The sequence below is a fragment of the Amia ocellicauda genome, chromosome 6, assembly GCF_036373705.1.
Source record: "Amia ocellicauda isolate fAmiCal2 chromosome 6, fAmiCal2.hap1, whole genome shotgun sequence".
Lineage (NCBI taxonomy): Eukaryota > Metazoa > Chordata > Actinopteri > Amiiformes > Amiidae > Amia > Amia ocellicauda.
Window position 1 is genome coordinate 23,335,173 of NC_089855.1, and position 576,716 is coordinate 23,911,888.

The 576,716-nt window shown below is 36.0% G+C and overlaps 1 protein-coding gene across 3 annotated transcripts; it reads right to left on the reverse strand.

Moving 5' to 3' along the window:
- Nucleotides 1-176,636: 176,636 nt before the first annotated feature.
- Nucleotides 176,637-423,505, reverse strand: pcdh9 (protocadherin 9). 3 transcript variants are annotated; one of them, XM_066706683.1, is made up of 5 exons: nucleotides 422,748-423,505; nucleotides 418,980-422,131; nucleotides 376,585-376,686; nucleotides 271,274-271,349; nucleotides 176,637-178,645 (listed from the first exon to the last, which is right to left on the reverse strand). In XM_066706683.1, exons 2-5 carry the CDS (start codon nucleotides 422,010-422,012, stop codon nucleotides 178,278-178,280), a joined length of 3,579 nt encoding a protein of 1,192 aa, XP_066562780.1. In that variant the 5' UTR covers nucleotides 422,013-422,131; nucleotides 422,748-423,505; the 3' UTR covers nucleotides 176,637-178,277. The 3 variants fall into 3 exon arrangements, with proteins under 3 accessions (XP_066562780.1, XP_066562778.1, XP_066562779.1); XM_066706681.1 differs by having other exon boundaries at nucleotides 271,274-271,475; XM_066706682.1 differs by lacking the exon at nucleotides 376,585-376,686 and having other exon boundaries at nucleotides 271,274-271,475.
- Between the last annotated feature and the right edge of the window lie 153,211 nt (nucleotides 423,506-576,716).

Sequence of the window (576,716 nt, forward strand, 5' to 3'; positions counted from 1 at the left end):
TGAGATTCTCTCAGATTTTCAGCTGACTCCGCTGCTTTCCATATTCTGTTGGTTGCTTATAGAATACTGCTGAAACTTATGGCTCTATCCATACACAACCCGGACAGTTTAATGTATTTAAACACTCCTGGTTACTTAAGATTTCAAAAGAAAAAAAAATAGCTGGGAGATACTAGGTTTCAGCCGCCTCTGAGAGACAGATTCAGTCTGTAATTATGGACACTAGCACAAGTATGTCATGGCTGGGGTAAGTGCTTTAACCTGCTGTGTGCTGATAAAGATGGTGTCATGCTCAGCAAATACAAGAGCCTCCCTCTACTTGACCAAGCAAAAACTAAAGACCTGCTTTCACCAAAACTATTATGTCATGTATCTCTTAAAGCAGCTATTATAATCAATTCAAGAATGGAATATATATATTAACCTTTAGCTAATTGGATATGATTTATCCTAAACGTTAATGTGCAATAATACATCACCTTTTTCATCTTCAGTCATTATATTAATCCAATATGCATTAAACAATACATTGTATTTGGTAATATATAAGAACTAGATAGTTAGAGATGGTACAGCGCATGATGTGAGATACAGTGCTTGTGATCTTTGATGTGATTTCCTTAAAACATATTTTTGAAGTTTATGAGATTCAAAAGTTGTAGCAGGTATATATATCGCAACATGTTTAAAGTCCATGATAGCTGACGGATCCATTAATCTACAAGTGTTCAGATCTCGCTGTCCATCAACCCTAGTCATTCTCAAATTGATGTATCATATTCTTTCTTCCTCATAAATAAAATTAAATATATATCTTATTTTTAAAGAAATTAGATCCATTTAAACAAAATCTTTTACATTTTCAGATTGTAAAAATAAGTACAAGTATAAAGTTTTAATTGCTTTTCACTCTGTTAGTTGTACTCCCTGCTAACATTTTCAAAAGGAATCAAAAAATGTACATCAAAGAAACCAGATGAAATTCAAATATCTTTGTATCTAACTCTAATTAATCCACAAAGTCAAAAACTATAAATTTAAGAACATTTCCTGAAAGTTTGCAGAGTCTTGAAATTATAATAGGTCTCCATTTTTTTTTGTTTTTACAAACAAAGTGAAAACGTTCCAAAGACAATACATTTTTAAGGACTGAAGAAACAGCCATTATCCAGTTTTATTTATATTTATGAGCCAAAATCAAACTGCTTTTTAACATGTCCCAGTCGAGATAAACCCTTATCTCCATAAGAATGTGAAAGTTCAGATGACTCTCTATGAAGTGTTAGTCATATTTATGAAGTTCTTAATAAGGATTAAAAAAAAACACACTTTAAAAGTAAGGCAGAGATGCTTGTCATATTTCGTTTGTGTGTGTGTGATATGTTATTATCATAACACCATCAAGATCCTACCTTTACTTATTTTGAGAAGATTTTGAACACACATACTTTGTTGTTCAAGCTTGAAGAAACATTGTCTCCACACTGCCACAGATGTTATGTAAAATGTAGCACATGACCATCTGATCATAGCAGATGGAGCACACTTATCTTACCCTCATATTTTCACATTCAGATTTTGAGGTCTTTTGAAAGTTTTTCTTTTGAAAACTATTTCAAATGGGGATTTTATTATCTCAAACAGCAATTTACAAGTGGAACAAAAGCCTTTCATTCTGTTGGCTGCTTTTAAAAAATAAATGATCAAAATCAAGTTTTATACAACAAGGTCAAAACAAGAAATTGAAATCAAAGATATTGATTACTGTAGTAGTGTTAGATGTAATTTCCTGGTTTGTATGCATGTTAACGTATGTAAACAAATCTAAGATGTATTAAAAACCCAATAAGGTATCAGGTATCAAATTTGATATTGTATCACTGACACTGAAGGATAAAAGCTAAAACGAGAGAACATGTTATGATCAGATCAGGGAACAAACTGAATCTCACAGAACAGCTGTGGGATTATCTGGAAAGGCAAAGTAGAATGAGACTGCAAAACTGACATGTTTAACTGCACTAGAAACTAAACTGCAGGAAGAATGACTCAGTATTCTTCTGGCCATCTATGAAAAGGATTACAGCAGTCAAGGTCAAATGTGTGCCCACACCCTGTGAAATACATTGTGAAGAGCTGTCTTAAGCATTCTGTTTGTTGTTTCCAAAGTATGTTTGGTAACATTGTGTAGTTAAGATGAATTAGAAATGTAAGCCATAATCTCAAATGGATAAAAATCGACATATACATGTTTTCATGAATACAAAGCTTTGATAACACTCTATAGATGTTCTATTGTGTGTGATAGAAAAGACCGTGAGTGGGTTGTGTCAAATACAAAATTGTAAGAGCAGTTGTATTCAAGTCTGGAAATAATTGTTTAGATTCTTATTCAATTCATATGGATTTGCTAACTGTATTAAATTGAAACAATACAATAACCCATGCTGCACTGTGTTATACTGCATTTAATGCCAACTGCTGACATCACAGTCTAAAAATGACATAGAATATGTATTAAAAAAAGGAAGAATGTGTGAAAATTGGATATGCTTGAAATGTTTTCGTGTTTATTCATCTGAATATAATATCTCCAATTAACACTTTTGTCAAACGAAAAAATGTTTTTTGGCCACTACTGAACCTAAGGGACTTTTTTTTTTAGCCCTGGTTATGACTCTATGGTGGTTAAGGCTTCAAGCTGACAAATATGTAAAGGTCTTTTTAGATAATGAGAACAATGCTTAAATATTTAACACCTGTTTTTATAACACACCGTCTGTTTTGTTTGGAGATGTTAACAAGGTTGTCCTTTACCTGGAAGAACAATGAACGACATTAATATTTTAATAGACATATGTGGTATGACAGATGGATTCATGTAATACATACTTTAGGTGAAATTAAACTGATTAAAGTCCATTTTTATAAGTCTGTCCCTATTCTACCTTAGACAATACATTTGGTATTTGATTATTTATTTGTGTGTGTGTGTGTGTGTGTGTGTGTGTGTGTGTGCACATTAAATTAAGTTCAATTTATTAAGACGTAAGTGACTGGGAATTGAATAAATAAAATAAAATTGTAATCTGTTTAGTTGACATTAGGAATCTCTATTTTAATTAGACAGATGAAGACCACACCACATTGTATTACCAAAAATAAATGTTATACAAATTCAACAAGGAAATGTCCTTTTGTAAACAGAACAGGGACATTAAATAATATTACAGTCAAAATGGGGCATTTACTTTCATACAACATTAATGTGCTATGTTCCTGAGTTAATATTCAACACCTGCCAGTTCTTTTGCTTGAACTGTACTGCAGTGAAAGACAGTTCCATGCTGGTATTAGGCAATAGACGCAACATGATGCTGTTGCAGTATTGATGCAAGGAAATTATGAATACAAATATAATATACATTCATGGTTCATTGCAGTTGAAGGAAGTTTTATGTTGATTGTTTCTTTTCTTACCTAACACAAACTATAATCTAGGATGTATCGATTCTACCCATTCAAATAACAAAGTAACTATGTAATCATAATAATAATAATAATAATAATAATAATAATAATAATAATAATAATAATAGATTTACACAATCATACCTCATTTTGATTACTGGTATAACATCAAGTATGCAACTAAGTTATTAAAACCCCATTCAGTTAATTATAGGAAGCTTTCACAAAACCATGTTCAGCAACATTATTGTGTGAAAATGAACAAGCTGATTTTTGAATTAGGTTAACTTTTCACATATACACAAGAATAGACAACTGGTTGAACTGAAATTATTAAATACAACATTTCGCTATGCAAGGTCAATTGGTCTGTGCATCTCCTATCTCTGTACTTATACTGAGAAACATACCCTACAGCAAATAATTTATGAAGAGTTTGTAATGAAATTGCGTCAATGATTCTTTGACACTCAGTGCTAAAAATAATTGTTGTTTTGAAGATAAATAAACACATCTTACATAAAAAAGTAATATGTAAAACATGATGTGGATTTTTCTCCTTATTTGTTTTCTTTACTTATTATATATGAAGTGTGTAGAAAAAAAAATCTCGTATTTTTTCTTTGAGTTAGCTCATATAACTATATGTTTTGAGTGATATGCTGATGTTTTAGAGTGGTATTTAATTATAAAGATATATTAAGTTTTAAACCTTTTGCAATACCCACTATCTGTTGGATTTTAGTTATATTTTAATTATTTTGATTGAAGATTGCAAAATATGAATCAAAAGAATGTATATTGGTACTTTATATAAAAATGGGTGTAATTCCTACACCATTCACCCTCAAATTAAAGATGAAAGTCTACACTTAATGCACATCTTGATTGTTTCCTTTCAAATCCATTGTGGTGGCGTACAGAGCCAAAATGATGATAATTGTGTCACTGTCCACATATTTATGGACCTAACTGTATGTGCCCTACTTTAAATGTCTTAACATCTGAATAGCTGTGTTTCTTGAAATATGAGTTAAATAAAAATAACTTTCTGGAAGTACAGAAAAAAGTAGTAATGTTATGCAAAGCCTAGATATACTTGTTTTTACAAAGTTCTTATTGTTACAATTGAGGTCATCATACACAGACATGGCTCATGAAAATGTATTATAGAAATGTATAACTCCTCCATTATTGTAGTTAAGTTAGAACCAGATTATCTACAGCTCAGATTTTACTTTGCTTTTTATGGTTGTTTGCATACGTTTGCATCTAAATTCCACTTTAAAATTACAAAGCATACAGGTGCCCAGAAGCAAGATTAATATTGTCCACCAAGAAATTAAACAGGTGATATTTAAAATATAATTCAATAAACAAAATATTGTTATGACATTAATAAAGCATCACTTTAATGGATTTTGTATTTAAATAGAAGTAACCTATCTGAAATTGCTTTAGCACCAAGAAAGACTTAAAATAGGCTTAAAAATAACATATTTCTGCTTGAATGCTTCAGAAGAAAACAGTCTGTTTAGTTCCGCCTCTGGTTCAACTCAATTTCATGGTAATTCTATAAGGAGTTTCCATTATAAGCTAGTCTGCTAGACAGCCATAAACTCTCAGAGAATTACATTTGAACAAGGTTTTATGCTGTCCTGGTTGGCCATATGCAAAACGTATTAGACCATTATGTTTACAGTCAAGGAGTAAACCATGGTAATAGGAACAAATACACATGAAAACTAAGGCTGATATTACATTTAAGGGATTGTCATCTTGCAAACATTATTTTTAAGCTGAAAAATAAAATAAAAGATTCCTCAGACCATAGAATTTTGTTGATAACATCTGCAGGCCTTTCCAAGCATGCAATGTACAACTGCAAGTGGTTTATTTTCTGTTTTTAGGAACAGCAACACGATTTGCATGTGTTTGCAGAGCTAGTTGTGGAGGCTTTCTCTTTGCAAGACCGTTGTAGAACACAATTGCACTTTTGATTGAAATTCAAAATAGAAGGAAAATAGGTTTGCATGTTTTTCTATTACAAAGACATTTCCCATACATTCTGGGGATTTTTTTTAATAAGGAGGGGCAAGGAGATATGTACAGAGTTCCCGTGCAGGAGACTAGGACCAGGCTGGGAGTGAGAGTACATGTGATGCAGTGCTGACTGTTCAGAAATCAATCTTTTGCAGGAACCCCAACTCTCTCATTATTTGTTGTTTTGTTTGTGCGTGAATCCAGTAGCAAACAGGCTAAAATGCTACAGTATTATCATAAATGTCATCAATGTTTTCCTTCATTCCATCAGATACATGAGACGTGGATGGTGTTTCACTCCACAACCTGTAATAGCCTCTGTTGGGATGATCTCAAATACCCTTTTCTCTGCCGCTGTTCAAGTAAGAAATCGCTGGTCCCTCCACTAGTAGACTTTGCAATGGATTCCTCCTGTGGGATTCCTAGGCGTTCCCAAGCCAGTTGGGAGATAATCCCTCCAGAGGCCACACTGGGCAGAGATCTCGAGACTCAAGAATTGGGCCCAGTTTTATATGTAATCACATGTGCAATTCAGAAAAAAACTTTGTTACAAACGTAGTTACAAATGTTGTTACAATTGTTTATTTGCATATACCGTTAATCATTATTACACATTAAGTATATTGTAATCATGCATAATTACATTGTACTTATGAATAACTACAGATGTAGTTACTGATTACCTACTATGTAAATACACTGTAACTAGACGTATTGTGAAGTATTACTGATGTTTTGTCCCCAGTAAAATGTGTTTTTGTGCACCTTGGCTATGCTTACACAGTTAGGTCCTCAAGCAACCCTCAGCCAATTGTGATGAATTATTAATTAATTATTAATTCATGCTCTTTTATTTTTTTTACATAGCGTTGCATTAACTACAGATGTATTACTTTGAAACTTTCATGTTATAAGATTACTAGTTCTTACTAGTTTCCTTATAGTAGGAAAGCCACCTGATGATTTAATTATACCTTTTATTTAACAAGACTGAGATGATGCTAATATTATGGAACATATGGTATAGGCAAGTGGTGGTCTGAAGTGCACAATTTATTGAACATATGGTAAGTCTGACCAATTAACTACAAATTGAGTCAATTCATTTATGTAGGCTTTGAAGAGATTTTTTATTTTATTTTATTTTTTAAACAGAAGACACAGTTGCTCTCAAGGATCAAGCTGGATCAAGGTTGTCCACCGCTGGATTATTTGCTACACCAGCAATATAGTAATGTGAACATCTGCTGGATTGGAGGGGTAGGACACAGGAGAATGCTGTGGAAATTCACATAATATGTATGACATGTTAAGCAAATATAATAATCAGTATTTATGTGCTTCAGTCTTCCAAAAAGTCTTCATTAGATTCATTAGTTTTCACCCCCTTTGCTATGACACTCCTAAATAACCAGTTGCCTTCAGAATTCACACAACAGGTTAAATGCAGTCCATCTGTGTGCAGTAAAAGTGGTTCACATGATCTCAGTTTAAATACACCTGTCTCTATAAGATCCCACAGGTGGGGGATCAAAGGAAAGACACTACCATGAAGAATTAGGAGCTTTTAGTATGACTCTAGGATAGAGTTGTGGTAAAGGGAGAAGTACACAAATATACCAAAGGCATTGAAAGTAAAGGTGCTATTGATCCTGCTGCTTTGATTATCGTGTTGATTTTGAAAATGATCACACAAAGTCTGACTGAGATTTTGAAACTGAAAACAATGCAGAATATGTTCCAGTATGTCTAGGCTGTGCACAATTCAGATTTTAAAATGAAATATATATATTTATCAGCAGAAATTAACCCCACAATTCACATACTGAATTGTACATATATAGTTTATTATTATTATTATTATTATTATTATTATTATGATAATGGTAGTTTTAGCCTATTATTTGTCATGTTGATATCCACTATAGTCAGTGGTGTTCGAATGAGTGTTAAGACTTTATATCCAAAGAGATCACATGAATTATATTGAATAAATGGCAGCTGACCTTGCAACTCCTGTAGCTCCCCTGTGTGCGTCTTTCGGGAAGATACAATGATGCCTATAAGGCAATGATGATCAGTTGTTCCTGAATGGATCCAAAGTGTAAAACATATTCAGAGTGTTCAGAACTAAAGTCTAATAATTGTCAAGTGTATTTACATTGTCGACAGCATTTTTCAGTTTGTATGCTATTTCACAATCATGTAAGTTCCAGAAAGTTTTTTTTTTTTTTTTTTCGTGTTTGTTTATCATAAAGTAGAGTTTAATTGCCTCCTACATTAAAGCCCATATCCATTTAGTTTATTGGTTATTCTCTCCAGATTGGTAGTATTCTTCTATTTGTAAACTAAAATAGTGTAACTGTAATCTGAATATGTACCCGTTGGTATGTTTTTTTATTGCAATCAAACTACCCCATTGTACTTGTCCTTTAAGAGTAAGTAGCAATCTTGAAAATATTACTCTGAATACCACAGGGAGTGAGTGCAATGAAGCTCAAACAGGAGTCATATGTTTTTGTGTTTTAGTTTCATTTGAAAAAAAATAAATACATTAAGTTATATAAAACAGCAAGCTCTATAGAGATGTGAAGTGACAGGTGCTAAGCGAAACTACCTGTAGGACTGCCTTGATATTCCAGTGCACTTTTCCCAGAAAGACCATCATTCCCATACAATCAACATACACCCAACCTCGAGCATTCACTGAGACTCAACCTCAGCCCCCGACAAGCATCTATGAGGTGACTCGGAGGCAAATAATTTACATCAATTTTCATCCCTTTACAATGTTGAAGTATTTATGCATTTGCAAAAAAGGAAAAAAATCTCTAAAGGAAAGCATTTTAAGTACTGCACTACTGAGAAACATCAGTCCTACTGTAACACATTACTTCCCCTCTAGCTGCACTATCCACTGTGAAACCAAGAGTGAATGTGATGTGTGAGAGGTCTCTTGTCATCTCTCAGTAGTTAGTGTGCTAAAAAGTATGCCTTTATGAAAAAAACATCTGCATATTTGATGTCTAGGCAACTGTATTTGACAATATGCAAAAGTGTATCTGGATAGGTAACACCTGAGAGTGTCATACTTACGAGTAGTGGAATGTGGGGCTTAACAAAAAAGGAATTGGCACCACTGAACCAGTTTTGTGCGCTGGCTATATTGTGCATTTCCTTTGCCAAGATTTACTTTTCACTACTTTGAGTGTCTGGTGAAATTATAAAATCGTAATATAGATTCAGGAATCTTTACAGTATGTGTTCCTATAGTGTCTCAGTCAGATGCTGAGTCATTTTACAGTTCAATTATTTTGTAACGGCTGCTTAACATGTGGAGGGACAGGCAAGCATTTTAATCTTACCAATAAATATATGTTATAAATAGCGGTATAGCATTCTATATAAGCTAATTTTAACATTTAAAACTCACCAAAGAATGGCAGATTTCAGTTGAAAAAGGAAAAAAAGCTGTCAGTGTTTTGGAATGTGTCGTGTCATGAATTCCTGAATAGCAAAAACACACTAGAACAATTTTAAAAGGACCGAATTCCTCTTCCTCATGGCAACGTGAGTCATTATTATCAAGTCAATTGAGTGTGAGCATTTTTAGGTCTTACTCCTTGATAGTAATTATAGTTTCTGTAGAAACATGATGTGTTGCTGTGTTCGCGGCTGTGGGTAAAACAGTGAAGATGTAGTTATTGTTTTCTCCTTTCTAACAACATAGGAGTTTAAGATCAGCATGTCCGCAAATGAAACCATGGCTAAAATCAATCAATCACATATACTTTGCGGCTCGTTACTCTAATCGGCATGGAAATGCCATTATGGATAAATTACATGATTTTAATTAATCACATGCAGAACATGCGTAGTGGCAATGGGATCTACTACACAAATTGTGAGTAATTTTATTAATCTACTTATCATTTGGTACGCTTTTGTTGTTTTTTATTTGAGGCATTTGTTAAGATCTACATCTAATTTACACTACTTACACGCTTTACAATAAATGTGAATGTTCATATTTAGTATTTGAAGAAATAGATACTCAGATTTAACAATCACAAGAAAGAAGACCAATTAACAGTTAAAGATTAGCAGTTTGTATCAAAAGAATTCAAATCGCTGTACTTTGTTGCGTCTGTTTGCTTTCAACACCATGTTTTATACACAAACATGCACACATATATATCAACAGCAGCCTCTGTCAATCCACTGCTGGATGATGAAGGCCTCCATGAGATATGTCTACGTTTGATTTACAGCGTCTCTTTTCCAGGTCAGGCCAGCAAAGCTTCTGATTTCATCTTCCCAACATCTATGTGGTCCAGCATATATGTGTGTGTGAGAGAGATATATATAGTATATCACAGAATCAATGGGGCACCTGTGTGTCTGCATAATGTGAAGTTCCAGATAAGCCAGTGCCTAAGGTACTTCTTGTTTAGATATCAAATATATGACCCTTCATAATGATTTGAATTGGGGCTGCATTACTCAAGAGAGTGAACGTTTAGGTCAGGAGATCATGAACACAGTAAACACAACTGAAGATCCAGGTCTTAGATCACATACCATAGGTGACAAAACCTATTGATCTGTGAAATAAACCATGAACCAATAATCAAAATAATGTACACACTGCTTGCCTGACACAACTTTAAAACAGACACATTCAACTGATGATAAAAATAGCCTTAATTAAAATGACTATATATATAACAATTGGCATCATACTTTATGATTTGTTAAACATATAAAAAGGTCCTAACAATACAATTTTTTAATTGTCAGTTTTATTTATATATAGAGGAAGAATTAATCTTCTTCTGTAATGTAATGAAAATTATCATACGATGGAAGACGATTGGTAACTCTATGTTAGGCTGATGTAAGTTTCTCTGGTCTCCAAATTGGGTCTTATTCCTTCCTTCAGTAGAATTATACTGCTTTTTCTCTATTTGTAGAGAAAAGATTAATGTCATGAACATTTTCAATTATTCTAAGACGCATTCTCTTCTTCAGGCTATGAAGGTTAATGTAACTTAATACTGGATCCTTCTGCACCGTGTATTGCTCCTTATGACCTATTGTCTTTGTGGGAACATGCAGCACTTGGGCTAACAAATGGTCACGGGATACACATCTAGTTTTTTTTTTTTATCGGTAATGCCCACGCACTGGCCAGTATCATTAATAGTAGAGAAATTGCTTTCCCCTTCAATCATGCAAGTACTCTGACAGCTAACCTTGTTATCTGTGTCAAATCATTTTTCCTCCAAGCTACATGTTTCAAGGTTCATTAACACGATTGCTGGTGCCTTTCCGGTTCCAGTGATATCATCAACTGGCTTCTCAAGCCTCTCAGACCAACTACAAAGATGTCATTGAAAGATCTCATCATGGATTAAATTCTTATTATTCCACACAATGGTGCTCAACCACCGTTTTTCATTTGCATATCGAATACAAAAGTTATCCTTAATTATTAATATTAGCAGTAGTAGTAGACACAGTATTTAGTATTTTATTTTTCAAAGCTTAAAACCAATGTTCACAATAACATTATACATATTTTAGTTAATCATGCACAGTATTTGTGATTTCCTATAGTTTGCGTCATGGGTGGCAGACGACTACGCCACCCCAATGTTTAATGATCGTCTACACCACCTTTATTATCCCCAGGAACATTCGAATTGGACCTCAGGAACTTATTACACCAAATAAGTAATAATCTATTCACCACAAAAACTCTACAATATGGAGATAGAGCACACATTCTGCTCTCCAATTATGCACGGGGGAAACTAAAACTAGAATATCTAATACTACACTGTAGTGCACTACACATCCAAGTAAAGGACCTTCCAGTCTTATGTGATTTAATAGAAAGCATTATTTGGTTGCATACAGTGGAATGAAACACAGTTCTCACCATTCATTAATTCAGCTATTCACTATTACACCACTGATGATGATGTAAGGTGAAAGCACCCAGATTACTAATGCACAGTAGAGAGGATGAAAAATATACATTTGTAAGACTGGATGTAAACTTCTACTGCTATGTAAATGTACTCTGTTATGAACCTTCTCTTATTCTCTTTAATGTACAGTACATTTGATTGGTGATTGGCTGTGCCATGCTGGTTTTTCATTGTTTGGTCAATCAGACACCTGAGGGGACACCTGCAGTCGTATTAAAGACCATGCTCAGGACTGATAAATCTATTTTTTATAGCTGTATGGTTCTGGGTCCGCCCTGACCGTGGTGTGGGATGCCTGCCACAAGTATATTAATTAACCCTCCTAATGTAGATCTGCATCACAGCACATATCCATATCCTGTGATTTGTTATTTGACAGCAAAGCTATGGATATGTTGTTTCAGAAAAGAAATAAGGCCGATTCTCAAAGTCTTTTGGCAAGGATTCCAATGCGTCAAATCAAAAGACAATGATACATAATGCCACATTTTACAAAAGAACCACTTAGTTCACAAATGTTTTGTCCTGGGGTTGTTTTAAGGGTCCAATTGTCCATTATTGAAATGGCATAAGTCAAATATCCCTAGAGAAGTCAGAGAAGTGGCGTTTTGAGGTATAGTAAATTCCACAAAAAAAAACAACAACACTATTTTCACACATATGCATATACTGTATAAGGTTATGTATTGCATGGCAAAACCAACTCATACCCCATTTGTCCCATAGTAACCAGACTTGGCAAAGCCATCATTAAGTTCTATGTGCATGTCGAGTGTTTAAAATGTATGCAACATTTCATCAACTTTTTTTTTAGACAAACAATAACCAGGACATTGTGATTCTGAAGTTTAAAAAGCAGTAGAAGAATCTTTTAATTCTGGTTTTGTGTAAAAATTTGGTTTCTTTATTCTATGGTATTGAAATATATGAATATTAAAAATCAGTCAAGCTTGGCAATGACTGAGACAGTGGTTATTCTGTTAATACAAAATGTACACATTGCCGCTGCATTCTCTTCATGTGTACAGTGTGTAACAAGCAATCATACTCCAGGGAAACTGTTGAGTGCACATACAGAAAAAAAATGAAGCTAGTTTTATTAATTTTTTTCCTTTTACAACTGAATAGCCATCACTTTCGACTCCCATTCCCCCTGGCACTACTTTGTTCCTTCCTTTAATACTACAAAATGTGAAGAATCAGGATTTGTTCTATTCAGCTTCACTTCACATGGAGTGCTGTAGGGAAATTAGATTAAAATGTGTTCAGGGTGATGTGCAGGGTGTAATGTATAGGGTAGCTTACAAATCTGCTTCGCTGATGGTGCAGTATCATTAGAGATGAGCTGTTATGGGATGTGGGACTTTATTAGAGCATTAAGTCCTGAACTTCTAGCTTATCTTGAGTGGCGCTTTGTGATTGCCAAGGAGGAACTGCTGACATCTGTAAAACATGTTCCACTTCAAATTGCTGTGTGTTCAGCACAAATGGTGTATGGCAGCATACCGTGTCCAAACTGAAAATATATATTTTTTCTGAATCCAAACACTGAGAAACATTTAATTTGTAGTATGCTGATGTTTTCCTCAGGTGTCTCCAACTTAAAAGTAAAAGTACAGGAATCTATTTATGATCAATATAAAGTATTGCTTGACTAAGAACAAGAATAAATTAGGCTACATAGGAATATATTAAAAAACGAATCATGATATTGGACTAATAATAATAATAATAATAATAATAATAATAATAATAATAATAATAATAATAAAGAAGAATGAAATATCTTCATCATTATAATAAACAAACAACAAATAAAGAAAAAACAGATTGTCAATCCCAGACAAATCCGATTGTAACATTGAATTTACATCAAACTGCGCTGTCATTCTGATTAAATTCAGTTGCCGTTGAGATATCCCATCCTTGACAGATAGCTGCAGTAGATGAGGTTCTGCTTTGACTGACAGATACCATAAATATCTCAATTTTATTTTGTCCTTAATCCAAAAGATGCAGTTTTACTTAGATGTTAATGTTTGGTGTTTTGTGGCATAGAGAACACACATTATGTTTTGATAGATTGGTAGAATAGGTAATTTAAAAAATATATAATCATCATCAAGTGGGTTGGTTAATATGTCACTTCTAAAAAATGTGTGCAAAACAAATCAATAGACAATGATCAATCGGGCAACCTTTTACAAAAGGCTGTTTTTCAAATTCATTGCAGTCAACCAGAATAGTTAGCAGTGCATGCTAGGGTGAAAACAGTGTTCAATAAAAAATACATCCATGATAATGAAGTATAAACAGCATGAATTAACATAATTAGAAAATATAATTGGTTCAGAGCAGGGGAGCCAATAGTTTGGTTTGTAACCCTATATATATATATATATATATATATATATATATATATATATATATATACTTTTAAACAATGTAAACATACAGCAGCAGATAGCAGTAATTTAGCTGTGCTAAAGTCGCAATAGTCACCAACCAGTTGCAAATGAGTTTTAATTAATTGAAATATACTAACCAAGCACAATGCTGTTAGCAAGTTTCAGAAATTATTTGTTTAATAATGTTATATTTGAAGTTCATTTTAGATGCATATGTTATTCTGGCTAGTCCTCCATAAATTAGCAACAAAGTCAAATATTCAAATAATAAAGCTGGTAATGTTTTTTGTTTTTGTTTAGCTTTTAAAAAAATATTTGAGAGCATGTTTGTAACACTTCAGTTGGCATGGTAAACACTTCTAACAAGTAGGAAACATTGTCCCCAGTAAGAATGAGTAATTGTATGATGTTTCGTCCTGAGTGACAATGCACCGGAGGAATTTGTCTGGATCAGCGTGAAAATGGTGTTAAATCTCAGAGGAAATGCCCAGTGGAGCTCTTCTCTGGTCTACTGTCAGCATTAAAGGAACTCACCATGCTGACACCTTCGCCATGCCCCACTTGTCAGCTAGAACTGATTGAATCAAACCATAACCGACACCCAGTGTCCTAGCTACCTGCCTGATGGTTGCCCATCTGTCTTTAATCACTACTTCATCCACCTGCTCCACCATTTCTGTCAACACTGTCTCAAAATGATGACCTGATCTGTGATCATCTTCAGTGCTTATTCTTCAAAGTTTGAACTCAGCTACCCAGTTCCTTATCATGAAATTCGAAGAAGCATCAATGTTGCATTACTCTGAGCTATGATTTCTCCATGTTGACTGAATTCTTAGGGGTTCCCTTCCCTCTCTGGAAACTGACCACACCAAATCTAGGACAAATTGCTACAAATAGTTATGTACATAATATGTCACTGGCTATAACTATCCACAAAGTGGTTATTTTGTTATGCAGTCATAATGAAGCTGTTGTGTAGATGTCATTTCAACACAGTAAAAAAAAAATGCTGTTAAGAACTTTAATTTTCGATTACAATTTCTGTATATTTACAGCGTAAGACAGGTAGAACATTATTAATTGGACTAAACTCAATCCATTGATCAAACATAACTCAAAGTATGCTTTGCAATTAAAGTTCTTTGTTCAAATATATTTATATGTTCGCTGTAACAAGAAGCTGGCTGGCCACTGAATTCGTTTCTGGATTAGGATGATTCTAGCAGTTTAAAAAGCTCTTTGACTTCTTGGCGTCTTTCGTGGATGTACAGAGTGCAGCAAATGAAGGGAGAGTGAAATCAGAAGCTGAGGTTTGATAGAGAGCAAATTCAGCAAACTTCAACTTCTTATCTCTTCAGATCCTGTTCAGAAACTGTTGGTCCTTTTTGGGCACGGATCTGTGAATTCCAGTGTGAACTTCTCTTTAACTTTGCCTTGAACTTGAACAAACTGAGCACGGTAGCTGTTTTCACACTTTCCTTGTCTGTGGCGACAAGGAAGATGTGGTGGTGCCTAATTGGCATTTCTAGACAGAGAAAGTTCACTATCTAATGGGTAGTGGCTGATCTGCATGTGTCTGCAGATTTATGACTTGTCAGACGATTTTCTCTGTTGACTTCATGATAATGTTCTGGAGGCACCTCTGCTGAGATGAGGTGTCCTGGTTTGCTTTGTGTTTACATCAGCTGGTACTTAATGATAACAAAAGGTTTAGCCTGGGGAATTTATCATCTAGCCTGGCAGACAGAATGACTCCATTAGCGATGAAACACAGAAACAGTAAGAAGACTTTGGCTTCAAATCCATCCCAGAATTTAATTTTTGTTATTTCATAGAACTATATTCATAGAAATGTAATGGGAAGAAAAAGGTCTCCATCGATAGATAGGCAGAAAAGGAACACAGGGCCCAATTTAAGTAGAATAATATCAAACATAGTTTATTCAGCTACAACAAAGCGATCCGGAGACGACCAATCGGGAAGGCTCATCTCAAGTGTTTCTAATATACTATCATATAGATTTCTCCCTTTGGTCGCCGGGCAGCCCCATGACATCAGTGAGGTGCCCCTAACCTTATCACATTCTTCTTGGTCATTTGACCTCTATATGACCTTTAAAGAGAGGTGTTTTTATTCTGAAATCAGATACACAGACACTGAACTAAACCTCGCCTACCCAGAGCAATACAAAAATCCAAAATGCACATAATGTACACAATCTTGCAGCAACTGTAATACAAATAATATATTTGGCATCTAGACAGGGAACTGTCCAGCATCAAATGTAAGACACTACTGATATGATGCCACAGAATTATAAATTAGTCTTGTTCTATTTTGGGTGTGATATATATGTCACAGAAGGTGACAAACAGTGTCTTTGCACTTATTGTTAGTGGATGTTGCTTGTTTATGGATGGAATATTTGTGTTTCCATGCACATTCACATGTATTATTTCTTTGGACACAATGTTTTGTTTATTAAGAATTACAGTTATGGTTTGATTGGTGTACTAATTGCTTAATTCAGTGTTCCCATGGTTATGGAAAATCCTGGAAAAGTTATGGGAAAAAAATGGTCATGGAAAGTCATAGAGAATTACTAAAATATAAAAAGTCATGGAAAATGACCAAACAATCTGAAGTCATGTGAAATAGCTACACATATACACAGCCAAATCCATTTACAACATACATGGGATATAATGTACACTCTGATATAAAGTAACATTTTCATGGTGCAGAATACAATTGTGTTAAATCCTGTTTGGAATTTCCTTTTAGTACGTAACCTGTAATACATGTGGTTATTATGAACGTCATGGCACACAGTGGTCTGTGCTGATATTATGTACACAGGGATATCCAAGTCTTGGGAGAGTCTGTGTGAGGAGCATATACACTAAGCACAACTCCTATAACCATACAGCAACACATTCTGCACAGATTCTCAAGATCATTGGTTGCGTTCTTGTCCTACAAATGTATGTAATTCTGAACAGAATCTGACCACTCAGCAAGGAAATTCACAGTATGTGTATAGATTCTGAGCAAAATTATGTAAATCTGTGTACACGATTGTGACTAAATTGGTCAGAATCTGCCAGAATGATCATCGCCCTTTTATGTGAAATAAAGTTAATAGTAAAAGTTAATCACATGCACATCCAACTTATTTAGTAGGTGCAGGGTACAAAAAAATCCAAATAAAGTAAAAAGAAAGAAATACCCGCACACTTACCACAGCTCCAATGCACAAATGAAAAGTAATTATTGTAACCCAAGCTTCACAGGTTTTTAGCAAAAATGCTTCAATCTACACAAGATATGGATCCTGATAAAGATGTCTTGTAGATCGAAATGTTATTTTTGTGAAATAAAGTTGAAATGCTGTTTTAATTGTTTTCTCGTTATCAAACATGTAGTGTTCAGTGTTTTCAGTTTTTATTTTGAATAAAAGAAAAAACAAAACAAACACTAAAACCGTGTTTAATAAGATGAAATGAAAAAAAAAACATACTATAGCCTACATCAGTGTTTCTCAACCCAGGTCCTGACAAACCACTGTCTCTTCAAATTTTCGCTCACCTGCGCTTTCAGCTCTCAGTTATTTAAGCACACCTGTAATTGAACAAATTAAGTGATTAATTAGAAATGTCCTGTTATTTTCAGCTCTCATGTGTTGGTTGATAATTCCATTTAAGGTTTCAATTAAACAAGTGAGCGCTCTGTTAGAACAAAAACCAGTAGACACAGGGGCTCCCAGGACCAGTGTTGAGAACCCCTGACAACATTAAATGCTCAAACTATATGAAGTGTCTGTTGCATTTAAATTAAGTAGCCAAATGTATGATAAGCATATTTATTATCAAGTAAATAATAACAATACATTTTTCTATTCAAGAAATTAAATTTTATTTCAAAACCATAAACAAGTTCTACAAAAGTTACCAATATACACAGTAAATCCTAAAGCTCACTTTTGCGGAGTTTCTTGTGCCGTTTGCTTTTTACGTGCTGCTTTATTCTGTCATCGCCAGCACTGTCCTCAATGACACAATGCTGACCAACCTCCTTATGTGAGCCAATCATATAGTGCGATATTAAACAGCAAGCATCTGTGTGAGTGGTACACTGCAGAACATCTTCAATGTGAGTACTCACAAGATAATGTCATAATATCAAACAAGCTTGTGAAGTTGTGTTTCATAAAAAATACAGATAAGCTGAAAATAATTTTGAGTGTGTTTAAAATGGGTATAAATTGGTAAAATCCAAACTCCTCAAATACAAAAATCTGGTAATTTAATGGTAAAAATCATTAATCATTATATTTCAAGCCGTCTAAAAGCAGTGGAAAGGATTACTGTAGGCCCCAACTGAACTGACCATTTGTATATCATAATGTTTGAATGTATGTTTTTATTAATTAATTTAGCTGATTTATAGTAGTTTACATTCAAGGCAATTCAGAATTACTGCTAAATCATTAAATTACTGTTAATGTTGTTTTGTATAGTTTCTACAGGAATTAACATACATCATATATATTGATCAGATAGTATGAGGTTTAATTTAGCATTTACATCTCTGTGTACTCTTTATTAGTTGATGGTAGCATGTTTTATTAAAGTGGGTGAATAGGATGGCTGTAAGGGGAGGAGGAGGAGGCCGTCATGACAAAAGCTGATTATGTGGTTCTTTCCTATTGTGTTTATCAATATCCTCATTATTTTCTGCGTGCATTTCCAACTTTCCAGCATTTTTGTTGTAAATGAATAAATAATTTAGTCATGGAAAATCTGAAAATTATCATGGAAAAGTCATGGAAAAAAAATATCTGATTTGCATGGGAACCCTGTTCATTTGTTTGCCCACAAAAGCACAGATACAAAGATAATCACATGCATTACACTACACAGTCACAGTTCAACAGACAATGGGTTTATTTGTTTATTAATTTATCACAAAAGAGGCCACCCTGACAACCATCAACTGTGTTATCCCTCTCCCATTGCCCAGAGGCCATTTAATGAACCCAGGGAATCCATGCCAACAGGCCGGATCATGGCCGTTACAGCCTGTTGAGATCCTGGAAAGCGCCTGGAAAAGAGAGGAGTAAATGTTTTAATTTATATTTATGAATGGTAATGTGTATTTCACCCACTTAAATTAAAGGTGATTATAGCAATATCAATGTGTTTGGGATACACAGTTAGTCTATTACATTATAACACAGACAAAGTAATAATGAAAACTGGAGATATTCTGTAACTGATGTTTGGTCTGTTCTGCTATTGTCTCAGTCTGTACATCTGTTATAAGTAGAAATAAATTATAAACATTAGAATGATAACGGACTTTACTATTTGAACGGTTGGAAAATAAAGTAATAATAAAAAACGTTATAGTTATGATTGCTTAATGGGATGGACACATAATATATCATGGAAGCAAAATAACAAAACTTTATTATTACATGGTACTTATGTAACAAACACAAATATGACTCTGTATTCCAGCTAAGTGGAAGTATAGTCCCAAATCCCTTCGATACATGCGAGTCTGCTGATCCAGATTAATTTTACTTCTGTAATATGACCATTGCTTTAGCCTTGCAGGATTCCAAACTTAATCCGTTTAAACCTAAGACCTCTATTTTAGATGTTAATAGTTACCCCTTCACTTCCAGGAGATAAGTCAACTACTTGTTTACTAAGAAACATTTCAAGCACATGTAGCGTTGTCTTATTAAAAGTAAATCAACTGAAGGATTAGGTTTTCCTTAAGGTATTAGCACTTTAAAGATTTTGACAGTTTCCATCACTTTAAATTAACACGCCAGAAGTTATACACACCAGTTACTTAAAAACCTCATATGAAAAAAAATGGAAAAGTGGAAAAATATAATTTTGAACACTGAGGAGTTTATATATATTTTTTGTTATGGATATCTACCTTTGCATCACAAGGGAAGAAACCCAGCATCTGGTCATGTCTATGGGTTCCAGACTTCAGTCAGTCATTGACTGCAAAGGATTTGCAACCAGGTATTGAAACTCCCAATTTAATGAATGATTATGTTAGTTTGTCCAAATACTTTTGAGACCCTAAAATTGGGGGACCACATATACAAATGGGTGTAATTCCTACACCGTTTACCCAATTTGGATGTAACTACCTTCAAATTAAAGATGGAAGTCCACACTTAAAGCATATCTTGATTGTTTCCTTTCAAATCCATTGTGGTGGCATACAGAGCCAAAATGATGACAATTGTGTCACTGTCCAAATATTTATGGACCTAACTGTATGCACACACCACACAATTATTTATTTATGTATTTATTTATTTACATTAGTGGTACATTCATGATTATTACACGAAAATACTCAAAGCTGTTAATTTGAAATCCAGAAAATATATTAAATGCAATTGGCAGTATATGTTTATTTAGGATTATGTTACATACTGATGCTCTATTAAAACCCTGTCCCTCAGACCAGGTTTTCAGTAAAGTCCTTTCCTTTAATGCACTGAGACATTCATAATTGATTTCTTTTAGTGACTTTTTTGTTGGCGTAATATCTGGAATGGAAAATGACAGTTTGTCAAGGATGAGTTTTATTATTCTATGGGTTAATGCAGGAGTACTGAAAAGTATCCCTAATTGGTAAATGGATGCATCGCCCAAAGATGTACTTAGGGCTATTGGCTGCAATAAGCTAAGATGGAGGTCTTTATTTTTTAATTATTAATGCCCATTTATTTCTTTTCACTGGTTACATTATGATTTCCATTAGGGGCAGGCATGACCCCTGAAACTAAAATGCCCAGAACTTAAAAATATTGGCTTCAGGGGGAACAATTTCCCCCCTAGGAAAAAACACACACACACACACACACACACACACATATATATATGTGTGTGTGTGTGTGTATAACATATGTGGTTTCAATGAACATCTCTCATCACCCTGCTGAACAAAATGTATGTTGTTCAATAGTAATGGAATATATACTTATGAAGGAAAAGTTCCCTGGAAAAGTAATTTCTTAAGTAGGTTTCTACCTTAATTGTTATAGCTATTAATATCCCCTTGATCTTTTCTGCAGCTTTTATCTGTACTGTACCCCCCAACCCTCCTCCATATCCTTCTATCTGTCAATCTCTATCTCTTTGTGTGTTTTTTATTTTTTTAACTAAAAGTTAAATGTTGATTTTGCTAGTAAATGTACACTCAATATTTCTTATAAAATAATTAAAAAAGTAAACTATATGACTATCAATATTGTATGCATTAATACTGTATCCCTCACACACAGTTACTTGTTTCTAAAGACATCATGTCCAAGTGTATTCAGACTTAGGCAATCAGTTTTTCGTGAATCCTCCTTTGGCTTTGATTATATGGAGGAGGAGATTCTTTAGCCTTTAACTGGGTCCATCAACTTGTCAGGAAATATATTTTGACCGCTCCTTCATGCAGAACCTCTTCAACTCCTGCAGGTTGTGCAGCTTGCACTAGTGGACTGCATTTTATTGTTTATCTTTTTTGTATATAAGGTTTGTGTTTGAAGTATGTGGGCTTTATTTTTTAAATGTATGCTGCAGTAAGCTACAGATTTCAAGAGTTGATTAAGATTCTGCAAAAGAATAAACATACAAATGAACCAACAAGGCTCAAGAAAATGATATATAAATAATACGATTACAGAATGAATTGTCATACTTTGTTTTGTAATTGATGTCCTGTGTGCACCTAAGATTAATTATTCCTCGCTGCCACACAACTAATTAGAAGCTCTACTGTTTGCTTTATGTAATATATTTCCAAGTGTTTATAGTCAGTACACTAATTAAAGTTAATTATTTAAAGTATAAGACTGCTTTCTCATTTTTATATTTGTGTGGGAACAAGGGATTTCGATTGACATTCTCAAGGTTAAATGGTGAATCATTTTCTTATTTGGGAATTTAATTTGCAGGATCCCACCCACCAAATTGTGACAGTGTGGTCTGAGAGTACGGGCAGGAGATTATATTCAAGGAGCTCTGAAGCTTTGAATACAGGTTCAGTCAGTGATGTGAGATGTGACCTTGGGCAAGTCACTTGACCTCAGTGTGCTTCAGTCTTCTCAGATATAAAATCATGTAGCAGCAAGAACCTTAGATTATACAGCTCAGATGAACTAGCTACTGTGATATCTCCTATGAGCAGCTGGTCGTTTTTGCTTCAAAATTGCAGAGTAGCCTGACTGCTGTGAAAAAAGTGACAATTTTATCTTTCATGATTGTTTTGGAACATCTGAGAATGCAGTAGAGGTGCCTGTACATTAGAACTAATAACATATGCCTCCTTGGGTATGTGTTTAATAACTCCAAACTACAGTTCTTCTTCTTATTATTAATTCATCTTATAATAGTAGCAATAATAGTTATACTAGTAGCAGTAGTACTCATTGTTTCACAATCTGAAATAGTATATTATGATCAGCAAAGCATTTTGTTCATATTTTTGGAACGGAAAATATATTAAAAAATAAGTTGGGTTTTCTTCCCAGCTTTCGTTACTTTGTCAAACCTTTATGTTAAACATGTATCTAGGCTGAATAATTTTTTGGGACAACAACAATAATATCATAAAAAATACTTTTATGATGTGAACATTGTGTTACAAATTGAAAAAAGCAGTCTGCAAGCACAATCTTCACAATTTGTGTGAGGTGAAGGGGTTCCACATGGAGTGGTTAATTGGCCTCCTGAGAAGTTGATGAACCTTTTAAAAGGCTTCAGGAAGAGCCTACTTGATGCATTCAAAGCCAAATAATGATTCACAAAGTATGGATTGCAGGGAAATGGATGTTTGAACATCAGGTATTCAAAAGTAGATGTACCTAATTTTGACAGCTGTGCTATTGACACTTTTTGATGTATTTGTATTCAAAATTACAGGTTGTAAACCTGCACTTTCTTGATAAATCAACTTTTAGCTACAGTTCAACCATATATATTCATTTACATACACACTCAGAAATAATCAAGTTCAATAAGATTAATTTAATGTAGCTTTCCATTCTTTTGTTAAACTTAACAGCAGCCACAAACCATCAGAGTGACAAGAAAGAGTTTTGGCTTGAAGCAGAGCAATTATTTATAGTCTCTCAACTGTCACAAAAAAGAAACATGTTTTTAAGTGCAGCTTTTCTCTGTTGCCTTTATACTCTTGGGAGACGTGTACTGTCCACATTTACTCCAATTAAAAGGGTTAAGCTTAAGAAACAGGTTTTTCAACAGTTAATGAGCCACAAGTCTCTAGTACACTTCTAGTACCATTAAAGAAGATAAATGGTTATGGGTTTTCAGTCAAGAAGGAAACACAAAAGATTTACAGATCCTTGTTATTTAACTTGACTGCAATGCACTCAAGTGACGTACTCCTCATTTGATAATGACATTGTAAATGATAACACCACGGTCAAAATGTTTGGAACACTGTTGATTAATATAATAGACAGACTAGGAACTGATAAAAGATACAAATGTGATATATGTATATTTCTTGTCACTTATTAGAATACATAATGGATAACAGAGAATAGGCTGTCCCTGCATTCAGCTGTTACTTTTCAATACTGCTTTTGTAATTGAGTACATTATCACCATTCAAAAGTAAAAATAAACCTATGGATAATATGAAAGCTAAATACATTATCTGAATTTGTTTTTAAAAAGGAACTTAGAGCTTAATAAAACTACTGTCTTGGCTCCCTTCAGAGTGATTAAGTTCGTTTTTGAAAAAACTAAATCACTTGCTCTGTAAATTAAATGCTGCATCTGTAATATAATAGGGACTTTATTCTTCCAAATACAGAACAGCAGTGACATTTCCTTGGCTGCTGTGTGTCACATTCAAATAGTTAATGCATCAATGCGTTTTTACATTTTGAGTGCTTAAAAGGCAAAAATAAAGGATTGAATTTGTATTTTGACCTTACAACATTTAACCCTTGCAAATTTAGCAATTTATCTATCAAACTGTTCATTGCTACTGCTACTGCTACAAATAACAATAATAATAATAATAATAATAATAATAATAATAATAATAATAATAATAATAATAATAACAATGGGAGTTTATTACAGCTACCGTTCTTTTAAAATATGTGTTGTGTGGCAAACAACTCGGATATTTTTTAGAAACAAAAGTCATTTCCAAGATTTCCAAGTTGGTCAAGAGGTCCAACTGTGCATGAAAAATCAATTTCTGCTGAGGCCCACAGTGCTTTAGGCTGTGGAAATGCTGCCGCTGTACAGGTGCAAAAAACAATGACATTTCTGGACCTAGATTGTTATCCGGCTACACATCCTGTCTAGAAACGATCATTTGATTGTATACCAATACTTGGTTTTGAGAGATACCATTTAGATTAACACTGGCATCAGTCAAATGGCAGTTGTTCCCTTTAAACCAGATTTCATAGAGTGTGGTGAAAGGCAGAATATGCCAATATTCCTATTAACCCTTACATGCATAGCAATACACTGTGTTAGACTGCGAAATGTATGTGACCGAATATGTATATAAGTGACAAAACAATATCCAGTCTTGTATGTTCATTTTCGAAGGTTAGAACATCTGCAGATAAGTCAAATCTCTGATTCTTTCGTTATTGCTTTTATTTCAATAATATTGTCCGTGTGACTCCATAAATTTGACCACCAGTGCAAATCCTTACATACCATATATATGTATGACTCAGACTAAATGCAGACTAAATTTACATTTCCTTAATGTCATTTTAGGCCCTGCCAAAAGGCCGTTAGCTATCTCATTCATTGAAAGGTCAGGGTCAGTATGACTTTGACAGAAAGACAGAGTTAATTAACTGCTAATCAATAAAAAGGTCATTTCTCTGTGATCTAAATTAGGTGCTTCATCAAAGGATGATAGAGGCACTTGGCTAGTATTGGTACAGAATATTGTGAAGGAATTGTCATTACTGTCGAGACTGAAATAACACTGGCAGCTAAATGTGGCTTCAGTCTCGCACTAAAACCTTTAAATAATGTCAAGGTGTTCAAAACAGATATCAGGTCTGCAAAGGTAGCTACTTCGCACCATCATGAACTTCAATACTGTTATCCTAGTAAAAAGAATCCCACAATATTAACCTTATGCACGTTTACCTAGGTAGATTTACAGCAAGAATTTTTTACATTGATTTCCTGAGGGTTCAACATACTTTACTACACTGGACAATGATTAAACCGTATAGTTCTATAGTAAAAATGCCATTGAAACATGTATTGTAGTTTTACCATGGTCTCCCAAAATTCAGTGTAGTAAAGGTATGTCGAACCCAAAAGAAGTGCAACATGATTGTAAAACCACAGTAGAAACATATTAGAAGTGTAAAAAATATGGTAATTTTATCCAAATAAACTTCCATAAGGGAATATAGGCTTAATAGTTGGTTATTATGTCTCAGACTCCAGTCTTTACTTTAAAATAAAAACTGACATTCAATAAATCAAATAATCATGATTATGTTTTTTTTGTATTATTAAAAAAATAAATATATACACACATGCCAAACCTTTCAAGATCATCAAAGGACAATTCAGGAATATGATTCACCATAGAAGAATGCCAAGATTCATACTTCACTTCCATGCATTTTAAAATGTTCTCCATTCGGTGCCATAATACTGTTTCTACAATATCGTTTACTGTTCGACCGTTGATAGTTCAGGCATTTGTGTAACACATTGCTATTTATGGGAAAGTGTATTTATTTTCAATGTGGTAAGTTTATCATGTATTGCAATATATCGTAAAATGTACTTCAGCTCTTTACCTTGTGTTGCAACATTGTTTATTAAAAAATACACTTTCTGGGAATACACTTCACAATATACCTGGGGAGAGCTTAGCGTTTTCATCACAAAAAGAGGTAAGAGGAAATAATAATTATAGACATTTGTGAAGTAGTGTAATTACTTTAATCTGTGTGGACTGGTGGTGTTAAAAGTATATATTTACTTATTCGGTATGCCCTCTTTAGCTGTATTGCTTCTCCCTTTAGGGGATGTTTGTTAATGTGCATCAAATATTAATGTCGTATCAACAGAAAATAGCAGTGTTATAAAGCCTGACCTACATCCCATATTTGCCCTCAGAGAAACTTGCTCTGGAATAGCAAGAAAGAACAATACTTTGCCAATAACTTTATTCTTGTAGGACTCAACGAGTGTACATTTTTCAAGGCGTTTGTTTTTCAATTATTTTCAATAGTTCTTTAATTGCTTAGTTAGCGCTAATCAGTCTGACCATCAGGAATATGTTCTGCTAACCAGTTCTACCAGCATGTATTTTCATGATCTATACCACAAGAAATATTGGTAATATACAGGCTGACTTCACTGTAATTAATGTCTGTTTATAACAGTAACCCCTTTGCAAAAATCTTAAGAGTGGGAACTTGATTTTCCACTAGAAATATGTCATTATAAGGGACACTTAACAGGGTCACAACCTTATAGAACAGTGTCAGTAGTGGCTTGTAACTTTCTTCAATGTGAATATGTTATTTTAGAAAATAAACTGTCAACGAAACAGCTAATTTGAACAAGGCCAGTTAAAAAAAAAAAAAAAAAAAAAAAAAAAAATAGAATTTGATTTAATATAAAGCAACTGGTAGATCAGCACTAAACCACAACACATGTTAAAGCTATGTGCCACTTGGGTCTTGTAATGTAGGGCTTTAATTAGTGGAATATGGAATTAGAAACTCTATACACCAATACCGATGGAAAAATTAGGCAAAGAACATGAATATTAAAAAAAGAAAAAAGACTGTGACCCACCAGCCGGTTGCAAAGTACAAAACCAATACATGACAGCAGCTGTTTAATTGCCATGGGCTTCCTCCTTCTAGCGTGATGCTGGTTTGGGAATCGATAAGATGTGTTATGTTTTTGTCTTAATATAATATAGTACATTGTTCTTATTTGACAAATACATTTATTTTATTCTTACAGTTTCCACTTATACTTGTTTTAATGAAACACCTCACTGGCTTGCTTCATGCTATAAAACTGTGAACAAAAAAAAAAAAATTCAACCTCATTTTTCTCCCATGTAAGACATTAAAGGTGACATCAGTGACATGATTGAGTCCCATGGGTTTATGCTATAAATAATCATTATTTCTTGTACACATGTTACTCGATAATGATCCGTGGGAGATAAATTTGTCACATTCCCTCTTTGAGCAGCAACAAGTTACTGTCCTGGCTAACAAGCTGCTCGAGTACAATTAATCTATTGCAGGAGCTGTAACTCTTTTTTTCGGCACAAATTTTCTGGGGACCAATAATAAACAGAAACTGCACTGGCGAAAATAATAATAATTGTGTAAGACTGCAGGCTCAGCAGCTACTTCAAGTCACTTACTATTCACAAATTATTTCATGCTGGAAAGCAAGTTAGTGGGATTAAGCATATTATCCCTTCTGTCATTTAAATACTGGCCAAAAGAAAATGTACTTTCTTCTGGCTGTAGGTTAGTCATTTATCTTTCAATGTGTTGTAACATTAATGTAGGCATAAGGTCTACCAGAACTGGTGTAAGTCAGGATTGTTTGACAAAAGCAACAGCAGAACTCTTTCTCAACTGGCAGCTTGTGCTTCTGGGATTTTTTAAATACAATTTATTTAAAAAAATAGAAAAATCCAGGGAAAAAGCAAACATACATAATTTTACTGCTCAATGGACCTTGCAGCAGAAATGTTTTAGCAGTTATCCATTGCAGCAGATGGTAAACTAATGAGGCCTGGTGCTGGCTGCATACAGATAGATTTTTCTCATAACAGCACTTATACACTGCACAGTCAGGGTCAAGTCATAACTTTTAGTCATTTTATTTGATATTTCCTTTTGAAATCTTAAAAAAAATCACATCTTCAGCAATTACATGAAAATAAAAGCATTTGTGTTTTGTTTCTTACATTTTCATATTTTTCCTGGCCCACTAGTTTAAATTTCCATCTTGTACACAATATTGCAACATGTTGGGTGTTGAAGTATACATTTTTTAAATTTTTTTTTTGGGGGGGTGGGTGTAGGGGTTCATTGTACCAGGATTGAACCTGATATGCTGAACCACGTTTTTTGTGTTAGGTGACAGAGTCCATATGAGAGATGTAAAGTGTGCATTATCAAGGTGTGCTGACAACCAGGTTGAATTTGTTGTAACATGGGAAATTCATACACAGGTTTGTGTTTTGAACCTGGATATGCTTCATTAGCATAGAGTGGAAAACAGCCCCACAGAATTTGTGTATTTATATTTTTGATAGATACAAATATAAAGACTGGAGCATAGAAAGCCTGGAAAGCCTTATTTCAGACTTTTATAAACTAGAAGACATTAATGAATTGTGTGACCTAATATGGGGAATCATGAGCATCATTCCATAAATTCCTGTTCACATGGAAGTGTGTGGAGGAAGAAAAGCTTTGCTTTTGCTGGACGTCAAAAGGCCAGCATGTTGGAGTCATTTCATTGCAGTAACTGGAAAATGCATCTGTGTGAAAACAAAGTAATCCAAAGTTCGATTGTTAAATCTAACAAATTTAAGTAGGTCAACGGATACTTGAAGAAGTAAAAAGTTATGTCTACCTTGCACAACAAATCAGTGCAGACAGAGATATTATGGAAGATTTCAAAAGAAGAGTAAACAAGGCATGGAGTGCATTTGGAAATCTACCCATTTGCCTGAAGAGAAAAGTATTTGATCAATGCAAACCACCAGTGCTCACTTATTGCAGAGAAACCTGGTCACTTATTGTAAAAATTATACAGACATATGCCTGGAATACTAAAGGAAGGAAAAATAAATGAAAGGATCTGAGAACAAACCAAAATATGTGACCTCACCGAAATAATGAAAATGTAAGTATGTGTATGTACACTCACCTAAAGGATTATTAGGAACACCATACTAATACTGTGTTTGACCCCCTTTCGCCTTCAGAACTGCCTTAATTCTACGTGGCATTGATTCAACAAGGTGCTGAAAGCATTCTTTAGAAATGTTGGCCCATATTGATAGGATAGCATCTTGCAGTTGATGGAGATTTGTGGGATGCACATCCAGGGCACGAAGCTCCCGTTCCACCACATCCCAAAGATGCTCTATTGGGTTGAGATCTGGTGACTGTGGGGGCCAGTTTAGTACAGTGAACTCATTGTCATGTTCAAGAAACCAATTTGAAATGATTTGACCTTTGTGACATGGTGTATTATCCTGCTGGAAGTAGCCATCAGAGGATGGGTACATGGTGGTCATAAAGGGATGGACATGGTCAGAAACAATGCTCAGGTAGGCCGTGGCATTTAAACGATGCCCAATTGGCACTAAGGGGCCTAAAGTGTGCCAAGAAAACATCCCCCACACCATTACACCACCACCACCAGTGGTAACAAGGCATGATGGATCCATGTTCTCATTCTGTTTACGCCAAATTCTGACTCTACCATCTGAATGTCTCAACAGAAATCGAGACTCATCAGACCAGGCAACATTTTTCCAGTCTTCAACTGTCCAATTTTGGTGAGCTTGTGCAAATTGTAGCCTCTTTTTCCTATTTGTAGTGGAGATGAGTGGTACCCGGTGGGGTCTTCTGCTGTTGTAGCCCATGGTTGTATGTGTTGTGGCTTCACAAATGCTATGCTGCATACCTCGGATGTAACGAGTGGTTATTTCAGTCAAAGTTGCTCTTCTATCAGCTTGAATCAGTCGGCCCATTCTCCTCTGACCTCTAGCATCAACAAGGCATTTTCGCCCACAGGACTGCCGCATACTGGATGTTTTTCCCTTTTCACACCATTCTTTGTAAACCCTAGAAATGGTTGTGCGTGAAAATCCCAGTAACTGAGCAGACTCAGACCGGCCCGTCTGGCACCAACAACCATGCCACGCTCAAAATTGCTTAAATCACCTTTCTGTCCCATTCAGACATTCAGTTTGGAGTTCAGGAGATTGTCTTGACCAGGACCACACCCCTAAATGCATTGAAGCAACTGCCATGTGATTGGTTGGTTAGATAATTGCATTAATGAGAAATTGAACAGGTGTTCCTAATAATCCTTTAGGTGAGTGTATATATTAATAGAACATCCACTGCATTTCATTTTTATAGTCTTATTTTTACACTTTTCATAAAAATGTCATCTAAACAATATAAATAAATAACATTTGTTATATGTATTTGACATCTACCCAGAGAGAGATAAGGCCGCATTTAGACTGGCTGTAAGGTTAATGATGTGCACAGGAAGATAAACTTTGCTTTTGGGCAAACTGTGGGAATTTGTCTTTTCCCTTCCATATTTATTGCGTTTGCTGCCTTGCAATTCTGTGTTGCAAAATGTCTTTATTTACATGTTTTTTATCCAAATGCATCTTTTTTTTTAGAACAGTAGATTAAGGCAGTTGCTAAACTTTATTATGCACAGTGCGTTATTGGTCTTCAATTTTTTAATATTTTGCACATTTAATTATTAAAACAATCACTTTATACTTTAGTTTTGATCACGTTGTGTTTCTTCTCCATTTGGATCTGTTACAATATGCAATAGCTATTTAGTAATTTATTTCCTAGTTCTGGAGTATTTATTTTATTTTGGTCATTTGGGGAATTAGAATAATTAGTTATATTTGTTACTGTTAGTTACTTAGTCTACTAACCTGTGATGATGTTGTGCTTTACACAGTTATTTCATGTTCTGTCTTCCACTTTCACCCTGTGGATAGAAAATAAAAATAGAAATCATTGTACTCACCAGCATCTAGTGTGGCGTCCTACGAATCCATACCAGCCTGCCGTGGGGAGTATCTGGAAGTGATTAGAGCTCCTCTCCTCTTTAAATTAAGAGGTGGTGCAGTCACTGTATTAATCAGTGTATTTAAAGGGAGTAGTGTCGGTGCACCTGTGACATTCACCTTGACTTCAAAAAGCAAGGTGGCATCGTTGTCCAATTATGTAGGAGCACCACTGTGGTACATGGTGTTCAATATGTGTGTGCATGTGTGTGTGTGTGTGCAATGTAGTATGTCTTGTTTGTTTTCTACCTAGCTCTTATTTTACCATTTCACCTTCATCTAAGAAACTGGAACTCCCACGCAGAAAAAAAAAGAGACTGAAGTCTCATGAGTACACTATATATCATTCACCTATCAGAGCTCCTTGTTCCATTCTTCAAACTTCATCAGATGTCACAGAGTGATTGAGTCCTGTGGAACTGTGCTCATCGTATAGACTCTCTGGGTGCCTATTCAGTAAGGGTCACCGTGGTGTGATGAGACAAACTTCCTGCTCTGTCCCTTGGGAGCACAGATGTAAATGTTTTACTCTCTGCAGGTCCCTTGCTATGCTGAGTCAAACCAGAGATGTGCTGAAATCAGGGTTCATCTGACACATGACAGTGATATGCTGTTACGAGATGTTTGGCACTGGGCTTCTCTTTTTCTGCCCATGTGTACGTCAAATGGAAGGTTATTGTGCATTTACTCTTTACGCCACATCTTCATATTGAATAATGAACATTTTAAGTTTACATTCTAGGAAGTTATTAAACATGTATTGTACAAGTAATTTATGTAGGTGCTGCATTTGACATGATTATTTCAAAAATATACAAGTGGAGGTAACAATTCTGGGTAGTAATTCAATGTATAGTTAAACACTAAGCAGAACACCTTTTTTCTGGTCTGTGCAGATTTGTATCATTTTTAGTACTGGAACACAATATAATAACTATAAACGTATTATGTGCACGTCATAGTGTGGGACATCTGTAGCGGCCACATTCCTCAGCTGTTGTTATTTAATTATATTGGTATTTCTGTACTAATTTTGGAAGCTTGTGCCTCATAAATATTAAATTCAAAGAAGTAACACTTGTATCATTTTTCCACAGTGTTCTAGAGATGAAAAAATAGGAAATTTCCACAACACAAATAGTTGTGATCCCACTATACCATGAATCCCCAATTATCACTATAGCAGCAGTTCGTTCTTAACTACAAAGTAAAATGAAAACAAATTAACTTGTAATATGTGTTATTTTTCTGAAGATGGGGTCTGCGACTCAAGGAAGCTCATAAGTGTTCATAAAGAGCATGTTTAAAATTGCATATCAGCATATTAGTAGCAGCAGAGTTGTTATCCTGCCCTTAAACAGAAAGGAAACATAAAAGATTGTATTTATATATATATATATATATATATATATATATATGCAGACACACATATACATATATATAACTAATAACTGTGTTTCCATATTAGTCATAATAATACTTTATAATACTCTGGAGCTCAACATTTGATGCTTAATTTGCCAGATGAACAGGCTCAAGGCAACATACCAACATCATTAACGCAGACACACACTTACAAACTAATACTTCTAAACTGTAAGGGAGAAAGAGACATCATTAAAAGTTGCGACAGAGTAAACAAATGGCACGGAATATTAATACTAATAAGGAAATACAGTTGTTAGTGTTAATGCCAAGTGTTACATTTGGTGCAGACCAAATACAGCACATCTCCTGGTCAACACCATCCCTACAGTCAAGCATGGTGGTGGCAGCATCATTCTATGGGGATGCTTCTCAGCAGGGAGTGGAATGCTTAGGATTGAAGGAAAAATGTATGTTGCAAATGCTACAGGAAAACTTTTTTCAGACTGTACCTTTCAGCAGGACAATGATCCAAAGTACAAGATTAAAGTTACACTGAAGTTGGTCGGTTAAAGCGCAGAGCACAGACTGATACCTATGAGCTGAAGTTTGCTGGTTCGATCCCAGCTCGTGTTATTTACTGATTGTGACCAGAAGTGCTCAGTGGCAGAGCACAATTGGCCAGTGCTACCGGAGTTAGGGAGGGCTAGATCGTCCGGGTCTCTCTCTGCTTGTTGCTATCGAGCATCACCTGCTGGCTGCCTGCCAGTTTGCAGTTCTGCTGTGGGGGACGTGCCTCTCCTCCAATTGGCGTTGAACTGTGCGGGCTGTATAGTCTGCAGTGTGTAAAATTACGGGTGGCTCAAAGGCGGCAGGGATAGGAGTATCTCAGTCGTACTTCCTCACAAGTGTAGCAGCAGGGGATGTGGCGAAAAGTCAAGATGCATTAGCACAACTGGCGATTCCAAAACAGTGGGAGAAAATAAAAACAATCCCCCCCCCAAAAAAAAAGCTACAGTGAAGTGCCCAAGTAATAAGAAAGTCAATGTCATTGAGTAGTCCAGTCAAGGTCCTGACTTGAATCCTATTGAGAATCTGTGGAAAGACTTAAAAACTGCTGTCCCAAAGCAACATGAGAGAGCAAATCTGCCAAAAAGAATGGGCACAAATTGTACCAATCCAGTGAGCAAAGTTGGTATAGACTTAAACAAGTAGACTTGCAGCTGTAATTGCTGCCAAAGGTGCTTTCACCGAATATTGAGTTGATAGGTCTGAATACTTATGCTTATGGTTTATTATATACAATAATACCAAAATAAGTTGAGCAAAATTACTTGCACAATAACTATATTGCTAGTTAAAGTACATTTAAGATGTATCTTGGCAAACTATGATGTATTGGAAGCCACAAGGTAGCATATATGTTTTATGAACTGAAGAGTTAACATTTGAATTGAGCCCAACAGCAGGAAACATTGATTCCATGACTTATTAAAGAGATATGACAGAGAACTGCTTACTTAACCCTTAAGAACCCAGAATGATATATATGGTCAATTCTGAGGCCTGGAATATAGGAATAATATATATATATATATATATATATATATATATATATATATATATAGGGATGGGCAGTATTTATGATACATATATTTAAAATACGTATTTCAAATACAAAATAGGATCTTGTAATTTGTATTTGATAGGGTTGATGGAAATGGCTTCATATTTTGTATCAAAATACTTTAGTGTTTTGTATTTTGTAGTTTAAAAATACTGTAAAATACTTTGTGAGAAGTCTACATGATGACATCATAAAAATGCTGCCTCTGATTGGTGCCTACTTGCCCAGACTTGTTGAGATCAGAACAGAAAATTGATCCATAACCGAAGAAGAAGGTCAAGGTGAGAAACGTGTAGGTTGCCAGCTTTCCATCGATTTTTAGCATAAATTGCTAAATTTTATAACAGTTCATGTTAAGTTTTGATGTTCCTTTTAGTAGCCTAGGCTAAATCGTTTACCAATTTACGTAATGTTCTAGCTAACTATTTGACCAGTAGCAGCCCTCACAGTTAAGGTTAGCTTGTTACTTTCAGCCTATGTTAAATTTTCGTTGGTTGTGCATGAAAAAGTGGTTCCCAAACTGTGGGGCGCGCGATTGGATCTTATTTCTTTTGCATCTACCTATCTCTATAAAACGACTTTTTCCACACTCACACACATTAAAAACAAACTGTACTGTCCCAAATAATAAGAGTGTAAATCAGTTCTCGGTTATTGGACTCTTCCATATCCAGTCAATGAGATTCAGTCCAATGAGAATAGTGGATTGTCAGTGAGCAGTGTCTGTTAAAGTCACTAAATGGTAGTTTCAGACCAAAATACACAGCATGTGAGGTGATAATTATGGTAAAATAAATACATAAGAATTACTTGCAGCACCAAAATGTCATCGAGTCGTGGGAAATGAGCTCGCCAGGACTCTGCTACAATATTTTGGAAACACATTAACATAGAAATATATATATAATTAGGGATGAGACCAAATAGTTGAAAATATATATAAAATGGGTAAAATCATATGAAATGGAAAGAGGGCGTTAATGTATCTTCAGGCTCACCCGTCTCATTTATTCGAGTGAGCAGCACTAGATGGAGTAAGAATAGGTTCATGCAGAGAGATTCCAATGTAAATGGCCAAATAAAATTGTGAAAAGTGAACTGCAAAAATGTATTAAAGTGTATTCATCCTTGTTATGCATTGGGGCTTTCAAAAAAAATAAATGTTAATATAAATATGACCGTGTGAGACATGGTGGGGGGGAGTGAGCTGTGACTCAAATGTTTTTGGGGGGGCGCCACCCAGAAAGTTTGGGAACTGCTGATCTATGCCATAATCTCAGCTGGCACAGTTTAGTACATAAAAGTACTCATATGGGTTCAGGGGAGGACTTTTTTCAAATGATGGGATCTCAGTGTTGACTTTTGCAAATGTCGCCATTTGATTTAAGCCGGCCTGCGCTTAAGACCTGAGACTTTGGAGCCACTCTGGAGCCGGAGCCAGCAAACCTGGAGCATTGCCTACCCTACTGCACAGGACAACATAATTAGTGCTACGTTAACTGAGATGTTTACTACAAAATGAAACCTCACAACAAGTTACAAGAATCGGGGCAAGATGCGCTAGGAAGGCATAAAAAGTATGTCAGAGATTTTTGTAAATACAGGCTCGCACAGTTCCATCCCCACCCTCTGCCCCACAAATAAAATGCAAGGTCTGTAATGAACTGTAAAAAAATAAAAAATAAAAAATACAAATACAATTTTGAAATTCCCCTTTAAAAATCAGGTTGTGGACACATAACATGGAATGGAATGGAATGGAATAACAAAGATGGAAAACAAGAACCACAAAATATATATATTTTACTCTTTTATTAGAGATTTGATTCTGCATTTGGTTTTTCTATTTATTGCCCCAAACAGGCATTCCACTTCTGCTGCAGGAAGCCCCGCAGCACGGGCCCCATGCACACATCTAGTGCCTGGATCCGGGAGATGCAGCCCGCCGAATGGTGGCCATCAGGGTGTTAGGCAGTGCAGAGGCCATCACCAAGAAGCCCTCGCCCCCTCTGTCACTCTTGGGGATCACGAATGACAGGAGAGAAGGGGATTGAAGTGCAGGTAGTGGGAATAAGTCAGAAAACTGACTGAGGGTCAGGAATCCGGCGCGTGGTACAATAGGGCTAGGCAAGAGGCGTAGTGGAGTCACAGTCGGCAGGTCAGGCGATCGAACGAACAAGACAATCAAGGAAATCCAAAAGGCATCATCAAAAGAGAAAGCATGGGTCGAACACTTGGACTTGGAAAAAGGCAGGAGGCTGCTGTCTGCCTGCACAATGAGGTCCAGATCTTCATCTCCTCCTCCTCTGTGAAGCCCTCCAGCTGAGCCTCCAGCAGCACAGCCTCGGGGACGGAGGAGAGAGACCAGCAGATGGGCCTGGCCTTGAAGGAGAGGAGCATGAACAGGAGGTTGCTGTCTGCCTCCACAGTGAGGTCCAGATCTTCATCTCCTCCTCCTCTGTGAAGCCCTCCGGCTGAGCCTCCAGCAGCACAGCCTCGGGGACGGAGGAGGGAGGCCAGCAGATGGACCTGGCCTTGAAGGAGAGGACCATGCCCAGTTAATGGTGTCAGTATGGGCGCATTCTGTGGCTCCATCTTCTCCTGGACTTGTACTTGAGTGGAATAGCCAGGGGAGCCTCAGTCAACATTTCCACATCTACAGGAAATTTCAAATCAATCTCCATGGGTTCTTCCTCCATTTCATCGATCTCCATCGATCTCTTTAGGTTCTCTGTATGGTCTGGTTAACAATGAGAAGGCGTGGCTCTCTCTGTATTGACTGGTTGACCATTAGAATACATGTGAAGCATTCTAAAGTTGTTGTCATGGATACCGCATGTGTCACAATGCGCCATGTTACAGTAAGGCAGTGATGTCACTCTATTTCGCTCTGGCCAATCATAATGCAGGATTTGGACCTTTCCTATCTTCATCTATATGGCATATTAAAACTAAACTGATTTGAACTGGTTGGGCAATATTCATCATTTTCAATGTTTCCTTTTCTATTGTGATTTTTTTCTTAAACATCCACATTTTCAGTTGATGCTGATACGCGAATGAATCAGCTTCAGTGTTGTACAATATTACATATTACATATTACATTATAATGCCACGATATGGTGTAACTTGTTAAATGTACACACGTGTGCCTTATTGTCATTAACAACGTTAAGTAAAAAGAGCAGGTTGTCAACCCATCCACCACTCCTTGGGAAACTCTGTTGCTACTTTCTGGCTACATTTAAATTCAAAACATATTGTTCATTTAATAATTGTTGATAAAGTGCTAAAATGTTTGATTCAACCATCCAAATAGGTGTCCACTGATTGATAAATAAATAATTGAATGCTAAATGATTTTACCCTAATTGAAGTAGCTGTTTAGTAGGATCATGGTTTTGCATACCATTGCATGAATGACTGCCTGACATATAATTTACTAGTTGCCATGAATGAAGGTGCCATCAGTTGTCTTCTTATGAATGACTTGTTTGTCATTGAGTCAGTGTTGCTGATGAAAAGTAGGCCCTTCATTACCAAACACCAAGTAACTAAATTAGGATACAATTATGAGTCATTAGCAAACTGTTAGTTAAACATTAAACTGTTGGTTACTTTAAAACTAACCTTCATCTGGGTGATCACAGGCATATGTGAATATTTGATCTGTTAACTGGTTGCATATGTCAGATTTATCGCACGACTCGTTAGGCAGAGGAAAGCTGTTGCTATCAAACATTGTCTACTTAATCAACTGAGTCAGTTTACTGGTGAAGGGATAGATCAAATAGGCCGATAGAAGGAAGGTTTGCAAAGTGATTTCATGCTCCCTTGTAAAAGTATTTTTATTATTTTTAAAATACAAAAATACAGTAGTTTATTTGATACACTTAAAATTAAGGTATTTGGTATCTTATTTTAAAATTCATTTAGATGTATCTTTGCCCATCCCTGTATATATATATATATATATATATATATATATATACACTCACCTAAAGGATTATTAGGAACACCATACTAATACTGTGTTTGACCCCCTTTCGCCTTCAGAACTGCCTTAATTCTACGTGGCATTGATTCAACAAGGTGCTGAAAGCATTCTTTAGAAATGTTGGCCCATATTGATAGGATAGCATCTTGCAGTTGATGGAGATTTGTGGGATGCACATCCAGGGCACGAAGCTCCCGTTCCACCACATCCCAAAGATGCTCTATTGGGTTGAGATCTGGTGACTGTGGGGGCCAGTTTAGTACAGTGAACTCATTGTCATGTTCAAGAAACCAATTTGAAATGATTCGACCTTTGTGACATGGTGCATTATCCTGCTGGAAGTAGCCATCAGAGGATGGGTACATGGTGGTCATAAAGGGATGGACATGGTCAGAAACAATGCTCAGGTAGGCCGTGGCATTTAAACGATGCCCAATTGGCACTAAGGGGCCTAAAGTGTGCCAAGAAAACATCCCCCACACCATTACACCACCACCACCAGCCTGCACAGTGGTAACAAGGCATGATGGATCCATGTTCTCATTCTGTTTACGCCAAATTCTGACTCGAGACTCATCAGACCAGGCAACATTTTTCCAGTCTTCAACTGTCCAATTTTGGTGAGCTTGTGCAAATTGTAGCCTCTTTTTCCTATTTGTAGTGGAGATGAGTGGTACCCGGTGGGGTCTTCTGCTGTTGTAGCCCATCCGCCTCAAGGTTGTACGTGTTGTGGCTTCACAAATGCTTTGCTGCATACCTCGGTTGTAACGAGTGGTTATTTCAGTCAAAGTTGCTCTTCTATCAGCTTGAATCAATCGGCCCATTCTCCTCTGACCTCTAGGATCAACAAGGCATTTTCGCCCACAGGACTGCCGCATACTGGATGTTTTTCCCTTTTCGCACCATTCTTTGTAAACCCTAGAAATGGTTGTGCGTGAAAATCCCAGTAACTGAGCAGATTGTGAAATACTCAGACCAGCCCGTCTGGCACCAACAACCATGCCACGCTCAATATTGCTCAAATCACCTTTCTTTCCCATTCAGACATTCAGTTTGGAGTTCAGGAGATTGTCTTGACCAGGACCACACCCCTAAATGCATTGAAGCAACTGCCATGTGATTGGTTGGTTAGATAATTGCATTAATGAGAAATTGAACAGGTGTTCCTAATAATCCTTTAGGTGAGTGTATATATATATATATATATATATATTCAAGCCTATTAGATGTTTGTGAAATATATCTTCTTATGGGTTCTTAAAGGTTATTATTATTTGTATTGTTATTTATTTCTTGGTAGACAACCTTATCCAGGGCGACTTACACTTGGAGTAATAGAGTTAATATAAATTACAAAGCTTACATCTTAGTTCATTGAGGTATCATGTGTGGACATGATGCAGTTGAGTCCTAGGTATGTGCTAAAAGGAAGGGGCATAGGAGAAATTACAGTTAAACAATTGGAGTTCTAACAATGAATAAGTAAGCAGGCACATAAGGAAGCTTTGTTACAGAAAGTGTGAAATTACAAGAGTGCTGAACAGCTCAGGAGAATAAGCTGCTATTTTACAAGTCTGAACAGATGTGTCTTGAGTAATCGCCGGAAGGTGGTCAGGGACTCCGCTGTCCTGACCTCAGTGGGAAGGTCGTTCCACCACTTAGGAACAATTAAGATTAAAGCACATTAGTAAAATGTTCTAGTTGCTTTATCCAAGTAAATTTATTCCATTCCTATTCATTCAACTTAATCACTCCTAAAGACCAGCAACATACTGAGCCATGAAAAGTGAAACAACAACAAATAAAAAGTCTGTGGTATTTTTTTATCAGTTGTATTATACAGCCTAAACAATAGTAAATCAAAGAAATAAACTTCATACACAGTACATTATCATGATAAGAGCAAACTGTGATGTGCTGGTCTAATTATTCACTCTGGAGCTTGCAGGTTTGGGTTTCACAAAATTGCTCATCTCTTGGGAGACCCATAGGAAGCACTGCCTTGGCAGCTGTGCCCCAGAAGGCGATATACTCCCGACAGAAACCATGTGGGATTGATTAGCCTCACTTTCTCAATGGCCTCTGCAGGTGTCTGATGATTGTTGGTGACGAGTGACAGACCTACGCTTGGTCATTCTGTTTTCTGTATAGTATTGTATAGTATAGAGTGGATCATTGGTATCTACAATTGAAATGCATAAACCATAAATAGGGTTTTGGAATTTGGGATAAAAATGTATAAAAAGACAAGCCTCAGAATGGTACTATGGGTTTCATCAGTTCTCCCATTGTCCCATGCCCTTTTAGTAGGACTGTACAATTTCCATTTTGTACAGCAACAATAACCTGAAGCACTAAGTAAATAATGTTAATTTTCTTGCAAAGGAAAATACAAGCCCAAAGATGGAGACAAAGGGGTCTATTATATATTCATTATGATACCTGTTATAGTCATGTTAGTTTCTTCAACCCCATCCAATATATATATATATATATATATATATATATATATATATATATATACACACACACACATGCAGCCCTACTAATTATCATAAACAAATATAATGTTTGAACTAAAGGAATTTAATAAAACCGATTAAGATTATGTAAATTATATTAGCAGTTTTCATGCTGTTTCAATTGGCAACCATCCATCTTGGGAGACAATGGGTTTGCACACTTGTCAAAAATACACTGATATTTGACAGGACCCATCCTGGAGTGGCAGTCACTTCAGGAGCCATCACAAAGCTTGATGGATGTTGCAAATGTAGACAGCTTTACCGTATTCAAATTGTAAAAGAAATATCAAGGGGAACTCTAAAAATACTTGCCAATGCAAATCCCCAATACTGGGGATATAATTCAGCTTTAGTTCAAGACAATTCCATGCTGTCTGCAAAGTTTGTTTTTGGTGATTGTGAGTTGAAATATTTAAAATATATCTTTACACTCCTAAGCAGAAATATGGGGAGTATAGGTTTCTATCATAAATAAAACCAAATTAAAATAAAATGCCAACACAATATTTTCCAAATCTCATAACTATGCTTGGCAGTCTTAGTGCTTTGAATCCTGACCTTTATATCTGTTGCTAAACATTATTCTCTGACCAACCAACTCTTGGTATGAGAACAGATTTTTTCCTGGAGGAGGACCAATGCATTTTATTAAAAGCAAGGTGGCATTTGTCACTGATAATAACAGCCTTCTGGATGAATTCTCTTTCACAGTCTACTGTTGACACCACAAATGTATTGATTGAGTTTTAGAAGAGATTTCAGTATGTTCTGAACCCTTGATGTATTACTTAAAAAAAAGTGAAGAAATCAGTTGATTAAAATTTGGTATGTGATTATTTCCCATAAAAGGCCAACATGAGTGCTGTTTGTTTGATTGTTTTATTTAAATATGCTCTACTAAATGTGCTGTTATATTAATTTTAATAAGTAGCTAACTAATGTGGGAATTAAATCAAAACTTTGACCCAGCTGCTAATCAAAATGTTGAAACAAGGGCCATCTATATTGTATGCAACAAATCTATTGGGAAAATATGAAGAAATACATTTTAAACGAGACATCTATGTATTCTGATCTAAACATGCATCATATTTTGCATTATATTTCTCTTACTAATTTCTACAGCAGAGTTACAGTTAAACGTGAAACATTGGCAATACAACACAGCAGAATATAACAAAACTGCAGTGACATTCAATTATGTTCAATTGACAATTTAGTATATTTAAATTGTTAAAATTGTGTCACTGTGTGTGGGAATGAGCTTTCAGAATTGAAAATGCAAACACAATTTTTTTCGAATTCAAGCTAATGAGTTCAACACAAAATCTGATATGTGCTGACAGGTGTTGATAGTACAAATGGTATTAGAACATTTAATTTACCATATGGGTCAATTTTTAATTTGATCAAAATGGATGATCCCTTGAAAAAAACTGAGCAGAACATTTAGTTTTCATGGTATAAGTAATATATATATATATATATATATATATATATATATATATATATATATATATATTTAAACATAAATTGCCACTGGCTGTTTTACATTGTACAGGAAAGATCATTTTAGATTAAATGATTAAAGAGAAAAAGAAATTAATTTTGCAGCCATGTAAGAAGCTCAATTATAAAAATAATAAAAACCTTCTTAATTAATTTCCGTAACATACTTACCAATAGTTATACTGTTAGAATCCCACTAGACTAGGCAAATATGAAATTAAAATATAATATAACTTGTCACAAGGGTATATATATATGTGTGCGTGTATGAAGTTATATATATATATGTATATATGTGTGTACTTTTATATATGTATATACACTCACCTAAAGGATTATTAGGAACACCTGTTCAATTTCTCATTAATGCAATTATCTAACCAACCAATCACATGGCAGTTGCTTCAATGCATTTAGGGGTGTGGTCCTGGTCAAGACAATCTCCTGAACTCCAAACTGAAAGTCTGAATGGGAAAGAAAGGTGATTTAAGCAATTTTGAGCGTGGCATGGTTGTTGGTGCCAGACGGGCCGGTCTGAGTATTTCACAATCTGCTCATTTACTGGGATTTTCACGCACAACCATTTCTAGGGTTTACAAAGAATGGTGTGAAAAGGGAAAAACCTCCAGTATGCGGCAGTCCTGTGGGCGAAAATGCCTTGTTAATGCTAGAGGTCAGAGGAGAATGGGCCGACTGATTCAAGCTGATAGAAGAGCAACTTTGACTGAAATAACCACTCGTTACAACCAAGGTATGCAGCAAAGCATTTGTGAAGCCACAACACGTACAACCTTGAGGCGGATGGGCTACAACAGCAGAAGACCCCACCGGGTACCACTCATCTCCACTACAAATAGGAAAAAGAGGCTACAATTTGCACAAGCTCACCAAAATTGGACAGTTGAAGACTGGAAAAATGTTGCCTGGTCTGATGAGTCTCGATTTCTGTTGAGACATTCAGATGGTAGAGTCAGAATTAGGCGTAAACAGAATGAGAACATGGATCCATCATGCCTTGTTACCACTGTGCAGGCTGGTGGTGGTGGTGTAATGGTGTGGGGGATGTTTTCTTGGCACACTTTAGGCCCCTTAGTGCCAATTGGGCATCTTTTAAATGCCACGGCCTACCAGAGCATTGTTTCTGACCATGTCCATCCCCATCCTCTGATGGCTACTTCCAGCAGGATAATGCACCATGTCACAAACGTCGAATCATTTCAAATTGGTTTCTTGAACATGACAATGAGTTCACTGTACTAAAATGGCCCCCACAGTCACCAGATCTCAACCCAATAGAGCATCTTTGGGATGTGGTGGAACGGGAGCTTCGTGCCCTGGATGTGCATCCCACAAATCTCCATCAACTGCAAGATGCTATCCTATCAATATGGGCCAACATTTCTAAAGAATGCTTTCAGCACCTTGTTGAATCAATGCCACGTAGAATTTAGGCAGTTCTGAAGGCAAAAGGGGGTCAAACACAGTATTAGTATGGTGTTCCTAATAATCCTTTAGGTGAGTGTATACAACATACACACACACCCTATACATCATTGTGACAAACTATATTATATTTTAATTTCATATTTACCTGTCATTCTCCTTCACAAGAAGAAAATCCAAGAGGATCTGGAGAACTATAGGCATCACCTTCAAGACACACTGGACTTTACCCAACTGAGAGTACAAGGAGGATTCAGAAGTGGATATAACACAATGGATTATATTCAAGTAATCCGAGAAGTACTAGAAAGATGTAGAGAAAATGAGCCTCCCCTGCGCCTGGGCATTATCGACTACGAGAAAGCATTTGATTCAATATATACCAACTAAGTGATCAGGGCTTTAAGAAATCAAAACATTAAGGGTAATGAGCATACATTGCATACATATTAAATAGATCTGCATCATTAAATACATCTACATTAAATGCAATCTGACTCCACCAAGAAATGGACAAGATCAAGATCTGCAAAGCAGTATGTGAAGCAGACACAATCTCTTTCAAAACTCTTAATGGCAACACTTGAAGTGTACAAGACGTTGGACTGGGAAGAAAAATGGATAAAGATAAACAGAGGTTATTGGAACAACTTATGATGTGCAGATGATACCGTCATATTTGCAAAACAAATAAAGAAAATGGGTTCAAGGTCTCTGATGGAAGTGAGGAAACTGGACTAAAAATGAATTTGAGTAAGACCAAAGTCATGTCCACCAGTTTTAATAATGCTAACACAATTTAAGTAGAACAAAAGGTACTTGAAGAAGTCAAAAATTATGTATACATTGGAAAGCAAATCAACACAGATTAAGATCTTACATAAGAAATGAAAACAGGAGTGGAAATGGATACACTTGGAAGAAACAGCTTGCTATTGAAAGGAAATCTACCCATTTCCCTAAAAAGAAAAGTAGTTGATCAATGTATTTAACCTCATTAATGCTCATTTATGGCTTTGAAACCTGGGGTGGCATTAAATCAAAACCTTGACCTACCCACTAATAGCAGACTACAAACCTGTACATCATAGTGGTTACATTTAGGAGAAGCGGAAAATAGCATCTTACAAAAAATGAAGCTGCCACTGAGTACAGCTGCATAGTTTTCTATTAGCGGGAGGCTCAAAATTTGTATTTAATTCCAGGCCTGGTCACCAACTATAAAAAAATATACAGAAACTGGAAACAACATGGAAAAAGATGCATGCTTGGAATAACAAGAAGAGACAGGAGAACAAATAAACAGATCCGAGAAACATCAGAAGTGTGTGAAGTGTTAAATTGGCAAAGGGCCGGACACACTGCAAGAAAAACAGACCAAATATGGACAAAGGAAAGAATTTAGAATGGATCACAAGAGATTAAATATCTAGAAAATGGAAAGATGAAATCAGATGTTTGTTTGGTGTGACTTGGTAAAGAGACGCTGCTAATCAAAACAAGTGGAAACATCTTGGGGAGGCATTAATCCAGCAGTAGATTTATAAAGGCTGGTGCTGATTACACACACACATTCAATTGAGATAGAGCTCAGTGTAAATGACATTTTTTTACAATAATAGAGAGACAATGATAAACTATAAGCATACTAAACCCAGTATCCTTAAAGTCAAAACTAAAAAGGATTCATAAATAGGAATAAAAATAAATTAATCTAAAAGCAAAGATAGGATTATTTTTTACAGTAACTATTGGTTAAACAGCATGACTTAAAGCTGGAAAATACATGACAGATGAATATGAAAACTAGTCAATTTTTAAAAAATTAAATACTGCAATATGCAATATGCTGTCATTACATCCAATCATGAAAGGCTTTAAAATATTCAGTAAAAGATTCGCTCTTGTCATTCCCTTACATTCAAAACCTAGATTTCCAAATTAAGCGAAGATCTCAGAAGACACCTAAGCTTAATGTCTATCACACTTAAGTGAAAAATGAAAACACTTAGCAGAGACTGATGGATTTCTTTGGCTTTTTCTCTTTGAACTCTTTGATATTTTGTCTGCACTGCATCCACAGAAATACAGAGAAACAAGAATAATGTTATTATTCTAACAAAGAATATGCTGATTGAAGTATGATGTTGGTTCGTTATGTATGTATGTATTCTGCTATTCCATTTTTCGTGTAATTTACATTTTATAATGCTTTTTCTTGATCTCATATATATATAATGTACCAAATATGCTTTTGAATAAAGTTACACTTTCAAAAAATGTTTCCAAATTCTTTAACAAATCTTAAAATGCAGCCCTATGACTGGAGAACACTAAAAGGATAATTGGAAAAGTGTCTTAATATTTAATTGGTATTCAGATACAGATTCAGATAACAAGACAAATTACAATGACATCCATATTCTGATCAAAATGTCAAGATTCTGTCAAACCACTGACATCAATATACTATCAAATAGAACAATATCATTAGAACTGGGTTGCTTAAGCAAACTTAAATATCAAGGTAATTTGTAGTAAGCATATAACTTGTGTTTTTAAGGAATAAGTACATATATAGGTGTGATTCTGGTGATTGTGGAGTGCTTCGAATGGCATTTATTTGCTTATTCTATGTTTATGTATGTATGTATTTATTTATTTATTTACAAATTTATCAGCAGATGCCCTAGCCCAGGGCAATTAACAGTTTCATATGCAGTCTTACCAAACTAAAGACATGCAGCAGTACATGTATAGCAATGTATGGTGAAAGTGTAAGATGAAAGTTGAGCAGAACTGAAATGTAACACATGGAAATATATTACACCATGGCTTAGGGGCTGTATTGCATGTGATCCATAGCCATATTTAAGTTTTCCCATTTAGATGGCCTCGTTTGACAAGATAGTATCTGATCCCTGGAGTCTCCTGCAATTGATCCCATATGTGTTTTGTGGGACTGAAGTCAAGACTCTGAGCAGCCAATTAATGTTTTCAACAGTATTCTTATTAAAACATAAAGTCAGGACTCGTGATAGGGAATTGTTGTGTTGATACAGTATATACATGTTCCCTCACCATATAATTTCAGGTGGCATTATGCTATTGTTTAAAATATTGTAACATCCATACAAATGGCAGCAACATCATCGTTTTAAAAATGCATAGACCATGATCTCTTGTACAATCCATATAATGTTTGTGCATTGTAATACCTTGGGGGGGGGGTGAACCCCAATGTCCCAATATCATCATTGGTTAAGTCTCCACTTGGTTAATACTTGGTGGAAGCTTTGATGGACAGCAATCTTCAATCTTCAATTTTTGATTGGATTAAGCCCTGGGCTCTGACTGGGCCACTCAAGGACATTTACCTTTTTATTCCTTAGCCACTCCAGTGTAGTTCTGGCTGTGTGCTTCATTTCATTGTCATGCTGAAAGATGAATTTCTGTCCCAGTTTCAGCTTTCTTGCAGAGGGCGGCAGGTTTTCCTCAGGGATTTGTCTTTACTTTGCTCCATTCATATTTCCTTCTGTCCTGCCAAGTGCCCCAGTCCTTGCCGATTAGAAAATCCCCATATCATAATGCTGCCACCACCATGCTTTACAGTAGGGATGGTCTTCTTTGGGTGATACGCTGTATTGCGTTTGGCCACATGGCTACAGAATCTTTCTTGTACAGTTACAGAATGTTTCTTGTATACTTCAAATAAGGTTTAAGGTAGGCTTTCATGAATTATGGCTTCCTTCTTACCTCCCTACCATACAGTGCAGTTTTGTTGTCATATGCAGACCAGTCTTAAGCCTGAAGCTATTAAAAAGTTGCCATTGGCTTCTTGGTAGCTTTGCTGATCAGTCTCCTTCTTGCTTGGCCATGCAGTTTGCAGGGACAGCCTGATCAAACATCTACATCTACATCATTGTCTTGACCGTGTTCCAAGGGATATTCAAGGCCTTTCATGTTCTTTATATCCATCCCCTGATCTGTGCCTTTCCACAACTTTGTGATGCTCATGATTGAGCCTTTGCTTTGAATTGCACTACCCATCAGAGGGAACCTACAGGAACTGAAATCATGAAATCATGTGAATCACTATGATTTAACACAGGTGAAGGCAATTGGTTACACCTGAGCTCATTTAGGATTGCTATTACACTTATCTAACCAAGCTATTTCATTTTTTTTCTACAGATTTCTAAACAGAAAAAATCACTTGGAAGTTGTGGGGTATGATGTATGTATATATATATATATATACACACACATTTGTTTCTTCTGACCAAATAACTGAATCGACATCTTTCTCAGGACCTCAGCCTGGAAGAATAATTGCTAGTGTTCATTACTTGCTTCTGTACGTAACACTGAAGCAATTGGTTTGCCAACATTAAAGGAAAGTCAGATAGTTCACATCTCCATTGAGCAAGATGTGCAATTCACAAAGCCATTTGTGTGATAGCTAAAACTATGTTATATATGGATCAGTGACTGTAGGTTGCATTGTTGTGCAATGCCTTTGATATGAGTCGCCTAGCCTCCTCTTTCCACCTGTCACTGCTCTGACATCGTCCGTTCACAAAGAAAGACACAAATCCGGCCCAGCATCTACAGTCACATTGATTCGTTCCCATGTAGCACAATACATTGTGTGTATATCAATCATTGTTCCACAGAAAAAGGAAAAAAAAAGTTGTAGGAGTATACAAAGAGTTTGCACCAAGTTTGACTTTTGACTTGAGTGACAGTTACCAAAAGTCAAACTTGCTAATTAGAGGAATGGTTCACCTTAGGAAGCAAGAATTTTACATCAAATATAACTCAATTCTTTATTACAAATAAATAAATAAATAAATACAGCACATCTCTTCCAGTGGCTTCGCAGAGCCAACTAGGAATATTTCTTGGTGTCAGCTTGAAGAATGTGCATTTTCAGGAAACAGCAAATGATGTTTTAGACTATTGCTTCTTTTGTGTCCTGAATGCTGACATTTAATTTCTTTCTCCCTCTTTTGAGACTCTTGTTCTTATTGTACATATTTTAACAAGCATTACTAGAAACACTTTCAACTAAAGTAATATAAGGACAATGTTTTCAAACATTCATGTAAATTTCCATACGTAAGGCAATAATCCAGTATAAAACAATACATTCTCTTATATGTAAAAGCTTCTACTTAAAGTAAACTAAGACAGATCATGAATTAAGAGAAAATAATACCTCTGCCATTAGAATTAGTATCAATGTGTATGATGAGCAAAGGGTTACTGACTTTGATATACTTCGATATATCTCTGTTATTTTTATGTTGGCTATTTCTAGTCACAAGAAGCTTCATCCTTAGTTTTAAATTATCTCACTAAAATTATATATCAGTGTGTAACAAGCGCATTTCCTGCAATTTCAGTGGATATGTGTTAGTATTACCTCTTTACCTCTATGCAAGGATGGGAGTCAAAGCAGTTTGCCAATTGGGAGAGAATAAACGAAAAAATATTACAATAAAGAAACTAACTGTATGAAACACCAATATTAAAGTCTGTTTGGACCAGTGTAATCAGTTTAAAAGCTCTTTGGAAGAAAAAAAAAATATATACTGTATTAATAAAAGTGCTTGCAGTGAGACTTAATGAAATAGAAGTGGTAGGGTGCAATAATAACAATTTCATATCACACAAAACATGTTTGTTTGTAGGATTGTAAAAGTAAAAAGTAAGTGTGTTCTCTCACCTTTTGGAAAACAAATATATATGAGATGCTGTAGTTGTGATTTACAGGAAATCATATCTCTATCAGACTAGCATAACCACTGCTAGAAATATGAAACACAACTGCTGATGACCATATCTATCCTGCAAATTTGTATTTTTACAAATAGCAGATTTCCTTCATTTTCAGCTTGACCAATCTAAACAACACACTTCAGTGCATTATAAAAGAATAATAATTCCCCACCTAATTCAAGTCTTTCTCCTTGAAAGACAGGGCTGAGAGATAAAATTAGTTTTCGAAAGCCTTAGAGCATTTTCTATAAAGCTGAGATGAGAAAATATGATTTTAGTCTTATATGGTTGACTGGTGAAGCAAGACAACTTACCTTGATTATAGACGTATTGTATTTCTAAGCTAAGAAATTATTCTGCATCAGTTGGTAGTCTGAATAAAAATAGTTCATGAGATAGTTTTTTTCCCAACTTAAGAGAAGCTCGCAGTGTATTTTAATGGTGTGCTATTGTGCAAATAAATCATTAAAATGTAGCTAGAATGTCCTGAAGAACGTACATGACAGTAAGCCTTAATTCATTTACCTGCTATTAAATTATTTAGAGTGCTATATCAGCATGTGGCACCCCCTTTCACAATGCTGTATCTAAAACAGTGCAGGGGAAGCGCATGGAAACTGTTTATCTGTTCTCCTTGGCCAGCATTTCTTAATGCTAAGTGTCATTCTAGGGGCTTTGAAATAGGTTTAGCTTACTCTATTATATGTCAGTTAAAACATAGCGGGGATCAAATGAATTCATCTTCCACCTTCGTCTAAACGAAAAAGTAATTTCAGTCTTCCTATGTGGCCACTTGAGGTGCTTGTCATGTTCAAGCTAATGATATTAGGCATTCTTGTGTTATGTATTCATAGAGTAATTAAATTCTCATTAACATATAAAAACTGAAAACAAGTATTACAGAAACATAACATCTGTTCCCACACTTTTAAGTATTAACATTCACCACAGACTCAAACTGAAAATGTATACTGATTTATTATTTATGTGTAGATTTAGAGCTTTGTTAGCGTTTTGCAGAAGAGCACAATGTAAGCATCTAAGAGTGTGCAGAAGTATAGAAGTAAGTTGGTTGCATTTCTCACTTTAATAGAGATATATGTTACTGCCAGTATTTTATTATTGCTACAAGCATTCATATTAAAAGGGAAGAAAGTGCTATGATTAATCTACAGTATAGACAAATAAACCTTAAATACCAAAGTAAATAAATACAAGAATAAAAATAGGCACCTCTAGCATAAAAAGAACAGAACATAGAAATGATAGTTTTTTGGCCATTACAGTATCAGTAATGAGGCTCAGTTTATACAGTAAATGATAGAGAGACCATCATAATGAATGTAGAAAAGTCTTAAAAGTCATCTTCCTATTGTCAAATATAGTAACAATAAGATAAAGACTAGAATATAAATTAATCAGCAGTCCTGCTTCAATCCTACATTTAACTGATTATCTTGTAAACGACTGATACATTTTCCAGTGCTTCCAAAGTCAATTTGACACACACACCTAAACCCTGTGAGGTGCCTTTCCAAAAGAAATGTGAAAATGGAAAAATTGAAAAAAACAAAAATTAGAATATTAAATTAAAACAATATTTCTTATTGATGGTGAATGTTGAAACATAAATTACTCTTTGCTGCCTTTATTTCCTTATATAAAGTGCTAAATGATTGACACAAATATTTTACTTTGTTCTAATAGAGCACACCAACGTTAGGTTGCTAATGTTGTGACCTAACATCTTGTCTGCACTCGGCTTTTACAATCCAGGATGTAAAACCTCATATATTGTAAACACCTGTGTAATGTGGAATTTGTAAAATGTTTGAATTGCATTGTAATATGTAAACTGGAATTTGTAATGTTTTATGCCTTGTACTGCACTGTATTTTTGCACTTTGTATTGCGCTTATATTTTGTAAGTCGCCCTGGATAAGGGCATCTGCTAAGAAATAAATAATAATAATAATAATAATACAACCCTGGATATCTGAAAATGGAAGCACTGCCCAAGGGGGAGGGGTTTCTGCCCACTTCCGTAGGAACCCAATCGAAAATGTCACTCTGTCAAAGCTGTCATTGGCCCCTGCGCTCGTCACTCAGAACAGGTCCCTTCCCACATCCTGTTCCATAAAACATTGAGGCACCAGCACTTTCGGGAGGAACGCAGGGTTAGGCCGTAGCGTATCCTGAGGCTACGGAGAAGGAAAAGGTTCTCCTAATCCGCAAAACTACCTCTCGCCAAGTCCATTCTTGGATGGAGAGGCAAGGGTCCGTGGTCTGCGATAGTTTTCAATGCTTGTGCAGAGCATTAGTTAGGGACTATTCCAGGTTCATTGATCCAGTGGCAGCAGTGACTGCCGCACACCAGATCAAACAGGGTAAGCATGAGTCCCCCCGTGATTACTATGAAAAGCTTAGGAAAACCTATTTTGCGGGTCAAGATCGACCCGGGGCCAAGGAAGAGGTGAGCTTTAAAGGGTTGTTTGTTGCTAATTTGTTCCCAACGATTAAGGAAATGATCATATTACATGCAGACGCAACGTATATGAACATAGCCGAAATTCGTAAAATGGCACAGAAAGCTTGGGAAAGCAAGTACAATAGCGCCTCTGATCGTAAAGATTCAAGCACCCAAGTACTGGCAAGGTGCTCTGAGAGCCCTAGTTCTCCACTGGAGTTAGAGGGGACAGAGATTCAAAGAAGGAAAGAACCTCCCAAGGATGGAACCCAAGACACCCAGGCTTACAATTAAAAAAAGAAAGAAAATCCTAAGTGGAGTAAGAGTAAAACAAGGTACAAGAAAAAGTATAAAGGAAAGAAATATGCTCCTAACCCAGTTGGGTTAACTCAGTCTCTGAGCAATGTTGCAGCTTCTGAGCTACTGCTACGCTTAGCTCTGCTCCCTTTGCCCCCTCTTCCCAAACTGGAAGTTAGTAGCCAGGGTAAAGGGCCGGACTCGCCACTTGAGGCATGACTAGCTCTGGAACCACCCCCTGTCCCCGCCTCCGTGTTTTTGATTGGATGTGAGGAACAGCTGGGGGGTTTCTCTGACACATCAGCCCACTGGGACCTCCCAGTGGGGGAAGTTGCCTGCAGGCAAGCTAAACCTTTGGTGATGTTACTGGGTGATCTGACACAGAGAGCCAGAGCCAAGCAAGTTTACATAGAAGTGACCATTGAGAATGTGTGGGAGTGTGAAGCCTTGTTGGACACTGGGGCTGAAATTTGTTTAATGTCTGCCACCACGTTTGGCAACCTGAAACAAATTATGGAAACCTCAGACCAATGATTGAAAGTGGAAGCTTGTAGTGTGAACATTACAAGTTACACAGAGACTAAGGCACAGCTCACTCGAAAGGCGCTGTTAGAGTTCACCTTTGGGAAGATTAAGTTGGTTAATCCAGTTTATATTTCCAAATTTGAAACAGAGAAGTTGATCATTGGTCAGGATCTATTGAACAGGTTGTGGGCTCAAGTTGAATCACCAAAGCAGGTGGAATTGAATGACAGATATGATACAGCCACCAAGGTACAACTTCCCATTGAGACCATTTTTGTGCATGTCCCTAAAGGGGGCACCAGCTTACCATGTAAGCCAACCATTCGAACCCAGGTCCCTACCAACTATTATAGACATAGTGAAGGTCAGGTGCCTGAATAACACTTGAATTCCCAGTTACCTCCCTCTGTTAATCAACTTCCACCTATTGGTTACCGTCAGTAACCATACTCAATCCTGAGTAATACTAATACCAATTGTTTTTTTGTTTTAATGTACTTGTGTTATAATATGTAACCCGTATATGTGCTAGTATAGGATTGTCAATTTGATTGGAATACATTCTGCTTAAATAATGAACTATTAGTTTGTTTTCTTTGATTTCTCGGGGTCATGAATGGTGAAGTCCACTGTTAAAATCTGTTACATAACTTTGAGATAAATGCTTAACGTCTTATTTTGTCTTGAAGGGGATAACGTCCTAGTCGACCTCAGTCCCATTCAAGAAAGGGGGTATGTAGCATTATGTTGGGTGTATTTGGATAAGAGCATTTGGGCTCTGAGCTGAAGCACTGATCTAAAGAAGACCTCTCCCCCCCCCAAAGTTATCAGATTTCCTTAGCTCATCAGCTTGGAACTGGTTTGCATCAAAGTGACAGTTTTGGGGAGGATGGCACCGAGAAGAGGCCAAATAGTTTGGAATTCTGCTATGAGATGTCTGGAGAAAGGGGCCTGTAGGTGATAAAAACTCTTTGAAGTGGATGAGAGCCGAAATCCCGACATAGAGCTACGAACCCAGGCCAACCGGCATTTCCAAAAGATGGCATGGATTGACATCAGTCATAAATCAAGCCCCCCTCCAATAGGACACTGGGGGCTGAAACTGAAATCCAATCTCAAGAACTCAGGAACCAATCACCTATTGATCTGACAGACTATAAGGAACAGCGGACAGTCTTTCTCTCTCTCTCTCTCTCACCTGAACCAGAAACTCGCTGCCACAGCTCAACCTGTAGCTCTGTTGCCAGAACCGGAACCAGAAACCAACCAAGTCTTTGCCGGCAACAGAAGAGTTAAACTGGGAGAAGGAGATTGAGCCGTACGAAGAATTCTTTTAAAGGACTTTATTAAATAAAGAACTTTACAGACTGCGCTGCCCGCCTGTGCCCACCTGATCAGTGGAGTTTTACAGCTGGACAATTGACTAAGTCGACTGTATACGAAAGTGTCAGTCATTTAAATAGCTATTTGAGTCTTAAGAAACTTGACCCTTGGAACAAACAGGGCCCTGCTTTCCTCAAAGACTTTGTCTTCAAGTAACTACGGTGGAACCCCTGCTTACAAAGAAGATTTTGTGCACAACCTTGGAGCCTTCAAACCAGTGGAAAATCTGTTTGGAAACGACTCTACTTTCGCGAAACCCCAACTTCCAGGTGCATCGACTGAGTGGAAGTTCTTGGACAAAGCCGAACCGGACTGCCTTTGTTCCAAACCACACGGACCTCGTGCCGTGTGCTGTTATCTGAGCCCGAAGACAGAGAGGCCTCTCTGCGATGAAGTTCAGATAAGTTTAACAGTTTGGAGTTCATGATTCATGACATTTGAGAAATCAATTAGAAATGTTAATCTGTGATTCATAACTCTAGAATGTGTAATATCATTTAGTTTTCTTAAATATAAATGTGTGTTGCATTAAACTGTTTTGTTGATAATTTTAGAAATAAAATCTGTCAACGCCGAGAAATATCTTCTCATTCCTGTTTAACTGTTTAGTCTGAAATTGACACAAGTTAATAGACACCAGATTATAGGTGGCCCTGCCTATCCTTAATCATTGAATAATAATCAGTTAAGGGAAATTGTGGTAACAAGGAATGATAGGATCTTTCTCGGCACCTAAACGTAAATGAGACTGATATATATATAACGAGAAGTTACCTGACATAAATACTAACCTGCGTAGTTATTTAATGTCTGACCAATAATACTAACGAGAGACTCACCTTCGTCTTACTAACCGGTATTGTAGTCAATGTGTTTATAACCTTTTTTGTTGAACGATTTGTGTGATATCATATGCGATCCCATGGTCTTTGATTTGGTCACGAAAGTGATTTGTCTTTGATTTGTTGATCTAGAGTGAATTTTAATTAGTTTTTTCCTTTTGTATAATTAGTGTAGTGCTACATTTAGTCTTTGTTTTGAATAAATTTGACAATTTATATCTTTGGAATTGGTGTCTGCGTCCAATTATTACAGAAATTGAGTTCTACAAGATTCCAGGATTCGTGATAAGGTGATACTATAAATTCACTTCTTTAATTGAAATTTAGAAGTGTACCTTACGCTACAAGACTCAGACACAGTAAACGGTGATGAACTACACAGCCGTGAAGCCAATCAAGCGATTAATAATTGTTAATAATAACAAAGGGTCTAGTGCACAGACAAGACACAGAGAGCTCAAGTTCTCAGGTCCAGTGAAATGGCAAAAGAGCAAGAATCTGCGCTGACGTCACGTTTTATATAACAGGAAGTTGGAAGGGACCTGTTCTGAGTGACGAGCGAGGGGCCGATGGCAGCTTTGATAGAGTGACGTTTCGATCGGGTTCCTACAGATGTGCGCAGAAACCCCTCCCCCTTCGGCAGTGCTTCTGACTTGAAAGACAACCTTTAGTTTTTCATATTCAAAGGAAAACAGCCCTGCAATCTAACAAAGCAATTAGTCAACAAATCAGCTAACTGTGGAAGAGCACTCATAAAAATATATTCTTTATACATTTTCACAACCAATATATAGGATATGATGAGTGTTTGCTTTGTATTTGTATTATTTATAGAAAGATCAAGGGTAATACTTTTGTATATCTCTAAACAAACACTATATTGAACGTTGGTTAATTAAAACAATATTCTTCTGCTGCTGTTCTTAATTAAAAATAATACATATCAAAAGCAAAAGTTGTATGTTAAAGGACAATTCATCAATGTAGAATCATTCAAACCAACATATTATTCTGTGCTTCAAATCAGTGATTATCTGCTTAATGATTATGTGTGTATGATGGCTATAAACTACTGAACAAAAATATAAATGTAACGTAACAATTTCAAACAAATTCAAAGATTTTACAGTTCATATATCAATTGAAATAAATGAATTAGGCCCTAATCTATGGATTTCACATGACTGGGAATACAGAAATGCATCTGTGGGTCACAGACACCTTAAAAAAAAAAGGTGAGGGCATGGGTCAGAAAAACTGTTGGTACGATTTGCCTCATGAAGTGTGACGCATCTCCTTCGCATAGAGTTGATCAGGCCGTTGCTCGTGGCCTGTGGAATGGTGTCCCACTCCTCTTCAGTGGCTGTGTGAAGTAGCTGGAACAGTCGGGAACTGGAACATGTCGCTGTCGTGGTTACACATGGTCTACGGTTGTGAGGCCAGTTGGACACACTGCCGAATTCTCTGAAACGATGTTGGAGGCGGCTTATGGTAGAGAAATGAACATTTGATTCTCTGGCAACAGCTCTAGTGGACATTCCTGCAGTCAGCATGGCAATCACATGCTCCCTCAAAACTTGAGACATCTGTGGCATTGAGTTGTCTGACAAACTGCACATTTTAGAGTGGCCTTTTATTGTCCCCAGCACAAGGTGTACCTGTGTAATGATCATGCTGTTTAATCAGCTTCTTGATATCCCACACCTGTCAGGTGGATGGATTATCTTGGCAAAAAGAGAAATTCTCACTAACATTTGTGCTCAACATTTTTGAGAAATAAGCTTTTTGTGGGAAAAATTCCTGTATGGAACATTTCTGGGATCTTTTATTTCAGCTCATCAAACATGGGACCAACATTTTACATGTTGAGTTAATATTTTTGTTCAGTGTACATTAGAAAGTGTCTTAATGTATTTATCCATCGGTATTCTGCATATCTTCAAGTAAACCAGACTACATATAACTACATACATATACATATTTTTTCCTGGATGCAAAATTGGTGGTATCCATTCATTGTAATTTTTTCTTTGTCTTCTTTAAGATCATTTTCAGCCCATGTATTAACTTAATTGAGTAAAATGTCCTCTCCTTGACATATATATATTTTTTTCCTCTAAAGGTCTAGGTCTGGTGAAAAAAGCACTGATCCATGACTGAGAGTTCAGTAGGTGATTGATGCCTGCACACAGGTCTAATAATGATACTGTCTGCAAAGAAAACACATTTAATCTCCTGCAAAAAAGATGGTGTTCCCAAGGGCTTTCTCAGTGTCAAGCAGATGCCAAAACTGTAGAGACTTGTAGCACCCAAATGTTGAGATTATTTATGGTAGGCCATTTCACACATTTATTTCTCTAAGAAAAAAGGAGGAAAAGAAAAAGTGCTTCATAACCTCTGATCTGAATTTGTTTTCCTCAACTTCTATCAGTGCCCTCTAGTCCTGCTCCCTGTTTAGTCTGAAATGGAAACTGTCAAGAACTGACTATATCTTCACTTAACTTTTTTATTTTATTTTAGTTTTTTTTATAGTGCATACTGAATATTAAGTTTTACTGGAAAAATATTGCACAATGTATGTTTTGTGCTCTGTTCAGTGGCTTTTTGAAATATATTGAACTAATATACAGTACACTGAAAAAGTATTTGCCCCCTGTCTGATTTTCAGCATTTAAATTTTTCACATAGAATGTGGTCAGATGTTTTTTGTGAATTTTGTGAATCTGAGGAAAAAAATGATACCAATGTTTGGCGCTTCTTTTATTTGTTTGGTGTGCAAGGTAATTAAACATGCAATATTCAGTTGTGAAAATATGGCAAGCCAAATTATAATTTAGAGATATCTTTAATTCGTTTAAATGATCAAATCATTTCAAGATATCTTCAGATCATTTAGAGATATCTGCAAATCATTTAGAGATATGTTTAAAAAGCACCTTATTTAGATATCTCTAAATGGTTTTCAAATATCTCTACATTATTAAAACATATCTTTAAATTATTTAGAGATATCTCTAAATATTTTAAGATATCTTGAAATGCATTTTGATATCTCTAAATGATAATTCGGCTTGCCATATAAACAAGGTATTGCCCCCTTTATTAAAGCGATAACACTATGTAACACAATTTTTGTTCCTGGGTAGTAAGTGTTATTTCCTAATTGCTTATGCCTCAGAAGTATAGAAAATAGCTTTTATTCCCCACAAACTTTGCTTTTGTGACCAGGACAGTGATATTTTGAAATGTACCTATTTCCAATCAGGAAACAGGTTAATTTGTGTCTTTTTGTTCACATAAAGTCAGAAAAAACAACATATGAATCCAAATTAACATGTATTTATACTAAAGTAATAAAAAAATTACTACAAAAGATTTAGAAGTGAGTAGTTATTCGAGATTTACGATTGTACTGTAAATACAGTATAAAAGAAAAACAAATTGTTACACGGTGTAATAAGGGTTTGAGTGCATTGTTTTACAATCATATCTGCTTTGTACCAGCCCTGTCCAATATAAAAAACTCGCCCTCACCATGCAGTGAAGCTGTCAGCACACAGATTCTAGAGGCACCTCATGACAAGATCAAAATAAATTCCTGAAGACCTCCAGAAAAATGTTGGTGATATATTAGTGTGTCATGGGCTACAAAGCCATTTCCAAGACTTTGGGGCTCCACTGAACCACAATTAGAGACATATTGTGCAACTGGAGAAAGTGAGGGACAGTAGTGCCTCCTGGCAGAATGTTTTCAAGAGGAAGACATAAAATCATCCAGGAATTCAAAAAGAATCATAGAACCACATCCAGGGATCTGCAGGCCTCTCTTGTCTTGTCTTGGCTAAGGTCAGTTTTCATGAATCCACCATCAGAAAGACACTGGGCGAAAATGTGATTCACGATAGTCCACTGCAAAAAAGCACCTGGATGATCCTCAAGAGTTCTGGAACAATGTTATATGGACAGATGAGTAAAAAGTGGAACTTTCTGACCAACATGGGCCATTATGTATTGAAAACCAAACAAAGCATTCCACAGCAAGAACCTTATACCAACGGTCAAGCATGGTGGTTGTAGTTTCATGGTTTGACAGTGCTTTGCTACTTCGGGACACCTTGCCAACATTGAAGGAAACAAGGTTTCCTTCAAACCATTTTAACGTAGACTTGCTTGTGTGTTTTGGATCCTTGTTTTCTTGCTGCATGACCAAGCTGCGTTTCCGATTCAACTCATGCAAGAAAACAAGGATCCAAAACACACAAGCAAGTCTACGTTAGAATGGTTGAAGAAAAAATGATGTTTGGAATGGCCTACTCAAAGTCCAGACCAATACCCCATTTAGATGTTGTTGTAGGACCTGAAACGAGTAGATCCAGCTTGAAAACGTTTCTCTAATATTAGATTTTGGTTGAAGATCTGATAACATTCAGTGTCCAATATATGCACAAACGCAGAAAATTAGGCAACTTTTCCATGGTAATGTGTGTGTGTGTATATATATATATATATATATATATATATATATATATATACACACTCACCTAAAGGATTATTAGGAACACCATACTAATACTGTGTTTGACCCCCTTTCGCCTTCAGAACTGCCTTAATTCTACGTGGCATTGATTCAACAAGGTGCTGAAAGCATTCTTTAGAAATGTTGGCCCATATTGATAGGATAGCATCTTGAAGTTGATGGAGATTTGTGGGATGCACATCCAGGGCACGAAGCTCCCGTTCCACCACATCCCAAAGATGCTCTATTGGGTTGAGATCTGGTGACTGTGGGGGCCAGTTTAGTACAGTGAACTCATTGTCATGTTCAAGAAACCAATTTGAAATGATTCGATCTTTGTGACATGGTGCATTATCCAGCTGGAAGTAGCCATCAGAGGATGGGTACATGGTGGTCATAAAGGGATGGACATGGTCAGAAACAATGCTCAGGTAGGCCGTGGCATTTAAACGATGCCCAATTGGCACTAAGGGGCCTAAAGTGTGCCAAGAAAACATCCCCCACACCATTACACCACCACCACCAGCCTGCACAGTGGTAACAAGGCATGATGGATCCATGTTCTCATTCTGTTTACGCCAAATTCTGACTCTACCATCTGAATGTCTCAACAGAAATCGAGACTCATCAGACCAGGCAACATTTTTCCAGTCTTCAACTGTCCAATTTTGGTGAGCTTGTGCAAATCGTAGTCTCTTTTTCCTATTTGTAGTGGAGATGAGTGGTACCCGGTGGGGTCTTCTGCTGTTGTAGCCCATCCGCCTCAAGGTTGTGCGTGTTGTGGCTTCACAAATGCTTTGCTGCATACCTCGGTTGTAACGAGTGGTTATTTCAGTCAAAGTTGCTCTTCTATCAGCTTGAATCAGTCGGCCCATTCTCCTCTGATATCTAGCATCAACAAGGCATTTTCGCCCACAGGACTGCCGCATACTGGATGTTTTTCCCTTTTCACACCATTCTTTGTAAACCCTAGAAATGGTTGTGCGTGAAAATCCCAGTAAATGAGCAGATTGTGAAATACTCAGACCGGCCCGTCTGGCACCAACAACCATGCCACGCTCAAAATTGCTTAAATCACCTTTCTTTCCCATTCAGACATTCAGTTTGGAGTTCAGGAGATTGTCTTGACCAGGACCACACCCCTAAATGCATTGAAGCAACTGCCATGTGATTGGTTGGTTAGATAATTGCATTAATGAGAAATTGAACAGGTATTCCTAATAATCCTTTAGGTGAGTGTATATATATATATATATATATATATATATATATATGTTTGTGTGTGTGTGTGTGTATGCAGCAATCAACTTCAGTGGATCATTGGTGTGAAGGTTGTTTTGGGCTGTCAAGTAATGTAGGTGGGTACCAGCAAGAACAATCAGGGCCTAAGAAGTTTGAGAGGGAGCACAATGTATACACAAGTGAGTCAGGTCAAAAGACTTAAACCCTATGTTGTTGATTGCAGCACAGATGGGATCAGAGGAACAGAAAGTACTTCATCTCACTACAGTGCTCATTCATAAGTGCACTTCTCTAAGTCTGTGGTCAGATTTACTTCTGCTATATCTCTAGAATTCTTCAATTTGATTTGTTTCCTTTTAAGTTGCACCCATATAAAACCTATCAACCTTTAAAAGTTAACAAGTTGTCTTGGGAGATAACTGCAATTTGCTGTCAGACCAGTTGGAAATGTCAGTGTCTAATAATATGATGGTGGATGATAGATATGTCAATGAATCAAATGTCTGAACTTTATGCCATGCCAGCTTATATACAGTAAAAGGTTAGCTAGTACAAATTGTCTAATTCCAACATATACATATATACATATATAGGTCTAGTATGATGATGATTAAACTACACGATGGTTTACAGAGTTTTACAAATCAGGCACTTAATATTATTACTTTGACATTTCAAATATAAATTCTTAGATTTAATTGGTTTTCTTTTCATAACTTAATGATTTAACAAATGATTGTTGATCATCAAAGTGCAAAAATACATTAGTATTATACATGATCTGTGCTTAAAGTCCATTATGAAAAATGATTGATTCCAGATATCAATCCAAATGCATAAATGATCTTAGTATCCAACTGTTTTCAGTTTGAGAATTAAGAATTACTGTTTATCATTATGAAATGTCTCCTGGAAATCCTACCATATACTTTCCTTCTTTAGAAATAACTATAGATTTGGGCATTTCAAAAGATAACGAATTAACAACTCAATTACGGAAAGTACATACATAGCTCAGTCTGATATTTGCATGATTTTAGGTCTTGGGCTAAAACTGCTAACCTTGAAATAAAGCATTTATCCAAGAAAAAATATATGTTGGTAATTATCAATTTCTATCAGTAATAATGCACCTTTAAATAACAGTTTTGACAGCTGTTTTGAACTTTGCAACAAAAGAAATTAATCTATCACTGTTTGATGGTTTTGTTTTTAATCAAATTGTTTATTTTGTTCCTAAACCTTTTAAAAGCCTTTACAGCAAACAAACTCATTAAGCCTTTAGAATGTTCTTAATGGGCAATTTGAGTTAAATATTCATAGAAAAATTATAATACCAATTGAAGTAGATTGGATCTGATCTGTTGCTTTATTTACTTTATCATCTTTCATCCTTTATTTTGTGAGTTTGTATGTGTTGCAGTACTATTGAATATTAACAATAATACTGCACTTATCTAAATCTAAATACTGTGAACTATTGAAAAAAATGCCCGTATTTAAAGAATATCACTAAAAGTAAGTCAAAGGTATGGTTTCTATGATGCAGTATAGTAACAACTACTTGGATTAACAGGTTGAAAAAATACAAATGCAATATGTTCACAGAACATGTGAAGGTTATCTTGATTAAATACACATTGAAGAGTCAAGCATTTGATTTGGTAAATCTCCTTAACCTTAAACCTGAAATGTTCATTCTGGATATGTAGGTAACACAATGCAAAATAAAAAAAAAATGTATTTTGGCTCTAGAGTAAAGAGCATTCAAAGTATAAGCAATGGATGTATGACAAATGTATGTTACAGCATACAGTACACATGCCTAATGAATGAAGACAAAAGTGCTTTAAGCTCTGCCTAATGTAACTAAATCTATCTCTAGAATGTTAGATAATAAACAGACTTTAATTCACATTTGCATTGTGATAGAATCTTAAAATATCTGTGGTGTTAACATTTTCAAACATACTGTAACAGGGCTCATTGTGTGTATGAGCTTGTTACCGTGAGATAACCCCTCTGTGAAATCAGAATAAACCTCCCACATCGGGAGACGGGTCTACTGGGCGGAACTGTGGGGTGCGGAGCGTTCGTGGGAGATCCGACCTGTACAAGCTACAGTACTATAATATGTAGGTCAATATACTACTGAATCATCACTTATGGTGTGAACACCTGACATTAAACTTGATTTCACTTCTGCAGAGTTCTGATAAAACACTTTCATGTTGTCAAATTGTACAATATGAAGTGAAATATTTAGTTTCTTTTAAACTGGAATCTTTGTAACTGGGCACAGGGGTGTGTACAAATCTGCACTATCAAGGTCGATGGGGTTCCGGTCAAGAAGTGTTGTTTATAAATCACTTATTTAAGGATGAAATGAAACTTCAATCCACCTGCTAATTGAAAATTAAGAAGCTGTATTCAGTGGCTGCTCTTGTGTTTAGTTTGCTATTGTCCGTTGGGTCAACATCTTGATTTAATATTTTCCGTACTCTACACATTCCAACATTTCTGCTGAAAATCTTAATATCTAATATGTATTTTTTGTATTTATTTTTTAACTGAGAACTATTATTCTTAATATATAATTTGGCTCCACTAAATTAAATCATGTAATTAAAATTTTAGTGACTCACTGTATTTTTGGTAAAAAAAGATTTTGGAAAAAGAAAAAAAGAGGCCAACAAACTTATCGTACAAAATACATAGCTAATGCTTCTACTTAAAGTATCTGCAAACTTTTGCAATAAAACTGTTGTATATTTACAACAACCCATGCAGTATTACAGTAATCAAATTGAAATATGTCTTTGTTGATCACTGTACTGATACCTACAGTGACAAATAAATTGTGATTACTTGATTATGAAACTTCACACAGCTTTTCTGCTAACTAAATAATTCCACGCATAAGCCACACAAAAAAAAAAAGTCTTCTAAAAGCCAGACCCCAAGGTTAGCATCTATCATAAATAATGCAACCAGACATGAAGTTAGCTTCTGGATGTACCCACAGAGAAAATAAGAACAAGGTGCTAAGTGTTTTTTTTTTTTTTAATGAAATGCATGATATAAAAATCAAATGTCTGGGTCTCAACATACCCTAGCTTTGCACAGTCATACAACACACTCCATTATCAACATAGTATTTGTTAAAAATAAGCTACCTGTAAACTAAATGTGTGCTACATGAAAAACATGGAAACCATGAAACATTTGTGTCATGTTTTGGTTATTTTATAAACTGACTAGGTTCTCTTCCCTTGTGGGTGTATTGCTAGTATTTTTCTTTAAGATGTTCAGCCCTGAGATAGCGATTACATTTGTCACCAAGAAGGCCAGGAACCCTCCCTAGCATCTTAGATTTCTGCTTTGAGGCTTTTGTGCCAGCAACACAGTCATAATAGCACTGAGGATAAGAGGCTATTGGTTATTTTGATTTATTAATCTCATAGTATCTTAGTTGCTACATCTACTTTTGTCCTTTGAGGCAGACGTTTTTCAAGAATAAACAAATATAAACTGCTCATGTCATCTCCTACCATTTTCCCTCAATAACTATTGGAATACATAAACAAACCTGCTAAGGAATGTTTTTATAAATTCCAGAATAATGAAATATGTTTCAAAGTCTCACTTTCCATATGGAATTAATGGATAATTCAATATTACCCCACAACAATCCTAATTTTAGGTTACATGCACCCAGAAGAGAACTCATAAATATCAAACAGACATTACATATTTTAAAATATTCATAATTTTCAAGTGATCAGATCAGAAATATGGTTTTGGTACAATTTATGTATTTATTACATTAACAAAAGGATATAGATAGGCTATTGTTTCAGACTCACGGGTTGCCTTTTGTATATGAATTGTAATGCACTTTCTTAGAAAAACATTTATTGTTCTCATTTATTCCCTCATTTGATATAGTCAATAATTCATTTAACCTGCCCAACAGTTGTACTCTTGCATTACCTTGGGGGAACACAGAAAACACTTCTGCTATCCTTCAAAACATGGGCTGTCAGGCCAGTCACTGTTATTCATACTTTGAGTGACACCATCCATTCTTAAAGGCACTTGGTTAATCAATGGAGTCATTCGACAGGCCCTTGATGGTCACCTTTGAATGTAAATCCATCACTATCAAGTTTATTGAAAGGCATGACTTGATGCTCAATGAGGTTTTCTAAGTAGTATGCCCACTTGATGTGACCCTGAAAAATGTTGACATAAATTGTGCTTCATATTAATGTACTTAGCTTAATATAATCCTCCAAAATAATGCCACACCCCTAGCATTTTAGAAGTCTAGCATGAACCTTGCCTTATCTGAGGAAATTAAATGTGGCCAATGGACTATTGTCCATCAATGATGCTGTCTAAACCAGTCTAATGGTGTAATCACAGTATGAACAGGGTATGTTTAATAGGATATCCTAGGATATCTCAGGGTTTCTAATGAGACATGGACCCTGTGGAATGATGCAGTTGCTATCACAGTTGTGTTTCATGTTTCAGCGTGTCATGCAATGCACTAGTTAGCAGTAGTTAGTCTTGAAGGTTGGTGGTGCACCTCAGATGAACATTACAGGGTAAGTCGGTTACATTGACAGATCATTGGAATCAGGAACATAAGTGGCTGATTTGTAATTGTGAGACGTGTGGCGGTATTTATTTTTGCCTTCTGCTCTGGGGTATTCCAATGTCTCTACCTTTTGTTTTACCTTTTGTTTCACACAATGTATATATTATACACAATCTGTTGTGCCCACTCATGCACAATTGAAATGCATTGAAAACTTTGTCAATTAAACAAAAATACATCAAAATTCAAGCACTTATCTGGCAAGTATTTTATGTAACCAATCTCTACAAACAGTGGCATAGCCAGGAATTCACGGAGTGGGGGGCCAAAATGAAGGTGAAGAGGAATGAGGGGTTTGGCGGGCCTCCCCAAGAAAACTTCAAAACTTCTCCATGAAATCAAGCATATATTTTCTTCACAACCTCATATCACAATGGGACACATCCAGTGATAAATCACACATGAACTGACATTATACAGGCAAAGTAGACGCGGTTTCTGGTGCTTGTCAATCACAGAGATGTACAGTACTGTGCAAATGTTTTAGGCAGGTGTGAACAAAATGCTGTAAAGTAAGAATGCTTTCACAAATAGACTTGTTAATAGATTATATTTATCAATTAACTAAATGCAAAGTGGATGAACAGAAGAAAAATCTACATCAAATCCATATTTGGTGTGAACACCCTTTGCCTTCAAAATGGCATCAATTCTTCTAGGTACACTTGCACGCAGTTTTTGCGTGTAACATAGTACTGGGGTGCTCAGAGTGCCTGAGGTGCATGGTTTGAATCCTGAGTAGGGAGCTCCATCTGCAGTTATTTTTTTCACAATTTCCATGGCCCCAAGGGGGTGGGGCATATATGCCCCACCCCAAATATGCCACTGTCTATAAACTATTTAACTTCCAAACAAGAGTACAGGGGTGATTTTGCTGAAGTCACTTAGCTGGTGAATTTTAAAATAGGTGGGGCGATAATCTAAAAAACTGAAATAATTTTTCAACATTATGCGCCACATACAGTGACAACTGATTCTTAAAAAAAAGTCACTAAAAATATATTTATATTACACACATTGCATATCCACATTAATAGTGTAGAATATGTTACTGACAACTATGCATGAACTTGATCTTACTGTAGCCTATTTCCTAAATTAAACTACTCACCTGCTTATACAGGAACTTTGCTGCAATACTTGAGAGCCTGGAAGGAAGAACAGGAAGAAAGAAAGGATCTGTTATTAGTACTTTTTTGGCAAGAACATAAGAAAGTTTACAAAATGAAAGGAGGCCATTCGACCCATCGCGCTCGTTTGGTGTCCATTAATAACAAAGTGATCCAAGGATCAGGTCCAGTCTATTTTTGAATGTTCCCAAATTGTTGCTTCGACCACATCGTTGGGGAGTTTATTCCAGATTGTGACGCCTCTCTGTGTGAAGAAGTGTCTCCTGTTGAAGCCCAATTTGCATTTGTGTACATATGTCCCTAGTTTTACTGTTCCATTATTATTTTTTACAGTGCACTGTAAATGGTAACATTTAATATTCACTGAATAATCACTTATAAAACTAAACTGGAGATCAGTAGAGAAGATTTCAGTATCCTGTATAATTACAACTTGTATGACTCATTTGTAATAAATCCTGTTTTAAATACACAAACTTAAAATATCACACATAAACAGTGATGCCGGTTACTGTGACATACATGGGCAGGATTAATCACGGTGTGACATGTTGTTCTGATCCACTATCCTTGAAGAATCTCTCCATGAAGCAAATGATGCTCAAGACCTGTGTTTACCACTGGAAGTAATAAAAGCATTGACTGTTATCTTGTTTGCCTTAAAGTCATCACAAAGCATGGAACTCAAGCCTGAGGAATTAGTCTTTTATCATGCCTTTGTGGAAGGCATGGTAAAACATATAGGTTATGACAAGGCTTGAGGGACAGAATTGTGCTGTGAGTTATTTTATCATTTGATAAAGTTGGAATAGCTGTCTTACCACTTCAGATGGTCCTGGGTTTATATCAGTTAAATATTTCAAACTTCTGCTCTCAAACTCTTTTATTTATTGTATTGCGTACATCGTTATTGATTAGCACAGTATTATCACTTTATATCACTTTATATATTATCAATATATAGCATCACTGTTCTGATCTCAAGGAACATCTCTTAATATGACAGGAAACATAAAATTGGTTAGAATCCTGTTTTATACCAATAAAAATGTGATGAGGTTAAATTAAATCAGCTCCTTTAGAGATTCCTTTTGTATTTAAAGAAGTTACAAAATTATCAACACTATCTCAGTACAGCTCTTGATTTCCCTAGAACATACTCAAAGATCCTAGGATGTAAAAAGCAGTCTTGGGGAATTAGAGCCAAGTTCCTACAGTTAATTGCTTTGATTGATTTTTTTTTTTCACTACCCTCTGTGAGTCCCAAGTTTTAAGTATCTTTGGGTTTTAATTCACCATTAAAGAAGCAGAAGGCAGTTTGCTCCATTCTTTTCTGTTATATCAGTTTCTTTCTGTGGGATTTCAGATGGGCGGGATTTCTATTATGGTTGAAATGTGATATGCAGTCAGAGTGTTCAGGCCCCATCGGACTCTGTCTAATTCTCTCTAATAGTAAATCTTTCACATAGGATTTGAGTCCCAGTAATTCTGTTGTTTCATAGGGAATATTGAGTTAAATGGTTTAACAGCATTACTATAAAGTGTCCCTCGGTACCTTGAGTTTAGGGAATTGACATTGTCACCTATATATAGGCATAATAAGGACACCTGGTAAGGCATTCTGCAAAAGTGACCTTCTCCAACCGGAGCCACCAACTAACGTCATGTTTCAAGGATTTAGTCTTTGACAGATTTGACTCATCATGTTATCTTGCACCTTTGCTATAGCCCCCTCGCGTAACACTGTGTGGCTTTCTGGAGCACCACTGCCGTGCTCCACATTGCCTAATGCTATTCAAGTCTTCCGCTTTTTATTTTAACTTCTTCTCACTAAAGACAAAACCAAGACCTGCCTGTACAAACTGAGAACATGGTGGGGCTTTTGGGTTTGCAGAAAAGTCTGTATCTGAAGAGCGGAAGCATGTGTGAACTAAGTCACTTAAATTCACATTAAATTCATGACTCTTTAAATTGAAGATCGCACTTAAATTAACCACTTGACTGCCTGTAGACTGAATGAACCACATTGATAAATATATCAATGATGACTAAATTAAGACTGGGATGCACAATCCAGCACAAGGCTATGCACTGAATATATAATAAAAAAATACAATTTAAACTATGTTGTATTCTTGATCCTCATATTTTACTTTGTATTGTTAGCACTATCTTAATATTGAGCTGTATTACTGAAGACCTTCATACTGTAAAGGCACTCACTTTCATCATAGAAATAGTTTCTCATCACCAAAGATAAGCAATTTAATTTCCTCCATATGCACCCTTTTAGCTGTGAACACTGGAAGAATACAATTATTTTATCTAACTTTTTTCTTATTATGACAAGATTCTAAAAATGAGTTTTTCTTAAGCTCTGAAGATTTCACAAACCAAAATGAATAGCAACTTTGTCACCTTCATTAAAAAGCCCCTGCACATCTAGAATATCTATTTACATAAGTATATAAGAAGCTTATTTATTTTATTTTATTTTATTTATTTTGGGCCACTATAGGCTTTAAACAATTCAGTAACAATTTCCTAGACTTTTACATTTGGATTGGAATATAAATAAATATATTTGTTTAGTGAATTACAGGCAAGGGCTCCATCAACCTAAATAAGTGAATGCATAATATGCAAGTAAAGAAAAAGACAGTAAAATAGACATATAAGCTAGTATGTACATTTGCTCTGTATATTTCAGTTTAACAAAACCTTAAAGAACAAAAGCAATAAAGTTCAGGAGACTCACTGGAATACCAAATGCAAGAATGTATGCTTAATTTATTGTTTTGACTCAAATTATGTTTACTGCAAGGGAAACATATCTTTCTATATATATATATATATATAACCAATAATACAGCTTTTGAATAAAGAAAAAAATAAACTTGATTGTATGTTAATGTTCTATATTATAATTTGTAGCAGTCCTGTATCATTAATATACTTCTATTAATAGTACCTCTGCGTGTTTGGCACCTTATCCAGTAAACCCTGTTTTATCATCAAGAAGTACATTTCATTAGCTTATGGCATTCCACTATTCAGATTAATTTCTAAATCACAAGTTTAGGTCTTTTCATAATTTATGAGAGCATTATATCTAGAGTTTAACAGCAAAGTACCATTTGATTGAATTTATCATACAGTACTATATTTAAATCCCTGACAGACCAATGCATAATGTAGAATAGATTATCCTTAATTGATAAATTATATTTCCTTGATTAGTTTCATTTTAGATTTGTCTTTAGGAAGTGATTGATGCTGCATGAAAAAAGCTATTTCCAGAAACAGTACGGATTATAAATGTATATCATTCATGTGTATATGTTTTGAAATTGTGGAGAGGAAAAATTAACTATTCATACATTACTACTACTACAACAATAACAACTACTACTAATGATAATGTTCAATATAAAATATAAATATAGAATAATGTATTAATTTCATATAGTTATATTCTTTCATACTTTTCCCATAATGTATTTTGTTAAGTTCTGTTAGTCTCCAGTAGTCTGGAAAGCGTAGCATTACTCTTCTGTCTCAGAACAGAAATGTTGTTGCTCTGTGGATATCACATTTTCTTATACAATATGTTTGTGTGAATTTTGAGGTGGACATGTTCAACACACCACATTATCAATTCATGTTTATTTAAAAAGGAGAACTTAACTAATTTATTCACATAAAATGGAGAAAGGAGTTGTAGTAGTAATAGGATTACTATTTATGTATTAAATAATTTCAATTGTGTAATATACTATCAAATCCACTTTAGAGATAAATTATATCATTTTTCTGAAGCAGTGTTCTGGATTAATTTCTAAAAAGTAATGAATGACTGTTATTTCATTGCTTTGTTTCTAAATCCTATGTTATTGATCTGCTAGAATGCATTATCTTGAGAACAAAAGATGTTAAATCATGGCCTGATTTGTCAGAAAGTGACATGTCTTTAACTGTAATTGAAAAAATGCTCTGTTCATGTCAGGATACCAATTCAACCCCAGATACAAAAGCTTGTCTCAGTCGATGAAATGTGAATATAGGAAGATGGTGGAGGGGTGAAAGGTACCGGAGTGTTAAGCTTCAATCAACCAGTTCTTATTATCTCTATCAGTTCTACTTAACTGGATTCACATTTTCATACATTAATGCAAATTATCACATCGATGGTTTGTGCTTAATAATTGGCGTACCTGAAACTCATACCAGCAGTAAAGCTTACATGCAAGAGCAACTGTTATGCATGCTATGTGTATTTGGAGGATATAATTTAGTTACTTCAGTAATATAAGGACATGCCCCTGTCCTGGGTAGTCATTGGCTGGGAAGACCCTAAAGCCAGACAAACTCCATTGTGAGTTATTAACCTTTGAGACAGTCCAACATCCAGAAATGCAGCCACAGTGTGAACCTGTGATTAGTGTACTGTCACTTGCACTGCCTGTCTCTGAAGGTCCTCTGGCCGAAATAATTGCTAGAACACCTACTTAGAAAAAGTGGGACTAAATTCTACAATGTAGGCAACTGGAGTTCCAGTGTTTTCTAGCAGGCCCACAGGTTAAGGCAATACAGGTACAATGTAATCACAACCTGTTTCTGTGGATGCAAGAAAGAGTTTACACCAGAGTTACTTATATGCATCTTTATTGCTCTGGATGCCCGTACATCCAGTCTGTACAACCGTATTGCCTGACCAAATATAAACTTTGACCTACCTATGAATCGCAAAGTACAAATATGTGTCCTATCCCATTTTACAAAATCGGCAGAAGCCACGTTTTACTACTTATAAATCCAAACACAACAGGGTTGAAGTGTGAAATTTACATTTCTCAGGTCAAAGTTCAGATTTGGTCTAGCCCTTTGACTATGAGCAGATATTTGTCAACATAAGGAACAATCGAAATCTTTGTTATTTGTTATCTTCATAATACTTAAAATTGTTTCAAATTGAATCAAATTTGCTGAACTATTGCTTGCTTAAGGTGATTTTACATTGTCATCCCACCACAACAATTCAGAGAGCACAGTTTTGATTGTTCTTGTTTGGTGCACCATGTGTGGCAAACAAGTAGAACATTAAGCTATAACTCAATTGTGCATGTTAGAAATATAATCTGATTAAAAATCTGTAGTTTTAAGAATTCAAAGTATTGTCTGGTTTGTTTTTCAATCCAAATCCTCTTTCAGAATATTTCCAATCCTTTTAAGCACATTAAACTGTAGCACTGCTCATTGTGTTATCTAGTCAATGTAAAAAGGTATATAACTCTTTTTAGAGTATTGAGAAAATTCCCAAACTATACAAATAGTTTGGAGTAGTGGTAGGGCTCTGGAGCAGAGGGTTGTGGGTTTGATCCCAGGTGGGGACACTGCTGTTGTAAGAAATTTAGTAATAATAGATAGAAGGATAGATGTGATAAGGAATTAGCATAAACATATTCTGTGCATATACTTTCTTACACAGTCCTGGCCACGATAACACAAAGTTTAATATATAATAAAACACATAATAACAGTATCAAATACAGGCACATACTTTGAAAGGAGTACTCTAAAGCTTTCATAAATCAATTTAGGGCTTGATTAGGGGGTCAAAATCAAAGCAAATTGCTTGTAAATGTACCTTGTATCCAGTTTTGATTTCACAGACAATTGCTTTATGAAACAAATTGTCTGTCTGTGCTGTCAATGGTGTCTATGGAGTGTAGGGAGAGTCGCCTTATTATCATACCTTTTCATTGATTTTTTGACTAGACAGCAAGTGATGCACGGTGCTTCGTGTCCTTTCAAAACCAGTGGAGAAATACAAGCAAAAAAATAATAAAAAAGCTTGCTAAATAATTCATGCAGTACTATAATGAAATAGAGTATATTATCGAAGTGTTAAGATTAGCGGGGACAAGCCGACAGAGTCCCTCCTTCATCATTCTACAAATTAATTTTTCATGTCTTTGTGATTCAAACTAGTATCATCAAGTATCTATTTGTCTTAATAGGCAAACAACTACTGAGATCAGCTAGCTGCTCCAGAAAGATCTTGGGAGAGACACTATACGGCTAATTAAATGACCGGTAGTGGTGAATATGTCTATAACACTAATTTTCTTTGCCACTCATTCTCATTCCGATAAGCTGTAGCTTATACTGCTCAGATCAGTCAATCAGCTATATTGCTGTGGTGCACCAAGAAACTGCTGCTTTTTATTGTATTTGTCCCACTGCCTGCTTAGCACTGCAGTAGAAATGTAAGCAGGACATGTTTTCCACATTTTTCCCCTTGTGTTTATGGTCCCTGCAGTTTAAGAATTGGCACAAGACAATAAACAAACAATTTAGACGGTACGCTTTGTGCAAACTGGTTTATAACTGGTGTTTTATTTCTGAAGTGTAAAGCTACAAGTCTAGGAATGATGGGAAGGAGTTTGGGTAGAAACGCTTGATGCTTGACATGGTTTTCATTATACTATAAAGCTGTGTTTTTATTTTCTTCTATTGCAGTGCAAATTGAAAAAGGTACTGTATTTTTTTTTTTTTGGCAAAGTAAATTCAACCATAAAACATGAATTAAAATATGCTATATTAAATATGACACCACCCTCTTTTTATGATGTATGAATTGAAAACAAATGTAAAATTTAACCGTCAGATGTGTCCAAAAGTAAGAATTGCTTTGTTTAAAAAAAGGCAAGGCTCATGCATTTTAGGAATTTTCAGTAATTGGAAGATAAAATTCAGGAGAACACATTTTATGTCAATTCGATAAACTGAATTGTCAGCCATGAAGGAGGATAAGAAAAAGTAATCTATATTGAGTTCACTTGCAAGACAGCTAACATAAAATCAATTCTGTTCACTTGTTATTCTTGCCAAACAAACCCAAGTTAACCCTCTGGTCCATGCTGAGAAACCAAAACAGAAAATACAACTACAATTATTCAGATTCAGTATTGTTATGCTTATGTGTTATGAATACTTGAGAAATTGTGTAGAAATATTTATTGAAGTTAAAATATAAAAATATTAAAAAATCCTGCCATTTAGTCACTCGACCATTAGTGCTTATGTGATTAGATCATCTAAAACATAGCAATAAATGGATATAAAAATACAGTAGTATCCAGTGTATCACACAATTATGAGTTTGCCAATTATTCGTAAACATTAAGAAAGGACATTCAAGGGGAATTGCAGCAATTCATTAACCTATTCTGCTAATTCTGATTCCCAATAGGTGAAATTATAAAAGATTATATATAAAAGACAACATTTTGGACATCAAATGATGTAATAGCAATTAGATTATAATTTTACAATTCTATAATTCTATACATATAGATTATATAGATACAGTGAATATGATCATAACATGCCTGCATGCAAGGCTGTTGCACTAGCATGTGACTGTAATGTTAGAGCAATCACTTACAAACTTACAACACTATAGTTATGAACTGACTGGTCAAGCACATCCCTCTACTCAGAACCAGAATCCTATCATGCAACAGTGACATAAAAATCAATGGAACTGAAGTCACCAATTTACACACATACACTATGTTTATGTATATCAGAACAAGAAAACATCTTACAAAATAAGTGGAGGAGAAAACACTTGACATACTGCTATACTGTATTGTCCCTGTTCATTGCAAATAATATTACTCCTAGAGAGAAAGAAATGAAGGGATAGTTTACCAAACATATTTGACTAGAGAATCTTTGCTTGAGCTATGGTTAAATTCAGCAGTTTTCTTCTGCATCTTAAAGTAATAACACTTTTCAAGTGTAATACGTATTCTGTCAACATTCAGTTATAAGCCTATGTGAAATGTATTTTTTCAGAGTTAGGAACAACCTTCATTCCCCAGATGTTCGAGGCTCTATTGTGCTGATAATATTCATGTGTGTAACACTGTTCATATCTGGATTGTAGAAGATTGGTGCTCTATCCCTGGTGCTGACTACCTGCCCTTAGCAGTCTTACAATATCAACAAAAAGTGCTTCTAAACAAGATGACTCAGTTATTCTAGAATTAAAATGAGCTAAACTCATACAAATAAAATGCATAAGGCTTATTATTAGGAGTTTGGGTATACACCACCAGATTTAGATACAAATGGGAACTACTATTGAAACTAATGTAGTCAAATAAAGTAAAATGCATACAAATCTGCTTTCAAGGTGCATACCATAAAATGTATGAATTCAACCTGTATTCTGTAGATAGTACAGAAGCAGAAACCAAAGTGGTAGAAAGGGTTAATAATGGCTTTCTAATCCAGTTTGTCAAGACACCCACAAGAGGTGCATTGATCTAGTCTTTTCAAACATCCAAGACAAATGAATAGGACAGAGGCGAGAAAATCAGTGGGGAATTGTGATCAAAACGTGGCATCGTTAAAATTAAGTTTTAAAAACGTACGAGTCTATAATTTAAATTTATGAATTCAGAAAACAAACAAAGAGATATATTAAGGTTAAATAGAAATTGAATGAATACCAAATGGATGGTTACACTTCAAAAACTGTAAATCAAAGTCTAGGAAATAGTGGTCAACATGGTGGTATACAATTATGTCCATAAATATTTGGACAGTGACCAGCTGCAATCATTTTTGCTCTGTAAGCCACCACAATGGATTTGAAAGGAAACAATCAATATGTGCTTTAATTGTAGACATTCATCTTTAATTTGAGAGTAGTTACATCCAAATTGGGTGAAAGGTGTAGGAATTACACCCATTATTATATGTGACCCCCCACCCTCAATTTTAGGGTCTCAAAAGTATTTGGACAAACTAACATAATCATTAATTAAATTGGGAGTTTCAATACCTGGTTGCAAATCCTTTGCAGTCAATGACTGCCTGAAGTCTGGAACCCATAGACATCACAGATGCTGGGTTTCTTCCCTGGTGATGCTCTGCCAGGCCTGCACTGCAGCTGTCTTTAGTTCCTGCTTGTTCTTTGAGCATTTTGCCTTCAGTTTTGCCAATCAGAGAGATAGCAAAAACATTTGGTGTGGCCAAATCAACTATTTGATACATTCTTAAAAAGAAAGAACGCACTGGTGAGCTCAGGAGCACCAAAAGGCCCGGAAGACCACGGACAACAACTGTGGTGGATGACAGAATAATGATTTCCCAGGTGAAGAAAAACCCCTTCACAACATTTGGCCAGATCAAGAACAGCCTCCAGGAGGTAGGCGTATCTGTGTCAAAGTCAACAATCAAGAGAAGACTTCAACAGAGTAAATACAGAGGGTTTACCACAAGATGTAAACTATTGGTAATCCCCATAAACAGGAAGACCGGATTACAGTTTGAGGGCCTGTATATTTCTGAATCAACATCCTATGGACAGATCAGAAAAATATCAACTTGTACCAGAATAATGGGAAGAGAAGAGTATGGAGGAGGGAAGGAAGGGGGGGCACATATAAAAATGGGTGTAATTCCTGCACCATTCATCCAATTTGGATGTAACTACCCACAAATTAAAGATGAAAGTCTACAATTAAAGCACATTTTGATTATTTCCTTTCAAATCCATTGTGGTGGCGTACAGAGCCAAAATGATGACAATTGTGACACTGTCCAAATATTTATGGACCTAACTGTATATCAATCAAACTGTGACAAACAAAAGAAACTAATGAAGTACACAGCTGGAAGCACAAGTCAGAACAAGACAGAAAAGAACATTGCAATTGCTAAAACAAATACTAGGAAGTTTGTTCAATACTACCACAGCAACAATCAGTAAACCAAGAAGCAAAGACAAAGACATAATTATAAACTAAATGTTGAGGTTGATAAGGAAACAACAAATTCACTAATGAAGAAAATAATAACATGTCTCAGGATAAAAAAGGAACCCGCTTTATACTGAATAATCTCAACATAACAGAGACCAAACCATGCAGTGCATAAAACAAATACATTTCTAAAACCTGATGTTTTCTTTGTTTTTTGTTGTTTTCTTGTGTGGAAAATTAACCAAAAAATGTCTAGTGCATATACTGATTTACATCACTGAGCTTCTAAACTCTGTTATAGTCAGGGTTTTTACTTTTGTAGTAATCTGTCAATCGGAAATGCAGTGGAGGCATACTTTCAAAATGGATGCCATTTATTTATTTAAAGGTTCATTTTGTATAAAATCTCTGCACAGGGCACAAGATTTTGACCATCTTGGTATGGCAATAGAAGCAAACACTGAATTAAACAAAAAAAGTCAATGGATTTGTTTACAGGTTGAATTGGCCTAAAATCTAATAAGGTTTCAGCCAAACAATAATACACCTTAGTTTTCAGTTTGGAAGAAAACAATGTGTGTGGCCCTCAATATGCATACAAGACAAATTGCAAACATAGTCGTTAAATCAACAATATTTATTATTGTGTATAGTACACCTAAAACTGTGCCTCACTTGACTGTGTGGAATAAAAACACTTTGGCTTTGTTCTGTACTATGTCACAAACCTGACACATTACTGTATATAGAATATGGCTACATGCAAAGTACTACATGCAATTGCAAAGAATGGATAACCAAGATACAAAATGTTTGGAATTTTGCCTCAGGTTTGTTTATCATTGTATTTATTATAGACATTAAGCAAACCAAATACATTATTATAGAAATGCTTGAAAATACAGTGAAAAATGAATAATTTAAGCCAAGGAAAATAATGTTAACATCATACAATGAACTACGAGGGTGAATTTTGAAAAATTGTGCTGATGGTGGTCCCTATATTATACAAAATATATATTTCATACCAGTCAATCACAGAACAGCATTTCCAAACATTCCTATTCCTATTATCTTGTGTATGCATGCCATCACATTCATAGATGTATAAGTATTAAACATGCCAATAATACCATTTCTGCACCAAACTAGAACTAAGAAAGAACATAAGAAAGTTTACAAACGAGAGGAGGTCATTTGACACATCGTGCTCGTTTGGTGTCCATTAATAACTAAGTGATCCAAGGATCCTATCCAGTCTATTTTTGAATGTTCCCAAATTTTCAGCTTCAACCACATTGCTGGGGAGTTTGTTCCAGATTGTGACGACTCTCTGTGTGAAGAAGTGTCTCCTGTTTCTCTCTTGAATGCCTTGAAGCCCAATTTCCATTTGTGTCCCCGGGTGCGTGTGTCCCTTCTGATCTGGAAAAGCTCCTCTGGTTTGATGTGATTGATGCCTTTCATGATTTTGAAGACTTGAATCAAGTCCCCATGTAGTCTCCTCTGTTCCAGGGTGAAAAGGTTCAGTTCCCTCAGTCTCTCAGTAGGACATTCCCTTCAGACCTGGAATAAGTCTGGTTGCTCTCCTCTGAACTGCCTCTAGAGCAGCGATATCTTTCTTGAAGTGTGGAGCCCAGAACTGCACACAGTATCCAGATGAGCTCTAACTAGTGCATTGTACAGTCTGAACATTACTGCCCTTGTTCTCAATTCTACACTTTTGACAATATACCCTAACATCCTGTTTGCCTTTTTTATTGCTTCCCCACATTGTTTGGATGGAGAAAGTGAGGAGTCCACATAGACTCCTAGGTCTTTCTCATGTGTTACTTCATCTAGTTCTATTCCTCCCATAGTGTAATTATAGTGGACATTTTTGATACCTACATGTAATACCTTGCACTTGTCCACATTGAATTTCATCTGCCAGGTGTTGGCACACAACTGAATATTATCTAAGTCCCTTTGAATAGCCTGTGCTGCAGAGATTGTATCTGCTGAGCCACCTATTTTAGTATCATCTGCAAATTTGACAAGTTTGCTAACTATCCCAGAGTCCAGATCATTAATATAGATTAGAAAAAGCAAAAGCCCTAATACTGATCCCTGTGGAACTCCACTAACAACCTCACTCCAGTTAGAAGCGATTCCTCTAATTGACACCCTCTGTTTCCTATACATCAACCAGTTCATATTCTGCTAGTCCCTTTAGTACCTCTTAGGGTCTCTTAGGGTTTGACTGGACTGATTGATAATCTGTGGCATGTTATCCATCTCCTCTTTTGTAAAATTCTAATTTAGAGCATTTGCCACATCTTGTTTGTTTTCCAAGATACTTAAATGTTTACCCTTTATCTGTTTCACTTCCTCCTTTATTGACCTCTTGCTGTTGTATTATTTAAAAAAGCTCTTTGCATTAATTTTAGCTCCAAGAGCTATATTTCTTTCTATTTCCCTCTTTGCTTTCCTGATCCCTTTCTTAAGATCTCTTTGCAGTTTAACATATTCTTTGTAATTTGTTTAATCTCTATCCCTTTTGTATGTGCTTTAAAAAATGTTCTTTCTCTTGATATTTTTTGCATACCTCTATTAAACAATTTTTTTGGTCCTCAATTTGCTAAGTTTTGGTACAAATTGCTCCTGAGCCTCAAGTAATATACTCTTAAAATATAACCATCCATTTTCAACTGAATCTGTATCCAGTGTGCTCCAGTCTAACTCTACTAAGTGCTGCCTTCAGGGTTTGCTTTTCTAAAAGTGTAGATCATTGTTTTAGACTTGGGGCTGGATTAAATCAAAACTTTGACCCACCTGCTAATAGCAAACTAAAAACCTGTACATGATAGCGGTTACATTTCTGATTAGAAGAAAGTGGGATCTAACTAAAAATGAAGCCGCAACTGAGTACAGTTCTGTAGTTGTGTATTAGCGGGTGGGTCAAAGTTTTGATGTAATCCCAGCCTTGGTCCTTGTTTTTTGAAAGAATGCCTCAAAGCTAACCATATTGTGATCACAGTTTGCCATTGGTTCTCTAACTAGTGGTTCTCTAACTAGTGTCCTAGAAAAGATAAAATCAATACATGAGCTCTCTCTGGTTGGTTCCCTGACAAATTGAGTTAGAAAGCAGTCATTTACCATCTCAACTATTTCCATTTCTGCTTCTGTAATCCCGACTGGGCTTTCTCAGTCTATGTTTGGGAAATTGAAATCCCCCATTATAACAGCCACATCCTTGCTACATGCAGTCCTGATTACACTGTACAATGCAACATCTATCTGAATATCTGAGTTGGGTGGTCTTTAACACTCCTACCACTAATCCTCCGGATCTTTTATTCAAAAGTTTAACCCACAGAGATTCTGTTTCATTACTAGGATCTAATTTGAGATCTTCTGCCTCAATGCAATTTATGACATATAATGCTACCCCACCACCTCTTTGATTTTGCCTGTCTCTCCTAAACTGTTTGTATCCTTTGTATTCTTCCCCATCATTTTCTGTAAGCCATGTTACTGTTACTCCTACAACATCATAGTCACACGCCAGCACTGTGGCTTCTAGGTCTATCATACTAGGTCTAGGTCTTATACTTTCTTTCCTAACTCTTTAAATTAATCTTGCAGAACCTGCCCTTCCTTTTCCTATGTCATTCGTTCCAATGTGGACCATGACCGGTGGATTCCCCCGGCTTTGGCCAGTAGCCCGTCTACTAGTTTAGGAAGATCTGCAACCTGAGCACCAGGCAGGCAAGATACCATGCGGGTCTCCTTATCACTAGAACACACTGTGTGATCTATGCCTCTAAGAATTGAGTCTCGTACTATAACTCCCTCCCTCTTCTGGGGGAGAGTGGGCACCATGGTGCTCTGGTGATCAACTGCCCTCCCATCACCCTCTGAGCCGTCACTGTCCATCTCGGTGTCCAGCAGTTGGAACCTGTTGGGCATTTCTAGCTCTTAGGATGTCTCTAAGGGTTGTCTAAACCTGACACTGTAGTGGCCACATGCTTCTAAATTGTGCAAGTTTTTTATTTTATTTTTTATTTTTTGGGTGCTCTTGGTTTCTGTCCCCTGGTCAACTGATTGACTTTTTTGTCACAGAGAAATAGCCCTTTCTCAACAGCAGCTTTAAGTACCCTTTTGTCTACCTGCCCCCAATCTACACCTAACTGGCTCCAACTGGATCCACCTGGCACAACTCACTTAACTGAAATCCTGCTAGTCCTAGACTAAATCACCTTTCCTTCAACCTATTTACTTTCACCATCTCAGCAGCTGAACTGAATTGACTTAAATTAAGGCAAACTACAGACAATATTAACTTCAATTAAGGCAGTTAAAACACAATCAGGAATGCTAAGACTGTCTGAAACTAGGAACACAACAAGATGGCTGCCTCTCACCTGTACTGTCCTGTGTCTGTCTATGGCAACTTGTAAATCCTTCTGTTACCAAAGACATTTCAGGACAGTTACATTTGAGTATTGCAGGTTTCACAGCATGTACACTTGTTTTAAATAAATGGCTTTGTTACATTTAACTAGCATGTCAATACAAAACTGATTGACTACTGTAGGTTGATTACAGAGGATTTTGGACCAAAGCATCTTTAGATGGGGAGAAGAGGGGTGGATTGTTATATTTAACAAAAACAAAAATCACAATGAAGATATGTGTGTGATTTATAATACACTAATATGTTGTGTGATGGGTGACTCATTCTCAGCTTTCTTTTGCGGTCTTTTCACCCAAACTGCACAAGATATGGTCTCATACAGTAGGAGACCCCCTTCACACGATGTATTAACTTATAGGATATTGCTGCTCTGTAAAGAATATAAAGAAGAGCAGCCAGATTAATCCCTGGTCTCAGAGGGATGTCATACACAGACAGGTTAAAGAAATTGAATCTCTTTAGTCTTGAACAGAGGAGATTGTGTGGGGATTTGATTCAAGTATTCAAAATCCTCAAAGGCATAGACAAAGTAAGCCCAAAAGACTACTTCAAGCTCAATAAAGCAGGGACCCAGGGTTGCAAGTGGAAATTATAGACAGTTGTATTTTGGACTGAAAATTGGAGGCTATCCTTTACACAAAGAGCCATAGGTATCTGGAAGTGGAACAGGGTTCCCAGCCATGTAAGTCAAGCTCACCCTCTGGTTCCTTCAAGAAATGTATGAAATTCCACTGTCCATTAGATACTAGCAATTACATGCAACCATTTGTAACCCTTCTTATATTATTTTCTGACCAATCAAAACCTTTTGTGTTATTTACTAAATAGCAGCAGTAAACACAATCTTCCTCTCATGATTGTACATGTCATATTGAATTGCATTGGCCAGTTTGATTTCATTTGCAATGACACCATTCTTTGTTGTCAGTTGCCTAAACAACTTCCTAGGGGGTGATTTTGTGTAAAGTAATTTGTTGTATGTAGGATGCATTAACAAATCTCAGTAAGGCAGCCTGTTAAATAAAATAGTATTTATGCATTTTAATTTAACTAAGAACCTTGGAATGTTAAAGCCAAAAGACATACATAATTGTACTACTAAATTAAAAGAATGTTGAGATATATCAATAATAATAATACTTGTCATAATGCCATTTAGGCAATGTGACTTAATTGAGTCATTTGAAGTAAAAGCCACTTGGTTTTTCATTTGGCACTATTAAAAACATACATTTTTGTAAATGTCTTACATTGGTTTCATGTTTTATCTTTACCATGGACATGGGCAGAAATGTATAGAATTGTTGGTAATACTTTACAATAGGTCTCCCTAATTACAGTGTATTAAAATAGTAGGTACTAAGTAACTACATACTAGTTACTAATAAGAACAGTGTAATTATGCATTTGTTAACATGTACTTAATGTGTAAAAAGTGGCCATGCCCGGTATAGTTCCAAAGCCATCCATACCAGACAAATGTGTACATACATATACCGTTAATCATTTTTACACATGAGGTACATGTTAAAAAATGCATTTTTACACTGTTCTTATGCGTATCTAAGATGTAGTTACTGAGTACCTACTATGTAACAAGGGAGACCTATTCTAAAGTGTTACTGTATTGTTCATTATTGAATAAGAAACAAAAAAATGTAATAAAATACTGATGTTTATGTATCCTGAAGTATGTTCTTCATTACAGTTTCTATTCTGAACAGTGTGGGTTTGCTAAGTGGATATATGAAACAGAAAAAAAGTTAAGAGTAGTGCTCTTCAGGGGTTTGTACTTTTCAACTATGGTGCATTTATTACTTTAGTGTAAAGAGGACTGCAGTAACCAAATATCCTTGATTGTTTCATTTCTCAACAGATTGTACGCCTTCTGCTACACAATATACCAGTGTTAATTGAATTGAATATTGCTTATGAAAAATGATTCTCTTAAACTGTAGAATCCTAGCCATATGCAAGAGCAAATACTGTTTCAACAGCTTGATATTTTCATAGTAGTTAAGGGTTATTCATGTAACAAGTCTTTTGAATTGTTTTTATATGATCAGTGTTTGCTGAATTTCCATTTTCTCTCACTTTTGCAGAAACACTAAATGTGATATATATGAATAGATATAGCATTACATTATACTGAAATTTTGAATCATGTTGCAATTTGTTTTAATATATTGTGGCGTTTAAAGCTATTTAACAAAATCCTAACCAAAATCAAAGCATTTCATACAGTTAGGTCCATAAATATTTGGACAGTGACACAATTGTCATCATTTTTGCTCTGTAAGCCACCACAATGGATTTGAAAGAAAACAATCAAGATGTGCTTTAAGTGTGGACTTTCATCTTTAATTTGTGGGCAGTTGCATCCAAATTGGGTGAACGGTGTAGGAATTACACGCATTTGTATATGTGGTCCCCCCAATTTTAGGGGCTCAAAAGTAACAAACTAACATAATAATGAATTAAATTTTGAGTTTCAATACTTGGTTGCAAATCCTTTGCAGTCAATGACTGCCTGAAGTCTTGAACCCATAGACATCACCAGATGCTGGGTTTCTTCCCTGGTGATCCTCTGCCAGGCCTGCACTGCAGCTGTCTTTAATTCCTGTTTGTTCTTGGGGCATTTTGCCTTCAGTTTTGCCTTCAGCAAGTGAAATGCTGCTCAGTTGGATTCAGGTCAGGTGATTGACTTGGCCATTGCAGAACATTCCACTTCTTCACCTTAAAAAAGTATTGCTTTCGCAGTATGCTTTGGGTCATTGTACATCTGCACTGTGAAGCGTCATCCCTTCTCTCATTCCTTCCCTTCTCCATACTCTTTTCTTCTCATCATTCTGGTACACATTGATCTTTGTCTGATCTGTCCATGGGATGTTGTTTCAGAAACGTACAGGGTTCTTTAGAAGTTTTTTGACAAACTGTAATCTAGTCTTCCTGTTTTTGGGGATTACCAATGGTTTCCATCTTATGGTAAACCCTCTGTATTTACTCTGTTGAAGTCTTCTCTTGATTGTTGACTTTGACACAGATACGCCTACCTCCTGGAGGCTGTTCTTGATCTGGCCAACTGTTGTGAAGGGGTTTTTCTTCACCAAGGAAATAATTTTTCTGTCATCCACCACAGTTGTTTTCTGTGGTCTTTTGGGTCTTTTGGTGTTCCTGAGCTCACCAGTGCATTCTTTCTTTTTAAGAATGTACCAAATAGTTGATTTGGACATACCAAAAGTTTTTGCTATCTCTCTGATTGGTTTGTTTTGATTTCTAAGTCAAAACTGCAGGCAAAACTCCCCAAGAACAAGCAGGAACTATCTGGTGATGTCTATGGGTTCCAGACTTCAGGCAGTCATAAACCCCATTCACACTGAAATGCCAGCAACATTTTTCTGCTTTTTTCCCGTTGCCCCCCATTCATACTGGGTTTGAATGCCGGAAAATTTCCGACAAGGATGCATTCACACAGAAAACAGATTGCCGGCAAGAGCGCTGTGGCCATGGGACCGAGATGCTACAGAAGCCTGTGGATCCGGAGAGCAGACACAGACCGATATTCTGGACGTGTTTGTACAAATTTGATAATTTCCCCATTTAAAAGTATGGCAGTAGCAGTAAAATACTCCGAGATGGATATTTAGGAGACCTCCCACTGTTGTGTTATTGTATATTTTCATATAGGCAAAACAATCCCCATTCGGCAGCGCAACACTGATTATAATATTCAGAAATATATTAGCCTATTGTTGTGTTCTGTATAACTGCATACAGTGTGTTTAAATAGACTGTTTCTGAAAAGATTCTGAAAATGAATTGCTGTGCTAGTCAGATCTGCGCACATCCTGCACAACATGAACGCACCCATGTATTATTTGGTTGTATCAGAAGTAGTCAAATGTGTTAGACTACTGTATGTAATAACTTTATTGCCGTCATTATTATTATTATTTATTTAATGGCAGACACCCTTAACCAGGGTGACTTACAAATAAGAGCAATACAAAGTGCAAAAATACAGTGCAGTTCAAAGCATAATGCAATTTAAAAAATCAAATTTACACATGGGTATAGGAAACATACAGTAAACAATACAATGTAGTCATATGTATTTGTTATTGTGCGCGTTATGCTGCCATGTTTTATTAATACAAAAGGAACCCAGCTCACTTGATTATTGCGATATGATCGGAGTCCTGAGAAAACACGGAATTGAATCATGAAAACGAACCCCTGAGCACATTTGTACACAAGACAAGTGTGAATGGTGAGCACACTGATAGTTGTTTCAAAGCAAACAAACCGAAACTAACCCAGTGTGAGGGGGTAACATGTTTGCCTGTATAGAGATATTATGTTTTGTATGACTTATTGGTATATAATGTGTGACAATACTTAGTATTACATATGCCAACCTGTTGGTTCATCAATAACACTCAGAATTGCTGCGACTATATTATTTTCAACCTCCGCCATTTCTAATAACCCGGTCCGTTTCTCGTTGGGTCACAAGCTCTTTTTCAAAAGTGGCTTAAGCTTGTTGAGTTGTGGTCACAAAAATGCGCCCCTATTCTGATTGGTTACCGCAGTTAGCTGACACACTGCATCGACACGAAAGGACTTGATGCTGAATTTGCTGGCAATCATTTTCCTGCTCCATTCACACAGACCAGCAAATTGCTGACTAGACTAGGACTAGGCTAGACTACACTAGACTAGGACCCTTGCCAGACAATTGCCGGCAAAGATTTGCCATTCACAAAGACCTTGCCGGCAATTGTTTCTGTGTGAATGGGGTCATTGACTGCAAAGGATTTGCAACCAAGTATTGAAACTCACAATTTAATTAATGATTATGTTAGTTTGTCCAATTACTTTTGAGCCCCTAAAATCGGGGGGACCACATATAGAAATGCTTGTAATTCCTACACTGTTCACCCAATTTGGATGCAACTGCCCTCAAATTAAAGATGAAAGTCCACACTTAAAGCACATCTTGATGTTTCCTTTCAAATCCATTGTGGTGGCGTACAGAGCCAAAATGATGACAATTGTGTCACTGTCCAAATATTTATGGACCTAACTGTATATGTTTCAATCAATGGATTCCATATGAGTATATAACTGACAGATTACCAAAAGCAAAACTCACAGATAATCCAGGAAACTAGCATTTATTCCAGTATTACACGCAGAGCAACCCATGAAACAGCCGGTATACAATTGCTGATGCAGGCATGTAAGAAAAGCAAAACATAAATGATTGATTACAACTTCAGTGCTATGACCTCTCTGAGATGCAAGTGAAATAATTTCTTTTAAATGTAATTTGCAAAACCAAATCATTTAAAATATGCTTTCAATTGGAAAAAAAAAAAAAATATGGGTATCATTTATCAATTCATTTCCTACCCAAGGTCCCGATTTCCAAATTGCAATTGTTTATTGAAAAAGGAACTCTTTAAATCTCACACAGTATGACTTTTCAAAGCAAATGTCACCCAGATTTAAATTGATTCATCCATTTTTTTTATACGAACAGCTGTTCTTTCCATAAACTATTGTGCAGTGCTTTTCTTGATATACATTAGTAATTCACAGTCTATTTGTATACCAAGGTCTTGAAATGGAACTGCTGTGCAACGATGATGAACCCTTCACTGAGTTAAAATTATTTTTGAATTCTGTGAATGCGTCTATTGAAATGCTGTGTGGCTTTCCCGAGGTCACGATTACCAATTTGATCAGTTTTATCTATCCAGCTTTTGTGGTGCATGGAGTATAATGAAACATATCTAAATCAAAAATACATTTACATGTGTACATTTAACATTCTTTAGGATTCTGAAGGTCAGAGCTGCCACACTGTAGACAATACACACTCTCTTCTTTGGTGACAAGGGTAAACGAAGATAACCTGGTTTACAAAAAAAGCTCTAATTTCATGTATCTTGGTTCAACCCTTTTATTTATCTGAAGGCATGCTGCTCCATTCGCTTGTCTTCTGTCATCAAACCCCACATATACCAGTAGGGGTCCCTGCAGTTATGTCAGCAATGCATATTGGTTTCAGGGTGATTTAAACACTAGAGGCGACTACATTACCCTTGTTTGATCTCGAACTGCCACTTTTAGTCATCAGCCAAAATGTCCTGTAAGAAGGTAATTCTCTATACTGAATTCCGTTTTTGTTTTCCACGTGAAATCTACTAAAACCTCTAAGAGAGTGTTACAATATGATCTTGATGATATGTTATTGCAGATGAATTTGTGAATATCAATATCAGAATATCTATTGTCCACGTTCTCTTTTCAATAAACTTTTTTTTTTCTTTTCTGGTAATGTACTGTTCTAAATGCAATTGATTATTTTCACAATCGTGCTTCTTATCAGCTTAAGAAGAATAGCTTTGCCCTTTTTCAGCAGAGCAATTTGACACCTCATCAACAGGCAAAAACATAATCTGTATGCTTTATTAAATAGCAGTCATACCGTTATAGATAGTAGGAGCAGTCATATACCACCCTGGAGCTTGAGCATATCTGAAATCAGGCAAAGGGGTCTTTCTGGTAAAAGTCTTTTGGGAAACCTACAGCTCCTACTGCACTGTTTATTCTGTTTTTCTTCCATCTCATTAAAATAAAATTATTATTCTTCAACCAGTCACAGACAACCTGCATTTCTTTTCTCAATATTTTCTTCTCTAATGCACAGTTCAGAAAATTATTACATGAAAGGGGAAACAAGCAATAGCAGACACACTGCAGCCGAGACAGTAATGAGAAAGGCAGTTGCACCCTTCCTTCTTTGTGTACTTTATGTTTTTAGAGCTCAGCTGCGCTTATTCAATTGACTTGAATTAATATTGTGGCAGCCGTGTCACAGACCTTTTGAAAATGTTGTAAATGTCTATCTGTGAGTATGACTTGGCTGCCTAATTATTTTGGACTTGGGAGAATAGTTAAGTACAATGTAAGTATACTTTAGTAAACGTAAAGTGTGCTTATAGTAAACCTAAGTATACTAACTGTACTTACATTTTCATATGGGAGCAAGATTCTGCTTACTGTATCTGATAAAAGGAAATTAGAAACAGTAACACTGAAAATAGATTAATATTATTTTACATAAGTGTATTTATATTCTGAGCCTACTGTTTTAAATACCATATTAATATATTTTATCACACAATTACACAAAAAGACTGTGATCAAACAATTCCAACATTCAAAATTCACAGACAAATGCTGACCTCTAAATACAATTGTCTAAATCTAAAATACTACTGATATACTCTTGTTCTCTCTTTTTATGCTATTTTCAGATCTGAGACAAAGGGCACTTCAGTTTCTGACATTGGTACATATGACAGAGAAAGGTTAGCAACAGTTTCTGAATTACTGCAGACCCTAAACATTCACCTTGGATTTTTGAACCACAAAAATAAAAAGGGTTGTTACTTTCCTTTGCCATTAAGACCTTCAGTAATATGGCCCCAATTTCCATGTGTATATCTGACACATAGCTGTCTATTGTATTGTTCTGAGTTGTATACGTTTAGGCTTGTACTACTGCTCCCCAAGCTGCTCTGTTTTGTCCACCATATGGTACCTTGACAGTATTTTCTCTGCTAATTAGTACCTTACATATAAGCCAAGCCTAGAGACCAAATGTCAAGATTTATGTCCTATTGTTGCTTCAGTAATTTCTCTGGAAAATTCTGCAAACACCCAGGGATTCATCAATATTGTCTTTTCACTGATTCACTGTCAATTTGATAATTTATTAATAAATACATAATTTATATGGCACTTATTATTATCACCATAAGGTTGATTCTCTATCTGTCCTTTGTATTTATGACTTTACATTTCACAGACATTTACATTTTTACATTTCATGAAAAACACATTTGGGAACTTTAACTGGTCTTCTGATCATGTTTTATCTTCTTGTATCTCTAAAACCTTATTTACTGAACAGTCCTCTAAAGTCCCAATTTAAAAGCCAGTCTATCAGCTACTGTCTGTCCCAAATGTTCACATTTCCACACTCTCTATTCCCAGTTAATCCTGAATGTTGTCTTGTCTTCTCACTTAGATGGAAAATGCATATGTATTTTTATAGTGACCTGCATTAGTAATAGCCAGCGATAAGCAATCAAATGTGAATCTTAATCTGAAATGAGTTTATAGGACCTTGAAAGCTATCGCTGTGGACTGTGTTTGCAATGGAGTTTTTTGGGGGGATTTTATGAACACCTTGCATGCATTTCTCCATTGCACCACGTTTTATGCAATGCTGTGTTTGTAAAGTAGTATTTTTCTATCATTAAAAAATCCCAAAAAACATTATGATGAGACTCATTTATCCGTTAACAAGAAGTATTCTTTCAATATAATGTTCTTAAATTCAATTTTGACCCAACTGGATTTGAAAGTTATGGTCTAAACGTGTTATTCAACAATGTATGCATTTTATCTTACATTACATTAATTTAAATGCTTACATTTTTAAATTAAAACATTTAGATTACAGACTAGATCTAGGGTGAGTTTGTTTGACCATTATTGCTCTCATACCAATATAGGAACTTTTTCTGCTAAAGAACTATTTACTTTTTTTTCCACAGTGTCTTAATAGAGAACACAGAATTGATCATTTGTCCCCCAAAGCATCAGCAAGGTTGTATTTATCTGGACAGGTACACAGGTGACATGCCGGTGGGTGTTGGGACTTTCGTTTTCAGTTAGCAGCATGACACAGAGGTCCCTGGCAATGACTAAGTCCAGATGGTAAATATTCTCAAGGGATAAAGGACATAGACAAGTTGGTCATATTTCAATTTAGAGGTTGCATACCTAACATTATTTAATGTTTAATTAAACACTTAATTAATCATAATTATGTCTTGATAGAGCTGGATTTACTAACCCTACCAAATATTCATGAATATTTACATAGATTGACTCAACAGCCTTCTGTTAAGATACTCTCACTTACTCAAACCTTAATCCTCATGTTTTGTAGTTGCTTTCATATATATTAATATATGTGTAGTTGCTTTAACTATACATTTTGTAATTTTCACTTTAATTAGTTTAATCAACATCATATACATCAGTGTGACTGCAGTGGCACTGAACAAAAGAAAAAATATCAAACCTGATCTAATTAAAGAAATTAAAAAGCACATGTAATGATATCTTAAACAGTCAAATTAAAGAATGAACCAATTAGCTTTTCTTTGAATTAGCTGTGCTTTTCCAATGAATTATTTCAATTTTGTATCCTTTTAAATTAATATCTTTCTTCATTACATTTAATGTATGACTAGGTTCATGAGCTCAAAGTTATAAAATAAGGTTTAATACTTTTAACGGTTTCAGAAATAAGCTACACTATTATTCTGGTGACAGTGACAGTATCTATAAATGATATAAAACTAATTATACATTTGCTGAATTATGTGAATACTTATAAATAAATAAATACAAATCTTAGGTTTTTTAAAGTATTTCATTATTCTGTCTTGCATTTCTTTAAAATGATTTTGTATGTTGAAAGTACTGCACATTAAATCTCAAATAAAAATGAGACAACTGCAAAAGCTGATGTTCTCTGTGAAGCTGAAAAGTAGCTCTAAGGAACAACTTGAATGATGTTTAATGATCCAAATACTATCTAGATTATCCTTAGATTGTGAAAAGCTTTCAGAAGATGACTGCATTACCTCATCATGTGATAAGAAGCTTTTTATAGTATTGGATAGTTCCTAAAGTGTTCTGACACGAAAATATCCCTATGAATGAAAAGAGAACTCATAGAGTTGCTAATATATAAACACATTTACAAACTCCAGATAACCTTGACCTTAAAGCTGAACATGTGCTTTATAACAATATTTTCAGGTCCAGATGACGATTAAAAGACTGAAGTGGATGTACTGGGTGTAATTCTACATTAAAGCCCTAGGAATACCAAGATGCTCTGATTATTTTCACAGAGACCGTGTATTGAGCCACCACTAGACATTTGCCTGCTATGCAATGTAAGCATCCCTCCATGTTTCACCATATTAGATCATTTTGTCGACAGAGGGAAGTATTTTTTTGGCAGACTCAAATAATACCTCATGTTGTGAAGATAATGTATCACCACCTTCACAGGAATAGCTGCTACCTGCCACTGATTGTTCTCACTGGACAGGATAGCTTTCTGAAGAGTTATATAAATACTCTTTACTTAGAGGGCAGGCGGTGTTATTTGGCTGTGTTGTTTTCAGTCTGTAATTGGGTCTTCAGTTCTAAGGATGTTTAAAGTTTATTTCCTCCAGTTCCCTGATTGTAATGTGTGCCAACAAGTGACTTGGTCTTGCAATTTCCCTCACCTATCCATGGTAAAATGAATAATGGATATACAATCATAATACTTTATGTCCTTTTATGGTGGAACGATAACACATCTTCCTCTGCTGAATACCACATACCAGGTATGTGTAAGGTGTTGTGTTTAAAGTTGTGTTAAATGTTGTGTAAGAAGTGACCACTCCCGAGACAGCTGTTTACAGTACATGTAACGGTTTAATCTCGAGAGCTGAAGTTCTTGCACCATACACAGTAATCGATGACGTATCAAGCGTACTGTTCATCCGACATAACTACTTAATACCCACACTGTAGAACTGTGTGTTACTGTAACTCACTGCAGCACTGTAACTCAGTGTGCAGTCATAACAAAAGGACCAGGCAATCAGCTGCAGGCTTCTTCATTACATGCATATGGTTGTCTTGAAACAGCATAGGTTAAAACAGCAAACCTGTACACAGCCTTCTAACTGGAATGGAAATGAGCTCTGCTGTAAGAGGTTATATTTTCTTGGTGTAATTGAGTGAAATATTTCTGTTAGTTTGACAGCTGCTAATAAACATTTGCATAGGCCAATACTTTATGCAGTTTTCCTTTCCTTTCTGGAATAGAAGCCAGGTTAGAAGCCCTCCACAATATATAATTAACTTTGTTATACACATTAGCATCTTTGTGTATTTCACAAAGAGAGAAAGATAAAGATACAATATCTTATTGTGATCAGAAAACATGTGTTACTTAAAAGCTTGAGAGCATAATGACTCCAATTTACTAAAAACAGTCTCATGAAATGTTGTATTTTATGCATCAGAAGAGCTTGGGTTATAAATGTATGCAAGCACAAAACCTCATTGACTTTCTATTGATATAAACCTGCTTATATTGTTTACAATCCTATCTATGGTGTGCTCGTATTTTTGGTTGAGGCAGAATTATCTTTCTCGATACTTAAAAGTAGTTCCTCAAGCTACAGACAAAATGTGAATACATATTTTCTTAGCTTGGGATATCCTACAGTCTTAGAAAACTGGTCCAGTTATCTGGGGATCCCAAACCTTAGCTTGAAAAGCAGGAGAATATATCCCCATTTACAAGTAACAGGTATTTCGGTGTTACAATAATAAAAATAAAAAAATGATTTCTATCATTAAATGTCTGCCAAATAGCCCATGTGTTACTGTTAGCCAATCTTGCAAAACCGCTAATATTGTAAACTATAAATGATTGATTCATGCAAAACCTAGCTACTTCATTGCCTTGCCTGTGCAGAATGATTGGATTCAGTGTGTGGAAGAAATACCTTGACTTGTGTATAACAGAAATGTGTTTTTTAGCCTTATAATTACTTTTTTTCCTAATGAAATTCTTAAATCCTTGAATATCTATGTCTCTGTTATGTTTTGACAGCTATTTGATTGTGTGGCTAAATCAGTAATGATACATTGGTACAACAACGAAGCAAACATGTAAAAGCAATTCAAGGAAAGACATAGTTGGTAAAGTCAAGCTCATAAAGAATAAGACTAATAGCAATAGCACTATTTTATTAGCATTGACTGGCTGAATGTAGCATTTACAGCTAACAATGCAACATATTTTAAGATTCTATACAGATATGAACACCTTGGACACCTTTTGCACTAAAGTGAATATAGAGGCTGTAAAAATCCTGGCTTCATTCTCCATTAACCCATGAAACACAGAAAAAGAATTCTGCATAAAGCAATGTGAACTGTATGATTTTAAAAGATCACGTTCACTACCACTTAAAATCTCTTTGAGAAACAGTATAATTCCTAATCCATTTAAACAGGGATTTGACTGGTACTATTAGTGATTGCTTCTTCAAATTCACAGATATATTCACTGCTCAAAAAAATTAAGGGAACATGTAATCATCACAGTATAACACCAAGTCAATTAAACTTCAGGGATATCAATCTGTCCAGTCAGGAAGCCTAAGCGATGGTGAATCAGTATCACCTGTTTTGGTGCAAATGAAAGTGACCACAGGTGCACTGGAGAGGCAAAAGCAAGACAACCCCCAAAAAGGCAATGGTTTTGCAGGTGGTGGCCACAGACAATTGCTCTCTCCTTATCCTTCCTGACTGATTCTTCTCTAGTTTTGTGTTTTGCTATTGTCCTTGTCACTACTGGTAGCATGAGGCGGTACCTGCAGCCCATTCAGGTTGCACAAGTAGTCCAGCTCCTCCAGGATGGCACATCCATACGTGCCGTCACAAGAAGGTTTGCTGTGTTTCCCAGTACAGTCTCAAGAGCATGGAGGAGATACCAAGAGATGGGCCGTTACATGAGGAGAGCTGGACAGGGCCGTAGAAGGGCATCAGCCCAGCAGCAGGACCGGTATCTGCTCCTTTGTGCAAAGAGGAACAGGAGGAGCACTGCCAGAGCTACAAAATGACCTCCAGCGGGCTACTGGTGTGCATGTTTCTGACCAAACTGTCAGAAAAAGACTCCATGAGGGCCCGATGTCCTCTAGTGGGACCTGTGCTCACAGCCCAGCACCATGCAGCTTGATTGGCATTTGCCAGAGAACACCAGAATTGGCAGGTCCGCCATTGGCGTCTCGGTCTCTTCACAGATGAGAGCAGGTTCACACTGAGCACATGTGACAGATGTGAAAGAGTCTGGAGATGCCGTGGTGAACGTTTTGCTGCCTGCAACATCATCCAGCATGACCAGTTTGGTGGTGGGTCAGTGATGGTCTGGGGAGGCATATCCTTGGAGGGTCGCACAGACCTCCACATGCTAGCCAACTGTACCCTGACTGCTGTTAGGTACCGGGATGAAATCCTCAGACCCATTGTCAGAACTTACGCTGGTGCAGTGGGCCCTGGGTCCCTCCTGGTGCAGGACAATGCACGGCCTCATGTGGCCAGAGTATGTAGGCAGTTCCTGGATGACGAAGGCATTGAAGCCATTGACTGGCCCTCACGTTCCCAGACCTGAATCCAATTGAGAACCTTTGGGACGTTATGTATCGGTGCATCTGACATCGCCAAGTAACACCACAGACTGTCCAGGAGCTCACTGATGCCCTGATCCAGGTCTGGGAGGAGATCCCCCAGGACACCATCCGCCGTCTCATCAGGAGCATGCCCAGATGTTGTTGGGAGTGCGTACAGGCACGGGGGGGACATACACAATTCTGAGTCAAATTATGAGTTGCCGTGATGAAATTCACGCCTGAGATTTCAATTGTTTACTTTGATTTTCATTTTGTTCTCAACGAATTACACAATGTACAGTAAAGATTTTGATCTTTAATATATTTCGTTCATTAAGATCCGATGTGTGATTTAAGTGTTCCCTTAATTTTTTTGAGCAGTGTATACATATATATATATATATACACCGATCAGCCATAACATTATGACCACCGACAGGTGAAGTGAATAACACTGATAGTCTCGTTATCATGGCACCTGCTAGTGGGTGGGATATATTAGGCAGCAAGTGAACATTTTGTCCTCAAAGGTGATTGAAAAATGGGCAAGATTAAGGATCCGAGAGACTTTGACAAGGGCCAAATTGTGATGGCTAGACGACTGGGTCAGAGCATCTCCAAAAGTGCAGCTCTTGTGGGGTGTTCCCGGTCTGCAGTGGTCAGTACCTATCAAACGTGGTCCAAGGAAGGAAAAGCGGTGAACCAGCAACAGGGTCATGGGCGGCCAAGGCTTACTGATGCACGTGGGGAGTGAAGGCTGGCCCGTGTGGTCCGATCCAACAGACGAGCTACTGCAGCTCAAATTGCTGAAAAAGTGAATGCTGGTTCTGATAGAAAGGTGTCAGAACACACAGTGCATCGCAGTTTGTTGCATATGGGGCTGCGTAGCCGCAGACCAGTCAGGGTGCCCATGCTGACCCCTGTCTACTGCCGAAAGCGCCTACAATGGGCACGTGAGCATCAGAACTGGACCACGGAGCAATGGAAGAAGGTGGCCTGGTCTGATGAATCACGTGTTCAAGGTGTTGATTGGCCTCCAAATTCCCCAGATCTCAATCCAATCGAGCATCTGTGGGATGTGCTGGACAAACAAGTCCGATCAATGGAGGCCCCACCTCGCAACTTACAGGATTTACAGGATCTGCTGCTAACGTCTTGGTGCCAGATACCACAGCACACCTTCAGAGGTCTAGTGGAGTCCATGCCTCGACGGGTCAGGGCTGTTTTGGTGGCAAAAGGGGGACCTACACAATATTAGGCAGGTGGTCATAATGTTATGGCTGATCGGTGTATATATATATATATATATATATATATATTTATATTAGTTAAGAACTACAATTTTACAGATGCAAATTAGTCTCTTCCCAGATGTCCCTTGCAAAGTTTGTTAGCATATAAACAGCACTTTGGATCTTCCTTCACATTCACCCTCACACAACATCTGTATCACAATGGAGGTGCATTGTTGTAAGGTAGAAATTATGCAAATGGACCTAAAATCTATTTACATCTTAAAACACATGCATATTCATATATCTTAAGTCATATGCAGAGTTATAAATCTTTCCAAAAATTCTCTTTTCGCAACAGCTTGTGTTCAAAAAGCATTGTGGGAAGCCAATTTATTCTGAACACTGTCCTGACGTATAACTAAGATGTACTGTCCTGAAAAAACTACGGTAAATTGTATAATTCAATGTTGTGGAATGCTTTTTAGAATAAATGCTTGTAATGGAAAATAATCTAAACAAAAAACAAAAGCACCAAATAAGTAAAAGTAAGCACAAGTTTTGAAATATGTAAGCAATAAGAAGCAATAAAAGCGTGTTCCTCATAGTTTACTTATTAAGCTTATTTCTTATTTTGGTTTATGCCTTATTCTAAGACTATGGTCTACTGTGTGAATGTTTTTGCTTTTTCGTTTGTTTTTACCACACAAACATAAGCTAGAATTCAAAATCCATGAAGTACTTGTGATGATATCCCTGAAGCTGCCATATATTGTTTGTGCAAAATATGGCTTGACCTGATTTGTGGAATCTTTGACTAACAGCTGATTGGAAAACATTACAAGGACTCAAATAGGATTTGACTTCAGATTCGGTAAACACAATAGGTTGCTCTGATTGCTACGCTACAACTGACAAATCATCAGCAATCATATTGTTCTAAGATGTGTAAAGTGCATAGAAATCAAGCTATATTGTTTTTTATTTGTTTTTTTTGTTTTTCTCTCTCAAGAAACAACTGAAAGGTAGCACATACATTGCTTGTTTCATAATATTACATTTGCATAATATAACAATTTATGTCACCACATTCTTAACATTCTCCATGCTACAATACACACCATAATGAAGGAAAATAAGGGAAACTATGATACCCAAACACAACTTACAGGTTCACTTTGAAACACAATGTTGCATTTGAAAACATCTCGTTGGTGCAGAATGAATATGACACAAGAGATTCACAGGTCAGAGCAGGCCGAACATCTAGAACATAAGAAAGTTTACAAAAGAGACCATTTGACCCTTTGTGCTCATTTGGTGTCCAATTTCTGTTACCACATCTCACCAGCTGGTGCAAAACTTGAGCAGTGGGTGGGGTAGGGGGTACACAGCTTGGCAAAAGACACAAATACTCTCACTGCACAATTCTGCACAGTTCGAATCAACGCCATCCCTTGCATCATGTCAAAATCACAATGTCTCTAAAGAAATTAATTATATATTGCTCAGCTGGCTTAAAAAGTAATTGGCAAATTTGATATGAACAGGGGAATATTTAAAGATATTGAAAAAGCAATGTCATTAAATGTAATATATTGTTTTTGAAAGATTCACCCAAAATATCTTATTAATGAGACAGTGAGTCGTTCACAAGCTTTAATAATTTAAATATCAGCCTGGACTTCCAGGTAAATAAAACTGGGGTTTGGGAGATGCTGTTATGTTACTACCAGAGAAAAGCCCGCAGGATTATCAAGTGGAACCAAACATTCACACATTTTCAAATGTATAAATATCACAAATGTACTCAAACTAAGGATAACATGTCCATTACAATGAATCCCTGGATACACTGCAGTATATGTGTTTAAGTGTGGACAGGTTATGGGAAAACAAACAATAAAACTTTGTGTGAACCTTGATCTTCCCCTGATTGCCTGTTTGCCTGATCGCCTGACCCTTGCCTGTGCCCACGACCATGTCTTTGCCTAATCATTGATTGCCCTGTCCAGACGATATCCGACCCACACCTATCTTGACCATCCCACCAGCACCGCAACTGGGTTCCCCTGTTCCTGTGCCCATGGTACGTTACAGTAAGAGAGAAAAAAAAATAAACTACGAAACAAGGATAATGACAAAGACAAAGACAAATAGAAGAAAACAGTATTCTAGATATATTTAAACAGCATTTGCATGTGTGTTAGAGTTTTAAAATAAAGTGCTCTTTAGTATTTCAGATTTATTGCCTCACATTGCATTGACGAATAGACTTTTTTTATTTACAATGCATTTACAGCCTGGTCCAAATACAAATTTTGACCCACCCACCAATCTCAAATTGCATTTCCAATACTTGACTTCTTGTTTGACACAGGATTCTTTTCTTCTACTTAATGAAAACCCACCAGGAAATTCTCTATTTGTAATTTACGATTTGTGGATAGATCGAATTCACAGTTTGGTCTGAGTCTAATCTTTTTATATTCAGAAAAAAAATCATTGATTTTATGCCCAGACAACTCTATAATAGTCATCATCTAAGATTTGATTTGATTACGGCTTTTTTACTCCCATTCAATTGCTTTTAAATGCTTTATGTTACCACATTCCTGTATTTTAATAGCCAAATACCACTACAGAAAACAAACAATTTAAACATCATGAGGGTCACTGTGGCCTTAAGGGATGAACCTAGTATGAATTCATTGCAGATCTATGACAATTTGCCTGAAGACACCAGTTATAAACAGCCAGTGTGTGAATAAGTACTTGGCCTTTAACAACTACACTTTAGCTGATTTGGTTATATCCACAAATGTTAGCATCACTTTCAGACTGGCATTACATTTGTGATGTAATAATAATAATAATAGTAATATTAATAATATATTGTCAGCAAAGTATTCACATTCTATTTCAAATGTTGTTCCTTTAAAGCTTTCAGCCATGACACTTAGTAGGAATTAATGTTATATACAAAACCTACTCCACACATCCAAAGCAAAAACAAAAGGAAATAAGTAAACAGAATTAATATGAAATCATAATGGAAAAGTTATGATTACATAAGTATTCACACCCTTTGGTCTGGCAAACCTAAATGAATCAATACAATTACATAAATTACCTTAACAAGACAGCAATTAGTTGAATGGCTGTCTGTGTGCAATAACAGTAGTTCTAATGATTTCAGAATTTAAGCACCCGTCTCTGAGGTTCCTTGATCAGTTAGGGTTTCAGCTGAATTTCAATCAAATACTCAACCATGAAGACCAAGGAGCTTTCAAAACAAGTGAGGGTTAAAATAAGTGAAAAGCACAGGTTAGGAAAAGGGTACACATAATATGAAAGTCTCTGCATATCCTTGTGAACACAGTGTACTCAATCATCTAGAAATGGAAGGTGAATTGTACCACCCTGACACTGCCTAGATCAGGCCGTCCCTCCAAACTGAGCAGTCGGTCAAGGAAACCGGTGAGGGATGCCACTGGGCCCTAAATGCCCAGCTTAATGTTTGGCGCAGACCCAACACAGAACATCTCCCGGTCAACACCATCCCTACAGTCAAGCCTGGTGGTGGCAGCATCATGCTATGGGGATGCTTCTCCTCAGCAGGGACTGGCAAGCTTGTTAGGATTGAAAGAAACATTGATGTAGCTATTTCAGTCTGTTAAATACTAAATTTATCTTTTAGCAGGACAATGATCCAATGAACAAGGCCAAAGCTACACTGGAGCGGCTAAATAATAAGAAAGTGAATGTCCTTGAGTAGCCCAGTCAAGACCTGACTTTAATCCTATTGAGAATCTGTGAAAAGACTTGAAAACTGCTGTCCATAAGCAACTCCCAAGCAACTTGAAAGAGCTTGAGCTAATCTTCCAAGAAGAATGGGCAAAAATTGCACCATGGAAAAGAGAAGCTGTAGATCAAAGCAAGGGGAAACATCTTGGGGAGGCGTTCATCCAGCAGTGGATCGATATAGATGATGATGGTGATACATTATATATATAAGGCCTACTCAAGTTTTTGCCACTTGCTTCAATCTATAGTTTGCCTATTCTATGTCACACCTTAAAAGTTTATTATGTAATCTCCTCATCTTTCATGTGGTCATCTTCTAGGTCTTTTTTAATCTCTTGGGTTGCATTTGATAGCTTCCTGTTTCCATTTTTGATCTGTTCTTCTTGCAATATGTCTGACCCATTTCGATTTTTACTTTTCCAATGATGTCACACACTTTTGTTTGTTCTCTGAATCATTTGTTTTCTTTTCTCTTGTTATTCCAAGCATGCGTGTTACCATGTTTCTAAGTGTTGTTTCCAGTTTCTGTATAATTTTTGCTTGTATCGACCAGGTTTTAGAGCCATATGTGAACGCTGCTAGTATGCATTCAGCAAATAATTTTCTCTTGAAGCAAATGGGTAGATTTCCTTCCAACTACAAGAAGTATATAAAAACTCGGTCATCAGAGCTCTAAGAAATCACAACATTGAGGAAACGGACATAAATCTTATTCAGTATATCTACAACAATGCCACATCAACAATCTGACTACACCAAGACACTGACAAGATCAAGATCTGAAAGGGAGTACGTCAAGGAGGCACAATCTCTCCAAAACCCTTCACAGCAACACTTGAAGAAGACTTTGGACTGGGAAGAAAAAGGAATCAAGATAAATGGAGCTTACTTGAACAACCTACAATTTGCCAATTACATTGTCATCTTTGCAAAATTACCTGAAGACTTGCAGCTTAAATATATATATATATATTTACATATTATTCCTTATGTTTTACATTTATTTCAGTGCCCAAAATAAATATTTCAATTCACATTTAGTGTAAAATAAATTATATCCGTTCCACATTTGACCACATACGAATTATGAAATGAACATGCTTACTGGTTTTTACACGCACATGCAGGAGTTTATCAATTGAGATATATATGTTTTGTTATCTTTAATAGCCAAGGAAGTTATCAAATTGTTTCCCTTATCAAAGCAGAATATACCAAACCTGAGAAGCATTTGGTGTGGTGTATGCCTGATATCAGACCACCATACATTCAGATTTCCTTGTAAATAGTTTCACAACATCTGTGCTTTCCTCTGTTGGTACCTAAGGTGGATGTGCTAGCTATTCATTTGAATGGGTTGAACATGAGGATCTATACTGTTTTTTTTCTTGCCCAATTAAGGATATTTGCTTCGCTATTTGCATTCACTAATGTAGCCTCATGGCAACACTTTACTGCTCATGCTGGACATGGTTGATGTTATACAATGTGATATAATATGAATCTGTAAGACTCTGTGTTTCACTTCAGGTATGTTCCAGACTGGAATTAAGCATATTTACCTGATACTTATTACATATTTTAACTTTTGTGTTAAAATTCTTATACCATGACTATAAATCATCCATGCCACGTAAGCACACAAGCTCATGTGTATAGACCTATACACACACACACAGGTTTTTCAAGAACATTTTTTATGAATATTTAGTGAAGCAACACATACAATATCATGTACATCCTTAATGTGCACACATCATCTATGTGAACTGATTTGTTAACAAATAATACATTAATTAAAACCAATTTCAATTCAAACCATTACTTTGTTAATAAGGGTCTCAGCTAATATGTACACTATGAAGTTGACAATATAACATCAGTAGTATGCAATATCTGTTATATATACTTGGGGAAGAAAGTTAAATTCCATTTATACTGCATTTGTTCTTTGACATTAGTAAAAGGATGAATACCTTTCCATTTGCAAGTCTTTCAAAGGCTTATCATTCCTTTATTTGAAAAGAGACTAAATGACAGTTTTATTTCTTCAGATAGTAATGATATGCATTTTAACAAAGAGTATTAAGTGCATTCACATAGTTGCATAGATACACTGGAGTGTTTCTCTACCTTTAGCAATGCAAGGCCAACTTGGTTATTGAACACATCAGTGACAGTCCTGACACTAGAGTGATGGCGCTAGGCATGCATGACATTCAGACTGTAGTGAATCTGAATTTCAATCGAGTGATATTTCAGTTCTTTCTACCTGCAGTGACTACAACGGTTAATATACTTCTCTATTAATGTAAATAAATATAGATCGATAGCTGGTAGTTTAATTGTTCTTGATGATAAATTCTTCAAAGGACAATTTTACAATTTGAGAAAAACTGAGTAAATACAATGTATCTTAGCTAAATACTGTCTGACTGTTTGTTGAAGCATCTTACATTAGTTTATTTGGTTTTAATGTTCAATTTTTTCAATTCTCTACAAATAAATGAATAAGGAAGCAACAAATTTGAGATTCTGTATTATTATTTCTGCCTAAGTTGTTACTTTTTGTTTTCTTTTTCTTTTTCCCTGCAACTGTAATAATATTTATTAGTCACACAATTTGTTTTGAAGAACAATACAAGAGATTGGGAATGCAACCTTGTTTATTTAAGAGAAAACAGACCCAAAATAAGGTCTGAGATACTGCATCATGCCTGTGGGAGGTCTCTGAGATTTTATATCAAAGTCAACTATAAATCCCTCCAGAATGACGAATTAAGCCTGCCCCCTTTTTCCAGCTGCTTCCTTGAATCCCATAGAGGCCATTTCCTCATTTGCTTTTCAGTTTTGTGGGAGACAGTTGTCGGTTGTGTGAGTATGTTGTGTGTGACAAATACATTTTTTTTCTCATTTAAACTTGAGTTTAGAGGATGAACAAAAGGTGACCTGGGACTGATCCCTGGGGTACACCTGTTGAGACACCTGAAGAAGAAATCCAGTTTCAGAAATTAAACTTCTGAATTTGAGTATCTTTATTAGCAGTAAGATTATCATAAAATATAATTCCTTACAGATGCAATCTTGGTCACTATGTGCAACCTTGTATATGTATATATGTGTGTATATATATATATATATATATATATATATATATATATATATATATATATATATATATATATTCATACACACACACACACACGCAAACACATATATATATATAGTACAATATATTTTAAAGTATGTATTTCAAACAGATAACAGATATTGTGCTGGTATTTCTAATATGTCCACTATACATTTGGAAATATATATGTATTTCAACATATCTTATTCTTTCATAGACATGGCTACAAGGACAATACGGAAATATGCTAGAGCATAATATTTCTTTTTAACTTTCTATTGCTGCTGGAGGGACAAAGGAAAACATATTTAGCTCCTGTTTACTAGGTAGCAATCATACAATTGATAAACGTCCAACCAACACATTGATTAATACCAACAGTGTCCCCTGTAGGCATTTTGAAATTCCAGGATTTACAACATTACTACTGCAGGTTGACAAGTGTTGGTAGTTAGATAATTTACTATTTACAAACTGAACTGTTTTCATTGGGGTATATTAGCATAATTATTCATAAAATGTCCTCAAGAATTCAAAGAAGAATCTAACATAAAATATATATATATATTCTCTCTCTCAAATAGCATTTGGGATTTCAGTCTGAAGTGCAGCTTATTCACAAGGTTTGTTTAGGGTAAAAACAAATGCACCTCCTCTTCAATGAAACTTGTCGGCAAAGGGGAAGATTCATGTATGCATGGGTAGATTACCCGACCCAAACTCAACACCGGAATTACAATGAGACAAAACCAAACAGCCTAGGTCATCTGGCACAGATGTAATAACACCCATATCTTTTATGTAGGTGTGATATCATCTTTTGTTGTCGTGTTACACTAAATATATCCTATTATAGCAAGGTCAAACTCAGTGAGACAAAGACTTCATGAACAGATCTTCAATACCCATATTTTTCTTATGTTCCAGGGGATGTGAAGTTTAAACCAGATCAACTACTGAAGATCCCCCCTGCTCTCACAACAGTCAAATAGCATTCCTGCATCGATTGGCACAAGTAGCAATAGTTGTTCTTAATTTTTAATTGAAGTTTTGTAGCCACAGAAGCACATGATAATTCAGGTAAAAATAAATACTTAAATCAAATAAAGCAATTTCTATACTTGAAACGACTCTTATCCCTATATTTCAAATGTATTCCCAATTCCATAGAATATTAAATTCAAGGAACTGTACCACATAATGGAGAATAATTAACAATTTTAATAATAAGTATACAGTTATATATATATATATACATATACATATACATATACATATATTAAACAATGCCAAACATCTCACTATATTCTCCCATACTACAATGACAATGAATTCCTAATAGTCATTATACTGTCCATTTGAATTTCAAGGAGCTTGGAATAAAACACTCGCTGCTGTTTCCTTTTTACAACTCTGCAGTGACTGTCTGGAGTGAACCAAAAATCTTTACACAGACTCTACATAGAAATTTTATGAGAATTTGATGCTTTAGTAATTAGAATGTGCTTCATCAAAATCTTTTTTTTTTTTTTTTTTTTTTTCATCTTTTGGTATATTCCGACCTTGGACTAAAAATGGCCTTAATATAACAAAGTTGCCTTTTAATGTTTCTTAAAAGAACACAAAGTATAACATTTGTCATTCCAAGCACTCTTTTACAGCATCCTTCGTAACCAAATCAGTTCACTTTCACTCAGCATTCCTTTTTTAAATGCAAATAACACTCTGCAGTTTTCAAAGCCATCAGCTCAGGCAGTACGTGCGATTAGATGTTGGTATTCACTGCAGCAGCATCCTGACAAGCTGATTATCCCTTTGGTGTTTGCGGCAGTCACAGCCTGTAATAAGCCAACGGCTGTAAATACTGGGGGGCCACTCATTTTCCCATTTTGCTGCCTGCAGGAGCCAGCTAAAGCTGGAACCCTTCAATTCTGTCCTTTCCTGTCAGTAAGGATAATGGCTGAATACATTTTTTTAGAAGAAAATAATTGAGATGTAGATAACGGTGCCAGAGAAGTAGGAGCTTTTGTTCAGAGGTCAAATTAGTTTCTTTATGCTCAACACCCATCTAATAATGGGATTCTTTCACCTAGGTGGAAATGTGCAGTTGGCATGGCCTGTATGGAAAAAACATTATACTTGCTTGTATTTCCCAATACAAGTCACCACAGAACATTATGTTTTAGTAAAACTACCACTGTTGTGACATGGGGACTCTATCCTTGCTCACCTCTCAAGGACATGAAGAGTGCAATCCAAATTGCTTCTAGTTCAGATAGCACTGTATTTCTGTGTAAAATCATAAACACATAAATGCACATATTTCCTAATAAAGGGTTAACTAAGTTAAAACAGTAGTGTGACAACTTTTGTATGACATTGTATGGAGTTTCAAAGTTTGTGTTTAATACAGGTTTTGCATGTTTCGATTCAGTATAGTACAGTAATAATGCAATCCTCAATACTGAGAATTTCCAGTCTTAAAAGAAGATATCATAATCATGTTGGCAAGGATGCAAGAATATTAGTAATGAGAGGAGATGCATGTTCTGTAATTTTACTAGTATATCCCATCTCAATAATAAAAATATGAAGTGCATTGTGGGATTGTATAAATCATGTGCTGCACTATAACACAAACTAACTGGACAATGATTGCATCTGGATATTGTTAAGTTATAGCAGTATTAACAGTGTGGTACTCAGAGCATGACTAACTTAAACATGTTTAATACTGTTCTCAAGTTTTGTTTTGTAGTGTCGACAGGGCCTAAGACTACATGTGACAGACCTTCAGTCTGGTGGGGATACAATGCATTGGAAATGCATTTCCTGCCAGAGGTAGGCTAGATCTTCCTTTGAAAGGAAGATAATATATATCATAATCATCATCATCAGCTTTTATTGATCCGCTGCTGGATGAAGGCCTCCCCAAGATGTTTCTGCTTGCTTCAATCTATAGATTTCTATGTCACGCCTACAATGTTTATTATTTCATCTTCCCATCTTTTATGTTGTCTTCCTCTAGGTATTTTTTAATCTCTTGGGATGAACTTCCCATTAATTACATATATATATTTGTACATGTGTATATATATATATATTACACACACACACATTTTTATAGTGAATGACTGGAAGAAACACTTGAGAGACTCCAGTATATGTGGCCAAACAAATGGCCACCTAATAAATAGTGTACACCTAATTAACATGTGATGATAATATAAAACACAGGATATCCACATCTATGTTTGCATGGACACCTACAATCCACATGCAAATATTCATGAATATTGAAATGTAACAAGTAAGTAATACTGTTAATGACCACCGGAGGGAACTACCCTGTTATGTTCTGCATGTTGTTGTAAAGTAAGCAGTAAGTCAGTAGGTAAATATAAAATGTGGAGCTCTAAACAAATGTCATAAATACAAACTTGATGGAGCTTTAAACAGAGTCATAATTATTCATGAGCTTGAGAGCATTATTGAAAAGCAAACAGGTCAGTTGTTACATGGGTTCCAAGATGGTAGAAAGTAAAAGGCTTATGAGCAGATATATGGTTAAATGTCATGCAGTTCACCTTAATTATCATGGGGACAGTCTTTTTTATTATTATTAATAATATATCTATTTACATAGTCACTTTGTACTGAGTAACAGTATTCACTATTGTCTACATGCCACACCACCAATGATATCTGAAAAAAGTATTTGGGAAAGAGCAGTAAAACACATTATTAAACAACCAGTTATAATATATCACAAAATCACAGCTTTATTGTATCAGCTGTTGTACTAGTTCTCAGTGCACGGAAACCACTTTTCCATGAGCAATCTACAAAAACAGCATGAGTATTTTATGCAAAACTAATTTACATAACAACCCCCACCTTTCTCCTTCACTTGCATGACAGTGGGTAAAACTCCAGGTTTTCCTGAGTGAAATCAACTGAGCAAACATTTTGAACAAGACAATTTTAATATGACAATTACACTTGAAAACACATACATGGGAACTCCATGAATGTTGCACTAATTAAAAACTATTTAAGTGAATCACAAAGCAAAACAAATATACATCACATTGATCTATCGGTATTTAAGGGAGTGTTTACCTACTAAGAGAAGTTAATTGACAAAGATTAATAATTATCATTATTATTATTATTTTATTTTATTTTTGCAATGCAAAGTAACCTGAATTTAAAGTAGAACCAGCCTTTATATTACCAGTATGCAGCAAAACATTGAAATTCAGGTCAGGGCTGTGTCTAAATGATTTGAATTCCATTTGCTTTGTTCTTTAAGGAGACAAATGATTCTGTTGATGTAAACAATCTGTCCCCTTTGAAAAAAACATTGCACTATGAATGAACTCTCATTCCCCTTTCGTTTTACTGCATATATTTTAATAAATCTCATAAATGCTTCAAGAGACCATCTTCATTGCTCAATGTTTGTCATCTGAATTTAACTTTTTAAATAAACACCACCTGATATGTTTCAAAATGTTTTTTTGTTCCAAGAGAGTTTAGATGAAGTGTTGTTCACAGTTTATTATTTTCAAATAGTCTTGTATTACTTGACCTCTTTCTGCCTTTTAACTGGCAAAGCATGCAAAATACACAAGTAATACCATGAAGCTATAAAAAATACTTTTTCACCTTTCATTGGTATAAACAAAAAAGTTAATTATAATTTAATGAGTTTATATCACACCGATCTTATATACTATGCCAACAGATGCAAGAGTATAAACCTGTGCATATCTAATTGTAGAGAATACTGGGGATGGCATTAAGATATTAGCATGTCTAAGAACAAATATTAAAAAGAAGATTATGGACTGCAATCCTGGGAATTAACTGTTTAATTAATCCTTTATGTTAAAGTTTTAACTTTTTTCAATATTAGAAAGACATGCCTTGTGTCTATACATACACTCTTTGATCAAAATTGTGGGGACAACAAACAAATACTAAGAGACAGCAGTTCACAGTGAATGCATTAGGTTACAGGCCATACTTTAACCTTGCTGACTGCTGTGAGCTTTTTGATAGATGAATGGAAAAATACTGTGCCGTTCTCCCCACAGTGTAGTTTCGAGTCGGTCCCTGTGGACTTTTCCTCGTTCGCTGTTCCAGTTCCTCCTAGATGTGTTCTAGGGTATTGAGGTCGTGACTGTGATCAGACCATGAGGCTTTTTCTTGAACCACTGTGTTAGTTATGTGACATGAAGTTATCATGTTGGTAGAAGGTTTTGGCCCTCAGTGTAAGAATGTAATCAATGCTATTAATATGCTGTTTTTCAAGATACCACAATATGTGCCGGTCACTGTGCCCTTCACATCCGCACATATGTAATGTGAGGGACATGTTGTGTGTATTTGGAGGGAGTTTATAAACAAATTGATCACCTAGCAGGTCATTAGACCTCAACCTTTCTTGATTCGGATTTAAACTTTGTTTTAAACGTAATGGTCATGCTTTTCAAATCATTTTTAGGGAAAGAAAGATAAATATGACTGTAAACTATGCAATAAGTTTGAAACATGAGGAGTAGTGTTTATTGTCTATATGTATTGATATTCTCCACATTGTGAACGGTTTGAGTCTTGATGCAGATACCCTTGTTCAAACTAACTAATTGTACTTGAAACGCGGATAAGAAAATAATGAGGACAGACTGACTTTGCTCCTTCGAGTACCTTTGTAATCACACTAGGGAGGTTCATGCAACAGTTCTAATTTACTATACAGTCGCTACAGGAGGCACAGAGGACACGTTTCAGTCAAGGACACAGTGTGGTCACACTGGCAGAAAACATTCATTTATGACTAGAAAACATAAACATGCAGGGTTTTAATCAGTAATAAATATGTGGCTAAGAAGACAAGGCAGTTGTACTTCTTTAAAAACAATCTAGCCCCAAGTGACTACCAGAGATTCATCTGCTGTGGCAATGAATGTCTGGCAAACTGGTCAAGATAATTAATCGCTTCTCAGAGGCAGGCTAAGTTTCTCAGCTCACAGTCAAACAATAGTGGCTCTATTCAAAAATAAACCATCTGTAGTAGTCATCACATTTTGAAATGATGTCGTTTGTACTATCCCTTTACACTCTAGTCTCACAGTTATGCAAATAAACCATCTCCCACACAGAGGGGCACAGACATCCTAGTTTCCCTCCTTAGGTATTCTCAGCCACCTTTTTCATTGCTTGCAGCCACAATAAATAGCATTTTGGAAACTTGATGTAAACATTCAATGTGCTATCTTGAGTGATAAATGCATAATGCCATTGTGCAGATGTGTAAGAAACCTGCTAAATACTTGGATGCTTATTTTCACAAAACACTGTTCAGATAACCTCCGTCTCAGTTCCTGAATACCGCTGAGCAGTATCTGGTTTTAGTGTTGCATTAATTATTTTTTGCTACTGCACTGCAAAAAAATAAAAAAAGAAGAATTATAATAAGGGATGCCACATTATCACCCACAGGTCAGACAGGAAATATTGTTTTGATCGAGCACCTGTGCCTGCAATCACTAGCCTTAACATATTAAAAGGGTTGAATGCTGAAAGTAGGACATTTCTAGAAATTCAGAATTGGAATATGCATTGCAGCCTACTTTCTGTTTTTCATGTACATGAATTGTAAACACAGGTATGGAAGCTTCACAAAATTGGGAATCAGCAATACAGGTTTGTATTGTATTGTAATAACTTGAAATGAGCAATTCAAGTATATAATGAGTAAACCTGTAAGTTAAACAGTTCTTGAAATGTAATTATCAGAGATGGGTTATGGCTGGACCAGCACATTTTATACCAATTTAGTATTGTTCAAATTACAATAGCACAGAAAAGAATGTGTCATAGAGAACCTATCCATTAAGTGTATTACAATTCAAAACCAGAATGAATCACACAATTATTCAAGAATTCAAGAAGGATTGCAAACGATGGTAACACATTTGGACTTAATTTAAAGCAGGTTTTAGCTGTCATTTTGTCCCCTGTTACATTTCACTAATCCATTGAGGCCAACAGTCTTTAGGACTTTGTAGAACTGTGTGTTTTCCCCTGTTACTTCTAATGAACCTACCTGCCTTTAACATTATTTTGTGCTGACTTGTTTTAGGATTAAATTAAACTCAAAACAAGCCAATTAAATTCAAGACAGGTCCAGCTATTTCTGCTCTTTCAATTGAAAGAACGTTCATTCTACAGCACATCAAATGACAAGCAGAAAGAACTAAGAAGTGCATTGGTCTGTTACAGTGATTAAATGCTATCCATCCACCTTTAACACATATATATGATGACAACTTCCACTCTTTTTAATTAATTTAGTTTAGTTATATAGATAGATAGATAGATAGATAGATAGATAGATAGATACTGATATATGTATAGTCTCTCTGCATTAATAACACATTGAAGGTAACTATATATTCCACAAATAAATGTATTTTATAAGCACACTAATCTATATAATGTCACTTGTAAAGATTAATTAATCAAAACTATCAAAAACTCTCCACAGTCCTCAGTCAAAGGAGGTCTGATTAATTAAAATAATTTTAAAAGCTACCTGAAGAAGCTATATTGTCCAGAACCAAAACCAAACACTATTAACCACTGAACCGTACCTGATCTGCTGTACCTGTTTCCTGTGACTGTAGAACCCACAGCGATGGTTCTGTATCCTTGCAGTAGTGTTGAATTATTCCTGTTTAATGAATGGCTTGACCTTACTTAGATTCTTCACATGAAATGTGGTTTCCATGTGAAAAGAGGTATGAGTATCCTCTGTTTTACATCATTGTCAAGAGTGGCTATTATCGACCCTGTCCCTGTAACATCGTCTCCCTGTTTGTAATGGATTACATGTATTTACACAGTTGCATTTTCATTCTTATTATTTTAGGAATGAATAAAGTTTTACCTTTTTTTTTCTTAAATAGCAGTTGAAGCAATCAATGGGTATGTATTACATAATAATTGAAGGTTTGGTGTACTGTAAGGTTTAACTGGGATTTTTACATGACTGTCCAGTGAAATATGTCATATTTTCCATACATTAAATGTCACTTTTATTGTTGGCTCTCTAATACTAAGTTGACCACATCAAACCAGAGGTGCTTTTCCAGATCAGCAGGGACACACGGACGCGGGGCCACAAATGGAAATTGGGCTTCAAGGCATTCAAGACGGAAAACAGGAGACACTTCTTCACACAGAGAGTCGTCACAATCTGAACAAACTCCCCAGTGATGTGGTAGAAGCTGAAAATTTGGGAACATTCAAAAATAGACTGGATAGGATCATTGGATCACTTAGTTATTAATGGACACCAAACGAGCACGATGGGTCAAATGGCCCAGTTCAGAATCCCTCTTAAAATTATGTGTATAAATTATTAGGTTGGTCAATCAAATTTCATATTATATTTTCTTGCATTGAAGTGAGGATAACATTTGTAATTAAGACACAAACAAAATAACAAGATAATTCAAGGAAGAGAGTTAAATGTCCACACATTTATTTATTTTTATTTATTACATTTATTTTTCTTGAACTATCCTATCTACCATGGCATGGATAATTGATAATGTAGCATAGCATTAAGCATTACATTGAATACAATATTACATGTATTTATTTTAGGGAAGGGGGTCAATCTAATGTAAACAGTCAATACATCTACTTAGATATAGATAAGAGGAATTGCTGCAAATGTAACATTATTCCGTTTGACACTCTGTTGACCTTTTGTCCAGTTAAATCAGAGGTGGCAACCCTAATCTGAGTACATATGGTTTACTTTTTACTATTTGTTTGAACTATTTTGTGCAAAATGCCACCCCTATTGTATACCTCCTGATTTATAATTGATTTTGTGTAGAACATGTTTGAATTCATTGAATATGAATTAATTAAACTAAAACTAAATTGATATTGCTATTACTTTCAGAGGTTCATGTCTGTCTATGAAGTCCACTTTGTGTTTAGACATCCATGGGATTTACTAGAGTACTTCTTCTTGGTTGTTCATGTTATGAAACATTTCAGGAAACTGGGATGAAATGGGATATAATGTAGATATGCATCCCAGAATGTAATGCTACAAACAATATTTCTGAAATAAGCTGAATACTAGTGAATAATTAGGCTTAGATGCAGGATATATATATATTGGGTCCTGCAATCAATGCCCTGGTTTTTGCAGCATTGTTTAATTAATTAATTCCCCAACAGGTTCTACATATACAGAAGGAAGAAGCCAAAATGGAGCCGAAAATATGAGTAACTTGATTAAGGGAAAAAGAAGCATTAAGATAGAAGAAAGCATAAGCTCTTTAACTCTGCTACTTTGCATATAAATGAGAGATTAGGAAGAAACTATATCTTACTGCCCCGTTGGAATACATATGCCTAATTACAATATATTCAGAAAGTATGAGAGTGTAATTTGCACAAAGAAGATTAAGAGAGCTATCCGAGGTCAAGGCTTACTACTTTTCATTCTTACAGTTTGTAGTGGAGACGCCGCAAAAGAAAAAGGGGTCAGCGGCCACGTGTTATTGAAATTTTATGTCATTCGCATAGCCTTTACACTTTCTGAGCTTACTGTCTGGGATCCTCTGTGAGGCTTAAAGGCGATGCTTTTGATGGCCTGGTGGTTATTTCCTAGAAATACTTAAGTGAAGCTTATTGTGAATGCTCAGCGTTCAGATGATGTTTGGTGTCATTGCTTATTTGATTGCTTCCCCAGGGACTGTGCTCATGAAAAATACAAAGCTCTGTTTAGATTAAGGAAGGTATACTGTATTAGTATTAATAATCATTTATTAATTAATGCATTGATTTTAAATGTAGTATTTAAAATGAAATTTGGAATATACAGATCTTTCTTTATTATTTCATCTTCTATTTATTTTACAGAAAGACACCATTTATTTATTTTACACATAGGCAGTCAAAATGATGTGTTCACCTTATCCAAATAAAATGTAACCGTAGAAATTGGATCTGGCTGTTTATCTTCATTTTTATGATGTATCTGTTGTCCCTTAGAGGAGACAGAGCTGGAAAAACTGGTAGTTATAGGAGGGGGGAGAAAGTGGCTGGGCAGAAAGAGAGATAATAGATTGTCAATATGTTGTGTAGTGCATACAGTAACATGGGAGTGGTTATGTAAAAGTTGGAGATGTTGTTCCCTGTGCATAAATGAAATGTAATAGGCACAACATTATTCCCTTTTCTTTAAAGTCATGCAATATAGTCAGCAAAGTGACTAGTATTGGAAAGGTAATTGTTTCTGTTAATTTGGATTCAAGATGATTGTTAACAGTGTTAGGATGGTTACTTTCAAAATGTATTCTGTTACACAAGACTAGTTACATTATTATGTATTATTATTATTATTTATCTATTAGCAGGCACCCTTATCCAAAAAATAATCTGCAACATATCTCGATACAATACACAGCAGTAACTTAATCAGATTACTTTTAGATTACTTTTTTAGATACTTTATGACAAAGGAAAGCATGAAAAAGATTTTAACAAAACGCACAACAAACAAACTCACATTTAGTGAGTTAAATAATAGACAATGTGTAAATATCTTCTTTATATAATTTAATAACAAGTTTAATATGAAAGACTGATTAAAGCTTTTTTTCTTTTCATACCTGTTCATCTATTTAAAATCTCTTCAGCTGCTATTAAAGAAAATGCATATAAAAGTAATGCAGTCTTGCATTAATCAGCACACAATCTCATGCAAGTTTTCACTGAAAATTTAATTTGGGAAATAGTACGCACACAAACCATGTGTCATTAATTGATTTTTCATTTCATATTAATTTATCTTGTTTGAATTTTGTTGCAAACTTGGTTCAATATTTGTGCTTATCGGCCACTTTGCTTTGTATTAAAATATTCAGTACAGTAAATATTTCAGTATTCAGAAACAACACAAAATATGAAGAGAACCAGATTTAGTTCATATTATAATGAAAAATAATTTTAGAAAAGTGTGAAGTATGGATCACTTGCTTCCTCAGATATATATATATGTGTGTATACAGTTATATGCATTCAATCTACACAAATGAGTCTTTCAGTGCCTGTGTGTTTATTTTATCTTTAGCCCTTATCTACAGCGCATTTTCTTTTCTTTTTCATTCCATTCCTTCTTCTATTTTCTCTCTTGTTCACATTCACTTACCCTGTCAGTTTAATTCTAAGTATTTTAGAAAATGCTCTCAGATCAATCGGCAGATCCAATTAGAGCATCATCACTCCATGTCTAATGTATTTAAATTATAGTCACTGACATGTATCAGGCAAGGCTCAATTTGTCAATGTGGTTTTTAAGCTGTTTTTAGACTGTTTCTTTGCCTGTTTTCATTAATCTCCTAGTTGTTTGTTCTACTGAAGTTGTATTTATCTTTCCTTTTTCTTCATTATGTTTAAATATTTACATTTAGGCTCACATCCTTTATAAATGGGTTCAAACTAAATCACCGCACTACGTTTGCGTACAAAGAAATCTTTAAATATCCAGTTATATTATAAAAATAATCAGTATGGTAGAAGGGATTTTACAAATGTTCTATAGCATTCAGTAAATCAGTTTATGCTCCTATAGCGCTCACATTGAGATATTTATAGATGTCTTACAGGATATTTTAAACCTTTTAAGAACCACTTTAATATTATGGAGTACCCTTTCAGTATATTTCAGTGAGCATTTGAGTATTTAATAATGTTAACATGATTAAGTGCCAAGCATTAATGTATCACATTAAATATGAATATAAATTAATAATAATTAATCTATTTAATATTATACAAAAGGGTATAGTACAAAATATAAAATCACAGAGACAGAGATATGACAGCAAGTCCATTCCAATGAAACATTCACCTTCCAGTTAAAAACTGAATAAGAAAGTATAAGAAATACCCAATGTAAGGAAGCTCAATATTTATTGTTTTATGTTTCAAATTTTTGTTATATTTTGAACTTCAGGGAAACCATAAAGTCTCAAAGGTACAAGGGATAGTTTTCAGAAATTAGTACGATTTGTGACTGTAGGTAGCAGGAATACAGGCCATATATCGCTGCGGTATTGATTAAATGAGTGACAGAATATCTTAGGTATCCTTTTCAGCAAGAAGAAATGATGTGGGTGTGGATGAAACTCCACTTCATGCCTCTTTTGTTTCAAAAGTGCTCAATCACTTCCATGTCGTATGACAACTATGAAAGCATGGGGACTTTCTTTTTATGCAGGTACAGTAGATACGTGCACAGGACTTGACAATGTCAGGAAAGCAGCCTGGGAAACACTTGAGAATAGAAGTGCCAATTAACACATCCTCTAAAGACATAAAATGCTGTCTGATGAAGTACAATAAACTACCTGACACTATCACACTCCCTCCACCTCAAGGGTTTTTAATTCGAGGTGGATCCAAGCTGGGAAAATCCACAGTCTGTTGGTAAATGCTCAAGATGTGTGCGATGGTATAATCTTCTTCATACCTTCCAAAGTCAAGCTCCCAGCAGTCGAAAAGTCCTTTCTTGGTCCTCTGCTGTCAAGCTTAGGATTGTGTTCCAAGTCTGCAAAACACATTTCAAACATTTGCTTAGTGAACTTCATGCTCTCAACAAAACAATCTGTGCATATCTGTCTGTTTATTTTGTATCTTTCTGTAAGAATGATTAAATCATATTAATCTGTCTGAATATGTGCATTTTAGAAGTAATCTCACGTTTTTATATAAAACTAATTCTCATGCAGTTTTCCAAAATATCTTGTTAATTTGTATCTATATCCTTAGATGCTGTAAATGATTACCTTGGAAGATTCAAAATCTACTTTTATCTACCATACTTTTTTGTCTATTCTTTATAATACCATTATCAATCTACCATTATAAATTACATCTGCTATCTTCACCACTCCTGATCTTTTTTCCCTTTCTTCCTTATACTTTTGAACAACATTTTTTTTCCATCAAGAACTTTGTGCCCTGGGGGTCTGTAACAGATTTTAAAAGTCACTTTCATATTGCATATCCACATCATTTGTGCAATTCCATCAAGGGGAATAGTGTAGCACCATTAAATATTCTAATTGCAGCATGGAAGCTAATGGTGCAAATGCAGACTTAAACAGTCAATAGATCGAACCTTCCCAGCTGTGAATACATATTTTGCATACACTCAAATTATTTTAGGTTTTACAGTTCATTAATCATTAATAGTAGATGCAATGTTACACTTCATTTAGTGGTATTGCCATGTTTAAAAACTGCTTCAACCTACAATGTTAATCTAAATTACTTTTCAAACAATTGTAGTTAAAGTCTATGATAGTAAGCATACAACTAAAGTAGCAACTTGTGCAAATCACTTAAGGGTTAAGGAATACAAATATCTGAACATGTTACAGTGAGGGAAAAAAGTATTTGATCCCCTGCTGATTTTGTACGATTTTGTAAGCCAGAAATCTTGCTGATTGATAGGGTATCAAATACTTATTTCCCTCATTAACATGCAAATCAATTTATAACTTTTTTGAAATGCATTTTTCTGGATTTTTTTGTTGTTATTCTGTCTCTCACTGTTAACATACACCTACCATTAAAATTATAGAATGATCATTTCTTTGTCAGTGGGCAAACATACAAAATCAGCAGGGGATCAAATACTTTTTTCCCCCACTGTATATGCATAGCTGTAGACACGCAGACAAATAGAAATACAGATGCAGAATTCCCTCTTCCTCTTTCCTAATTCTTTGGAATCTTCTTCTCCTTCTCCCATACTGACAACCAGAGAGACCTAAGGCTGGGATCATAAAAGCATACAATGTCTACTGATCACCACCTCGGAACTCTAGGGATTAATCTTAACACTTTTTAAAGTGATAAACCCCTCTGAGGAATGACAGTGTAGCCCCCCTCAAATACATAAATTATGCCAAAGTGGCTAACCGTGTCATAAATTGTGGCGTAAACTGTAAGTCAGTACCAGGCGTGGCCCGTTCATATGGGCAGGTGGGGCAGAGCCACCCAAAAAATTTAATCCACCCAAAAACATAGTTATTCCTCATAAACTCATTATCCACATCAATACACCATAAATAACACTGTAATAAATATTACCCAGTTTTTGTACAATAAATGAATCAATCAATTAAGATTTGAAACATTTTTCAGAACAGGCTAAGAAACACAAAACACAAGAATAAACTGAAAAAGAGGACGCAACCTCTTTCTCGTGAAGGCTGATCCTACTTCTTGTGAATTTAAAAATATCCTCATTGTTGTGAAAATACATATAAATTGTAGTAGGCTATTTTTACACTTTAGTTTATCCTCGTGCATTCTTTGTAGGGGACACTTGGGTTATAGGATTAAGGCCATCCATCTTTACAGTATGTAGGCAACTGCAGCATTTTGTGGGCTGTGAGTTGCAAAGGTCTCAAGTAGGCTATACACTGATCTCTGATGTCTGATCTCTTATAGCCTAAAACTCAGTCATAGGTGACTCTCCACTTGCCTGAATTCCATTACGTTTTCACATGATTATTCAAATACTTATTTCAGAAATGGGCATGCTTAGCGATTCAGGGACTGGAGTCAGTATCCACCCCACCAGTATTAATGGCCACAAGCCGCTACTGGTCAGTACAAGTGTAGCCATCGAGGAAGTGTAAATACTTTGTTACCACTTGCTGTATAAAACCAATTAATTTAAATTTGATTGATTTCAACTGACCCAATAAAATCTCAATGTGATCACTTACATTCCATAACATATAAAGGATTAACATTTTTCATTAAAATAAAAATATTACACAAATAATTCTACTTACAGAATTTTCATTTGTAACTAAAGTATACTTCCAGTGATGTAAAATGATTATCCATTGTGCCCTGTACAATAATTGTCTTTGTATTGAACATGAGTGTGTATAAAAATGTTCCTTTGCTCATTCCAGTAATTTATAATCAGGACATGGCTCAAGTCCTGTATATATTTTGTTCTTATTTCATTATTAAAAAGCGTATATTTGGTCATCGAGAGATAAGGTTTCAGTTATATAGATTTAAACATGTTCTGTATTATTATTTTGCTAATCACAATGTTGTTTAAAAACATTAACTTTTAAATGCATTTCCATTAATATCATATAATATAGGATTCAATAAAAAATGATCACAGTGAACTAGGAAAACAAAAACAGATTACTTATTATTTGTTCTTTTTGGACATTCTTAATATCTTTAGAGTAAGCACTTTAAGCAGTCTTACTGACATTTGTCTTCTCCATGTTATCAAAAAAAGCAATTATTGAAACTGAAGATATTGAAAATAGCAAATAAAAGTATGATTATATATTTTGTGAAATAATGTGAAATAATGAAAGGCAAAAGTAATTGATTTATTTTAGATTATTTGGTTTTGTATTCAGAACTCTGTAGCAGAAGGCTGGAAATTAAATATATCCAATGTTAAGTCACAGAAACTACTGTGATGATTTCTGTGTGTTTTCCTCTGTTAAGTAAAAGGGCAATTTACAGCCATGTTTACGTAGGTTTATGAATGTTAAAAGAGGAATATCGTGATTTTTCATGCATTCTTAAAATGCCTTACATATATAGTATATCCCCAACTATTATAAATGATAAATAAGGTCATTATCTTGCAAAAACAATCTCATAAAAACATAATTAAAATGCCTGTGTATACGTTTCTGCTGAATAAAATGTGATTTAACCACCTTTTACAATATACATTTTCAAAGCTCAGTTTTGGGAATTCTGTGAATGTGACATCATACAGGTAACTTCTAACTAGTCTCCAGGGTTTGTTTACATGTATGTATTGAGACTTTTCTTATCAATCCCAATGACTTTAATAGCTTGAAGTGAAATTCACATAGAGGATAGATGCTCTTTTGTGTCATCTATGGATGTAATAACATCAGTAGGAAAGAATGCGCAGTACGTGTCCGATGGAATTACTGCTTCAAAATGGATCCACTTTTGCAGACAGCTGCAAACCGACCAGGGCTATGGGGAATGGCACCTAACTAGCACAAGTGTGTGCTCTGAGCATGTCTTAGGCCCTCTCTACACATCAATACGGATCTTGAAAACTGTACTTGAATATGATCTTGAGAACCGTACTTGAATATGATGTAATTAATCCAGCTTAAAGCACCCACAAAGAAGAACGATTCAAACTAATGCTACTTATGGAAAAAACTACACATTGGCTACACACAACAAAATAAACAGACAAACCTATCTATATTGCTCTCTCTCTCTGTCTTTTTTTCTGATTTGGAAAGTTTTATTCAAGTTGCAGGTGTTCAAATAAGTGCTCATATTTGTTTTGTAATGCTTTATATAGTTTCATGAAAAACATTACAAATATGCGTGTATGATGACTCGATGAGAGCTCATTAAAACTTGTCTGTATTCGGCATTCGGAAACCATTACATTTCTCCTTTAATGATGGAAGTGGAGTGGCATTTATACACCTCATGTCTTCTAGGCTGAATCAGTATTTAACAAACTCTGAAAAGATACAATATACATATAAATAATATTTTAATTAATAATATTTAATACAATAATCGCAAAACAAAACTATATCAAATGAAGGGTGTGCATTATTTTAAAATGTATATATATATACCTTTCAAGTCACATTTAGGATAAATAACATACACACATTCCTAGATGTGGAAACAGTGTTCTTGATATATTTCTTCTTTACTTCTTAATTTGTAGCACAATGTTTTTCAGTGCATAATTTGTGTATTTACTGCTGTTAAGAAAGTGTTTTAGATAAGTCTTTAAACCTATTTAAGCACTTTAAGAAATATATCTGTGTGTGATATAAAGTGTTGTAATGTAATTATTTGTAATGTAAAGAGTAAAGGGTCACACAAATAACTGGTTTTGATTTTGGTTGTTTCATGAAGAAATACTGATTTATGTGTCCATCAGGTCTGAATCCATGCAACACAACTCTCTCAAATTGAATTAAATTGATTTTCTATAACAATGTCAAGAATTCAGTGTATCACAGTAATACCAAAACTGTAATAAATAACCCATTCATGACAGCAGCAAATCTACTTTCTATTAATATGTATGTATGTTTACCTCCTCTGCTTATATGAAGTGATATCTTATACATTGTATAATACTACTGGAACAAAATACAACATACAACAATAAAAGATGTTCTCAAAGTGTGTAATGGGACATAAGTTCACTCTTGGCTTTAACAATGGCCCATGCTTAGCATTTTGATAGATGACCATAGGAATACTGTATTTTTCTTCGCAAAGCACCATTTCTGGTCTTGATTTAGCTTTACATTTTCACAGTGTCTTGTCAGTCATTACTTTTGTCTTTCCTGGTTCAGCTCTGGCATCACCTATGGTCTTCCACCTCTGTACAATAAAAGTGAAATTCAAGGGTGCAAAGTCCCACAGTCTCACAGGTAGACATATGTGCAAAATTCCAACTAACTACCATTCCACATTGAACTGCTGTGAGGTCTGTTCCAACATGTCATTTTATAAACAACAGGCTGAAAAAGGTTGCAGATTGACTATATATCACTTTGGAGGACCGTGGTGTATTGTTTACATTATTTTGTATTCATATTATGTATATATATATATATATATATATATATATATATATATATATATATATATATATATATATATATATATATATTATCACTGTGTCTGATTGTAAAGCTTCTCTATTTATCATCCTCATACACTCAATCTCTACAATATACTTAGACTTGACATATCATATGTAAATAAACAACCTGTTAATTCTGGAATCGTACACAACGGTGGCAAAGTGTGAGTGGGGTTAATATTTTGTGGTTGCACCCTTTTCATAATGGGAGATGCCTCACTTACACATTGCCAGGAAGTGGGTTTATTTGGATGTTTTCCCAGGATCTTCCAAGGATTGCCCACTCAGTCTAAATGGGATTAATGTATACTGAATAGCCAGGCTAACTAATGCGTAGGCTTCCCCTAGTTTATACCTGTTACTAAATCAGGCAATTGTCCTATGGATGGTATGGTTTATTTGAATAGTGTAATTGGAGGTGTATAAATTACTCTGTCACTGTCTACTCCTTTTCTTATGTTCACTTTTGCATTTCATAAATAGATAAATAGTAAATATACAAATTTGGAAATAATATATATTTAAATGCTGCTTGAACTCATCAGTTCTTTGCCATATATTTAGTATTAAAATTGATAATTTTACAAAAAGAGTTAACATTTAAACAAAACAGCTGTTATAATGTAATTACTAATTAGGTTAAATAAAAGGTGATTCTTAGAAGACCACTTATACAACTGGAGCTTAAATCAAAATCTAGACAAGCTTCTTATTTGCATTAATATGTCATGTCAACTGCTGGCTGAATATTAATGAAACTACAGCAACACATTCAATGTTGGTCTACTGTGCAAATTAGACAACATACAAACAAACAAACTGAAAAAGATGTACTGAAATGTAGAAGTACAGTAATCATGTGAGTGTGTATGTGATATGAATATGCCTTGTGTAGCATTGTCTAAAAATCTCTGTTTTCCTTAATGGACACCCAAGTGTTCAGTCCTGCTAATGATTTATGTCAATATCAAAAACTGTCATACTGCCTTTACGCTTTTCTATTATAAAAACATTAAAATTTCACAAAACCACCGGAGCAGAAACCACTGTATATCTAAGACACACAGGAGGGAAAAGTTGATTATTTCTCTCTCTACCCCACGGCATGTCTTCTATTTCAGGTAACAGCTCAGAAAATAATCAATACTGGTTATAATCCATGGTGGAGGGGACATGAAATGTAGTCTATTAGACAACATATATCGCCTAGAACTTTTGTAACTTTTATAGTTTAACTACACCTCTATTTCTTATTTCAGCAGCACACGAGAGAAGTCAATGTCAAAATAATGTCACAGAAGTATATGACAGAAAGTGTTTTTAGTTGATCCTATTAGGCTCCCCTACCAGCAAAGAGCATTCAGTTCTTGAAACAGTTTATTTAGCTTGCAAGTTTGTTCCTGTGATACTGTGGTTGTGTTTCATTTTTACTTTTCCATTCCCATGTTTTGGTATATTTAACATTTCAAAACAACAACAGCCCTCTTTGCCACATGCAGTGATGACAGCGTCAGTTCCTTACTTTCTCTAATTAAAAAAGCACCTGCTCAGGGGGTGGCTAATATTATGTGGCAAGTATGGGGTTGATGGCAAAATACATCAGCTATTAAAGGCAGCGAGAAAGCATTTTTTCTATGCTATATAAAATTCCAATCAGCCGTAATATAATGCATTTACTAATTTCGACATACAATATGATATTGAAATTATCATATCACTTTTGAGGGAAATATGGAACATGGAATATGTTTATATGAAATATGAGAACCACAATAAACAGCAGACTAATTTTCATGACTTGGACACCCCCAAGGACATAAAAGAAAAGCCATTTAAATGCATTAAAATTTCAGGTTGTGTTATGAAAAATCTGACTTCCAAACCTAACTGTACAAATTCCTAGAGAAAGTTGTAAGATAAGCTTAACAATATGTACATTTTATTTCCCTCAACTGTAGGTTTCAGACAAAACATGTTTTAATGGGAAATATTTATTTGTAAAATGTTCTGGCTTTATATTTTAAACAAATGCAATGTATGCATTTGTGTGTGTGCATAACACAATTCAACTTTGTAATAGCAGCCCTAATGTTAAATTCCTCTGACATCATACATATTAAATGTGCTTGTTAATATGGTTAATTAAAACAAATATATAAAATGTTAAGTAAAGTAAAAACTGGAAATTGTGGAACATGTACCTAGCAGTGGAATGTGGTATTTAGCTGATCATCATTTTAAAGTCTTATTAATCAAAATCCTAATTTCCGCTTTAAATTATTACAAATTAGTAATTTAGTGATTTCCATTTTTATTACTAAAGAAATACATTTCTCATTGGAAATAATCTTGTTCATTAGAGATGATAGAAGTTCATTACAGAGGAAATACTCTAGGGAAAATGTCTTTAGTAAAACACCAAGGAAAGAAAGAAAACCAATGGGAAAGCATGTTCCTTGCTCCGTTCGAAATCCAGGTCAGTTTAATGCAATATTTTAAATAATACACCAAAAATAAAAATGTGTTATTATAAAATGTGCAGTGTATAAATACATCATTGAGTTCAGACTTTAGGTAATATAACAGCTGAGATTAGTCAAGTGGAAAGAAGTGGATGAGCAGTCTAAATACTAATTTAATTAACTACTTTTCAGAAAAATAAATATGGAAAATAAGGACAAATAGCTATGCTGGACATGACACTACATTATTTTTCCAACTGTATGAACATATGAATCTATTTTATTTCTGTACAAGTTCTACTGTATCCTTGTCTTTTGGCTTTTAATGGAAGCCTCTTATCTTATTCCAGTCTTTCAGGTGTTCCTAGGGCCTCCCGTTAAATATTCTAATCCCCAAAGCCTCTGCAATTACTAGTAATTCCATTTTAATTCAGTTAAAAGGTGAAGTGACAGTGAACATTTATGGGCTTTAGAGTCTGGAATTTAATTTTAATTCCAATTATATTTCAAGGAGGTTAAGAAATCTAGATAATGTAATGCAAGGTAGCTGCTTATCTATTATTGCCACCTTTGATTTGTATTCACTGATATATAGTAAATGATTATACACCCCTTGCACATAATGCCTCACAAAAGGAAACAAACTAAAACATTACAAAGTGTAGCCCCAATTCCAAGATATAAGAACCAACTATTTGGAGTTTTAAAAAAGGCCTCGGTTTCCCTCTACCTAAGTGTGCAGCACAGGTATAAATGACCAATTATATTGTGTCAGGCGGTCTAGCGCAGTGTATGGTGTTGTAGGTTGAGCCTCACATGATTAGCCTTCTTGGGGAATATTTATCCTTGCATATTGGCATAGAAATACACCCTATGCAATGGGAGTGCTAAGTCACATTAGGTTGTAGTTGTTGGAGGGCCCTTGCCAAATTAAGTACCTATTATGCTTGTGTGTAGAGTAGCAGTCATTAAGGGGTTCATCTCCAAATTTATTTCGGAATAGGTTGTGCAGCAGTTCTATAAGCGTCTGTCTTGTAAAACATTCTCTGTAAAGTGTGGGATCACCGATGTGCAATGACCTCAGTAGCTGGGACAGGAAGCCAGAGGTAGATTAAATTAGTGTCTAGACAGAGACATACAGTCAAAAATAGGAGAAGTTATATTTTTTTGTCCAAGATGTCAAGATGCACCAGATATGACTTTAGAAAGTATGAAGCAAAGCTAGTAACCTGACATATAAAACTAACAAAAAAATAATAATGTATTTAGATTCAAGGCAACAACAAAAATGGCATTTCTATTTCTTTGACAAATAAACTAGAACACAAATATCATACCACAAGCATATGCCCTCAAACACATACAACCCCACTCCATGTTCTATGCCACCACCTGAATGCCTGGAGGACAGCCTTTTATACTCAGAGACTAGGGCCTTGGGAAAAACCATCTTGCTGTTATCATAGGTACATTTATGAATAATTACTACCTTGACTAATATCAGATATGGTACAAAATAATGTAATCAATACTTAATTTAACATTAATAACTATAATTCATCCTTGCAAGGAACACAACAATAAAATAAAAGACAATTGTGCAATCAAGAAGAAAAAATAAAATAAAAGGTTTCCCTCCAAGTAGAGACTGGAACAGTCCAGGCACCCAAAATATGTTACACAAGCCGCCGCTCTGGCCTAAGGACACAGTGTGTGGGCCTGAAAATGCTCCTTGAAAAAGTGAAGAACATTAAAGTGAATTTAGTTCAATGACAAATAAAGAAGAAGAATTGAGACAAAGGCAATATCACATATTTTTCTGTATAAATAAGTGAATATACATTTTATATTGTTGATTTCAAATTCATTAAGGATCCCTATCAGTCCACTTGAAGCATCAGGGTAAGTGGTTTTAATGAATAATGTCTTATTTTCAGAAAGGGTGACATGAGAAAGGAAAAAGGCCTTATTATATATTGAGATACTGCTGGACTTGAAATGTTTGGTAACTAGACTGTAAAGCTCCAAAATGGAGGAGGTATTCAGAGCCAAAATGGCGTCAGTGCTGAAAGAGGGCTGAATTCATCAAAGTGAGCAATTACATTTACTCTGCCATAATACTCAATTGTCAGGAATTACATTTATATTCACCTGAGAGAATGTCATAATGATGGAGTGATTATACCTGCGTTCTGTATCAAAGTTGCAGACAGAAACTTAGAGACAGCAAGCACTTCTCTCAAAATTGACTGATAGTCTTACAATATATAACGCTGATTATTTTTTTTGCCAGTGCTTCTGTGAAAAATCAAACCACAGATCAAAACTTTAGTTTAGTGCACTTCTCTGGGGAATTTCTGAAATCATACAGGTGCAACTGTTGAGATATATGTAAGTGTAAAGTACATCATTGAGAAACAAAAGGCTGATTGAATTACAGTTTAGTCAATCTAATCATATACGCTGCAGCAGTGGCTTCATTAGGCTTGGGCTTCCGTGGCTTAAGCCCCATGTCTTTTGATCCAATTCCAATAAGATATTTGTACTCCGATTATTTACCATAACAGCATTGCTGCGTGATTATATACAGATGTCTGTTTGTGTGTCTTGCAATCATACGAATTACTTTGCACGACTCCTCCCCTGACCAACCCCCCACCCGTGCCCACGCACATACATGCACACGCACGCACGCGCGCACACACACAGCCAAAGTATCTGCCAGTACAGATAGAGTTGTGAATGCCCCGTTATTGCTCAGCATAACACGAAACAACTCAATTAACCTACTAACATTATATAAACCACCTAGCTAGAACTTTAGTTTTGTTTAAATCTAAAACCATTTCCTTATAGTGACAAAATGTGTTCATATAAACATATGTATATTATTTTTAATATAGTATTCTTTGTTTTTTATCATTAACACTAGAACTACCGGAATTCTGTATCTACTAGAATTGCCATAACAGTCATTTTGACCGCTAGATTCCAAACTCTATAATCTCAGTCTCAATTGAAAAAATACCCAATTGAGAGATTTCATTCAGTTCAGACACTTATATTCTATTCAACCATTGTACTGTTCAGCCAATTTAATCTAGCAATTTGTATTTTTGAGCAAATTACCGATAGCACTTGAGACCGCTAGCAACGTTTCTTTGACAGAGACAATGACAGTTGCTGAGTTGATGATGGAAATGCAAAGAAGGAGACACAGACAACAAATAGATGGAGACACCATGAAAGACAAAGAGTATGGTGTGTATTAACAGATAAGTGTAGATACAGGAGTTTTTACTAAAACGGAATAGTGTTCTTCCAAAACATGCAATTTGTCAGTAATGCATTTTGCTGTATTTTTGCGCTTAGGGTGCGGTGGATCTGTGTCTGGGCTAAGCCCCTAGTCTCTTCAAACTCTAAAAACGCCCCTGCACTGCAGTAATAAACAACAGCATTTGGAGAAATTGCAACCAGTGCTCACGGGGAATGCTGTAAGTTGATTTTTGGACCTTTAGGTGGACACTGCATGCAATAGAGGGAGTGTCAATAGTTAATATTGGGACTTTGCTATGTGTATTTGCTGTCCTGTGTGCCCAAATTACCCTGTGTGCACCTCTGTCTGTCCACCCTAGCCTTGTCAGTACAGTCTCCCCCTCTGTCTGTGTCTCAGTGTTCAGCCTACAGTCCTTATAAGAGTCTAGGTGCTTGTCATTCATTAAAAGAAGAAAATGCTTGGTATAAAGTAGCAGAGCGAGGAGGTGGAGGAGGATCCAGAGATCACCACTACTCTCCCAGGTGATAAAGAGTCTTAACTCTAGAAGGACACCAGGTCCCAATGGGATCCCTGCTGAATTCTATATGATTTTGTGGGAGGTGCTTCAGGAAGATCTGGCACAGGTCTTGGGGTCGGTGTACAGAGAGGGTAGACTGGCCCCTTCTATGGAGAAGAGTATTCTTTCTCTTCTCCATAAGAAGGGAGATCCCAAGGATCTGGCAGCCGGTCAGCCTCCTGTGCACCAACTACAAGATACTGGCCAAAGCATTTACGCTCCGGCTACAGCGGCCACTCCCTTAAATCGTGGGTCCTGACCAGGTCTGTGGTGCCCGGGGGAGATCGGCGGAAGACAACACCAAGCTGCTCAGGGACGTCATGGCCTACTCGAACAAGTGAGGGCTTCCCCTGGTCCTGATCAGCTTGGACCAGGAGAAAGCCTTTGATAGAGTGGGTCACGAATACCTGCAGCTGGTCATGGAGATGACGGGTATCACTCTTGGCCTGAGGAGATTGGTTAAGATCATTTACAGCAGCCTAAGCAGCAGGGTCCTTGTGAACCACCACCTGACCAAACCATTCCTGGTCAGCCGGGGCCTGCCGACCGTGTTCCCTGTGAAGCCGTTCATCAAGGTTCTGGGGATCATGATCGATGGGACCAACACGGGCATCTGGAGCAGGGAGGAAGTTTTATCTAAAGTTCAAAGGAAGATCCACAGCTGGAGCACGAGGACTCTGACGATGACTGGTAAGGTGCTGGTCGTAAAGGCCATCCTCTTCTCTATCCTTCTCTACGTCAGCATGATTTTTCCACCTGACAAGGACACCGCTAAATTGATAAATAGAAATATATTTTGATTTGTCTGTGGGAGTAAAATGGAGAAGCTGAAACGAGTGCAGATGGTGAAGGGCACCCTGGATGGAGGTAGGGGGGTCCCTGACGTTGTGTGGCTTATTAAGGTGCAGGGGCTGGCATATGTGGTTAAGAACATCCAGGCTGCGGGCAAGAAAGTGAGTTTTATGAACCGCTTTTACTTTCCCAGCAGCCTGAGACCACTCGTCCTCTGCGCCATGGATAACAACAGGCCGCACTCATGGGATCCCCCACTGTTCTACAGGGCACTCCGAGCCTTTGCACTCGAAGTAGGCCTCCACAAAGCCGCCCTGGTCTCCTGGGACTACAAGACCATCTGTAGCCAGATGACATCTACCCAGGAGACCAGCAGAATGGAACATTTTCTTCCCGAAACCTGCCAGAATATCTGGGCTAACGCTACGCACGTTTGCGTCACAAATACGCAGAAAGATGTCTCCTGGATGGCCGTGAATCAGTGTCTCCCCACCCGAGTGTTCATGTACAGAAGGGGTTTGGCCCTGTTTGACACCTGCCCCTACAAGGGCTGCCTGGGAAGGGAGACTGAGGCTCACACGCTTGCAGGGTCTGGCTCCTGTTTTTCCCGTTCCTCCGCAGGTTTGCCGTTTCTGTGTGGGTGACCACCCAGCCGATCCTCTACGGAGCAGCAAAAGGCCTAACATCTACATCGCTGAGGTGCTGGTGGCTTGTCGTCTGCGCAGTGAAACAGGCTCTGTGGGAGGGAAAGAACGTCTGCCTCTTCAACAAGCAAGAGCTGGACCTGAGTCATCGCGCAGAGGGGCATCCATCAGAGGGGCAAGGAGGAAGCCTTGAGGAACCGGCACATTCAAGATCTGGGGGAGCTTAGGATCCCATGATGGGACCCCACCTCCGGGGATGGATACTCCCCCTGCTGGAGCCCGAGTCCAAGATCTTTTATTGCTTTTATTGATTAATGATTGTCTTTAAAAATTATTTTTAATTGTTTTTAAAGTATTGCACTATGAATTTTGTTTATGGTTTTGATGATTTTAATGATTTTAGAAATGTTTTTTTAGAATTGTTTTTTATTTTTTTTATCAAAAATCTAAATTTAGAATTTTTATTATTGTTAATATAAAATACTAAACCAATAAAACAGTATAAAGTAGCAGAGTTGTGTTGTTCGTGCCCTAACCCTAAACCATTTAAAACTATTACAGAATAAAGAACAAATTCTGGTGTGCGGATACATTTTATAAATGACATAACACTAAAGCAATTCATATTGGGTTTTGGAGGTTTATGGAAGATTGTACTGTATCACTCATCACTTATGAAACTACGCATTTCAAATTGTATAAGCAGATGTAATGCACATTTCTAAGAAAAATCGAAAACCTGCAATCCTGGAACTGTCAGTATAATGGAAAAAACTATTATTTCACACGAGAGCCTATTATGTGAATCAAATAGATAAGACAAAGCAGTACCACTATCATTTATACTTATGAGCTTTATTTTTGCTTAATTAACACATTAAGAAGAAGTGAGACAAGTTATTTCAGTTCACAATAAGCATAGAGAGAAACTGGTTATAATACCAATAAAGGATAGTGACAGAAAGATAAGTTTTTTCTTTTTTTAAAGTCTGAGGATAATCTTTTCCTAACCAGCACTTGGCTTACTCCGAATTTTAATTCTACTTCAAATGTCTGTGTATCAAATGACACGATAAAGGTGTCTTGGAGACTACAGTCTGATAGGCAGAATTGTAGCTCAAAAACCTTTGTAGTGATGGGGATAATGTGAAAAGCGCCCATGGGCACCAAACCATAAAGATTGGTCAAAAGAGAATTGGATATATGTGTTCTGGGCACATGAAACAATCTTTCGATTTTTCAGCTTCAAGCGGAAACGGTATGTGAGAAGAAAACCAGGTGATAGAAAATGTTGTATAGTGCCTAAAGTACAATTAATAGGCTGTAACTTTAAAGTTTGGTATTTTTGCCTGGTCCACAGCCAAGAAATGTAACAAATGCACCAAATAATGGTCTTCAATGCCATGCGACATCCAGTAGGTGAACAATTTAGTTATTAACATGATAATGATTTGAACCTCACAGCCAGATCAAGTCTACATTTCAAGAAACATTTAAAGAAGGAAAATGAAAATACTGGGAATAAAATGGAAGTGTTAGTCTTCCCAGACACCTGACCCTAACCCCACTGACATGATGGTAGGGTATGTGTTGATGGAATAAGTAAATCACAGCAAAACGGCTCAGGTTCCATTTTTTTTGGAGACAATTTATATATATATATATATATATATATAATATTCAACCTTTTTTTTTTTACCCACCAATGTGTGTTTGTTGTTGCCTGTACTTCTTTTATTTATTGACTTATTTGGTTGTTGCCTTTAACAAAGTTTAATTTTATGACATGCAGTTTAACTGGAAAATAAACTTATTTCTGCTCTTACTTTTTTGTCTGTTGTATGTACTACCATCTATTCCAAACATCTAGCTACATAAAATTAAAGAAATGTCAGAAGATGGTACGGGATCCCCACTAAGGATATGTGAAGTCAATAGCACAGACACTTCATCAGGTCATCTTGAGTGTTGTGAGCGAGCCACACCACAAACATGACAACCCGAGTGGGGAACTAGTGATTTGTAAGTTCAGAAACAATTGATCACAAGAGCCTTTTGTAATGCCTTTTGTTTACCGATAGTCCATGAACCGTCTTATAACTTTGTTTTCACACTTTGAAAAATTAAGGGCAACCAAGACACACTAAAGTTCAGCCTCTGCAATTGTAACTCGATTCAACGCTTATTCCATTGAGTTATTCTGTATGGGTTTGTGTTATACTTGCACTGTAAGCTGTGAAAAACATATGCTCTAGTAAGGTTTCTTAAGTATAACTGTGCTTATTTTGTCTATATATATATATATATATATATATATATATAATTTGTTTCCAGCATAATCAATTATTTAAATCATGTAGTCATTTGAAACTGTTCTTTGTTGTTGGATCACAGACCCAAAGCATGACTGTTATATTTTGTATAATTGAAAAACTATAGCTAAAATACTTAAGAATGAGAAAGCACTAGTTTAGTTTCTTGATAACATTGTACTAGCTGAATACATTAAGATGATACAGAATAAAAACAACTTTGTGTTTTTACATCCTTATGTGGCCTACTCTTTAAAATACACTGTGGCCTTTGGAGATGTAGACCCAAAACAGTTACACATAATTAGATTAATTTTATTTAGAAATGTGTGTTCCTCATTCACTGAATATTAACCTAGATTGTATGTTTTCTGTTATAAGCCCAATGTGAAAAAACCTGAACCTTCCTTCACCCCTTTATCAGTTGGTAATTTCCATATATTCTACTGGTCTTGTCTTTTTAACATTTTGCCCAAGAGTATTTCCACATCGACAGATGGTTTAATAAAAATGTGTAGACAACATTAATATTAAGAAAAAATCCAAACTGATTGTGACAGCTCTGACACAACATAAAAAGGAAATGATAAGCCCAAACATAAGCATTTGTTATTTATTTATTTATAAAAGGATTTAGGTGCCTATCTCTCACAGCTGTTACAGCAACTGGGGAGAAAAGCTAAATAAACTTTGGAATTTTAAAGGAACATAAAATGGTTGATGCTAGTAAAACAAATTATTTAAATGGTTAAGGCTACATGTTGGTTAAAATGTCATATGGTTTGTATTGGAAATGTACATTATTTAATGTGCATTTTTATTTTAAATTTCAGTTTTAATGTCATCTAATTATAATAGAGTGTATGCAATATAGATGTATCTGATGTGAGCTCAAGACAGAACCAGAGAGGTAGTGCTTCAGAAATTGTGCAACCAGTACTTACAACATATGCTATGTGACAGCACAGGAATTAGTGATTGGATTTCTAGCAATAAACCTTTGTTAGAGCAGTAAAAAAGAAGACCTTATTAATTGTTGCTGCTCATCCAGTGGTATCACATTCTCAATTAATGTACCACTGCATTAACAATTACTGTATTTGAAATTACCCCATAAAAAATTGCCATTGTATTGGATTGAAAAAAAAGGTTGAATTAATATAAATATATATGAATGAATATATGAATACCATAGGATTTAAACATCAATACATCATGAACATCTGAGTTCTGATGTTGAGCACATGAACCCGCACTTAACCTAACCCTGTTATACATATAACTCAGATGAAGTGCATGACATATTAATGTGTTTATTCTGTGGTATTCATATAATAATTCATGAGGAATCACAGTACCTCATTGTAAAGTGCGGCCTTTAAAGTAATAGTGATACTATTGAAAGTTGCTTTGTAACTTTCAGAAAAAAAGATTTGCCTCTTCAACAGTATATTTTAAAGTGTATTTATTTTTCATGTTTGTTTTTTATGTACCTGATTTATTAGGTTACTAATTAGAACTATAGCGAATAAAATGATTTACTGATGTGGAAACTCAAATCTACCATTCTGTACTTTGTATCACTTTCTAATTTAACCACTGCAGTTATCATTGCATCTGAAGTTCAGATTCATGTTAAAGTCAAGTACTAATGCTACACATGAAACTGCAAACAACAATAACAAGCCATTAACAAAACCCCTAATGTGTCTAGATCATTTTGTGGGGGTGTTAGTTACCCCTTACCCTCAATGTGAATCAGGCTCCTTTTCCAATTAATGAACAGGTGTCTCGGCTTCACAGCTTTCAAATATTACCATAATTTGGGTGCAGCTCATTAGTAAGCAAGCTAGAAACCTTTTTTCATTTCCTTATTCTTTTATTCAGATATTGTTCATGCAAAAAAAAAAGTTTCCATCCTCAATGTTTCATATGTAATGAATGAAGGGTAGATTTTTTTTTAAATGTCAAGCACATGTTTTAAAATAAGTGCCAATTATAAAATAATTATTTTGAACATATGTACAAAACCCTTCCTTCCCGCCCTCTCATTGTTAAAATAATTAATACTTTTCAAAGAATCTCTTGGATTGGTCAATCAAGCCTTGACCAATCTGATCAGTTTCCACACACACAACATAAATCAGATAGGCTGTCAAAAATGTAACCAAAACAGAGTAAAATGTAAATCATTACTGTAATTATAGTACTTTGCTTTGTTATAAGAAAACACTTAAGATGTACATTTTTTTTATAAAAAAATAAGGCAAGTTAAAGGAATGGTTGTAATACTTTCTGTCAGACTCTATTGATCATAGCTTTAATATGTTATTTACCTGTTAATGTTTCTGTGACTTACTATTTTACTGTACATTTGGGTACGGGGCAGAGACCTGACCTGGTTTTGCAATTTATATGATTGACACCAAATTATTTTACAGTATTATTCCCTGTTTATAATGCACCTTTCCTATAAATAATAATTGAAGAAATTATACTTATGCACATGACTAGCCTACATTAAATCAGTCCTTCAGAATTGTTTGATAGAATGTCAAGATACCTTTTAAGCTTGACAATTCTAAGGAATATTGTAGGAAAGAGAGTTTCTAGCCTTATGTAAGCCTTCAATTATCAGATAACAAGCACAAAAAATGTATGAAACCGTATGGTATGGAAGTATTTTGTTCTTACTTTCAATCTAACTTTATTTAAATCCGTTTACAAAACAAACAATATTGATTTGATGTTTAAGATATTATGAACAAATAATATCACTAGACCTTTAAGCACCTAATCAAAATGAAGTGTTTGCAATTTATAGTTACATTGCTTTGTCAGAATAACTTTGATGGTACAGGTGTAATGTCTAGAGCACCCCAAACATCCTCTCCAGCTCCTGTCTCTAATGTTAAACCTTGTATATTGCTCTGATTATGTTATAGGTTATACCAAAGCTGGTATTCTTGATATCTAGACAGAATTAAACAAAACAAACATGAGAATATACATTTTCAACCCTAGTAAAATGCTCTCATTCATCTACAGTTCTCCCTTGGAGATCTAACTCAGTTTAAGGTCACTTTCATGCCTAGTTCACTTGCAAATAATTTGAATTATATTTTCAGTTTAGGTTCAGTTTGTTTCCAACATTAATTTATTCGAAAGTGATTTCAAGTTTGTATCTGTAGTCCATTTCTAGCTCATGTGGACTATATTTATTTTGGTTTCACATTGTACTTTTTCAAATGTTCTATTCTTGTTTATTTGAGCAAAAACAATTATAAAAATCATAATAAAATAAATAAAAAATGGGGAATGTTTTACATGCTGTGCATCTTGCTCTACCATTTCATTGTATAACTGCAGAAGATATATGCAACATACTGAGGGAATACTGCATATTCCAGCAGAAAACACTTTCCTTTTGGAGGAGAATCGTCAGGGTCACCCAATGAACATTAGCTATGTTTACATTCATAGAATTTCTAACTAACATAAGGCAATCCATTGGAGGTATTTGGGATGTAATCGAAACACATTTTTTGCACATGCGTAGAGCACCCTTTAGCGTCCAGGTTACTGTGACTACAAAAAGCTCATGCCATTCTTGCCAGTGGTAGCAGTGACATCTATAAACTTGTAAATTCAACAGGCTCTGACAAATATACTCCTTGTGCACTTGTTGAACATTAGAAGGCGAGAACAAGAGTGTACTACAATACAGGTCCGCAATCCCTTATCCGCAATTCCGCAATTTGTAAAGCTCTGAAAACCGAAGGTGCGTGGTGTCAGTTGTCTCAGCGCTCCGAGCAGTCACACGTGCGTCAGGTGCTCTCCGATATTGTTTGCTTTTATGTTTGAAGTTTTATTGAACATTCGCTGCAAAAAATAAGAATGTGTTTGCATACAGCGTTCTGCAACAGACCGTGCTGGGGTGTTACCATACTATACACTCACCTAAAGGATTATTAGGAACACCATACTAATACTGTGTTTGACCCCCTTTCGCCTTCAGAACTGCCTTAATTCTACGTGGCATTGATTCAACAAGGAGCTGAAAGCATTCTTTAGAAATGTTGGCCCATATTGATAGGATAGCATCTTGCAGTTGATGGAGATTTGTGGGATGCACATCCAGGGCATGAAGCTCCCGTTTCACCACATCCCAAAGATGCTCTATTGGGTTGAGATCTGGTGACTGTGGGGGCCAGTTTAGTACAGTGAACTCATTGTCATGTTCAAGAAACCAATTTGAAATGATTCGACCTTTGTGACATGGTGCATTATCCTGCTGGAAGTAGCCATCAGAGGATGGGTACATAGTGGTCATAAAGGGATGGACATGATCAGAAACAATGCTCAGGTAGGCCGTGGCATTTAAACGATGCCCAATTGGCACTAAGGGGCCTAAAGTGTGCCAAGAAAACATCCCCCACACCATTACACCACCACCACCAGCCTGCACAGTGGTAACAAGGCATGATGGATCCATGTTCTCATTCTGTTTATGCCAAATTCTGACTCTACCATCTGAATGTCTCAACAGAAATCGAGACTCATCAGACCAGGCAACACTTTTCCAGTCTTCAACTGTCCAATTTTGGTGAGCTTGTGCAAATTGTAGCCTCTTTTTCCTATTTGTAGTGGAGATGAGTGGTACCCGGTGGGGTCTTCTGCTGTTGTAGCCCATCCGCCTCAAGGTTGTACGTGTTGTGGCTTCACAAATGCTTTGCTGCATACCTCGGTTGTAACGAGTGGTTATTTCAGTCAAAGTTGCTCTTCTATCAGCTTGAATCAGTCGGCCCATTCTCCTCTGACCTCTAGCATCAACAAGGCATTTTCGCCCACAGGACTGCCGCATACTGGATGTTTTTCCCTTTTCACACCATTCTTTGTAAACCCTTGAAATGGTTGTGCGTGAAAATCCCAGTAACTGAGCAGATTGTGAAATACTCAGACCGGCCAGTCTGGCACCAACAACCATGCCACGCTCAAAATTGCTTAAATCACCTTTCTTTCCCATTCAGACATTCAGTTTGGAGTTCAGGAGATTGTCTTGACCAGGACCACACCCCTAAATGCATTGAAGCAACTGCCATGTGATTGGTTGGTTAGATAATTGCATTAATGAGAAATTGAACAGGTGTTCCTAATAATCCTTTAAGTGAGTGTACATTACATATACTGTACTACCTTTCTGAAATCCCAAAACTTCTGAATTCCGAAACACATCTGGCCTCAAGGGTTTCGGATAAGGGATTGTAAACCTGTACCAATTTCATTCAAATGATTAGTTTGAAGCCTTTCACCCATCGATATTTTGATAATTGTCAAATCGTTCAAACTTTGTAATGTATTGTCCGCAGCAGACCAGTTTCTGCCACTAGCATTGTTTTTTAATTGAACTGAATGATGCAAATTAACAGACATGCGCTGAAAGAACCCATAGTTTCTATTTGAGAAAATAGTCATATAATGGAATTTACATGGCTATTAGATGCTAATATACTTATATTGAATGGATTATGAAAGGTCTACACCACCTCTTTTATTACGATCAAAATTTATTTCGGGCTGAGCTCAGTCTGATTAGTCTGTTCCGATTCAGGTGTTTATGAGGGTATTGTATTCTGAGTGAGATATTATTAATGGATTGTTAGGCTCCATGTAAACATAGCCGTTAACAGGTTCCAGCAAATGAGTTTCTACAGGGGAATGCTCTTACTATTCCTTAACCTTGTATTTCTACCACAGACAATCTATCTACTGCTACTATTACTAATTTAGCCTTACCGCTATATCCTTGGAGACTTATTTGAGTAAGCTATTCAATCAAAATACCCTCCATATATTCCTCAAAACAAAAATGTTTGGCAAAGTTCAGGTCTGTAGAACTAGTTGAATTCAAATGATTACTAGCTATTTCAACCTACAAAAAAGATGATGCAAAAAAGCCATCTGTGTATATGTATTCCATTATCTTGCTGCACAGAGAGACTGCAAGGCACTGAGGTGACATCCTGTCGTTTTGGCCGAAAACAAATGAGCTCTGGAAGTGACAGGACTCAGACTCCTCTCTCTGGGGCCTTTCTCTCTGATCTCTCTCTATTCCCTCAGACTCTTGGTTTGTTAGGTTCTGCCAGCCAGTGTAATTAAAAGATCAGAGTACAGGGAGAGAGCAAGGCACTCAGGCGACGTGCTACGGTAAATCCATCCAGAAAAGAGGAAATTTGGTTGCTCTAATCTCTCACAAACCCATACTTAATTTATTCTCGGATATTAATCTAAAATGTAATGCATGAGTGGGTCACCTGGAACCCTAATGGCATGTAAAAAAACTAAAACAAACAAACAACAAAACAATTAAAGAAAAATGTCAGGTAAAATAGTCACTGAATTTATGTAATACATTGTCATGTAAGTGTAATGGAAAGTTTTATCTAATCTCATAATTTGTAGAACAAAATGTAGTCCTTTTATAAACCTATGAATTGTGATTTATGTATTTTCCTGGATACTTTAACAACAATATATATTATTTCAAATGAAAACCAGTAAGTTAATTTGATTTGATCATTGATTGATCACTAATTGACACACCAGACTAGTTAATACATTTCAAGTCATTCATGCCTTTATTTCAATCTTAGTTTACCTAAATTTGAATCCTGAAAATGTACATTATAGACTATAGATAATGTATTGTCTGTATTGATCCAGTGCATAATAATAATAATACATTTCCCTAGCTTTGTGTGACATCTTGAGCATCTTAGACTGTAGTATAGCAACAGTTAGAACTATGAGCTTGTCGTCATGGATACCAGGGTTCAAACTGCTTTATTATTATTATTTTACAGCTATAATCCTTTAGCAATGAAATACACACTGTCCATAATGAATTATAGACAAAGCTTAAATAAGCTTCTTCTATTAAAGTCCAACAGTTCAGTTAATTCATACAAAACATAATTTGCAAATCTCAGCATGTTTCAGCTGTCTGTTGTTCATATCAGTCAAGTACTCGGCTAAGAATTATCATGTATATTAGTTGATGGGCTCCAAAGTCAGACAAGAATGAAAGCTGTATTTCATTATTAGGACACCTGCTCTTTCTAATTTATATCAATAATCTAGATTCCTGTCAGACGTGTGGTAGATGATACAAATGATGGTGGAGTCGCAAGGATAAACAAAGTAAGAGAGATCAAACCGTGTATGTGTACTCATCACTTTCCTGATAAAGTGGGGAACCATTTGAAAGGCTGAAATCAACTTGAATACATAGTACATCATGTTGAAATCAAGGAAATATAGTTTAAAAGCATACAACAGATTTGAACTAGACTAGAGGTATTTGGAAAACTCAAGGCAATTGAGTCAAAGGTTTATGCAAACCATCTGTACTGCATAACATTCAAATTAGAACATAAAGTTTACAAACGAGAGAAGGCCATTCGACCCATCGTGCTTGTCTGGTGTGCATTAGTATCTAAGTGATCCAAGGATCCTATCCAGTCTATTTTTGAATGTTCCAAAATGTTCAGCTTCAACCACATTGCTGGGGAGTTTGTTCCAGATTGTGACGACTCTCTGTGTGAAGAAGTGTCTCCTGTTTTCCATCTTGAATGCCTTGAAGCCCAATTTCCATTTGTCTTCGGGTCCGTGTGTCCCTGCTGATCTGGAAAAGCTCCTCTGGTTTGATGTGGTCGATGCCTTTCATGATTTTGAAGACTTGAATCAAGTCCCCACGTAGTCTCCTCTGTTCCAGGGTGAAAAGGTTCAGTTCCCTCAGTCTCTCAGTAGGACATTCCCTTCAGACCTGGAATAAGTCTGGTTGCTCTCCTCTGAACTGCCTCTAGAGCAGCGATATCTTTCTTGAAGTGTGGAGCCCAGAACTGTCCACAGTATCCAGATGAGCTCTAACTAGTGCATTGTACAGTCTGAACATTACTGCCCTTGTTCTCAATTCTACACTTTTGACAATATACCTTAACATTGTGTTTGCCTTTTTTTATTGCTTCCCCACATTGTTTGGATGGAGAAAGTGAGGAGTCCACATAGACTCCTAGATCTTTCTCATGCGATACTTCATCTAGTTCTATTCCTCCCATAGTGTAATTATAGTGGACATTTTTTGTTACCTGCATGTATTACCTTGCACTTGTCCACATTGAATTTCATCTGCCAGGTGTCGGCCCACAACTGAATATTATCTAACTCCCTTTGAATAGCCTGTGCTGCTGAGATTGTATCTGCTGAGCCACCTATTTTAGTATCATCTGCAAATTTGATATGAAGGATGTGAATAAATTAATCTGCGACTCGCATGTATGAATGTATGTGGCTATTTTCTATTTTATCAAATATTTTAAATGAAACATATTGTAACTGCTTGGGGGGTTGCCATGGCACTGTGTCTTTGAATAGGTGGGGTCTAGGGATACACAGAAAGGCCAGGGATATGGTGCAGAGGAGGGTGATTTATTACTTACAGGGCTGTGGTGAAAGTGCAGGATAACCAAACAAAAGCCTAGCTCCCCTGAAGCCTGTGCTCACTTCTTCCGTTCCCTCTGTACAAACAAAAGACACTAACAAACACAGAACACACAAAGCCAAGTCACGAGTCCCAGTCCATAAGCAAAAGGCAGATTAGCACTTCTTCCCTAGATGCACGGGTCTGCTCATGTTCAAGGCAGCAGATATCTCCCTCCCCTTCACCTTCCAGCCCCTAAACCCTCCTTCTCTCTGCCTCTTGCCTTTATTTATTCAAATTCATTATATTTTGAAGGTAGGCACATATAAGTGTGTTAGTTGCCTTATCTATAATATAAAGAGGAGATGTGTTTAACTAGCCTGGTAAGAGAAGTAACTGCAGTAAAGCATAACCATAACCCCCCCCCACCACCACCCCATTACCCTATAGAAATGTTTTATGTGAAAGTGTGAGCTCAATTAATTTAATTCATTTATTTTTTTACACCAGTCCAAGTAGACTTTTTACATTTATAATACATAAGACTTTCTTAATCAATAACAATATTAGACATCCTACCCAGAGAAGGTTTCTAATCCCCATGTGTAATGCAAACATTTCCATATCAAATCATAAACTCCTTGATGTTTAAGCCTCATCTTACTCACTATTTTGAAGAATAAGATGGTGTTTTTGTATTGCTATAACTAAATGTGAAGTATAGATTGTTAATTTTAATCCTGATGTTTGTTTGTTTTGAAAGGAGAGGGAAGTTGTTTCAAACACATACAAATTGAAATTGACTACCATGCTTTTCTAATGACTTTAATTGTAATGCTTTGGCCATTTTATTTTTCTCTTATTTAATCAACTAATTAATTAAAACAGATGGCAGTGGAAGGCTTTGCGAATTTCCTAAATATTTTGTTCACAACAATATTCTCATCTGGAATGGTACCAAATTTCTCTAAAGAAACTTGAAATATGAAGAGGTGTCCAGTTGCAAAACTGCAATGCAATGTGTAATACAGCAGATTATTAGAGAAAACATGTGGGACATATGTTAGCCCTTTGTCTGATCTTGTGCAAGTTTGAATTTAAAGGTTAAATCATAGAACTCAGCCTTGTGAACATGCTGGTCCAGGTATTGCAGAGTCATATACAAATGTGAGAAAAGTCACTTAAAAGGTGCTGGATTTCTGTGTCATGTCAACTGAATCATTCACACACATCCACCGTGATGGAGCATGTATCATTGTCATCTTTGAATAAGTAATTGTCATTAGGATATAAATTAAACATAGGTTGGTGCCCTTGGTCAGATATGATGCCTAGATTATCTTGAGATGTTACTCATTTTCAAGCTGTGTCAGAGAAAATAAGGAACGAACAGTCAAGACATTGAAACAGGAACACTGATCAATTGTGTGAGAGGAATACATAGATTAAGTGTATATTAATGCATTTTATAATTGTATTATAATTCCTGATAGAGCTCTGCTGTCTCCCACATAGCAACAAATAATTCCTGTAGAGAACCCTGTTATATTTCACCTTTTATTTTTTGTTTGCTGTCTATGAAGTCCTAAAGTTGGTTTCATTGTAGTTGTTTTTGTTTTGTTTCTTTAGCAGTCTCAAAAATCAGTTTTCACTATTCTGTTTCAACACTGCTGTTGAAGTATCATGAAATACTGGCAAGATGAGCAATCTACCTGGTTATCATTGTTCCTGCTTATGTACAATGTACCTGATTATATATAAATAACAAATGGATATTACCAACAATATATTTTAACAATATATTGAGATAGACCAGTGTTGCCTGATCTATAAAAGATTTCTAGATTTAGTATTTCGATTTATTTTTTACATTGCTTGCATCGTAATGAGTTTTCAAAATCCAATATAGTGTGTGTGCAAACCATGCACTCTCAACATGTCAGCTTGTGTTCATGCATGGTCTGTGTCCTCCAGGCAGCTGTCTGTCTGACATAACTTGGAGCTCACAGAAAAATGCCACCTAACATATTAGAGATGAAAGCGCCTGTAGTTGGTGTTACTCCAGCAGTATAGATAATCTTCAGATAGCCAGCAGCCTCAATGACATATCCCCTGAATGAACAGCTGAAATTATGAAATCGGTGGCATTCAAATTTAAATGTATACACTCAGGAAGTTAAACAATGCAAACAGTAAAAAGTAATGTTACTTATGCAAGTGTACAGTTTTAAAACGTTTTAAGGGTTGTAACCCTGTGGCGAATGAGTCGGAAATGCCAGGTGGCATATTACACAAGGCCAATGACTTTTAACAATAAGGTTTTAAGAACTGCTTTGCAGACATGATTTATCTTTGCAATTAATCCACTGATGAATATTTAATTCTTTGTGTTTCTGCAAAAATGGGGTGGAGATTCTGCAAATGATGTTTACCATTTCTTAAATTTAGATGTAACAATATATCTACGAGTTTTAAACAGTTGCAATCAGCAATAATTTAAAAGGCATTGTGGGGAAAAACACTGTAACCTTACCAAAATCAAAATAACAAAAACTGGGACAGGTACAGACTCAGCAGTGACACAATTATTGAGCTACTGGATGATTTAAAAGATGACCTGGAGCCTGCCGCCCAGAGAAGCAATGCTATCCTTGCATTGGTGAAGGTATTATCCACCCTGCATTTTTTTTGCCTCTGGGTTTTTTCAGGGGACCATGGCCGCAGTTGCTGGCATCTCCCAGTCTGCATTCCCCCATGCATTATCAGTTGTGCTTAATGCTTTTTGGGGACAAATGCATACTTTAAGTAGAAAACATAAAGTGCAGAGTCAAAGATAGTCAATAAATAGTACTTTCACACTTATTAAAGCTCCAAAAACTAATTTTATATTATAACATAAGGTTTATATTGTGTGTTAATGTTTTGGCCAGTCGGTCTTCATCAGAACAATACAAGGCAAATAGTGCATCTGAGGATTCCACTGCAGCACTGTTTGAATGACAAATGCATCAATTCTCATTTTTCCCATAAAAGCTTGACCTACAAGCCTTAAAAAAAAATGTATTCAGAATTTCAGGTTTCACCAACATGTTGGAATAAATAGACTGTACACATGTCTGTAAAACCTTTAAAAAAATAGCACGCAAAGATGAGAGTTAAAAATCTGTAAATCAGTATTGTGTGGCTATCGTTAAGATATTTTCTCTTTGTGCATTGGATTTTTTGGTTTAGCAACTTGGTGCAACAAAGATGCTAATTGCAGTATGTTTGCACTTCAACTGGCTTTTCTTAGTACACCTAGCCTTATGTTTTGAGATCCTGTAAATTCTCATTGAAGGATTTCATGATGATCTTAGAAACCCAAAAAGGATAGATGATCAGTTGGCCTTATTTTAGCAGCCAACTGGGACATCTGTTCTTTCATGGCTTTATTATTTGTTTTCAATTTCCTTCCATTTGAGGGTTTCATCTTGTACCAGATTGGTTTATGCTTTATTGAATTTCTGTTGTCAGATATCAGAACATTTTTTATATAGAAAGAGTCAGGAGTCAGGGCTACCTTTGTTATTTTCATTATACAGTACTTTAGAACAAATGTAAACCATACAACAAATATTATATGAAGTTGGAGATTCAAAATAAAACAAAATTATATTTATGTTAAATTAATCCAAATGACTATCATAGATAGATAATATAAATTCATGAATGAATACAGTTAGTTAAAAAAATATATAGATTTAAGTACACAAACAATATATAGACCCTATATATTGCAAAATACACGAAGTTCAAGTCTATTGATACCCATGAAAATATGTTGAAGATAAAGGTTGTAAATGTAAACTTGCACAACATTTTGCTTTTTTGCTATTTTAATAATCTTGGTAGATCAAAGAAACATGATAATGGAAAATGAAAACTTGCACGCTGTGTGCTAAAATAGGCAATACTCATGCTATGTTGCCAGTTACATGTTAACAGTTTAAAACATTTTTTCCATATTTTTTACTTTGATATATGTGGATGGCATTTTTCCAACTTGGTTTAAAACATAACTCTCCCACTGAAATCAATTATCAAGTTAGCAGGTGTTCATATGTGCCTTCTGTGATGCAGTGGAAGACCCCAGTGTTGAACAGTTACATATTGCTATGTGTCCAGTATAGACTAGGGTCCGGAGGCTCTGTTTGCTGGCATTAAAGTTGATCATCCATTAAAACCTATTGATATATCTGTGTGCGTGTGTGTGTAGATAAATGCATATATGGGTAGATATAGACCGAAAGATAGATAAGTGAGCTGCTACCTATATATTAAAATGATCTAGATATGTATCTAAATTATGTGAAGCAATGCGAAACCATTGCCTTTCTCCTGCCAACAAAACGGAACCTGTGAAATTGTCAGTATTCAGTGTGAAAGAGGTTTGTTTTGTTTTATTTTACAGGCATTTGTTTTTTCTTTTCTTCATTTAATTTGATACTGAGAAAGCTTTTGTTATCTTTCACAATGCTATAACTTGGCTTTGACTTGGCCTTGGCTTTGATGGTTGTGCTTGTATTTCCAATCAAAACTAGAAAAGGAAAGTAACACAGCAAGCTGTTCATTTTTCACATTGTGTCGAGCAACTTAAGAAAAGAGAACACTACACTCATGTAGAAACCGTAAAACCGCTGTTGATCTCATAGTCATTGGCTGGCAATCCTGCTAGATGTGATTATTAAAAATGAATGACAACTTAACAGGTTAGGACCAGGTTATAGCTAAAGGCCTGGATTTTGGACTGGATAAATAAACTAGTTTGTAAGTCTGCCATTGTTTTTGTACTCGAAATTACATTGATGTCATCTTGTGTCTCAATGTAATGATTCGTGTTTAATTCTGAAATACTGACATGTTGGTTTTGGTGTATATAAATAGATATAATGAATGTCTAATCTAGTATTTCTTGTAGTTTCATATTTAGTGAATCTATGTATTAAGGAGTTAAAGGCAAGAATGATTGATGTTCTCAAGACATGTATTGACTGGGAAAAGCAAGTTCTATAATTATGACAATTCAGAATTCAAATTGTAGCCAGAAACAATTATGCCAATAGCAAATCACCATTACCTGCTGGGGCGAAACTTAACCGCTACAACAAAGGTCATATCATAATCTTGGCTGGGAAAATACTTCTACATATGTGTTTCACTGTTACCTAGTGAGGAAAGCTACTCTGCTCCCCATGATCACTTTTAATCTTAATTGCAGCTCATGCACACCTATACACATGGCATTATTTCATTGCACCGTGGGGATGCTAATGTGTCACATTAATTCACTCAAATAAGGCAAAGCTAGATCTGCACCAGCTACAGCCTAGTAAAATAAAACAAAGGAGAATATGCATCTCACACAATTGTCCTCCCAGGTTTACTTGGACCAATACACAGAATATCACACCCACACTTGAACAAAGTTCAGATCGAAAACTGTGAGAAAGCTTGTGGGCTGAGTGGTCTACTACCTTCAGTTTGATTCCTCAGCCATCTCACTAAAGTACTAATATATATATATAACTGCTAATCAGGGTCTGTGAAACCTGCTGTTAGTGTATCAATTAATATACGATATGTATGTATGCGTGTGTATGTTTGTATATATATATATATATATATATATATATATATTTATAGTATATTAATTGGTACACTAACAGCAGGTTTCAAAGACCCTGATTAGTACCAATCTTGGATTACCCTTCTCAAAATTATTATTATTGGTTAGTCCAGGACCAGCTGGTCTGTATCTAGTACTTTTAAGACTGATCTAAAAGTACTGTTGTGATACCTAGAGCAGGTCTTTGGCTCTTTTAAGATTTAATACTAGAAACAGCATGTAGGCAGATGAACAGGTCAAAACCGGTTGTGTGACTGATCTGCAAAATAATTAAATCTGCAAAACATAATTGAAGGTGGTAACTGATTTACATTACTTCTAGCAAAACATAATGCATTTGTACTTAAAGACAATTAATAATTGATGCTGTACTATTATGTATATTTGTATTACCTAATAACACATTGGTTAATGTAGTCAAATAATCCCAAATAATACACACAACTTCTCAAAGACATTCACTTAACTTTAATTAACTTGTAAAATACACCAGGTTGTTAATTTGCCATATAGCTGGTTTACTAGACCTGTAGAAAAAAGTAAATTTAATATAAGGTAAGCCATGACAGAGACGGGATCATGTTATCCAGTGTCCTAATTTAATGTAGTAAACGATTGAGCACACCGCATGTTTTCATTTTAATTCAAACTATGACATAATTTAATTCTTTGGCCTAGCAGGACTAATGCTGTATGCCTATTTTAGAAATTAATTTCAGGAAGAAAACTACTAATATTGGCTCTCCCCTGAGGATGGACACAGAGTATCAACATGCATTATAAACTTCTGAAATTGCTTTCCCTGGCATAAGAGTGAAGTCTGAAAATGCATTCTTCTTTGTCTGATTGGATCACAAATTGCAAAAATTAGGTAAACACCTACTGGGAGGTCTGTGAAATCATTCTTCTTTTTTTTTTAAGAAAAAGAAATTGAAACACCAAGAACAGCAACAAATACAACTTTACTCTATTAAAAATAACTTTGTAGGTAACGTTTTTTTTTGTTTAAAGACAGAGAAATCTTTTCCTGTATGGTAAATAAGCAGGAAAGGAGGACAAAAACATGTCAATTTCCCTGCTGACTACTTATAAGATTTTCAAATGTACTTTCTGCTGTCTTTCTTTGACCTTTCAGCAGGCCTAATGGATGTGTCTCACACCAGCCTTCCAGTCTCCTTGTTCACTACCTTTCTAGGACGGTATTGTTTGCCTTTTGTCTGCACCTTGATTAAATTGACATCATTTTCCCATTGTGACTCTTGTGTCATTCTCTGTTGACAGACCCTGGTAATACTAACAGACCAGCATCCTTGAGGAGGTGCTGAATCCATTGATTGGTTGGGTGTTTTAATGCAGTGCCTTCAAATGACATGCAGACTGAGCTATTGTGCTAAGTGGCAGCTGGAGGAGATGCTGGTGAACGGTGCTATTGAGCGGAGATAACAGACAGTGACCGCCATATACTGACAATGTCATTTTTCCGCAAAGTTAAGAGAGGCTGAAAAATGTATCCTGCAGCTTTTATATCAGTTATTTGAAACAATTTAATAGTTCTACTGCCTTTCATTTACTTAGTCTTGAGTTTTATACAACTGGACACATTCTGAAATTAAAATTGATCATTTAAGACTGTACTGTAACAGCACTATTTTTAAATATCTTTATTCTTTTTCTTAAGAATTGAAAATTCAGATTAGAAAGAGATGATAAAACTGCTGATCTGTCCTTTTTTACAATTATGTATAGTTTTCTACAGTACAATTTGTCCAACTATAACTATTCTCCAGTTTCAATCAGATTAGCTCATCTTTTATATGGTAAGGCTAGATTACAGGTTTGACACTAGTGAAACAGGTGAAGTGAATTGGGATTAGGGGATGAGTTGATGTGATGAGTTGCATTATAGTGCAAGGGACAAGGGCGGGACCCGAAGGGGGCCAGGAGTGGCGGTGAAGTTCAGCCACTCTACTCTTGTCATAAACAGTAACATGTATGTTTTTTGGCATCTTCATTTGAGCTATTCCTTGAATTAAATACTTTCTTCATGTAGTTTCAACTAAGCTTGTTGGAAGAATCCAATTAAAATTCCTTAAAAAATAATATGTAAACTACAGGTTTGAGCTACAAACAATCAATCTTGTTTAGCTCTTTAAGATAAAGTATGAATTGAATCTCACTTGAGTACTTTCAAATGCAAACCATCTTTGACTCTGTTCACACTTGAGGTTTAGGCCAGACCAGGATGCCACCTTATCTCATATGTGAACACTCAAACAATGAAAAGGTGTCCCTGGGTCTGAAAATTAGACCTGCTTTTTGACGCGGCCTGAAGTCCTCAAAGCCAACCCAGGGCCGTCCTATCTGTATATGTGAATGCAACAGGCCTTGAGCTGACCTAATCACATCAGTGCATGACGTAACTCAAGCTACTCCCCTAGAGAATCGAGTGCCATACAGAGGGCGCCCCTGGGCCGACCTAGAAAGTGTGAACGAGGTCTTCGTCATTCCACTAATTCCTTAAATGAAGACAAAAAAAATCTGAATTTCAAATTCACCTTTTACTAATTGAAAACTCTTAAAACTGGAGGTTCAAAACACTTTTCCCCCAACTGTTAACCATAAATTGTTCAAAACAGAATTGACTGTATGTTACAAAAAAAGCCAGAGAAGATTTGTTTTGTAGGAATTGTTTTATATACTGTACAGACACATAAACACAGATAAGGGATTCCAACCCGAAAATAATCATACTTGAAAACATGACCTACATTTATAGCTTTGAATCTTTATATTTGAGTTGTTACCCCTCTACAATACATTGGATTTGTGTTCACATCTGTTTGGAAAGGATGCTTTCCTTAGCATGTTGTAGCACAACATAACCAACACAACAGTTGTAGCACAACATAACCAACACAACAGTTGTAGCACAACATAACCACCACTGGGAAGAACATGGAAAGTCATTTAACGTACCGCAAAAATGTGAATCCCACCTTGGAAGCATCATCCCCATGTCGCTGAATTCGAATAAATCTGAAAAAATAATAACTACAGTGAGGGAAAAAAGTATTTGATCCCCTGCTGATTTTGTACGTTTGCCCACTGACAATGAAATGATCAGTCTATAATTTTAATGGTAGGTGTATTTTAACAGTGAGACAGTATAACAACAAAAAAATCCAGAAAAACGCATTTCAAAAAAGTTATAAATTGATTTGCATGTTAATGAGGGAAATAAGTATTTGACCCCTTCGACTTAGTACTTGGTGGCAAAACCCTTGTTGGCATTCATAGAGGTCAGACGTTTCTTGTAGTTGGCCACCAGGTTTGCACACATCTCAGGAGGGATTTTGCCCTGGCTGAGGGAAGGAGGTTCTCACACAAGATTTGACGGTACATGGCCCCGTCCATCATCCCTTTGATGTGGTGCAGTTGTCCTGTCCCCTTAGCAGAAAAACACCCCCAAAGCATAATGTTTCCACCTGGGGATGGTGTTCTTGGGGTCATTCCTCCTCCTCCAAACACGGCGAGTTGAGTTGATGCCAAAGAGCTTGATTTTGGTCTCATCTGACCACAACACTTTCACCCAGTTCTCCTCTGAATCATTCAGATGTTCATTGGCAAACTTCAGACGGGCCTGTACATGTGCTTTCTTGAGCAGGGGGACATTGCGGGCGCTGCAGGATTTCAGTCCTTCATGGCGTAGTGTGTTACCAATTGTTTTCTTGGCGACTATGGTCCCATCTGCCTTGAGATCATTAACAAGATCCTCCCGTGTAGTTCTGGGCTGATTCCTCACCGTTCTCATGATCATTGAAACTCCACGAGGTGAGATCTTGCATGGAGCCCCAGACCGAGGGAGACTGACAGTTATTTTGTGTTTCTTCCATTTGCGAATAATCGCACCAACTGTTGTCACCTTCTCACCAAGCTGCTTGGCGATGGTCTTGTAGCCCATTCCAGCCTTGTGTAGGTCTACAATCTTGTCCCTGACATCCTTGGACAGCTCTTTGGTCTTGGCCATGGTGGAGAGTTTGGAATCTGATTGATTGATTGCTTCTGTGGACAGGTGTCTTTTATACAGATAACGAGGTCCCTTTAAGAGAGTGCTCCTAATCTCAGCTAATTACCTGTATAAAAGACACCTGGGAGCCAGAAATGTTGCTGATTGATAGGGGATCAAATAATTATTTCCCTCATTAACATTAAATTAATCAATTTATAACTTTTTTGAAATGCTTCTCTCACTGTTAAAATACACCTACCATTAAAATTATAGACTGATCATTTCTTTGTCAGTGGGCAAATGTACAAAATCAGCAGGGGATCAAATACTTTTTTCCCTCACTGTAAGCATCAACAGTGCACTTGAAACATATCTCACATTAGTCACAAATCTTGCAGAGGTCTCAGGTGTAGCGTAAGGTACACTTATAAATTTCAATTAAAGAAGTGAATTAATAGTATCACCTTATCACGAATCCTGGAATCTTGTAGAACTCAATTTCTGTAATAATTGGACGCAGACACCAATTCCAAAGATATAAATTGTCAAATTTATTCAAATACAAAGACTAAATGTAGCACTACACTAATTATACAAAAGGGAAAAAAACTAATTAAAATTCAACTCTAGATCAACAAATCAAAGACAAATCACTTCCGTGACCAAATCAAAGACCATGGGATCGCATATTATAACACAAATCGTTAACAAAAAAGGTTATAAACACATTGACTACAATACCGGTTAGTAAGACGAAGGTGAGTCTCTCATTAGTATTGTTAGTCAGACATTAAATAACTACACAGGTTAGTATTTATGTCAGGTAACTTCTCATTATATATATATCATTTACGTTTAGGTGCCGAGAAAGATCTTATCATTACTTGTTATCACAATTTCCATTAACTGATTATTATTCAATGATTAAGGATAGGCAAGGCCACCTATAATCTGGTGTCTATTAACTTGTGTCAATTTCAGACTAAACAGTTAAACAGGTATGAGAAGATATTTCTCGGCGTTGACAGATTTTATTTCTAAAATTATCAACAAAACAGTTTAAGGCAACACACATTTATATTTAAGAAAACTAAATGATATTACACATTCTAGAGTTATGAATCACAGATTAACATTTCTAATTGATTTCTCAAATGTCATGAATGATGAACTCCAAACTGTTAAACTTATCTGAACTTCGTCGCAGAGAGGTCTCTCTGGCTTCGGGCTCAGATAACAGCACACAGCACGAGGTTCGTGTGGTTGGGAACAAAGGCAGTCCGGTTCGGCTTTGTCCAAGAACTTCCACTCAGTCGATGCACCTGGAAGTTGGGGTTTCACGAAAGTAGAGTCGTTTCCAAACAGATTTTCCACTGGTTTGAAGGCTCCAAGGTTGTGCACAAAATCTTCTTGGCAAGCAGGGTCTCTCATCGTACTTATTTGAAGACAAAGTCTTTGAGGAAAGCAGGGCCCTGTTTGGTTCCAAGGGTCAAGTTTCTTAAGACTCAATAGCTATTTAAATGACTGACACTTTCGTATACAGTCAATTGTCCAGCTGTAAAACTCCACTGATCAGGTGGGCACAGGCGGGCATGCGCAGTCTGTAAAGTTCTTTATTTAATAAAGTCCTTTAAAAGAATTCTTCGTACGGCTCAATCTCCTTCTCCCAGTTTAACTCTTCTGTTGCCGGCAAAGACTTGGTTGGTTTCTGCCATCCTCCCAAAACTGTCACTTTGATGTAAACCAGTCCCACACTTTATGGAAATCTGATAACTTTGGGGGGAGAGGTCTTCCTTAGATCAGTGCTTCAGCTCACAGCTAAAATGCTGTTATCAAAATACACCCATCATAATGCTACACAGGTGAGAGCAGTGGCAATGCTACAGGGGGGACCCAGGGTATAAAACTTTAGATCAAATGATCGAGCTTCAAATTGTAAAACAGCAATGCTGCTCTGGAATGTCAGTTGTGAGCACATCATATATATATAATATAAATCAAGGTTTTTTTGCATGTGAAAATGCATTGTCTCTATTGATTTATATTTGATGGTGCCCCTACCGTCATGCTAAAATAGCTCAGTGCTGCTTTAAGTAGAGGTAGTAGTGGTAGTAATATTAACGTCATTTTCACAAGGGAACTACCCTATCTATCCAGAACCATTGGCCACCCCACAAGAAATCTTTGTCCCATCCTGGCCACCCCACTTGAGAAGCTCTGAACATGTCCCTGGCAAGGGAGTGAGTTGTAAGCTAGTTACACATTGATCTCTACAAAGTAGCATTTGAGTGAAGCAAACTGGCAAGTAATTCGATCCATTGGAGAAATTGCAGCATGGTCAGTCAACAGATTCATATCACTAAGTGCTGCCTGTCATGGGTCTGCAAAAGGAGAAATTAAGCTGAATGAGTTCTGATTCTTAATTAAACGGAAAAAATGCTAATTACAAAACAAGGTCACTTGTTAGTACCTTGGGATTTCAATTAAGTCACTGATTTTGTTTCACCTTATTTTTAATTAAAACACAGCTGACAAATAACATTAATTGCTTATCCTCAATCCCACATTAATTTGCATTTCATTGTTGCAGCTACCTAATGTAGCCTCAAATGGGCAATATACATAATATCAATAAAGTCATACCTATTTATTTTATGTTTTAATCTGATCCTAAAAAAACATTCGTAGCACTACCTACCATCCTACTCTTTCAGGCCTTCATGTTTAAAAGCTTCTGGCTTGTCCAAGATTTTCCAGCTTCTGTGTTCTGCTATTATGATGGTTGTCTTCGGTCTCATGATTCAGGGCGAACTGTTCACAGCCTTACGAGGGTAATAGTATCACGGGAATCTTTCTTCTTTTGTAAAGATGTTATTTGAGAAACAGCAGATCAATGTTTAAGTTGGAGATCCAGCTGATGGCTTCAGGAGATAGAGAGTGAATACTACTCATACTGCCTACAAATGCACAGAGAGGGCAGGAGTTCACAATCTGTTAAATTGTTTGTGATGGTGTTCCTCAGTTGCAGCCTTAGACTCTTAAAAGCTCTTAATTTTTCCATTTGTGGAGATGATGACCATACTTTTTGTGTCCTAATTTAGTTGCTTAGAGCTCACATCTTACAAGGCAACGAAGACCAGGAATGTTAGGATCATCTAGAAGGTATTTTATTTGTGATTGAGTAATTTGCCCAGATGTTTCTCTGTCTCGTTCCCAGGCTGATAGGAGTGCAATTGAGAGTATGGCAATGTTCCAGAAAAGTTTTCTTGATTTCAGGTGCATTGCTGGCATTCATCAAGGGCAAGCTGAGGTCAGTGTGTATTCTTGGCCGAGTTAGGTCATACACAAACTTTTGGAAAGCATGTCAGGAGAATCAGTGAGGTAAAATTATGTTAATACTTACTGAATGTAATCTTTATTTTGTATTTATTGAAGCAGACATTAAACATTTGCACACGCCAACGCTTTAAGTATAGTTTGCATGACTAAACCACAGTCAATCTGATGTCTTTATTTTTAATTACCGCTAATTATATTATTCATTATTTGTAATGCATGTTCAAAGTATCAATTTTCTTTTCTGTAAAATTGCTTAATCTTTTTGATGTTGATGGACTCTCTTCCCTCTATACAAGTTTCATATTCAGGAGCTGTCTTCAGAGGAAATTTATAGCTGTATAGTAATTATAGTAGTATGGAAAGAACCATTTTATAGTCATCCAACTGCCTTCTCTGTTTAGATAAACTGCAGCTCTGGGCGTAATCTGATCTCCACACTTTTAACAAAGTGTTAAAGATCCGTTTCTGCAAAGATATTGGCAAACTGTTTGTGTGATGCTTGGCTCCAGAAATCAATCCATATAACTAACTCTGTACTCCAGATGAAGTCCACTCTATAGGCATGGCTAGAATTCAAGCTTTCAACTTTGGAAGCTTTTTAGGACACCATTTGAGCTACTGGCAATTGGGTGTACAACCTTTCTCTAGTCTTGTCATTGTTTAATTGCATTATTTTCATACAAACAAGGCAGAAACCAAGGTGCACAGAGGACAGCTTACCCCATTAAATAGACAGAGACAGCAAGGGAAATCAAAGAACCCCTCAATGTTAGTTGGTATCACTGAAAGGTGTTTTTGTTTTTCCAACACGCTTAAAGGACAAGCCTAATTAGTGTACTGCGCTACAGAGAGTGTGCTATTAATTTCTTTAAAACCATTCTGTCTTGTGTAAGGAAACTGGAGCTTAGCTTTACTTTTCTCAATGGAACAGAAGCTTGTTATGGATGACTTGAGGATTTTTAATTATTTAGGCGACTTGTGAAGTTTAGTTTACTTACTCAGTTCAGAGGTTGAGTTCAGCACTGGAATATAGAAATCAAGATTGTATAGAGCTAAGACAGATAAATCTGCAATAATGTGAAAATCCAGAATATGTTTTATGTTGTCTGCCTTGGTTCTCTTGAGCTATTCCTCTATTTAGAGCTCTCTGGCTTCCTATCACTGCCACCGTAAATTCAAGATCCTTGTCTGTACTTTTACCCATGCTACTCCATTGTACCTCCAGTCTCCCTATATTTCCTTTTACCTCCCCGTTCCACTTCTACTAGTTGATTATTGACGTCTTCCCTCATACTTCCAACTGCCCAGACCTGCTCTCTCCTCTCTTGCCCCACAGTGGTGGAATGAGCTGGCCATGAGTATTAGAACTGCAGTGTTTTACCACCTTCTTGCAACTAATAAGACAGAGTTTAGATTGGATATATTCTGATATTCTGTTATACCCTCAGGTTATGCATTATAAAAATTGTCAACCTCACATTACAATGATGTCGATACCTTGTCATGTCTATGTAGTACATTGCTTGTTAGGGTTTGTAAATCCTTGTAAGTTTCAGCAAATCCACAGCCTAGACCTGTGTGATTGGTGAATGGGTCAAGATTCGATGTGGTGGAGGTGTAAGTCTGAAACGTATTCACCAGACAATAAAACACTAAATTAGACGCATCTGCTGAAACAATCTCATGAAGAAGCCTTGGATAATGATAATGCTGGACTGCAGACTTTTACAACTGACATTCAGTTACATTAATTACAGCAAGTAATTCCACTTTGTTTTAAAATACATGTAATGGGCTATCTATTCTAATTATTTAGTAATCAATTATGTAGCTGAAGAGCAAATATATAATTTGGGTATACTACTGGTGGCAGATGACTGGAGAAACTGATTAATGAGGAGATGTGACTTCGGGGTGCCGCACTGGTTAAAATGCATACCCACAGGACCATGGGTAGGATAAAAAGACCCATGGGATCTGCTAGGGTTCAAAGTATTTTCTAATAGTTAACCAGATCAAAGAGGATAACTATATAAATACCCCTGAGTGTCAAGTGTTGTGCTAATAAACAGTCAAGAAATAGTGGGGGTTTATATTACATTAATATTTCTGTATACCATCTTAGAACCAATTATCTCTGAACCAGGGGAGTTTACATTTGATTGCATGTAGAATAGCATGGTCATAGTGTCCTATACTCTGTATCTGCAGATCCCCCTATACATAGGTGGATTTGAAAGTGTAAAGCCAACTTACAAAGCACAGAGACCGCCTTTCTGGGTAAGCTGAGCAGGAGGTAGGGCACTCTGTTGCTTTGGCAGCCAACAGAGAGCATACCACATTAAACATCAAATTATACAAAATATAATTCCATTCATTGGGTGTTATGGGAGAGCTTCTGTGAATAATCATTATTTTTACATCAAATAAAAATCGTAATTACAAGCTTTAAATGTATTTTCCTTTATTTCACTATAATGGTTTAATCGCATTCAACCTGCCTACTTCCTAAAACAACGTTGAAAGCAGTACAAATACCAGAGGACACAATTAAAACTGTTTAGTATAATACAATACATATGCAGGAATGGGTGTTTCCTGCTTGACATTTCAGTCCTCAAATCAGCTGTACGTAATTATCAGTGTTATGTCCAATTTTAACATGTTATATCATAGTTTTCAGAAGAATGATAAAACAAATACTAAAAATTAATTAATGTGAATATAATCATCATGACATCATGTGTAACAAGCACAGCTATGTACTGTGATTACACGTTTAATGAGGATATCCTACACATACTGTTTTATTAATGTTAAAAGTAAGAATCATAGATCAATGTCTCTATTTCCTTCTGGTTACAAAGGAGAATTGTGTGATATTGATATATGTATGAAATATTGAAGCCTTAAAGCATTAAACACACCATACCCATATTAGTTGCAAATACCCAGTGAAAATGAAGGTGCTATTTATTTAAATATGTGTTTGGTATATAGATCTAAAGGGCAGTTCGTAGCTAATCAGATCAACTCTTTGAAGTTTAATAATTTCATAAGGAATTAAAGTAGTAGTTAAAAAAATAACCTGTACCCTTGGGAGAGTTACCCACCTGGGAAGGAAATAACCCCCCGTCTGCAAATTATGTAAGAACATCAAAAGGCAAGCAGCCAGCAAGTGCTCTAATGTTATATAAGATTTATTTTACTTTCAAATTATCATTCCATATTTGCAGTTGATTGATCTATTATGAGTGTCTCTTCTAACCTTTACTTGAGTTTGTGCCTTTAAAAAGACTTTAAAGCTGGTCAATTGGTACAGTAGAATTACATTTTAATTAATTAAATTGCTTATATAACATCTGTGGGTTCTCCTATTGGTTGTGTAGTTTGGCTTATTATAGATAATCATTAAAGGGACAATAGATGTAAGTCAATTAGTGCTTTTGTTATGACCATTGGTAATTGTGTTATGTACATCATTGGTTAAGAATCATATTCAAGTCATATAAGATGTATTAGAAGAGAGAGTTTTTCGGGAGTCCATAACACACATAACAAACAAGAGAATGGTCTGTGGAAGAGAATGCTGGGAAAGGGACCCAGAGGTTTATTATGCACATCATTCTTTTCACTGTTTGCACAAGTATCGATTTAGATTTAATAAGGGTGTTTTTAAGGGAGGGTTTAGGTTAACTGTTTTAAGGACTAGAATCTAGTTAGATGTTAATTGCAACAATGGTGTTCTTTTAGTGTGCATTTCATTTGATTAAGGCACAATTTTAATGACCAAATTAAGTAATTGTATCCCTTGCCTCCCACTCATTGACTGATCCCCACAAACCTGTAAAATACCCCCCCATCCAATTATAACTATATATAATGTATTTTATTACAATACATATTTTACATTTACATTTAAATACATGTCCTTTACTACATTGTATTTATATAGTAATTACTTTAGTAAAACATGTTTATGTACATAATTACAGTATAATGATGCATAGTTGTAGTAATTACTGTACATATATTTCATAGAATACATAACTAAAGAACTGTGGCAATATTGACAGTGTACCCACAGTGATCTTAGTAGCAATTAATGTAAAGTGTTACCTGCCACAAATCGTTAAATATCAATGTATAATTTCTTAATTTTCTCTGAGGTAACCATGCTACTTGTCATTTTTACTGTGTATAATCAGCACTGCATTCCTTATCATCAGAACTGCAATGTCCAAGAATTACTGCACTATAAATGGAAAAATTCAGATTCACAGAATTATTCCAAATATGTTTTTCCCCCCTTTGGACTATTAAATGAAGGACTGATTTAAAAAAAAATATATATTATTAATAATAATAATCAGTACAAGCAACATACACAATTCATCTTGTACATATTTGTATTTGATGTATTTTTGATCACAGAATTGGTGTTTAATTTTGTTCTTTTTCTTTGGAACTATAGCAAGGGACAAACACTATATTATCATTAAATATAAGTACTGGCTGCATTTAAATCTAATTAATGTTTTTCCACTGTAGTTAAATTCTGTATCTTTGCGCAGATAAGGGAATACCTGGGCACGGTCGATGGTACAGAGGACATCTGGATAAAAAGCTAAGCCATAAAATTCCTCTTATCATCTTGCTTTTGTGTTTGGTCTTTGGGAAAAAAAAATGTAGTTGCTTGCTGTCCTAACCAAAGTACCAATTAACCGTCTGATATGAGAATGAACTATCAGAAGGCACTGGACACAAACCCTGGTGGAATTTAGACTCAACTTGAAGAAAGCAGTGACCTTGGAGTGTCAAACATTGTACGGTCTCAGTTGTATTATTGAGCTTGTCTTTGAGCTTTGCACACAGGTATGCTTAAGCCCCCTTGTCAAGAACATATTTCTACAAGGAATAAGCTGTGTTTACAAAGAAATAAAAACGAAAAGAGCCTCTTTATTGAGCTATTGTCTTTTCAGGAATTCTGGATGTGTATTTTCTAGTATGGTGGTTGCAGTTACTGTGTTGTACCCCCATGAAAACATAAATAATTGTCAAATCTGACATGAAATAGGTGCCGTAAGCACAAACACAGTTAAGTTAGTGGAATATTAATTAATTGATTACTAGAAATTTCAATTACACTGCACAACATGATACTTACATTTCTGTTTTGTACCAACTGCAGTATAGAATACATCCTGTCTTACTTAAGATAATGTTATCAAAGCCCTTACGGTGGTTTTGGTTATTTAAACAAGTATTGCATTTTAACTAAAGAAATTGAGAAAACAACAACTCAATTTCCAAATTCAAAATAAAACCAGTGTTATAGTAGGAAGATGCTTTAAAAGTAACTTATTGAAGAGGAAAGAAAGAAAACAAAAAATATTTAGTTATTTTACAAATATGTGATAATGGCTTTTTAATTTACAGAGGACTACTTCTAACTAATGAAAAAAATACCATCAGGTTTTGTGTTTTTAATTTGCAGGATGGTAATGTTTCTATTTGGTCTGCAGTGTTTTTCTTTTGTTGGAGTTTTTTTGGAAGAGCTAAACACAAACAAGCACACAACAGCAACAGAATGGTATTACACAATAATCCTGTATTATTTCAGGCTAGTTATTTATAATCATTCTTCCAATTACTACTAGTTACATTCATAAAATATTAATTTAATTTGCTGATTTAATGCATGTTTTTATAATGAGAAGTTTCAAAATGCATTTTGCATTCTTGACAACCTCAACAGCCAGTGAATGTTTTTTGTTTTGTTTCCATAATTATATTTTATTTTCATTGTAAGCTCTTTCATACATTTTGGCTAGCATCCTAGAAAGTTTGGAGAGTCAATTAACTATACCTGAAGTGCGAGTCACATCAGTAGACCTACCTGAAGGGCAATAGTTTCAAAGGAGTCATTTTATTTTACTGCATGATTGCCAGTTTTTAGTTTTACTTTTACTTAGATTACTTTTGTTTTTAATGTTTCCCTGTCTTCATTTTTTGTTTGTTTTCTGAATAATTGAACTAACGGTAACTCACATAATGTGTAGGCTTGTCATATTACCATCTGGAGAAGTATGCAGGGAGTGAGCTTTCCTTGAAATGTAAGATTTATACAAAGTAAAGGACTTCTTGACAGGGTGGATAGTAATATACTTTGTTTTCTGCAATCTCAAAGTTGTCAAAGTTACTATGAGATGTAAAAGCTCTTGTCCTTTTCTATTACATCAGCCATTTCTTTTTCTGTCTGATGTGTTTCATCTGCATTGTGTGCAGCCACAAATCAAGTTTGCAGAAGTTGTTTCATCCTAAACATGAAAACACTTATGATCTGACAGTTTTCCATTCCATGTTATGCATGTTGCTCAACAATTCCTAAAATGCTGTTTTTCCATTTAATATATACACTCACCTAAAGGATTATTAGGAACACCATACTAATACTGTGTTTGACCCCCTTTCGCCTTCAGAACTGCCTTAATTCTACGTGGCATTGATTCAACAAGGAGCTGAAAGCATTCTTTAGAAATGTTGGCCCATATTGATAGGATAGCATCTTGCAGTTGATGGAGATTTGTGGGATGCACATCCAGGGCACGAAGCTCCCGTTTCACCACATCCCAAAGATGCTCTATTGGGTTGAGATCTGGTGACTGTGGGGGCCAGTTTAGTACAGTGAACTCATTGTCATGTTCAAGAAACCAATTTGAAATGATTCGACCTTTGTGACATGGTGCATTATCCTGCTGGAAGTAGCCATCAGAGGATTGGTACATGGTGGTCATAAAGGGATGGACATGGTCAGAAACAATGCTCAGGTAGGCCGTGGCATTTAAACGATGCCCAATTGGCACTAAGGGGCCTAAAGTGTGCCAAGAAAACATCCCCCACACCATTACACCACCACCACCAGCCTGCACAGTGGTAACAAGGCATGATGGATCCATGTTCTCATTCTGTTTACGCCAAATTCTGACTCTACCATCTGAATGTCTCAACAGAAATCGAGACTCATCAGACCAGGCAACACTTTTCCAGTCTTCAACTGTCCAATTTTGGTGAGCTTGTGCAAATTGTAGCCTCTTTTTCCTATTTGTAGTGGAGATGAGTGGTACCCGGTGGGGTCTTCTGCTGTTGTAGCCCATCCGCCTCAAGGTTGTACATGTTGTGGCTTCACAAATGCTTTGCTGCATACCTCGGTTGTAACGAGTGGTTATTTCAGTCAAAGTTGCTCTTCTATGAGCTTGAATCAGTCGGCCCATTCTCCTCTGACCTCTAGCATCAACAAGGCATTTTCGCCCACAGGACTGCCGCATACTGGATGTTTTTCCCTTTTCACACCATTCTTTGTAAACCCTAGAAATGGTTGTGCGTGAAAATCCCAGTAACTGAGCAGATTGTGAAATACTCAGACCGGCCCATCTGGCACCAACAACCATGCCACGCTCAAAATTGCTTAAATCACCTTTCTTTCCCATTCAGACATTCAGTTTGGAGTTCAGGAGATTGTCTTGACCAGGACCACACCCCTAAATGCATTGAAGCAACTGCCATGTGATTGGTTGGTTAGATAATTGCATTAATGAGAAATTGAACAGGTGTTCCTAATAATCCTTTAGGTGAGTGTATATAGTCATTATTATTATTATTATTATTGCACAACACTACTACATGTGTATTCATGTTTTTGTTTCCTTTTTACACTGAATTTATCAACAACATTTCTGATTATTTATATCCATTGGCTTTTTAAAGTATCTTTAAAATGGGATGATGAAGTGCTAAGTGTAGTCTATCAAATTAAATTACGGGCCATTAAGAATACTATCTTGATCTCCAGAAGATGGCTGCCATACAAATATGTTTTAATAGTACAATGTTCCAGGAATTCCTGTATGAGGTTATTCCTGTATCTGAGAAATAAATAACACAAATTTAAGTGACATTACTTTATGGTTTCCAAAAATGACCAAGCTCAATTAACAAAGAAGGCTTTTATATATACTTGAAAACTTCAGTACTACAGATAGTTCACTTAATAACCTATGTACTGTACATATTTTGTGGTAATTGATGTTTGATTGATGATGATGATTATTATTAATTATTATTCTATTTCCTATTTCTCATAAACTGTGAACAATGCAAACATGAAACCCTATTGACTTTCTATTGGTTTTCAGTGCCACATTTAAAATCTAACCTTGAGTGCATGTGTGTTGAAGCAGAGAGAACCTTTTCTTTTTGTGGTCTGTTTGTAACAAATATCTGCAACAGAATCAATGACAAGTCTCTAGGTGCCCTGTGTTTTTTAAAGGCTGACTTCAAGAAGATGTGCTCAAAGAAAAAATGTCCCCCATGTCCTTAGTTTAAAGGTTTTGAGAACTTGTGGAACTGGTTTCTAATCGGGGGAAAAATGCAAGCTCGGCAGCAAAAAAAAAAAAAAAGAAGCTACTTTGGACAGGAGGCTATGCTATATAATTGTTTCGGAATTGTAGATCTGTCCTCCAAGAAAATACAATGCCATGTAAATATATTTAAAAAATGTAGAATAATGCATGGTTATTTTTTACATTTCTTATTGTAAATATTCAGTTTTAGAAACATTTTAGGGGTGGGGGAACTGTTTTCTAAAGCAAAGACTATGTTCTCTTTTTTTTGTATGGGTATTTTTTTTAATACTGCATCTTGGCAGCAAAAAATACATAAAGTGCTCTGAACTGCACTGAAGTGAACAGTTTTGTCTCTGAAGAAAATCCTGTATGGCAACAATTGCTTGTTTCCATCTCTTAAGTGTTCCTCTTAGGAAAAGATGTGAGGTTTGGCTAAGGTCTACAGTACAGTGTTTTCTTGTGATTTCCCAGGAACTCTTTGGACACGCATGTTATTTCCTATAAAACCTATTGTATGGCAAGTAACTACAGAAAGTATGTTACTTCATCTTTGTGTATTGATCCATATAGTGATGTATTTGCATATTCATTTCTGGGAGGCTTGAGTTGTCATGGTCAGTGCTTCAAATGTAAATTACCAATACATTTGTTTGATATATTTTAAACTGATTTCAGGAGTCATTCCCATCAAGGAATTTGACAGTATGGAAACTATGACATTTATATTCATATAGGTCAGTTAGTGTCCCCTCAAGAGAATTAGGTTTACAGTTCAATGACAGACACTTACTTGGTTGTGCTCTTACTTTCTGTAGCCCCATTTATGCCAAGAACAAAAAAAAAATAGACTTAATGGCTCAAAAAGAATGCCGTACCTGATTATCAATATTTTGGCCATTGTCTCATACAGTATGTGAACTGAGGTTTTCATCCATCTGGTTATGAATTGATGTCAACGTACTGGAAATAGACAAGCCAAATACAATTGTTACATCTTACCTGAACTATGAATAACCTCTCAAAATAAAGATAAACTGTATGTAGTTGCAGTCAAAAATAACAGAATAATTGATCTGACAGACAAAAAAAAAATATTTTTTTATTTTTTCTTGCACCATTATGCAATTGTGACAAATATCACTGGAAACACCTCCGAGACAGAATTGGTTTATTAAAGCAGTACCTTATTATAAAACCCATTGCTGAACGTTCAATAAACAATGCTAAAAAATATCCTCAATCTAGCTAGCATTGAGATCTCATTGCTGATATATTTGTGAGACTTTCTTTTCAGCATTAACCATCCAAGAGTGCAAAGCTTTCTAATCAAAATCTCAAGGCTCTGCTTTGTAGTGTGGCAGTCTCCCCCCTTTGAGCCTGGGTTTAACAAAAGGTCAAATGTACAGCATGTAAAAATAGATTTTGCACCTCAAGGCTGAGGGCTCAGTGGTTTCATCTGACTTTTTCTTTTGCATTTTTAACTTATTTCTAGAATATATATTATTTAAAAGCAGTAGCTTTTGACTGACAGACTGATGTATAATATTGTAGTGGTCTGGGATCCTTCGGGACTGTTATTATGATTAGAATAACTGTAATATTGTACCTGTGTGTGTGCATGTGTGTGTGTTTGTCCATGTCCTTCCGTTTCGTGTATTGTGAAGCCAAAGGCCAATGGTTGAGAATGGAGACATTTTTAGTTTGAGAAAGGGTATCTAAAATATCAGGTGGCTGCTTCACTTGTAATTGATGGGAATTGTGGTGGTTCCCAGAGCCATAAGTTAACCCCTACGTTATAACCCTTAGTTTATTTTATTTGTATCATTGCTTTTGTTGTTGGTGAAGTTGAAAATACATTTTAAGAAAGGAACAATGGAAAACAATAATAATTAAAAAAAAAAACGAACAAATGCATATCTTTTCTGGATCAGGGTTTAACAGCACTGGGACAAAGCATAAATGGTTCCTGGAATAGTCACAATTCTCCCATTGTGATAAAATAAAATGATTTAGCAAGGTTTTGTTTCTGTAGATTAGAGACTTCCAATTAAATGGACAAACATTACTGATTTTACCACTGCATTAGTGAGTCCAATTAAAAAGCAAGAAGCTGATAGTGCTGAAAACCAGTGTTACTTCTCTTTATTAGGTATGCCGGACAAGTCCTTCTTATTGAGTCTATCAATTAAAAGTAGGAAAACTAATAATGAAACCCAAGTCAATGTCCACATTCAGCTTTTATAGTCAAGTATAAAGGGCTTCAGATGACACGTTGTGAATAGATACTGATAACATAGGCTTGCAGAGAGAGAGAGAGAGGAAAACTTTATTACTTCTTTTTTAACTAAATGAATGTCTCTAATGAACCAGATACAAAAGGATTTTTTTGTAAAGATAACTTCTTGTAACCTCCACCAGTGTTATTCACATATAATGATTTCTTCTCCCTTCTCTAGCTTAGAACTCAAGTGCAAAAATCTACTGCAGTGCAAAAGGATTCATAAAAGAAGCCAAGCCAGCACCTAAAGATATAATTAATCGGGGCTGAAGAAGAGCTTTAAAGAGGATTGACCAAACTGTGCCAGAGAATATTGTCACAAGGGACAGGGTGACCTCTACACAGAACTGATGACATGTGCAATGCTAATTCAATTTTCCCTACCCAAGCTGCAGGAGTATAACATTTTTCAAAATCTAAATGAAATTACGAATGAAACCAATTTAAAAATGGTACAACAAACTATGACAAAACATGCTAGATCTTAATTTCACATTGATCAATCACAGCTGATCAGGGGTGACACCAGGGTAGTTTGTGGGTGTGGCGACGCCTCCCTAGAGCCTCCAGTAAGACATTGTCCTCTTGATTGAAAAAAGAAAAGAAAAAACACCCAATCATTGGTGAACACTTTGAAATGGGATCGCCTCACTCCCTCCCATCAAAACCATATCAACCCGTGAATGACAAATTGACTATGCTTTACTTTCAGTTATTATAAAAAACTGCAACACATAGTTATCCAATCGTAGATAAGTTCTGGTGTATTTCCACCCAATTACTGCAACAGTAGCAAACATTCCATATAGCAAGTACAAGGGTAAGTCACTATTATCACACTAACATTTGACAGAGATGTACAGGTATAAACTCAAGTTTACAGTGTAAAAATAGAATTAGGGCCCAATACAAAACAAAATGTGCATGCCGCAAAAAAGTTGCAGGAGAGTTGCAGCTCTGGATATGTGCTTATAAACATATAGAAAAACCTATATATTCAACATTTCTGAAAGGAATAAAATACAAAATAATGTCACAATGGAGTGATCCCTAGCATATGTACCCGGCATTTTAAGATTGAAGGACCCTCAATAGAATAAAACTATTCTAATTATGGAGCCAAAAATATATTGAATGTGAATTAGCACAGAGAGTAAAGCTTGTTTGCTATTATTTTGGAACTGCATTGCATCCAATTATGTTTTTCAAATATAGTAATAGTGTATGTATTCACATGAGACCTATTCTGTCTTCATACCATATTTTAACTTAATTCAAATTTTCTAACAGAAGGAATGTCACTCTTTTATATAGTATCTCTGAAAACCAGTAATATAGATTATGCAAGCACAGTCTGGATAACATAAGGTGTTTAAATTTGCCATTAAATCAGGAACAACTAGGTATTAACAGAACCTTATTATTGATTGAATACAGTATTGCCGCACATGACAATTACAATAAAGAAGGGAAAAAATTACTTTAAAAAAATGGTTACTTAATCTAGTTGTATGTTTAGCCTATTACAGTTATAATTGGCTCTCCCAATTACCAACTTTGATTAAATAGCAAATTCCAACAACACGTCTAATAGAGAATACAGTAGGGTTGAACAGAGTGCACATAAGGAGTAATTTATATCTGTATTAATAATAGATCAATGTGATTATATGAATACCGGGTTGTACACGTTTTCTTGTGTAATTTTAAACTGCAGTTATATGGATTATCTGCACATTTACTCTCTTACACATATTAAGAGCTTACTGAATTTGTGGGTGGGGGTTAAAAAGAGATAAGTTAGATAGCATTATCTTTTCTTATATGGATAACCATAAAAATGAAAGCACTAACTTTCACTCAAATACATTTTATATAACTATCACATCTGTATTAAGTTTTGAATTTGAATGATTGTTTTGTGGATTGGTTTTGAGAGATGAGAGAAAGATGGGAAAAGAGAGCAAGACTACCTGAAAGAGGAAAAAAACGTAAGCTAGACTCACATTACATGAATCTTAAAATCTGAACCGATATTGATAACGGTGGGCAGGTCCCACTGCACTGAATTAATGTATTTTGCATCATGATGGTGTGCACACTTTAAGAACATAATTTACATCACTCCACAAATCTCTGCTCTCTAATAAGCTTGCTGCCCTTGCTGTTTATGCGTTCATCTGTGCAGACAAACAAAAAAGCAGAGTGAAAAGAGAATGTGGGTGAAGACATGATTGGGGAAGTGACAGCAATATGGCCTGCTGGAGGTGAGCAACAGTCATAGTCTATATCCATCACACAGTATGATCATTACATTACATTTTGCGCAGACCTGGGTCAATTCCAGATACTAATTGGTATTTGTATTTGAAAATATTGTTTTCTCTGTATTTAAGTATTTTTAAATAACCTGCCCCCAAAACAACTATTTAAATAAATACTTCTGAAAATCAAATACTCCTGTCATGTTTATTCTTCCGGAGGTTTTTTTCTTCTTCAATCAGCTCAACTGTCATTGGCTGCTGCAGTCTCCTTCTCAGTATGTGTCGCTGATCATCTCACAATACATGACCCATGCCGATTCTAGTCGTAAATATTAAACACGCCCAAGGTGCTTGTCATCACGATCGGTACAGATTTGCCAAGATGGCCAAAGCGGGCTAAATGTGGGTTACAATTCTTGTAGTGTGAGCCTAGCTTTAAAGAGTGCAGTTCATAAAAATAAAAGTAATATACAATGAGCCATGGGATTCGTCAAATTGAAATTGGATCATGAACATGGTACTGCTAGCTTGTGCAAAATGTCTATGTCAAAATCAAACTTTGCCCCCCCCAGTCAACCTCTACCATCCTGGAGTCGCCACTGTGGCTGATGAAGGAGAACATCTTTCTCAGATGCATCAAATATTAAATGACTAAATCAAAATAATTTAAAGAAAAAAGTAGCTTAAATATTTTAGCCAAAACTGGAATTAATACATTCTGTTAAGAGTTAAATGTATGCTTCATGTTCTCAATTTTGTTCTTTTCATTCTCTCCTTTCTTTCCTCTCCTTCCTCTTCCCCCACATATCTGTTTCCCTCCCTCTCTCCTCCTCTTTTGAAGTAATTTAATCATCAGCAGAGACCACTTCAACAGTCCATGTTTCCTTGATCACTTAGAAGAGAACAGACTTTTACACAACTAGTGGCTGATTTGATTAATATATATATATATATATATATATATATATATATATATATATATATATATATATATATGTATGTATTTCAAAATGCTTCACACACACTATTACAGTAAAGTCTCAGTCTATAGTATATAAACCCATGAACAGTATTTTACAGGATCGCTGCAATTTAGCGTAATACTTTAAATCCGGGGCTGCTATACTCAAGTAGTCGCACGTTAACGATTTCACACTCACACTCCGTGTCCCATCAATGAGGGCTGACAGGTAAGGAGCTGACTTATTCACTGTTATTACCTTCCCGATCATCTGTGCACATCATTGTCATAAGTCAGATGAATATTTGCAAAGTTTTCAACCACTTTGGGGTCAAACCGGTATATTTTCGATACGGTCACTTTTGCTTCATTCGCTGTCGACCACCATCTCTACTTATGTTCCTAAACTCGTTTTTCTTCTCAAAGGAGTAGCTTTTGTATCGGTGATGGATGGAACCTGAAGTAGGGATATGTAGTTTTTGTTACGTTGTTGCTATGGCCAACCGACAGTAATGAACTACATTCCCAGAGTGCACCGCACATAAATTGTGATCCGCAATTTAGTAGTTGGACGAGATTTTGTATTCTACACAGGCTAAGACTAACTTTGTCTCTAACTTTCTGTGGAATAGCATAGTTGATTTCAGGTTCAATTTTGAAGCATCCTTGTGGATTTAAGTAGCAAATTATTTGTTTTGGTCACATATCCGCCCAACACAGGCACACTTTACAGCACCAAGATATAGTTAAGTGCTTTTATGCTTAAATTTGGGATTGACAACATGCATTGTCACTGTATTTTTGTTTTGTTTTATGAATGTCCCCTTTTTATCATAACACAATGTGCATTTCAATGTTTTCAGCCAAAAAAAGCCAGCATTTTATCTTGTTGACCACCCTTAAATATATAAATGTTTTCAATATTGTTAACGTACACGGTTTCATATTCATACTCTATCCCATTCATCAAATTCAACACAATTAATGTATGCAATAATTTGTAATGTGTATAATTTATTCTTGAGTATTTTCTTCTTTCTGAATTTATTTAGTAGAAATAGGACCCCTTTCACTAATATTCAAAAGTGAGAAAGAAGTATTTATAGTTAATTTTAGAAATTAACTGCACTGGGTCAAATTTTAAATCAGTCTATCATTTATTCTAGAATGACGTGTTAAACCTTCCTTTTAGAATGAGGCCTTCAACATTTTTTATTTCTTTTTATTGGTTTTGGGACACCTCATAAAAAATCTGTTAAATATATATAGAGAGAGAACTTTAGGCTGCCCTTTTCCCTGCATAAAAGGATTTTTCTGAAAGCCTGAATTACGGATTCTTTGCAGTGTGTGAAATTTAGCCCTTTATGGTTGACAGATTAAAAGAGAGAGACAAGTTGATTTATCTTCTTCCACATCAAAAGGCAGAATCATACCTAAACAATGACTGTCAAACTCCTTGATGGAAATTAACTTCTTACAATACTGGTTATCCTACCCATTCTAGCTCTGACAGCCAATTCCACAAGGAGCGTTATACCTTCATGGGACCTGTTCCAAAGAGCATCCATAACTGACATTTTCAGTTTGGGGACATGGGTATTGGACCATTCAATATTAACTGTTAACAGAACGACACAAACAGTATTTCTCCATCCAGGTAACATTTTGTTGTTGTTATTTTTTTCCAGGACTTTTGAGTGTTTTTGTGACAGATTATTTTATTTTCTATAATTGTAATATAGATAATAAATACATTCGTTTTTACATTATTGGTGTTCCATAACTATTTCTATTATACACCGGTTTAAACAATTGAAGCACTGTTTTAAGATTACCGCAGTGTTGACTGCTGACTGAGTTTATGGTATTCCATAAATTATATATAATGGTTTGTCTTCTAAATGGAATGAAAAGTGTCATAGCAAAATAAATGTTAATTGGTATGTTTCATTTGTTGTACGTACAGTGCCAGAAGTTGGAACACACACTGCAGTAGTTGTAACCACAATTAGCACCTGGGATAGGTGAAACAGCAATTTGCTTTTATGCTGTGCTTCTTTATGTGGTTAAAAAAATACAATACAAAGACAATAAATCTTTAAATACCCCCACCCCCAATTTGGAATGGTCAATTTCTGAACTGTGCTCACTGCTACATTCTGCTGCCCCCTGATACGCAAGTTGCTATACTTATCGTCTCTTTTTGTATGGCAAGCCTAGAAAACCTTCACTTCTTCTGTGCCACCAATCAAAAGATTTGATGCCGATGGAACAGCTAACACCCTGAAATTGTAGGCGCCTGAGCAGCCACAGCAGTTGCTTCTGTGCTGTGAAAATATTTTTCCCTGGTTGACCATATTCTCTTTAAACAATATTTTACCTGTCAGAGAGGCAGGGGTTAGGGGGGAGTGTACCAGCTTGAAATATTCCAAAAACATCCCACTAATGATACAGGGGAGATTGGCTAACATAACATATCTTGATGCAAATACAATGTATCTATGTGCTAAACTTGTCTACCTTTTTTTATTTTCAGAACTTTTTCCTAAAAGTACCACTTTACTGTTTCAGAAAAATACTTTACAAAGCTGAAAATAAAGAAATTAACTGGCTAAGTAGAGGCTTAGGGGGGTAATTTATATTCTTTGTGTTCTCCTGTTATTTTAGCCCTACTTTATTGCATATTGTAATTTATGGATTCTGTTGTTATTTCTACTTAGATTATCTGCCATGCAAAAAATTACTTCTGACAAGTCTTCTCAACACCAAATGAAAGGCAATGTGATTGGGAAGACTTTTCAGCGTGGTGTGACACTAATTTGCTTCCCCTGCACACTTCCAAGGAAATTAGCTTTGAAGTTTTTTTTTTTCTTTTCCTTTTTTCAGAAGCTATTTTTGCCAGAACTGAGAGTGTGCATGGCAAATAAGAATTTAAGCAGACTAAGTGGAGACACACTGATAACACACATCATTGTATATGCCACACATAAAAAAGAGAAACTAAACAAAAAAGTATGAAAATATAAAATAAACTACTCGTTTGTATGTATGATGCTTCACTTCTAGGCTTCATTGCATTGTGCCATGCAAATAAGCTACATATGTACATTACTTGATAAGAGAGGAACAAAGAACACAATTTGTTTCATGCCAGATCATAATGAGGGCCATTGGGTGAAAGTTAAAAGAGTAAAGCAGGGCCACAAACTGAAATTTCACTTTTCAACTCCAGTGCAAAGATCCAAGAATCAAAGAAGTCACTAACAAGCTTCAGGACAGATACAGACGGCACAGCTGTCAAGGCAACAGGAAAAGAGTTCTGAGATCCCATACAAAGAGAGAGGCACTTAACACCTTTTTGACATCTATTGGCAACAAAATAGGTTTTGTTTTTTTTATTCTTCAAAATTGCAATCTGATGATAATATTACTCCTACAGTCCACTGTTTCGTGTTTCAAGTTTCGTTTTTTTAGCGTAAAGACCAATTATTTTGAATCCCATGTTTTGTTTGAAATGCCCACTTTCCGGTTGTGCATAGGCTCAACAGTATTCTTCATATGCCATCCATCTGCTTGTGCTTTCTAGTGATTTAGATGTATGTCCATGCTCTGAGTGTTTCAAACAGATGGTCATTGTTACCACTGCCTGTAGTCCATTTTGAGTCAATGTCTGTTTTAATAGATGGTGAAAACATCATGACGGTTAATTAACCTCTTCAAAAAAATAGGAAGTGAAATATCTCCCTAAAATAACTTTGCACATTTGTGACAGATTTAATTTATGTTTTGGACTTCCACTTGTATTCACTTAATAGAATATATATGTAAACATTCTTTGAAAAGAAAGAATTAGAATACAATACTTCAAATAAAACAAATAGCAGTTCAGAGTGTATATCTCTTAGTTAGTGTCCATATCCTCACAGCAATGAACTTGCTTTGAGGCACCTTAAAGAGTCATTGTGGATAAGTGGAGGTGCAAATGAAGGTACTGCTGTCATGAAGGAAATAAACAATGTAGGTACATTGAGTTATATAAGGGTTAATGAAGGCAGCTGGTTGTGGAAAGGCGGTGCTGTGGGAGGGAGCACAGAGATGGTATAAAATGAGGAGGGAGGGAGAGAAAGGAGGGGGAGAATGTCACTTCAATTACTATCTAGTAAAAGGAATACAATAAGAAATCTAATTTTCTTTAAGAAACCACATGGAGCCAGAGAAAAATACTAATATAGTATCAATGATAAAGAAAGAAAATGAACATGGTAATAATTGTTGCGTTACAATATAACTATCTCTACAGACACTCAGCATTTGTACAATTGAAACTAAAATAATTTCTGGTGTGAGACATTGGAATAGCTGTCTGACAGATTGTTCACAGCTGTAGCATCAACACAGTTGTTTGAAGACGCTGGTGTGGCTGCAGTAACTCTGGCGCTTTCGATCGCGCCGAGCAAAAGTGGCTCAAACTCAGTGTCTCTCTTACTCGCAGGAGCACAAGACGCCTGTCAGTCATTCTTTAGGGCCTTTACATGACGGCTGCCTACCAAGCCATGTTTTTCTTCTTCTAATAGTCTACTAAATTCTCTCATGTTGCCATTTTCTAAAACATTGCAGACTGTTAACCCTTTGAGCAGTAAGAACGTACAGATATGTACGAAGTGATGTGGTCCTCAGGGAGTAAAGATGTACCAGTATGTTGTGCAACTTTAAGTCATAATTAAAGAGAAATTAAAACTTCATATAAGATAAGGCTCTGTGATCTTTAATGTTAAAAATGTAAATTCCATGTATACTGATGCTGTGTTCTCAGTGATCCACAAAATATAGTCTAAATTTGAAACAAAATAAATATACATATTAACTGTTTGTATATCCATCAGTCTTTCTGTGTAAATATGCAGTGTGTTGAAGTAGTCATTATTTTCACTTGAATACATTAACGTCGTCCTTTTTTCCCTACATTATGGGCAGTGTTCAATATGCAGCACTTCTAAAAGGATAATGTACACCTGTCCCATCAATACCACATCTGGATAATTATTTTAATTAAATTAGAAGTATGTTAAATGTATTTAAATTTTTTTTCCCTAGGAGGAAACTAATTACTGGGGAGAAAAAAGTGCTACATATGCTGTACACATAAGAACAAAACTAAACAGATGAGCCTAGTGCTCTGTCTTTGTTTCTGTCAACCCAGAAGAAAGTTTTTTGTTGTATTATCTGGTTGCTGGTTTTGATTTGTTGTATTGCTACATAGGTAATGAAAACTGTAGGGCAGCTTTGCTATTGACGGAGAATGAAGTGTGTACACAGGGGCAGAAAAAAAGAATCCTCACTCCCCTGGGCAAAGAACTCGCCTCTGAAAGTTCTCCTTTTAAAGTCTAATATAATACATATTTAAATAATATAATACATATTGTGTCTGATTTTGATGAGGAGAGCACAAATATGCAATGATGTCCCCAGCTATTTGAGCTACAATGTGAGGGAAGCAGTGCTAACAGGGAAGTGTAACACTAGCATTTCCAAAAGACCTACTTAGGGTATGTTCCAAATATAGCCGTTGATTTCCAAATGTCCTATTTAGCTGCTGTTATGACGAGGAGAATTATTAATCTTGCAACCTTTTTGTGCTTCTGTGAAACACATTCAGTTGAACTTGGATGAGCCCATCGGTTTCTTCAATAAGTTCTAGATGATTAGGTGTAAGATTTTTGAAATTAAAAACGGATTTAAATATTAAAAATATTTAAAAAAACTGTGGTTCATAAAGGTGAACATATGCAAGGTCAAACACATAATGCTATGTACATGATGACAGTGTTCTTAGAAAGCTAAAGTGTTTAATTAAAAAAATATACTTAAGGGGGGAAAAAATACATATTTCTAAATTGTGCTTTTAAATATGTTATTGAATAGTTAGACATATGTATGTACACTCACCTAAAGGATTATTAGGAACACCATACTAATACTGTGTTTGACCCCCTTTCGCCTTCAGAACTGCCTTAATTCTACGTGGCATTGATTCAACAAGGTGCTGAAAGCATTCTTTAGAAATGTTGGCCCATATTGATAGGATAGCATCTTGCAGTTGATGGAAATTTGTGGGATGCACATCCAGGGCACGAAGCTCCCGTTCCACCACATCCCAAAGATGCACTATTGGGTTGAGATCTGGTGACTGTGGGGGCCAGTTTAGTACAGTGAACTCATTGTCATGTTCAAGAAACCAATTTGAAATGATTCGACCTTTGTGACATGGTGCATTATCCTGCTGGAAGTAGCCATCAGAGGATGGGTACATGGTGGTCATAAAGGGATGGACATGGTCAGAAACAATGCTCAGGTAGGCCGTGGCATTTAAACGATGCCCAATTGGCACTAAGGGGCCTAAAGTGTGCCAAGAAAACATCCCCCACACCATTACACCACCACCACCAGCCTGCACAGTGGTAACAAGGCATGATGGATCCATGTTCTCATTCTGTTTACGCCAAATTCTGACTCTACCATCTGAATGTCTCAACAGAAATCGAGACTCATCAGACCAGGCAACGTTTTTCCAGTCTTCAACTGTCCAATTTTGGTGAGCTTGTGCAAATTGTAGCCTCTTTTTCCTATTTGTAGTGGAGATGAGTGGTACCCGGTGGGGTCTTTTGCTGTTGTAGCCCATCCGCCTCAAGGTTGTACGTGTTGTGGCTTCACAAATGCTTTGCTGCATACCTCGGTTGTAACGAGTGGTTATTTCAGTCAAAGTTGCTCTTCTATCAGCTTGAATCAGTCGGCCCATTCTCCTCTGACCTCTAGCATCAACAAGGCATTTTCGCCCACAGGACTGCCGCATACTGGATGTTTTTCCCTTTTCACACCATTCTTTGTAAACCCTAGAAATGGTTGTGCGTGAAAATCCCAGTAACTGAGCAGATTGTGAAATACTCAGACCGGCCCGTCTGGCACCAACAACCATGCCACGCTCAAAATTGCTTAAATCACCTTTCTTTCCCATTCAGACATTCAGTTTGGAGTTCAGGAGATTGTCTTGACCAGGACCACACCCCTAAATGCATTGAAGCAACTGCCATCTGATTGGTTGGTTAGATAATTGCATTAATGAGAAATTGAACAGGTGTTCCTAATAATCCTTTAGGTGAGTGTATGTACATGTATAACAATGTTCACATTTGGTTTACAACATAGTTTCCAGAATTCAGAAAGTTAAGCAAGTCAAATATTTATTGTTGTTATTTCACTTTTTGAACATTATATGTTTGGTGTATCCACTTTGGATAAGGAAGTTGTTTTCTGTTGCTTTTTGGCCTTTTAAAGGATACAAGTCCTGAAGGAGAACAATAGCTGGGGTAAAAATTTAAAGTCGTTGGAAACTAAAAATAAAGTGAACTGAAAAGCAATTCTCCAGCTGTTGCTCCAACTAAAATCCAATTTAGTTACTAAATCAATGGCTTGGCTCCAGATTTTAGCCCATCTTCAGATGCTTGAAGTCTGACACCACTTCTTTGTTCTGATCTGTTGAATGTTTCAGATGTTGATCAAAATAGTTAATATAATGATGGTATTATTTTTTCAAATGCTCTGGAAAAAAAAAATAGAAATAACAAAAACACATCTTATAGGATTCACCTATGTTATTCCATTTCTGTTTGTTTGAACATTGTTGTGAGACACAATGACAGCTGAGTGAAATCAGTAGAGGCAGATCGATGATGGTCAGCCAAGTTGAGAGAGACAATTGCAACTTCTAAAGTCTGTATTGTCAAAACAGTGCTAAAACAATTATTCAGGTAGGTGTAAATGTATGTATTTTTCCCTTTGTTACATTTTACAGTGTATTGAATATGAATATTGCATAGAGAAAGCTACTTATCTGTATTCATGCGAAATCCAAGTGTCTTTTTAAAAACAACTTTTACAACACTTCAAACACGTTTAATGCCTTGTACTCAAACAATTATTGAAGCGCAAAAATATGTTTAGATGTTTGTTTGAGTTCTCATTCTTTAAATTTCTGACTTATTTTTTTTCTTGACAGCTTGTCTCCATTCATGTTGCCTTCTGTTAGTACACTTGAAGCTTCAATGCACCCCAAACTCCGCTCTTCTGTGTTTAATGGCTGGCTCATCTATCGATGCCTTTCTCAAAACCATAATTCTCCATCTTAGCCAAATAAAATAAACAAAAACATATAACAACTGGTTTTATATGACAAAGTATAGTGTCTGTGTAGTGGTGGGGATTCTGTGAAGTTGCACATGGCTGATATTTTGATAGGCTATATTAGGAAATATATGAATCATAAATTATGGGCTAATTCCCGTATAAGACAAAACTGCATGACAGAACTATGAGTGAAATAATCAGCCTTGTGTCAAATGTTTCACAGTTCAGTGTAACTCAGCCATCTGCTCCTCCAGGCACAAACTTGTCTAAAGAGCTGTATTTGGCCTCTGAGTCTAGATCATAAATTAAATGCCTTGAGTGTCAACAGTCCTGAATAAACAGAAAACCATCAGTTTCATTCCAAATATGTAGAGGGAGAATTATTCATTGCAACATATCTGAATAAAACCCTTCAGTTGGAGTTTGCCATTAACACTCAACATTTAATTATTGATTTTTGTAATATTTGTGCCATTACTGCACATACAATTGTAATGTACTTGTAGGTTTTGACGTTACAGGTAACACTTTACATTGTGTCCCTAATTAGTGTATTTACATTGTAATTACTTGACAACTATCAGTGTAATTATGCCTATTTACACCGTATCTACACAGCAATTGTGCATGGTTACAGTGTTTTTACTGTGCTAGGGTAACACTTTACATTTAGTATCCCTAATTACAGTGTATTTACTTGGTAACTACCAGTGTAATGATGCATATTTACACTGTAACAAGTAATTACAGTGTAGATGCACAGTAATTAGGGACACTTAATGTAAAGTGTTACCCAGTTTTATTGTGATGGGTGTGCTGTATGCAGATACTAAAATAAACATCCATATTCATAAGGTATTCATTTGAGGAATCAATAACATGGCAAATTGCAGTTAATGCAATGTATTTACTTTTTAAAATGTTGGGGGAAAAACATACATTAATTACAAGAGTCACTCTTACAAGAGTTGATTTTCTGTAACCTTAATACACGAGAACACAGCTCAGGATTTAACATCAGGGATGTAAAAAGATTATATTTGCATAAGAGTTTGAGGCATTCCATTATAAAACCTTCAGTTGTTCTCGTGGGTAAAAGGTGAATATAGAACCTACCATGGATAACTGAACAAAGTCCTTTTAAGTGTTTTACTCACTGGACAGGCAAAGACTGCATTGAAAAGTAAAATTGGTTAAGTATTTGAAGAAGAATCTCACTTTGAATCCTAATATATACATAGACGTGTAGATTCCAGTTAAGAAAAACATCTTGGAACATATTGTTTGCCCCCTCCTTGATAAGTGTGCCATGAACCACCATGCATTTACAGGGAGGCTATTGTACTTTTGCTCCTATATATGTGGAAATGATATGATTGCAAATCATTGAAACCATAGGATATCCTCTTATGCTCAGTTTTGCTGCTTGATAAATTACATGTAAGACTGGGATTACATTTAATCTAAGGAGAAAAATATGTAAATCAATGTATAAATGTCACCCATGCAATTTTTAGAAAGTCATCATATCTGGTACACTCTGTTTCCTGATGACTAGTATGCATTGTTTTTATTTGTCTAGAGATTATTTCTTAGACACCTTGACTCAGTTGTAGTCCAACATTATGAGGTGGTTTGACAATTCATGGGTAGCTCTGTTCAATTCAATGACAAGGCTCTTACTGGACACAACTACACACAAGCTACATATTTTCACACCTGATTGTTTCAGATGTCTGTGTAAAAAAAATAATATATATATATATATATATATATATATATATATATATATATATATGGTATATATTCATGTGTGTGTCTCTCTGTATTCAGAGTTTGCAAATAGACTTGTCAGACTTGGGGCCGGATTAAATCAAAACGTTGACCCACCCGCTAATAGAAAACTACAGAATTGTACTCAGTTGTGGCTTCATTTTTAGTAAGATGACACTTTCTTCTAATCATAAATGTAAAGTCAGAATAGAATACTTGACGTAGTGATGCCGATTTAAAAAAATCTTACAAAGCATATGAGCAGAGGCAATTCTAGGGTATGTGGGGGCCCCAGGCAAAATATTTCCTGATGGTGATGCCCCGGGGGGGGGAGTTGGGGGGCTGCGACGGATTTTTCTCCCGTGAGAGCGGGGGGGTGCGGTGGAGTTTTCTCCCGTGTTTTCCCATTTGCCTAGGATGCCTACCCCCTTGCGACACCCCTGCATATGAGAGTACTACTCTTCTGAATGAATGTGATTTAAGACTTGCACCAAATCAATACATTTAACAACCTCTGAATCACACATTACATACTGTGAACCATTCATTTTTACTTATAAGTAGAAGAAAGTGACCTATCATAATAAATAAAAAGGAGTTCAGGTTTATAATTTGTAGGTAGGATTTGATTTAATCTAGGCCTTGGGTAGATAATTACACATTACTGAGATTTGTATTAACCATCTTACATTTTATGACATTTAATAGTATCAAATATCATACTCATTTATTCTTGATTCCATGTTTAATGGTCTTTTCCAGTAGATTTGTTTGTTGACTTCCATAGAAAGACATTAGTTTCTTAATTAAGAACTAGGTCAGGTTCAATATTACTTAATGCTGAAGTATATTAAACTTTCAGAGATATTATTTTTGGTTGAAAGGGTTTTCACTCTTAATTTGAAATAATATTATTTAATAATTCTATTAACTTTATACTTAAACTTTGATTAGGAGTAGTACATACTCACCCCCATCTTTACTAATTCTAATCAACTTGCAGGTTCACCTAGGCTGAATCAGTGTTCAACGTACTCTGCACTATAATAATATATAATAATGCACTAATCGATAATTATATTTTCAATAACAATACTTTTTAAATTAATGAAATATCCCTTCCCGGTTTCTAATAAATAAGTACTCATTTTGTAAGGTAACACTTTACATTAAGTATCCCTAATTACTGTGTATTTACACTTTAATTACTTGGTAACTACATGTGTAATTATGCCTATTTACACTATTTACACTAATTGTGCATGGCTAGGGTAATTCTTTACATTTAGTATCCCTAACTACTGTGTATTTACTTGGTAACTACAACTATAATTATGCCTATTTACACTGTAACAAGTAATTAGTGTAAATACACAATAATTAGCGATACATAATGTAAAGTATTACCTTTTTGAGCTTTAAAGTTATTGTTGAATGTATAGCTTCATCAGATTAATAAGAAATATATATTTTGGCAAAAACTTCTACATTTTAGTCAAAAGACAATTACATATGTTTTTTGAACTTCACAAATAGTGCATATGATGATAAAATTAAGGACACGACACACACACATATTCTAAACATTTATTGCAATATCTGAATACCTGTATAGCAGTAACAAGGATTAACTGTTTAAATATCTATGATGTCAAACACCCCCACAACTGACAAACGTACTGCAATAAGCAATTCACCCCATCCCACATGGTTTTATACTGTGACATACTGTAAAACATGAAAGTGCTATACAAAATGAATGTTTCCTTAATGTACAAATTAACCTTTAAATCAACCAAAACGTTGTTTAAATATGGCACAAAATAAACAAATTTAATTTTAAAGCTATATTTGCATGCTATTCCACTGTTTAAAACTGGCTGTCATGCCTTAACAAAATATTTTAAAATGCTTGGGTTCATTTTTTTTTTTTCTTCTGCACGTGCTTCTGAGATCATGTAATTATGTATTACTTGTTTAGTTCCTTCAAAATAGACACGAAATCCTGATACCTGCCATGCATCCACTGTCTAAGGTATTAAACCATTTAAAAGTTGGACTTTTGTCCATTCCCTAATCAGAATGCATGATAAGTCATGAAGGCACAATATATGACATTTATGATTACACTCAGAATAGAAAAACGTGTGGAACATTAAATATGTAGGTTTTAACTAAGGTTGAACAAAATATTTTAGGAAACAACCTGAATTAAAACATACACAGTTTTACTGGCAGTAATATTTGTATATTATTATTTTGCAGTAACACACACTTTTTAGGAATAAATACCCCCCCCAAAATGTTGCTAATTGTTCAAGTCAATTGCAGAAAAAAATAAATAAATATATATATGTATATATATGTATGTATATATATATATATATATATATATATATATATATATATATATATATATATTTAATTAGTATGTGTTATGGGTGTTCCTATTTTGATTTACAGCAGAAATTTGGATACTATTTCATATTTAAAGATAAAACAATTTCCTGTTAATATTTTACACAAGCATTTTTGAGTGTATGGATTGTGTTTAAGATAACAAACGCAGACTCTCCTGCCTAATGAAATGAAATTAGATACAAACAAGAAGCAAACCATGTTAAAAAACAACCATGAAACACTGTCTTAATTTGTTAAGTGATTATTACAGGTACACAAAGTTGGTTAGTATTCATTTGTCCTATTTACAAACACTTCAACAATGACAGACTTAACAAGTGTCCACTAACAGTGTTAATAGCACAATGCTTTTATTATATTTCTATTTTCTTTGTTGGTGTCGAGTAATATAATCCCAAAACAGCTCAATAACAACCACATCACAATATTCTTATATATTGGTCAGCCATAATATCTCTTCATTTAAAAAAAAAAAAAGTTTTTTTTTTTTTTTTCAATTTTTACTGAAAATCCTTCTCTTCTTTAAAGGTGAAGTACACAGGAGGTAAATCCAACTGAGTTTGCCCACGAGTCATGGGAGCTTCATAAAGGTTTTTAATCTGGTGCCATCGATTTTGCAAAATACCTTCTGAGGTGTCAACATAAAGTAGAATTGTATACAGTATACTTGCTGCTTAAGCACAAGTCTAGAAACCTACTTGGTACATGTAACTATCACACAGCGGTAGCATAAGTCTAATTCAAAAGCTGTACAGACTTCCACTGTTTGACCATTTGGTCAGCTAAGCAGTTCTTATAGCTGGTGTTCCTTTGGACCATCAGTCCCCGAGGCCTGTTTGTAAGACTTCAAGTTAGCCAGTGGAATGTCTGCCATGTGATTTGCATTATTAAAATGGCCTTCTGCACTGCCGTACTGCTTTCTGTCCCCAAACTGATTTCGGTTGCCATCTTCTTTCCAGGCTCTTGTCAATGTATGTCCATTCACTAGTTTGTCTTTGGCCCATTCCTTTTGATTGGCAAAGGTGGAGAGGGGGGATTTAGGCTGCTGGTAAGATCCAAGACCTGGAGGCATCCAGCAGTTATCTGAGTGCCCCAGCACCAGGCATTCCTGGGTGCACATCTCTGTAGCTTCAGCTAGTCCCCTTGGTCCTAGTGGGCCATCTAGGAAACAAGAACAACAAGTTAATGGTACTACTCATAAGTATCTCGTACTACAATGCACATCAAAAACCCATTACATGACTGTTTTGTACAGAAAATACACATTTTCATCTGAAGAAGTGAGCAAAATAATGTATAATAATACTTAGATCCTGTAATTTACAATCTTTGATGCGAAGCAACATAATTTCAAGGAGAAAAAAACAAGTTCAAAGTGAATGTTAACTCAACATGAAACAATATAAGTGATTCAGACAGAGGTGCTGAAATTGTAATGCCAGGAGTCAGAGCTTTCACAGTTCACTGCTTTCTAAAGGTCATCAATGTTAAACAGTTTAGCAGATCAACATAAATAAAGAGGTACCATTTTATTTTCAATTGTTTTATACAATGTGTGATTCAATTATAGAAGCACATGTGTTATTCATTCCAATCCCAAATGAGGAACTTTGCATATATTTTCAGAATATCACAATATGTTTTGCCAGTGTATTGATACACCAGATTTAGATTTGAAATATTAAACAGTTTTGAGAGGAGGACAAAAGTGCTAAACAACCTCAAATAATAAGTTTTTACTATAAAACTATGCTAATAATAAACAGAGACACTGTAGAAAGTGTTTTTTCTCTCCCGAGCCTCAATGCTAGGCAAACATCTAATATTAGGCAATCACTAATATTTACCATGCTATTCAGCAAAGACTATTTAATAGTCAGACATGTTTTGGTGTCTTAGCTGGCAGAATACATAATTTCATAAATATAATTAAAGCCCATATGCCATCTGTCTATGAGTTTCTTGCCATTTTGAAAGCAAACAAAAGAAGCAATGCAAGGCCAACTAGTTTTTCATTTATAAATATACATATTGAACAGTAAAATTGGGCATTTATTATTTATTTTTTAATTGCAGCAGGTCAACCATGGAAAGACCATTATCTAATGAAAATATGGGTCAGCCCTCAAGCAGAGAAAATGTATGGTTTTTATTATACCTGTTGTACATACATTATGCATGTATAGAATCTATTTAAACTGTACTTTGATAAGTATTATGATTAGTTTCAGTACATGAAGTCAAACTATTAGGCTTCACAAAACTGAAGCAAACATTTTCTGAAATACATTTTCATTATTAATATAGCTATGATTTCATTGTCATTATTGGTTTTAAAGTAATGCCAAAGTTCTACTCTGATAAAATAGGCTTGTGCAACTAGCTTAATTTAACATTAGGCGATAACTGATAAAAACTGATCATACAGGAAGTGATTAGATGGGGACATTGTATCAATATATGTTGGGAAACCAGTGTTTTAGGTTTATAAATTTGACGTGTGCTGCGCTGACTGCCATTTTAGTTCTACTTTGAGACAAGCACTGCATCTTTATATGAGAAAAAGCAAAATTTGTACTGAACATTCTTGTAATTGTATGCTATATTTAAACAGTACCACATGGATCAGACATGCTAGGTTTTCTTGTTCTATGACACAGCAGGGACAAACCTTAATGCATACATTTTTAAAATATTCATCAAGCTGGAGAACAAAATCTACTTTATTTAATATCTTTTCTGACAATAAGCCACAAGACTTGGCTGGGTATTGAAAATAAAGAAGTACATCAGTTGTTGTGCGAAGGACAAAACCAGCCCTGCCAGGTTCCCTCCGTTTATACATTTTTTAATGTTAACGACGACTCAGGATCATGTAGGAGCGACTGAAAAACAAAAACAAATAAAACAACACAATCCCACATTTGTTTTTCTCCCTTCCAGCTGATCTTGACTAATAAAGGACTAGTGGAAACCGGTCTTGTTTGCATTCTTTTTCTCTAATGTCAATTTTAGTTTACAAACTGGTCATCTTAATGTTTTGCTGTAGATGTGTGCATATTTATTGTTTTGTCCTTTAAAAACTTTTTTTTTTTATCTTGGCAAAACAAGTGATGAAGAATTTAGGTTTTTTTTCCAATGTATTCAAAACAATGTTGTGAATAACAACAATATAAAGCAGACCTATTAACGTAACCTTAATTTACAGATGGCACAAGATGGACAAAACAAGCACATAAAGGTCCCTCTTGATTTTAGGCTTTTAGCAGACAGTCTCGTGCAGTGATCTGTGCTACTCTCTCGCTCTGTTTTGCACTAAAATGCAGACAATTCTTCACAGTGTATTCATGGGTCACTGTCTTTGTAATTATTTTAATGAATATTTCCAACTGAGCCTTCAATTAAATGGCAATCACAGACAAGTGCACAACCCTAATCAATACAAATGTATACAGAACCTTCAAAAACAGACCCTCTAACTGGGAGGGTAATCCACCATTTTAGAGATTTCAAGAACTAATCAATTAAAGACAGGATGAGGTCAAATGCTATTGAGCGGGATTTCAAAGTGATTCTATCCTTAGTCATTGTATGCTCTTGTTTATTTATTTTTCTGCTGGTTATCTAACTGCTTTCCGTTCATTTTCCACATAGGGTGCTGATATAAAAAATGTTCTTGGAACAACATAATGATTTATTGATGCCATGATCAATATGACTGGCCTTATAACGGCTTCTAGAAGAAAACACATTTGAAGCTGAAATATATGTATAAAATGTGTACTACAATTCATGCCAAATTATCAGTATTTTCAGTCTGGTGGGTACAAATATAAATCATATACAATTTATCTCTCTTTCTTTATATATATAGATACACATTTAAGGAAAGTTTCTACGATGAGCATTTTTGGATTACTGTGTGAAACCTAACCAGAGCCTTTACCAACTGTCCAACTGACACAATATGGGTGTCATCATTCTCAATTATTTTTAATTAGATGAAGCTGAGACATGAGTCACTCACATAATAATGTGTGTATGAAAATCAGACCCTGAAGTCAATGTGTATAAATGAAAGGGCATAGCTGGATGCTGTCAACTTAAAAGAAGAAATAAGGGCCAGGAATTGAGCCCTGCAGCACATTTGAGTTGACCTACCATCCAGCTGTTGGCTGAGACAGTCTGGCCATGATGGGAATGAAATAAATGTGACTACTTAAGCACTGCCCTCAGAAGTGAAACATCGAAACAACTTTTTTGGGGGGGGAAAAAATCACTCCATGATCTATGGTGTCAGATTCTGCACTGATATTCAAAATAACTAGGAAAGGAACCAGCCTGGAGCCGCTACTAATGAGAGTGTCAACAGTGACTATGGCTTGAGTTGCCAGTTTGTGAGATAGCCTGAAGCTGAATTCATGATTCTCCTGCTAAGAACTCTGACTTGCATCAGGTCAGTTCCATGTACAACTCATTCCTTTCTTATTTTACTCTTAATTTTTTTTCAGTTTAAGATTACAATTGTAAAAAGGATGACCCTGACAGATATTTTAAAAAAGACAATACTTTGACCATGATGTAAAAAGTCAGACAATATTTACTTTCTTTCACCCAGTGCTAATACCACGAAGATATGCATGTGAAAGTGTGAAACAATAACACCATTAGAAGAGAAGACAATAGTTATTGAAGAGATCATTATACAATGAAAATACTGCTTAAACAATGTAACTAATCTAAAGAAGGAAACGTCTAGATATTGAAGGTATAATATTTATATTAATCATATTGTTTTCTTGCAGTAATTTGTTAATCATTTCTCTCTGTTTTTTATAATTTCTACACCCTAAACGAATAATATAATCATATTTTGTTCTTGTTTTGTTGAATTTGACTACACTACTATCTGGTTTTAACTTATTCACAATACAATATTAAGTACTTGTATTTTTATTTATTAGTGTTTCAAATGTGGTCTAATCCATATAGGAATTGAAGCAATTACCCTTGTCACTTAAAAATTGCTTTTTGAATTAATCTGCCTAGTGTTCATTGCCAAGAGTCACTTCTGTCCCAATGAACTTGTGCCTTTTCAACACCTTGGTACAAACTAGTCCCAAGGGTAAGGTTTAAGACAACTTCCCATTCCTTATAGCCCTAGGCCTGTAGTTGTTAAACTCACCCAGATCATCTATTCTTTGCATTGCTCTCCTTTGAGATGATCTGCATAATAACATGGCCCATTTGTGTCTTCTCTGTTAGTCAATGGTGCGTGGCATTTCAGCCCGGAACAGAAATAAAATTAAATCACTGGGCTGAACCTATGGCTTGTCAACATTAACATCAGTATGAAAGATGTGTGTGAACCTGGAGTCAGCAATCTGTAACCTGGCAGATGTATCATTCCAAAGTCACTCCCTTTTGCATCCAGAAAATAAAAAAATAAATAAAATAAACTATTCATATATGTTTATAGAAATAAAATATAGTCAGGTCATAATGAAATAATAAGCTCTATTATAATATTTCGAATTTGAAGTATATATACATACATGTAATATAAAGAATATGGAAAAAAGTATATTAAAGGTACTGACACAAAACAAAACAAAACAAAGACCCCCCGCCCCCCCAAACAACTGTTACTACTAATAGTAATAATACTGTGGCAAATAAATGTTAGACATGTTTTTCTTAAATGTAATTCTTAAGCGATCAAAAATCATTTCCTTGTAATGATTGTTTTGGGTCTCAAGAAGGCCTGATTATACCACCACTGCACTCCCTAAAGGCTAAGTGTCCACCACAGTTCTGGACAATAATAGGCTCTTAAGGAGTGTTATATTATTAGGGCAACATGAAGGATTGTGCAGAATGACACAAAGCACATTTCAGATATTTGATCAAATCATTACAATATCATGAAAAGTACAGAAAAAATGTAATGATAATAAACATGCCATTCAATGTATATGACATGAACAAGGCTAAATAAATACATACACACATACATGCAATTGTAAATTAACTGAATATTAGTATTTATAAAGATGATTGGATCAAATATTTTCTGACCATTGCATGTTTTCCAACACTTGAGAACTGTCTGGTTTGAATTATTATGATTAAGAAGGGTGCAAGTTATATAAACAGCTATTAAAAATCTATCAATACATATATACCATCACATAATTAGAAATGACATACAAACTAATTACATTTCTCAGTAACTACAGAAATAGTTATTTCCCACAAATGTAAACAAGACAGTCACTTTATTAACGAGATGTGAACATGAGAAACAATTCTAGAATTAATTCATATTTGACACCAATACAATATCACAGCCATTTTAATAAGATAACTGAAAGATTCAGATCTAAAAATAAGAACGTAAGTTAGAATAAATACATTAATAAATAAATATAGACAGTCCATTATAGTCCATCCAGAATGCAGGATTTAAAATCTAGGCCTACCTCATTGTCCACTTAAACAAAGTATATTGTATAAATCAGAATTTTATAGCAGAGCTCATTATATGCATTTAAATGTAACATTTATTTTATTAACATAAAAATAAAATATTATTCTCAAAAATATATAATTTATTTATAATTGAAACTTGAAAACCTGATTTAGTTCCACTCCTCCAGTAGGGCTCCAATTGAATGTAAGGTCAAACATTGGCGAAATCACAAATATGTCAAAACGTATTGGAGTGTTCCTAAGCACGGCTTCATTTGTACAAGTGTGCAGTGAGCGTAACCTTATTACGATCAACCAAGACATGAAAAAAATGTAAAAGTTCCACTTTCAGGATTTATAATGTGCATAGTGCATAGGTCAAATATAAGTTCACATGAACCAATCCCACAGAACAAAATGGAAAAGTATTTGTAGTTATGACGATATATAGTAACATCGACTCATTGGCCAAAGTCTATGCACTTCAATCAAAGTTCAACCAATTAAATTGCAGCAACAAGAATACTGAAAATTTTCTCTAAGCTGCATATAGTTTAAACATATACACAGATATATACCGTATTCATCCTAATAAACAAACATGGCCTATTAGAAGAGCACCCCCATTTCAGATTTTTTCCCCAACTGCAATATCCAATTTTGATTTATTTATTTCTTTTTGACTTTCAATTTTTTGGGTGCATGAACAAGGTTATTGTTGCTCATGTAATGTAAACAGATAATAATGAATAAACATAATGTATTTAGTAAAATAAGTTTTACTTAAACTTGTATATAAAGTAAGACATGAAATAAACAGGAATACTTCACTGTCACCCACTATGTCACCCACTACATCAGGACTATCCACACATGAACTACACATACAGCTCTGGAAAAAATTGATTCAAAAATCAATGTTAAGTGGTCTCTTAATTTTTTCCAGAGCTGTATCATCACTAATACCAGCGTATTTAACATAAAATAGCACCTGTTTGCCGATTTCTGGTTCCCAGGCTGCTTTGTAAATGTGATATCCTCGTATGCAAGTTATAAACTCATATGCAGTTGCCATTGATAGATTTTGATAGAGTATAATCCAGCACTTGTTGTCTTTTCCTGATCGGTAAAACTCTGAAGGTTTCTGAGAACGGCCGAATATTGTCATAATGCTCAAACAACGAAATATGCATAAATGTGCCAAAATCATGCGATTTTGGGGATTTCGTACTTAATAGACACGCATGCAAAGGGTTTTGTCTTACACATCTATTAGGATGAATATGGTATATACACTTCAAATGTGAATCAAGGTGGGCTTTCCACCCTACCATACAGGTTTGTGGAGTGCTTGGGATATTGTTGTCCCATACACACTTAGACCAGTCTTGGCCATAAAAGTCTTAAACTCGTGCAAGATTGCCATTGGCCTCTTGGTAGCCCTTCCAATCAGTCTCCTTCTTGATCAGTCACACAGTTTGGAGGGATGCCCTGATCTACGCAGGGTCTTGGTGGTGCCATATACATTACACTTCTTAATAATTGTCTTCACTGCACTCCAATAAAAATTCAAGGCTTTTGATATTTAATAATACCCATCACATGATCTGTGCCTTTCAACAACTTTGTACCAGAGAAATGCACTACCCAGCAGAGGGAACCTACAGGAACTGCTCAATTTATTCTCAAATCATGTGAACAACTACAATTTAACAGGTGGAGAGCACAGATGATTGCATACACCTGAATTAGGGTGGTGGACACTTATTCATTTCCACATTTTTTTTCATTTGATAAACTATGATAAGAATTATTATTAGTAGTATTAGGTCTTCAATTAATTTATTATTTTAAATTTCAATTCATAAATGTTTGGACTGGGCATTATTGTATTTGCAGACCAAGCTTACAGAGAAAAAAAGACTAAAATCATAAAATACAAATGCCATTATCCAGATTCCAGCCTCTCAAGCACAGCCACTTGCATTCAGCACTGAAGGACAATCCGTGCCATTTATCTGTCTGTGACATGTCCCGGCTGTCACTGGCTGTCCCAAACAATGCCTGATTGAGATAAATAATTAATGCTCCCTTGTCATCCATTCCCATTGTTTAAAAAATTTGCATTGCCTCTTTAAAGCAAATTATTTGTATAACTCTGTCATGTTCACAGATAACACTGAAACAAATCATTGATGAGATCTATATTGTAGCTTTTGCAATTTCTCCATATGGGAAGATGTGAGGCATTGTGGCAGCCCTTAGCCCTTTGTTTCAGATCTGTGGTTTCATTGTATTTGAATCCACAATGCTCTTCTCTCTTAACAACTCTGTAATTATCCTTATGATGGCTTTCAATCTTTTCTTTCTTTTTCTCACAAATATAGGACTTGGCCTTCTTGAGTCCAGGAATGTATGGATATGATCCTTGGTTGATGTTTGTGAAGATATATAAGCAGCATATTGTTTTGTTAGTAAATACACTTTCTTTTGGTACTGCAAACTGATATTAACAAGGACAGTGAATTATAGTTCTCACCAAGTTTAATAGAGACATTGAGTTCTCTCCAGGTAAGACAAACCCTGGGGGAAGTTAAAAGCATTCTACCATGGCTTGATAAAATATGTTTATTTTTTAAGGAAAATGTCACAGTATTTGAGTTTAAGGCTGAATGAATGCACTAGCCAATACAAGTCTCTGTGATGACACTTTTTCCTTATGCTGTAAGAACAAAGAACTTACTGTGTATAAATCTCCTTAGATTTACTTGACTGCATATGTACAATGTGCATTTATTTTTTATGGTGTTGGAGGCAATAACATTAGAAGTGAAGCTTCAGTACATTTCCATTTTATAAGACTGTCCTGAGTGTCATGTTTATATTTTGGATAAGTTAGTATTTGTTACTGTAAAGTATTTTGTCATATCAAGTTGTATTGCTTTGATATATAATAGACAATAAGTTTGTGGAAACCAAAGAAAATCTATTAAGGATTTAAGTAATTACTGGAAATGTATGCAGCACTATTAAAGAAAAAAAAAAAGAATACCCACACTTAGTGAAATCAAAAACAAAAACACAGAGAAAAGCCTTATGTTAAGCTTGAAACATCTTGTTGGAAAATTGGGTTTGATCTTAATTTAAGGTTGGGAAGTCAACATTAATTAAGAGATCCATAAGTCCTTAAATTACACAAAAGAGAATCAGACAACATCTTAAACGTGTACAACTGCATGTCCTGATTGATTGTTCCTTTCAAGAACAACAAGTAATCTCAACAGTGGTGACCTACATACAGTAATGGCTTTTGTTCTAAATCAAAAACACACAGAACTGGAAGTAACACATACACACACAAATGTATATACAGATATGTGTGTGTGTGTGTGTGTGTGTGTGTATATATATATATATATATATATATATATGTACATATATGTATTGTCAATGGAAATAATTGCCCCCACCCCCCCCCCCAAAAAAAAAAAAAAAAAAAAGGAAACACAATGTCTAATTTCTATAATCCATATTCTGGCAAGGTAATACCAACTGAGTAAAAAAGTTGTCATTAGTCCTAAAGTAGGGCCAATTATTTTAAATCACATATGAGAAACCAGCCAATCACAGAGCAGCATTTCCAGACATTCCTATACCTCTTATCTTGTGTATAAATGTCATCCTGTACATAGAATTAACAGGATTTAAAACATTTTCAGTCACCAGTGACTTTTTTTCACTATAAGGATATAGGTGTCTAATCCTTACATGTGTGATTTATAATAAGTTAATAGGTCGTGTGAAGGGTGTCAATTATTGTATACTAGATGTGATTTTGTGCAGTTTGTGCAGTGAGAACCTGCACTGGATGACATCTCTAATGCAATAAGATACATTGAACCTATTAACTTGTACAATTCCATGGAATACATTTCATATTACCCTGAATGGTCTATTAACATTTTACATGACCTGCATCAAAACCCCTTTACATTTAGTGCAACAGTTTTGCAATTAAAACATGTAATTTCAACATATCCAAAATAAATGTCTAAAGGCTATATACCTTCTGCTTTCTACATGTATTCTAGGTAAGTGCATTGGCCACTGGGTTTTGAAAACAAAATGTTAATTTGTCAGACTGTGACCCAATCAAGTAAGACATGTTTTGAGAGCATACGAATAAATTTAAAGACACAACCTGACAATCTGTCTATTTGCAGAATGCGCTGTGGCCTGTGGCAGCTACTCCCCAGAATGAATTCAAGAATGTTACAAATTATCGGTGGGGGTGGGGGGTGCATTCAATGTAATTGTAAACAAATGATCTAGTTGCATACATTGTGCTGGATTGTGCTTAACTTATTATTGATTCTGATTGTGTCCAATGCACTTTTGACAAGATGGATTAGTGCAGATGGCTTATAATTAATGACATAACTAGAGGAAAGAAACCCCAAAGCTTATAAATGGTGTACCTTAAGCTATAGTTATTTTTCACAAGCAGCAGCAGAGGGTTTTTTTTTAATTTTATTTTTAATTTGAAGCAAAGGCTTTCATTTACATCTATGCACTTGGTCTGCATACACTTACTGACTTCCAGAACTCAACTTGCCCTACTTTCATGCCTTTGGTGGGTCACATGAGCTTTGGCCATGATCTAAAGTCACATGAATAATTCTGCCTGTCGCTAAACCATCATGATGTCACTTATCAACCACCATTATGTCACCTAAAAGGGAAATCATCAGTGGAAAGCCTAGAATCATTGATATTTAAAACTGCTGTTCTGCAGCTGAGAAGCTGAGGAACTGAGGATCCTTGAGCATCATTGTTTAATAATTCTGATATTATGGCTTGAGGGGCATATTAGAAAATGGCATGAAGTAATAATAATTAGTTTTATAATACATAACTTGTCTATGGTATGGCCCTTAAGCATGCAATAACACTTAACAACCTGACCAATGAGTATTGTAAAAGATGACCCTTCCTAGTCAGATAATTATGCACAGCAACCTCTACATGCATATAGACCTTTGTATATTTGGCATGAGAAAAGTTAAACTTTTTGAGAAGAAAGTCACCCACTTTTGGAGCATGTTGACAGGTTTGCCTTGTTTTGGGGCTGTTTTGCAACCTTTGACTTGAGTCCCTGGTTGGAATTGAGAGATGAATAGATTAAAAAAAGAAACTAGGACATTTTAGCTAATAAACCCCATGCCCTCAGCCAAGAAATCCAAACATAGATGCAAATATACTTTTCAGCCTAATTCAACAGGTTTACATGCAAGTCTACAACCAAATGGGTATGGGAGCACATAAAAATGTATAATTTTAATTGGCAATCACAATCTCCAGACCTCAATCAAGAACAAAACCTATGGTATAAATTGAAAAAGCTATGCAGAATGCACAAGGCACACATCCCGGAGGAGTTGGGGGGTGGTCAAGTATTTCTCCTCGGTTGTTGATGAATGTATTAAAAGGCCTCAGGAAGTGCCTATTCTGTGTTATCAAAGCCAACATGAATTCACAAAATACTACGCATTAATTTGAACATGGTGTAGTTACAATATGTAGCTATTTTGACAGATATGCTATTGATGCATACAATATTGCATTTCTTTTCACTTCATCAAGGAACTGAAAATATTTGGAGGCAACTGTACATGCTGATGGGGGTATTACAGTATTTCCTTTTTAGCAGGGGTGTAGTGTCTCTGCCTTTAGAGCAAGTGGGTCACTCTGGCTGGGGGCCATAAATAATGAGCTAAATTCATTCGGTACAGTCTGGAGATGCCTAGAGTGCTTCCTGTTGGCTAAATAGAAGACTCCAGTAATTCTATATAAGGGACTTAATGTAGAATGTAAAATACAATATAGTAGATAACCAAAGGAATTTGATTGTGATCTGTTTTGGTCATCAACATGCATTATCAAATATTTACCAATTTGCAGTAAATTGTGTTTGCATTTGAACAGTTGTCTTCTTGCACAATGCCAGTGTTAATTTAGTTTGATTCACAGTCTGTGGCTTTAACAATTTCCGTTTTGGCAACAGATTGTAAGCAGTCAACATTATTAATGTGGAAGTGCCTCTCTAATTAATAGAAAGCCATAATAAAACCACTGATGGTGGGCTTTAGCAAAACCGACCCGTGTTAATGGAAACAGTGCCAAATCACCTTTTTTGGTAGGTTGTTTATTTATTAGAGCTGTTTAGTTGTCCAGATGTTGTTATTCAGGATAAATGAGCCTTTGTTTTACTGCAGAACAGAGGCCCAGAGATACTCACTGTCTCCAGCTGACACACTGTTGCCTAAAGAAACCGCTTTTTGTCCAGGCAGAACAAATGTTTTATTTGTCCAGGCCAAATTACATCAGAGCCTATTATTCTAATGCCTTCTAAAGTTAAATGCTGCTACGGCAAACTAGCCACAGTCTAGACTACTTTACTGATAAGTTCAAGAAAAGGATCAGACCTCAAAGAACTGGGATGTCTGACTGGTCCATGTTGACAGGTCGGTCAGCTGTGGAAATGCAGTTCCATATGTGCCTAATTATGGGATGGCTAACCCTGGTCCAGAAGAACAAAAATCCAGCAAGTGTTAGACTTTAAATTATATTAAACAATTTGAAATTACAGGAAAATGTCATATTGTTTCATTTAATTCACCAAGGTGTTGTTTAATTAAGTGAGCAGGGGTCAATTGGAGTCTGCAGGGCGTTTATTGTGAATTACCTCTGAATTACTTTTGAAACAAATGTAAATTATCAAAATGCAACTGTCTTAAGCCTTTAGAATTTAAATCTGTTTAAATGTGGATTTGGCACTCTTGGGCAGATTAATTAGTAAAATTTGTGTTAAAAAGAACTACCCCCACAGACACTGTCAGCACATTGTTTAATTTTTCTTTTCGTTTGCTATTGATTTCATGTTAAATTGTTGAATGTTACAACTACAAAACATTACTTTTCATCATTCTGAACACTGTTAAGGGACACAGAACTGGGAGGGAATCATACAGCTTTCTTTGTGTTTTAAAGCTCATCCATTTATCATCAGATATTTAAATATATGTGTATGGTAAATAATTACTTCCAAGCAGTCCACACACAATGCATAACAGCAAGTTAACAGTAACAGGTAATTTACTAATATAAACATGTATTAACCTGGTTTTAATACCTGCCTTACTAAGTCTTAATGAGATGTTTTGAATACCACCTCAGAACACAGCATAACATAACATAAAATGTTTCTTATATATTAATCAGCAAAATATAAATCCTTATTACTTATTACATTTTCTCTCACATTCTTTCTTTTGTGTTTGTCATTCACATGTCTGTCTTCCCCATATAACAGTCTAATGAGGTAGAAACATTTGTGATCTAAAGAAAATGCTACGTCGCTTCTCCCTCACTGGTAGAATATTTTGTAGTAAGATCACAGACGCATGCTTAAAGTTGAGAGGTTGTGTTATGTATTAAAGGGTTTTAATGAATCAATGTCCAAGGGGAAAATGACAGTAACTGTTAACTTCCATACATTATGATATTGTTTTATTGAAAATGTATGAATCACTATATTGGTGGACAAACTAGGCCAGTGTGTTTATACTTCCCGTTCGATATTTTATTTTAAAATGTGGAAATGTTCGACTAAAAGGGCCTAAACTTTTGGAAAGTATATAATCCTAACAGAAAATGGAAGCAGCTTGGTTAGGTAGCATGTCTGTCTCAGCTAAGGGGACCTAAATCTCCTCTCATCCCTGTTAGCCACGTTTGCACCCTTTGGGATACAAATTGAGTAAGAGTGGTGTAACAAGCTATGGGATATAGAATGAAGAAAATGCAATGTGTCCCTGCCATACAATGTGCTTGTATAGTGAGCATGTGGCGGAACCAGGCGTTCAATAAGTGGTAAATGTAATCTGATATATGATATATTCATTATGAAAACATGTGCTCAATACAGAAAGTCCAGTATATGTACATGTATGCATAGGGCAAGAAAGATTAACAACATGTACTGTAATACTATACGTCAGAAATTGATTGTTGCAAGATAGGGATATTTTAATAGATGAAGTCTCTTGACAGCACAAGCTGGTTCTAATGGACATTAAAGATACAGTGCTGTGATGTACAGCAGAGGTTTCCTTCAGCCCTACAATTATGACACCGTGGAGAATGTTTGCAGACCCCCCAAAGAGATTCAGTGAACATGATGAATTATCCCTGGGGTTCCCCTTAAGGTCATGAGAAGCAGCACCACGTTTACAGATAAGTTCCAACTGTGATATCACAGCACTGCAGTACTTTAAGACTACTTGGCAGTGGCCAATAATTCATATAGAAATAAACCCTGCTGATGAGTATAGCCTCAAAATTAAGAATGTGGTAAAGTACATCTAGGTAACAAAAGAAAAGAACGGAATGGAACATGGTTTTAAGGTATTCATAACTGAAAATAATATGCCCAAAAAGCAAGAGGACATGCAGATGCCAAAATATGTATATATACACAGCATATGTCAATTAAACATTGTTCTAAGGCCAGTTTTAGCTGTTTAACTGTACTTTATTCATACAGATAATCTTTCCACAGACATGCATATGCAGTCACCTCCAAAATGATTGGCACTCCCTTGATGAAGATGAGCAAAAAAGGCTGTATAAAATAACACGGGCAAAACCAAACAAAATTTAAATCTGCATTAGCATTCCACTTTTTCAGTCTTAAGGATCTGTATTGTTGCCTTCCATTGCATCCTGTTCCACTTGGGGATAAAAATGAGGTAACACGCATGTACAATCGATTTGTCATCCATCACCACAGGGAAAGGCAAGGAACTCACAAATGAAAGGAGACATATGGTTGCTGACCTTCATAAATGAGGCAATGGTTACAAAACAATACAAAACAAAAGTACAATATCTTCTACATGTTGGACAGTTGCAATATAGCTCATTACTTTTGTTGTTCATTTTATACAACCTACCTTTTTTGCTAATCTTTATCAAGGGTGCCAACAATTTCTGAGGTGACTGTATGTATATATATATATATATATATATATATATATATATATATATATACACTCACCTAAAGGATTATTAGGAACACCATACTAATACTGTGTTTGACCCCCTTTCGCCTTCAGAACTGCCTTAATTCTACGTGGCATTGATTCAACAAGGTGCTGAAAGCATTCTTTAGAAATGTTGGCCCATATTGATAGGATAGCATCTTGCAGTTGATGGAGATTTGTGGGATGCACATCCAGGGCACGAAGCTCCCGTTCCACCACATCCCAAAGATGCTCTATTGGGTTGAGATCTGGTGACTGTGGGGGCCAGTTTAGTACAGTGAACTCATTGTCATGTTCAAGAAACCAATTTGAAATGATTCGACCTTTGTGACATGGTGCATTATCCTGCTGGAAGTAGCCATCAGAGGATGGGTACATGGTGGTCATAAAGGGATGGACATGGTCAGAAACAATGCTCAGGTAGGCCGTGGCATTTAAACGATGCCCAATTGGCACTAAGGGGCCTAAAGTGTGCCAAGAAAACATCCCCCACACCATTACACCACCACCACCAGCCTGCACAGTGGTAACAAGGCATGATGGATCCATGTTCTCATTCTATTTACACCAAATTCTGACTCTACCATCTGAATGTCTCAACAGAAATCGAGACTCATCAGACCAGGCAACATTTTTCCAGTCTTCAACTGTCCAATTTTGGTGAGCTTGTGCAAATTGTAGCCTCTTTTTCCTATTTGTAGTGGAGATGAGTGGTACCCGGTGGGGTCTTCTGCTGTTGTAGCCCATCCGCCTCAAGGTTGTACATGTTGTGGCTTCACAAATGCTTTGCTGCATACCTCGGTTGTAACGAGTGGTTATTTCAGTCAAAGTTGCTCTTCTATCAGCTTGAATCAGTCGGCCCATTCTCCTCTGACCTCTAGCATCAACAAGGCATTTTCGCCCACAGGCCTGCCAAATACTGGATGTTTTTCCCTTTTCACACCATTCTTTGTAAACCCTAGAAATGGTTGTGCGTGAAATTCCCAGTAACTGAGCAGATTGTGAAATACTCAGACCGGCCCGTCTGGCACCAACAACCATGCCACGCTCAAAATTGTTTAAATCACCTTTCTTTCCCATTCAGACATTCAGTTTGGAGTTCAGGAGATTGTCTTGACCAGGACCACACCCCTAAATGCATTGAAGCAACTGCCATGTGATTGGTTGGTTAGATAATTGCATTAATGAGAAATTGAACAGGTGTTCCTAATAATCCTTTAGGTGAGTGTATATATATATATATATATATATATATATATATATACACACACACACACACACACACACACCCTGACTTTGTGCAAGTGTACCTAGAAGAATTGATGCTGTTTTGAAGGCAAAGGGTGGTCACACCAAATATGGATTTGATGTGGATTTTTCTTCTGTTCACTCACTTTTAGTTAATTGATAAATATAATCTATTAACATGTCTATTTTTGAAAGCATTCTTACTTTACAGCATTTTTTCACACCTGCCTAAAACTTTTACACAGTATGGTGTATGTATGTGTGTGTGTGTATATATATATATATATATATATATATATATATACACACACAACTCTGGAAAAACTTAAGAGAACACTGTACATTTTTCTTAAATCAGCATCTCTACATGTATGGCTGCCATTCCATTCCATTCATATTTTTATTTGGAATTTGGGAGAAATGTTGTCAGTAGTTTATAGAATAAAATATAAATGTTCATTTTACCCAACACATACCTATAAATAGTAAAACCAGAGAAACTGATACTTTTGCAGTGGTCTCTTAATTGTTTTCCAGAGCTGTATATATATATATATATATATATATATATATATATATATATATACAGTATATATATATACCTGGCTGGGACATGGGAGATCAGGGTTCAGTTCCTGGTGTATAATTGCAGTTTACTTTCAGCATTACAAAAAAAAGTTTCAGCAAATTATCCCCAATTATTCAGGAATGTGAAAAATATTATTTCACATCATAAAAAGGAAAAACAAAGCAAAATGTCTAATTATTGCAGCTCATAAGAAAAGTACACAACCTGTGTCTAACAGCCCTCAATCTTTTTTATCTGACACGTAGGCTCTAAGGGCACTAATTGATCTCAGTTGTGCAGAATGTCACATGCCGAGCTAATTTCCCTAAACTACAATCTAACACCATGCTACCATTTTCTTTGAATTACACAGAGTGTTTGTATAAGCAAGGTGTATAATTTGCATCCAACAGCTTTGTCAAATATAATCAATATGCATAGAAAAAAACTAAAATAGGTACTCTATGACCTTTGTTTGATAATACTTCACTAGCATGACATCTGCCAGATAGAAAGATGTCAATATAAATATGGCCGCAGGTCAAACTGAAAGAGTCAATCTCACTGGATAATGTAAACAAGTGTTATAATCAATCCCCTGGAAGCACAATGCCCCTCCTTTGCTGCAAATATGTTTTGAATAATACATATTGCGAAAAAACAAGAAGGACAAAAAAAAAGAGAAAGATTTATCTCCATATGGAACTGAATAAGGGCAAATAATTCCAATAGTATTTTCACAGTCATTAGAAATACTCAATTTATCTTCCTTTCATTATCCATATTTGTTTATTGTATCTGCTAAAGTGAATGTGTATATATGTTCTCATTTCCGAAATACGCATCATTAGATTTAAATAACCATTTCATTTTTCCCTAAGCTCTATAGTAATGACCTCAGATGTCATTGGTAAATACAACGACTTTAATTTGATAAAACAATGATATTGTTCAGGGAATAATTCTTGTGGTGTTAAGGAAAAAAAAAAAAAGAAAAGCACAAACAAAACCAATCTTAATGCCCCTGATGTAAATCTATGCAAATATGCTCACAAAAATGCAATATCATTATAAGTCAGGAGGCTTTCAGAAAGTAAACTAACTAAGCTGGGATGAGATAGCAGCTGATTTCTTCAGTGATATAAAACCGGAATCCAGAGAAAGGGTAGAGGACTAGTGTACAGTAACCATAGTATATTTCACCGTGTACCAAACAGACAAAATACAATTATCTTTTATACACAATCCTTTACAAGGAAACTGTAATATGTTAGAGAAATTTCCATTCTGTTCATAATCTTTAATTTAACCCATGAAGGGATTTCTTACACCAAATACCCATATATTCTGAAATGTCTTAAGTACAATTATGCTGAACCTAGGTTAAGGCATCCAAACTAATGATTTAATAGCAGTGGTGGGCCATTGCCAATCAACGTCTGAGAAAGGGAATGTTTACTGGACTAAAACTGCAAAAAATATATTGAGAGTCATCAATTTTTTAACTTTTTGGCTTCTGTCTTCATTTAGCTAACTTCTAAAAATCCAACAAATCGAAGAGTTGTTTCACGGCATCACAACCATGGTTTTAGTAATTGTAACACTTATTAGTTAAGGGAATTCTTGTTGTTGTTGAAGAGCAACACAGCCAATTCAGGATGTGTGTTGTGTTACTGGTTGTAGTGAACCTGCAGGACATTCTTAGCAACATTCTTATCCTCTGTCTAAATATCGAAAGTGCGTAGGAGCTCCTGCTAAGTGTTGTTTACATCGACGTGTATGAAGAAACATGTTGTACAGGTATGGTGCGAAACACAACATCACACAACCCACAAGCTCTTTGATTGACATAACAAAAGGAAATCCAGCCAACCCACAATAACTTAGGCACACCACAGTGCACCTCTTTCTACATAACTGTTTGACTGCATGTATTCAGAGAAATAAGTCTACTCAAGCAGATTAGAACAATATGCTTTAGAGTTTCATGGTAGGATGAGCTTCCATGCAATACATTAACTTTTGCAAAAATGCAATAATCACTGAGTTGCCAATAGGAACCCACCTGTGTAAATGCATGCAGTTAATAAACTTAATCAACAGGATTTAAAAAAAAAGACAACAATTCTGAACAGAGTCTACACATACCCATAACATTTGTATAGATGTAATGCGTTTCATTGATCATTGTAGGCAATACAACATTTTCTTCCCATTCATACAACAGGTACTTACATGTGTTGTAGAACTTATAGGTAAACACACCAAAATTAATGATTTGTGAGTGATCTGGTTTTAAAACAAAACAGATTTGTGGTGTGAAAACACACTCCTGCACAACACAAATATGCAAATGCTCTTGTGATTACATTTTGATGCTGTCTGATACTCTAGAAACTATTCTTGCCATAGGAATGGACAATTATGTGCAAATGGATGGGCACTATATTTTCCCCTGACCCACTAGTGTAATGCAGAAACAACAGTAGGGTTAAAAAAATGTATATTTACATTCCAAATAACCCTTTCCCTTCTCATGGATTCCACACGCCTATTTTATATTTAATAATAACATTTGTATTGGTTCATACTAGTTTTCTTACTGTTGCCTATTGTCGAAAGTCATACTGGCAAATGCTATCTCTGTCCTGCTTGCAGTCGAAGATACATTAGATTTAATACATTGAGATGAGAAATAGTTAAATTCAGATCAGAAAATTCTCACGGTTTGCTCCCTGTGGCTAAATGTGAACATTATTTATTTAATCCATCCCTTACTGTTGAATATATTCTAGGCTACATCATCTTTCCGGGAGGGGGTGGGTGGATGAATAGTGGTCCCCTTAGCATGCTCACTGACACAGAGCTTTATACCTAAAAATAAGGCTCTGGTTAGTGGGTAATATATATCTATACACTAAACAACTATGTGGCAGCTTGGTATATAATAAAGATTCCAACACTGTTTTTGACAGTACTAACAGGCAGAATCCTACTTTTGGGTCTGACACTCAGCCTTTCAATTTGACTGCTGAAAAAACTGTCCAGTTATCACTTGGCAATCATTGCAGATTTATTTCCCCAAGAGAACAGAAATTGCACCAGCGTATGGTTGAAAAATATGCAATTGACAAATTGGTTTAAAAAGTAATTAGATTTCCCAGAATTTCACAACTCAGTGTTGGAGTTAAAATTCAGTTGTGATAATACATGAAATATACTGAAATATGAACTTAACTGAAGTGGCCTATGTAACAAAGCTCCTTCACATTTTGACATTGGTACAGTTTTTTAAGTTAATACAGAAAAAAATATAAAAAATGATATGACACATACAAACCAAACTGCACATTAACACTAGGATACAGCCCAGACAAACTCTATCAAGTGCAATACAAAATAAAAGCGATTGCACCGGAATTGCTTCACTAAACTGTAGAAGAATAGGAGGGGGGTGGAAATGAGAATCTATGTAAGCAATAAGACTCAACAGGGTGTTGGCTATGCTAGAATAAACAAAGGTCAGGTGTATTGTGACAGATGTTGTGTCCCTACTATTGTCCTGTTCAAAGCATCTTTTTTATTTATTTAATATAATTGCTATTGTTGGTTCCGCTACTGAACTTTCATGGTCTGCATCCTCTAAGAATTAGTGTATTCTTAGAGTTAACAAACAAGTTGATATTTATTTGGAGGACAATTTCTTTTTGTTACTCTTGTACTTTGTACTTGTACAAAATTAATACAATCTGGGTTATACTCTGATCTAATACTCTTATACTCTTAATGCATAATATAGTTTGGAATGCGTGTTACCCAATCAGGATGCAAATATTAAGCAAACATAAAATTACACTATTACACCTAAGAAATTAGGCCAGGGCTCCCGGCCCCAGGGCTGCAAGCTAGGGTTAAAAAATTCTGCATGTGAAGATATAATTAATATGAGTTGTGGTATATTTAAATAACCCTACAGCAATTTATAATAGGTATTTCAGGGAGTCTGAAAAATACGTTTGGAGAAAATGCGTAATACTAAGACAGGTTAGAGTATCTCTGCTGCCAGATGAGATGCGTGTGTTAAGATGGGTCAGCAGCAATACAACTGGATTTTAATCCCCTGATTCATGCCATGAAGTAGAAATGTGCTGTATCTTATTAATCAGCCAGCTTGACAGGTGTCAGCTTCATCTTTGCTACCTTCACTCATTCCAGCCAAGGCTTATTTAAAGCCAGGTTACACAGGTTAATATATATATATATATATATATATATATATATATTGGGGAGGTCTTCATTCTACAGTGGATCAAGAAAAGCTGTATATCAATTTAAACTTTTTCCCACTGCAATAACACGATAGATCAGATGGAATGTTAATCGAACAACCAAAAATAATATTAATGCCACTACTGCTAAAACAAATACTGATAATTATTATAATAACTCCTATACAAAGAAAAAGATTGAGGGATATCTTAACTTACAGCCCAATGTTGTTTGAAACTGTAACACATATTATGCCAGAGGATGGTGCTTAGGTGTCATATCTCTAAAATAGCAACTGCTTGGAAGTGACAAAAGGTCATTAAACGTATTCCATGGGTTCCTCAGAACCCACAAGATATGTCCTCCTTAGAACACTGGATTCACTTTGATTCATAACTGCTGTTAAAGCATTCAAGTCCCACTGATAACCCCCAGAGGGAAAATCTTACAAGCTTATTGCAGAATCTGCAGAATATATATATATCACATTTACCTTGCATTCAATGAGTATACATCGATTGTTATCAATGAAGGTCCTGTCTCACCTGAAATGTTTCTCAGAGTCACTCTAAGTGGCCTTCCTTACATGTTGGTATGTGTGTTGGTGTTGCAAAGTTCATGTTAAATAATATCAGGTGTTATGCAGAACAACACCTTTGAATAGGAAATAATAAAATCATTGCCCTGAAAAATGATGATGGCATCGTAATGCTACATCCACAATTTGTCTCCACCAAGACACTGATCAAGATTTGTGAAGGAGTAAATCAAGGAGACACAATCTCTCCAAAACTCTTCAAGGCAACTCTCGAAGTGTTCAAGACTTTGGACTGGGAACAAAAAATAACCAAGATAAACAGAGCTTATTTGAAGAACTTAAGATTTGCAGATGACATCGTCATATTTTCAAAAACACCTGAAGACCTGCAACCTTTCAGATGGACACAAGAAGAGTGCACTTAAAATGAACCTGGGTAAGACCAAAGTCATGTTTAATAGCGTTGTTCAATCTGAGAAAAATTAAGTAGATCAGCAGATATTTTAAGAAGTCTTCCTTGGGGAGGCCTTCACCCAGCAGTGGAATGATATAGGCTGATGATGATGGTAATGGTGATAATTCATATTATTTTTATATGCTACCCTACAGATATGAAATGCAGTTATGATATTATCACAATGAACATTGCTTGTACATCAGGTGAAGGATTAAGTGGGGTATAAAACTGATATACATACAGTTAGGTCCATAAATATTTGGACAAGGACACAATTTGTATAATTTTTACTCTGTACACCTGTAAGGAAACAATTAAGATATGGTTTAAGACTTTCAAGTTGAGGGTAGTTACATCCAAATTAGGTGAACGGTGTAGGAATTACACCCATTTTTATATGTGGTCGCCCAATTTTAGGGGCTCAAATGTATTTGGACAAACTAACATAATCATGAATTAAATTGCGAGTTTCAATACTTGGTTCAAAAATCCTTTGCAGTCAATGACTGCCTGAAGTCTGGAACCCATAGACATCACAGATGCTGGGTTTCTTCCCTGGTGATGCTCTGCCAGGCCTGCACTGCAGCTGTCTTTAGTTCCTGCTTGTTCTTGGGGTTGTTTACTTAAGATACAGTTGTGTTCATTAAATAAATATTTAATGAACAAAATTAATTTGGTTCTGTCACCTCCACCATTTGAAAATTGGGAAATAAACACTTATGAATGCAGTAGTTTTTAATCTTGGAATATAACAATGTAAGATATAAGAACATTTAAAGCCATGCTTCATAAATGGGGTAAACAATATTTTTATACTTGTTTGACACTGTACGTATTTGCACTTCATGCTCAGGAAACTTAAAACACAGTGATACATCGTCTGAGCAGCTTCCAAACCAAACTCTACTCAATAAGGTAAATAATTAATTAAGAAACTCTCTCAAGCCTTCACTCAAGGGCAGTGAACAGGACTTTGCAATAAGACACCACTGACCTTACAGACTTTACCCTTTCAGTTATGTTCTTGAAGTACCAAGGTGAAGCGAGATGCTGAAGATTTCCCCTGTCTCCTTTTTTTTTTGAGTGAATTATCCATGTTTATTTTGTAGGGACTTATATTGAAAATATTGAATGAAGGGTGTAGATTAATTTCATACATGCCAACACTGAAATAAGAAGAGGGTCCAGGGGGTTGCGTTGGTGGAGTTTGTACCTCCTTCAGTCCAGGCGGTATTCCAATTGTATTTCCCAAGTGTAAGTGTTTGTCAAGTGCATCTCTGGAAGGGGGTTATACTGAATGATAATGTAGCCTGAAAAACAACCCCAGAGAAATCAGAGTAACCGTAGACAATATAAAAATACTAGACCAGGCAGAAACCAGTGTGTTAGCATATATGTAATTTTACACAAGTATATTACATTATGTAGTAACAAAAACAAATAAATAAATATTTAAATAAGCTACTGGCAGGGGGTGAAAATCAGCTTTCTGAAGGTGTGAGCTATACAATTACATCATTCTTAAAAGTTACCATTTGTACATTATGGAAATGTACAGTTTGGATTTGTAGATTAAAAAAGCCTAAATTACTGAATTCTTCTTGCACTACATTGTCAATAATATAGATTAGGTTTAAGTTCCTGACAAGTTATTGCCCCAAAGAAGTGAGATCCAAAGACAACAATGCAGTTTTACTTTAGGTAGAATATAGTTTGCAATGAACCTTGATTACATTCAGAAAACTAAAATAGGAAATATTTTTGCTGTGATCCCATTTTACACTAGAGATTTAACCTACTGGTAAAGTTACCATCTGTGTTTTGATTGAACTTAATTTGATGCTAGAATCCAAATACAGACACTGCAGCGAAAAACCATTTGGAAATAAAATGCAGTGAATTAAGGCTGTGGTGTGAATGGCCTTTAAGATTGATTTTCCTGTGCCCACTTCTAGTCCGGTTATCAATTATGTGTTCAAACAGTTTTTAATCAGACTGTTCTTCCACCCCTTCCCTCTCTTATTAAAACTTGTATCTGAAGAATTGTGAGTGAGTCTCATTTTCTAACCTGCTTCTTGAACTGCATTTTAGTTTAAACTGACATTTGATTGTCCTTGGAACAGACAGTTAATTTTGTAACATCAGCTTTTCTTGGTGTCGCCTTTTCATCCACAAAACCAGCTCTGTTTATCTCAATTCCCTGGGCGGCACAGCACTGATCCTGTAATCTGCTAATATCTGATTTTCTAAGAGACAGTCTTGTCCCACAGGGACTTAAAGTCATTCCTGTTCTCCAGCACATTAAGAATTAATACTTACCCTTACTGCACCTTCCAGCCTACACCGAAAACTTTAACAAAGCTGTCCAAATCCCCTCTGTCATGCACTCAGAAGATTAACAATAAATCCTTTGATCAGAATTACTCAATTGGCTGGAAGTGGTTGTCATAGTAACCAGGTGGCAGGCAACATGTCAGAAAGATTTCATCAGCGGTAAGACATCATTAGATGCTCCTTTTGTCTTATATATAACTATCTGCAACTGCCTACAGAAAAGCTAAAAGGTTATGCACAGTCTAATACAGACATGACAATGTTCACTTACTTTATCAAGCGAATATATTGTCATGTTTTTAATCCACTTATGTATTCACATAAATGATAAGTGAAGGGTGTCCAGTAATGGGAAATTCAGTAATGACAGATAGACAGATTTTTTTTTTTTTTTTTACTACTTCGTGGACCATGTTCAATATACAGTATTTGTAAGGACAATGTAAACCCATTTAATCAATATCACATCTTGATAATTGTTGTTTTCATTAAATTTGAACTGTTAAATATATTTATATATGTATTTAACTTATGATTTATTTATTTACTTCTCTGCGGAGGAAACTAACTGCAAGGGAGTAAAACTCCTGCATATGTCACATAGAAGAGAAAAAACTGAACAGATAAGCCTATCTATACTGACCTGTCTGTCTTTGTTTCTGGCAACAACAACAACAAAAAATCAGTACTTTCTGTTTGCTTGTTTTGATTTGTTTTGTTTTGATTCTACACTGGTAATGAAAAGCATAGGGCAGCCTTCTCTGCGACAGGGAACAACTGAACGAATTTTTTTATTAAAATAGCCAGCCGTTTTAAAACTCACTACTACACCTTGATACTACACTACATAAGGGAAATCCACTAAAGAAATCTGAAAGCATATACCCTAATAACAAGAACTATTCCTAAACCAGATCTTGAACACATCTTATACGTTTTAAACACTGATAATTCTACATACTTTCATACACAACATAAGAGGTATAGGAATGTTTGGAAATGCTGGTTGTGTAAGAGATGTAATCTCGTGAAGTTTGGGTGAAAGGACCACAAAGCAAAGATGTTGAATGTAAAAGAAAAACTATTACGTTTACGTATGTATGTTTGTTGTATGTTTACCAGTCTGTAAAGCGCTCTGTGGCTACCCTGCGAAGGGCACTATACAAATAAAAATTGATTGATTGATTGAATTGATATTAAAAACAAATGTACCTCCTGTGAGACTTGCACCACTATAGCATTTAAGTGTCCCGAAACATTGTTCCTAATGTTAGGTTGTGAATGCAATCAGTTATCTGAGAAAGAGAATACTACCCAATGGGAGAGGGGGATCGGATATTGTCATTATCATGGGAACTCAAGAACGCATTGTCTAACAAAGCTGCCTGTAGGCTGCTGATCGTTTTAACTCAGACAGACCCCTTCTCATTGTGCTTTAACTAGTACAATGCAGAGTGAAACGGACACTTTTCCTGGAGTTTAAGACTTACATGCAACCTCGGTGCCTTTAAGTCTCTTAACTGTGGTTACATTCGCATTCTATTGTAATCTTTCGATTTGAGAATACTACCCAAAGGGGGACCAAGATGTTGTTAGGGAGGCCAGCAGCAGATAAATAAGGAAGCCAGCCCTGAGGCCACAAACTGCTAGGAGATGAGGCCTCAACTTAGTCTGGTGTAGGAATGGGATTACTTAGAATGTTTAACCCTCCTATTATCTTTGGGGTCAATTTGACCCCATTCAATGTTTAACATCTCTAAATACATGATTGACATTATTTGTTTTGCTTCTTATTTAATGACTTTTCCTAATTTAATGGGAACAACTGGGTAAACATAAAATTAACATGATGATATATTTTCAATGTCCTGTACACATTTTGTGTTCTTTGTGGTCAATTTGACCCCAGGCTGTTTTAGCTGTAAAAAACATATAAGAAATATCACAATTTTACAATTTGTTCTGGTTGTTTTGGATGATATTGAGGTCACTATAACATGCAATTTTATAATCTTCAAACAGCTTCCCTCTGCTTTAGGGTCCTAACCTAACATAACCATACCTGTAGTATTGCGAGAACCACTGATAGTTCAAACGCCGTGGGTGAGGGGAAAACATAATTCTTGCGTGGACATTGATAGTTCACCCAACATAGGGGAGGAGCAAACATATAAAAGCTTGCACAGCAGCCTTCTAAACCATTTCTCTTGGTGCTCTGTGGGCTCTCTCTTTACGCTCTCTCTCAATTGTAAATGAGCTCTATGCAAAGGTTTTCTGTCAATGAGGTTTTGTCACAGCTCTTTGACAGTGAAAGTGACATAGAGGAGAATGTGTCTGAGACAGTATAATGTTGAGGAGGACCCTGATTATGAGGCATCCTCCTCTGATGAGAATGAGACTTTTAGTGTTGACCCTCCTGTTGTCTCTCAATCACCAGCAGACACATTACCTTCCAATAATGAAAATGAAAAGGATATACTTGAGATGACAAACTTAGAGGGGAGACACGTGCATGGGGACAGTTGGACAGACTTAGATGTGACCCACTTGCAAGCCTACATTGGGTTGCTCATTTTGGCAGGAGTGTACAGTCAAAAGGAGAAGCAACAGCAAGCCTTTGGAGTGCTGACACTGGATGGGAAATATTTCCAGCCACCATGACTCTAAAGACATTCCATGTTTTCTCCCGTGTCATATGCTTTGATGACAGAGAAACAAGGCAGGGCCAATGGGAGCGTGACAAACTCGCAACAGTACCGGATGTATGGGACAAGTGAGTACAGCGATTACCCTTTCTTTACAATCCAGGCCCCCAACGTCACTGTGGATGGATGTCTGGTTGCATTTCGTGGGTGGTGTCCCTTCAGACAATACATATCATGCAAACCGGACAAATACGGTATGTAAATATGGGCAGCATGTGATGCACAGTCCAGCTATGCATCAAATTGACCCCGAACACAATACATGTTATCCTTGATAACAGAAATTCTTCTTTTTCCAAATGTTATAAATAATAATAATATAAAGCCATTAAAACACCAAAAAGATCTTTCTTTCCAATTTTATGGTGATTTGCATTTTTTTCCATAGTCGCGCACTAGGTATTCTGTTCTGGATGTATAAGGGGGGGGTGGGTGGGGGGTTACATTTTATTTAAAGGACTATTTAGGTAGTCAGCAAAGAAACAAAGTACCTGACACATAAACTTATAAACTTATGGTAAAAAGGTTTAAATTGCTGGGGTCAAATTGACTCCAAGGATAAAGGATGTTAGTACATTTGAGGATAACAGGAGGGTTAATTTTTAAAGTCCTGATAATACTATGCATGGGGTGAAATGTTTGGAAACTCTGCTCTGTGATTGGCTGGTTTCTCATACGTGACTTATATCTAATATCTGAAAATCACAATAATTTAACATATGTTGCATTTCTCTCTTTTTTAAATACTTAACTATTGCCGTTAACTCAATTTATGTTCCACACTGGGGACCTGCATAGTAGAATGGGAAGCAGAATATCTAAAAATGCAAGCAGTGTCAGTGTTTCGCAATATCACTATCAGTTTGAGACAAACTATTCTGACACTGACGGAACCACAAATTTGGCCCAAGAGGAAATCGATGCTATGGATCCCCATTGTTATTTAAATTCTAGGACAAATAAATTATTCAGACATAATTGATTTCAAGACAGGATTTGTAATAGACATGTTAAGAAACTAGGTTCAGACAGTCCTTTCGTGGGGCATTTTTAATTTATGTCATTGTAACAGTGTAGATAAACTCAATGTAAACATTTAATCGTAAATATTGAAAACAAAGCGACTAGATAGGTGTAAGTATTTCACACACAAGTGAAATATGCCCAATCCTGAATAATACAAAAACTGTGCATGGAAAATCTCAATAAGTTCCTAGTTTGAAGATAATGTAATATTTTTTTTGATTCCAAGTTAAATGACATCATTTTCAAATGTATCATGCTGCTAGAAAAGCGGTGCTTATTTCCATTTCCTACATGTTACAAAACTGGAGTCTTGGGGGGACAAAATGGCATTTTGAAGGCCGTTGAAGAACAAAATGTCTACAATTACTGTATAATAAATTATTTTACTACTCCCTGCGAGGATACATTGTTTTCTGCATTGTGTAGAAAATATTATTCAGGAATTCCAATCTCACCTCAATGAGTGTTAGTGAAAAAAGTTTCAAATCTGTCAGCTCAGAGTCAAAACAAGGAAAATGAATACTCTCTTGTTACATCATCAGCATCTTTCAATCTGAGTAGATCTCCAGTATATAGATTAGTTTTAATAACCACAGGCTTTGCAGATCATTTTAACATACAATATTGTCTTCTGTTTAAAATGCATGTTTGAGCAGTTATTCCTTCAATAAAAAGGTTATCATTTCACATGCTAAAGCTGTATTTCAGATCAACATCAAGTGTCACTTTGTACATTAAAGTCAGTTATTAGGTCTAGTGAGGAAGGCAGTGTAGTTCAGCGGGGCAATTAGTGGCTTTGCGCTTTTATAGTGACAGTTCACCGCTGCACTGAAGGATCAACAGTAACTGAATATCTAAGGTAAATTTGCAAGTTTGACAGCCACCAGAGAAGAGACAGCATTGTATAGCTAATGATCAGATAACAGTTCACAAAAAAAATATACCAAAACAACCGCGATGACACACACGTGGGGAGGGGGGAAATCCATACATGAAGACCAGCCTGCATATTTTAAAGGACAGAATTGTGTGAAGGATACTATAAGGTCATGGGGGAAATCAATGTGGCATGACCTATGGAGATGTAACTATGGAGAATAAAGACGATTAGAACAAGAAAAATCACCAGCATTAAGGCCAGAGAAATGATCACACAAAAGAGCACTCTGCGTTGTCAGGCTGCTGTTCTCCATTGCAGACAGGAGGTTTATCTGTTGCTGCGGCTTTGGTATGAAATGTTCCTTCATTCCTACTGAACAGGTCAGCAGTCATGCAGTGATGGGCATGATGCTTTGAACAGTAGTGGAACATACTATGTCACACAGAATATTTTTTCACAATCAGAAAGGTCAGGAAAAAAAAACAACGCTTTAGATGGATAAGCATAAGACACTAATAGCAGCATCCCTATGAGCAATGGACTTGTGTATGACACAATATAAACATGCACCTTTTTCTTTCTCCTGACAGGTTAAAAAAAAAAAACATATCTCAAGGAAAGCTACGGAACTAGTGAAGCTGAAAGCAGAATTAGAGGCAGTAGGGGATGGGCCGGTGAGCAGTGAGAAAACAGAGAAGAGGAAACAAAGGAGAAATGTAAGTGAAGGGCTGAAAGAAAGATCGTGTACTAGCAAGACGGGAAGCTGGCCTAATAGGAGGAAACACAATTACTGTCGAGGGGCCTTGGACTGATGAAAAATTAATTAAGATATATACAGCTGTTGTTGAAAGTATGTACAACCTTCACCTGAAACAATGCTTTTCTGTTCATTAAAGCATATTCATTTATCAGTGATATCACAGTTACGGTGGTGTTGTTGTTTTCATAGTTTGCTGAACGATGATTCAACCTAGGGAAAACTGTCAGTTTAGGCGGGGGGGTGAAAAAACAGGTGTAAGTAAACACTGCCACTACATAGCTTTAGGGCACGCTTTAGTTAAAGGCATAAGCAAACATATAGAATGTGTCTGTCTTGATAATGTAGTCCTACACTTTAAGCTGTAAACAGGAACATAACATTCAAGTGTAATCATTAAGAACAAACTACAAATTGTAGCAAACTCAATGCTTTAAACTAATCAACTTATTTTTATGTCTTCAGAATTTAGAGGGACAGTTTAAAGTGACAGGTTCTATTTCTGCTATGTTCAGTCAAGTTATTTGATTATGCTTTTATTTCACAAAATTACTTTAATCTCACCTAATTTAAATTAAAAAAGAGCATTTAAAAAAATATAATTTGAGTGTGGAGTATGTATAATTTAAATATTTCAGTTATAGTAGCACTTAATACAATGATACAACAGTTACCAACTGACACAAAATGAGTGTCAACAATGTTTGCTTTTGTTAACTTCCACTGACTAAGCCTGCCCTATTTTCCATTATAAGGATTTAAATTATACAGCAGGATCTTTTTCAAAATTGACTTTATTTGTATGTTGCTAAAAATAAAATGCCTGAGGCAAGGTAGACAATGCATTAGCATTGAGGTGAGGAATGAAAAGCTCTGAATGTATTTACATCATATGTCTACTAAGCTTTAGCCTATTTTGAAACTGAATTTGAAATATATTTCTACCGAGATCAAATGAAATTCAAAAACTTAACTAAGTCTATCTGCAATAAATAACACAAAACATTTTTGTTTTCACAAAATCAAACATTATTCAGTGAATATTTCTACAAGCTAAAAATAAATTCATATCAACAATAAACATAAAAATCAGTGATCCAATATTCTCAGCAGGCAGTGGTTATGAAATTCAGCTGTTGTGGGTGTGTGTTTAGTTTTAACTTATTTTCTTCAATTTTTAATGTTAAGAATTCGGTAAAAAAAACAAAAAAACAACAACAACAACAAAATATTTGTTAGTTTTATTTATTTATTTATTTTATCTGTGGAAAGGTTTATAGTGTGGTATAGAATTTCCACTCCTCCTGCTGTATGCCATACTTGCTTCTAAAGTATGCGTTTATTCATGATTAGCTGGGGGCAGAATTATGCTTTTGTCTTTAATCACTGCTAGCACTAAGGAGAGTGAATAATTACTGTGGAGATAATGCTATACCAGGAGGTTGTAGTATTTACAGAAATGTTCTCAGTAATGCTGCATCATCATCACACACATTTGTATTTTGAATTCATAATAAGTAGAATGTGTGCAAATCTGCGGTCAATTAGTTCAGTTTTTAATACTTGTTTTCCTGGCTATTTTATGCTATGCTCTTGACAATAAGTAAAGAAGTTCCAAATCAAAACAGAAGTCAATCATTGTATTAAAAAATGTAATAGGCTGCTGCTTGATAACATAACATAAATACAATTTATATATATTTAATTGCCATCATGCAATTTTGTCGAAACTAACATACATTTACAGATCCCATGCACAATAGAGTTGATGTAGTCACAGTATTTATGTGTTCATATTTTTTGTTTTTTGTTATTTTTTACTATTATTATTATTATTATTATTATTATTATTATTATTAAAATAAGGTCCAGTTATATTGGACTTTGGTTAAATGGTCTTGATAAATTGGCCCCAGCAGACCTTATTAGTTTTCTATGAGACGTATCATTCAACATAAGCTCTTTGAATAGCTGCTTTGTAAGTCATGTTATTTACTACCTCAAACCCACTTGTTAAAAAGGAAATGTGTCACAAGGAAAGGGAGCACTAGAGCATTAAATTAGTTTTGATAGAAAAAGTTGCTCCTACCTTTCAAACTTTAAAAGACCTTTGTTGTGAGTTATTGTGAAGACAACAACAAATAATTAGCTGAATCTATTAACTGAACGCCTCATTATATTTTAAACCAGCATGGTGACTTATTTTATGATCAAGCTATCAAACCGGTAGGAAAAATGACTCTTAATAGGAGTCTCACTAGGTATCAGCATACTGTGTGAATGAGTAAAATACGTTCTGATACAATATTCTACATTATCTATATTCTAAATACGGAATTATTTCAACATTTAATGGCTTTGGTACACACTATTTACAAACATTAAATTATATTTTGAAAGACACACACAATACAATGATATTTTGCATATGACTGGGCAAAATCTGTCTACATTCCAAAGATGTGCACACTCATGATGATACCAAAGTATCGCAGCTGTCACAACAGACTCAAACCACTTGAGGAGAAGCGCAGTGTTTTTCTGCACATTTTAGGAAATGCTTTGCGAAGGCTATTCACCTCTGCAGTTCAACCTTTGATGAATATACCATTATGGGCACACCACCATAAATCTGCAAAACACAGGGTTGAGATAATGCTCATAAATCAAGTGTCCAGACACAAAGATGCATGCACTGACACAAAGCAAAGATACATACATAATGAGATGCTCTAACAGACAACAAGACGTCTATCAGCCAGAAACACTGTGTAATTCTTACATTGGCCACATTATGGTTCACTCTACATTCTCTCTCACTTTTTAGGGTGGAATATACAAGTGATCTTAGTACCTCTGACCTACAATGTCTGCGCATCATGATTCCAAGGGACCAGCTTGTCTTTGATGTGTTTTTAAGGGTCTTACTACCAGCCACAGGTCCCTATTTGATTGCCCTTGTTAATTAATCATAAGTGGGTTTGATATCTGCCATGGAGTCACCAGCCACCATCAACCACCCACGATCCGTTTCAATAAGACTGACTTAAAGCTCAGCGTGTTATGGTCCTTTATGAAACAAGTGAAAGCTTTTGTGATGACGCACAAGCTAAATCCACAATTTAGCACCATTTCAATAAAGAACTATTAAAACATGCATTCGGTGGTAGAGGAACTCACTGATAAAATCATACTTTTGGTAGAGTGTAACATATCCTCACAAAAGTAACTGGGAATGTTATAATTGTGTCCCATGTTTGTGTTAAAGGTCACACAGATAGAGATCCGATGAGGTCCTATCAATTAGCTGAAGGAAAAAAGCCCAGAGGGTAGTTAATACTTATCTGATCTTGTACAATAGTAGAATAAAATGGTAGTAGAACCAAATCAATACTTCACAAATTACAAAGTTTACCCTACCAAATTTTGATTTATACATAGAATAAATTGGCTTCTAACATTACAGATTTGTACTTTGCGGTTCGCAGGTAGGTCAATGTTTTGATTTGATCTTGCCCGTGGTCTCAAAGTTGCCTATATATGATTTTAAATTATTTGTATTTGTATTCAGTGTTCTTAAATTTGAGTAAACCCCCAGAGAGCAGACCCCTGGCAGCTCGAGCATTGATACTCTTTATTGACACCTGATAAAATTGTCATTTGACAGTCACACTCAGAACCTTTTCCAAAGTTCTCACTTGAGAAAAGGGGCATTCAATTTCCTTCTCTTGTAATCTGTAGTTTCACTTTAAAAGTCTTTGAAAACATGATAACATACCTGAATAACTGAATGAGACAACTGGAATAAACACTAGGCACGGATCCGTTACCATTTTGCCTTTCAGTTGTTGCACTAGTGAGGACAATAGGGTGCTCAATGTTCTGAAAATTGCATGCAAACATTGTTACAAGGCTACAAGTGCACTTTTCAAAGTGGTTGTTTGTAAAGATGTTTTAGAGATAAATACATAAGCATTGTTGTACTTGTCTATTATTTTTTTTGTAAGTTGATTGTTTTTTGTGTTTGCTCAGTTATTTGGCAATTCCTTAAAATTATGCTTCATATGCGTTTGAACAATGTCATATATTTGATTGATTTGAAACCTCCTTCATGTCAGTATAACCACTAAAGATACACTGTGGAGCCATTCATATTGCACTTCAACTTGCAGCCAAGTTCAGTCTTTACACTTTGTATTGGTAAAACATGTACATTTTGAAAACAAATTTAAATACAATGCATTAGTACATACTAAATGTATTCATTCTAGAATCTCAGTAAAGCAATTTTCTAAGACACATTTTGAAATCAGTGAACCATTGAGTCTGATTCTCAGTCTGTGCTCAGATATTGTTTAATAGTCCTAAGCTATTACCTTGTGTAACTCCAAAAAGATTTTCTGGAACCTCTGAAAATAACAATTGATCACAATCAATCTGTCTTTCTACCTGACCAAGACATTTGAGAAAGAAATGCAAGCATACCTTAACCTGAGCTAGATAAGAAATTATACAATGACCTTATGCTGCAGGAGATGATTTATGAATGCAGGGGATTAGTAATTAGAATAGGTGCTAGCTATGGTATTTTAAACTGATTTAGAAGTGAACTGTGTTGTTTTATATCAGGGTGCAGAGCAAGGGCATTTAACTACTAGGCACACCATCTCTTCTGCTCAAACGCTAATAAAAACAATGGTTTTAAAAGATAATCCACCATGTGTAAAATATGAACCCTGATAGTGTCAAAATATATTTGTTACGTCACATTATGCCTTTATCTAAATTATGCATTCCATCCTCAAATATCCCATGTAATGTCTGTGTAATATATTTATGTGACACTTGATTTATTTTCCAGCAGAAACCATGTTCAGTATTAGACCACTGTTTCCATTCATGTGTACAGTATAATGGTAGTATATGCTTGTCTATAAAGAAGATTAAACTGTGTTAATAGATAAATAATAATTATTTATTTAATATTTTTGGGAAAGGCTTGTGAGCAATGTATGCATTTAGAATGTCTTGGACCCTATATTAACAAGAGCTGCATAGGTTAAATAACACCAATACATTACAAATGGATTGGATTTTAAATTATATAAAGTTCATCACTAAGTCTGGGAAAGCATATACTGCCTAAATACGTCTTCACAACACCTAGTTTCTTCCTAGTGTGATCCAAACTATCATATATTTTTTGACTGATTGGGATTTCAGTTCCTGTACTCCTGAACAAAGAAAGGTCATGGCTAGACTTATTAAAGTGCAAGCCAACGGAATTATTAAAATCCTACAGTCGTGTAGAGCTTCTGTATTTTGCAATTCAAATTCCGACTTCATGGCCAGTTTCTTCCACAAACCCAATTCCACAAGAACATTTAATTAATTGTATAACACTTTTGGAAGCATGTGATTATCTCTTTTACATTAATCTCCTTTTCCATCATTGGATGCATGAAATACTTGATTTGTTGGTAATTTTAGATTAGGCACATGTACTGCATCAATAGTTTCCATCTGCTAAGCATTTGAAAAAAGTTGTTCTTACCTAGATTTAAGTCACCCCACAATAATTATAACATTGTGTATTCATGTCCATAAACAAGTGACTGCTTTATTATGCTGTCAAGGGTAGGGGCAGTGCTTGTCATTCGCATTCTTAGTTTGATTTCTTTGTGATAATAGATCAAACATGTGAAGAACAACATCTGTGTAGTGCTGTCTTATTCTCATTCAAGTTCTAATTTTCATTTATTGATTCCTTCTGGGGATATAATCAAACTAGATGTAATCAAAATAGCAAGACTGGAATATATATGATGTCTAATACATGTGATCATCATATTCCATAACAATTGATCCCACCAAGACACTGACAAGATCAAGATTTGTAAAGGAGTACGTCAATGAAATACAATCACTCCAAAACACTTTACGACAACTCTTGAAGAATTGTTTGGACTGGGAAGAAAAAGGAATCATGTTAAACTGAGCTTATATGGACAACTTGCCGATGAAATCATCATATTGGCAAAAACACCTTAAGACCTGTAGCTTCAACCTCAAGAACTCTCAGATGCCAGCTAGAAAACTGGACTTAAAAAGAATTTGAGTAAAACAAAACCCATTTTTAACAACTTTGTTAAATCTAAGAAAATTGAAATAGATTCATGGATAATCGAAGAAGTCAAAAGCTATGTCTACCTTGCACAGCAAATCAGAGCAGACGGAGATATTATGGAAGAAATCAAAAGAACAGAAAAAATGGGATGGAGAGCATTTGGAAGAAACCACACACTTGAAAGGAAATCTACCCACTTGCCTGAAAAGTATTTGATCAATGCATACTACCAATGTTCACTTATGGCTGTGAAACCAAATACAGAAATGATAAAGAAATATGTGGCATAATTGAAAGAGTGAAAATGTTCAAATGTCAATGGGTCAGACACACTGAAAGAAGAACAGATCAAAGATGGACAAAGAAAGTTATTGGATGCATACCAAGAGATGAAAAAAGACCTAGAAGACAATCACATAAAAGATGGGAAGATTAAATCATAAACTTTGCAGGCGTGACATGGAGGAGAGAGGCTGTAGATCGTGGCAAGTGGAAACATGTTGGGGAGGCCTTCATCCAGCAGTGGATCAATATATAAGCTGATGTTGATGATATATATAATGTTTAAAAATGTCAGAAATAGTCTGAAACAGAAAAAAGGACTCGCCACAGTCTTTGGGAAGTAGGTGACAGGCGTAGGTGGGAAGTCAGTACAGGTTCACGTAATAACAATGAGATCTGTACCTCTACAAATTCAGCTTCAGGAGGTCTTGTCTATTATGACCCTATGAAAACTAATTTTATAAAGGCTTAAACATTAAATTGTCTTCAAAATGAATTGTAGTGTGGCTGAGTGTTAGGAAGACAAAAGGTCAATCTTTCAGGAAATAAAAAGAACATCTGTTTTCCATTGAAATGTGACTAAAGACTATATTTATTGAGGAGCATCATTTTATCCATTGCAGTTACTGTATATGTGCAAAGCTAGGGATATTCATACATCATAATTTACAACAAAAATGATGAAATGTAAACTAAAAGAAAGACAATAATGAGACAATATAATAAACTATGTATACTAATTTAATCAAAGCCACATTGCAAAATCATAGGGCATGGACAAATATAGAACTAATTATCCAAATAACTGACTAAACTGATTCTCAATGTCTCTAAGATTTTTTGAAAAAAATAGTAACATATAAAAGACAAAAGATGCATAACTAAAAACTAAAACTGCTAGAGCAAGAAGACAGAAATTGTTGGTATTCCAAGAACTACAGCAAGATAAATGATTAAAATGAACATGCAAACAACTACGACCATGACCATAACCAGATGTAGGAGATCTGCAAAAGCGGAAAGACAAATTGTTCAAAGGTTCTGTAAACCCCTGAACTAATGACCAAAGAACAAAAGAATCTGGCAGAATCTGGAAATGAGTTCCTAAGAGAACAGAACAAAAATACATGAACATGAAAGGCAGGCATCACTGCACATAGGCTGTGGTGAAAGCTCCTTCTCGTCAAATTATATAAAACAGTGCATGCAATATACCCAAATATGCATGTTGTGTTCTATGACAACATTGTTTAATCTGATAAGTCAAACAATATAAAGTTTCCACAGCTCTTATTAAAATTGATTAGAAGGGCCTAGAGTTGTGTTTAGCATACCTTGGGCTGGTTTAAGTAACAATAAGAAAATAATTCACATTTTGGTAAAGGGTGCAGCCATTACAGTATTTGCACTTTCTCTTCTCAACATAACAACTGCTATATTTCCTGGCTGTTTAAATTATATTTTTTGTAGGTTCATCAAGTCCTCTGAAGGGATATTTGACCTCTCCTGATTGCAGGACCTCTCCAGCATCTCCAGGCTGTGTGGTCTGTGCTTATGGGTTGCTTGTATTTCAGTTCATACCACACTTTCTGTAGGATTGAGGTCCCACAGAGAGTTTGACAGCCAATCAAGAATGCTCCCACTTGCATTCCACTGTAGACTTGTGTAAGAGTTTTGGATTGTTTTTGTGCTGCAAAGTCTATTTCTGTACAAGCTTTGGTGCCAGGTTTATTGGCAATAAATAATAATGTACAGCTATCTCTAAGAACATTTTAGATCCTTCAATTCGAAGAAGGACACCAGGACTGGAGGATGCAAAACAGCCCAAGACAGTTGGTATGACGTTCTGCTCAACATAAGCTTCACATTTCTTGTGCTACTGAGAAGTATGTAGGCAGCTCTGCTTTGCTTTAGAATAGATAGATTCTATAGAACTATGTAAACAATTGATTATTCTATTCTTACACACAACAGCTGCATTATGTTGCTGCTCAAGAATTACACTTTTTATTTTATTTTGTTACTGCAGGCTCTGTTTTGTTTTTTTTTCTTTTACAATTTTAAACCTTTGCTAAACACAGCTTCCAGATTTGTCTGACAACCTCAACCCTGGATGTGTCTGACTATCTCTCATCTTAGCAAAAAAAAGGTCTACCATGTTCTGTCATGATAACTACAGCCAAGACCTCATGGCATGCTTGTAGATGATAAAGTCCTCTGTAATATTTGTAAATCCTTATTGAACTAAAATAGATTGTGACATGTCTTTAAAATAGCCTCTTCTAAAATATGAAATAAAAATACCACCATGGACAAAAGGTTAACTCCTTTAAACCACAGGAGGTAAATGGCTATAACCAGCAGCATGCTTGGCAGCTCTTTACATGTGCAGTACATTTAGGCAGTTTATAAAATTACATGCACTGCCATCTCATCTATCACCACTGAGAGCATTCTGCCATTCCTGCATGAATTAGATGCTGTTTACCTTTAACGTTGCCTGCTGTCATTCTCAAAGCAGAGAGCTGCTAGTACAGCACATGTCAGGCAACAGGTTTTGTTTGCTCTGTCATCTAGAATATTCAAATACCCCAAAACTCCAAAATGTTTAATGTCATGTTTTAGACAGAACATTGATCTGAATCAGAAAGACAGCTTGGTGTACTGTTTCAAATGCTACTGTGAGAAAAAAAATGCAAAAGGGAATAGCCTTAACAAAATATCAGGTTTTCACAGCGTACTCGCTATTTTATTTTCAAAGGTTAAAGATATACTATATCTACATGTGACCCAATTAAAGATGAGAAAAGTGACTGCCTGGGATAAGAAAACAGATGGTTCCATTAATGAAAAATGTTCTTAAGAGGGAATTTCAAAAGATTAAACAGATTACAGTATGCATGTGCAAACTGCAATTTACAATCGTGGCGTGATAAGATCTCGCCAAACAGAATCTATAGTTCACACTGATTAAGATTACAATCCACCAGGAGTAATTCAGCATACATCAAGATCATCTTATCTTAAAGAATTAAGGCTGTTATAGGGTATCTCATTTATTGTGCTTGTATCAGAATAATGAGGGAGAGAGTTTGGAGATCATATGGGCAATTCGACATTGAAACAGGGTTTAGCTCTTTCATGAATGTGTGTAACAATATGCTCCCCAAGGTATTCAACTAAAGCTCAGAGTCATATGGATGCCATGAGCGATCATTTTCAGAGACATTTACATTTACTGCATGTTCTACTTTCACCATAATTAGAGATATATAATAAAATAATGACAGCTGTAGTCCTCAACCCAACCCTATAGTCCTCTGTCCTTTTTGCATTATATATTCCATTGAATGGCTAATTCACTAGGAAAACATTTTAGATCTGGATTTAAAAATTCTAAAAAGCTAAATGCAATTTGCCAAGACCTCCTTTATTATATGGCAAGTTATAAAATAAAAATAAAAATATTTACTCACAAAGCTGCTTAACATAATAAAAGTAATTAATTTATCTGAAGCCACTGGTTGTAGAAAAATGCCTCTACAGATATGCAAATTAAAATAATTATGTATTCTTTCTGGATATTACAGTATAAGAATTGGCCACAGAGGAACACAAAATACAAAAATGTATTTAAAGCAAAAATGGACCAGTTGGTCTGCTCTGCTCTGTTCCTGAATGTGGGGCAAAACGAAGATGAAGGGCACGTATAAAATATGGTGTATTGTAGATGCTCGATCATAAATCATTAATACATTTAATGTTAAGTGTAGCATGAATCACAGAACACTGATTACCTTAAAAGAAAGGGAAGTTCCGTGGAGGATTATGTGAAAGAGTAAACACCCATGACAGATGGCTTTTACAAAATGGTATCTTATCTTTGTATTCATCATCATAGTTATGATTTTGTTTGGATCAGATACATACACATAAGAAATGGGAGCACTGTCATGCCTGAATGTTACTTGCTGAAGGTCAGCCACTGGAAGATTTAGAGAAAACATTTAGCAGGGCAGAGATGTAGAACACTGCATTCAATATATAAAATTGTATCACACATACAGATGACCCAGTTGTAGTAGCTGTTGCAGTACTATTATGAACATTTTTACTACACAGCAAATTTAGTACAATCTGCAAGTGTAAGCTTCAACATTCTTTGATTGTGTCCTTCTGCTTTGAGTACTAAGGATGTGGAGGAAAAAACATTTTCAGCCTAACAAAACTCTAATGGCCAAAAAGGAAATAAAAGAGTATTACTCCCTATTATATATGCGCCTGAAGATATCTCATAGTTGTGACAACTTTTCTCAATTTATTACTCTAGAATTCCTAATATCAGTTTGAATACTTACAAATCTTGCAGATCATTGTGATTAAAGAGCCTTGCCTAAGTTCTCTCTCTCAATATAAAAATGGACCATCAATATATTTTACATATTCAGGGCACAATATGTCAGGGATAAAGGTGTAAAATGTACAGGAACTAAGAAGTCTGAAGACAGCCTTCTGAAACAGTCAACAGTGTAATTTCACATCACATCAATTTCAAAACATTAAACCATCTATGTGAGAAGCATTATTGTAACCAGTCAGCACCTCACTGCCTGAATACAGAGACCTCAAATTTGCAGTTATCCTTAAATGATAGAAAGAGGTCATTTGCAACCATGCTAAAGAGAACATAAAAGCATTGCTCAGGGTCAAATAATAATCACCAGGATTGTAACACAACCTGAAACAGAAAGAAGCTGAAAATACATAGTGGAAATACACATTAAGCTGTGCTTTGATCCGAGCAATTGCACCTTGACCTTACTAGATATATTTTTAATTAAACGGCAGCCATCAGTGAAAATCATGTAAATAATAGTCTTGCCTGTGAAACTCAGAAGACAAAGATCCACCTTAAATGTCTATTTGTATTATGTATTATAGGAGCATCTATATACTGAAGAGTAAGAAATCAAAGATATACACCTGCAGAACTCCACAAAACAAAAAAACAAATGCATGATAAACTGCCTCAGGGGAACAGTTACACAAGAGAACAAACTAAAAGCCACGAGAGCGAAACTAAAGCAGGACGCATGGTTTTGTTATCTCTCCATTAAAATCATAAGATGCACATTGTCAAAAGCATACAACAGATATATTTAGCAACTCTAGTCATCATCTATTTATTATTATTGACAAAGAGCAGGTTAATACTAACTTACATTAACATAGCCATGGAGAGAATGTTCCTTGAATGGAGTAAAATGTTGTAAGACTACATTAGAATATCTGCATAAATTAGGAAATTGCAAATGCCCCAAAGAAATGTTAACATGTTGAGGGGCACGATAGAAAGATGACTGATTATGGTAATATGATAAACAAATGTAATGTCTGTTTAAATCAATGGGCCTGAATGTGTTTGGCTGTCTGTGATTTACTGTATAATATAACTTTGGTCTTGATCTGATTTATATATGATTAATTCAAATAATGTCAAATGTATGACAGTGTATTGGGGATTCCTCAATTAGAATTCAGAAACTAAAATGTAGGAAAATATACCACAAAAGCTGAGACAGAGGTACGTTTTAACTTAGATATATCTAAATCAACACCATTCATTAGATTTATGCAGAATGTGAATGAGAATTTACTGACATTCCAAATTGGAGTTCAAACTACATTTATGATTGCTTTCAAATTGAACAAAGCAGAGTTGCATGGGGGGAAACAAAAGACTGCCATGAAAGTGATCCTGATCTGAAAAAAAACACACTAGCTTACAGTTCTGCATTAATGGTTTTAACCAGTGAAATGTTCAGCAGAAACATATTGTTAACAACTTTGCAGAATACAAAAGGCACATCTTTCCAACTGGGGATGAGATAACAAGTCCAATTCTGTTCTGCCTCACTTCCGTAACAGCACATTTTAAATTATATACCCCCAAGGCAAGTTTACCGCTCTACACATGTAAAATGATTGGGTTTGTCTCCATTGTAAAAATCTGGTGGTGGCGTGAGGTCATATGGAAGACTGAACTAAAATGATTTCATAAGCACACTTTTCCACATTTTTGTGGCGATCACAGAGATTTGTTTAAGGGACTGGACATGAACATGGTGTGAAAGTTGTTTATGTCAATATGTGTAACATCAAGCTGAAGAGATGTAATTGCTTGTTCTAAAGAGCTTTGCATAGAGTGTTGAAATTATCATCTCCTGGACCAGATGATTTTATATCACAGTTCTGTGCCATTACACCTATCTACATTTCACCATCAAAGTCGTCAACAAGGTTCAGCGACATGTTCCGATGCATTGTATTCTTATTTTAAAATGTAAAATGCTATATTACTCTATAAACATCAGAGAAAAACACATTTAATTACACTGTATTAGTTGTCACTGATTTCTTGAACTATCTTCACTAGCTTCTCTTCCTGGGCGAGGAGAGTTCTTTAGTCTGTGCATGACCTCACTTCCTGACTCGTATACATGCTATTTAATTAAAAGGAGAGGAATTTTCCTGAACTTCATAATGTTACTCTACTGAACAAAAGCCTTTGTACATTTATGGGCAAGTTTATTTTCTTAAGTGTGCAGTTATATTGAAATGCCCTTATGGAAGTGTTAAATTTCTCTGTAAATCAAATATATATATTGCTAAATGTTTATTCCCCTCTTCCATTTTCACTGACAGATGATCTAAAAAGGGACGGCTGAGTATATAAAGGCCCATGGTCTAGTTAATGGGAGGAGGGTGTCAGTTGTTTCTGGAGCATTTTTTGAGTGTGGATGTGTTTAAAAGCCTACTGTGTTAAGCTGCTTTGAGTCTGTTGGTTTTTACCAATGAAAGTGAGCTTACATATATTATTTATGTACTCTGAAGCTTTAGAGAATCTGGACAGTTTTTTGGACTTGATTCTTTGTATTTATTTATTTTTAATCGGTTGGTGTTGGACGAGCTTCTTTCAGCTCCTAGTAAACTGTCACCTGCATGTTTATCCAACTAGTTCTTGCCCTGTGAGCAAATTATTTCCATCAAAAAGGCTGCTTTCCCAATTTACCAGAGGGATTATAACTAGACAGGGCCAGCCACCTGCCCAGTCTACCCTTGATCCGTCACACACATAAGATGTATTTTAAAGCCTTAAAGGTCTCCATGAACAGCTAGATTGTATAGTATTTATTTACTGTTCTGCTGTGCATTTATATGTATTTGTGTGTGTGTACTGTTGTAAGAAATAGTCCATGCAATTAACTCAAAGGGATATATCAACTAGAAGTCAAGAATTATATTTTTCTCTGTTTTATGTCTGAATCAGACATCAAACATTTATTTTGCTGGAAACCTTTGAGGGCACATCACTTGCTACGAAATATGAAAACACAGCCTTTTTCTGGACTTAAAGCATTTTTCTTTCTTAGCAATTTCTTCAGCATCCTGTAATGCGTCTGACACTCTTTATGCTCTTTGAAGGAGGCGTGCATCTATGGAGACCTTTCTGATGTGGGCTGATTGTAAGGCACATCCGTCTTTGCATTCATGTCAACCTCCCTTTCATCACACTCTGGCATTTTGCTGACATATCTTAAGACAGCATTGTCAGCATTAAGCACGGCTGTTCTTAGCCTGTATAAACAACATTAAGAGCTACACTACAGATAATTTTGTTCCATTTAAAGGAAGCTAGTAATATTCTCATATATCCATATAAATAAAAACATATACATATATTAGTGTATATGTGGCAATGTGTGGAAGTTTGGTGTTGTACATCACAGCAGCATATCAAAATAAATATTAAAAGGTTGCTTATAAAAAGCAAAAAAGCTAAATTGATCATTATTTCAAATATACATTTTTTAAATGTTTGTATCCATTAAACCATCCATTTTCAATCATGGCTTCATCCAGTACAGGGTCAAGTGAGCCGGTGTATAAACCATCAGACACAGGGGGCAAGGCAGAGTACAGCCTGGATAGGATGCAAGTACATTGTAGTTTATTTATTTGGTATGTACTTATTTTTTTATACTCATATCTTGCAGCTCAATTCCACATTATTTTGAAATGAGCACAATCATCATTTAGCAGCTTAGTCTTCTCATGATGTCTAAGCAGGCAAGCGCATTCGGCATTACAGACACTGATGTACACAGGATGGAAATAACAACCGTTCATAAATAAAAGGAGTTAGCACAAGCTTCTCCACTGCATAAAATGTGATCAGTAATTATGCTGATTAACTCTCCTCAGATACATGAACAAAAGTTGTGCTTCTGGCTCTTTTTCTAGTGCCAGACATGCAAGCCAAATCTGCTGGCTGCTCCTTCCTTGTTGTCCTACTGTCACTCAGCTCCAGAGCAACATGAGAGTGCAAGCCCAGCCAATAACGAGCAGCTCCAAAAGCATACGTCAAGAAAATGAAGACGGTGGGCTTGCATAATGACATATTTGCCTATTTCTGTCATTGCAAACAGACTCACAATATGAATATATCTTATGGATATTTCTTTATTTTGTTGTTAGGTTTTTAAAAATCCTAAGCTTATACACGTATCATTGTTCCTCTATATTTTTTTTCTATTTTGTGTAAAGAACAAAAATCCCATTGGCGAGATTGTTTGAACTCTTATCCAAGTGTGCAGTTTTAAGATGACATCCTTCACTATATACTGTGAAAATGTACAAACTCTTGCTGTCAGTACCAAAAGTTAAATGACACCATGTAATGCTCTGCACATGAAGAGTGAGAGAGAGAAAAAAAAATCAGTCTTCTCAATGTTTTTCCATATTCTGATGGAAACGTATGCCTTTCTGATGAATTGAACATCACTCTGTCAACATCTATGGGACTGACATTATGTGGTAACATCTCTTTCTCGACAAGTGTTTTAGACTACACTTAAAGAAAGTTGGTCATGTCAGCATGATAACCCTGGCACCTCTTAATCTCTGACAAGTTTTCAAAAGAAATAAGTGTTCGGTGAGGACATCATAAAGCATTTCCATAGGAGAAACATAATTACTGTGATGATCTGAAAGGCAGACATTACACAATGACAAACACTTTGTAGTGATTTAAGAGAAGCAAAAAAATGCAATAAACAAAAATGTGACATATAGCTTGCACATTAGATCGTTAGATAGACATTTAAATATTGGTCTTTTAAATACTCTATCCTGATTGGTCAAAAGAGGTCACATGGATGTGTGAAGTTGACAGCATATCCCCATTGGTTGGAGTTACAACCTCCTTTCCCAAGGTGTTGGTAGCTTGGAGTTGTACTATACTACTGCTAGGCATTTTAAGTGCAGTTTCTATCTGATATTGTTTCATCTGACTTGTTTTTGTTTGGTGAGAGGCAGAAGGATATTTAATAAAACATATTTTGGTTATTTGAAACATGTTCTTTCTTTTTTCTGTGGTTGACTGATTTTCAAAGTGTGGCCCCTTCAGTGTGTGGGATAAACTCTAATATCACAATGCTCCAGGCTTGTGACTTATATGACTTATAACACCACCAGCACATGGTGATATTAGAGTATATAGTTCCTTTTAAATGTATACATATAAGATACAGTTTATGATTTGCCCATGACATCGTAATCTTTACAAAAAAACCTTAAGACCTGTAGCTTCATATTCCAGAACTCTCGGATACAAGCAAGAAAACTGGACTAAAAATGAACCCAAGTAAAACCACAGTTATGTTTAACAGCTTTGTTAAATCTAAGAAAATGTAAGTAGATCAATGAATACTTGAAGAAGTCAAAAGTTATGGTCTACTTTGGACAAGAAATCAGCACAGATGGAGATAATATAGAAGAAATCAAAAAAAGAGTGAAAATTGGAAGAAACAGCACTCTGTTGAAAGGAAAGCTACCAATCTGGGAGAAAAGTAGTTGAAAAGTAGTTGATCAATGCACACTACCAGTGCTTGCTTATGGCTCACCTGGCCACTAAACACAAAAATCATACAGAAACTGTGGACGACACAAAGAAGCATGGAAAGATGTATGCCCGGAATACAAGAAAATTATTGGATTCTAGAACAAACGGAAATGTAAGACATCAGTTAAAGAGTGAAGATGTGAAAATGGCAATGGGCCAGACCCATTACAAGAAGAACAGATCAAAGATGGACAAAGAAAGCTATCAAATGGATCCCAAGAAATGGAAAAATACCTAGAAGAACCACCACATAAAAGATGAGAAGATGAAATAAACTTTGCAGATGTAACATAGAAAAGGGAAGTTATAGATTGAAGCAAGTGGAAACATATAATTCAGTATATACCATCAAATGCATTGAACAATTATGAATAATCCAGGAATAAAATAGAATATCTGCAATCCATGCTTCATTAACATATAACTTTTTTCTTTTGTACTTGAAAATCTAGAAAAGACATACATATCACAGGCAGAGCTATTGAAATAAAATTAAAGTTTAAAACCAAGTTGCAGGATCAAAATAAAACCATTCTTTATTTCCCTCCAGATTCTTTTACAAATCTGCTTTGTCCTGTCTTTTACATTTTTCTTTCACTCAAAACCTAGCAATACAGACTTTGAGATTGTCACCACTTCTAATGAATTTGTCCCTTTCCTAACATGAAATGATGACTGAGTCACAACAGATGTTGCAAGGAAAAAAGCCCTTGAGCATGTAATACATACACTGTATGTCAACCGAATAAGGTGACAATATACCAAACAATACATCCTTTTCCAAAAGTTAGCCCCAGAGATACTAGAAATGTAAAATCAGATACATGCATTAAATAACAGATGGAAAATGGTAAAATATTTTGGTTGACTGCTTTGGCAACTTCATGAAGACAAGTGTGCTGTTTCTGAGCCAGATGTCAGACCTCATATTCAGAGTCACTAATTTCACAGGGCTTGAAACAAAGCTTTTTGTGAATTTCAATATTATTTTTCTTTACAGATATTCAACTAGCTGGGTGTCTCGATGTTTATTTTATTTCATTCAGATTTTATACTTATATAATATAAGTAACTAAAGGTCATTAGTAAAAGGCTGCCCTTGAAGGATACTGCTTCATGCAACAGGGTAACATTGCAAGCAACAATTGATATATTAACATATTATTAAGATACATTGTTTATAGTACTTCTGAGACAATACAGACATTCTGGAATGAAGATAAAAATAATATTCTTTCATAAGATGATAATTTTTGTTATGATCTTCAGATGCACTTTACCTTTATTTTCAATGTAATGTTCCCTATCATTCAGCTAAGCTACACTGCATGTGGAAAAATATTACAAAAATGTGATGTTTTTGACTATTTGCAAACCTACTGAATATATTTACTCAAAATATGAGTCTGCTTCAGAAAGCAGGAGTTAAATATTCTGAGACATTTCTTGTTGCAGTTTCTACCCAGATTGAGTATGATTGTGCCTACACAATGTTATAAGTGTCTCTTTTCTTGGGCTTTTCGCTCAAGTGAGTCAGAAGAAGCTTTCTCTTAACTGAAGAGCATGTACTTAAAAATTGTGCTCTCTGCATTTTGATTTGGTATAGACAATTCAATTTTGATGGACATGCAGGCTACAAGAGCACGTTGTGGTATGTTTTGGGCGGAGTGGAGTGGAAGAAAGCAATTATGAATATGCAGATTAATATTTCAATTGTGTTAATATTTCCAATTAACATTGGTGCTTTTGACATGACATTTTGCAGTTTGTGTATCTGCAGTCTCAGGGCTGGATTAAATACAAACATTCACTTTTCTCTAAAGGGAGAATGCAGCAGTTTCTCTTCTTACTGTATTAAATCTAAATTACTTTGTGCAGCAAACCAGGCAGACACATTTTTTTAGTGAGACATAAAAAAATGGGCAAACAGTAAGACATCCAATTTGAACTAAGAACAGGGGGTATTCTGAAAACAAATGCTCAGGATATTTTCATCTATATAAATCACATTGTTTAATAGTGATCATTTTAGGTACTTTTAGGTATCATTTTATCTTAATAACTTGTACAATTAATTACTAGTGTCTAAAAAATACATACAGAAAATAACAGACAATAATACTTTAAATATGAATTTCCAGTGTTTTAACCTTGGTCTGTGTGAACTGCATCAGGATATATTCATACATCCTTACCCACATTTAGCTTTCCAAAAATCCTTTGCGGTTCTCCTTCCCCACAGCTGGATTTGGCCTCCTGATTCAAAAAGCAAGGGCTACAGAGATTCAATAACCACACTGCCTGCCAGGCATGTGACACTTAAATAATCTTTCAAAAATCCCACAACTCATACAAATAGGAAGGAATTACTTCATTTCTTCAGTCACCAGCCCACATTTCACAAGGAATCTCTGGAGTCAGCTGGCATACGCCTGCCAAGGTCTAAGTGGCGTTGCTCTCATTCATTCACTTGATGTCCCAAGAGAGGATCAATTGCATCAAGAGACACATAAAGTCTTTGCTAATCTCCTCTAACTGCTGCTGACCTATCTCTGCCATCACAGCCCCAGTCTGTAATAAATGAAGTGCATTTTAACATGAAAAATGAAGTAATTACTTGATGTATCAAATGGCTAATTGCATACTGAGGCTTGGAGAGTTCTGGGATAAACCTCTGACAGGCAAGGAGGCTAAAAGAAAGCAGATGTCAAGGGAGCTAGTTGTATAATGACAGGATTAGAAGGCAGTTAAATCTCCCAGTATTTTCAACTTCATAACTTCATAAACAACATTATCAGGCATTACAAGCTTTAATCTTTATTAGTTTTCAGGTCTGTCTCAAACTAAATTGCATATTCTATTTAAGTTTGATGAATTATGGTATTTACATTTATATTTATGACACAACTTAAGCTTTATGGTTCATGTTGTCTCATGTATTTCCCCACAAGTAGGCTAAAGCTGCTAAATGTCTAGGAAACATCATTGGTTAATATATTATGCGAGTTTATAAAAATGCATGGGATGCCACAGCTACTTTTAGACCAGTATAACACTGGAAATAAAACTCACAGAGACTACAAAACAAATACAAACTACTGCAAATGGTACTAATTAACAGTAATTGGTAAAAAAAAAAAAAAAAGTATAGCATCTACACCATTAATATTGGACAGGCTTTCGTTGGCTTGCTGTGCTGAAAACTATGTCTATCCTCTGTCAAGTACCTGCGCTCTGCTGTTTGCACTGTGGGTTTGCAGTGTGTAAAGAAGCAGATGGCTTAATGGAGGAATCGATTTTGTCTTAATCCCTCCCATGCTGATATCAGAGCTGTTTCACCAAACTGAGTGTATTAACAATAGGAGATTCTAAATTGGTGATATGAAAAAAAGGCTTTTCATAGAAAGCAGAGTATTATAAGGAACTAAGTGAGAATATATTAGATAAATAAATAATATATCAAAGAAGGACATTCAGGAAAAAAATAAATATGATGCATTGATAAACTTGTCTGTTATCATTGTTTTTATTCCAGCAATATAAAATGCGCTAAAATAATATGTCATGGGACTACTGTCAAGCCCCTGCTGATTACATAACATTTTGTTAACCTTACCTGAAAAATTCCAAGACAACATATTTCATGATGTCAGATTATTAGCCTAAACATGTACTCACTAAACAAAGAAGGAAGATTTCAATCGAAAATATCAAGTGACTCCTTAATTCAGTGAGTGAAATGTCAAGTAGATTGAAATGACGCTAGATCAAATCTGACCTGTATTAAGAAAAGATGTAAATACTGTTTATGCAATCTGTCAAAAGCTTTAATCGTAAATTAACCTTTGGTTTGTTTGTTGTTGTTTTTTTCCCCTTCATTGTATCCTGCTTGTTTGATTTTCAGGACATACTTATTAACATACAAAATGCTTTACTATTATTACTATTAAACCTATTACTGGCTGATCTAATTGGTTCAGCTGCCGCTTTTAGAATGGAAGGGTCGATCTACTCAGAATGGAGCACACTGGCTTTACAGTTTTCATTCTCCCATTTAACATTAAATATTCACCTGACATCAACAGACTATTTGTTATGGTTTTGTACTGCTGTTAAGCCATTGAAAAAATAAAAAATCCTTGATGTTGTATGTCTGTGACTGACTGCCTGTACTATAGTTACTGAGTCATATCTGAGCCAATAGTGTGTTTTAGAATAAGTTTAGCGGTTAAATATGTTAAATATGTTTAAACAAAATAAAAAATAAAACAGATTTGTAAAGTACTATGTATTATTCAATATCATTAGACCTGAAGTCCACTGGAAGCCAATGTAGCCTAACTAAGACTGGAGTGATATGGTTAGACAATTTGGTTTTGGCTAAGATTCTCGCCACTGTTTTATTTTTGGTAGTTCTTATACACGCCAGCAAGCAATTAATGACAGTAGTCTATACGGGAGAAAAAAAAGGCATGAATCAACTTTTCTGCATCTTCCTGAGTAAGCTAGCAATATTACGTACATGGTCAAATGAAACTTTTGTAATATTGCTGATGTGCTCATCAAAAACCAGATTAGGATTAAAAATGATGCCTAGGTCTTTAGACTACTGCAAGGATCGGTCTCAAGATCATCTACAATCAGTTTAAGATTTTCATTTATTTTTTTATTTTTTTTAAAGTCGAGCTGACCAGCAACACCTCAGTCTTGTCAGGATGTTGTAAAATGTTTTACTGCATCCATGTCAACCTGAGTGTCCTCGGTATAACAGTGATTATTCATACAGTGTTTATGAAAAACGTGTCCCAATAAATAGCTGCATTTGTAAATGGTACTCAAATGAAATTATCAAGATTTAGACTTAAACAGAAAATAAATATTTGCTTATATAAATCTTAATATTATGGTAGGCTATGTGGAGGATCTGTACATGTTGTGAATCCCCCGCCCCTATCAACACTTCCAACCAAAATCCTAGAGGAAACCACACCTAAGATCTTTTCGATGGACACTTAAACACATATGTAGAGTTGCAATTTGGGTATTTGCAAGACAGTACACCCAGTAGTACATCTGAACATCTGGAATCTCAATGGGTGTTCAGAAATATTTCCTTTCAACTGCTGTGATTCCACTGACTGCAATTCATTATGTAATATAAATGTAACTAAAAGTCCATTCAAAATAAGTATTTATGTATGTGCTATATTTGTATTTTTTTTACAATTTGATGTCTCTACACCTGCTGAGTAAGGTATTTGCACAAAAAAGCAATTACTTTGCTATCATTGTAGTGACATTTATCATGATTCGATTAGGAGACAGTTAAAAGCATGTTAAAGGCATCTGTTTGCCTTAAAAAATATAACCATCTGTGTTGATTGTTTCTTGTTTCTTTTTTTTGTTTAATTAATATTAGTGTTTGTCTTGGGAACAATACACACTATGAGATTAATAAATATGTTTGAAATTGCGTATGTAAATAAATTACCTGTCTCTCATGGGTCATCAAATATTGCATTTAATTGCTTTTATTTGTAATGTTTATGCAATTCATGTTCAAATTTACTCAACACACGTGGAAAATAAACAAGCAAACTAACTATATTAAAAATAAATAAATTCATTTAGGGGCAGAATAGTTCTTGTTATCATATATTGCTGGAATACAGTTGTGTTTTGTCTTGTTTTTGTTTCCTATGCATAAACACACTACACTAGGGACTAATGAAGACTGTAAAGTGAAATCCTGGTTAGATTTGTATTATGTGAAAGATAATGTGACAGCAGCTTGAGTATTCAGAAACTTGAGTTGAAACTTGTTAGTTTCAAGGCTTGTTGTTCCTTTTGTGTCCTTCTCCTACATGCATGTTGCCATAATAAAGTAATCTATTCTGCACCATGGTTAAAAATGTATGCCTCTGTACTACAAATTGCACTTACACAGCAAATGACTTAATGCAACATTAATCTTTTACTGTTCTTTTCTATTGTTTTTGTTGTGTTTTAGACTGGTGAAGTTATGCCAATTGTATCAGCCGCTCCTTGGTGTATTAATGTTTCTAGTTCAAATATCTAAATAAGCAAATTACTATAGATGCATTATTAACATTTTTCTTCTGCCCATGCTTTCCATGGTTTCTTAGAAATGTTTCACAATTGATATATTTTATGGGTTAATGATCCAATTATCCTTTGTATGACTTAGCAATTTTCAATAACAGTGTGATGCATGTAATAATTCTTAAGCACGTTTATAACTAATGAAACTTGATCTGGGTCTGGTCAAATCTCCCCCATATTTTAATTGACCATATTTCCAGGTTAACACGTTAACGATATTTAATTATTGGTGCTGTTACTGATGTTAAAATACTTCATACTGAAACATGCTGAAATCATATCAAAATGCAAAATATATTCATAGAAAAACATTAATTAGCATTAAATGAGTCAACCAAATTCCATTAAATTAGGTACTAATTATGTATATTGAAAGACTAGATCTATCAAAACCTTAATTTGGATTAAGTTACAATACTGTCCCTTTTGTTCTCTGCATCTTCTCTTTTTTCTGATACCAAAAACTGCATTCTATTGATCCCAAACTGGGTCAGAGTTGTTGCGAACATCTGTGGGTGATGCAGAAATTCATATGTTAAGGAGTTTCTTTTGAAACTATCTGTACATCTAAGTATATTTGATGTATGTATGCCATGTATGCCACTTGGTTGAATTTAAATACCCCTAGAATGTTTATTTCATGAATATGCCCAGGTGTCGATTTCTCTGGGATCAGTGGTAATCAACACCATGTAGAATGATGTGCAATGATGTGATGTTCTATTAATATTATTCAGGCTTCTGCACAACCAATAACACAACACAACCCACAGAGTCTTTGACTGGCTTAACAAGAAGACTCAGCCAACGACAAATACTGTGGGATGACACAGTGCACCACCTTTGACCATACAGTTCACTGGCACACAATCAGAGAAAGAAAAAATGACTGATGGAGACATTTTATGAAGCGTATTAGCCTCTAAAAACCTAAAACTCTACATTTTTAATGAGGGTTATCCCTCCTGGAACACTACGATATGTCTGAAAACACCCATGTACATTTATGTTGATTTTATTATTTCACTATAATAGTTGAATTCAAAATCAATTCAGATGAAGAGAGGGATACGTCTAGAATCTCCAAAAGGTGTAAACAATCAACATTTTTACTTCAAAATGAATTAGCCAAGTTGATTTCATGTGCCTATTTAGTTTACTGCCAATTCTAACAACACTTGTCCATGCCCTGTTTGTGCCTTGAACATTTTTCAATTGTTCTGTACTTTTCTATAAGGTCACTGAAATTTGTAAACTGCCATTTTCCTCACAAATATTTATTTTAGCTGGTGTGAAAGAATTTATGATTATGACAACTTAGTATGAAATGCAACCCTTTCTCAGTTGTATTCACAGCCAGGGGCAAAATTAAACAGAACAGTTCTGACACATCTAAGTAGAATTTTACATTCCCCAAGAAAACCTTAAATGTTATATATTTAACCTACATACTAATTTAACTTTTGTATTCTGGGAATAATATACCAGGTTATGGTATAATTAGTGAGAATTTGTAGCAAATGTGTATATACAAACAACTTTCTTTTAAGTTGCAGTTTCTCTATGCATACATTTCTTAAATATAATGTGTCTATTAGAAATAAATACATTCATATATGTAATCGAGTAGTGATGTAATACATGTATGGTGTTTGCTGCAGTCTGTTTGGGCCTCATGGTGCTATGGCAAGATAATTGATAAGCAATGTATAGTGTACCCAGCCTAGAAGGCTGGTTCCCAGGGAAGGAACTGAACTAATGTAAACCCGAGATATTGGAATTGATAGGGGGTCTGCAGAAAATCTGTTTAATCATTAATTTGACTTGATCTGCACGGCAACAACACTGATTAACTATTAATGTGAGGCCCAGCCTAGTTCTCAGACAGTGGCGTGTGTAATGAAGATTGGAACAGAACAGTATATAAGGTAAGGTACATTAAGATCCTTTCTTGTCTAACTCCCTGTGCACCATATCTAATATCTTTGCAGCTGCTTTTCTCTGTGATGTACTGCATGCTGCATAAACTGCTAACTAATGCCACTCTTATTAATGAATGATACATTGTTTAATAACTATTTCAGAATCAAAGACACTAAGTAAAAATAAACTAAAGTGTCAATCAAATGTAATCATCTGTATTCATTAAATTGTATTGCAATTTTCAAGTTATATAAAAACAGAAGAACCCTATGAATTTAGAGAAAGTAAAGAATTTACTAATTCATGGCATAACATTATTTTTTTTTTCCCTTTGGTCTTGCAACAAACCGGATGCTACACCAGGAAACGTACGACTGTGGAAATTTCCCGACTATACAAAGAAAGTGATCCTGTGCAGTAGACAGCAGCAGTAGGGTTCAGACAAGAACATGGCAAACTACATTAACAACCACCTGTAAAGTCTACCATAAATATGTACATGAAGAGAAAAATGTTCAGAGTATCGCTTGTTGAATTGGTTTCAAAATAACAAAACAAAAATCCATGCACACAGACTCACACACGTTTTTGTTTTGCTGTGTTTTTTGTCATGCAAAAAGTTTGAAATATTTCTGTTGATAATGACGACATCAACGTGATGGTTGAAATCATCTATATACCGCATGCACCCAGTACTGCGTTCAAAATGGGAATGTCGCCTCTATTTGAATCTTCTTAAGATAATCCCCTTTTTGTTTTCTGGAAAGTGTATCTCAAATTGGGGTTTCTCTTCTACTGTTCATGCCTGCACTCTTCCACTGCTTGCATTAAAATGTAGGGCTGCAAGCCATATCCTGGATACCAGCCGTGTATACACGCCAATGTTATTTATTAATTTATTCACAAAATGTATGTGCATAAACATTTAACATGATTACTGTGTCATTACTCCTTTGTTGGAGAAATGGTGCAAAACTATTTATTACACAGTGGAAAGCTTCCACATAATAAGTTTGCCTGAGGGGTAAGGGGACTGAAAGTTATAAATTAACAAGATGATGCTGATGATGATGATAATAATAATAATAATACACATATTTGAAATTAAATGGCTGAATGAGACCATTGCTCAGTTACAGCAATGCTGTGAGACTTATTTTCTTCCACTTTGCACACTTTCCATAACAATATATTTCCTTTTGGAAATCATACGTACATGTCCGTTCTCAACTTTTCCTAAATATATGACTTCAATATCCTGACAGCATTTAAGAGCCAAAAATGTATTCACAAAAATAAATAAATTGTCAGTTTGCAAATTTACCATTACACCACAAATGGATTCTTTGAACGTGTAACATTTTATTTCCAGATGAACAGATTTTGATGTCGTATTAGATAAATGTGTTTGGGTTTGCATCAAATGTGTTACCCCAACATGGTGTCTGAATTGCCACAGATAACCCCAATGTATTAGAGTAGTTGGAGCTTGCACCATGTATATATAATAACCATCATTTTCAAATATTTCAACACCCTCTTATTTCATTTAGAACTGTGTATGAAGTTCCGTCATATCCTGGGCAAGCAATAATCATGAACATTATGGATTTTTCATTCTTTACTGCCATTGGTATCCAGGTTTTGGAATGACAACATTTAGTAGGTATATGACTATGCAATGAGTATTTTGAATAAATATAATATAGATAAATAGGTAAATACTTTAAATTCTATAGAAAAATAAACGCAGTTTTCATAAGGAGACAGAGAGCAACAAAAAGACTGATTGTAATAGATAGTAAATGGTAATTTTAGTATATGCGCTGGGTTCGAAGTTTTCCCGGGTTTCTTGTTTTGTTCATCTGATGGAAATGAAAACAAACTCATTCACCATGGATATCACTATAGAGAGCTAAAATCGATATATTTCTGTCTTCCTGAGGATTTGACATATATTTTAAGCATGAAATGGATGTGTATGTTCAAACATAATGATAACGAAAAGCGCTTTTATGTCAGGAAAAGCTACAGAGTTTAGTTTAGTTCAGTATTGGGTGGCTGCAAAGATGCTTGTATCTTGATCTCTAGCAACAACCAGAAGAAAACAAGCAGGATACCACTTTCAAACTCGTTGGATTTTTTGTTCTTAATAAATTGCTTGTTTCTTGTTTTACAATTGGATTGGTAAACCTAAGCTTCATCAGGTGTCCCCCGGCAGATGGTGTTCATAGATTTTTACTGTTGGTGTTCTGTTCCCTGATGTGCCCGAGGCTGAGCCCAGAAGCTCTTGATTTATGATCAGCTTGGAGACTGAGAGTTTTCCTGATTATGTTGTTTACAGTTTTTGCAGCCATTTGCTGTATTTGGGCTATTGCTCACAGGGACAGATAATATTCCCCTGTGTTTTTTTCATGAAACTGTATGTGTGTGTGAAGCACTAAGCACATGCTGGGATTTGTAGAGGTTGAGTTTGGCCCTTTCACTTGGACCTTTTCCTCTTTACTATATATTAGCCATGGAACATCTGCTAAAATTGATGAGAACACTTTACCTGGGAACCACTATCAGTTTTTTGGTTGAAAGAATAAATCATCTTTGAATGGGTCTTAAAGCCATTTCAACTTTGCCCATACCTTCCCTGAGGACACATTGCAAATACAGTTTGCACTCTGTACTGATGTAACAGTGTCCAAGGTCAAATCCCCCGGGTATATTTCATTCCCTAGAAATTAGGTGTAATTAGAAATGTTTTAGATTTGTGTTTGTTTTCCAAATGCAGGAAAAACCTCTTGAAAAGGGCAATTTCCAAGGACACTTCTTGCTTGAAAACAATTTTATGAATTGATATTCAGAATGTGTTCATATCTCTAATCTGGGTCTTCCCTAATCATCGTAGATTGTTCATGTCAGGACTTCTTGCATATTTATGCAATATCAATTATTTTTCAAGTACTCTGGAATATATACAATTTGTATTTCACCTATTTCATACATAAACGTACAGAGATGGTCCCATGAAGTTGCAGTGTACAAGTAATGTATCAGTTCACCGTTATACTGTAAATGTTATTTTATGTGGGTAATTATTTAGTTGGGGGTTGAACATATTCATTTGGAATATATGTTTATATTAAATGTATAATATAACAATATGATTATTATAATGTTTGATCAATATATACATCAATATTTTGACTATGTTCTTCAAAGGCAAGTTTTTCTAATTACATTTGAATAATTGTTAGTTTTATTCCCTAAAAACACACTATACAGTACCATCCTTTATATGCTGCAATTTCTAGTGCAGAAGGAAACGCTGGACTCTGCTCTCCTGATTCACCATTCAGGTTTGTTCCAGAGTTGTTCTGTAGGATTAAGATTAGGACTCCGGAAAAGCCATTGGACTTTTTTCAACCCAATTTGCCATGAACCAGCACATTACATCCCCAGCTGTTTTATTACATTGGGAACCTGGACATAACACTCCATCAATGCTGGCAGAACAGCGTTATCCAAAGAACAATAATATGCATCAGTGTTTGTGATGCACTTCACCAAATCCAACCTCTACATAACACATGACCTCTGGCGCAATCCATTACTATTGGAAGGAGTCTTGTCACATCATATTTTGTAATATAGTGTATGCATGAAACATAAACAACAGCCATGAAAAGAAAATAAACAAAACACAGCAATTTCAAAATAGATAGGTTGTCCCTTTGAATTATTTGGTATTCTATTTTTTACAGTTTCACCCTCCCAATTTGCAGTATCTTTCAAAGAGCAGGGTTCAAATAACAATAAAAAAAAATTATAATCTCCACAATGTTATGGTCAAGTTGATTTTTCCACCTCCGATCCTCTGTTCGCAATTCTTTTGGCATCCAGCAAGTGTTGGAATCAAGCACTGATAAGACATCAAGTGTGACACATAAAGGACAAAGAGAATAAGCTGATAGAAGGCAGACAGAAGACAATCAAGGTTTGCCTCCATTGATAATATCAGCTTGGCTTTCCAGTGCACTATTGACTTTTTGTAATCAGTACCAGATCCGAGTCTAATCAATACCCTGCCTCCCTAATAATGCAGCAAGCAGTTCATTTCCCAAAGTCATCTGCTGCTCCAAATTCTTACTCTGTGATTAAGACACAGTGGTCATGGGAGTCATGGCTAATGGTACTGGTCTCCAATTTTTGTTTTCTTTTTCCAGACTATATGATTTTAATGGAGTGTATTGGATTTGACCATCCCTATGTTAAATTCGATTTTCTCTTGGAACTTTTAACTTCTTAACTGGCAACAATGCAAACCAATAAAATGAGCAATAGAACCAAAACCATAATAACAAAAATAAATTTAAAACTTCAGGATGACAGGTTCATCGAACATGTACAATAGTATTCCAAATAAGTATCAGTGAACACTGTAACAGCACAGAAGCAACAAATAATAAAACAGCTTTAAGTTCAATGTTATTTTCTTTAAATCTCCCCCCCACCACCAAAAAAAAAAAAGCCCAACTTTGACTATAACTGCATATAACTAAAATATGATGCACCTTTATATTGATGCAACAAAAAAAATGACCTTTCACAAAAGTATATTTAACTTATATTGGAGAGCTATATACAGTTATATATCATTCAAGGAGTAGACTAAAGAAGCAAATAGGAATCTGATTGCTAAAGACAGGATTAACTGTGCCAAGATGCAAAGGAAAGTATACACTTTCCACCTTAATACATTATTATATTAAAGTCTTGTGACATCTGTAGAATAACCATAAATGTCAGACTTTGCCATTTCAATGTGTGATTTCAAAAGCCAATAATCCGTAATGTTCAAGGTACTCTCGTCAGGAATATGTCAGCCGAATTACTTTCATTAATTACCCATTCAACACTTCTATTTACATCCTTCAAGGCAGTGATAAAGCAACAAACTTGAAAATGTCTATTTTAAGGCTCGCTCTACACCGATATGAAGATAATTATGCAGAGATTAACTGTGTGTTAACAACATTAAACTATATCACTTTTGGAGGCCAAAATACAAATCATTGTGCTACTTTAGTACAGCATATCCCTCAATATTAGTGGTCACAGTAGTACAAGAAGTAGCAGAAATATTTATTCATATTTTGTTCACTACTAACATGCAATTGATCATCCATCATCTTTAAGATAATTTTGTATTACAAAGGGATATGACTAAAAGACACATAGCATGATTACACATACATGTACAAATACAAGTGTGAAAAGAAAACAGTAGTAACAGGAGGAAGATCAAGTAATAAAAGCAACAATATATTCTAGATACTTACACAACAGTGACATATTTATATTTATACAGTGACATAAGTACATTATTTACATAATAATAATAGATGGCATATACAAGCAAACACAATAATAATAATAATAATAATAATAATAATAATAATAATAATAATAATAATAATATCATTGTAATTTTTACAGAATGTCAGCAGAATAAAAGTGCTAAAATGTTTTAATTACAATTCATTAATTGCAAGTTGTACACCTTATGGTTACAGCCTGAAGAAGCTTTTCTTGAAAAATAGGACAGTAGTAACTTGAATAAATCAGGTCTAAAATGCACTTCTGTACTCATTATTCTCGGAGGTCATAGTGTGGTTCACTGGCGGGTAGCTTGGAGATTATTGCCTCTGAACAGCTGTTCATACATCAGGGGAGTTCTAGGATATTTCCAGGTTAGCCTTTACAATACTTAAGTCCCTTGTCTACAGACATTATGAATTAGGATATCTACTCTGAAAAATAGGTCCTTCGAAAGAAAGGATTAAATTGTGAGAGTACTGTACCATACCAGTGTTTATATAATGACTTACTATGTATTTGGCAGATGTACTCTAACCATTTCAATGACTTTCTTGTATAGAATAGAAAATAACTGATTTGAGTAGTAGTACTAAAATATGGACATATTTATTGTAAAGTTATTGTTTGATATACTAAGCACTCTATGGCATTGTTTTTCTGTTGGGAATTTTACAGACATGGGTCTACTTGATGAAATACATATTGACTGTATAAAAAAAAAGTTATAACAGGGCAATTGTTGATCTTATGTTAATTGAAATAAATGACACTGAGTAATAATTGCCTGCACTTCACTTCAGGAATTATTTAGCCTGTCATCAGTCACTTCTATCGCCCCTTGAGACACTTGGCAGCTACTGTGGCCCTTAACAGCAATCAATACTTGAAATAATAATCATACAAATACTGGGAGCGGGAAAAGATTGAAATGTATTGAAAAATCAGCACAAGCTTAAAGCTACTGAAATGTAGTATAACCATTCTGTGGTGAATGCTATACCAGAAAAAAATTAAGAAAATGTAACAACAAATTAATACAATTATAAGAATCATTTAGTTGTAATGTTGTCTTAATAGAACATCTGATCCCCTATAGTATCATATAGTATCGTAGTAACGAAAATATGGCAGTAAAATATAGCAACTAAAACAGATGGGGGAAAATCCAGTGCAGAGACATTCTAGTGTTAAAGTCTCATCCCATTCTTAAAAATCATATAGCACCCCTATGAATGTATCTTCTGGGTATTTATTGATTAATTTTGAACGTGTTAATACCCCAAACACAAGTCTGGAAAAAGGTAGGCTCTATAGGTATTGAAACTGATGTGCTGGCCTGCCTCGACCACTGACATTAAACCCAACAGAACGTAATGGAATTAGCTTCTCAAGAGAATTCCAAAAAAGGTGCAACAAGCATGAATGGGATCTGGAGAATGGACAAAATAGACAGTGACACACTGCTTAAATTGTATGCATTGTGTGCAATGGTGATTGCAAACAGGGAAGGGGGAAGGGGGGTATTTTAATAAGGACGGTGTGAAATTCAATTTCAGCAAAATATCTCCTTGGTTGTATTTTCTTTAATTTAATTAATTTGCCATGTTTTGTGTATTTTACTAATGCATAATATTTTACTAAGTTTGTATTTGAGACCCCTGACCCCTGTTATCTGTCTATAACAACAAACAATGGCAGTTTTGAGATCAGTATTCACAATTACCTGCAGATCTAACAGAGATTACCTATGAAAAGCAGTAGGCTATAAATCTCATTAAACAAACAATGTTTCTTTCATAGAACAGTGTCTGTTCATTTACCCATTTCTCTAGATGTAATAATAGTAAAACTCCTATATATTCCAATGTGCTATGAACCATAATTATATTGAATTACTGATATTATAACCCTATATCATTCTATTTCCAGGTGTTATAGAAAGATTTTCTATTCACGGTAAAGCTCATTAGCTTGCATATTTTATGATATACATTGGGAAGCTTTTTTGGTCTCGGGTTTGGCTATTTTGTTTGCTAGGGGTAACCACAGAAAATTCACTTTTGCTTCAGTGGAAGAGGCATGTGGGAGATCTGTGGCAGCAGGCTGACCTCGATTTTTAGTCTTAGGAGTGTGACTGCTGCAGCTAATGAAACTGCCAAAAAAGCTAAGTGTGCCTGAATTCTGCTTTCATTCAGTATGAAGCAACCTTCAAAAAATCACCCGTTATGAGACATTGCATTTTATAGTGTCCCTGTGGTTTTTCAAACAAAGCCAGGAAAGGCACTGAAGATTAGTTTGGACTTAGATTCCTTTGTAGAGAATAATAGTGGCATATTTGATGCAACTCGGTTTTCTTCATTCCACTGTTTTGACCTGAAATATGAAATACCACAGTTTATTTTATTTATGTGTCCCTGGAGCAACTAACATATACCTGTATTTGAATCTATTCTGCTTAAGTGAAAAGAGTTGAAAGATAAACAATAAAAAAAAAAACATGCTTAGCAGCTGGAAAAATGATGTTGGTTGTGGATTCAATTTATGAATTCATTTATTTTTACTACTTTACTCCTTTCTACGATTTAAAAAAGTTCCACAAAATTAAGAAACCATTTTCACAGTCTTCATTAAAATAATATTAATATAATATTATAATATAATGGTTACATGATGTTACTAATGGGTTTCAATACATATCATTTTGTAATATTGTGCCTATGGTTGGTAGTATATAAAATTCCATTCTCAGATTAGTAGACAACCTGGAGATACCAGTAGTTTCCTTATTGTTTGTTTGTTTCTATTTAAGACTGAGAAAAATGAGATATTCACCAGAGGTATTGATTGATTGATGTTTCTGTGTCTGTAATGTATGTCTTTTTGCAGTGTAAGCAACTTGCATATTCCTTAGTGAAAACTTGCATGCAGCATTTTTGATTTAAGAAGTCCAATATATCTATCTATACACAAAAGTCTATTTCACTCTTACATACCAGCAAAAAACAGGCAGAGTTTGCCTGCTTTTTTACTATTGCACCTCCATTCACGTTGATTTAGAATGCCGACAAAACGCTGGGAGGTACCCTTTCACACACAAAACAGAGAATGCCAGAAGGAGCGGATATGCATCAGTTGCTTACACTAAGGTGGTGCTTGAGATGGAAGAACTTGCATTGTCTCCTTTGTCTCAAATAATAGAGATGAAATGGATTTTGTGTTTCAAGATGCAAACCAAAATGCGTGGGCTGGCAAAACGAAGGTTGCAATACGAAGGCACACGGAGGACTCTCCGGACACGTTATATGCGCCTACGATCCATGGCAGTGTACAGATACATATCTGAAGTTGTAGCCTTGGGATTGACATATGGGTTAGGGAGAGGAGACATGGACTGATATTCTGGATGGACGTTTTGGCCAACTTTGGCGTCAATCAGTGCCCATTTCCGAATGACCCGCACTACTTTCGAATACTGTAAAAGTTTGATAATTTTCCCGTTTTGGCAATTTCCTTCCATTGCTGTTTACTGAGCTCTCTATTATAAGCAGGGCACTGGTTAGGTTTGTACTCAGGATACAGGCTCTTGAAAACAACGAATACTCAGGAGGGAAACGCAAACACTCTATACTGATTGGTTACGCCAGTTGACTAACATACTGCGTCACGACAATGCAAGGACGTAACGTGTCCTATGTTGTCATTCGTATCCTGCGCCATTCACACAGGCTCAGTGGAAAATTCCTGGTGTTGATATGCCAGCTTCAACCCTTTCACACAGACCTTTCTGGTAACCAACTGCCACAAAAAAGGCTGTAACAGTTTCTGTGTGAATGGGCCTAAAGAAATGCAGATCCAGTGTCTTCAGCACTATTCTAAACCTTCAGCACTGGAATCTGTCAGATGTGTTTTGTGGCAGCACACAGCCCTGATTTTAAATGCTGCAATTATATATACTAATGGAGGGCTTCCTGGAGCACAAATCACTTCTCACTTTTATATAGTATTGTCCACATGGATGTCAGAGTTGGTGAGACATTCATCATCATGTGTATCTTTGAGGTATTTACTGGACTAGCGTTATTTGACCTTAAACTAGAATTGAATAGTACATGTTTGATTTTAACAGACACGTTTATGTTTGAAGATTCAGAAATTACCAGAACTGTTACTGTGTTAGCTGGTGAAACTTTTCAGAGAGGGTTTTTCAGCTACAGAAAACTCAGATTTGATTGCATTACTCAAGAATCATATTCTATAATTGCATACATTATATTGCAGTACACAAAATCACATGTAGACATCCCTCATTATATTGGCAAGTCATGCACAGGCTTTGATAGAAAGTAGGTTTGGAGTGGGAGGCAGTATGCAGAGGAATACGTATATATTATAAACATACAGAAATAAAAAAAGATATAGATAAATAACATATGGATCAATTACCCTATTTCCCCCTTCATAATCCCCCGCCACCAAATAAAGAAGTCAATAAACACAAACTGACAAAACCATAAATTATAAAATCCTTCACTGACAAGCTTTTGTATTTCACAGTATTTAAACCCCATTTGTAGAAACACAACAACTGCTCTCTAAACATTAAATATTATCAAGGAGAGGCATAAAGCAGGTGTGTGAACAGTGAGTTAAGTATTTAGCAGTGTCCCTAGCCAGGAAAAGAGGGCTTGAACTCTTGTAGGCATGGACGATGCCAGATTTTATAAGACAGATTGGTCTACATTTTCTTTACCCTGTCTGCAGAATTTGCTCTGCATCGGTGCTTGCTGTCAAGAACTGGCCCACAGCCCACACTGTAAAAATCTTGCCAGCACTACAACTGAACGCAAGGCTGCAGAGCAAGACTTACGTTTCTACGCTCTGTAGATGCATTGGAGGCCAGAAGCTCATACAAGTTTGATAATATTAATATTTTGAGTGAAATTAGATAGTTCCTTTTTATTCTGGAAAAAACAAATAACATAATGAAAGTAATATAATAATAATAATAATAATAATAATAATAATAATAATAATAATAATAATAATAATAATAATAAGTGTCTAATGACAGATCATTTAGGGGGTAAAGTACATCAGCTGCACTGTCATAAAGAATATTACTAAAGTTGCTTTTTTTGGATGAAATTATAGCATTTGATATTTGCAACACATTTGAACTGCAGTGTCAACTATAATATTACCAAAGTTATTTTATGTTGAGTTTATAGTATATGATATCTGCAACATCTTTCAACTGCATTGTCACCTGAAATATCGTATTTGATGGTTTCGGTGCAAGTATTGCATCTGGCACATGGAACACACTTCAACTGTGTTGTCAACTACAATATTTGTTCAAACAGGCTGATATAGCAGCTTAAAACAGCATTTTGTTGGTTCAAACGCCCAGCTCCATGACAATCATTTGATATTTAAATACGTTATATGCAAAACAAACAAACACAAAATGCTAAGTACATTTGATGTTTGTGTCATTGATAATGATGTTGACAAATGTACAGATCACATTATGAGACAGTCTATAACATAAATGATCCTAAAATGTACAACATCATCTTAATATCTGAACTCTGAAGTGCAGATGGATAGTGAAATGAATAAATAATTATATTTTGTTATAATGTATTATTTATTTTGTTATATTATACATATGGTTCCTCTAGTAGACAATAACTCAAATGTTCGTCTTACTGAAACACAGATGTCACATGTAAATTAGTGAAAACAGTAGCTGCCCTGCTGTTATTGGGATAATATTATTCACATCAAAGACTATGCAGACATTTCATTAATATTAATACCTATATTAATACATATAGGCTTATTCGGGGTTTGTTTGAAAAGATTAAGTACACCCCTCACCCCGTCTTTTAAATTAATCTTGTAGCAACTCCAAAAAACACTGCATTTATTCTGTGTTAGAAAGGTCTAAAAAAAAAAAAGGTGTACTTTTCCTGACACTTGTTGAATATATTAATAGAACCATTCCCAAAGTGTTCACCACACACCTGGCACTGCAGCTAACACTGAGATTTGAGCGAAGGAAGTCAAAAAGACCACCTCCCAGTGCAGTCTAGGTTTGCATCTAATTTGCAGCACATGTTCAGGTGTAAAGAACTTTGCATTTGCTAACGGTGTCCTTGATAAAATGAAATGAAAAAAGGCCATTAAGATTGCATGCTACATATTCTGTAACTTTCAATATAAATTACTGCAATCTAAGCAATGGAAGTAATGGAAGTAATAGAACCCATTCATTATTATTATCATTAAATGCATATCAGAGCTATGCATATGATCAAACCATCTGTTTCTATCTATTATTATTATTATTATTATTATTAATGTATGGATATGAAAGATGTCAAGTGCCACAACATCAGTGCTTGATGACAGTGCAGAATAGATTTACTAGGTGGCATCTTGTGGACACTACAGCTGCAAGAAGAACAGGTCAAAGATGGACAAAGGAAGCTATTGAATGGCTCCCAAGAGATGAAAAAAGACTGAGAAGACGACCACACAGGAAATGGGAAGATGAAATCACACATTACACAGGCGTGACATAGAAAAGAGAAGTGCAAACATCTTGTAGAGGCCTTCATTATTATGACAAGTAATATCCAAAGCTTCCGTCATGGCTTCCAAAGGAACTAATCAAGTACAAGATTTCATCTGGAGTTCAAAATGCACCTTTTATACTGTAGATTTATGCTTTAAATCCAGGTTATGTTATTTGCTGACTGGCCAGGAGTTCTGAAGAGGCAATGCACACCTGGCAGAGAGCTGTAAAGGTCGGCTGGCAAGAGTAGTGTAAATTGGGCAATCCTTAATTTATCAAGCAGTAGCAAACCCCTGTAGGGCGCAGCAAGTCTGTGTTTGCAGGAAGTGCTGTATACATCTTCTATGCATTCCAGAAATCCAGCTCTTTAAATTCTATGATAATAGTCTTACACAAACAGATGGTTTGATCATATGCATATCTCAGAATATGCATATATGTTGTTTCATCTCTCTCAGGCTGCTGCTGAGGATGTATTACTGATTCACATTGAACGGTAATTGGCTTTTCCAACTGGTGGGGTATAAAATAATTGGCCAGGTTACTCCTGTGGGTAATTAGCTGCCAGTTATTAAGTCCTTTTAGTCATTAACATTTGGATGAAGCAATTTCATATAGATAAACAAATATTCCCTTGCTTTTGCTTGTTTTTGTACCAGTGCCTGCTGTCTGTCTATCTCTCTCTTTCTATACATCTTTCTCTATATAGTTCTTGCTTTCTTATTTCTGCTACCAACCATTTTAACATGTTGTTGCACTCTGTTCTGATTCATCCACATTATAAAACTGTGGATAAAGAAAAGTGATTTCAGAAAGTTACTTGTAACTCAATGTATTATTCATATAAACCAATGTATTCTGTACACCAACTAAAACAGTACATTGCCAACACAAACCTTTATGCTAACCATAAGACACGCACACAATGTGGGAAAATAGCTTTAACCCTAAGTAAGAGTTAAAGGTATGCTTTATCTCTTAAGCCTGTATGTAGTCATATATTCAAACAATTTAAGTGCAATATTAATAGTGACTAACATGATTACTAAAATGTTTTGGAATTCATATAATCAGACCATATTTCTTAGAGTGTCCCTAGAAAGCAAAGGTGATTCCTGAATCAAAGTATTGAAAGTATTCCTGAAAAGCAAAAGTCATAGTAGTTATGTACTTGAATAGTAAAGTAAATAGTAAACAGTTGACAATCAGAGCGTATGTATGGCAATACACACAATGTTTCAGAAATTAAATACATTTGATCAGTTATGCTAGCAGTCAGGCAAGTGTCACATCAATCTGTGTATTGAAATATACATGTAAATAATAATAACACACAAAAGGAAGCATTTTAAATGAAAGTCTAGCTTAAATGATGTTATATTGAAGTGTAGAAACACACTGGATCTCTCTGTGTTTTGTTTGGTGTTTTATGTACAGATTCCTCATTTTGAGCCTAGCTGTACTACAAAAGCTACGAGTAATATATTGTCTTCTGTTGGAATGAACATCTTAGTCTGTGACACTAGAAGAACTTCTTTCTACTAGGAAGAGTTGGGTCTTAGATCACTGTAGCAGTCTGTTTATTTTCAATCCCCTGGGTTTACAGGTGAGTCTAGGGCAAAGCCTTTATATTACACATTGTAATCTTTACTTTAGGAACAGCATGCCTTTTTATTCCACCACTTTGAAGACAAGTACCTATGTTTTGTGTTTTGTACTATCAAGTGAATAATTTAATTTGTTTAAGCTCTTCTGTGTTGGTTTGAAGTTTTTCTATTCAAGTGCAACACTTCATGAAAACCACCTGTCTACAAAAGAATACGTTTATTAAATCCCAGGTGTGCAGCTTGTAGAAATTACTATCTTGTTAGAGAACAACCTTTCTTAAAAGACCCCCGCTCTTTAGTAATTACTTCAGACCATCTTCCAATGATTTAAATTTAAACATCAAATAACGCAGATGTGAAACTGCTCTACAAAGCTGACACAGTTTGACTCCCTTGGGTAATTCTTATAGATAGGCTTCACATCTTAACATTATCCTTTTGATGGTTTTCTTAAATGTTTTTGATCATTATATGCTTATAAATTTAAAACACACCATCAATTTCAAGTTGTCATAGAGGGGAACAGATTAATCTGATCTCCTGTTTTAAAAACATAAAACCTACTGCATAGCATTCATTCATTCATTCACTAGCAATAACCACTTCATCCAATACAGGGCCATGGTGGTCACAAACCTGGTGGGCACAGGGTACAGGCAGGGTACAACCTGGGCAGGGTTGTAGCCAATTTAGAGTAGCCAATCAACCTATGCAGTATGTCATTGGGATGTGGGAGTAAACTAAAGCATGCAGAGAATACCCACGAGACGGGCAGAACATGCAAACAGCACACAGACAAACACCCAAGACTGCAATCAAAACCCAGGTCCCAGAAGCAATCGCAGCACCATTCAACTTCATTATAATTTTCATAAACTACACATGACACTGTTATTTGCAATACACTCCAGTCTAGTTAGAGATCTTTAGCAACACAGAACATTAATCTCATCGGTTTAGGATTTAATTGCCTCTACCAGGGTTCAAGGTCTACCGGGCTTTACCTCGGCTTACTCCACAACAGCAATCCCTTTGGCTTGCCAGGCACCTGTGAACCTGAGCTGTTGTCAGGCAGAGCTGTATAAGCCTTCCAAACAATACTCCAGCTCTGCTTGTTGCGCTGTGCACTTGTTTAAAGAAGAGGATGGCTTCAGTGAGTGTGATGGAGGACACATGCATGCTGTCTTCATCTTGTACAAGGGTTATAGTGGTGAGTAAATCTGACCCTAAGCACACAGTCATGTTTAACCTAAAGTACTTACATCATAAAGGAAATAACAGCTTTTAAAATGAATGCATCAGTCTTGTCAATCTTCTGACCTTAACATCACTATGTTGTTATGGAATGAGCTGGACAGAAGGATAAAGAGTTCAACAAACAAAATGTTGCTATAGAATGTTATTCTGAGTAGGTGGATATAGATATATGGCAATATATAGATTGCCTATATATATATATATATTTTACAGATGAATATAAAATGGGTCATTACATTTGAAATCAACAGAGAGAAGAATGATATTCATTGTTAAGTTTTCATATTAGGACTTGCCCTTTCTGGCTCTTTCTCTCATCGATGTGTTTGGTAATATTGTGTCCACTGGGACTTCATAAGAAGGACTGTAACATGAGCTTATTGCACTCATGCATCTTCAGTGGCATTTGGTCAAGGCTAACCTTATATTTTATATTATCATCAATGAAAAACAAACATGTATTATAGAATTTCTGTGTAATGTATTACAAAAATATAAAATACACACATTATACACACACACTCTGTATATATATATATATATATATATATATATATATATATATATATGCATATACACATACATACTTCCAAAATTAATATAAAACAACCAAAGAACTAGCTAAAATAACTTTCATAAGGTAATAACTTACCTTATGAAAAATCAATCTGTCCTCAGAAAATCCCATTGCACTACACTTTGTTTGAAAATGTTGACTTTGTAACTCTTTTTAGATAGTTCAAAAGCCTAGTTCAAATGTGTTTTCTACACCTTAAGGCAAATATCTCAGTTAAAACTGGAAGCCTTCAAAAGTTGAGTGTATATGGGTTAACATTTTTACAGTAATGACATACTTCAAAGTGCTGTTTGTGAAGGCCTTAAAGAAATATAGAAAGTTATTGGTAAACACAATACATCATTAAAATTTCTAGTTGAATTTCTATGCTGAATTTTCATGTGGTATGAGTAAACCAAGTAAAAGCACTTTGCATTAATAACATTGTTTAAATACGTGTTGTGCTATCCTTCCATTTAATTAAACAAAACTTTGGAATTTGTGACCCAAAGAACCGTTAAACTTAAAACTTAAAACATTGACCTGCTGCTGACTGCAGATAACACATATATTTGATGGTACTTTTTGGGATTCTTCCGTCTGCCAAAACTGATATTTTAATTGGAAAGTGGGTCGGAATTGATTATGAGAATTTAAAAAAAATTGCCACAGATTCTCATGACTTCAGCTAATAAAATAAAATTAAATTAAAAAATCATGAGAGTTGTGTCTGTCACATTCAAGCCCTTAGCGAGATGTGAAAACAGTAACTGCAGACATTAAAATAATAATGATCTACTATTATTTCCAGATGTTACATGCAGTATGTGTGTGTACATTTGTGTAAAGCTGCAATCTGGCAGAAGTCTTGGCCCAAGTGTTTGTTTTTTTTCCTCTCAAGAATTTTACTGTTAAATGAAATACAGTATTGAATTGATGCATCATACTGTCTCAAAGACTTGATAGAATACTATCAAAACTCATGAAGGACAGAGCATTTCAAGAAAATGGTCTTAGCTGAGCTCATGCAGACAGCTGGCAACACCAAACAATTATGAAACTACATCGGCAAAATGTTCACCTTTAAATATCAACTGTCAGTCTTCCAATTTATGAAATTGTGAATGACATTTAAATCACTTGTCTAAATTCATTTTTCGTAGAAATAAATGATAATTGTGCTTCTTAAAATCCTGCAGTCTTTGCTTTTTAAACATGTAATGACACCTTTGTGCCAATAAGAACTTCTGTATCTTGAACATTGACATACTGCTCTTTTCTTATGTGACAGGTTTTTTTTCCCCATCTCCCTGCATGCCATTTGGGAAAGACTGTTTCTCTATTTTTACAAAATATATGAAAGTGGAACACACTTCTGTGATATTAAATGCCATTCTGCTGAAGCCTTTGGAGTGGTCAAAAGTCAAGTGCCATGCTGTACAAAATAACTTATTCTCATCAATTGTTCCAATCACCAAATTGAGAACTGCTGTGTGGTTTGTCAAAGGAAGTAGGTGCATCGATTATTCTTGTAAGTACCCTATTTAGCTTTCGCTTTAACACATAAGTAGTATGGCCTTAATTTCCCTGATTCTGTGAACATATTTTAAAATTAGACACTTTAGATGAAGTCTTATTCTTTGTTTAGATCTAGTTCATAGGAGTGACTAAACATCTGGTGCTTTGGTATTATGTTGCAGGTAAGACACATTTTAATTCATCTGAGGCATTTGCATCAAGCAGAGTGATGTTTCCACTAATCACAAGATACATGTGTAGGGAAAAAAAAATAGATAAATAAATACAGAAAAAAATCACTATACATTGCAGTCATATGCTTGCAACAAATACAATGTATCCATCACATACACTCACCTAAAGGATTATTAGGAACACCATACTAATACTGTGTTTGACCCCCTTTCGCCTTCAGAACTGCCTTAATTCTACGTGGCATTGATTCAACAAGGTGCTGAAAGCATTCTTTAGAAATGTTGGCCCATATTGATAGGATAGCATCTTGCAGTTGATGGAGATTTGTGGGATGCACATCCAGGGCACGAAGCTCCCGTTCCACCACATCCCAAAGATGCTCTATTGGGTTGAGATCTGGTGACTGTGGGGGCCAGTTTAGTACAGTGAACTCATTGTCATGTTCAAGAAACCAATTTGAAATGATTCGACCTTTGTGACATGGTGCATTATCCTGCTGGAAGTAGCCATCAGAGGATGGGTACATGTTGGTCATAAAGGGATGGACATGGTCAGAAACAATGCTCAGGTAGGCCGTGGCATTTAAACGATGCCCAATTGGCACTAAGGGGCCTAAAGTGTGCCAAGAAAACATCCCTCACACCATTACACCACCACCACCAGCCTGCACAGTGGTAACAAGGCATGATGGATCCATGTTCTCATTCTGTTTACGCCAAATTCTGACTCTACCATCTGAATGTCTCAACAGAAATCGAGACTCATCAGACCAGGCAACATTTTTCCAGTCTTCAACTGTCCAATTTTGGTGAGCTTGTGCAAATTGTAGCCTCTTTTTCCTATTTGTAGTGGAGATGAGTGGTACCCGGTGGGGTCTTCTGCTGTTGTAGCCCATCCGCCTCAAGGTTGTACGTGTTGTGGCTTCACAAATGCTTTGCTGCATACCTCGGTTGTAACGAGTGGTTATGTCAGTCACAGTTGCTCTTCTATCAGCTTGAATCAGTCGGCCCATTCTCCTCTGACCTCTAGCATCAACAAGGCATTTTCGCCCACAGGACTGCCGCATACTGGATGTTTTTCCCTTTTCACACCATTCTTTGTAAACCCTAGAAATGGTTGTGCGTGAAAATCCCAGTAACTGAGCAGATTGTGAAATACTCAGACCGGCCCGTCTGGCACCAACAACCATGCCACGCTCAAAATTGCTTAAATCACCTTTCTTTCCCATTCAGACATTCAGTTTGGAGTTCAGGAGATTGTCTTGACCAGGACCACACCCCTAAATGCATTGAAGCAACTGCCATGTGATTGGTTGGTTAGATAATTGCATTAATGGGAAATTGAACAGGTGTTCCTAATAATCCTTAAGGTGAGTGTATATAGCTATGTAGATCATTCAGTACAGATAACGTTTTCAAATACCTAATCTAAGCAAGATTTGTGCATGCTTTCTAAATTAGCCAGTGTACTTACTATGCTACTATTTGTATGTATTTTGTAAAGCTCATAAGAATGTTCATAGGCTATAGAACATTTCCAAAGCATACTGTTTAAGAAACACAATTATTTAATTTCAACACTAAATATATCCTTAATTCGTATTTATATTTTGATTAGCATGAAATAGTGAAAAAGTTTGCAAGATAACAGAAACGGTATCATGTCCAAAATATGTAATAAAGGAACATCTTTTGAAAGATAAGCATCAGAATTATTAATCCACCAATTAATTATATGAAACAAGTACATTATATGAAACCACCTTTGATAACATATAGGACTATGTATAAGATTAGACTTTGTGTGTTTATTTGATTAATTCCATTTAAATATTCTGGGCTCCAAGACATGGTGTTAAATCAAGCTACACTTCAGTTTACCAAGAACTCAAAAAATGTACTGCTACTCCCTTTATGTATTATAGTTGTGCTTAATTAAGAAATATGATGTGTTCTGCTTCATATGTTCCATTTCATATTGTATTCAACCTGTCATTGCTCTCACTACCTCAACTGCTTTTATTTTCTCCTTTTTACCACCCTTCCTCCTTTCTAAAGTTGGTAAATGTGCCTAACCTTTTCATATTTCACTATGAATCTCATTTGTCTGCAGTTGTCAGTAATGCTTTCCTACAATCATCACCTCCCCCTGTGCAATCCGCAATTCCAGCGACTACTTCTCACGTCATGTACTCACCTTGTCTACCCCTGTCATTCTTCCATCTGTCTTTCCTGCCCCGGCTTCCTCTCACTTCTTATTAATTTGCCCTTCCATATCACCACTCCTGCTCTCTCTGCAGGTATAAGACTAAATCACATCCTACAAGTGAAATTTTCCCATCTTAGTTTCCTATAAATGCTACTCTTCTCCCGCGCTCAAACTAACTTGCCTATCGATGCGGTATTCGTAACACATTTGTGAATAAAATGAAGATAATATGTTTACATTCTTTTTAATTCGGTCTCATTCTACACATTGACCGCGCAGCTTAATTGTTATTTGATTTTGGATTACATTTGACTGCAATGTACTTTTCACCCGTGGGAGGCAATAATGATTGAGTGCCATCAAATTCAACCTGCTACAGCTTTTCACTTGGCAAACTACAGCAACAGGAGGTAAAATTAGGTTGAACCAGTTCTTTATTGGCCTGACATCATGTTAGACAGTGGCTACCTTTTAGACCAATTTCTACTTCTAACTCCTGGGAATAAAAGCACCAGCACAAGCCCCCTTTTTGATGCATCTGACAAATTGCAGATCAGGATTCCAATTAGCTCATTTCAGAAGCTATGACTCAAACTTCCAATCAATTTGATTTGTTTGGTAGATCCATGTTCTGCATGTCCCCTATTCAGGAGACTAAGGTTATCGTTTTGTCTTCGGCTTTTTGTTCCACCTAGAGTTTGATTCTAATGAGCGTAGGAGGGATATATTAGGGATTGATATCAAAATCATCTCCATAACTTACTTACTTTTGTGTGTTTATTGTATTTTTTAAATGTATTTAACAAACGGTATCCAAATCACTGCATGAGAAAGTAAATGGTGTAAATAAATAGCCTACCAAGGACAAACACAAACCATCAGAATTTGTGCTGTCATTAAGAGTGATCTGCAATCTAATTAAGAAACAATGGTGACTAAACGGTATACTATAGCTTATTGCAGATGCAGTGGAAAAGAAATAGAAGAAGCACAAAGTATTGAGGTGGCTTTTTCCCGTTACTGTGTGTGTGTATATCTTACATACCCTTCTGTGTGTGTGTATATATATTAGCAATACTACTGAAACACGGTTTATAAGTAGATTATGCTTAGCTTTTGAGATTTAACAACTAACCATACCTAGCAGAAGCCCTGTGGGCAAGGTGCATTTGATTCAGAGCACATCTGCGGATTAGAAACTATCAGAAGGCTCACTAGTCGGGATCAGTTCAAAAGGGCTAAGGTTAGGTTTTTGAAGCTGGGTTGCTTAGGAAGGACTTTACTTCTAGGCAGCTGGAGTGTTAAAGTGGGACTTTGTAGAACTTTAGTGCTAAGATAAACGTTTTAAGTTGCAACACGGAGATACTGATATCAAAATCTCTGTTAAGTCACAAAGACTCAGTCCCCAGCAGTCTAGATATCATTTAGACTCTGCTATACTTCATTTAATCCTTCCTGAAATAATTTTAATATCATATAACGTTGATTAAGTGCATTTCCAGGACATGGTATTTAATTGGCTAGAAGAAATGGACACCAAATGGGTTGTAATCAGTATGAAAGTAGACTTTAAAATACTAGATGTACTAATGGACTTCTTTTTTAATTATTATGTTTAATTATTATAATTTTTTCGCCCTTTGGTGGAAAATCATAAACCATCACCACTCTGTGGTAATTGGGCATTATGCATAAATAACAGTTAAAATCTACTTTTTAATGCTTTGACCTTGGTTTGTCTTAAAGTCTTTAAAAGTTAGTTTATGAAACAGTTTAATCGGGTGAGAAAGCCATATCCAAAACAGAATAAAAAGCTCAGGACAAGGCTACAGCTTTTAATAATGTAATGAATGATTTTGTTTTGTTTATTTACAATGATAGTATACATACATAAAATATTATTTATGCATATGTAAGTGAACCTAGGGTAATGTTGCATGAGTGTTTATTTTACTTTCATTACTTTGCTCGATTACTCCTACTCTTATGAATCTTAAATACAGTGATAGTTGCTAATAAGATTCATTTTCTTTTTTAAAATAAGGTCTAAAAATTCTACATAGCCTCTGCCTTCCATAAATGCAATGTAATCTGTTTTGTTTTTGGATTCATAATTACATATTGACAAGGAAAACTGTTAGACCGAAATCAAAAGGATTTAAGCTATTATGTGAGCATCCTCTTGGGGAAATCCTGAAGGGACATCAATTATTTTGCCAAGAGCTAACTCCTTTTCAATTTTCAATTCTTGTGTGGCGTGAAATCCTTGGAGGGCACTTGCTATAGAAAAAAAAGGAAGATAAGTGCTACTGCTAGAATGTCAGAAAGAGTTACAATAGGTAATTAAAATAAAGGACAGATAAGCTACATGACTCTGAATGTTTTGTGAGGTGTTTCAATTCAAAGGTAATGTTCTGTTATAGCACCATCTTAGTTTAAAATTGTTTATGGTCTGTTGTCTTTAATAACATTTACTCCTTTACAGTGAAAGCAGTTACTATACAGGCAAACTTTTGCATTATAGCTATCATTAAAGACGGCATTGAAAATTAATTTTCAGTTGATTTTAACTGTTTTTGTTTACTCAACACTTGACGGTGTGCTATACATTTGATTGGAATGACTACCAACTGTTAATTCAATCTGCATTTGCTACTTCATCAGTACAGATATGGTAAAAAACTAAAAAGCCATACAAACTCATTTATATTTAGGCTGCTGTGTTCAATATACAGACGGTTGACAAATTAAAGGAAAACCAACATAAAGTGTCTCAGTAAGGTGTTGGGCACCACGAGCCACCAATACAGCTTCAATGCTCTTGGCACAGATTCTACTGAAGGGATGAACACCATTCTTCCAAAAGATATTCCCTCATTTGGTGGTTTGATGATGGTGGTGGAGAGCGCTGTCTAACACATCAGTCCAAAATCTCCTATAGGTGTTCAACTGGGCTGAGATCTTGTGAATGAAGGCCATAGCATATGTTTCACATAATTTCCATACCCATCAAACCATTCAGTGAGCCCTCGTGCCCTGTGGATGGGGGCATTGTCACCTGGAAGAGACCCCTCCCATCAGCATAGAAATGTGTCACCATAGGATAAAGGTGATCACTCAGAATAACTTTGTAATGATTTGCCCAAACCATGCCAGGACAATGCCCCCCACAGCATAACAGAGCCTCCGGACCCCTCACTTTAGGGGTCCAGCAGTCAGGCCTGTACTGTTCTCTTGTTGTCGCCAAACATGCACTTGCCCACCTGTCCAGAACACGAGCCAGTTGAACATCTTTCTCACTGAAGCTCCTGCCATTCATGCCCTAATAATGACCCCTCTTTCAAAGTCACTTAGATCCTTTCCTCTTGCCATCTTGATACAAAATGCCTGCTCAGCATTTTTATACATGCCACAGAGCATGATAGGATGTTAATTGCTTAATTGTATCATGCAGTACACCTGTTTGGAGGCATCAGTATTCATTATGTTCCTCCACTGATTTATTCAGGTTTTCCCTTTAATCTATCACTCATCTGTATGTCATGATATATAAAAAAGCCTGCATCATATCAATGATGTGTTAATTGACAAGAAAAACATGTATCACATTCCCTTTTATAGTATTCCTCTCACTGATTTCAGTAATAGGCTAGAAACCTTTTTTTTAAGTTTAAATCTTCTCCGTAAATCTTGGCTTGTTAAGACTACATCTTATTTGCCAGATATGTAGTTATATGGATCACGAAACTTGCTTATAGTAAATAGTTTTTCTTTACATCCATTACATTTTTTTCAAATCTTGACAAACGCAGTCACCTGTTTCAATTCACCAGGCATGGAAAACGCAACATATTGAAATAAACCAAGCGCAAATCAATTAAATGTAGTGCTTTTTGTGAGGCATCGCTGGCAGTTTATATGTTTTAAAGGGATGACATGTGACAACTCTCGAGTGCATGACTTGTTAATGGTCACGGCATGCCACTGATTAAAACTATTGAGTAGGTATGTCATAATGCAAAATATTTTGTAATGGCAATGTGTGTCAACTTTTCGTTTGGAGAAAACACTCCATATACAAAGAAGGCGATGAAAACATGATGTGACAGAAACAACCAGCAAGTACTGCACATTTTAAATAAGAACAGATGTTTTCCTTTCGCATTCCAGCCAAATAATTGTTGTTGAATATGAATGCTGCCAATGTAGACTTTACTAGACATAATGGCTTCATTCAACTATGCAATGTCTAACCATACTTTAGAATACTCTTCAAAATTGTCAAACATTACCGTTCACATCACACAGCAAACAAATAAAGCCTTTACTCTGAAAACATAGGCATTAAGTATGGTATCAGAGCTGGCCTTTTATGCACAAATCTCAAAAAGTGAATTCTGTGACCCAGATTAAAATGTTGTTATTGTGACTTATAATACAGTTAGAATATAAGTAATTAGTCACAATAAAAACAAATATCAAATATTAATGTATGATCTTCCAAATATCACACATTTTCAATATTTTGTATTTTAGGGGGTTAGATAGTATCATGGAGTTACTTAAATACTTAAATATTAAACATAAATGTATGGAAATATTAACTCGTAGCAAATCATACATTTGCCTTGTATTTAAAAAAATAACATCATGTATAACTATTCTTCTGCTTTAAACAATCCCCACCATGACTTTGTTGTTAATGATGGAGATACCCCATGACAGTGCTTAACATTTAATAGTCCTGGAACTCTGTTTGCTTGAGCAACCTTTTCCATTTACCTTTCTTCTACAGCTTTCTAATTTCTCTTCAGAGACAGAAATCCTTTAAACCTATCGTGTCCTTAGGCTACAAATTTACTGAGATTTAGGTTTCCAATAAGAGCATAGAGATGAATGCCACCTTCCAATTTATGAATCAATGTTTCACCCAATGGCTTTTTTGTTTCCCCTCCCAGATTTCTTTGTCAAATAAAATAAGACATGCTTTTGCTGGACCACAAAATATATACATATCAAACAAACTTGAAGAACATACATGCTTTCCAACTCATTTCATGATTTCCCTACAACTAATCCAGTGGTTTGTAACTGAAGTAATGTGTATTTCAATGTATACATACTGGGAATCATGGGATCACCCTAATGATGTATGTATAGTTCTAAATATTCCTGGACATATGCAGCATATGCAGTAGAGCACATTCCCATGCCAGTGTGCCGCATAAAGAATAGAAGTTTAAAATAATTATAAAATAGTTTTGTAAAGTGTATTAAAAAAAATCATATCACCTTACACATTCCAACAAGTGTAACACATAATTGAAACATAAAAAGACTATTAGCAAGTATCATCATTGGCTTTGTGAAGCAGAATGCATTAAGAACTATGCGAATGTAGGAACATTAGAGCTATGAAGACTGCTATCACTCTGATTAATGCAAAATTACATCCAATAGTGTAAAGACAATCAACATGGGGACTCAACATGGTTTTAAGAGGGAAATAGATGCTGGATAGAGGTCTCTAATACGGTAATTACAGGACATTGACTCTAGCTGAGTAATCAGAGATCTTGCATACATGCTGCTTTTCAAAGTAGATAAAGATGATGTTATTTATAGAGCTATCATAACTATACATCGGAGCATTATCTTACTGTGCAATTAGTAGGTTTCTTACACTGTTTGCTACACAGTGCAGATGTTGGTAATTCAAGTTGTCATTATAATGAGTTATAATTAATGGTGTAGATTCTCAAGGATATAAATAAAAGGTGTCCCTGACAATACTATTCAGATAACAAAAATCAATTATATAACACACTGTACCCCTATTCCTTTTGATAGTGTTATACAAAGACAAATGTTTAACTATATATTCCATGTCACTGTGATTTCAAGGTCATTAGGTCTAGATAAAGCTGAAAAATAACTCTGATATTATATGTAAACAGACAAATTGAAACATGAGCAACCATTATCAAGATATTTCCCCCTAGATATATCTCACATCTTTAAGAAGTGGCATAATGTATTATTGTGCACACATCAATTTTACTGTTCAGGTGTCAAGACAAAACAAAACGGTGACAAAATATGAATATAAGCACTGAATTGAAATGAAACAATCTAGTCCTGTAAAAGTGTTAACTATCAGAAACGGTTCTAATTAACATCACCACATATAACATGATGATGTATTTTTGGAGAAAAATGCATCCATTACTCAAATTAATAATCCCCAAATCTTTCTGCACCTCTGATTGAATAACAGTTCTTAGTTGTGTCCCATCCCTTCCCTGTCTTTGTGATGAACTGCCTAGGAGGAAGCTGCCTCACATGTCAGTTTATTTTCTATCCACTTGCATTTCATATATATTCCCATTCATAATTCATTCATGCCATTCATAATCGTTTGTTGTGCAATCATGGTTTGGCACAGGTGGCTCCAATGGATAAGGCCACGGGCCAGAACAAATATAAACATTTATTAGCACATATTAACTTTGACAATTTCAATAAACTCTCCATTTTCATTCTAACTGTGGATATCTCCTTCCCAAGTCCAACAGTTATTAGACCTCACCACTTGCCTTTACCACTGCCCTGACCACAATTTCTCCTGACTTAAAGTTTCTCAATGTTTTGAGAAATGTTTAATCATGAATTTATGTAACATTTAACACTCCTTTGTACACACAAACAGAAAGGCTGATCTAATACATGAATAGAATAATGTGTACTTAAGACCCAGGTCTTCATGCCAATGGAAGAATGCTCGTTCTAATAGAAGGCTGGGTTAATCAGTTTTGATTTGATCTGGGTCTTTATCCTCAGAGAATAACTCCTACCCTCAAGACTCAAAAGTGTATCATTTGTTCAGTAATAAGAATAAAATATGTGTCTGTCTTTTGGGGAAGTAAACAGTTAAGAACCAGTAAAGACTACTGGGACATACTCCATCATATCAACAAATCATGAATCATGAATGATGAAAGACCTGCCGTTTTTATGGTAGAAAACATTATGATTGTATTTTTTCAGCACTTAGCCTTTGACTTCACAGTAGTAACTCTTACAATCAGCTATATACTTCAAAGCAGTTCTATCCCTCAGGTCCTTTTTTGTAGCTATTCTCTTACACACTGCACTATTATGACCTGAATGTCAGGTCACCAGGAGAATTATTTTAACTTGCAAGATAGCATTGCATCATTTACAGCTCAGTAAGTCTTGTACATCAGATCAAACTTTTGTATTCTAAAATTACTTTCACCCCTTGATCTACATTTTCCTTTTTTTTTTACACAAATAACTGTTTGGGGACTTCTGTACAGTTTAATTCAGTGCAAGTCTAATTATCAAAATAAATAGAAATAAACATTATCACATCATGAATATTCTCTTCAACACTCTGACAAACATGGAATTCAACTATATGGTTTTAGTATTTTGCTATTTAGGCTATACGTTCTCATATTTGGAGCACATTAATTTGTTACTACTTCAATATATATTTCTATAACAGAAAGCACACATTCAAAACTATGTATCTTGTCACTAAATAGCCTAAGTTGTCTGCCAAAAAGCAAGTAAGTTGAATATTTAGTATATTTTGTGTAGTAGAGACACACTTACAGTCATGGTTTTCATTAAAAGATCCTTATTGGCTCATAAAATATATATTATTATTATTTTTGTGGATGACAAATAGGTTAAATATTCCTTCATGATTATTTGTTGAACACAGGAAGCCATGTTTTCAAAAAGGTATGTAACTGTATGCATACATACAATAATTAGAAACTGCTTTTTATCACTACCTATTGTATTTTCAATTTGTGAAACCTATTCCTGGTTTCTACATACATATGTTTATCCATATTTACAACAGAAAACAAAATGCCAAGTGTTTCAATATTATTAAAAAAAAAACTAGGAATATTCCTCCCCAGTTTTCATATTATATTCTAAATATTAATTTTCAGCAGACTGTTGTGAATACACCGCTCTGTAGTTGTGGGCTTTTGAAATGTGACAGCACTCACAGGTATGGTAATGATTTTTAATATTTGAAAGTCATAACTGATTGATAGGATCTTGTTTCATTTTAAATACACATTTATCCTGAGAATACTTGATGGGCAGATTTTTTTCAATCTGTGACAACTGCAATTCCAAGAATTAATTCCACAGAGAATAACAGCATATAGAAAATCTGAATGTTTCACTGTCACTTTACTTGTTACTTTATCCATTGAGTTTCAGGTCTGCAATACTCCGTTTTAATCAAGATGGAAAGTATAGAAGTTCAGATGTTATTATTATTATGCATACTTACAATACAAGTAATACTGTCAGGTGATTTGTCAGGTTATTTTGTGAATAATCTAGACCTATTGCTCAGGGAACTACAACATCAGCATATGGAGATGGGTTAAATGTATACCAAATATTTGTAGAAGTAGAAATTATTTTTAGTTTATTTATTTATTTATTTATTTATTTATTTATTTAATACTATAAATTCATTATTTTACACACAAGCCATCATGGGGAAATTTGGCAAGCTGTACAAAGTGTGTGAAAGTATGCAGATACAAGAACAAGAACAAACCTTAATCCAATTGAAATATTATTGAATGTGATTGAAAGTAGAGGGGGGGATAATAATCAAAGTCTGAATGGCAAAAACAGATAATACTATGTGGATTTCAAAGAATACCTGCTGCATTGGTGTCACATATTGCTCTTAAGAATCCAAATCCTTTAGATTTACAGATGCATTCAATCAGTGGCTAAATACTTTTCTACTACTTTAGATATATACTGAGGTTTGCCTTACCTGATTAAGTCAAGGATTAGTTGAATTACGCAATTAAGGGCTTTGTTTAAAACCAGTATGTTCTGTCCCAGGACCAGATCTGAAGACCACACTAATTATTATTTGTTTGTTTGTTTGTTTAGCAGACGCCCTTATCCAGTATGGTTTGAAATGTGTGGTAAAGTAATTGCATTAACTGAATATTGTTCTTTACAGGGATATTAAAGAAAATCAGAACAGTTTTATATTAGGAAAAATATTGGAGCCAGTATAAAGTTATGAAGGGAGTTTCAGTTCTGAGTATTACTGATGTGCTTAACATGAGAAAATACATAATTTAAAATGATGTATTTTTAAAGCACGTTATGAATTGCTTGTGAAAGCCAGAGAGGATATGTCTTATGCCAACATTTGAGGCAACTGGAAAAAAACTAAACTTGATCTTATAGAGTATATATAATCAGATTCCTTTAAGGGTATTGTAATTAATATAATAACAGTAAAAGTAGCAGGAAGTCAACTGCATAGGTTCACACTATTGCCACATTACCTCCATTAACGTTAATAGTTTTAATATAGTAAAATATAATCAAATGTAATGGTTCACTTATTCAATCTAAAGTCTTTCATAATTAGTATCAAGGTTTCTGAGGAAACATAAAAGGCTAGCACACCATTTCAATCATCTTGCCATCTAAGTCCTATGTGCCAAGCAAAGTCTCTTGTGTACTTGTAGTATAATAGTACTGTAGATATTCTCAAGCAAATTGCTCCTGCTGTTGTGTTGTGTTTAAGCTGGAAGTTGGTAAGACTATTTCAATGTATTAAAGACACTTCCAAATCTGGTCACTATGCAAATATAGTATGTGAATTACAATTAGAGTACTGGATATTAACGTTTCATGTCACTGAGGGCAATCATTCAGTTATTTAATTATTAAGGGAGGTTCAAAGTGTTTAGCTGGTCTAGGCCTAAGTCACATATTTAAGTCAAAGGACATGCATATACAGTTCACATGACAAATATGACTTTGCTCTGTGCACTGCTAACAAGATTTCAGTATAGGCACACTAAAATTGGATCTGGTAGAAATATATCTCTGTTTATAATGTACTAAAAAGACAGGTCCCAACTAAATAACATGGGTTTCAATGGGAGACTACTCTGGTTAAAAAGGACTTGTTTATCGTTATATTCCTTTCACATGTAGAGTTCATTTTCCAGACAGATTAAATTGTCTGAATAAGTGTATTTCTTATTTGTGATGTATAGAATGGAAAATAAACACATTAACATGCAAACTAATAAACAACCAAATACATATGACACCCAAGGATATTATTTTGTATGCACTGGTCAAGCTATTTAGATATATGGAACCATGGAGGATAGTATACAATGATAATGGACATCGGGGTAATGACATTGGGGTATTCCTATGGAGTTTTTTGGCCCATTGTTTGTATTCTGAACACAATAATACAATGTCTACAAATAACCCAATGATAATATATTTATTTTAATGACTCATGTCAATTGTCTGTAATTTATTGGAATTAACTGAGTGGCTAACTGACTTCTAACTGCTATTTACTGTGACTTTTTCTAACCTTCCTTTTATAATAATGTACAGGTCATAGAGACAAGCTTTTTGTTTTGTTTTAACTTATAATGTTTAGAGCTCTCAAAGACAAGAAGCATAAACATATCACAAGGAAAAGATGTTTCAAAGGATAAAAAAATATGCATGGCTGTGCTTTACAATGGTTGTAAATTCAGTCACAGTACCCACACTTTCATATTTCATGCACAACAAACATAAAACCTTTTAGCAGAGGGCACACTTACAAAGTGATTTTGAAGTAAGAACATGTGCATTGATGTATTTTAAATGACAAATAACTGCTACTCATCCTCAACAGTTATTAGATAACAAATTAAATCTAGTGAAATGTGTATTTGCTGCATAGCAACTAGTGGATTAATGTATTTTATTATTCCGAACATTGTCGAAATTGCTACTCGTTTAAGTTGGTTTTCCATATCATATACTAATTGACATTAAATTATTACATTGGGGGATAAATTGCACTTTTAGCAGCAGCTTTTCTAATTTACAAATTCTAATACTATGAAAGTGAATAATTTGTGGAGCTCAGGAAATGCGCAAACCAGTTTGTTTAATGCAGGCTAAATCTAGGCTGGAGACCTTGTTCCAATATGCTTTAATGTGTTGGCTTAGGCTCTGAGGCCCACACCAAATCAAAAATTCAACCCACCCACCACAAATTAAAAACACAGTGCTGGATGGCAGGTTTGTTTTAAATAAAAGGAAGAATCATCTGTGAAACAAAATGCATCTTAAGAATTGCAATTTGTGATTGGGAGATTGGTCAAATTATATGATCTGGGGCTTAGTCATATCTTATCAAGGCAGTTAGCCTCTTCTCAAGAAAGTCACCCATGGTAAGATCCATATGGACAGTGCCTGTACAAAGTCTGCACCCCCTTTCAATATTTTCACACGTGTTGCCTTATACATTTTATTATGCCTTTTATTTTATTTTTTTATCTATACATAAGAACATAATACAGTTTACACATGAGAGGATGCCATTTAACCCATCGTGCTAGTTTGGTGTCCATTAATAACTAAGTGATCCAAGGATCTATTTTTGAATGTTCCCAAATTGTCGGCTTCAATCACATCGCTGGGGAGTTTGTTCCAGATTGTGACGACTCTCTGTGTGAAGAAGTGTCTCCTGTTTTCTGTCTTGAAAACATCTTACCCCACAATTTCCAAGTGAAAAAATATTCTAGAAATCAGCAAAAATATATATATATATATTACAAATATAAAGCAGGAGCTGGGTTGGTGAACTGTCCACTATCCTAAATTAGGTGTAAGCAATCGCCTTCAAAATCAAACACCACATTAAGTGGCCTCCATCTGTGTTAAATTGTAGTGATTCACGTGATTTCAGGATACATTCAGCAGTTCCTATAGGTCCCCTCTGCTGGGTAGTGCATTTCAATGCAAAGAGCCATGAGCACCAAGGAGCTTTCAAAAGAACTCCAGGGACAAAGCTGTTGAAAGGCACAGATCAGGGGACTGGTAAAAAAAAAAGCAATATCAATGGCCTTGAATATCACTTGGAGCACAGGATGCAATCAATACTTCTTTAGACTTTCTTTACATTTAATCTGGTTCTATTTTTATAGAAACCATACATTTTGTATTTGGTTGATATTTTATTCTACACTTCTGGAAAGAAAGTATATAAAAACATATACTCAAGGATCGGTGGATACTCATTTCTTTCTTTAGACATTTGAATGTGAATCTGACAGATATTTCTGCCAAACAGCTCTGTTAAAGGCACTTCTGTACTTTGAGATGTTTGCTCTTAGCTTTTAATTATTTAGCTTCTGCCATCTGCTCTATCACCACTAAACGGAAGTGCTTGAGAACATTTTGAACACACCATCACATGCTATTGGTGTTAATGAGCTGTTGGAAGTAACACAAAAAATAATATATATAGAGAGATATAGATATAGATATGCACACTGAGTGTACAAAACATTAGGAACACTTGCTCTTTCAATTAAATAGACCGTCGAGGTGAATGTAGGTGAAAGCTATGATCCCTTATTGATGTAACCTGTTAAATCCACTTCAATCGGTGTAGATGAAGGGGAGGAGACAGGTTAAAGAAGGATTTTTAAGCCTTGACACAATTGAGACATGGATTGTGTATGTGTGCCACTCAGAGAGTAAATGAGCAAGACACAAGATTTAAGTATCTTTGAACGGCGTATGGTAGTAGGTGCCCGACGCGCCAGTGTGAGTGTGTCAAGAACTGCAACGCTGCTGGGTTTTTCACACTCAACAGTTTCCCGTGTGTATCATGAGTGCATGCATCCATTATGCTGTGTCTCAAGATTGCAGGCTGGTGGTCGTGGTGTGATGGTGTGGGCTGTGTTTTCATGGCACACATTGGGTCCCTTGACAAAAGTGGAGCAACATTTGAAAGCCACCAGAGATCTGAACATCATTGTCAATCAGTTGCATCCCTTCATGGCAGCAGCGTATCTATCTGCTAATGGATGTTTTCAGCAGGATGATGCTCCATGCCACAAGCCTAGGATTGTCCAGGAATGGTTCCATGAACATGACAGTGTATTCAGCTCACTGCAGTAGCCTGCCCAGTCATGATATCCAACTGAGCATCTTTGGGATGAGATGGGACGAGCTATTTGGTCAACTTGACACAACTATGGGAAGCACTGGAGTCAACATGTCACAATGTTTTGTAGACCAGTTTTATACATCAGCAGACTTTATGGATCCACTGATGGATGACGACCTCCCCAAGATATTTCCACTTGTTTCGATGAACAGTGTGTCTATAATACATTATCTGCATAGTACTGGGTAATGTTATTATTGTAATTATTAAGAAGTTGTAGAAGAAGAAGATATAAAACATATAAAAAATATCTTTGCCTGAAACAAAACACGCCCAATGTTATGCCCTTTGATAATACCTTGCAGTTGACTATTTGTTTTGTTATAATTCAACTAAAAACACATTTATAAGTATGTTAACATTATTTCTGATCTCTGGAAATAGTTATACTATATGATGTATATTTCAATATTAAAGTTCCAGGAATTGTGAATGACATAGATCTGGATTTAGAGGTCTGGAAAGCAAACAAACCATGGAGAGATCCAGTTTTAACTGATTTTGTGGCAAAGAATAAGAACATTACATTGATTCCAAGCAGTAATAATTTTATCCTGCAATGTAACCGGAAGCAATGGAAAGCTGGCTTTGTATCCACAGGACAGCTAAGGTTATGGCTTTTCATCTAGACAACATTATAATCTATGTGCTCATATATGTTGCAAGCAAATTAAGTGCAGCTACGTATTCCTCCAATCTAATCCAACAGGGTTTTGAGCATGGGGAATTCAGTTTTATTTAATTAAAGAATGACAGCATTACTTTTTAATCACATATAATTAAATAATCATGCATGATGCGGCAGAGAACTCATACACACCAACCTTCACAAAAATCTTCAAAGAGAGAAATAAGTTTTCTTTTAAGCTATCAACTTTTCCCTCTCTAATGATGCATTACCATACTTTGATAGTAAATTTTCTATGAGATGAACCTTTTGATATTCTTAATTATCTTGATACATGATTACATTAACTCCCCCCCTTGACTTGCAGATTCCAGTCTAATCGTGTGGTAGTTGATTGGAAATATAAGGCGTTATTAGACTACATGACATGTTCTGCTGTATCACACAATACACATGCAATAGTCTTTACTTTGTCTACCACTGTATGTTGATTTTTACTTCTTACAAAAATTAGATGTTTCCATTCATTTGCCAGATCCTTGAAATTATAATACAAAAAAAAAAAAATGTACACAACAACAACAATAGGCAATTTAAAACAACTACAGTTTATATTTGATCTCATCCGCTTCTCCATCCTCCCTCACAAAAACCATAAACAGGAGATGCTACACGGATAATGATCTATAAGTGTACATTTTATCAGATTATGATCAAAGTGCACAGGAGCCACAGTTTACTTTAAACTATACAGTATGTACCATTTACTTATACATTCATGTATTCAGAGTAGGATCAAATTTTCCACCTTGAAGATTCAAGAATAAATCAGGGCTCTTTACTACCAAGCGAGGGAATTAAGCAGATTTGCAGGAACACGAACATTGACTTAGGATTTTGTTTATTCAGATGTTGATCTAAAAAGGTACCAGTAAGAATTTTGCTAAACTGTCATTTTTCTTTGTAAGAAACTGTTTCAAAGAACACAAATGCACTTGCAAACAAGCAGCTGAAAAATAACAATATCCATGAATGGAAAGTCATAGTTGTGATGGTCAATGCTGTGAGTTATAAGATGATATTAAGATATTCTTGTGTCACATCAATTTGCCATAATTTATTGTTTCTCTTTGTGCGTTCTATTTCATAGTCTCGGTAATGACAATATGATTTTCCCCCAAAAAACTGTCAGGATCAAAAATGCTTTATGTTTGTAAGATTAAATCTGTCAGACTCTAAATTGATATACAGTTGGTTCATTGGTTATCTTAATTTAGTACATTAGTACTTGTGTTTGGTCCCTGTGATTTTGACCTGTTAAATAGGTTCAAGACTATTACTCTGTTTAACCCTGAGAAGGAAATGTATCAGGAATTTTAAGTATGTTTATAAGGAGATGTATATCCTATCACCTGATAACCCTTCCAACCTTGAGCAAAATATGGCACTTTTTTTCTATTTATCTGTTTGGCTGTCAGGTACTCTGATGGAATATGATTTGCCTTGAGTGAATTACACTTTCATAAATAAAGATATGTATTTTGACTTCACAAACGCATGCATAATTCCAGGAATTTGTACATAAATCAACTAAAACTCTGTAAATGGCAGTGCACCCAGGGATCTGACATTGCTTTGACTGACAAATACAATTAATCTGGTGTATTTAGTGGTATACTACATCACACCACATCCCTTTATCTATTTCAGAAAAATTCTACCTTTTTTGTCTACTTTATATTGTTCACAACCTAAGTTCTGACTCCAACACAATTTATTTTGTCAGCTTGCATTGATGCAGGGGGTGTGTCCTCGAGACTGCTATCTATCGGTCTGAGGTATCTCCCAGCTGTTACAGAAGCATCTAGTACAGGTGCTTCCACTGCAACACACTTCAGACAAAAGCATTTATCTACCAGCTGCAATATGAGACAGACAGCCGCCTCACAGGCACACATACTTCACAAACAAAGCTGCTATCTGGAAAGTGATAACTTTATGTTTAAAACTCTAACAGTTAAAACGTGTCTAGATGTTAAGAATGCAAATAAGAATTACAGACATGGTACTTGAAGCAACAATTAAAAGTCTATATTGCCGTTTTCCCTTCAGAGGACACATTCATTGGAGATGTTTAATATTGTTACAGATTTCAAGATCAATTGATCATAGTAATATCCATTATTATTCTTTGTCAAGGAAATCACAGCTTCTCTATTCAATGCTTTTGTAGTTCCAAAATGTATTGTTTCCAAAGAGAGTACTGTTTTATTACCGTTTTCAGGGAAGGTAGTCAAATGACTTAGTTATCAGAAATGTGACATTTAAAAGTAATCAGAGAGCCTGAGCATCTTCAGTCCTTCCTTCCCTTTGAAAAGAAAACCAGACACATCTCATAAGAAAAGCCTTGCACTTCCTCCAGAGAAACACTGTGGCCTTATTAAACCTACAGTCACTGATGAAGCATCTTGTGATCTTGACATGAACAGCATTAGAGCATATACAAGACGAAAAGCAAGTATGTCAGGATTTAGTTAAAGTATGAAAAGGGGTGTGCAAGATTTTGATTTCTATGGAGAGACTGTCAAAAAAAACACACCTCCTTTCCCCTGTCCAGTAAAATTGAATCTGAAAAGATGTCACTGATACATAAGTATAGGTGAATGAACAATCTGTCTAAATATATTAAATTAAAGGAATCCAATTGGTTCAAATAAAGCTGGGAATATTTAAGTTACATATCCAGATTATACGATTTTAATAACTAACATGTTATGGTTACTCAGGTTAGACAAGTGTTTTGAATTCATTCTTTCAATCTAATTAGGTGATTACTTTAAGCATAATTGATAATTTGAGTGAAGAGGCAAAAGACTCAGTTAAGAAATTACAAGAACCATTAGTGGTTCACTTGGAGTATTTTGCAGCATGGTTTTTATTGATATGAAGTCTAGCTAATGAGCACATGATTCATCAACATTGTGTAAACAGGCATACACATGAAACTGCTAGATAAACGTATATTCTAGCATGATAATGATCCAAAGTATTCATCCAATTGGCTTCATATTAGAGGAAACCAGGTTGTACCAGGCCAAAATGTCCTAGTACTTCAATCCATATTTCCTTTGATTCTAATAAGATCATCAGGACCAGAAAATCAAAAACAATGCAAAGAAATTCAGATCCACCTACACGTTTCATAGAGGGGATGATGTTCTTCTCAACATAACCATCACCTTTTCAATGCCAAACATAATGCTCCCGAGACAATTGTATCTTGACTATGCCAGATTCTCCTGGAGATCTCCAATTTGCTTGCATCCTCTTCCTCGCTATAGATGAAACTGATAGGTTCAGCTGTTTGTGAGGTCGATGACCCTTTTGTCCGCAAATTGTGGACAGCTCTCTGACTAATATGATTGCTTCTGTGTGCCACTCCATTTCCTTTTATAACTCACTGGAAACAGGTGCAATTTGGAAACTTAGAAAGTTCTAGAAGCTTCCTATTAACTTCCAGACAACAGAAATGCAATGCAAGATTTATAGATAGTTAGATAGATAAATATATAATGATATAATTCTTATCTCTAGGTGAATCTCACTATCTTTTGAGATCTCTAATCATTTAAAACATTTTTGAATATGTATGGAGAATGGTTTGGGAGAATCAAATTTAATTAAACACAAAGGCTTATAAATTGTTCAGAAATGATAGATATATTGTTGACAGATAATTAAGGATATTCATGCTCCCAACAGACATGCTGCCCATGTTTACTTTAAGACATATACACAAAAATAAAACTGTCATATGCAATAGTAATATAAATGTGTGTGGTGACACATTAGTGAGGTATGCATTGTATGAGCGCTTTTGCAAACATTTTTCCAAATAAATAGTCTGATATATAATAATTGAGTACCATATTGTTTATTATAATAAAATTGCATTCTTTGTAGTAGTTAATTAATTTGATGGCAATGGGTCTTTTCGATATAACATATCTCCTTAATTAGGCATTCTTGCATCTCATTCCTTGTCAGAATATTTAATATATATGCACAAAATATATATATATATATATATTTGCCACAAAAGTGGAGGAAATCAGAGGGTTCATTTGATTTTTACAAATGTTGTAATTTCACTATCCTTTGCCTAGTTTAATAATGTATATATGTATTTATTCTATTACAGTGATACTGGTATCTTGATGCATGTGAATTCACTCTGCATGCTTGGTAATTGATGTTGACTATGATACCACCTAAATCTCTGCTTTCAGTTTAAATTGGTGAGTAGTACATACATTATACATAAATATGTATAATAATAATAATCATGATAAATAAAAACAACATACAAATATACCAATTTTGAAACAATAACAGAGTGTGAAAAACTACTTGAGAAGACCATGCATAACAAATACAGGATATAACAGTCTTAGGTCATGCATATAATCTTGGTTATCTGACATAATCAAAAAACAATCGAAAAGTACTACCAGACACATATCCAGAAATCATTGGAAATGGTTTTTGATTTATCATGTACTACCAAAAAACATTAATAATGAATGACGATTTTACATGCATGAAGATATATGTGAAACCTTTCATACATAATAAGAAGGTTTACATATTTTAAGCTTCAATTGTATATTTATTTATGTATTGCCACAAGAGAGAAGTGCCAAAAGGCTCTATTATTAGTTTATGTGATACATGCACGCAAACAGATCCAATTGTCATCATGATGCCACTCATTATTTATTTATTGTTTAATTGTATAATTTCACCATGAGTTTAACATCACACTAATAATTCCCTGTAACGTCACTAATATGTTTGTTTCTTTGATAAAGACTCACTATGACCTTGGGCAAGACATTTGATCTTACTGTGTTTTGCTTCCTAATGATAAAAAAGTAAACTGGGTCAGAGCACATCTCCATTGGAAAATGTAACATCTTTGTGTGGTAATTTGTGTGGTAATTTCTAAATAAATCAAGAGCACATGCATACAAAGCAGGATCAATACAGAGGTATACAATTCCACCAGGGAACCAAGGAGCTGGTGCTTGTGGGAATCCTTGAATTTCTAACACATATATCATATGAAGAAATAAGCCATCCGTATTTCAAAAAGACTGTGTCTAATGCTAATTCTAATGCTGACAGATTGAATGAACATTTTTGTTAGCAGGTTTTCCCTCAGTGTAGAGACACGCTTAGACAGTGACAAGACTGAATCACTGGACTCACTATAAACATCCTCCTGCTGTCCTCCTCCTATTGAATGTTTTGTACTCAATCTACTGAAACATAACAGGTCTTCAAAGAAAGATTTCTGAGAGTGATACGTTCGTCTTGAGTCCACCCAGATGATCTGGCCATTGCAAGGAAACAAATTGTTCTTGAAAAGGCGAGTTTAAAGAAGATCTAAAGCTATGTTCTCTGATCGAGTGTCACATATTTAATACGCCTTACCAACTAAGAAAGCTGCAGTATTTTTAAACATAAATATATTACCAATAATTATACAAGTAAGGTTAAATACACCTGTTCCACCATCTTGCTGTTCTGGTGATTGATTTAACAAATATATCATAATTTTAACTTCTGGAACACCATGCAATTAAACAGTTTGAGTTTTGAAAATAGTTACAATGTAACCTCAAAGTTTTGATATCAAAACAGTTTCCTAAAGGTTATTCATTTTGTATATAATAAGTAAAAGAGAGAGGAGAAATATTGGTTTACAGTAATATAACCTCTTTAGAAAATAGAAGTATATGTTGATTTTGATTGAGAAACACGAGACACTGTGCCGTACCCAGAAGAAGACCAGCAGTGATCACCAACACTCACCACTCTTTTTTGGTCGTTTACAGTGACACCTAACTTGATATGATACATGATTAAGAAATGTATTATTATATTGAGGGAGCTATAACCAAAGAATAAAATCATAATCGTATTATGAAATGTTCTACTGTCTCACCAGAGTTGGGGTCCGAGTTTCCGTCAGCTTCTGTCCTCTTGTCCGGCGAGGCCTGCTCGTAGAATTCGTCCTGTGGCTGAACCAGAGGGAGAGGGTGTGAGATCAGCGTTCCACTGCCCACGGGCTCATGGTCCCCAAGACCACTGTCACTGCAGCTTTCCTGGGAGCCATCAGGGAGGTGAAATGTTACACGCCGCTGTGACTAGAACGAAGAGCACAAAACATATGTGTTAATGCTCTTTTTTTCCATAATAATTTTAGTGGGCTTCTAATCTGAGAAATATGACTTTTCTATGTCCTATTTTGTATGAAAGGGAAAAAAATTACAAGAGGCTTTTTGATCCAAATGAATGGTGAAATAAATTACAAACTACTGTGGACGAATGTATTTGAAAACAAACACACAGGTTTTACAACCAAGCACCCTCTAGGGCTAATTTAGGCCAGGATGATTTGAATGTAGTTAGTGTATAACAGGAAAACAAGGAATTATATGTCATTGGTTAATTTAGAAGTTTTCAAAATGTTCCGGTGCAATAGTCAAGGGGATTGGACTCTCTCATTCATTCTCAGTGTAATAATTACAAACATTATTGATCACTTTATGAGGCTACTATTGGCAGCCTTAAAATATGTATGCCACAATGGCATGTCTTCTTATACATCAATAAACAAGAATTTCAATATAACTTCCATATATATATATATATATATATATATATATATATTGTTCTTTCATTCAACCTATTGAGGTTGTTCAGGGCAGACTATTACCTGAAATTCAATGCGACTTTAGTGCAATATTGTGCTAAAGAGAAAAGCTGTGTGAAATAATTATGTTATAGACTTATTCAATTATAACCCAACTTCCTCACTTTAAACCTTTGTGAATTAAGAGCAGTTTCACTCACAGTATTACCCAGGGGAATTTAAGGATTTTACTTTGCATCTTAACCTTTCTTTGTTAAAGTAGGGCACTTGAGACTAAAACTGCAGTCCAGTTATGAGTCACGAGTGAAATATGGCAATATCCATTAGTGAATCCTTTATCCGCTGTTGTACTCAACACAAGGATGAAGAATATGGAATGTTCTCAGAACTTAATTCAAGTCTTTATTTAAAAATACACCATCAAATGAAAGATGTTTCTGTTCTATACAGCATAGAGAAATGTTCAGACAACATTGACACAAATGTCACACAAACACCGTCAGTTAACAAGTGAAACAAATGCTTTATTTACCTTTTAAATGGTTTGCACTTTTTAGCTTTGAGCACATAATATATATTTTCCACAGCCCTCATTAAGAGTGTTATTGATTGTTAATAAACTTGCATTTTGCCTGGATCAGTTGAAACGTTTGACTCATCCTCTGTTTGCAGACCCACAATCAAATATTATGTTTAATTTCCAAACTGGTGGATAAGTAACAGTTATTATTTGTTCTGGGTCATAGTTTAGTACTTAAAACAATTACATTTGCATAGCTGTCTACATAGTAATATGACACTAATCAAATATTGCTGAAATTCTATAAGTTATTCTAGGAAATAAACCCACCACCCTAAAGATATAATACACAAATCCCATGTAATCATTTGCTGGTATATTGTATGTCAGAAAATGATATGCAGATTTAATTAATAGTTCTTTACTTTCAGTCGTATCATAATTAGTTTTATTTAGTGTGTAAGTGTACCTGCTGCCATCTAAATTGCCTGGAGCTTTTAAGTAAAACCCATTCATATATCAGTTATGTACAACTGATGCCTGCATTATTTAGAAGTATCTATTACACTATTGAACATAACTTATTTACTAACTTACTTGCTACAGGCAATCATCCAAATGTATGCTTAAGTGTTTTATAATAAAGATAAATTTGCCCATTGGTGCTCAAATATATTATCTATTTTATTTGTAATTGAAGATTACCATAAGATGCAAAAATACATGTATAGTTGCTTACAAATGTATTTATACCTTTGATGAAGCTTCAATTAATGTTGATTAAGCAACTACACATTCAATATTTTTTATATTACAAACACACACACACACACACACACACACACACACACACACACACACACAGAGGCATACGGTTCTAGGAGGGGCATAAAATGGCAGACCGATAAGGCACTACATCTCCCAGAAACCCTGGAGTGTGAGTTGGCACTTGGGAGCATCTAACAGGAGGAGCTCCCATGATTGGCACAGGAGGTTCTCTGGTTGATGGGGTCTGAAAGGCGAGGAGAATGAGAGAAAGAGAGAAAGGCAATTCTGCTGCCTTGGACTGGGGGCAAATCCCAAAAGAGGGATTTGGGGAAGAAGGAAAGACAACTTTTGCGTATGAATTGGATTGGTTTATGGATCACGATTTGGATTGTTTGCTGTGTGTTTGTCTGTTGGCATTAGACTCTTGAGTTTTTAAAGAGTGACCCTTGAAGGAGTATAGGTATGCTCAACAAGAGCTAGGATTTTCTTTTGGTTTACTTCACCTGTACCCTAAATAATAAAATGAATGTCCTTTGCACTGTATCCCGATCTTCTATGTTTCTGTGCCCTAGACCTCGCCTATTTCAAGAGCTCAGCATTTATATTATTAGAGCTGTCACCAGACCTGTGGAGTCTGGTAACTTTCTGCATGAGATCCTCAGACAAATTCTCTTAATTTCACTGTGATGATGAATGATACTGACTAGACTGCTCCTGGCCTTTCATTTAAGTAGGTGGATAATAGTAGACTTTACACCATTCAAAGCAGTGAGACTAAAATACCAAAACTCCTAGAGTAAAGAACATGAGCAAAACTTACAAAGAGCATTTGTTTTGGACTATTATAAACGGGTAGTAATGCTTTATTCTGCTGCACACTAATGCAATTCAGGATGACATTTTTATTTACAAGCACAAATGTAAACATGCCAACTTAATGAGTATTTCTGCAAACATTATCAGTGCGCCTCAGACCTGCTCAAAAAAATATAATTAGCCAATTTTACGGTCTACATTTGCATTATACTTCCTTTGTATTAAAGTGGCTGTGATGGGGTATGTCTTAAATGGACTGCTTTGGATGATTGTGAGTTGGCGGTGGGTTTAATTTGCGTAGAAATAAAGAGTAAACAATACAGTTGCCTAGTGCAATTGTAGCTTGAATTATTTGTTTATAAAAAATTAAATTAAATTAAAAACTCCACTCAACACTACAACCTTTATACTAACATCAGAGAGATGGGTTAGAGATGGGGTTAGGGAGGTGAAGTTAATGAAAAATACACTGCCCAATTTCAAACCCACCCAACCCCACCCAAGGGTATGTTACCATGTGGGGGTTACAGTTACTAGTGAGGTGCAGATAGTAGGGCTCAATCTGAGTGGAAGTTTTTAGCATTTGAGGCACACTGGGGCTCTTCTTGAAATATAGCTATGTTTCATTGATCATCACATTGGAAAACCCTCTCTCTCCATCAGGTCATAACCAAGTCAAGCTTTGGCACTGCCGACAATCACAAATTCCAATGCCAATACCTTATGGCGGCATTTTGGTTGATGGCCAATGCTTCCTCCTGCGTAATACAAACCCACCATCTAGTACTGCATTTTGAGTTTGTGAGTGTGTGTGTGTGTGTGTTACACTATTAATTAGGTCTGGACCTTATTTGACTATCAAAAATGTAATCTGCACCGGTTTATGAAAAGACCATAATAGTGTTGTATTTTTCCAATCAATGTCTCACCTTTCTGGATATCATCTATAATACAAGTGCTTTAAATGTCTGTCACTGTATGAGCTTAGAGCTGCTAAATCTGGGCTAAATATCAAATCCCTTACAATGTCTGAAGCACCATTTCAGTACTTCTGTCATTCCTGACGACAATTTAATGAACTACACTAAGCAGGATTTTGCAATCACAGTCAGAATTATATATGCAGTATATATATTGGATTTTTTGTTTAATCAAACACAGGAGGTTTTCATGCCATTTGCATTTATCTATATGCTCCGACCATGTTTTCAAGTCACAATTTGAGAAGGAAAATGTGTGCCGATATAACATCAAGGATGTGTAAAATAATTACAAATGCATTACTTTCATCATATTTTAATTACACGCTTTGAAAAAGATGATAAGTTATGCCTTCGATTTTTTTTTTTTTCATTTAATTTTGATCATCTTTCTTCATATTTTAATGACATTTGAGGGCTTTTCACAAGTCAGAAAATGAACAGCCTGGTAACCTTTCTGACTGAGAGGATCCCACCAGTGAGTGAGGCTGTGTACAGCAGGGATACAGTCATTATTGGCAAAAGCAAAGGTCAAATAATTTTAGGAAATGCAAATTGCCTGATTATATTATTTCAAGACATTTTCAAAAAAGCAAGTGTCATTAGAGGAACAAAAATAACAAAAATCCACAGAATTTTGAAGTCTTCTGTTGCCACAATCTAGGATATGAAAAAGCCAGGAAAATACATTAACAAATAAACAAACAAAAATGTTGGATTGACTACTGTATATAGTGAATGTCTGATGGTGGTCATGACAGTTGTAACCCTTACCTCTTAAGTATTTTAATACTCCTATTACTAATACAGTAAACACCTTTTTACAGAGAGAAAATACAACTTATTTTTTACGCTAGATGAATGTAATACCTTAGTAGAAAAGGTTTATATTCAAGATCAACTGCTCTTTACAGCTGATGGAATAATAATACACTAGCTCATTAAAATTGTGGAGCTGCGAAATGATGGCCTAATGTAAAGTAATTCCAAAATATTGTAATTTCTGCAAAAGCCTTGCAAGCATTGAACCTAGGTGTATTTCTATTCAGAGACAGTTTGACATAAAATAATAGCTCAAACCGTGGTACAACCCTTTAATTTGAAATATAAAATTGCATGTTAATCTGTGTATATAGTAGAACTTTAGTGAACATGACAGAGCTAATTACCTTGTTCAATGGCTTGGATATTTTATTTAAAGACACATTCACTGCTATTTCATGTCCACCATATACCCTTCGTATTATTTTATGAAAAGGAGATAATTGTATACGTGCACATCTACCAAGTCAAAATTACATTTAGCTTGTCTCTCTCTCTCTCTTTCTCTCTCTCTCTCTCTCTCTCTCTCTCTCTCTCTCTCTCTCTCTCTTTCTCTCTCTCTCTCTCTCTCTCAGCATATAGAATTGAAAAATTGGTGCTAATGTATTTGGAAAAGTGAAAAACAGAATCCTTTGTAAGTACATTGTACTTTAAAAAACAGTGTGTATATATATATATATATAATACATATATATAATAGCATATTTCATGCTGGCTTCATATATAACATTTTAATTACCATATGTTTGTTTAAAAGTATAAGATGAGGTCACATGCTTTTATTAGATTTCTTATATAAAACTGAAGGATACATAGATATGTATAATCACAGCATGATTACTTTACAATATGTGTTTATTTACTACTAAAATTATTATTATTATGATTATTATATTTAACACAATCTGGCTCTATGCTTCATAGGAAAGCAAACACACAGGATAATGCACTCCAATATGGAAGAGATAGGTATATAAAAAATTAATTAATTATCCTAATCATGAACATCATTAACATTGGAACCCTCCCTTTTCCATTATTTTTGATGAGAAAAGGTCATACAATTAGTCATCTAATAAGGATAAAGTATGACAATTATAGAAAAAAAGGCAGCTGCTTTACCAAAACAGGTACTTGAAAACAAAACAAAAACCGAAAACGCCATCCATGTGAATATACCAGGACTGGTTGAGTGGTATTAGAAACAGGATAATGCTGGAGTTCTTCACCATGATGTGAGTCAAGAGCATAGGGCAAATTCCACTATAGGTAGATAGGAGAAACATAAATGTCTATGTCTATGTCTAGTTGAATTGTAAGATATATAATAAAATAAGATTATAGCAAACCATATTATTTTTGTTTGTTTTATTGCTTTTCATTTTAAAACATTTAAAGTGGAATGTCAATCACTCTCCCTAAAGTTCTAGTTGATAAAGTTGATATTATTGTACAATATGCACATACAATTGCCTTTTGTTGATCTTATGCATATTTGTTTATAGAAGCTGATGGGTTTCAAAAATAAAAATTTCTAAGTCCCCTTCCATCCAGTTATGAATTCAGAAGAAAGTAGGCATTAAATTGTGGCATTTCTAGCATATTACAATTCAGAAACTACCCCGCTAATGTAGAACTGGCATATTGGAAACAGAGTATTCTAAGCATAATCAGCTATTAATTTCCATTTCATGCAAAGAAGATGACGGTCATGGAAAAAAAAAGTGCTTTCTTATTATTATTATTTTAATTATTTAGCACATTAAAAAATTCAATACCTGGGAGCATGTGTAAAATACAATTCCCTCCGTGTTTTCCGCTTTAAACATTCATCCAAGGAGCTGATGCTTGGGAAACATATCACATAATAGCTGTCATCATTTAAATGAAACAGGGAACCAGAAGATTTATTTAAACCGTGTTCAATTATAGAAATATCTAACAGGGCTTTCAAATTGGTATCTTTTGTGCCCAGCAGTCACTAGGAAAGTATTAGCATAAGACCAGCTTAAGCCATCAAGACTGCCAATTTACATGGTACCATAGCTTATCATGCCTGTCACCACTCATTACTTACTTGTTTGCACTTCTTGTACCCAACCAACATGGTCACTGTTTAATAAAATACAAAAGCAATAGTGCTTGTGTAATATGGCATATCTATGGATATATTCTGTTTTAGTAATTATTAATAACACAGTGTACATTTTACAGTACCGGGAATGAGATCATAATAATACAAATGTTGATATTTGTTTTCCCTTCCAAAACCATTAATCGATGTTAGATTACTAGCAGTGAGATACAAAAGACCGAATAATTAAAATTGTTAATTTATTTTCTTTCTGCTTTACAGGTTGTTTCTCAACTTTGAATTGTGTGCATAAAAAAGTTCTAATGGCAACTTTGGGTTAGACTTTCTTATCTAACAGAAATTGAAATGAAGACAGCATCAATTACCAGTCATTTCATCCAGCTCAAGAAATAGAAGGATGAAGAGACGGTGACTGTTTGTGTTATTCTGTAAGATACAGAATGCACTTAATAAGAAAAACTTCAAACATTCACTAGAATCTAAGAAAGGAAAGAGAGTTCAGATGACGTACACATTTGTAACACAAAGGAGAGTATTCACCATCCTTCATACAAGTATTTTAAAGGCAATACGTATTAAAGGAAAAGTGGTATAATATATTGTGATATAAAAAAACATACACATGAATATACACATACACATCAATTAAGATACATGGCATTTAAAAGTGAACAGCACACTCCCTAAGTACTGTAGAAGACGACCACATAGTTTCATGCCAAATGGGCTTTCCACTCTAATGTCATCAGAGATTGGGTTGTTGGGATTGTTTCCCATGAGAAATACAATCATGTCCAGTTAAACAGTTCACTACACCAACTACTACATTGAAACCAAATACATTTTGCATTACTGTTTCAGAAAATAATCTTATTGAATAATGCTGGGAATTCCACAGGGAGCTTCTGTAAGCACATGCCACAACTGCTTTACCAGACTAAGGAAAATAGAAAGATCATAAGGAAACAAGCAACTCTCTACAAAACATCTTCTTATTTATATATATATATTTCAAAAATGCCATCCAGTCTTCTTATGTAAACATCTAACTGAAAGGTTAATTTGCATGATTAAAATCTATGATTGACATGTATTGCTTTCATTTTCCAGTGAAACGTCACCACCACAGCCTGAAGCTTACTATTCTTAACCCATCTACAAATTGGCACCACCAAAGTACAAACTATGATGTAGATATATCAGAAATCATAACTATGTAAAAACTGATCAAATTACAAATTAAGTAGTTGCCTACCTTTTTGTCTGCAGATGGAGCTCTTGACAAAACTATTTGATAGTGACCTGAGAAACGCAACTCCCACAATTTCAAACTTTGAGGTTTCCCGTAGAGATTAAGCATTTTGCAAATTGCACAAACGCTTTTGTGATTAGTATATTGCTGCCACTATAAGCATCAAGCCTTACATTTCTCTGAATAATATATAATAATTATTTTATTTGTATTATTTCTGGATCAAAAGCTTTGCACCATCTGTTGGCCAATCATAATACTGCAGTGGAGAAATAAAGGGGTATCTGGGTCAAGAGAGTGACCATTTTCTGTTTTTTGTTGATTTGTATTTTAGATGATGTTGTTTTTTGTTACAAAATAGGATGAAAGCATGGATTGGTATCCATCCATTTACATTATTTTTTTATTCTAAAATAACTTGTTGGGTTTTATTGTTTTTCTGTTTGCTTTTGTTTATCACAATGTAAGAGTGCAATGTTCATGATTTTACAGATATTATCCCTATATATGTAGATGCAGTATGGTCAATAGAAAGCTATTATAAAGAAACTGGCAAAGGTTTGGAAAGTCAAAGCATACAGCATTTTCCACTAGTGCTGTTTTAACTGCATTGTGAACCCTTGATTGGAAATTGAAAACTAAGATGTGATCTCGCTACTGTGATTTTTTGAAGTGTATCCTTTGCATTTTGTTGGGAGAGTATGTAACATCACAATCGTAATAATAAACATTTGAAGACATTCCTCTTTGTTATTTGCTTTGCAAATTCTGATAAAAAAAAAAGCATTTCCCAATTCAGATTTAAGATTTATTCTGAAGAAAAATGTAATCATAGTAAGGTTACTTTCATAGGAGAGAATTCCATGAAAATACAATTTGGTCAAGTGTAGTAGCTTTCAATATGAGAAATAACACTTGATCAAGTAACTAAATGTTAAAAAAATGACTATACAATTTATATATTATGAACCTGCCACTTAATACATTCAAATTTCATTAACATACATGCTAATATTGGTGAATTCTGTATCCAAACCTTATCTGTATTGTTTTACTATACAATATTTTTTCAGAGTAGCCATTCCTATGGAAACAGATATAAATTGAAGTGGAAGACATTTCACCCAGTTGGGTGTAATGGATAACACATAAAAACAGACCATTATACAGTTGGGGAAATCTTATTTTCCAAAGTACAATCCACCTATAAATCACAATAATAATGTCATAATAGATAATGGAGTACTACTTTCCCTTACTTTACTATGGATAATGCAATTAAATTCACGATAAATTCAGTAAAATCATATTTCATGTGTCTATCTTGTGCTTGACATTTTATTGATGAACAAACCATGAATAAAGCTTTGCATGACAATGTAAAGTTAAGAATCTCATAAACATTGACTTGATGGGGGGGGGGGGGGGGGAATAATTCTCTACCCAAGATATTGTGGTGTTTCTATTTTTCATGATCTGCAGTTTCACAATAAAAATGATCTTGCCTCTTCAAAGTGTGAAGTAGATTGTGTAAATCAAATTTAGTTTAGTGCAACAAAATTTCAGATTGTAACATAATGTGAAAAAATCCAAGGGGGGTGAAAACTTCCTATAGCCACTATACCTCACATTGCATAATAGTTTGTTATATATAGCATATATACACACACACACACACACACAGATGATCTGTTGTTTCATTTTCACAAAATTAAGGGGGCTGTAGACATGTATTGAATTTTGTCTCTTCTAATCACAGTTCTGAAAGAATGGCTAATATCAAGACAATGATTCTCCCTGTTAGGAGGACCTGCAATGTAGATCAATCCAGCAATTTGACACTTTCCTCTAAGAAGAGTGTTCATATAATGAGACACAAACTAGACAGAGATTACATGAAAAGCTACATTATTTTTATGCCACTCTAATTTGCAGCTTCAGTTTTTGACCCTCTGCTACATTGCTACGGGCAAGGATGCTAATACAATGGGTTTTCAGTCATGTGGCGATACAGGTGTGAAGCGTTCTTACACCTCCTTTACCATGTGGCTTAGAAGGGGGAGGTGTTGTCCCTGAGTATTGGATAAGTTGACTGTTCGTGACCTGGTAAAAAGTAATATATAGATATAGATTAGATTAATAGATTAATAAGTAATTTACATGACATTTTCAGTTCATATGATGTCTTCTAACATATATATATATATATATATATATATATATATATATATATATATATATATATAGCATTGTATCAAAGTCAAAATTTCGTCCTGAGAAACTTGACAAACCTTGACCCCTCATACAGTCAGATAGACACACAAGAACGTCCAAACAGCACTGCAATGCTAAGTTTAAAAAGCCCAACTGCACTGGTATACTTAACCTTATTCAGCATCAGAATCCACTACGCACTGAGAATAAAAGAGCACCTCGACCTTAGGAGAGCAGATATTACTCCTCAAATTGACTCACAAGGGTTCCATTTCCTGGAATATAGCAAATGACAAAGAGAAATAGGGACAGGTGGAAAAACCCCATGATCAGACCAATCCAATCTGACCTTTCAAGAGTGCTGTCTTCAACAAACCTTAATAATACTTCTTCAAGAGTAAACAAGAGTTATTTAACGGGAAATCCACTTGATCAACATGTAATACCAACACTAACAGGTGGAGAAATGAACTAGCAGGCTATATTTGGTCCCTATTTCTCTGTGACTACTTTGTAACAATGCTCCACCTACTAAAAAGAGAAACAATCCTTGAATCTCATGGTGACTAAACAAAGTAAATACTAATAAACTTAAGTAACAGACCTTAATACCTCATTATTTTATGAAACACTAATATCCATGTTTTGTGGATAAATACATACAGTGAGGGAAAAAAGTATTTGATCACCTGCTGATTTTGTATGTTTGCCCACTGACAAAGAAATGATCAGTCTATAATTTTAATGGTAGGTGTATTTTAACAGTCAGAGACAGAATAACAACAAAAAAATCCAGAAAAACGCATTTCAAAAAAGTTATAAATTGATTTGCATGTTAATGAGGAAAATAAGTATTTGATCCCCTATCAATCAGCAAGATTTCTGGCTCCCAGGTGTCTTTTATACAGGTAACAAGCTGAGATTAGGAGCACTCTCTTAAAGGGAGTGCTCCTATCTCAGCTCGTTACCTGTATAAAAGACACCTGTCCACAGAAGCACTCAATCAATCAGATTCCAAACTCTCCACCATGGCCAAGACCAAAGAGCTGTCCAAGGATGTCAGGGACAAGATTGTAGACCTACACAAGGCTGGAATGGGCTACAAGACCATCGCCAAGCAGCTTGGTGAGAAGGTGGTAGAAACACAAAATAACTGTCAGTCTCCCTCGGTCTGGGGCGAACTGGGTGAAAGTGTTGTGGTCAGATGAGACCAAAATCGAGCTCTTTGGCATCAACTCAACTCACCATGTTTGGAGGAGGAGGAATGACCCCAAGAACACCATCCCCACCGTCAAACATGGAGGTGGAAACATTATGCTTTGGGGGTGTTTTTCTGCTAAGGGGACAGGACAACTGCACCGCATCAAAGGGACGATGGACGGGGCCATGTACCGTCAAATCGTGGGTGAGAACCTCCTTCCCTCAGCCATGGCATTGAAAATGGGTCGTGGATTGGTATTCCAGCATGACAATGACCCAAAACACACAGCCAAGGCAACAAAGGAGTGGCTCAAGAAGAAGCACATTAAGGTCCTGGAGTGGCCTAGCCAGTCTCCAGACCTTAATCCCATAGAAAATCTGTGGAGGGAGCTGAAGGTTCGAGTTGCCAAACGTCAGCTTCGAAACCTTAATGACTCGGAGAGGATCTGCAAAGAGGAGTGGGACAAAATCCCTCCTGAGATGTGTGCAAACCTGGTGGCCAACTACAAGAAACGTCTGACCTCTTTGATTGCCAACAAGGGTTTTGCCACCAAGTACTAAGTCGAAGGGGTCAAATACTTATTTCCCTCATTAACATGCAAATCAATGTATAACTTTTTTGAAATGCGTTTTTCTGGATTTTTTTGTTGTTATTCTGTCTCTCACTTTTAACATACACCTACCATTAAAATTATAGACTGATCATTTCTTTGTCAGTGGGCAAACGTACAAAATCAGCAGGGGATCAAATACTTTTTTCCCTCACTGTATATATATATAGATAGATGTAGATAGATAGATAGATAGATAGATAGATAGATAGATAGATAGATAGATAGATAGGCTTCAGTGATTTGAAAAATAATTCAATCTGTGGGTTCAGAATTTGTACATAGTTGTATTTGAAAAGTATTCACATCCTTCATTTGAAACTGTGCTTAATTTAGCTGTTGAATACTGCTCATTAAACCATACTTATATATCAATAATATCTTTTCAGAGTTGAACGTTAATTGGACCTACAGAAAACTGTAAAGCCTTGAGTGGATTGAACTCAGAAAAAAATGGAATATGTGAAGCAGTGGTCCAATTTTTAAGCACCCTGTAACAGACCATTGGACAGAAATATGAAAAAGACATCATAAATATACATTCTTCTGATTAAGTTATTTACACACACATGTCCACATGTGCAAAAGCAGTTACTCATGTACACCTACCTAGCTCACACAACAGCTGTGGACTAGAACACATTCTTCATTGGAGTCACAACATTACATTCACATTTTTAGTGGTGCAATTCTCTTCTACTACAAGCAGTGAAATTAAACTGACAGCCAGGGTCTAGTCTACATAAGACATACAGATTACAAGTAATTGACACTGATTAACAAATTTGGACCTGAATTATTTTACTTTGGACATAATAAGTGTACTGTGGCTCCTAGAGTACAAGCCGATACGGTGTTTTAAGAAAGCTATCAATTTTCTTCCCTAATGGAAAAAAAAAAGTTTTATAACTTGACCTTCGGCTTCAGTATATGCCTTCCTGCATCTCTGCACATGATCCATCTTAGTAACCTTTTCTAATAAGGCCACACTCCAGATTTTCATCATAGTAGATAGCAAGGTCACTCTCATTTGGACTGGCCACCCTCCAATGAGAACGCTTGCCATACTCTCTCAGCTGCTGAAGCTATGGCTTGCTGCTGATTAGAAGCAGGTATTGGCAAGCTCTGGAGTCCCAGCAGGAGCGAAGGAAGAGAACTATGAAATGAGCGATATCTTAAAACAACACAGCAAATAATGACATATTTTATTATTTTGCATATTCATCTTTTGTTCATTCTTTCTTACTTACCTAAATTAGGCATTATCGATGTTATTTCCCTTTCTGAAAGTATTTCATTTTATGATTATAGTATTATAATATAATTTCTTGTATTGTATATTTTGCATGTCCAGTCTATGGCGGAGTTTACATGTGTGTTTTGACTTTACTAGAGACAATATGCTCGAGTCAAAGATGAAATGACTCTCTCCGTCTCGGGGTTTACATGGTTTTAGTTTATTGACTTGGGACAAGCTGCTGTATACCCAACATCATGCACATTAAGGCCAAAGGAGTGAATTAATATGTAAATTAGCTCTATGTACAGTTCTCATGCTGTTTTTGCAGGAAAATCTCAGAAGGGGTAGTTTTACATGCATGGAGAACAATACTCGAGACAATTACATCACCGAATCCATGGCTGCCATGTGACAACATGTTCAAATTAAACAGTGTGCAGCTGTGGCTTGTGCCTTGTGTCTAGTAGTTTAATACTTTGTTTTACTGATCTTACCCGAGTGGTTTTTCATATCACTGGTGGAGCTAGCAAGCCGTGACTATAAATGTTTTATAAAGTTAGGTTTACAACACGATGTACAGTACTGAACAGTGCACAACAGACCCACAACAATATATAGAGCATAATGATAATAGGAAACAGCTTTCCGCATTGCCATTAACCTCAAATACACCATTGCTAACCCACAATAAACTGACCAGTTATCTTGCACCTTTATAATGTGGTCATTTAAGAATATATACAGTTATGTCAGTAGCATGGGCGTGTTTTTCCTGTGTTTTCGTCATTTTTATGTTATTTACTCGAGTATTTGGGATTGACCCTGTCCTTCTCTGTGGCTATTTGTTTTGGCCACAAACCTGATTCTCAGGGGTTTTTGGGCCAAACATGCACACCCGTCATCACGTCACAAGTTAAAAACACTGCATGTAAACTCCCCCCATTTTGCTTGGCTAATAGTAACACCCCATACTACATAACTTAATCTTTTTTTTTTTTTTACCTGTACAGCAATGACATTTAAATTATTCTTTACATTAAGGAGGAAAATATTGCAGTGTTTTATGCCTAATATATCATATAAATTTCCTCTACATTATTGATTTGAATAGCACTCTTAAGTGTCTTAATTTATTAAAATCTTCCTGCAATGAGCTATATTCATTTTTTAAATCCGTTTTATAATTATATGTATTTGCATTTACTTATATTACGCAATTCCAAATTCTATACTGCTAGTAATACTAATATTTCACTTTTGTTTTAAGGTCCACAATTACGTTGCAAAGGGATTTTTATAAAGAAGCTGATGTTTGACAATATAGCCTTGAATATTGACTGATTAAGTTATGTTGAATACTGAAAGCTTAAGTAGTGATTGTGTTCAATATTTAAACATTTGGGGGACTGTACTAACATTTTTATTTTTTCTGTAATTTGTATTGGTAGCCTACAGCATTTTTGAACATCTGTTAAATCCAATAGAGTTGTATCATCTTTTAAAAATGCATCTCCTGTTATAATCTTTGTGTTTAGAAAAGGGCAAAGCTGACAAAGATCTCTGTTTGTATTTCATTCACTTTTTAACAGATAGATTGAGGTTAAACATCAGTTTTCTCAAACAGCAAAGTGCATTTCAAAGGTTAAATTAACTTAATATTATGCCAATAATACAATGAATCACAGCTTTAAGGCTGTAATGTTTTCACTTCAAATATTGTTGAGGACATTTATTTTTAGAAGTTACATACATAAGTGTTAGTTTAGACAGCAATTAAAAAATGTTAAGCCAACAAAATCCAATGTACTCAACTCAAAAGTTCTACAAACTATTTAAATATGGAAACCTGTTTGTTTTGGACAAATCCTCAAAGCAAACACACACTTTATTTCATACACTTTGTCAGTATCTAATAGGAACCAAACATTTATTAAATTAAATCCCTTTGATATTTTATAAAGAAAATGTCTAATTATAATTGAATAATGATAAAGTACTTTTCAAGATCATCTTTTTTTTTTGCACACTATAAAATGGGACACCGCTGACTTCTAACATCAGCAATTCTTTAAGCAAACCCGTCTATTAACAATTAAAAGAAAATTGGGTTAAGCTAATAAAGTCCTCTTGGGGACTGCGTATTCAAACCGTTCTGGCCTTTGTGACCTTATTAACAGCAAGGGTTTTATTTGAGGATCGGTAAGACCTTGCATAGTGATGGCATTCCATATAAAGTACCAGCATGGAGAAGGACCTCCACATTGTTTATAAAACATGCTGTAAACGCAAGAACTATTGAAATAATCGGATGAAAGGCCAAGCCATTAAATCCACAACCTGCACTTTAGCAGACATTGATAACAATATAAAAATGTGATACAAACAAACAATGGCATTAAGTTATGATCACACCAAATGTAACATTTGTTGATTTTGATCATAGATGTACCAAATATCTCAATGGAGTGCTGCTCTCTGAAAAGAAAGAAACCAAAAAAATGAAGAAATACAAACACAAGCTCCTAAGCTAAATCTGTATGTCATAAATTAAAAATAACAGCAACCACAGACAAGAGCTTTTACAATAATACAAAAACCTCACTAGAACATTTTACAAAAACCTTAAAGTCACCTGACTTTCAGAGAAATGCAAAATCAGATGACCAGACACAAAATATATATATTCACATATATCATGTCTGTTTGTGATTCTGTTATTCCTCACGCATTCTTCCACTGCATCAGTGTAGTCATCATCATACATTCATAATTTGTCTTAGTGGATTAGAAGTATAATTTGTTTTTACTTATACTGTTACCAACCATTAGCTTGCAGAACATGAGCAATGCAAAATGTAGTAAATCTTCCATACCAAGAAGCCAGATTCACAACAACAACAACAACAACAACAACAAAAGCAATATAACTGCTCCCACCTGGCTTCAGCTGATTTTAGACCAGCTATTAATCTTCATATGGTGTTTTATGGTTTGTCAAAGCCAAAATTCTCTTAAATAAAGGAATATTATGTATAGTGCTACATAAGGATGTTTTGAAAATAAATACTGATAGATTAATTGCAGTGCAAGAAAACAAAATACTTAACATAAGATTAGTGACATATGATTGACTACATTTCCAGTTAATTTATTGAATTACCTACTATGTGTAACAGAATTAAGGGGTATATTGTTTAATATGATTCTGTATTATTTCTGTGCTGCCAAACAATGAAAATTAAAACCTCCTCAAGCTTCCCTTCATGTCAAGGTAGACTGTAGGAAAAACATTATTTAAATATGAGATGTTTTCATATTTGTGCTTTTCAAATGGAATTTCCTTTGTTGATACTGCTTATTTGCAGGTCATATAGGAAATCACATGTTGCAAGTAAATACATGCACAGGTCTGAAAGAACAACGGTTTATTATAAACTCATACATTAACCAGCCAAATAAGGTTAATAACATGTTGCATTTTGTGGAGCTGGGCACCCATTGTTCCGTAACAAAATACATAGATCTCCCCGGCTGCATAGATCAAGCTGACTCGAAAGGTTCTTTCGAAATACAGCTTGAAGAGGTTCTGAGATTGATTAGCTAGTAGCACCCTAACAAGCAACATGAGTTTCAGTGGCCTCCTCTCATCTCGTATCATAAATGCAAAACAACGGTAGGAAGAAAGTCAGGGGCATCACAAGTCATTAAGCATGTGTGGTCGAAGCCTGTGAAAATACTTCAAATTAGTTTTAGCTTCAGTGTCAGGAAGGAGCTGCAATTCCACTGAACAGGAATGCTGAGCTCATTCATAAAATGTGAAAGTGCTGTGCTCCATTGCATTAGTCTAAGGGCAGCAAACGTATAAAACACTAGTTACATTTTCTATTTACTGGCGCACCTTTTTAATTGTCAATGTTATGGCTATGTATATAGTATATTATAGTACAGTATAGTATAGATTATTAGTAACTCTCAATAAACTAATAAAGACATAAATAAACAAGGTTGCTTTAAATACTCTCAATTATACATCTTCAAATACAATTACGAATTTTTGTCTCAGTTTTTTCGGTGCCTCAAATGTAATTCTCACCTAATGAAGAGGATGCTTAAAAGGTTACACCTTTAAACAAGCAGTATCTGTAGCTTTAGTTAATACATGTGCAACAACAGCATAGAGCAAATACTTACATTTACACCAACAAAAGTAATGTAACAGCCAACCCTGATATTAATGTTCACAAATGTGTGCAGTTTGTGAATGTCAGACTAAAATAATCCATTATTTATGTTAACTTCTGATGTTGGTGTTGTTTTACCAGCTGTTTCCAACATATGCAGCTTAGGCTCTTGTCAATAACACCCACTGGGTATGATTATTTACATCAACCACCATACTTGTGGAATACATATTATTGGTAACATCAAAATAGTAGCATGAGTTAACAAATACTCTAACAGAAAAATTATCTAACCATATTAAATCTTCATATTATTACCAAATTGTAAAACATTTACTCCTTGAACTTTCAAGCGTTAAATAAGCTTTTTTCTGCCCAACGGTGCTGAATAAGGAAAACCAATATACCAAGGGAGGGTCCAAAGGCTCATCAATCCTTTCCCCCTTAATGGTACACAGATTAATATCATACCGGGTTTATTACAAACTACAAGCATCATTTCTCAGATGAGACCATAATAAATTTGCCAGCCAGCCGGAAGGCATAATGTAGCCTGCTACTCATCTGCCAATTAAATCAGGCCACGTCCCAGCCATTCCTTTGAACAAAAAGCCTTAATGTCTGTCAGATATTTCACACTACTATTAAAATGGCAGACTTAACTGTGAACAATGTTATCAAGCATAGTTTTACCTATCTTAAAAGCTAGAGAGAAACAATCCTTTCAATAAGTAATAATATTTTCAACCTTAACTTTTAAGGTCATTGATCTTACTAGCAATTATTTCTGTGAGAGCTAATCAACTGGAACATAAGAATTACACAGACCTTTCTATTTACTTGATAGCGATGGGTCTTGCTTAACTGTCTATAGGTCTAAGGATACCACAAGCTAGATAAAATAATATTTTTAAGAGCTAAAAAGCATATAAAACCCTGTTCACTGAATCATATTTTCCTAGAAAAGGTTTTAATAAGTGAAGTGAGAGTTGTTTATGACTACATTTCCATATTTAAACATGTAGTAGAGGCAAAAACATAGTTAAATGTAAGTTCACCATCGATTTAATTGCAATATAATATTCACACCTTGTTCCAAACTACTTAATTCAACATGCAAAGCAGGAAAACATGATTGGGAATATTAGAATAAACAGCTTAATTAGATTACTACAGAGACCAGTAGTGCTGTTGACACTAGAGTACCTATTTGTTTCTGAGCATAGAGATCTGCAGAGAACAAAAACACAACAGCAATTACGTTGTTTATTTTATGCTGTGCTGTACATTTAAACTCTGTTTTGTGTGTGTTTTCCCTAAGCACTAAAGAACCATAGACAAGAGTTGTGGGAGAAGATGCAGCCCCAGAAGGTATCAACATTCATGACATATTGCAAATGTGTTGAAAATGCATGGTCCAGTTGTTCAGATTCATGTAAAATACCATACTCCCTTCTATGTACTCTGACCATTTGTCATTTCAGCAGGAGAAAAAATGTACCCAACTGCACTCTAAGCTGAGATAGCGTTTAGTCTGAAAAGATGATACGGTCGGCACTGTAATTTGGATGTGAAACATCCCCCTCACAAAACAATACTTGTTGGATCAATATCTTTTGCCGGTGACTCTTGAATTGAATTTTTGTATGGCTGAAATTTAAACCACTGCAAAAGCTACTATGAGAACATTTTACTACATCTACAACTCTGTTGATACGTATTGTTTGTGAGATGCTGACTTTGCAATACTAAGCATAACTATATAACGTATACAGCTCTGGAAAAAATTAAGAGACCATTGCAAATTTTTCTTAAATCAGCATCTCTACATGTATGGTAGTCGTTCCATATCCTCTTGCAATAGGACCAGCTGAATGGCAAGAACAGTGCTAGTAGAACCTCAAAAGTAACTGGAATCAAAAAATAACTATTGACCATGCCAAAAGAGTTGAAAAGGAAAGTTTTGAGTAAGGAAAAGAAGGGTTCAATTCTGGCTTTACTGGCAGAGGGATACAGTGAGCATTGGGTTGCTTCCATCCTTAAAATTTAAAAGATGGCGGTTCATAAAAACATTGGGGACAAAAAAGCTACAGACCAGCAGTGCTTAAACAACACTCCACAGACCGGGATGACCGCCAACTCATTCGAATGTCACTCAACAACTGTAGGATGACATCAAGTGACCTATAAAAAGAATGGCAAACGGCACCTGGGGTGAAGTGCATGGCGAGGACGGTTTGAAACAGGCTCCTAGGGGCAGGGCTGAAGTCGTGCAAAGCTAGAAGAAAGCCCTTCATCACTGAGAAGCAAAGAAGAGCCAAGCTGAGGTTTGCAAGAGACCATAAGGATTGAACTGCAGAGGACTGGAGTCATCTTCTCTGAGTACAATGTTCAGCTTTGCCCAATACCTGGTCGTCTAATGGTTAGACGGAGACCTGGAGAGGCCTACAAGCCACAGTATCTCGCACCCACTGTGAAATTTGATGGAGGATTGGTGATGATCTGGGGGTGCTTCTGCAAGGCTGGAATCGGGCAGATTTGTCTTTATGAAGGACACATGAATCAAGCCACATACAAGGTTGTCCTGGCATGGTCACAAACCATCAAACAAAGCCGAGCTGATTGAATTTTTTCACTAGGCGTGGCATAAAGTCACCCAACATCAATGTGAAAGACTGGTGGAGAGCATACCAAGACGCATGAAAGCTATGATTGAAAATCAGGGTTATTCGACCAAATATTGATTTCTGAACTCTTCCTAAGTTAAAACATTAGTATCGTGTTGTTTAAAAATGAATATGAACTTATTTTCGATGCATTATTCAAGGTCTGACAACACTGCATTTTTTTTTTTTTTTGACCAGTTGTCATTTTCTACACATAAATGCTCTAAATTACAATATTTTTATTTGGAATTTGGAAGAAATGTTGTCAGTAGTTTATATAATAAAACAAAAATGTTAATTTTACCCAAACACATACCTATAAATAGTAAAACCAGAGAAACTGATAATTTTGCAGTGGTCTAATTTTACCAGAGCTGTGTATAATAGCGATTCTGAAGCCTCGCTAAGGGGCCTGGGCCTTTTTCATGATGTGGAAAGTTTACTGCACTGTTCGAGTCTCACCATGGCCGGAACCCAACAGTATATTACAATATATATATATATATATATATAACACATTAATTCCTACTTCAAAGTGCCATGACTGCACACTTTAAAGTAACACAATGTGAAGCTTGTGAGAGGGTCTGAATACTTCTGAAAGGTATTGTGCAGTCATGACAAAAATAAAGAAGTAAATAGATAATTCAAATTAAATAAACATGGAAAAGTCATGATTGCATATGTATTCAAACCCTTTGGTGCTGCAAACCTAAATTAATTCAGGTGCACAAAATTACCATAATGAGCCATACAATTAATTGGATGGCCTGTGTCTGTGTGCAATACTAGTGGTTCTCAGGATTTCAGAATAAAAACACCTGTCTCTGTGAGGTTCCTTGGTCAGCTAGTGAATTTCAAACAAAAACTCAACCATGAAGACCAAGAAGCTTTCAAAGCAAGTCAGGGTTGAAAGTTATTGAAAAGCACAGGTCAGGAGAAGGGTACAAAAAATATTGAAGTCTCTGAATATCCCTGTGAACACAGTGTACTCAATCATCTAGAAATAGAAGGTGCACTGTACCACCCAGACACTGCCTAGATCAGGCTGTCCCTCCAAACTGAGCAGCCAGGCAAGAAGGAAACTAGTGAGGGATGCCACTATGAGGCCAACAATGTCTTTAAAAGAGCTACAGTTCGATGGCTGAGATGAGAGAAAATGTGCATCAGCAGCAATATCCAAAACTAGCTTGATTGGCAGGTTGGCAAGAAGGAAGCCATTACTAAAACATAAGTCAACTCCTATAAGTCAATACTGCAAGAAAAGGTATTGTGGTCAGACAAGACCAATCTGGAAGTTTTCGGACTAAATGTCAAGTGTGATCTCCCAGTCAACACCATCCCTATAGTCGAGCCTGGTGGTTGCAGCATCATGCTATGAGGTTGCTTTTCCTCAACAGGGACTAGAAAGCTTTGTGAGATTGAAGGGGAAACGGATCTAGCAAAGTACAGGCAAATACTAGAGCACAACCTGTTTCAGTCTGCTAAAAACTGGGGCAAAAAATATTATCCTTTCAGCAGGACAATGACAAAACACAACGCCAAAGCTAAGTGAATGTCCTTGAGTGGCCCAGTCAAAGTCCTGACTTGGATCCTATTGAGAATCTGTGGAAAGACTTGAAAACTGCTGTACTTAAACAACCCCCAATCAGCTTGAGAGTGTTTCAACAAATCTGCCAAGACGAATGGGCATACATGTCACCGAGATTGAGTGCAAAGTTGGTAGAGACTTGGTGCTTCTACCAAATATTGAGTTGATGGGTCTAAATTCTTATGCAATCAACATATTTCAGTTTTCTCTCTTTAGTTTTAGCTGACATTTACAGTAACTTACCTTATTAACTTATAATATTACAAAATGCATATATATATATATATATATATATATATAGGCTACACACATTTCGTAATATTATTTTAAACTATTATTTTTAAATATCGTAATAAATGTGATCATTTAGCAATAGCATAGTTTATTATATGTTATGGTATGTATATTATCTGGTAAGGTGGATGTACTCAATAAAAAAAAGCTCAACCATTTCAGTGAGACATTGCTGTTCTAGAAGAAGAGTCCTGAAGCAACTCAAAGCAGAAACTGTCAATCTGATGCATATTTGTGTGAGGTAATTTGCATGCATTCACAGGAGACAAAGTTACAGCTGCCAGAAACATTCCACCGGGAACCCGCATTGCCATCAGCTCAAACTATGTATTTAAAAATAGTTTAAAAATAAACGTTTTTTTATTTAAATTTTTTTGCAAAGGTTAAAGGATATGCCATTAAGGAAATAGCAGTTGCATTCTGATCACTGAGATTGCCCTTGATTCTGCGGCATATAAATGGAATAGAGATAGTGGTCTACACCAATTCAAATCTGTACCATGTTGCAGTTTAATATATTTTTAGAAGCCACTTTCTACTATTTATAAATCTAAACTTTGTAATTTAATATTCACGGGCGGGCAATTTTTTTATTTGTTCTACCCCATGAGGGTATTCTGAAAACTAATACTACTAATAATCATCATCAAACAAGTGATGTTTTATCCACTGTCATCCTGCACTGCCTTAAATTCACAGACACAGTGACATAAGCAAATTATGTCTCTTTAAGATATTGTTTCAAGACAACAAGGTTAACAGATTTCCAACCCTACTAAACACGCTTCCACAAATTGTTTTTATTTGATCTGAAACACACTTTGGACTAAGCCACACCCTGCAGGGCAGACGCATTTGAATTGAACACTGCGCCTGCAATCGGGGTGTTTCATCAGAATAAGGCTCAATGTGTGCAGTTCTTTACTTTTTTCTTCATAGAATTGCCGCTGTTGCTTTTTGATTGATAGAAGTTTGCCAAAGGCTTTTCATCATGTGAAAAAAGGCACCTGCGTTACGCTCCCTTTAAATCATATTCAAAGAAAACATTTTTTGCTTTCATTATCACACTTCTGAAAATGTAAAACACCTGCAGTTTTCCAGTTGCATTTACGTATTTAATTATTGAGTTAAAATTTGAATTATACAGTAAGCAAATGGAGAAATAAATGTTCTCTTCTGCTACAGCTCCAGTCTAGTAAATTATCTACCACAACAAAAATACATATCCCTCTCTAAGACGACCAGGTCTTGTCTGAAGGAGGCAAAACAACTTAATGGATTAATTGGGACCAAGCAGAGATAATTATGCCTTTGGGGGTACAATTTCACCCATCATGAACTGTTTCCTTAGGACTACAGGGTAAGAGCTGAGCACTGTAATTGAGACAATTAGAAAGAAAGTCACGCCACTGTACAAGAATTAACATGGGGAAACCCACATATATTATATATTTCTGAGCGTGTTGGAAGCATTTCAATATGATTTAATTTGGTAGCTTCATGTCAGTCATCTTCTTTCAAGTCACCATATAATATCTCAGTAGGTTTCAGCTCAGGTGTTTTCTAACATTTCTTTAGCTATTATTTTTCTGACATAATTGTCTTCAGTAGACTTGTATTGTCTCTTAGTGCATTTGCATGTTTTTCACTAACACATTTGCACTTCCTGAAAAGCTAAAGTAGGCCCACAGCATGATAGAACTGCCACCGTTCTTGACAGCAGATATGAACTTTTCATTTTAGACTTCTCCTACTCATCTGTATATGAACTTTGGTCCCTGCTATGCTAACACTTCAAATTTTGACTCATCAGGGCAAAAGGTGTTGTCAGAGAACTCATCAGATATGTCCATGTACAGTTTGTCATGCTGTGTACTCTTATTTTTGAATATTTTCTTGGGAAGAGGCTTGTACTTGGCCTACATTCATTGATTCCCTGCAGACTGAGAGATGGTTCTGTTGTTAAAGAACTGAACAATATTTTTTGAAAAAAAACTTTATTAACAAAAACCACTACCACTGTTACAGAGATTTAGTGACAGTCTTTAGGGACACTTATGCAAGGAAGACATTTTTTCATTATTAATCATTAAAAGTAGATAGGACCTTAACAGGATAAAGCTAACAAGCAGTACAGATACTTAATAGTAATAAGGAAATGCATGTATTTATTTTGGTTAGTTTATTAACTATTTTGAATGATTTGTTGATTTGTCTAGCCTTTGACAAATGTGAATGCAATGATTATGACATTTTATCAGCATTGGTTATACAGATAATTCTCTTTATTCACACACTATGTGGATTTATTTGGGAACTAGAGTACTATTTATATCTCACACAATAAAAAAAAAATATATATATATAAAAAAGCTGTAACAGTGCAGACATCGGTTTCGCATGTTTCACATGTTATTTATGAATACAAAAGTTTATATATACATGTGAAAAGCTGCAGATTGATTTTAAATGTATTTGTTTTGAAAATGAAGGAGAAGGGGAACAAAAAACGTTCCACACAATTTAGTTATACTTTTCAAATTCCATCTACGTGTGGTAAGACTCTTACTAATGAAATCAAGATGATGCATTTCTTCTTCAAAAAATGTCCAAATGTTTTTTTTTTTATTAAGTATGACTCAAACAGATGGACACGCTCTAAAGCAAAGTCGACTGTTTTTGTATGATTGAGCAAAGACACCTTCATCAAAATCCTTATTATTCAATGGAGAATATTTTTTTCCTCACACTTTTGTAGTGTCTAATGTTAAACCTAACGTCACAGTGCTAGGATGCAATGGCAGAGCATACTGGAGGTGGATGACTCAATAAAAAACAGTAATTATGCTTCCCCCATAAAAATAAAAAAAGTTAGATTTTCTAGTATGCATAATCTAAAAATCTATGAAAATAAAATGCCTCAGTGCACAGCAGCTGCCAGCCTGGCTTAACCGGGAATAGGTTCAAATTGAGATCTATATTAAATGCTTGTTATCTTAAGAACTTAATATTACATGTGGCTAAAACTGCATTTTTTAGGACAGTAAGGTTTACAACTCGAAAAAATAAAATAAAATACAACATATCTCCTGGGATAGTAAACAACAAGTGAGAAGACTGCTTTGCAATTAGCACCATATAGATAAGTATGCCTTCTAACTGAGAACTACTCTCTGAGGACAGAGTCTCTTTTGGGTATATTTACCAGCAGTTATTCTAAGCTTGTGCCTTCAGCACCAGAAGTTAAAATGGCTTATATTTTAAAGTGATTCATCTTTACAATTATCTATGTATCTAGCATCAGGCAATATAATAATAATAATAATAATAATAATAATAATAATAATAATAATAATAAATACAACAGAAATAAGTTAAATTGTTGTTGTACTTAATAGTTGTATTTTAAAATGTGTTATATTAACTAGAATAACCTGTATTTTAATTATTTGCAAATGAAGGAGCACATTCAATAAACCATTTAATTATGTAAAAATTACTAACCACAAATTTTTACTTAAAGTTGAAGTAATTATTTTTATGAGGATGCAAATAGGGCCCATTAGTGTAGTTGCTGAACCTAAAAGTAGTCAGATTTTTCATTACATGACAGCAGCAATTTGTCATACTGAAATCCTAATTGATGCATTTTATCTACATTAACTATTTGATCTATCATAATCCCAGTTGCCATTAACCACACTTTCTAGGTAAATTATTGTGCTATAAGTTTCTGAACAAAAAATTTTGGCACAGAAAAAAATATATACAAAATGTGTTGTAGTGTATAGGCCTACTGTTATGAAATTGAAGTCAGAATTTAATTAGAATGTTTTGACGTATTTAATAAAATCATTTAAACAGTAGCTCCTATGCAATCTTATCCATGCAAACAACAAATAATTATATTTATAAAAGTCTATTTGCAGAAAAGAAACTGATATACTGTACACTAGAAATATCCTTCATTATCACTTCAACAAATAGACCCCATGTTTCTCTTCAGGTTGATTTGCAGTCATGAAAATCCTGCAGGAAAATCTCTGGAAATGAATAGTACAATACACATATTAGAGGTTCTATATTTCTGAACCACCTTTGTCAAAAAACTTGGCTATTTAAAGACATTTTCTTTTTGGCAACATGAGGATAAAGAGTTGGGCTTAAAGTCAAATGGAAATCAGTTTACCAGCGCTGTCACAATACATTAAGTGTCTGTTTAGTTTTGGTAATAATGACAGAAACCCAGTTGAACAATGTCATATTTGTCTGTACATCTTCATGTACTCACAATACTTTTTGACTCCGAGCCATCATCGTGAAGGACCAGACTGAAGAGGCTGGCAGGCAAATGCCACTATTATTTGGCAGTGTAATGGATTAAAAAAAAAGAAGAAGAATATTAGATATGCAACGCAGTAGATTTGCTATGTGCTGTAAACATGGGGTTAAGATGATCACTCAGTACCATTTAGTAGTGATTAGTATTGACCTTGCCTTCTAAGGAAGAACGAGCAGTCAAACCATGCCAGGAACATGTGCCCCATAACAGTATAGCACCACCAGAACTCTTTGCGGTTTGAAACAAGAACTCTGTAAATTTCTTTAGCCTGGTGCCACATGTGCACTCATCCATGAATTGAGAATATAGTGAAGGGTGATGCATCTAACCATATCACAGCTCTCCACTGCTCAGTAGTCCATTGCCTGTGTTCTTCACACCACTGGACTCACAACTGTGCATTGCCAGGTGTGAGGAACTGTTTGTGCACGACAACCTGACTATGGTCTCCCGCTCTGTGGCGTTCTCGGTAGACCGTTTTTGAATAAACTGGCTGGAATTTGCAGTCGGATGATCTGCAGTTGCTCGCCTGTTTTACCTTGCCCTTCAAGCCCTTCATGATCCCGGAGTATGCACTCCCGCCCACTGTTGCCCTTTGCTGATGACGTCGGTCCCTCAGAGTTCCACGCCGACATCACCTTTGACACCGCTGCTCATGAAACATCAGCAAGTTGAGCTGTCTTGGTCACTGAAGTGCCCAAACAATCTCCCCTCATTCAAAGTCACAGAGGTCTCCTCTTGGAGCCATGCTAGCCATAATAATAGGCAACCAGGCCTGTCTAGCATTTTTATACATGACCCTAAGCATGATGGGATTCTATTTGTTTAATTGATGCATGAACCACACCTGTGTGTGAGCTTGAATATACTTTCTCCCTCATTTACACAGGTGTTTCCTTTTTGTTCCACTACCTATATGTATAGCATGTATATAAAGTAGTTATAACCTAAAATAAAATTAATTTGTAGTAAAGAAAATTATTTGCACTACCTTTTTGCTATGTAATAAAGTGTCTACTTTTTCCACATTGCCATCAGTATGCTAAAGTCTGTACACACCCTCCTACTGGTGGAAATGTTTTCTCCTGTACCTTCAATTTAAATAAAGCTACATGTATACACACTGATGTATGGAATATTTCAAATAACATACATTACGTTCTAGGTTTGTTGCAATCATAGCAGGAGAAAACCAAAGATAACGGATCCTGAAATGGTTTCCTTCTTATTTTGAAGTGCAGAATGGAGTGCTTCCAATCCTCACAGATGGTGTATGTTTCACAACTGTAGTTGGCTGTACATATGGGAGCTCATGAAAGCCTGACAAGGTGTTAGGATTGGAAGAGAGATTACAAAAGAATAAAATAGAAGCCATGTGAAATTAGGCAATGATTATTACAAAATGTCTCCTAGGGTTTGATTGTTCTTTAAAATGGTTTTGTGTTTATCAATTAAATGCTGGGCCTAATCTTAGAGCTAGTGACTTTCAATCTGTCAAGATAAGTACACGCCATGTCGTAACTGTTCATCCCAATGGCAAAATAATAAAGGGAGGAACATTAAAGGAGATAAAGGAGTTTATTGCCACAGTAGAAGTCATAAATATGGTCTTGGGAGTATTTTTTTTTTATATTACACTACATGTAGGAGTAAGAATTTAAACCACAAAATATAACAGAATCTACAGCAATTAAAGCAAAATGGAAATATGTGTTACTTTATAATAGTAGTTATGTGGTTATACATGTGGCTATCTTTGTAGGTGAGATAGGGAAAAAACATTTTCAAATATTGGAGGAAAAACTAAAACTATTATAATGGACAATGAAACTGAATTGCAAGCAGGTAGGACAAAGGTATATTCTGTTAAAACATTACTACAATAAAGTAAACACTATAATAAAATAACTGAAAAAGCATATTCTGAATCAGTAAATATGCACATATTGTGGTGTGCCATGTTTCACCACCTGTCTGAGGCATTAAATTAAATTAAAATTAACATGAACATGTTGAAAGCTTGCTTTTGCTCTACTTTATTGCAGTGCACAAGGAAATAATTAAATGCAGCTTTGTCCTTGAGTTGTAGCATTTCTGAAACAACGGTGTTGATAAAAACCTACCACAGACACCACATTTTCATTTCCCAGGGCTTGCATTTGTGCTTAAGGTGTTATACATCCTCCTTCGATGACAAAATACAAATGCTGAAGTTATTGTCATGCATTCTCCAACATTACAAAAGCTATCTGATATAAAAGTTTATATAAAAAAGGCATATGTGCACTAACAGCAGTGGGTATCTCTAATTCAGAAACAAAATACAGGTAGGGCTATACCCCATAGAGCACTTAGGATGCATTCCAGCGGAAGAGAGCGTTAAGTGAATCAGCGCATAACGCTGCCATTTCAACATCCATTTAATGGTGACACGATCCTGCCTTCGTTATTCCTTACCCATGAATGATGAATGAAGGCTACGGTATAGGTAAACAAAGTATTTATTTATAAAAATCAACACAATCAAAAATTAAACAAGAGAGCGAGACAATCAAATTATATAAAACAAAACAATAAGGGAGTGGGACTGCTTAAAAAATAATTAAAGAAAACCCCACATAAAAACAATCTAAAATTAGAAAGTGAGCCAACAAAAAAATAATAATACTAGTCAGCAATAAAGCACTTTACATTCCCTAAAACGTTCACTTGTTCTCACTCACTCGCTGGCTGTCTCGCAGCCTCGTCTCCAGACTCAAGTCCCTATAGGGAAAAGAGAAAGCCTTTTTTTTAAAGTGGGCACATGCCCTTGGCTCGCTCACATGCCAATGGCTGCCAGTTGGCAAAGCCAAGCCCAGACTACACACCTATCAAACAAATCTTACTTTAACTTTATCACCTGCTCTTTATACCCAACAATGTGGCTAAACATGCAACCCATCCCACAGAATTTGATTTCATACAATGTAACTAAAGTCTATGTAAAAAAATGACTGAAGAAGGAAGCAAAGTGCTGACTGGCTGAAGAAAAGCAGTAATTATCATTGGCTAAGGCAGTTTAAACACATTTAGTGGCTGCCAGCAAGATGTGAGAGGTCTGACTCATATCTTTTGACTTGTTTATGGATTATGGAATTATTTCATTATTATATATTTTTTCAGCATTATGTACTAGGTGGTGCTAAACTAGGTGGTTAGCTGTATACACTCTTGAATTCAGAAGTATGGGACAACCTGGAAAGCCTATTGAAATCATAAGTAAAGCTTATGTATTTCAAGAGGACATTTATCAGTGGATACAGTTTACTATTATTTTGCTTCTGATACTCCCTTCCCATATAGGAGTGAATGGTCATTTAGCATTGATCCATGGAATGTGATATAATGTTAATGTAAGTCAAACATTAATGAGAACAGGCCATAGTCAAAAGACATAGAAAAACTGGCCGCTATGTGTAAAAATACAATTTTACAGAAAAATGAGACAAAGGAAAATATTCCTTCCAGTATTTATTTAGAAATGGTTTATAACTTTTCATACAAGACAATACAAGACTCTGAGAAAAGACACTTTCAGCACATATCATTATGGTTTAGATTAAATCCAATTTGCAATTCAGAGATTTATTTTTCCATTCTATTTGTATATCAAAGAATACCTTTAAGTCTTTGTGACCAACTTTAAGTCTGTGTGATCATCAGCTTCAGCTCCAGAGGTTTTTCTTATTCAGTATTTATATCCTGAATATCTTTTGGTTTGTTTTATGTTTTACTTATACATCTGACATTATATCGTTCAAAATATCAACATGCTTTTGGCAGTGAGGTTTTTCTCATGTGCAAATTAGAGTTTGGAGTCCGCATTTCTCCAACAGCTTGAGTATATGGAAGATGTAAGAGAGACAGATAGACAAAGCCAGGAGGACATACACTTTGCCTTGATACAAGCTGACAATGTGAAAGTATTCAGACACTTCATTTATTAAACAGTGATTCAGCCTAGAGAGAACTACACATATTCCATTTGATTCAAAATTATATATCTAAAATGTACAAATCCTTGTCTTACCTAAGTTCAAAATGTGTATTTATATTGCAACAAAATGTACTTAACTGCACTTAGTTAAACTATTACAGAAATCCTAGCAAGGGCTTCCAAAAAAAAAAAAAAAAAAAAAACCTTGTTGCCATGAATGTATTTCTTGTATTGAATTTTTTTTGACAGACAAAAAGGTGCATTAATGTAACAGGAGATGAAGCTATGGGTAAGTGTGCTATTCTTTAAAAAAAATCTGTATAATGAAAAACTAATGACCACTATTCCTGGTAATTCATTTGAGTTTCTCCTTAAGAGTACATATTTCAACCCTTTTAGACAAAGTAATCAAACCTAAAAGCTAATAGTTGCACGGAGTACAGTGTATTGTTCTTGTAAGAGTGTGCCTCCCATTGCTTTTGAAAAACCACAAAAGAGTTGGGTTTGCCAAGACTTGGAACATTCCAGTGATTAACATTTCAATTTCACAGTATCACTTTTAAATATATATATTTTTAAATTGGGAGCTTTAACTAGTTGGACCACATCAAGCCATTAGCCTTGCATTAGAAAGGCGTCTGTAAGCCCATCACTGACTTAATGCAACAGCTCCCACTAAAGCTATGCATCAGTTGGAGCTATTTTCCCACTTGACAGCACTCAGTACTTTAAGAGAAAAAAGCTTTATTTTATCTGTTTTCTTTTTCTTCCCATCAAAGTATTTAAAATGTTATCAATAGAATACTTAGCTCATATGCATATCATAATTTGCTTTGGTGTCTAGTCAGTCACAAAAAAAAAGAGAAAAAAAAAAGGAAATGGTGGATTACGATACAGATAATCTTAACTATAGAGAGGAAGCCATCCAAATTATTCTTTAACTCTGAGGAAACACTTTAATTTCATCCTGTGAAATGGCAAGACCTAATCTTTATGGCATACTTTATTTCTGCTTAAGCCTCTGCTGAATAAATGCAACTTCACAGTGCAGCTGCCAAGCTGATAAGTTTTTCTTGGGTAAAAAATAGAAGTAGGGAAAGTTGTTTATGTTTGGAGTCAAGAGTGATAACACGGCAACTGTGCTACAACTCACTATTGGACCACTGAAAGAATCGTACTACATGAGTAACATGTGTTAACACCTGACTAAAATCAATAAGCGTGAATGCACATTGAATGTAAGCCACTGATGTGGATATACGTAAAAAAAAACACTCTTCCAGGGCAAAGAACGGGCAAAAAAATGACCTTAACAAAAATAATAATTTGTTCAATGTAATCATCATAATGATTATTTTCATAAATAGCTTTATCTAGTAATATTAATACAAATAAAGAAATAACTGCATTGAGTTGGGGATCCTGAGGGTTTATCCTACTTGTGGCTGTCTGGTCCATATTGTCTATGACATCGCAACATTTGTCACAAGGCTCCTGAGAATCGATTAAGGCTTCTTCTCTCCAAGACTGTCATCTGGCATCAGTGAGATCAAGTAAACGGAGGTAGAACATGAAATTCGCTGAAATTGTCAACATATTCTTTCAGCAGTGCAACAACTTTCTAGCTTTCCCGTATGTCAGATCAAAAAAGACTAATCAAGTTACAAAAACATAATTGGCCACTGTACCATATTTCTATTGCTTGGGGAGAAGACAGTGCTATGTTGTTATGAGACGTGACGGAAGATTGTAGTTGTCCATTTCCAAATTTTGAAGTATTGGCATGTAATACATTAACACATGATGGGTTAAGAGATTATCATTTTTATAGAAATGCACCATCTCATGGGGCATATTATTTTGGAATCAATGTAATTTATTCCCTGTAGGCCTCTGTTGAAGCTAAAGGTAATCGCATTAAATGTTTACATGGATAAGTGGTTGAGACAAACTACTAGCACAAAATTGCTGACATTTAACTACCCACAATGCTGTGATGATCATTTGTAAATAATATAATGCAGCTAATTTTGTGAACTTTACGTTTAACAATTTAGTCTTTAGAAACAAAACAAGGCAGTTAATTCCTGGTGGTATTTTTCTGTCAGGTTAGAAGGCTTTTCATGACTAATATTGAAATATATATTTTTAAAATTTTAGTATATATTCTCTTTGCAAAGCAGTAAACAAAAAGCAAAGCATATTTTATAGAATATATTATAGAACATTGTTTTAATCGTTTTACCTTCAAGAAGATGTTTTTATTCTTCTTAAATCTCTCTCTGATGCACACATAAAGAGGCTAGACGTAGCACTGGCAAAGCACGAGTGGGGTTAATACTTTGTGGCAGCTTACACGTTGTATGGATGAGATCAGCAGTACTGTTCCATGGGATTGCAGCCCCTTCCTGGCACAGAACCTTTATGAGAGATTTCCAGGAAGTGTTATTACTGGGACACTTTCACAGGAGTCAGTTAAGGATAGCCTACATGTGCTCAGTTGGGGTTTAATGTCTTTGTGTTTAGTAACTGGCCAGGCCACAGCTGACTGATGATGTGTTGACTTGCTTTTGTTTGAGGTTATTGGGGGGAAAAATAACAACAAAAAAAAGTGGAATATGTTCCAATAAGTGACATTCAAAACATTCTATCAATTACCACTGAGCTGTTTTACTTTGTTGCTGTACTATTGTCCAGAAAAACAATGTTCATTTTTCTCTAATCCTGTGAAAGCATGCCTTTTGAAATCATTAGTCATGCACTGCAAATAACTATTAGTATGCAAATTAGGTGATTTTCTAACAATGTTAAGCACTCAAGATAACACTAGCAAATTAGAAAGAATGGGACAAAGAAACACTTTTGACAGAACTTGGTACCCTCTTTCATGGTATTACATGTTACAGAGGTAAACATACTTTTCTAAAATGCATCCTCATTATTTTAATACACCAAGCAATGTTGGACACATGTATTACAGGAGCTGGACAGCAAACAGTATTTTAAAATGTGCGAATTCCTTTCAAAATATGCAAATTAATGTACGATTGAACAGACTCGTTTTATGTTTATCTGTCACAAATGTCTACTTTTTCATGAAAAAATAAATGTTTCACATAAATGTTTCAGTAACTGTTGAATCATTTTGTATAGAATACAATTACATGATGATATAATCCTCAGAGAAGAGTTGCAGGACTCGTATTATTAACATGTTTAAATAAAAGCGCAGAGTGCATGCCCTGGATATGGAGCTGTTGAAGAATGCTAGTTTGAACAAAGAGTCACCTTGCAACCCAAATCTTGCAATGTAAAACATATAAAACCTGAAATGATATGGATATATAAAACTTCAAAATGCACATCTGAAAATATTATTATTTTTAGAGCTACTAAGAAGTCCTTGACTTGAGCTGGAAGGGCAGGGATATTTACTGCCTATGGGATAGGTAGGAACAGTCTGAAGTGAGTGGCAATTATACATAAAGAGCAAGAGTTATGAAATACAGTAATGTGCTGTTTTATAGCTCTGCTGTGTTGAATTTTAAGAAAGCCGTTTTCCCCCATTCTGCAAAAGATATCACTGGCTTTAGCAAACCAAAAATGTTCGTATGTACAGTGAGGGAAAAAAGTATTTGATCCCCTGCTGATTTTGTACGTTTGCCCACTGATAAAGACATGATCAGTCTATAATTTTAATGGTAGATGTATTTTAACAGTGAGAGACAGAATAACAACAAAAAAATCCAGAAAAACGCATTTCAAAAAAGTTATACATTGATTTGCATGTTAATGAGGGAAATAAGTATTTGACCCCTTCGACTTAGTACTTGGTGGCAAAACCCTTGTTGGCAATCACAGAGGTCAGACGTTTCTTGTAGTTGGCCACCAGGTTTGCACACATCTCAGGAGGGATTTTGTCCCACTCCTCTTTGCAGATCCTCTCCAAGTCATTAAGGTTTCGAGGCTGACGTTTGGCAACTCGAACCTTCAGCTCCCTCCACAGATTTTCTATGGGATTAAGGTCTGGAGACTGGCTAGGCCACTCCAGGACCTTAATGTGCTTCTTGAGCCACTCCTTTGTTGCCTTGGCAGTGTGTTTTGGGTGATTGTCATGCTGGAATACCCATCCACGACCCATTTTCAATGCCCTGGCTGAGGGAAGGAGGTTCTCACCCAAGATTTGACGGTACATGGCCCCATCCATCGTCCCATTGATGCGGTGCAGTTGTCCTGTCCCCTTAGCAGAAAAACACCCCCAAAGCATAATGTTTCCACCTCCATGTTTGATGGTGGGGATGGTGTTCTTGGGGTCATTCCTCCTCCTCCAAACACGGCGAGTTGAGTTGATGCCAAAGAGCTTGATTTTGGTCTCATCTGACCACAACACTTTCATCCAGTTCTCCTCTGAATCATTCAGATGTTCATTGGCAACCTTCAGATGGGCCTGTACATGTGCTTTCTTGAGCAGGGGGACCTTGCGGGCGCTGCAGGATTTCAGTCCGTCACGGCGTAGTGTGTTACCAATTGTTTTCTTGGTGACTATGATCCCAGCTGCCTTGAGATCATTAACAAGATCCTCCCGTGTAGTTCTGGGCTGATTCCTCACCGTTCTCATGATCATTTAAACTCCACGAGGTGAGATCTTGCATGGAGCCCCAGACCGAGGGAGACTGACAGTTATTTTGTGTTTCTTCCATTTGCGAATAATCGCACCAACTGTTGTCACCTTCTCACCAAGCTGCTTGGCGATGGTCTTGTAGCCCATTCCAGCCTTGTGTAGGTCTACAATCTTGTCCCTGACATCCTTGGACAGCTCTTTGGTCTTGGCCATGGTGGAGAGTTTGGAATCTGATTGATTGATTGCTTCTGTGGACAGGTGTCTTTTAAACAGGTAACGAGGTGAGATTAGGAGCACTCCCTTTAAGAGAGAGCTCCTAATCTCAGCTCGTTACCTTTATAAAAGACACCTGGGAGCCAGACATCTTGCTGATTGATAGGGGATCAAATACTTATTTCCCTCATTAACATGCAAATCAATTTATAACTTTTTTGAAATGTGTTTTTCTGGATTTTTTTGTTGTTATTCTGTCTCTCACTGTTAAAATACACCTACCATTAAAATGATAGACTGATCATTTCTTTGTCAGTGGGCAAACGCACAAAATCAGCAGGGGATCAAATACTTTTTTTCCCCCACTGTATATTTATTTATTTTAAAATAAAAGCAATGACTTATCATTATAGGTACTTATTGTTCATCACAAATTAATTGCTGTCTTTATAATACATTGTAAATATTATATACTCTATAGTACAGTATTGTATGTGTGTGATTATGCCTAGAGGGACTGAATGTATTTAATTAAAACAGCAACATTGCATTGCAGGTTGAAGTTGCAATATCCTGTAATCAAACACATAAATACACAATAAATGGTAGGATATCTGTAATCAAGAGGCCTGGCAACAGTCCATTAGGATGAAAAGTAAGAGGATACATGAGAACATGTACAAACAGTGACAGACAAATAAGGCTGCCTGCCTACTTGATTGACAATGGAGCATTTATGAATATGAGACAGGAAATATGCATTACTGACTGAATATATATTTATAAAACATTGCTAATTTTGTCATATGAAAAATATAAAAATCACACATTTTACCATTACAAATGTATATTTGTTCCATATGGGTTCACACTGGGCCACTGGGTAAGAAGGGACTTGGTCAGAGAAGTCACCGATAGACCAATGACAAATCTGAAAGACCTAAAGCATTTGATGGCTAAGATGGGATAAACCGTCCATGTGTCAACATTATCTTAGGTACTCCACAAATCTGGCTGGTATGAATGAGTGGTAAGAAGGAAGACATTTCTGAAAAAAGCCCATATAAAAAGTGAAGACTAACAGCTTTACTTAATGCCAATGGTTCTACCAAGTATTGACTCAGGGGGAGGAAAACTTTAACCAAAAAATATATATATATTTCACAATAAAATGATCTTGACTCGACGGAAGTCAGTAGACTATTTTAAGAGAGAAAAGGTGTACCTCCATAGCTTTCAGAAAGCTTTTGATAAGGTTCTACAACAAGGACTGATCCTCAAATTGGAAGCTGTAGGCATTCAGGGTAATGTAAGTAGATGGATTATGAACTGGTTGATGTATAGGAAACAGAGGGTGTCGATTAGAGGAGTAGCTTCTAACTGGAGTGAGGTTGTTAGTGGAGTTCCACAGGGATCAGTACTAGGGCCTTTGCTTTTTCTAATCTATATTAATGATCTGGACTCTGGGATAGTTAGCAAACTTGTCAAGTTTGCAGATGATACTAAAATATAATACAATACAATACAATCTCAGCAGCACAGGCTATTCAAAGGGAGTTAGATAATATTCAGTTGTGGGCCAACACCTGGCAGATGAAATTCATTGTGGACAAGTGCAAGGTAATACATGCAGGTAACAAAAATGTCCACTATAATTACACTATGGAAGGAATAGAACTAGATGAAGTAACACATGAGAAAGACCTAGGAGTCTATGTGGAATCCTCACTTTTTCCATCCAAACAATGTGGGGAAAGCAATAAAAAAGGCAAACAGGATGTTAGGGTATATTGTCAAAAGTGTAGAATTGAGAACAAGGGCAGTAATGTTCAGACTGTACAATGCACTAGTTAGAGCTCATCTGTATACTGTGTGCAGTTCTGGGATCCACACTTCAAGAAAGATATCGCTGCTCTAGAGGCAGTTCAGAGGAGAGCAACCAGACTTATTCCAGGTCTGAAGGGAATGTCCTACTGAGAGACTGAGGAACTGAACCTTTTCACCCTGGAACAGAGGAGACTACGTGGGGACTTGATTCAAGTCTTCAAAATCATGAAAGGCATCGACCACATCAAACCAGAGGAGCTTTTCCAGATCAGCAGGGACACACGCACCCGGGGACACAAATGGAAATTGGGCTTCAAGGCATTCAAGACGGAAAACAGGAGACACTTCTTCACACAGAGAGTCGTCACAATCTAGAACAAACTCCCCAGCGATGTGGCTGAAGCTGAAAATTTGAAAACATTTTAAAAAGAGACTGGATAGGATCCTTGGATCACTTAGTTACTAATGGACACCAAACGAGCACAATGGGGCGAATGGCCTCCTCTCATTTGTAAACTTTCTTATGTTCTAATTACAAAACCTTGGGAAAATGGTGAATACGATGGTGAGAGTATTACTATATATTCCAAGGTCACTGTGCCTCAGCCCCAAGCTACTTGAAGCAATACTGAAAATGAATCCCCTCCTGCTCAGACCTTTTGGATAAAGCATATTGTGTCTTTAAGCGTATCTCTCTTCATACACAGTGCAATTAAGCACCAAGGGCTAATCTTTTTTCACCCCAGCAGGGCACCATTCCATATGCCTCATTTTGTGCTCACTTTGTATATCACTCTCCAGACAAATATAAAATGGTCATCTTTTCCCCTCAATTACCAACTGAAATGAGTCTGATATCAATTACATTAGGAGCACTAAGCTACTGCGTGTCCCCAGGAGAGTGAGAAACACAAGGGTGACACGAGTGTCGGCCCTGAATGACACACATCACTAATTAGGGGAAACATTAACTGAAGACTGAGAAAATGTTTCAGGCTGTTTCGGGCTAAACCCATCAGAGACCACAAATGTTGCCCAAGTAAGCAACCAAACCTTTAAAATATCGACTTCTTGTATTAAAGCGGTTTCACATATTTATAAAATACAGATATTCATTTAACTAAATGTATAATAATTCTCTTTGATAAGCCAATAGCCCAAAGCAGGGAAATAAAATACAATCATAAATAAACCTGTCAAAAGAAACACTAGGATCTAGAGTGGTGGCACTGCATGTGTTAGTTATGCAACACAACAATGTAATATATGTCTGGCAGTCAATTACCAGCTCTGCTGTCATACATTCTAGTATAGTATGTCAAGCCCCCAACTATCAACTTGCAAAGCCTTTCTACAATGCTTTTCCCCTTTCACAAGAATTTATATGTCAGAAAGTATACTAGATGGATGACAGTTGGCAGACAATATAATTATGCCTCAGATTGTAGAGCTGTAGACTGGTACCTTCTGTTTGTTTTCTGGATTTGTCCATAACAAAATTAAGTTAATAAAGTATTATGAAATGATACATGAATACAATGTGTAAACACATTTTCAGAAATGAGAAGAACTATGATAACAAAAAAGTACAAAATGTGTTTCAAATGGTGTTCCTTTTCTTATGATAATATCCCAAAACACACACACACAAAAAAACTTTTATCAAGATGGATGTTCTATTGGAAAACCAGCAAATTATATTTATTCTATACTTTTCAAAAGTAAGAAACCAACAGCAACCTTGTTGGCATACCACCAGACTACCAGCTGTTTATTTACATTCAGATACTGCAAGCACAGTATTTTGTAAATGTCCGTTTTACATCATACATTTGTACTCATACTTGATTAGATCTAACACTTAAAGTTCCAGCTCATTCAAACTCTTTACATTACAAATATTTTATTTTTAGCTTCACCAGCACCTTAATACAACTCTTCCTCATACAATAGTATCAAATCATTATTAGATGATTAAAGCAACACAATTGCTCTGCTGAAGATTTCCAGTTAGGTGGCAGTCATGAATCATATATTGAACAGTCTATATTTATGAAAATCCTTTGAACCTGCATATTATCAAAGCATTTTTTTCAGTCTCTCTCATAATAGGCAATGCGTTTCAGAAAAAAATAAACTCAAGTTTTGCAAGAAAGCATATCAAATCATTTTATTTTACTTATGAATTTTCTGGATAATTGTACCATAATCTGACTGGTAAATTAGCTTTATTTAGATAAATACTGGCATGCAAGATTTCCATAATTGAAGTAAATGATTGTATGGGATAATCATAGCAGTACCTTATCACCGGTTATCTTCTGTTTAGAAATGTGTTTGTTTTCTTTCTTCTGGATTGTACAATTATGACAATCACTTTGTATTTGCACAAGCTTCTAACAATACAATGACACTGTAGTTCTGCTACTACTAAAAATACTACTAATTAAACTAGTTACTTGGATGACTTATACATGGTAAGTCAATGATCCCCACTGAACTAACTTTAGTGCTCTGTCAACTCTGTATGCCTCCCATTTAAGTTAGATAAAGTGGAGTAGCCTGGATTTCAAATGGGGTGCTCCAGGCTATAGGCAATTTTTTACCACTTGGGTGTACTATATGCATGACAGATCTATTTTGTTTCTAACATAGTTAAAACCACAAGGCTTTTATTTTATTCTATTCTATTATAACAGTTTATCCCGTAGTCAACTGCAGTCAACAGATCTCAAGATGAACAAAGAAGAGAGTTCATATTGAATCTTTTTCTGAATGAAAAAAAAAAAAAAAAAAACTCCTTTTAGTTTAAGCATTATAAAAGTAATGTACATCTAGAGTGCTCCACAGAACAGTGAATAAATCGGTAACCCAAATGTCTTTTTTACAGATCAGCAGTTACACTTTTCTATTGCTGTTCCTCGGTGAGAATTCCAATCACAACCAAAAACATGCAATTTTCTTCCAATTTATTAGAAGCATCTCCTCTACCATGTAATAACTGTGGCAAAGTAGTCACTTGTTTACAGTTCTGATAAATACTGACTGCCAGTACATGCTGTTGATGTGTCTTGTGGTACTATATAATTTTCACAACCCGCATTCCATTTTTATCTTTTTGTCCTTATTCTATTGTGCATATGTTTGATGAGAGCACAGCCTTTCAGATGTATAACTATAGTTTCTATCATTGCAGGATTTATTTTAAGACATTGCTCATCTGCTACCAATATGTTATTGTGTAAATGATGTCTTAACAGGGCATATGAGCTCAACACGCTTATAGCACATCTCAGAAGATTTAAAATTGAATGCTAAAATGTATGGGCAGGAGGCCTAGCACTTCAGCTACGAGTATAAATAACAATGATAAGTGCTATGGATATGAGTTTTTCAGGTGTTCAGATATTCTATCAATTGAATTAGCAGATGAGTATATAATTAGAGTAAAATTGCATATATGTCAACTATTAAGGAGTCATAATTACTGGGATGAGGAATAAAGGTGCCTAATATGTCGACTTTATTTACTTATTTTAGTTTTTTTCACAATAAAACACTCCTAAACTCCTAAAAAGGTCCTCAAGTTAACTAATTAACTAACTCACTAACTTAACCCCATTGTACTAGAGGATTTGGCATTGTTATGTATAGATTCCAATACTAATTATATGGTTGCTATGTTCAGATGCAATTGTTTTTGGATCAGAACCATATATACACTCACCTAAAGGATTATTAGGAACACCTGTTCAATTTCTCATTAATGCAATTATCTAACCAACCAATCACATGGCAGTTGCTTCAATGCATTTAGGGGTGTGGTCCTGGTCAAGACAATCTTCTGAACTCCAAACTGAATGTCTGAATGGGAAAGAAAGGTGATTTAAGCAATTTTGAGCGTGGCATGGTTGTTGGTGCCAGACGGGCCGGTCTGAGTATTTCACAATCTGCTCAGTTACTGGGATTTTCACGCACAACCATTTCTAGGGTTTACAAAGAATGGTGTGAAAAGGGAAAAACATCCAGTATGCGGCAGTCCTGTGGGCGAAAATGCCTTGTTGATGCTAGAGGTCAGAGGAGAATGGGCCGACTGATTCAAGCTGATAGAAGAGCAACTTTGACTGAAATAACCACTCGTTACAACCGAGGTATGCAGCAAAGCATTTGTGAAGCCACAACACGTACAACCTTGAGGCGGATGGGCTACAACAGCAAAAGACCCCACCGGGTACCGCTCATCTCCACTACAAATAGGAAAAAGAGGCTACAATTTGCACAAGCTCACTAAAATTGGACAGTTGAAGACTGGAAAAATGTTGCCTGGTCTGATGAGTCTCGATTTCTGTTGAGACATTCAGATGGTAGAGTCAGAATTTGGCGTAAACAGAATGAGAACATGGATCCATCATGCCTTGTTACCACTGTGCAGGCTGGTGGTGGTGGTGTAATGGTGTGGGGGATGTTTTCTTGGCACACTTTAGGCCCCTTAGTGCCAATTGGGCATCGTTTAAATGCCACGGCCTACCTGAGCATTGTTTCTGACCATGTCCATCCCTTTATGACCACCATGTACCCATCCTCTGATGGCTACTTCCAGCAGGATAATGCACCATGTCACAAAGGTCGAATCATTTCAAATTGGTTTCTTGAACATGACAATGAGTTCACTGTACTAAACTGGCCCCCACAGTCACCAGATCTCAACCCAATAGAGCATCTTTGGGATGTGGTGGAACGGGAGCTTCGTGCCCTGGATGTGCATCCCACAACTCTCCATCAACTGCAAGATGCTATCCTATCAATATGGGCCAACATTTCTAAAGAATGCTTTCAGCACCTTGTTGAATCAATGCCACGTAGAATTAAGGCAGTTCTGAAGGCGAAAGGGGGTCAAACACAGTATTAGTATGGTGTTCCTAATAATCCTTTAGGTGAGTGTATATATTAGCTTTATACCTCCAAGCATATATGCATTATGTTGGATATAGAGATCTAAAATTCAGAGTGATGCACATATGTAAGTAACAGATTAGGCTTTTTTTTCCTGTGCATTCTCAACATCCTGTGTTTAGAGACATACAAAGAGAACGCAGGTGTGCTTCATATTAGTGAATCTACTGATCTGTCTTCCATTACCAAAGCAGACCTACCCATGACCCTCCCAAGAGATGTCTGTGTGAGAGGTCTATTACACTATTACAGCTATAGGCTACATAGCTTGTATTCATTTATTAATTCCGTATCTTTATTTAATGTTATCCTGGTAGGTTAAACGAGGAAAACAACATCTCATTTGCAATAATAAAGTGTATATTACCTTTTAAATATGCTCATATTAGCTTTACATAACAAAAAACATGACTATAAGCAAAGTGTGGATCTGTATGGCTGAAAAAACACGGCATACAAAGACGCATCGACAGAAATAAAGATGTACATGTAGATACAATACAATCATTCATAAATGCTTAATTTTGTTAATTGAGAATGTATAAATCAGTTTCTCTCCATTTGTGTATTTTGCACATCCAACTAAATTAAACTCAAAAGAACAGCCTTACTTGCCACACAGTAAAGCAAGTATAAAAAAGAAAAAAAAATGTCTGAGAGCAGTTGGCTTGATTACGTTGTTTCAAGCATCATTTGACCCACATTTAACACTGATTTGTTGGATATTTTGCCCTCTCTTAACCTTTGTTTTTTCTCCAGGGTTTTTAATCTTCTTCTGTAATAAAATAGTTTATTTATTTATTTCCTTCCTTTCCTTTCTTTCATTCTTTTGAGCTGCATGAACTAACAACACAGGTCTTAAACTCTCATAGCCAGCTAATGATTCTGAGGAGAAATTAATTCCTAAAGACTTAACTATTCAGTGCCTTTTTAGCTGTGACCATTTTTTGATGTAAAATATGGATGTTTCACTCCCTTGCTTTAAAATTCCTTATTTTTCCTCTCCCAGAAAATAATCCCAGGCTGTTATTTGCTTTATCGTAAGTGAGAAGCAAAAGCTGATGTAATAATATAGCAGTACCGATGTAATATGTCCTCACAATGACAGGTCACAAGCTTCATCCCTTGATTGAAAGCTGCTACCCTGTTCTGTATCACAGTATGACCATATGCTGTAGAGATAAATTATGCCCATCCCCCCCTCAGCATCAGCATTTTTAACACATTTTTCGTTCAAGCCAGGAAGAATAATATGTCCCTCTCTCTATAGCAGAAGGAATGGTCTGTATTTGAAAATAGCCCTCATTCTACCTCTCCTGCATTTCAGCAAACGGGAGCCACACGAATATGGCTGCTAAAAACGGGAAGACTGCTGAGGATAGCATTGTGATTGTAGGTTTTCTGAGTAAACTAAATTTAATTGATGACTTCATCACTTGCTGGAGCTATATGATTATATGGTGAGATAAAAGCAGGGCCTGCAGAATCATAACAATGATTACTTGGCACATCCAGCCACATTGAGTATTGATAGCCATAAACACAGAGCTGTGATTAAGACCTAGCACTGTAAATATCGTGGTGCGGTTTATTTAGGAACCCAATTTCCAGTCAAGAAATGACACCTCGGGAAGCTACCTCGCCAGTTTGGGAAATGGCACAATGCGAGGGTCTCAAATTTATTGGGCTTTGAAGGGGGAGACCATATATCAGCTCATAGTCTTTTTACCACAGTCAATAATTTTTTTGTTTATCGCAAACTTCTGTCTACTCTACCCTCAGTGCCATTCGTCATGGTTCTCAAGGTCACCCGAAGCCTCATTGGGAAAGTGTGTTGCACTGACTGATTGGTTCGGTGATGCCTGTGCGCCTGTCTGCAAGTGCTTTCAGAATGAGCTTATTTTTCACAGCAACATATGACTGAGGGGAAAACTTGAGAATCAACTTAACCAGATTCATAAATTTAGTTGTTTCTCCCATGGGTTATGTTTACTGGATACCAATCTACCCCTGCCATTCACTCAGTGGTGCTGCTACCATTTTTAAATGACCTGAAAGGAAAGTTTTTTATGGTCGAATGAACATTAGGTTATTTATTCATTAAGCACAGACTTATTGGATTTAAATTGCACATATTTGTTGAATTGTACAGTGTCTGGCATGCTTGCAAAACTAATGAAGATGCATTAAAAAGCGAAGCATGCTGAAAGTTGCCGATTTATTCTGCTTAATTCTAATATCTCCTTATGTTTGTAGACTAAAAACACAAAGAATTAAAGCTTAATAGAACAGCAACAATATCATATTGATAATTTTGCATGACTTGTTTGCCCACATAAACAGAAATAATAATAGTATAGAAGCAAAAACTAACAAAGCTTTGAGAAATGGTCCTTCATTCAAAAACAACTAAATTAATTTGAATTCTTTAGGAAAATTCAAGGAAACAATGTTTTCATTTTATGCATATGTGCTTGTTTAAGTTATAGAAAGTTAGATTTCATCACTGCATGCATATATAAGAAAGACATCCAAGATTAAAAATCAGATTTCAGCAATTCACAAGAGGACATTCAAACTGAAGAAAGAAAAATAGTGAAAAGGAATTAGAAGTTGTAAGAAGGGGGTAATTTTCTTTTTAGATGTAAAAATCCATCATTTAGGGACTAGTCATTTTGATGCTTGACTTGTCTTTAAGACTGCAATCTGTTTTATTGACTTATGCATGTTGTGAATGTTGAGACCAAGGAAGCACCTGCAAGCATAGATGCTATACTGTTTTTCAGCAAAAATAAATAAGTTCCCGAGAACCGCCTAGCCTTTCCTCCTTCATTATACCTTTGTCATGCATTTAAATTATTTGGAGAATGCATTCTCTTTAATTCTGACAGCATGAAATCTTTCAGTCTGTTGCTCGAAGTAATACTTTAAACTATAAGGAAAACTCCACAGTTTTGTGCAGGAAAGCAAATCAAGATGTCAGGACACACTAGCGGTGAAGTTCTGCAAAGACTGACAATGACATATAGGTTTCCACACACCTATTTCGTTTATTGACCTTTTTCTTTTTCCTATTAAATTGTCAAACACATCACACATCACTCTGATAAAGGATACAGTGTAAAAATCAATAAGAAAACAGGATCTTTCAACCTTAAACACACGTGTAGGGTATGATCCTGTTTGTGCTCATGCAGTTCTTTTTAATGCCAGCTAAAACTGATTGTAAGTGACCAACTTCAATTTGATCAAATACTGCAATCAAGCCATGCAAGTTCTTCAGTGTCGAGTTTCACTAAGGTGAATGTTTTCATTCACATTGCTGCTGATCTGGCTAAGATTTCAAGTTGCTTAGCAGTGCAGTTTCCATATGTTACTTCAACAATGGTAGAATATCAGTCTTCTTGATTTCTACAGGAAGCTTTTCCATTGAAGAGGAATTATCATTCACCTTATCATTCTTCCTCATTGTTTGTTCCAGGTTGTCACCGTCCACTGTATGTTTTCCACAATGGGAAATAATGTATGTAATAATCCACCCAATCACTATTTAATTTAGCTGGTATTAATGATCCTCGCACAACAAAATCATTTATCACAATTATGCTTACGGTTTGTATGAAGTCTGACTACACATCCCATTACTTTGTTTATTCTAAGGGACAATGAACACTTCAGTTTTTGCTTTTTCTTATAAATTAGTCTTGATAATGATAACATGCATAAAAATAGCATAACTTGGGGAGAAAAAAACCGCTAACAAAATCTGAGTCAAAATCTATAATTCCATGCACTCAACGAACTTTGCTATAGAATTTTATGAAGCATTTTTGCTTCATCATCAAAACTGTTAGAATGAATAATGGTATTCTATACACAGTAGGGCAGTCAGACAAGGTGAGGTACCATTGCCAATAGCTAGTCAAAAGTGACTATGATATATGTGGGTTCAGCACAGTTTTAAAATGGTAAATAATCATAGAAGATTGAAATTGGTCCAAAATCAAGCACAGACAAGGCTGTAATGGCTGTAAAATGTACTGAGATTTTACTTGTTTCTGTTTTATTTTATCTTATGTTTCATGTGCTTTTCTTCTGACTGCGTTATGGCTTAATAATGTTTCTGTTATTTTATCTTTGTGAAGCGGGATATGATTTTTGGCACATTATTGTTTGTGAAATTACTAAATGATATTTAAAACATTTAAAAACATAATTGTGTGGTGTTTGAAATGTGCAAATGCTTCATCTCTTTAATAGAAAGACTACTTGAAGATTTGTTTTTGTCTTCCTGCACAGTAGGCTATCAATATCTGTCTTTATTGAAATTAATTCTGTTTTGTTTTGCGATCCACCTGACTGGTTTGGGCATTTTGCCCAGGCACGAGGCAAAATGACATCAAATTCAATGGTACCTCGGTTTGAGCCCTGCGGTAGCCTTAGCAACTGCCAAGCATGCACACACCCACACATGTTCATATGCATAGTCACACAAAATACTAAGTTTTCAAAGAATAGAGTGTTAATGGTAGTATGAATGAAATGGTACGATTCATTAAATATTTTGCGTCCACAAAGACTAGTTTGCGTTGACTTAGGTTTACATCTTACAGTGAACCACACAGAGGTACAACACAAGCACTGAGCTACCTACACTTTGAGATTGGGAAACCTTATCAGAACTGGCAGGTCTGTGAATGCTGCTTTCAGTACACAAGTTTCAATCCATCTTTCTGTGCTACCAGAAACTTGGTTGATTTGTCCAGATTTTATTTCTCAACATGACATTGATCCAAAACACAACACATATTTTGTGAAATAGAAAAAAGGATAATAAAAGAGGACAGACATCTGAAATAAATTGAACACATGGAAGAAAATGGCATTTTAGGAAAAAGGAAGTTAACAGTGAGGCACAATGCTTTCTGATGGTGGTAAAAAATACTGTTTGCTGTCTTGCAATTACTCTCCAAATTACTTATCATTACCAGTTACAGCTGGCAAATTCATATTTGTTGCAGGGGAAATAATAACACCATTGCTATCTTGTGTATTGTAGAATTTACAGAGGATTTGACTAAGTATATTTATTTATGTGTTTGTTTTTTCACTTTTTATTTAATTCATATCATCTTAAGACTATCTAAACTAGTAACATAGTAGAATTGAATTGTTTGTGATAATGGAAAGTAATATAATCATGCATTCTGGAGCTTGTTCTGGTATTGCCTGCCCTTCGTGATTCATATCCCTGCTCAAAAGAAATGTGCTCCATATCTAGAAAAAAGCCACACACACCTACACCGAGTGGCCACTTTATTAGGTACACCTCCGCTTTCCAAGAAACAGACTGCATCAGTCAGTCAGTCATCATGTTCAGATTATGCTATTTAAAGCAGGTACCCAGGGATTCTGTGTGTCTGTAATTCAGAGGGAGAATGGACAAGACAAAAGATTTTAGAGAACGGAGCATTGTTTCTGGTGTCACATGTGCCGGTATGAGTATGTCAGCAACACATGACAGTGTTACGGGTCCACCACCCACAAAACAACCAGCCAACAGCGCGTCTGTGGTCAGAAACAACTCGATGATGAAAGAGGCTGATGGAGGCTAACGTGACTTCTATAGAGCAACAGACAGGCTACAGTTAGTCAACTTACAGTCCAGTACAACACTGGTGGCAAAAGACACATAAATGAATGTACAACTCATCATACCTTGACACAAATAGGGTATGGCAGCCAATAACCTAACACAGTTACACTTCTTTCAGCAAAACCCAAGAAACTGCAGTTGCAGTGGGCTAAGGAGCGAAAACACTGGACACTCGAGGATTGAATAAACATTGCCTGGTCTGATGAAACCTGGTTCCTGCTATCCATCTGCTAATGAATTTTTTCAGCAGAATAACGCCCCATTTCACAAGGCTAGGATTGTCCAGGAATGGATCCATGAATATGACAGTGACTTGCCTAGTCACCAGATCTCCATCCAATTGAGCATCTTTGGGATGAGATGGAGTAGAGATCCACTACCAGCCAACTAGACACAGCTGTGGGAATCATTGGTGGAGTAAACATGGGCCAGCATCCCCGTGGAATGCTTTCAACACCTTGTAGAGTCCATGCCCTGAAGAACTGAGGCTGTTCTGAGGGCAAATGGGGATGACTCAATATTAGCTAGTGTTTTGTACATTTATATGCATATATATATATTTTTGTATATGTATTATTCTGCTTCATACTGAGAATATAAAATTAACAAAGCACAGCACTTTTGAAGGCATTATACATATGCAGTGCATTTCTATTGGTCTTTCTGTGGTTAATTCTCTCGGTTTCATCACAATGGCTGCTAAGTAATCAAAGATTACCAGAATGCATCCCTAGCTACTTAATTATTCATGGTAATTCTATATCTCTGCCCCCTGAAATGTGGTGTTTCCTGGAATTCTCTTGATTACTGCAGTGTGTGTGATGTACACCAATAAATGGTTCAAATAGTATTTTTTTTAAATCCATTTTTAATACATTATTTTAGTAATCTGTTCCACTTGCACATATGTTACAGAAGGTGTTTAAGCTCAAACTCTGTCTCCCCTTTTTCTTGATCTCTCTCTCTCTCTCTCTCTCTTTTTCTTTGTCTTCTCTTTCTATTTTTTTAAAATTATCAACAAAATCCTGCTTCAGGAAACAGGCTTCTTGCCCTTTTTTCGGGTTGTTTATCACAGCACACAATTGCTTCAATCCCAGATAACAGGGCTGTCATTAGTTCCTCCCCTAAAGGCCACGCAAATGTAACATGGTGTCTGTCATAGTAAATTGGAAAGGTGTACTTTTTTGATAAGCCTCCACCTAAATCAACTGGAGTTTCTCCTAAGAGCTAATTAGTAGAATCTAGGCTACAGTGCGGTTTGGCTCTGTCCGTCAAACTGCCTGCCACCATTGACATCATAAGCCAAGTGTCAAGTTCAGCCTTTTGTGATAGAGACAAGCCTATTACTGTGAAGCCTGTGGGGGAGGGGAAGCTGCCTTTGGAATAATAAAAAAGCTGCCATTTTTGGTTTAAAAAGCTCAGCAGCAAGAATGCCATTACACATAATTTCCATACAAAATAGAGAAAAGACCTACATCAGACTGTAAGGCTTTTTTAAATTATTTTTTATTTCAAAATGTAGTTTCATGACAGCATTAAAGTAACGCCGGGTTTATGAAGTATTTTGTGATGTCAGAGTCTGCCTGACTTGAAACAGCAATGTATAGTGATTTCCCTTTTTCCCCCCTTTCTTTCTTTTTCTTTGCCTGAAGCAATGACTATGGAAAAAAGAGGGTTGAAAATAATGCAATAACTATTTCACAATAGACAGAACAAGAATACTTTCAAAAAGGGCACGAAGAAAACCTCTGGTGAAAATAAAAGAAAGGAAATGACATACATCAGGTTTATGGGATGAATTCACAAGACTTGTCAGATGAAAAATGTGGAGAAAAAGGAGCTTTTACTCATATGTTTTGTCTGTTTCTGCCAATGTTACATAAAAAGATCCTAAAGGGAAAAGGGAACAGAGATATTTACAAGAAAGTACAACAGATACATATGTGTTATTTTAAAATGGTGTCATCCAGTTTGATCAGGGACCTAACAGTACACAACAATGTAATATTACTTCAAATCATCAAAGTATTTAGTGTATCTTTCTTTAAAGTATATTTTTGTGTGATGGAGGTAAAGAAGTAAAATAAACGTGGAACCTTGGGTATATGTACCTTGAGAACACAACATGCTCTGTGAATAAAATATTGTTATGTGGACATTTTGGGCTTGATCAAGATTGGAGTGAGACAGACAAATGACATATGCAGAAGACTATCCAGTGAAATCAAACAAGAGGAACTAATTAAATAAACAAAACAAAAAAACTAATTAAAGGTTCAAAAGTAATATATTTTTTTAGCTGTACCAATATTCAACTTCTCTGCTCGACCAAGTATTAGTCTTGCTTCTACCAGCTTCTATCACACTTCCTGTTTTCCTTCATACAGTTCTAATAGTCCTCAGCTCAACAACAACTCAATTGTCTCTAAACACAGGGCTGCATCTGTACTTACAGTACTGTGCAGAAGTAGGTGTGAATGCAGCCCCAAACTTGCAAGGAACCTCCACCATGCTTCACTGTTGCCTGCAGACACTCATTCGTGTACCGCTCTCCAGCCCTTCGGCGAACAAACTGCCTTCTGCTACAGACAAATAATTCAAATTTTGACTCGTCAGTCCAGAGCACCGCCTCCCATTTGTCTGCACCCCAGTTCCTGTGTTTTCGTGCATAGTTGAGTTGCTTGACCATGTTGCCATGTTGGAGGTATGGCTTTTTGGCTTCAAGTCTTCCATGAAGGCCACTTCTGACCAGACTTCTCCGGGCAGTAGATGTTTTCTGTCAATTCTGAGCTGATGGCACTGCTGGGCATCTTCCGATTGTGAAGGGAAGTAAGCGTGATGTGTCTTTCATCTGCTGCAGTAAGTTTCCTTGGCCGACCACTGCATCTACGGTCCTCAACGTTGCCCGTTTCTTTGTGCTTCTTCAAAAGAGCTTGAACAGCACATCTGGAAACCCTTGTCTGCCTTGAAATATCTGCCTGGGAGAGACCTTGCTGATGCAGTATAACTACCTTGTGTATTGTTGCTGTGCTCAGTCTTGCCATGGTGTTTGACTTTTGACAGTAAACTGTCTTCAGCAACCTCACCTTGTTAGTTGTTTGGCTGTTCCTCACCCAGTTTTATTCCTCCTACACAGCTGTTTCTGTTTCAGTTAATGAAATATTGAATCATTAGCACCTGTCTGGTATAATTGTTTAATCATACACCTGACTATATGCCTACAAAATCCCTGACTTTGTGCAAGTGTACCTAGAAGAATTTATGCTGTTTTGAAGGCAAAGGGTGGTCACACGAGATACGGATTTGATTTATATTTTTCTTCTGTTCACTCACTTTGCATTTAGTTAATTGACAGATATAATCTATTAACATGTCTATTCTTAAGTAAGCATTCTTACTTTACAGCATTTTTTCACACCTGCCTAAAACTTTTGCACAGTACTGTATATAGCTAACTGGAAGAACCTCCACTCAGATCCAGCCCACATGTTCATATCAAGAGAATGCTAGCATTTTCTATATACAAGCCAATGGAGCTAAAGCCAAACTCAGTAGCTGATTATGTATCTAAAGTAATAAGAAACAGTGAAAAGCCATAGAGAAAATAACTAAAAGAAGAGTCTAGAACATTCTAATACAGAGGAACAATCCTATGCATCTAAATTCTAGTGTTTAGAGGGTTCTAATATTGAACACTAGCAAAATACATACCACAATATATTTTGCAAGCATTATAAAACAGCCTCAAATTTGAATAAACTAAATATATTGAATATTGAATGTATGGTTTAAAAAGCACCCCTATAAATCCTCAGAGAGAGGGATAAGAATAATGGAATAGCCAATCCACTTTTCTGAATTCAGACTGGTATGACCGTTTGCATTCAATTACTATCTTGCCTTCTATCTTCATATTGCAATGCCGGATGCAATTTCAAGTCATTACCTACAAGCCAGATGCAATGCGGAGACTGCTTTGCTGTTACCCACAAGACACAGCAGTTCACATATTGTGATATTGAGTCTTAAGTGCTTCACGGTTTGCATCGTTGCATTTCAGTCTTTTTATCCAGCATTAAGTACAGAATATGTGGTCTAAATTTAAATAAAGTATGTTGCAAAACTATATTTACCCTAATCACACTATGTTACAAACTGTTCTGGCCATTCTGCTTAATATATCACCTTATCCACAGTGTCATGTATAAAAATATGAAATTATATATTACACATTCCTGACAAAACAGGATGGATTTAATGAGTGATTCCTGTATCATTTCACTATGCATTACATATCTGATGACTTTGCCAAGTGTACAGATATATATCTCTAGTAAAACAAATGTTCTGCTTTTACAAGGAACTAACATTTACTTATGATTGGCAGTACTTTCTAGAACACATGTTACTTCCATTTAGGATTTTAAATTCCTACAGAAAAGTATACTGTATTTAAATACATAAATAAATTAATTATTTAAGTATATATTTATACAATGTAAAATAAGGACAAATGTTAAATTACTGTAGTCAATTCCTGTGGAGTGAGAGTAGTAGGCTATATTGTGCCAGGAAAGTTTGATACATATTTGAACAATTTGCATTTCATTCACGAGTTGTGTATTGTAATATCCATGGTGATATCTAAGTTACAACAGTAACAGATCATAAGAACTGATTAACTGATAACTAATGAAGTTAAACTTATACATATAAAAAGTAGATAGATAAATAGACTGGTAGACAGATACATACATATATATATATATATATATATATATATATATATATATATATATATATTGTTGAGGGAGGTCGGACCTATTTAGATAATTCAATTTTATTTAAAACATTAAACAATGTGTGTGCATTTGTGTGTGTGTGCATGCATGTCTGACCACTGTAAAGGGAATTGTTTAAAAGGAAAGAAAAATGCATTGCTCCGAGCTGCTTTTATTAACACAGTCCTTCATGTTGCACAGTAATACAGTGCAAAACAAATTACAGATGGAAGCCCTTAAATAAATCAACCCATTGCATTGGAAAATCCATTAAATGGGTATAAATGGATAAAAGCAGGGCAAAATGAGCCAAACACAGAATCAAGGAAGTAAATATTCCCATGTAAGAACTGAAGAGACAGGCAATTGGCAAACTTACAGGATTGAAAGAAGTGTAAAGTAATTGATATTCTCAGATGTTGCTCCATGCTCCACCATTGCCAAAAAGGTGAATTTCTAGAAACTGAAGAAAGGGTGTGACATGGAAAGTAAAAGGGCTAATTAGTCTTCATTTGTTCATTTATTAATGACTGTTTTTTGTTTTATTGTGAAACAGGACGGGGGGATTGGAACAGGTGGAGGGGGGTGGCTTCTCTACAGATTTGTCCCATTGTGCTCGATGGATTGGAGTCCCCTCTCGATAGGTCACCATCTTGAAGTACCTGTGAGGTGCCAGGATGTGGTGCTACAACTAATGAACTGTCAGAGACTTACTAGAACATGAAATGCACTTTCTTGAGTTTTAGTATTTGATTGCTGCTTCTGCTGGGGGATTATAAAAGGGACGTTATTTTCTAGGAGTTTTGTAGTATGATGTATCTAATAATGATGCTCCCCCCTTGTTAAGAATGATTGTTCTATCGTGTTTATACTATGTTTTTAGGAAAATAATAAATGTATTTGATAAAGTATGGCGTGTCTTGTGGATGTCCCAAGATTTAAATAAGCTGTATGGGAAGATGTGTGGAAACTTGGGGGGACTGAGGTCTCCCCATCCTCTGTTTTACTAATTACAGGGAGCAGTGTCACTTCACTTGTGGCTCTGTGGTACACTTTCACATTATTCAACAAATATTTTCCTAATTGTAATGTCCAAATCCACCATTGTGTCTTTTGCCACAATGCAAATGATAACAAGCATGGCACCATTTCAAAGCTAAAATAAGTGAACAGTCCCATACTGCATGGTTCATTTGTTGCAGATTGGGCAAGGCTGTCACAGATTATTAATGGTCCAATATATGCATTTTATCCTACCATTAAAAGACACATAAAACCTGCACTTTTTGGCAAAATGTGTCATTTAAAAAACAGAATAATCTTAATATATATTGGAACAATACTTAACACAACATGACAGTGGTTGCTCACTCCAAAGGCAAGTCTAATCTCTTGTTTGGGGATACTGGATTATATTTGATGTAATGTGTGGCTCTCAAAATGTGCCGTTTAATCAATAAAATAATCAGGCTTTCTCCTCTGATGTTATAAAGATCTACTCATGCAATGGCTTCCGTTTTAATATTAACATTACCGTCTTACCATTCCTGCAAACAGCAGTGCACAAATCAAGATGTAAACTGCACATCCCTAATTTCTGACAAACTGTAATTTGGTCAGCAAAAAGACGTTTAACTGTACTTGAAACTCTATTTTTCTACAAGGCTGCACATAAGCCACAACCCAGTGCGTTTTGAGAAGTGACAGTAGGCACTTTTACATTCTGAACAGTCAGGTTATTTCAGCACTACTGAAAGGAATTCTTTTCATAGGTGGTGTTAAATCCCTACCATTCATACTGTATTTATTTTATTATTTTCTTTGTGCTTCATGCTCAAATAAATTAAAAAATGAAAGTAAAATGCCTTAAAGCATCTACAACATGATGTCAGCACCAAACATAATCTGGTAAATTGTTCTGACTATAAGCCACTGGCCATGGGTGCTATGTGAATGTCTGCGTTCACTTGCCATCCACAGATGATCACTAAATGTGAAACTGTCAGCACTGTATTTCTTTAGCAAGGGCTTGCAAACTCTGCTTGTGTAGTGTACATGTTCCAAGCAGACACGTATCAGAAAGATCATGTAAAAAAATGTTTTAAATTAATCATTTTCACAGCTTTTCATTTCTATGTCTACATTATAAACATTTCCACACAGTTTTTCTCCCTCATATTATGCACATTCAGTATCCCTCCTTGTGGAACTTATTATTTTAAACTTCAGCTAATTAAATAATTCCTCAGAGTATATGTTTTTCATTGCCTATCATTAATCTTAGCAAATTACAAAATAGAGCAATGAAGCATTTTAATGACTTTGAATGCTGGTTTTCTAACTTTGAACTTGCTTTGATACAAAAAAATGCCCACTTCTCTGTGTTTTAGTATTCCAGAAATGTTCCATGCTCCCTTGAATGTAATGAAATTCCTTTGTAAACGGTATACCCCAAAATATATTGGAATACTCTGCAAAATCCATTTTCCCTTCCGTATCATTATCATTGTTTATAACTGAAATAACTCTACTTACCCTTAAATGAGTAACTAGGGATTTTATCTAAAGGTTCTCAGCTATTCAGCATGGTCTAATTCCAGTTTTCTAACACAAAGATAAATTGTTCTCAAGTATAATTGGTGCTAATGAAAGGAAAAGGCATTGTTCATTGTATGTTCTGCCGCTGTCACTATGAACATCCGTGGTGATTTCATTCTAATTTCACTTAACACAAAAATATGTATGTTTTTTTCATTATTCCTTGGGGAACTGATATCTCAATTGTGTAATGGTATGTTCAGCTTTCAAGAGTCATTTTAATCAAAACATAATTGTTCCCACTATTTATTTATTCATTAATTTGTTATTTGTTATATACATAGTGTGTAGGATTCATATAGATAGCGTTTAGTTGTTTCAGCATCTTCACACATTAGAGCAACACATAACTGCTATATCCATAGTAAAGACTCCAGGACTGAGCTGAAATGCATGGAAAATTGACTGTTTTAATGTCTTGCCAGTGAGATCAAATATTTAAACAACAGCAAACATGTTATTAAATAAGGCATAATGATGGAGATGTGCATAATATATGTCCTGATCAACAAGCTTTGGGGCCTTTGCTTTATTTAATATTTCAGTATCTAGGAAAATAAGATCTCCTCTTACCAAAATCAATCAATTTAATGAGCAATCATGTACTGTATGTATTTTACAGAGTGCTTCCCTCTCTGTGGAGAAATAAAGAACGCTCCATTGTCGGTGAGCATTCATCAACGCAGAAATCAAATCACAAAGCATCCATCAGCTTAAAGAATGGTGTGCTATCTTCAGGAAACCGTAAGAGGACATTCCAACATTAGTCAATGATCTGAGGCAGGGATCTATATGAAACGGTTATACATAGCATTATGCAGGAAACCAGCATTAGCTAGAACATCAAGCTAGTACCTGGCAGAATACAGCATTGCCTTCCTGCTGCTCATTTCTGAAAACAGAGATAAAGAGACTCAGGGAATCACCTTGGAGTAGAGATTAGCATGTAGAAAAATGCTTTGAACAAGGTGGTTCATACCAAGAGGGACACATAAATCAACACAGAAAACAGAGATGGTTTGACAACAATGAATAACGGCAAACCCCTTGTGAGTTTATGTTTAATTTACAGAACATAATAAAGGCATGAATATAAAACAAAGTTGAATATGTATACGAGTCAACAAAAGAGAGAAAGAACCTGCTGTTAGGAAAGCATCTGAATATACAGAGAAGGACTTACTTGAGAAATAATGTACTTAATGAGTTTCATTTCAGAGAATAAACCGTATGGAAATGATGATTAGGTCATTTTAATATACCCTGGTTCAGAAGTATAATGAAAATACCTCGATTAACAGAATGTGAAACTGTACATCTACTGGGAATGCAATTGAACTAACAGGACTGGAATGGATGAGTGTGTATCTATAGTGGCCTATCAAGCAAACCTTGAGTGCTGTATCATTGTAGTTGGAGAGAGATACTCATGTTGAATAGCTACACCTACTAAACATAAGTGACTAATAGAACTTCTGATGAAGGTTAGCCTATATTAGCTGTTCAATTTTCTATATACATCACTAAAGGTAAAACAAGTGAAATACCGCACAGTATGGTAATTGATCTGCACAACAGCATTGATGCCCAGTATCTTTCAGCACAAACCTTTAGATAAGGGAGAAATACCTATTGTCATTTAATAGCATATTCCTGTTCCCTTTGGCTTTCTATGTGTTTATCAAAATTCAGTTCTATGCAATAGCCATGGCATGTGAATACACCCCAGGGTATTGTTTTTCAGGTCAGTATCACTGTTTAAATGTATATAGGATATTGTATCAATAATTTGGAGAACAAAAAAAATAGTATTCTTTGAAACACCCTATTAATAACGTAAATGTTTGGTTTGGTTTGTTTTTTTAATGCATTTTTCTTTATTATTTGGCATAACATTTGAGTTTTGCCGTAAATAAGAAAAAAGACTCTGATCTTAATATCTGGTAGACATCTGTTGGAAACTGGTAAACATGTTTAGGTTAAAACGTACAGGACTGCAGCAAATGGTGCAAGTATAATCCAAATGAAAATTCTCTACTTCTCAGTAGTCAGACTGAATCGCCTCTCACATTTTCTCACCTAGTATAATTCCTGATAAGATTTCAACAGTGACTACAGCCTAGGGCCGGTAAAGTGCTTAGAATTCCAAATGAATACATTGGACGTGTACAGTAATCACATCTGACTTACAAAAAATAATAATAATACAAAAAAAGTTCAAATGTGTTGCGATGAATGCATGCAAATGCAGTTAAACAGCAACATATCATACTATCTAAACAACATTATACTTGCAAAGAAACCCAACGCTCAGATTCATTTTATTTATTTTTTCACCAATAAAGATTTTTTTTTTTTATATATATATATTTCAATCCCTTGTGATAACTGGATCAATTTGAAGCTACTCATTCAACAGCCTCTTAGCAGCCTATCCCAAAATGCGTCACGACAGGCTACTCAGGGAGTCTGCGGCTTTCCCAGTCACAATCAGACAGGCCCACAAATGCTTTTAATGTTCCTCTGCTCAGCCTGTGTTGCAGATAACTCTTGCCGTACACAAACAAACCATACTGTGGATTTCACTTGTTAAAAATGGGTTAGCAATGTGTCTGAGAGGTCTAAGCCTATTGTACCCTTCTTTGATTTGTATTAATATCTGTATCAAAAGTATTATTTTTTCATTATTAATATTCATACTTTGTACATTTCACAGTCATATGTATGGAGTATTTTTGACAGTTTTTGTCTTAGTTATAACAAAGTTGTTGAACTTGGCTTTGGTCTTAGATTATGAACAATCCAAACAAAGAACATATGTGTTTTATTTCCCTAAATCCACGCTTTTCTGACATTCTGTTCTATCCAGATAATGTTTGTCATGTGTGCTGCCATGGCATGGTTTGCAAGAGAACGTCTCTACTGGGCTTGCAGTGTCCCAACCTAAACATAATTGAACATCTGCAGGCAGTTTTATGTCATTAAGGGATATGCAAATCCTAGCCTATATAAGGTGCTTTTCCTTTAATTAAAAATACTGCTCAAATTCCCATACTGTGGAGTACTGTGGAGACATCTGAAACACATTTTATGTATAGGCTAAATGTTGAAAAAGTTCCAATGCAACTGCACAATGAAATGGTGAACTTATTAATTAAGCACGGAGGTTTGAATCAGTGCTGTGCAACACACATATAGGGGAGCATAATTAACTAAAGCCAAAAGAAAAAAATGGAGCAAAGCAACCTAAATGATACTAGGTTTGCCCCACATCAGCTCGACTAGTTATTATTATAAGTAGATTTGTCTGACCTCAAACCAATACATACATTATGCAACATGTATTTAGAAATCATAGTTATCCAATAAAACAATACAAAATGAACAAACAAAACAATTAACTTCATAGCACCAAAACAAAAAAATAGCTTTACTACAGCTTTTTTCTACAGCTTCAAAATCACTCAATGACTTATCCTATGAAGCCTTCTTCATTATTTTCAAAGGAAAACATATTTTATGTAAGTAAAAATGAAATCCTTCCAGCACATTTCAGATTCATGACTGGAAACCGAAAATGACACTGCACTGCAACATATGGACAATATGTCGTAACACCACATGACACACAACAAAACAGTCCCTGAGGAAAAGTCTCATGCTTTAAAGCATACTTGGGAGAATCTAATGCAATCCAAGGTACACGGGATTGTCACAAATTCTGAAATGTTCTCACTTAAATGCATAGCAGCAACTTGACATAATGTTCAGGGTTGTATTGCTGAACACATGGTAATGTATTGTTTTTATATATACATAACATTTTAGTTGAGGAGAATATCATACCCATATATTTTCATTTAAAGCTAAACTTGCTAAGAAAACGGAATTAGGGTATTAATTGATTAGAACTGTTCTTCAGATGTGTTTGTATACATTTGTTTGATTGTAATTATTCAATTGCTTTCAATGGAATTTCAACCCACTGGAAATATTTGAACCATGCCAAAATTAAGCCTCAGTCCCTATTGTGTGAGATCAGTGTGGGCTGGTTTCCATTTGTAGATGTTCCACATGCAGTCGAAAATCCATAAATTCCCAGGCATACCACAGAAGTTTAGGCTTTAAGAAACTAATAATACAATACACTAGTACAATATTAAATCTACATATTTATGTGAAGTGTTTAAAGCATCAAATCCTTTAAGAATTAATTATGATCTCATTTATCTGACCACTGGGGTTTTGACATTGGCAATCTCGAAGTAAGAGATTGCCTTCAGGCTATATATGTATGTAATGATTCCCTATGGTCGAAATGTCATGCTCTGTGTTATCTCAATTCTGATGATATAAGATTATAGATCTGCTCTAATGTTAGTCCTCAAGAAGTGCACAGTACACGCTGTAAGGAACACAATAAAAGTACATTTGAGAATGCAGAAATGCAGGGAATTCCCTTATAGTCAGAAAGTGCAAGAAAATAAGTACTACTAATCAGTCTAATAAAGAGAATGAAAGTGTCTTAATGAAAGCTAATAAGTTACTTTGAAAGTTGTCCAAATGAAACATTCCCAAATATCAAGAGCTTGGAGGGACAAGAGAGAATAATTCAATAAATGGAGTAAACAGTGTGAAGTAGTTTACCATTGGCTGCATTCAAGTATATTTCCTTTCACTCACAACATGGTAGGAAATTAGATCAAGCCACTTGATAAATACTTCTTAACAAAAATCAATAAGGGTTGTATTAAACATTCAAATTAAATACACATTAACTATTGAGAAAAATGTGAGGAAAAAAAAAGCTCAAGGTAATTAAAGACTAATGTAAACTATATATGCGAAACGGAAAGTGAATATTAATTAATCATTTTATAGTCGTAATCAACTAATTAGCAAATTAACTCTAGGGTAAACTGAGGAACCACCATAATTAATACTGTGGATTATCAATTAAAAGCGATTTCCCTGTTGTGTTAGTGGACATCAGCTCCATTTGTGTTATTTCAATACAACAGCAGTTCAGTGCTGACTTGAACATTGTACATTGGTGTTGGGAAAATTGAAAGAATATCAAGCTTAACTATACGGTATACTGAAAATGTATTTGTTTTGTAAATATGAGTGAATTTAATTTATGTGTTCATGGGGAGGATAGATTTTAATCATTCTGGAATGTGCATTACTTCCTCACCTATTTAACTGTTTCACCAAAATCACCTAATCCAAAATTGTGTTACTATAGGCTCATAAACAGAATTATGTATAGCGTCCTAATACAATAAGTATAGTGACACAATATACTGTCCTTTTAAGTAAACCAAATGATTCTCATTACACATAACACAAGGCATATACAATAAATATATGCTTTTCATGGTTAACACATGTGTGTGTTTGTGTGTGTGTGCATCTGTGTGAACTGAAAGACAAGACAATATTTCAGATATTCACAATTTACTTTTAATTGGAGCTTTTGTTTCAGGTGTGTAAAAAGAAAACCCACTGCAACAAAATCTGTTTGTAATTATACAGTATACGTTTACTGTAACAACCAGTAGTTTACTGTAGCATGTTTGTTTTCAATGATTACCCATTCCCAACATATATAAGTAAAACTGACATGTTCAATACATTTTAAATAGTAACATGATTGCATTTATTATGAAATGTGTAATGTAACACATGCAGGCTGCTGTATAAAATACATGCTTCTGGATTCTTATTTGCAGCCTGGGGTCTGGTATGAAACAGCTGCATCCATCAACACTACACTAAGTGTACAACACTAACAAAAACTTCTGTGAAGAAAGCTAAGCTTGTCTGATGGCACATTCAATTAAAGACCATATTTAGTTTCCATACAACAGATGCTGGCATCTAGACCTTTGATAATTGCAAATACTAATTGCCAATTTTTGCCATTCTTTCCTACAATCCAACACATTATTGCTTCTCCTTTTCATCTTATCTACCAGTAATGTGATTTTGCATGCTCTATCTCATTGCTTATGACACTGCTTATTGAGTATGGATAGTAAAAGATGACTACACATTTGTTGAGGTTTACACTATGGAAATGCAAGATAAGCTAACCCTATTTTGCTGTGTAGACAAAGAGGCTACTTGGAAGTAAAGCAGCAGGAAGTCATATGGCTTTTCCATTTGTTTCTCTTTAAATCTGCCTATTTCAACCTTCATAATGGATTTTTCCATCCATTCCCACTTGTTAGGTGTAGTGTAGTGTTATTTGTAGATGCCCTCATATCAGAAATGTGTTGCTCAAAATGTACACCTTGTTTGTAATGGTCGCATGTTCAACACTCATAGAGAGAAATAACATTATGAACTTTTCCTTTAAAACAGAGGTTGGCTTGCCTGAAAAACCAGGTCAGCCTCTTCATATTTTGTGACCTTAGTTTAACTTGTCTTCCAACTCCTGAGGCTTTCTAACCTTTTCTAATCTGGAAAAAATAGTAACATAGTGGTCCACTGACACCATTCTTGGCCATCTGATTTTCCTTAGAGGTTTTCCTATTACACTTCTATCCAGGCCAGTCCTGTCTTATACTCTATGAATGTCGGCACATAATTTGTTTCAAACATTGCATTTCTCTTTTACCCATTAGTTTGTCAAGATTTGCTTTAAAATTACTACTTTTGTATGAATGTAAATGGGAAATCTGTAATTACCCCCTTCCCCCACACCCCTTGAATTGTATAAGATACAAGTGAGTTTTCTGGTGATTATGGCCATAATCCAGCATTTCTCTCATCAGTAACCACAATACAAAATACAGCCAAGCACTTGGGGCTACTATTCAAAACATTTACATCTGCCAGAATTTATAATTTAATAGAATTGGAACTTGAAGGCAGGGGAAATTTAAAAGAGTAATTACAAAATCTTTCCAAAGCACAATGGTGCTGATGATGCAATTCTTTATTCTGTTTCCCGAGTGTTTCTGATTATTGTCATTAAGACAATTTTCATCAAAGCTACACTAACTTAAAAAAAAAAAACTTTCCTTAAAATCCCATAAGCCTCCTCCCAAAAGTAAAACAAAAAAGATTTCTAAAGCATAGTTCTACCTGTTTTGCTGATCAAATACCGACTGTTAAACATTTATAGAGGGTCTTATAATAGTCTTTATAAACCATAATATAAATCATATTAGATTAACCTTAATGGTCTTCTATTATGTGAACTCAAATTAAAACACACACACACCAATACATATTCAGGTTATACTGAAATTGGTCTTCTTTATAAACAGAACAACTCTACCAATCTGGAGAAAATAAGCAATTAAATAATCCATGACACCATTGACTAACTTTTTGAGTCAAAGCCCGGAAATCAGCCAATTGGAAAAAGCCCCACTACAAATTTATCCTTCTTCCACAGCACACCAACCGGTTCATGAATAGCACAGTAGGTGGCAGCACCAGTAACAAGCATCTGAATACTAGACACGTATCAATTAATCTGAGGCTAGTCATAATGATGGGAGCAGTAATTCTGCAAGGATATAAACACAGATTTACAACAAAATAAACAAACAAACAAACACAAAAGTGGATGGAACTGATATGACTGCGATATACAAATAGGAAATTGCTGTCAACAATGTAGATAAATGTGCCATTTGTAGTCTCACAGCATTCTGTACTGTCGTTTCCCTTAGGAGCTAGGAACATGCGTCTGTACCTTTTGCAAGCTTTCATTAACGTGATATAGCAAGCAAAAACCTGGATGATGGTGCAGTGTACACATACATGTACACACAAACATTATTGATATTATTATTATTATTATTATTATTATTATTATTATTATTATTATTATTATTAGCAGGAGTAGTATTAGTAGTAGTAGTGGCAGTAGATAATCCTTCCAGCTGACAGGTGTGGCATATCAAGAAGTTGATTAAACAGCATGATCATTACACAGGTGCACCTAGTGCTGAGGACAATAAAAGGCCACTCTAAAGTGTGCAGTTTTGTCAGACAACACAATTCCATAGATGTCTCAGGTTTTGGCATGCTGACTGCAGGAATGTCCACCAGAGCTGTTGCCAGAGAATCAAATGTTCATTTCTCTACCATAAGCCGCCTCCAACGTCGTTTTAGAGAATTTGGCACAGGTACCCTCTAAATATTACTGCTTCCGCTTGCACCATGTAACATTAATATCCCAATAAAACTATGTACAATCATGTGTTATACCTAGGGAAAGCATTATGTATAATCATTGTACCGACTACAAAGTCAACAATCTCCTGTCACTGTAGAGCCATTATAGCATGGAGAACCGGGAGTTTTGAATTATGCTTTTACCTAGATAGCATGAGTTTCAATGTACTTTATGTTGTAATTTTTGCATTAAAAAATGTAAAACAAGGTGATGACCCAAAACATCCTGAAAGATCTATTTCACTCTTCAAGAATGTAAGCCACAGCATTATCTCATTGTATTATTTTTCCTTTCTAAAGACTGTATGTACCCAGTTGTATAGTTTTGCAGAATATTTGCAAATATTAATATTTTATTTCATGAATAAACAAATATGTATGTATATATAAAAAAACTAATTACATCTTAAGTCATATTAGTTTTAATCTTTTGTGAATTCCTCTAAACAGAATGTCCAATACTCTCAAGATTTCTCTGTGAACCTATGCTTGACCTCTGGAAACACCTTGCCTTTAAATGTTTTCTTTATGTAATCAGATGGGATGTCATTCCACACCTTTAAAAATAATTCCCTTCGTTTTCTTCAGTACCATTGTATAGATTTTCAATTTAATTTAGGTCAAGGTTATGAGCACACACAAGGGTATTGATTTCATTTGAAAGAGCACACAAAAATTGGGACTAACTTAGCCTCCAAATGTAATACAATAAGAAGGACTTCACATAAACAGAAATGTCTTGTAACTTAACCTCTGCATGGATATTGTTATACATTATATGTTTGTATAAAATCTAGTTTGGAAATGTATTTGCATCCACATTATTGTATTTGCCCTTAATGATGGACTGTTCTTTGTATTTGACTTGAAAAATCTGATATTCACAGGGATCTGTCCCATGTATTCTGTCCAATATAAATTCTCATAAACAAAACAGTGGGACAGATTACCATGAATTTGTACCAGAGCAAAATTGCTCTGAAGTGGAACACAGCGTCTCATAGTTCTATCTGTCTACACAATTCCATAGCAGTCTGTATACATGTTGCGAATTATCAAGACTCCAGCAGAAAACAGGATTAACTTCTTATTGTATATTTAGAATGTTGTGTTTTCAGTTAAATATCATTAAATGATATTGATCATAATATCTCTACTGAAAATGTATTTGGGGCAGATTAAAGATATTCTATACATATAAGTTGGCATGTATGTACGTACATACATATATATATATATATATATATATATGTGTGTGTGTGTGTGTGTATGTGTGTGCGTGTGCATGTAGTATGTGTGTGTTTTCATGTCATTCTATTTTATCCAGGCTGAGAATCACAAATGATTGCTAGTGCTGGCAGGTTGTCTGCTTGTGATGCATTATAAAAAATAATTTATTTATGTATGTATTTATTTAGACAGGAGAAGCTTCTACTCCCGTGAGCAAAATGTTACATCTGAGGCCAGTCCTCTTTATACATGCTTTTTCTTTTCTTTAATTATAATCATTGTGAAACTAGAGAAGTCTCTGATAACCAGAGTGGAAGCCAAACAGTAAATGGGGACGCAGAGAGAGAGAGAAATGAAAGTGAAATTCATTACGTAAAGTATTGTTGGCAGTACTAAACAGGGATTCTGGGAATACTATACTGTAACCTAAATATTAAATGATCTTGATGCGTAGGTCAAATATATTTATCTTTTATGCTTAAGAAAAAAAGATACAAAAACCTCGCCTGTAATATTATGTATTCTAAGTGGGCATCCATAAAGGGTAAACAAACTTGATAAGATCAAATGTAAAATTATACAACATTTCAACGTTGAAGATGTATCTTGAATTTGTCATTAACCTAAAACACTGTGGAAATGATCTCCAATTAACGGCATCCGCAAAACAGCTGAATAACACACTTTCTCGTGGTTTTTGGAAGTTCACTTAATTGGAACTGACTCATGGCATATGTACCCTAATGTTTATTCAGCTTACATACCCACAGTCCCATAATGTAACTCAATCAGCATGGTTAGGCTGAACATTTTCAGCAGGGGAAAGATACAGAAAACCCAAATCATGATACACAAATTAATAGGCCAGGAACAATCACTGAACCTTTTCATTTAAGCCTGATTAAACAATACATGACTATAAACATAAGAATATTAAAAACCTCTAGGGGAAATAAAACATTCTAATTTATTCAGATTAAAACATTGACTGGAAAAAATAAAATCTGGCTCATCTACCCTACCCTTGTTCTCCTCAGTCTTATTGCGTGAACCTTTAAGCCACTCACAGCCATAGTAAATGAAATACATGTCTGAAGGATTACTACAAAGACATGAAAAAGACCTAAAATTTAAATAATAATAGTGTTTCTGTATAAGGAGACCAGTTAGCTTTCTCTGCGCCGGAGCGGGCTGCAGCCTCCTTGTTAGAGTGGAACAAAGATCCACAGAACAACCGTTGAAAATCAGCACTTACAATAATACAGTAACACGATCACCCCTACTATTCTGGCATATTATAAAATATGGCTTTGATTAGTGTTATAATTATATACAACCATTCAAAAAATTAAATAACAATAACTTCAGTTCAGCAAGATCACTGTGTTATTCTGTCATCTCATATGGCATTAGCATTTCTGGAGATCTGTTTCGTTTCATGTATAATGTTGCAGTTTTATTTGTAGTCTCTTAAAATTAAATTAATTTAAAAAAAGCTTTGAGAAATGTAATAAATATATGTGTGACATTTCACAAACTTTTCACTGGAACTAAAACTAAGTCCTATTTTATCTGCTGTGATGTTTGGATCACTTTCTTTTACGCCAAACAAACATCTTGGTGATGAATATGCATTGTAGAGTTGAGTATAACATTGATGGCGATGGTTTCGGGTGAGGCACTATTATGTGCACTCAATCCACTGAACAGACTGCACATCTAAGCAATGGTCCGTAACCACTGAATTAAAAATTGATATTTGTTCTGCTAGATTATTTCAGTACAAATGTGAAAAGTTTGTTTAAGCGTATTGTATACTGTATAGGCCTTTATGGAGCTCTGTCGTACATACTGCTTCTTGGGTGAACATGTTCTGTGTGATGAACACATTGGGGAAGGTGCCCATGTTCAGCAAATGACTCAGTACAAGAATCATAATCACTTGTCTTATAGAAATACTATACCAGTTAGAAAAGTATTTTAATATATTCAAATCTGCATGGTTTGTAAGTATGATGATAGCCCAAGTGATAAGTTAAGTGCATATGAATACAAAATAGTTTTTTTGTTATCTGTTGTGCTTTAGTTATTGTGTCCTAAGCAATACCATATTTCATATTTGACTGGCACAATAAGAAGAAACATGTTGATAGGAGGGTGTCAGGGCAGGAATCATAAACATTAAACTATGCTTTTAAAAGTATCCTATTACTTGGTATTGTGTTAAAGTATCTAGTTTTGGAATCAGTTTCATTCAAATATGTGTAGTAGAGATGACAGCTACATTTAATTTGGTCCAGTACATATACTGAATTAGATTAAAATACGTTTACAAATTAAATTTTGACAAAAATATGGAATGTAATGATCTAAGAAGAGGTGTGATAGTGATTTCATCTACGCTATAATAGGATTTTTGTAGGTTTTTTTGACACACCTAGAAAGAGGGACAAAGTCTTCCACTATTTGGAGACTGTCATACTCAAATTGTACTAGATGTTATCGATCTCCTGTACGACACTGTGTTCATGCACAATCAGTATTAAATAGATCTCTACTGGGTTTTTGTTACAATCATTGTTTGCAAACAGGCTACTACCGATCTCTCCCACAAGGAGTCAATAGACTTTCTGGGAATATCACAAATTATTATTAAATTGGTTTTGATTTCCTCTGGTAAAAAAAAAAAAAAAAAAACAGTATCATTTAGCACTTCTCAGTGCACAGCCAAAGGAGTTCAACTTTCATAGGCTGTAAACCACAATACAGAACATTTAGTCGAACACCACATATAGTTTAGTTCCCAGTCTTTGTGGTATATCCTGTCAAACATCTGTTACAGCAGATCAGGCTTCTTATGTGCAATTACCAATTCGAGAAAAACCAAAGAGAGGCTTAAGGAAGAAAAGTGGATTGCTGTTGTTGATATGCCATCTTCTGTGGTCTTCAAAGTTGTACAGCAAATGTAAATGTATCTCTAACCCACTACAAGTTCAGTGGATCAATCCAAACTTCAAACCGGCAGGAAATAGAGAGCCTCCTCAAATTTGTGTTTGAAAATACAACAAATCATTGTCATGTCTTTTGAAGTACAGAACTTTTTATGTAAGAGTCAATGTTCCAACATGCACTCATTTGTCAGAATTTTGTAACCACCTTATATGATACTAGTCAAAATTAATTAGACAATATTTCCTGAATATTTGACAGTCATATGCTTCAGTGCTATTAATAACAGGAAAGGATGGATGTAAAAATGCTCTTTACTGGACCATCCATCAGATTGTACTATTGAGTTTTGAGACTATGGGACATGCTGATAAAAGCCTCCAAAATCTATTAGAATCTCAAACAGAAATCCATGCTGCTCTAGTGTCTATTAGTTTTAATTCACTTAATATATCTGAAAGATTTAGAACCATTTTTTTTTTTTAATGGTTAGATTTATTATTACTTAAGCATTCACTTTTTTTATGAAGAACCCCCACCCCCTACACACACACACACATCATCTCAATTTAAATGAAGTCAAAAGTCCAGAGGGCATTAGCTCCGAAATGTTAGTTTAAAAGATTGAAAAAGAATGAAAAGAAAAGAAAAAAGTAACCTATTCAAATGAAATATTACAAATTGTACATGATGTGTGTTATAACTATAAGGCTGCCAAGAGAAGGGATAAATAACCCGAGTCGTAACTCTTTTAGTGTTCAATAACCATTATAACCACTACTTTATCCATTAAAACCACCTAATGGGGTAGTAAATTCACAGATTGTCTCCTTTATACTAGCAAGTGCTTTAACAGCTGCTGTACACTCCAGCTGCACTGAATCCATTACTACCATGTCAATCTAAACATATCACAGTATTAAAAAGAAATAAAATGCATAACACATGCATTTATAATTCTCTCCATTATTTGATCAGAATTGAGAGATTTCACATTTTAAACAAAATTATATATATATATATATATATATATACACACCGATCAGCCATAACATTATGACCGCCAAAACAGCCCTGACCCGTCGAGGCATGGACTCCACTAGACCTCTGAAGGTGTGCTGTGCTATCTGGCACCAAGACGTTAGCAGCAGATCCTTTAAGTCCTGTAAGTTGCGAGGTGGGGCCTCCATGGATCGGACTTGTTTGTCCAGCACATCCCACAGATGCTCGATTGGATTGAGATCTGGGGAATTTGGAGGCCAAGTCAACACCTTGAACTTGTGATTCATCAGACCAGACCACCTTCTTCCATTGCTCCATGGTCCAGTTCTGATGCTCACGTGCCCATTGTAGGCGCTTTCGGCAGTGGACAGGGGTCAGCATGGGCACCCTGACTGGTCTGCGGATACGCAGCCCCATACGCAACAAACTGCGATGCACTGTGTGTTCTGACACCTTTCTATCAGAACCAGCATTAACTTTTTCAGCAATTTGAGCTACAGTAGCTCGTCTGTTGGTTTGGACCACACGGGCCAGCCTTCGCTCCCCACGTGCATCAATGAGCCTTGGCCGCCCATGACCCTGTCGCCGGTTCACCACTTTTTCTTCCTTGGACCACTTTTGATAGGTACTGACCACTGCAGACCGGGAACACCCCACAAGAGCTGCAGTTTTGGAGATGCTCTGACCCAGTCGTCTAGCCATCACAATTTGGCCCTTGTCAAAGTCACTCAGATCCTTACGCATGCCCATTTTTCCTGCTTCCAACACATCAATTTTGAGGACAACATGTTCACTTGCTGCCTAATATATCCCACCCACTGACAGGTGCCATGATAACGAGATTATCAGTGTTATTCACATCACCTGACAGTGGTCAAAATGTTATGGCTGATCGATGTATGTATATATATATTAAAAGGTGTATTTCTAAAATTACGTGTATTTTGTTCTATAGTATAATTGTCCAAACCCAGACCATGTGTCAAGTCAAGCATGCTCAGGTTAATTTTATAATAACAGTTAATTATTTGAAATGAGCTAAATTTACACTTTTATATAACATAACTGGCATTTTACCAAGACATAGCATAACATATTTCACATTGTACATCATGTTTCATATATTAGGCATTTTAATACAACTATTGCATGACAGAATTATACACGGATCTGTTATACATGCACATTGTTACAAACAATCTTTCCTTAAAATGAATAACCCTCTGCATTCCCCAAACACACACACACACACACACACACACACACAAGCCTCTGGCCTTCTTCCAGTTCTTGTCTAAGTTGAAAACAATGAAACAAATTCAGCTAATGGCAGAATTATTTGACATGCAACAGAGAATGCGAGTCCCATGAAAAAGCCAAAATGCAAAGGAAATCTTCAAATTATATAGTAAATTGCTAAGATGTTGTCACAGACAGAAAATGAGTCTTCTGTGACTATTCTCAACCAACCAGCAGTTGCACAGCAAGTCAAAATTAAACATTTGTAAAAAGAAAAGACAAGAACAAATTTACATGTGGATTAAGTGGAACTCTATTGCACCTGAACAGAACATAATGACCAGAATGAATATTAATTAAAGAACATTACACTACGTCTAATGTATGTTGTGCATTTGTTTACCACTTTCGATATGACTTTAATCCATAAATGTGTTAATTAAGGATATTGTTGATTTTTAGAGGTGGAAAATGTTGGTGAAAGCTGAAAACTGAAATAAAACATTTTTTAATCTACAAATAATGTTGTAATGAGATGTCATACTATTATTAATGCGAACAATTAAAAAAATAATAATGAATATATATTAGTGTGATTGCAATAATAATCTTCAAATGTTAATCTTCCAATACACATATGCGAACTGCACAGATAAATTTAAGTAAAATTCCAATCTATAAATGTTCCAATAATAAACATTTCTGTTAATTACTTCTTCATATCACATCACATTTAAGTCTGATGCTATTGCTTTCTTATAAACCATGCAAAGTTAGAAAATATATTGGACTGCGAATACATATTGTTATTTATTGGTAGTGGCAGTAGTATTCTTGTATTTGGCTGATGTCTTTCCTCAAGATGACTCACATGCAGCATGAAACTGCAAAATGTTACATAAGATAATGTATTAAAGAGTGGCACAACCAAAATGTAGAATACAATGTGATATGCAGGTATTAAACAGATAAACTAGATAACGTAGATACAGGAATACAGAAAATGTCAAAGTAATGCAGAACTAAGATGGAAGTTAAATGGGGTAGTCCAGCCAGTCCCCATTCAGATTACAGTTATATGATTCATGTTTACAAACAGAAGAACACTACCAATCTAGAGAAAATCGACAATAAAATAATTCCTAGCATTATTGATTTACTTTTTTATGACTTAGAGTCATGGACAGGAAATAAACATCTGTATGACAGTCTATCTTCCACAGTACAGCAACTGTTTCCTGACCAACGCAGTACGTGGCAGCACTATGAACAAGCGCAGTAAGAATTGGAAAACCAAATACGCACCAACAATACATAAATAATAAGATGAGCAATGATTTCGGAGACAAGTAAACCATGCTTTATGGTGAATAATCAAAAATTAAGAAAATTTACTAGACTATAGACTACAGTTTATGTATATATCAACATCATAACTCAGTGGAAGTGCATGAAGCATTCATACCTGTTAAAATGCTGCTCATTATTGTGAAGTGAAACCAATAATGGCATGTGCCACAGATTAAACCATGTAGGTATATGTTGTCTATTCAGAAAGGTCTCCTATAATGATATTCTGACTATGCAACTGTTGACATCAGCAGCATCAGTATGGATGGAACATACATGACTGTGATACAGGCTACAGACAGAAAATTGCTGTTAGACGATGTCGATACACTTGACACTTATTATTCTCACAGTTATTACATTATTTGGAGCTCTGAACACGAACCTGTATGTCTTTTTCCATTTCCAGAGATCCTTTCATGAACAATTGATTAGAATTGCCTTAGCTACTGCCCTTACTACTCATAAAACAAACTTTGAAATGCTGTTTGCCCAGATTTTGTCAATGTTCACGGAGGTGCACAGGGAAGAGTTTTAAAGCCAGCTGTGCTTTTTGGTTTGTTAAATATACCTCTTCAGAGATAATCCATGTAATCTGTTGGAAAATAAATTCTTACAACTGTCAATCAAACAACGTTGACTTCAGTTGAATACATGACATATACTACACTAATAATAACAATAATGATGATAATAATAATAATAATAATAATAATAATAATAATAATAATAATAATAATAATAATAATAATAATAATAATAATAATAAACTGTGTATGTCCATTCAGTATGTATTGTCTGAGAATGACCAGACCTGATCATATATAGCTTAGGGGTTTGTTTCTGTTTACAGTTATTTACTTTTATGATAAACTAATTGTGCACAGCCTACACAGATATAATATATATATAGAGAAAATACAGAATACAGAGAATAGATTAATCAAAGTGTCTATATGTAATATGCACCAGGAACTCTGCACATCACCAGTCATGCAACCTACTTCATAAAAACTCTGCAAGAATTGTTTGCTACTGTTCCAATGCAATGTTGTAAAGGCAGAATTATCTCAGGGACTTCACTGAGCACGATCATGGGTACAAATGTTAAGGACCCCTTCCTCAACACAATGGATGCAGTGTTTAATGTGTCCATCAATACAGTCTCTCAGGTGTTCTTGGAATGGCAGTTTACAGAAATGTGCCACAGGAATGCACAAAGCAACTCGAATTGCAGGCTCTGTTACGTCAAGCTTGGAGAATAACAGTGCTTTCAAGCAAATCCTATACAATACATTGACCTGACTGATGATGTGCTTGCTCAGAAAGGATGCCTCCTTGTACAAAATGTACAGTCTTACCTATTACTAAATCATATTGTTTTATAACATGTTTAAAAAATGAAGGCCGTGCACCGTATCATTAATCACAGACAAATAAGTAACATGAAATATATGAAGAAAAATAATAATTTCCAAGTAAATACAATAATGTCTGGTTTTCCAGGTATAAGCTGCATCAACACAGGCTTATAAAATTCATATACAATCTTGATATAAATAATGGGTTCACAGTTTACAATAATGGACACCGATTCATCATTAATTGATGTATTACAGGGATAACACATCATACACATTCATCTGAGTTCTGCTTTTAATCACATGTATAAAATGTTTAAGTTAGGGATTGGGTTATAAACTAGATCTGTCGTTCGGGCTTATGCATAGATCAACATCAAAACTCAGTGGAAGAGCAGGAGGCATTCATCAGTTATTCCCGTGGGATGCATACATTAATTCATTAAAACGCTAGCCATTATTGTGAAGTGTTACCAATAATGGGATGTGGCACAGATAAAACCATGTAGGTATATGTTGTCTATTCAGAAAGGTCTCCTATAATTAGATTCAGACGATGTAACTGTTGACATCAGCAGCATCAGCATTTTTTGTATTGGTCTATTCAGAGGGCACATTAATTGTCTTATTGACTTTGTAGGAGATTTTACAACCTGCCTGACCTTGATTGTGCTCTAGTAAAGTTCTATTTTATTCAATAACCTATATCCTTTAAAATTCTGATAGACTACGCGGCACAGGACAATGAACCTGCACCTTTACCTGATTCATATATTCTTTATTCTGTAAATGCATAAAGGGATATCATTTGGACGTACAAATTATATCGTGTTCAATGATATTTAGATATAATCGTGTCACGTTGGAGTGATAATGTTCTGTGAAATATTAAAACCAGTACAATTACATCATAGTTAATCTAATTCAATATTCTCAAATTTCCATTCTAGTACAAATCAGATGTAAAGACCTGTAGACCAGGGCCTACCACTCCTTATCGTCTTTGAGCACAAATATCTCAACATATATTTCCCCCCCATCATATTTGTCTTCTTATATTTCTCTAAGCATGCACATTCATCCTTTGACTTTAGAGGCAATTCATTATGTAGTACCAAATTCCCTGCAAAACGTGAGTTTGAAAAAGAGTCCATATCAACGTGAACAACATTGTGTGTGAATGATGTCATTTTAACTGCAAAGCAATTAAAGCTTACATTCCATTATACCTTCATTATATTGCTGTTTTTAACACAAAGTAACACATGAGAAAGACCTAGGAGTCTATGTGGACTCCTCACTTTCTCCATCCAAACAATGTGGGAAGCAATAAAAAAGGCAAACAGGATGTTAGGGTATATTGTCAAAAGTGTAGAATTGAGAACAAGGGCAGTAATATTCAGACTGTACAATGCACTAGTTAGAGCTCATCTGGATACTGTGTACAGTTCTGGGCTCCACACTTCAAGAAAGATATCGCTGCTCTAGAGGCAGTTCAGAGGAGAGCAACCAGACTTATTCCAGGTCTGAAGGGAATGTCCTACTGAGAGACTGAGGACCTGAACCTTTTCACCCTGGAACAGAGGAGACTACGTAGGGACTTGATTCAAGTCTTCAAAATCATTAAAGGTATGAATCACATCAAACCAGAGGAGCTTTTCCAGATCAGCAGGGACACACGCACCCGGGGACACAAATGGAAATTGGGCTTCAAGGCATTCAAGACAGAAAACAGGAGACACTTCTTCACACAGAGAGTCGTCACAATCTGGAACAAACTCCCCAGCGATGTGGTAGAAGCTGAAAATTTGGGAACATTTAAAAATAGACTGGATAGGATCCTTGCATCACTTAGTTACTGGACAACAAGTAGTTGTTGGAATGGACAACAAACGAGCACGACTGGTCGAATGGCCTCCTCTCATTTGTAAATGTTCTTATGTTCTTATGTAAAATATATAATATTAAGGCTTTGTTTACTATTGTGCATTTTTACCTCAAAGAAACTTAAACATTTTTTAAATGTAGTTGTTACTTTCAAATATATGAATTACAACATGGGAACAATGAATCTCACTTTCACAAGAAAAAAAAATCTTTATCCAGGAAAATCTTAGCCTCTTATTGACATTAGCTTAACTTCAAGTTATAGCACATATATTTGCATAATATAATATATTTTTAAATAGTCGTATTTACACAGAGACCCCATACTAGAAGGCCCATCTGTGTATGATGAAAGTGCTCCCAGGGTAACTACATACACAAACAACAGTTTCTCAGATATGTACCAAAAAAAAATGTGGTTCATATGTACCAGTACCAAATGATGCAAGAAGGTAGATTTTATTTTATGTGATACTACAAGTATGTAAGTATGGTGAATATATTGAATTGTATGATGATTGAAATGATTCCAGTTTACACTATATATATATATATATATATATATATATATATATATATATATATATTGCATCTACCAATCGACCAATCAGCATAGTTGAATATGATGGCCCTTCAAATCTTTACAGCCTTTAATAGTAAAACATACATTAACAATGCTTCAAAAGAGAACCGGAATCTGAAACAAATATTAAAAGCTTTCACTCAACAGTAAACTTTATTAAACTGCTTTCCCCCAGTACTGACATACCCCCATAGACTGGCCTTCTGTAGGGAGAGTCTGTCTATTTCATAAAATATACAGCACACGATGAAATATAAAACATACACTAAGTGGAATCTGTGTTTTTATAGGCCCCATAGCTCTTGAAATGTCCCATGCTCAAATGTCCCATGACCCATTTTGTGGTACTGAAGTGAATAGAAACATTTCAGGTATTATAATTTTCATGGGAATTCAAGAAGGATTTTTTTTTAATGCTTGACATGAAATGCAGTCAAGGAAATATTATCATGATGATAACAATTAAGATAATAATAATTATTGTTGATGATAACCCCAACTATGTCAAATTCAAAATGCTACAGAAGCATGTTCAATATCAATTGCTTTCAGAGATTGAGTTGAACACAAGGGAGTAATAATGTATAGCAACAACAACAACTTTCCAATATCTCGCAGAACTCAACTTCAAAGTACGTGACAAGTACTAGTAATGAAGTTAGATATGCTGTTTTTGATAATAATAAAGCAGAGAACATTTTAAGCACAGAACTCCTAGTATTTAATTATAATATATATATTATATATATACACACACACACACACATTAAAGTCATACCAACACCACTCTAAAAACAGGATTTGCATGCGTAGACTTTCAATTACACGATTCATAAACAATGAACTATCAAATCTTCATTTAATATCATATTTCATGGTAATAGTTCATGTATTATCTGAAATTACTGCTGTATGTTTTTTGATACATACAAATATACACAGACAAATATGAGATTATGGCTTTTTATTGCAACGAGCTAGAACTGCAACAAAATGGCAAAGTGTGGATAAGAACGTGATGGTTGTGCCATGCCAGTAGTATTTTCATTAATGTTTTAAAAGGAGGAATCAAGAAAATGCCAACATATACAGTATATAAAAATGAACTCTGGCAGCAGTCCATGATTGTAATTCCAAGTGTACTGCTTATATTTGCTAGCAATAGCAATATGCAGCATGGTTTTAAAAGCATCTTCTATTATTCAAGAATAGGTAGGACTTTAAAAGGGAAACTGGTAATGCAAATCGTTAACCCTCTGAACCCCAGATTGACTGGAAATGCAGCTACACGATTCTGTATGATCTTATCTTTTTCACTTAAGGAATTCAATTCAAATACACACATCCAAATATATGCCAGGGTATATAGGCCATACCACCTTAAACCCTTCAACAGATGCCCCTTGATTCAGCCTGTTTTAACGAAACATTCAGCTCTCTAAATCAAAGAACCATATGTTGTTGAAAGCTTCCTTTCCCACAATACCCTCACACAAGAGTCTATTCTACCTGGATTCACTATATCATTCAGAATGCCTCCAACAAAAACAAATTTAACAGTCAAATTAATATGGCTGTTGAAATACTTGAGTATTTTGACAAATTACCATGAATCCCAATTTGTAACATCTACAAAGTGTATATTTTTATTAAAAACTCTTGGCCCTGGTGAAATTTAATTTGTTTGATTTATCTTGGGATCTCCCAGCAGAAATTCATTTTTTTTCTATTAATAAAGAGCCTGTGCTCCCTTTTAACTGGGCTTAAATGTTGCAATCCATTTACGGAATGTGCCAGCAATGAAAAAATTAATTATTAAACAAGTGCCTCAGGGAGACATCAGTGGCCTTGTCACATGCGTCCAAGATTGATGACACGTCACCTTCTTAAAAAGGGCCGATGGCTCTAGAATTCAAACTCTGGGATGGCAATACTAAGCATGTCACAGCATAAGTCAATTTTTAATTTAATTTTTTATTAAATACAAGATAGAATACATTTATCCAGGCTTTGCAGAGTCTATTTAAATAAATGAGTTGGCGCTACTTCAAATGTCGGGCATGGTCAAGGCTGCTCAAGGGCAGCCGGGACCCTGAATCATAAAAGACCAGTAAATAATATCAACACAGAATGGGATTTGTGCATAGTGAGTAGAGTATTATAGGCAGGCTGAAGCATGATTATTAAAATGATCCCAAACTATTCCAACTCTTAAAAAGATTAAATGCACATTTAAAAATGATATATTTACAGATTATAATGGACTACTGTTGGATTGCAGTACCTGCGAGGGTAAAACACATAAGTCATGACAACGGCCTTGGGCACGCTGTGAAAGGTCTACCGTCATGCATAAGGATTTTGACAATATGGCACACTGAACAAATACTATATGGAAAAGACATATGGAACCTGAGTATTGTTTTAGCTGGCTTTCTTAGGCTACCTCATTTCGAGGCAAAACACTTATCTGACTTAGACAAACAGTAAAGATTTAATATTTAAAAGCTAAACTCTAGCTATTACAAATATTTCTTATATTTGACTCCAATATTTAAAATGCACCTGTTTAATACCAGTCTCTATGCTTCTAATCCCCCCCAAAAATTGCTTGACTGACTGACGGCATGAGGAAAAGATAACTTTGAAAACCTTGGAAGTCTGTCTTGACAACTGAATATGATACTTTTGAAATTCTGAGTGACAGTATTTTTCCACTTGCCTGCCCTCTCAACAGCTAACATTTAAGACAACAAAATATATTGAAGAACACAACTGCTTGGAATACATATTATTTCCTCTGATCTGCTATGTATCTCTCATGGGGCTGCCCGGATCTCTGAGCATGTCCCAGTGGAGTACAGATAAGGGAAGTGCAACTAAGATCCTTCAGTATCTCTTCCAAATGCGGCAATCATTCCGAGAGATGTTAATAAAGAAGTGATGGAAAAATACATGAGGAAACCAAAATAAACATATGATGTTTGGAGACAAGACTGTAAGAGAGCGTTCCGTCGCAGTTAAAACATTCATTGTGTGTTGACAGAAATGCTTGTAGAAGAAAAGGAATTCAGAGAGGAAAAAAGTAAAGTGAGGTCAGTTCTTTGCGTCTCCTGCTGTTTGTCAAGATGCAAACATGAATAAATACGGGCTGCATGTAGTTAAGTTAAAAGATGCAGAGTCTTAATAATGCACATCTCGTTAACTTGGACAGACATGTCTGGATCTGTAATTTTCTAATTGCCTTTAATCACCTTTTATCGCATGCTTTCTTTTGTGTGAATTGTGTGCACTGCTGTTACTTTGCCTGCACTTTGTAAGATAAGAACACATTTGTGGTTAGAGATATTAATGAGCATGCATTTATGGTCATTTAAATAACATAACAAGGCATATAGACAGGGACTTAATTTCTTCTCTCTTGTTAATATAAACTTAAAACAGACGAAAGAAGAAAAACAAGTCTAAAGCCTTATATATTAATTCTGGTAGATTGACACTGTTACAGTAAAAGAAAAAAAAAATCCATGCGAATTGCTTTCCAGAATATAATATACAATATGCTTGCAGTCCAGAATGCAGCTGATTATCTGTCAGAGTATTTAACAACTCTAGGGCTTAACAGGTAGCATATATTACATGGGGTTTCCTGCTGTTCACAGTAGGTGTCCTCACAATGCCTTCACTGCAGGGAATGACCCAGTGCCTTTTAATGGAATACAAACAGTGATATATTGACCAACATGCCAGATGAGACATCCCCTAGTTTGTAAGTCATACCATCTAGTGCCTCTCCAGTATTTAATTTTCATAGATATCCAATTTCTAAGCACTCCAGAACCACTACTATCCTTGAGTCGAATGTTCTATACTATGATCCCAAAAATACACTTAAAGAGAGGTCAATCCTGCAGTCATTCATCTGTATTCATATACATAACATTGTGAAGGGTGATTGCAATAAGGTGCCTCGAGTATTTAATTATGTATTATTTAATTACCTATAGGTTATTTGCTTGCATGTTCTTCATTTTGATATCAATGACAAAATAAGCCCTGACTGATTTTACAACATAATGTAGTGGTTTAAAGTGGTTTCAGTCTCAGTTATAGCACTCGAATGACTCGAATGAATGACAGTGATATTCGGATAAGAAGAAGAGTAAGGCATATTCAAAAGATCTACAGATAGGCAATGACAGGCAGCAATAATTGAAACTATTTGACTTGAAATCATCTTTCGTGAAATAAACAGAAGTTCAGTGTTTCTTGACGAATAGCCAATTGTAATGTCATTGAAAATGTAGGTCTAATACTAATACTAAAAAACTCATCTTATTAGGTATACTCAGCTATGATGTATAGTAATATTAATTCAAGGTAATATAACTCAATGACAAAGTCATATTCTAATAATCCCCTTACTTTAGGGTTATGTACCATTTGTTCAAAATGTCTATACATGATTGGATTGGAGAGAGAAATTTTGAAAATAAAAAATATAATCTAATTTCCTACTTTCTCTAGTAACATAATGCAAACACTAACAATACCACAACATGTCCAATGACCCTAATTTCACATACAGTAGTTTGTTTGTTATATGCTCCTAATGCTCAATAATAGACTCAGAATAAGCAAAATGTAAGAGTTTGGTCATGAGCACGTCCTGATTCCCTGTCAAAAACAATATACTGGCAACCGTCAAGCAAGAGTGTTGTCAGTAACTTGCAGCAAAAGGCAGGCGGAACAATGAAAAAGAAAAATAGCCGATTGTTTAGTTTTTCTATTAAAAGGCTACACATAAGTGATAATATCGAAAAGAAGCCAGTACTCAGTCTCCCTGCTCATGCCAAGACCCGAGCTATTAATTACTAGGTTGCTTGCCTGTTGGGCATCCTTCCACTGGGAGGTGGAGGTGCTTAAATTCATTGCTCATTAGGCCGTGCCGTGCTTTCAAGCCAAATAGAAATTGGTTTCATTCCCCTTATATCTCTGCCTTATTGTTTACCATCAGAAGTTGCAATACGGTCTAACCACCGGCTTAGTCACAGCAAGGGGTCTGGTTCCCTCCTTAGGCTATTTTGTGGAGTACAGATTGAAATTGTAGTAGTAAGGCTTTAGTTTAAACCAATTCATGTTAAATATGAATATAGAAACTGTTTTGGGGGATTTGAAAATAAATATAGGGACTATATAGACATTGCTTCCCACTAAAAAGGAAAAAGTATACTTAAACTGTACTGTAGTAAATGCAAAAACCTTGCTGTCCATTTGAAAATTAAAAAAATAAACTGGATACTTCAGGAATTTGACCTCAATTACTCAAAACCTTATGCATGCCGAAGTTTCACAATTAATCGAGACAGAAGACGTGGATCTGAGATAGCCGAGATCCTCCAACCAGTAATCAGTTAGCAGACATTTTACAGAAATTGGTGTAAAGGTCAGTTTTGGCACAAAAACATGCTGAAATAACGCCTAGAGAAATAATTCTACAATTGCACTAAAGACATCAGCGAAAGGAGCAATGCAAAAGAGTGTTATCTACTCAGAAAACACAGTCTGAACTCTGAGGCTCTAAAATAAGATAAGAAAAAAGAACGTGAGGCTTACATTAAAACATGGAGGTAGTGAGGATTTGGGTGTTATTTTGGAAGTGCAGGAACAGGAGATAGGACGTTTGTAAGGCACAATATCATTCCATGCAATGACCTCAGAAAGGAAATTTGTGGGTGAAGAGATTGTTTGTCAGCATGATAATAACCTTACAAATGCAGCCAGACTCAACTTAGATTACCTTCATTAGAAAGAAGTAAACCGTTTTTTTTTTTTTTTTTTTAATCTCCAGTTCACTGAACATAACCCTGAAACCAGATGTTCATAGTAACAAAGAGCCAACGTCATTTGGATTGCCTACAAAATATTAAGTGTGATTTTAAAGAGGTGGCTTGCGCTGCTTGTGCAGACGTATGGATGCCAAACGTCGGTCCTGACAAATATTGATAAAGATAAAAATAAACGAATGAGTGCAGATGAAGGCAAGATCAAATGAAGTTTGCGGAAACAAACTGACTTTTGGGTGTCTGCATCAGATGCTCCTTTAGCATTGTAAAAATAAGAAAACAAAATTGTGTTTGTTATTATCTGAACTATGATTATTTATGTCCAAAACTAAACAAAACATTTGCAAAAATTAACCATATTACCACTACATGAAACACATTCCCAAACTCTCAAGATTTGAACGTAAACCGATAACAAGAAACTTAAAATCAAGTTCTGTTTTGATGCATCGAATCACAAATATGTAATCAAAACTCATTAAATTGAAGGACAGATGATCTATTATGATCATTACATGATTATAGATCAATCATTGCCCCACAAGTATCTGTAGGTAGTTCAATTTGAAAGACTGATAGACAGGCAGACAGACAAACAGACAGATTACTAGATAGATTATTGCCAGGATGTAAAAATGTACTTAACATTCCTTGCTTGTATATAATAATCATACAGAGTATGAAAGGGAACAGAAATTTAAACACTGCAAAGTTACATATTGAAAACACTCTCATTTTATTTTACGGAGCCAAATGCATTTTCTTAAAGGTTCAAACGGAAAACGAGTCAATAAGAACCTCACAAGTTCCCATTTTTCGATTACAGGAGAAACCATGCTTCATCCAATGAAATTTTAATGACCCATGACCTGCATGCCAATGAAGCAGACATCTAAATTTCCAATAATGTTGTAACTCTGGTACTTTATGATATTTTTTCATCTGAAACTCTCATACCTTGAGATCCCAGCTTATTGAAGATAGAGGCCATAGTATATTAGTATGCTGTAGAAGTCAAGATGAAACAAAGATTTATGAATCTCTGCCATGGAAACTAAATTGTAGACTATAAATTAAATATGGTTTAACTCTGCACTCTGCACAGGAAATGGAGGGGCTGTGTCAAGCAGTTCTTAATTTATTCCACAGGAGTGAACCTACTAATGCAGCTGAAATCTGAATACATTATTTAGGACTCTATCACAACAGGCTTGGAACATGGATGACCAAACTCAACTTGTACCAACTATGTAATGTGTGTTTTATGCTGAAATACCACATTTTGTTTACAGTTCTGAACACTTTCTTGTCTTGCATTACTTTGGATACACTCAAGCAATCGACACTCTGGCTTACCTTCATAACATTACAACATGATGCAGTAATAAAGACCAAATGAACCACCTAGAGTTTGAATGAAAGCATCTTGTTTGTTTATTTATTATATTCATAAAGCACCCCCCCCCACCCCCTCTGTATATGTTCAATAGACATATGCAGCATCTTTCTCTTGAAAAGAATTGACTCTCACTTGTTTAATAACCCTTTGGTCTCTGTCTTCTGTAACCCTACCCACTACAGCGTCTCTCCCACTCAATCAGTTTCAATAACACTTAGGACTGGATTCCATTGACCTTGAGTTAAATGTTTTGTTGGGCTCAGTTCAGACTTAGACATGCAGAAGCCTTCCTCATTTGTTCCTAGAAAAAATAAATCCTACATTCTTTTAGCTGTGTTTTAAAGGCTTCTATTATACACTGCCATGAAGGTTATGATCAAAAGTACAAAAATCACACACTGTTTCTTACATGTTATAGAACAAATATATATACTGTAGGTCTACGGCATTATTTCTTCCTGGCAGTTACAATTTGTAGTCATTATTAGTGTTAACCTCAACTATTTTTTCAATCAGGATTAATAGATCAGGAGGAACAAGGCTATTACCACTACAGTGTTTACTAGTAATGTATTTCTTCCCTGCAATTCAATTATTAGAAATTTAAACCAAATTTTGCTTAAGAAAAATAATAAAAATCTATTCAACACTTTGAAGAGACAATATAATCATTTAAATGTCTTCGGTTATGTAAGTATTAATTCCCCTGAGTCAATACTTGGTCGAACCACCTGTTAAAACAAAATATTGAGCTTTCTGTTTACTTGGTACATTTATTAATGATATTGAAATTACATGGACACATATTTGAATATACTTACTTTATACCAGCAGATTTGCTTTCTTCGGTTACACCACCCTCATTATAAACAGGTCAGAGGCAGTACATTGCTTGGAAAAATAAACTGCAGAAACATGATCTGCCCAACTTGTCTGCTAAACTGCATTGTTAAATCTGTGCACAAATTCCATTAACTGAGCAAGATTTCAGTGGTCACTTTGCTATGTCAAATATCGAAAATAGTTTAATTACTTTCTGCTTGTTTAGCTTTTTCTTTCCTTTAATGATTATAGAAGCTTCCCTTTGTCTTTTAAAAGGCAAACTACAATCAAATATTGCATTTTAACCCATTCATGACAATGTTTTACTTTAAAAAAATAAAAACAATCATGCATGTATATAATAATAATGTAGTGTGTTCATCCAAAGTGATCAAATTACAAAGTATCCACATTAACATGGAATAAAGCTAATCCTGTAGATATTGTCCGTGAGGAAACTAATGTAAAGAATTGCTAAACAATAAGTCAACAAGTGTTTTGAAGCATGTTTCAGTATTATTTATTTTGATTTAGTTTGTTTTATGATCATGTTATAATCACATATTGTTTCAAACTAATAAAAACAAAACTTAAGATGAAGCATGTTGTTAAGACAAACTGAACATAATTCTTAAGAAGAAAGATTGTGTATGTGTGACTTGGGAGGAAGGATATGTTTTTGGTAGGAGAGTTTCAATACTATCCAAGTAACTTCTAGTCTGCTAATGTATGATCATCCATTCTACTTTAGTGAACTGCATTGCGATGGAAGGGGAAAATAAGCCAGTTGATAAGTTAGCTAGAATTTAAGATTGTGTCATGAAGGCTTATCATATGTGGACTGCTGCTGAGCAGTCATAACACCATGTTGCTCCCTATTGTTTTGGACCTACCTCTAATGATTTAAAGTCAAAGGCAGCTGTACTGGAAATTGACAGTTTAAAACACAATCAGCAAAACCTCTGAAAATCTACGATAAAAGGAAATAATATAAACATTTAAAGAAAACATCCAACCCTGCAACAACATATCACTGACAAGTGCATGTTGGCATAAAACAATGAGTTTTGCAAGAAACTACTTAGATTTATTGATGGATTTAAGTCTGGCTTTAAAAATAGAAATATTACCTCTTACATAAATTACAAATATAAAGGATTTTAGTAATTTGTTTCTCAATCAAATATCTACATCCATAAAATAAATGATCCAACCTATGGTAATTTAATCAAATGAAACCAACTTATCTATAACAAATGGGCTTGCAATAAATAATATATTAATATTGGCAGAAAATGTAGTACTAAAATCCAATAATCTGTCTGATGCCATCAACAAAAAAACTTCTTAAAACAAAGCTAAGGACATTGGCCTAAAAGCTTAATATATATATATATATATATATATATATATATATATATATATATATATATATAATATGTGGTATTGTCTGTGTATATATATAAATATGAGTATTGTCTACTAACTTGATTAAAATGAAATTGGGCTTTCATGCTTTATACTTAAAGAACACATCACAAAGAAAAGTATGGACACCCCTTATTAAGATAATCACAATAACCACTACTTCTCCTAAACTGATTCAGAGTGCATGAAATAAATGACCTCATATGATGGATTCAGATAATATTGAATTGAATCTCAGAAGATTGGGGTGAACAGTCCTGCTAAAACTAAACCACTGGCTTTAGGTCAAATAATTTTAAAATTGGGATGGGTTTAACCTTCCGGATTTCTTCATTTAAAACAAGTACAGATATTTAAGCTGTCTGCCTGATATAGGATCATGGGATTAGGACTGGTTGGGGGGAAAAATCTGATTTGCCCCGAGTATAAAAAGGTTTTTTATTATTATTAATAATATTTGTATTGTTATTTTATTCCCATCTTAAAACATCTATCCAACAACAATAAAAACAACAAAAAAGTCATATAATTGATGCTGCATTGAAATGTTTTTACTATTATTGCTAGATTGTTTTTCAGGGGGTTTATATACAAAGTAGTGGATCAAACATGTAGTATTTTTATCCCTATAGTGAGGCAACATTTAAAAAACAACAATGAAATAATAATAAATCAACAACAAAACTAAAAAAAAAAAATACATATATATATATTTTTTCACGAATTAACTCAAACAACACTTTGGATTCATGTTGGAGCTAAATTGCTGAAGGGTGTATGCATTTTACTTTTTCTCCAAAACAATGTCTAAAAGGGTTTATGTAAGTTTTCAAATCTGTTTTTACATGTTTTTATTGCTGTAGCTTTTTAGATTAAATGTATACTGATGTAAAACCACTAAAAATGGAAAAGATAAAAAAAAAAAAATGCCAACAGATGTCAGTCTTCAGTGTTTAATGAGTGAAACAAAGACTGTTCTGTAAGAAATGTCTTCCGGTAGCAGGAAATTCACAGAAAGCACAAATGACTGAGTCATTCTTGGACCAAAGTGGTAAAGCCTTGTTTTTTTACTAATTCAAATCTTCTTTTTAAGTTTGTCTCACACAGATAGAAGGCAATTTTTCAAGTGCTAAGGGTCTTTGGAGGGTTTTATAAAACATTCTTTTAATACTTCTGTATGAGTGACAAAAAAAAAAAAAATGTATGAGCGAGTGCAGTCCTTTCACCTCTTACTAATCATTGTGGAATGTGTGTCGCATAAACAAAACTGTATTGTGTGAAGGAATATGACAGGGTATTTGTGACCAAACCATTCAATCATCATTTTCCGACAAATGTTATTGTGATGTGTTGAATAGGTGCCTAAATTAAGCTTTAACATGCTTAAAAATTGATATTTTGTAAAATATGTGCTTTCTTAAAAACAAAAAGAAAGAAAATTACAAACCCATCCAGATAGTAATACAAAAACAGGGCAAAAAGCCAAAGGATTGTCTCTCACAAGAATCATGGTTAAGGAGGGATAGATCTGAGACAATGCTCAAACATGCCAATGAGAACAACAGAAATTATCCATTGACACATCAAACAATAGAGGCAAGTATACTATTATATATAACTGCATTTTGTATTGATTGTATTACTGCACTTTTTTAATGTCATAAAATGCTTCTTGTATAAGCAGTAAGTCACCCTGGATAAATAATGAAAATACTACAGTCACTAAGAGAAACTTTTTACCTACTTTTAGCAGTACAATTAATTGAATTTGTAAGTTACTGAACTAAAATTTTCATTAAAATCTGGTTGTCATGTCTCCTTAAGCCCCAGATTAATTTTAATCACTTCCAGAAGTGTCTTCATTTAATTTTCTTAATGTGTTATTAACATTCTGCACACTTGTGGATTTCTTTGATGTCCTACTTAAAATAACTAGCACAGAGGATGAGAAATGTGATATAACTGCCAAGGTGAGATCTTAAATGCATAGCTGTCCAACATAGTACATACAATGGCAATGATTATGTATGTATTTATAATTATGTATATAGATCTAGAAATGTATAGATATAGGTCTTTAGTTCAGAATAACATTTATCGAATTCTCTCTAGTCTATTTCCCTTTTTTAATATCAGGAACACATCTATATTATAAAACCTGTATTTGTATTTTCAACTTAAACAGCTATTTATGATTTCTTGACCTATCCTGTTTTAGATCAGAACAAAGATTAACAACATATACCATGGTACCACCATCAGCTTAGTTTGTTTGTTTCTATTCAATTTAGTAACAGAGACAGACCTAAACTGGGAGGGGGGGGGGGGGGGGGGGGGGGTGGACATAAATAAAAAAGAAAATCTCAAAATAACTTGTCAAAAAATATATTGCACATACAATATTAAAATAATGTGTCAACTCCTGCCTTCATTTTTGAAAAAGAAAGGTATTTTATCATAATTGAAACTTTTAATAATGAATGACTCGATTCCAAAACTCCAGTTTAGCAGTTCATATCTGTGTCAACGGCATTTTTGAAGACACAACATTCTAGTGGATATTACAGTTTTAATGAGCACCATGTTTCATACCAATTATAGAAGCAGGGTATCTCAAGGCCTTATGTTGGTTTGTTTCTTTGTTTTTCAAGCTTTAAGAAGCATTTGTGGTAAACTGTATATGCAAACATAATGTATATTGTTCAGGATAAGCCCATGCATAATATTTGTTTTTCAACTGTATATGTCTACCTAATTCACTTATACAGTCATCTGACTATTGTATTTATTTGGTGTCTAGAGATTCACCCTAGTTGTTTGTAGTCTGCATATGTGTTGCAGATTATAAAACCATAATCTAATCAGGATACAATCACTTTGGAGTTATCCTGAAAGCTCAAGGTTTGCGGAACTATAATAAACTGCTTGGTATGTGGAATGAAGAAAATGAAATTAAAATAGGCCCTCTGTACCCCTGAGATTGTATTCAGAATTTAAACATACTCAAGGAGATTACTTCAAAGAGAGCATTCCTATAGGGATATGAAGAATTTACATATTTTAACAATAATGCCAATCACTGTTTTTGATGAAAAAAGCCCTACAAATTCCTATTCTTATTTAAATAGTTTCTGTTTTTGTATTGTTTTTTTTTTCTTCTTTTTTTAGAACAATATATTACTGTGGAAGTATTTTAAATCCAAAATGAGTCAGCGGGGATGTGTTTGATAAAAAAAAGGGGAACAATAGATATCCCAAACTCATCTGGAACACATTCCCTGTACTTCATGTAATTAAAATAATGTACAATATTAATCTTTATTTGAATTCTGATCTTAACGCTTCTATCACAATGTATTGTATTTCATGAGACCTAGCCTCTGGGTGTTCAAGTGTGTACCACAACACATTATTCTTTTGGTAGAGCTGTCACCAACTGTGAAATGTTAAACCACAGCTCTTCTCAGGCACGAAGTATAATGAATGATTCATTTTCAGGGCACAAAATCCACAATTTATAATATGTAGTCTTGCTGAAATTTTGAAAACACTTCACCAATAATTTATTCGGTGCTATTATTCAAGATCTAAAAATGAAATTAAAACAACCCAAAAACACTGTATGACTTAAAAGTATAAAAGTATCCTAATCAATACCTTTTGAAAGAGTAAAGGGAATATATGTTATGGATTGGGATTGTTATGACATCTATATTTTAGGACATACATGATATAAGTGCTATTATGTGTGTGTGTGTAAGTATATAGAGATTTATATAGCTTGTAACTCTCACACCATAAATGCCAGATCTTACTGGCACTTTTTTCATGCACCTGTTAATGTGGGAAGTTGTTGATTGAGAGGGTGAGAAAAACCATGACTCTATAGAGTGAGATATTCACAGCGCGGTTTCCTGTTAAATGGAGTAAATACAATCAATATCGTTTGGAGACTATGGCAGCCTGTAAATAATGAGTTAATTGTGCAGTAGTAATAAGAAGGAAAACAAGTCGAAAAATGAAAAAGAAAATGAGTCATCTCAAGCAACTCGGCGATGTATACATTGTGATCTTTATGTTCCAGACATAAAATGATTAGAAGTGATAGAGTGACTGACAGATAAACAGATAACTAAAAAAAATAGTTATGGGAGGTTCATACATAATCTCCATTCCCACTGAAGCTATGTTTGGATCATGGATCAGTTATTGTTTTCTAAAGACATACCAACACAAGAAATTAACTGGGGGAGCACATTATATTAAGTGGGTCATTTTGGAATGTATGTACTGTGTTATTACCTATGTACCAAGTGTATTACAGTGTAGTAAAGTATTGCTACTACATAGGCAATGTATAATTCACACATTATGTTTGTTAAAGTACAATTGTTTTAGTTATAAATCACAACTGGATATCTAACTACCTACATTTAGAACGCACTTTTAATTGAGTAAATGCAATGTATGTTTAAAGCCATTTTAAATCATATTTTGAAAGTGGAATTTAGATTGTAAATGGAGTTCTATCTTCAAACTATAAAACGCATCTTAAACATGCAAAAATCTCAATTTGTAAGATACAAATTTGTTGTTTAAATCCAGTTTAATAAATTGTGAATATGTTATGTTTTTGGCTGAGATATTTAACCATTGTATCAAAAAGAAAAACATGACTTACAGGGTTTTAGGAAGAGCAATAGCAATCTCATCGAAGGACCTTAACTGATATAAGTAGTATAACCTTTCAATTATATGTAATGCACCAGGTAGCTCAACAATAAACCATCAAGACACACACTAAAATGAATATTATAACTCATATATATATATATATATATATTTTTTTTTTTTTTTTTTTAATCTTGTTTAAGGTTAAGTTTAAACCAGCATCGACACAGAGATCACGGAATATGGTTGCTTTCTATTTTCATACTTGCTCTTTGTGTTTTCTTTTCAAAAAGCAATGCACCTTCTCCGCCCACATGTATGCACATAGTCTTTGAATTACATTTAAAGAATACAATTTGATATAAATCAAGTCCCTAGAGGATAATCCTTCAGTAGAAAAAACAACTTCAAAGTCTTATTTCACCCATCCATGCTCATAAGTTAGGTCTTCAACAATTAAATATTAAGGCCCCTCTGGTTCTGGTTTTAGGTCAATAAACTGATAAAACCAGATAATGATGCCTTCAGAGAGCAATAGTTTTGGAAAAGCTGACCACAAGAGACTTCTCTTTTACCATTTCCTTTATTTATTAATTTTCTCCTGCACCTTGACTAAGCTCCAATCCCTTTAAATTTAATAAATTGAACCCATTTCAGAAAGAATCATAAGCTTATTCATAAAGCCTGCAAGTTTATCAAAGTCCAGATGGATTACAGCTAACCATAAACTGAAAAGAATTAAATGAGAGGTTGCTGACCGAGATGTATTTTCCTATCACATCTGTCAGGCATAACACTCGGTTATAAGTAGAATTCTTCACAAGCTAAATGGGAAATATGTACACAAAAAAAAGCTGATTAACTCTGAATTTTGTATACTTCTCAGATAGCCATTTTTAACATTCCAATTTTTACAAACACGACAATCAAGTATATTTCAATTAACTGGTGGTGCTTAACCAAAGAGCCAAGTTGAATGTCTCGGAGTACCAATCATTTTAAATCTGAGGTGTGAACAAGTTTCTTCTTTGTTGCCCAGGAATTTTCTGCATGACATAGTAACGCAATAAGTTATAGTTCACTGGAATGCATTCTGGGTGAAGTTTACTGAATTGCAGTACTTTTCTCTATTTTTTTTCTGCTAATTTCAGAGCATCTGCATATGTGCTTTACAATGCTAATTCTTAAGCAGATGGAGAATGCTGTTTTGAAAATGGCATTCGTTAGTTCCTTGCACGCCAGAGCCATAAAAACACAAACAACGCACTACGGGAAATGGCTGTGCTATTCACACTCAGGCTAATGAGAACTGCATGAAAACGTCTGAACTAATATCAGTTGAGTTCTTGAAAGCATTCACAAAGTCTCCTGCTGCTCTCTTATTATCCCCCACAGAGAACGCATATCCCTCAGCAAAAAGGTTTTAGTGCAGAAGCGAAATATACAGAGAAATATATAGAGCATTTCTATTCAGAAACAATATGCGAGAGAGAGAGAGAGAGAGAAAGGGGGGTGGTGGGCGACAGAGATACACTAATATATCTGAAGATGCTGAAAGAAGCCAGTAATACTGTTGTATGATGCGAGGAATGCATACTCAGTTTTGTTGTGAATGTACGTACTTAATAACTATTACTTTTGAACCCCTAGTGTGAGCCACAAAATGACCAACAGTCCAAAGAACTTAAATAATATTGAAACATATTGAAAAGTGTTTACACATGAAGTGTGTAGCCTAAATCAACCGCTATAGAGATACACACAAACAACATTCATAATCATCTATCTAGAGAAAGAAAGAAAGAGCTGAGCATGCATTTAACAATTTAATTATTTACATTTACATGATTTTATCTATCAGTTTCTCAAAAATATGTTTCCTGCAAGATTCTTTCAATATTAGAAGTGTCTGATTATTGGAAATCTATGAAAGGGGGGAAATAGAAAGATCAAACTAATGTTAAAATAAACAAAAGGAGCTAAAACCATCTTGAACCATGGCAACCATCCAAATTATATTTACAGAGACATGAAAATCAATACAAACACCAAAGATTGCTGAACCTTTTAACATTCATATTCAGTGATCGTGCTGATTTTTAATCTCGACCAACTTTGGCAACACTGCACATAAATTCTAGTAGTGATGTGCCCTCAGGCACAACAAGGAGAGTACTGCTGCACAAACAAAAATATGAAGGCATGGTGCTTAGGCTGGATATTGAAAATGTGTCAGGTGACATCTCTTTTTAGTACTGTGCTTTCCCGAAAATAAGCCAGAAAGAAGAAAAAGGAAGAAAAGAATTGACCTTGCATCCTTTAAGAGTGCCTCACACTACAAACCGATGAATCAGTTAATTACTAGCCTTGTGCACATCCATAAATTTGATGGCTGCCAATACAAATTCAATGAAAGAAATCTTAATAACGGTACAAGGAAAATAGACTATGTGCATTACGGTTTGAAATGCTGCCTTCTTACAATATCACAGCATTTATTTAGTGTGATGGCATTCCTGGAGAAAAAAAGTGCAGGGCCCTTTACGTGATACAAAGAGCTTGTTGCCCTGATGCATTCAAAACTCTGCTTTAAAGATTTGAATGGAATCTCAGAAACATGATCTTATGTTAACCAGGGGTAGAATTTCTACTTATTTTACAGAGTCCAATAGTTTCAAAAGTTGAATAGTTAAGATACCAGTAAAATATTATAAATATTATTATTATATTTCATAGCAGACAACCTTATCCAGGGCAACTTACAATTATTACAATATATCACATTATTGTTTCACATACAATTACCCGTTTATAAAGCTGGGTTTTTACGGGAAGAATCTAGATTCAGCGTCTTGCTCAAGGGTACAACAGGGATTGATCCCACGTGCTGCCCATATATATATACCCATATTCATTTTGTTAACATCACATGTTTCAGCACCACAAATATTTCTATGATTGATCAGGTGATTTGGAGAGCTCTGTTCAGCACAGCTATGTAGTTCCAGTTGCCCTGAAGATAACCACTGCACTAAAATGTTATGCCACCGGTGGGTTTAAATGATTTGCTGGAGATATCTCAAGTCAGTCTACCATGTCCAAAATAGCAACTGCAGTCATGTATGCTTATGGTCATGAGAGCAAACAAGTACACACAACTACTATAAATTGCACAGTAGCTACACCAAGAACACAAAAGGATTTTTGTTTCCAAATGTATAGCAAGTACCATCAGTGGAAGGTGATTCACTCATTAACAAAAAAGAATTACCATTCTGTAAATGTGTGGGCTGTGCGTGATGTTAACACAATTTAAAAAAATTACAAAATTCAACTGAGTGGTTGTGTGAGGACTTAAAGGTCATATCATAATGTATTATTATTATTATTGTGCCGCAGTTAGCTATTAATTTAGTTTATTGACTGGGTATGAAATACATGATTGTATAAATCTACTTCTTGTACATTTTCAACAACACTTTTTATAAATACATCTTTAAAAGCATCAATAAGTCCTTCCACTTGTTTGGCCATATGAATTAAGCTATCTTGACATTTCAATAAAGCCTATACCTCTTTTTTTTTTAAATAGAAAAAAACGGAACTGAACTAAACACCTGAAAAATCAAATATAGGTGTGTTCACACCCTGATAGCTTAATAACATACTAAGTGCTATTCAGCCCCTTCAATGAACACTCAAGTGTTCACAGGTTAAGAAAATCACAGCTAAATTTAGTAGTTTAAATTCAGTGTTGCCAGCAAGAGTGATTTAAGGCATCTAAGTGCATCTAAGCATTTAAGTGATTAAACCCAAAACAAATTGTTGTCTATGAAAAACAGAATTATGGCAAAATTAAGAATAACAAAGAAACGGCAAGATATCTTTAGTCAATTAAGTGGTGTACAAAAGTAAAGGACTAAAATGTTTAGCTTAAGGAGTATACCCTTACCCTAGTTTATAAAATCAATGAGAGCAGGTCATGAGATGCTTATGTTGAAATTGTAGTGTTTTTCATCAGGCTTTTGTTGTGCAGTCTTGTGATGGTAAACACAATACATTTGTCATATATGTGTTTTCCCTAAGATATGACGATATTGAATACATTCATTCAAGTAAAGCCCTCTTCTGTGCTTCAATCACTGAAAGTAGGCTAAAGCTAAATAAAAGATAAATGCTTTAAAATGACTAGACAGTAAATATTCAGAAATTCATCTTCTTAAGCTGCCTTTAACCAAAATGACCAGGTTAATCTTTCAAATCCATTTCTAATACTTTAGAAATCAATCCAAATTAAAGTATAAAGTATACCATGGAAGAACATTTTAACCAAAAGCATATTTATAATCATGCCAAAGTAAAATGCATGTATTTGTGTTGTTGTTTGTTGACCATAGCAGTCATGTGGAATTTATGTTATTGCAATACTATTACCAATGGTCCTGCACAACCTGGGGATTAAATGTTGCAAATTGCACCAAGATTATTAAAGGAAGCTAACATAAGCAATTATAGTTGATGCTTGACTGCTGGCAAGTTAAAAAAATAATAAAAATAAAAACTATCCCAGATATGAAACAAGAATTCTCCTTCTGGAGAATATGATCAAAATGATTAAATAATAATATATTGTTTAGTTCTAATTTTAGAAATACCTGTCAATGTGATAATTGTTTCATACTGGTTATATTGGCTGGTATGTGTATTCAAGTCTGCCCTCTCTAAGGGAAAACTGTTATATTCCTTTTACATAATATAGGTTTCTCATCTGAACACAATTTTCAAGATAACTGTAAAATGCAAGGTTGAGATTAATGTATTTAGTTTTTGTTGTGACACAGCCACAATCAAATACAATGATAGCTGAACTGACAAAAAATAATCACTGATTGCAACAACATATTATTCTTTTAGTTTGCTTCTTTGGTGTCTGTCCTCGGAAATTATACCTCACAATCTTATTTTTTTCAGAAACAGCTTCCATCTTATTTACCAGTTTCTATGCATACTGTAAACAATACAGTTTATGTAATATTATCACTGCTTATGAACTGTTTTCACTTTTTTGTTCATTTTGTTGTTGACATGGCTGTTTAGTTCCGAACAGTGTTTCATAAGAAAGAGCCTGCATCCATATATCAATCATGAATATGTCCTAATACTTTGCTGCACTTACATTTCCTAATAAAACTCCTCTATTACCTGAATGTTTCACGTTCCTAAACAGGTAAAGCAGGCACTGACTCTGTTAGCACTGACACTTTGATGTATGGTAGGTATAATGTTTCCTATCTCTTTTCTCTCCCACTGATTTGGAAACAGTAAAAAGTTCAACTTATAAGGCTGGGGATAACAAATAATGTATTAAACATCCGAAACCAAACTGCTGTTACAGAAGTTCATCCCCTAAAACCATGGACTCAAGTATATTGTATTATTCCTCAAATTGTATGAAATTATAATTGTAAAAGTAAAGAGGAGCCACCTACTGTCTGTTCTTAGCATGCTTTAATTGAACCTACATTTGTGTTTTCTACAAGTCCTGTCTCTAACGAGTTTGAAAAAGTAACTTAGGTTGACCTTATCTATGCCTTTTAGGATTTTATAAACTTCAATCAAATCCCATCTTTCACCTAGCCTGAAGAGATATGATTCTTTTAATCTGTCTTCATTGCACTTTCTACTTAGGGATTAGCCTAGTTGCCCTTCTCTGAGCTTTCTCAAGAGCAAAAATGTGTTTCTTGTAGTGAGGTGACAGGAACTGGGGGTCAGACTGTTGCATTACATAATCTGATCAATACAGTCTTAGACTTTCCTTCACTCTTTTTGATCTATTACATAATATCCCTTGTACTTGTTCTTTATTTCATTCCCACTGTTGAAGTAGTGTTAAATGGGAGTCCACACTAACTATAGTAAGCAAATCCTGCAAATCTACCCATTTAAAAAATGATTTATAACGATCAAATAAAAACCGGATGAATGCTGCTACCAAAAAAAGTTCTTGAAGAGGCGGCGCTCTGAACAGCAAATCAGCTTCCGGATCTATCTTTTGATAATGTGAAATGGTGAAACTGTAAATTCAATAGAATTAATCAAATAAATATATCCGCAAATATATCGGCTTTACCAACACCAACCACTGTATAAGAGAAAGAAGTGTCCAGCTATTTTCTGACGCTGGTCTGGAGAAAAGGGAAATCATGTCAGTGACAGAACACTGGAAAGAAAGTTCAATCCGCAGCTACTGGAGAGCAAATCCACAGGAAAGATACAATTGGTCCACAGTGGACAACTTCAGCAGGATCCAAAATTCAATCGGCTCCCTGCCAGATTGAATAATGCCCCGCCTCCAGCAACAAGTTCCAATGTAAAACGACAGGGACTGTTCAGACTGTAATGATACCAGATGTTCAGATCAACTATAACAAAGACTAGCCACACAATAGTAATTAAAATGAATAAGGATATATTTTAGCCAAATCAAAATAATCATTCCCAACCCCCGTGGGAGATTTTAACTTTCACCTGCAAGTGTAGATCAGACAAGCTGTCAACATTGATCCAGCGAGGTTGTTGCTATGTTGTTGATAGGAACTACACAACAAAACACAATGAATATTTTAATTTCCTTGTCCCCCTGGAAGAAAGTCAAGCTTCACCACAGTGAACACCACGCCCGTGATTAAGAAGCATGGGCTGTGCTCATATAAAACACACACACACATTTGTATTGTATGTACATTTCACAGGTTGAAATGTATGCTTTTTTTTGGTTTTAAATATTATTATTTGTTCTTTGCAAGTCAAATAAGAAAAATGAAAATGTAGAGATCCCTAGTTCTAGGAGTCCCCTTACCGCCATGTTCATCCAGGAGTGATTATACATATCTTAACCAGTTCTGTATGCAATTAGATCCTCTTCCTTGCATGTCCACCAGCTTGACCTTAATCACAGGCCCATGTAGTGCTTCATGAAAAGCTTGTTAATCGTCTAAGTAAATCATATCATAAGCACTCCCATCTTCTAACATCCTCAAAGAAGTCAAGAAGATTAATTAAACAGGATTCCCCTATTCTTAATTCATGACGGCTGTCTCCTAATATATTGATGCAAAACAGACTGTTACCTGGGCAGTCATTTACATATTACCTTCCCTGCCTGCTTTAGAACCATAAGAACAATGTGAGTCAGATTTGTTATTTTTGAGATGCCATAACCTTTATTAATACTTCTACCACATGTAGATCTAAAATATTATACAATTCTTAAGCACACAGATTGTCTTAAGTGCCATGTTGTTAACATCTTCTCTGGTAAACACAATTAAGAAATATTAATGTATTTATACTTCATTTTTCAATTGCTCATTAAGTTAATTACCACTAGCATTCCCTAATGTTCCAGTTTATTGTTTACCTGATAATTCATTTTCATATTATTGAGGGAAAAGACAATCTCGAGGATTATGTGTTACACCACTGGCAAAATATTTGTCTATGTATTCTTCCAAAGCATATGCAGAATTTTAAAGCATTTTATTGCATTTATTGCATCTACCTGCAGTATTACAATGTAGTTTTGCCCTGTAAACTAATTACATATTGTGAAGTGTAGATCACTATATATATGTGTGTGTGTATTATTACTTTGTCTTTGCAGTAAAGTCTCAGACTTGAATATTGCAATCAAGTAAATAGGCCTATGCAATACCAGCCTAAGTTCATAACGGGGACAGAGAGAGGGGGAAAAAAATATCAGCCACATGATTTATCATGTCACTTGAATCCCAGAGGGAATTAGATCCTCTTTATGTAGTTAGACAGTACATTTTGTGTTATAAATGGAAATAGAATACAAAAAGGCAAAATTGTAAGTTAAAGCATTACTACCAGTAAACAGAACATTTGCACTTTTATTAGCTGCCTTATATCTTGCAGCTCTGCTAGACCACATTTAAAAAGAGTCCCAATGAAACTATAGAACAGAATGCAATGACGATAATGCCCAAGTTCATAACAAAAGCCAGTGTTAAAGAATAGGAGGCAGAGGGAGAAGGCTTACCACCACAGGGGGAATCTAATCATTCATACAATAAAAACATTTCACCAGTGTGTTCGGGGTCCAAGGAATAGAAGTCATAATTATCCTAAGGGTATCAGGGGACCTATGCCCCTGTCTATCAGAGAGGAAAGTGCCTCCTGTCAGCAAGAGACATTGTCTAGAAATTCCATTTGGCCACCCCAGGGCCCTCATAACTGTGACCCTATAGTTGACACACACACAAATATATATCTCTGTATATACATACACTCACCTAAAGGATTATTAGGAACACCTGTTCAATTTCTCATTAATGCAATTATCTAACAAACCAATCACATGGCAGTTGCTTCAATGCATTTAGGGGTGTGGTCCTGGTCAATACAATCTCCTGAACTCCAAACTGAATGTCTGAATGGGAAAGACAGGTGATTTAAGCAATTTTGAGCGTGGCATGGTTGTTGGTGCCAGACGGGCCGGTCTGAGTATTTCACAATCTGCTCAGTTACTGGGATTTTCACGCACAACCATTTCTAGGGTTTACAAAGAATGGTGTGAAAAGGGAAAAACATCAAGTATGCGGCAGTCCTGTGGGCGAAAATGCCTTGTTGATGCTAGAGGTCAGAGGAGAATGGGCCGACTGATTCAAGCTGATAGAAGAGCAACTTTGACTGAAATAACCACTCGTTACAACCGAGGTATGCAGCAAAGCATTTGTGAAGCCACAACATGTACAACCTTGAGGCGGATGGGCTACAACAGCAGAAGACCCCACCGGGTACCACTCATCTCCACTACAAATAGGAAAAAGAGGCTACAATTTGCACAAGCTCACCAAAATTGGACAGTTGAAGACTGGAAAAATGTTGCCTGGTCTGATGAGTCTCGATTTCTGTTGAGACATTCAGATGGTAGAGTCAGAATTTGGCGTAAACAGAATGAGAACATGGATCCATCATGCCTTGTTACCACTGTGCAGGCTGGTGGTGGTGGTGTAATGGTGTGGGGGATGTTTTCTTGGCACACTTTAGGCCCCTTAGTGCCAATTGGGCATCGTTTAAATTCTAGGCCTACCTGAGCATTGTTTCTGACCATGTCCATCCCTTTATGACCACCATGTACCCATCCTCTGATGGCTACTTCCAGCAGGATAATGCACCATGTCACAAAGGTCGAATCATTTCAAATTGGTTTCTTGAACATGACAATGAGTTCACTGTACTAAACTGGCCCCCACAGTCACCAGATCTCAACCCAATAGAGCATCTTTGGGATGTGGTGGAACGGGAGCTTCGTGCCCTGGATGTGCATCCCACAAATCTCCATCAACTGCAAGATGCTATCCTATCAATATGGGCCAACATTTCTAAAGAATGCTTTCAGCACCTTGTTGAATCAATGACACATAGAATTAAGGCAGTTCTGAAGGCGAAAGGGGGTCAAACACAGTATTACTATGGTGTTCCTAATAATCCTTTAGGTGAGTGTATATCTATATATAAACTGTGCTTCCTTTATTACAGAAAGAAAAACACAGAAAATATTTACATTTTTACATGGCATTTTTTAAATTAATATTGTTATAATTAAATATTGAAGTGAAAAATAAATTTGGTTACAAAAAATATATATACGTCAAGTTTACAGCCTATAAAAAAAATACTTCTTTGTTACAAACTTTACAGTATGTTGGAATTATTAAACAAATTGCAGATGCAAAACACATTATCACAAAGGGATTTACACACACCATTGTGGAAGCAATTTTTGCTATGGATTCTCCTTGATCAAGAACATTAAAATGGAAACCTTTCGTGTCATAAATTCTACTTTCCTCTAATGCCCTTTCTGTCAAAGACAGAGTTTATGACTCAAGGATTTGGCAGGCAATGCCACTACAAAGCAATATTTTACCACATCCATCTACAACAGCTAATAGAGTGCATTCCTTACCATTGCCTAAAGGAGTGCACAGTTGTCCTTGGCAACCATAATAGGAAAGAAAACTTAATTCAGGTAGAGAACCATACCTGTATTCTTCATCAGAGTCCTTATATCCAACAAACAGGGGCAAGAGTATTCCAAGTGTCACTAACCTCACTAACATGGAAATTACATACTAAAAATACTTACAGATGAGACGTTGTTTCTGTAGTCACATTTCAGCAACAGCAGTTTCATAAAACATGGCAGCACTAGCTATTAAAATTAGTCTTTTATTGAGAAACAAAATGTTTTGTATGTATTCAACACCATATCCAAGTATGCACTGAGAATGGATAATTACAGTGTAATAAAAATGCAGAAATAAGATATTTAAAATGCATCTCACAGACATTGTTAATCAGCTAATATATATATTTTTTTACATTATTTCCCAAAAGATTTAGATTATGGTGTAAGCTCTCATACCATTGTTCATCACAGTATCAGTATATTTACATAAATGAATGGCTTTCACCATGTATATACTACGGGGTGTTAATGCGAAACAAATGTCCCGACTCTAAACAAATGTATTGGATGATGTTTATGTCCCTATTGTAGGGCATATAGCTTGTGAATTAACTAAAGTAAGGTTGATCTTTTTTTACCCATAATATGGTAGTAGGCCAGATGCAGACACAAATATCTCACATCAGACGTGTTATCACATATTGCAAATAACAGGCTAATGCAGAATCCTGTGGTCATTATGTCATTTGTATTTCCAGTAGTCCTATATAGCACTGCACAAACCACTTATTTTATGGTGGGTATAAAGAATCCATACCCAGGCAACGACTGAACTCCATATCTTGTGTTATTTTACTAATGTCCTTGCCTGTGGATGAATGGAAGGCATCTGGTCAGGGAGACCCAGCTATTTACTTAACATTAAGATATGGCCAATAAACATCCTAATTGCAGTTGTTTATTGTGTCGAGAAAATTGCTAGCTTTTTGGGATACAGTGGCTTTTGTGCGACAGCCTGTCAAGTAAAATCACTTGAATAATGGCAGAAGTATTATTCAAAACCACAAAAGCCCTTTGAAATCATCCATGATGGAAAGCGTTGGAACACATTAAAAACGGCAAGCATTTCATCAGTCTGTCGACTATTGTGCGCAGTGTTTTCTTCAAAGCAGCTAGGCTGTTATTTTTTATGTCAGAAATATTTCATATTAACTGACATTTTATTGCTTTTTATAGGTTCTAATGCATATTCATATTATCTTTAAGGCTACAGCAGACACTCATTTTCCATTGTCATCAGGGCTTGAAAACTCGGTACTCCCTTCCACAATTCTGCCGATATGGAAATGGTCATCTCCAGCCGTAAAAGCCTATTGATAGTCAGTCTGCATTTCAAGCGGCAGCACAGGACACCTCTCCAATTGTATCTTCCTAGTGCCCAGGGAGAGAATTATTGAACACTAATAGAATAAAACATCTGTCTGATAACTAAATAGGCTGAGTCTGGTTGATACTGCTGTCCTGAAATGACCAATAATGAGGTTTATTTCCCCAGGGTCATAGGGATGTACCTCTGTGAAGACATGTGTTTGCCTTCTTCTAACATTACAATTCTTCTGGGATCAAGGGCAAACATAAGACTTTTTCAATTAAATTAAACAACTTACTCAATAAAGATGGTATGGTGACCCAGAAATTATCTTTAGTAAATTCCATTCCCCCATTTAAATTATCATCACATTATTGCTACAGGGAGACATATTACAAAAGGAAATACAATCAGAAACTTTATACTTTTACAATACATAGTAATTGAATTATGAAGCTCTATGAAGAGATGTGTACACTGACTTTTCAATAAAGGGGTCGAAACCTCCTGTGCTGGGAAATTCAGCCAGTGCTGTCCAATATTTTTAGAGACTCTTTTAGGGCCATATTAATAAAACATGTATCACTGTGCACGATTAACACATGTTTTTCCTTACAGTGCAATTGAAATAAGTAATGAGGAAGTGTCAGTGTAAATTTAAGTTAGCAAAAGCAAATGAAATGCTTCAGATTATTTTTTTCTTTATAATATTTCACAATAGTGGTAAATTTAACAATATATTCATGTTTTATTAATGTTTTATGCCTCCCTTCAGTTTGGCACACACCTAGAACTTTGTGTTTGTCTGCACTTGTTAACTCATTGTACCACGATGTATTCTTATTGTATTTTGTACTGACTGTATGACTGCACTTTTAAAATGTTTTAACATTTTTAAATGTTTGCTAACATTTAATTTGTGAACAAATAAATATTATTAACAAAAACAACAAAAATATTCAATATACAACCACACTATTTCTGTGCAGTTACTATCTACTTCTTCATTGCATTGATTTAATTGCATCAGGCAATTTTGTCATAACATAAGGATTGCCACAAAAACATTTTCTACTATGAATCAGACTTAGATACTTGGAGTTTCGAGGCAGAGATGTTAGCCATTTAGATATGCAGACACTGTTGGAATAAGCTTGATTGTTCTAGGTTACATTTTTGTATTGTCACTTTTCACCAACCACAGTCTTTTTGCTTTAATGAATTAAATATCCTCCAAAGTTTTATCTTCCGGTCTTACAATTTCCAGCTTCCGCAAAAGCCATAGACACTTCCACTGGACTTGACTTCCATTGGGTTATCTTCTGTTATAAGAGCTTTGAATGTTAACATAGATTAGTTTGGTTGAGGACCAAAAAATGCAAGCTTGACATTTAACAAACTTTCATTCAGACTGATCACAATCTTTAGAAATGTGTGATCACAATTTGTCGAAGGGCGGATTCTAGTTTGCTGGCACACGTGACAGAGCTGTTAGCACCTTGTTTGTATTCTGCAGGGTGACTGGTTTTGGGGAAGGAAACTGATTTTAATCTAGACAGAGTATTTCAGTTACAGAAGGGATTATGTGTTGTTTACACAAGGGCACTTAAAGGCCATCTTGCAATACATATAAATTCCTCTATTTTATGGAGCTGCCTGGCAGAAGGAAACTTTAGAGGTTGCTTTATGAAATGAAGTAATGGCACTAGCTTAAATGTAATAACTGATTGGAGAAAAGAATTAATGCTATGCAACTATACAGCCTTGTGTTTAACTGCTCTGAGTCAGAGTCCCCTGAGAGAAACCACTCTCCAGAGTGATGCGTTAAAACAACTTTATCGTTATGTGAAAGTCTGTCTCTTCCACAGACAATATACCTCCCTACATACTCAAAGTAAACTATTCACAAGACGCTAATATGAAATGTTGATTTACCAATCAAATTGAATTGATGGTATTCTTTAGATATCAAACCCATCAAGTTACAATTGGGGCATCAAGCAAAGACAAAATTGTAAAAGCTATGCCAGCCACATTTGCCCCAGTTGTTTCTCGTAACTTGAATAATGGGTTTGATATCTCAGTGCTGGCAAACTTTGTCCCAGTAGTTTCTTGTAACTTGACCTATGGGACTGATATCTCCACTTGGCTGGGGCTCAGATAGCTGGGGCTATTTTTGTAACTTGAAGTTTTTTCTCGTTTAAGTTTTTGGTATAGCTTGAGTATATGCTTCCAAAAATACAAAAAAGTCAGCAAATGTGGTGGCTGTAGCTGTGTGTGTGTTAATATGCTATGAATGATGCACTATAATACACCTACATCTCTAAGTATTGTGACATTTTGAACAATGGCGGCTTGCCAGCTGTTATAGCATTCTCACTGCGAAAGGCCTTACAACTACTAGCATGAAAACATGTCTCATCACACTACTATATCTGGAAGGCAGTACCATGGACACTAATGCAACACAAAATCTGCAGTGTCCAGCCCCGAGTTCCAGTTTAAATCCAATTTAACCACCCTGGGATGCTCTATAATGCCACCTGAGGGGCAGATTGGAAAGACTAAAATATACTGAACTTGGCAGGTATCTGAAGGACAAATGGCACATTATTACACCAGAGGCCAGTGGAGTTGCAGAGCTTTGAATTGTTTTCAGCCAAATATGGGACTATGTCCTAAATGTAAACCTAGTTGCTCTCCAAATATTTCTGTTGTCTCTTGAGCACGTATATTAGACTATTCATTTGCAAATGTTATTTTGTGAAAATTGAATGAACTGTTTAACATGGCTTGTGAGTTCACCATATTTTCAGTTGATTAAACAATGTGGTTGATTAAACTGTTGGAGGTAACAAGTTGTGCAAGACACTAATTTGTCAACACCAACAGATGCCTGTGGTCTTTTGTTTAAAACCTGGATACATTTATTGTAACTATGTGCAATAACTCTAACAGATCAAATGTAAGTTATTTATATGATATATTGAATAAAACCGGAAGAAATAAACACAACTCCAAAGAGTTAACATTTTATGGGATGCTATACTTGAGTTGTTACCGAATATTAAAATATATGTAAAGAAACAGATTGAGTTTTGCATTAGGTGTGTACCAGACTATGTAAGCCTCTATATTATAAAAAAAAATCCTTTGAATTTGTAATATTGTCCATGTTTTTAAAATAATGCACATGAATGGAAAAGATGAGGATTAGCAATCAATAAACAACCCCAGTCCATCATAGAAAATGCATGCATTGTAAGCTTATGGAATTGAAATCAGGGTAAAAAAATACAGTGTATCATCTGCAGACTGCTGCATTGCATGCGATATTGCTTGTTTTTTTAAGTGTGTGTATTTTATATTATTTTTTGTAAGCTACTGTGGTCTAATAGACTTTGGATTGGTAATAATGTTTGTGTTTGGAAGATCACTGATCTGCATAAATACAATATATTGTACGTGAATTAATTAAGTATTGTTAGTACATGTGATGTGTTGCTTGGTAACCAAATTGTGTTGTTAAATTAAAGGAAAAAACAACATAAAGTGTCTCAGTAAGGTGTTGGGCCACCACAGGCCACCAGAACAGTTTCAATGCTCTTGGCACAGATTCTACAAGTCTCTGGACTCTACTGGAGGGATGAACACCATTCTTCCAAAAGATATTCCCTCATTTGGGGGTTTGATGATGGTGGTGGAGAGCGCTGTCTAACACGTCAGTCCAAAATCTCCCATAGGTGTTCAATTGGGTTGAGATCTGGTGACTGTGAAGGCCATAGCATATGATTCACATAATTTTCATACTCATCAAACCATTCAGTGAGCCCTCGTGCCCTGTGGATGGGGCATTGTCATCCTGGAAGAGACCACTCCCATCAGCACAGAAATGTGTCACCATAGGATAAAGGTGATCACTCAGAATAACTTTGTAATGATTTGCAGTGACCCTTCCCTCTAAGGGGACAAGTGGACCCAAACCATGCCAGGAAAATGGGGCCTGCTCAGCATTTTTATACATGCCACAGAGCATGATAGGATGTCAATTGCTTAATTGTATCATGCAGTACACCTGTTTGGAGGCATCTGCATTCATTATGTTCCTCCACTCATTTATTCAGGTTTTTCCTTTAATTTGTCACCCATCGGTAGTTGTGTTGGTATGAAGCATCATGTTATGATAAATGCTGTGAGGCTTCCCTCATTCGCTGCTGTATAATGGCCAAGCAAAAAGCAGTATAACTCCAGTTTCGTTCAGTGGGTCCATTTGAATAGCATAAGCAATCATCACAGGTACTGCAGCTACATAACTGCAAAGTTTCACATTGATAGCTTCAAAACTGTTGGAGAAGAAACCAGTCTGATATTCAAAATGGTTATAATAATAAGGAGAAGTTGTGGATTATGTCTTGTGGAATAAATGGTATGCTGAACATTATAATATTCCGACAAATGATAATACTGGTTAAATCATAATTGATTATATTCAAGCATTTAATTTCCCTTACAAGTAATACTTCCTACTTACTGGCCTGCAGAGGAACTTTACTGGAGTCTTTTTTTCTCCCATTAAAACACATAAGCAATCCTCCTTAGAAACTGTAGATTGAAATTTGGACCATAATCAAATAACTGTAATCTTACAAAATGAGTAGGAAGCAATTTAAAAAGAATCTAGAGGAAAAAGGGCTTTTCAATTGATCTCAATGAGGAAACTCATGAAGAAGAAATTCTATCATGAAAAAGCTGTGAATCCCTTGATGAAACCTTAAAGTACAAATCATATATTTTAACTTACCTATAATCTGCAACACACTTTAAGACCAGTAGTTTTGTTTTTGTTTTTTGTTTTTTTTTGCATGGGTAAATAACAACAACATTCGGAGGCCATTTGTCCTCACAGTATTATGGAAAATAACTGAAAGGTGAACTGTATTTTTCATTACATTTGTGTAAGGGATATACAGTATAAATGTGCAAAACAAAACACTGGGTGGTGTTAAAACAATGAATATCTAAAAAATAAATGGACCATCAGTACTCACTAAGGGTGTGCACGGGGTCCAATATTCAGGATTCAGTTCAGCTCGGGATCGAAGGTCCAGATATTCAGGATTCAGTTCAGTTCGGGCTCGGGTTAATGTTCCCTTTATGGAAAATTCAAGAAAACCTGGTTAACTTTGGTTATTTAATGTATGAAACATTTTGAGTCGTGAGGACAGCTTGCGTGTGGAGACATGTCAGGCAATAGGAAAACTGGTCATTTTGAAGTTTGAAAAGGATCACTTCCATTGCGAGTTAAATCTTTATTGCATTTGCATATGTTTACAAACCTGAACCAGCTTAATGTGAGTGCTTTGTAACTCTATATTGCACAAAAAAAACAAAAAAACTCTGACACCTGTAACTGTGGGTTGGTGCACAACCCTATGACTGTAATAGTGTTGATGTTTATAGATCACAAAGAAAACTAAAAAAAACTAAAAAAACATGTTCAGTTCAAATGGTTCAGTCAAACTACATACCATAATCCAGTTTTAGTACTGAGTGTTTGAAGTTACAGATGGTCATTGCCCATATACTGCACTGGATTATGTAAAGTAAGCATCAGAATATTAAGAACATGATGGCAGTCTTCAGTCTTTTAAATCCTTTAACTTTGGGTTTACATATCCTGTGTCTTGTATAATAAAGAATGCAGTCAATCTCATTTCCATATTTAAATTAAATAATCTTAACAAGACTACTTCTTGTAAAGAAAACGACCAGAACACTCCTTGTTTGTATGCAAAACTCATGGTCTGGTAAAGCGGTGCATAAATATGAGTTTGTCTGGGAACCAGTGTAAACCGGAATATTAAACAAGCTGGTTGCAGTTCATGGGATTTAAACAGATATAAACCGGGACGAAATCTGTGTGTGTCTTAAATTGGCTATAATGGCTTTGGTAAAAATACAAAAAAAAATATGAAGGGTATTCAGAATTTCAACACACATTAAAGAACTCAAAGACACAATCTCCCTAGAATGCATTTTGCTTCAGTCATTTCCGACAAGTTGTCTCCCCTTATTTCACTGGAATTTGTGCATGCATGCGCCCAATTGTCCAATTAGCTACAGGAATGTGAAGATATATAAAACAGTGATATCTATATACATGTGTTTGCTGAGAAACACTGTTATTATAATACTGGTTCTGCTGTGAAACTGAATTTTTAGGTCAGTTACAGATACTACATGTATGTACTTTTATGATTGATTAAAATGTGAAATAAAATGCAGCATCAGAGTAAAAAGTAGATGAGACTAGAGAATATAATTGTATTCAACACTACTATCCTTTTAGACCAAACAACCAAAATACACAGAAACAGTATGTAAGTGGATTTTTCTTTTTTAACATAATATTAGGATGTCACTTCCCTGGTAATAAATAAGTCATTCATTTCATATCCTAATATTTGATCATATTAAACTGTGTGTGTGTGGTCTGTGTTACGAAAATGCAGTATTTGTGTTTGCAACCTTCAAAAATGTGTAAATAATAATACAAAAATTAAAAACATTAGAGAAAGCAATATTCAATAAATAATAATATATCAGAATAATATGTGTTTCTAAATAATATCACTACTTTATGTGCTTTGATTCAATTGTTTAGATGCTGTTAAGACACAATTTGCAAGGTTTCATGTCTAGCTTACACATGTTTTGACATTTTGATTAAAGATGCTGTTACATATACCAAGGCTTACAAAATGCACAAAAATGTATGAGTTTTGAGTTTATTTTGCCGAAATAAGACAATATTGTGTTTCCTTTTGGCATATGAAATATCTATTTCTTGCAATTTTGTTCCTGGAGATTTGCTATTCTAGAATCCCCTTTTCAATTTACACCTTGGCCTTAATGATTAGACCAAAAATCAACTAAAGTGAAGATGCTACCCTGAGATGTATGATGTATGCTGTAATTATCTGCTGATTTACAATATCACTGTGTGTAATGAGGCTATGCCTCACACACCCCTGAGCATAAATCACTGTCTTCTTGTGCAAATGGCCAAAACCATAATGAACTTAGATAGCGAAGGATACTGACTAATATCTTCCTAACCCCTGCATTTGAACGCATACTTGAACTATTTTCACACTGAGAGCTGATTTCTGAATGTAAACCAAAAAAAAATCTCTCACCCAAGGTTGGCTTTTTGTCTCTTTCTATCATAAATCAGATAGTAACTGCAGACAGCCACACAGAGAAGTTTAATTAATGTCACAGTGACCTATGCAGTTTGCCAGTTAGCACAAAAGCATATCAGCGATCTTATACTTGTAACAGTCTATTAGATTTGAGCAGTTGAAAGCAGGTTCTATTAAATTCCACACACTTTTTCATAGTCATGGAAAATGTTTATCATCTGTGTCCACACAGAAGAAGCTTGAGAGACCAAAATTAAAATTAGCGATTCATTAAATGTTAATGTTGAAAGCAAATCAGGTAGACGGAAACCTGCAAAACAAAGATCAAAAGGAAAAATGTTCAGATTTCCCTATTGTGGAATTATTTGGCCCTAAAGTCTGTTCTCATAACAGTGATAAAAAGCTATGTCTTTTTTAAAATCTTTCTGAGTAAATTAAATTTAGCTTGTTGGAATATTGCATACTCTTTCAGGTTAATGTCCCGTCTTTGCTTTAAATTCCTACTTCTTAATGATTTTGTCTTATGGTATTTGAATTCCTTTACATATCTAATTGTTGGTCAAACTTTTAAGAACTGCACTATACAAATACAAACATTCCTACAGCTCTTATATTGTGTATGAATGTCACCTAATGCATAGGATTATCAGTATTTAAAAAAAATAAACTAATTTCAGCAAATGGAAAATCCTAACTATGAATATGGCAGAAATTACAGAAACAGAAAAGCAACTTATCAAAACCAAAACATCTCTGGAGCAAGTTAATAGACGTTTTCCAACATTGAAACCTGAGGACATCGGCTTAATAGAGGGACTGACATTCAAAAAGGAAACAAACAAATAATACAAATAAAAAAAATATACAAATATCAACAAATGTTGATTATTAAAATGTTTAAATATTTCTGTTTTGAGATCGGCCACTGTAGGTCAGTTACATCAGATCCTCGACCAAACCTATTTTACACGGTGAGAAGGGGGTTGATTGTTATATTTAATGCAAATAAATGCTTTATGCACTATAAAGATATCTATATATCTAATCCATACGTGTGATTTATAAGTTAATATGTTATGTAAAGGGTCTCTCTTATTGTATATCAGGTGCCAACAGCACAACATGACATTTCTTTTGCGATAGCAGACACCCTTCACGCAACGTATTAGCTCTTTCATAGGAAGCACATTCCAGTTACATTTTGATAGTTGTCATATGTGTTATGCCTTTTAACAAAGTAACCTACATCATTTAACAAAAAAAAGTTTACTAGGTAAGGAACTCCTGATAATGTAACCATTCTAACATGCTGAATAAATGAATATATTTTAAGTAAGGGATTTAGATATGAACATACTTGAATATAATATATTACACATTTTCCACTTCAAATAAACTTTTGTTTTGAGAGAAATCATAAGCTACTCTGCCGATTTTTCACAGCTCCATTCAACATTTGAATAATGTAGCAGTGGGATGAAAGCACTATAAAAAGAATGGGCAAAGTCATACTTTGACCATGGTATTTAAAAAAGTGCTAGAACTATAAAGTGCATTTCTCTGTTTATTAGTGGGAATTGAAAAGTCGCTGGCTGTGTTCAAATCTGATTGGAAGGGCACAATATCATATAAAAGAAGAGGACAAAGATATGACTCCAGAACACAGACAACTAATATGAAGTGACATTATGGGAAATAATCATTCCCATTTCCTAGAATAATTCCTGCACTCACGATAGGAATTTCATTTTAATGCCATATCCTCAAGCCATTCAAAAATTACCTGGATAGCTGACAGAAAAAACAAGGGCAAGAGGACAAGTTCAATAACCAAACACCAGTGTGCTAGCAACATCATTATATGAACAGTAATAGCATTGACATGAGATTTTTATTATGGCATGAAAACTGCAGAGCCTTTGCGGTCATTATTTTGATTAGAATGTATTTATTTATATATTTTTTTTCAGTGGTGTATAGTTTCAGAACTTGCAAAACTATAAGCAAGTGAAAAAAGATATCTGTGATATTGCATTACTTCTTTACTCCTTTTCAACATGGATTGTTTTGATAATGTACACTATGATTGTAAAGTTGTTTTGATGTCTTAACTCACTATTAAAACTTGACGTGTCTCAAAATAAACACTTATGGAGAAACTATATAAACTGTAAACATTCATAGTAATTTAATCCGTTGTTTTAAGGTCAATTTCAGTGACAGAGGTTTTCATTATAATTCAAGACAGAGCTGTGTAACATTATGTATTAAATCTCTTAACTACAATAAACTCGCTGCTGTATCATGTGCAATCTTTTTCTGATTGAAGATCACAATCAAGGCACTAAAGCTGCTTCATTTTTTTCCATTTTGTTTGACCTAAATAATGATACAATTCTAAAATTAAACGATCACTATAACAATATTAATTAAAATGTTGCCTTTTTAAGACTTGACTTGACTTTACATAGAAAAACACTCAATAACAGATATATAAAGGACAAGTGATAAATCATTTATAAACAAACACACAGGTTGCATTTATTCATATGTACATGTGTACTAATAATTGACAATACATCCCATGATAACCAGGTCTTTTATAATATTTAGAGCCTTGCAAGAAAATATTCCATTTTGGAGAGCACTGACAGCACTGCGACTTTGATTGATACCAGATATAGAAGAATTAGAGAGTTAACAAGGCAATTGTAAGATATTTTTGCTATTATGCTGCAATGAAAGCACACTTTCAGCATAAAAACAAATAAATATCAAAACACACCTAATTTATATCCCTGCTACTTTGAAACTGCAATGTAATAAATTGACTTACAATGTAAAACTGAAATAATGGCCATTATTTTAGCTTTCTTCCTGTAGCTGCTAATCAGAATGCAACTACTTATAGTCAACGTATCTTCTTAATTCACTGCTGTTGCTTTGCTTTGAAACATTAATTACGTGTTTTTGTTTGTTTGTTCTGGTTTGTTTGTTTCTTATGCAAAACATTGCCATACTACAGAATAGCATTTATACAATGAGAATGTTAATGAGATATGCATGCACAAGGGTCATACATATCTCCAGAATTCCCACAAATATCTGTCCCATTGGACTCTCACTGTACACTTTTGTACTTTAACCTCCCTGCGCAAACAAAATGATATAATTCTTTCATACATGGCTTACAGCCCTAATCTGTTCCTGTCTCTTACACACCATGATGTCTTGGAATCCATATTTAAACTTCAATGTCAAGGTGAATATGTCTATGCAGACCTTTGCATTGAACATCAATGTAAGGATCTACAGCTTTTGAAAATACTTTGATAATGTCTATACATAGCAGACTCACCTCACAAAAATCCTCAACTCGATTTACAGGATTTGGTCATTGAACTGGGAAAGAATGCAAAAAACATATATATATATATATATATATATATATATATATATATATATATATATATATATATATATATATATATATATATATATATATATATATATATATATTGTGTGTATTAATAAAGGTCAAACACAGACTGAATTTTGAAGTTGATGAAAATTCTAAATCAGTCTGCAGAATTCAATCATGCAACTATACCCTCTTCCTCCTACTTTCTTTCATTATTCTACCAAACTACACAGAAAAAAACAAGGTGCAATCAGGAATAATCTATGTTAGTTTATTTATGGAGCACTCTTCCGGATAATATAATTTTGGGTTTATTCTTTGAGAGGTAAATTGTGTCATGATATGTTTCTTTCTGTTCACTTTAAATTATGCAAGCAAGGACAGGCTAAACCCATTTACATGGTTTATTTTAAGAATAAAATACAGAAGTTTCTGGTGGTTAATATTGGTGTCGAATCAAAAGCCCACTTTCAAAGAGACGGTTTGAAAGAAAGAAGTCTGGGATACCGACTCTAATGAGAATTATTGAAGATGTGTTACTGGTTTTCTTGGGTGGGCTGATATGTTTTGTAATGTACAGCAAAACTGTGCATAGTTAATTAGAATAAGGCCAGAGTATGGACATGCAGTTATTGAAAATCGTTACTGTGTACTTAAATATATTTTAAGTACAGGCTATGTATTTGTAATATGTTAATGCAAGTGAAGCTATTGATTTCCAATTTGACACACATATAGACCACACACATACATTATTTAAATTTAATTTAAAATTAATTAGTTCTCAGTGACTTTGTTTTGTTTGTTTTTTTCCATATACTCAGCAATTCAGGTGGAATCAAATGTATGAATGAGAGAGTAGCAATGACAATGAGAATTATTGTCTGGCATAGTTTTTTTTTTCCCCTACAATAGGCTATTACATCCATTACATGTAAAAGGCTATGGGAACAAAACATTACCTAGCTCCATCATAACAAAGCTGACAATCCAAACACATCGAGGAGATGCCAGAACATTATTGAAATTCATATAGCAAATGGTGTGGCAACAAACAATATTAGTTATGTCAAGTCAAAAGATGTCTGAAATGAAATCTTTAAATCGTTACACTAATCTCTACCCTGACCACATAAAGGAAAGGTTCTCAGCCCATTATAAGTTTGACTTCGTAATAAAGTGTCCTTGCAATATCCGTATGTTGATGGGAAGAATGAGACATTTGTTTTCTTTTAAAGAAACAAAATGGAATGTGTTTTTTTTTTGTATAACAAAGATGACAGATATGATTTTAATTAATCTTTTGCTGTCAAAGCAGCTTATGGGTTATACCGTTTTATTTTCCACATGGAAGCAATCTAGTTTTGACAGCATGAAATCTATTACATTCGTGTTCCTGAATGCTGGCACTGCAGAGGAATAATCAATTAAGTTGAAGAGCAAGTGACAATAAAGTACTTAAGACTGCATCTGTTTCAATTGAATATATTAATGATGAGAAAAGCAGATTTCTTGAAGTAATTCAATGTTTTAAACCCGTTTGATTTATTGTTCAATATATGTACTGTATATAGCCTATAATATATAACTTTTCAAAATGTTCCATATATATCATACCAGACAATTTACATGTGATGAACTGAAAAAGATTTTAAAACAATTTGGATTGGTACAGTTCTAATTTGAATCTATTGAACTGCTAACATGTGACATTTAAATGTAGTCAAAGTCACGTATGAGAATGTTAATACAGTCTGAAATGTTCCTGCATACATTACAATGGTTAGTTGCCTATTATTGCCGAAGTGCCCGAGATGATTTCAATTAAACACGCAACCTGGAATGACCTTTAAATGAAGGACAGAGGATGAATAATACATGCAAGTAAGAATCTTTAAGTATTATTATGAAATGAAGCAATTACTTGTAATTTGCTCAGAACAGGTACAATTGAACAAAATTACTTTTAACGAATCATAATGTATTAATGAAATTGCTTTGCTGTTCTTATTGAATAATACAGACAATGCACAGAATTACCAAAACCAAAAACGTGCACACTTGTAAAAGATAAAAATATAATTAAATATAGGCAGAAGAAAAGATTTTCAGTCAGAATGAAGAGTACTCTTATGAGTAACTGTATCTTAGTAAAACAAAAATACATAATAATACATAATATAAACTGCAAAATTAGAAGATACAGTTTATGCTCATCAAAGACAGACAGTTTACACATGTGAATGTATTTTGAAGGGGCATAATTTACTGAAATGATCAGCTGATTTTTGTATCTTCCTTTCGCTTTGTCTAAAAGTCACACTAACCATCACTTTTGAGCTATATGAATTATTTTAAGAGTTTACATTATAGCATTTTGTACCTTAAAAGTTAACGATTCCATCCATCTATCCATATTCAATAATCAATTCATCCAGTAAAGTGTGGCAATCAGAGCTGGTGCTAGTTCATTGAAGCCCTAAACAGGAATATTTTTGACACCCCAAGTGCATAAATACTAATACATTTTTAAAAGTCAATACTTATTTATATATGCAATGAAAACACACTTCCTACAATTTGTACAAAGAAACATCTCACCATGAAACACCACATAACTTAGTGACATGGACAGAAATTGTTGAATTTTCACCAAGTCCCAAGTATGGTGATTAACTTGGATTCTATAAAATATATACAGATGGGGTGACAAATTAAAGGAAAAACCTGAATAAATGAGTGGAGGAACATAACAAATACAGATGCCTCCAAATAGGTGTACTGCATGATACAATTAAGCAATTAACATCCTATCATGCTCTGTGGCATGTATAAAAATGCTGAGCATGCCCAGTTGACCTCGATTTTGTATCAAGATGGCAAGAGGAAAGGATCTAAGTGACTTTGAAAGAGGGGGCAATATTGGGGCACTAATGGCAGGAGCTTCAGTCACACAGATGCTCAACTGGCTCGTGTTCTGGACAAGTGGGCGAGTGCATGAGTGGCGACACCAAGAGAACAGTACAGGCCTGACTGCTGGACCCCTACAGTGAGGTGGTCCGGAGGCTCTGTTATGCTGTGGGGGGCATTTTCCTGGCATGGTTTGGGTCCACTTGTGCCCATAGAGGGAAGGGTCACTGCAAATCATTACAAAGTTATTCTGAGTGATCACCTTTATCCTATGGTGAAACATTTCTATCCTGATGGGAGTGGTCTCTTCCAGGATGACAATGCCCCATCCACAGGGCACGAGGGCACACTGAATGGTTTGATGAGTATGGAAATGATGTGAAACATATGCTGTGGCCTTCATAGTCACCAGATCTCAACCCAATTGAACACCTATGGGAGATTTTGGACTGACGTGTTAGACAGCACTCTCCACCACCATCATCAAAACACAAATGAGGGAATATCTTTTGGGAGAATGGTGTTCATCCTTCCAGTAGAGTCCAGAGACTCGTAGAATCTGTGCCAAGAGCATTGAAGCTGTTCTGGATGTTATCACCGTTTATAAAGTTCACTATGATGGCGACAGGGAACCTTTAGCTAAAAGAAAATAACTAACCTGACAACTACATTCAATAATTAACGTAATTAAAAAGAAACCAACAAAACATTCCAGTCTCCTTTAGTAGTAATTCCACCTGGTGTTTTTTTTTTTTTTCTGCCCCAGATGGGTAAGCTCTTTTCGATTTATTTATTTACTCCTGGCATGTGTTCAAGTTTGCCTGTAGCTTTCAAAATGTTTCTCAGCCAGTCAGCACACACACAAAACTCACATCTGATGTAACCGGTTTCCTACAACTATTGTTAAACATGTATCCTTTACCACACAATCTTTTCGGATTACACTTTTAAAAATAAAATAAAACCATACAGAAGGCCATGGCTATATATTGAGCGAATTGGGGGGCTCCCTTTGTCCAGCACTGGGCCAATTGTCTAGTCTTCTTCTGCCTAGCGCTGGCCGTGGCGGCAGTGAAGTAATCAATTCCAGGATTCTTATATTTCCACACTTCCTTGAACTTTAACCATTACATAATGTATGACTTTATGTTAACGGTTTTGCTCCTCCAAAAGACATAGTTGAATAAATTATGTATTATTTACAGGCTTTACCTAACCTAAAACAACCAGTGGGACTTCAGCCCTTGACTAACACTGGTCTGAGTGCATGCCATACTTTATATCTGTACAGAATTTTGGCATCAACAAAACATAATCAACAATGTTTACATGGTTTTGTAGCTCCGGTTATTATCTAGGGCACTCATAAAAATAAGAGGCCACATCACATGAGTCTATCCCGGTGAGCAACGTTTTCAAATAAATCATAGAGATTTATTTTTATCACAGCCCCATTTCAGAACAAATTTAGTGTAACACTTTTATTTTGTCTGGCCTTTTAACATTTTTTTTAAACCACTAGATAAAAAAAGGATCCTTAACTGTAATCACTGCTAACCGAGCTGATCTCCAAAACAAAGGGTCTGGGCACATTTATACTGTATTCATTATACTGACACTAATTGGTGGCATATTTGACAGGTTAGAGATAAGTGAGTTGTCTTGCCAGAGCAAGCATCCACACTCTCATTTCCATGTATCACTCTCTCTGCCAATCACTGGCAGGGAAATGAAATATTAGGGAACAAGTATCCCTGAATTAAGCTTTTCAAAAGCATGCATGGAGACCTTTATTGTGTTCCATGTCTGTTCCTCACTGCCTTGAAAAGAGAGTGGATCAGGGAGTGAAATATCTGCCTCAGCTGAAGGATTCACTTTCACGCCTCATGGAACTTTGCCAACTTAATTGTAAAAGTTGGATTTTACGCCCCACTGGAAATGATGGTGTTAAGATTTTTTTCTTCTTTCAGCAGCTATATTCATATGCAATGAGCAGCACACTTGTGGATTCGAAAGACTTATTTCAGAAGCTTCTGCACTAGTGGCCATAAGACCTTCAGGCAAGTCATCATTCAAGCTGTATTGAAAAGGTACCACTTGTAGTAGATGGAATTAAATTAAAAGAGGCAATGTCTGAGTTACTCAGAAATTAGATGATTCTGTTTTACAAGCAGTGTTTTGCACAGATCTGGAGTAATTACATTTTGGAGCATACCACAATATTAAGATGAATTGGTGGATTTATATTACATTCCACTTGCTGAATATGTCAGTTTTAAAATTCGTATGAATACACAATACCATTCAAAAGGTTGGAAGCACACATATAGGAAATGGGGAGAGAAAGTTGAATGTCACTGTAGGATCCCAGGCAGAAATACAAAAAGCTTCGCAATTAGAGCAACTCTGTCAGCTTGAAGCGCATTTTTAGAAAACTTGGCTTGGCTTGCAAAAAAGTCCCATTAAGATTCAGAAAATTTACCTTAGCATTCACTAAATTGAGTTCTCATCTCCACATGCAAGAGAAGAGTTTGAAAATTTAATTATTTCAATTAGTGCTACATTGTAAAACAGAAACATAAATAAATGAATAACTATATAACATTCCCAAACCATCTGAAGTATGTACAGATATTAAGTACATATGTATGTTTTAGTTTATAGAAAATTGCAGGTTTCTTCTATTCATTTTCCTTAAATGGCTAAAAATGTATTTTGTATTTGAATACATTTTAGCTGGTTTCTTTGTAGCAATACTTTTGAACAGATTGTATTCATATTTGATTTTATTAGTTTACTAACATACTATGTATATGCAGGCATATAGTTTAGTAACTATTTTGTAAGCTGAAATGAAATAACCAAAACATTTACATTTTTCATAAAAATCAAATAGATAAAAGGTAATAACAAAGTAGAAGTTTGCTCTCAATGTATGAGGTAAAGGTAAAGTATTTAATTGACAGTATCAAAACTGGAGAGTAAATAACTCAATTACCATTACATTGTTTGGCCACCTACAGAAAACAAACTGAGCAAGATTGCACTATTGTATGCAATGCAATATCTCAATTAAACTATGCTGTGCTCGACAGTATAACTTATAATTATCATCATGTGATGTGTACTCATAAACTCTCTAAGAGATCCATTACAGCACGACTCTCTGTACAAACGTAAATTTGATTTACTTGATCTAGACCTTTACTGTCTGTGTACAATCTTCTCTAATGATGCATAGGTGGAATTAAGCCCAGATTTGCAATGTTACGGTAACTGGTATTTATAATTAAGCTAAAATCCTTTCAAAGTAAATTCAGTTTTCCTGTACCAGCTTATATTAAAGTGTTTAAAAATGAGAAGCCTGTTCACATGCTTAAGATATATCTACTCATATGCTAGGTATATCTTAAAATAAACCATATAAATGTTTACTTCCTAAGGTTACATTTAACAATCTTTTAAAACTTTTGTTTTATGAGTTTGTTTAACCTCATTTTAAGTGTTTTTCTTTCTTCATGCGTTTGATTTAATCACTTGATTTGATTCACATATGTTTTTGTTTGTTTTAATGAATTGCAAGAGGTTCTTTTGTTTGAGCTCTTGCACCAATGAGACACATCGATTCAGGCGATGCCCACTTCCACCGTGCCAATATGTTACGCATGTTACTCTAAATCAAGGATCCCTACTATAAAGCTCTAGCTGGAGAGCTCAGACTGACTGCAGACAACGAAAACGAAAACAAAACGAGGTTGAAGATACAGCAATATAGAGAGGTAAGTACAGCTTTTGCTGCTTTATGGAATTGTATTGACAGCGCTTGATACCTGTAAAGGAAGAAGTAAAGCACAAGCCATTTACAGACACAATAGGAAACTTTATTAATTTATATAAAAACCCCGCCATCTCGCCTTCCAGAGGGGCTCCAACTGAGTGCTGGTCCCTGTAAAAGAACACGAGATATAAGTTAGAGTGCAAACCAGTCAGAAAAACAAAATTGAAACTACTTCTGTGCAGATGCAATGTAACAGACTCCTCTGGGGACAGCGGCGCTCCATGTGTTCCAGGTCCCCGACGGGCTCCAGCAACGATACCTGTGGGAAGAGAAAAAGCAGAGCGGCGTGGTGAGGAAGGGAGGTATCCCATGGTGGCTGCCACTGAGTGAATGAGGAATTCAGATTTGTTGTAGCTGAGCCATGGAAACGTAACGTACTGGCCTTGAGACCATCTGTTCTCTCCCTCCCTGAGTTTTAGCATGTCCTCGCCTGGGGGAGCTGTCCACGGTCCTGGAGGAAGGGAGATTGGCTGGGGAGCACCACCCAGAGGAGACTTGACGTCCACTGGAATCAGATACTTACTGCTGCTTTCGTAGAAGCTTGAGTCCTGGCTTGACCTGAAAAAGAGAAACAAAGACTGAAAAACTCACTTTCATTTTCTGTTAAAAGCCTGTCCTAGTCTTGCTGCTGGTTCCCTATATTAGGGGAAATATTTATTGTTTTACATTAGGTTTTCGTGTAGCTTCCATTTGTTTGCTTTAGTCAGTTTCTTTATTAGGATAGGGTTTTAGGTGGTTTTAGTCATGTCCTTTTATTAACCACTTCAGTACAATGCCGTTCGCACATACGTCAAATGAAAACCCTCACACAGTACCATGCCGTACATACATACGTCATTAATCTAATTCTATTTTATTAGCAGCTTCTTAGTCTAGCGTTTCGGGTTTCCTTCCCAGAGGCAGTGCTGATACTGTGGAGTGTGTATTGAAAGCCAGGGAGGGGGATCATGTGACATTTGTATCCAATCGCATGCCGTTTAGAGCTTCTGATGTACTTGTGCGCATCTAGTCTTATGTCTATTGTGGCAATCCACTCAACTTTTACATATATATAAATTGTTTAAGATTATTATTGCTAGTTTTATTATTAGTTGATCTTGTTAAGTTGTAGTTTATGTAGTTTTTAGTAAAAGCTATGCATGGCATCATGGAGAGTGGACAGTGACAACAGGAGTGATGCAGAGCGAGAAGCTGGGACGGAGGGTTTCGATAGAAGCACAGTGATGCTGATTTATAAGTCGATGATGATGAAGACTATGTGGAGCCAAGAACATTGTTCAAAAAAAAAAAAAAAAAAGAGAAAAACATGGGTATAAAGTACACAGGAGTGCAAAGGGTTCATGAAAAACACTTTCACTTTTGGTATTTCATTCATCATATATTTGCATTTAAAAGCAGTTTCAGGTGTTAAAACATGTAATATCAGTATATTCAAAATGTGGTACCTGGGAAGGTTTTTCATATTTTTATCAGGAGTTGAAGTGGTTAAAGGCAATTGTAGCTGATTTTTAGGGACAGATATTTTTCGCCATTGTTTACCCAGTGATTTTTGTGTTGCAGACTTCGTGCCCGGCATTGATATAGAATTTCCCCTGTATTGTATAGAATTAAAATAATAATAATAAAACACAAAATAAATAAGATGTTTTCCTTACCTGAGTCTGTGGTATATGCTCTGGTATCCTGGCTGAACCTGCACGGGGAGAGGTGGATACACGGTTTCTCTGTTCTCGTTGAATATCGGGGGTGGCTTAGTCATGATTTGGCATTGTGTTGCTGTCCACCCTTGACATAAACATTTTTCAAAACTTATATTCCCAGGCCTGGGTCCTGAGTCAAAAGGCTTTTCTTTTCTTTTTTTTTTTTGTCTAGAGCAAAATGACAAAGGTAGGCAAAATCACAATGCACTTGCACAATGGAGTAAGATTTCTTCTCAGATTTTTACCATCATAAGAAGTGTTGCAGTCCTATATATTCGAACCCTGAGGCATCCCATCTTGAACTACATGAAAATATTGTAATAAAAATGAAAAACATAAAGCTGCTTCTCCGTTTCAAACAAGGATTAAAACATACAGGCTGAAAACGTGATGAAATTTGGAAAAATAAAATCTTGAATAAATATTTTTGTTTCGACATCTGGACTGGTTCAGAAGAAAGAAACATTAAATACCAGGAAAAAAGATGAGGAAATAATTTTGTCTCATTGGTTTAGTGTTACATGTTCAGATCTGAGAGGAAGCAGCAATTCATAAAATAATGAAATGGTGCCTTCAGAACTAAAACCTCAATAATGAGTATCTTCACAAGGGAAAAGAGACAAATTCACAACAGATGTTTTGAGATTAACCAGAGGAAGGAGGCAAACTTAGGCCAAAGAGACGACGGAGAAATGCATCAAAATAATGTACATTAACCGACACGTTAAGAGTGAAGTGCAGACATTTGGTTTATTTACATTTAACCCATTAATAAGACACAGATAATGCCATAGTTGTAATAATTATGTGGTATTGGATATAAATAAATTTATTACAAATGTAAATTAAAACCATAAATTATTTGTCTATTCCAGCAACATATGATGTGCATAGTAATGTAAATAGAATTGTCTAACCATCATCAAATAATTAAATGTATTTATTTAAATGTAAAAGATGTAAAGACTTCTATTTACAGACTACATTAGTTTTAGTAATAACTAGACCCTTTTAAACACACACACACAAAACATATTTCTCCAAATGAATTTCATATTCAAAACATTTTGGCATCTCATAAGAAAAAGTCTAAACAAAATATAAAGCATACCTTAGATATTATAAAAATAAAGTAGGTGCTATTTTTTTTTTAATCCTAGCTCTTTCCATACACACATATTTCTTTGTCATTTGCATGTCACAACTACGACTCACTTGTTCTTTGTTGTACCCAAGAGTGCATATTAAAGTAATGACACATAATTGTACTTGTCATCTTTGAAGTCTGAAATTTCACATTTTTGTATCTTCACTGTACCATATTAGCATGACTGGGTAATGCCTAATTCTTGCTGTAAATGCGATCATTTCATTCTATTATTGAACCTCCGAGGTATTTCTAAAATCCAGATCACTAAAAATATCATTTCATGCATGGCAAAAGCCTTAATTAATTAAGTGAATTAATTATTTGTGTTTTTCTGATAAAATGTTATACTTATATTGTATTTTCTATGATACCATTCCATTGTAGTCTAGCTTAATTTGCCATTTGGTATTCAAAATATTTTTGTCAACCATATTGAACTACATATTAAATAACCTACACAGGTCGTCTATGAAAACTCTCCAATCAAAATTCAGGCAACTGGCCAAACACTAGGGGGTTGGATATGGGAGTGTATACCCTTGTCTTACCAGGCACCAGTAACCCCTAATACTGATCAAGTTTCTAAAAAAATGGTTGTTGTCAATAAGAGCTGTGTCCATTCTACATCTGATGGAGAAAACAAGCTCTCCCATTTAAGGCTTGCAGTACAAAAAGAAGCAGGTGTTATATGATGTGTGTTGTTTTCTTTTTCCATCTTGTATGGTATGCAGGGCCACATATGGTGTATTAGGTTGAATAATAATTGGCTAATCCAAATTCATGGACAATGTAGGTGGAAAAATCACATTTCTGACTGATGATGTATAAATAAGATGATGAATAGAAATAATTTTGTTTTTGATTGCTCTCTGAAGCCTTTTCCATTCAATTGAATGCAATGGATGGTATGGCTAGACTGCCAATTGATAAGTCACTTTTTAACTAAAACACACACACACACACACAGACACACAAATATATATATTTTGCAGATCTGTAATTTTGTATGACTGCACATATACAAAAAAAATACATATATATATATATATATATATATATATATATATATATATATATATATATACATATTAAAAAAATGTAATTTTAATTTCTTATTTTGCAGTTCATGCAAGATGTTGAATGTCTTTGTCTTTAACACTATATACACACAGACACACTCTATGTACTCCATGGTTCTTATTTTTTAACAAACGGTAGGCTTTGAAGCTAACACAATAAAGAAATGGAATGAAAACACTGACCCAGAGTTAACCATCTCTGATCATCTTGATAGCAGAAAATGCACAAGAGCCAGAACTTAAAAGAAATGCAACTGCTGCACAGGAAGGTGACAGTTGGGAACCCATACATTTATCTTTGTGGATGACATGCTTGTCAATCAAAACTCAATACAATATATTAAGATGAGATTGACACAGCCAACTGCATCCATAAACAACATGCTGTATTCAGAGTCAATGAAGAGACTGAATTTACAAGCACATATTGAATAAAAATATTGAAATGTGACTGACATATCAGAAGGATTCTGACAATGAAAAAGGCATGACCCACTGTTTAAAAAGTGGAAGGTTAATCATTGCTGTATTGGGCTTAAGACACAATGACCAAGGATCACACTGGTCTTGTTGTTGACAGTTATTATAGGTGTCTGGCTTTTATATGTCATTTTGACTCTAAAGGTAGGTAACCATTTTCAAAGTGAGATGTCTGAAGTTTTTTCCCCTCACGGAAGATCATTTAAATTTGATCAAAGTCAATGCAAAAAGTACAATTTTCTCAGTTAATCACTTTGAATACCAACATAGTGTTTGATACATTATTTACTACTTTCTTAGATCAAAGACTAAATTTACATAAGGTAGTAAATACAGGGAGAGGTGTAAATAGAGTTGGCACCTCTGACAAATAAAGGGAAGAAGCCAAGATAAGAAAACAAAAAGCACATAGTACTATGATTAACCTTATGTAAAAAAGTATAATGTTACATTAGCAGCAGTACTTACTTATATTTAAGTTGCTACTTCAGGCTTTTTATTAATTTCTAATGCTGTGCTATGTTCTTCTACAACTCTGCAGAAATGTGTAGTAATGTAAAGTACAGTAATGTTGGTCATGGTAGCGTGCTTCAAGTGAGTCACCGGGTCTCGTGCTAGTTAACTATCAGTTTCAGCCATCTAGCTATAGCCAATAAAATGCAAGAACTGACATGTATGGTATATAAGGTGTGTTTTTACAAATGTTCTGTACACAATACCTCATAGGTGTGCACGATTCACAATTCACAAAAAGGGAAGAACATATAAATAAAATGTTAAGAGGGATGCTGGACATTATTAGGGAGCCAACAATAAATGGGACATTTTAATGATTTCCAAAACACTAGCCTGAAAAAGAGGACAATTCTGTCAAAACAAGGACAGGTGGCAACCCTAGATATCTAGATTATGGAAATTGTGGTTTAGGAAAAAAGTACAATTCATTTTAAGAACTCAAGCAGAATTAAGAAATGACTGAGCCTAAGACTTTATTATGTTAATAGCTCACCATTATCTCAAAATATGTGAGTCACATAATAGTTATGATTGGTTATTGTATGCTGTCCTTGTACAATCATCAGTGTACTCATTTTGTTTCTTACATAATATGTAGAGAATTTGACAGGGAAATAGAGAAAGACAATTCTGAATCCAAATGAAAATTCCAGTTATTAAAAGTATTATATTCTTCAATTAATTATTCATATACTACTACTACTACTACTATTACTACTGTAATCTGACACATACCTGCACATTTTTCCTGACCAACATATGCAGAATTCATGCCTTTCTCACCAACTACTTGACTCAGCTGCTCCTCTAGACCCTGGTTCTCTCCCGCCTGAATTACTGCAACTGCCTCCTGGCCGGCCTGCCTGCATCTGCTGCCCATCCACTCCAGCTCACCCAGAACTCGGCTGTTCGTCTGGTGTCCTCTCTACCTCAGTTCACACATGCTACTCCATTACTTGGCTCCCTTCGCAGGCTCCCGATCTCGGGTTGCATCCAGTTCAAGACGTTGACTCTTACTAACCATTGTCTTGACCACACTGCACCTAACTACCTACAGACACTCATCTCTCCTTACACTCCCTCCAAACCTCCTGTGCCTGAAGACTCACTCGGCCCCCTCTCTGCTCCCCATCCTCCAGAGCCCAGTCCTTTTCAACCCTTCCCCTAGCTGGAATGACCTTCCCAGTGAGTAAAGGACCACACAGTCCCTGATCACCTTCTAGTGATTACTCAAGACACACCTGGTTTCTGACTTTTCCTGTAATACTGGAGCTTATTCTCCTGAGCTGTTCAGCACTCTTGCTATTTGCACTTTATTTAACTATGCTTCCTTATCCTCCAGTGTACTCATGTATTGTTAGCACTTCTATTGTTTTACTGCAACTTCTCCTTCCCCCCTTCTTTTAACACATACCTAGGATGTAACTGTATTATGTCTGCACTTATCGCCTCATTGTACTAGGATATATGCTTATTGTATTTTGCATTGATTGTACTACTGCACTTTTTTAAATCATTAAATTGTAATTTGTACTGATTGTATGTAATGCTTTAAAATGCTTCTTGAGTAAATTAAGTCATCCTGGATAAGAGTGTCTGATAAGAAATATATAAACTGCTATAACAATTAAAACAATTATTATTATTATATAGTACGTCAATATAGCTCAGGTACAATTTGGATTTACAAGGTAGGTGTACACTCATCTCTGTGTGGATTAGCTTAAATAAAATATAAGAATATTGAAAAATACAATTAGAATTGCATAATAACCCTTTTAGTCTAGGGGAATTGACCCAATTAAGCCCACCAAAATCAACCAAAAAGTTTTAGATGTTTTTTGTATAAATATGTGAATTTCTTCCCAATAAAGTGGTTTAATTGCAAAAGTGAAAAGTCTGGAGTGGGCTTATAAGGTACATATGTACCCTTTAAGCCCACATGTGTCCCAAATAAGCCCACAAGAGTTTTAACAGTAAATACTTCAAATTGTATTGATTATTGAATTCAGTCAAATAACCAACCTAAGTAATTTAAAATGTAATTTAAAATTATCTGAGATCACATGGAATTGTTGCACTTGTAGAGGCAGTTTGCTCTGCTGGTGTGCTGGTTGTTGGGGTCGGGACTGTCGGAGCTGTGGAAGTCTGCACAGGTGCTTCAGAAAAAGGAGCATGATTTGTGAACACTTGTCTGTCCACCCGGCTCTGCCTCACAGGGAATATTCCGGTGCTTTCAAAGCCACAGATGATGTTTTCTGGCTTGAGAGCAGTGGAAAGCACATCAAGTTTCTAATTATGTCCCTGCTAACATGGGAATGGCAGCACAGTTCTTTCCCTCCATTACCTTTCGACTAGGGATGCACTGATCGGTTTCAGGCCAATATGGAAAAAAAAAACTATCAGCTATCGGCCGATTGCTTTAAAATGGTCAATATTTCTGACCGATATTTCTGTCTGAGAATCCGATTTGTTCTATTCTACTCGTGTAGTTTTAACAAAATATGAATGACCACCCACCATTGTCCCCAAAATGAAAATAAGTGAGAGATCATCCCTATAAAGTCATATCTGGTTGGGTTGGGTTAACTGTGGGAAGGGCAGCATCCCCGCATAGAAATGTGCTTGTGGATTTTTTCTTTCAGTTTTGCAGTGCATTATTGGAATTAAAAATTGTTTTTTGGGAGAATTAAAATCTTTTGGTGCTTTTTAGCACTTAGTTTATTTAAAATTCAGAATTCAGAATAAGCATCGCGGGCACAGCAGACACCTCTTGGGGCACGACTTTGCGGACCACTGACTTAGACCATGTATATTATTGTTGGTAGAACAAATTCAATATTTCTGCTTTCAAGCCATATGCTAATAGGCTTGTCAAGGGCGCTGTTCCTTTTAAGCCCATATGACAAAAATAATTACATTTTAAGATTATAATAATTGATAGAACATTAAGTTTAGTTTATTCTGAAGAAGCTTCTCAAATGTTTTGATTTACTATGGTCATCAACAGTTTTTCTCAATTCATGTTGTTCTACTGCATCTCTCTGTGTGACCATCTTTCTGACAGTGTCCCCACAACAGTAACAACTTTGTGAATTTGCTGTGAAACAGATAATCCTTCTGATATTACCTGTCTTTTTTGTATTTCAAAATAAAAGAGCAACTGGGCTTATATGGTACATGGGCTTAATTGGGCCACTTCCCCTATATAAAACTGATACTCCCTCAGACCCTCCACATTTCAATGATCAAAGCAAGCCCTGGACTCATGCTTATTATTTACCTGTTTACATTTCTTTAAAGCTTAAAGAAATTGGTTTAGGGACGAATGGACACAATCAAAATAATTTCTCCCTACATACACAGACATTATACATAGATTATGTGTATATACTATAAAGTCGTTAGGGTAAGTATTACAATCACATAATCAAAATACATCAAACTCATAACACCCTTTAACAACTACCTTGACTTTTCATTTGAGGAAAACTCAGAACTTAACATAGATGTATTATACAATGATACAGTTTCCTACATTTTTAAGGTAACCCATGAAATAAGAATTTGACAAAGCCATACTGTCAATATTCCCTGTGAAATATTCTGCTGTGAAAGACATTTCTTAGGAACACAAGCCCTATTTTTTATTGCCATTAACAATTGCTTTTGAATTGAAATTGTGTGTTGCTTTTCTAGAATTTAGAAATAAATCTTTCTGCTGCAAAGCTGACTATTTTATCAACAGCTTCTTTCTTCCAGAGGCACGTGTTTGAGCCCCTTCCCCACTGCATGCGGTTAATTCTCCCTTGTGACAGAACAAGATAACTGCATTGGCTGCAAATCATTAAGGATGTGGTGCACACACCTTGCAGCAAATTAAATGTTTCAGCTTGGGCTATAATCAATAACAATATAATATTATTCACAATACAATGACACAACAATGGAAATATGTGTATGTGTCTGCATGTGTGCATGTTTCTGTAATACAGTATTTTGACGTCAGCAATTTATTATTCTGAAGATGCCATCCCACATTGGTGCTTAATTTCTACCAAGCCCGACGCCTTTTCCCCTTGCTCAACTAAATACACTTGGATTTTATCACACAAGGGCTTTATAAACACACATAATCACAACATGCACAAGCAAGAACTAATATACTAATTCAATTCTAATTAAAATATTTAACATTATAGTACAGGTAATTGTAAACCATTCAGGATTGTAATGAATGATATTTTCCAAAATAAAAAAATAAAAAAAGCAGGTATAAGTAATTACACATTGTTGCACTTTAAAATGTCAGATTAATTTCTTTCCCAATCCCTGATACATGAATGAGAACAAATTGATTCTCTAAAGCTTAAGTTGTCATAAGTAATGACAGCATTACGCTTCTATTAAGTAGCAGATTATATTATTTGTCGCACTTGCTCTTGACTTGGAAGAATTTTAACCCTAATTTCCATTAAAAAAAAAAAAAGATTTATAAAATAATTTTATACTCACAAATGGCAAGCTGTATAATGCTATGGTCTACATATGTAAGGCAAATTATACCTGTGTATCTCTGAAATGTTCTGGAAAACATGTCAGTATTAAAAATTCTAAAGCTGAAATGCTTCATATTGTTTCTAATGAAAAGATAGCAGAGGCAAATTGCTTTTGTTCCTCTGATTGAAACAATATCTAATGAATGAGTTAATTCCTATTATGAGGATATTAAATTATACATTTGCCTGGTTATATTTATATTTAAATACAGATGCGGATATACATGTGTATGCCAGCTGGTACGCTCACTGAGCAATTTCCCATTCCATTCAATATAATTTTAAATATAGCACTACTGTTTGGGGGCATAATAGTTATAAAAAAAAATAAAAAAAACTGTATACATAATTTCAGAAGCATCAGGCCACACACCCAGCTATCTCACTCAATGACAACAAATGTTTTATGCAAAATTAGTTATAATATATTACAAATCTAAGAGAAGTAGCAATTGACACCCTGTAGAAAATGGGGTAACGTTTGCTTTGAAGTAGCATTCAAAATTAAAATAAAATTGGCTACATCCGATTGATTACTCTCTAGCCCAGGGGTGCCCAGTTCTGCTGCTGGAGGATGTGATCCCTCGGGTTATATAGGACTCCTGAACTGATCACCAGAAGAAAGAAGAAGCAATTGACCAATTAAAAGACTAACTTGATTAATTAAGTCATTCAAATCTTGTAGCATTGTGGACCTCAAGAACCAGACAGTTCTAACTCATCAATAGCAGCAGTTAGAATGGAGTGTAATACTACACAAATTATATATTAAAAACTATAATGCAAAAATATGTTTAATATGACGATTCATCCTTCATCAACCTCATATAACTATATTTCTCGCAAACACTAAAAGAGAAACTTTTTATTTGAGGAACAAAATGAACCATTAGAGGGGCATGGTGCCATAGGATATGTGCTGTTTTAGATCTACTTTGCAGAACATCTGTGAGTTAGAGCAGGGGTCTTCAACTCTGATCCTGGAAAACCACAGGGACTCATTCTAACTGAGCCTTCAATTACCTAATTGAACTAATCATTGGCTTAATCAGACATGGTTAACATGATATTTAGCGTGAAAGGGGCTATACAGTACCAGGCTTGGACTGCTGGTGTAGTGTCATCTACCTACAGCAGTGACGCTCATACGCAGAGGGTCTTTGATGGCCAAAATCCAGCAGGTTTTATAGGTCTATTTAAATAATTTCCGAAATAAAGGCCTGGGGAAAAACTGATTCAGTTGCACAATTAGTTCAATTTACTGCTGAAGAGCTCCACTGGAATGAAAACCAGAAGACCCTGCAGCCCTTGGGCACTGGCTTTGAAGGACCGGGCTTAAATAATATAAAACAATGTTTATTTTTCTTTGGCAGTTTTGTTTCAAATGGGAAAAGGTTGAGATATAAATAATTTACATAATGGAAAATTTCTGTTGCTTTCAGGTGCTTACTTATATTGAGTAATAAAAGCTCTTCCATAATGTTTAATACTCCCCAAAATGTATATGGGACAGGCATACAGCACTGCTCAAGTTATGAAGAAACATAATAATAATAGAAATGTATACTGTTTGGTTTATTACAAATGTTTCAATCTGTATCACATGCTTCTGATGACATCAATATTCCTGAACTTTCCATATGTAATTTTTTGTGGGCATTAGGGGAGGTTCAATGACTCAGCATCATAGCACAATAAAACAAGTTGAATAAAATGCCAACAATCAAGGCTTCAAGCCAGTGAGAAACTGAATAACTATAATTTACAATCACAAGCTATGAAACGGTTCCAAGAAGAAATTTTAATAACACAACTACAGTCATGCATAGCATTTGTGATAAAAGCTCAGCACTAACCGTTTTTTACATTAGAGACTAAAATGTTATTCTCAAATTTGCATGTAGAAAGAAAGAGTTTAGATGATTTTAAAGGACAATTTAGCCGTTACAGAGTAAAAACAGATACATTAAAACCAAATTGCCACATGTTCCTCGGATGCACTAACAGTTGTCAACTAAATTTCTAAAAAGGGTGGAACAATCAGTCAATCCTCAATCCAAAAGCCATTCATTTATTTGTATTCATCTATGTGCCTTTTAACATATTTTCAGGCAAAGCTTTTTCTTACTGAAAAGAAAGAGAAAGCAATGATTCACAGTCAGGAATGCTTTGTGTCAGTAACTTAAACAATCCTGATTTATACAGTTAAATTACAAGTGAATTGTATTTAATGTTTTTAAATAAGGACGAGCCCAATAAACCATCAACTCAGAATTAATTGTTGGTTAACTGGGATTAATCAGTTTTTAGAGCAAATAAAGACACTTGCTAAAATGAAAAGAGAGTAAACCGAAGATTCTTGTTTAGATGGTTAAGACCTATTCTATGCTTGATGTTATTATTATTGATATTTACATTAAAATATTGGTGTGGTGCCTAATAATACACATTTATGCAAAATACAGGCTGTTACACTGCCTAAGCGTTCAGGTGTTTTCTGCAGCTATTATCAAAAATCGGTAGTACCTGGCCAAAGAAATGCTTGAACGTTGAAAAAAATGTACACAAAAACCTATATGAAAACACTTTTCTCCTATTAATTGGTTTTGTGTAGAATTAAACACAATCCCCCCTCTAGCTTTCGTAAGCACCCCTCCACCACCACCACCAACAATGTAATTTATTTATTTAGCCTATTATTTAATGACAGTTAGAGAAAACACCAATGGGCATGATTAAAAAGGATACTATAATGTTGGGAATAATGGGTATAACCCAAAAGCATGAGAATTAAGTTTAATACATATTACTAATGAAACATTTTGCCAAAAATCTTGTTTTTCAGGCATGACAGGATATGGAATCGTCATGATGCTTTTATGTTTGAACTATCTTTATAACACAATAAGAAGAATCTGCATTTCAGAATATAAATGTATCCTAGTGAATTGTCCCTTTTCTGAATACCAAAGCATTCTTGTGCAAAAAAAAAAAAATCTTATTCTATTGGAGTCTCACAGCCAGAACAAATAACATATGTGTGAACAGCATGAAAAGCAACTGCAGTTACAGCATCCATTATCCACTAATGTGGGCTTAAAAATACATTTAACATTTCCTTTGAACATCATGGAATTAATGCTTGAAAGACATCAATCCTCCAAACCTCTGCCATTAAAACACTATACTATACTATGTATGAGTGCAAGAACACTAACATGGTATTGTTAAATTATATATATATATATTTATAACATTACGGAAACAGAAATTACAATGAGTTTACGGTTTAAACATATGCTTAACAGTATCCTCTGTCACCTTCAAAGACCACTTCCATTGTCAACTGGAATCACTAATTATTGAAGTGAGACTGTTTTAGAAAATGACTCATGGAAATTAACAGATTTGACAGCACTATGCATCACTAAAACTGACAATAAATTATTTATTTTTAATTATTATTTCCATGCACTATTGGAATACATATTTTAAACAGTCACATATATAGCCCATGTAAAGATCTTTATTTCTCATCACTGAATAGAGGAACCACATGCATGCAAGTCCCAAACCATACTACATGAATTATGAATTATAGTCAATAGCTCAGGGATTCACTGTAGATAATTTCTATAGGCCAAAGTTAAATTAATATAATTAGTATCCAACCAAAACACAAGGCTTAGAAACAATACAGTTTATCCCAAATGGTATTTAATTTTCAGCCAGGAGAAAGAGCTGAGAAGCATACTAATAAAATGTAAAATAAAATAAATACTAAAACCTTTCACACAAACAATGTGCTATCCTGTAAACCTCAAATAAATCTGAAATAAAATCCAATTGTTTAAAATATGGCATGCCTCCAACTTTCTTTGTGTAATATCATATTTGTATACAGTATTATTATGTTTGAATACCTAACATTTTACGTAAATCTGCTTATGTGTTCTCCCACCAGGCTTCTCAATATTGACATATTACTAAGAGCTAAGGTTTTGGATTGTTTGGATAGTGTGTGTTGTGTTTTCCTCTTAATGAGGGACAATGGCAAAACAACTGTTCTTTATTTCAAAAGTCTGTACCCAGGTTAAAGAGTTCCCAGAAGTGTATAACAATATGTACAATATATCACTAACCATTCATACCTGCCAATATCTGTGAATTGCTAAAGATCTGGTTAAAAAATACTACAGATGTAATGTGCATATGTGTACAATTTGACTTGATATCTATATATTTATCTATATCATCATCACCATCAGCAGCAGTAACCTATATTGATCTTCTGCTGGATGAAGGCCTCCCAAAAATGTTTCCACTTGCTTCGATCTACAGCTTCCCTTTCCCATGTCACGCCTGCAAAGTGTATTATTTAATCTTCTCCTTTTTTATGTGGTCATCTTCTAGGTGATCTGTTTTCCTTGCAATGTGTCCGGCCAATTGCCATTTTAACATTTTCACTATTTCAATGATGTCACATATTTTGGTTTATTCTCAGATCCATTCATTTATTTGTCTTTCTACTTGTCATTCCATGCATTCATCTTTCCATGCTTCTTTGTGTCATCCACAGTTTCTGTATCGTTTTTCCATTAAGTAACCAGGTTTCACGGCCACAAGTGAGCACTGTTCTGATAATCACAGTTCTGTTGTTGATTCTTTCCTATTCGGAGGCATTGTTTTGCATTTGTGATGCTCACATTATTTTAAATGGTTTCTTTAAATAGGCTTTTGTTAAACAACCTAAATATATATTATACAAAGCAGGTTGCAGTGACAGCTTAAATGCAAAGATTTGTCTGAGTGACATGTCTTTCCTACATAGTTTCTGCTTAGTGTTCTATTCCAAAGAGCCACAGACTTTTCTTTGAATCAGAGTAACAGAAACAGTGTCAGCTATTGTACAGCTAATGGACAGGGGCCTGCATACCCATCCATCCCTTCACTCTCTTTAGTACACTCACGTTTCCTGTACATGTGATTCCACATCAGTGCCATTATTTAGTTTTTCTTTTATTGACAAGAGACAGCCATTACCATTCTGTACAATTGTAGAGACTAGACTGTGTTTGGAAATGTTTCTAGGTTTACCCTTCTCCAAGTGAGTGAAGTTATGTGTTTATCTGTCTTTGTGCTTCCTGACAGAGAGACCAAGATTACTGTCTACATATCCAGATATAAATGCAATCCCAACTTCACATACATAATACTAAAAAAATATATATATATTTCTTGTCTGGAAGCTGAGGGGTTTCTACAAAATCACAGGGATATTGTATGCTCCCAAAATCTATTTAAAATATATACTGTATAAACATGCATACACCTTGAATGTTGTGTATACACATTATTTAATTTGCTCTGAAAGTTGACACAATAATAAATAAAAACTCACCTACTGAAGGAGAGATACATAGGGACTCCCAAAACTACAAGGAAGGCATTTCAAGGCAGGAAACGTAAGATTTGTTTGCCTTTGTCTTTGACCATCAGCTTCCTTTAGTGTGAAACGCAGCAGCTGCAGTCTGCTAAGCAGTCCTTTGGTCTTTACAACTCAAAGACTGAATCCAATCTAAAGCGTGATCAAAAATAGAGCCTCTGTGGCATGCAGGTTTATTCTCATATCTGGAAGAATAAACGAAGGGTGAAAATTAATCGAGAAAATATGTTGTTACAAAGTAGAGCCTTCAGCAGATTGCTAATAAAGCAATCCCAAAAATATTAAAAAGTTTGCACTGTTAAAGGTGACCATTTGAGGCATTTATTAACTTTAGTTTAATCAGAGCTGAGGCTTATAAACTCAGTATACACTTTAAACATCATCACTTGCAAGAGGCATATTACAGCAGAATCGTATTTCCAAAGTCTCTGAGTATAGGCAGAGGTACCACATTAAACCACACATTTCCACCATGGAGGTAATTACATTTGGGAAAGGAACACTGTTACATAACCGTATCATCATCTATGAAAGACATGCCTTTATTATTCTCTGCCAGAGTCAGACGGTTACTTTCAGTTTTACTTGTCAAGACCATTCAGATAAAAGATTGTTTCCGGTGTTATCTATTGTAATGAAATTTCAGCTTGATTGTCAGTTGATGGAATACGTTAAAAGCCAGTATTCCTGAAACAATGATTTTGTATTTATTTATTTATTTATTTATTTATTTATTTATTTTTTAACTGTGTAATACTTACACACACACACACACACACACACACACACATATATATATATATATATATATATACAGTGCATCCGGAAAGTATTCACAGCGCTTCACTTTTTCCACATTTTGTTATGTTACAGCCTTATTCCAAAATGGATTAAATTCATTATTTTCCTCAAAATTCTACAAACAATACCCCATAATGACAACGTGAAAGAAGTTTGTTTGAAATCTTTGCAAATTTATTAAAAATAAAAAACAAAAAAAGCACATGTACATAAGTATTCACAGCCTTTGCCATGACACTCAAAATTGAGCTCAGGTGCATCCTGTTTCCACTGATCATCCTTGAGATGTTTCTACAACTTGATTGGAGTCCACCTGTGGTAAATTCAGTTGATTGGACATGATTTGGAAAGGCACACACCTGTCTATATAAGGTCCTACAGTTAACAGTGCATGTCAGAGCACAAACCAAGCCATGAAGTCCAAGGAATTGTCTGTAGACCTCTGAGACAGGATTGTATTGAGGCACAGATCTGGGGAAGGGTACAGAAAATTTTCTGCAGCATTGAAGGTCCCAATGAGCACAGTGGCCTCCATCATCTGTAAATGGAAGAAGTTTGGAACCACCAGGACTCTTCCTAGAGCTGGCCACCCAGCCAAACTGAGCGATTGGGAGAGAAGGGCCTTAGTCAGGGAGATGACCAAGAACCAGATGGTCACTCTGACAGAGCTCCAGCGTGTCTCTGTGGAGAGAGGAGAACCTTCCAGAAGAACAACCATCTCTGCAGCACTCCACCAATCAGGCCTATATGGTAGAGTGGCCAGACGGAAGCCACTCCTCAGTAAAAGGCACATGACAGCCCATCTTGTAGCATCATACTCAAAAAGACTTGAGGCTGTAATTGGTGCCAAAGATGCTTCAACAAAATATTGAGCAAAGGCTGCGAATACTTATGTACATGTGCTTTTTTTGTTTTTTATTTTTAATACATTTGCAAAGATTTCAAACAAACTTCTTTCACGTCGTCATTATGGGGTATTGTTTGTAGAATTTTGAGGAAAATAAAATGAATTTAATCCATTTTGGAATAAGGCTGTAACATAACAAAATGTGGAAAAAGTGAAGCGCTGTGAATACTTTTCGGATGCACTGTATATATACACACACATACACAATTGCAAAACAATGCAATTCACAACTACAGTACTAATGTGATTTTTAAATGTAATGACAGAAAATGTAATGAAGAAACATGTAAGTTACCAGTTCACGGTGCTGTAGTGGTTTTAAAGGCAAGACATACCGTACTCAGCCAACTGCGTTAATCTCCCATGAAAAAAATATTTTAGTCCTAAACTCAAGTCCAGATTGGAACTAAAAACAACAAACAAAAAACAGTATCTAAACCGTTTTCAAACTGTCACTTGTATCATAAATGAAAAGCGAACAAGAACTCTAGTACGGTTTATTTGTGCAGAAAACATTGCACTATTCTTGGAAGCCCAAAGTTCCACAATAAGCAGGGCTGATCAACTTATTTTACCATACAGTGATGGATAAACAAATACATTATAACACTTTAGAGATACATACATGAATGGTGACCGAGTCTTATTGAATCTTGTTGAAATCACCATCCATGAAGCACTTGACAATTTCATACCTATATCAGCATAACATATTGGTCTCCAAATTATCAGGCCAAGCTGAAACTAACTGAATCAATCATGCTAAGAAGTGCATCAAAATGAAATATGAAATTTCCTAGTTTAGAACAGAAAACATTTTGAAATTCAGACCATTATTGTACTGTATATAGCAACAAATATTTACTTCCCAAATTAATGCCAATTGTGTATGACTTGGCACACAAATGTATTCCCATCCCTCTTAAATCTGGTGGTAGAACACAGTACCGCTGTTTCTGAGCTGTGAAGACACAGCTGTGAATATCAAACATGGGACTTTGTAGCTCTGCTTTTACTATATGAATTAATCACAAAAATAACGTTATTCAAATACCATGTTTTCCCTTAATAAAACCTCTTTAACATTCTCTGTGAGTTGATTATAGCTCAGGGGATGCTGTCAATTGATTGTTTGTGTAGGATATTATTGTGGTCAAGATGGATTTCACTGTGCAAATTAATGTTGGCAGATATGAAGCAGCAGGAATTGATAATTAAATGTAAACCTGTGTGGTATAATCTGCACAATTAGAAATGATGTGGTATTTATGTGCTTTCTTTAGCTGCACAGCTTGGCCTATTTTTCAGACAGGAACAAATACATGTTTTGTTCAAACTAGGTAAATAAATAATGCAAGATAGTAGTAGTATTATATGGTATTGACTGCAATGGTACTTACCCCATGAGGAAATAATCTGACCAAAACTGTTCAGAATGTGTTGAATAGCTAGTTGAGATAAACTCTATATAGCTTATTACCTGTACTAACTTGTCTGCTTTGATGTAAAATCTGGAAGATGATAGTACTGTTTTATTATTATTTACCCTTCATTATGATACAATACTTTGCTTTCTCTCCACAGATCTATTTATAAGCATACATACTGTGTGCAATCAAGAAGAACAAAGCAATCTTTGATAAACACATTAAGGGATAACTGTCCACTGCATCATGACCTGCCACTATTCATTCAGGGGTCCTGTGTTCTCACCTGTCTTAAATTGTCTTCAAAAATAGGTTTGGAGAAACACCACTGTTTAATTAAAAAAAAGTAAGAACTGAAAGAATGTGGGTTTTGTGATGGAGCAGACAAAGAGAGATCTGAGGAAAACCTATGGGGCAATGGGAGTCTCATTATCAGAGTTCATTGTTACAATGTATGTTTTTCTCAGCAAAGATTTGCTTTTACATTGGATGTTTCTGGCTAGATAATGTATGCTTCTGTCTTTTAGATTTAATGGATGGGCCATCTTCTATTTTCATAGTGTGCCTTCAAATTGAAAGAAACACCAAGCCAAGTACTTCAAAATTTCCCCTTGAGCTAAATAATTTTCTTTTAGATCTCTGACTCCTAAATGCCACATTTTCTACCAAGAAATCGTATTTGATTAGAAAGAGTGAAGAAAAACTAGAGGCATATTTACTTTTATCACAGACAGTACAATCTACTGAACTGAGCTAAGCTCATGATTTCTACAGCCTACTATATAGAGAGCGGAAAAAGGTACATTTCCCTAATTTTTGACAATCTGTCTACAAGTTGGACTGCAGTAATGGTATAATCAAAATAAAGTCAAATGTATAGCTGTGCAGATAATTGGATATTTAAAACTGTGCAAGGATCAGTTCAAAATAATGAAATGAAGAAAAGAAAATGCAGACATTCTGCAAATATGCTGTAAGGCATTTTTAAACCCTAGCATTAGTTTTCCCCTTGACAATAAAACAATAGTCAATAGTCAAACTCTCCCTTGTGTGACACCCTTATGACAACTTGTTTTATTCACTAGGTTTTCTATGCCCTTAAGCTTACATGGTTGACTAAAATCTCAAAATGATTAAGTCGTGATGGAAAATCAATACACGTGTGACACTAATGAAGGAACAAAATTATCTGTTTCATCTACCGAAGACCTGTACACCACCTAGCACACGTTTGTTAACTGCCTTCTTCTCGAGGTGGTCTCTGAAGCTGTAATGCCTCATCAGGTTAAGTAATATTATTCACAACACCCTCATCAACTGGCTGCAAAAACAAAAGTAATGAACACGATTCAGTTATGCACAGTTAACTATAGGTATACGTCTCCCTGAGCCTTATTTAACCTTTGCAAATACATCTGATTTGGGGAGGCTTGAGGAAGGCGAGGCTAACACCTGTTCCAGAAACACTACATGTAATATTACAACTACATCTGTAATACTTTTAACAGTACGTACATGGGTTATGTTTACATTTAGCCAAAGGTAGAGTGCAGCACAATTCAATCAATATATTCATACAGAGCAGTTTTGTTAAAACAACCTGCTGTGTGTATTTTTTACCAATGTGAGTTTTGACAATTGTTTTGTTTTGAACGGATTTCACAAATCATAGTTGTGGCTTCCATATAGTTGTTTATTCATTAAAATATACAATAATAATAAGTGTATATATATATATATATATACATTTCCTTTATACACATAGTGGTTGAGTGTATCTTTCATCAGAGAAACTAACCATTGTATCATATAAAGGCTGATAGACTAGCAGATTTAACCTAAAGACATATTGGCAGCAATCATATGCCATTTTATCAGTCTTTGTTGAGATAAAGCATTTTCATAACTAAGTACTTTCCATTTTACTCAATGCTTATTCTTTGCTGTCTTTGAATTGTGAATACATGTATGTTACCATGCCCTATGTACACAAATGTATATGTATATGTGTGTGTGCGCTTGTATGCTAGACATATCTATCAGTGAAAATACCCTAAACTACTCAATACTTTATTTATGAAAGCAAAGTACTTAAAGCAAGGATACAGTGTAGATATCTCCTTTTATCACATTTTTTTATTTTTTTCCTTCAAACATTCAGGTATGAAACTGACGTGTCATTGCATAGCATTTTTAGAAATGTGTTTTCCAGGAAAATGTTTTGCAGAATCTACATTACTTCTGTAGGTATATATATATATACACACACATGCACAAACAAGTTCCATTCAGATGATGTAGTAGTATTTGGAATATAAATAGTGGAAGAAATAAGATATACTCCAGTATGGGGAATGTTTTATGAATAAGAATTGCAAAAGGAATGAATAATTTCAAGAATAAGGATTTTCCAGGTGCTTGTTAAATATTACTGACAGACTGCAACCAGTACAGAAAAATATGCAATTAGTTTGACTGAGAATGCAGCCAAAATGCATGAATTACTTAACAGAAAGGTACATAACCCTTCTTACTATAATGTTTAAAGCATCACCATCTAGAAGCAAAATACATAATTACATATGAATTCCACTATTATCAAGATTTTGTAAAATGCAGATACATAATGAATAGTAATGATTGTCTGTCTTCAGAAATGTTTCCTTAAGAAACTATCTGGAGTATAGAATGGGCTCTGTAATGACTCATATGGCTACTGTAATGCTTGACTGTATTATCCAATTATAATAATTATTAAGTATTATTAATCTACAGATGATACTTTCTTTTTATTCCATTGTGTACATGGAAGATTGAGAGATTTGCAGAAAAATGGGTCTGAAGCAGCACTGACATCAAGATTCTATTTGTATGATCATAACATCACAATAATATTAAGAAATTAAGGGTTTCTTGAAATATGTGTGAATAATGTAAAACAAAAAAATATGAAACCTGTTTTCTATTAAACTTCCTAATAAAATTGTATATTTGGAGAATGTTCTTGCTTAGGTCACATTATTTTATACTAATTAATCAGTTTCAAATTAAGAATAAAAACAAGGAATCGCTTTTAAACATTTATTGTGAAATTATAAAACGGTGTAAACAGTGCTCAAACAATTCTTTAGAATGGTGTATATTATATATATATATATATATATATATGTATATATACAGATTTCAGGTATAAGGTTTACATTACATAAAGCAAAACAAGTCCAATATAATATAACACAACACATTAAGCAAGATTACCAGGAGTTCAATTTACATAAAAAACATATTTTATATACATTATAAATTACATAAATGCAGTCATACAGATTCAATTAGACATGAGGTCAGTTGCAGAATAACACTTAATTTGAAACTTTGTGTATGTGTGAGTATATATATATTACACACATTCTATTTGATTATTTATTTTTTACATGACCACACTGATGATGGCATTGTGATGTTCCACTTTTGACAAGATGACCCCAGGAGTAATTCCCAAAAGCTCACCACATCAAAATATAAAACCACACTGCCTGGAGTGCCTATAGAACTGTTAGATTATGGGAAGAAAGTATCATGGCAAATCTTTTGAACAAAACCCGTATGTCAAGATGCATTAAGATTTGTATGTAAGTTCACAATCGTTTCACAACCTTCACATAATTTTCTGGTCATGCAGACACAGAACAATACAGACAATTACTGTCAGGTTGCATTACCCCCTTATCATAAAACTAAGGGGTGTCAGTTAATTCAAACATAACAGTACCTTTTGAATTTTTCCTCAATTTAAATTGAGCCCCTTTTGCCAAAAATAAGGTTATAAACCAGGAGAAAAGAAACATTTTTTCCAAACCCTTTAGTTCAACAACATTATGTTGCATATAAGCCTATCAGGTTGTAACACTAGTCAAATTTTTGAGAATACAAACTTACAATAAGCTGAATAGTAGTGTTGATAATAACATATGTCAAGTAGCTAAACTATGAATATTTGAACAGAAATATAGCTACTTTATGTCCAGAAGTTATGAAAACATGGAAGTTAATTGTGGAATGTGGGGGTCGGCACATAACTAATAATCAATTTTTTAATTGAAGAAAAAAAAAAAACTAACCTTGCAATCGCAGGTATTAAGACATAACTGGGTTTATATTGTATTCCTGGTAATTTGCAATGGCTTGTGTTTTATTACAGGTCTCTATTAAAAAAATAAATAAAATATATTTCACTGAAGTTGTTTAACAACACAACAAACACACGCACACGCACACACATCTATATTGATATCTTTCTCTGTATGTATATGTAAATATATGTATACACACACAGAGTTGCACTCCACTTATAACAGATCATGTTAAAATGAATCGCTGTTTACAAAGTACTGAAAAGCCAGGTCCTGACTAAATAACATGGGTGTCGATGGGTAATATTCTAGACAAATTGTTTTCTGGATAAAACATACATCCAGGACAGTGGGGGGGTGGGGATTTGGCACCAGTAACATCAACAAAGACACTACAGTATGAGATTGACGACAACCAAAAACCAAAAGCGCTTAGCATTGAGCAAAACATTTAATTAATAAACCATAATTCAAATGTAGAAAAACAAAGACAAAATCAAGCATCAAATAATGGATCTGCAGAAAACAACTGTAATAATGAAGAACAGAGACAAAGTCACTATACGAAACAAATATATTATATAGCTGGTATAACACTATAGATACTTGTATACCTTTGCTTTGTTGTTGATGGCATTAATCTAGTACTGTTCCTAATATGAATTTAATGAAAACAGAATGTAGGCCATACAAAACTCATGTTTGGCAGTTTGGCAGCTTAGGTTTACTTCTATTTTAAGTAATTATGTCATGATAATAATAATAATAATAATAATAATAATAATAATAATAATAATAATAATAATAATAATCATTATTATTATTATAATAGTTACATCGTATTTTGTTTATAAAATACTGATTCCCATGGTCCCTTGGGGTGCAATATAAGTGGAGTGCACCTGCATATAAATATAAACCCTTAGCAACCCAGCATGATGAGTCCCATACAGAAGTCTGACAGGTTGGGAAAATAAATTTGTCAAATGTCAAAGATGTTTGTGACATCACAATGGGTTATTAAAGTTTAATAAATATATAGAAAATTTGTTTGAAATGTTCTCAGCCTAATATTGAAGGACATGCCAAAGAGCAGTACTGTTGAAATCCATGTTAAGTAATGCTTGGATGACAAACACCACAAAATACCAACTGTATAACTATCACTACTTTATGTACCAATAGCAATCTGTCAAGAATAGACACATAAGCTATTTCCAAATACCACATTTCCATGTTCAAATGCCCGGTAATGAGTAATTAATTGATCTTCCTTTGGTTCTGATGACCTATTCAGCCAGTCCTCCATTCAGAACCTCTTCAGCGCCTCCAGATTGTGTAGCTTGTGCTTGTGGAGTGCTTTTTTTCCCTTTGTACTGCATATTTTCCGTTGGTTTGAGGTCTGGTGATTGTAATCGCCAATCAAGAGCATTGATCTTGTGCTCCCACTTGGCCGTAGACTCAGATGTGTGCTTCCAATTACCATTGAGCTGAAAATCTGTTTGCAACCAAGCTTGAGCATCTTGACAGAGTGTATACCAGGAGTTTGGCTAAAACATCCTGGTTTAATTTGGAATCCATCATTTCAATCAGGGTACCAGGACTGGAGCATGAAAAACAGTGCATGAGCAAAAATGATATGCCTCCATGGTTCACAAAGCGTATCTTTTGGACATGTTGACCTGTGATATATTAGGCACAGTGTAGCTCATGTGGAGGAGAAGGTCATATCAATCATTGAGTTAAAAATGATTTGTTTTGGGGCTGCTTTTCATTCTCTAGTCCCACTGCCCTTGTTAGAACTGAGGGAAGGATGGATTCCAAATCATAATAGGATATGTTTGCCTGAAACTCAGCCTCCTTCGAGAAGCTGAAGGTTGGTCGCAAATGGACTTTCTAGCACAATGGTTAAGACCAAACACTCAAACCCATAACCAAATGGTCAAGGGAGCACACAATCAATGTATTTGATTGACCATATTCAATTGCAGACCTCAATGTTTTGCAGTTTGCAAGAACAAGTTACACAAGCTGGAGTAGTTGATGAGGTACTGAATGGAGAAATGGTCGAATATACCTCATGAGAAGTTGATGGACATATTAAAATGCTACATGAAGCAAGTCCTCGATGTTGTCAAAGTCATAGAAAGATTCACAAAGTACGGATTGCTGGAATAAAATTGAACATTGTGTATTAAGGAATGAATATATATTGTATTTATATTTTATATATATATATATATATATATATATATATATATACACATACATATTGCTGGTTATACGACTCATGTTCGTTGAAGTTTATAAACTAAATACTGAGGGTACACCTGCATTCTCTTGCTAAATCAACACATAGTTACACACATTATGAATACATCTGGGGATGTATATATATATTTAAAAATAAAATAAAAGTCCTACCACTGAAATGTTGATATATTTATTAGTCAGGCATTCTTGTCTCAGCGGTCGAGAATATATCTGGACAGATTTTAGGGCAGATGGAGATGCTTGCTAAAAGGAAATGACTGTAACCTGGAGCGGAGAACACAGATGGTATTAAGCTGTTGCGTACCACGCTTTTATAGAATTTCATTGTCGTCTGTTGGAACAAATAATGTAAAGAAACTAGACAACTGATTTTATGCTTGGAATACCGAGGCCTGGGAACACAAATAATTACGGGATGTTATTAGAGGGTGACCATTTATAAAGGTAATGCTGACACCTTTTCTCTTTTATTATACACTGAAATTGTGATGGTGATGATGATGACTATCTCACAACACTGCATTGTCACGTGCTCAATTCCCTTCGCCTGCATTTGATCTGAATTGTTTAAAATACTTTTACATGTCATACTGTACCAAGAAACCTGAAAAACCGGCTAGTGGTAAGGGAATTGCAAAACAAAAAAACACCCTTTGATGGAATTGTTGCTTAAGTATGGTTTGTATCATAGAGATGTCTAAAGTGCTATCTTGCATCAATGTAACTGACAGCATGATGTAATATTTTTAAAGCATCCACTACAGTTTACCTGCAAAATACACAAAAAAATGAAAATTCAGTAAGGCAATCTAAAGTATTTTGATGTGGCTATAGGTGGACAATATCTACCAACTGGAACACGCTGCGATGTTTCTTCAATATTAGAATTGGACTCTTATGTCCAGTCATATTACAGCGAGCATGTATGTAGATAATTGTGTCAAAATGCCAAGCACCAAAAAGAACAGGCACAAACACATCTGTATTGTCAGCTTGTCCCCATGCAGAACTTGATGAGGACAGTCATGCAGAATAATGGTATTGGTGCCATTTTTACTGCATTATTAAAGGAAACCCATAACAGAGAAATAATCACAAATAAAAGCTTATTATATAGTATAGGTCTGTTTTTCTTTGTTTTCTGCCCATATTTATTACATCTATTCTTGAAATCAGTAGCATGTCATTGATAAAACCCTCATGTTTAACTGCATTGGTCATCACATGCAAATTAATAAAAGCAAAATCATACTGTTGTCAGAGTTCTCAAATTCAGTTTGGCCCAGCTTGGTGAATTCACTTTAGATCATCACAAGAAAGATTTGCGTAAAAAGAAAAGTAGTGACTGAGATCAGACAACACCATCGATGGGTGTTTGGGAGTGACAGCCCAAATTCAAACTGACTTGGGGGTGGGGGGGCAAGATAACTGGGGAAAATGGACAATACTCTATTAACAGTATATAATTAGTTCTGCTCTGTAAGAAACCTGATAATTGATTACTGTAACATAAAGTACTGACTGACAACATCCCAAAGAAAGGCGGGCAAAGGAAGATATGCATTCATGAGTATCACTGTGGTCTGCATCAGCAAAACTAAGAAGAATGTGTAACATACTTTCGCCTTAGGTGCGATACTGTCATAGTCCATTAATCTTTTCAAACTCCCCCAATCCTATGGGCCTGTTATATACTAATCCCTGATTAATATGGCGAATGAACCTGTAGAAAATGGAGACTCCCTCAAGGCAGAAAATTACAATGGCAAGTCTATTACATTTGGGCTCCTAGAATGCCTGTTTGGATAAGATGTCCATTCAGTTGATAACCATAAAACCACTCAAAGAAAATCATAACCATCAAATGCCATTGTCCTGTTGTTTAATAGCTTGCTTTATTGTGGAAAGCAGGGGGTTGTACTGTTTTGAATCGATTCGACGTTACTACATCCTAGCAAAACATAATTATTCAAGTCAGGTTTTTAACCTCAAGCAGCAACCAGAAACTTTAGCACATGGCAACAGTCTATTGTGTGAAAGTGGGAAGCTGGCATGTCTCTTTTCACATGTCACTGCAAACTAACTGAACCCATTAACAAACAACTACAGGATCCTCTTTAAGAAATCAGCAGACAATACCACTGGTAGTTCTGAAGTTTCTGTAATGAATTCACATTTTACATGGTTATTCTGAATGGCTAACGCTTTTGCTGTAATGCTGTCATGCTGTCTTTTTTCTAAGTCAGCAAACCAGGTATAACAACTGAAATGTACCATGATCAAGGAAAGAACAGTTTTTCCCCCACATTATTCTGATTTAATTTTGGTTCATCTGAACTTGAGAAACTGCAGAAGTACAACTACTGTCAACCCTGTCGGATAAACTACATAGTTTATTTTGGAAACAACATAAGCCCTCATTACTATTTAATTACATTATCTGGCAGTCTTACAACGTAAAAATAACTTTCAGTGAGAGAATTGTACATTAATTTACCACCTCCCTTACGTTTTTTCCATAATGTATTTGGCTTAAAATTGTACTAACAAAAGTATAGCTGCTGAACAATAATACACAAAACGCTTCACAACTGTACCTTTATCTAAGCCCTTTAGAGACTCATAAAGGTATACAGCAAACACTGAAACAGTAAACCACAAAATAAAATAACATACACTTTTCATGCAGTAAGATGCCATTACTTTTTGTTTAGATTAACAATACTTGAGCCAAGAAAACTAGGTCTGTTTTAGATTTACTTCCATAATGTAAGATCATACATACCCAACTTTTGAACATAAATGTAACATTTTGCATGGTTATAATTATATTTTATATCAATATAGGGGTCTAATGAATGACTTAACAGAACTGTAAGACCTCCCACAGTCATATAAATTGTGCCATTGAAGTTGATCAATGATCAGAGTCAGCTTTTAACTAAATTCATTTTTTCTAATTGCAATTATTGCATCAAGTTCAATCATTTTCACGATTTCACTCGTACAGATCCAATTACTGCATATGAACATGTATCCATTGATTTCTCCCTTAAAATTGTAATACATTGCATTTCAAAAATAGAGATGTAAAAATACAAATGTATTTTCCTAACTGAAGACCCAATAGCCTATATGCTTTATGTAGACTATTGAACAAGATTTACTACAACTGCCAATGCATTTCACGTGTTTTGGGGATTCTCAAGACCTAATTAATTGTCTCTGCAAACCACCCTGAATGAAAACAAAAAGTGTTAAATTATTTTGTTTGTGTTACAAATATGTGAAGACAACTGCTAATCAAACTCTATTGTGTTTTTAAATACATGAATGATGCATGATCTTTGTTGACTCATAAACACAGTGCTATGCTTTCTTGTCTTTAACAGCTGTTGTTTATACCTAATATAGCTCACTGGGGGCAAAAAAATTAATTGCCCTATCATTGTCAGCAGAGTTTGGGTGAAGTAATAAAACAGTTTCTGTAAAGCCTCTGGCTACAATAAAACTGCTGTCACTAAAACTCTACTAATGCTTCGTATTGCAGAAAAGAACAAACATTTATTTCAAAACAAAAGCTCAAAAGCAAACTTCAGGCTTTATCCTAAGCAATGATATTGCACACTGAATGCAAAAGAAGTCCTACATTATTTTTGTGGTAAACCACATGCTTAGAAGAGGAATTTGAATCAAATGATTGCTATACATGTACTATTTTGCCAGTGGAATGATATTAATTTATAATTTTACATTTAAAAAGAACAGTACCAGTGATCTTTCATAGTACGGTTGTAATGAATTAGGTCGTGGGTAAAGTAGTAAACACTTTGTAAGTGAGGGTTATAAACATAATTGCTAATTTTGCCAATTACTATATTCACTTTAAAGGCTTGCAAATCACAGTCATTTTCTTTCCTTCAGAGCTGCAAACATAAAAGAGACTAAATCAGTCCCATGTAAATGGACCACTCAAAATGTGTTGAGATTATCAAATAATTCTCTACATTTTCTTTCTTTGTATTTCGGTAATTCAGATGCCACCAGAACCTATTTCAAGATATTTGCCAGAATGTTTTTCTCAACATATTCTCTTTCAGTTTACACAGACATATATTACGTACATTTAGAATATTAAAATGTAAATGGTTAATGGCAGAACCTCCTTTTTTCTGAGCATACCAGGGTTAGCTAGGTTCTCTCTCTTCTTGGCTACTTTTAATTGTTAATCAGTTAAACATACTATACCAAACTGGACTATACATTCATACAATATACTGAAAAGCAGGTCTTTATCATCCACATTTGCAATTACCATAATATATTTAATAGGCACTAACACTGTCATTAAACGTTAGAATTTCTTTGAATGCAGAAAGAGCTTGATCCTTCCTTTACCCCCCATTGTACAGCTATACTGCAGACTGGCAGCTTGCCATCAAATGCCTTATGGTGCAACAGTGCCATCTACAGGCTATCCTAGAGCTTCATACTGTGTTTAACAAAATTAAGAGTGCAAGTTGTAGTTAAGTTCTTTATTAGCAGAAAATTAATAAGTCTATGAAAAAAGTGGATTAGGTTGAAATTTGAGTTTTACTAATTCCTAATCCTTTATAAACTGGATATATTTCAACTTCCATAATGGTCTTAGCTAGTTTATGTATGCTTTGCTAAGAACAGAAACTATTAATTTAAGCTTAGATGATTTCACTGTATAATCTTGATTAATTTATTTAATTCACTGAGCAATTATTACACAGCATGACTTTTCCAAGCCTATGCAGATGATATGAAATCATATAATTATGTCCATTGTGTATGTACGCAAAGGTATCAATTTCATACATTAGAAAAAAGTATGTAATTAAAATTAAACAAAAAAATCTGCAAAATCTAATACTCTGCATGACTTAATCTGCACACATACAAGCAACAAGAACTGAAACACAAATAAAAGGGAGAATTCATGAAGTAAATGTACTGTATTTTTTTCCCACCAAACCAACTGCCTTAAACTGTTAAACATCCTCATTTGAAACACCACTAAGCATAACTGAAAGAGTATATATATATATATATATATATATATATATATATATATATATATATATATATATATATATATAATCTCTAAGACTACGATGATAAACTGAGTAGACAGGTAAGAAAAAAATGTTTCTTTCATAAATGTTGACAAGAGCGCACTAGTCTAGTCTTCACACAACTGACACATTTTATAAACAAATCTCCATTTAAGTCCGAATGCCTGTGCAGAATACATTTCTTACTCATTTAAATACCCAGAACATTTTTGAGTTAAATGTACAACATTTATAAAGAAATGTGTAGGCTTTTCAGAAGAAAAAAACAAATGTGCATGTGGTTCTTGGATTGAAAACAAAACCAACAACAACAAAAAAAACGAATGCTTTTTGGTTCAAAAGTACACAAAGTGAAAAACTGTATAAATGTGGTCTCAAGGCAGTTCCTTTTTTCAGACTCATAAGCAGAGCAAATAAATAGATACTGGCACTTTAGTACTGGTGGATAGGGCAATTATATGCAGTACTGATAGACCAGTAAAAGTGCTCCTTTACCTGTCTGGTGTGCATGGGGCCCTTTGTCTTGAAACCTCCCTGGGAACTGCACTCGGAAGCGCTGAAGTGGTCTGAACTAGTGGAGGATCGCTTCGAAAGGGTGTCACAACCTCCAACAAAGGTGTTGTCCAAAGGGAGCTCCTGAATCACATGGTGTTTTTTTACTGACACTGGAGTGTCTGCTTTGAGATGAAAAGCAGACTGTGGTGAGGCAGACTTATAGTGCCTAGCTAGGTCAGGACTATTAGGTTTAAAGGTTGTTGTTGGTGCAGTGCTCCAGTCAAACCGTCCTATACCTTGCTCTTCCAGTTCAGCTGGAAGGCTTATTGTACCATTTATTGGTTCATGTACAGGGTCATCAGGTTTGGTTTCCTCGATGGTAACAAAATTTAACAAAGAATTCTTGGGTGATTTCCTTTTCTTTCTTTTCTTTTTCTTGTTCTGTTTGTTCTCCTGATTAGGGGACATCCACTCAGCACCTTGCTTATTTCTTTGAGCAGCTTTGAACCTGGAGGCGTGACGGCAGCGCACCAACACAGTGACAAATATGACTACTATAACAACCATAGCCCCTGCCACAATAGCAATCATAATTGTCAGATAGTCCCCATTCTGATAAGTCTCACTGCTGCCACCTATATTTTTATCCAAAGGAGTTTCCATGGTTTTGCGGATAAGGTCATAAATGTAGGTGGCATTGCCAACAGTGTCATTAACATAGAGAAACAGCAGAACCAGAGTGTGCAACGACTTTGGGTAACCCAGATCACTTATGTTGACCACTAGGCGATGAAGGCCAACTTCAGTCACAGGTGGTTTCTCTTCCAAGGTGATATTACCAGTCACAGGGTCAATTCTAAACAAGCCCTTGTTATTGCCACTTACAATAGTGTATTTAAGTTCAGCGTTCATTCCGGTGTCAACATCCACTGCGAAAACCTCTGCCACGACGGATCCAGGGATAGCAGAGAGAGGTACCAACTTAAAAGACGTATTTGATGGTGGATAAATAACAACAGGGGTATTATCATTGACATCTATGACGTTTATTGTTACTTTGGCAGCAGATGAACAAGGGGGTCGACCGCTGTCCACAGCTCTGACATCAAATGTATAGGAGCTCTGCTGCTCCCGGTCAAAGGAAACATTGGACTTTATAACTCCAGAGTAAGGATCCAATATGAAGTTTTCATTATCACTTAAAATGGAAAGAGTCACAGCGGCATTCTCCCCGGCATCGGCATCTGTTACAGTGATTACTCCCACTGTACTGTACTTTGGCAAGTTCTCTGACACGAAAAACTGAAAGTGATTATGAGTAAACTTGGGACTGTTGTCATTCTCATCCTGTACAGTCACAATCACAGCTGCCTGGCTCTGTAGTGGAGGAGTCCCATTGTCTCTCGCCGTGACTGTAAAAAGAAACCTTTCTTGCTCTTCTCTGTCAAAAACCCGAGATGCTGTCAAAACCCCTGTTTTACGATCCAAGTCAAAGAAGGAGGCGTTAGGTCCAAGCTGGTAAACAATCTCCGCATTCTTCCCACTGTCCTCGTCTGTGGCACTGATAGTTGTGAGGTACAGACCACGAACGTTGTTTTCCAGGACTGAAAACTCAATTACAGGCTGACTAAAAACGGGAGGGTTATCGTTTTCATCTTCGAGCTTCACTCGGACCAAAGCAGTCTGATTTAAGCTCGGTTTGCCAGAATCAGAGGCCACGATTTTAAAGCTGTATTCTTTGGTGCCCTCGTAATCTAGCAGTAATGCGGTCTCTAACAAATATTGGTTATCATAAACTGCCTTTAGGTGGAAGGGGACTTCATTTTCTATAAAACAGAGAACTTTGCCATTGACATCTGTATCCTTATCAGAAACTGTGATGAGGGCAATTTTTGTATTAACGGGATCTTTCTCTGATAGGTAAACTGTGCCATTAATTGGACTAATGATGTACCTCAAGTCTATGTTCGGAGGGTTGTCATTGACATCAGTCACATTAATAGTAACTGTTGCCCTGGCTGGAGTTGAGCTGCCATCACTGGCTAGGACTGACACTTTATGGATAGCTGTTTCCTCTCTATCTAAAGGTCTCTGAACTGTTATAAGGCCTGTGGTGCTGTTTAATGCAAAGAGTTTTTTAGTGGCTGGGGCAACCTGTGTACCAAAAATGTATTTGATTTCGGCATTGGGTCCGACATCGGCATCTGTTGCTTGTAGCTGGACAACAGAGGTACCCACAGGAGAGTTTTCTGGTATATGAACTTCAATTTGGCTCTCCTTAAAAACCGGCCTATTGTCATTTACATCACTGACTGTTACCTGAAGGATAGCAGTGCTGGATTTTTGAGGGGTGCCCCCATCCTCTACTTTTATCTTCATTACATATGTGTCTTTCTGTTCTCTGTCTAGGTTTTGCTGCACGATAAGCTGTGGCCACTTTTCTCCTTCTGGTGTTTCTACAATGTCTAAGCCAAAGGCACTTTGCCCATTTACCAATTCATAGTGCTGTACACTGTTAAAGCCTGTGTCTGGATCAGTGGCCGACGGGATCGGGAATCTGCTATTTATCAGTGTGTTCTCTGGAATGGAAATGTTTATAACAGGAGATGGAAACATGGGGGCATTATCATTGGTGTCCTTGACTATAATTTTAATCTTAATGAGCCTAAAATAGTCATTTGGCAGGATGACCACCTCAATCTCAAAAGAACATTCATTTTCTTCATAAGAAGGGCCCGGACAAAGTCTTTCCCTGTCGATTCGGTTCGAAGTTGTAAATATTTCCCCAGTACTGCTTAAAACTTTGACTAAAGGGGTATCTCCAACTTTCGAAACAAGTCTGTAGACCAGACTAGCACTTGTTCCAGTGGCAGCATTGAAATGAGAAATATTCAAATCCTTTGGTATGTTTCCAATAAGCACATTTTCTTGCAACTCCTCTCTAATAGGGTAGATCAGTTCTTGGGCTATCGCAGGATCTAGCCAAAAACAGGCAACCAGAGCGGCCAACAGGTAAAAATCCCTTAGGTCCATGATTAGTGTTTTAATTGTTTTCCCCTTCCTTATTTTGACAGTACTGTACCATGCAATGTTGTTGGATTGCAGAATTCATGAAATCTCTAATTCGTAGGATAGAAGCTGCCAACACAATCCTATAAATAAACAACAATTATGTTATCATTACAACACATTCAAAACAACCAGATCTGTTAAGCATATTTCAATTAACCCAGTCAGTTACCAATTGCTCTCTCAAACCTAAATGGCCATCTATTAATCACAGAATTGAAATAGTTTTACTGAAATTAATCTACAAAAATGTGGAATGAAATACCTAACAAACCTTAACATATACAGATTTGTATTTGTTTCTGTATTATACTTACCAGCAAATTGTTTTATAGCTGTGTTGCTAGCTGCACAATATGTTAATATTTTTGCATCATCTTTGGTTCCCTGTCAAATGTTCCTGTTACCTCCAGGAGCTTGCGATAAGATAATGCTGCAGCAACCAGAGCAGCCATTCAAGTATTTAGCATCATCTTTCAAGACCTTGCAATAACTGCAAAACGAGACTTGAAACGTCTCCTGAGCACTTGCCTTCTAAACTTTAAAGTCTAACACTACATATATTCCATCAAAACGACACACTGCATTGCTTTTTAAACCCAGCATCATGGGTGAGCATACAGACTCCCCTCGGCTGAAGCAAGGATGATTATTGAGATCTGAACGTATGTGTGTGAGCAGAAATGTGCATTTCCTTACCCCTGCTTTCTTCTGAGGATGCAGTTTAGCGAGTATCTGCTTTCAAACAGGCATACTGTTGCCTAATATTGCAGTCGCACATCTTAGATCAGATCCTCCTCAGTCCGCACAAGCGGCACTTGCATTACTCCAGTGTTGAGCTCCTCATTAATCAGCACAGTGTCTGCTTTCTCGGAATAAGCGGCCAGAGCCGAGGCTCCGCTCCACCGCACCGCACCGCACCGCACCAGAGCCGCGCCGGGCTGGAGGAAATTGTGGCGCTGTGTTTTGGACGTGTTGGAAAATCCCTTTTTTTTTCCCCCTCTCTCTCTCTCTCTCTCTCTCTCTCTCTCTCTCATGCAACTTTCCCCTGTAAGTGATGCTCTGTTGAATCCATGCACTGCAGTTGTCAGGGATCCGCTCCGACACACAGCAATCAGGTGATCAGCTCTTTCTCCTTTTGGACACAACGGGTTCATGCAGTCATTCCGCAGCCGTGCAGAACCAAAGTAAATGTGCAAACGCGTGTCACTGTCAGTCAGTCACCACAGAGCCGAGTCGCACGCCTGCGTGATGCTGCTGGGGTACCAGATCACTGTGCTCCGGGTCTGAGATGCTTTTTGTTGTTGTTTGTTTGTTTGGTTGGTTTTTAATACAGTTCATGCCCACCCAGCTTGACCAGGCTCCAGGTGTTACACTTCTCCCTTGCTGGTGGTAACAGGTATAACGTGATCCTGTAACTGTCTTGCAGTAAATACCCTTCCTTGCTCGCTCACTCCCTTCTCTGGACTGAATGTCTTGTTATAACTCTCAATAAGCCCACAGGGGGGTGTGAGTTACACCATCCGACGCCCCCCTCGGCGGTCATTGGGCTGCCCGCGTCGGAGCGTCGCAGGGAGGGGCGGAGCCGCCGCGCCATTGGGTGGAGGTGAAGTCATTCAATGCGCGCTGTGGTCCGCGGCAGACTGCGCTCCGTCGGTGGGTGAGAGGCAGGGCAGCGGCTTTTCTGGGGGCAGATTGCGCTGCGATGCCTCTCGGTGTGCATTTGATTTGGCCGTTTCTTGTGTCTGATGCGGGAAGAGTGTGCGCGGTGCCGCTGTGCCATCGATTCGTCCTTCCCGGTTGTGCCACTGATAATTGAAATCGGTGCTTTATAATGCTGTTGAGTGTGCACTATCCCACAGCTCGGGGTTTGACATGTACACACACACACACACACACACACACACAAGTCCTTAGCTTAAACTTGAGCCTAACCCCCCCCCCCCCCCCCCGTGTGGCGCTGGTAAAGGGTGCGGACTGCAGTAGGAGATGCGCCTTCATTGCTGTAACGCAACTGGACCTTCTTGCCCGCTGAGGGTCACCGGCTGGGATGAGCTCGGGCAAAGTCGGGAGATGTGCAGGAGACTGGAGACACACTGCGGTGTCACATTTGCTGATGTGGTTGTGCATCGCAGAAAGCACCGCCACCATACATCAATGCACATGTGAGCGCATACGTGTGTGTGTGTGTGTGTGTGTGTGTGAGACTAATCCATCTCGGCAATTGTAAATAAATGTAGTAGTAGAAATTAGCGGCTGCACCATCGTTGCACTGAGCCAGATAGAGCAGTATAAAGTGCTCTGCTGTTCAATTCGTCGATCACGGCTTTCGGTTCTAATTAGAAGGAAACCAAAGCAACTAAAAGGCATGGCATGGTCTCAGCTCCGCTGCCACATTGCTAGGTGTTAAAAGCGATGTCAAGGAGTGTCATCGGGGGCAAACTAGTCTTGCCAAGAGCTCCAGACTGAGCTGGATCAGAAAAGCCAGACTGCGTGCGATCAAACAGGAATTGAACAGTTTTACAAAAGACGTCATTATAGCTGGAGCATTGCTTTGCACCCCATCAGAATGAATATATTTCATAATATTTGTGTATGTTATTAACCCCTCAATTGAGTGTATGTAACCTATAGTGACATTTAAGGGATGCGTGCTGGTCCTTCTGAATAGCCCTTTATATAAAATATCATTTGTGCTCTATTAATCTTAAAATCCAATCATGTGGTTTAATGGTTTCCTTTATTGTATTGTTTATTGTTAATTGTATTGAAACCTAATACATATTTGACTTTCATTCTTTTGAATGAACTGGACAGTGTGAGAGTAAACACGCTTGTTGCTGTACTGCTTGTAGTTAGGGGCTGAAATGATTGAATTTAGGGTTGAATTCCTGTGCTGCGGTAAACAGTACCATCTAGAGGTCTTTCCTTGGGAGTGCAACTTGGTAGATCCTCTGCTTCATGGTTGAGATGGTTTATGGTCGAGATACAAGGGTTGAAAACTGAAGAGCCAAAGGAATTCAGGACGAGATATTTTATTCAAGCATGCAGGGCAGTTTTTATTGGACAAGGAAATGGTACTGCTGTCTTCAACGTTGTAACCAAAAAACACAGTGGTTTAGAGACCAGACAGTAAACAAAAGCTGACATTTAGTAGTGGGCAAGCTAAATGCCACGTACTCGTAATTTGCAAGCCTTATTAAGCCTCCGTGGGGTTCTTGAGATCCCTCCTGTTGGCCAGGCAATCAACGATGCCGTAGCCACACCTTACCAAATGTTGAGCTCTCTTCTGGAAAGTGCACTTGGCCACCTGCAATTTCCTGGAGCTTTACAGTGCATCTCAAATTATGTTGTTCTGCCCCAGGTCATAAGGGTCAAACTCAAATTACTATCTGCATAATACATACATTTTGTTGCTTCTCACAGAATTCAAGAGTCAGCTTTTAGCTGTCCATTTCCTGTTCAGTAATTCCTGTTGTTTCTTATAGAATATAAAAGTCAGGCAATATGTTATTTTCGTGTTCCGAAATACATTCAGTTTACATATATTTCGGCTGAATCTTACATTTATAAAAAATCCATTTTAGGCCTTGACCAACCTTAAGAGAAGGGCAGTGGAACAATTTTACATGCATGTTGTGCTATTGGAGCTAACTGTATTGTTTGCTTCATGGCTTTTGTTCTATTAATTTGATTAATTTGACATTTCCACCTAAAACACATTATAAATTAAACTATCAATACAAGGATTGATGCTACTGCAGATTCCATTTAAGCTCTTTCACCATATATTATAGATTTCTATAATGTTGGAAAACTTTAACTATAATATTTTAAGTATTCAATCATCACTTTGGCGTTGTGGACCTCAACATCGGTCTGTTCAAGATGCCGAGTGGCTGTCTTTAAAGCTGCGCGCTCGGCCTACTGTCTCTCAATGAGAACACCAGCGTCTTCTTCATATGCATCTTTTCCACTGTGGGTCAAATATCAATTCCATCAGGATACGATTCATAATTTCCCATGTGGAATAAATCATTCATCAGTAGACACAAAGTGTGGTTCGCACAACATCAGAGATTCTCCTTATAAAAGGCATCTCTATCACATGAAATACACCATTTGGGTTAGTGGTTGACATGTGCACAGTTTGTAAGATTTCCAGAAGAGGGACATTTTAAAAACATTATTAAACAAATAATTTCAGTATAACAATCAGCTGTCGTCAGCAGCAGCATATTTCCTGTGTTTACTATGGTGGTGCCGGTAAACAGTATACTGCCTCAATGCGGTGAAAAATAATGTTGTCAATACCAGCGTTTTTGTTTTTTTTTTAACATAAATCTGTGCTTAATAATAAACTAAAACAATTTCTGGTGTGAGACATTGGAATAGGTGCTGTCTGGTTGTTCATAGCTGTAAGCATCAACACATTTCCGTAAGATCTGTCTTTGAATGCCCCTCTCTGAAGACGCTGGTGTAACTGCAGTCAACTCTGGCGCTTCAATCGCTGGGACCAAAAGGAGAAAAAGACACCTGTCAGTGACTTTCTTTAGGGCCATTAAGTTTTGGCTGTCTGTACAGTTACCAAGCCACATTTTCTTCTTCTAATAATCTAATAAATTCTCTCATGATTCTCTTATGTTGCTATGTTCTAAAACAGAGTTGCGGACAAGAGTGGGACTACTTTTTATTATTCAACATATTTAAAAATATATAAAACCTATATTGGTAAAGCTTCTTCTGTCAAATACACCTACTGAGATATGTAATTATGGTCATTCCATAAGCAAGTGCTGTGAGAATAAAGAGCATTCTAAGTCTGACTCCTCTTAGCCTATTAAACAGGAAAATACATTTGGGCATTTTTTTCCTATCATTTTTATCATTGCAGGCTATTTTTTTGTTTTTGTTTTAGTGTTTAGTATTGTTATGATAGGACGGGACACTTTAGTATTTTTGGCACGGAAACTCCACACAACACTACCGAAAGCACATGGGAAAAAATACAACAGTCAGTCATTTACACATTGTTCTTTTAAATATTGATTTGAATATAAAAAGTGTATTTCAAATGCAGACCTAAAATTCCAACTTCAAAAGGAGCAACTTTATCACATATTATGTGCATTGGAGTCAATTTGCACGTCCGTGTAGGTTATTTGTTAATATTAATTTGATTTTGTATTTGTGTAGTTCTACTGTTTGATTGAACAATAAAACAGAATTGTAAAGTGAATTTGAAGAGTCTTCCTACTTCTTAGTCCAAAGTTTCCACCATGCCTCTCCCAGCTTTCCGTCCACACATACAGTTGTCATGAGGACAGAATATGGGCCACAACAGTGTGTGTGGAGGCCGAATGCAAGAGGGGAGTATATGCAATTTGATGCGTCATGGCATTTGGGTAGGGGACCTGTGAGATGAATGTGAGGGCTATTGACTGTTGCTGGCCCCTGTGAAGACAGATCAAAAGTAGTTATTTCTCCCTTCTTCTATATTAACATCAATATTATCATCATTAGTAATGCAAACACTATTCTTCCCATGGACATTGCTGTTTGTTGACACATGGGCTCTGTTTGTAGTTTTGAACCCATGTACTTGCGAAGCCAAAGTTAAAAGTTACTGCCTTCTCTCCCTCTCCCTCTCCCTCTCCCTCTCTCACACACAGTCATCTCAACTTCTTGTTTGAAACTGCTATCTGGCAGGCATGCAGCGGGGAGCTGAGGCTGCAGACTGGGGGGTGGATCATCTCCTCTATCTGCTTGGTACTGCCTCTCTGTGAAACGGATTACTCACATGGAGTTTCATGACTTTAAACTTGCTACGGCTTTCTAATTCTATTTATTTATGGAGGGGTTTCTTCCTTTTTTCTATAGAAAACACCACAGGTTAATTCATTTTTCTCCCTCATATTCCCAATCGATGTCTTCTTCATAAACTTCTGCACTGAAAGCAGCAACATTCCTTCCCCACAAACCTTTTTCTTTCTACAACATAAGCCTTTCCAACTTATCCAGCACTTTGCTTCCGACTGCTTTTCTTCATTCTTCATCAGATTCATCAGAATTACAATCGCTGTATGAGTTTTATCTTTAATTTACTTTCCCCATCAATTTATTTGTTCACTGGAACTCCTTTCTGGATTGGAAACTTTTTAGCATTCGGTTTCCTAATTTGATTATTGTTATTATTTTTATTTTAAATGATTGAAGATGGACCCGCCAGCGTCAAGTTGGAAGACATTGATTATGTCAAACCAAACTAGGTATTTGTTTAGTGTTGTCACTGTGTGTTGTGACCAAGCAAGGTAGTTATTCCCTTATTTCATTGTGTGATTCCCCTTTACTGTGGTCAGTGAGTTTTCTTAAATTCCACTGTGGTTAGTGGATTTCTACCTAGGTGAACAATATCGATGTTTCATCATTTTCCCTCTGCTTTTACTAACTAATCCTTTAAATGATCTTTAATTCAAAATATCCTTGTCTTAGAGGATGCCATGGCTAGTTATTTCTTACTACTGTATTTATGATCTATTATTTACTATTAGCTATTTATACATAGTTCATAATATTTATTGGTTTTGATTTATATTTTACATTAAATATGTATATATAGTTATTTGTTTTGAATATATTCTCTTTCCTGTTTTCAATGCCTTAGGTTTTACAGCTCTCTGTTTACAGTTAAATGCTTAATATCTCATGAGTCTGTTGTTACAACATAAAAAAATGCAGCGCTTTAAACTATAATTATGTATTTGTTACTTATGACTTACTTTCTTAGTCTTATTCTGGGCTATGCAAAAATTAAAAATATATACAAAATATGGGCATGTACCTTGCACAACATTCAGACTACACATATGAACACAAAAAGAAATACATACACATTGATATCCAAAGTAAATTCAGATATCAGATACTAGATATGTTTGGCATGTTTTGTTGACCTGGCAGCGTCTCAAACTGTCCATATTGATTATTACTTTTTTATTTACTTAAATTAAATTAAAGTAATATTAGCAAAACAGATGCATATAAAATTAGTGTCATTTATGTTAAAGTAGTGTTTTGAGAGATTAACTAGATATTTCACTCATGCTATTGTTTTTAATTCTATGACACAATCACCACAACTAATCATAAACAGAAGAACTGCATATTAGTAAAGATTGCTTGGCCTAATATAATTTAAAATAATTGACCAGGATACACAGTGCACAAAGATGCTTAAGGTTAGGGATGTCTTTCACTCAAGATCTTAGCTACTGGATTGAACCAATTTGCTAATGTAATCCACTTTAATATGTTGCTGTGGTTTAAAAGTAACCTACTGGGTTTTAGTCCCTAAAGACTGGAGTTGTGCACTACAGCATGAGACTGTTTCAGACAGACAGCTGAGGGCTATTATACACAATCATTTTAGAGACCTGGGGTATCTTCAAGTTTGTATTCCACCTGAGCTTTTAACTACCCAATTCAGCTAATTATTGGTTCATTGGATCAATTAAATTTTTCCAAGTTCATAAGACACTGCTGCAAAGACCTATACATCTATAAACCTATAGGCCTATATACAACAGGTCAGTACAGATCACTTTCCATGTATATAAATTAGCATATGTGAGGAGACTTCATATATGCTTTTAGCCAGATTTAGCCAGAACTAGATTTCCTGAATATATAGCAACATTTATATCACAAAATCCAGATCTCTAATATCTCTGATATGTTGAACCTTTTAAATGTGTAGAAACCAGGGGGGGAAATTGAGATCTGTGATATGTAGAAACTAATACTTAAACTTGCAAGTAAAAAGCTGTAAGGTCATTTATTTTTGTACCGAGGTTGAATATGTTGGCAGAACAGTGTATTGCACTTACTGCCAGCATGGTCTCAGACTTTTCAAGAGGGCAGAGGCAGATAAATATGCATTCATACTCTCTTAGGACAATGTTTATAGATGTAAATATGTAAATGTACCTAATAAATATTAGGAAAACAAATGGTGATGGTTGTCTTTTCCACATGTGTAGTTGTAGTTGTAGCACCCAGTGCATGTACAGGGTGCTATTACTTTTAAATGTGTGCTGTACTTGTTTGAGCCAGAAGGAAACAGAAAATACTGTATGCACTTCAGCTATTTGATGGTATGGGGAGAGGTTTCTCTTAGATGTTTCAAATGTACTAATGCCATGAATTGCTCTGTTTCTGTTATTTGATAATATTACACAATTGTTTAACATGAGCAACAAATTGAGATGTTTCACAGTTTAAATTATTATTATTTTTCTACTGTGAATTATCTATGTTTGTATGTACCTATTTGACAGGCTATATGTTAAATGCCTTAAGACATTTAGAAGGGCTTTTGCAACTATCAGAATGGTGTTTTTTTTTTTTTTTTTGCCTTTTCCTCATTCACAATAGATTTCAACAACTTCAAAGTGCTGTATAAAAAGTGGACGTGTGAACGACTTGCAAATTGTTTGAATTGTTTGATTTGGTAATGTAATGTGAAACCATTCCCCTTCCCCTCCTAGCAAAAGGGAATTTGATGGTCTTCAACACAAAAGGGGCTTGTTTTGATACCAGGATGCTTTGCATGTCTTTTTTTCTTTTGATTTGGTACTGGGAAACCTTTTGCATTCACTTTCTTAGCACATTAGAAGTACCCTTACTTCTGGTTTCCACCTACCTCTGAAAGCAAGTTTAGACAACCTAAAAGTGACACTTTTCATTTGCACAAGCCACTTGATCAGCAAGTAACAATACAAATGCAGTTATTTTTGATTTTGAGGCAAGTATTATGCCAACTGCATTTTGAAGCATTATAATTTGAATGCGTCTTAAAAAGTCGAAATTTCAGCCCAATTATTAACAAATGCAAAAGAAACTGTTCAGCTGAGACTAGATGGAAGATTGGGTATCTTAAATTTGAACAGTTTCTTTTGAGGCTATGCTAAAACCGATGAAGGGATTTTATTAAAGATATGTTTCCTTAGAAGTAACTGGTTGTCAGACTTATAATGAAAACCGATAAATTATGAACTTATTTTATAGTAGCAATTTTTATACATCTTTCATGACAGTAGAGTGAAGCACGGTATGAAGAAGCCAACAACGATAGCATTAAAAAAAGAATATACTTAAAAGCTCTTTTGAATATGACATGGTACTCACAAAGACCATTCAAATATGTCATAATCAGCCTTTGGGTAAGTGTTTTAACACCCTACTAAAAGTGGCATAAGCATTTGCTTCAGAGCTCATTAAAAACATTCTATCCTTACTAGAATCCTATCATCTGGACATAGTAGGAGACTTCTTCTGTGCTTTCTATAGTATCTAGCCTTAGGTCACTTCTTCCCAAAATATATCTCACTTGAATTCTAATATCACAAGCTCTCCCTTTTCTGATATTATTGGATATGTTCTATGGACAAAACAGGATGAATATATCTTTCAAATGTGACCTTATAATGTGTATGAATATTACTACAGTGGTAAAAGACCTACTGCACATGCAAGGGTACAATTTTTCATTGAAATGTGCATAATTAAATCTGGTACCCCAGAATTAATGTATTTTCTACTCTCTTCTGATGTCTTCCTTTAGCTCTTTGTCAGGATTTAATACTTATTTTCTTCTCTCTACTCGTTTCTTGTAGGGTAGCTAGCTAATGGTATTAATCACAAATGAAACTTTAGTATTTTAGCAAGAATTAAAGAGTTGCTCTCTACTCCCCCCCGACAAAACAAACTGAAATAGCATGCTTTTCACTGAAATTACTGTGCATTTCTGAGAGCGTGATTATGCATTCTTGTCACACATTTATATATACAGATGGAATTTACTCAAAAAATCATTGTAGGAGCCAAATGTCACATAATAATAATCCAACACCAAATTAAATTCCACTCCCAATCCTCACCTTGCTAAAACAAATTCATTTGAAGGGAAAATGGTACAGTACATCTCAATTACACCACATTCACGACGGCTCAGTATAGAAACTCAGTCATACATGATGAGCAGTTTAATTTTGCTCCTATGAAAACATATTTAAGAACAGAATGCCTAAGAAGTATTTTTTTTAGATATCTCCAGTGATTGGGCTACATTAAATTTAAATTCTGCCATAAATACATGAGCTGTACTGGCATTTATTAATTTCTTGCTAGAAGAGAAAGATTTACATCTATGGGTTTACCAGGTATGCATGCATGTTTCAGGATTGCATTTCCTAACAGTTGTGCTGAGACCAAATTTAAACTTGTGCCACTGTCATATTTCGGTAAAATATCTCACTGAAAATGTGTTCTGAGGAGTGGTGGATGATTGTGTCACATCTTTTAAAAGTATTAGCATGTTAATAAACAATAGGTATTAAAATACAACTTTACATTAGCAAAATTCATTACTAAGGACAGAATGAACTAGAGAAAATATAACATGTTTCTAATAAGAAACTAGATTAGATTATTAGACAAAGAAAGCTGATCATGTCCGTTGTTTCTATTCTGAGACGCAATCATAGCATAACATCAGATGAAGTGTAACGGCAACACATTCACCGAAGTGCATCATTCTAAGAAGCATATAGGAAACATAACCCTTTAACGCAGAAGTGTACTTGAAGACTTGGATATTGTGTTAACGTAAGAAATAAAATGTGATCATTAAAACAAATCTCTCTAGACAACTTCTGCATTTTGATCATCACTACAGGAAGATCAATGTTTCAAATGGAAAAAATATAAGGCCGTTAGAATCAATGATTCAATGATGCGTTCAGTGAAAGTTTGTTTCTTACTGCATAACTATAAGTTACCACCCAGAAAAGGAAAATGGCAGGGCATGTAAACGATGTCTATTTTGATAGAATACAACATGACATAAGTCAATGCCAATTTTGTTAGCAGCCTCTATTAAAACATAAGGCTCTGTTTTCCAAAAGTGCTAAGCTAATTAAGCTGAATTAAAGCAAAACCAAATATATATCATCCTGAATTGGATGTGACAGATGTATAATACAACAATTTAATTAAATCTTAGCAAGGTTGCCCAGTAGACCAGACATTCCATTAATACATGCTGAACTGGAATTACAGTGACCATACAACACATAGTAGTAGAAGGCATCACTTTGTGCTTCACTAATGGATCAAACTGTTCTAATGAATACACATAGGTAAAGAAAGTCTTTCTAAGCAACGGGTGTAAATATAGATAAGCAAAAAAGAAAAACAAGACAATGTATTATTCTTTGTTTGTAATTTCCCTGAAAATATATTAGTATTCAATGTCTGAATACTGATTTAATTTGCATGTACTTACATCCAAAAAGAATGAAAGGTAAAATGGGGCAATTCAAATTAAATAAAAAATGTTTGTATATTCATATTACAGTGATATTATTCTGGTTTACAAACAGAAGAACACTACAGATCTGGAGAAAATAAACCATAAAATCATTCCTGGTGTTATCCATCTTTTCCAATAAATCTTGCCATGGACAGGAAACAAACATCGGTATGACCATCTTCCACAGTACAACTACCACTTCCTAAGACCCACAGTAGGTGGCAGCACTATGAGCAAGTGCAATAAGGACTGGAAAATCAAATGCTCGATTACAATACATATATAATGATATGAGGAAGTAAACCATGCTTTACGATGACCACACACAAAAAATAAAACACTGGATGGAGCACTTCCAAGACTGTTATATAGGCTACAAATTGAAAATTGCTGTCGACGATGTAGATAAAAAGGTGCAGTAAAACCCAAAACAAAAGAAAAATAAATTGAAAGACGTGAGAATTTGAGACGGATAGGAATGTTAGCAGGATATAGGTGTAAACAAAATCTAAAGAAAACTATGAATTTACACGTCCTATACCCTGTGCTGACTAGTCAGAGCATTAAACACTAATATAAACAGAATGTAAATCAATGTGAAAAGAAGATTCTGCAATAAATTGGTGTTCAGTGCAAAATAAATGAAAAGGTTAGTTTCCCGAACAAAAGTCCAAAGTACAATCCAAGCTTGAAGCATCCAGATTCACAAAATGCAAACCTCAATAACCATAACAGTGTTTATTTTTCCATTACCCCTCTTTCTTTTTATGGTTATCAGAAAGTGCAATACAACAATTAGAATAAAGAACATCAGCAATAACATTAATTGAAGATATAAATATAGCAGAAAGACCGAGCTCTGAATAAGTGTTAAGGAAGAAGAGAGCAATATACTTCACTAATAGTAAAAGACAGCTTTATTAAAGGCAAAAACACATTTAGTAAATGTACTAAATTAGGGGAGAGATAGAGGACATGAATAGCATAAGAAAGCAAAGATGTCATAATGATAATCAAAAGCACAGAAATGCAAATATGAGTAACAATAGAAAGAAAGGAAATGTGTTCGTTTAAATTCTCTCAGATAGCAAAAAGTATAAAAAAAGAGTCACAAATATTACCACAAAACTCAAAGAAAAATAGCAATAGGGCAGCATACTTAAACCCTTTTTCCACTGGCATCCCCGACACAACCCTGAACAATGCTGAGCTGGCCTGGTACGGGTCAGGAGTTTTTCCACTGCACTACCTGAACTGAGGTAAATGACGTTGCATGCTGTGGATGTCGAGAGTGACGTGCATGATGCTGAAAGACAGGCAGGTTTTTCAGATGACAACGATGGAGGATCTTAAGAGTGTGGAATTTGGGGATTTTTTGCTAAATGAAAGTGAAAAAAACAATGATGCGCCGACTATGAATAGTCGCTAAACAACTTTCTCCAAGACAGAACTAATTTGAGACCGACAGTACGTGGTGACTAGTTCAGTTAACTCCACCCCCTGGCCCCCTGGGAAGGAAAAGTGCTGGAAAGTCTGGAAAGTTATTCTCCTTGAAAGACTTTGATGAATCTGGCAAGTTATCTTCCTCGCAATACTTTAAGCCAGAATTCAGTAACTACATTGCCCATGAAAAGAGATAAGTACTAGATAAAGAAAAGTATCCTACTGGCCAAAAAAAAAAAAAAAAAAACTCACAGGACATCATTCAATTATGGTTGCTGGTCTCCATGGCAGTTGTGTTCGAAAAGTTGCGGAAGAGTCACAGGAGGGAATCTCATAGCTCAGCTTCTCGTTGAATTAAATCTAAAATATGAGGACCTGCGAACAGGGAGGAGACTCGTTTTGGTGTCGTGGCCTCAGAAATAAGTAGGCAGCGTGAGAGGCACCATGAGCCAATCACAGTGTTTGAAATTGAAGAGAAACCGGAGGTCAGAAGCTGCACATGGTGAGAAGCAGCGATGGCTCATGAAAGGATTTAAACACAGCAACCTGGCGCTCCGTGCTGTAAATGGAAAGCATTAATCTCCCCGCTGATACAAAACTACAAGCATGTACTTTGTAGCGGTTACAAATATGAGTAGAAGAAAGCATAATACAATAAAAACAAAGCCGCCATTGATGACAGCGATGTAGTTCTTATTATTAGGCCTATTAACAATAATAATTTATTGGCAGATGCCCTTATCTAGGTGTGATCTATTAGCCAGTGGATCAATGCTGATGTGTTTGCTCATACAGTGAGGGAAAAAAGTATTTGATCCCCTGCTGATTTTGTACGTTTGCCCACTGACAAAGAAATGATCAGTCTATAATTTTAATGGTAGGTGTATTTTAACAGTGAGAGACAGAATAACAACAAAAAAATCCAGAAAAACGCATTTCAAAAAAGTTATAAATTGATTTGCATGTTAATGAGGGAAATAAGTATTTGACCCCTTCGACTTAGTACTTGGTGGCAAAACCCTTGTTGTCAATCACAGAGGTCAGATGTTTCTTGTAGTTGGCCACCAGGTTTGCACACATCTCAGGAGGGATTTTGTCCCACTCCTCTTTGCAGATCCTCTCCAAGTCATTAAGGTTTCGAGGCTGACGTTTGGCAACTCGAACGTTCAGCTCCCTCCACAGATTTTCTGTGGGATTAAGGTCTGGAGACTGGCTAGGCCACTCCAGGATCTTAATGTGCGTCTTCTTGAGCCACTCCTTTGTTGCCTTGGCTGTGTGTTTTGGGTCATTGTCATGCTGGAATACGACCCATTTTCAATGCCCTGGCTGAGGGACGGAGGTTCTCACCCAAGATTTGATGGTACATGGCCCCGTCCATCGTCCCTTTGATGCGGTGCAGTTGTCCTGTCCCCTTAGCAAAAAAAAAAACCCAAAGCATAATGTTTCCACCTCCATGTGACGGTGGGGATGGTGTTCTTGGGGTCATTCCTCCTCCTCCAAACACGGCGAGTTGAGTTGATGCCAAAGAGCTCGATTTTGGTCTCATCTGACCCCAACACTTTCACCCAGTTCTCCTCTGAATCATTCAGATGTTCATTGGGAAACTTCAGACGGGCCTGTACATGTGCTTTCTTGAGCAGGGGGACCTTGCGGGCGCTGCAGGATTTCAGTCCTTCACGGCATAATGTGTTACCAATTGTTTTCTTGGTGACTATGGTCCCAGCTGCCTTGAGATCATTAACAATATCCTCCCGTGTAGTTCTGGGCTGATTCCTCACCATTCTCATGATCATTGAAACTCCATGAGGTGAGATCTTGCATGGAGCCCCAGACCGAGGGAGACTGACAGTTATTTTGTGTTTCTTCCATTTGCGAATAATCGCACCAACTGTTGTCACCTTCTCACCAAGCTGCTTGGCGATGGTCTTGTAGCCCATTCCAGCCTTGTGTAGGTCTACAATCTTGTCCCTGACATCCTTGGACAGCTCTTTGGTCTTGGCCATGGTGGAGAGTTTGGAATCTGATTGATTGATTGCTTCTGTGGACAGGTGTCTTTTATACAGGTAACGAGCTGAGATTAGGAGCACTCCCTTTAAGAGAGTGCTCCTAATCTCAGCTCGTTACCTGTATAAAAGACACCAGGGAGACAGAAATCTTGCTGATTGATAGGGGATCAATTACTTATTTCCCTCATTAACATGCAAATCAATTTATAACTTTTTTGAAATGCGTTTTTCTGGATTTTTTTGTTGTTATTCTGTCTCTCACTGTTAAAATACACCTACCATTAAAATTATAGACTGATCATTTCTTTGTCAGTGGGCAAACGTACAAAATCAGCAGGGGATCAAATACTTTTTTCCCTCACTGTATGTGAACAACAGATCAATGCAAATCTTTTATTCAGCGTCCAATTATGTGTAGCAGTGCAGATTAAATACAATCTGTGGCGTATCGGCTACAAAACTGTACATCATAGGGTTTACATATTGCAAATAAGCTCTTATGTTATGCATGGTCATTGCTATATTGTAAGATACAATGTTTTGGTTTAGTGTGTATATAACAGTACTGTGCGTAAGTTTTAGGGAGGTGTTAAATGCTGTAAAGTAAGAATGCTTTCAAAAATAGACATGCTAATAGATTATATTTATCAATTAACAAAATGCAAAGTGAGTGAACAGCAGAAAAATCTAAAATATTTAGTAATATTAAACCAATAGATAAAACAAACAATGGCTCAAGAATCAGAGGGCCATTTTAACTCAAACTGGCCACATTAACACTTTAAGCTTAGTTTAAGCTTAAAAGTAGATAAAACAAGACTGATTTAGTTTTAAGCACTGCAAAAGTGTACCAGGGTCCCACTGTTTTCTGCCAGTTCTGAGCTGATGGCACTGCTGGACATCTTCCGATTGTGAAGGGAAGTAAGCATGATGTGTCTTTCATCTGCTGCAGTAAGTTTCCTTGGCCGACCACTGCGTCTACGGTCCTCAACGTTGCCCGTTTCTTTGTGCTTTTTCAAAAGAGCTTGGACAGCACATCTGGAAAACCCTGTCTGCCTTGAAATTTCTGCGTGGGAGAGGCCTTGCTGATGCAGTATAACCACCTTGTGTCTTGTTGCTGTGCTCAGTCTTGCCATGGTGTTTGACTTTTGACAGTAAACTGTCTTCAGCAACCTCACCTTGTTAGCTGAGTTTGGCTGTTCCTCACCCAGTTTTATTCCTCCTGCACAGCTGTTTCTGTTTCAGTTAATGATTGTGTTTCAACCTACATATTGAATCGATGATCATTAGCACCTGTTTGGTATAATTGTTAAATCATATACCTGACTATATGCCTACAAAATCCCTGACGTTGTGCAAGTGTACCTAGAAGAATTGATGCTGTTTTGATGGCAAAGGGTGGTCACACCAAATATTGATTTGATGTAGATTTTTCTTCTGTTCACCCACTTTGCATTTTGTTAATTGATAAATATAATCTATTAACATCTATTTTTGAGAGCATTCTTACTTTACAGCATTTTTTCACACCTGCCTAAAACTTCTGCACAGTACTGTGTGTGTGTGTATATATATATACACTCACCTAAAGGATTATTAGGAACACCATACTAATACTGTGTTTGACCCCCTTTCGCCTTCAGAACTGCCTTAATTCTACGTGGCATTGATTCAACAAGGTGCTGAAAGCATTCTTTAGAAATGTTGGCCCATATTGATAGGATAGCATCTTGCAGTTGATGGAGATTTGTGGGATGCACATCCAGGGCACGAAGCTCCCGTTCCACCACATCCCAAAGATGCTCTATTGGGTTGAGATCTGGTGACTGTGGGGGCCAGTTTAGTACAGTAAACTCATTGTCATGTTCAAGAAACCAATTTGAAATGATTCGACCTTTGTGACATGGTGCATTATCCTGCTGGAAGTAGCCATCAGAGGATGGGTACATGGTGGTCATAAAGGGATGGACATGGTCAGAAACAATGCTCAGGTAGGCCGTGGCATTTAAACGATGCCCAATTGGCACTAAGGGGCCTAAAGTGTGCCAAGAAAACATCCCCCACACCATTACACCACCACCACCAGCCTGCACAGTGGTAACAAGGCATGATGGATCCATGTTCTCATTCTGTTTACGCCAAATTCTGACTCAGAACAGAAATTGAGACTCATCAGACCAGGCAACATTTTTCCAGTCTTCAACTGTCCAATTTTGGTGAGCTTGTGCAAATTGTAGCCTCTTTTTCCTATTTGTAGTGGAGATGAGTGGTACCCGGTGGGGTCTTCTGCTGTTGTAGGTTGTACGTGTTGTGGCTTCACAAATGCTTTGCTGCATACCTCGGTTGTAACGAGTGGTTATTTCAGTCAAAGTTGCTCTTCTATCAGCTTGAATCAGTCGGCCCATTCTCCTCTGACCTCTAGCATCAACAAGGCATTTTCGCCCACAGGACTGCCGCATACTGGATGTTTTTCCCTTTTCACACCATTCTTTGTAAACCCTAGAAATGGTTGTGCGTGAAAATCCCAGTAACTGAGCAGATTGTGAAATACTCAGACCGGCCCGTCTGGCACCAACAACCATGCCACGCTCAAAATTGCTTAAATCACCTTTCTTTCCCATTCAGACATTCAGTTTGGAGTTCAGGAGATTGTCTTGACCAGGACCACACCCCTAAATGCATTGAAGCAACTGCCATGTGATTGGTTGGTTAGATAATTGCATTAATGAGAAATTGAACAGGTGTTCCTAATAATCCTTTAGGTGAGTGTATATATATACACACACATATATATACATATACAGTACATATATATGTGTATATATATATATATAAAGATGTGCTTAAAGTGTAGACATTCATCTTTAATTTGAGGGTAGTTACATTCAAATTAGGTGAACAGTAGGAATTACACCCATTTTTATGAAGTATGGAACCCATAGACTTCACAAGATGTTGGGTTTCTTCCCTGGTGATGCTCTGCCAGGCCTGCACTGCAGCTGTCTTTAGTTCCTGCTTATTCTTTGGGTGTAGCAAAAACATTAGGTGTGGTCAAATCAACTATTTGGTACATTCGTAAAAAGAAAGAACATACTGGTGAGCTCAGTAACACCAAAAGGCCCGGAAGACCATGGCAAACAACAGTGGTGGATGACAGAAGAATTCTTTCCCTGGCGAAAAAAACACCTTCACAACAGTTGGCCAGATCAAGAACACCCTCCAGGAGGTAGGCATATCTGTGTCAAAGTCAACAATCAAGAGAAGACTTCACCAGAGTAAATACAGAGGGTTTATCACAAGATGTAAACAGGAAACAGGAAGACTAGATTAGAGTTTGCCAAACAACATCTAAAGAACCCTGTACAGTTCTGGAACAACAACCTATGGACAGATCAGACAAAGATCAACTTATACCAGAATGATGGGAAGAGAAGAGTATGGAGAAGGGAAGGGACTGCTCATGATTCGAAGCATACCACCTCATCTGTGAAGCATGTTATGGCATGGGCATGTATGGCTGCCAAGGGAACTGGTTCCCTTGTATTTATTGATTGTGTGACTGCTGACAAAAGCAGCAGGATGAATTTTGAAGTGGGCTATATTGTCTGCTCAGATTCAGCCAAATGCTTCTAAACTCATTGGACGGCGCTTCACAGTGCAGATGGACAATGACCCGAAGCATACTGTCTGACCCAAGACCCAAGACTTTTTTAAGGCGAAGAAGTGGAATGTTCTGCAATGGCCAAGTCAATCATCTGACCTGAATCCAATTGAGCAGCATTTCACTTGCTGAAGGCAAAACTGAAGGCAGAACGCCCCAAGAACAAGCAGGAACTAAAGACAGCTGCAGTGCAGGCCTGGCAGAGCATCACCAGGGAAGAAACCCAGCATCTGGTGATGTCTATGGGTTCCAGACTTTAGGCAGTCATTGACTGCAAAGGATTTGCAACCAAGTATTGAAACTCACAATTTAATTCATGATTATGTTAATTTGTCCAATTACTTTTGAGCCCCTAAAATTGGGGGCATATAAAAATGAGTGTAATTCCTACACCGTTCACCCAATTTGGATGTAACTGCCCTCAAATTAAAGATGAAAGTCTACAATTAAAGCACATATTGACTGTTTCCTGAGCCAAAATGATTAAATTTGTGTCATTGTCCAAATATGTATGGACCTAACTGTGTATATATACACACACACACGTTATTTATTTTTTGGAAACATAAATAGCTCAAATTTATGAAAACCCTGATACTTTATCTTGCAGGTTGTCTTCCTCCATACTGTTTTGACTGATGATATTAGCAGTGATGTACATAAATAGTTTATTGGCAACAGTGATTGACACATCATAAAATCAATAAACGTATCCCAAGTGAATTTTTGTAATAAGAAACCAAGCCTTTAGATTCATTTCAGTGACATGTTCACACATATCTTTCAGGATTTCTCCGTGATTACATTTTTACAAGCTGTAAAAGGTCAAATGTTTGCTTTCTATGTGCTCTGATATCTCAAAAATATGGAATGTATATTATTGCAGATGATAGATTTAAGACTTAGCACATCACCGTATATTCCTTTAAAAGACAATTTGAATATATATTTTGATATACATATATACACACAAACACACATACACTCACCTAAAGGATTATTAGGAACACCATACTAATACTGTGTTTGACCCCTTTCGCCTTCAGAACTGCCTTAATTCTACGTGGCATTGATTCAACAAGGTGCTGAAAGCATTCTTTAGAAATGTTGGCCCATATTGATAGGATAGCATCTTGCAGTTGATGGAGATTTGTGGGATGCACATCCAGGGCACGAAGCTCCCGTTCCACCACATCCCAAAGATGCTCTATTGGGTTGAGATCTGGTGACTGTGGGGGCCAGTTTAGTACAGTGAACTCATTGTCATGTTCAAGAAACCAATTTGAAATGATTCGACCTTTGTGACATGGTGCATTATCCTGCTGGAAGTAGCCATCAGAGGATGGGTACATGGTGGTCATAAAGGGATGGACATGGTCAGAAACAATGCTCAGGTAGGCCGTGACATTTAAACGATGCCCAATTGGCACTAAGGGGCCTAAAGTGTGCCAAAAAAACATCCCCCACACCATTACACCACCACCACCAGCCTGCACAGTGGTAACAAGGCATGATGGATCCATGTTCTCATTCTGTTTACGCCAAATTCTGACTCTACCATCTGAATGTCTCAACAGAAATCGAGACTCATCAGACCAGGCAACATTTTTCCAGTCTTCAACTGTCCAATTTTGGTGAGCTTGTGCAAATTGTAGCCTCTTTTTCCTATTTGTAGTGGAGATGAGCGGTACCCGGTGGGGTCTTCTGCTGTTGTAGCCCATCCGCCTCAAGGTTGTACGTGTTGTGGCTTCACAAATGCTTTGCTGCATACCTCGGTTGTAACGAGTGGTTATTTCAGTCAAAGTTGCTCTTCTATCAGCTTGAATCAGTCGGCCCATTCTCCTCTGACCTCTAGCATCAACAAGGCATTTTCGCCCACAGGACTGCCGCATACTTGATGTTTTTCCCTTTTCACACCATTCTTTGTAAACCCTAGAAATGGTTGTGCGTGAAAATCCCAGTAACTGAGCAGATTGTGAAATACTCAGACCGGCCCGTCTGGCACCAACAACCATGCCACGCTCAAAATTGCTTAAATCACCTTTCTTTCCCATTCAGACATTCAGTTTGGAGTTCAGGAGATTGTCTTGACCAGGACCACACCCCTAAATGCATTGAAGCAACTGCCATGTGATTGGTTGGTTAGATAATTGCATTAATGAGAAATTGAACAGGTGTTCCTAATAATCCTTTAGGTGAGTATATATATATATATATATATATATATATATATATATATATATATATATTAATATATATACACACACACACCCACTGAGTGGCCATTTTATTAGGTACACCGACTCCCCCTTTTGCCCTCGGAACAGCCTGAATGAATTGGGGCATGGACTCAACAAGGTGTTGAAAGGGCGCCACAGGGATGGTGGCCCATGTTGACTCCATTGCTACACATAGTTATTGCAAATTCGCTGCTGGTGGATCTCTTCTCCAAATAGCTTGTTCCATCTCATTCCATCAATTGGATTGAGATCTGGTGACTGGGGAGGCCACTGCAGGAAGCTGAATATTTCCCAGTCCCAACTTGTATGAACAAGTTCAAGCTCAGCAGTGCACAGCAACAAAATAAAATACTACACAGAAACTTGATTAATATTAAGTGAATGTGTTATTTTATTGTACAGGGACATCTTAACCTAACTGTCTTACAATAACAGGCCAAATCCTTACACTGGTCATGCACTTTTACAAGTTTCTTGTCTAAAAAAAAACCCAGATACATCAGGTCTCCCAACCTGAACTGGTCCTAGAAAGGGTTAAATACTCAGATGATACATTTTAATTAATAATTAAATTGCAAGGCTAGTAGATGGAAAACATATAATACAGACAGGAATTTAGTAAATTAAAATAAAACAAACATGTAGGCTTATATGAACTAAAAAGAGATGAATGAACACATGTATACAAAGAGAACTGGTAAATCTGAATAAACTACCACAATATGATTTGCCTTTATACATTTTAATTACATTCAGAAAATAGAGAACCATCCCTCCCACCCTTACATTAAATTCTTTGAAATACTCTTTCCCAGTCTTGGTATGAGGACCAACATTTGCTTTATCCCACATTTTAGATGGGTAAGTGTTTTTCTTTCCTTTGTTTTTGGCATTTCACTGGTTGTTGCACAATGGATAATTCCCAAAGGCTCCATATGTCCTAGAATTTGGGAATATTTTAAATTCAAAGCAAACACGTTGATCTAAAATGAATGATAAAATGATGCTAGGCTCAAAAACATTGACTATTAATGGGTCACCAGGACTGGAGAAGGACAATTCTGCATTAGAATAAAAATGAATGCAATTTGCTAACTATTAATTTGCCCAAACTGAGTACCTTCCTAATGACAAATCAACCAAAATGTCAGTTACAATATGCATTATTGATTATTTTCTCAATTTAACAACTGATATTATGATACCAATAGTGTGCAACTCAGGTTGCTATAAATCCTTTGGCATACTGCCCAAGTCTGCAGAGTGAAATGCTCGACATATTTGTGAAACTAGAATGAAAAGGACGTTTTGGCACAGCATGACTAATGCATTCTGTGTGAGTAATTTGTGTACACACACATACATGAATATGTACATTTATGTTCAGTTTAATATGCATTAGTTTGCTGCTAAATTTGATTTCCTTATACCTCCTCATCGTCAAAAAATATTAACACAATCTAGCATGTATTTTAACAGTTGTTTCAACAAAAGCAACACAATTCCGTTTTTAGGATCAGTTAAAGTTGCAAGGGCACACTCTTGTCCTTGTCTTTCCAGGCTGGTGGATTTGACATGTCTCGATTCGCTCTCATCCCTTAGTAGCTGCAGAGGACAAATGTAAATAATTAAGTAGAAATGTGTTACCCTTTTGTCAAATGTATTTCTGATGTTGTTCTCTCAGCTTCCATTAAGCAGGCTTTTGATTAAATTTTAAAGTCTTAAACAATTTGAAGAGCTACAAAGACAGGATGCAAAGCACATTTCAAATGCTTTGGAAGGGAAAGTCATATCCTCTAAGGGAGATGGTGAAATAATGGCTGATGTTCAAGAGAACATAACCACAATCCTCTCACTCAATAACACTGTGTTAAAGGTCAGATTGATGAGTTTGTGTATCATGGTTATTATTGCACTATATTTTTGCTAAATGTTGTCAGTAGATAAGTATAACACACCTTTTAAACCTTTACTGGCAGCACTGATATGTTGTTATGTGATGAATCTCTACTCCTCAATCCAATCGAAAAATTGTGGGACTGTGTGAACTAAAAAAGCAGTCCACAAGTGCAAGCTGTGCAAGCTACAGGAGCTGGAAAGCTTCGATATTGAAGCACTTCCTCTATGTCATCAATGCCAAAGTGGATTAATAAAACATGGTTTGCTGCGGTCTGAATACGTTTTAACATTGTGTATTCAGAAATGCAGGAAACAATTTCTTAAATATATACTACGTATGCATACAATATTGATGGTCAAACAATTATTTTATTATTTATCTTATTCAGGTAACACGAGCGATACAAAAGTGCAATAATACAGGACAGATTTCAAATTTCTGTACCTTTTGTATCAAGTGTTGACCTGCATTGTTCTGCTAAATAAACATTTAGCTACACTTCATCAATGGTGTAAATACATTCAGAAGCTATTGTACATGTCTGTCACTATTATATGTGTAGTGAGTGGGAGAGCATTACTGCAGCTATGCCACTACTGCCGAATACTTTGTCTCAAAAGTCACACACTACAACTGCAATGTCACACACTACAATTGTTTTGGATACAATTCTAATATATAAATTATTGCATTAACTGAATATTTATCAGAGTAATTACAAAATTATAATAGAATGGTTTAACGTCTCACTTCAAAGTTTCACTGATTACCTTGGAAACTGGCTGATATTTAAGTTGTAGTATATATATTCTCCTTGCTTAAAAACCTCCTTACACATCTCAGCTCAAGTCAATCAACGGGATTTGGTAAATACCCGTATAAGCTGCCAGCCTTAAGTTCAAATCATATGCCAGTTGTCACTCATATAGTGTTTGCATATGTTACCGTCATGTAATTTCCCAGATCCAAGGCTGTATTGCTTTTCATTATGCCTCACAATGCAGTAGCAAAAAAAAAAAGTATCTAATCTCTGGCTTACTCTAGAAGTTATTGATTTGGTTATACTGTTCTCTGCATAATGTTGCTGTGTTAAATTTGTAGACATTAGCATTCACTCATTCTATGTGTGTATTTGATATTGATTACTGATAAATATATTTGATAACAACTGTTTGTCATATATTTAATGTGTGTTGTTTCTCTAGTTATTTTATATATTTACATATGCATTTTTTAACTTACATGAAAATAAATACATGCAATAATGAAATATTTAGTTATGTTTTCAAATAAAAAATGAAATTAATATCGTAGGTCAGATTGTTTTGGAGATGTTTAGCAATGGAGATTGTAGTAATAGGGGGACAAATGTTTCAGTCAGGTTCTGAATTACATATTCACCATGTTATTGTAACAGCTTCATAAGTTAAGCTTCAGATCCATGTGTGTTTTCTGGCAGCTAGTCACTATATGAGGGCTTTTCAGGTAAGATATTGCCAAGTGCAATGGTCTGCAACCCTGGTCCCACTGAAACACAAGCCTGCAGGCTGTCTTTTAAAGGGTGATAAGAAACTGTTTCAACCTCAAACAGAAAGGCAATATATGAATGTTAAATACAGTTATACACACATCTATTTATTGTTGTTTTATTATCATCATTAGCTCGTTAATTGAAAAAACAATCAATGCCTTTTTGGTCAATTTGAATGGCAGAATATAGGAGTGTTCTAATAACTAATTTATCTGCTACCCATTATCCAGTTTGGCCAACAGCTGATTAAATATTCAGAGTAAGCTTTATTTGCTCCACAGTGTAAATACAGCATGCAGGAGGTCCATGGTTTAAAGGGATGTGTTTTTTTTTCCTTCATAGACTGCAGTTGTAATGTCCTCTTCATCACTTTATTTTATTTGACGTTTTACACAGCTTTATGTAGTTACACTGGTATATTGTGCAAAAAGGGGTTTTCTTTGCATTTATCTGACACACCTGTTAGCAGGTATAATCAGCAACTCTCAAGAAAGTAATGATTGAAGTACAAATAATAACTGGCACAAAACAGAAAAAAACAATGGGGCAGATGTACTAAGGGTTAGTCACAGCCCAAATATACTGCAATACACATTACTGTTATGACAATTTATGTTAACACTTTGTCATATGTACTAATATGCTAATGAAAAGTGCCGAGATATACTAATCTACACATCTGCTGTGACACCTTAGTGAGATTATCAGTGTGTGAGGCTTTCAATATATTAATTAGCATTGGCTGACTTGTGGTAAATCTACTGTGTATAGCCTAATACACAACTCCAGACACTGTCTTATGAGCTGAAAAAAGTGTTTTAGACCAATGTCCCAATCTGCCTCACCAGGAGCACAATCTGTCACTAGCGGTGAAGGGCAAAACAAGAAAATGAAAACTCGTTTTTTTTATTCTAAAGAAGATTTGGAAATTCCTGTTCAGGGGGTTTTATAGCATGACATTTATCTGCAGTCCAGGTTAGCTGGCCAAATAAATAAATACATAAATATGCAAGTCAGTCTGTCATTTTTTTTTTTTGCTTTCACACATTTGGGCTTCAGCATTGGTATTGCAAGCAACCATATAGTTTACTTCCAATTCAAAGAGGCAGCAAAGCTATCAGACAGGGTAAGATCAAATTGGAAAAGGAAAAGATGCACAAAGGCAATAGGTATGCAATGTTGGCAGAAACGTTTGTTATTCATCGACGTACAGCAAGGTCAAGTAAACAAATAAAACCAGGTCCCCATAGAGACTTGAGAAGCAAAGTAAAACATATTTGAAATTAAGAGAGTTTCATAATATCGCTGCACTGGCAGTCAAGGACATCTGTAATGATTTGGAATATGGGTAAGTAAGAGAACAATAATACCTGAATACGCAGTGTATCAACAACGGGAGCTCATGGCACTTGCCTCCTCAAGGAAGTACAAATTGTAAAACTCTAATGAGGATAACCCTACAACAACAAAATTCATTATACTATAGTTAATGTCAAGCATGGTGGTTTAATTTCATTCAAGGACATGTAAACTATGCATGATTGAAGCAACTTAAATGTAGCATAGTGTCAAAGCACTCAACTGACTGAAATTATATTATAAATTCATGTTACAGTGATTCACATCCCAACGCAACAGTCTAAATCACACCCAAGGCAACATCAACATTTCAAGGGAAAAAGGAAACATGTTTTGAAGTATCAATATGTCCAAATTCATGAAGGAAAAAAATAAAACATTCAGCATGATTTTAATTAAGTGTATAAGCAGGATTCATCTTACAGATATGTTTGTATCCATTTATATATATATATATATATATATATATATATATATATATATATATTTGGTTTATGCTAGATAATCTCATAGTAAGGGATTAGCACTTGTGTGATTGATGTTGGGCCAGATATCAATCTTATTATTATTAGTGCTAGTCCAGTTAATTGAAAAATTGTGCTAGTCTTCTTCTATAAATAGTGAAATAAGCATCACACAAAGTAAAATGAGAAAATAAAACAAATCCAAAGATGTGGGACAGGAGAAATCATTACCACGCCACATGTTAGTAACAACCTTGAGAGGCCGGATACTGCAAATTAGGAACTCGGGGCTGCAAGATGATTGCGCAAAGGACAAAACTTTTCAGCAGAAAATCCCAATTTCATTGATCACATTTAACCACATAAAATCACATTTATATTTCTACCAAATGGGTAGCTGGGTACTTGAAAACTAGCAATTAGTAAGTTTGCTGCGAGTTATAAAATAAACTCTAAAGGTTTAAGTGTAAATAGTACTTTTTCCACTCTCTAGCATTGACTAAGTGTCTTATAGGTGGAACCGAAATGAACTAGGTAGAAATGACTCTGGATTCCTTGAACAGACAATACAAAAGCAACAGTTGTGGATTACTGGGCATTTGTAACTTGGAACTGATCTTCAGCTGGAATGTACTCTACTTGACATTATTTCCTGTTTGGAATGTTAAGCAAACCATGTATTTGTCTCACATAAACAAATAGGCTAAATGCTTACAATATGCAAAATATAACTTCACCTTATTTTTGTGCTACCTCGGAACAAAGCTCCCAGTCTTAAACATGTATCAGTGTAACTTCAAAAACATTTGCAAAATATAATCTGAATTACACAACTATTTAAAATGACTAAGAATATACACTGATCAGCCATAACATTATGACCACCTGCCTAATATTGTGTAGGTTCCAAAACAGCCAAAACAGCCCTGACCCGTCGAGGCATGGACTCCACTAGACCTCTGAAGGTGTGCTGTGGTATCTGGCACCAAGACGTTAGCAGCAGATCCTGTAAATCCTGTAAGTTGCGAGGTGGGGCCTCCATTGATCGGACTTGTTTGTCCAGCACATCCTACAGATGCTCGATTGGATTGAGATCTGGGGAATTTGGAGGCCAAGTCAACACCTTGAACTCGTGATTCATCAGACCAGGCCACCTTCTTCCATTGCTCCATGGTCCAGTTCTGATGCTCACGTGCCCATTGTAGGCGCTTTCGGCAGTGGACAGGTGTCAACATGGGCACCCTGACTGGTCTGCAGCTACGCAGCCCCATACGCAACAAACTGTGATGCACTGTGTGTTCTGACACCTTTCAATCAGAACCAGCATTCACTTTTTCAGCAATTTGAGCTAAAGTGGCTCGTCTGTTGGATCGGACCATACGGGCCAGCCTTCGCTCCCCACGTGCATCAATGAGCCTTGGCCGCCCATGACCCTGTCGCCGGTTCACCGCTTTTCCTTCCTTGGACCACTTTTGATAGGTAATGACCACTGCAGACCAGGAACACCCCACAAGAGCTGCAGTTTTGGAGATGCTCTGACCCAGTCGTCTAGCCATCACAATTTCGCCCTTGTCAAAGTCGCTCAGATCCTTATGCTTGCCCATTTTTCCTGCTTCTAACACATCAACTTTGAGGACAGAATGTTCACTTGCTGCCTAATATATCCCACCCACTGACAGGTGCCATGATAACGAGATTATCAGTGTTATTCACTTCACCTGTCAGTGGTCATAATGTTATGGCTGATCGGTGTATAGCCTATAAATAACAAATAATTTTATTCAAATTTCAGCCCTACATTTCACCCTATAGGTAGGGGATACATGTTCTAAAAAGTAAGTATTGCTGTACAAACCTAAGGGACTAGTCTTCCAAAATGTGTGAAATGCTTTTGGTTTCAAATCTCCCTACTGGTCATTAAACCCTTCTGAATGTGAATATTTGCTATTTTTACCATGTTTAGGCCAAAATAACTCATGTGCTAAAAATCACAGATATTTTTTGATAGATCTTTATGAGATCTACAAGGACCAAACAAATTATTTTTCTATCTATGGATTGGATTGTGGATTTGCATTCCAGAATTGATTATTGTCACTTTGGTGAGGTAAAAGTACCACATAGTCCTAAGCGAATTACTGTTTTTCTTCAGTCTGGCATTGTCTGGGGTTAGATCTAAAACAATACCTGACAGCTTCCAGAGACACTGCTTTAGAGCTGAGGGGTTATCCTACTGGAATTCAAACCTTAGTTCTTATAACTATGCAAAACAGAAAGAATCCTAAATATTGTAAAAGTTGCGAGTAGAATGTGGTTAACAACTGCCAAAGAAAATCAAATTTAAAGTTATTGCAGCTGTAAACTGAAACGGGGAGCAAGAAGTTTCTTCAAAATGTTCTTCCATTCATAGAAGAGTCTGTCTTCAGGGAAGGGCCACTTGAAATGCCATTTGCTGCTTTATCATGCCGGCCAATCTGCAAATTAAGTATGCTGGACATGCACACTTGGCAAAGCCACGATACAGCAAGTCCCATTTGTTCAGAATGTCTTTTCTGTCAGTTTGTAGTTTAAAATTAACTGGATGAGATTTTGGTTGTTTCAAATGTGTCATTATAACAACGAAATCTATGTTCCACATGTAAGTTCATCACCCCTCAGCTCTAAAGTAGTGGAAGCACATCCTGTCAGCTATTATTCTAGATCTAGCACCAGACAATGCCAAACTGAAGAAAAACAGCAGTTCGCTTAGGACTATGTGATTCAAACACTAACTCAAAGAGTCTGGCATGCACACAATACAGTTATTCCAAAGGTATCGACTTTCTCACTGAATTGTAGATAGGTGGTTTTCTTCATTTCATTACAATGTTATTTTTTCGTAGACAGATTTTGACATTATTTTGTACATGTTGCCGATTTCTACTAGCAACAGAACTATATGGGATGTGAGTAATTAAATAGTGGGAAAAGCAGAGAAAGCTACAAATGTAAAGGTATTGTAGACTATATCTCTTTCTGCCGCTCTTCATTTTACTCTGGTTTCTGACCTCTTTAAAAACATTCCAGCTGTGGATTGGTCCAGATGTCTATTGCCACTATTCTTCCCACTTTAAGTAGTACGACTCTGCTCTTTTAAAAAAATGGAGAGGTTTTGTTTTGGTAGTGTCAATTCCAAGTTGCGAAATAGGACAGAGACATTCTTAGACAAATATTTATAGATGTAAACATTGAAATTCATTTTATAATTACTAGGAAAGCAAACTATAATGGTTCTCTCTCCAACATGATATATTTGCTGTACACTGTACACATATTTCAAGTAATTACAACAAAACTAGTGATTAGTGTTTGCTTTCTTTAAAAAAAAACACATTTGTGGCAACAAGAAGTCATTCTGTCAATACAAAACTAAAGAAAACTAAAAGAACCACCCAAGGAATTATATTGTAATATACAGACTGATGAAAACTAACACCATGGCATAATCATTGTTGTTTCCAGTGTTAATTCATTTGCTCTGCATAAGGCATTTTATACCTCTGCTAGGATTCAATGTTAATATATTAATTTACTTAACAGCCTTCTCACACTTTACTTCAAGTATGCTGCTTCCATAATATTCAAATATATCTTTAATTTCTCCCTTTTGTATCGATTAATGCATCACTCAGTCGGCTTGTTTACATGGGTGCGTTCAAGTCCTGCAGACTCTCTGCAGTCAGTGTGAAGGCAGCATTTATTTTTACTTCTTAATATTATTTTGTAAGTATGTATTATAGCATAAAACGAAAGCTTTGAAATGGCTCCGTCTTACAGCTGAGTATCAACGCAGAAAACGCACTTTTCAACACTACAGTGCCTTACACTAATATAACATAGTTACAAAATCAAACAGGTGACTGATCAAGGTATCTAGAGACCTGGGTTTGCAATGTGATCAAGACTGAATTCCAAAGGAAAGTTACAAACTTGCTGAGCTGATCAGCACAGGCTGAAGAGAGATATCATGTGCAAATCTGCTAATACAATTATTATTATTACGATTATTATTATTGTTATTATTATTATTAATAATATATGAATGATGTGTAGAAAATCACGTTTTAGCAAATCAACACGGTTATAACTCTTTCACAATGGCTGTTATTACAAAGCCCAGACTGACGCCTACTGGATAAACTGCATGTCCGGAGGTTGGAGGAGAAAGTATTTATAACGTATTAATGTTGAGGTGTTTACAGCTGAAATGCATGATGTATTTAATTCAAATATTTACACTACACTGCTCAAACAAATTAAGGGAACACTTACATCACACATTGGATCTTGATTTACAAAATATATTAAAGATCAAAATCTTTACTGTACATTGTGTAATTCATTGAGAACAAAATGACGTAACAACGGTCAATGGAAACCAAAATCACCAACCGATTGAGGGCTGGATTCAAACTGAAATCTCAGGCTGTTCCAACTTTCATCTCATAATGTGACTCAGTAGTGTGTATGGCCCCCCCGTGCCTGTACGCACTCCCGACAACATCTGGGTATGCTCCTGATGAGACGGCAGGTGGTGTTGTGGGGGATCTCCTCCCAGACCTCGATCAGGGCATCAGTGAGCTCCTGGACAGTCTGTGGCGCTACCTGGCGGCGTCGGATGCACCGATACATAACGTCCCAAAGGTTCTCAATTGGATTCACATCCGGTCATGCTGGATGATGTTGCAGGCAGCATAACATTTACCACGGCGTCTCCAGACTCTTTTACATCTGACACATGTGCTCAGTGTGAACTTGCCCTCATCTGTGAAGAGAACGGGGCACCAATGGCGGACCTGCCAAATCCGGTGTTCTCTGGCGAATGCCAATCGAGCTGCACGGTGCTGGGCTGTGAGCACAGGTCCCACTAGAGGACATCGGGCCCAGTTTGGTCAGAAACATGCACACCAGTAGTAGGTAGGGCTCTGGCAGTGCTCCTCCTGTTCCTCCTTGCACAAAGGAGCAGATACCGGTCCTGCTGCTGGGTTGATGCCCTTCCACGCCTGTCCAGCTCTCCTCGTGTAACAGCCCGTCTCTTGGTATCGCCTCCATGCTCTTGAGACTGTACTGGGAGACACAGTACACTACAGCATGTATGGATGTGCCATCCTGGAGGAGCTGGACTACCTGTGCAACCTGAATGGGCTGCAGGTATCGCCTCATGCTACCAGTAGTGACAAGGACAATAGCAAAACACAAAACTAGAGAAGAATCAGTCAGGAAGGATAAGGAGAGAGCAATTGTCTGTGGTCACCACATGCAAAACCATTCCCTTTTTGGGGGTTGTCTTGCTGTTGCCTCTCTAGTGCACCTGTTGTCACTTTCATTTGCACCAATTTTCAATCGCTTAGGCTTCCTGACCTGTATGGGGTGGTTTCACTATTGTTAATTACTCTGTTTTCCTTATATACAACGTCGTTGTGCCAAAATAAAAAAAATAAAAATTAAATACATTCATATATATATAATTGTGGTGGGGTGGCCAGGAATGGAGGCTCAGAGACCACAGTTTATGAAAACAATACTTTTATTACAGAGACACAAAGTAAACAGGCACAAGGGCCAACCAAAAAGATCCACAAGACAAACAAAACAAAAGACACAGGGTGGTCTAACACTTCACTGTGTATCTACAAACCAAGTAGCACACACACCTTGCTCCAACTCCAACTCCACCTTAATGGGAGGCCGAGGCCTCCTTGTATAGCAGGTGGCTGGGGTTGATTGACCTTAATTGATCAATCACCCCAACCACCTGCAGTCCATGAGCAGGCAGGGAGGGACAATTAACCCCCTCCCTGCCACAATAATCTATATATATATATATATATATATATATATATATATATATATATATATTTTATTTTTATTTTTATTTTTTTTATTTTATTTAGTCATTCATGTAGGCCTATGTATTTTATGTATTTATGATGTATTTTGTTATTTATGTTTATTTATGTATTTATTTACTTTGAAAAACCAACTACAACTGCCGGTCTAAAAGTCTATTTTGGAATCATAGGACATGAAGGAATATTCTATCTAAATCCAAAGAGACAGACCATGTGTAATTTGTAAGTGAATATGCATACTGCTGATAAATATGCAAAATGGTGATGAACAGTCGCCGGTGATGAAAAGTGCATGACAAAGAGACGGGATCCCGATCTTTCTACCTTTTCAAGTTTTTTTTGCAAATGTGTATATAAGGACCAGAATAGTTTGTTATCCTTTTTTCTCAATTTGTGAAGATGTTCTGGCCTGGGAGTTGTCTATGGAAAGCCAATAGATTTGTTTCAAACTGATTTATTGAATTTTAGATTTACAGCGATACATATCCACTCCAAAAAAACAGTGTTTTCATCAAAAAAGTCTTGATACTGGGATAATTTGGAGGTATTTTTTTCTTTAGTCCCGAGAAGGCAATCACTTGTCTTAAACTGTCCTTCAAAACATTCTTATTTTAATTTATTGTAATCGCATTGCAACTCTGCTGTATTTTGACAATAAAAAGTCATGTTAGGCATAATAATAAATAGAACAATCTGTTTTAAAAGACTTTGTGATCATTATGAAAAAGGTATGTAAACTGGTTGCACCTTGACCTGCAGGAAGAGATGCACTGTCAAATATTATACTTACTGAATTTACACAACATTTAAGTTAAAACACGCATCAAAACAAACCTTTTAAAATGAAGTAAAAACATTAAATTATTTTTTATGCACAATTTGGAAGCCATTCATGTATGTAGCTGGAAACACACCACTGTAATTTGTAGCCTTGTATATGTAGGATCTCTAACATGCATCATTACATTTACATCTGAAGCTGTTCAAATTGAAATTACAGATGACAATTACATAACCATGAATGTTTTGATGTAACTCAGGGGACAGAATATAAAACAATACAAATAACTGTGATAATAAAACAACAATAATAATAATTGCCAGCATCTTCATTAATATCTATAATTTTGAAAGTTGAAATCACAGCAATACTGAACAAAGTTATGTGTTAATTTTACACAAGAATAGAGAATATAAATGTTTTAAGGTTTATGTATTTTCAGAAGTTTTTAACGAGTCACAAATCATTACATAATCAAATACTATAAATTACATTTCTGTACAAGTTTTATTTGTAGTAGAAGTAGCTGTGGTGATGGTAGTATTAGAAATAGCTACCCCCTTAGATTGTTTGAAAGAGATGAAATGGGTTAAACTAGAGATTTAAATCATTAAATTGCTGTAGTCCTGTATGTGGGAAATAAAAGAGGAAAATTCATCACAAATTACTAATATCAAAGATAAAATGTTAATGCTATCACTTCAGTCTGCTTTCTAGCAAGCTTGATAACAGCTTCTCTTTTTAAACTAGATATTCATATGAATTTGGCTATAAAAGGAAACAGAAATAATACTAAAGCAGTTATTTAATTTGTGTCAAAATACACCTGATTTCTGAACAGTGGTCAGAAACCAGACATTTATGGATATATAGGTTAGTGAGTACTAAAAAACCCAAATTAATATGTACTTTCCCAATGCTGGTAATATTAACTGCATTCAGATCCTTCAAAATGAATCAAGTTAGTTACAAGGTAGTCATTTGCAAACCACAAGGCTAATCAGCATCTTTCTGCGGTGGGGGCCCCAGAGTAGAATTTACAATCTGTTTAGCTAGTGGTTTTAGTCTAATCAGATCTAGGCCTATATACTACCTAATTTAATTTTGATACATGTCTGGTGTCTCCCTTTATTCAGAAGGGTGATAAAACTGCTTGTAAACAGGAAATAATAAAACTGCCTGGTGGAGATATCCTGACACCTACAGTCCTGTGGTATCCCAGAATTCCTGGTAACTAACACAAAAATCTGTATTTATTTTAATATGCTTTCTAAATAGACAAGGTTATTTAATTATTAATGAGCGGTAATACATTTATTAAGTAATTAAGTATCAATAAAAAGTATTAAGTATCAAATAACATTAAATAAGTTAATAACTCTCTCATCATGGGAAACTACAAAAACACAGATTATTATTAAATGCATTTCAGACTTTGCTTCAGTTTGAGAGCTGTTTAGCCAATTAACTCCAAGCTTGGTGGGTAACATTGTGGAGAAAATATAATTCAGATTTGAACAAACAAATCAATTTCATATCTGTTCTGCTAAGTAGAATAATCTGCAAATTTCATAAACAAATTAACTTTAAGGCATCCTTATGGCTTTCATTAATATATTTATGAGTGTTTCATGAACTGGCATTTGTCTTCTAACTGAAACAGCTAAAAAGCCAAAAAGCTAAGCTGATGCAAAATTAATGATTCAAAGTTTTAAAATGATCATGAAGAACTGGGGTGGTTTGTGAAATATAATTAAGGAACTTATGTTAACTGAAGGCATTTTTTGTAAATGATCATGAAGTATTGTGTATCATAAGTCATAAGACAGAATTGCCATTCTACCTGATAAAATGCATGTGTTTAATTTTTAAATCAGTGTCACATTTGGGGAGTTCACAGCTGTCACTACAATAGTTATAACTCAAATCACACCTGGAGTATTAAGTATTTCATGGTTTTATCATCATATCAAAAATCCTTGCATTGGCAATAAACTGGTTAAACTTTGTTCCCATTCATTTTGAACAGCACAACTCTTGTTAGTGGAATACAGAACCTGCAGGAGTCACCTTTATTTGGCACACCTTGTTCTTTGTCTGACAGCTAAGGGGAGATTTACAGGTGACGCAAAGCAATTGACAGCCTGCATAACAACACAGATGGCAATTGCTCAGACTGAGATGCAAGCTGTAGGTGTTTTGTCTACACAAAAATAATAGTCTACAACTAAATAATTTAATCATTTTTGGGGGTCTGCTAAGAAGCCAGTATAATTTAATGTTATGGTATTTTACTAATTGTCACTAATATTCAAACAGAATTAAACACACACACACAAACATATATATATACACACACATACACATGTGTGTGTGTTTTGTTGCTTGTTTATTTTTGCTTTACTTTGTTTCCAGGATTTGGTAAAATGGGTCATTTTGGACATTTAATGGATCTAGTATGAATTTTCCTTTATTACTGAAGCACTACTAAAAAGTCACAATATAACATATAGCTAACAGCATTTATTTTTAATGGTTGATACTGTATTTGAGTAGCCTCCCGAGGGGATTCCATTACAACTTGAAAATGACCAATTCATATTTGATGGAGTTCAGGAGTAACATCATAAATAATCATAAAAAGAAAACAGAGAAAGAGCACTTTAAATTCCCTTTTGTTATATTGCATCACAACACAAAAGGATGAAAATCTGTCATTTGAAATAGATCTATGTACTCTGAGGTCTATTTAGCCAAGGTTGAGAGTGAGCTGACTTGTAGTGGCACATACAATGAACTACACTCACTGGACTTTAACAGTTTTTTTCTTTATTTCTTATTATCCATGGCTTGTTCTCTGCTTTAACCTCTGCTAGGTTAGTCTACCACCAATTCAAATACTGAATTATAAAACCTATAATATATAAGGAAGTTTATCTTGTAACAGATATTTTTTTATTTTTTAACATGGATTTTTTTTCATTAACGTAATTCAGATTTAGCTACATAAGCCAAATTGGATATACTCCCAGGTCAATTAACTTTCATACTACAATACAGACATATTATTCTTCCTTGTATGGATGAAAGCATTAGAGAAATTTAGCTTTTTTGTGTAAAAACTTTCTATTACAAAGAAACACAGGCACAGGCATACCAAACTCTGAAATGTTAGGAAATAAAACAATAGGTTACAATAGCATCCACAGTTATCTGAAAAAGAGGATACTACCCAGAGGGGGTGGGATATTATGGTCTGTGTTCCTATGGTAACCATTTATGTCGCTCAAGCAGACCCCTCCTTTACCTGCTTTAACTAGTATAACACAAAGCCAGAAACAACAATGCAGTTATTTTGGCCTTATTTGTGGTTTTATTTTGTGTTGCTGTATTTCGATATTGATTATTTGAATAATCACAACAACAAAAGCATTGTATAATTATCAATGCATTTTTATGGGGTCCTGGTGCCAACATGGCATCCTATTCTCGAGTTCGACAAGGCTTGCCCTGAGGAGAACTAGACATTACATTTAACCACTTCAACTCCAGATGAAAAAAGTAAAACCCTTCCCAGGTACCAGATTTTGAAAATAGTGATAATAATGATTTAATGCCTGAAATTGCTTTAAAATGTAAATATATGATTAATTAAATACAGAAAAATTACCAATTTTTTTTTCATTACCGCTTTATGCTCCTGTGTACTACATATCCTCATTCAGTAAAGAGCTAAGTACAAGGTTGTTTTCTTATGTTTGAACAAAGAAAATGCAAACGCATTTTTTGTTTACAATATTATAATTAATGAACTTTTGCCAAAAAAAAAATAACAATACAACTAAGATGAAGATAAAAATATTAAACAATACATTGAAACACTAATAGGCAATGCACTGGAATAGGGTTGAGCGAGTACTTGGCTGAAACAAGTATCTGGTACAGATAATGTACTTTTCACGAGCACGAGTATCATCCGAGTAAAATGTGTCAATATCCATACTCGTGATGAAGAAAAATACTCAATGAGTAGTACTACCAGCTGCTAGCTGTGTCTGTCCACATCGATCTGTGATAGGCCAGCTACACACAGAGCTCCGCCTCCTCGCCGACACAGACTGCTGCATGGCCGTATCCACCGTTATTTTTTTTCGAGGAGTACATTAAAAGTCATAAAATAACTGCCTAATAATAACTCGTTGGTGCCGCAAAGATCGTACAACGCAAAGATAACCCACCTTCTCAAGTGACTGCTTGCTTGAGTTGACCAATGAAATGGGCTGGGGGGCGGCTTTGCGCTGCACACTGCCGCCCACTAGCGCGACAGAGCGACTCGCCACCATTAATTTCCAACGAGAGCCGCGACTCCCGGCGACAGCGACAGTGCAGAGTTGCGCTTGTTCAACTTTATGCAAATTAGCAGCGAGCGCGCAGTGACGGAGTTCGGCGACAACCAATGGGAGGCACCTTCTCTGTTCTATTGCTAGTTTAGAAATAAGCGAGCGGGCAGTGTGACAGTGAGGCTCAGCGCCAGCGCGCCAGACTGAGCGACTTGCGAGTTGAGCGAGCGGGCAGTGTGAACGTAGGGTGACGGTTTCTCTATATGACCGGGCAGGGCAGCACCTTAATCCGCCAAAGCGTTATGAGGTAACTAGAGAAGTTTACTAGTCGTCTGCTTGTAGTTCAAAGCCATGATTCATCGCCACCCAGTCACACATCATCTGACAAATAGCTCCAGTGCGCAGTCGCGCTTCGTTAAACAGCGGCCGTCCATCATGAGTAAACTAGCTTTAACATTAATTCCATCCATCCAATGACGGACTGATATTATGATATGCTTTTCTTTCATATCAGTTTGTGTAGGGTGCATGTTAAAAATTATGAGGTACTACTATATATTTTTATTTTCATTGCAAGATTATCCTAGCAGAGGCGGGTAACATCAAATAAATATCAATTTGCCCTGTGTTTACTTTCTTTACTGACACAGATGAAAATGAAAAGACTATCAATTAAAGCTCAGCTTTGGGAAGGGAAGCAACAGGGAACAACGAGATGAGACTGAGAGAAAAAGAAAAAGAGAAGATGATGGAGATGAGAGAGGAAGAGCAGGTACTACCCACTGTGCCCAAAATATAATTAGCATTATATTACTGTGCTGTTTAACACAAACAAAAACTGACCTGATCTCATTCAAACAATGTAGGCTAATTACCACAGAGAAATGTGCTCTTTGGTAATTACAGTGAAGCCTATAGGTTCAAATTATTGGGTACATTATTTTTACTACACTTTGGCAGGAGACACAAGTGAGGAGTCACAAAGAACGGGATGGTTTTAAAGCTATTATTATCCAACATCTTAAAATGCACATATGTCAATCAGGGAAATCAATATTCTTCGCCTCCCAACCCCACTAGCAAACTTAGTTTTTGGACCTCTGTATTTTTTAAACCCTGCATACGGCCATGGACTGCTGCAGTTCTGCTGCCACACAGACACAATCTCGCCTCGTCACAGCGGCCTCTCTGTCAGCTCGCCACTCTTCTCTCTTAAAAGGTCATCTCTCGTAAATTCAGCCGAGTCACTGTGAGGACTGGGCTCGGACTGGACACACTGCAGTCGCAGGTTACAGCTTGTGACTCTCACTGCTGCTATCGGTTCATTAGATTTTCGGATCGCTCCTACCTCGGTAAAACACCTGACTTCAAGAGTACAGCCGCAAGGCTGAATGCTGTGTCTGTGCATAAATCACTCAGATTCACACCGTCAGTTCATTTAAGAATATATAAATATATAGTGCCTATGTGTTTGACTGCACAGCACACACACACACACACGCCAAATAATTAATTAACATTGTGTTTTACTTTGTGTAGAAATAAAAAATACCGTTCCCCTTCAAAATAAAAACATTAGGCAGTGATCACATACATAAACATTACACTGTTTAAATGTAATTTTTAAAGAGTAAAAAAAGAAGAAAAAACTTGTTGACTATAAAAACTGTAGTTCATACTGTTCATCGATTCATTTATTCATTCAAGTCCGGTTTGCTCTACACACTTCCGGTCTAAGCCACGCCCATTCCGAGTATAGATAATCGTGTACTCGCTCATCCCTACACTGGAACTCATGAAAATAATAAACAATACACTGAAACACAAATTAATATTTCTTAGCAGACGCTAATAAAATACACTGAAAAGCTATAATAATAAACAATGAACAGTAATTATCAACTAAAACTCAATCTTTATCAAAACCTGTGCTTGTTCTGCACAATGTATTGAACATTTCAATACAATAAGTTCGGAAGGGCAGGATAGAAATGTGCTACAGGGCTCTGCGCAGCACTGTGATGGATCTCGCTGCGTAGACACTGCTCCGTTGCCTTGTATTCAGCACTGTTTTCTGAACATCACAGCCACAGTTACTGCATAGATCTTGCTAAAAATTACAACTAAACAAGTAATAATAAAACTGGCAATAATAATATAAAACTATTTATATACTTGTAAAAGTTGAACTGATTGCCGCAATAGAAGACTTATAGACACACAGGTACATGGAGACTCTAAAGAACATGCGATAGGATAAAAACATGGCATGATCGCCAACCCCGGCTTTCAATTCACATTCTACAGTATCATCACTGGCTTTGGGAATTACATGAAACTACATGGTTTTCATTTAACATGCGTGTGTACATCACTGAATTGAAGTGGTTAAATGCTCAGTCCTGTTGTCCTCCATAACACCCAGAGCCTACATATGTTTCAAAAGTCTATATCCAAAATTCTACGTAGAATTTTACATGCCTGAAACATGCACATAATCCACATGTCTTCCATCACAGTGCACAGATACGCAATATTCCACATCTGCAGCATAACCTAAATATGTCTTTACACCTAAACCTGAGTTTCCCAGTTTAAATCAATTAATTTGTTCAATGCAAAAGCAGTGGCGAGAAAGCCAATTTATTTTAACTGGGAAATTCTGGTGTGCTTGTATTCAAAAGTCACTTAAGTTATTCTTTACATGTGTCAAATTGTGTTTACACCATGATTGAAGACAGGTGTAGGACGATTTCCTCTTTTGGAAAGGTAATTCTGATTTACACAGTGCACAAAGCACAGTACAGTTATCATTCTCTCTCTCTTATAAATACTCCCACAGTTTTGATGCTTTCACCAGAGTTTTGTTAGCATGTTAGCGGCTACAATGTGTGGGTTTAGACATTTTTCCAGTGAGGTGCATACAGGTGGATGACAAAGTGATGCATTACTGCCACCTACTGCTGTTTGGAATGAAACCGTTGATCTCACACAGAGCTAGCAATACGGGCCAAGGATATTAGGCGAAAGGGATCAGATCAAGGATATTAATGAGAATGGCTAAGATAGAGGAAACATAGCTAAATGACTATTCGATGGCTGAAATAGAAGTCGACGTATTTTACTAGTCGAATAAGTCGACTAATTGTTGCAGCCCTGCTATATATATTTTTTTCTCTCCTTCAACAGTGTCAGTCACCATCTTAATAAACCCACACCTTTGTTGCATTGTATCAATCAATCTCTTCTGCACCACTCATCCACATACATTTACATCAAATACATCCAAAGTATATCATAGAATCTAAAAATTGTTAACTCTCTCATGATTACACATTTACCATTTCATGACTTCTTGAGTCCAGTTTGTGTTTTCTGTCATTTGAATGCTTGACAAATTGGTGCTATCAAAGCAAAGTCACTGCTTTTGTTCCCATCATTAGTATAAAGCATTAATTTGTTAATATTATAATGCCCTTAAAACAACTAATATGTCCTTTGTCAAATGTCCATTACAGACACATTGCATCTGATGAAAAAGCATTTTCTTGTAGTGCAATGGGGTCTGGCAGATGGAAAGACCAGATGATTGGCAACACAGTGATATGGAAATCACCATGGGTCACTTTGGTTTTGCGGCCAAATTGTGTCCAGTATCTGTCTCTATATAGGCATCTTTCTAGAACTATGTTTTTTTTTTTTTTTTAATGGAAACATATCATGCAGAAATTCCACTGGGATTGTTATTTATTTGACAGGTGATTCATCAAAAGGAAAGATGTTAAAGTATTTTTGAAAATGTTTTAACATTTTAAAGTTACCTTTCCGCACTTGTCAAGCAATGTATTTTTTTATATTACCGTTTTATTATACTGGGTATAATATATTCAAAATTATATGTTAAAAATGATGAATTGTATTTCATAGAAACCATAAACTTGTCTGCACTGTGAGATATACATAACCCAGCTATGAGTACAAAATTACACTTGTAATGCTCCAGCCTCACAACGCAGCCTATAATTCTGAAGTGGCTTTGCATTAAAAAACTAAACAAAACACTGCAATAGGAGCAGATGCAGATTGTTAGTTTGTTTGTTTGTTTGGTCTTAAACAATTAATGGCTGCCCTCACAAAAATAAATTATAGTATTTTAGTTTTTTACATTTACTTGCATATTCAAACAATTTATTGTTTACTTTACAGTACCACAAATTTACTTGGATTTACTTGTTTTATCAGGATTGCTTAAACCAAGTAACTGAATTACTTGAATTTCTTATCAGCTATTAATTAACATCACTTGTGGAATGTATTATTATTATTTTTTTAAAGTAATTTCACTTATTATATTACATAGTAACAAGTGTTTTTCTTTACTGAACTAAAGAAATAGCCTAGATTTACTTGCATTTTAAATTACTGGCAATTGCTACGACATATTGTACATTATTAACAAATTACTTGTAGAATAGTTTTTGTTTGTTTGTTTGTTTGTTTTTTAATACACTACTTTGGGGTAATTTTATTTATTTTAAAAACATTCTTAACGTGAGGGTTTCTGATGGAATGTTTGGAACCTTAAACCTTAAATTAATTATATTTTAAAATAATGAAGATGTAACTGATGTTACTGTTAACTGCCTGCACAGACTTAGGATAGTGCTAAAAGATGTTTAACAGCAATAGCAAAAACACTGTAATATTGTACTGTACCGAGTAAATAAACAATAAAAACAGCCAACTAAGTCAATACTGGAATAGGCAAACCTGTAGCAGTAATATAATGGATTAAAAAAACATGATAGTAAAGTACAACTGATAAATCCTCAAGGCTATTGTGCACATTGCTGCGTGGGCGGTTTTTGTAGATCTTTATGTTTTAAGTCTGCTTACAAGATATTAAATTATTACTATTTGCTCCTAAACTTTATATTTTCACCTTTAGGTAGCCAAGAAGGAAGCCTCCAGTGTTTTCACTACAATTTCTGTAACTTTGACTATAATTCCATGTAATGTGATAAGTAAAATTAATATAAAACTGATGAAAAAATAAAAGGTGTCATCATTATATTTACAAAGATAGAAAGGAAAGCTTTCATTTCCAAGCTCTTCAATCCTCCACCAAGCTTCTTCTCCACAGTGTCAGTGCTTACAAGTCAATGGAAAGACCAAATACAGCTGTGAGCCACGGTATGCATGCTGTCACACTTGTTTTCTGCATTTATTAAAATCAGCAATCAGCAACATCCTGTGGACGTTTTACTGGATATGGAAGGAAGCAGTCTTTTATATATTCACATAAAAATTAGAACATGACAGATCTTGTCAGGAATAGATGGTATAGAATTTGTTTCCATCTTTGAAGACTTACATGACCAGTAATTTTCCTCATATTATAAAAACAATATTTACACTGACACAAAGAAATCAGAAAACACCAAGACCAAATAGTAACATTAAAATGTATCGCAATTAATCATGTCTTTGTTTGGACATTTTAACAGCTACAAAATGGTACTCTGCTTGCTACATAATTGCACCTCCTCTGATCTCTATAATAACCTGGAATGTGACATTACTTTCTTATAATGCTAAGAGCTTCATTTTACTGCGGATTATATGAAATAGACTGCTCTGAAGAAGTAGACAAAAGTTTCAGAGAAAAGCAGAGCTGTTTTATATTCACAGCTGGTACTATAATTAAAACATCCTCATGCTGTAGAATGCAGTTCGATTAGGGGGAGAAGAAAAAAAAGTTCCTTTGCGTTATGGCATCTCATGGGTTTAGAACGTGCATTTGAAATCTCCTAATGATGTGTGAAAAGCCATCTACCACGAAATCAGCAGAATACCTGTGCAATAAATACATACTACAAAAGTATTGTCAGCTGTAACTAACAGCATTAAATTACCCCACTATGAACCAGCCATACGCTTGACCCAATGAAGCTAGTTATAGCCGATCATATTCAAGAGTAATGTATTCACCCCCTTAATCCTCGATAATGGTTTAATGACAAAAGCTTTTTAAATAAATACATTGAATGCATGCATAACAGGTTTGTTCATTTATTTATGAATGAAAGAAGGAGAAAATATAAGTTCAAGATTCATCATTAATGGGATAATTAATATCTTCAGAAGCCTATTGTTGCCACACGGAAAAAAAAAAATAAAACTGCTAGAAAAAATAAAAAAGATAGGCTACCTCATGGGACACAAGTTTGTTGGATGTGTTGGACATGGTATTGAATAATTGATTTGGTAATTATCTCCCTTTTCCAGTGGTACATAAATAAACAATTTAATGTGTTTTAAATATCTAAATTACAGGTACAACTGAACAATGATGCGTTAACACTTGGTACCACAATGCAACAAACCCACTATTTCTATAGTCTTACCTGACCAAGATATACAAACATAGAAAAAGCACCCACACACACACCCACACATAGAGGATTTTCAATTGTAGCATTCTCTGGGATTGCGGTGGTAGATGAAAATAAGAATTTGCACTGAAGCTTTCAATCAACTATACAGGGTAGAATTTACAAAACTATTGTCACTCTCTGTTATTGCCTGTATCACTAAAACCAAGGCTGTTTCCTTTTCAATCTTGTTATTTTTATACTGTTTACTACAGTCCTGTGTATTTTCTGTGTTCATGTTTACATAGGGGTTTTAGTCATGCCAAGTTGTTATGCTTTAAGTGCCCATTTAAATTGGTAAGGCTGAATTACAGTGGCAGTGTAATAAAGTCCTAACCATTTTCGTCCAGATGACCTTGTTTTAGTTGATTTTTTTATGGACTTAGTCTGACTAGAAGAAGTCTGTTGAATTGTTAATTGTAGAAATCATATAATTATATTATCCCAATTCATGTCACCCACTGTGGAAAACAATTCTTGCAAATCTTGTATTTCTCCCAAATTAAAAGTTTATTTTAAACATATTACATTTGTGTTTTTCTATTAATAACATTATGAACACTAAAATCCTTATCCATGTATCCACATTTTATGCCAAGTTGTAACATTTTGTTATCACTTAATACCTACTTCCCCCTGATGTATCTAGTCAATATTTATCTCTGTTAGGTCAATCTAAGCATTTGAAGCTGTTGAACTTCCCTTTTATAGAAAGTGCACATCTATACAAGAGAGGATTTTAGCGTTTATTTAAAACTCAAAGGGCTATTCCACAGACCCAGATTAGCACTAGTCCTAAACTACCCAATGTAATTGTATACAGGGTAATCCAAGACGAGCTAATCTGGGTCTGTGAAACCAGTTGAAAATGTGACAATCAGCAAGAATTGCTTTTTTCAAATGTATTATTTGCAAAATGACTACTCTTTAATTGACACTACACGCATTGTGCATTGTACAGTGCACATGTAAATTAATGTCTCTGGTAAGTGCAATAAAGATAATATTGAAATAAGCTTTGAATCAATATTTGAGTTTAACAGCTGACAGAATACCAGGCATTTACAGAAAATTATAACACAAAAATGTACTGTAATTAGATAATTAACTAATGTTCTTCTCTCCTACCCATTTTTTTTGTCTTCCCAATGGGTACCCATTTTCAGATGTTCTAGCCAACCAAACAATTAACAATAATAATGCATTTTGCACATTGTGTAAACATTTTAAGATGTTTTTATTACAGATAAGAAATATCAATACTTCACAAATTGCAAAAATCATCCATTACATTTCTGGCAAGCAAGCTTTTAGCAAGCAATTTCATTTTTATCAAATATCAATATTTTTAAAACTTCTTCCTAGAAACAACCATTAGCTTGGCGTAGAGATGATGTTCTTAAACAATGTATAAGCGTTGCTAAGTTTCGATTAAACAGTTTTGAAACTTTTAGATAATTACTAGACATCCAAGACATTCTATAACTACACATAGAATATTGAATGAAAATGATGCCATGCTCTCTCCAGTAAAACTGACTGTCAAGAAAGCAAATACAGCTTTGGGTGTGTCACTCTAAACTGAAAGTTATAATAATAATAACAACAAATTGTGATGTAGCAAGACCCATCCCTCTAATAGGCATATGTTTGTTTAACATGTTTGGTATCATCACCCTAGGTATTATAATACAGCAATTATTGACCATTTGCATAGAATGCAAACCTTAATGTGATTTCTGACGAAGCATATTTTGGAAGGGATTAATTAGGTTAGTAAGGAAAAGAGAACCAACAAAGACTTACCTTGGGTGTGGTTGAAGAACAGCCATATTGGTGAAAGAAAGGCACTTACAGAGGACATCTTACGGAGGGGTTTTATAGACCTGGAGTCCCCTTAGCCATGCTATGAGGAAGGGCTTATTATGTTTGGGGTGGTTTGTTTATAGTTTATATTTTCATGCAGAGGTGATATAGGATTATATTATTATTATTATTTGTTATTTTAATATAAAGACTATATTTTGGGAGTATATGTGTTTGGAGATGTTGGTGTATGTTTTGAGTGTTTTTGTTTTTTGTTTTTTTTTGCCCCTATGGGCTAATGGTTGGGTCTAAGGGAAGGGGTGAGACAAAAGTGTATAAGGGGCTCAAGGAGGTCAGTAGAGAGAGCTGGGTTGAAGGTTAGCAACTGTACCTTTTTGAGCCTGCTACAAGCATTTGTTTCTTTATTTATTTTAAATATGTATTTATATTTGAACTATTGGACTGAGTGCTGGCAATAAAATGATCACCTTGCTTGTTCCTGAGTTTGGCTGTTTGTCCTGAAAGGCGATAAATGTAATTTTTTAGGGATAATTGCTCCTCTTGTTCTTAAACATCTGACACATGGTCAACCACAATAATAAATCAGCAAATTATTTGCAATAATGATGGTAACTCTTACTTATGGGCAATGGGAATGGTTGTCTCCTACTGCAGATTTTTCTTATCTCCCCGACTGACTTAACTTAATTGTTTTTGTATGTGACTGTGATTCACAATCTCCTGCTTTGCTGTCCAGAAATAAACCCCTTTTTCAATGAGAAGATAAGAGCAGGAATAAGATTATGTATAGTAACTTTTTATGACGGGCATAATGTTTTATTTCCATAAATGCCTACTTTTTTGCAATGTGATTGTGGTGAAAGAGTCCATTAAAGGTTACAAAAAGTAACAAAGCCAACAATTTAAAATTATTAGAAACAGATGTTATCTATCCTCTTTCCAGAATATTATGGCATGTTATATTCTTTAGACATCTTGACATTTACTTTCTACATTAAGACATTGATTATTTTCTGAAGACCTCAAATATACCTAAGGCAGCACAACAGAGTATTTGTCTTTTATTTAAATATTTAGGAGTTGTCTCCCCTACAGAACATTAATTAGCATTTATTAAACCTTCTGAACCCAGTGTAATGTATTTGTCACCAACATATTACAAACTTGACAAAAATATATCATCCACATTTATCAGGGCTCAGTATGTGACATATATGTCAAACTGGGTCCCTAAGGGTTAGGGCGATGTAGAATAAAGTTGCCAAGATATAATCTCTTCAATAACTTTTTTTTTTTTTTTAAATGTTACTTGTTTCAAAATGTTTAAAATATAAAGGCTTTCTGAATTCACCACTATAAATGCCAAATAACGTTGTCTCTTGATCAATGAAAAAGTCCATTAAAACATAAACTAGAACAAATTTTGTCCTTCCCTACTTTTGGATATAGGCTATATCATTGTGCATATTTTTCATTTATCAATCACATCCACACAAAAAAAAATACTTACCTTACTATATATTACCAGAGAAAACCACACATTAGTAATACATGTATGAAAAAGTTGATCAATTTAAATTGAAATGTAGGAAAATAGGTATACTTCACCCTCTCAATCGAGATGCAGACTGTTTTTGCCATGTGAGGGAATTAAAACAAAGGGCAATGTGATACTGGACAAACCAGATAAAAGAAACACTACGGCAACAAGACTAAAGTGGGATCAATAAATAATACTGAAAGAACATTATCATCAATCATTAATATTATTGTTTTATTTTAAGTATTTAAAAATATTAAATATTACATACACATACAATAATATTAGTTAGATCAAGTAAAAAAATAAATGCATTCACAAGTGATGTCATTAGATAATTACATGACCATGGAACGATGTGCGAACTTTTATTTTGTGTTCTGTGACATTTGCTGCTTTTCCTGCCTGGTGCTATTAAATACATAGATAGTTAAATACAGAAGCTCAAACTGAATCCTTGTTTCAAATGCAGCATCACAAAAGTTGTCTAAATTAGGAGAGTAATCTTGCAAACGTGTCTATTGATTTTTACCATTCATGTTGGAGTTCGCACATCAATTTTTCCAAAGCACAAACAATCAAGCATTTGGATGACTGCACAGTCCTGTTTCAAAGAAAATCTACAGCATATGGCATTATCACCACCTAGTGGCAAGGAGTAGAGCTTGACTCCTTATATAGACTCCATTGTGAACAGCATTTGCTATTCATACGTGCTTTTGTTTGTGTATTGTTTAGTTTCTGGAAAACTATGCATCTGCAATGTACTGGATTTCCACAATGTAACTAAATATTATAATTAACTAAACATAGTTGTTTATTCATGAAGAGCCGACTATATGTTGATTGGATTGCTACCTTTTGGATATATTTAGCAAAAGTAGCTTTTCTCTTAACAAAGGTATTGAATGTGTGCAGCTGTTATCATTCAGACCTGGGTTATCTTTCAAGTTGGAAGCACTGCCCAAGGGGGAGGGGTTTCTGCGCACTTCCATAGGAACCTGATTAAAAACGTCACTCTATCAAAGCTGCCATTGGCCCCTGCGCTCGTCACTCAGAACAGGTCCCTTCCCCCTTCCTGTTCTTTAAAACATGACGTCTGTGCAGGTTCGTACTATTTTGCCATTTCGCCTGGACCAAGAACGTGAGCTTTCTGTGTCTGTGTGTTGCATTAGACCTTAAAAACTGCGTATTTTGGCTGGCTGACTGCACTAAAAGTGTTGTTCACCACCGTTTTGCTACATCTCTGTCTCTATTGTGTGTCTTATTAGTTATGTTTATAGCTAATTTCGATCATCCTGTCCGTTCGCGCACCACAGCTCCAGGTGCATTTTCAGTTTCAGTTTCAGTTCATAAATAGAGCCTGCGGGCCTACTTGGAGCTTGTATCCTACACCTGGTGTTTGGATACACAGTGTTTTGTTCGGCAACAGCAAGGTTGCATCTAGTTGGTGTTAAAGTGCCCACATGTCCATAAACGTTGCCAAGTGGAAACGTGCTTACAGCAGCGAGTCCCACTGAGACTTGTCACGGCGGTGTTTCAGTTGTTGTTTCACCCTGGTGCAAACACTGACTGGCACCCCTGCTTCACGTTTTGTGGTTCACACGTGTGTGCACTCGGTCATGAGCTCCTCTTGCCTCTGCCATTGCGCCGCTTGTGGCCGACGCACCCTGCCCACATGGAGTGAGGAGGTCATCTGGACGGTCTTTCTGGGCATTGACAGCGGGCACGATTTGACCACGACTTCCGGGTCTGCTACCACGCGCCTGGAGCCCCACTCCCACTCCCACAATTGACGGTTGGGGCTCAGTGACTCTGGACCTCCGTCTCTCCCCAAGCCCCTCCATCTCCTCCTCCAGACAGACACGCAACCTCGGAGACAGCCACACCTCCTGTGCCCACTTCTCCGCCCGCTGCAGTGGCCGCACCTGCCATGGCAGCTGCTCCCCTGCAGCAGCCATGCCCCCCCTGCCTGACGTGCCTGCAGTGCGCGTTGCTACAGCCGTGCCCACCCCCACACAAGCACATGATCGACAAGGAAGAGTGGTGGAGAGACGCCCACGGGCCCCCTCCCCCTCTTCTGAGCCATTGCTAGCTAGGCTGAAGCGGGCCTGGTGGAATCTGGAGGGCCTATGAGGCTGGAACCCAAGCGGCTCGCCTGTGAAACACCAAAAGCCTGCTGGCCCTTTACCTGGCCCAGATGGCTGAGGCCCCGGACACAGTCACTGCATCACAGGCCCCGCCCCTATCAGAGAGATAGCAGTGGCGGCCGACCTGCTGGTCAATGTGATGCATCATGGTGCAAGGGCAACTGGAATGAGTGTCTGCAGGCAACAGTGAAGCATGGTGGAGGTTCCTTGCAAGTTTGGGGCTGCATTTCTGCAAATGGAGTTGGGGATTTGGTCAGAATTAATGGTCTCCTCAATGCTGAGGAGTACAGGCAGATACTTATCCATCATGCAATACCATCAGGGAGGCATCTGATTGGCCCCATATTTATTCTGCAGCATGACAATGACCCCAAACATACAGCGAAAGTCATTAAGAACTATCTTATAGCGTAAAGAAGAACAAGGAGTCCTGGAAGTGATGGTATGGCCCCCACAGAGCCCTGATCTCAACATCATCGAGTCTGTCTGGGATTACATGAAGAGAGAGAAGCAACTGAGGCTGCTAAATCCACAGAAGAACTGTGTTTAGTTCCCCAAGATGTTTGGGCCAACCTACCTGCCGAGTTCCTTCAAAAACTGTGTGCAAGTGTACCTAGAAAAATTGATGCTATTTTGTGTATATATATATATATATATATACACTCACCTAAAGGATTATTAGGAACACCATACTAATAATGTGTTTGACCCCCTTTCGCCTTCAGAACTGCCTTAATTCTACATGGCATTAATTCAACAAGTTGCTGAAAGCATTCTTTAGAAATGTTGGCCCATATTGATAGGATAGCATCTTGCAGTTGATGGAGATTTGTGGGATGCACATCCAGGGCACGAAGCTCCCATTCCACCACATCCCAAAGATGCTCTATTGGGTTGAGATCTGGTGACTGTGGGGGCCAGTTTAGTACAGTGAACTCATTGTCATGTTCAAGAAACCAATTTGAAATGATTCGACCTTTGTGACATGGTGCATTTTCCTGCTGGAAGTAGCCATCAGAGGATGGGTACATGGTGGTCATAAAGGGATGGAAATGGTCAGAAACAATGCTCAGGTAGGCCGTGGCATTTAAACGATGCCCAATTGGCACTAAGGGGCCTAAAGTGTGCCAAGAAAACATCCCCCACACCATTACACCACCACCACCAGCCTGCACAGTGGTAACAAGGCATGATGGATCCATGTTCTCATTCTGTTTACGCCAAATTCTGACTCTACCATCTGAATGTCTCAACAGAAATCGAGACTCATCAGACCAGGCAACATTTTTCCAGTCTTCAGCTGTCCAATTTTGGTGAGCTTGTGCAAATTGTAGCCTCGTTTTCCTATTTGTAGTGGAGATGAGTGGTACCCGGTGGGGTCTTCTGCTGTTGTAGCCCATCTGCCTCAAGGTTGTACGTGTTGTGGCTTCACAAATGCTTTGCTGCATACCTCGGTTGTAACGAGTGGTTATTTCAGTCAAAGTTGCTCTTCTATCAGCTTGAATCAGTCGGCCCATTCTCCTCTGACCTCTAGCATCAACAAGGCATTTTCGCCCACAGGACTGCCGCATACTGGATGTTTTTCCCTTTTCACACCATTCTTTGTAAACCCTAGAAAAGGTTGTGCGTGAAAATCCCAGTAACTGAGCAGATTGTGAAATACTCAGACTGGCCCGTCTGGCACCAACAACCATGCCACGCTCAAAATTGCTTAAATCACCTTTCTTTCCCATTCAGACATTCAGTTTGGAGTTCAGGAGATTGTCTTGACCAGGACCACACCCCTAAATGCATTGAAGCAACTGCCATGTGATTGGTTGGTTAGATAATTGCATTCATGAGAAATTGAACAGGTGTTCCTAATAATACTTTAGGTGAGTGTATATATATATATATGTAGCTCTATTTGTATTGCTGTTAATTGTAGTGATTTAACTAACTGTCAATTGTGACATTACAAACACATTGCCTACAATACCGGTTAGTAAGACGAAGGTGAGTCTCTCATTAGTATTGTTAGTCGGACATTAAATAACTAATGCAGATTAGTATTTAAGTCAGATAACTTCTCGTTATGTATATCAGTCTAATTTACGTTTGGGTGCTGAGAAAGATTCTATCATTTCTTGTTACCACAATTGTCCCTAATTGATTACTCTTCAATGATTAAGGATAGGCATAGCCACCTATAATCTAGTGTCTATTAACGTGTATCAATTTCAGACTAAACAATTAAACAGGAATGAGAAGATATTATTTCTAAAATTGTCAAACAAAACAGTTTAATGCAACACTCATTTATATTTTAGAAAATACTAAATGATATTACACATTCTAAAGTTCATGACTCACAGAATAACATTTCTAATTGATTTCTCAAATGAAATGAATAATAAACTCCAAACTGTTAAACTTATCTGAACTTTGTCGCAGAGAGGCCTCTCTGTCTTCGGGCTCAAATAAAAACACACGGCACAAGGTCCGTGGTTTGGAACAAAGGCAGTCCGGTTCGGCTTTGTCCAATAACTTCCACTCAGTCGATGCACCTGGAAGTTGGTGTTTCGCGAAAGTAGAGTCTTTTCCAAACAGATTTTCCACTGGTTTGAAGGCTCCAAGGTTGTGCACAAAATCTTCTTTGCACGCAGGGTTTCCACCGTAATTACTTGAAGACAAAGTCTTTGAGGAAAGCAGGGCCCTGTTCGTTTCCAAGGGTCAAGTTTCTTAAGACTCAATAGCTATTTAAATGACTGAACACTTTTGTATTGCAGTCGACTTAGTCAATTGTCCAGCTGTAAAACTCCACTGATCAGATGGGTACAGGCGGGCAGCGCAGTCTGTAAAGTTCTTTAACTGAATAAAGTTCTTTAAAGAATTCTTCGTACGGCTCAATCTCCTTCTCCCAGTTTAACTCTTCTGTTGCCGGCAAAGACTTGTTGGTTGGTTCCTGGTTCCGGTTCTGGCAATAGAGCTACAGGTTGAGCTGTGGCAGCGAGTTACTGGTTCAGGTGAAAGAGAGAGAGATAGATGCTGTGCGCTACCCTTTATACGCCTGTCAGATCAATAGGTGATTGGTTCTTGAGTTTGTGAGATTGGATTTCGGTTTCAGCCCCCAGTGTCCTATTGGAGGAGGCTTGATTTATGACTGATGTCAATCCATGCCATCTTTTGGAAATACCGGTTGGCCTGGGTTCGTAGCTCTGTGTCGGGATTTCGGCTCTCGTCCACTTCAAAGCTTTTTTATTACCTCTAGGCCCTATTCCCTAGACATTTCACAGCAGGGATTCCAAGCCATTTGGCCCATTCTCGGTGCCATCCTTCCAAGACTGCCACTTTGATATAGAACAGTTCACGTGCTGATGAACTCAGGAAATCTGATAACTTTGGGGGAGAGGTCTTCTTCAGATCAGAGCTTCAGATCAGAGCTTCAGCTCAGAGCTAAAATGCTCTATCAAAATACCCCCCCCCCCCCCCCATTAACACTACATTGGTCTCCAATTGACGCCGGGGCTTCTTGTTATTTGCTTCAGTTATTTGCAATAAATGCCAGGGGGGTTTAATTTAAGTTTTAAGGTATATATAATGTGTAAACAGCAGGACTGTGGCTGTGTTCTAGCTTGTGTAGACTGGAGTTCACTGCCACTGTTCCCAGCTGATGGCGCTCGAGTTGTTCTCACGGCCTCGCTGAGTATATAGTTCCTTGGTCTGTGACCGCTCTGGCTGTGTGCCATAGAGCAAGAGACCACTGCTGCAGTCCAACTGCTCCTGTGTTCCATGGGTGGCACATGAGTTGGTTCCCGTGCCCCATGGTGTATATAGTTCTCTGTGGTGTATATAGTTCATTGTATGACATTGTAGAGCTGGTGTGGCCTCGCTCCTAGCTGGGCTAGTGGAGCAAGCGGCCAATGCTCCCATGTTATGTGGAGAGTGCATGAATGATCTTCCTGCATACTGCAATGTTATGGTTTGATGGTCATGGTAGAGCCTGCTGTTGTCCTGCATTAGCTGCACTAATAGGTGACAACTGCTCCCGTGTTACATGGTGGTGCATGATGTTTAGTTGTTATGACAGCACAGTAGAGCTGGCCGCTCTGCACCGTTCAGTGAACGTGCTGCGTGGAGGCAGCATGAATGTTCCTGCTGCCACGCTGTGTATACTGTTATGTCCAGCTGTGGCTACTCAGTGACTAGCCAGCTGTGTGTTATTCAGTGGGTCTGTGGCCCCGCTCCTGCAGGATCAGGGGTTCGCTGCCACGTTAATGTGCGGAGGCTGCACAAGTTGCTTGATTGCCCGCGCCAGATATTGTGCAAGTAGATATACGGCCTTGCTCTTAGATGCACTAATAGAGCAGCTGGCCTTGCTATTGTGAGCGGAGGGCATAAGAGTTTACCTCTGTAGCCCCGCTTTGAATGCTGATTGCAGACAGTTCCCAGTAGAGCGTGACTACAGTCCTCACTCCTGGGCAGCCCAGGTATGGCCCCATGGCGCCTCTGTAGCTCCTGTCTGGAGTTGTGTTGCCGAGGTCCCCTAGAGGTACACGTCGGGGTAGGCTCCGTTATCAGCTCGCTGCCTCCTCCCCTGTGACACTTTTGTTATACAGTAACCCCTCCCCCTAGGGTTGCAAGGTCGCACGGGAGCCATAGCTCGTGACGTGCGCAGGGGCCAGTGGCAGCTTTGATAGAGTGACATTTTTGATCGGGTTCCTAAGGAAGTGCGCAGAAACACCTCCCCCTTGGGCAGTGCTTCCTTTTTCAGATAACTGGGGCTGCATACGCAACCTATCGGTACATAGATGCAAGGCCACAGCTAGCATTTGAGCTTTGGTAATAAATAATTAGCTGGAATACTGTTGTTGTAGTTTGAAGTTATAAATCATGTATGGAATATTAAAATGATTGTATCTATCTTTCTATCTATATATGCACACACACACTTACTATACGTGACTGCAAACAATAGTGTCCTTTAATGAAATGTGTTACGTCAACTAACTTGTTATTAAAGTATAAACATTGAACAATGTGCAGCTATACTGATTGAATACACAGCTTTGAGTTTCTGAGCTCCACCTCCTTCTACTTACTGTATCACCACTGATGTGTCATCACTGATGATGGGAACATTTCTTTAAGCTCTTTTCCTATAAGACATCTGCAGGTTTATCTTTGTTTTGCCTGTGTCGTGACTTTCAAGGTCACAAACATCTAAGAAATCCCACAGAAAGGAGAGTCTTAGTATGTGGCATTGCATACCTTTTCAGTTAAGAAGTCGGTGGATTTGTCAATCAGAATTCCCACATAGCCAGTTGCTGACACCTCATCAATCATGGCCTCCTTTGCAATTGTTGGTAATGTCCTCTGCTTGTCATGTTAACGTTTCTCTTGTATGTGCATGTATATTGAGCACTTATCCTATCTGAAACATTGATATAACCTTCAAATTTAAAATGTTAATAATTTGTATTTAGAAAATAACTACATTATGTTTATAACTGCGATCCATTTAACTGGAGTAGGGGAACCAACAATAAATACTATTGCTGACACAATATAAGAAATACATATAATGTATACTATAAACACTTAGTGTTTTCATTTTATACAGCAGTATTGCTTCTTCTTCATTATGTTTATATATATATATATATATATATATATATATATATATATATATATATATATATATATTATATTCAGGCTTTTTGCTACTTGATTCACCACTGACAAAAACAACAAATGAGATCTCGGGTTCCTGTAACAGATTTATATCTCAGACAACTTGTAAGGAGCAACACTGTTCTCAGTCTCTCTAAACTACTTCTCCCTGGTGGGAAACAGGTCACCCCCTATATATATTGTGACGCCGCATTGGGTGGCATGGCTAGAGGCCGCCCCAAACTGCACTGTTCCTTAAACCATGCCTGAGAGCCCTGGCAGTGCAGGACCTACCCCCCACACAGTCACATCTGGTGAAGAATGCAGGCAGGCATAGAGGTTTAAAAAAAATGAAGAACATGGGTGCCTCGCATGCTGTCAGGTAGTGTTGCAGCAGTTGTCCATTGAACAACTGCTGCAACACTACCTGACAGCATGTGAGGCACACCTAGTGGAGGGGAAAAGCAATGAGGGCGTTTGGAGTGTTTTGTGAGAGAAAGAGAGGAGTGTGACAATGATTTAATAACCTGGACTCTGACCATCACATGATTTTTCAAGGCTGTTCTACTTCGTGCTTACACCCTTACACTGCTGCAAAGTATAACCAGTGTTAGGGTCATTACTCACAAAAAGTAATAGTTACAGATAGTAATTACTTTACTTTTAGATTACTTTGCATTACACTCCAAACGCTGCATGACCTCACTAAACAATTACAAAGTTACACCAACACAAGCAGTCGAATAATAACAGAAACATAGTGTTATCTTCTTTTGTTTTAATAAAGCGCAACAGGATAGTTGTATTGCCACTTATCTCTTTAAACATTAGCATCTATGACCAGAACAAGTCCAAATACACATCTCCTTTCTAAAATAAGGGATTTAGTTTAACAAATAATGCTGCAAAACAAGTGCTTCAGTTAATGTCATTAACAAAAATAAAACTTTTTTCAAAAGGTAGTTTGAAATAAAATAAATAGGAGTTTAAAATAAATAGGACAAACAAGTGGTCGCCAAGATGGAAACTAGGGTTGCCTCAAAAGTCAGCTTAGAAATAAGACAGTTTCAATAAAATAAAATATTGTAATACACTATAAAGCCTTAAAAACACAGGCTGTTCAAAGCATTGCATAACACAATTTAAAACAAACACATTATGACACTACTTAGCCACAAAACAATGGTTATACCTCATTAGGAGAAGCCTCGCAAATCTTTTGTCTGACAGCCTGTTTCTCTTTGGAGTCAGTACGAGACTTGCTAGGCTGAAGAGTCTCTCAACTGGAGCACTGGAAGGGGTTGGTGATCTCAATGAGATTTTTATTTTATTTTAGGAAACTGGTTCAGGATCTCCATCCCCAATCCAGACTTCAAATAGTCCATCACTTCTGTGTCTGATATGATGTCTGTATCGTTCCCATCAAAGGCAAAGAAGTCATTTTCGCTGGAGGAGACTAAGGCCACTGGGGCAGGCCTAGCCTGTTGCTCCTCGGGAAGACTGCGACACTCCGCAGACAACAGTCCCCTAACCATGTCGCTCCTTTCCTCCTCTTGTAACCAACGCAGCTTAAACTTCGGCAATGTGACAGCAGCCAGCAGAGCCTCTTTGCTTTCCGAGATAGATGCAAATCGAATCTTGATTGCCTGCAATATGAAATTGAAATGAAGCATCTTGCTGATTTTGCATATTACTTTTATAAAGGCTAAATAATACATATTACCGGTATTACGATTGTTTTGTTCTGTTTGCATTCATTTGTTCTAAGCCAAACCGCTATTCAGTATTTTTGTTTGCCTTAATATCTTAGGCTATAGTTTTGATACTTAGTATAGTATTCTATTTTAACATACAGCATATTCGTTGCTACGGTGCATAGGCTACAGGGCAAAAATCACAGGGCATTTAGAATAAAGATATAAACATAAGAACATAAGAAAGTTTACAAACGAGAGGAGGCCATTCGACCCATCATGCTTGTTTGGTGTCCATTAATAACTTGAGTGATCCAAGGATCCTATCCAGTCTATTTTTAAATGTTCCCAAACACTGTAGTCCTACCTGTACTATGGCATCAGGTAGGCCAGCTGTCATTCGAGAAAGACTGTTCTTCAGTGCTAGTGTCTTGGTCATCAAGATTACCAGTGTTGGCAACAGAGTACTGTAGAAGCAGTTATCCTCCCCTTGCAAGATGTCCAATGACACAAGGGGCTTCAAGACCTTGACCAAGACTTCAAGAGTTGATGCTCCCGGTCAGAGATGCATTTAACCCCCAGCTGAGTGCAGACAGTGCTCAAATCTGCAATAGAGATTTCGGTAATTCGGGATAAGGCATCGTGAAACAAGTTCCACCGCGTTGTTGTGGGCACAAAGAGTTTTCAGCTGTTCAAGTCCTCCACAAGCTCTGAAGCCAAGTTTGAACAGCTTGCCTTAGTCCAGAGAGCCGAGCACTTTCCTGTAGCACTTCTGTAGACTGCTTTAGAATCGATATTCGATGACAGCCATTTATCTACATCATTGCTTGATATAAGGTTTAGCGTGTGTGATGAGCATCTCTGGTGTGGAGGAAGAGAAAACTGCTCATTTATGTCAGATTTGGAGAGTGTTTGTCCAACACTTCCTCTTCATCTTCTTCACAATCAGTTGCCAGCTGGTACATTTGAAATGCTTTTACAAAATTGGACCCATTGTCTGTGACAGTTGCAGTGACTTTGTTTGACAATCCATAAACTGAATGAATTTGTTCAATTTCATTGGCAATAATATCGCATTTCCTCCACTACATACCTAGCTTGTTGAGCTCATCCTGGGAGACATCCTCAATCCAGCCATACTTGTTTGGCTGAGGTAGGCCCAAGTTCATCTTCAGCAGCACCAATATGGCACACACACACGTATTAGATGGATAAGTCTAAGGAAAGCAACTATAACATAGTGTAGTGATCTGGGACTGGGGGGGTGCATGTGCATGTATATGTGTGTGTGTGGGGGTACTGTCTGTATTGGGGAGTGGGGTGGTTAATACTGTGCGTGTGTACTTGGATGTTCACGTGTGTGGTGCGTGTGGTCTACTTGTGAGTAGAGGGGTAGTTCCAAGGTTAAGGATTGGCCCCGTGCAGGAACACAGGAGGCGTTGTGATTGGAGGAGCCAGTCACGGGGTCAGAGGGCATAAATAGGGGTGCCCGGTTCCCGTGTGGAGGAGTTGTGTAGAGTGTGTTACAGTGGTGAGTGTGGGAGGGTAGCGTGCTTGAGGAGTGTTGTTCCAGCCTGAAGTAACACTGTGCTCAATAAACTTCCTGTTGTTCGTGTTGATCTCTGCGTCCTCTCCATTAATCCTGCCGTTAGTGACGAACTCCAACAACGAAGGCAAATTAAAAGGCCACAATCGTTACAATATGTAATGCAGTAACAAGAACATTTTTTAATCAGTAACTGTAGTATTATTACTCCTTTTGGAACCATACCACGTCACATTACTCATTACTACAAAAAGTAATTACATTACTGTAATGCGTTACTTAGTAACACATTACCCCCAACACTATTAACTAGTTAAAGTTAAATTAAGCCATTCATGTTTACAACTACATTTACAGTCCCGGGGGGATTCAAAATCCTAGGTGAAGAATTTCAAGGTTTGGAAACAAACACAGTACACCTTGTGACCCAGCATGCAATCTGGAATTAGAACAGCTAACAGATCAGTTGCAATATATAGCTAAAAGGTGCAAGTAAAGCATAAATTATGAAGAGGCAACACTATATGTTTTATAATTAAGCATATAAATAGTCTTAAGAATCTGAAAATGGCAAAAAAGGGAATAAGCAATAAATAATATAAAAAGGGATCTGTAACATTATCCAGATTTCTAATTTCTCAGGTAAATATTATTTAAGTTCATTCAAGAATCAAAGAGGAGAAGATAAGTCTGCTCAGCTATTATTTATGTAGATTTTAATGCATTCAGTTTCTTACATTTGTAATGCAATACCATGGAAGAGTAAAACCATGCCTTTCCCAGATTTAGTACAAATGTAATTGTGAGTATCAACAGCATAGGCACAGAATTACATGGCATGACACTGAATAATGTGGAATAGGAAGCATATAAATTGTGACATAATAAAAGACCTCTGAGAGACAATAGAGGTGATAAAACCGGGGCAATCTAACAAGAGGGAAAGAATTACATCTCTTAGAAAAAACAACATCTGAAACATTTGTAAACCACACCAGATACGCTAGCACAATGAGCAGACTAGATCTTGCAGCATGAACACAATAACCTTGAGCTGATTTAAGAATGATTTTCGCTTTCCAATAGGGGCACAGTGATGATGATTTTGTCCTTTTTATATTCTTAAGATTCATATGTAAGATAATCTTAGTGGTTTAACAATGTGAATTTAATACATTTTGTCTTTCTATCAAAATGATTAATTCATCCTTAGATTTAGTTATTTAGAAATAATGCTTTTTAAAGCACTGGATCTATTTAATTGAAATACAAAATCACAATTTAATATGCTGTCACTTATTTGGATGAAGCATCTTAATTAATTTCACTGTTATTTTGGGAAATGTAAACTCTGGGCTTGCATAGACTTGATATCCCGAGCTTAGGAGTTGATTAACAATTTTGCAAATTTGGATGTGGTACAAAACAGGAAACAAAACAATTAACAGCATACAGAGAAGATAACCAACGCCAATGAGGTGCTTACTGAGAATCTTAGAAGTCAATTTGACGTAAATCATATCTTAGCTAATTGTATTAAAATTGCATTTATAATCATTTAGCTAATCATGTTTAAGACCCTGTGAAATTCAAAGTGGCTGGGTACCTGCTTGTCAGGCCTAAACCTCATGTTGTTGATCAAGACATTCCAATTAAAGGGATCTAAAGAAAATGGTTACATTATACGCATCATCTAATGCATATAAATATGGTATATATTGTAACAGTCTTCAGCTGTCAGTTCTGAGACAGAACACAGTGCATTCTGGAATGAAACTAACTGCTCTTTTATTTTAGCTCTGCTCTTATACAGCCCTAATAAGAGCTACAGGCTGAAACCCAACACTCAGACACCCTAGGGTTATTCACCAAAATGCTCCCCTCCCCATTGTCCCTCCATGAACCTGTCGCCAATGTGCTAATGCCAGGCAGCAACACCCCCCCATGAAAAAATGTGAACCACTTTTATTGCATACAGATGGACTGCATCCAACTTATTGTGTGCATTCTGAAGGCAATGATTTTGCACCTGAGCTTATTCAGGAGTGTCATAGCACAGGGGGTGAATATTTATCTAATGAAGACTTTTTAGGTTGTTAGGTCCATAAATATTTGGACAGTAACACAATTGTCATCATTTTGGCTCTGTACATAGTAAATATGTGGTATATTAATATAGTCAGCAGCTGCTATACTATATTAATATACCACATATTTACAGTACTATATATGTATATACAATAAATAGAAATATGTACACACAATGTGTTGCAAATGGGGAATTCCATGGGGCCGAGTTCTGTAAGATCATGTAATAAATCTATTTGATGTGTTTGATAATTACATGGGTTTAATGCCTGACAATATGTCTTACATTGATAAGGCTTAACTTCCTTGCAGTTTGTTGTCAAGTTCAGTGCCTTTATACTTACTGGTGATATCAGCCCTTGCTAGCCCTTGCTGTGTTGAAAGATGTAGAGTTTAAAAGATCAACTGACTGATTTAAGCACAGTATAAGGAACTCCTGGATCTGATACAGTCTTAAAGTTAGTTTATCAAAAGCTATACTCTTACTGAATCAATAAATAATCTAGGTCCACCCTTTGCAGAATGTAAATACTGAACAGAAAAGTAAAAGATAGGTATTTCCATCACACATATTAATGGATTGAATCATGTCAGAGAAATATAAACAGAATATGAATTCTATACTGTCACCAATGTCTTGAGACTATATTGGATGGTTTTATTTTAAACCTCTGTGTAGTAAGGATTTGTAAAAGAATCAGTGAGGGAATGGCCACACCTGTCTGTTCCTCATTGCAGAATATTTTATAATTATCTAGTAGCCGAAGTGTTGACTACTTAATTATTCTTTAAGATCTGCTTCACTGGAGTTCATTCATTCATTGGAAGTGACCTGACTGACAGCCTGTGCTTTTCGAACTGAAAACCTGGTAGTTACATCATTCTGATTTGCCCATGCAATTTGCAGGGCCTTGATAATGATGTGCACAGAAAAGGTAAAGCACTGAATCAAATTTAATTTAAACTTTATTTAGAAAGCATACTAATCCCCAACACCATTATAAAAAGTGATTATGGAATTATAGAGGTTTCATGGCACCTTTTGTAACAATGTCTTTATTAAAGACTGGAAATTGTGTGCATGTGATTTTGTAATTTTATTAAAAACTTCATTTGATTTTGATATGAATAAATCCACTCTGTGCAGTATGTTTTGGTAAATGATGCAGTCGAGAGTAATCAGCAATGGAGTGGCATCTGGCATACACAGCTGCCACTTTGCACCTGATAGAGGAAGCTGCTTTCATCCCATGCTCCTTAAATCTTGATACTATAGAAGTAACTCATACATCCTTATGGTTTAGGCATTCAAAGGTAATCTGTAACATGTTAAGGTCACAGAGATCTCCTTACTTCCAAAACCCATTGATGTTGGAAGAAAAGGGGAATATTAGTTATAATATGGCTGAATCGAGGGTGCACATTCCTTATTACTCGCTCTCCAAGCTAGTCAAGCTCCCTGCTCCCTCACTGCTCCCATATAAATGACTCAAAGTCGAAGCTATTTCTGGACCCTTTGTGAGACATGACTAAGTCAAGACTTCTTTGATGACTTTGAAAGAGCACATGTTTAATGTGACTGTTTAACTGAAATATCCATACACTTGTAAAACTCAGGGCTGGTATAAGGAAGCTCGATTTCCTAAACTAAATCAAACAGAAGCAATTACAAAGCACAAATGTCATATAGACAGTTATGTTGTACTTACAAATGGACTCCCTCCTTAAGACTTAAATTGGGACTTATTTATTTTTTAGTATGTCAACTCTAACCTGAAAGTGTCAATGGGAGATAAACTCAACTCTTAAAATCCTTCTTTATATCTTTTCAAATCCTTGGACCATTCAAATTTAAAGTAGTGATGATAGGACATCTCCAAGGTCTCCAAAACAATATAGTGGCACCCAGTTCAGATTTTAAAATATGAGGTTTCAGCAGCACTCTGTTGAAGAAAGTTAATCTAATATCTTGAGATGCTACCAAAAGAATAAATTAGATTTAAAAGCCTGGGGGCGGATTAAAAATGGTTAATCGGACGTCAGCTGCATATATGTTCATCATAAATTCGTAATCCACGATGGTAATGCCCTTAACACACAGTGGCTCTAATTGCACACGCCTAAAGGTCGTCTCTGTGGATATAGGTGACCTATAAAGGACTTGGATCATGCTTAGAAAGTTTGGGATAAATACATTTGGGAAAGAGTAAAAATTAGATAAACCCATTCTATTCTGTCAAAAGCCGTTTCAGCATCCAGGGATAACACTACTGAGGGGATGAGAAGATTAGCTTATAGTTTTATGTGATAAGTCATTCTCATGTTATTAGAGGACATACATCCAGGATCAAAGTCTACCTGGTCTAAACGTATTAAAGAAGGAATAACTTCTAGAAGCAAGCTAAGGATTTGGCATTATTTAATAAACCTAAGGGATGATAGCTCCCCGCATGCAGTGGGTGTTTTCCTGGTTTGTGTCTAGCTGCATTGTAAGTGGGAGAGTCTGTGCTTCCAAAATACTTGAAGGGGTATTGGTGTTAAGATATGATAAAACTGTATATCAACCAGAATATTGTGTTACTTTAATACAATAGAATTGATATAAAGTGGTGAATCTTTAACTCTTCTCCCTCTCCAGATCTCTGACCATTCAGCGTCTGGGCAGTTCTGGCAGGCCATAAAATGTTTCCCCAGAGGTGTTTTGTCACTAAGCCCACAGTTTAGGAGGGATACACATCTCGATAAGCCCGCATCAAGGAGACAGGGACTTCAGCCAGCTGGGTGCCAGCTTGACATGTCCTCAAACAAGCAAATATACAATTCTGTTCTGGAAGGTGTAATCTCCCCTACCACATCTCACCATAAATCCCATGACAGATAGCTGATGAGCGGCCAATCAACTGGTGATGTATCCATCCCATGTGAGATCCACCAATGAGGAATTTACTACAAGGTACATCTGTGCACAGACGTTAGTCAATCAGCACTCATTTTATCGTTCCTTAAAATGTAGCGCCAAGTATGAATTATTTGCTTTGCATGCTTTCCATAGGCTCCGAATTCAACGAAACCTGTGACTTAACCAAGTCCTCTCCAAACCATCGCTGTTCACTATGGTCTCAGATCTGCTCTGTATTTTATATGAACTGTACTTTTGTATTTCTTAATTTGTACTTTGTATTGCTTATACTACTGTTGTAATGCTAAATTAGAATTTTGTATTAATTTATGACACTGCACTTTTGTAATGCTTGTGTAAATTGTAAGTCTCCCTCAATAAGGGTGTCTGCACAGAAATAGGCAAAATAATAATACAAATAATAATCTGTACAACATGAAGTAGAGATTTGTACAAGTATGATTAATTGTTTTGGAGTCCCAATGGGTAGTGCTCAATTCATCTTTAATGATGGGAATTACTTGTTATTTATCTAGTTGTTCTCACCTATAGCCTAACATTCTGCTTGATTTATCTCCAGATTCAAAACATTTCCTATTGAGACAAAACAAGGCAAAAGCTGTTTGTTTGTGTAGCATATTTTGCAGCTGAGTTCTACCCTAGTTGAAATTAGGTTATTCCCAGGATCGGCTATAGCAAAGACCCAAGGTTTTTAAGCTTCTGTGATAGATTGCATATTTTTCCCTCTTTTTGGCCAAGTCATAACTAATAATCTATCCTCTGTAGGTGGCTTTAAAAGCCTCCCACATACTCAGAAAATACAGAGTTAAGGTTCAGGTCAAATAATTCCTTAATTTTCTGCTCTACAAAATGGACAAAAACATGACCTCCTTCAACAGGGAGATATTAAATCACCATTGTTTAGATGTATAGAAAGTTTTAGGATGAAAATTAACAGAAACTGGGTCATGGTCTGAAATACGTATACTATGTATTTGGGAATCAACAATATGGGGTGTGAGGGAGTTGGAGAGGAAAAGGTAATCTAGCCTAGAGTAGGAATTGTGCACCCTCAAATAAAATGTATATTCACGTGTCAGTGACTTGAAGGCACGCCAAATATCAGAGACCGCAAGGGCATCGGACAATTCTTCCAAAGCTGTAGAAGCAGCCACACCAAAGGGCAGTAGAGGGGTAGAGAGATCTGAATTAAAATCATCATAGGTATCCAGGGATCCGTCAGCAAACCTAGATAAAATAATACACCTGATACAATCACAAACCTCCCATTGTCATCTGCTAGCAATTCAGTTTATCTAAATGGAACTCGTTTGCCTATCAGAATGCACACCGCCTTAGTGCCCTTCACCCCAGCTGAGTAATAGACTTCCCCAAACCCATCTCTGTCTTTTTTTATTCATCATCACTAAGGAAGGGTCTCCTGCAGCACTGCAACATCACAGTCAAGACGTTTCAAATGAGAGAATCGTATATATCTTTTTACAGGATTGTTAATGTCATTCACATTTCTTGTAATAGTTTTAACACAGATTGGAGAGGTCACGGATTGAGTCTGTTTGTCATGTGGACAGTTCCTGCCATAGAGTTTAATATTAGGGGAAAATGCATTGCAGCAATCATAATGAGGCAATGAACATAACTAAAAATGAGACTCTGTATGCTAATAGGCTACTCAACAAAAAAACTAAAATAACACAGCTGAAGAAACAGAAACAAAAAACGAATAAAAAGAAAACAATACATGGTCCATGGTAGTTGGTGAAGCCAGAGGTGATGTACAAGAACAATAAATAAAAATGATATCCAGCAACAGCAGGGTCCAAACCAACAACCTTACTTGGAGGAAGAGGTCCCCCATCAACTTATCAGTGGTACCCCGGTATAGGCAGAGCCAACAAAGGTACCCAGACCCACATAGAAAGATATTGAAATAAAAGAGTTACACTGGAGTAAGTTATTCAATAAAGATTATTATATATTTTACAATCAAGAATGCTTGTTACCAGAACCTTTGAATAATTGTTTTAATGAATAATGACAATTAGGAGAGCCATGAATAATAATCAAATTTCTAGTCTAAGACCCAAGTTTTACTATGAATTGTTGAGTCCATTTTGGTGTTCCAGACCCTGCATCTCTTTTTGGCGGGGGCCCCCAAAAGATGGCGCTTTCAGAACCTGTACCAGTGTCAGTAGTCTTAATCATCCTTTTCGGGTGAGATTTCTGTTCATCCCTTTGTGAAAGTGGTTGCTCAGCCATCAGTGCATTAAAAGAAGAATTAATGAAGCTGAATGTGTTCATGAATCATAAACAGATTTTGAGTCTAGCTGTCTAGGACATTGCATCAGCATCATCATCACCCCTTACAGCATGTGACTCCTAGGTGGGCAATAGTTTAAAAATAATGAACCAGAGTAATGCTTATCCAAAAAAATATTTAGAAACAAATATTACTATTACAAACTATATATATATATATATATATATATATATATATATATATATATATATATATATATATATATATAATTACACAACTATCTAGTCCAAAATCAAAAACAGCAATTTTGTAATGAAAAGATCATTTGTTCACTTTATTATGTGCATTAATGTGCATTAATAAGAAGCATACAATCAAGCATAGTCTTGGGCAAAAACCTCAAATGTATTTTTTTTACAATGAGTTTACAGCAATATGAAAAACATGTTAATACTGCAACCTAATTATTGAGTTCTACAATGGCCCACTCCCATATGGATATCATCAAAAGAAATAGCACACAAAAATATGGAATAAAAGGGGAAACTGCACTACAAGATATGTCATGGGAATAGCATATTGTACTACATATATAGCCTATTTAATATATGAATAACATGGGAATGTGACTTGTTTTACTGGTATAAAAAGCTTAAGTTAATTCTTACATGCATTTTCTCTGAAAACAAAAAGAGTGGTTGTGTTTGCACAAACATTATTAAGACTTGAAATTATTTATCTAAAGACACATGGGTATGCTTATTTTGAAACTATATTTCCTTTTCCTTTTTTCAGCATAATGTTGAATACAGTGTGTGATGAAAGGACTTGAGCCGCCATGCCTAGTTTAAAAACTCAGTGGATAAAATACGGAGGATAAAAGCTCTGCACAGCAAAACACTCCACAGTGTGCACAGTATCTTCAGGCTGCTTAATACAGTTTTTACTGTAATTCAGTTGTTCGCTCTACTTATAGTGTTTTTGTATTTCATTGCCATGCATTGTGGAATATATTTGTCAATGATGCTTTCTTGAACTTGAGAACTTTGGCAATCGCAGTAAAGACATTTTCTTTGCAGCTGTCCTTGTTTTACATTCTTCATGGCCAGAACAGTCATTATTTTTAGTAACAAGTCCATGTTCCATCACCTGGGACCTCACACAGTGTTTTACAATAAAGTGGAATCTTAAAAAGTACTCAAAATCCACCTGTTTGTCAGCTTGGAAATTGTGAGACTTTACACGTATGTAATGGTGTGATACTTATCATCAGTCCCATTATGTTAACAATAATTGTCAAAAGTGGTATCGCTGAAATATAATACATTCCAAAGCATATCAGCTTAATGTAAGCATTAGTAAAGTAAATATTACAATAGCGAATAAAGGATTTAAGTATGTTTTATCCATATATCACTTTTTATTGTCATTTTATGTTCAGCAAGAAAAGACAGCTGATATTGGGGAAACTACATGATATATAACATCACAACGGGAGAAATGTATTCTTTCTTTGCAGACATATTTCAATTCATATTTTTTATATCCACTGCATGTATTCCCAAATAAATGCTGTAGACCCACAGACGCCTGAGGCTCCCTACTGTTATATACACCACAAAAACTACTGAAAAGATCCTGACAGGATTGCACACTTTCTGCTCCATTGCTCTTCTGTAAAAACAAACATTTTCCATAAAGACATAACTGCCAATTTAGCCTAACTAAGACAAATGAGATAATGAGGCCACTGGCATCTCAGACTTGACACATCCAGCAGAATTCGCAGTGCAAAGGCACGGGTCTTCCTTCCCTGCCAGAAGGTCTTTATGCTAATATTAGCTAATTTGCCAAACTTGGCCCTGCATTGTTAAACAATAGCTGGTTGTTCCAATTTGTTCTAGCAATGACATTAAGTTGGCTGTCAGCTATGGCTGGAGAAGATTATCTGTGCAACCTTTTAACCTTGAAGAATAACCATAACTATAACACAGTATACTTGCTTGAATCTGTAATTCCAATGTCTTATTATAATTGTATTACTAATTACCACTTGTCTTATATTTTACACATGAATCCATTGATCTATTATTCCTATTGAAATAATTTCAATTTAATTCAGTTTATATTCAACAATGTATTGATGTTATATTGCCACGTTAATGAATTACCCTAACATTTAAGACATAAACACAATAAATTAATGACTATATGTACAATCAATAATATGGTGCATATGCATGTTCAAAATGTTTTCTCTTAAATGTCTAATCATTTCTTATGTAAGATGGAATGGAGTTCCATGGGTGAGGAACAGATGATTGATGATTGATCAATGAAAGCTTTCAGTTTTGTAATCTTTCTCAGATGAAAGGACACTTCTACTGTAAGTACAGAACTGAGATGCAATAAATAAAACAAAGTTCAGAGACCAGAATTACACCCACCATTTTCACACTTGAAGCCAAAAAGTGAATAGTTACTGTTCAGTCATGTTCAGAATGAAACACTCTATCAATTTATATAATGCAATTTAGTGATTGCACACTATCGGTAAACTTGTTTTTGTTGGTAAGAGATGGTCAACTTATAAACATATTCTTCATGGAGCAAGGATTTCTGTCAAGAGATCAAACTTGGCGGTCTAGCATGGTGAATGTACATATAAAGTCACCACAAGTGTAATAAAAATGTTCAACTATATTTCCTTTTTATGCAGTTATAAATGATGTTCAGATGCTAAATAAAATGTAACCAAATTCCCAAATCACTCTTTGTAACAAACATAAATCATTATTCATACATCAGCAGGGAAAGTAGTAAGGTTGTTGTATTTCATTGCTACACACAAATAAACAAAAATGTAAAAGGAAATGTCAATAATAAAAAACGGAGGCCTGCTTAACTTGTGATATGCCTATATCATGGTGTGAGTATTAATGAAGCTTTGCATTTTACATTAGCCTACAATACCCATTGGATATTTACATTTTATGTATTTTTCCAACTGCTTTCCATAACAACCTTTGATGTATTTTTGTTCTATTTGAACTCATTTTCCTTTGCTGTATTTTATAAAACTGTTTCACAATAGTATTTTTTTTATGATTTGAATTGTTTTGTATATTTAAAAAGTGAAATGTAAAGGTACACTTCTATAAGTTCTTTAATGTGACTAAAATTACTGTGTTTCATTCAGACTCTATACGTTTCTTTCTTATATTAGGTGTTTGCCTATATTCTCCATGGATAATATTTTCAATGGAAAATTGTGAATTTCATTTTGAAAAATAATATGCATTGTGATTTATTTTTAAAAGGATCTCTCTGCGGCCCTTTGGATCATTTGCTATATGAATTGTTTAACTTCAGCTACAGTATTAAGAGTCTTTTGGGGGAATCCATTTAAAATAGTACTATTAGATCTTGTGAAAATAAGCGAAATATACCATGAAATTGGACTGTCACTAAGCAGTATCGGTAGTACATACACATGTTTTATTAGACATAAAATTTCATAAAACATGAATCTCATTATTTAAGTATTGTAATGCTGGAGGCAGTTTACCCCAAGGGACAATAGAAGTCTTACTAATGACAATTATAATAAAACTCAGATGGTCCTTTTCACGTCTTTTCGAAAAAATCAGCTGTTATATTTGATATCTATCCAAACTCTGTCCTTTTCTGCCACTTAATGAAGTTCATGACTTCTCCTGAGTATAAACAGACACTTTTTGTGGCCTGTAGTAAATAAATAAAAAATATGTTATTTAAATTAATATTTCAGAGTTAGGTCAAACATACCTCAACCTATGCAAAATATTAAAAAAAGATCATATCAATATGTTTCTCTTAGGATAGGAAAAAAATGTTTTTTTTTATTTTTTATTTTGCTCTTGAGTCATTCTGTCAACAAACCTCAATGCTTTAAGCAACATAAATATACTTGAAGCTGCCAAGAGCATAACCCCTTTTTCCTCCATTTGCTGTTTCCAAAGAAGCTAATCTCTGAATTCATTGTCTGTCTGTATTTTGAACCCAGACTCTGTTTCAGACTTCCTTAGCCTAATATTGGATTTGAAGTACCTTCTTAAAACTTCATAGGGAACCATTGTATTTTATTTCTGTTTATAAAGGAAATCTACACAATTTAAATTAAGTGTAGTAGTTTACCTCTAAAACCCAAATCATATAATAGAAGTTACACCATTTCAAAGTATTTTCTCATTACAATACAGGTGTCTTCATATCTGTGATGCAAATCTACTCCATCATATATGACACGCACAGTATACTTGTTGTTAACCACCTTTGCTAGTCTTATATTGTTACCTTCACAGATGTCTTATTAAGGCAACAATAACCACCCTCAGGTACAGCCACAGTTCACATTGTGCAAGACTTCTGTGTCAGTCTAATAGCTCCATTTCTTTTAACATTCCTAGCACTCCCACACTCCTGCCTTATGGACAACAATAGCCATGGCTCTTTTGGTTACAAAAGTATTACACATAACCTTGAACAAACCAAGCATCTTTTCTTTCAAATTAATCTTTAAGGTTTTCTATTAATTCAAGTTGCAACTGTAGGAAAACTATCTTGTACTCTCTGTGCCGAGATTACCTTTCACATGTGCCATGGGAAAGTTTGTTCCTCCTCACATTGATGATCTAGTTTTCAATAAGAATGGTCAGATCCTGAGGCTTGAAATCTTTTCACCATAATCGAAACTCGGATGTGTTTTTGGAAATGTAGCTATGGGCTGTGCATCAAGCAGATAGGTATGGTAAAAAGCACAATTTTACAAAAAAAGCAGTGCCGCACCCCTACATCAATACATTTGTATGTATTTGTTATAAAACACAAAAATAGAAAAGTCCTAAAATGAACCACCATGTTAGAATGACTTACCATGTTACTTTATTATTTTGACTATTCACATTATATTATAGATATTCTTATTGATATGTTTATTTGAAAGGCTTAAAAGCTTTATTATTATCATTATTACTAATACTACTACCACTACTACTAATAATAATCATCATAATAATAATTCACACAAGCTTACAAATACATTTAAACCTCCTTTCTATCAGAATTGCTATATTCTAGGCCACATAACAAACTTATGAATGTTACTTTTCTTAAGTTACTTGTTACTTTTCAGTTCTATCACCGTTTGTCAATCTCAGAACCTGCCTTGAATGTTATAACTTTGCAATTTCAATCGCAGTTTTTTTTTTTCCACAGGAAAATGTGCTGCACTAAATGTATCTATTAGTTCTTACCCACAATTGTGTCAGCAAAGTGATACAATTAATTCAAAGAATAAATCTGACATAATTCCATCTTTTAATTAGATAAATAATTCATAATGTACACAATATACACTCCTCAAGTTTACAAATTATATAAAGTGTTTGTATTAACACAAAAATAGTCCAACTGGAGTTGTGCCAGGGACCTGCCTGTTTCCTAGGGATATGCAAAGGTACACACCAATGTATTTGACTGATCAGGCTGATTATTGGAAGGGTGGGATAAATAAATGGCCTAACCTGAGTAGAAATAATACATTGTTCATCCAGGTTGTTATTAGATTGGGCCTGTGTGTAAAATAAATAAGGGCATGAGAATAACTCTACCTACCTGCAATCTTCTCATTTTAGTTTCTTCTTCCCAAGCACCGAGGGTAATGTTACAGCATTTATATGATGAGCTGTCTTATGAATACAACTCCTCTGCTGGCTTTTGTTACTAGAGCTTACTGAAAGGGGAAACCATTTGTCAGATACAAATAAATTGTTTGAATTGGCCAGCTCTGTGCTATTCAGAATCCAGACAGAACAGATTTATATAGTAAACAGGGTTATGAGACAAATTGTCCCTTTCTAACCACAACATTGTGTAACTAACAAGAGATAAAACACATGTACGAATCCATCATGTATGATTAAGCAAGACTAAAGGAAATTAACTGGACAGATGAGATTTCTCTTATTAATTACAAGAAGAAAAAGGAAAAACACAATCAACCAACATTGTTTTTAACATACGCTTTCTGTATAAGCCCAGTGCTTAAAGTAAGTACAACAGCATGCCTGTCGTTGAAAATTAAAAAGATATTTAGGAATATAACATGCATTTTGAATGAAGACTGGTAGTCCTAATTTATAATTAACAAACATCCAAACATCAAGTATCCAGCAACAAATCCACTTTTCCAGCATCTGTTGCTTTGCATCCCTCCTCACCCCAAACAAAACCATTACAGCAGCTCTACCTACGATTTTACCTAGTAGGGAGGTTTCAATAGCCTCGTCCTCATGGCCAGGTGATCATTCCCTTAGTCAAGCAAATCTAGGCCAAAATTAACTCGATTTACCTTCTACATACGTCTATTGGGGATGTCCAAACTCTTGAAAATGTATGAATGTCTTTAATTTTGATGAGAAACACTTGATGAATTTAGTAGGCTACCATCTGTTGCTTTGTTTGCTCTGATTATCAATTCTAGGAGCTGTCTTCAGCATGTTGTACAGAAATGTGTCTGACAATGACAGAAGAAGTTTGCAATAACAAATAATATTTGTATCCTTGTCTATGTATTTTCAGTTTTATTTTCCGAGTGCAGAATGTGGGTTTGTCTCTTTGAGAATTTTATTGACTAACACATCCTCAAAATGTTATTCTCCATTACAAAATACAGGTGGACCTAATTTTCCCTGATTTTAAAGAATTCATCAGGGTTTCCACATTAGTTAACATTTTATACTAGAAATGACTATTGGAACTCTCTAAACTTGTTTTTGTTTATTTTTTCTCCATACAACATCCTTGTAGACTATGTATATATATAATAATGCTCTCTCTCTCTCTCTCTCTCTTCTCTCTCTCTCTCTCTCTCTCTCTCTCTCTCTCTCTCTCTCTCTCTCTCACACACACACACACACACACATTGTCTCCCCCACCCCCAACAAACAAGATGTGCTGGGAAATGGAGTGCTGTATGAAGAAGAAGAAGAAGAAGAAGAAGAAGAAGAAATAATAAATTATTTATCCTATTATATTATAGGTATGACTGGTAATGTTTTTAATTTTATCACTTTTGCTGTTTTAGTTTAAATGCAGGAATACACCCCCAAAACATAAAACTGTCCTTGCCATATAGACAGTGACTGCCAGTTCATTTTTGTAGCTTGGCATTTGTAACTACTGTCCCCCTCAATCTCTTGGCTGCCAATCAAATGTTCCCACTGTGCACGCTTAGCCTTTCTATTGCATACTGGTTCTTGCAAATGATTCTGCCAGGTTTAAAAATAAACCTTAAGACTTAGAAAAAAAAATGCCTGGGTCATAATATCATCTACTTATATTTCATGAATATATTATGATGTATATTACTGTATTGAATATTTTCACTTTGTTTGTTATCCTTTAAATTATTTTGTTATACTGCCTTTAAAGGAAATTTTAGCATATGCATTTATTATTAGCTAAGGTAAATAGTGCACACTAAAAACATATTTTCTACTCAAATAATTCATCGGTTTTATTAACAGTCTGGTGAGTACATGTTTTGAAGAAATACTGGCTTATTATTTTTGCAGAAACACGGCTATTATGGAATGCTAAATATGTATCCCCTTCTTGATAGGGTACAGCTGTCAACTGCGGGTTGCACAGGATATGTGATTCACAATATAGTGAAGATTTATCGGAGCATCCAATTTCTTCTGTTAATTTGATAGTTATTAAATTCTTCCACAGCAAATTAAAATCGTGGAAAATCATGAACATAGGCAGACTATTGATTGTCATACCAGCCATACAATATGTTCAGATTGCAAAGGGGATGGAACATGTGAGTTACTTAAGAATATGGATCATTCTTCTTCATCATCGTCTTAATAATAGTATATTTGGTAGAAGCATGTGTCCGTTATTTTTACTGGAAATTGACATAAACTAAACAATGTCATGTATTAACATACGTTCAAAAGTATCTGCTGCCAAATTAGTCCATCTGGGTATATGTTTCAAAGAAGACAACAAGTTCAATCCCATTTCCAAGAAATTATAGACTTTTATTTAAGTTTGAATGAGTTTTGTGTTTGAAATAAATAAATGACCAGTGTCATTAAATAAATTAATGTGTTTCCATATGCAAAACTCAATAAATTATCGGATCTTGAGATAATCTACCACATGTACATGTTTTTTCTTAATTCATTTACAACTTTCAGCAAAAGAAGGCTTATTTGACTGTTTTTATCTCTCTTCTACCACTTATCTGTATTATTTGTTTTCTCCAATGTAGAATCAATTCCCACACAAAAGCCACACAGACAAGTCCAAGCAAATAGAATCTGAATTTACATTTTCCTTTAGTCTGCTTGGTGTTTTGCTACATTTAAATAATCATTATATTAAAATGGCTCATTTTAAATTCCATGATTCTGTACATTGCTCAGATTATTATATTTTTAGTCAATCATGTTGTGATCACATAACATGAGGTGCCTGGAAGGCTTCAGTTTGTGATGTTACTGCTAGGCTCCCAGGCAATTGGTGTCCATGGGATTCTTGTAAAATGGGGTTTTAAGACAGTAGAGAGTGGAATTTGAAAGCTATTCAACTATGAGACCTGTTCTCAAATAATTAGGATAAGGGATAGCAATGTGATTAAAATAATATTATAATGGTCCATAATATAAGATTAAATGTCTAGTACTAACAATAGAACAAGCCTAATATATTTTGATTGAGATCAGTTATGCATGCTTTACTTTTCAAATATAATTTAAATTCATGCCGTGTTCTATTGAGCACACTTTTATTTGTGTCCACAGAACATGAGCTGATCTGTGGTAGCTGAATGCTGTCGACAAGCAGCTGTCTTTCACAGGGTTAATGACCTTCACTCCAAGATGCCATACGTTGTGTCAATATTTGGCCCATATTGGAAAATCAAAAGCTTCCTATTGTTCTCCAGATTCAGAGAACAGAACACGCAACACAATGCACTATAGCCGAAAGGTGTTGTGTTCAGATTTGTTTTATTTTTATACACTGCCTTCTGAACTGTTACTCAGAACACTATAGATGAGTAAATAACATCTGGTTGGGGAAGTAACTGTAGTAATATATGTGGAGAATTCTTACCCCAATGCTCCCACCTTACATGTAAACATATTTATTAACAATGTGTGCGATTTTTATTTGTATTCCTACTAACGATAATGATGTAAATGTAAATATGGTCGGAAAAAAAACAATTTGTTTTTGGTAAATTTTAGAGAGACGTGTAACCTAGTAAAATTAATTAAATTATTCAGCCTTGAAGACAGAAGCGAATTGTCAATGAGCTGCACACCTTCAGTGGAATGCTTTGAACTACTGACTGGTATTTAAAAGACCATGGAAAATGACCACTGGTTACCATGGTAACCTCAGCTGACATTTTAAAAGCACAAAAACAGAGAGAAATTGTATTTTTTGCATTCCTTAATCTCACATAGGCACTGTCAGACATTATGTGCTTTTTTTTAACACAGTTGTTTGGATTTTTGCCTGTTAGTTTGCTACTTATCTGAACTGTCAGTTCATACAGAGTGATTTGGTAATTTTTGATTTCAAGGTTGTGCATTTGAAGAAAAAGTGCAGATGAATTTGTGTGAGCTCCAAAAAGATTACTCTTTATTTTCCAACTCTCTAAGATGCTACTGGCATTGTCCTATTTATTTAACAGTATGCACCAGGAAATCTACATCTGCTGGTAGCGTGTATGCGACCTAACTGCAGGGAATGAGGCATGCAGAGGAAAACTCAGATTCGAATCCATTTAATACTTGGAAACTGTAATAAAGGTTTTTTGAAAAGTATTTTTATGGCATAGGAACAGATGTTACTATTAACAGTTTGTTGCTTGGGTAATGAATGGCTTGGAGTCCATTATAATAAAATAATAAAATGACATACTTTTCTAAAATATGATGATACAGAGTGTGAAGGTGACCTGGGACCTGAGGCATTTTTCTGGCATTTTTCTTAATGGGTGATGCATTACAAATAGGATGGTAGGATGCTTACACTCACTGACAAAAGTGTGTGGGTTCAAATCCTTGTTTTGAGTTCAAGAGCCAGTTGTCTTATTGCTTCCTGAAGTTTGATGAGAGTGAGAGGGAATAAAGCAAAACAAAAACAATCTTTAAAAGGAGCATACATTATGCAATGTATATTTTATGCACACATATAAATATTATATGCATATATTTTTATTTTCTTTTTTTACAAACGAATCGTTTTTCTTAAGGGTATGCTATATATTATAGAGTGTCTTCACATAATGAGCACTATATCAAAGTTCTTTACACTGAAATTACATTACCACAGATGTTAATAAGAATTATACACTATGTTATGTGCAAGGTACAATGGAATAATTCAGAAACTGAAACCAAAAAAACACTATTCATCTTTCTTCCTGTTCTGAATTTCTGTTTTTCTTCAGTATGTTTCTCAGTGTTTTGAAGGCTATTAACTTTGTCTCTGTCTGATTCGGCTACTTGCCAATTGATCTTGTATTCCTTAAAACTTTAAGGTCTGTACAACTGTATGAATAGCCCTTTGCCTAACCAAAGATATTAATTTGCCTAAGTGAAGATATTGTTTCTCCTTCTTTTCTGCTTACTTTCCTCTTTCCATTATTGGGAGAGCACTTCGTATCATTGTCATGTTCACATATAAAATTTGGACCGATCAATCTTCCTAAAGGCTCGGTGTGATGAATTGAAATCTTCTTGAAAGTAGCAGCACTCAGAGTCCTGTCTCTTATAATATACTCTCCAATTCGAGAGGTCAGCATTGCAATCGCCATTACATTTCAGCATGAGTTATGGGCATTTGACGATGTTTGCCACATTTGTTCAAGATCATGACATAATTAAAACAAGGTCATATATAGGTTATAAAGTGTTAAATAGATACATGGATAAATAGATAAGATTGTGGTTTTGTCAGATCACCATGACTTAATTTTTATTTTTTTCTATTTAATGTCCACCCCCCCATCACACCCTTTGTTTTATGACTGGATATTTTTCTAGAACACCTTTATTAAGTTGGAAACAACATGTAAGATCAATTAGTAGCCATGTAAACATCTTTCTTTATTTCTGTTATTGAGTAATGCTAATGAAAGTTGGCATAGGTAAGTCACAGAGCAAACAGTTCCACTGAGAGATGCTGTGTGTCAGTGAATCATCTTTTATTAATGTGCATCTTATTTGTAAGTTTTTCTGTATGTGGTAATTGCACATAGATGTTTGTAATATGCATTTATGACTTGCAACAAAGATATTATACCCATTCATCTTTTGCATTTCACGTTTTGCATGCTGCACTTTTGGTTATTGTTATTTCATACAATGAGTTTGTATGTCCTTCAAAATAGCCTCATTAGTAAGACATCGGCTACTTTAGTAGAGTTATGAGAGCATTATATTGAAGTAAGTCCTATAAACTGTTCATTAGCAGTTTGCTATTCATTAAAAAATGTATTTTCAACCTCAATTATGGTGTAATGTATGTATTAATTTCCAGTACAGGGAATATGTGCTCTGCTAGGCCTACATGTAATGAAAAGCCCTAGATGTAGGTATTTCAATTAACTGAAGAACATATAAAACAGTGTTTTAAATTAAAACATATGAGCTGGGGTAAGATTCTTCCAGAACAATTCTCTGAATTACAGATCTCTGAAGAGATTTTTCTTTTTTTCTGAAGGAAGGAAACTGTCATTTGTGCTTTGTTTTTAATAACACCTTTTATGTCATAACCTAAAACTTATGTGGATTGTAACTTATGATATCTCTGTCCATGACAGCACCGCTATACATGTGGTTAGCCTTATGACTTAATGTCTTAAATACAAATGTCTGCAATATATCCTGAAAAAAACTTGAATCTGTAGATCTGGGTCTCTGAATTTAATAATAAGCTATCCATGTTTGCAATCTATTTGGCTCACAATTATAATAAATTAGTTAATTTTAAGTGGTATAATATATTTAAGACAAGTATGACTTAGCATAATTGTTAAAGTGTAAGAAAATGTGTAGTCTAATCTCATTTCACCAATGGCATGTGTTTTGTATTGCTAAAACGCTAGCTGAAAGCTTTTTTGTGCGTGGATGGAATTTAAAAAGCCATTTATTTCAGCTTCTTTGCATTATTCATTTGTGCAGTACCTTGTCAGCACTTAGACTGTAATCAAAACATAAAGGATACACAATAAGTTTTGGTGTTTTCAGGCCACATGGGAAATTCAACTAGTCTTAAATTATGTAGAGAACTGGATAATACTTGTCTTTTTAGCAATACAACAATTTCACTTCAAAAGGTCCAATTATTTTGTATAGTTGTACATACAAGTTAATTTATATACAAGGAGAATGCTGCTAGGAAGTACAAAAGATAATTAAGAAAGGGCCATATTTTACAATTAGCTATTTTTTTCTTTTATTACCACTGTTGCATCAGCTGTTTTTAGGTTGTAGAAACATATACTAATTCACATTTTAGTCCACCTTTCTTGTGGGTGGAAATTTACATGCTTATGATTTTCTTTTTCTTTCTTATACTATTTTAATTAATCCTTTGAGAATTTTAGCATTGTACATAGTTGCCTCATTTTTGAGCATGCTTTTCATACAAATGTGTTTAAAAAGAACAACAAATAACAATTGTAGATAAAAAAGATAGGAATGCTGGATAGCTTCTGCATTTCAACATTGTAATGTTCCAGATTTATCCGATTAAATTAATATAACAGTAACACAGTACATACTGTTTGTAAATCCTACTGAAATAAAACTGAGAATGTAAACCAAAGGCTTACATAAAACTTTATTAGCCATGTCAAAGGGAAATATAGTGGTGAATATATTTTATAAGCATTTTATGCAGTATCTCCATTAATCTATCACCTCATGTATAATTATATGCTAAATTGAAAATGTTTCCAAGGAATTTGAAAGGATGTGATGAACCTGTATTTATAATTAATTCAAACATCACACAAAGGATATGACCATACAGTAAACAAAATAAATACATAATTATAAACATTTGATTTGAATTATCTGACATAAAAATAAAGCATTAACTTATCAAAGGCTACATATATGAGAACAATGTATTAACAGTATTTTTATAACTGGAATTTACACAATGAATGTGGTTTTAAAACATGCTTTGTTAGATTACACAGAGAAATACTATGCTACCATTTGAATAGATGTTGTCCTTGAAAGCAAGGCAAAGAAACATGTTGGCACAAAAGCTTAACCTTTCTGTTTCTGTAAAAGCAGGATTCTTACTTGTATCAAAGTATTTCAGAGGTACTACAACAGTACAAAGGATAATGTATCTTTTATAATGTGTTTATTGAAGACATTATATATAATAATAATTAAGTATATAACTGCAATTCACTGCCCTCTGCATGTCCAAAAACAATAACTGTGAAAATGATAAGAAAATGGACATCAAAGAATTACAGAGGAATAATAATCATAATCATCATAATCATAATAATAATAATAATAATATGTTTAGGTGACAATTAAGGATATTCCAGAAAATTTAACAGTATTAGATTAATTTGTCTCCAAGACAAGCTGCATAAATCAATAACAGACAAACAAAACACATGCTATGAAAGCCTACTAAAATGATTGGGGTCATGAGTTGTGGTTGGATTAAACACAAAGTGAGCTTTGACCCCAAAGATGAGGCTCATATCAAGAGTAATGTAATTCGTTTGCAGGTAGATCCATTTTGCTTAGGGGCTGTTTTGCACTGCCATGTCCTGATGCCCTTGTTAGAACTGACTTACCTGTGATAAAAAGCACTTAAATGTGACATCAAGACCACTTACACATATTTTATCTCCAGGACAAAATGGGTCTCACAGGCCTGGGAAAAACAAAAACAACCCCCCCCCCCCCCAAATATTTTATCTTGTCTCACAAACCCTAACATCTGCCTATTCCAACAAACTATTACAGAACCAAAAACATTAGTCTTATTTATTCCTGTTTTTTTTATTATACCCTGCACCTGCAAGGAACATTACTGGGGAATCAGTATATCTTATTGCAGTTCTGTCAAGACTATGCAAATGTGGGTACCTGTTATTAGAATTTCACCCCTGGTGCAACCATAGAACTAATGCCATGTGTAATCCTCCTGTCAGTCAGAAGCCTGCAAAGACTTTTCAAAGCTGAACCAGGACAAGATGTAACACAATTTAGCACCATTCTGTTTTCCTCAGGATCACACCTCTCTTTCTAATGAAATGCTGCGTTTACAAATACATTTGGTCACTCACAGCTCAAGTGTATTCAACAAACACTGCTTGTATGAAGTACACTCCAGTTCCAGTTCTCACCATGGAATCATAGTTGCACCTTCCGCTCTCATTTGATGGTTTCTGCACACATTACTCAAACTCATTGCAGTATAACCTACTTCTTATATGGAACTTCATCCCTAGGCCCTCTATATTTAGGTAGGTTGGGTCATTCAACATGCACTCTGTAACAGAAACTTGGTATGATTCAAAATAAATTATATATCTATATCTATCTATGATTTACGTTTAGTATGAAACGTAGGGTGCCTTGTCCAGGAGGAAAAAAATGTTTATGTCTTTCATATATTTAACATATATAATACATGTAAATATTACAAGTCTTAGTAGAGTCTTGATCAGTAACAGATCAGATTCAAATGAATAAACAGAGTGCGATGACTTGGCCTTGCTAAATTAAAACCCAAAGGACACGTTGCTTGGACTGTGCTTCATCAGTTACACCCTTAGGGCAATCCACCTGGACCCAATTTACACAGAGAAAAAATTATGCCTGTGATGATTAAATATTCACATCTTCTCTGCCCACAGACCATAAATATCAAAAGGGTGGCCAAGTGTCTTTCATAGTATACACTTACAGACTTCAGATCAACACTTACATTTAACTTATTTTACAGGCCGAACCTGACAGGCTATGCCATCTTAACATATTGCTACACAATGATAAGCATTGTATGAACAAAATATAAAAAACAACTCCTGTTACGGTTATCAACTGCTGCACTGCCTTAAGGACATTATTAACTGTGTGTTGCTTGAAATCTACTATATATCTTTATCTCCAGATCTCCTGTTCTGTATATCTTAGGGGCTCAGTCAAAGCATCTTCAAAAACAAAAGCTAATGCCTTATTCATTTTCATTAGTAAATTAGTTTTCTTTTCTTTTCCGGAAAAAGGAGACGCAAATATCACACTCCAACAAACTTGGGCAACTAGGTCTCCTATGTACAAGAGACTCAAACCACAATGGTTTAATTAAAATAACATCCATTTTATCGACAGATTTACACCAAAGCAGAGAAAACCCTACAGAGCTACTATGTTTGACAAAGATAAGTCAATTGGGATGTACCCGTAGGTTTAGCATGCAGGGAGCATATGATATTGTATCATCCAGTACATGAAGTAGAGTCTAACATAAAAAAAGAATATTTCATTAGTGTGAAATTATTCAGCATGAATAATTCCGCCAATAATTGGTAAGTTTTAAATTGTACATTTTTAAAAGTTGCTTATATGATGGACTTGGTCTGGAAGAGTGGTATGTATCGTACTTACACAGTATAACAACACATAAAAACACATAAATCCATGATTGTAGAACTAGTTGGAACTTTCCTTTAAACTGCTTGAGCTCTGTATTATTCTAGTAGAGATTTACAAGTTACAATTTATATCCTGCATTGACCAGCAGGCTGACATATCTTACAAAAAGGTTGCTATGGTTTACAAAGGGCACTTTTTAGTATGAGCTTGTAATTGCGTCAGCTAAATTGGAACCAGTGTTGACTTTTATTTACACTTGCTTAGGGTTTAAACTTTCAACATCAAAGAGCAGTGACTTAGTCAATACGCAACATAAAATATTAATCTGAATCCTTTTCATTATAATTATAGCTTGAAAGGTTGTATAATTTGAAAATGTGAATACAACTGCATAATTTTCATAACCAATGTATTATACTACTATAGTATGAATTGCAAAGATAACTGTGTAATGTGGGATAATTTGTATAATTTACCAAAAGCCCAATAAACACAATTATTTAAAGATACCTCATAACATGGAATCCCCCCCAGTCTGGTAATGAAATTGCTGTAATGGTAGGATAAGCTAAGAGGTTTTTTAATAAGTTATTTTCTTATAAACCCATCATTTCAGAGTTCTGACCAGACAAAAGAACATTTAAAATTGTTGTATATCAAATATACTAGCAGTGCCAGAGTCTTATAACTTAGAGCACACATTAACTGTGAATTATTGAACATTAAATTTCAGAATAATGAAAATCTGTTATCTATACCTATGAAAAGAAAAAAAACAAAACAGACTGTTTATGTTTAATATCTATAAGGCAAAAATGGGTTATAAAAAATGGGTTTTGTACTTTCCAAAATGGAGGGAGGGGGTTACAGAGAACCTCAAGTCACAACCCAGTTCACTTATTGTGAGCATTAATAATATAATGAATTTGGTCCAGTCTGCTTGTGACTGGAAAATCCATTGATAAAGGCAATTTTTTTCCCAAACGCTGGGAACATTTGCCAACAATCTGAAACACTTTGATAAATTCCAGAGAATACACTAAGACATTATTCAATATATGAAAACTCAATTTAGTTTTCCAATTATACATTTTAAGGATGGAGGGAGAGCAAAATGAGGGTTAAATTGATATCAGAAATCTTTTTAAATTTTGACATAAGAAAAGTTATTAAAAGAGACTTTTAATAGACAATCATTTCAGGACGTTAGTATTATTATTATTATTATTATTATTATTATTATTATTATTATTATTATTATTATTATTATTATTTAATATAAGATGGAACAAAGCTGTTTTTTCAACACCCTGTACAAAACAAAATATGTCAGCACTTACCTGGATAGCACTACAGACCTTTGATGCACTATGCCTATAAACTTGCAATGCAGTCTCATGAGACTTATGGTTTAAAAAATTGATAAATGAAAAAAAATAAAAAATAAAAATACAATGGTTACTGCTAGTAGATGCTGTGGGAATAGTTGTATGTTATGCCAACACTCAGTTATCATATATGTTCCCTGTGATACGAGTAAAAAGCTTTATTTATTTTTATCTGTCTTGTCTACCTTGACATAGGAGAACATCGCATTGGTGAAATCAAGAATAATAATCCTGTATCTAGAACAGAACTCCTTAGTGTTTGGCTGTGCTCTCTGCTCTAGTTTTAACTTTTAAACATGGCTAACTATAAACTGATCACTTCAACCTAATGTAAAAGATAGTACAGTGTGTGTTAAGTCCTCATTGTCTGATGCAATGCACCTCCATGGTTTATTTGGGCTGCTGACTCAGTAGTGAATGTGTATATAGTATATATTAAGGCATAACATGCGTGTTACTATACACACAAACACACTGTAAAAAGTACATCTATGTATCTATATCAACACATATTGTTTGATTTACTTCAATGTTTTACTGCATGAAGAACTGGATATGGTTTCAGTAGATTTTGTGTAAAGATGGGTGGTTCAAGATAGAAATTGATATAACTACCCAGAATCAGTAAACTGGTAATTATCCGTGACCAAGTAATTCTTAATTTTCAATTTCAACCCTCAATGGTGACGGTTTTGCATTTGCTAGGATTCTCAATTTCTGAGAGCATCAGGGAAAGAAGCAATTGCCATCTTGACAGATTCTGTCTTCTTAGGAAATAGAAGTTGATGGAAGGGATTTAAGCTCAGTTCCACCTACAAAATATACCACAAAGTTTATTGCTTCGGTCAGGGGCTGAAAAACAACACCAAAACTGAAAGCTTTTTTTCCTTACGGATGTGTGTGTGTAATGAGTGTGTGGATGTCACCTGCTGTTTGAAAACCAGGCTCTTTGAGGTTAATTCTAGATAATACATTATTAATCTGACTGACAACTTCTAAGGCTGGAGATACGAGAGCAATTTTTAAGCATTTTTTCTTGGCAACTCAGATTGGCAATAAAATGGACTCTGTCAGTAACTGACAACTTCAGCTGTCAACTAATTTTCCACTGGCAAATACATTGCTAAAATAAACATTTTTTAGCCATTCAGTTGAAAAATTTCCAACCATTTATTTTGATCATGTGATTTGACTGCATAGAAAGAAATGGTGCGCATAGGAGGACAAATCATTGATAATGTTTTTTAGATGCGCAGAATATAAAGACTGAAATACCTGTGATGTCCTCCATCTGTCTGTGTGTCATTGCCACACTGTGATTCACTCACAAATACAAGTGTTAGTCATTACAAATCCTGATATAAGTATATAGTGTACGAATCAACACTCCAGATTATATACCAACATATATGGTAGTTGATCCATTCTTGTCTTGAAAGAAAGGCATGAACAGTTTCAGAAGAAAAATGTCACTGTCATTTTAGAATACAGCATTCTGACATTTTCCTCACTGATCTTTTCACATGGTAATTTCTCCTTATATCTCAAATACCCAGCTATTGGTTTTTTGAAAGCATTTAAATGATGTGAATTATCCATTTTAACCTCCTGTGGATTAAATGCTTCATGCTGTTCTTAATCATCAGGTATTTTGTATGTATACCTTATTTTAATTATATTTTCCTCTTCAGGAATATTTATAACTATTGGTTGATTGAGATAATACCTTTGTATGTACAATTGGTCTATCTTTTTCTTTAACAACATGCATTTGAGGGCAATCCCTTGTGGATGTAAACAACTATCTAATTTGGAAATTTTCATGAAAGTAGACTATGGGTCTTAATATTTGAAACCAAAAATAAATGCTCACCCTGTTAACACTGAAAAGCACCATCGCTATTGTATTAGAGACTTCCTGCTGGCTTCTAACAATGTCCCAATGTCCCTTTCAAGCTCTATCTATTCCTCTGAATCTCCTACATGTTTGTCTGCAGACTGTGGGGAACCAGTTGTCTGAACCCTTTCTAAGCCTCTCTAACATGCATGCATTTATTAGGTGACTGGCCTGTGGTGGGAATGGCTTGTATTCTCTAGGACTGAGAAGTGTCTGTAAATTTGGAATTACACATTAAACATAATTCTATTCAATCTTACCAGTTTTTAGTTTATTTGGCGATAGTTTAGCGTGTCCATATGTAATTAAATAAAGCTGAAGTAAAAATTTAAAAAAAGTAATAACAATTTAGCAAATGTAATATGGTTCTGACCACAGATTCTTATGCACCATTTATATATACTTAGATAATTCCCACATATTGTGACAGATTGGAAGAATATGCTACTAAAAAGGCACTTTATGTTCATATATTAATGGACAGCTCTATAAATTATTTGATTGAATATTTTGGATATGAGAACTTATGACTAATGCTATACATGCTGTAAAGACAATTTCTGGGTCTCATGTACTGACAACACTGTTTTCCTTATAATGGCAGTCTGTGGTCTTTAACTTCCAACTTCCTATCTAGGAATGTACAGCTTTAAAATACTTGTTGTTTGTAATACAGGCAAGATTTGTTTTTGATTGCCAGTGTGGCGATTGATGATAAAAAAAAAATCTTTATTGATGTAGAATGTCAAATGGTATTTATTTATTTATTATTTAATATGCATACTCGTGGTCTTTTTGAAATGATGGATTGGGTATTTTGCAGATCTATCCTGAGTAATATTATTTTTCAATCTTTATTTAGTTCCAGTTCACACTGCTGCATATGATACATAATCAAAATGTATCTTACACAGCAACTTGGAGTTGGTCAAAAAGAGGTTTAGACAATACAATTAAGTTAAATGCACTTTATTGTAAAGACGTTTTAGCTTTCTACTCAAATACAATCTGATAGGGATACCAGTCTAGATTTTGGGTTTTAAGATATTAAAGTTTTGTTTTGTTTTCTACAAGAACCGTTCCAGCTCCCTTCCTGGGAGATGTGATGTATGTGATACAATGAGGTTTGAATGGATATTAAATTGTTCCTTGTTTTCACACAATCACTGCAGTCTACCCTCATTCTTGGAGAGTTGTCTGGTAGGAATGTTAGGTTTAGAATGGTTGTTTGATTTGGTGGTTAGACCTTGACATTCTTAAGCCCGCGATACACTATTACATTTCCATGAAATCCGATTTAATTAAATCCGAATGTGTTGGATTTAGTTGGATTTCATTAAATCTGATTGCATGAAATCGCTTGATTTCATCGGGTGAAATCAGATGAAATCACATGCTATATAGAGGGTGTTTTGGAGCGAGACTACTAGGGATTTATATTGAACGTGTACTTTCTTTCTTGTAAATTATATAATTTAATATCAAAATCTGTGTTTTGCTTCCAATAAATATATTTATTTTACCATGATTCATCATTGTTATGGTTGTATTAATGTAATAGAGCACTAAATATGCATATGTGTATGTATATGTGTTATTGTACTCAAACATGTGATTTGTTTATGAGCTACTGTATCTAAAATGGAGATATGGATTATTTTGCTTTTACCACCTTAAAATCAAAACACTAGAAGATGTGTGACAAAGAGCAGCTCCTATAAGATATATGACTATGTTTTGAGGAAAATGGAATGGGACTAGACTGAAAGGAAAATATTTATTTAAAGTTTATTTAATATTTTATTAATGTCTTTTGCCAGTTTACCACACTTTTATGTGTACAATACATTACCTGTAAGCAGCAGGAAAACTGGTGCTTCACTGGCTCTCCTCTCTTGTCTCAGCTGTTCACGGTTCCCTGTGATGTCGTAGATGTTGTCATGTGACTCCTTCTTGCTCTATGATGGGATACTTGTCCAGGGCGATTTTATTCGATTTAATTAAAACAGGGCTCTGCTCTATTGCATTAATTTGCAAGATTTCAATCATGGGTTGCATTCGGATTGCATGCAATAGAATTTCATGGACATTTCACAGTGTATCATAGCCTTTATACTCTGTATGATAATGTAGTAACATTTGAATAAGGATTGTCAATCAATAGGGTACAACCCAAAGGGGTGTACCTGGGTAGAGGTATGGTAATAAGATCCAATGTAACAGTATACATGAATTAATGTTTTATATATGATTTGAGAAACATGTTCATCTTGAAGACCTTCCTGTCCTCTCTGATGATCCATTGCAGAGAGGGTATGCTCATGTATTCACTCAGTAGTTTAGCTGGGAGCTATTAGAGAGGTCAGGGCTGCTGCAGCCTAAATAAATGGTGTTACTTGTGCATATTTGCTTCTTTGCTGCCATGAATTCCTGATATACATATTTATTTTTATTTTATTTTCATAAAATAGTTGTATTTATTTCAAAATCACTTGGCTCGAGGACAACCTTGCAAACAGCTAAAATAAAGCATAACAAATAAAATAAATATGTCATGATCAACTGTTTTGAGTGATACATAAACTAAAGGTCATTAAATTTTGACATCATGAGCTTACATTAACTGAATCCTTAAGATGAAGAATCATGCACTAAAATGTATTCCAAGCTGTTTGTACACATTAAGTATGCTTTTCAGTAGGGGCAAAGAAAGAAGTTGGCTGTAATTCAATCTCTTCACTTTACAAGTTTTGAAAGTGCAGAAAGTATACGCTATATATGTTAAATTTAAAAAAACAACAACTTTGAAACCATTTTAAGGGAGCCAAATGTGAAAGTAAAAATACTTTAAGACCAACTATTCCCCTCTTTCGAGAATCACACTGATTCTGTTTTGATCTTCAGACCAATTAAATTCAATTAAACCGCAATAAACCATAATAAATTACTAGAACATGTCAAAATCTGCAATGCGAAAGTTCTCAGAATGCACATACTTTGTGCACTATTACTCTGTGCTTTAGGATACAGGATTAACTGTAATTAATCTGTGTACAAGAAACACGAATTTTCCATTGGCTTTCTTTTACAAGTCTATTACAGGATGGTAGTTTGTCTGCACCTGAGGTAGCTGCTTTTATTGTCATCGTTTGATAACTGCTAAATAAACTTCAGATATGTATGTATTGATATTTCTGCATGCTTTTGATGGAGATCTATTTATTTGCTTGTCTGCAGTATATAATGTTAAATATAAAACCTCTCTGTCTCAATAATTCTCATATATATATATATATATATATATATATATATATATATATATATATATATATATATATATATATATCAGCAGCAGCAGCAGCAATAGCCAATATCGATCTACTGCTGGATGAAGGCCTCCCAAGATGTTTCCACTTGCTTCGATCTATAGCTTCACTTTTCCAAGGAAGCAAAGTTTATTTAATCTTCTCATCTTTTATGTGGTCTTCTTCTAAGTATTTTTACATCTCTTGGGATCCTTTCAATAGCATCCATTGTCCATATTTTAACTGTTCTTCTTGCAATTTTGTGTTTGTTCTATTTGAACATTTTCACTCTTTCAGTCATGTCACATATTTTAATTTGTTCTCAGATCCATTATTTTCTTTTTATAAATCTTCTTGTTATTCCAAGCATACATGGGTCATGGGTGGTAGCCCTTTTTGCTCGACTATGCCACCCCACAGTATAATGAGGGTGGGGAGTCTCAACACCACCCTTTTGCCCCACAAACAGGTTTGAAATGGATCTCTGTGCACCCAATCATGGACACCAGATAAGTGATAAATCATTGTGATTTATCACAGGCAACAAATTACCCAACTAGGAGACCGGGCACTAAGTCTGTTCTCCAAATATACATGGGGGAAGCTAACCTAAATCTAGAAATTCCAATAATTAAAATCACCTTTATTACTTCAGGGTTATAATCTAAATGAAAAAAAAAAAAAAAAAAAAAAGATCGATAAACCTAAAAACCTAAAAGTAACCCCGATAACAATATAAATATAGAAGTTAAATACAGCAAGCATGGAAAAGGAAGAAAAAATAAAAGAGTCTTTGCTCATCAGTCTCTCTTTTTACAGCACGATCTTCAGCGCCCCCTATCTGGATCACGGTCGCAGGTAAGTAGCCTTCTCCTGGGTGGACTTTAGAATCCTCTTTTGAGCAGTGCACTTCCCTCGTGATATGGTTGTTCCCTTTCAGGCATCTAGCTGACTCCCCTCAATGGTGAAGACCAGGCAGGCAGTCTCAACAACAGCACAGACTCAGACAGCTAACACACTCCAGGTACATGAAATCACATTCATACAAAAGCTCTACTGCTATGCACATTCCTGTTTCGTGTCTTCTACAACCACTTGAAATTAGTTTTCTGCACTAGATTTAAGGAAAAATTGCTTAGCTTGCAAATGTCATGAATCCCTTTCACAACAGAGACTCCACCTGAACCTCTTCCAGCTCTACTAGGCTGCTGTTCATTCTTCAATCTGGTCTTTTCATGTGTACTGCAGCCTCTACTCTCCTCCCGGAGTCCCAAGTACTGCTAGTTGATAGCTCTTGTTTGCTTCTGTTATTTCTCTTTCTTTCCTGCACCTGTGACTAGCTAACTTTTTTATAGCAGTGAGCCTTCTCTAATGCAGGTGTGTGGGTCTCTGTCCAATGCCCTAATTAACGCAAGTGCGTGTCCTGAAGTGGCTTAGCTCAACACTGAAAATAAATATGCAATAATCAACTAATAATCAACAATTAAAACATTAATTCATCGTGAGTGGAGAAATCAACAAAGAAAGCAATCAAATAATTAATGAAAATTTTACACAATTACAAACCAATAAATTAATAATTTTCTGTGTTCGAAACACTCTGTGTCTTTAGAGAGCCTTCCCTCAGCAAAAAAGATCAACTCGTGTGATTATAATTTAAGGTGGTTTTCAGTAGCCATGAGTCTTGTCATATTGAATAAAATCGAATTACAATGAAAATGTTTTTGTTTGTGTGCTTATTTTATTTGTTGTAATGGTGTCTGTGTTACAACAACTATGGTTTCTCTGTTACAATAGAGATCTCAAGCATCGTACTTAGTTCACAAATACATTTTTAACTGTTCACTGTTTCACACCTTTTTGTTTAAGTCTACAGCAGCAAAATATCAGAAAAATAAAATAAAATGCTATGTTGGGCGTGCTAGAGAATGAAACACATACCCAAACATGGCTGCAGCTGCACTTTTTTAAATGTGACATCCATGCCAGGTGCATTGTATGGAGCAGTAATACAGAGTCTCTCTAGCTTAGACATAGATCTAATTATATTTGTCTGATCAAGGTGAACTGTGTTATCGCATGGTTGAATATCAGCTAAATATTGCTGGTGTTTGTTAAATCTTGTTGTTTGCCTGCCAAGATGGCGGTGTTTTGATCCATGGTACTTCATGACTGCAGGAGCTCTATAGTGAATCAAATGTCTTCTCATAGTCAACACAGCCCAAGCACAGCTCAGATTCTCTTCATCTTTCCAATACTTCTATTACAACTGGTATATGATCCATCGTGTTATATCCACTTCTGAATCCGGCTTGTTCTCTTGGTTGGGTAAGGGTGTCTTGAAGGTGATGTGTTTGTCAATACTTATATATATTATATATTATATATATATATATATATATATATATATATATATATATATATATATATATATATATAATCTTCAAATATCTATATAGATAGAGATTCTTCAAATTGATTTTTATATCCTACAGGAAATACTTACATGAGTATAAGAGAAAAGGGAAGGGGAGTAAATTGGGGGAAGATGCATTAACTGAAGAAGAAAAATGTCAAATCACTTGTTACCAGATTAATTTTTTTCAAGTCATGCATAACATTTGACATTACAACACTGGCAAATGTTGCTATCAATAATGAGGTTAATTTCAAGTACAGTTTGTATACTGATATAAGTGTCGTTTCACACATTGAACTGAATCTGCTGCATGTTTAATCATAATTAAACATTTGTAAATTGTTTTATTTCTTATTGGTATAGCACAGATGGTGGAACTAAAGTTAGATACCTTTTCAATTCTATTATGCTCTTTAATTACACTGGGTAATTACCATATGGAATTGATGGCTCCATATGTGTTCCATGATTAAAACAATATTAATTGCAAAAAGCAAATTTAGAAAGGCGATATGATTCAGCTCATCATAAGTTATCACATCGAGAATTTAACATGAATCCACAAATCACACAGTTCAACAGATGAGTTAAGCACCGTGTGATTCCCTACGTTTCACCAGATGTAACTGCATGTTAAGCACTGGACAGAAACTAAATAATTTATTGTCTTTCTTATTTTCTCTTTCATGGTCTTCCTTTAGGGTACTTTAAATAGCTTTTGATCTTCTATGGATTTCTAAGATAATTTTTATTTCAGTGATTTACTATATACATTCTTCATCTGTTCTATGTGATTTCTTCAGTACACTGCAGTGTATCAGGTGTATTAAAAGGGAGGAAGTAGAGTCCATTTTTTTGTTTTATTTAATCTCACCTTTCAGGATTTGATGGAAGTTCAAAAATACAAAATCTTTGATTTAACTCACCTAGAGTTTAAGTGACTCACCAATCACGAATTGGAAATGTAGTAACTGATGATGGCTTTTTGACAAATGTATCTTCTTTCTACCTAATGCAGACCTCTCATCAAGTGTTTCTCATTTGCGATTGGCAGGTGCATCAAAGTTGATCCTGGCCTATATCAATATAATGAAATTAAGCTTATGTTACATCACACCACACAATGTCCGGTTAAAATCCATGGACAATTTTGTGGTTCCTGGAGGTGGCAGAAATCATGACATTAAACTCAGATTTTCCAGACTATGAGACCAATTATGCTTCTCCTTTATGCCTGAAACAAAGGTTTATTGTATATAAAAGAACACTCAAGAGGCGATGTACATTAGAAAACATCGGTAAAAACATTCCCACTCTCTAAAATTATTCTTTACAAATTAATCCTCAACATAAAACAAAAAAATGAAGCTTTATTCTGTACATTTTAATGAAATATGTCTTCTTACTGTCTTATGTGTGATTGTCAAAGCTGATAAGCAGCATCTTTTTATTCATGCATTCAGCACATCAGGTTGTAATCAGCATTATACAGTCACAATAATTAAATTATTAGTACTTTCATTTGTAATAAAAGTACTGCAGTGAGGGAAAAAATACACACATATTTATAGTTCCCAGTGTTTCTGACATGCAAGTGCATTTTAAATGTAGTTCTCCTGCTTGAAAAATGTATTAAGCACTGTTATGCACATATTACAACTTGTAAATCTTAAACATGCAGTGTTTAACTTACTTTATTCTGTTATTGTAAATCTATAAAATAACATTATTTCAGATAGGCCATCATTTTAATGCCATACTCTTCCTTTTGGAATATTTATTCATGATCCATTCACTAAAGCTTTGCAGCCTCTATCAGCCTGATCACACTGCCATAAAGAGCATGCATGATTGAGCTGCCTTTCTGTGCTTTGAAATATATGACTTTGATATACGCTCTACAATGGCAGTGTAATGGTTTCCAACTGCAGGTTTGTTAAGATTTAGTGCCGTCATTAAAAGAACAGGGGACATCTTTGGTGGCTAACTCCTCATACATTCCAAACATCCCATAGCACAAGCTCAGCAAATCAGAGATTACGGTACTGACAAAATTTCCACTTGATTGCAGCTTCCGCCTTGAAACCTTATATCAGATGTTATTTTTTTTCCCTCTTATATATTAAATCTCCGAGGGACTTTAAAAGCCAGTTTTTTCTCTCTCTCAGAGAAAATATAAAGTGAAAGATAAATAGTGACATTTTATGAGCCCAGTCCAAGCATTGCTTGATTTATTAAAAACATTGTATGCACCTGACCTGTGCTTAAAGTTTGAGGCCCCTCTCCTGTCAAGCATCCATCACTTAAAACGTTATTGTTTGCCCACCACATTGTAACTAATAATCTCTGGCTTCTCGGCTGCGTGCCTTTGAATTCTGATCATGGCCTGGCTGATTTCTCTGGGACCTATTAGATCCTGTTTTAGCTGTTCAAATGGGCTATGGAAATTAAGCTTGTCGATTTTTTTTCCTCCAGTGCAAACAATCTTTGTTTTCCATCCATTCATGTCAAATGCTTTCGATGCTGAGATTTTTTTGTTTGTTCGTTAGTTTTTTTTCCTCCAGAGGCAGCAGGTGCCATCAATCTTCATGACTTTTTGATACACATCATTTCACCTCTACCTGATTTATCAGGAGATTGGGGGGATGGCAGAGCAATCAAGCAGATCACATTTTTGGTGACAACCCTTCTCCTTATCAACCAAATCAGTGATATCTTAAAACATGACCTGCTCCCAAGGACTTCTTTTTTTAGTGAGTGTTCACCAGATCCTGACAACTTTAATTGAAATTGTGTAACTGCTCATATATTATTGATGAACTTCCTTCTTCAGCTAACAAGTATTTATAATAGTTTTTAACGTAGGCCTTTTCTTTATTTTTTAGTAAAAAGTTTTCAAATAGTTTCAGAAAGACAAACTTATTAATTAAATACAATATAGTTTAACACTGAACCTCTGAGTAAAATTCAAATATAGAAGTATTTTACAGTATACCTTGGTGAGAACAAATATTTATTTGTGTAGGCTTTTAATAGACTGTATATCTAGATTTAAGGAGAAGAGTGTATTATAGAGATTAAATGGAAGAAATCATAGCATAGATTAAGCCTAATTCAATATATATATATATATATATATATATATATATATATATATTCAAAAACATACTTTTTATACAATATTTTACATTTATTAAAATAGAGTACACATACAATATAAATATTTATGTTAATCTAGGCAATGTGGTTTTTCATTTTTTTAAATGTTATTAACTTTCAGGCTTGAATCTTATGATAAAAACCAGCTTCTCAAGCAACATTACCAAGGAACCTAGTAGGTTCGATAAGGAATTCATATAATATGATTGATTGGAAAATAAATCATTTCTCTTCCGCAGCTGGTATCTCTGAGGTGGATATGGAAATTTGAAAGGACAGAAAGTTGGTGGGAAGAAATCTGTTCAGAAGGTCATTGTAAGGCTTCATCAGGCAAGAATTTGAAACGATGCACCTGCAACCTCATGAGGCTTTGTAAACAAGGCTGAATGGATTTGTTTCAAACAATATACCAAGGCAGACAATGATACAACAATATAAATACCTCACTTGCTAAGGCATCAAGGTTAAAATTATCACTCTCCTTTCCATTGTGTTAAACCATGTAACATTTCTCAGTTGAAAAACATAGCTTTTTTATTTTATTCTGATTTGATACATACCTCTTTCAACACAAAATGTTGAATGCAATTTTCTTTTTTTCTTATATGCAGTATGTATATCGTGAAGGTACAGTATGAACAAAGAAACTGAGTAATCAAAAAATCTGAAAACCAATCAAGTTATTTAGGGAATGTAAAATATAATTCTGTAGAATACAGCATTTTAACTTAGAATATTTTATATTTGGGGCCATATTAGGCTGTTTATATTTAAATTAAGTTTTTACATAGTGCTGAATTTGGGTGATATTGTATTCACCAGTTAACTATTCTCTGAGAACATAAAACACCTTTGGGGATATCGTGAAGTGATTGTGGGGAAACAAAAAGTAAACTTGATCCACGAAAGAAGCATGTTTGTCACAGGGTGGATGTTTACACACAGTTTAAGGGGCTTTCACAGGCTTTACTGCTTTGTGCATGTGCTCGTACATCTGAAAGCAGTACATGCAGGATTCATCTTTCCTGGCGAAGGAGAGTGCACTGAAAAGTCTCATTTGGGATATTGGCAGTTTTACTTTGGAGCATACAGGAATTATACAATGACCGAATATATTCATTTTCACATAATTAGAATTTGAAGGTTTTATCCTTCAGGATTTACCCTTTAATCTATATACAGCAACACAAAAGTAAGAGAGATAATGCAGGTTCACAAAGAATTTGAGCACCATATATAGGTGTATATATTAAAACTAAATGTATTCATATTATGTATTATTATTGTTAACAACCAAGGGATGCTTTGTTATATTGTTACTATTATTATTAATAATACTTCTACTGCTAATACAAATACTATGTGACTATTAACAAGGTCTGCGGGTGAGATATGTAGCTATACTTTAAATGATAATAAGAATGTCTTTATTTGTGTGTTTCATAAGCTCTGTATATGAAAAGCCTGAGAGAGTAGAAGGGCATGGACAGAAATTTGGTTGCAGAATTATTCTGTGTTCATAAAAGATTGAATTACATAATGGAAAAGTTCTACAATTACGGCGGTAAGATTAGATCGGAGTTAGATATGCAGAGAAATAAGGTCAGTTCTCCATTCTTTAAAATGCCGACCAATTATTCGATACCCATGGATGTGCTCTAGAGGCTGGCACTAGGTGAACTGAAAGATGTGGGTACACATTCTCTATTGTAAAATATACACACATAAATACATAAATAAATAAATAAATAAAATCAGAATTGAATTGGATTTATGTATAGATTTTGTATTATTTACCTTCATGTTATATTCATATTAATAAGGTATCCTTGGAAACAAACAAAAACAAAACACAGACATATTTTAAAATACATTACCATGTTATGCCTGGTGTTTTGTCTTATTTGGCCAGGTTTGTTGACACATTTTCAGGACACAATAAGAAGGATTAAAATATATTCTTAATAAAGTACAATAATCCTCCTTTTTATCTATTATGAAACACGAATGGCAGAATTAAGTGTATGATCTTATTCCTCATGAGGCTATGGGCACATAGACAGTATCTTTGTGTGTTCAGTTCTTTTCAGAAACCCTCCGGAGATGACATCTCAAATGTAGTGAATGGGGCAATGCAAATCAGAAAATGGCTTTGATGATGAAACCATAAGATTTGATAGATTGTTTCTAGTTCTTTTCAACTCATCTCTGTAGGGTCTGACCCTGTGAGCCCAGTCACTGGGGAAAACATATTTACCTTCCTGACATGTGGAACCATCTTATTCTGCCATTTCTGATTAACATGCAACACATTACGAGGTCATGTCCACAGACGTTTCCATGTGTGTCTGTATATATATATATATATATATATATATATATATATATATATATATATACACTCACACACACACCCACACACACATATACATTTAAGGAAGCATGAAAAACAGAATGAAAAAGCTTTGAAAAGCACGTGTGACGTGCATTTACTCCAGCCTATAGTACAGAAAAGAAAGAATATTATAGCACACACACCACATCTTTTGACGTCAATATCCTAATAGAATCCAGCATGTGGTGATGATTCTCTGCCTGACCTGGCTTGTGTGTGTTCACATCCATTCTCCAGCCCCCATCATGGCTGGCGTGGGGACCAAATGTGGTCTTTCCCTGCCATGTGAAGAAGGACATTGACACTATCGTGGATACATATTGGTATGTGAAAAACGGAAGTGATCTGGATTGCATCTACCCCTCAAATCACCGTGCATACAGGGACAGGGTGAGGCTTCTTCTCAGCCCAGTGCAGGAGGATGAAAACTCTGTGTTTCTTCATGGTGTTCGAGTCCAGGACACAAACTTACTATGGTACTATTGCACTACTATATCCTACTTCAAGAAACCAAATCAGTGGAAGAGAGACAGATGAGAAATCAAACTGATTGTTTAAGGCCCTCTGAACTTTAAAGTGACAGGCTTCCTACAGCAGCAGAAAGTTCCAGAAGTTGCAGCGTGTCTGTGGACATTTGGACAGTAATGTTGCTCTGTACACCCGGCAACAGCAACCCCAACACAAGCGAAGATGCTGCAGGGTGACCGGCCTCACACAGACATAGTTCACCCCCTCATATGGTCTCCAAATGAGCTAATGTAACCTTGAGTGCATTCAATTATCATAGCGCCATCGAACATACACGTACATGTTATATATATATATATATATATATATATATATATACACATTTTCTAATGTATACATTTATTTGTGTGACTAATTCCTATAATTGAGTCATATACTAATCAGGACAGTTGGTTGTGGTGTCTGTAGGCTACTTAAAACAGGTTTCAAGCTTGAATTCTAATCTCCCTTGGGACAGTGGTTAAGGAATAGCACTGTGAGCCCACTGTTGTGAGTTCGATTCCTGAAGAGACAGAAGCAGTGACAATTGTAATGGTTTCTTCCTTTGTTATAAAATTATCTTGAATGACTGAATGACTCTGATTTCAAATATACAGGGTTGGAGAGTAACGGAATACAAGTAGCAGCGATACGTAGTCAGATTACATAATTTCAATAACTGTATTTCAATTAGTTACTCCTGTCAGATGAGTATTCTGATTACCGATACTTTTTAAAAGAGTAAGAGATTATTGATTACTTCTAGATCATTTACATGTACAAGTGTAAGACAACTGCCTGAATCTGAAGGGGCCCATGTGTAGTATTTTCTGTGGCGGAACTAGTTTTATACATGTGGGGCCAGGGGGTGGCCAAGGCTACTTCAGGGGGTCCATAGACCAAGACAGAAAATGAGTGTGTAACTCTAACCTGGCATCTAAGGAGCATGAATGAATTGTATGATTGCTGATTGGAGGTAGAAGTGATAATTCAATTAACCCGGGGTTCTTCAATGTGGCAGATAGTGTGGTCCAAAAGGGTCACTTCACTAGAACTCTTTAACCTCGGAACTGCAGTTCAATTTCTCTCTCTCTCTCACTCGAGAGACTCTTTTTTCATGAATATATAATCTGGGTCTATAAGTATTGAACATCCAAAATATTTTCAGAAAATAAAGCTCATGCACCAAAGAGATAAGATAGCATTTGTGTGTTACATGAATTGCATAGTTTATTTACAAAGTCTAATATCTCTACCTTTCTTTTCATGTTTAATTGACCCTATGCAAAAATAAGACATCTAAATGGTTACATCTAAACATCCATGCTCTTCTTTTTATTCTTCTGTATGCTCTTCTTATTATTCTTCTGTATGCTCTTCTTATTATTATTCTGTATGCTCTTATTATTATTATTCTTCTGTATGCTCTTATTATTATTCTTCTGTATGCTCTTTTTATTCTTCTGTATGCTCTTCGTCTTTTTATTCTTCTGTATGCTCTTCTTATTCTTCTGTATGTCTTCTTCTTATTATTCTTCTGTATGCTCTTTTTATTCTTCTATATGCTCTTCTTCTTCTTCTGTATGCTCTTCTTATTATTATTCTTCTGTATGCTCTTCTTATTCTTCTTCTGTATGCTCTTCTTTTTATTCTTCTGTATGCTCTTCTTTTTATTCTTCTGTATGCTCTTCTTATTATTCTTCTGTCCTCGGTTTGAAAAACCTCTAGCCAAACAGCGGGCGATTCTGTTCCAATCTACAATAAGAAGGCATAATGAAAGCTGTCAGCATCCCAGCTAACAATTAAGTAAATTACATTTCTACAACTTTGTGGCAAACACTGTGTGTTAGCAGGGATTTAACTCATGGAAGTACTGGTAATTGTTAACTTTCAAAGAAAGAAAATCGATCAAATATTAAAGTGCAATACAAGATATGCCTACCATGGGACAATGCACTGTCCAAGGACTCAACTTCAAATTTAAAAAGAAAACATCTGCAGGTAAGATTTTATTTTTTAAATGTGTGCAGCTGTTATACAATTATGCTTGACATGTGAGAACAAAATACGCATTTTAATAAAAATTATAATAAATATGATGTAATAATTACATATGTTTACCAGAGCATAATAATAAGCAAAACAGCAGCACAGGCATAATATAACCAAAAAGGTTATCAATATCATAGTTTGTATTTGCAGTAATAAGTTATTCTATCTAAATTTAAAACAAAACAAATCACACAAACTGAATAAACTAGTCCTAGCCAGTGGCGCGCATGCCGTGCTCTTTGGAGTGTGCGTTTAGGGGATAGTCACATAGTCAAACCTTAAAACTTTTACAAACCGATAGATATCACTTAAAGTAAGGCAATTGCAGAAACAAGATGCATTACATTCCTCATGCATTGAAAAATAAGGCCCTAATTGCACTGATTTCAATGTGTGTTTTTGGTGCGGGGTGAATTGAAACCGTGACTGTGTTTCTCATGGACAGAATTTAAAGGCATTTAAATCCCCTTTATTATAACTTACTTGATCCATGTATCTAGATAGATAGAACATAATAAACTGTAGTCTTTATAAGGATTTAACGTACTTACAATTTACAGAGAAGATACCTATTTAAGTTTTCAAGAAAATGTGTTTCACGATACATTTGTCAATAAAATTAATTTCAGTGCATAATGTAGCTAAATTACTCACCATAATACTAAATGCAAACATCGGACCATTCCGACCTTAAACAGTTACTTATCATTAAATAAAACTATCAATGTATTTCTGATTTTGGATATTAATTGATTAATTCTGTAAACTACTGTTACTATTAAACATATTATATTTAATTTCATGTCATTTCAGAAAAGGGATTTGTTCTTAAAGTGCCAGTAGCCACAATGTAACAGGGTGGACAGTGACTTTGAGGATGTACAGAAAATAGTCAACTGCAGCATTTAACATAAAACTACTATACATAAGATAACTATTAATTAAGAAAATTGGAGAATTAGGAAATATTTTGAAACAATTATAATTATATTCCTAATTATTCTCGTTGATGTCGATTGAGCAGCACTTGGGACACTGCAAAAATGCCTCCCTCCACTGAAGTAAAATGGTCTAAAATGTATCAAATTGACTTTGAAGTCTGTCACTATGCTTCTGTTATCATGAAGGCATACACACATAGGGATCCTTTTGAAATTTGAGCTAGTGCACATTTTACATACAATATTGATTGATTTACCTTGAGGACAAAAAAAACCACTTTCAGTGATACTGACCCAGCTACCAGAACCGGGAAGGGCTGGTTCCCTATGGGAGACAGATGTGAGGGTGTCTAGCTGGTCAGTTAAGTCTTGTATAATCTTTGTCACATAGGAGTTTATTTAGTTTGATTATATGATTGCTTTATTGGTTGTATTTGCACAAGGTTTTTGTTTGAGACCAGTCACTTAATGTAATACATCTACATTGATCGGGTCATTCCACCCATCGTGCTTGTTTGGTGTCCAAAACCCTTCAGACAAGATTTATTTCTAGACACAAGAAAAAAATATTTGTGTGATTTTTCATACACCTATCCCTTGTAGAAATAAGGCTCAAACTAATTTGAGATTTAACTTCACATTTTTAATGACTTTATTTTATGTCCATTGCAATGGACTTTGGGTTTCAATGCTCATGAAATGATTCATTTTGATTCAATGATTCAAGTTCATTTTCTTTAGTTTTTTTTTCACTCATATACTCTTAAAATGTAGTACATAGAAAAATGATCTCTGGTAAGGGCCATCTTTACAGAGAGTTTGTTTCAAGAACAGCTGTTCCACTTCATGTGATATGGTAGAATTGCTTGTACAGCAGCTCCAAGACCCATACGCTTCTTGTTGTCTTGAGAGAGCTCCATAGTAGCATCTTGATGGAAGAGGAAATTGTACACAAGAACACTTTTGCCACAGAGGAAGTAGAGCTTCACACCCCATGGATTTGGCTTTCCTTTTACATATTGTTTCACAGAGAGTGCCCATCTGAAAGGCGTAATTTGTTCATCAACACAAAGATTTCCTTCCAATGAGAGTTCAAAACAGCACTTCTGAATGGAGTCATACAGTGGGCACACTTTGAAGACAAAATCATTGTTTTCAGCCGGCCTGTCCAGGTAGTTGACAAGGTGCAAGTGTGAGCGCAAGTGTGAGCACAACTGGAAAAACCGGTCAGCGCTCAAAGTATTACTGAAGATGTCAAAATCAATACTGGAGTCCTAGTACATGTGAACTCAAGGGAGCTTCAGGACACCCATAGCCAGGTGAAGCCCAATTAAAGCTTTGATTTCCCCTTGGGACACATTCTTGAAAGCTCTTTTTCCACTTTGTATTGCACACACTTTGGTCATCTATATTGGATCTTATTTCTTTTGCATCTACCTATCTCTATGAAACGACTTTTTCCACACTTACACACATTAAAAACAAACTGTACTGTCCCGAATAATAAGAGTGTAAATCAGTTCTCGGTTATTGGATTCTTCCATATCCAGTCAATGAGATTCAGTCCAATGAGAATAGTGGATTGTCAGAGAGCAGCGTCTGTGAAAGCTGCTAATTGGTAGTTTCAGACCAAAATACACAGCATGTGAGGTGATAATTAAGGTAAAATAAATACATAAGAATAACTTGCAGCTCCAAAATGTCATCGAGTCGTGGGAAACAAGCTCGCCAGCACTCTGCTACAATATTTTGGAAACGCATTAACATAGAAATATATATATATAATTACGGATGAGACCGAATAGTTGAAAATATATATAAAATGGGTAAAATTTTATGAAATGGAAAGAGGGCGTTACTGTATCTTCAGGCTCACCTGTCTAGAGTGAGCAGCACTAGATGGAGTAAGAATAGGTTCATGCAGAGAGATTCCAATGTAAATGAACAAATAAAATCGTGAAAAGTGAAATGCAAACACGTATTAAAGTGTATTCATCCTTGTTAAGCATTAGGGCTTTCAAAAAAATAAATGTTAATTTAAATATGACCGTGTGAGACATGGGGGAAAGTGAGCTGTGACTCAAATGTTTTTGGGGGGGCGCCACCCAGAAAGTTTGGGAACTGCTGACCTATGCCATCATCTCAGCTGGCACATACTTGTAAAGTAAAGGGTTCAGGGGAGGAGTTTTTTCAAGTGTTGACTTTTGCAAATGTTGCCATTTGATTTAAGCCGGCCTGGAGCTAAAACTGAGACTCTGGAGCCACTCCAGAGCCGGAGCCAGCAAACCTGGAGCATTGCCTACCCTACTGCACAACAACATAATTAGTGCTACGTTAACTGAGATGTTTACTACAAAATGGAACCTGGCAACAAGTTACAAGAATCGGGGCAGGATGCGCTAGGAAGGCATAAAAAGTATATCCGAGGTTTTTGTAAATACAGGCTCGTTCAGTTCCATCCCCACCCTCTCCCCCGACACACAAATAATATGCAAGGTGTGTAATGAACTGTAAAAAAATAAAAAAAAAAACCTTTTGAAATTCCCCTTTAAAAATCAGGTTGTGGACACATAGTTGGATGCATTCGTAATCAAACCAGATCAAAAAAATGGAATAACAAAGATGGAAAACAAGAACCTCAAAATATATATATTTTACTCTTTTATTAGAGATTTGATTCTCCATTAGGTTTTTCTATTTATTGCCCCAAACAGGAACTCCAATTCTGCTGCAGGAAGCCCCGCAGCACGGGCCCCATGCACATGTCTAGTGCCTGGATCCGGGAGGTGCAGCCCGCCGAATGGTGGCCATCAGGGTGTTAGGCAGTGCAGAGGCCATCACCAGGAAGCCCTCACCCCCTCTGTCACTCTTGGGGATCACGATTGACAGGAGATAAGGGGATCGAAGTGCAGGTAGTGGGAAAAGTCAGAAAACTGACTGAGGGTCAGGAATCCGGTGCGTGGTACAATAGGGCTAGGCAAGAGGCGTAGTGGAGTCACAGTCGGCAGGTCAGGCGATCGAATGAACAAGACAATCAAGGAAATCCAAAAGGCGTCATCAAAAGAGAAAGCATAGGTCGAACACTTGGACTTGGAAAAAGGCAGGAGGCTGCTGTCTGCCTCCACAGTGAGGTCCAGATCTTCATCTCCTCCTCCTCAGTGAAGCCCTCCGGCTGAGCCTCCAGCTGCACAGCCTTGGGGACGGAGGAGGGAGGGCAGCAGCTGGGCCTGGCCTTGAAGGAGAGGAGGAAGCTGCTGTCTGCCTCCACAGTGAGGTCGAGATCTTCATTTCCTCCTCCTCCGTGAAGCCCTCTGGCTGAGCCTCCAGCAGCACAGCCTCGGGGACAGAGGAGAGAGACCAGAAGATGGGCCTGGCCTTGAAGGAGAGGAGCATGAGCAGGAGGTTGCTGTCTACCTCCACATTGAGGTCCAGATCTTCATCTCCTCCTCCTCCGTGAAGCCCTCTGGCTGAGCCTCCAGCTGCACAGCCTCGGGGACAGAGGAGGGAGGCCAGCAGATGGACCTGGCCTTGAAGGAGAGGACCATGCCCAGTTAACGGTGTCAGTATGGGCGCATTCTGTGGCTCCATCTTCTCCTGGACTTGTACTTGAGTGGAATAGTCAACATTTCCACATCTACAGGAAATTTCAAATCAATCTCCATGGGTTCTTCCTCCATTTCATCGATCTCCATGGGTACTTCTGTAGCCATGTGGGCCTGTTTTTTTTGGAATTGGCCAAAAAAGTCTTTAACTTTCTGTGTTAGAAAACTCTACACATCTTGGCTCTCTCTTTAGGTTCTCTGTATGGTCTGGTTAACAATGAGAAGGCGTGGCTCTCTCTGTATTGACTGGTTGACCATTAGAATACATGTGAAGCATTCTAAAGTTGTTGTCATGGATACCGCATGTGTCACAATGCGCCATGTTACAGTAAGGCAGTGATGTCACTCTATTTTGCTCTGGCCAATCATAATGCAGGATTTGGAACTTTCCTATCTTCATCTATATGGCATATTAAAACTAAACTGATTTTAACTGGTTGGGCAATATTAATCATTTTCAATGTTCCCTTTTTTCTTGTGATTTTTTTCTTAAACATCCACATTTTCAGTTGATGCTGATATGGGAATGAATCAGCTTAAGTTCCAAGTCATGCTCAATCGTTAGAGAGGAGAGACTATTCACTATAACCCACTGTATTACAACAACAGGGTACTGGCCTCATTTTAGGCCCAAATAGCAGCCTGAACCCCAGTCCTAGCCAGTGCCAAAATGTCAAACTGAGCCCATATAAATCTATACCCAATTCAGTTAAACCAGCAGAAAAATAACCCTGACCTTAATGGACTCATTAAAGAGCAGGTTGTCAACCCATCCACCACTCCTTGACAAGCTCTGTTGCTACTTTCTGATTATGTTTCTGGCTACATTTAAAATCAAAACATATTGATCATTTAATAATTGTTGACAAAGTGCTAAAATGTTTGTTTTCAACCTCCAAATAGGTGTCCAATGATTGATAAATAAATAATTGAATGCTAAATGATTGTACCCTAATTGAAGTAGCTGTTTAGTAGGATCATGATTTTGCATACCATTGTATGAATGACTGCCTGACACATAATTTATTATATTTATGATTAACAATCAAGTGATTCATTATTTAGAAACTAGTTGCTATGAATAAAGGTGCCATCAGTTGTCATTAGCAAACTGTTAGTTAAACATTAAACTGTTGGTTACTTTAAAACTAACCTTCATCTGGGTGATCACAGGCATATGTGAATATATGATCTGTTAACTGGTTGCATATGTCATATTTATCGCACGACTCGTTAGGCAGAGGAAAGCTGTTGCTATCAAACATTGTCTACTTAATCAGCTGAGTCAGTTTACTGGTGAAGGGATAGATCAAATAGGCCGATAGAAGGAAGGTTTGCAAAGTGATTTCATGCTCCCTTGTATTTTTTTGTATTTTTAGTATTTTTAAAATACAAAAATACAGTAGTTTATTTTGATACATGGTATGGCTGCTGTATTTTGTAGTTTATTTTGATACACTTAAAATTAAGGTATTTGGTATCTTATTTTAAAATACATTTTGATGTATCTTTGCCCATCCCTGTCAGTGATTAGCAGAAAACTGAAACCACTGCCTGCATTAAAATGACGGTGAACGTGATACACCTTCTTTGACATTAACGTATTATCTGATTTATGTCCATTTGTAAAACAAATTGGGTATCAAGATGCAATTCCACTTGTTTAAAAACGCATACAATACTACAAAACGGAAAGTATAAATATGCAAGAACATTTTACTGATGCAAATCTTAATTACCATTTTAATTGTACTGTGGGTAAAAATAAACAATTTAAATCAGTCATCCTTATAGTACATTTTGTTTCACTTCTTGAACTCATCTGTTTTTGTTTTTTAATAAAGTGGGGGAAAAGTATTCCAAAAGTTATCTAAAACTATTCTGATTAAATTACTAACTTCGGGTAATGTATTGAATTTTGTTACAGATTATTTTCAAAATAAGGTTATCAGTATTCTGTAACGGAATACTTTTTAAAAGTACCCATCCCATGCCAACGGAAACAAATAGTATTTTTTAAACATAGTAGGTCAGACATAACGGAAATGCTTTACTTTTCTTTAAAGTTTTACTTAACTGAAGATAGCAGCCTATAAAGTAAAAAATATAAAATAATATATTTCTTTACTCCCTAAGTGTTTATAACAGAATACGAAGATGTGCAATTGGAAGGAGTATGACCCAAACCAGATATACAGTACTATACTCATAGTTTATTATTGAACAATCATAACTACTCTGATCTAATAATAATAATACTAATAATAATAATGCAAAACCATCCAATATTATGTCAATAATAAGAACTACATGAGGCATTTGGGAAAAGTAACAACCTTATTCTAAACCCTTGCCATGCTGAGGTATAAAGAAACTCAGTGGGCAGCTTTAAAGACTGACTGTGTATGTCAGTAGCAATTTGCTGATGTTAACATTTTCTGCACTATTCAGCAAATATGCTCCACAAGGTGCATTTTAATGCCTTTTAAGAAGTTTCAGAAATTATCATTAAACTAATTATAACACAAAAGCATAGTGGCACATTTTGAAGAACACACCCCTGTGATAGCAATGTTAGAAGTCACAAGAGATGCAGCAATTAGCATTTTAATAACCTAAAGTCTGTGTACTTAGGATAATTAGCTGCTAATCTGTTTTGGACTGCAGGCCAGAGGCAGTAATACTAGGGTTAATGTAGGCATGTACTACTTTATTCAGGTCACAATTATTCAGGGTGACACAAAAGCATAGCCATTCACACACCCACAAACACACACACACACAAATGTATCTGTATAATCTAATATACATCGTTTTGGTTTTGTATCCTGATATCAAATATCTGGAAGATCTTGGACATCTGGATGAAAGAACATTTACCCCTTCAATACATTGAACGGTTGCAATGTTATAAATGATAAAAATAAGGGGTTTTACAAATAAAGAGATGCACCACAGCTCTGAAATATTTATATATATATATACACACACTCACCTAAAGGATTATTAGGAACACCTGTTCAATTTCTCATTAATGCAATTATCTAACCAACCAATCACATGGCAGTTGCTTCAATGCATTTAGGGGTGTGGTCCTGGTCAAGACAATCTCCTGAACTCCAAACTGAATGTCTGAATGGGAAAGAAAGGTGATTTAAGCAATTTTGAGCGTGGCATGGATGTTGGTGCCAGACGGGCCGGTCTGAGTATTTCACAATCTGCTCAGTTACTGGGATTTTCACGCACAACCATTTCTAGGGTTTACAAAGAATGGTGTGAAAAGGGAAAAACATCCAGTATGCGGCAGTCCTGTGGGCGAAAATGCCTTGTTGAAGCTAGAGGTCAGAGGAGAATGGGCCGACTGATTCAAGCTGATAGAAGAGCAACTTTGACTGAAATAACCACTCGTTACAACCGAGGTATGCAGCAAAGCATTTGTGAAGCCACAACACGTACAACCTTGAGGCGGATGGGCTACAACAGCAGAAGACCCCACCTGGTACCACTCATCTCCACTACAAATAGGAAAAAGAGGCTACAATTTGCACAAGCTCACCGAAATTGGACAGTTGAAGACTGGAAAAATGTTGCCTGGTCTGATGAGTCTCGATTTCTGTTGAGACATTCAGATGGTAGAGTCAGAATTTGGCGTAAACAGAATGAGAACATGGATCCATCATGCCTTGTTACCACTGTGCAGGCTGGTGGTGGTGGTGTAATGGTGTGGGGGATGTTTTCTTGGCACATTTTAGGCCCCTTAGTGCCAATTGGGCATCGTTTAAATGCCACGGCCTACCTGAGCATTGTTTCTGACCATGTCCATCCCTTTGTGACCACCATGTACCCATCCTCTGATGGCTACTTCCAGCAGGATAATGCACCATGTCACAAAGGTCGAATCATTTCAAATTGGTTTCTTGAACATGACAATGAGTTCACTGTACTAAACTGGCCCCCACAGTCACCAGATCTCAACCCAATAGAGCATCTTTGGGATGCGGTGGAACGGGAGCTTCGTGCCCTGGATGTGCATCCCACAAATCTCCATCAACTGCAAGATGCTATCCTATCAATATGGGCCAACATTTCTAAAGAATGCTTTCAGCACCTTGTTGAATCAATGCCACGTAGAATTAAGGCAGTTCTGAAGGCGAAAGGGGGTCAAACACAGTATTAGTATGGTGTTCCTAATAATCCTTTAGGTGAGTGTATATATATATACATAAAAATAAAGGTATAGAAATTTGGCAGACTTTGTATAGAATACATTTTGAAATATAAATGCTCTAAAGACTTACCAATTTATACTTTGGTATGAATATATTAAACTTTGTTGTTTCAAAATACAGATTCCTCAGGTTCACTTACATGGCACAATAAACAGGTACAGTATGAAAATGAATTTGAATTAAGCATATTGTGGTGTTGCCTAGCCAATTTATAACTGTAAATGATTCAGATGAATGTCAGATAGTCACTCTACTGCATGGGAAGTTAGCTAATGTGTAAAGCAATTTATTTTAATAGATTAATTTACATAGAATTACCAATCATTGATTGAATGACATTTCAGAAATAACATAAAAGCCATATTTAATTTTTGCCAAGGCCTGAATAAATAGATGTTCACCTCAGCAGTTTGCAAGATGGGAGAATCCACAGAAAGTAATAAATTAATGTCATACATTTGATAAAACTTTCAGTCTATTTTACTTAATTTTTTCGTCAAAGGGATCCATCTGTTCAGCAGCAGTAGAGTGAAAATCTTGAGCATGTAAGCTTCTTTCAAAGGCATTAATATGATTCAGCTCAAATAAGTATAATGAAATACAAGTTTTATATACTTAGTCCCCAAATTAAAGCATTCAGGAGGGAACTGCATTTTTTTGTTAATTTAAAACATATTAATTATTGTGGCAGTCTAAATATGAACAACCTGGTTATTAGTACATTATAAAACTGTTTTGTACAAGGGGGTTGCAGGGATTCCCTTCCTCAAACTTTTCCCTTACTTTTTCCCTTCAAGTGAACATAAATGTATATTTCACAACATATAAAACATAACACATGTTATATGGCATGGTTCTAGGAAGAGAACAAAATGGTCAGCACTATATCTCCCAGAATCCCTGTGAGGATGAATCGTCACTGGGGAGCACCTGACCTGCAGGACTCCTATGACTGGCCAGTGCCTGTATAAAAGCAGGAAGCAGGCAGAGCTGTATTGTTTGGAGCTGGAGGGCAAGAACAATATCTGCAACCTGGAGAGAGAGAACATCCTGCTCTGTGGAGACTTCAACGCCAGAACAGGGAGAGAAAGAGACTTCATCAACCCCGATGGAAACAGCCACCTGTTCAGAAATGCAAACCCATGCCACAGCACCACGACCACCCTGAGGAACAGCTTCGACAGCACAGTCAACAGGAGTGGGAAAGAGCTGCTGAGACTGTGTAAGAGCCTGGGTGTGTACATAGTCAACGGGAGAACCAGGGGGGACTCTCTGGGAAAATACACCTACAGCTCAGCTCTGGGGTGCAGTGTGGTGGACTACACCATCACTGACCTCGACCCTCACAGCATCAACGCCTATGTAATCAGACCACAGTCAGCACTTTCAGACCACAACCAAAGAGTCCTCTACCTGCGCACAGGCACCCAAACAGACACACAGCCCATCCACCCGGCACACCTGCTCAAACTCCAGCCCTGCTATAGATGGATGGCAGACAGCAGAGAGTAGTACGAGAGCGCCCTGAGCAGTGAAGAACCAAACCGGCTCCTGACCCAGTTCCTGCAAAACACCTACCCCAAGGACAGGACAGGAATCAACCAGGCCGTGAAAGACCTTAACTACATCTTCAAAACTCTGTCAGAATCATCAAATATGAGTCCCAAGAAACATTCTCACAAAAGCAAAACACAAAACATGACAGAAAAATGGTTTGACAACGAATGCAACAAAATGCGCAAGAAACTCAGAGCACTTTCAAACCAAAAGCACCGCGACCCTGACAACACAGCACTGAGACAGACATACTGCCAAACCCTGAAACAGTACAAACACACGCTGATCCAGAAAAAACGAAAGTACGAGAAAAATAAACTCGACCAAATTGAGGAGGCCATTGACAAAAACACCTTCTGGGATCATTGGCACAATCTGAACCCCAACAAACATGACAAACAGCTGGGTATCCAAAATGGAAATATCTGGAAAAACTACTTCGAATCATTATACCAGCCAATCGCGGACAAAGACCTAAACCCAGAGCAAACTGAACTCCTTCAGGATCTTAAAACACTGGAGAGTGTAATTAAAGATGCACAGTCACCCCTGGACTCGGCCATCACACTGCAGGAGGTCAGAGACAAACTCCAGTGCCTCAAGCCCAGGAAAGCCTGCGGTCAGGACAGCATCCCAAACGAAATGCTGAAATACAGCAACACCACCCTACAGAGCACCCTGGTGCAGCTGTTCAATCTAATCCTGACCTCGGGCTGCTTCCCTGACACATGGAGCACAGGACTCATAACCCCGATATATAAGAAGGGAGACAGACTGAACCCAGACAACTACAGAGGGATCTGTCTGAGCAGCAGCCTGGGGAAGCTGTTCTGTAGCGTCCTGAACAGCCGCCTCCTGGCCTTCATACAGGAGCACAGAGTCCTCGACAGCAGTCAGATCGGCTTCTTACCCAACCACCGCACTGCTGACCACATCTACACCCTCCACTCCCTGATCGGCCAACACAGCCACCGCACGCAGAAAGGGAAGATATTTGCCTGCTTTGTCGACTTCAAAAAGGCATTCGACTCAATCTGGCACCCCGGCCTGTATCTGAAGCTCCTCCAGAGCGGCATCAGGGGGAGGGCATACGATGTGATCAAATCCATGTACACAGGCAGCAGGATCAGTGTGAAGGTGGACACCAGGAAGACTGAAGCCTTCCCCCAGGGCCAAGGGGTGAGGCAGGGCTGCAATCTGAGCCCCACCCTGTTCAACATATACATCAACCAGCTGGCCACAGAACTGCAGCAAGGCCCCGGCCCCGGCCTGACGCTGGACGACACCCAGATCAAGTGCCCTCTGTATGCAGACGACCTGGTGCTGCTGTCACCCACAGAGCAAGGGCTACAGCAGCAGCTGGACACTCTGCAGTGCTACTGCAGAGCCTGGGCCCTGGAGGTCAACATGGACAAAACTAAAATCATGATCTTCCAGAAGAAAGCCAGGATCCAAAGCAGAAAATACAATTTCAATCTCAACAGCACCACAATAGAGCACACAGCCAGCTACACCTACCTGGGCCTACTAATAAACTCCTCAGGCAACTTCACCCTCGCTGTGAAGACCCTCGCTGACAAAGCACGCAGGGCGTACTACACCATCAGGAAGAAGATCAGCTCCCTAAACCCCTCGGTGCTGCTGTGGACGAAGCTCTTTGACAGCGTGATCCTGCCCATCCTGTTGTATGGCAGTGAGGTCTGGGGCCCGATTATCAGCACCGACTTCGACAAATGGAAGAAGGGCCCCACAGAAGGCCTGCAAGCCGAGTTCTGCAGGCACATATTGAAGCTTCACAGGAGCAGCCCCAACAATGGCTGCCGAGCCGAGCTGGGGCGCCTGCCTCTGGGCTGTGCAGTGCAGAAGACAGCCCTGAAATACTGGCTGCACTTGAAACACAGCAGCCCAGAGAACCTCCAGCACAGCGCCCTGAGGCAGCAGGAACGCAGCCCCCACACAGACACCCTCGGCCAGCTGGCCCTGAGGCTCTGTGCCCAGAGCCACACCGACAGCACAGAGCTGCTGAGCAGCCGAGGCAGGAGACAGCCCCCACAGCTCCAGCACATCACTGCGGCGCTGCACTGCAGCTACATCGAGCACTTGGCTGAACAAAACAAACAGCAGAACAAGCTGGAGTGCTACAGGACCCTGGGCAGAGGATACAGCCCGGCAGAATACCTGACACTGGTCACAGACCCCCAGCAGAGATGGACTCTGACCAGGTACAGACTGAGCGACCACAGCCTGGAGGTGGAGACCAGACGGCACAGGCAGACCTGGACCCCCAGAGACAGACGCCTGTGCAGTGTGAATCCGGGGAGGTAGAGACAGAGGCGCACTTCGCCCTGACCTGCTCCAGATACACACAGGTCAGAGACGCCTTCTTCCCCAGATTCGCCAGCAGAGTCCCCGACTTCCCCCAGCTCAGCACAGAGGCGCGGTGCGGTGGAGCACAGAGACTGCGCTGTGATCGCAGCAGAATACATCACAGCCTGCCACACAGACAGAGAACCGCAACCATGTCTCCAAACCAACAACACAGCACACTAACCATGTAAAATACATGTAAATAACAATATATTTTATTTTATATTTGTAAAGTTCTTAATTTTATTGTATATAATTCCAATATACCCAATTGCTTTGGCAATACTTGTGTGAAAACATATCATGCCAATAAAGCTTGTTTTGAATTTGAATTTGAGAGAGAGAGAGAGAGAGAGAGAGAGAGAGAGAGAGAGAGAGAGAGAGAGAGAGAGAGAGAGAGAGAGAGAGAGAGAGAGAGAGAACAGATCCTGCACCTTGGAATAGAACAACTGACAGATGAACCTTGGCTTCTGGACTCGAACTCTGGATAGGGATTCGAGATGTGGAGTGTTAGCTCTGTGATTTTGTTTGCTTTTGTTTCCTTTTGATTCACCACCCGCACTATAAATAATAAAAGCACCTCCATTTGCACTATATCCCTGCCTTCGTATGTTGATTTCCCTAGATCGCGCCTATTTCAAGGAGCCCAGAACTGTGGCAATCCCTCATGGTGTTACAATATGTATGTAATCAGAAACTGTGTACAAACAATATTATATATCTCGGCTTGCAAGACACACTACCAGATCACAGTTTAAACTGAAAAGAAAATGCAGACATTCAATCTTTTCCTTTAGCTGGATTCTTTACAACTGAATTCAATACAGTATGTAAGAACATTTTCCTTATTGTGTTCTGAGCATTTGACCATTCCTTTCAGAACATATTACACTTCTTTACAGTTCTTGATTGTTTTCAGAACAACACAGTTTGTATTGTTGCATAAAGATTAACATTTCTTGAAATACATTCAAACAGAACTTTATTTACAAAAGTTTACATGTAAGATTAATTTAAGATTAACTTAATTTTGACATGTAAAATTACAATAATCTTAATCTTGTAAATGCAAACAAATGCACAAAAATAATGAAATACAAATGTAATGATCCATTTACCATTATTCAATCTTTCTTAAACTATTTTAACTGTAATTTAATTTAAAACTAACCTGACAAGACACAGAGACAATCAACTTTCTTTTCCTTTAGCTGGATTCTTTACTACTGAAAAGGAGGCTTGACTTCTCGCAAACTCCAATAATTAAGTATACAGCCAACTACTGACCAGTAGATATATATAAGATTATTTCTAATAGCCAAATAAAGAGTAGCATGGCAATAACAGAATTAAACTGGATGTTCTAGACGTGTGTAGCTACCAGGCTGTCTTTTACAAAGGCAATGTTAAAAGAAAATGGTTACCCACATACCATTTTTCTCCCCTAGTAAAATTAATTGAATAAACATTAAACTATTAAACATGTTCTAGTGAGACTGGGTTGAAAATAAATAGTAATTAACACACTGTATGTGGCCTCATTTAAATTGGGCCAAAGACCAAAAAGTCTACGCCTTCCCAACCACTTGTCTTAAATCACTAAACATGAATAACAAAAATTAACATTTAATATACTGCTGTAACGAGACGCTGGGGAAACTAAATAACAGCTCTCGAAAAGAGACAACTTTCCAAGCATAGCAGCAGGGCATGCATCTTGAAGTGATCAAATCTCACCTTCCACACTCATCAGCCTTTCCCCATTGCAATAACAATACATGTTATACAGCAATACTGAATGTTTCACATCAAGTTGATTACAAATGAAATCAGGTTAAGCTTACCTACTGCAAACGGGAAGGTGACCCAGAATAGGAATACATATATGCAGGCAGGTATACTAGTTGTTGCAAATATGTTGTTCTTGGAAGGCAACATTCCTGCTAATTAATGTGGTCTCTCTAAATCATCAATCACTGAATACTCTGAACAATGAGTTACAGGGTTTGGATGAAATAAAAACAAAAGGCAGCTGCACACACAAAAAAAAACATATACAGCAATATTGTATTGTGTGTATAATATATATATACAGTGTGTGTGTATAATTTATCACCATCACCATCAGCCTATATCGATCCACTAGATGAAGGCCTCCCCAAGATGTTTCCTCTTGCTTCAATCGACAGCATCTCCTTTCCATGTTACAGCTGCACATTGTATTATTTAATCTTCCCATCTTTTATGTGGTTGTCCCTCTTCTAGGTCTTTTTTCATCTCTTGGTATCCATTCAATAGCCTCCTTTGTCCATCTTTGATCTTTTCTGTGTCCAGCCCATTGCTATTTTAACATTTTCAGTCAATGATGTCACATATTTGTGTTTGTTCTCTGATCCATTAATTTATTTTTCTGTTGCCCTGGTTATTCCTATATATGTATAGTGTCTTTACTGTCTGATATGTTAGCAGCTTATTATTCATTTTGTCTGGTTAACATGATCCCAGGCGTGCTCACTTGAGCTTCAGAAGAACCCGCAGAAGCTTAAATATTGTTTTGTTGTTGTTGTTGTTGTTGTTGTTGTAGTTGTTGTTGATAAAGACAAGGCTGTAGAGCTGATGAAAACTATAGGGTCTATGAAATTCATTGCTGACAATAAAAGTAATCAGAAACAAAAGGGTTTTTTTATGTTAGAAGGGGATTGTGTTATGGTTTATTCACCTAGAATTAAAAAGAAATAGTAATATCATCAAGATTATATCTACCTTGCTGTATTTTTTATTTAGTTTCTTAGAGGTTTTTATGTTTTACTTTCTGTTCATGTGTTTCCCTCCGTGAATTCAGGAGACAGAATATTACATATTTGTTCTACATTTCATTGTGTTGGAGACATGATATTTCTGCACACTGTTCTTTATTTATTAAAGCATGCAGTAAAGCTTATTTTTAAGACATAAAACCTTATTTAGCAATGTTTACAAACCCCCCAATAAAAATAACCAGTCAGGTGCACATTTCGGCAAATAGCCTTTGCCCAATAATTTGATTTAGAAAGCATATTTTAGCACCCTCTAGGGGTGTGTGTTTATTAACATACAACTAGATATTTAGCAGACCATCAACATGTGCTCAGTTGTGTCTCGGTTGATATGGGGAAACCAGGCCTAAACGATTATAGGGTTCAGACTATAAATATCAATTAAGCTACCATGGAAGAGAGAGAGAGAGAGAGAGAGAGAGAGAGAGAGAGAGAGAGAGAGAGAGAGAGAGAAAGAAAGAAAGAAATGCACTACTACCATCATCATTTAATAGTATTAGTAGTAGTAGTAGTAGTAGTAGTAGTAGTAGTAGTAGTATAAATATTAATAATAGTGTTCTGGAGTTTTAGTCAGTCAAAAGGAGGAGGATGATGATATTTAGAAGGCTGATTTGTAAGGAGACATACAAAGATACACTTTTAGTGTATCCACTACACTTTATGATACCAACTTATTGCATCATAAAGTGGGCTATAAGCATGAGACAATTGACAGTTGTATCTTATGCAGTGCAAGTTCATAACTTTAGTAAAGCATTAAGTAAAACTTTTTCAATGTCTTAAAAGCTATTTAATGTCTGGTGTCATAGCAGCCATCGATTGCATATGTGTAAACTAAGCTAAACTAAGCATATATATATATATATATATATATATATATATATATATATACTGATGGTGTGGGACATTGTGTCTGGGGATCAGGGTTGAAAGCCGGTGTTAAACCCCTCAGACCACGAGGTCACCAATTAGAACAGTCTGAAAACAGTCCAGATCAGAATGCAGTTTTGTGGCTGTGGTTCATAATGGGAGGTCTTTGCACATGGTGACAGTCAATGTCCAGTCCAAGGTAGGTTATCTAAAATTGGCAGCAGAAAATGGGGTCAATATCCAGAACGTCAAACTATAGCACAATTCTATTTTGCTGAAAAGCAATCCCACTGCCCTCCTGCATTTGCCCTCAGGGACCAGGCCAAGATTAAGCACAGTTGTGGGCTATATATATATATATATATATATATATATATATATATATATACACCTTTGGGAAAAATTAAGAGACCACTGAAAAATTATCAGTTTCTCTGGTTTTACTATTTATTGGTATTTGTTTGGGTAAAATGAACATTTGGTTTTATTCTATAAACTACTGACAACATTTCTGCCAAATTCCAAATAAAAATATGAATGGAATGGAATGGCTGCCATACATGTAGAGATGCTGATTTAAGAAACATTTGCAGTGGTCTCTTAAGTTTTTCCAGAGCTGTATATATATTGTATATATAGAATTTTTTTTTATTAATTGTATTTATACAATTTTTTTCACAAAAACTCATAATCATTGTAAAGCTTACAGACAAAACATAATGCCTCTATGCATACATACATTGTCAAACATCAGTTTATTTTTTCTTTTTAGACATAGTGCTCTAGCTATGGGAAAGTTTAATTACCACACATCAGATGAGATGAAGCATTTTCTTTATATTTGTTCATTAAAGAGTTTTCATTTGTTTGCCCCAAAAGAGAAATTCAAAAGAGGATTATATCAAATGCTTGGTACATTTGTTTTGTGTCTGGAAAAATAAATAAAATGAAACTCATAGGGAGAAAAATGTGAATACATTAGCTTTCATCTTTAGGCTACAGAAGCCTATGCTGTAAAAATGACTTGACTCAATAATACATGTCAGCTTATTTACAGTACACTATCACATCAGCAACATTTTTTCCAAAATATCCAACATATATTTTTTTTCTTTTTCTCAGTATTAATGCAAATAAGAAAGTTAGGTTCAGAGAGCATGCATGCACACAAACACACACACACAAACACACATTATATATATATATATATATATATATATATATATATATATATATATATATATATATATATATATATATATATATATACACTCACATAAAGGATTATTAGGAACACCATACTAATACTGTGTTTGACCCCCTTTCGCCTTCAGAACTGCCTTAATTCTACGTGGCATTGATTCAACAAGGTGCTGAAAGCATTCTTTAGAAATGTTGGCCCATATTGATAGGATAGCATCTTGCAGTTGATGGAGATTTGTGGGATGCACATCCAGGGCACGAAGCTCCCGTTCCACCACATCCCAAAGATGCTCTATTGGGTTGAGATCTGGTGACTGTGGGGGCCAGTTTAGTACAGTGAACTCATTGTCATGTTCAAGAAACCAATTTGAAATGATTCGACCTTTGTGACATGGTGCATTATCCTGCTGGAAGTAGCCATCAGAGGATGGGTACATGGTGGTCACAAAGGGATGGACATGGTCAGAAACAATGCTCAGGTAGGCCGTGGCATTTAAACGATGCCCAATTGGCACTAAGGGGCCTAAAGTGTGCCAAGAAAACATCCCCCACACCATTACACCACCACCACCAGCCTGCACAGTGGTAACAAGGCATGATGGATCCATGTTCTCATTCTGTTTACGCCAAATTCTGACTCTACCATCTGAATGTCTCAACAGAAATCGAGACTCATCAGACCAGGCAACATTTTTCCAGTCTTCAACTGTCCAATTTTGGTGAGCTTGTGCAAATTGTAGCCTCTTTTTCCTATTTGTAGTGGAGATGAGTGGTACCCGGTTGGGTCTTCTGCTGTTGTAGCCCATCCGCCTCAAGGTTGTACGTGTTGTGGTTTCACAAATGCTTTGCTGCATTCCTCGGTTGTAACGAGTGGTTATTTCAGTCAAAGTTGCTCTTCTATCAGCTTGAATCAGTCGGCCCATTCTCCTCTGACCTCTAGCATCAATAAGGCATTTTCGCCGTCAGGACTGCCGCATACTGGATGTTTTTCCCTTTTCACACCATTCTTTGTAAACCCTAGAAATGGTTGTGCGTGAAAATCCCAGTAACTGAGCAGATTGTGAAATACTCAGACCGGCCCGTCTGGCACCAACAACCATGCCACGCTCAAAATTGCTTAAATCACCTTTCTTTCCCATTCAGACATTCAGTTTGGAGTTCAGGAGATTGTCTTGACCAGGACCACACCCCTAAATGCATTGAAGCAACTGCCATATGATTGGTTGGTTAGATAATTGCATTAATGAGAAATTGAACAGGTGTTCCTAATAATCCTTTAGGTGAGTGTATATATATACACTGATCAGCCATAACATTATGACCACTGACAGGTGAAGTGAATAACACTGATAATCTGTTATCATGGCACCTGTCAGTGGGTGGGATATATTAGGCAGCAAGTGAACATTTTGTCCTCAAAGTTGATGTGTTAGAAGCAGGAAAAATGGACAAGCGTTAGGATCTGAGCGACTTTGACAAGGGCCTAATTGTGATGGCTAGACGACTGGGTCAGAGCATTTCCAAAACTGCAGCTCTTGTGGGGTGTTCCCGGTCTGCAGTGGTCAGTACCTATCAAAAGTGGTCCAAGGAAGGAAAAGCAGTGAACCGGTGACAGGGTCATGGGTGGCCAAGGCTCATTGATGCACGTGGGGAGCGAAGGCTGGCCCGTGTGGTCCGATCCAACAGACAAGCTACTGTAGCTCAAATTGCTGAAAAAGTTAATGCTGGTTCTGATAGAAAGGTGTCAGAACACACAGTGCATCGCAGTTTGTTGCGTATGGGGCTGCGTAGCCACAGACCAGTCAGGGTGGCCATACTGACCCCTGTCCACTGCCGAAAGCACCTACATTGGGCACGTGAGCATCAGAACTGGACCATGGAGCAATGGAGGAAGGTGGCCTGGTCTGATGAATCACTAGTTCAAGGTATTGACTTGGCCTCCAAATTCCCCAGATCTCAATCCAATTGAGCATCTGTGGGATATGCTGGACAAACAAGTCCGATCCATGGAGGCCCCACCTCGCAACTTACAGGACTTAAAGGATCTGCTGCTAACGTCTTGGTGCCAGATACCACAGCACACCTTCAGAGGTCTAGTGGAGTCCATGCCTCGACGGGTCAGGGCTGTTTTGGCACCAAAAGGGGGACCTACAAAATATTAGGCAGGTGGTCATAATGTTATGGCTGATCAGTGTATATATACACATACACATTTTAGGGCTGTCAAACGATTAATTTAAAAAATCTCAACATTTCACAAAATAATCGCGATTAATCACATATTTAATCATGTTAAAATTACATAAAAGATTTACATATATGAGTGTAATTCTTGCAGAATGGGTTTAAAATAATTCCAAGGAAATCTTTCAATCCAATCTTGTTTAAATAACAATTCCAGGAAAAAAAAAGAGAGGTCACAAGAGGTTGCATTAGTCTCAAGAGTTTTCTGCTTCTTCATTATAAATGTACAGGGAGGTTGTGCTCAACATGGTTTCATTTACCACAGTTTCTGAACAACATGGAAAAATAATTAAACAACAAATTAGCATGGTCAAGTCGCCTATTTTATAAGGTACATTACAACATTTGTTAATTATGAATTAATGTATTACATACAATATATATAAGACTAATATATCTTTAGTTTGTTTAATTTCCTGCACGTATCTACCACTATTTATCTTTCACCGGCTTCCATTAGAACGCATCTTCTTAACATGTATTCCTAAGGAGAAATGGTTTTCATGTCACACGGTTTCAGATAGCATGATCATTTTCAGGAATGCATCTACTGTGTTAAGCGGGATCTCCCTGTACCGAAAAAGGTCCCCTGTAATTGCAGATAGATCATCAGATTAATTGAACTAATCTCAAAAAATCAGCACTGCATCTTATAGACTTGTAAAGGCGTAGGCTCAGAAGATAATGCTGCTCTCTTCTATATTATTATTACTGAAGCCATACACTGCCTTGACTAGGACTTTGAACATTAGCATCTTTGGCTTTAGGTGATCGTTCAGACATGATGTGCCTCTATGATATTGAAATTCACCTTCACAGATATTACGTATCATTTTGTTTTTATCCATTTAACCAACCACCTTTCTTCTCCATCACGATCTCATCTGTGGTTCAAAAATTGGTGCACAGAATGCTCAAAAAAGAGAAACGCAATTCATTACATTACAAAATATTAACGCATTGTTCATTTAAAATTAATCGCCTGTGTCATCGCGTTAATGGTGACAACCCATCTTTATATATCTTTAGGTTAATATACAAAATACATAAAATAAACTTTATTTACAGATACATAAGGTTTCAGTTAAAAGAACGTAGATCTCATTCTATGCTTAGTGTAAAGCAGTCTGTTGGTTTACTCTGTTGTATGAGTACTCTTTTTCTATGAATAATTTCATTCTTTGTTCAGAGAGACAATCAAAGTTAAAAGGAATTGTATTTTGAGTGCACCTCTCTGGATAGATTTTCACTGAATATTAACCTTGCATCTAAGGAGTCTAAGAAGTATTTTTTCTACACTACAATTGTGATAGATTTTGTTGTTTCAGAGGTTTTAAAATACATTTTTTTCTCGTTATGCCCCAATAAAGTATTCACTATGTTATTCTTATTATGTAGCTTAACCTGTCTGCTAAAGCTTTTTGAACTCACATTGAACATTGCCCCTAGTACTGGTAAACTACACAAAGGAAGATAGACAGCTATTAAAAATATCATGATTCTCATTTATGTATTTGTTTTGCTTGTCTAGCCATTGAGAAGGCATAATACAGGTCAAAATTGTTTTCTTTAAACACATTTCTGTTTTTTTGTGTGCTTTGACGCCACATTTACTGTTTTTTGTTTTGTTTTTTGTTTTGCAGCTTTAATCAGAGCTCATTTGTTTTTACCTTTAATATTTAATCTGGGTTTCACACAGCAACAACAACAAAAACCGAGATACAAAACATTGCTTCCAAACTGAAATTATTACAACAGCATGAGGATATGCACTTGTTGATTATTTTTGCTTTTTATATAACTATATATAACAGTCTCATGCCAAATAAACTCTCTTCAACATCAAGGTAAGAAGAGATGATTTACTTATACATGACCAGTAGCTCTCATTTGTGCGAAAAAGACTGCAGTATAAGACAAGATAAGATAAGGGGTGTGACGGTGCTGCAATAAAGTAGAGATTTTATAATGAGCTGATCGGATTTTCAAGTGTAATCAGGGGAAAGAATGTAAGTACTTGGGTGTTATTCAGCATAAATCCAGTACGCTAATCACCTATAAAGTATTAATAGCTACCTTTTTTATTGGGGCTAGAATGATCAGTAAGGGTACAAATGAGACTCTGAATGGTCTGAAGTTTGCAAGGCTTAGAGATGTGAGATTTATCAGAGATGTGTAAGGATGCTGAAAGTGGTGCTTCCTTCTCGTATCCCTTTCACTAGTTACTCAACGTGAAGACACCCTATTAAACAAGTTGACAGCAAGGTAAAGGGAGAAATACCAGTTCAGGACACTTACAGAGCAATCGATACTTGTTAGTTGATTGTACTAGGGCACATCCTACTTATTTGTTGCTTTCCAAGCCAATTTTCATTGTTCCATGCATTGTCACTTTGTACACACTTATTTTTCCAAACAAGGTAGTTTAACAAGTCTGTGTTCAGTATGAAAAGGCATTGCTCTACATGTACAAATAAAATGCTAAAGTGTACAGCAGCTTTATTGTATATGGCTTGTAAATTAACTGTGTTTAAGTGATGGCAAGTCATTATTAGTGTATTCAGTGTCCAGTTCCTTTCTTTAAATGCATTTCATTTGTCTGTATTACGTTTTGTTGAAATATTACAATACACGAACCAAAACGCAATAAGAGGACATGTGCAGGTATGTTAGTTGGCATCTGTCTGGCATCTTCCATCTCTATTCCTTTATTTTCCTAATTAATATGCAAATTAATGCAAAGTAAAAAGTTAATTGCCACTTTATTAAAAAAAAAAGTGAGGCAAAGCTATTATGGATAATGGTAAAAAGGGTAATTTTTCAGTTGAAAATGGACCACATTAATTTAGACTGCAGGGCCTGTTTGGTAGTGCTGTGCAGAATACCATTCACGCACGGAAGGTGCCAGCCAGTCCTTCGCAGGTGGTCCCATCACCACAAACCTACACTAAATTGCTGTCATTCATTATAGTTACAGCCAGCCTGCATGGATGCCTGGCACAGACCTGGGCAACCAATCTATCCCTGTCATGAAATGGCATGTCACTGACAAAACCTTAATTACATCATTAATTAATAGGACAATTTTTAACATTGTGTGCATCACAGCCTGACATTCATTAGTGCCGTTTATGAATAATATCTTCCAGAATATAATATCCTACCAAAAATACTTTAGGTTTGAAAAAAATAAATAATGCTGGCCTTCACTACAAATATTTTACTTGATATCCGGAGATTTTAATAAAGATAGGAAATGTGATTTCCATTTCATTTAAATGTTGTAATGAACAGTGAATTGACGGGTGCCTCACAAAAAAATGTTTTCCAGTATTTTTGGTTTTCAAGAATATATCTGTGTGTATCGTGGAATTGACCTGACAATGCTAACACTTCCTAAATGATTTCATTCTTTCCCTTGATGTGGATGGAAATGAATCTTTCCAAGTGATCCCCAGCGGACTCGGTTAGGGAACACAAAGGAACGAAGCCTGTATTCAGCTTCTGCATCTTGTAACTTTGCTGCATTTGGTCCAATTAAGAAATTAATTTGTTCAGTTAAATAAGGGAATAATCTGAGAGATCATATAAAATTAATATCAGAAGACTGGATTTTGCCGGATATAAACATTATATATGATGAGTGTTTTTGATATAACTATAACTGTAATACTATTACTTAAAGTTAAAATATTTCAGCGGGTTTGAAATGGTTTCAAATCTGAAGAAATAGCTTCCAGTAGCATTTCATTTAGCATTGATACCTTTGCTGGCCTTTTGAGTTGTGAAGCTACAGTGTTCCAGTTTAACAGGATTTGTTATACACTTTTTCCATTACAACTGAAATGCAATTTCACCTATAACCTAAATGTTTAAAAAACGTTTCCTGCATGTTGTATCATCCACAATTACACAAATTAAATCCACTGGGTGTAGCATTCCTTATTGTTTATGTACAGTAAATGCTGTTGTCGATTAAACTATGGTGACATTTTTTTGGGTCATTTTTTATAAAATAATTTGCCACGTCCATGTACACATTATAAAACACTAACTTTAAACTACAGAGATGACACAAACATGATATTTCGTAAAGACATTAGACAAAACCTAATTTCTGTATGTCAATAATGTCCTGATAACTGTCAAAATTAACCTATATACATGTTTTTTTTTTGTTCTTTAATGAAATAACACTATTTATAACAATGGCTGGGATTCAATCAAAACTTTGACCCACCCCCTAATAGAAAACTACAATACTGTACTCAGTGGTGGGCTTCATCATTTGTTAGATGCTACTTTCTTCTAACCAGAAATATAGCTGCTAAGATATACAATTTTGTAGTTTGCCATTAGCGATTGGGTCAAAGTTGTGACTTAACCCAGCCCAAGAAGTAATTAAATTGATTCTCATATATAAAGGTGCTGAATAGTATGCCTGTACCAAAGATATATTAAACAATTTGCAATTAAATCCATTTGAAGCTTGAGGCTATTATTTTAATATTACACTAATTAGGTTCTCTCTTTATAAATACAAAATATTTCATGAATTTGCACTTGGGAGTGAAGAAACACACTTACCATTAATAGTATTTTTATGTCAGAAAGTTCTTTGTTTGTGTAAGTGTAAATATGTAAATTGTGAGTTACTAAATTAAACCTGGTGGCCATATTGTATATTATTATTTATTATTATACATAGAAATAGTAAAAGCAAGGTTAACTGTATGGAACAATTTAAATGGAGGGTCATAACATTCCATAAAAAATCATGTTTTAATTTTGTAATTACAATGAAGATGCCACGGATATTGCTTCCAGGATTTTAGGGCTTAGGAATCAACCGTCTCTCTGTGTGCTGGAGGCCTGTCTGTTAACATGATCAGAGACTTCCTTTCTTGCTGTTTCAATTTTTTATTCTATTGTGCTGTAAGGTTTGCAGTGCTATACGAACTAGTAGGTCCTGTAATAAAGTAGTCCAAGACACATATGGACTTCAACTACTAATAGCATTTAAACTGAATGTGAAAAATGACTCACAGTAGGTACTATTAAACATGAAATGATCCATTTACTGATTGCCCCATAATAAAGAATGAGTTCAGATTGATAATTAATAAGGTGTCATTTATGAACATGAGTACACAAGACTTCAATATAAATGTTTAGAAGACATAAAACACTAGCAGTACAACCAGGAGTTCATATTGATTTTTAAGAAAAAATATATATTATAAGACATTAACTTATTATTATAATTTTTATGATTTTGATTTTTTAGTGGGAAGGTAGGAAGAATGGGTACTTAAATCGCATAAGCTTACGTATAATTGTTTATTTGAAATACATGTAGCAATAATAATGGTTTAAAATACTGACTAAAATACATTATATAGATATTATAAAAAGAAGTATGGTTTATAGACAAGCGTGAACGGTATTTATGTGTTTATGGTAATTGCAAGGATTTTTTCCTCCATTGAACGTGAACACTAATTATCTAGGGATGGAGAAATGCCTACAGCCAAATTATAATTATAATTATAAATACATGTATAGAAGGAGGATTAATATGAAATGCAGAAATTATCCTGACATTTCACGAATCTGAAGATGAAGGACATTTATGTTTTTTTCTAGAAAAAGGATATATCATTTATTTTTTATCACAAAGTAATACTTTCTGAGGTATTATCCATAAGTTTGTATTTTCCTGTCACCCTATTTAAAGCCAAGTGTGTTCACACAACATTGTTCTTCCCATCTCCAGAGTGTTTTCTTAAAATTACAGAAGTGACTACATAGAAAGCATAAATCTATTTTATATTGAAAGTTTACCTATTAATCACTGCTAAACTGAGCTACAGGGCTGTGAAGCAATGCCACAGTCATTACTAAGGGGCGAATTTGCAATTTAAACATAATACAAGCAATTAACACTGAAACCTTTTGAGACATGCATCGGTTTTTGTATACCTGGTACACTACATTGTACTACAAAAATAGCATTTTCTGGTAGAGTGAGCAATATTGTAGTCATTGGCATAATATGAATATTATATGTATAAAAGTAAGTGACTGTCTCTGATATATATTGTATGTGCAAAATCATTAATATTTTTGACATTTATTAAAGTTCAGCATGTAACAGGTCTTGGTCTCGGGTCAGCACCTCCACTATGACAGTCCCAGCTCAATGAGGGAAGCTGGTAGTCAACGAAGGACCTATGGTCAATGGAACAGGCAGAATTAGCTTCCTCATCAGGTCAACATATGCTGTACTCCCATCACCACAGAGCCTAAGCCTCTGGATAGGATAGGACCCCTCATATCCTATGTGTTAATCACCTGCAACTTTAAGACATATTTTCACGGGATGTAAAGTGGGTCTCACCCAAGGATGGCTGACTTGGCTTCATGACCAAGTACAGTGATGTTTGGCATTGGAGAAAAAGTCTAATATGATCAATAGGTTGCCACTGGTCCCATCAAAACATTACACGCAAAGGACAACATCTGTATGTCCAGGGGAGCAACCACCAAAGAAAGGTAATAAAACCACGTCATGTCTAGAACCACTGGAAGCTGTTAGAGATTGGAAAATGCTGGCAGATGTAGATCAACGCACATCTTGTTCACCTGGTAGAATTAACTGTGAAGATTGGTCAAAAGGTGGTTACATTTTTGATTTTGTCTGGGCCTTAAAATGAAGACAGACATAATAATGATATTTTATAATTCACTACCAATCAAATGCTAGTATATACATTGACTGTCTCTGCTCCACCATTGCCCTCTAATGCTATAGTGGGAAAGGTACCAACCTCCTCTTTTGCCTTAGGAGGTAAATTGTCCACCTCTTCTAGCTAATTGTACAGAGAGATGCAGCTTTTTTTTATTACAGTAAGGAGTCCATTAATGCAATCAGTTCTAATCTGTCACATTTTCCTCAAATAGCTGCAGAAGTAAATTTGTTCCATAACATCTGACCTGCACTGACAATTACATTCTTTTAATAAAATTGTGATTTTCTTCACCTCTCACCTGCGCCAATTACTTCTTTTTACTACTTCTTACATGACAGTACGAAGAGACAATTAATGTTTCAATTGCTATATTCTTCAGTAAAGGGCACAGCTCATTTGCACACTGCTGATAATTGATTAGATAAAATGTATATTAAAAATAAATAAGAAAAATTATTTCCACTAAAATTGCTGGCAGGAAAATGATGCAGGTGGTAGATAAATGTTATCACTGCCATTTTTCTTTATTGTATGATGTTTGGCAAATATTACTCTGTGTGGTTTTATGAGTAGCAATAATGCATTTCTAATGTAATGATTTTATTTTAAATACAGCAGTTCAAATATTAATTTCAAGGTCATTTTAAATGTGTGTGCTAAACATATTATAACAACGACTTTGAGATATAAATAAAGTATATACATAGCTGTATAAGTCTACTGTCTAAGTTGGGGGTAACCTTGAAATAGCAATTCATACAACCAGGAAGTTAAGAATTAGAAGAGTATCTGTATGACAATCTATTTTCCTTTTCAAAAAGATGTTCTTGCTGCTGCTTTAAGGCTTTTTTTATCACAATACTCTGAATCTATCTGTAAGTTTAGCTTCCTAATCAAGTTGTAAAACAGACACTTCATACACATTACCTGACAGAGGTTACTGTATTGCACTGAAGACAGAATAATTGTGTGCCTGTTCTAAAAGTCCTTGTGGAACCATTAGCGAATTAGCCTTGGATTATCAAAAAAGTGCTTTTTTCATTTTTTTTTCTTTCTGTCTTGGCCACTTTTGTTAATATAGCTACTCATTTGTCTGCGTCTGATTATTCTGCTCTGTACTATATTATGTAAAGCATTTACTTTTCCTGAAACTGATAATTGACTCTGAACTTCAAAATTATATTTGATCTTTTTCCTTTGAGCAATGGTAACTCACTAACTGAATCATCAAATGTACTGCCTATAGTATAACACAGTGCTAATATAAAGGTTTAGGCAACAGTAGGACTAAAACAGAAGGTACACCTGTAAAATAACAATATCCTTCCATTCTTCAGCATTGTGTAGTTACTTTTAGTGTTTTGTTTTACAGTTTTTTTTTTTTTAATATCCAGCTTATTTTTGCCAACAGGCTCACATGTGACCTCACAACCTTTGGGTAATATTTTCTTTTTGGGATACAAATCAAGTGGTTTCCAAAAATTATGCCATCTCTATGTTTAGCCAACAAAAGAAGAAATGAATTTTGATCCTTGATTTAGTATTGTTAGTAGTAGTAGTAGTAATACTATCATAAAAACACATGGATAAATAAGTAAATAACTGTATAATAATAAACCAAGCTCAAGTTAAATGTAGACTCCTCAAACACGTAGTAAAGAATTCCCTTGGTTCCAATTACATTATGCTCTTTCTCAGCACTGCACTTGACTGATGCTGAAAACTTTGAAGATACTGCTGGACTTGTCTAACTTAACTAAAATTGAGTGTCATATGATCAGAGGGAATAATCTAACGACCTCCCAGTTCCCAGCAAGTACATATTTGGTTTGTGTTCATGGCTCCGGTCCTAATTAACTTCAGCAGAAAAGAAGGGCATATAGATATTGCAAGTTTGTATTTTTATACCTTGTAAGACTACATTTCCATAAAGGTACTTAACATTATAAATGAGAGCATGGCCAATCTTTACAGCACATGCATACGGTTACCATCAAGCATCAGGATGAGTTCTGTTTCATAAAGTTGTTGACATGCATAACAGGTAGATGTTTAAAAAGCAGCACAATAATAATTTAAATAGTAACAAAAAGCAGTAATGCAGGGAATCGTTACTTGTCCTGCGCCTCAAGGAATGTCAACAAAATGTACTGTTTCTTGGTATAACAAATGCATACAGGTGGATTACAAGTTAACTAAAATTACCATTAACAATTAAACACATTGCTGCTGAGAGCACTTTGTCAATTTCTCCAAGTGTTATTAATCCTGCTTTAGTAATCACATCTCATTAGTTACATTTAATATTAATGTGAATCTGCATTGATGAATTCCCTCTTTACTTTCAGTGGCAAAGAAAAAGTAATTCTGAAAAACACATCTTCCATTCACTGTATATTTGGTTGAGTAACTAATGGATCTGTCTATCCAATGCAACAGATGGTAAATGCACATACATTATCTGTGCATTCTATTATGTATCATCCGAAAACTCAATCCCATTGGGGATTTAATACACAGGCATGTTCCAACCCAGTCATCTTCATTTACATCTTATGCGGGAAAATATTCTTCTGTTGCGCACATGAATTATAAACATAAAACATACATTTCTATCATAGGCAGTAGTTGTGTTTCATTAATATTTGTATTAATAATACTAAAAAGTTCCTACATAAAGTGTATGAGGTTATGAAACACGTGTTGGTATACATGGTGTGCTTAACCACAACCAGTACAATCAACTAACTCTCTGCACATGCTTCTTATATAACTGTGCCTGATTAAAACAAAAACATGATTTTAAAATATCAAATGTGTTTTCTGATGTCACTCCGACTGAAATTAATATGCTGAAGGTAATGCTTGTTACCTTACACAACTTTAGCATTAAACGACCTTTAGTAACCCAAATAGATTAATGTTACTTCCAGGGGAAAAAACGAAAGAAAATAGCACAGCAGCTTGTTTAAAAACTAGCATTTGTTTAGTTCTTACATAAGTATAGTTTGTTTGAATTTATATTTGTCTACATTTGATAACTTGAGATTATGAACAATGTTCATAAAATAGCACTTGTTCAAAAATAATTATATTATTTTTTCAATTGAGTTTTATGGAGCTTGAATGGACAATATAGTACAATTACATGTCATATAACCAGCTCTAGTCAACAGTATTGACTAAATACTCAGGAGAATGTTCATTTTAATAAAATAATAAACAGTGTACATGTAATATATTTCTGGTTAGTCTATAAGGATGAATTTGAATTTTCTACTTAATTGCTTGTCATAATGAAGATGTACCTTTTCATGTCACCTTTAAGGTACATTTTCAGAATTCTTAGTGTTTGGTTTGTTTGTTTGCACACAGAATGACAGAATCATCAAAATGTAACTTATATGTAGTTTGCTGTTTGCATTGTAAGACTGGAACCATAACAGAAAGTGGAAAAACATAAAGGAAGAATGAAAGATAAATGACAGATCTGTATGCATGTATAATAGTCATGTAATTTGTGGTAAAATAAAATAGCATCTCAACAGAATCAGCTATTTAATTAACCATGTGCAATAGCATGTTTATTATTTATTTATTCAGTGCATTTACACTGCTTTATATATATATCATCAAATCCCTATACATTTACAAGAAAATTACCATTCTGAGGTAATTGGATGCATAGCATAGCAACGCCAACACAACTGAAATTATAAACTTCATACTTTTGAGTAAGATTCTCGGGATTCACAGTTGTTTTTTCCTATACCTGCAAAAATGATGATTGAGATATCACTTTAAAAATAATACTGTCCACCTAAGCTGAAATAATTCTATTGTGATTCAAATAAAACCCCTTGATACCTATGAATGAGATACAGTATTTGGATGTGTGTACCTCACACAATGAAAGCGGTTTTGAATCTGTTTTGGATAATTTGAGCAATCGTACCTTTGGTATTATAAAACATTGTGTACTGCTGAACTAGTCTGTAAATTATTCATGCATGCCTGTTTATATATGATAAAAACAGTTTGATTTTCTTGAAGGCATTACTACTATTCTCTTTCATTTGGTGCCGACATTGATAAATGCCAAAGCAAATTTGCTAATATGGTGGATGAGATTTTAATATGGTTCTCTGTCATATCAGAAATATAATCTCAGCATCTTGGTAGACACACAGTGAAATGCTTAGGATTTTGCTTGGCTCCTTCAGCAACAACAATAAAAAAAGAGATAACTTCTAATTTGTAAACCAATAACCCATCTTCCAGTTTGAGTGTCACTGTGAGTATCTGGATTTGTCATTCCATATGTGAAAGTGGTCCACAAATCAAGGTCTATTTTGCAAATAACTCTAAACCCCTGAAGGCAATAGCATACGTGTTACATTTGTGCTGCTTTTTATTGCTAGATTTCCATAAACGTGTCTCGGCAGCTCTTTATCCTCTTTATTGTCACCTAATCAAGGGAAATCTGTGACATCCGTGAGTTTTAAAAAACAACTTGTCATATGTTTTCTTCATTTTCTACCACTTTATTTTGAATATACCATGTTAGTATGAAACCTTAATTATGATAAAAAAGGTTCAAGCTGAAACATAGTTTGGAAAAAAGAATGTTTGTTTATACAAACTGCCCAGTTAAATCAGTTTTCTTACTTTGCTTGTGCACTTCGTCCTCTGTGAAGTTATGTTTTGAATGATATCCAAAAATAGTAACATAAAAAAGTGCCAAATTCACATTATATATGTATCTGTCTCTCCCCCATTAAGGACATATGTTTTAAAAAATGAAATGTTGGTTGAGGTACACATAACATTCAAATTTGTACTTAATTTATGACAAATAAATATTTGAACTGTCAATGGATTTTAATATGCTGTTAGCTTTGAATTGCAGTTGGTTCCATTGGGGTTGTGTAAGGCTTAGCTTAAACAGCACAAAGTATTTTGTTGATTTTTGTGGATGATCAGTCTCAGACACCACAGAGATGCTCACGATGCCGCCTATAGGTTGTCGATAGGGAACCATTCAACCTTACAAAACGCAGACTTGAGTTGCTTGTTTCAGCTTTCTGTGTATTCAGACAGCCTGGAGAGCATGCGTAGCAATGAATAAATTGCAGGTTTCGCATTTTAAGGAGAGATAACATGAGTGCTGATTGGCTTATTTCCAGCTGTGGGACGTGGTCTGGGACAACGCCGTACCTTCCTCATTGATGGATCCAATATGGGATAGATACATCACCTGCTGATTGGCTGCTCATCAGGTAGATGGCATAGGTTTTAAGACGTCATGTTGTCTTTATTGGTGAGATATGGTGGGGTCAGGGTGATTGACAATTTACAGAACAAAATTGTCGATTTTGATTGTGTGAGAAAGTGTCAAGCTAGCGCTGTCTGAAGTCCCATAGATAGAATGATGGCTTTCTATCCAGATGTCTGTATCTCCCCTAAACTGTGGATGTTAGAGACAGCACAACACATCTTTGAAGCATTTTATGACCTGCATTTTATGACCAGACTCTGACCAGGGTCAGAGATCTGGAGAGGGAGAAGAGTTAAAACATCAGCACTGTATATAAATTCTTATTAATTAAACCACAAATTAAATATGCTGGTTGCTACAGATGGAAACCTGCAAGATCATTAAAAAATGGTTTACTTCACTGTGCTTTTAGTTCGCTACAGTACTCACACAAACATGCACATCAAAATTAAATCAAAAAGTTTGACCCACCTGCTAAATTGTTAATTATAAACATGTACACAGTGGTGCTTTTAGATTTTGTCAGATGTTCCCTTCTTCTATGCATAAAAAGTCCCGCCATCGAGTAGTAGGTTATCATTTGTAATTTAGGAAGGGGTCAAAGTTTTAATTTAATCCCAGCTAGAGACAGTATACAGTGCATTCTCTAAACATTGCTGTACAACACTAAGCATTTGCCTTCAATTAAAAACTGCTTGGGGAATATTCAGCTAGGCAGATCTCCTGAGTTGGGTAAGGTATTAAATGTATGCTCCACTGCGTTCTACTTTTACTTTTAATGAAAGCTATAAACAATCATTTTAATAAACAATACAGGGAGCAATTTACTTCCTGAACTCGCATAATTCAACTTAAGATGCTATAAGGCTTTTTTTTTTAACAAGGAAAAAAAACTTGTGGTACACTGCATTTCTTCTTTCTGTAATAGTTGGTGATACATGCGTCCCCTTTTACACATTCATAAATAAAATGTGTAATTGACATCTTAAGTAATATTGGAACTTATTGGCAGAATGCCCCCAAACTGCTTGCATCCTCCACTTTATTTAGTTTAGTCATTATGCACAGCATGGATAACTATTTTAAATATATTTTGCATTGTATAACAATTTGGTCTTTAGTAAGGGCTTTAATCATGTCACTTAGTCATCTAACTTTGCTCTGCTCATATCATCAGTAACATGTGGTCTGATTGTTTGGCATTAATAACTAACACCTGCATGCCATTACTTCCCTCATCCCTCTAACCTCATCTCCCTGCCTCTCCCCTCTATTATTATTATTATTATTTTTATTTCTTGGCAGACGCCCTTATCCAGGGCGACTTACAAAACATAAGCGCAATACAAAGTGGAAAAATACAGTTCAGTACAAGGCATCAAACATTACAAATTCAGATTTACATAATACAAAGCAATTCAAAGCGTAATACATTTTACAAATTACAATTTACACAAGTGAATACAATAAATTAGGTCCAAGTGCAGACAAGATGTAAGGTCACAGTCAAGGGCTATGGGAAAGGGAGCAAAGGGGAAATCAAAATAATAGGAGTACGCAAGAAGCATGTTAAAATGTTGTAAAGTGCTATCCTACAGGAGAGTAAAGGACTAAAATTACAAGTATTGTCTGAAAAGATGTGTCTTGAGTAAGTGCCGGAAGGACTCCTTGACTTCAGTGGGAAGGTCTTTCCACCACTTAGGGGCCAGGGATGAGAAGGAGCAGCTCTGGAGGAAGGGGAGTGGAGAGGAGGCAGAGTTAGTCTTCTGGCTCTGGAGGAGCGCAATGGTCTGGAGGGGATGTATGGAGAGACGAGTGTCTGAAGGTAACTTGGTGCAGTGTGGTCGAGACAGTGGTAGGTGAGGGTCAAAGTCTTGAACTGAATGCATGCCAGTATCGGGAGCCAGTGGAGGGAGCGGAACAGTGGAGTAGTGTGTGTGAATCGGGGCAGAGAGAATACCAGACGAGCCGCAGAGTTCTGGATGAGCTGGAGTGGGCGGGTAGTAGATGCAGGCAGGCCGGCCAGGAGGGAGTTGCAGTAGTCCAGGCGGGAGAGAACCAGTGACTGGACGAGCAGCTGAGTCAATTAGTTGGTGATGAAGGGACAGATTCGGCGTATGTTGCTCAGGAAGAATCTGCAGGTGCGTATCAGCATGGTGATGTGCCAAGTGTAGGAGAGGGCAGGATCGAGGGTGAGTCTTAGGTTCTTAGCGGAAGAAGAAGGAGAGAGTGTGGTGGATTCCAAGGGGATTGAGATGGAAAGATCAGCAGAAGGTGAGGAAGAGGGGGGAAAAAGAGGAGATCTGATTTGGAGAGGTTGAGCTTGAGGTGGTGCGAGTGCATCCAGGCGGAGATAGCAGACAAGCAGGAAGAGATACGAGAGGGGATGAGAGGGTCGGAGGAGGGAAAAGACAGGAAGATCTGGGCATCATCTGCATAGAAATGTTAGGAGAAACCATGGGATGTGATGAGGGGGCCCAGGGAGCGAGTGTAGAGAGAGAACAAGAGGGGGCCCAGAACGGAGCCTTGGGGTATGTGTGTGAGGAGAGGTTGGTGGGTGGATGAGGAACCTCACCAGGTCACTTGGTAGGTCCGGTCGCTGAGTTAGGAGGAGAACTAGGTGAGAGCAGTTCCAGAGATTACACGATCAGCGAGGCAGGAGAGGAGGATGGAGTGATCGACGGTGTCAAATGCTGTGCAGAGGTCAAGGAGGATGAGGACTGAGGAGAGGGGGGAGCCTGAGCACAGCTGAGGGAGTCAGTGACTGCCAGGAGAGCCGTCTCAGTGGAGTGAGCCGTACAGAAGCTGGATTGCAGAGGATCCAGGAGTAAGTGATGGGAAAGAAATGCAGAGAACTGATGGTGGACAGCATGCTCGAGGGTCTTTGAGAGGAAGGGGAGTAGGGAGACAGGATGGTAGTTCTGAGGAGAGGAAGGGTCAAGGGTAGGTTTCTTGAGGAGTGGGATGACAGCAGCTTGTTTAAATGCAGAGGGGAAACAGCCAGAGAGGAGTGAGGAGTTGAGGATGGAGGCAGTGAAGGGGAGTAGATCAGGAGGAGCCGCTTGGAGGAGGCAAGTGGGGAGAGGGTCCAGTGCACATGTTGTAGGTTTGTGACGTAGGAGGAGAGAGGAAAGTTCAGTGTCCGACAGAGGTGAGAATGAAGAAAAGGAGGCTTGGGTGTGATGGGAGAGGAGGGGGGACTGTTGAAGTGCTTGTGGATATCTGTGATCTTGGAGGAGAAGATAGTTTTTGCCTTCTGTTCTCTCTCTGCACTTGCTCCCTGGGCCCCCTCATCGCATTCCTTAGTTTATCTTACATTTTTTTCCTGTCTTTTCCCTCCTCTGACCCTGTTGAAACTCTTTCTGCTTGTCTGCTATCTCTACCTGGATTCACTCACACCACCTTAAGCTCAACCTCTCCTAATCTGATCTCTTCTTTTCCCCACTCTTCCTCACCTTCTGCTGATCTCTCCATCTCAATCCCCTTGGAATCTATGACACTCTCTCCCTCTTCTTCTGCTAAGAATCTAGGAGTCACCCTCGATCCTGCGCTCTCCTACACCCAGCACATCACCACGCTGACACACACCTGTAGATTCTTCCTGAGCAACATACGCAGAATCCGTCCCTTCCTAACCTATAATACAACTTTACATCAGTTCAGACTACAATACAGCTGTTTGTACAGATTTTCACCTTTTTGTTCTCTTCCATAACTACCTTATAGGAAGTAAACACTTTATTGCAGTAGCTTAGGTACCTTTTCCTATTGATTACATAAACGTATGTCACACTCCTTTATGATTGTATTAATGGAGTTATTGGTATTAAAGAAAACTGAATTCTGAAATAAATCTAAGCTACTGGATAGGTATTGTACATTGAATGGTGAGAAATATTCAGTCACCTGAAAATTATACAAAATATTCACCAGTTTCACCTCCAACCATGACAATTACTAAAATAAATTATTGCAGAGTATATCAAAGCTCACCTGACCCTTTTCCCTTGACTAAACCACAATGTATTGTACACCCCATCCTCCAGAGTCTATGTGAGTCTCACATCACATAAAACCTTAACACCCTAGAGTCCTGCAAGTACAATTTCACATAATATCAATTATTCTTACATGCAGTAAAGGGATGATTGACAAAATGATATTTTAAATAGTGTAGGCATATCAAAGAATCAGATGCAGAGTGAGATTTAGTGATTAAACTCTTGGCCTATTTAAGGCTTACTACATAAAAATAAAGGAAATTGATTCTCCATGTAGACACTTTATTTATGGTTTGATTATTTATTTATTTGTGTATTTATTTATTTAGATGATTATAAGCTCCACTGAAATGTGACATCCAAACTCTATCATCCACATTTAAAGCAAGTTCAATTTCTGAATGATGGTAGGCCTTGGCTATTGTGAATGCTTTGGCGATGGATCCAATATAAATGGACCGTAGACTACGGCTCAAGTAGTAAACATCACAGTAGGACTGAATATATGGAGGCTTACACGGATAAAAGACACAATAAAGGGAGAAGGAAACCCATTGTTAACAGCTAATAGGTTCCTCAGGGGACGCATATGGAAAATTACCCATTTTGTACTGAAATAATTATTAAGATTTAAATTACACAAAACATGAATACGATTTTGGCAGACTGTTTGTATAGTGGTGATCTATCTCTCACACACAGTTCTCTTAAAATCAAAGTAATTCATCACTAAAATACTGTTCAAAACCTATGAGTTTGCTCTTAAAAGAAAATAAAAAAATCCCTGTGTAATTATCTGTCACTTTCTTTTGATTCCATTATTGTTCCTGCACTGCACAGGATATTAGAATTGAAGTACCCCTTACTTAAGAGAAAAAAACAATAACATAGAACACATCAGATTTTAAATGTCTTTAACTGATTTGGAAACAGCCTAGCATTTTGTTTACCCAGTACGGTCACATCACTCAGGGAACATTAATTTAAAGTCAGCTCTTGATAAAATCATATCAGAATATTAAGAAAATTAAAACTGTCAAAAATGTACACAATTAAAATTTGTAAAATTAATGGGCTGCAAAATAGAAAAGGGTTGCAGCAGGTACTCCAGATGATCAGGTCAACGGGAGACACTATTAAACTGATCATGATAAATGATGACAGATCCAAGCGTTTATATGGGCAGAAGAGGATTAATTGGAAAATTTGGTACGATAATTAAACGTTTTGTAGCTACCATGGATCCTAGACACCTTTTTAATCTAACCCCACTGAGAAAACACTGTCAGAAAACTTGTGGCCCTTCTATTAGCCTGTCATCTGGCCTTCTCTTCACAGTTTATCTTTTTGCCTTTTTTTATCAAATGTACTAAAATAAATGTTTACAAACATGACTGAATTTAAATAATAAGGAACATAGTTTATTACATTGTTGCCTCATTTTTTAAATTTTGATCCTTATTAAATGTATTGGCTGTTCTATAATGATCATAGGTTGCCATGCTAAACATTTAAACATAACAAGCTACAAATGAGAGGAGGCCATAACAAAATGGCAAGCAACCCCATCAATTATGTGTGGTTCTACAGAGATTGAAATTCAGCTTAGGCCACACTGGGGCAGGAAGCACGATATCTGTCATCCATTTCAGTTGTGAAGAGTGAGCTTCAGAGGACTCAGAGAACTGAACAATTTTCTCCTTGTACAAGTTTTCATCTTTTGTTTGTGTAAAACCTGAATGTATAACATTGATCCCAATTATATTTTTTCCTTTACAGTATATATATATATATATATATATATATATATATAATTATAATTTTTTACATATCAGAGCCATCACAGTAACATGGGTTATTCAAGTGGTGACTGCAGTGTTCTTCCTTTTCTTTCTGTCACAACACACATTAATAGAGAATACATAAGGAGAGAAAAAAAAGAGCTACAGGACAATTATTCAATATAAACATGTTTGCTACTTGATGGATATTTCTACACAACATAAATGTTTTTCCATTTTTCAAAGGTGCAATAAAAAGAGGAGGTGGGTATTTGCAGGGATTCGGTGAGCAGAGAATGCTAATGTGTCTACCAGCTGTCCATGGTTCTGGAAAGTATTAAGTGTAGTACAGTAAGAAGTGATTTATATAGTTTGATAAAACATCCAGTACATAACTAACAGTTATAGGTTGTACCAGAGGTCATGTGCAATGTAGAGATTACCTTTTTTGAATAGCTTCATGGCCGGCACTACATGTTTTGAACACTGGCAATATTGATAGTATTTGATGGTGAGGGTATACACATTGTAGTGTGATGAGAGTTCGGGTCGTAGACCATTGCTGTATCCCTGCCCATTTTCTACCATTCTATCCTGCAGCACCATGGAGAGAAACAGGTAGCTTTCCCAGCATCAGGACCATGGACAGCAGGGTGCACATTTCCACAGCGTGGCAGAGAAGTGCTCACCTGCTGCAAATTACCCCAATCCAATGCACTCACAGGTGGAGCTCATCAACCAGGACTATATAATTGAGACCTCTGCCTTGCTTCAGGGTTTTTAGTAGTTTTCTAATGAAAGGACGGAAAGAGGGTGTTGATGACCGAACGACCAACCGACCGACAGACTGCCCGACCACCGTGTTCCTTTGCTCTCTTGCTCTCTCACTAACTAACACTCTTCCTTGCCTCTCCTCCTCTGGAAGTGGGTCGCTTCCCGTTTTATTGAGGGAGGAGCCAGTAAATGTCAATTTGTTGTAATTTTATTGTGAAAATATAGTGAAGCATAAAACTTTTTGTAAAATTAATTCTGTCAAAAAAAAGGAAATACAGAAGCAATCATTATTTAACTTATTAAACAAATGTATTCACATTAGATGATAATCTCTAGGTAGAAAAACTCTGAAGTTAGGAGTTTAATTATACTCTTGTGTAATCATTTAAAGCACAAAAATACATAATGAACTACATTTTAGTTTATGTTTTTCAGTAGAAATGTTAGAAATTAAATACTTTAAAAGCACATTAAAAAAGTAAATGAAACAGATGGTATGCAGGAATATGTATCCACAACATCCAGGATATGTTTCATGCTTATTTCATGAGCTCTGGGTAGTCCATGCCCCCCTAGTGTCAGGCCTCCAGGCCATTATTAAAGAGCTGATGTAATTTTAGATAATTGCTTATTCCCATCTCACAACACATGGCTAAGTGGCATTATGGGAACCAACACATTGGTTGGTGTCCTTGGTGCAATACTGAAATAATGGACATTGGAAGCAACAAGAGGATACCATGATGTACAGACTTGTGTCTACAGTTATTTACTGTATCTCTTTTGCATTAGAATATATTGAACTTTAGATTGAAGCTCGTTCTCTTACATATATTTATAAATCACAGACATTCTGATCAATTAGAGATGGCAATGAAGTTATGAACACCTAATGTGATCTGCAGAATGTGATCTGCAACCTGGAGAAAAACCTCAAAAAAGATTTGTTTGCATGATTCTCTAATTATTTCTTATTTGTCACACAAACAAAAAATTGCAGCCAACATAACGTTAAAGTTTATTCCAAGTGTACGAAAAGTAGATTTGCACAGTGCTATTTTGAACAGCTGTAAAATATTAATAACAACCTTCCCTTTGTTATTCAGCTATAAGATGTCATTTACAGAAGCGTGTTATGCTAGTTATGAAGTTTTTTATATAAACTGTACTGAAAAATACAAATATTTATTCTCTAATGATCTTTTGACCAATCCTTACCATTAAATACACATTCTAGATATTGTTGTCATTTATTATCTCAATATTTGTGACCTGCTACTACCAAGAGATGTATTTTGCTTTGATATGGCAAGACTTGATGTGGAAGTACAATCATTAGCACATTAAGTAGCATTTATGAAAGAGTTACATTTGAAATTTAAAACAATCACTTTTTTTAAATATATCTGGCTTGTGCACATTTGTTTGTATTGCTACAAGTTTTTCAGTATTTGCTGATTGTTTCTTCCATGATGCAAACTGTCTTTTCTTTCAGCCTGCCTCCCACCATACCCATCATTGTGAAGGGCAATTAGGGATTGTAATGATTAAAATATTTGATCTCCTTCTCTGGAGCCATGGTAACTCGCTAACATTGATGTGGAGTGCCTACTAGCCAAGGCAGAGGTGGTAACATGAAGGTTAAGGCTTGTCCAGGTTCAACAATAGGAAATCTACTTAAGGATGTGTTTGTACAATATATAAGGCACAATATTATGTTTTAAACACCACTGTTTTTTAAGAGTTAGATAGTTAAGCTGTATGTGTATCAACATGTTTATGCTGAGTTACACTATAGAATTACCTCAATTCCAAGCTAAAAAGTACAGTGATACACATTCCCAGTGATGCACATACACACTACTATTCATTTTGCATAATTAAGATTCTAGATTGGTGTTTGTTTTACATAGCCTTTTATAGGCAAACAAAAAAGACACTTAGCTGAGTGCTTGATAAATTAGCTATTGTCCAAGATTCATTCATCTTTTATGACTAGAGACCTATATATTCAGCCTTGCACCATAAGAGCTAACCATTAAGAGACAGCATGTCTACTAAAAAATTAGCATTGCCCATAGGTGCTTGAGTTATTTCTGTATTAGCATAAATCAACCAGCCATATGTGCTGTAGAACCACTGCATGAAACCCCCAGTGTGTAACTGTGATTCAGTAATATCCTAAACAAAAAACTTGTTGCAAGAGGAAACAACTGCGGCTTTTAATCACTGCCTCTATTTAATGAGATCTTCTTGTTTTAAGGCCAGATTATAGATTTTCAAATTTTGTAATTTTATTTTCTGAAATAATTGGTGTATTGTTTGTACTCCTATGAATGCAAAGTTAAATTCAAACCCCTACATTTTTAACTGTCTTTAGCAAATGTCACTATTAGTGCTCCCAGTAGAATTGTCTATCCCCAGTGTGCAGGGTTCTTCTGCCTAGAGATGATTAGTTTAGAGTCAAGCTGTGGAAATGTCTCACTGTGGTTCAGGTAACCTGGGGGTTGTGCTACATTAAGGAAGTGCTGTGTTAATGGGCTGGTGTTGAGTTGGTTAGTGGATGGAGAATCTGCAGTACTATCACCAAAGAACCACTTGTACAGTTTGTACTTAATTGGATTAAAATAACTAACTGGTTTTAGGCAGTTTTATTTTATTGATTTATGTTTACACATACACACACACACACACATACAGACGGGTGACACATTAAAGGAAAAAACAAGGTGTCTCAGGAATGTGTTGGGCCACCACGAGCCAGATCAGCAGATCAGCTTCAATGCTCTTGGCACAGATTCTGTGAGTCTCTGATCTCTACTGGAGGGATGAACACCATTCTTCCAAAAGATATTCCCTCATTTGGTGTTTTGATGGTGGTGGTGGACAGAGCTGTCTAACACGTCGGTCCAAAATTTCCCATAGGTGTTCAATTGGGTTGAGATCTGGTGACTGCGAAGGCCATAGTATATGATTCACATAATTTTCATACTCATCAAACCATTCAGTGACCCTCGTGCCCTGTGGATGGGGGCATTGACATCCTGGAAGAGACCACTCCCATCAGGATAGAAATGTTTCACCATAGGATAAAGGTGATCACACAATTTTTTAATGATTTGAAGTGACCCTTCCTTCTATGCGGACAAGTGGACCCAAACCATGCCAGGAAAATGCCCCCCACAGCATAACAGACCCTCCAGACCCCCTCACTGTAGGGGTCAAGCAGTCAGGCCTGTACAGTTCTCTTGGTGTCACCACACATGCACTTGCCCACTTGTCGAGAACAGTAGCCAGTTTTTAGCCAGCGTCTTTGTGACCGAAGCTCCTGCCATTCATGCCCTAATAATGACCCCTCTTTCAAAGTCACTTAGATCCTTTCCTCTATTGCCATTTTGATCCAAAATCCAGGTCAACTGGGCATGCTCAGCATTTTTATACATGCCACAGAGCATGATAGGATGTTAATTGCTTCATTGTATCATGCAGTACACCTGTTTGGAGGCATCTGCATTTGTTATGTTCCTGCACTCATTTATTCAGGTTTTTCCTTGAATTTGTCACCCGTCTGTATATATATATCTTGATTTACATTCCAGGTAAGTGTAATATATATATATATATATATATATATATATATATATATATACACTCACCTAAAGGATTATTAGGAACACCATACTAATACTGTGTTTGACCCCCTTTCGCCTTCAGAACTGCCTTAATTCTACGTGGCATTGATTCAACAAGGTGCTGAAAGCATTCTTTAGAAATGTTGGCCCATATTGATAGGATAGCATCTTGCAGTTGATGGAGATTTGTGGGATGCACATCCAGGGCACGAAGCTCCCGTTCCACCACATCCCAAAGATGCTCTATTGGGTTGAGATCTGGTGACTGTGGGGGCCAGTTTAGTACAGTGAACTCATTGTCATGTTCAAGAAACCAATTTGAAATGATTCGACCTTTGTGACATGGTGCATTATCCTGCTGGAAGTAGCCATCAGAGGATGGGTACATGGTGGTCATAAAGCGATGGACATGGTCAGAAACAATGCTCAGGTAGTCCGTGGCATTTAAACGATGCCCAATTGGCACTAAGGGGCCTAAAGTGTGCCAAGAAAACATCCCCCACACCATTACACCACCACCACCAGCCTGCACAGTGGTAACAAGGCATGATGGATCCATGTTCTCATTCTGTTTACGCCAAATTCTGACTCTACCATCTGAATGTCTCAACAGAAATCGAGACTCATCAGACCAGGCAACATTTTTCCAGTCTTCAACTGTCCAATTTTGGTGAGCTTGTGCAAATTGTAGCCTCTTTTTCCTATTTGTAGTGGAGATGAGTGGTACCCGGTGGGGTCTTCTGCTGTTGTAGCCCATCCGCCTCAAAGTTGTACGTGTTGTGGCTTCACAAATGCTTTGCTGCATACCTCGGTTGTAACGAGTGGTTATTTCAGTCAAAGTTGCTCTTCTATCAGCTTGAATCAGTCGGCCCATTCTCCTCTGACCTCTAGCATCAACAAGGCATTTTCGCCCACAGGACTGCCGCATACTGGATGTTTTTCCCTTTTCACACCATTCTTTGTAAACCCTAGAAATGGTTGTGCGTGAAAATCCCAGTAACTGAGCAGATTGTGAAATACTCAGACCGGCCCGTCTGGCACCAACAACCATGCCACGCTCAAAATTGCTTAAATCACCTTTCTTTCCCATTCAGACATTCAGTTTGGAGTTCAGGAGATTGTCTTGACCAGGACCACACCCCTAAATGCATTGAAGCAACTGCCATGTGATTGGTTGGTTACATAATTGCATTAATGAGAAATTGAACAGGTGTTCCTAATAATCCTTTAGGTGAGTGTATATATATATATATATATAAAACATCAAATATCATCTATATTATGTGTCAATATATTAATTCCCTTGACCAGTTGAGTCCCTTGAGCAACTCATTAAGTGCCTTTAATATGAGGTCTAGGTTATATACCAGGTATATTTATTAAAGCTTAAGTTATCTGTCTATAGTTGAGTTAATGTAAAAGTTAGGAACATTAGCACATATTCACCACCTCTAGCACATATTTCACTTGTATGCTGACATTATCAGTAATTAGTGTTAGTATTGCATGCATTATATATATATATATATATATATATATATATACTATAGGCCGATGATTAATCACTCGTGTAGTTAATTACTTGTAGAACTGACCTTTTTTCTGATTTTGATGTCCTCTTAAAAACCATAACATAGTTAGAAAATCACGGAGTAAAGACCAATGTAGATAAGGTACTTTATAGTACCATAACAAAAAAATCCTCCTTCTTAAAATACTGAAACAAATATTCAGTGCATGTTCTGTGCAAAGTCTTACCCTTTGGTTCATTAGAATACTCTGCCTTGGTGCTTCAGATTTCAGTTTTCCATGTAGTCTGACACAGAGATCACAACCGTCTTTCAATATGATATCGTTTATGCCTTATTTCTTCATGCACTTGTGCTTCACATTTCCACCCATCCATAAGAGAGCTTAAAGCAAGGGAGCTCTGTTCCCAAAGCAACAACACACTTTCTTGTTTTCTACAGAGAAGTATAGATAAGTTAGTAATAGCTGTCCACTTGTTTAACACAGTAAATGTAAAACAAAATCAAGAAACCTAGATCACATTAGTCTGGATAAGAGCAAGCAACAGTCTTGGAACTAATTAGCATTTTTTCAGAGAATATGGATTAAGAAATTAAAAGGTGTCATGATACACTATGCATTTTGTTCTCATTATTTTTAAGGGTATTCCATAAATAAATGCATGTTAAGACTGAACATGAAGCCCTAAAATATGCACCTTTCTGTTTTCCCCTTTATATTATAATTTCAACATTATACAACATCAGCTAGTGACGACATATTCTTGTATATTTCTACATTTTAACAGTATGTTATCATCAGTAGTAGTATTTATATTTCTTCTCCTTTTTTCCAGTTAGACACAAAATGACAATAAGTAGGGTGGTCGATCGAATTCATTATTAATTAAAGCTGTTATACAGTTAAATGGTTAGATTAGGCCTTAACTTAGATATATGCAATACCAAAAAACCTAAATTGTGACCCCTAATAAATGTATTTTTATGCACCAAACACATATATTTTATAAAATCTGCCATCTTGTCCTAGTGACACCTAGTATCATTAAAAAGATGTTTTAAAACGTAATAAAAGTAAACAGTAAAAAGTACAAGTAAAAGTAAACACGGGCCCTCCCGCTGCTGCCTGAACTCCTTGAGGAACTGAGGGCTACCTGGGACCATCTGGCAACAGCCCCCACCCTAGCCAGGAGAGGGAGGCTTATGCTAGGACCCAGGGTGCGGCAGAAGCGGGCTTGGTGGAGTTCCCGCTTGTGAATTCCACCATAGCTGCGCTGGTCTCCCTACCTCCGCTGTCCACGAAGCCATGCGACCTGACCTGCCCTAACAGGCAGTGTCGTATCACGGAGACGCTACTCCGGAGGGCTTATGAGGCTGGAGCCCAAGCGGCTCACCTCTTGGGTGCTCCAATCGAGGGAGCAGGTTCAGGAACACACAGACCTGATTTTAGGCCACCTCTCCGAATTGGGCCTTCGGGTCAATCGAGAGAAGAGCCTCCTGACGCCAACTCAGCAGGCACAGTTCCTCGGACTACGCCTCGATTCCGTTGCCATGCTCGCTGGCGCCAGAGAGAGTTGCCTCAATACACACGTGTCTCTCCCTCTTCCGACTGAGAGCTCGTGTCAGGGTGTCCCTTTGCCAGAAGCTGCTGGGCCTCCTAGCGGCTGCATCACAGACCCTCCCCCTCGGCCTCCTCCAATTGAGGCCGCTGCAGTGGTGGTTCAGGTCTCTCAGGATGCATCCTCACTGCGATCGAGCACGCCGAGTCACAGTCACTCTGGTGTGCTGGAAGGCGCTCCATTGGTGGCGGAGCCCCCACAATTTAACCCTCGATGTGCCCCTGGGGCCAGTCTATCACTGCGCAGTTGCCGACAGACGCCTCCAAGCAGGGTTGGGGAGCAGTCTGCAATGGACATGGAGTCCGAGGCAGGTGGATGGAGCCAACACGGGCCCTCCATATCAACGTCCTGGAGTTACAGGCAGTACTCCTTGGACTGTCTCATTTCTTGCCAGTCCTACGGAACAGATATGCTGGTTTGGAAAGACAACACAGCGGTGGTTGACTATATCAGCAGGCAAGGGGGTCTACGGTCGTGCAGACCGTCTGCTTCTGTGGGTGCAGCCACGGTTCCGCTCCGTCAGAGAAGTTCACCTCCCAGGCCTGTCCAACACAGCGGCGGACCTCCTCTATCGGGGAGACCCCCTGGTCTCGGAATGGCACCTCCACCCGTCTGTGATACAGCATCTGTGGAGCCGGTTCGACAGGGTGGACATAGATCTCTTTGCCTCGGCAGAGTCCACACACTGCCCACTATGGTTCTCCGTTCAAGACAACTCAGGAACTCTAGGGATCGACGCGCTAGCCCACACATGGCCACGCTGTCTCCTTCTGCGTTCCCACCATTAGCCCCTAGGTGGCCTCGCAGATTCTGGTTAGCAGACCTGATCGCCCTCCTCCACGGAGAGCCTTGGCAGCTCCCAGTGAGAGCGGACTTGTTGTCCCAGGTGCAGGGCACACATTGGCACCCAAATCCAGGCCTCCTCCAGTTCTGGGCCTGGCCCCTGAGCGGAAGCGATTGATTGCCTAGGGTCTGTCGGACGTGGTAGTTGCCAATATTATTATTAGAGGTCGCAGTATTCTTACCGCTGGCAGATGTTTAGCACCTGGTGCCAAGACGGCGGTCAAGACCCAATTAATTGCCCCATCGGGGTCATATTGCAATTTCTACAAGAGCTGTTGGACCAGGGCAACTTTACTTTATATATATATATGGCTCTGTCTGACCTGTGCAGTATGGAGCTCACTGCCGCTGTTCCCAGCTGATGGTGCTCGAGTTTCGCTGCCTCACTGTAGTTGCCCTGCGCTAGCTGCATTATTCGACAGGTGTCAACTGCTACTGTGTTCTACGTGTGTCACATGAGCCAGCTCCTACACCCCGTGATGTATATAGTTTCTTTGTCATGACATGGTCAAGCTGGTGTGGCCTTGCTTTTAGCTGTGCTAGTAGAGCAAGCAGCCACCGCTTTGAGGTCCCACATGTGGCGCATGAGCAGGCTCCTGCACCCTCTGGTGTATATAGTTCATTTGTACGAAATCTAATTGTAAGTACAATAGAGCTCTTCCACTCTGTACTATTCAGTTGAGTTGGATTGCTCCTATGCTGATAAGGGGCAGGCTCCCTTATCAGCTCGCTGCCTCCTCCCTTGCGACTGCTTGGTTATACATTAACCCCTCCCCCTTGGGCAGTGCTTCCGACTTGAAAGATAATGATAGGTTGCGTATGCAACCCCGGTTATCTGAAAAAGGAAGCACTGCCCAAGGGTTCCAAGGTCGCACGGGAGTCCTGCTCCCGGCAAAAGAGGATGAACCTGCGCTGACGTCACGTTTTATAGAACAGGAAGAGGGAAGGGACCTGTTCTGAGTGACGAGCGGAGGGGCCAATGGAAGCTTTGATAGAGTGATGTTTCGATCAGGGTCTTACGGCAGTGTGCAGAAACCCCTCCCCCTTGGGCAGTGCTTCCTTTTTCAGATAACCGGGGTTGCATATGCAACCTATCATTATTACATGTTTTGTGATTAACAAACCAAGTGCAGATCAGTTCATGGTTAAACCTGAAGAGCTAAAGTTTAAACAGCAGGAGTTCTGCTGCAGACAAATGTCATAAACAAGTAACGTAGAACATGCAGTTTGTATGTTTGCACTGCATGGAGTTTATTGATGTATACATTAACATAAAGATTATCCTTTAAAAAAAGTTTATTTCCAAAAATAGTACAACTTGAGCGCAGCAATTGTTTTCCATCTCATATAAAACTGGAATCAAAAAAATGATATTGTACCGCAGCTGCGTGGAGGTAGTTATTTGATTATGACAGGAAGGATCCTGTCCGCACACTGTATGTAAAAGTGCGACCAGAGCCATGAGAAATTATTTATTTAAAAAAATCACCAGGTGTTGAAGTGCAAAGGGTGCGCTTGTGTTTAAAAACACAAGCAGACATTTCACAGCTCATGCTTTCATCAGTGCTTGTATAGCACTATGGATTTCAATCCCAGGATCTCGGAAAAAATGTAATACAGAGGCTCGTCATCTGTTCAAAATGTGATTCTGAAGTATAAGCACCCGCAGATTGAGCCCGAGTTCAGCCAATCTCGCGGACTCCAACTTTAAAGGGGCAGCTGAAGTTCATGAGCTGTGTGAGGGCCGCAGCAGCATCATCATGTCATTAACTGCATCAAAACAGAACTGTTCCTCTTTGAAAACGCAGGGGGACAAGGGCTGTACATGCAATTAACATTACCTTTCTGATGTCAACTCACTGCGGTCATTGGCCTTCTGGGGTTCGTGTGCCTGCCACTGCTAAGGGGAAATGGCGGCTCATGTTTGAAAAAATACTTTTCCAGAAATATACAGCGTATGTTGTATTTCAAACCTTGTGAATTACAGAGCCCAAAAAGTTTGGCTTAGGTCTGTATAAAAAATGAAAGTAGAGGGGTATGGCCACCATCACAGGCGTTTTATGTTCAGACTAGCAGCACTCATGTTAAAGTAAGCAAACCTATTTTCTTCTAACTTCCTGACTTCGGGGACAAAAAGCCTGTTAACCTGCTATTGGTGGGGATGTAACCTATCAAATGACACCTTCATTGGGGGTTTACGTGAAACCAGCATTTGGGGGAGCTTTTAGAGAAGGGGAGGGACCGAAAATCTAGGTGCAGCTGCGCCCTTAGAGGCGCTGCTCCCGGTCACTCAATAGGACAAGCTGGCTTTTCAAAAAAATGTGCAGAGAAACAGCCTTTAGTTTAGCCACACAGCTTTATGTTTACTGTATGTGATGTGCTTTTTATTACTAATCTATGTATTATTTGGATCAGATGATTTTTGTTTTTTTTTCTTAATAGTAATTTGAAAACAACACATGTAAATTCTTGTTGCCTCTTCACAGAGAGCTTCTACACTGTGATAAACGCTGTTTGGGAAAGTTCGACCTCCCTACAAAAATGCCACGTTACACTAGTTAACTGTGATTAATCGACAGCCTTTGTCAAGACACACTATTATATTTTAATTGGATCTGAAATACATTTTAGAATTAGAAAGCAGCATAACCTTCTTGTTCACTCCTTCTGTGCTGCAATTTATTTGAGAAGACTTTTGTGACTTCTTTATAATTAAATCCAAAACTTTTTGGAGTAACTGATGTGGTAAATCATAAATACAAGAACCTGATTAAATAAGAAATAAGGAAAATACCAACACTTGTGGAGCTTCGTGTAAGATCAAAGATTCTTAAATATATTAATATATAGGGATTTTCATTAAATACCCTATGGCTTCATCTTAAAGTTTCTTTGAAGTGGACTTCCTTATGAGGACCTAGCCACTTGAGATCAGATCCATCAAGGGCCTGGCTAACATAAAACAAACTTCAATAGATTTAATACTGAAAAAAATATGAATTACGTACATAATATGAACTATTATTTAAAGTGTTCAAAACCCTCTTAAATAACAATATACTCTGTCTATAATTGATATTAATTCCATAAAACACACATGGACATATTTTTTATTCACATAAAAGTATTATATATATATATATATATATATATATATATATATATATATATACACACACAGAGCTGTATGCAAGAGTTTGGGCACCCCTGGCGAAATTACATGTTTTGTTGATTTTATAAGTGAAATGAAGTTAACACAACCTCTGCAGCAAACAAACTTAAACTTGACATATTCCGGCTATATATATATATATACACTCACCTAAAGGATTATTAGGAACACCATACTAATACTGTGTTTGACCCCCTTTCGCCTTCAGAACTGCCTTAATTCTACGTGGCATTGATTCAACAAGGTGCTGAAAGCATTCTTTAGAAATGTTGGCCCATATTGATAGGATAGCATCTTGCAGTTGATGGAGATTTGTGGGATGCACATCCAGGGCACGAAGCTCCCGTTCCACCACATCCCAAAGATGCTCTATTGGGTTGAGATCTGGTGACTGTGGGGGCCAGTTTAGTACAGTGAACTCATTGTCATGTTCAAGAAACCAATTTGAAATGATTGGACCTTTGTGACATGGTGAATTATCCTGCTGGAAGTAGCCATCAGAGGATGGGTACATGGTGGTCATAAAGGGATGGACATAGTCAGAAACAATGCTCAGGTAGGCCGTGGCATTTAAACGATGCCCAATTGGCACTAAGGGGCCTAAAGTGTGCCAAGAAAACATCCCCCACACCATTACACCACCACCACCAGCCTGCACAGTGGTAACAAGGCATGATGGATCCATGTTCTCATTCTGTTTACGCCAAATTCTGACTCTGTCTCAACAGAAATCGAGACTCATCAGACCAGGCAACATTTTTCCACTCTTCAACTGTCCAATTTTGGTGAGCTTGTGCAAATTGTAGCCTCTTTTTCCTATTTGTAGTGGAGATGAGTGGTACCCGGTGGGGTCTTCTGCTGTTGTAGCCCATCCGCCTCAAGGTTGTACGCGTTGTGGCTTCACAAATGCTTTGCTGCATACCTCGGTTGTAACGAGTGGTTATTTCAGTCAAAGTTGCTCTTCTATCAGCTTGAATCAGTCGGCCCATTCTCCTCTGACCTCTAGCATCAACAAGGCATTTTCGCCCACAGGACTGCCGCATACTGGATGTTTTTCCCTTTTCACACCATTCTTTGTAAACCCTAGAAATGGTTGTGCGTGAAAATCCCAGTAACTGAGCAGATTGTGAAATACTCAGACCGGCCCGTCTGGCACCAACAACCATGCCACGCTCAAAATTGCTTAAATCACCTTTCTTTCCCATTCAGACATTCAGTTTGGAGTTCAGGAGATTGTCTTGACCAGGACCACACCCCTAAATGCATTGAAGCAACTGCCATGTGATTGGTTGGTTAGATAATTGCATTAATGAGAAATTGAACAGGTGTTCCTAATAATCCTTTAGGTGAGTGTATATATATATATATATATATATATATATATATATATATATAATGTAATTACTGAATTGTCTTCAAACGTTAATTATACTGAGCTGTGTAAAACAGTAAGGATACATATTACTGAAAATGAATTAAGTGATGGGGACAAAAATGCAAAAACGCACTTCCAAATACGAAAGAATCAAATCAAAATGATGATGACACATCAATCAAAAACTGAAATGCAATTATCAGAAGAGTGGAAGAATTCTTCAAACATGTGTATAGTAGTGATGACAGCAGTAAAGAACAAGAAGAGGTCTCAATGAACACAAGTGAAATACCAGATATGGGGCCGGATTAAATCAAAACTTTGACCCACCCGCTAATAGAAAACTACAAACCTGTACATCATAGCGGTTACATTTCTGATTAGAAGAAAATGTCATCTTAATGAAAATGAAGCCACAACTGAGTACAGTTTGCTAACGATACAAATCCAATTTCCCAGGCCAATCAAAAGCAAATTCCGATACTGTGTCTCAGTAATTCAGAAGTACCTACTCCGAGGTGCTACTCCTGCCTTTCCAAACCAGGAAGTAATCCACTGCCTGCTTTATCGAGGAGGAGAGCCAGTTATGAGAAAGCAGCAGGTCAGGTGCTACCACCGTTAAGAAGACACAATCTCTCCAAAACTCTTCATGGCAACTCTTGAAGAAATGATCAAGACACTGGAATGTGAAGAATAAGGAATCAGGTTAAAGAGAGCTTATTTGAACAAAAAACAAAGTAATGTTTAACAGAATGAAGCAGATCAACAGATACTTGAAGAAGTAAAAGTTACGTCTACCTTGGACAACAAACCACTGAGCCTGAGATATTATGGAAATAATCTAAAGTAGATTGAAAATGAATTGGAGTGCATTTGGAATAAACAACACACTGTTGAAAAAAAACCTACCCAATTGTCTGAAGTGAAAAGTATTTGATCAAAAACTATCAGTGCTCATTTATGCTTGTGAAACCTGGTCACTAAACTCAAAAATGATAAAGAAACTCTGGACAACAAAATAAAAAGCATGGAAGTGAAATGGCAATGGACCAGACTAAAGAAACTATCAAATGGATCACAAGAGATGAAAAAATACCAAATCAACCACCACACAAAATATGTGAAGGTGAAATGATAAATGATATACACCGATCAGCCATAACATTATGACCACCTGCCTAATATTGTGTAGGTCCCCCTTTTGCCGTCAAAACAGCCCTGACCCATCAAGGCATGGACTCCACTAGACCTCTGAAGGTGTGCTGTGGTATCTGGCACCAAGACGTTAGCAGCAGATCCTTTAAGTCCTGTAAGTTGCGAGGTGGGGCCTCCATGGATCAGACTTGTTTGTCCAGCACATCCCACAGATGCTCGATTGGATCGAGATCTGGGGAATTTGGACTCCTTGAACTCCTTGAACACCTTGAACTCGTGATTCATCAGACCAGACCACCTTCTTCCATTGCTCCATGGTCCAGTTCTGATGCTCACGTGCCCATTGTAGGCGCTTTCGGCAGTGGACAGAGGTCAGCATGGGCACCCTGACTGGTCTGCGGCTACGCAGCCCCATACGCAACAGACTGCGATGCACTGTGTGTTCTGACACCTTTCAATCAGAACCAGCATTAACTTTTTCAGCAATTTGAGCTACAGTAGGTTGTCTGTTGGATCGGACCACACAGGCCAGCCTTCACTCCCCACGTGCATCAATGAGCCTTGGCCGCCCATGACCCTGTCACCGGTTCACCGCTTTTCCTTCCTTGGCCCACTTTTGATAGGTACTGACCACTGCAAACCGGGAACACCCCACAAGAGCTGCAGTTTTGGAGATGCTCTGACCCAGTCATCTAGCCATCACAATTTGGCCCTTGTCAAAGTCGCTCAGATCCTTACGCTTGCCCATTTTTCCTGCTTCTAACACATCAACTTTGAGGACAAAATGTTCACTTGCTGCCTAATATATCCCACCCACTGACAGGTGCCATGAAAACGAGATTATCAGTGTTATTCACTTCACCTGTCAGTGGTCATAATGTTATGGCTGAACGGTGTATATAAAACAATAACTTCTGAAAGCATACATAAAAGGGTTAATATTGGTTGTATTGCTGCACTACATTTTTCCTGACCTAGCTATAATTTTTGACAAAGAAGATTGTAAATGTTGCATTCAAAATTATATTACTGCAAACATATGTAAATAAATACCCTTTAGTAGTGAAATCCTAATCATATCGTCTCTATAGTGTAAATTTGTGCAAGTAGTTCGTTGTCGTTATGTTTTTGTTTGCTTATTATGATATGCGACAATGTTGACAAACATTAACCTCTCCCTTAACTGCCCTTTATTTTGGTAATGCCTGTGTGGGCCGAGATTATATGTTGTAGTATATAGTGTATAACTGAATTCACAAATTCATGCTTGGATCTCACAGATAAATTATTAAGTCTGCTCTCTTTGGTTTGCTGATTAGCATAATGAATGACAGGATAATAAACTCTGGTGGCTTTAGTTTTATTTTATTTTCAGGCTTTAGTCAAATTCTTTAAATATCAAAGTTATAAATCAGAACTGATCAAGCATATGTTCAACCACCTGGCAATAGTGTACTAAATATTCCCAGCAGAGATATTATATCCTGTGATTGGATGGAGAAAGAGAATTGGAAATGTGTCTTTGTAATTTTCTTATAGTAAGAGATCTATGCATATAACAACAGCTTATTTCATGCCTCGTGAACCCCAAAACTCCTCATTCACCATCACTAGTCATTGCTTAGTCATTTTCCATTAGTAAATTGCATTTTGCAGAGGAAGTGTGACATTCTTTTGAAGTTATCATTTATTATCATAGACTTTTTATTTATATCACAACGTATTTTTCATATAACATGAATTCCATTATAAGTATTAAATGCGTAACATCTACAGACACCCATGAAGATCCAAAATATAGTTATGAATAGTCCATTAACTATTAAGAACATAAATTACATTCAAATAGCTTGTAAAGTATCCTTTACTATTCTATAGAGATTGGTACCATCTACCGTTCATGCACCACACCGTGAAGTGCAATTTGAGCAGTAGGACGCATCTCTGCATGGTATGGATTTGTGATGTTAGTTTCTATATACATTCATCACCTGAATTGGATTAATCTGGCAGGTCAGCTTTTGATTATTTGCATTTGAGAAAGACACTACACACACAGACACGAAATAGTAATTGTGACTTTGATCTCAGTGCATACAATTAATAAAAAAATCAGTTCTTACTATTTGTGATAGATCCTGCTACAGGCTTTGGCTCCTGGCAGTTCCTACAGCTTTTATATGCAATACTCAATCAGAAGTCAGTACAATTTTCAGTTAATCTAGTTTGTTACATGTACACAAACACGTTATCTTTCAAGTCGGAAGCACTACCCAAGGGGGAGGGGTTTTTGCGCACTTCCGCGGGAACCCGATCAAAACGTCACTCTATCAAAGCTGCCATTGGCCCCTCTGCTCGTCACTCAGAACAGGTCCTTTCCCACTTCCTGTTCTATAAAACGTGACGTCAGCGCAGGTTCGTCCTCTTTTGCCTCTTTGCTTGACTCTCTGTGTCTGTGTCTGTGTTTGTAATAAACATTCAAACTGCGTATTTCGGCTAGCTGGCTCATTTCATAGTGTTGTTCACCACCGTTTTCGCTACACATCGTCTCTTTCTTTGTGTGTGTTTAGTTATTATTGATAGCTAATCCTGATTCTGTCCCATCCGTGCACCGGAGGTCCGGCTGCGCTTTCGGTTTCAGTTTCATTCACAAGAAGAGGGTTTTAAAAATAATAGTTGTGTTTATATAGTGCTATATATATTCCGACTGCTTGCTGTGTTGTTTTTTTGTCCACAGGGCTTTTTCCTCCACAGCAGGAGTGCTAGCAGTAAAATCTGCGGCCCGGCTGCCCGGCCGGAGCCGTGGTGTGTAGTAAGAGATTTCGCCCACGTGAGGTGCTCCTCCGTCAGCTTGCGCCCGCACTACAGCCGGCTGCGGCTGTATGAGATCTCGCTCTCTCGGTTCGCCGAGAACGAGCACTGCTAGCCCTCCCAGTCCGTGCGTGCTTGCGTGCCTTGGTTTTAGATCCCGCTACGGCTAGTGGTCTACTACCCTCGGCCCCCGCGGACCCCAGACTCCACGTCACCCGGTGTCCCCGGAAACCCCGACACACACGGTGCTGGTTAAGCCTACAGCCCCCACCCTAGCCAAGAGAGGGGAGGCTTATGCCTGGACCCAGGGCGCGGCAGAAGCGGGCTTGGTGGATTTTCCCCGCGTAAAATCCACCATAGCCGCACTCGTCTCCCTACCTCCGCTGTCCGTGGAGCCACGTGACCTGGCCTGCCCCAACAGGCAGTGTCGCGTCACGGAGACGCTGCTCCGGAGGGCGTATGAGGCTGGAGCCCAAGTGGCTCACCTCCGAAATACGGAAAGCCTGCTGGCCTTGTACTTGGCTCAGCTGGCGGAGCCTTCGGAGCAACATGGCACATCACCCACCCCGGCCCCTATCTCGGAGATAGCGGCGGCGGCAGATCAGCTGGTCACGGTGATGCGCCAGGGGGCAAGGGTGACAGGGCGATCCTTGGCAGCCATTGTAGCGGCGCGCCGCCAGCTTTGGCTGTCCCAGGCACAGCAGGTCCCTGAGGCGGACAGGACTCGCCTCATGGACACCCCTATCTCACCGGGCTTTACTTTTGGCCCCTCTGTGGAGGAGATGCTCTCGCGCACCCTCCAGGAGAGCGAGCAGTCCCTGCAGCTGGCCCGAGTGTACCCGGTGGCACCTCAGGCTCAGCAACACAGGCTGTCTGCGGCAGCTCGCCGGCGGGGAGGCCCCCCGACCGCGGCTCCAAGGCCACAGCCCAGGCCACATGCCGGACCACAGCCCAGGTCACAGCCCTGCCCACCTGCCAATCTCCGCCAGCGTCTCACTGGCAGGCAGGCGCCCCCCCAGGCTCGCCGCCCTGGCCCCCGGCGGCCCACGGCAGCTCGTGGTAGGAGGGGACCCGGCCTGAACCCGCCTCCTCCACCACCTGAGCCCCACCCCTGAGGCGTTCCAGCAGCCTCTGGCCCACCTTTACACCCCCCAGCAACTCTCCAATTGGCAACACTGCACCCAAGACTCTTGGGTGCTCCAAATTATATCAGTTGGCTACTTCCTGCAATTTCAGACACGTCCACCCTCCTTCCAGGGCATGGTGTGGACGCGAGTGAGGGACCCGTTGCAGTGTGCGGCGCTTCACGTCAAAATCGCCGCTCTCCTGGAGAAGCAAGCAATCCGCGAAGTCCCCTGCCGGGGCAGCATGAGGGATTTTATCCCCCATACTTCTTTGTGCCCAAGAAATATGGTGGTTTCCGCCCCATCTTGAATCTTAGGCGCCTGAACCGCCACCTCAAGGTGCTGCGCTTCAAGATGCTCAACCTGCGCACCATGTCCCAGGCCATCAAGCCCGGCGACTGGTTCACCATGGTGGATCTGAAAGATGCTTACTTTCACATCCCCATTGCGCAGGCGCACAGGAAATTTCTCCACTTTGCCTTCGAGGGCCGAACGTTCGAGTTTGCTGTTCTCCCCTTCGGCCTGTCGCTAACGCCACGCACTTTTTCTAAGTGCATGGACGTCGTTCTAGCCCAGGGGGTCCGCGTCCTCAATTATCTAGACGACTGGCTGGTTTGTTCTCACTCGAGGGAGCAGGTTCAGATTCACACGGATCTGATTTTAGGCCGCCTCTCCAAATTGGGCCTTCGGGTCAATCGAGAGAAGAGCCGCCTGATGCCAACTCAGCAGGCACAGTTCCTCGGACTGCGCCTCAATTCCGTTGCCATGCTCGCCACGCTGGCGCCAGAGAGAGTTGTCTCAATACAACAGAGTTGTCTCTCCCTCTTCCAACTGAGAGTTCGTGTCAGGGTGTCCCTTTGCCAGAGGCTGCTGGGCCTCCTAGCGGCTGCATCACAGACCCTCCCCCTCGGCCTCCTCCAACTGAGGCTGTTGCAGTGGTGGTTCAGGTCTCTCAGGAAGCACCCTCGCCGCGATCGAGCACGCCGAGCCAACGGAGCCCCCACAATTTGACCCTCGGTGTGCCCCTGGGGCCAGTTTACCACCGAGCAGTCATGACGAC

Coding starts and splice junctions, on each gene's coding strand:
- pcdh9 (XM_066706681.1), bottom strand. CDS start 422,012: ATGGACCTAAGGGATTTTTACCTGTTGGCCGCTCTGGTTGCCTGTTTT. Junction 271,476..376,584: donor GGACCCCGTGCACACCCTTA/GTGAGTACTGAT, acceptor TCTTCGTTCTAG/TCACAGCGGCGTGTAACATT. Junction 178,646..271,273: donor AAACTCGGACCCCAACTCTG/GTGAGACAGTAG, acceptor CTTGTTTCCTAG/ATGGCCCACTAGGACCAAGG.